Here is a 560137-nt window from a genome sequence, read left to right on the forward strand (position 1 = left end):
CATAAATGTTGTCTGCATGGGGGCTAGCTTCCTTAACTGGTTCCACCCTTAAACCAGCAGCCCTAGTCCGTTTGTCACGGCGGTCAGACGAGGCAACTGACATAGATATGATCCATAGGTTGCGACAGAGTTACCAACCGAATTGTCACCACACCTTGGCGTCAGGCCTTTTTGCAGCTAAAAAGGGGGTGAATTTTTAAAATGAGTGCATCTATATCTCAGAACTTTTAAAGTTTATAGATCTAAAAATTGGTATTTAGATTTTTCATTACTGACTGATTTTAGGCCACTCCTAACATAGAGAATAGACACCTCTCTTAGCTGCTCCTTACAACAAAGGTTATGAACTTCATTCAGTATTCACAGTTGAACTCTTACAACAAGATAATGTATTGCAATCCTCCTATTCAATATATGATGGCATCTAATAACATGTCACTGGTAAAATCGCAGCATACAATTAGCAATCTATATATATAAAATAACTTGTCCTGACTGACTGACTGACTGACTGATTCATCATCGCCGAGCCAAAACTACTGGACATAAAGAAATGAAATTTTGGGGATATATTCATATTAAGATGTAAGTGCTCGCTAAGAGAGGATTTTTGGATATTCCGTCACTAAGGGGGTGAAAAGGGGGGTGAAATTTTAAAATGAGTGTATCTATACTTCAAAACTTTAAAAGTTTACAGATGTAAAAATTGGTATTTAGAATCTTCTTTAAAAATAAGGAAAGAAATATTTCTTTTGTTGTCAGGAAATCCCAATAGGAGGGGTGAAAAAGTGGCTGAATACCTTCAATCAGGATACCAGTACTTATATCTCAGAAACTGAAGATATTACAGACCTGAAAATTGGTACTTTTGATCTCTTTTAAAAATAAAGAAACACATAATTTTGTTTTTGGAAAATCCAATTAATGGGAGGGTGAAAAGGGGGTGAATTTTTAAAATGAGTGCATCTATATCTCAGAACTTTTAAAGTTTATAGATGTAAAAATTGGTATTTAGATTCTTCATTAAAAATAAAGAAACACATATTTTTTTGTTTTCGGAAAATCCCAATAGGTGGGGTGAAAAGGGGATGAAAAAGGGGTTGAATGCCTTTAATCAGGATACTTATATCTCAGAAACTGAAGATATTACAGACCTGAAAATTGGTGTTTGGGATCTCCTTTAAAAATAAAGAAACAGGTATTTTCTTGTTGTTGGAAAATCCAATTAATGGGGGGGGGGTGAATTTTTAAAATGAGTGTATCTATATCTCAAAACTTTTAAAGTTTATAGATGTAAAAATTGGTATTTAGAATATCCTTTAAAAATAAAGAAACACACATTTTTTTTGGAAAGTCCCAGTAGGAAGGGTGGAAAAGGGTGAAAAAGGGGTTGAATGCCCTTAATGAGGCTACTTATATTTCAGAACCTGAAGATATTACAGACAAGAAAATTGGTATTTGGGATCTACTTTAATAATAAAGAAACAGGTATTTTTTCGTTTTTGGAAAATCCATATAATGGAGGGTGAAAAGGGGGGTGAATATTTAAAATGAGTGTGTCTACATCTTAAAACATTAAAAGTTTACAGATGTAAAAATTGGTATTTTGAATCTCCTTTAAAACTAAAGGAACACGTTTTTTTTTTTTTTTTGTTTTCTGTAAATCCCAATAGGAGGGGTGTAAAAGGGTGAATAATGGGTTGAATCCCTTTAATGCGGATACATATATCTCAGAAACTGAAGATATTATAGAACTGAAAATTTGTATATGGGATCTCTTTTAACAATAAAGAAACATGCATTTTTTGTTTTTGGAAAATCCTATTAATGGCGGTTAAACAGGAGTGACAAATTAGGGTGAATTTTTTGAAAAACTATCTACAGAATGTCTCAGAAACGCAAAATGTTACAGATGTAAAAAGTGGGTATTGGAATCTCCTGTAAATGTAAAGAAACATAGGTGATTTGTTTTTGGAAACTCCACTTAAGGGGAACTAAAAAGGGGTGAAATTTTAAAATGAGAATTTCTACAGTATATCTAAAAAAACTTAACATGTTACAAAAATGATAAATGGTACTTTTTATCTCTATTAAAAATAAAGAAACGTGTGAATTTTATTTTTCAGAAATACCACTTGGGTGGAAGGGGGGTAAAGCTGACTGAAAATGGTGTTGAATTCTTTTAATTAGGCTACTGATATCTCAAAAATGAAGATGTTACAGACGTGAAATTTGATATTTGGAATCTGCTTTAAAAGTAAAGAAACAGGTATTCTCGGAAAATCCAATTGGGGGGGGGGGTGAAAGAATAGAAAAATTAATTGACTTAATTGTATGAGAATACATACATCTAATGAAAACTAAAGTTGTTACAGACGTGAAAATTGGAATTTGGATCTCCTTTAAAAACAAAGAAAAATGCGTTTTGGGGGGGAAACAATCTTGGGGGCGGGAGTGAAAAGGAATTGAATTCCTTTCATGAGGACACATAAATCTAAAACTGAAGAAGTTAGAGTCGTGATAATTGGTATTTAGAAGATCCTTTACTATTAAAGAAACAAGTATTTTTTGCCTGAAAATTCACTTAGGGGAGGGGAGCAGTGTGAAAGGAGGTAGAAAAAGTTATTTATTTTTATGGGGATACTTATATCTCAAAACTGAAGGTAATAGACGTGAACATTTGTGTTTGGAATCTCCTTTTAACATAAAGAAACATGCCTTCTTTTAATTTTGGGGGGGAGGGGGGTTAAATAAAATTAACGGCGGTGGGGTGTAAAAGGAGGTGAGACCAATTGATTTTACTGTTCATAATGTATTTATAAGGAGCCTCCGTTGCTCAGGCGTCAGCGCGCCGGCCTCTCACAGCTGGGCTCCGTAGTTCAAATCCCGGTCACTCCATGTGACATTCGTGCTGGACAAAACGGAGGCGGGACAGGTTTTTCTCCAGATACTACGGTTTTCCCTGTCATCATTCATTCCAGCAACACTGTCCAATATTTCATTTCATTTGCCATTTTCGATCATTGCCCCAGAGGAGTGCTTCGGCAGCCGGCAAAATTCCTATTGTCGCTGCTAGATGGGTCTTTATTCATTCCATTCCTGACCCTGTCGAATGACTGGAAACATGTCGTAGATTTTCGATGTACTTATTCTGCTCATAAACCGATCGTTTTTAATCTTTCCTAGGTTCGTTTTCAACAGCCATCTTTTCCTTCGGAGAACGTTCTTAGATTACAGTAGACTCTCCTGGCATATAAATAAAATTTAAACACATTTGAAATAAACGATAGGAATGAGACTGATCGTCAGATTGTTCACCTCTATAGTAAGGTCAATAATGCACGGAAGTACGTCATTCGTATCGCCAGAAATCCCGTACATTTGCCTACGCGCGACAATGGTGCTGGTCACATTGTCAACAATGACAATGGCAGCAGATGTAATTTACGCCAAGTAGCGGTCTTGCATCTTGCTGTGGGGTCCAGAACATATAATAATAATAATAATAATAATAATAATAATAATAATAATAATAATAATAATAATAATAATAATAATGTTGTGCGGACCGTGCTGGAAACGGGTGCTGGCCTGGTAATGACTACGAATACAGTCCGGGCGCGGGTTCAGTACCGCCAAGGAACCCAAGACGACACCACGCCGGATCTCCTTCAGGATTTGATCCATACTAAAAATGCTTATAGGAAAAGATGGCAAAGATTTAGGGACCCAACTGACCGCGTGGAATACCTGGACGTAGCCCGGGAAGTACAAAATTGATAGCTGGAAAGAAAGTTTGAAAAATGTGAGGAACTTTGCCGTAGTCTCTCAGAAAATGAGTCAGATCGCGAATTTTAGTGGATTCTCTCAGAAAACAAGTCAGATCGCGAATTTCGGAGTATTATATATAAAACGTTAAGCATTCAATTATAAATTTCAGTATAATACCGTAGCGAAGCACGGGTATCTTGCTAGTATCTATATATATAAAATAACTTGTCCTGACTGACTGATTCATCATCACCGAGCCAAAACTACTGGACATAAAGAAATGAAATTTTGGGGATACATTCATATTAAGATGTAGGTGCTTGCTAAGAGAGAATTTTTTTATATTCCGTCGCTAAGGGAGTGAAAAGGGTGGTGAAATTTTAAAATGAGTGTATCTATATCTCAAAACTTTAAAAGTTTAGAGATGTAAAAATTAGTATTTAGAATTTTCTTTAAAAATAAGGAAACACGTATTTTTTCGGAAAATCCCAATAGGAGGGGTGAATAGGGGTGAAAAAGGGGTTGAAAGCCTTTAATCAGGATACCGGTACATATATCTCAGAAACTGAAGATATTACAGACTTGAAAATTGGTACTTTTGATCTCTTTTAAAAATAAAGAAACACGTATTTTTTGTTTTTGGAAAATCCAAATATTGGGAGGGTGAAAACGGGAGTGAATTTTTAAAATGAGTGTATCTATATCTCAAAACTTTCACAGTTTACAGATGTAAAAGTTGGTATTTAGAATCTTCATTAAAAAGAAAGAGACATGTATTTTTTGTTTTAGGAAAATCCCAATAGGAGGGGTGAAAAGGGGTGTAAAAACGGTTGAATGCCTTTAATGAGGATACTTATATCTCAGAAACGGAAGATATAACAGACATGAAAATTGGTATTTGGGATGTCCTTTAAAAATAAAGATATATGTATTTTTTGTTTTTGGAAAATCCAGTTAATGGGGGGGGTGAAAAGGGGGTGAATTTTTAAAATGTGTGTATCTATATCTCAAAACTATCAAAGTTTATAAATGTAAATATTGGTATTTAGAATCTCCTTTAAAAATAAATTAACACATATTTTTTTGTTTTCGGAAGATCCCAATAGGAGGGGTGGAAAAAGGTGAAAAAGGAGTTGAATGCCTTTAATGAGGATACTTATATCTCATTAACTGTAGATATTACGGACCTGAAAATTGATATTTGGGATCTCCTTTAAAAATAAAGAAATATATTTTTTTATTTTTGGAAAATCCAATTAATGGGGGTGAAAAAGGGGGTGAATTTTTAAAATTTGTGTATACATATCTCAAAACCTTTAAAGTGTACAGATGTAAAAATTGGTGTTTAGAATCTCCTTTAAGAATAAAGAAACATATATTCATTTGTTTTCAGAAAATCCCAATAGGAGGGGTGAAAAAGGGTGAAAAAGGGGTTGAATGCCTTAAATAAGTATACTTATATCTCAGAAACAGAAGATATAACAGACCTGAAAATTGGTATTTGGGATCTCCTTTGAAAATAAAGAAACACGTATTTTTTGTTTTTGGAAAATCGAATTAATGGGGGTTACACAGGAGTGACAAATTGAGGTGAATTTTTAGAAAGACTATATCTACAGTATATCTCAGAAACATAAAATGTTACAGATGTAAAAGTTTATATTTGTAATATCTCCTGTAAAAGTAAAGAAACATAGGTGATTTGTTTTTGGAAACTCCACTTCAGGGGAACTAAAAAGGGGGTGAAATTTTAAAATGAGCATTTCTACAGTATATCTCAAAAACTTAACATGTTGCCGAAGTGAAAAAAGTGTTTTTTATCTCTATTGAAAATAAAGAAACATGTATTTTCAGTTTTCTGAAAAACCACTTGGGTGGAGGGGTAAAAGTGTTTGAAAATGGGGTTGAATTATTTTAATTAGGATACAGATATCTCAAAAGCTGAAGATGTTATGGGCATAAAATTTGGTATTTGGAATTTTCTTTAAAAATAAAGGAATACGTATTTTTTGGTTTCGGTAATCCACCTAAAGGGAGGAGAGAAATTGAAAAATTAGTTGAATTATTGTGTGAGGATACTATTATCTAAAAAAAAAAAAAAAAAAACCCGAAAGACTTTGCAGACATAAAAATTGGTATTTGGAATCTGCTTTAAAAGTAAAGGAACACGTATTCTCGGAAAATCCAATGAAGGGGAGGGGGGGAGGTGAAAAATTGAAAAATTAATTGAATCAATTGTATGAGGATACTTACATCTAATAAAAACTAAAGTTGTTACAGACATAAAAATTGATATTTGAATCTCCTTTAAAAACAAAGAAAAAAGCACTTTTGGGCAAAATCATTTTGGGGGCGGGGATGAAAAGGAGTTGAATTCTTTTTATGTGGACACATATCTAAAAAAAAGAAGATGTTAGAGTTGTGATAATTGGTATTTAGAGGATCCTTTACTATTAAAGAGAAAAGTATTTTTATCGGGAGATTCACTTAAGAGGGGGGGGGGGAGTGTGAAAGGAAGTGAAACATGTTAATTCTTTTTAAGGGGATACATATATTTCAGAACTGAAGGTAACAGACTAGAACATAGGTATTTGGAATCTCCTTTAAACATAAGGAAACACGCCTTCTTTTTTGAGGGAGCAGGGTGGTAAATCAACTTAACGTCAGTGGGGTGAAAAGGGAATTGAGACCAATTGATTTTACTGTTCATAATGTACTTATTCTGATCATAAACTGATCATTTTTTTTGTCTTTCCTGGGGTCGTTTTCAAGAACCATCTTTTCCTCTGGAGTACATAAATTTAGATTATAGTACATTCTCCTGGCATATAAATAAAAATTTTAACACATTTGAAATAAACGATATGAATTATATTGACCGTGCAATTGTTCACCTCTGTAATAAGGTCAATAAATCACGGAAGTATATAATTCATATCACCAGAAATCTCGCGTACTTGCCTACGCGCGAGGATGGTGCTGGTCACATTGTCAGCAATGACATTGGCAGAGGATGTAATTTACCACCAAGTAGTGATCTTGCATCTTGCTGTGGGCTCCAGACCATCAATAATAATAATAATAATAATAATAATAATAATAATAATAATAATAATAATAATAATAATAATAATAATAATAATAATAATAATGTTCTGGACCTTCGTCAAAATGTGCGGACCACGCTGGAAACGGATAGTGGCTGGGTAATGACTATGATTGCAGTCCAGCTGCGGGTTCAGTACCACCAAGGCACCCAAGACAACACCATGCCGGATCTCATCAAGGATTTGATCCATATTAAAAAGCTTGTAGGAAAAGGTGGCAAAGATTTAGGGACCCAACTGGCCCGGGAAGTACGAAATTGATTTCTGGAAAGGAAGATTGAAAAATGGGAGGAACTTAGCCGTAATCTCTCAGAAAACGAGTCAGATCACGAATATTAGCAGATTCTCTCAGAAAACGAGTTAGATTGTGAATTTTGGCAGATTATATATAAAATGTTAAGCATTCAATTATAAATTTCATTATAATACCGTAGCAAAGCACGGGTATCTTGCTAGTATTTTTATAATTTTATGCTAACCCACTCAAAATGACTCCATACAGTAGAGTTGAAACAAGAATGGGTGATTTTTTCTGGTGTCATGTATTGAATAGGACGATTGCAATAAATAATCTAGTTGTATGAATGTTCCGAACATGGAGAACTGACACTAAATCTGATATATGCCCACAGTTATAGACAAATTCTTTTGACTCTCACTAACCCTGAGTACTAGGGTGCCACTACCACCAGCCGAATTCCAGATTCTCCACTTTCGTTACCGTTGTGGACTTCACTCATAACCCTGAGCTGGGACCTCCCATATTTTTGACCCCATACGAGATGGTGTCCCAATATTGTAAAATCCCCAGGAGTAGGGCTGCCTGTTTGATCAATCTCCACGGATCTGCATTTAGGGCAGTTACCCTGGTGGCAGATTCCCTATCTGTTGTTTACCTAGTCTTTCCTTAAACAATTGCAAAGAATTTGGAAATTCATTGAACATCTCCCTTGGTCAATTATTCAAATCCCTACCTCCTCTTCCTATTACTGAATATTTGCCCAAATTTGTCCTCTTGAATTCTAACTTTATCTTCATACTGTAATCTTTCCTACTTTTAAAGACACCACTCAAACTTATTCAGCTACTAATGTCATTCTACACCATCTCTCCACTGACAGCTCAGAACATACCACTTAGTCGAGCAGCTCATCTCCTTTCTCCCAAGCCTTCCCAGCCCAAACTTTGCAACATTTGCATAATGCTACTCTTTTGTTAGAAATCACCCAGAACAAATCGAGCTGCTTTTCTTTGGATTTTTTCCAGTTCTCGAATAAAGTAATCCTGGCGAAGGACCCATACACTGGAACCATACTCTAGTTGAGGTTTTACTAGAGACTTATATGTCCTCTCCTGTACATCCTTACTACAACTCCTAAGTACCCTCATAGTCATGTGCAGTGATCTGTACCCTCTATTTACAATCATATTTTTGTGATTACCCCAATGAACATCTTTCCTTATATTAACACCTAGGTACTTTCAATGATCCCCAAAAGGAACTTTCACCCCATCAATGTAGTAATTAAAACTGAAAGGACTTTTCCTGACTTTTAACCCTGTTTATCATCATACCATTATCTACTGTCCATCTCACATCATCATCAAGGTCATTTTGCTGTTGCTTACAAACTTGTAACTTACTTATTACTCTGCACAGAATAACATCATCTGCCAAAAGCCTTATCTTTGATTTCACTTATTCCATTTATATATAAAAAAACATAAAGGTCCAATAATACTGCCTTGAGGAATTCCCCTCTTAATTATTACAGGGTCAGATAAAAATTCACCTCCTCTAATTCTCTGATTTATATTTTCTAGAAATATAGCCTCCCATTCAGACACTCTTTTGTCTAGTCCAATTGCACTCTTTTTTGTCAGTAGTCTCCCATGATCTACCCTATCAAATGCCTTAGATAGGTCAATTGCAATACAGTCCATTTGACCTCCTGAATCCAGGATATCTGCTATATCTTGCTGGAATCCTACAAGTTGAACTTCAGTGGAATAACCTTTCCTAAGCTCGAACTGCTTTCTATTGAACCAGTTATTAATTTTGCAAACATGTCTAATATAATCAGAAATTCCGAAAGCTTACATGCAATGCATGTCAAACTTACTGGCCTCTAGTTTTCAGCTTTATCACCCTTTCCTTTACACACAGGGACTACTATAGCAAATCTGCATTCATTGGTATCGCTCCACATCTACATCTCTATTCAGTGTCTGGTTTTCACATCCATATACAAGTACACTCCAGACAAAGCTCCCCACAAAAATCTTCCTTGTTTTGATATTTATGTACTTACTGCTTTAACATTTTTGCTCTGGAATGTTTTCTTATTCACAGTCATCATAAAATAACAAAGCCATATTTAAAATATTGGTGATGATTTGCAATACTACTGTAAACAAATACAGTCTGTATCGGCACAAATTAATTTTCTTAGCCATAGATTTTCTTTTCTTCACCTCATGGATACTTCCGTTGTCACTGGTGGTGGTAAGATTTATTAAAAAATAAATCATCCCCCCTCCAGTGAGGGTGACCATAAAGGTCAGAATACATAATTTACAGTATGTAATTATAAAAATGAAATCACATATATCTGGAAATTACGATTTAAAGTATAAATGAAACTGCATAATTTGCAGATCTTATGATCTTTAATAAGATTTTCTCTATGCCGTGAAAAGGAATTTTTAAATTTTGAAAGCTGGTTGCTGTGGTCTTTGGCAGGGTACCTCTGGATCCAAACAGGAGGCCTCTGACAATCCATTGACCAAGAGGAATATTATATTTAGCTGATAGGTAAGGCAGACATGGTGTATAAATTGCTTGTTTTTCCAGATTTATATCCTGGGCTTGTTGCAGGTCCCTCTCGAAGCGAATGGTAGGCTCTTACACCATCGCTTTATTTTCCTATCGATTACTATTAATTTAATTTCATACGGCTATTTCTAGCCGGGTGTAGCCCTTGTAAGGCAGACCCTCTGATGAGGGTGGGCGGCATCTGCCATGTGTAGGTAACTGCGTGTTATTGTGGTGGAGGATAGTGTTATGTGTGGTGTGCGAGTTGCAAGAATGTTGGAGACAGCACTGACAGCACAGACACCCAGTCCTTAGCCAAGGGAATTAACCATTTAAGGTCAAAATCTCTGACCCGGCCAGGAATTGAACCTGGGACCCTCTGCACCAAGGCCAGCATGCAAACCATTAGCCATGAAGCCAGATATCGATGACTATGATGTCCACTCTCCTCGCTGAGTTGTCGGTGGACATGCAGTGAACTTCTTCGTAACCCTCCCATCCACGCTGCCTCAGGCCTTGAGCAATTGATGTCCTTACTCAATGGTGACAATTGTCACGCAGTAATTTGGTTCTCCTGCAGAACCCCAGCAGATGTCCAAGAGTTTCGGTCTCATTGCAACCATTTTGGTGGTAACGGGTTGGACTGAAAGTTCTGCTGGGAATCGATCTTTCTGTGGTCAGGTTGCAGGACATTTTTATAGCATTTATGTGTTCGGATGAAGGTAAAGGTGACTTGCGAGACATCCAGCAATTTGCTTTCAGGTGATCGGTGTACAAAACCACTCCTCTCCCTTTCTGGGGTAGTTGACACCATAACTGAAATGATTGGATCGATCTCTCATTATCTCTCGCAGCGGAGTGCCATATTCAGCTCATCGGAAAATTTTCATACATGATGCAGCTGCATATCCTTAATTGGGAGTAAGCAACTGCAGATATTATAGTGCTGAATATTAGCCTCCCATTCAATACAGAGTAGTCCCAAACTTCTAAATTTCTCTGGACTATATTACATAGAGTTTGGTGTATCATGGGTAGCATCACTATTTCTTTAACCAAACTTCTTACAATTTTGTCCAGATCTTATGAAAAGTGCTGGATAAATGAGTTATAGGTGCACGCTGTAGTGAGTATATCAATCCTGGCCAAATAAATTCGTTGATAAATTTTAACTTTCTGTTCCAGTTTTAAAAAGTGTAGTTTTAACTAAATTGTTTAAATCAGAATTTAGGATATTAATGACTTGAGATCTGTCAAGAGATATTTCATTATTGAAATCAATTCCTGGATACTTGATTCATTCATTATTTGATGTTACTGATGGTATTACTGATCCTTGGAGAGTGGTGGTTTTTCCCGGAACCAGTTTTCCTTTCTTTAGGATAATAGATTTACATTTTTGTGGGTTAATATTTAGACCTGTTTCTGTGAAGTTACGTATGGATAAATTAAAATTGTTGCATCTTCTTTGTTCTGCTGATTATTGCTCATCAGTGAATGCAAAAGCAGACAATGGTGGGATATCTTCAGTTAAAATGTATCTGTACTTATCGCTGGCATCGTGGTCGGTAAGATCATGTAATATTTTATTAACTGCCAAATTGAAAAGGAATGGAGAAATAGGGGAAACTTGTGCTATTACACGTTTAATGTCTATAGGTTTGGATTTCTTAAAATCTGCTTCTACTTGAATACTGTTCTGCAAAAGGAAAGTTGTAGTAAGTTTACATAAACTGTCTGGAACGACAGACTGCTGAAGAGCCCATCTGATGTACTGATGTCCAACAGAATTAAACACTTTTGATCAATCCTTCCAGTAGCGTTTTGAATCTTGAAGGCAACCATTGACAAGAGAAGTGTTAATATGGGTTCCAGGTAGTGGCATAAAACTGCGTTGAGATGGATTTAAAGTGATATGTGCACATAGCTGAGCATCTAACACACATTCTATGATTCTTCCGACAACAGAATATATGGTAATAGGTCTCCATTCCTCGATGTCATTTATTTCTCCCCCTTTGTGTATCAATATAGTTCATCCCTTTTTAAGCTGTGAAAGTACATAAGAGAATTGCAGCATTTCCCTAATGAACAACATGAGAAGTCTAGTGGCTTTAAGATTTCTTAAAACATGAACTGTTATACGATCGGGGCCAGGTAATGTGTCAACGTTTATGTCATGAAGCGTCTTTTGTACGTCATTTTCACTAATGGTAGTATCAGCTGGTAAGTCAGTATTTATTTCTGTATCTGGGAGAGGGGTGGTGTTGTTTTCGACACCCAATGTATTTTCAAAATGTTCTGTTATTCTTGGCATTGGAATTTTGCAAGGTTGATGCTTGTTCATTTTTTCCATTACTTTAGGTGCAACTTTTCATGTTTGGTTATTGGTTATTAAGCTACTTCGTAATCATAAAGTTGTTGATTTTTTCTTGTTGTGTCTTAGAACTTTGTTTTGGATTATTAGATGTTTTGTGATCGTATTTATGATTATTTTGCAGCTTTCTAAAGTATTTGACTGCAGAGTGTTGAGGACCAGGAGATTCAGTTAATTGACCAGCGAAAAACTGTAAAATGTTAGATGCCAGGGCTTCTAACTGATCAACATTCCCAGTCTGCATAATACTAGAGATTTTGTTTTCCCACTCCTGCATTACAATAGCATTTTCATTTGGGATATCTTTGACTACTGGATTATTCTGTATTAGTTCTACACGTCCGTCATCATTTCTATTCTCAGCGGTTTGGATTGTGAAATTAGAATTACAACAGACTGTGTTGTTGATGGCATATTGCATAGATATTTTATTTCTCCTGCTTTTGGGGTGAGCTTTACTGATGTGAATGTTAACACCTAAAAATGATTTACATAGCATAGCAGAAATAGGGCATAGTAATTCTAGGTCAGACTGTGTATCATTAGTACTGGCACATTCTTTATCAAATCTATGCCTGATGATGAAATGAGGATTTACAACCAAAAATGCTTCCAAAGCAGCAAAACTGGCTTATCTGTTCATTTTTTGAATTTCCATTCTTTATTTCAGACTAGGAATTACTCGCAGCTTCACTCGCTTGGATTTCATAATGTGATCAAAGTAATCGTTCTTCGGCATTGTACTAAGATATTATCTGAAAATTCCTAAAGTATAAAAACTCACCCAAAAATTGAGCTTCATTTACCCCAGAAATTCTTTGTAAACCATGTTTGTGGTATTACTTTTTGGGGCTAAGGCGACCATGTGACATAGAACTGTACATGCGAGAAACAGTCTACTATCAGGTCGAAAAAATAAATACATAAATACACCCCCCTACTCCCACACATGTAACACCTTCAGTTTTTGAGATATACATAAGTATCCCCATAAAAAGAATTTTACCCCTTGATCAGTCCTTCCCTCACCCCCACCCCCATTTAAGTGTATTTCTGAAAACAAAAATACATGTTTCTTAATTTTTAAAGGAGATTCCAAATATCAATCTTCACGTCTGTAACATATTTCATCTTTAAAATATAAGTATCCTCATAAAAATAATTCAACTTTTTTCACTTCTTTTCACGCCCCGTTAAGTGCCTTCTCTGAAAACAAAAAGGTACATGTTCCTGCATTTTTAAAGGACTTTCCAAATACCAAGATTCTTGTCTCTAACATGTTAAGTTTTTGACGAATTCCTTTCAGCCCCTTAACAGGATTTTCCAAAAACAACAAAATACATGTTTCATTATTTTTAAAGGACATTTCAAATACCAGTTTTCATGTCTGTACGTCTGTAACACCTCCAGTTTTTGAGATAAATGTGTACTCATAAAAATGGTTCAACTTCTTCTTTTCAATTCTTTCCACCCATCTCCTGCCTTAAGTGGACTTTCCAAGGACAAAATAAATACATGTTTCTTTATTATGAAAGGAAATTCTAAATACCAACTTTCACATCTGTAACAGCTTCAGTTCTTAAGATAAAGTATCCTCATAAACATATTTCAACTCGTTATTTACTGTACTTATTTTCAACCCCACACCCCTTACGTAGATTTTCTGAAAAAACAAATGCGTGTTTCTTTATTTTTAAAGGAGATTCCAAATACTAAATTTTAAGTGAGTAACATCTTTAGTTTTTGAGATATAAGTATCCTCATACAAAGAATCCAACTAATTTTTCAATTAATTCACTCCCCTTAAATGGATTCTCCAAAGACGAAAGATTATGTATTTCTTTACTTTGAAAGAAAATTCCAAGTACAAATGTTCATGTCTGTAACATCTTCAGTTTTTGAGATACAAGTACCCTCATGAAAAGAATTCAACTCCTTTTTCACTCCACCCTGCCCGTTAAGTTGGTTTCACCCCAACAAAAAAATGCGTGTTTTTTTATTTTTCAAAGAGATTCCAAATACCAATTTCCACGTCTGTACCCTTCAGTTTTGAGATATAAGTTTCTATGGAAAAGAATTCAATTTTTTTAACATCCTTTCACACTCCCCACTTAAGTGAATTTTCCAAAAATAAACAGAACCCATTGCTTTAAAAGAGCTTCCAAATACAAAGATCATGACTGTAACATCTTCAGTTTTTGAGATATGTATCCTCGTACTCATAAAAGGAATTCATCTCCGTTTTTCTCCCCCCCCTACCAAGTTGATTCCCCCCACAAAAAAATGCGTGTTTCTTTATTTTTAAAGGAGATTCCAAATACCAGTTTTCACGTTTGTAACATCTTTATATTTTTTATATAAATATTCAATACAAATCATTCAACTAAGTTTTCAATTCTTCCCCCCCCCCACTCCCCCATTAAGCGTTTTCTGAAAACAAAAGAATACGTGTTTCCTTATTTTTAAAGGAGATTCCAAATACCAATTTTCGTGTCTGAAACATGTTAAGTTTTTGAGATATACTGTAGATATGCTCATTTAAAAAATTTACCCCCTTTTTCAGTTCTCCTTAAGTGGATTTTCTGAAAAAATATTTATATTTCTTTACTTTTACAGGAAATGCCAATTACCAGTTTTCAAATCTGTAATATGTTACCCGTCTGAGATAATTTGCAGATATAGTCTTTTTAAAAATTCACCCCGCTTGTCACTCCTGTTCACCCCCCTATTCATCGGATTATCCAAAAACACAAAAATATGTGTTTCTTTATTTTCAAAGGAGATTCCAAATTCCAAATTTTATGACTGTAACATGTTCATTTTTCGAGATATAAGTCTCCTCATAAAAGGTATTCAACCACTTTTTCCCCATTTTCACCCCTCTTAATTAGATTTTTCAAAAACAAAAAGTACATGTTTCTTTATTTTAAAACGAGATTCTAAATACCAATTTTTATGTCTGTAAACTTTTAAGATTTTGAATATCCTCATTTTAAAAATTCACCCCCCTTTTCACCCCCCATTAATTGGATTTTCCAGAAACAAAAAATATGTGTTTCTTTATTTTTAAAAGAGATCCCAAATATCAATTTCCAGGTCTGTAATATCTTCAGTTTCTGAGATTATAAGTATCCTCATTAAGGCAATTAACCCTTTTTTCACCCTTTTTCACCCCTCCTATTGAGATTTTCCGAAAGCAAAAAAATACGTTTCTTTATTTTTAAAGGAGATTCTAAATACCAATTTTTACATGTGTAAACTTTTAAAGTTTCGAGATATACACTCATTTTAAAAATTCACCCCCTTTTCACCCCATTAGCGATGGAATATACAAAACTCCTCCGTTAGCGAGCACTTACATTGTAATATGAATGTATCCCCAAAATTTAATTCCTTTATGTCCAGTAGTTTTGGCTCGGCGATAGTCAATCAGTCGGTCGGTCGGTTGGTCAGTTAGGACAAGTTATTTTATATATACAAGTATTTAAATGGCTTTGCTTATAATCATGGTCTTAGTCCTTTTCTAAATGTTAAATTTGAGTTGCCATTGAGATAGGACTTCGACCAGTACTATTAATATTACATTCATTCTTCTTGCTAGTCAGCAACTACTGCAATATCATTGGCATGTTTTATACAATAGATTTGTATACACAAGACATATAAATAATTGTTAATGCCAAGGTTTTTAAATTAAAACAACAAAATCTATTTTTTATGAGATACCTTCTCTCATATTTTATAAGAGCTTACTTAAATACATTTCTCCAAATCATCCACATATTTACATTCATAGTGCATTCTGGCATTTCTTATGTCTAGTCAATAATTAATAGTCTCTTTTATCATGAATAGTTTTGTTTTTAAAATAATAATACAATATAATACTCAGTGTACCGGTATGTAAAGAATTGAAGATAATATTGAAATAAATTTACAACATTTTGAATCTACATCTAACAGCAGATAACAAGGTCTTATTGAAATTTAAAATAAAACAAACGATGATATAATAGAAAACACAACATTCCAGTAATACTGTTTATTGTTATAACAATGTAAATACTATATACACGCTCTCAGTGATATGAATTACAAATTAACAAATAATGTCCATTATAGTTCTGTAGCAGGAACAGAATCTGGTCTACGGAAAATGAAGTTGCTGTTGCTGGCCATATGATCATTGTTACCGATGCTATCAAATGATGGTGACTGAACGTTCATACTGACACTCCGAACCCCAGAGTCTCCTGCCAAGTTACTCAGAGGATTTAAACTAGCTCGTCGCTGAAACCCTAGTTCATGGTCTGGCACATAACTACCATTGGTCACTCCATCGCTGGCACCATTGTAATGGGGATTGAACTCAGGACTGTCTTCAATGCCAATGAGATCTGAGTCTCCACTTCCCTGGCTGGAATGAAAAGAAAATATATAAAAATTCTTGAATCACTCAGGGAGTCTGGGTTAAAAATCACTCATGATTTATAAAGAAATGTTTGTGAAAGACATCAGTGTGGAGACTAACTGGATCACCAAATACCACCATGCAAAAGTTGTAGAATCTGAAAAACCTGATGGCAGCACAATAATGAGGCATACTAGGCAAGCTGAGGAGTGAAGTAGTTTGCCATTGCTTTACTCACTGGGTCAGAACGTGCTGTTGCAGCAGGACTGACCCTATAAGTAGTACCTTTCATAACATCCAGATGCAGTATTCAAGCCCCGATGTTATTACTCAATACCACTCATACCTCAGAAGCTTTCATACTGTCAAAGCCGTAGATGAGACAGAGATTTCAGTGCAACCTACAGCTTTCTCTGGACTGTGCTAAGAGTTGGATGCATCCATCAGGAAGTGGCAATAGTTGAGTGTAAACAAATATACTCTCTCCATATATAAAACGAATATTCTTCATTTCTTTTTAAAATTTTTTTATGTCGCACCAACACAGATAGATCTTATGGCAACGATGGGATAGGAAAGGTCTAGGACTCAGAATGAAGCAGCCGTAGTCTTAATTAAGGCATTTGCCTGGTGTGAAAATGGGAAGCCACAGAAAACCATCTTCAGGGCTGCTAACAGTGGGGCTTGAACCCACTATCACCTGGATGCAAGCTCCCAGCTACGCGCCCCTAACAGCACAGCCTACTAGCCCGGTAACTAAGCATCTTCCTGTATTGGTGTTTGCTTATAATACTGTATACTGTAACTCACGAATTGTTGGACAGATTTTTATGCTATGTTTACTATTGCCTTGAGAGGATTGCCCATAGAAGGATGTTGTGTATTAAATATTTAACTGTGACTAAAGGAAGCCGAGCACTAAACAGTTTCTGCAGAACAAATTAAAAAATGTTGCCATGCGAACAATTTCTTGGCTTATGTTGCCTATGCATAAGAACTGCAAAGCAAAACAAGTTCTACAAAAAATTCTGTGTGACCACGTACCTATCTTTAAAACGTCATTCAAAATAACAGTTTTTATATTTAAAGTATTCAAGCTCTCTAGGTTTTCTCAATCATGAAGTTACCAGCATTCCACTCCAGTGTCAAAGTGGGCTCATCAGTTGGATTGCCAATCTTTCCAAGACATTGGTGGCTAGTGTGCCACTGAGACTTCACCGCAAGTCTTCTTTGTAGTACAGTCCAGTAACTGTGCACTAGGGGAGATGCGTATCTCCACTTGAATAAATGCCTGGGAACTTAATTTTTTATATAATAGCCAAAGGAAGAATATTTTTATACAAGTGCAGACTCACTTTTCACCTAGTGCTCTGTCACTCCATTGTGCTACCAAGTAGACTTGCAGTGGTGTCTCAGTGGTGCACTAGCTCCCAGTGTCTTTGAAAGGTGTGGCATTCCAACTGCTACAATGGGGTGAAGTGCTGGTAATTTCATTATTGAAAAAACATAAGGAGCTTAGATATTTTAAGATTCTCAACTGACAAAATTAATTTATGGTTTCCTTCTGAAAACTTCATTATTGAGTTTTTATATTTGTTAATACACTTAAGAAAATGGAAATTGCAACACCATGAAGGCATTGGTCGTTTGTGTTGATTTTCAAGGTATGGAACAATGCCATGTAGGTATGTAAACGATCAAAGTTTCAGACCCATTGGATTGTTGCTACAGGTCTCCCCACGTGATTGGTCACGGAGGAATCAACTCCGGTATACGGACTCTGGTGTAGCGTAGATGACTTGCAGTCTGTGCAGTGAAGAGTGCCCTGTCAAACATGCCTTGACGACAGAGAAGAGCATGCTATTAACAACTGTCGCTGTTTGAGAGGGCTCGGATAATTGGGCTGAGTGAGGCAGGATTATCGCTAAGGACTGTCGCTGCACGTGTTGGCCCACAGGCATCTACGGTACAATATGTATGGCAGCAGTGGTCAAATGAAGGTACCCACACTCGTAGACCTAGCACAGGCCCAGCGTGACAGACAACTGTGAGAGAGGATCGCCGCATCATTCGGATGGCCTGGATGGATCCCCATGCAACAGCAGCACAAATTCGAGCAGCTGTGGCACCCCACGTTACACAACAAACAGTTGATAATCTCCTGCGTGCAGCTGGCTTACGAGCCCGTCTCCCTGCAGAAGGTGTTCCATTGACCCCACAACAGTGACGTGTAAGGCTGGCCTGGTGTCGAGAAAGATCCGACGTGCATCGACGAATGGCAAAGGGTCGTCTTTAGTGATGAATCGTGCTTCTGTCTTGCCCGCAGTGATCGCCAGAATCGTGTGCGCCGACGTACCGGGGAGAGGGGCCGCTCAGATCTTATTGTCGAGAGGCACGCAGGGCCAACACCAAGCATTATGGTCTGGGGAGCTATTGGCTTTAATGTGAAATCACAATTAGTGCTTGTTGAGGGCACTATGACTGCTCGACAGTACGTTGATAGGGTACTCAATCCAGTGGTTGTCCCTATGATGGCAAACATTGCTAATGGGATGTTTCAGCAGGGCAATGCCCGGGTTCACACTGTACGCATCTCCAGAGAAGCTCTCCAAGATATCACAACCTTAGAATGGCCCGCCAGATCCCCGGACCCTCAGTCCTATTGAGCATGTGTGGGACATGATGGGTCGACAACTGGCCAACCGTCCTCAGCCACCCACAACTCTGGAACAAATGATCCGTGCAGTGCAGCAAGCATGGGGCACAATTCCTCAGGAAGTGATCCAGGACCCTATTGACTCCATGCCTCGACAAATTCATCAATGTATTGCAGCTCGTGGTGGACACATCCCGCATTGATTGTTGTCCAAACTTGCAGTCAGAGAGACCTGAAAGTGAAATCATTGAATCACAACCGAACACTCGTCCCGCATGTTCAATTGCAGCAATGTAGTATCACTCCTTCTGGGTGTTGCAATTTCCATTTTCTTCAGTGTAGGAGAAACACTGTGCTAGATTACAGGAAGAGCATTCCTGAGACTTGGCTTAATGCTGCCTAAATTGTTAAAGAAGTCCTTACATTATATATATATATATATATAAAAAATAACTATAGAGTAGAAATATTTCTGCAAAAATGTCTGTGAGACTTTATGTGTATAAAGAAGCTCTCAACTAAATAGCTACTGTACATCTTGTGCATGTCTTCACGTACATGAATCAAATTAATTTGTAAGTCTCTGTTTTAAAACAATAATGAAGGAAGTATCATTATATCTATGCAAGCGGAGATGAGGACAAAATGTTATATTAATAAACTGAAAATAGTACCATAAATATTTCTAGAAATATAATAATATATCATTGAGTGACAAATGAACAAATTCCAACAAAAAGAGCAGCATATATTTAACAGTAGTCAGCACTGAAAGTATTACCTCCCAGAAATTCGTCTAACCTCTGACAACAAATGTTTACTCAAGGTTTACATAAATCCTTTTCATTACAAGAGCTAAAACTGGTATATCTTGGTGTTATTGATTCTTTAGGAAACTCAAAGACACAATTGCTTGGATTTGCAAAACCTGGTTGACAAAGGCAGAGACACTGGTAAATGGCACTTCAAAATAAAATCAAGAAAGCTTCCAACTTTTGATAACTTTAATATTTCTGATCACAATCACAGGATCTACAGTTTTATATGGAAACTTAACCAAACAGATCAGACACTTTGGTTTAGAAAATCTTTCATGTATTAACCAGGATTTGAATTACAGTCATTTTGGAGAGAAATTAGCGATGATATGACTCATGTGTGATATAACACATAATATGATGTTCGAATCAATTTCTTGTTGGTCAACACACTCCAGTCTAATTGCAAGCATAACTTACAGCACCATAATGATGTTCACGTTGCGCTGCGAGCATAGTCAATAGTAAGGTTTTACTATTCACTATGATCACATGTGAAAGAAGGGGTGGGTAATAGAGAAGTATTTCCAGAAGGGTACACAGTCTATCGTAGAGACCGAGGAGATAAAAAGAGAGGGGGGTGTTTATTCTGGTGAAGGAAACATTTTGTTCACATGAATGGTTTACTGATGAAAGGGATGAAATATTAGGGATAAAATTAGTTTGTGATAATATGGAGGAGGTGGGAATTATAGGAACATACAGGCCTGGAAGAGAGGAAAGAGACATGGAAATCTTTGAGAAAATAATAGATTATACTCGTAAAAACAATAATAATGATATGGTAATAATTGGGGGAGATCTAAATTTGCCTGAAGTTGAATGGAATGGAGCTGCAAGTGAAGCCCATGAACAGAAACTGGCAAATAAGTTAATTTGGGAGGGAGGATTTACACAAGTAGTACAAGAACTGACTCGTCTCAATAACTTACTAGATGTATTCTTGGTTAAACCATGGGAAATTGTTGATAAAACTGAGGTAATTGAAGGAATAGGAGACCATAAGGCTGTAATAATGGATGTAGGACTTGTACCAAAAAGGCTTAATAAGAGGGTTACACAAGACGTACAGAAAAAATAAAGTTGATGAATTTGGGACTTACCTTAAATCACAATTCAGTTGTTGGATAAGTGAAGGGAGTAACGTGGATACACTTTGGGCTAAATTTAAAGGAATCATTTGGGAAGGAGAGAAGAGATTTGTACCTGTTAAGAAGGGTAAAACAACCTCAGACCCTGTTTATTATACAAAGGAAATAAGAAAATTAAAGAAAATGTAGAATAGTAAACAGGAAAATCAAAGAAGGTAGGGAGAGTAGAGAAACTAGAAAACAGCTAATGAGGGAACTGAATAGAGTGAAAACGGAAGCAAAAGAGAGTTATATGAATGGCATACTTCAAGAGGGTAATGACCACAAAGGGAAATGGAAAAAGCTGTATTCATATATCAGGAATCAAAAAGGAAAAGGAATCCAAATTCCTGCAATGGTGGGAGAAGGGGGTGAACACTATTTAACAGATACTGAGAAAGCAAACCTATTTAGTAGGGAATTTAGAGACTCAGTAGATGATTGTCAAGAGTTGGAAACCGAAACAGAAGATAGAGAGGGAGAGACACAGAGGGAAACAAGAAGCTTCTCATTCACAAACAAAGATATTTTCAGAGAAATCCAACTGCTTCAGCAAGGAAAAGCAGCAGGAAGTGATCAAATTACTGGGGAGGTATTAAAGACAATGGGGTGGTACATAGTGCCTTATTTAAAATTTCTCTTTGACTATGTCATAAATAATAGTGTAATACCAAAGGAATGGAAGGAATCTATAATAATACCAATTTATAAAGGAAAGGGTGATAAAAGGAAACCAGAGAACTACAGACCAATCAGCCTGACCAGTATAGTTTGTAAAATACTGGAGAGTTTAATATCGAAGTACATCAGAGGGATATGTGATGATAAAAATTGGTTCATGAGGAGCCAGTATGGATTTAGAAAGAAATTTTTTGTGAGGCACAACTGGTGGGATTTCAGCAGGACATATCAGATCAGTTGGATTCAGGAGGTCAGTTAGATTGCATAGCCATAGATCTTTCCAAAGCCTTTGATAGAGTGGAACATGGAATATTATAAAAGAAATTGGAGGGAATGGGATTGGACGCAAGGGTTACACGTTGGATAAAAACATTTCTAAATTCAAGGGTTCAGAAAGTCAAAGTAGGAAATAATGTATCTCAGGAAGAGAAAGTTTGGAAGGGAATTGCACAGGGTAGTATAATTGGTCCGTTACTTTTCTTAATATACGCAAATGATTTAGGGAACAATATAACATCAAAAATAAGATTGTATGCAGACGACATAATTGTTTATAGGGAAATAAACAACAATGAGGATTGTTCAGAATTACAAAGGGACCTTGAAAGTATCCAACAATGGGTTGAAGAAAATAATATGAAGGTTAATGGAGGCAAATCAACTGTTACAACTTTTACAAACAGGAGTTTTAAAACTGAATTTGAATATAATTTGGATGAGGTAGTTATCCCAAAAGATGGCAAGTGCAAATACTTAGGTGTGAGATTTGAAAGTAATTTGCACTGGAAGGGTCATATTGATGACATTGTTGGGAAAGCATACAGATCGTTACATGTCATAATGAGGCTACTTAAAGGATGCAACAAAGAATTAAAAGAAAAAAGTTACTTGAGTATGGTTCGTCCATTATTGGAATATGCAAACAGTGTTTGGGATCCTCACCAAGAATACCTAATAAAAGAAATAGATAGTGTGCAGAGGAAAGCAGCAAGATTTGTAACAGGGGATTTCAGGAGAAAGAGTAGTGTATCAGAAATGTTAAAGGAACTTGGGTGAGAAACTTTAAGTAAGAGAAGGGAGAAAACTAGACTTATAGGATTATATAGAGCCTATACAAGAGAAGAAGCATGGGGAGATATCCATGAGAGGCTTCAGTTGGAAAATAATTATATCGGCAGGACTGACCACAAATATAAAATTAGAAGGAATTTTAGCAGAAGCGATTGGGGTAAATTTTCATTCATTGGGAAGGGTGTGAAGGAGTGGAACAGTTTACCAGGGGTAGTGTTTGATCCTTTTCCAAAATCTGTACAGATATTCAAGAAGAGAATAAACAGCAACGGAGAAAATAAATGAAGTGTTAGAGGGCATTCGACCAGTGCAGGTTATTGTAAATAAAAAAATGTGTGTGAATAAATTAATTCCATCCCCTGGTCTAATGAGTTTGGACAGCCAAAGTAGGGGACTGCCTGTAGGGGTGAAGTACAGTGGGGACTTCGAGGGCCCTGGGACCGCTACGGTACCTGTGAAGGCCCTTCAGGAACTCTGAAAAGTGGTGGCAAAAGGGGCTCTCGTTAAGACGCAGCAGGTCGTTATGCTACTTAGGATCCAGAACGGGGGGGGAAAAAAAAAAAAAGTAAATAAATAAATGCAATGTAAATTTTAATCTTATACCAGTTGTATAGTATCATTTGAAGTAATTCCACATACTGTATATCAGTTGACTATATTTGTAAGTAGTACAGGGGATATTATAAGTAGAATTTTGTAAACAATATAAATTTATTAAGGATGAGCTGTGTATTTAATAGAAAACATTGTTAGCATAAATTGTCTAATATTGTATTATAGGAAAATTTTCTTCTCTTGTTAATTTAATATTTAGTGCTTGACAATAATGTATATTAGTGTACCATTTGCCACCGAGGTAGACACCTCATTTGCAAATAAAGAGATTTTGATTTGATTTGATGTAATAAATTTCATATTTGAGCTCATATTGTTGTTAATTATTAACTTGTTGTAAAGGTGAAACATCTGATGTAAAGATTTCACAAGTCAATATTACTAAGAATCGAGGACAAGCTATGCACACATTCTAGTGGCTGCATCATGTTTCTTCATGTATTAGTTACAAGAGTATTTGAACAGATGGCAGTATTAACTCCCTATGTCAGAGAATTTACGATATTTTGGACGAGTGTGGATTAGTGGATGTTGTCAAATCAAAATCTCTTTATTTGCAAATGAGGTGTCTACCTCAGTGGCAAATGGTACACTAAAATACATTATTGTCAAGCACTAAATATTAAATTAACAAGAGAAGAAAATTATCCTATAATACAATATTATACAATGTACGCTAACAATTGTTTCTATTAAACACACAGCTCATCCTTAATAAATTTATATTGTTTACAAAATTCTAGTTATAATATCTCCTGTACTACTTACAAATATAGTCAACTGATATACAGTATGTGGAATTACTTCAAATGATACTATCACTATTAAGTTCCCTTAAGATCAAAGCAGATTCTATTCCAATCATACTTCACCCCCATAAAACATATGGCCTAGAAACCTGCACAACAACCCAACAAGTGGATAGCAAACTACAAGCCGCAGAAATGAAGTTCCTAAGAACTATGGTACAGAAGACAAAAAGGGACAGGGTAAGGAATGAAAGAATAAGGGAGGAAGCTGGTGTGTACCCATCCCTGAATAAAAAAGTGACAAGGGCCCATTTGAAATGGTTTGGCCATATCAAATGAATGGACGATAGAAGGACAGCAAAACAATGACTATACACAGTTGTGGCCGGTACACGACCGGTAGGAAGACCTAGGAAGAGATGGCTGGACCAAGTGAAAGAGGACATAGGACCAAGAGGAGTCAGCTGGGATGTCGTCTTGAGAGAAGAGTGGTACATGGACAGACAGAAGTGGACAGTGCTCGTAAACCACACCCGGGCAACTGGAGTGGAAAACTGATGATGATGATGATGATGATGATGATACTATACAACTGGTGTAAGATTAAACTTTACATTGCATTTATTTATTTATTTATTTATTTATTTATTTATTTATTTATTTATTTATTTATTTATTTTACCCATTCTGGAACCTAAGTAGCATAACGGGCCTGCTGCGTCTTAACCAGAGCCCCTTTTGCCACCACTTTTCAGAGTTCCTGAAGGGCCTTCACAGCTACCTTAGCGGTCCCAGGGCCCTCGAAGTCCCCACTGTACTTCACCCCTACAGGCAGTCCCCTACTCTGGCTGTCCAAACTCCTTAGACCAGGGGGATGGAATTAATTTATTCACTCAATATGCCCTAAAACATGGCTTCTCACTGCAAACAAATGCTTGATAAAAGTGATATTTTCAATATTTTATGTAATCGTAATCCCTCATATGTAGAAAAATAAAAACTTTCCTAACATGTAGACATTCATATGTGTTCACACAAATCTGAAATGCGTGAGAACATGTGGTAGGCTCTAAAACAAATTTCAATCATAATGGAATGTAAGAAGTTGTTTTGAATTCATATTTGGATGTCAATAATATTTTCATTTGTGTATGAAATTATAATTCCATACCTTCAATATCATCTTTACTCTGAGTATCTTCATTAATATTGCCTTTCAAACCACTATCATCACATTCTTTTGCTATTTGCTTTACATCGCACCGACACAGATAGGGACAGGAAAGGCCTAGGGATGGGAAGGAAGCGGCCGTGGCCTTAATTAAGGTGCAGCCCCAGCATTTGCCTGGTGTGAAAATGGGAAACCACAGAAAACCATCTTCAGGATTGCCGACAGTGGGGTTCGAACCCACTATCTCCTGGATGCAAGCTCACAGCTACGCACTATCATCACATAAAAATATATAATTAAAATTTCATAAGAGCTCCCATTTTCGTTATTGTTGTTACTGCAGTATTATTATCAAACAATTATTATTTTTATATCATTTTAATTATTGACATCATTTTGTAATTGCAATGCACATTTTACATTATTTTACAGTATTTCAGAAAACTGTACTTACCTAATAATCCGTCACACTTTTTTCATTCGGAGAACATGGTATAATATATAAACAATTTTAAAATATCAAGTCATAGCTGATGTGAAACAAACAACATTTTTTATTATTAGATGCTCAAACAAGTACAAAGCAAAAGGAATCAAGCAAATATCTCCTATAGGGACAGATATATATAAATGTTTAATCCTTAAAAATTCCCAGTCCAGAATATTTGTTAGGGATATTCAGGCCCAGACCAGAATGGGTTAAGAATGTTCGTTGTCAGTATTGGAAAGGAACAAAAATGTGTCACATCAAGTCTTAGAGACAGGAACAAGAAAGGGACATGCAATAGGATGAGCACAATGGAATAGTAGGTCAGTGCTCCTTTCTTGTTCCTTTCTATATAAACATTTGTTGTAAGGGTCAATATAGAAAGATTAATATTGCTAATCAAGGGAAAGGTCAGCAAAGAGATCACTGATGGAGTCTGCAACTATAGGTACAGAAATTTTACTTCAGTTATGAGGCTATTTTTCATGAAATGGAAAAGAACACATCAAATCAAATCATTTAGAGAAAGATAGGAACATGAAAAGGAACACATATTAAGATAAAAACAATGTCAAATCAGCATCATAAGAAGGAGCAGTTTAAATGGGACAACAACAAAATATGAAAACACAAAAGGATCAAGACAGTCTCCACATCTTCATATACTACAGTCTTCAACTAGATGAGTAGGTTCCCTCCTGATATATCCCAGTTCTTCTACATTCATTTCTATGAGCTAGTTTCTCCTTTCTAGATTCATCAGAAGGGGGGCATCAACACTCATTGAGAATGGTACTGATCACAAGAAAGCCAGATAAACACAGGAAAAACAAAGATGATAATTTAATCTTTTTGTCACTTAACCTCTTCCATTCCGGTAGTTAGTGAAGTGAGTCTATTCTCCGTGTCATACTAATGTGCTAATTTTCAATTTCAATTTAGCCATCACAGTACTCATAACAAATCAGGAACAACTTTCAATTATTAATGAAATCATTGACATGCTTCAACAAAACAATACAAATGTCAAGAATGCAATTTTCATCGATGGTCCTGGGGGGGTGCACTAGAAAAACATTTAGGGTATATAATACAAAAGTGCTTCAATTTAGGACTTCATGTTATATCAGCAACATGGACAGAAATAGCCGCTATTTTGCTGCCCAGTGGTTGAACAGTACACATTACATTCAAAATTCCTCTAAATTTAAATGAAAGTTCAGTGTCTGGATTAAAATTAAATTCCAAAGTAGCTGATGATAGTCAATTAGCACAGCTCAATAAGGGATAAAGCACCAATGGCAAAAGGTCATTCATTATTGTGTGCGAATCCTCTTGTAAAATATATCGTAGGTAACAACATTCCATTTCTTCTGGTGGGAAAATTACTGGTCTTGGGGAAGATGTCATAAAGGTTTTGTCTGTTTTTCCACATGTTTATTGCCAAACAATTATTTATAATTGTAATTAATAGTCTCATCTTTGACCCTTCTTCAAAATACACTGCTTACATAAAAATATGCAGTCAAAAGCACAAAAATATTGAATTCACTGATTTTTTGCAGGAAATTGGTAATGGCGACTATCCCTCTGTAGATGGTGACAGATCAAATGTTATTGAACTATAAGCCAGAATTTTAGCACATGATGATGTCATGATTGAAATTTATAGCAAAAAGTTCACTTCTGCAAAAGATGTCATCATTTTCTCGAAAGTTGCCATTCTTAATGAATTATTTTGGAAGTCATTGGGCTTATACCTGGTAGTTCAGAACCATTCATTAGCATCAATAATACTGAAGATGAAAGCTAGCTACTTCAGTTACCTACATAATTCTTGAATTCCTTGGAGTTAACGGTTTGCCTCCACATATTTTTATTCTAAAAATTGGAGCCATAATTATGTTACCTAGAAATCTGAAGATTTCCCAATGACTCCTAAATGGAACCAGATTAGGGTCTAATTGTAAGAATTATGTACAAAAATTGTTTAGATTTGGAAATAATAAGTTGTGATAAAGCACAGAATACTCTAATCCCTCAAACTGACTGAAAAACTTCCAATAAAACACTTCCATTTTCTTTCATGAGGCAGCAATTTCCAATTTGCATGGCATTTTGTATCACGATCAATAAACCTCAAGGTCTCTCTTTACCTCAGCCAGTTTTCAACCATGGCCAGTTAAATGTTGCAATGTCAAGAGAGCGATATTTTAAAGTTGCAATAGTGCCAAAAGGTAATTGTACAAGGAATGCACTGAGAAAGTAGCTGCACAGTTTGGGTCACGTAGCTATCAGCTTGCATTCAGGAGATAGTGGGTTCGAACTCTACTGAAGGCTTTCCCATTTTCCCATTTTCATGCCAGGCAAATGCTGGGGCTGTATATTAATTAAGACCACGGTTGTTTCCTTCCCACTTCTAGACATTTCCTATCCCATCATTGCCATAAAACCTGTCTATGTTGGTGCGACATCAAGAAAGTTTATTAAAGAAACTTAGTAGTTTCTTTAATAGATTTAGACAAGTCAATGAAGGTTCAAATAAAATATCTATTATGGTTTATCAACAGTCAAGAAAGTTGTAAAAAAAATAAGGTACAAGGAATGCCATATATAAGGATATCCTTCAATTAAATAATTACTCCATTGACCATCGTATCTTGACGGCTTCAGCTAGTTATATATAACAACATTTTCATACTCCAACTAACATAGCATTTCTCTAGTTTATCAAGAGTAGAAGAATTCTGTATGAGGTAATGCTTTAGGCTAGAGGGCATGGGAAACATTTTAATGACAGAGGGAGAAAAGAGGGAAGATGGAAAAGGAAGTGACCAAGTTTATACTATCATATGCTTAAACTTTATTCTGGCCTCTACTTGTGAATAAAGAAATTAGTGTAGGGGAAAAGAGAGTAACAGGCTCATGCACACATGCTGATTGTTTTGACTCACATTTCATTTTTAAAGCCATTAGTGACAGTGTCTTTGAGCTATCTCATCAGTTAATGAACTGAAGATACAGTAAAACTTGGTTAAGAAGTTCCCGCATAATAAGTTTTCCCACCTAAGACATGTGAAATTCTCAGTCCCTTGATTGGCCACATTAAGATAATTGTATACTTTTCCCATTTAAAGTTTCCTGGTATTTACAGAAAGTTTTCCCAGTTAAACAGTCCAGATTTTAGAGCCCCTTGACATGTAAAACATCTGTGCTAGGCAGCTCATATTTAGAACTCTCCTGTTTCTGCGAAGTTGCACTCTTTGTTTGATCATTCATGCGCTTGACACTGACATCACCAAGCCAGTCCGTGCTTGCCAAGGTTATGCAAAGTCATGCTGTGATGACACCAACACCATATCTCTCTCTCTCTCTCTCTCTCTCTCTCTCTCACACACACACACACACACACACACACACACACACACACACACACACACACACACACACAAAAGGGAGAGTCAAATTATAACTGAACACCCATTACAATGTGACCATGAAATGGCTTTATTCAAAAGTAATTACCAAAAGCGTTAATACATTTATCCCACTGGAAGATGAGGCAATCAATTTCAGCTTTGTAGAAAAAAGTAGGTCACTGATAGATTCACAACCGCACTCACTCTTGCAATTCGTCGTCTGAATGAAACCGACGTCCACGAATGTCTTTCTACAGGGCACCAAAAATGTGAAAATCGCAAGGCGAAAGATCCAGGCTATACAGAGGATGTTGAAATTTTTCCAACCAAATCGCTGAAGCATAGCCATTGCCAGATTGAAAGTATGGGGGCGAGCATTATCATGCAACAGGATGACTCCGTTTAACAGCATTCCATGGTGTTTTGACTTGGCACGCCGCAGTTTCTGCAAAGAGTCTTCATAGCTCTGAGCATTGATTGTAGTTCCATGCTCAAGGAAGTCAACAAGCAGAGGACCCCTGCAGTCATAGAAGAAGTTCATCGTGAATTTACCGGAACTAGTGTGAACAGCTTTGGATTTCTTTGGCAGGGGAGAATTGCGGTGTTTCCATTGTTGGCTTTGCCGTTTGCTCTTGGGCTCGAAATGGTGGCATCATGTGTCATCCCCTGCGACGATACGGGACAGAAACACATACTCTTGGTCATGGTACCACTACAGATGACTCAGACATGACACTATTCTGTCAATCTTTGTCCCTCTGTCAGTTGACATGGAACCTACTGTGTGCAAATTTTGTGGAAATGCAAGTGATCTTTGATAATGACATGCACAGAGCCATGGCTAATGCCAATCTGAACAATAATTTCTAACTCTGTGATTCATCAGATTTCCTGGATTAGGCCATCAACTCACCCTATCACATCAGGAGTAACGGCTCGAAGAATCTGTTCTGGGCGTGCATCACCTTACAGTGATACGGGATTCTTGGAATCTTCTATGCCACTCGTTCACACTTGTCATGGACAAGCAGTGTTCACCATACATAGCAGACATGCGATTATGAGTTTTGCATACTCCAGCACCCTCAGTCACCAGAAAACGAACCAGACTTCTCTGCTCTTCTTTGCTTGCCTCCATTTCTACAGATGAACAAACACGCCAGACCAGTCCGCGCACCAACAAAGACATAACCCAACAATTGCATGCGTCCGTGAGTTGTCACTATGCAGTTTTTCTACCACAGCGATGACAGTATCGATATGTAATAACAGTGTTGCCACCTTTCACGCAGGATGTGTGTTACGACGAGTGTTCAGTTTCATTATAAGTTAAAAACTTCATTCTTTGGTATTGAACTGAGATTCACAATTGGAATTGAGGAAAAGTTCAACCTATTCAATACTAAGTATGTCGTATAAGATGTTTACAACATGTTATTTATTAGTTTAAAGTACCGGTTTCGATGCATGTTAGTGTCATCTTCAGCTTGAAGTTACAAGATGGGCAGGATACTTAACATATTACTGTGTACAATATACATGCAATACAGAGTACAACTGGTTACAATTTTACATTTAGGACTAAATAAACAATGGATAAAATATGATGGAGTGATGTAACGCATTACAGGCATTATAGTCTAGTATGGTATATTGGTGTTGTATAATAAAAGTTGGTGAGTGAGAGTAAAAATCTTCTCACAATGCAGAACAAGTACACTGAACAAGGCTTCACTATTGAGCTGAGACAACTTTAATTTAAATTCAACCTCATTCAACCTCATTCAATCCCAACTTAAGGTGTACTGACTAAAAACAAATATCAGATGGCCTTACCAACCATACATTATACTGGACCTTGACTTATATCTTCATTGATATTAACAGAAATGTGGACTTTTACTCTCACTCACCAACTTTTATTATACAACACCAATGTACCATACTAGACTATAGTGCCTGTAATGCGTTACATCACTCCATCATATTTTATCCATTGTTTATTTAGTCCTAAATGTAAAATTGTAACCAATTGTACTCTGTATTGCATGTTTATTGTATACAGTAATATGTTATGTATCCTGTCCATCTTGTAACTTCAAGCTGAAGATGACGCTAGTATGCGTCGAAACCGGTACTTTAAACTAATAAATAACATGTTGTAAACATCTTATACAGAATACTTAGTATTGAATAGGTTGAACTTTTCCTCAGTTCCAATTGTGTTCCGTTTCATTTAACTGCCCCTTATATATCAGCCCATTTTTGTATCATTCACAAACAAGGAAATCTGCCGGCTATGTGTTTCAATTGTATTTTAGGGTACAAGTTTTCAGGCTTTATCCTGTTTAAGAAGTTTCCTGATTAAGAAGTTCTTTTTTTGACTTGTCCCTTGAAAAACTTCTTAACAGAGTTTTACTGATTGATGATGGGATCTAAAATAGGGTATAAAACAGAAGATGGGCAGAAACACAGCAAAGGCTCTACTACTTGCAGATGACATAGTGATATGATATGGTGAGAAAATGAAATGGAAGTACAGGAATAAGTTAATGTATGGAGCCCAATGAAAGAAGGTTGCAATGAGAATAAGCACAGAGAAGAGTAAAATAGTAGTGATGACAAGAGGAAGGAAGGAAGGAAGGAAGGAAGGAAGGAAGGAAGGAAGGAAGGAAGGAAGGAGAGGAGAAGATAGAAGTAAACAGAAAACCAATACAGCAAATGTTATGAGAATTTTAAATACTTGGGAAATGTAATCACAGAAGATGGTAAGATAACTGAGGAGACTGGAAAGAGAGTAGAAGCAAATGGTTTTTACCAGAGTATGAGGGGTATACTGGAGAATCAAGAAGTTTCAAGAAAATACATTTGACCTATTATATATTGATTATGATATTCAGCAGATGCAAGGCCAGAACAAAACAAGATGAGAAGAAAGTTCAGGCATTCAAGATGAAATTTCTTAGAGGTATTGTAGGGAAGACTAGAAAAGATACAACCAGAAATTAAGAGATTAGAAAGAAGACTGAAGTTTCAGAACTAGAGGTAAAGCAAGAAACAAGCAAGCTGAAATGGTATGCATACATGATGAGCATGGGAAAAAACTGAATTCCAAAAGAAAGTATTTAAAAAGAAATCAAGAAGAGAAAGCATAACATGATAGCAAGCGTAATTGGCAGTCATACAAATTTTAGTGAAAAATGGAAGGCTATATATAGGTACCTTAAGGCAGAAACAGATTCCAAACAGGACATTCCAGGAATCATTAATGAACAAGGGGAGTGTGTATGTGAGGATCTTCAAAAGGCAGAAGTATTCAGTCAGCAGTATGTAAAGATTGTTGGTTACAAGGATTATGTCCAGATAGGGGAGGAGACTAATGCTAAAGAAGTATTAAAGTTTACCTATGACAACAATGGCATTTACAATAAGATACAAAAGTTGGAAACTAGAAAAGTGGCTGGAATTGATAAGATTTTTGGGGATATACTAAAGACAATGGGTTGGCATATAGTACCACATCTTAAGTACTTATTTGATTATTGTTTGCAAGAAGGAGCTATACCAAATGAATGGAGAGTTGCTATAGTAGCCCCTGTGTATAAAGGAAAGGGTGATAGACGTGAAGCTGAAAATTACAGGCCAGTCAGTTCGACATGCATTGAATGTAAGCTTTGGGAAAGCATTCTTTCTGATTATATTAGACAAGTTTGCAAAATTAATAACTGGTTTGATAGAAGGCAGTTCGGGTTTATGAAAGGTTATTCTACTGAAGATCTACTTGTAGGATTCCAGCAAGCTATAGCAGATATCTTGGATTCAGGAAGTCAAATGGGCTGTCTTACAAAATTGTACAAAACATGAGATTCATAGTCTGTAATGCAAATGGACTGTATCGCGATTGACCTGTCTAAGGCATTTGATAGGGTGAATCATGGGACTCTACTGGCAAAAGATGAGTGCAATTGGACTGGAGAAAAGAGTGACTGAATAGGTTGAACTATTTCTAGAAAGTAGATCTCAGAGAATTAGAGTAGGCAAAGCTTCATCTGACCCTGTAATAATTAAGAGGGAAATTCCTCAAGGTAGTATGATTGGACCTTTATGTTTTCTTATACACTCATGTTCAAAAAAACCAGAACACCTTGAAAGACTAGAGATAGGAAGTTAACATTCACAGAACATTTGCATTAGTATGTTCTGAAGAAATGGTTAGCATTTGAACCATGTCGACTCTCAGGTTCAAGGTCCACATCGATATATCGGCGCATCACCACCGTCTGGTAAAATGTGCCTGCGGCTCTCGTCATCGCTATAAACTGAAGGTAATGGATCAATGTGACTTGAGCAAACATGCAGGATGCCTCACAGATGTATGCAGAAACTGTACCGTCAAATGAGCGAGTTTGAAAGAGGGCGCATTATTGGCATGAGAGAACGTGATGCATCCATCCGGGAAACTGCTGCTCATGTGGGCCGAAGTACATCAGTAGTGCAACGGGTGTGTACAGAATGGTTCACAGAAGGCTGTAGAACATGACGAGATGGGTCTGCTCGCACCACCCAGACAACCCCCAGAGAAGATCGACACATCATACGAATGGCATTGCAGGACAGATCTGCGTCCTCCTCGGCTCTGGCGCTACAGTGGAAGAGTGTAACACATCACATACTATCAGGAGTGACAGTCTGTCACCGTTTATTACGGTCTGGGTTACCAGCACGTCATCCACTTCTCCGCCTAACTTTGACTAATCTGCATAAATATGCTAAACTACAATGGTGTATGGAACAACATCACTGGGGACAGGAATGGCAGCAGATAGTGTTTTTGGATGAATCCAGGTTCTGCTTGTTTGAAAATAATGGCCACATTTTGGTTTGTCACACACAGTGGCAAAGGCATCACACTGACTGGATTTGCACAAGACATACAGTGCCAACTCGAGGCCTTATGGTGTGGGGTGCTATTGGGTACAACCACAAATCACAGTTGGTGCGTGTCCAGGGCACTGTGACCAGTTTGATCTACGTGAATGACATCCTGCGACCCGTAACAGTACCCTTTCTGCACGACACCCCAGATGCCACATTTCAGCAGGACAATGTGGGACCACATGTTGCTGTACGAACACGTGCCTTCTTGTAGTCATAGGATGTCAGACTGTCACCCTGGCTCGACCAATCACTGGACTTGCCACCAATCGGAAATGTGTGGGATATGGTGAAACGACGGGTGTGGCGCTGTGACTCAATGCCAACCACCAAAGATGAACTGTGGAACCAGGTGAATGCAGTATGGATGGCTATACCCCACAACGCCATTCGCGCCTTATACACGTCGATGCTATCATGCATTGAACAAGTTATCAGTACCCATGGACGACTGAGTGCCTACTAGGCAACAGGACACATGCTGAATCTAGGTGACTGAAATACTAATCATTTCTGCAGAACAAACTAATGAACATGTCCTGTGAATATGAACATCCTATCTCTAGTCTTTCAAGGTTTTCTGTTTTTTATGAATGAGTGTATAAATAAATGCTATGAGTAAAGAAGTGGAATCAGAGATAAGGGTTTTTGGAGATGATGTTATTCTGTATAGAGTAATAAATAAGTTATAAGATCATGAGCAACTGCAAACTGACTTCGATAATGTTGTGAGATGGATACCAAGCATTGGTATGATGATAAACAGGGTTAAAAGACAGGTTGTGAGTTTCAAAAATAAGAAAAATCCTCTCAGTTTTAACTACTGCGTTGATGGAGTGAAAGTTCCTTATGGAGATCACTGTAAGTACCTAGGGGCTGGTCCCGCTCCCTAGTTGTACCCCCGACCCAAAGTCTCACGCTGCAGGACACTGCCCTTGAGAGGGTAGAGTTGGGATCCCTCACTGAGTTCGAGGGAAAAACCAACCTTGGATGTTAAACAGATTAAGATAGAAAGAAAGAAAGAAAGAAAGAAAGAAATAAAGAAAGAAAGAAAGAAAGAAAGAAAGAAAGAAAGAAAGAAAGAAATAATACAATACAATTTTGGATTCCATTGGAATACCGGATAAAACCTGGAGAGCATAACTTTTATTCACAAGATATATTACTAGTCCATTTATAATGTCCAATTAATTACTTCATAGATAGCAATAGTAATTTATAGATAGTAATCTTCATTGAGATAATCACATAAATGAGATTGTAAATAAAGAGTACAGATCTCTGCACATGGTTATGAGGGTGTTTAGGGGTTGCAGTAAGGATGTAAGGGAGAGGGCATACGAATCTCTGGTAAGACCCCAAATAGAGTTTGGTTCCAGTGTATGGGACCCTCACCAGGATTACTTGATTAAAGAACAAGAAAAAATCCAAAGAAAAGCAGCTCAATTTGTTCTGGGTAATTTCCGACAAAATAGCGTTACAAAAATGTTGCAAAGTTTGGACTGGGAAGATGTGGGAGAAAGGAGATGAGCTGCTCAACAAAATGGCATGTTACAAGTACTGAAAATCACTGTGAATCCGTATTGAAAGTAATCTTACGATAAATGTAAGAAATGTATTTCTCTTCCACCTATTCAATGCAACTCATTAACATATTGAGTTGTATTGAATAGGTGGAAAAGAAATAAATTTCTTACATTTAACATAAGTGGCATGTTCCGAGCTCTCAGTGGAGAGATGGCATGGAATGAAATTAGTAGACGAATAAGTTTGAGTGGTGTCTTCAAAAGTAGGAAAGATCACAATATGAAGATAAAGTTGGAATTCAAGAGGACAAATTGGGGCAAATATTTGTCTATAGGAAGGGGAGTTAGGGATTGGAATAACTTACCATGGGAGATGTTTAATAAATGTCCAATTTCTTTGAAATCATTTAAGAAAAGGGTAGGATAGCAACAGATAGGGAATCTGCCACCTGAGTAACTGCCCTAAATGCAGATCAGTAGTGACTGATTGATAGAGACCTCAAAGAAGGGCTCAAAAGAGGTGGGTGGTTACAGTGGAGGAGAGTAGAGAAAAGAGAGCATGAAACATAGTTAAGAAATACTGGAAGCAGGAAAAGGAGTGATGAAGAGACCGGCAACAATGGAGGTCCTTGATTGATAACCCAACCAAGTGGAGAACTGGATAGGAATTGAAGAAGAAGAAGAAGAAGGAGGAGGAGAAGAATAATGTACAATTGTATAGGTTCAGTGTACTAATTATGACAATTGTTTAAAAAAAAACTGGGAATGTCCATCCATATTAACTAGTCTCACCACAACATTCTCTTGAACATCCTTGTTAAGCAGCAGCTTTACACATTACATAAGCTATGAACCAACAATGAGATAAATGTGGGTGGTAATGACTATGTATTCTAAATGAGTTCATAAAGATCAATGATACTTATAAGGTCAGGGTTGAGCTCAAAGACAAGGAACTATCTAAGGGACATACCTTTCATTCATCAAGGATACAAATCATAATGCTTGAGGAGAGTCTCAGAATCACCAAAACAATTTTGAAAATGGAGAAAAAGAAACCAATATGGCTTAGAAATATTTGAGATATGAATGAAGAAAGAATGCCAGAAAAAAATAGGGGTGGAGGGAGATCAGAATATGACTGATGGATCTTGTAAATACAACTGGACCTAACAGGAATGTGTTGATGGATAAGAATTGATATAATGGAAACCAACAATACTTTTCTCACCTGGTTGGATCTGAATCATGGAAAATTATGATTATGATGCTGTGATTAATTTCTTACACATTTTAGAACCAAAGTTCCACAAAAGCAACAAGATGATCACACATTTTCAAAAGAATATGGACTGGGAAATCCTACAAATTAATAACTATGAAATGGATATACCTCATATTATCGTAGTCAGGTACCACGTCTTCATTCCAAACTGGGTTAGAGCCTTCAACAGCATGCCTGTTTGTATTAGGAACAGCAATTCCTACTCTGTTCAGGCCTGAATCTTGAGAACCAAACTTTGTGGTGGATAATTTGTCAAGACGCTTATTCAGCCTGCAAAAATGAAACATTTTATTACCATCAATTAAGAATTGTTCCTAGATAACATAAATTAAAATTATCACCTAAACAGACACCAAAGTTACTTTCTTCTTTTTAATTTCAGAACCCCCCTCATGCTTTGGGCATGATGTGAACCATACTCATCTTGGTGAGAATCTTTCCCTATCCTACCCTCAATTACAAATACACTGAAATAGACACACAAAGTATACTGGGCTTATAATCACAATGCCTCCTACAAGAAGCAGAGGCAAGAATGATAACATTCCATGTTACTGTACATAAGGCAAGGAAACAGGTATACATAGTTCAACAGATTGTGGATGTTTGGCACTATTTATGTGATCTTTAACACTGTAGTTCTAAGACAGTGCTGTAACTTCTACAGCATATATAGGTAGAAAAAGACAGAAGGTTGCAAGCTAATTACTCTCCAACCACCCTTCCTCTGTGGACTCTGTGAGTGAGTGAGTGAGTGAGTGAGAGAGAGAGAGAGAGGGAGAGAGAGAATACGAGTTAGTTAAGACCTGTCATTGTTAATTTGCTTATAACTAATTTGTACTTAATTACGATTCTAAAAACTAAGTGGTAAAATACATAAACATAGGCATTTTTAAACACAATGGACAGTTTAACAATTTAAATGACAGTGCTAAAATTGGAATATTCATTGATTCTAATAACACTGATGTCCAAAACACAGTAATATCTTTATAATAATGATATTTGGCTAAAATTCTCAAGTCTTAACCTTGAGATAAATTACAAAGGCTGAGGATGCTTGAAACCAAGCGATACATGTCCCTTTTAATGTAGTGTTGTAGCAATGTGAACTTCTAACAACACAAAATCAATTGTATTGAAAAGGTGGAATAGGAAAATAAAAAATACAAATTTGTATGCAAATTATAGCAAATTTCAATACAGGTCTAAACATGAGATTAGCTACATGTAATAAGTGCTATGTTCTGAGCTGTCAGTGGAGAGATGGCATGGAATGAAATTAGTAGACAAATAAGTTTGAGTGGTGTCTTCAAAAGTAGGAAAGATCACAATATGAAGATAAAGTTGGAATTCAAGAGGAAAAATTGGGGCAAATATTTCTTTATAGGAAGGGGAGTTAGGTGTTGGAATAACTTACCAAGGGAGATGTTCAATAAATTTCCAATTTCTTTGCAATCATTTAAGGAAAGGATAGGAAAACAACAGATAGGGAATCTGCCACCTGGGCGACTGCCCTAAATGCAGATCAATAGTGACTGATTGAGTGATTGAAGACTATGCTCATTTCGGTGTATGATAGCTGAGGTGTTCTTGAGTGTCATCCCACTTGTGAGGGCCAAACCTCAATGCCTAGTACCACTGCACATTTCTGGAGGCCATCTGCATTGTACACTAGGTGGAAATGTCAAGTACTAATGGACAACGCCATACTCCTCCACGATAAAGCTACAGGCCACACTGTATCCGCTATCAGGTACCTTGTACAGTGGGAGGGATGAGAAGTCTTTGAACATTCTCCATGTTCATACCTCAATCTACGTGACTTCGATTTCATTTCAAAACTGAAGAAGCCACTGTGTGAGATGTGCTTTGCAAACATGACAACCATCATAATGGCATATCACCGAGCTCGATAGCTGCAGTTGCTTAAGTGCGGCCAGTATCCAGTATTCGGGAGATAGTGGGTTCGAACCCCACTGTCGGCACCCTGAAGATGGTTTTCCGTGGTTTCCCATTTTCACAGCAGGAAAAAACTGGGGCTGTACCTTAAGTAAAGCCATGGCCGCTTCCTTCCCAGTCCTATCCCTTTCCTGTCCCATCTTCGCCATAAGACCTATCTGTGTCGGTGCAATGTAAAGCCAATTGCATAATGGCATATCAGGACAGATGATACACACTGATGCAACCAAGATGTTAGCTGATTGTAATTCACATTTTTGGTACTGCATAAGAAAATACTATAACATTCTGTTCTATGTGTTTATTTTTCAACTGCCCCCCCCACGCCATTAGTTCTGTACCCCAACCTGAGTTGATGCTAGCACCGAGACACACATTGCCTTGGTCTTCCAGCGCACATTGTGGATTTCCCACACTGCAGCATTATCAAACATTATTACAACATGTAATAAAAAAACCAAACCCCATGGCGCAACAGCAACTGCTGGTCAGCCCGAAGACCTGCAGATTATGAGGTGTCGTGTGGACAGCATAACAAATCCTCATGGCTGTTATTCTTGGTTCTCTAGACCAGGGCTGCCATCTCACTGCCAGATAGCTCCTCAATTGTAATCACGTAGGCTGAGAGAACCTCGAACCAACCCTCAGATCCAGGTAAAAATCCCTGACCTGGCCGTGAATCGAACCTGGGGCCTCCTGGTAAGTGGCAGGCATGCTACCCCTACACCGCGGGGCCGGCATTACAACATGTAGTGAACTCCATATATAATTTTTTTAAAATGCTATTTGTTCAGGGCCCCTACTTGCATCATGTGATATGAACCTGCATGTAAGTGGAATGAAGGAAGTGTAGAGTGTTGAATGTGAGGAAAGGAATGTTAAGGATGACACAAACACCCAGTACCCAGGCCAGGGATATTAATCATTTACAACTAAAAACCCCTAACCTAGTCAGGAATCGAACCCGGGGCCGTCGGGTGACAGGCGGACGCGTTGCCCCCTACACCACGGGGTCGGACTCCATATATCATACAGAGACAAAAGAGCACAATAATGCAGACACCATATTTACCTGATTTTTCTTGGTTCAAAAAAGAATAAAACCAGAAGCTGCCATAAGTAAGATTTTGCCATCATGTAGATTCAAGTCCGGTTTCATTAACGATTGTTAAATATATAACAACTCATTAGTTAACACCATGTTAAAAATTTAACATGTTAAGATTTGTGTTTTTATTCAAACATTTTCTGAGAAATGTTAGCTAACATGTTGTTAACCCTCAACTTGTGAGGTGCGGTCACACAGGCCACAGGAAACTTTTCAAGTTTTATTTTATTCCCTTCAGTTATTGGCACCTGCTTTTTCTTCCATCTACCTTCCTAGCGTGTGATCTCGAGTCACTCCACAGCTCAGTGTTACTCTAGCTGTTGACGGGTGTGGTTGATTGTGTAGTAAAATTTTTGAGCAGTGTCACAGACTGCACCTCACTGTTTACATTCCATCTTGACCACGCAGGCATGTAGGAAACCATGGATATGAAACCACAGTACAATCATGGCTTAAAGAAGGTGCAAGTGATACTGAAACTGACTCTGGTGAAGATTTCTTTATTTCATATAGTGACAATAGTTCAGAAAATTTTCTTGAAGTATGTCAGAGATGGCCGGCCCCGTGGTATAGGGGTAGCATGCCTGTCTCTTACCCGGAGGCCCCGAGTTCGATTCCCGGCCAGGTCAGGGATTTTTACCTGGACCTGAAGGCTGGTTCGAGGTCCACTCAGCATACGTGATTAGAATTGAGGACCTATCTGATGGTGAGATAGCGGCCCCGGTCTTGAAAGCCAAGAATAACGGCCGAGAGGATTCGTCGTGCTGACCACATGACACCTCATAATCTGCAGACCTTCGGGTTGAGGAGTGGTAGCTTGGTAGGCCAAGGCTCTTCAAGAGCTGTAGAGCCATGGGGTTTGGTTTGGTTTTTAGTGTCAGAGATGGTACAGAAGGGGGAAGAAGAAGAAAATGAGGCTTGAAATGGCGAGGATAGCACGTCTAGAAGAGTATGCTATGGAAAAATTAGATATAAATCATCACTTAAGCCATTCTAGAACCATAGAAGGACACAAAATCATAAGAAAATTATCTGAATTATCTTTAAAAAAATTATCTGTGCTTACATGCTGGGTGATATTTGACAAAATAAAGTAATTAAACCTGTTTACTTTTTCACTCTATTAGTCATATATTTTTTTTTCATCTCCTTGGAGGAGTGGAAGGTAAAGGCTTTCACTATCTGTAACCTCGGCACTTGATGGAGTAGAGTGGTTAGCTCTACGCCCGTCTGCCTTTTCCCCCAGGAATTAAGCTGGTACTCATTTTTGGTGTAGGATGAGTGAACCTCAGGGCCATGTGCACCTCCGGAAGTGGAAATCTCGCTTTTTAAATTTTACGACTTCCTGACGGGGAATCGAACCCACGTCCTTCCGGGCGAGCCGAGCACGCCTTTACCGCCTCGGCCAGGCAGCCCCTATTAGTCACATATACCTGATGTTAAATATGAGTTGTATAATGAAATTTCACAAATGTTTCTTTTTTTAAATTAATTAAAACCAATGATCAGGCAGAAGATTTTGCCGTTCCCTATTAGGAGTGAATATTAGTATAATAGACATACTTTTTTATTTTTATAAAATATTCACATTTTAACCCGCGTTAAATGAATGGAAGTACCAATAAAAGGAATTTTAATTGCTTGAGTACATGTGGCTATGGGTAACTATGATATATCAGCGGTCTCTGAGACCTCACCTCACAAAGTATGTCCCAGGGTTAACTCTCGCAAGAGTTACAAACAGTGTAATCTAGAAGGCAGTGGCAGAACCAAGCAGATTTTGAGCTCACTCGAATGCAGTTTTGTTTGAATACAGCTGTAAATCATGGTGCGTGAAATCAGCACAAACAGGTTATCTCAACATTTAAATTGCAGTCGCCAGTTAAGAACGGGAAACTATTTTTTACAGACTCCTCTTATCCTTTCCAAGCTGCCCAGGATCCCTTTGTAACTTATCCCCACTTCAAACACCAGCAAAATAGGATATTTCATACGAGTTGTGGATTATCTGTTGATAATCTTCTGCTGAAGTCTTCTTATGGATGCAGAAACTCTGCAAACAATTCTGCTAACTGAAGCTTTTGATATTCTAGCCTTGTCTCCAAACATTACATGAAAAATTGTTGGTCATGCATTTAAAAATTATTTGATCTCGAATGTGCTTAATGGCAAAAAGACAGTGACAAAGAAAGTGAATCTGAATTATCTGATGGCAATGAATGACTAAACAATATGGCAGAAAATTTATTCTTTTTGTTCTGAGTGTTTCATTAATTCCTCTTTTTATATTTTCATTTCTGATTTCCTGATTTCTGGCATATAATTGAATAAATATGTTTATTAAAATAACTCAAGTTTCAGTTCCTTATGAGTCATAAAGAAACAATATGAATTTACTTTTCCACAAAATTGTAGGGTAAGTTCTGCTTGCCTAATAGTATATAGAGAAATTGCTCCTGACCCCATCATGTACTATTAACTATAATTTCTAAACACTATATATTGAATTTCTAAAAAGGGTTAGCTGGTTTGAAAAATATTAATTACATAAGAAGGAATGAAAATAAGTTAGCTCTTGGGTTTTCATTCCAGATTTAATCTGTTTATTTATCCTTGTTTTTTCAGTTTGTACATCACAGCATAAGAAATGGTACTGACTGAAGAGTTTCTAATATATACATATTAACAGTATGAATTATGTATACCATTGTCATTTTCTCCTTGACAGCAGAAATTTGGTAGATTTGGTGGTAAATACCTGGAAATTATTTTACTGGACTTACTTAATTAGAGTCTCATATGTTTAGCCTAACAGCTCAAGTACAAAGGGAAAGAAATGTAGACCATCTTCACGGATTCTTCTTTCCCCTGATGGTATAGGCACCCGCAATGTAGGCACTCTCACGTATCACTGAGGATTGGCTCTTCTGATCTGTAGAGAGTATTCCCTTCACCCCTGTATGACAGAGATGGCCTTCATCCTTAAGGTGGTTTTGGCTGCTTGCCACGACATTGCTCTAGGGCTCACCTTGGTCCCGCGACAGCAAGAAATTCCTGTACAGGACAATCTTCATCATGCTGCTTGACATGCCTTTACTATTAGCGTTGTCTCTCTTCCACTTTTTCTCCAATAGCTGTAACGCTGAAGGATCCTTGCATGTGCTCATTACACACTCGACTGATCAGAGTTACCACCTGCATGACCACCACAACATTCACATCTCTGTAGTGTGAATTTACTGATCATGCTTCTTCTGTTTTGCCCAACATCTGAAGCCATAAAACAAAGAGATGGTTTGATAACCATCTTGTAAACTTTCTCTTTAAAGTTTATAGGCATCCGCTGTCTCACGAGAGATCTGTCAGTGATCACCATTTTATCCAGCCAACACTGAAATGATGCTTGACATGATAGTTGATTGTGGCATCAGTGGTGATGACAGAGCTGATTTATTTGAATGGGTCAGTGTCATCATCAGTGCTTTGCCTGCTAGGAAGACAGTGTTGTGTGGATCAAACAGCTTTGGTTCTGCAGGAAGGTAAAGTTGCAGAACATGTATTCTCTCTTCTTATGGTTGGTCCTGAGTCCTTTTCTTTTCAGAAATGCTGTCCATTGTCCTAAGGCTGCCTTGACCTCTTCAAGTATTTTACTGACCTGAATGACATCATCTATGTTGCAAGGTCCATGGTAGTTCTGGCATCAGCTGCTATGTCAAGCAGTTAATGACAAAGTCGAATAGAACTGAACTCAGTGCTGATCCCTGATGCACACCAACTTCAACAGGAAAACTTTCAGACATAACTCAACTACCTTTCACTTCAGTATAGGAAATTATTTGTTTGTTTGTTTGTTTGTTTATCTGTCATATGGCTTTTCATTCTGGAAGTGTCCGAGGACAAATCATCGTCAACAGCGTCATAGGTCTTCACACTAGAGAGAGGTTTTGAACAGAAGCCAGCCCCTTGACATGCAATCTAGTAATTAGAAATGGCCATATTTCACCGCATGATCATCACACTTTTTGTATCAAATTTTTTGAAAAAATAGCATGCAAAGAATATTTTAATACCAGTATTTGTATTACTGAAAAAATTAATTTATAACTAAATTGTATTTTATACAAGTTTAAGATTCACGTAATAATCATGTATATAATGAAAATACTGAGAATAGTCCAAAACAAAACTTCATAATTTATTTCCAAAGTTCAGTGAACCTTCTCCAATCTGAAAATAAAAATGAACTTATTAAGTTAATTGCCAATTGCTGATCACTGCTCATTATCCACTCATAAAATCGATGTAAGTGGTACTTAAATAGTTTTTTAATACAGGACATATATGTCCAGTGACTGCAAAGTAGATGTTAGGCCACCTGGAATGACTACCTGTCATGCATATTTTCATTGAGAAATTGCTTCACTTTGTTCATGAGGTGACCTCAGAATCTATCAAAAATAAGCAGAGCCAGCTGTTTCACTAAAGCACCGGATCTTCTATCACACACAGTTGACACCCAGTCCAGCATCAGTTCTACGACCGTCCAACCCATTCATTGCACTCATACGAGGGTTCGAACTTAAATAGTGGCAACACTGCTGTGGAGACACTATGCAACGGAATCTAATATTGTCGCTGATAGCACACGTTGGTTACAAACCTACCTTACCTCAGAGCAAATGGACTCACCCTTCCCACATCACCTGCGTGTGCACAAACCATGCAACGGAATCCAATATTGTCGCTGATAGCACACGTTGGTTACATACCTACCTTACCTCAGAGCAAATGGACTCGCCCTTCCCACACCACCTGCATGCGCACAAGTGAGAGAAACACAGTCATGTGTGAGCTAGCGGTCTAACGTAACGTTGTCACTATGTTTTCCAAACAGGAACAATGGAGTTGGATCAAAATTGAATGTGCCAGAGGTCATACAGTACAACATTGTCATCAAGGTCTACAAGAGGCTTGCGGGGAATCTGCATTGCCTTATAGAACAGTGGCACGTTGGATAAAAGCCTTCAACGATGGTCGGCAAACTGTGGCAGACATTCATCAGGCAGGGCGTCCAACGAGTGAAGAAGTGCATGCTCTTGCCGCGTTACTGGACAGTGATCAAAACCAGACGATTTGTGAGCATTCGGTTCGGAACTGTTGCGGAGATTCGACAGGCAGTAGACCACTCCATTCACACCATCAACAGAACAGGCTCTGCTAAAGGTATACTACGACTTCTACATCACTGAAACAGGTTATACACAATGCTGGTGACTACACTGAAGGAGAGTAAAGGTTGCTAACATGTAACTCTTTTGTATCTCTTGTAAATAAATAGTTGCCACTATTTAAGTTCCAACCTTCGTACATGAATTCCATGGAGAAAGAAAGCAAGTACGAAGTTTCCTGGTGCAAACTTAAGACAAATCGGTGAAAATTTACAAGTTTGTCCATGTAATCAGCAAGCAACTGTGACATGTTGTTGTTCCCCTTCGTACTGACAGATTGTGTCATCGCATCAACCTCATAACCCACCCATGACTCACCTTAAAGTGAGTTATGGGAACGTTGTGTTTGCACGTTACCTCTCGTGCATTCATTTGTAACATTTCATATGATACACTGTAGCCATTGTTATGCATTTCATTGATGTACACAAACACTTCTTCATCAATTTTTGGACATTTCCTTGTTTTTGGACATCTAAACATGGTTTAGTTTGTATTTTTTTTGCTTATCTTAATTTCCGCCAGACACACACCAAGTCTCAACTCACTGAAAATTTTCTTTGCACAGCTCTGTTACCATGCTGTTCATTGAAGACAATTTACCTTTAGCTTGAAGGCCACAGAATATTTTCTGTAACTATCCATAATTACAAATATATGCTTCACGTGTTAATGTGTTGCTATGTAAATTACTGTCTGTAACTGTTCAGTATTATTGTATTTTAAAAAATATTTCTAAAACACCCAAAAAATCAAAATAAAAATTTAATCCTCATGCACACATGTCTACAGTAATCAAATCACAAACACACACATGCATCAGTACAGTCCAGAACAGTCACTACTTCTGTGAGACGGGAAACAGGAAAATCTTACGTATCCCCACAACATGGGGAAATCCACTTGAAGTGAAGTACAAGGGTTGCAAGCAGGGCTGTACCTACTCATAAATTTCCCAGTACTGGAATGTTCGATTGTGCATTATAGCAGACCATAAGAACATGACAATGTTATGAAGAAAGTATTCATTCATTCTGATGTGTACCATTGATAAGAGCAAATATTAACTTTCTTTTTCCTGAATTAGATTCTCAAGGACTCATTTTGTCATCATTTGCCTGTATGTTCCAATACCACTGCACCCTTGGTTGCAGTGCTTTGTAAGGTACTTGAAATGGCGTATGGCTTTTAGTGCCGGGAGTGTCCTAGGACATGAACGGCTCACCAGGTGCAGGTCTTTTGATTTGACTCCCGTAGGCGACCTGCGCGTCGTGATGAGGATGGAATGATGGTTGAAGATGACCAATGATGGTCAAAATTCCTGACCCTGCCGGGCATCGAACCCGGGGGCTCTGTGACGAAAGGCCAGCACGCTAACCATTTAGCCATGGAGCCAGACAGCCGTACCTGAAGACAAGTGTGCGATGCTGGTATTTCTCAGTGATGTTGCCGATAAGCGATGACTTGCAGCCTTATATTTTAAATGAGAACTCGTATGACACTGGTGAATAAATTGTACATTGTCTCGCGACCATGTTGTCAAATTACTGACAAGCCATTCATCATACATATAATGGTATTATTTATTTATATGTTGCACAACATCTTGCAAACGTGACGGTTGCCAAATTTCCGATAAGCTATATACATACGAGGGTCGAGTCATAAGTCATGGCAACTATTTTTTTTCTCGCGAACAGGAGACAACATGGAAAATCTAAGATATGCATGTGGAAATATAGGGCATGTACTTATGCCTAGTGCCTGAAGACAAATTCTGACTTCAGGAGATTCTCGCAGGAAAGTGACAGAACACAGACCATTGGTAAACATTGTTTTATTATGGTATAGACAGCAAATACACAAGACAACGTACAAAGGACAGTTCTCCACTGGTTACAGACCTTTGAAATAATTACCCAAGGTTTCCACTGTGCGTTACCAGTGGTGGAGCAGGCGCTGAATACCATTCGCTGCATGTGTATCGCTAACATGTGACACCTCTCTCTGAAATGCTGTTACGATGTCCTCTTTGTTAGCAAACCGTTGTCCACGTAATAGCTTCTGGACTTCAGGAATTAGATCATAGTCACACACCTAATGTTTTCACAACTCAGCATGGCATTGGCATGCATTTCTGCCACAGAGAACTGCTATTTTAATATACGATCATTGCTCCTGCTTGTTGACTTCCATTTTGTGACGCTCTCACTCACACACTGAACTTGGGGGCATGCTTAGACCCACACTGTTGTTTACATACACCATCTAGTGGCATCATACGCAAGTACATACTGTACGTTTCCAAATGCATATCTTAGATTTTCCATGTTGTCTCCTGTTCGCAAGAAGAAAAATAGTTGCCATGACTTATGACTCGACCTCCATATTTAAATTATGCATTCCTATGCAACTTACATTGCAGTTTCATTTAACTTTTAAACAGATTGATGTACAAAATTTTGATGTGCCATGATTATGTGATGAAATTTTAAAATCCAATTTTTGTATTGAAAATAAAGGATGCGACAATTATGCAGTAGCGACGATTACGCAGTGACAACTATTATGCGGTGAAATACGGTATACACCACCACTTCTCCTACCCTATTGGCCATAATTCTGATGGTGAAAATGTCTTCCACGAATGGGACTGAAACTGGCTAACCATGGTATCAGATCATAGAGGCTTGACACCTTGATGATCATGTTCACCAGTCATGAATCAGTTTTCATTTTGGCATTGCAATACTGCCTGGACGATCTCTCTCTCTCTCTGGGAACATGGTCCATGGCTTTCTCCAGGTCAATAAACACGATACAGATTATGACAATAAAATATTAAAACGAGCAAACAAATTTATGTATTTCTATAATCAGGCTGGTACAAAAGTTAATATAATCCAAACACTAACCGATTCCTATGAACCACCTCAATCATCTAGTATCAATCTGAATTGTATCAATACATTCACTTTTTAGTCAAGGGTCCATGTTTCTCTTCCTTCACAGTGATCAAGAACAAGAAACCTTGTCAGTTTCATTTTGTTCAATAAATACTTTGCAAGATATTTTCATAGTGCTTTCATTGACTTCCTATTTTATATATTGAGTAATAGTGTTGGGATCGGGAGCCTTCGTGGTTCATACGGCAGCGCATCGGCCTCTCAGCGCTGGATACCATGGTTCAAATTCTGGTCACTCCATGTGACATTTGTGCTGGACAATGTGGAGGTGGGACAGGTTTTTCTCTGGGTACTCCAGTTTTCCTTGTCATCTTTCATTCCAGCAACACTCTCCATTATCATTTCTTAGCATTTATCAGTCATTAATACATCACCTTGGGAGTGGCGACCCCACTGTAGTAATAGCCTATATATATATGGTTCATTCATTACATCCCTGACCCGTCAAAGACTGGACTAAATCAGTTGAATTTGAACTGTCTCTGGATGACTGGCTGTGTGTCACTCATTTAATACTAATCATAAAGTTGTACAAAAACAGTGATATCCATGCACTGGACAGCTGTATGTGACTCACCATATCATAAGTTATCAAGTGTAACTCAAGGAGATCTCAAAGATGTAATAACATCACAGATATTCAAGTGTTACTAAACTAGCATTGGAATGGTATGGTGCATTTGAATCAGCTAATGGCAACAGGTATGAAAGGAGGGACTTTAAAAGAAAGAATCCATACTGTTCTGTTCACATGGTATTTGATTCTCTGCTACCTATGACTCTTCATGTGCTTCTTACATTTCTTCTTTAAAAAACTAGATAGATGAATAATAATTTAAGGATAATTTTCAAATTAGATAATCCAAGTTCAATAATTGGGAGTCTAAACTGTAATCATCATCATCATCATCATCATCATCATCATCATCATCATCATCATCATCATCATCATCATCATCTGCAGTTTCCAGCTGTTGGCCGAGTCTGCTTGAGTCTATACTGTTATAAACCTGGTTAATTACAAAATTGTAAAACTTGACCTTCACAATTCTTCTCTAAACACTACTCTCGCAGTTATCATAGTCTTGCACACATCCCTTCAATTATTGAGGAGTATTTTCTCATCCAATGAAATATTATTTTACAATTCCAATGTAATTTTACGTAAAATATATCGGAATGCTAATGAAAATATGCAAGTTACTTTTAAAAACTTACCATTATGAGTCCTTAACTATAGAACTCTTCAAGGTCCTCTCAACAAGTAGACACTAAATTACAAAAGTGAATCAATCCTTTTCCATAGAAATGCATCAAGTTCCCATACAGTAGAAAGTACAGGTCAAAGAAAATAGGCTATATATCACAAGAAATTATAATACATTTATGTCTTTAACTAATGTAATGTCAAGAAATAATAAATGAACATATTAATACTAAAAACTCAAATTAGCACATGAATAACAGAAAATATTTACAAATTCCTTAGTGGACCATTGGAAGTACAACCTGCAGCAAGGAAAAGAGAAATAGGTATTACTGATTTGCAGTTTTAAACTGAAGGAACAGAGACCTAACATGATTTTAAAGAGATTTGTGAAAAATAGAGCATGAGAACCATGAGAATAAGCATATTAATCTTCACTTTCTGAAATAGTCCAGTACAGTAGTTGCTTCCTCTCGCCCAGATGTCTCATGGAAAGAAGTTATCTCTCAATTTGGTTGAGACTGTTGATGAGATCTTCATCAATGTTGAAGGACGAGAATTACCAGCATACAATATCCAGTCCCTCCACTGCTGCTCCAAAATTTGGTTCTTCTTCTTCTTCTTCTTCTTCTTCTTCTTCTTCTTCTTCTTCTTCTTCTTCTTCTTCTTCTTCTTCTTCAGTACTTTGTCTTTTTGCATTGTAATTAAAGGTTTTAACATCCATCAGTGGTACTGAGGTTTGGATATCATCATCACAAGTAACAAATTCTTCTTATGTTGTGACATTCGAGTCTTCCAATCTTCCCTGATGTCATCAGTAGTGTCATCTTAATTAAAAACTCTGAAATGGCACCAAACCCTGCATGGCCAAAGCAGTTTTGAATAGTGTCTGTTGTGACTAGTTGCCATTCTGCTACAAACATATGCATGGCTTGGAGTATATTCAATTTCATTTCCTCATTTCTTTCGAGGAAAGAAATAGCTCTTTGAACCAGGGCCTTCCTGTACTTCACTTTCACAGCATGAATACTTCAAGGTCCAAAGGCTGCAGGTAACTAGTGCAGTTAGGAGGAAAGAAAACCACTTTGATATTTCACAGGAAAGATGTATCTTAAGGATGAGCTGGACATCAGTCTATCACCAGCACTATCTTCCTTCCTGCTGATCCCATCTTAGCATCCAAGCTTCGTAAACATTTTAGAAATATCTCCAATGTCATCCACGCACTTTTGTTAAAATCATATTTACTTGGGAGTGTATGGTTGTTCTTGAAGCACCTTGGATTCTTAAATTTTCCAATTATTAGTGGGGGTAATTTTTTACTCCCGTCGCTGTTAACACATAACAATGCTGTTGGTCTTTCTTTACTTTTTTCCCTCTGTGGCATTTTTCTCCATGAACAGTGTATGTCTTGGATGGGAGCAAATTGTAAAACACTCCCATTTCATCAGCGTTAACAATATCCTTAGCATCATATTCTTCAAGATATCGAGGTAATGTTTTCTTTATCCAGTACACAACTGTATTGTTGTTAACTTCCGCACTCGTGCCGCACATGTTTCAGAACAAAAGGTTGTGTAGATGTTGATTCCCATAGGGAACCTAAAATATTTTTCCCGAATGAGTAAATTTATAATACCAATATAATGGTCCGTTATTGGACATTATAAATTTTCCAGCTAACTCATTCTTGGTTGCCTGCGTTTCGCCCTCATGTGCTAAGTTAGGCTCGTCAGTTGGGACTTAGCACACCACCCAAGACGCAAGGCTAGTGCATACCGTGGAGGCCACTGCATAGGCTATGTGAAGCCACCAGCAGTGCCAATGCACTATGCACTATGAGTGCCATTAGAAGCATGGAAATCGACCAAACCCAGCAAGCACAACTTCTTCAGATTTTTGTTTAAGTATGTTCCCATTAATTGGAGCATTCTCACTCCTTTTTCCCACAAACAATTTCATTAAAATGTTTTCAAGTTCCTCGCATGGCAAAGAATGAATATTCTTCCATATTTTTGCCCCAGAACTGCACTCCACTTCCGCAGTCAGAATTGCTTCCTTCTGTTTCATGATGCCAAACAACGTAGAGGGTGCCAAGACATATTTTTTACCATCTGTGACAAAGGTACTTGGCTATCCCTTTCAATATCACTAATGATGTCAATATTTTGTGAAAGGGTCAGCTTTTAACATTTAGCAGGCATAACAAACGTAGTCCACCATAACTCACAGTACAACACTTATCACAGACACAAGTAACTCGTAGCACAACTTTCAAGACAGGAACAAAAACAGTGAATGAAGCTGCAGATATTCATCAGTCTGCATGCTCCATGTGATTCCTAAGCAGCGATTGGTGCTGCAAGACGGAAATACCTAGCCAGTGTAACAGCGCTGCAGCTATTGGTTAAGGCAGCTGACCTCACTGGAGAAGTGTAGATTCTCCTTTTTCAGATGACTGGACATAGGATATTTAATTTCATAATGGGATTATTCATATATTTTTAAATTTATTATTATTGACTGATGTTACTGTGGATGCTGAAAAATATGAGTAGAAATGTTGTAGGCTTGATGTACGGTATGAAATTAACCATTTTGATGGATATTTTAAGGTTAACTAGTGACCCACCCTGACTAAAACAGCTGTAACTCCTGAATTGTTCATGCAAATTATGTACCGGTACTTTAAAGATTATTTTAATCCTTAATGAGTCCTAGAGAAGGTTAGGCACTTTATTTGGATGTAAAATTTGTAGAAAATCTCTATTTATTTTTTTATTTATTTAATTGAAAAGTTTTTTTTTTTTTTTTTTAACCACGGACTATGAACTAAATCACTCTAAAGGTCAAATGGTTGGAGATAAGTATATGCCCTCATGGACTTTTTTGTAGAGCTTGAACAGCTCTACATTTCGTATGGGGCCGATGACCTTCGATGTTAGGCCCCTTAAAACAACAAGCATCATCATCATTTCATATGCTTACACTTGGGGTCTATTGATAACGGTTCAGGCAGCGTAAGCCATGGAGACACGACTTTCTACTCATTCTGTAATTTTTTCTAGAATACATTTTCATTTTGTTCAATATCCATAGCCTTTTCAGTTTCTAATATCTTTCAATCTTCTGAAATATATCTTTCACTGTAAATCACGTGAAATTTGCGAGAGACTTTCCACCTAAATGTTTATATTTTGTGAAGTTACTTGTGTCTCATGGCATGTACGCACACATCAGTCATGCCTCCAGGCCGTACAGCTAGTCTCGCTGGAAACCGCACTTCACCCATACAGCCATCATTCTGGTACTGCCTACAGTTCAGTGGACATGACTAACCAACGGCATCTAGCATGACAGTGACTGCTGTTTGCTGATAACAGTGATTTCCAAAGGCTGCGCCAATTTATCATGGTTCCACACATCACTAAAGGAGTGCTTTAATTTAACACGTTAACTTCAGACTGAGATTGCATGAAAACAGATGTTAATTAATTTTTCAAGCAAGTTTAGAAAAAGTATCTTATCACTAATTTTTGTTACAAGGGGATGTGCAATGGTAATTTATGTGAAATATATTCCTTAAAAATGGACTTTTCTTTATGTCGGGGTTCGTTAGAAGGGGGTTTAAATAACATTTTGCTTATGGCGATTTGGCTGGGCCTTACGAAAATCTTCATTAAAAGTTGGAATTCCTTAAAAGCAGACACATTAAAACAGGGTTCTACTGTATTTTGTTTAACATAGGCTATGTAAGAGTAGCTTTGTCATAGCAAAAGAACTTACGTTCTTGTCCGGACGAAGAATGCCACGAAGAGGACTATTACCATAACACCCAAAACTGCTGACACACATATTAATATGGTTTGTAGATACTCCTGAATACTGTTTCCAGAGTCTGGGTTATCTGCAGCAAAGTTTACAAGGTCCAGATTCTTGAGAGCGAGAGCATTTCTCAGCTTTCGGTAGACAGAATTGTCTATAACTCTCCTGAAACAATTACATGAACAATGTCAGTTTACAGAGGGTTTGAGGTTTGTTACATCCAATGTAAAGTGTCAGTTATATCATAAAGAATGAGAATATTTTAAAAGTAGTGCAATTTGTTATTTATTAAAAAGAGTAACACAGATTTTTATATTTCAACATATATTATTTTATTTTTTTACAATCTCTTTTATATCACACTGACAAAGATAGGTCTTATGGCAATGATGGGGTAGGAAAGAGCTAGGAGTGGGAAGGAAGTGGTTGTGGCCTTAATTAACGTACAGTTTCAGCATTTGCCTGGTGTGAAAATGGGAAACCATGGAAAACCATCTTCAGGACTGTCGACAGTGGGGTTCGAACCCACTATCTCCTGAATGCAAGCTGATAGCTATGTGACACAAACCGCACAGCCACTTGCTGGTATCATATTTTATGAGTCAGGTCAGGATCATTCTGCTATCGTATGTCTGGCCGAGAGTGAAGCGGCCATTATCAAACTTGACACCCAAAGGGGAGACCAACAGCTACAGCCAGGTGAAGACTTTGCAGTAGGATATGACACAAATTCACCAGAAAGAAGAACATGGTCAACAGTTCAGATGGTGAAATAGGACCCCAGTCCCAAAGCAGATAAAATGGAAAAACTTTCTCCTGTCATCAATGTCTGTACTTCAAGAAGCGGTTGCAAATGGCATCTGTATTCTTGAGGTGCAGCCTAAAGTTACACCAGGCAATAGGTATAGAATGAATCTGGGAGTGGTAACCCCACCATAATAATAGCCTATACATGATATGATACTTCTGAGCTTGCCTAGGAAAAGGTAGGGAGTACCCTGCAAGCGATGCACAGTTCCTTGGGCCAAATCATGGCAAAAATGGAATAGAGATTAAAAAGAAAACAAAAGGAAGTATATTGATAATGAAAGGAAATGTAAGAAATTGGTAAGAGAAGAAAAGTTGGGAAGAATTTACACAAAAGATGAAAACAGATGGAGCTGACAGTAAAAGAATGCTGTATGGAACTATACAAAATAATAGGAAAGAATAAGTTTATACAGAGCCTATAAAAGAGGAAGGTGGAGAGCTGTTAACACATCCAGAAGAAATAAAGAGAAGATGGAAGGAGTATTTTGATAGACTGCTGAATGTGAGAAATTCTGCAGAGGGGATGGTAGTAATAAGGTGCGATGACTCAACAGCAGAAGATGATATAATCATGCTAAAGGTGGAATTAGCAGTCTATAAAATGAAAATGGGGAAGGCATCTGGGATGAATGAAATTAGTGTGGAAATGATAAAGGCTGCTGGACCTGTTGGACTACAGTGGATGTACAGATTGTTAAAGTGCATATGGAAGCAGAAACATGTACCAGAAGACTGGGGAAAGGGAATAATAATAGCAGTCTTTAAGAAAGGAGACAGTAAAGTGTGTAATAACTGTAGAGATATCACACTATTATCACAAGTGGCAAAAGTACTGGAGAAAATATTAGAAAGGGGAATGAGAAGAAAGGTAGAGAGAGAGTTGTAAGAGGAATAGTATGGCTTTAGAAGTGGAAGATCTATAGTGGACCCAATCTTCAGTATGAGGCAATTAACACATTGATGACCGGGTCCGAAAGGAGGATGATACCCCCTGTTGACCAGATAGTTCAAGCCTGCAAGAACAAAACTACATTGCTGCACTGAAACTAATGTAACATGAAAGGTATTCTAGATAATGTCCTCAAACTTCTATATTATGAACTGGACTGTATCTGTATCTTCTACATACTACAAGTGCTATCTATACTCAACTTCTGAATCACTGTTGTACTAGCATTACAAAACCCGAACTTGTTGCCTACGATGTGACATAGAAGGACCAGAATCATTGTAAAAATCACTCACATAATTAGAAATGTCTAATTCACTGTCTCTAGGTACATCTGATAACTGGTCTGCACATAATTCATCACAAGTATCCATATCTGTTAGCAACTGCATGCACCACGCCATGTTAACATTTTGGGATGTGATAAACATTCCTTTGACAAATCAAGCAACACTGATGTACTCTATGAATACAATGACCAACACAATCACTCATCTTACTCTGACACATTTACAGACAACATTCAACCAGAGTTAGAGGAGGAGCAATGTGGATTCAGGAGTAACAGATCAACAATGTATCTAATTTTTAGCACCCGCATGCTGATGGAAAAGTAAGAACCTGGTCATTGTATTCCTGGAGATAGAAAAGGCCTATGATAGTGTTATAAGAGATAAGATCCGGGAGTGCCTGAGGAAAAGAAATGTGCCTGAAGGACTGAAAATGAATGAAAACCTACAACCTATTTTCCAGTCATTGACTGGGTCAGGAATGTAATGAATGAAACAGATATAGGCTATTAGTCCGATGGCCACTCCCAAAGTGATTTTTATGAATGACTGATAGATGCTATGAAATGAGAATGGAGAGTGTTGCTGGAATGAAAGATGATGGGCAAAACTGAAGTACCCGGAGAATAACCTGTCCCGCCTCTGCTTTGCGCAGCACAAATCTCACATGGAGTGAACGGGATTTGAATCACGGTATCCAGCGGTGAGAGGCCGACGCGCTGCCGTCTGAGCCACGGAGGCTCTCTGCCTGAAGGACTGGTAAGAAAAATTCAGATGTTGTACAAAGACTGTACTAGCTGTGTACAAATTGGGGAAGGTCGATCATCATGGTTTGAGACCAAGAGTGGAGTTCAGCAAGGAAGTGCACTGTCCCCACTACTGTTCATCGCTGTTCTGGACAATATTACTAAGAACATCAAGGAAAAGTTAGGTGAACTGAATGCAGTGGCTTTTGCTGATGATATCATGATCTGGGGTGAAACAGAAGAGGAAGTACAGACCAGACTCAACGTATGGAGATCCCAGTTCCAGGAATATAACCTCAACATCAGCAAGACCAGGACAGTGTTGAAGGCAGTCAACAGAGAAGAGTGTCCAGCAAGTGTAAAACTAGTAGACCACCAGCTAGAGCGTGTGTATAGTTTACCTTACCAGTACCTCGGAAGTGTAATCTCCAGTGATAATTTGGTCAGAAAGGAAATTACAAACAGAGTGCAAAAGGGATCAGAGTCCTACCAACAAGTAAGAACACTTTTATGGGATGACATGATTCCAAAACCAGCCAAACTGATCACATTTAACAGCTATTTCATACTATTGAAGCATGCACCCTCACAAAAAGAGATTCATCAAAACTGTAAGCATCGGAGATGACATTTCTTAGATCCACCATCCAGAAGACCAAGATGGACAAGTTGAAAAATTAGGAGGTGAGGAAAGAAGCCGGAATAAAGACATCCCTATTACACCGAATCGGTTCATCCAGACTACGGTGGTATGGGCATGTGATGAGGATGGAGTCTATAAGAACAGCCAGAATAAATTTGGAAAGAGAGGTGGAGGGGAGAAGACCTGCAGGAAGACCTAAAACCCAATGAATGGACATAATGAAGGATGATCTAGTTGCCAGAGGATGGACAGTGGATGATGTTCTCCAGGACAGGAAGAAGTGGAAGAGGCTCATTAACAGTATCCAGGAAACTGGAACTGTACAAGGATGATGATGATTGTGGTCTGGGAAACAAACAGCAAAGAAGTACGAAAATAACTTGAGGCACTGAACAAGAAAATTGGAAAGTATGGTATGAAAATCAGTGCAGAGAAGAGCCAGACCATGATGATATCAAGAGAAGAAAGACAAGGGAAAGTCATTGTGAAAATTGGTGGTCAAAGCCTTGAAATTGTTGACCATTTTGAATACCTAGGGAGTAAATTAATGCAGAATACAAGGCTGGATATGGAGATTAGCAAGAGGATGCAACAGGGCAATGCATTCTACCAGAGTATAAGAAATCGTGTCTGGAATAAGGAAGTACAAAGGAAGTGTAAAGAAATAATGTGCAAAATGTATTATATACCCATAGCAAACTGAAACACCTAAGTATGATACAAAAGACAAGGAAAGACAGACTGAGAAACAAAGATGTGAAAAAGCAGGTTGGAATGGAAAACCCAAATGAGAGAATTGATAGGAGTAAACTAAGATGGTTTGGACATGTAAAGATGATGGAGGAGGAAAGAATATCAAAACAGATGACAGAAATGAAGTTTGAGGAAAAGAGAGAGAGAAGGAGTCCTAGAACAAAGTGGATCAATTCAATAAAGAGTAGTTCAAGGAGAAGAAACCTGGACTGGGACAAAATGATGGAAGAGGAATGGTGGAAGGAGAGAGGTAGGTGAAGAAGTGCCATAAATGCCCTGACCCAGCAGGAGCTGGATAAGGAGAAAGGAGGAGGATGATGGATATATTTGATAGTTTAATTTAATTTTGGGATGTGACAAATATTCCGTTGACAAATCAAGCAACACTGATATACCTATGAATCCAATGTCAACACAATCACTCATCTTACTCTGACATACTGTACTGCTGACTGGAGAGCAAACAATATTAAGTGCTATGAGGACAGCTTGAAGGTTATATTACAAATAGTTCCTGTACATTGCTTAGAACTGCCTTAATCTTGTAACAGTGAGGTGTAACTGTTTTATATTGTCTTAATGATATGAATTTATATGAATGTTTATCCAACAAATTCCTAAAACAGATTTTGCTTTTCAAACTACAGTATTGGGAAGCACTACTTCATTTATATTCTTAAACTATCTCCAAACAGCAGTATTATTAGGAATGTATTCTACTTCTGTTTATTATGATATTTTATTAAGTTTTTTACAGTCAGATTCTTTTGCTCCTTTTCATCAGTAGTTCTTTAAATAACATTCTATTTTCTTGCTGGGATCAAGGTCTCAATTTAATGATTGGATTTAACTTTAAACTTTGATATTTGATAGAGTTTAACTTTTGTCTTAGGGGCAAAAGATCCACATGGGTCGACGCCCCAAACAAATAGCATTTTAAAAAAAACTTTTGTCTTGTGGAGCAAAGAAAGAAAGAAAGAAAGAACGAAAGAAGGAATGAAAGAAAGAAAGAAAATCAAATAAATACATACTGAATAATTTTATCCTTCTCAATAGGTTGACTAGAGGCATCATCTACAAAATGAGCATCAACCACAGTCTCATTGTCCAAGGGTTTGCCATTCTCATTTAAAGCCTTTTCTACCTTATCCACTCCACACACACACTGTAGTATATCCCCAAAGATGGAAGTTATCTGAAAAATAAAAATTATATTTCAGAATTTTAAACCATATTGTGCTTAAAGGAAAAGGAAAAATCATGCATATATATGATACAATAAGCATGCTCTTACACCCTTTCTCTGTGATCAGAGTAACCAACAGTTCTCTCTGCCTCGACATCTATCACTGAAACTTATTCTAATCTGGCATATAAATCATTTGTTAAAAGTTGTTCATTAAGAGGAATTTGCCATACATTGGGCATACATTTTTGCCACTGGAGTATTGTTCATTTGGAAGATTTCCACTAGCTTTTCTTAGGTTGATTTTTAAGTTCTATGTAATTTATGCTCACTAACAACAAAATCATGTACCAAGAAGAAATTGTCAGTTTGCTGTAAACCTCAGCATACAGTCACATCTCAGGCAGATAATGAAATGATTAGCATAGTAATTTGATGAGTAAAATGGTCTTGCCATCAGAGGCTGTATCTTTGCTCCTATCTGTAATCTATAAAAGGGTTTGCGAGGATATTTGGGACGATTGTTCCTGGCTGCATAAATCTTGTCAACAATTCAATATGACTTTACTGTGACATGAAAAGGGCCTCTCTTTCTCTAGAGTTAGGCAATTCTTTAATCATGTGGCATTAGGGCCATCTAGTGGCAAGACGTTTCACTCTTTCAAGACATCAGTTCTTTAGCCTACCTACAGGTATCATTCTGCCGTTTGGCTTTGCCACCTAGGAGCCTGCATTGGAACATTTTTTAGAAAGAATTGTAGTAGATAGGAGTTGGCACCCCTTAAATTTCTCTGCTTAAAGCTACCACTAACTGCACCCAATCAGTAGCCAGTCAGATGTAATAAAAGGAGTTCGCATTTGCCTGCGAAGACCTTCTTCTTCTGATCATCAGCTGAGGTTTGTACCTCTCTTAAGGCAGCTGGGCCTGCTGGGGAAACCATAAAGTAGGCTACTTCATTGTAAATATCAGGTAAACACTAGAAACATGAAGTGGCCAAAGGAGACATCTTGGTATCTTAGAATATTAAGTTTAGGGTAGTGCCGTTTACTTGCCTATTTTAATGTAGGGGTTTTGTTAACTTAATTATTTCAGAATTACATAGGCTTTTCTGGTTCCTTCAAGAATGAATGTAGCAGTCCTAATGGCTGTAATATTTTAAAAGGAAGAATATGGACCGATGTTTCCCTTTTTCAAACTTTACCTTGTGACTAGTACTTCTAAATTTAACCTTTTCTATTTTTGGTTGTAGTTTCTCCTGTTCATAGTCACAGAGCAGCATAGGCTTATCCTCTGCTTCACTGGGCCTCATGCCCCATTCAGTCTTACTGTAATATAATCACAGGATCACTTTGTATGTTTCAGCATTCCTTTCTGATTGTGTGCAGGCTGATTTTCTAAAATTTCAATCTGCTTTCCTTTTGGAATTTAAATATGCCTTGGCCTATCTGTAGTATAAGCTTTGCTCCTGTTTGACATTGGAATTCTCTCCCTTTCTTATTGTTACCTTCCTTTTATGGATAAAAGTGCAATGAGTGTTTTGGCTCATAATTAATTAGGTCCTGAGAGCACTTTGCCTGTTGTAAGTTTCTTACACATTGAAAATGTTATACACTATCACATATTGTTACTCAGAGTGATCCATCACCCACTATTGTTATTATTTTGGTTGAAAAGAAAAGGAGATAATAAAGTTTGGTATTAGAGTTTTGCTTTTATGTGATTATCTTTATTTCATTCGTCCAGCCCTACTGCCCTGCTGCTTCTTTCTCCACACACTGTAGACTACTCTAGTACTACGATGCAAATGAAGAGAATTTACTAAGTTAACATAATTTGAGAAGGGACACGTTAGTGGAATGCATGAGGCTGGGAGGTCATATTGCCAAATTACCAGCCACTTATGCTGTTCTGACAAGACAGTTAGAGCATGTTGGGCCAATGAATGTGTAAGTATGGTGACCAGGCTCATCTGTGGGATTTATGTCAGGAGAGTTCCCTAGCCACTCTAAAACAAAAATACTGTTCTCACTGAATTTATTTTTCCCTTTCTTTGAAGTATGGCAAAGAGCCAGATCTTGCTGAAAAATTCTATCACCATCTGGAAACCTCTTCTGCAGCTCAGGAACAACTCTTCTTTGCAGTATTTTGATGTACTGGCCAGAGTTCATCATCCCTTCAATCCCAATCCTTCATGTGTGAAACACTCCCAAAACAGCTCTTGCATGGGGTGTTTTACGGTCTGTTGCAAATGATGTGAAGTTGTTGCCTCATTATTCGCTCAGCGCACATACTGAACCCTCTGCCCCTGCACATGAAAGTAACTCTCATCAGAGAAATGAACTGTCTTTCAGTGTTCCATTGTCCAGTCCTGATGACTACGTGCCCACAAAAGATGTTTCTTGTGCCTTTCTCCTGTTAGAAGGTGTTTCTTTACAGGTTTTCAGGCTTTTCTTCCAGTTAACAGAAGTTTACAGCAAATATTAGAAATGTGCAGATTCACTCCCCTTTTCCCTAATTCACATGCCAAGACCACAGCAGTTAGCCTAGGGTTTAACTTATTTCTCCTGAGGAGAAAACGATCATCAGTTGGCTTAGTTTCCTTTTTCCTGACGCAGTTCCTCATTTTCATCCATGAAACTGATCCAGTTTGTTTGTACTGCAGAATAATTCCATTTTATATTGCCTACACAGATACCTAATTTAATAGCTAACTCTCTTTGTGTCATAGAAGTATTCTGAGATAATGTTATATTTGCACTACACTTTCTGGGAGTCATATCCACTGAAGAAATACATATTTCTACCACATCAAAAATCCTCCAAAGTTACTCACTTCAAAGTAAATACTGCTTTCATCCTCAACAATCACCACACAAATTAAACAACACTGAATAATAATGAAAATAGCATGTAGAGAGCATGGGAACTAGGAATAAGTCATGTGTAGCACATTGTCATTAACCATTGAGAAAATAATGAAAAAAAATCCCTTGTTCCAATTAACTTGCACGGGACTGTAAATGCCACATATTTATGGTTCAATTACATATTTTTGTGCATTTTGAATCTTTTAGATTGCCTCAGGTTTAGGAGTGGCCATGCTGTTTCAACTCTTATATAAGGACATAATGTTGGAGCAAAATTATTTATTTCAAGCTTCTCAAAAATATGAGGTGTCACAATGGACAAAGCATACTATATATATCCTAACAGTTTGAACATTCAACAATAAATTACACCTGAAAAGGCTTTCTCAGATGAATTCTAGAAGACAATAGCAAAGATATGTTGAAGATAAAGGAAATACAGTATAACATAAATTTGTAACAAGACAACAACAACAGCAAAATCACCTATGTGTGTCCATTGGATGATGCCTTGTATCAAGGAGAATAGAGGTGATGTTCTAGTATTCTTATAAAACATCTGAGAAAAGATGGCAATAGAATTAAGCACCCTTCCAGGGATCTTCAATGAAATAAATGAAACAAAAACAATGACAGCAAAAACCAGGTTATAGGAAACTGCTACCAAAATAACATTAAAGGAACCTCACTAGGAAGCTAGGTCTAGGTTCAGACATTTTTTTCAATACTGTTCATGTGGACCTGATTGAACCTTTACCACCTACTGAAGGTTTCATATATTGCCTCACTTGTATTGACAGAATAATTAGTACAAGCATTTTATAGCAATTGGATAACAAGATTTGGTGTTCCTTCCAAGACCATTTCAGACCAAGGGAGACCATTTCAATCTAAACCTTTCCAGTCACTTGCAAGGCTGTGAGGATGCAAACTCAATTATACAACTGCTTATCATCCACAAACTAATGGGAAAATTGAACATTTTCACCGCACACTTAAAGCTGCTATCAGAGCAACAGTGTGGCTAGATGGACAGAAGTCCTGCCTACAGTCCTTTTAGGACCAAGATGTGTTGTTAAAGAAGAAACAAACTGTTCTATTACCCAAATGGTTTATGGCACAACAATGAGACTACCTGGTGATTTCTTTGATGATTCAACACACCAAGAAAGAATCTCTGTCTTTTGTCAGTAAGCTACAACAACAAATAGCAAGATTAAAACCAGTGAAAGGCAGTCATAAAAATTGACACACATCATTCGTACAAAAAGATCTTTACATTTCCAGACTTGTTTTTGTCAGAGTAGATAGGATCAAATCATCTCTCGAAAAACTTTATGAGGGACCATATAGGGTAATTGAGAAATCAAATATTTTACCCTTGCAACAAAGAACAAAGAGGTTAAATCTTGATCAATAGACTGAAACCTGCATACACTCTGCCTGATGTTCCAGTGGAAGGTCTCCAAACCATATCTCAATCATCATCAAGAACCTAAAGTGATGATCAGACACAACCGACATCAAAGAACCTGCCTCTGAATCAAGTAATAAGGGTTACACATTCAGGATGTGTTATCCGTTTTCATTCCAAGTATCTTGAAATTTTTTGTAACTTAGTTTCTGGAAGGGGAGTAGTGTAGGACCCTGTGAGATGCAGTGAAATTATAATTATTATTTTCTTGGATTCTGGAATCAATCAAAGTGATTCTTTGTTCTTTTTGATTCATAAAAAAGAAATGTGTAATAAAAATTAGTTATTATTCAAAGTAAATAATTGTTCTTGACTGTACCTACAACTTCATTCAGCAGGCTGATACAGGATGATCAGATATGCTTTACTCTGGCATGAGTATTTCTTACTATATGCGAGCACGTGCTCATTCACCACGTAAGCATCGAGGTCAGTAGTAGAAAGGTAAAGCATACAACAGTAACACAAATAATTTTAAGAAGTTCATAATTTACCACATTATGAAATTGCCGGCCTTCATTCTCCACACATTTCTGGCACCTTGTTAGGAAATTATTCATTACTCATTATAGTTCATGTTGAGGAAACTTGGCTATTTCCTGATGAATATTATGTTTCTGTTCTTGTATAAGTGCAGGTTTGTCTTGTACCTGGTATTTTTAAATTTACTGCAGAAATAACAATTGCAGGTTGGTAAATTGGGGGACCACGGGAGTCACAAATCCCTACTAATAAATCTGTTCTTTGGAAACACCTTGTGAATATCTCTGCTGGCCCTGCGGTGTAGAGGTAGCGTGCCTGCCTCTTACCTGGAGGCTATGGGTTTGATTCCCAGCCAGGTCAGGGATTTTTACCTGGATCTGAGGGCTGGTTCGAGGTCCACTCAACCTATGTGATTAGAATTGAGGAACTATCTGATGGTGAAATAGTGGCCCCAGTCTAGAAAGCCAAGAATAACAGCCGAGAGAATTTGTCGTGCTGACCACACAACACCTCGTAATCTGCAGGCCTTTGGGCTGAACAGCAGTCGCTTGGTAGGCCAAGGCCCTTTAGGGCTGTAGGGCCATGGGGTTAGGTTAGGTTAGGTTTGTGAATATCCCTCAGAATTATTTACTGTGAGCAGTGGCAGAGTCCTGTTTAAAAAATGCAAAACCGGGCGAGTTAGCCGTGCAGTGCACAAATCCCACTGTTGGCGGCCCTGAAGATGGTTTTCTGTTGTTTCCCATTTTCACACCAGGCAAATGCTGGGCCTGTACCTTAATTAAGGCCATGGTCGCTTCCTTCCAACTCCTAGGCCTTTCCTATCCCATCATCGCCATAACACCTATCTGTGTCGGTGCAACGTAAAACCACTAGCAAAAAAAAAATGCAAAATCACGCATCCTGTCTGTTAATTATCTAAAATAATGTGTTAGTATGGTATTTAGATAAGTAACAGAATCAATCATATTCTTTAAAAAAATTGGTCCTATGATTTTTACACCACTGATGGTACACTACACACCAATTTTTGCATAATGGAACGGCACTTCATGTATGAAGTCAGGGTTAACAGCACTCCAGTAATGACTATTTTGTGTGCATACATAACTATGGAAGTGGAACCATGCCTCGTCCAAGAAGAATACCTGTTCAATGCGAGTCTATTTGTCCATTGTATACATTTTCCAGGCCACATTCACAAAATGTGCACCTACATACAGAGTCTCCTGGTTGAACACCATGTGCCACATTTAATCCCTCAAGTGAGCAATTTAATCCAAAGCTGCTCACTTCTCAGGCGGTATTTAAATTGAAACTCAGCAGAGGTTTAGACACCATCAAGTTAAAGAATTCATAATGTTAAATCTACGAAATATAGCGTAATGAAAATTTTAGGACTACTTACTGAGATAAAGTCCAATGTTTCTGAGCAAATATTTGACGGCTGCTGTTCAGGGTTGTCCATAATCACAACCAATATTTACAAAAAATTTATAAGGGAATATCAATTTTTATTCCAAGTCTGCCTTTCCAGAGTGTAAGGGACTCATCCACAGAAATATTTTCGGTGGGGATGTAGGCAGTCTGAAAATTTCTGTTTACAATTTCCAGGAAAGGATGAATTTTGAAAAGCTTTTTAGGTCCTGTGTGTGTATTCCATGTAGAATTATCAACAAAATGTAAATATTGCAAGATGAGTTCAAACCCGCCCCTTGCCATTGTTTGAGGGAATGTAGGGGTTTCTAAAAATCCATCCCTGGAGAAATAGCTCTTCAGGTGGGTTTCTGTCACCATAAACATTACAAGCCACAACAACACATAAATTTCCTCCCCTGTACACCACCTACCTACCTACCTATTTACTCTGGATCGCTCGAAACTGGCAAGATACTGCCAGGAGCTGACTGGGCCTCTTAGATTAGAAAAACAAAGTGTAAAAGGCATGCCCCAATGCAGAGAGACAATAACATAGAGCAGAGGTCAATTGAAATGAATAAGCAACAAAAGATTAAGATATGGGCATAGAACAAGCAAACTGGGGAAAGACAGGGAGTCGAATGTTCACATACATAGTTCATGAAGATATATCAATCGCAATCAAGTCGTTTGACTCATCAAACTGGATGTCATGAAATTTTACACTTTTGCAACGGAGGTATCATGAAAAGTGATATGGTATAATTATATTCAATCATTACCAGACAGTGGTAATTAAAACGTGATCCAAAGTATTTCTTTCTTAGGGACCAGATGTCATAAAGAGGTAAAAGTAGCAGCTTTCACACAAGAAAATATTATCATGGCTCCCCAGATAAAGTCAAGGCTTTTAAAAAGAGAAACATGGCTCCCAACAATTTCCATAGAGACTGTACCCCAGAAATCAAAAACGCCAGTGAAGCAATGCTGGTAGAAAAGAAAAGAAATATAGAATACAAGGAGGTTAAAAAGGAGTTGCCATAGTTATGGAAACAAATAAACATGAGTCAAATGAAACAAGTAAAATGAGAGTAAAATCCTGAAATAAGCATGTAAATCGGCTGAGCATGCTGGAAACAAAGGCGAGATGAAATAAGAATAATGATAAAAGCAAAATACCTATAAGATACTGAAAAATAACACAGGCCTGACACACACACACACACACACACACACACACACACACACACACACACGCACACGCACGCACGCGCGCACACGCACACACACACACACACACACACAAAATATGCGAAGCAGAATGAATAAATGATATAATATAAAGACACGTAAGTAAACCACTTTCAAGATTAAAATTATTGTGTCCACTTTTTCAATACAATTTGAGAAACCCCAATTCACGCAGTGTTCAATCCAATCTATAATTTGGATGTCTAGTCATTAAAAAATTAATTAATTCATTGTTCACAAATTCTGGCTAAGTTAATGTACATATTATACATACTGTACATATTGTAAACTATGTAAAAAGCTTAAGACCATTGTATTTATTATTAAGTTTACTATTAAGTTCCAATGTTTATAGTTTTAATTCTTGACCTTAAGATTTAGTATTAGGCTGAAGATGCCCATAACTAGGGTGAAACATGTCCCTAACTGGTGTTTTTAATTCATGTAGAATTTAATCACTAAAAATATATTTGTATTGAAAAGGTGGACACAATAATTTTAATCTTGAAAGTGTTTTACTTATTTTCCTATTGTGGTTGAGGAATATGTTCTGATTATTATTTATTGTCCTGAAGGCTATGTTGACGCTGTGTTTTTCTTAAATATTAGTCATATGATGGATAGCCGGGCTATTATACGTAAATGTGGAGTAGCTGTTTATCTTCGATTTCTCTGGGACTAGGTTGGAAGATAGCCTAATTTTGTATTGAAAAGGTGGACACAATAATTTTAATCTTGAAAGTGTTTTAGTTATTGTATCTTCAATATGGAACAAAATGAGATTAGTTACTTGTAATAAAGACATGTTACGATAAGAATCGTAACAGCATGACAAGAATGAGCTTGATCTGAGAGCACAGATCAGATATCTGGGTTGCCGCAAATAGGCCTGGCTTATCCAGTCGACACTATAACCAAAATAACTTACATGCCGCCTGACACGCTTTCATATCGCATATCAAAGCAAACACGAATCGTAGAGCATCAGCGTTAAACCATATTACAGAATGTAAGCTCAAGCCAGACGTCAAAGCCAAAGAGAAATAAAAGGTCTATAATCAAATTCCACAAACAAACTCATCACACACACAAAACAATCGAATCAGTGCTACCTTTTGCTCAATGTAGGAATGATAACATAATAATCAGACATGAAGAAAAAGGAAGGCCACTGAAATATGCCTGCAGCAAATAAATAAAAGAATAATACACAGAACAGGGATCTCTTAGTAAACAAAACCAGCATAACTATGGCAAGCCAAGGAAGGATAAATACCTGAAGACTGAAGAAATCAATTGCACTGATTCTAAGTAATCATATTCATTGACTCTGAATTGAGAGAGCCATACAAGGTAAAGTATGAATATTTTTGAAATACCATTTATATGAGATGAAAATCATCTTGTAGACTAACGTCTCCATCTTTTTTATCCAAGTCATTATTATCCACAGATCAGAGATCACACGAATCAAAGATAAGGTAGAAAGAAATGCTTTGGCAATCCTCTGTTACATGAGGTGCCATCTGTCTAATCGCTACACGTCAAGTTAGGCATAGAGAATACTAACCAGTCATAACTGACTGATCTATGGCATCGTAAGGAATGCGATATCAGTAAAGTAAGATATGAAGGTAGTGAGGTGCGGCACACCTGCCACTGGCTTCCACTTCCGGGCACGCAACCTTGGTTCCAGGGGTGCGCCAAGTAAACACTCTGCCGTGTACCTACTTGTTTCTCGAACAATTAGGTCAATCACTTTGTCATTGAAAAATAGCAAAAAAAAACCATTTAAAATAGATGCGAAATGCTTTCTTGTACCCGGCACACCATGAAGGGAATCTTTTGTGTGCTCGGGACAACATCTACCTCTAGCCACAACCGCTGAACAGTAGACAAAGTTATTACGGCTGAAGCTATTTCTTCTTCATCTGCATGGTCTGCCACTTCTCCAGCAACCTCTTGCTATGCATAGTCACTGTCAGTATCACTACCAAAATATCGCTTCCCGACATGTCACTTCCACTACTGTAATATATCAAACCAATAATCTCCACGCCTGTAAGAGAATGAGACAGCCCAGCCATTCCTCTGCGACTGAGTAGCTGCTAGCCTGCAAAGCAAAAAAATATATGCGCAGTATTTACTTTCAGTGTTTCCCTTTCATAAGTGGCATGAATTTTCAAGTTAGATATAGTTCACAAAATATTATCGCGATGGCAGGAAAGGATGTGATACCCTTTATAAAAAACTACTTTGAAACTAAATAGAGCGTGTCTCATGTTCTATCCCTTATCGATATGATTCAAAAGTCCAACTCCATGGCTAAATGGTTAGCGTGCTGGCCTTTGGTCACAGGGGTCCCAGGTTCGACTCCCGGCAGGGTCGGGAATTAAAACCATCATTGGTTAATTTCGCTGGCACGGGGGCTGGGTGTATGTGTCGTCTTCATCATCATTTCATCCTTATCACGACACAGGTCGCCTACGGGCGTCAAATCAAAAGACCTGGACCTGGCGAGCCGAACATGTCCTCGGACACTCCCGGCACTAAAAGCTATACGCCATTTCATTATGATTCAAATGCAAAAGAATTTGATCAATATCGTGTTAGTTCTAATTATGAAACAGAGATGGCTTTAAAGTACATAAATTTTCGATTCATAAGGTGAAAACAAATCCTACGAAGCAGCAGTGTTACATGAGTAATAGGCATTCTAGCTTCTGCCCGCACTGGCCGTTTGTGGTACGTCGAACCGGCTGAACGAGTGGAGTCCCGCGGACGTGATATGTATGTCGAACCGGCCTGAATGGTTAATTTATACAGCTTTAATTGTAATAATTTAGTAGCCTTTTGCACAGATTGTATGAAATTTCCACTCGTGCAAGACAACAAAGTGCCTTATAGGAAATTTTTCCAAACGATGATCAACATCATCTAATTTTTCTTTGGTAAGAATCCTATACTGCTTTTTGTTTTTATTCTTAGGCTAGATACTTCCAGTTTCTTGAACTATTTCATGACTTGGAATGCCTGCACCCAGAAATCTTTCTTGAAACTATCTTTGAACTTCACAAGCTGACTGAGTTGATACTTATACATAAAGATAAGCTGTACCATTGAAAACACATGATCTTATAATTATACACTGACCGACAGAGCAAATGCAACACCAAGAAGGAGTGATCAGAACTTTATGCCAATTGCAGGGTAGACTGACGTCACTGAGGTATGCTCATGATGTGAAATGCGCCGCTGTGCTGCGCACGTAGCGAACGATAAATGGGACACGGCATTGGCGAATGGCCCACTTCGTACCGTGATTTCTCAGCCGACAGTCATTGTAGAACGTGTTGTCGTGTGCCACAGGACACGTGTATAGCTAAGAATGCCAGGCCGCCGTCAACGGAGGCATTTCCAGCAGACAGACGACTTTACGAGGGGTATGGTGATCGGGCTGAGAAGGGCAGGTTGGTCGCTTCGTCAAATCGCAGCCGATACCCATAGGGATGTGTCCACGGTGCAGCGCCTGTGGCGAAGATGGTTGGCGCGGGGACATTTGGCACGTGCGAGGGGTCCAGGCGCAGCCCGAGTGACATCAGCACGCGAGGATCGGCGCATCCGCCGCCAAGCGGTGGCAGCCCCGCACGCCACGTCAACCGCCATTCTTCAGCATGTGCAAGACACCCTGGCTGTTCCAATATCGACTAGAACAATTTCCCGTCGATTGGTTGAAGGAGGCCTGCACTCCCGGCGTCCGCTCAGAAGACTACCATTGACTCCACAGCATAGACGTGCACGCCTGGCATGGTGCCGGGCTAGAGCGACTTGGATGAGGGAATGGCGGAACGTCGTGTTCTCCGATGACTCACGCTTCTGTTCTGTCAGTGATAGTCACCGCAGACGAGTGTGGCGTCGGCGTGGAGAAAGGTCAAATCCGGCAGTAACTGTGGAGCGCCCTACCGCTAGGCAACGCGGCATCATGGTTTGGGGCGCTATTGCGTATGATTCCACGTCACCTCTAGTGCGTATTCAAGGCACGTTAAATGCCCACCGCTACGTGCAGCATGTCCTGCGGCCGGTGGCACTCCCGTACCCTCAGGAGCTGCTCAATGCTCTGTTTCAGCAGAATAATGCCCGCCCACACACTGCTCGCATCTCCCAACAGGCTCTACGAGGTGTACAGATGCTTCCATGGCCAGCGTACTCTCCGGATCTCTCACCAATCGAACACGTGTGGGATCTCATTGGACGCCGTTTGCAAACTCTGCCCCAGCCTCGTACGGACGACCAACTGTGGCAAATGGTTGACAGAGAATGGAGAACCATCCCTCAGGACACCATCCGCACTCTTATTGACTCTATACCTCGACGTGTTTCTGCGTGCATCGCCGCTCGCGGTGGTCCTGCATCCTACTGAGTCGATGCCGTGCGCATTGTGTAACCTGCATATCGGTTTGAAATAAACATCAATTATTCGTCCGTGCCGTCTCTGTTTTTTTCCCAACTTTCATCCCTTTCGAACCACTCCTTCTTGGTGTTGCATTTGCTCTGTCAGTCAGTGTATATATATATATTATATAATTAAGAAAAGAACAAAACACACACAATTGGGAACAGCTGAAATTCAACTGCAGCAATGAACATGCATATAAGGTCAGCTAACAGCAATGCGTGTGCCCATAAAACAAAGGCCGAGGTCAGGGAAAATAAAGTTGATGGCATACCGCACAATCCCCTTTCTGAGGACTGTGAACAAGCAGGGAGTTCACCGATAGGAACAACACCATGTTCGGCAGAGTGAAACATATCTGATCACTTCTAGAGATGATGGAAGACACTAAATCAAATATGTTTGATAACATAATCCTAGCCTCCCATAAGTTCAACCCCTCGTCCACATCGTGGGAGGTGGGCAATGGCATGAAGTAGGGGCTGCCTGTAGAGTGAAGTACAGCGGGGACTGTGTGTGCCCCAGGACTGCTACAGTAGCTGTGAAGACCCTTCAGGAAAAGTCACGGCTAACGGGGCCCTGATTAAGTCCTCAATGGCAGATGCGGCGGAGAAGGAGACCTTTGGAATGGCAAATCTGGCAGACAAGGGGATCCTCAAAGACTAAGGGAACAACCCCTACAAAAAATGCCAGGCTTGGAGGCTCAGGTGGCAGCCCCACCACCAGGCTCGGGTGCTGTGGGCTAATAACTTGCACATCTTAAATCCACTCATTAAAGAAACTGAAGTGAAATGGAACTGGATGAATACCTCGATGACAAACTTTGGCCCAAAATGGAACATGAGAATTGGTTGTTGGAATGTTAGAACTTTGACAGAGGAAGGTAAACTAAAGCAGGTTGAGAAAAGGATACAAAATTATGGCTTGGAAATACTTGGCTTAAGCAAAGTGAGGTGGTGCAAGTTTGGAGAGATTATGATGCAAACTGGGAACACATTTATTTATTCTGGACAGTCTGGGAAGGATGCTGAACAGAGAAATGGAGTGGGTATGTTGCTAAGTAGGACATCCAAGAACAGTTTAATTGGATGGATTTCCATCTCAGACAGAATGATGATAGCTAGATTTCAAGGTAATATTTAAAATGTAATAATAGTAGTTTGTTATGCACCAACAGAAGTATTTGATGCCGACATGAAGGATCAATTTTATCATCAATTAAATGAAACTATGAAGAATATAAAAAGGATATATTGCTATTATTATGGCTGATATGAATGCAAAGATCGGATCATATAATGAGGGACTAGAGCATGTGATAAGGAAACATGGATTAAATTAAATGAATGATAATGGAGAGAGATTTGTAAATTTGTGTGCCTGACAGGAAATGGTGATTGGAGGGACAATCTTTCCTCACAAAATGTGTCATAAGATTACATGGGTATAAGCAGATCACAAAATAGAAAATCAGATCGACCCTGTAGCTATTAGTAAGAAATTTAGAAGATCATTGCCAGATATGAGGAATAGAAGAGGAGCTGATGTTGGTAGTGATCAACATCTATAGTAATAGTAGCTGAGTTTAAATTGAAAATAAAAGCGGCATCAAAAAAGTTTGCAACTAGAAAAAAGACGTTTAACATACAAAAGTTAAACAATGAAAAGAGGAGGAAAGAATTTAGTCTGGAGTTGAAAAATCGGTTTGAAGTCCTTTCAAATCTCAAAGAAACTGAGTTTAAATTGAAAATAATGGCTGCATCAAAAAAGTTGAGTATGGAAAGAACTTGGGAAAATGTTAAGAACACTTACATACAAATGTGTGAAAAAGTAATTGGTTATAGGAGCTATCAACAGAAAGACTGGATGTCTAAGGAAGACAGCAGAAGTCAGAAGTCCAAAAGAAATACTGTATTCGGAAATTGAAAAAATGGTTAAGAGGAGTGTGAGGACCGATAAAAGAAGATGGATTGACCAGCAGGCACAAATTGCAGAGGAAGCTGAGAAGAAGGATGATATGAAACAACTCTATATTATTACAAGGAAGTTGTCAAGAGGAGGTTATAGGAAGAGTAAACCAGTGAGGGATAAGCAAGTAAATATGTTGTTATCACATGAAGAACAACTGAGAAGATGGCAAGTGTATTTTTCAGAAATTTTAAACAAAGATGATCAAAATGAGCAAGAAATGCAAGAAGTAAATTAAGGCTTAGATAGTGAAGACTCAAGAATAGAGATAGATCAAAAATCAAAATCTCTTTATTTGCAAATGAGGTGTCTACCTCGGTGGCAAATGGTACACTAAAATCCCCCAAGAAGGCTTGAAGTTAGGATAGCATTGAAACAAATAATGGTAAAGCAGCAGGTATAGCTAATATAGATCCAGAAATACTAAAAGTGGATGAAGAGGCCACCATTAATTTGCTCATACCATTATTGGGAAAAATATGGAAAGAAGAGAGAAATCCATCTGATTGGAAAGAGGGTTTGATTGTAAAACTTCCCAAAAAAAAAGGTGACATCAGAGTGTGTAAGGATTGGAGACGAATAACACTACTGAGCATACCAAGTAAAATTCTCTCTAGAATAATTCTAAACAAAGTAAAGGACTAAATTGAGCAGCGTCTTCGAAAATAACAAGCTGGTTTCCATAGACAGCGCAGCTGTGTTGATCTAATAAATACGCTAAGAATAATTCTAGAGCAAAATAATGAATGGCAGGCCACATTGTACTTGACATTCATAGATTTAGAAAGAGCATTTGATTTAGTAAATAGGACCGTAATGTGAAAAACCTTGGTGAAATATGGAGTGCTGCATAAGATCTTGAATCTCATGAAGGAAATGTATGAAGGGTACAGATGCAAAGTAGTACATATGGGAAAGCTCACAGATTATGTGAATGTCACAAGTGGAGTTTGCCAGGGATGCATTCTTTCACCAACAATATTTTTAGTGGTGCTCAATAATGTCATGAGAAAAATGTTGGGTAGAAGGAAAAGGGGAATACAATGGGGAATGGGGAAAAGTCTGGAAGATTTAGAATTTGCAGAGATATTTGTCTTTTGTCTTCAAGAATTAGTGATATGAAACACAAGTTAGAAGGATTGTGGTAGGAAGCAGAGGCTGCAGGACTCAATATAAATGTTGTTAAGACCAACAAAATGAGAGTAAATGCTAAAATTGATGAAAGATTGTTTGTGGCAGGAGAAGAAATTGAAGAGGTTAAAACATTTACCTACTTGGGAAGTGTAGTGACAAGAGAAGGAAGGGCGGAAGAGGATGTGAGAGCCAGAATAAGGAAAGCAAATAGAGTCTTCATGCAGCTGTATGCAGTGTGGAAGAATAACAACATTTCAAGGAAGACGAAAATAAAAATTTTCAATACAAATGTTAAATCAGTCATTTTATATGCTTGTGAAACTTGGAAGGTTACATGAACTATCACTAATCTCTAGCAGACATTTATAAACCATTGCTTATGATGCATCGTAAACATCAGATGGCCTGAAATTACATCCCATGACGAGCTATGGATAACAGCAAATCAAGTTCCAGTCGCAGTGGAAATCAAGTGGAGGTAATGGATAGGTCATACTTTGAGAAAGCCAGCGGGATCTATAGAACATACAGCATTGGAATGTAATCCACAAGGGGCACAGAGGAGAGGTCATCCTAGGACGACCTGGAGGAGGACTGTAGAAGGGGAGGCTCTTAAAGTAGGGAAGACTTGGAAGGAAGTTAAAGCATTGGCAAGTCGACGATCACAATGGAGATATTTCATGGATGTCCTATTTTCCAGTGGGAATGAGAGGAATAAGTCAAAATAAGTAAGATAATCGTAGGTCGGAAATAGACAGAAATAGACTTTTTGATTTTTTTATATGATTGAGAATGAAACAATTACATTTCAATTTCATTTTAAGCCTTTGCAAAAATTGTTCAGAAGTGTAGCGTCCTGCTGCAATAGAAGCTCAGCAATGACTTACCTTTGCCTGCCTAACATGTTCAAAGACTTCAGGCTGTAGAGAGTAAGTAGCTGCATGTATCTGAGTGACAAGCTCTTTCTCCAATTCAGTTGGAGTCTGATACAACAGTAGGCTCTTCAAGTGCCACTACAAAAAGGGTGGAGGGGAGAGGGGGGTGAAGTCAGGAGAACAAGCTTGTATTGCAGCAGGAGGCCACACTTTGGAACAGTTTTTGAAAAAGATTACAATTTATTAAATTGAAATGTAATAGTGTTATTATCAATCATTCATGTCAGAAAGTACCTCAATTATCAACTTTTGACCTATGGTTATATAATAAAACATGTCTATTTTGATCTCTTCTATCATGTTTAGATATTTGGGTTCTGAATTTTTTTACCCCCAGTATAATATCAAAATAGTGATACCAAATTCATACTTCTTGGTATTACTTGCTAAATCAAGGTTTGAGTTTGCAAATTGACAAGAAGAATTTTTCACTAGAGAGGTATTCAGAATTAATCATCTCTCATACTTTTTTATACAGTATTAAGCACTTAATTTACCATATAATTTTACTTACATCAGATTGCCTATCATTGACTTCCGCTTCACTGTTCAAGAAATTGAACTTAACAACATTGGATGATGAAATAACATATATCTTAGCTTCTGCTGTATCCATATGGTATTCATTAGGTGCTGCAAAAGAGAACAGAAGTAGTCCATTGTATGATAGTACAGACTTCATTAAATGAGAAAAGGCATTCAATACCTATAAATACAAACTTAAAATTGAAAATGCAAGTTTTGCCTTCTTTGGTTGTAAAGTATCTTATTTATCACTTCTTAAAACAACCAACATTTCTGAAATCATCTCACTTTCTTACAATGAAAATATATTTATTCCAATGAAATTCTTGATCTGTAATAATTTCATTTAGTTACAGCAAAATTTCCTAATGTCATGGCAGTAGTTGTATAAGTGGCAAAACAATAAGATTATCAGCCCTTTTAAACATGTCAAACAAAAGAACATAAAAAAATGAAATACTTATTTGATAAAAGTATTTAGAAAATATGTCATACATAGTCTTAGGGTGGTGAGTCTGCCACTTACCTGCAGGCCCCATGTTCAATTCTTAGCCAGGTCATGAATTTTTTACCCGAATCTGAACACTGGTTCGAGGTCCACTCAGTCTATGTGAGTGGGTGCAATAACCACTGAAGTCAAATTAACTCCCTTGGAGCCAAGCTGTAGTGTGAGCACCAACCCTTTAAACTGACAAAGCCGAGCAGCTAGGCCTTTAAAACTAGTCGAAAGTTGCCAGCGCTGATTCTTGTGTGCTTGACAACTCTTTGGGAGTTTGATAAGGGTGTTCTAATTTTCACAGGAGTTGTTCCCTGTGTTTAGAAATACAGCTAACTATTCAGTAAGAGATGCTCCTTGCAGTGAGTTGATTTGAGAAATCAAAATGGCAAGTGGTTCTCATGAAATTTTTTCAGTGGGTATAGATGATGATAAATAAATGGATTATTTGGAATAGTGTGAAGTTAATGCAGATGATTTGTTATCAAATAGCGATAGTGAATTTAGTTCAGAGAATAGTGTCGAAATCATACCAGACACATCCCCTGGATCACCACAGCTAAAGAAGAGACATTTATTTATTTATAATGGCACTGTCTAATTTTATTGCTGCTGTGAATGTGGTGATAGATGAAACTGGTGGTGGTGGTGGTGGTGGTGGTGGTGGTGGTGGTGGTGGTGGTGGTGGTGGTGGTGGTGGTGGTGGTGGTGGTGGTGGTGGTGGCAGCAGCAGAAGTTCTGAATAACATTTTATGAAAATTTCTCCCAATGAAACTGACAACATTCCTCAACCTCTTGTCCCCTTCATGGAACTTCCTGGATCTCAACATGCCCCTCCATCTGATTTTCCACCCATATCATACTTCTTTTTTATTTTTCACTTTTTCTCTGCTAAACCCTATAATCGCAGAAACCACAATTAATGAAATAAGGGAACTGCATATGGAATATGTGGTGGTAAGGAATGGTAAGGACTCACCTTATTATAATAGAGAAATAAAGAGACTAAGAAGGAGGTGCAGACTGGAAAGAAATAGAGTTAGAAATGGCTGTGGAAGTAAGGAGAAATTGAAGGAACTTACTAGAAAATTGAATCTAGCAAAGAAGGCAGTTAAGGATAACATGATGGCAAGCATAAATGGCAGTCATACAAATTTTAGTGAAAAATGGAAGGGTATGTATAGGTATTTTAAGGCAGAAACAGGTTCCAAGAAAGACGTTCCAGGAATAATTAATGAACAAGGAGAGCGTGTATGTGAGGATCTTCAAAAGGCAGAAGTATTCAGTCAGCAGTATGTAAAGATTGTTGGTTACAAGGATAATGTCCAGATAGAGGAGGAGACTAAGGCCAAAGAAGTATTAAAATTTACATATGATAATAATGACATTTACAATAAGATACAAAAGTTGAAAACTAGAAAAGCGGCTGGAATTGATCAGATTTCTGGGGATATACTAAAGACAATGGGTTGGGATATAGTACTATATCTGAAGTACTTATTTCGTTATTGTTTGGTCAGAGGAGCTATACCAGATGAAGGAGAGTTGCTACAGTAAGCCCTGTATATAAAGGAAAGGATGATAGACATAAAGCTGAAAATTACAGGCCAGTAAGTTTGACATGCATTGTATGTAAGCTTTGGGAAGGCATTCTTTCTGATTATTTTAGACAAGTTTGTGAAATTAATAACTGGTTTGATAGAAGGCAGTTCGGTTTTAGGAAGGGTTATTCCACTGAAGCTCAACTTGTAGGATTCCAGCAAGATATAGCAGATATCTTGGATTCTGGAGGTCAAATGGACTGTATCACGATTGACCTGTCTAAAGCATTTGATAGGGTGGATCATGGGAGACTACTGGCAAAAATGAATGCAATGGGACTAGACAAAAGAGTGACTGAATGGGTTGCTATATTTCTAGAAAATAGATCTCAGAGAATTAGAGTAGGTGAAGCTTTATCTGACCCTGTAATAATTAAGAGGGGAATTCCTCAAGGCAGTATTATCGGACCTTTATGTTTTCTTATATATATATATAAATGATATGGGTAAAGGAGTGCAATCGGAGGTAAAGCGTTTTGCGGATGATGTTATTCTCTATAGAGTGATAAATAAGTTACAAGATTGTGAGCAACTGCAGCGTGACCTCGAAAATGTTGTGAGATGGACAGCAGGCAATGGTATGTTGATAAATGGGGTTAAAAGTCAGGTTGTGAGTTTCACAAATAGGAAAAGTCCTCTCAGTTTTAATTACTGCGTTGATGGGGTGAAAGTTCCTTTTGGGGATCATTGTAAGTGTCTAGGTGTTAATATAAGGAAAGATCTTCATTGGGGTAATCACATAAATGGGATTATAAATAAAGGGTACAGATCTCTGCACATGGTTATGAGGGTGTTTAGAGGTTGTAGTAAGGATGAGTAGCATTACAAAAATGTTGCAAAGTTTGGGCTGGGAGGAATTGAGAGAAAGAAGAAGAGCTGCTCGACTAAGTGGTATGTAACAGTTCAACAATAATAAAGGTGTTTCAATTTATTCCACCTATTCAATACTTATATTTGTCACTTATAGTTGTTACATAATTAAATTCTTAGTTACATGGGACATGTTTCGCCCTCAATTAAGGGCATCTTCAGCCTAAATACAATAATCAAAAATACAACTAAATTAAAAGTGGAAGTTAAATACAATCATCAAAAATACAACTAAAATAAAAAGTGGAAGTTAAAAGTTTAGTCTGTTATTAAAATTCGGAACAATAAAAATGTGAAAAATGATAAAATAAAAAGATGCTAATGGAAAACTGTCTTATGATTAAACTATAATCTTGTCGGAGACTAAAACTTCTATTAAAATTCTAATTAAAACAGTTCATATAAAATATTGGAAAATCAAAGTGGTAGTAATAAAAAGCCAACGACATGAGGGCGTGTACACAAGCATAAACTTGATTGTCATGAATACAATCTTTTCAAGGCCGCTGATGAAATTCGTAGCAAGTAAGGCAGAAGCGTCTATTGAAAAATTGTAAGAGGCCGTTAGCACCGGTAGGTAATAAAATGGCTGAATCCTTGCCAGAAAATGTCAACAGATGCAGAAATAAGTTTTCTGTAAGAGAAGGAAAAGAAGAAATAAGAAATTGAACGTAAGGAGAGAATTCAGTCTTACATAATTTTGAAACAGATGAGGACTTACATGTAAGTGGAAGTTGTTATTTGTTAACTACTGTTGAGTTGGTTGCTGCCCGTCTGTTGGCTCTGAGTCTGGTGTTATAACTGTGCTGTAGAGGCGGTAGTGAACTCGGAGGGGAAGGAATAGGGGAGTGCGGAAGGGAGGAGAGGATGGGTGGAGTCAAATGTGACGAGGCTGACAAAGGGGCGGAGTCAACTGCATTGCTGGAAGTAGGCCTAATATCTGTAGGTATGGGAGGAGTATTAGGGTTTGAAGAATTAAATATATTAGGTATCCTAAATTTATTTGAACTAACTGACTTTAATACTTCCGGCATTAATTCATGTAGCATACTTTTATTGTCCGTGGTTTCATTGAGATTCTTTTGCTTATTGTACGTCTGATCTAAATAGATGTATAAACTTTCTAATTCGTTCAGCATTCTTCCTTTTTGTATGTTTCTAATTATCGCTAAGTCTTTCTCTATGGATTCAAATCTGTGACCAGTCTCCCTCATATGCAAACTCATCGCTGAGTATTTCCTATGTTTTTCCGCGTTAACATGTTCCATGTATCTTGTCATAAAATTTCTCCCAGTCTGTCCAACATATGAAAAATTACACTGAGTACATTTAAGTCTGTATACTCCCGATCCTAAATAACGATTCTTATCATAATTAACTTTTTTTATGATTAAAGAATATGGACTGGTTAGTATTAGTAGTTCTAAAAGCTATATTAAAATTATGTTTCTTGAATACGCTAGTAATCTGGTGTATAGCTGGATTATTAAAAGTGAATGTAGCATACTCAGTTTTTTTGGTCTTTTCTGGTATCAGATTCGTAGATAATTTGTTCTTAATTTTATTGATTAATTTGTTGATCATTTCTATTTTGAAACCATTTTGTTTAGCGAGGTATCTAATATAATTTAATTCTTTCTTCAAATTCTTGGGAGATAGAGGGATTCTAAGTGCTCTATAAATTAGACTGTGAAAAGATGCTTGTTTATGTGAACTCGGGTGTAAAGAGGAATTGTTTATAGTTGTAGATGATTGTGTCGGTTTTCTAAATATTTGGAAATCAAAAGTGTTAACCTTACGTGTAACTGTTATATCTAGAAAATTCAATGAGTTATCGACTTCGTCCTCTCTCGTGAATTTCAAATTTTCGATTTCATTTAATTTATTTAAGATTTCTTGACTATTAGTGACATCTTTGTTTTTGATTACAAATGTATCATCTACATATCTCAACCATAAATCTATTCCTTTAATTTTTGCTATTATTTCATTGTGTTCGATTGAATCCATAAATATGTCGGCAAGGATGCCCGATATTGGGTCACCCATTGCTAATCCATTCTGTTTATAAATATTATTGTTAGATGTGAAGTAATTATTGTCTAATACGAACTTTAACAATCTAGTGAATTCTTCTACTTCCATTTTACTAAGATTACTGTGTTTACAAATATTATCATGAATGATATTAAGAGTTTTATCTGTCGGAATATTCGGGAACATATTCACTACGTCATACGAACACATCATCTGGTTTGGAAGTACGCCAAATCCAAGCAAAATGTCACACAAGTCAATGGAATTTCTTAATGGTTGTTTATTATTAAAAGTGTAATGTCTTTTCAAAAAATTGTGAATGTATTTGGATACTTTATACGTGGGAGAATTACGGCAATTGATAATCGGACGAATCGGAATATCTTTTTTATGTATTTTGGGCATAGCTCTAGTTTCCGGGAGCCTAGGATTCATATTGACAAGTTTTAATTGTTCTTGTTCAGTAAAGAGAGATGTGGATCTTTTAAGTAAGGCTTTTAAGTTGCGTTGAATTCTAGCTAGCGGATTTTTTGTTACTAATGTGTATTTTTTATTATCAAAAAATTCTTCAGTTTTCTTGATATATGTATCTTTATCCATCAAAACGATCGCACCCCCCTTGTCAGCCTTGGTTACTATAATATTGTTATCTTCAATTTTCGATTTCATGTTTTTTATTGTTTTCTGTTGTTTGGGATCAAAATTGGAATAAATTTCTTTAGCCAGTCTGGGTAATTTCTTCTTTAACTCCAATCTTACTTCGTCTTGTACATCGCGTGGGAGTTTTGATATGTTCGCCTCCGCTTGTGCAACTGTGTTAATGATATCTATTTCTCTATCTTTATTAGGCCAATTGTATTTTGGACCCCTTTTAAGTAGGTCATTCTCTCCTTCCGTAAATTTTACCTTGGTCAAGTTAACTACCGTGGGAGTAACATTGTCCGATGGGCCCTTAATTTGTTCTTGTTTCGTTTGTTTACTACGACGTATTTGTGTGTCTATTAAATGATTCAATTTCTTATTCAATGTACCTGTTTCTTACTAAGTGCGTATGTTAATTTGTGTTCCATGTGTTGATAAAAAGACTGCCATTCTAATGGGGCTAAATCCTGAGTCACCGCTAAGTGAACGTTATATAATTGCATATTGGGAGAAATTTTATGACAAGATACATGGAACATGTTAACGCGGAAAAACATAGGAAATACTCAGCGATGAGTTTGCATATGAGGGAGACTGGTCACAGATTTGAATCCATAGAGAAAGACTTAGCGATAATTAGAAACATACAAAAAGGAAGAATGCTGAACGAATTAGAAAGTTTATACATCTATTTAGATCAGACGTACAATAAGCAAAAGAATCTCAATGAAACCACGGACAATAAAAGTATGCTACATGAATTAATGCCGGAATTATTAAAGTCAGTTAGTTCGAATAAATTTAGGATACCTAATATATTTAATTCTTCAAACCCTAATACTCCTCCCATACCTACAGATATTAGGCCTACTTCCAGCAATGCAGTTGACTCCGCCCCTTTGTCAGCCTCGTCACATTTGACTCCACCCATCCTCTCCTCCCTTCCGCACTCCCCTATTCCTTCCCCTCCGAGTTCACTACCGCCTCTGCAGCACAGTTATAACACCAGACTCACAGCTAACAGACGGGCAGCAACCAACTCAACAGTAGTTAACAAATAACAACTTCCACTTACATGTAAGTCCTCATCTGTTTCAAAATTATGTAAGACTGAATTCTCTCCTTACGTTCAATTTCTTATTTCTTCTTTTCCTTCTCTTACAGAAAACTTATTTCTGCATCTGTTGACATTTTCTGGCAAGGATTCAGCCATTTTATTACCTACCGGTGCTAACGGCCTCTTACAATTTTTCAATAGACGCTTCTGCCTTACTTGCTACGAATTTCATCAGCGGCCTTGAAAAGATTGTATTCATGACAATCAAGTTTATGCTTGTGTACACGCCCTCATGTCGTTGGCTTTTTATTACTACCACTTTGATTTTCCAATATTTTATATGAACTGTTTTAATTAGAATTTTAATAGAAGTTTTAGTCTCCGACAAGATTATAGTTTAATCATAAGACAGTTTTCCATTAGCATCTTTTTATTTTATCATTTTTCACATTTTTATTGTTCCGAATTTTAATAACAGACTAAACTTTTAACTTCCACTTTTTATTTTAGTTGTATTTTTGATGATTGTATTTAACTTCCACTTTTAATTTAGTTGTATTTTTGATTATTGTATTTAGGCTGAAGATGCCCTTAATTGAGGGCGAAACATGTCCCATGTAACTAAGAATTTAATTATGTAACAACTATAAGTGACAAATATAAGTATTGAATAGGTGGAATAAATTGAAACACCTTTATTATTGTTGAACTGTTAAAAATTTTTCAATACGGACCTAAAATGAGGTTTATGACATGTAAGTGGTATGTTCCGAGCTGTCAGCGGAGAGATGGCATGGAACGACATTAGTAGACGAATTTTGAGTGACGTTTATAAAAGTAGAATATGAAGATAAAGTTGGAATTCAAGAGGAAAAATTGGGTCAAATATTCATTTATAGGAAGGGGAGTTAGGGATTGGAATAACCGAGGGAGACATTCAATAAATTTCCAATTTCTTTGAAATCATTTAGGAAAAGGCTAGGAAAACAACAGATAGGGAATCTGCCACCTGGGCGACTGCCCTAAATGCAGATCAGGATTGATTGATTGATTGATTGATGGATTGATTGATTGATTGATTGATTGATTGATTGATTGATTGATTGATTGATTGATTGATTGATTGATTGATTGATTGATTGATTGATTGATTGATTGAACTGATAAGAAAGCCTACCATTGTTTTGTTCTGAAATACTGTAGACTATTTCATTACTCCTTGGTTTGTTGAAATGTTTTTATGGAATAGGTTTCAGCTTCTTTTAAATTGTTTTCACTTAGTTGAAAACAGTAAGTTTTCTCCTCCTCACTCTCCAAACTATATTACCTGTACTCAGTTTCAGCCTCTTGCAGACCATGCTAATAGTCTATTCAAACATCATTATACTTCTCACCAGTATGGATGAAAATTTACTTAGAACTAAATGTCATACACAGCTACTCTTATATGTGCTGAATAAGCACCATCACAAGTGGGGGATAAAATTTTGGATATTGTGAGATGCAGTTAGTAAGTATTGTGTAGGGATTTTATGTAGCGAGGAGAAAAATCCACTGAAGACAAAAACAAAATAAAAATAATGGACTGACCTACACTGTAGTGACAAAACTTCTGTCTCTATACAATTATTTTATCAAAGGTTTTCACATTTACACAGGTAATTATTTTACATCACTCCCCCTTGTGAAACATTGATATTCAGTTGGAACATGTATTACTAGCACTATACAAAGAAACATGAAGCGACTACCAGATACAGTGTAAAAATCCATGCAAATTAGTTTGTAATAAATGTTTCAGACAGGGGCCAAATTTTCTAGTCGGATCTAACAGAAAAATATCTCAGAATTATCAAATTGTGCTTATAAGTACATGTGGAGCTGCAACAGAAATAGAACTAATTGCAATTGCTAGAAACAGAAATCAACTCATGAATGAACCTAATGTGATCTCAGATTATAATCATTACTGGTATATGGGGGGCATTGATACAAATGAAATAATTGTGTACTTTAATTTAGATAAATGTAAGATTCTGAAATTCTGGAAAAGAGTTGCTATCAATATCATTTTGAGAATGGTTTTAAATTCATATTTGTTTTATTTAGAAAACTGTAATGGGAAGAAAATGACTAGGCTCCAGTTCCACTCCAGTATAATTGAAACTCTGAATGCTGAATGGCAGGGGCGGTGCGTGGTATTGTTGCAGGGTTGCACAACTCCCAATAATTTTACTCTTCATTTGTCGTCTTTTCTTCTAATGTTTTAGTTTAATAAATCTAACAAGTATTCCACGTTAAAATGAACCATCTTCGGTCGTTCGCTGTACTAATGCTTTCGTAATGGACCAACAAACGCTGCTCGCTTCCAATCAAACTTAGGGGGTTTGTTCTCCTACGGCAACTCTCTAGCGGACAGAGCGGCGCAGTGTACCTCAGCAGGGACAAGCCTAAGCCTGTATTGCATCAGGTAGTATGCTCGCCAGTATCGGTCTCAGGGAGTTGCATTAGACTAGCAAGTCCCCTACTGAGAAACAGTTCTTAATGTCTCTGTTAGATTGCGCCACTCAACGGAGATTACTTCATTCCTACTTTCAGTTCTCTCGCAAAGGTAATTAATTCCCATTTTTAAAATTTACAACTTCCATTTAGGTTGCACCGACGCAGATGGGGTAGGCGACGATGGGGTAGGAAAGGGCTAGGAGTTGGAAGCGACCGTGGCTTTTATTAAGGCACAGTGACAGCATTTGCCTGGTGTGAAAAGAGGAAACCACGGAAAACCATATTGTCAGCAGATTTACTGGCATGTAAAAGAACTCTGGCACCTCAGCATCTCCGATAACCGTAAAAAGTCGTCAGTGGGACGCAAAGCCAAGTTGGAGTATATAATTAGCTTCTTATTTCCTGGGTTGTAATTGCCAGATATATTAAAGTTTTAGTAGGAATGTAGTTCATTACTTAACAATAAGGTTTCTTGTTATTTCTGTAAGCTATAAAATGTGACATGAAAATGTTGGTACAGCACCCAGCTTCACATACCACCAGCCGCCACTGCTGAATGGTTGGACAGGAAACAAAAAATTAACATGAATATTGCTGTGTGTGGTGTAAAATTTTGTCAGGCAAGTTGACGGTGTATTGTATGTAGCTCTCTACAAAAGAAGTTGTGAACTATGTATGTCAAGTGCGATAAAGGCCTGCTTATTAAATGTGCAGCTCTTCATAAGTGCCCTGAATAAACAAAATATATTTTTAACTTAGACCAATTTCAACAAAATACTCAACAGATTTTCTTTTTGTATTATTATTATTATTATTATTATTATTATTATTATTATTATTATTATTATTATTATTATTATTATTATTATTATTATTATTTGTATAGTGTCTACTAGAGTTAGCATAAATATACAACCATACTTCCAAGTGCTTCAACATTGGTCTAAAACTCTGAACAGTATAAAACAACATACCGCTGGTGATAAGTCTTCAGCTCAACAAGTGATCGTGAGTTGAATGATCTTATTTTCCTTCTTTTTACCAGTGACATATATTTGAATTTTTTCTTTTATTGTTTTTATTCCTCTCATGCTAAGTAATCATTTTATAGAATTCTGTTCAGAAATACTCTATCATTACATATATTCTGCAAATGATTTAAAAAAATAGATATTGAGACCAAAAATGTTTTTTTTAAATAAAAATGTTCTGCAACTATAATATCAATAAATAAAGGTGTTCAATTCTTTATATAACTCTACATCAATTTTTTATTCTATGTAATTGGCATATAGAAAATTTCTTGCTGGTATTTGGTATACATCAAAAGATATATGCAAATTTTAAAACACATATTTTTCCACTAGAAACAGCATGGCACTTTACAATAGTAGAGTGGCGGCAGAGCCCTAGCCTCTTCTAGCTGATCATGAACAGCTGGTCACATCGCTCGTGGCTCCAAGAAGGTTAAGTCATTTTTTTCGCTAGTGCACTTTTATAATTTGTAATGTGCTCTTCATCTATCCTCAAAATATTACTTCATTATGTCACGGCTAGATACCAGGAGCTGGCATAATATCGTCACTGGAAAGGCAAAGTATCGTAAGCAACAAAATAATTATGAATTTTACAGGAGACAATAAAAAATATTACTGAGTCGAATACTTACAGTGTAGGCAATTTTGGTTCTTATTCTATTCCAGAAATGAATTTTTCACCTTATTGTCATATTAGGCAGCGTATTTATTCAAGCATTGTGAAAAGGTACTTTAAAATTATGAAAATCACTTATGATTGTTTTCCTATGGTTGTCGAGTGCATTGTTTATCTTATGATAGCTTTTGTAGCGCTTATGATATTTTGGAGGGTAGAGCACTGTGTTTGGAGTAGTAAGTAAGGTTTAGATACTCGCTGTGGAACATTGTAGATGTAAGGTTTTCAGTGCAAAGTCTAGCCAGATCTTGATACTTGTTTTCCGACACTGGAATAGGATGATCGTAAATCATCTCTCTCATTTGGTTTGGTTGTGTCGTTGATGTGGCATTTCATCCTCTTCAGCTAATCTCCTTGTTGGATATCCCCCATCAGTCATCAGAAGTACACTCTGTTTCTGCAGCAACTCACTCACAAATTTATTCACAAGATAACTGCTGTCATGTCATGGTGTGTGGTTACCAGAGAGGCCTGGTACAGGTCTTTTGAGCTGACGCTGTAGAGGTGATCTTGATTAAAACCTTCTATTATTTCTAATCTTCTTCTAGTTGAAGCCTAATGCTTTTACAACACTTCTCAAACTGATACACCCTCCTTGGAAACCAATCCTCTCTCCTGACACAGGTCGTAATTTAGATATTGATGGAGTTGTTTTCTGAAGAATGTAAAATTCATGGATTGTGCATCGAAATCTTAAATATTACTTACATGCTTTTTCCCTTTATATGTTTTTCCTGGTGTACCAAATGAAGTTTCTTCTGCCTCATGCTGTCTCTATTCTACTTTCTTTTTCCTTTTCTTTTTGCTATTTGTTTAATGTCACAGTAACACATTGAAGGTTTTTGGCAATGGACAGATGGGAAAGGGCTAGGATTGGGAAGGTAGCAGCTGTGGCCTTAATTAAAGTACATCCCCAGCATTTGCCTGGTGTGAAAATGGGAAACCACAGAAAACAAACGGTAGGATTTGAACCCACTACCTTCCGAATACAATTTCACAGCTGCACGACTATAACCGCATGGCCAACTTGCTCGGTTAAAATTCTCTTGGACGTCCTCTACAACACTTTCATTGCATCTGCTATTTTTTGTTGTACTTTCAACAACTCCTTTCTATACTCAGCTTCTTTATTCATAAAACTATGAACACTGAACAATCTTTCACAATTGTCCTCTTGTGGTCGCAAACTTCAGTTTAGAATTTTCAGTGGCACAATTCACTTTGTGCATGAACGGTAGGAATATGTACTGACAGTAAACAGCTTTGTTTAGCTACTAACCGAGTCTGTCACAAGAAGTAGCCCCTTCTCTTCCCTTCATGCCACTGTTCTGAATTTCACTAGTACATTAGCTGTCAACCAACATGCGATAAGTCCGCCAGCAGGCTTTGTCTTATGTTTCAAATGTCAAATTTATTTGAGGCAGTTATAAAACATGTACTACAACAATGACTCACAACAGACATGAACAATGAAACTTACGCACCTCTCATTCCTTCTAGAATTAAAACATGTCAATTATGATAATCTGTATGCAAATTACAATATTCTAAATCAGGCGCTTAAGATGAAATGACTGGTGCTTACGATAACCTAGTGTTCTATATATTACTGATGGTGGTTACAATAGTTTCTTTTTTTTTAAAGTTATTTTTACCCTCTAGATTCATTTGATGCTTAAAATACTTTGCCAGCATGTGCAGTGGAGTCTGATTGACACATAAACTTCGTAACCTCAATTTTGACAAAAATTGTTGCTTACAACACTTTGCCTTTCCAGAGACAATACACAGATGTGTAGAAAGGCATTCTTCTAACAAAGGACTGGGCCACCTTCAGCACTTCGACGTAGCAGTATCGCCTGCAAGTGTGCCAATCAGTGAGTGTTCTCTTGTGACTGTTGCGAGTGGTTTAGGTATCATTATTATGTAAAGCTGTTCAGGAGGCAGATAACAGTAAAAATAAGAAATTAAATGAAGGAACAGGTTCACAAAAATGCAGAATAAAGGGAAGAAGATATTACTTCAATGAGACGAGCCTCTTGCAAACGCATACTGAACAAAGCCAAGAGGAATCTTCGCAATAGCTATGTGAGTTCTAGGGGCAAAAATGTTTCCAAGAAGGCATTTACTGTACTTATACTGCAAATTGTTGCAAGAGAACTGCCACATATTTTTTCCCAAATAAAGGCAAGAAGAAATTTGAATTTGTTTTGGGAACTGGGTGATAAGTTAGTGCAGGACACTTTTCTTTGTGGCCCCATTGATATAAAGGAAATGGTCTCAAGAAAGCCCAAGCCCATTGGCATGAACAGAGGATATTCATGGGCACACTACTTGAAAAATGGTGAAAGGAGAGAGATCTGCAAGCAGTTCTTCTTGAAAAGTCTTCAAGTCACTCAATCACGAATGAAGACACCAGATTTAAGACAAAGTCAATTCCCTTTCAAAAAATAATATTATTTAATATTAAATAATATTGCAGGAATGTTCCTATAATATTATTTTTAATATTAAATTAATGACCCTGGAATGTTCATAGGGTTTGTAACTCATTTTTTAATTCCAAGTATTGGTAATTCTTAAGTTGCTTGGCACCGGATTTCATAGTTAGGTTTTACAGGAATTCTCATAATAAAGGAGAACAGGGGAAAACATTCAATTCACCTAAACAAATGTTTTGATGATATCTGGCAAAGAATCGAGGAACACTTGTCTTCATTTCTAAGCAAGGAATCTCGCTATTGCAAATGACTAATCTCATGTTTTAATCCGTATTGAAATGTGCTATTTGTAATAACAAAATTTTTATTGTAATCCACCTGTTCAATACATTATAATGTTGTCACATTTAAAAAATGGTGAAAGGAAAGAGATCTGTAAGTAGTACTTCTTGAAAAGCCTTCAAGTCACTCAATCACGAATGAAGACACCAGATTTAAGACAATGTCAATTCCTTTTCATCAAATAATATTACTTAATATTAAATAATATTGCAGGAATGTTCCTATAATATTATTTTTAATATTAAATTAATAACCCCTTTGACTGCTACTACAATGCCTCGCAGTATCTGTTACATTACAGTGACTGTTTGCTTTTGTGTTTCTACTCCTTGTGTTATACGAATGAAGAAGCTGTTGTGAAGGGCGAGTAGCGGACTTAGTTTTTAGAATCATAATTAAGTACAAATTAGTTATAAGCATATTAACAATGACAGGTCTTAACCTTGAGATAAATTACAAAGGCTGAGGATGCTCAAAACCGAACAAAACTTGTCCTTTTTATTGTAGTGTTGTAGCAATATGAATTTCTAACAACACTAAATCAATTGTAATGAAAAGGTGGAATAGAAAAATAAAAAATACAAATTTGTATGCAAATTAAAGCAATTTTCAATACGGGTCTAAACATGAGAATAGTTACATGTAAAATTACAACTTTGTACATCAAATGGTTTTGGAGGAATGAACAATTCATTTACCCTTTAGGGGTGGAATGTTTTTGAATATTTCCTATTTCACACCTAGGATTTTTAATATATACCAACATTTGGAATTTTATCTTTGTACGTTAAATGGTTTCATTCATTCATTCATTCATTCCGATGAAAAAAAAATTTTAAGACCCTAACCCCCATTTAACTCCCTGAGGGGTTAATTTTTCAAACCTTCTGTTTTTAATGCTTATGATACCATTTGAAATGTTAACTTTATAAGCCAAGCAGTTTCAGAGAAATGAATATTTTTTTCATCATGCCTCACCCTTCCCCAGTCAATCTATTGTTTTAAGACCACTTCTTATTTAAAATCTAAGACATAGAATTGTGAATGTATAGAGGGCAGCACCAATTACTCTAATAAGAATCAAGATAAAATTTCCTTTAATGTTTATTATATGTATTATTAAGCTGGTGGTAATTTGATTAGTAATTAAAGAGATCTAAATATTTCAAAATATAGAGATTCAGATTTTTTCTCCACTTGTGTACTAAGTTTAAAATAATTTCAGTTAAAGACCTCAGAATTACAAATAGATTTTGATGGCAATGATGAAACAGAGTTGGAAATACTTTTTCTTTTTTTTCCTAGTGGCTTTATGTCGCACCGACACAGATAGGTCTTATGGTGATGATGGGATAGGAAAGGCCTAAGAGTTGGAAGGAAGTGGCTGTGGCCTTAATTAAGGTACAGCCCCAGCATTTGCCAGGTGTGAAAATCGAAAACCACGGAAAACCATCTTCAGGGCTGCCGACAGTGAAAGAGTAGTGAGTCAAGCTCTGTTCAAAATAGATATGATGAGGCAAGAACAGCGAGCGCACATCAAACTGGTCATTTATCGGGGTCGCAGTGCCAAAGAATGTCAGACAGCTTGAGGAAGCTGGGACATGAGAGGACATTGCCAATGGCATGAAACAAGAAATTGTAAAATTCACACATGGTGAGGTGACTGGTATCGGACATCTCCCACATCGTTGACAACTTGTAAACAAATGTTATGTAGCACACGGATTTCATGGCTAACAGTAAAGTAACTCAGAATTATTCTTACATTTGACAGCACCTTATGCTTGCCACTCCCATCTGTATATTTCCATTTGTCTGGTAGATCCTGCATTTGTGCAAAAAAATACAAGGGTTGAGGCCACTTGTTTCATATCCATGCTGAAATGCTGATGCCCATCTCAGAATGGTTTGACATCGAAGAGCATTATTCCTCACAGCTTCCTCAAGCTGTCTGTGATATTCTTTGGCACTGCGACCCCAGTAAATGGCCAGTTTGATGTATGCTCGCTGTTCTTGCCATCGTATCTATTCTGAACAGAGCTTGACTCACTACTGCCGTCCCATCACCCTTGTGCATGGTAGCTGTCCAACGCAGCGTCATCTCGTGCTGTGTCCATACACTACGAGCGTCATGTTTTCCAGGACATGTGATCACTGTATGGTAGCACACAATGTAACTAGAATACTAACAGGTAGGCCATTCTGGGGAGCTGCACAGCCATTGGCTGGTACGCATGATGTCACCCTGAGGATAGTGCTACTGCCAGATTCAATGCGTTATGTGTTGAAGGGTATAGTTAGCTGAGAGGCTTTTTGAGTTAATCTTGTTAGATATTTTAATTACATTCCACTTAGTCATGTATCTTTAGAGAACATAACATTTAATATATAAAATTAATATGAAAATATAACACCTCACATCTGTAGCTGTAATGATACACATACACTCACAGTGACAATTGCAAAATAGAGAAAAATAACATTTTATGAACAAAGTACTTGAACTAATAAGCACACAAATGAGGTAAATGCGTGAATTCAACACTTTTTAATTAACATAAAGGACAGTAAGTATCCAACTTATTATAGATAATTATCGCAGCTTCAAAAGAAAGAAAAATACGAGTTATATGACTGAAGGTTACAGGAAATTCAATGATTTAATAATATTTTGTTATACATCTAGACATATGTTCTATTGGAGATTGATAACTGCTACCTTTTGTAAGTGCTTAAATGTTTCTGCCTTTAGTCTTAATGAGATAGAGAACCTGTCAGAATTCTAGGTTTTCACTTAAAAATACGTGGCCCAATTTTGAAAGGTTGAGCGACAAGGGAGAGAATTAAAAGTCATAAACTTCAGTCTGATTCCATATTGACTTAGAATATCTGAGACAAAATTCTAAAAGAATTCAATTATATTAGGTCCACCTATTCATTATTTTCGTTTTCACAAATAAACATATGACTAAGAAGAGAGCTCTTTCAAGGTAAGGGCATTTGCAATGTCCTAGAGGCCCCACTTTACTCTATTGTTTTTGCTCAGAAGTGATAGAATTTTGCACAGAGAGAAAAATAACCAGACATGCTTCAATTCACTACATGCTTCTTGTTTTGTATTGTGTGGAGATCATTTAGTAAAAGGTACAGCATATTTTGTAAGCTGGGATTTGTTCAGGGCCATAAATTATTTCCTTAATGAAAATTTTTCTGTTATTGTCAGCTACCTCGAGAATCTTGTCTGTACTCGTTGACTGGTGAAGTTCTGTAGAATCTAATGTAGTAATTTCTGTACACAAGTAGAAAATCACAGAGAAAAAGAAATTTAGTAACAGGAATAGCCTATTCACAATAATTTCAGATTTTTTCCATTCAGAATATCAGTAATTATTTTAATACCACTAATGGCACATGTTGTCAGCTGATCGTCATCATTTCTTCTGCTTGTAGCATCGATGTCATGTCCATGCCAGTTAGGAATATTTTGAGAGGGTACAGCATCGTCCTACAATTATCTTTTTTTAATGACAAGCCCAGCAGTTCATTTTTTAAGTCCCTTTCTTAATTATGAGGGAAGAGATGTGCAGAACAAATTCTAGCAGTGTTAGAGTTGATTCTATCAGCTCTTTGACACCATAGCATCAATTTAGCCCAGAATTATTATTATTTTTTTTTTTTTTTTTTGGAAAACCAGAACCAAACCCCATAGATAGTGCAACAGCCCCAAAGGGCTATGTCCTACCAAGTGACCGCTGCTCAGCCTGAAAGCCTGCAGATTATGAGGTGTAGTCAGCATGAGGAATCCTCTCGGCCATTATTCTTGGCTTCCTAGACCGGGGTTGCTATCTCACTGTCAGATAGCTCTTCAGCTGTAATAACATAGGCTGAGTAGACCTCGAACCAGTCCTCAGATCCAGGTAAAAATTTCTGACCTGGCTGGGAATCGAACCCGGAACCTCTGGGTAAGTGGCAGGCAAGCTACCCCTACACCACAGGGCTAGCAATTTTTTGGAAAGCCGTGATAAATTATATTCTCAGTTTTACAGGCCATATTTTTACACTTTGCAACAGCACAGTTATTCCTGCTTTTGCTAATTTTACTACCTCCTTGCACTAAATAACAATACATAATCTAAACTTCATTCACCCATTGAACTAATTCACTTAATAAACATGAAATAAACAATTAAACAGCTGACTGGAAACTGCTTACTAATGTTACTGCTTGGAACACACTGGAGAAGTGTTCTCACAGTGACATCACAAGCGACGAGAACAGTTAGGGTGGGAAAGCAATTCTGGCACCCCTTGGGTAGCACATTGCAAATGTGCCATGACTCTTGAACCTATTGATGTTAAATTAATAGAACATGTCTTGTTGCCCTTGTAGCCCATTATGGACCCTGAGCTGAGTAAGATGAATGCTGTCCAGCCAGAAGGTCTGTAGATATTGGAGTGCCACTTGGTCAGTGTGAAAAGTCCTGAGACATATTGCTTGGCTTTCATGACCAGGATTACTTTCCATTATTTATATTAATGATCTAATTTGTCATTTGTGAAGATAGTTTTACCCATCACTGAGATCTGGGTGGGCAGGTAATACTTACGTGACATTGAGTCCCGAACTTCAACTTTAAAATGAAAATAGCCTTGAAGATTACTAGAAGGTGTAATTGCTAGTCTGAGCGAGTTGTCTTTCATTTCATCAAAAGCAGAGTTCTGAATACTTTTGAGTGAATCATGGCTGACAGTCATGGAATCAGGAATTATGCTGTAATTCAATTTATCAGGTGTGTCCATGGTGTCAACATCAGTAGCCTGCAACACATAAAAACAGATAAGGTAAAAGAGAGACATCATCATAAACTTTTTTTAACTTGCTTAACGTTGCACCGACTCAGACAGGTCTTATGGTGACGATGGGATGGGGAAGGCATAGGAGTGGGAAGGAATTGGCTGTGGCCTTAATTAAGGTACAGCCCCAGTGTGAAAATGGGAAACCATCTTCATGGCTGCGGACAGTGGGGCTCGAACCCACTACCTCCCGGATGCAAGCTCACAGCTGCGCACCCCTAACCGCACGGCCAACTCGCCCAGTCATGATAATTTTTATGCAGTATGAAGATCCAGATAGAGACTGGGTACACTATAAAATAAAGGTTGAAATAAAATTGATAGTAATAGTATCAAAACATACATGTCTATAAGATTATTTAAAATACTGTATTTATGCAAATAATCCCCGCCGCCGAATAATCCCCACACCCTAATTTTAGGAAGGATCAATTTGAAAAAATATAATGATCTAAAATTCCTTCCATCAAAGGAGTAAAGCAGGCATAAACAAACATTTCATATCACTCTGCGAGGTCCATGTAGTCTTTATGCGAATATGAATGTGTAAATTTACGGATACAGCTGCTTTGCCTGAACATATCTGAGATGATAAAAATACATTATCACTGCTATAAAATATATCTGCTATGAAAATTAACAAGTAGGCCTAGGTGTTTCATTAATCTGAACTTGCAATAAGTTTGATTCCCAGTAGATCGGAAGATTTGTTGTCTCTTGCATCACTGGAAGCAGGAGTATAATGTTATAAGTAATCAGTATTGTGTTATAATGCAATTTTAGAATCATCAAGAAACACATTGATCGTGTCAATCGTATCAGTAAGTAGGCCTAGGTATTTCATTAATTTGAACTCTCAATATGCTCAATTCCCTGTAGATCGAAAGATATGTTGTCTCTTGCATCACTAGAGTCCTCTCCTAAATTTCTTACAAATTCATCACATCCACATCTAAAACACTTTTCACATGTGGTCTCTTTTTTTTTTTTTTTTTTTTGATAGGGGCTTTACGTCGCACCGACACAGATAGGTCTTATGGCGACGATGGGATAGGAAAGGCCTAGGAGTTGGAAGGAAGCGGCCGTGGCCTTAATTAAGGTACAGCCCCAGCATTTGCCTGGTGTGAAAATGGGAAACCACGGAAAACCATTTTCAGGGCTGCCGATAGTGGGATTCGAACCTACTATCTCCCGGATGCAAGCTCACAGCCGCGCGCCTCTACACGCTCGGCCAACTCGCCCGGTGGTCTCTTTTTACTCGGATATTAACACGACCAGTGGTGGATAATTCTTTACGTGAAATGTAAACACTTGAAACAGACACACCAGCAAACTCTGATGTTAGTTTTGTGATACAGTAAAACCTCATTAACTCAAACGTTTTAGGACACAAAAATCATCACCATCATCTTCTTCTTCTTCTTCTTCTTCTTCTTCTTCTTCTTCTTCTTGATAATTATGGGCTCCTATAATTTAGCCCAGTCCAAAATCCTGACTTATAGTGAGTACACTCACAATATGGCAAAACAACAATCTACACAACATCTCTTAACTGATGCATTCACATACCTATAGCACTTCAGTGTATGTTTTGAAAAATCAATCAAGGTGGAAACACTATAACACCATTGGAAGCAGGAGTATAATGTTATAAGTAATCAGTATGACAGTACATTGTGTTATAATGCAATTTTAGAATCATCAAGAAACACATTGATCGTGTCAATCGTATCAGCGGTAGGATTATGCAACAAACAGGAAACACTGGTAAACAAAAGGATGTTTAAGACGTACAAGACTGCGGAGAAGCTTCTGACGTGCAGACATGGTTAAAGGACGTTGAAAAATTAAGTGATCCGCATCTCCATCTCTGTCACCACACGTACAGTTAGGCAAATTAGCCAGATGAAGACGGAATTTGTACTGGGGAGTAACAGCGCAAATGAATGATATTTGTGATATGCCATTGTATGACCCTCTCGTGAACCAGGATTTCTGTGGAATGCGTGGTTGTAATTGATAATGAAAGCGACCTTTGATTTGAGCAGTATGTTGCCATTCCTCTTGCCAATCATTATAGGCAGAATCTTTCATCATGGGGAAGGGGGGGCCCTACACTAATTAGAGGAGTCAAAAGCTGAGCAGCGTGTTTTGCTAAATAGTCGGCCTTTTCATTACCCTGTATACCTGCATGTCCAGGCACCCAAACTAGTGTTAAATAAACTGTTCCAGTATGTGAATGAGGTGTGACATTATAAAGATACCAGTTTGATGATAGGGAGAATGAAGACAAATACACTCAGGGCATCCGTATATAGGGTAATAGTTTTTGATAAATAGTTTTGATAAATGGTTTTTGATAAAAAGGAGGGCTTGTCGTTTGGCAAATATTTCAGCAGTAAATATAGAAAACTCGGTGGGTAATCTAAATTGCTCAGTAACATTTAAGGTAGGTATAAAATAGGCTCCTCCCACTCCAAATTCAGTCTTTGAGCCATCCATATATATATCAATGCAATCTTCTAAAACAGTAAACTTCAGCTTTTTTGAAGTCAGTTGAGGGTGGTGTTGAGCACGTATTGCCCTGCAATAGTTTCTGGTGGTCAGGATAATAATATGAGGCTTGTAAAATAGGATGGGGAAGGAAAAGTTATGGTGAGGTATTGTTAGGCTTCTTAATAGAGAGTACCAATAGGAATTTAGTGCTTCATAAGCATAATATAACTCAGGCATTTGGCGGGTTCGAGGATTTCGTTTGAAGTGATATTCATAGAGAAGTTGTAACTTAGGTATCAGAGGGTGGCCAGCAAGTGTGAATTTTTTAATCAAATATTGTTTGGCAAGCATTTGGCATTGTATAGTCAGGGGAGGTTCACCTGATTCGACTAGAAGAGCATTGGTGGGAGTGGTTTTAAGGGCACCCAGACAATTACGTAAGGCTTGATACTGGCAGGTGTTGAGTTGCCTCAGATTAGTACTGGAAGTTATATCAAATAAATGAGCTCCGTAGTCCAGATATGCCCATATTGTGGACCTGTACAATGATATAGCTACACACGGGTCTGCTCTCCAATACCTACGAGTAACTGTCTTTAATATCTGAGTGTAGACGTCGCTCTTTTTCCGAATGTACTGGAAGTGTTTCTTCCAAGTGAGTTTATTATCTAAGATTAGCCCCAAATATTTATGCTGATTACCAATTGGTATTTCATAAGTGTCAAATGAAATGGGGAAGCGGTCATAGCAGCGGTGGTGGGTAAAAATCATTGCATAACATTTGGAAATGGAGAGTTGATGGCCATGGGCACCCAGCCACGAAACTGCCTCGCACATTGTTGTTGTTATATCTTGTCTACAGGTGTCTAAGTTATCATGTGAATAGTAAAGAACGAAATCATCTGCATATGCAAGTAACCACGCTGAACGTAAAATGACTTGTTCAAACTCACTCATAAATGGTGAAAAAAGGATGCCACTAAAAATATCTCCTCGGGGTAAGCCATGTGGTTGGGTATGCAGTAGAGACATGCAAAACACACTCTATGCTCAGTTCATATTCACCGAGTCACAGGTAGAAGTGCTTGCCTCCCTCCATCCTTGTTGAGCCATACTCAAGTTTGTCTCATGTACCTTTATCCCTCAAAACATTGCGCTTTTGGTGCAATGGTGGACTCATGACTGGACATGAAAATACCAATAGTTACTCATATTTTTAGACTGTGTTTCTGCTTCTTGTGTAAGAAAAACTGGAAATAATGTAGTATCACTCCTGTCGGAGAAATGGTCACTGAAGTTCACGTGCTGCCATGTGTATTCCTCCTAGCTAGCGTACTTCACTGCTCTGTACACATTAAAAAAATATAAATTATTAATGGGTAAGCCATATATTTCACTACTAGCCATACCAAAGACATTTTGTACAAACTGTGCAAATTAATACATCATTATATCACATAAAGTTAAATATAAACCTCAAAATTGATTTTTAAAATCCTCTTTGCTCAAGGTTTCTATCCAAGGAGATATGGCTAGTGCAAAACTCTAGCTCCAATTTGGGAATGAATTGAAAATGAATTATTTATTGTTAGGATTTTTATGAATTAATAACAAGTCATTGACTTGGTCTGAGTCTAGCCAACTCCTAAGACACCTTAAAAGCATCCCTGTTTTACTGAAGTTTCTTTTGCTGCTTGCTGGAATGCACAACGTATGTCTGGCAATTACTGACAGAGTAGGTAGACTAATTTCATGCTCCTTCCACCGAGAGAATGAGAAACCATGAAAAACCATTCTCAGGACATCTGACGTTGTGGACTAGTCCCTCTCTGTCTCACTGGCTTAGAACCACGGTAGAGCCATGGCCACCCCTCCTCTGCTCAGTTGGCTGGTCTGAGTGCAATGCTGTTGGACCACGGACCAGCCTTGGCCACTTGTGGGTTGAGAAAAACGCTGCATCCACCGACTCTTAACCAACTGTTCCATCACCCTTTATATCTCCGAATTCCCAGCATTTGCTCTTTGCAAACAAGGGCATACTCATATCTGGATAATAATGTTGTGTGGCCTCCGAAGAGGCCTGGTACAGGTCTTTCAAGTTGATGACGTATAGGCGACCTGCGCATTTATGACGAATTCTAATGATGAAGACGGCACACATATCTAGCCCCTGAGCCATCAGAATTAACCAATGAGGCTTAAGATCCCCGACCCGCCGGGAGTCAACCCCGGGACCCAATGGACTAAAGGCCAGCACACTAATCATTTGGCCATCGAGCCGGACTCGTATCTGGACGAACCACATTTATTGCAACGTCAGAAAAGCAAGCAAGGTCATCCTCCCTTCACTTTGAACATGCCTTGTCGAACGAATTGGAGCAAACTCGGGCATTTTAGTTTACATGTTCCACTAATGCGTGATAGTGGTTGCATATCCAGCAAGGCACATGCTGCTCTGTTGTGGTTACCTGTCTGAGGTTTGAACACTGCATAGCACTAATATGCAGTGTTGTGTCGTTTTAACGATCAATGTATGTTGCGTGAGTAATTGCCATAGAATACATATAAATTCATCGGGAATGTGTTTTAAAGCAAGTTGTTGCCAGAGAATGTACATTGGGACAGAGCTGTATGCACATTTGATATCAAGAAAGACAGCTATCGTGCTTTGTTTTCTGTACGTTGCCAGTAGAACATCAGTGACAAAAATATTAAAAGCATCATGTGAACTTCATCCTTTGAGAAAGGCATATTGACATTTAGGTACAAGATGGTAATATTCTAGTGCCCATATAAATCACTGTAACAGGACTTTCAGAAATGTTTTCTTAATACAAGAGCCTAATACAATGCCGCGATAGTTGTTGGGGTCATTAGGCATCTGACGGTCTCTGAGAATGGGAATAAGAAAAAAGTCAATCCAATTTGTAGGCATCCTGAAGGTTCTCAGGATGATGTTATAGGAGTCTAGTAATACTTTCTTGGCATGTGACAGTTATAGCTTTACCATCTGATATGTAATATAGTCAGGTCCCACAGCAGAGTTGGAGCAGGAAGTTAATACCGCCTCCAATTCCTTATAATTGCAGGGTTTCAATAAAACAGAAAGTTGTGGATTGGGAGTTACCTGAGTTGAAACATAATGTAGCATGTAGTCAGGAGTTAGCTGAGTAAGAAAATCAGACAGAACTGTACGAGGTATTACTCTTGGAGTTGTATGTTGTGAAACTCGTGTTAGAGCACGTATGGGATTCCGCAGTTGTGTGACGGCTATATGTTGGTTTGAAAATGAAACATACTCCTTCCAAGCAGTTCGGCGTTTATTGTTAAAAATATGCCGGGTATAAGGTATGTGATGTTTGAGGCAGAAATAATCGCGCAGTGTGAGATGATTTCGATAGTGTTGAAACAATCTCCTACGAGTTTGGAGTAACTTATGACACTCATCATCTCTCCATTTTATTGGTTGTGGACGTCCGCATGAAGGTGCAATAGACTCTATTAAGAGGTGATAAATATTAAAATAATCTTGCAGTATTGTATATAGGGAGTGGTAAGTTAATTTGTTAACAGGTATTTGGTTAAGGTGTTCAGCTAGGTAATTACTGTAGATTTGTGCATCAAAGTGCCGGAAAGAGCGTATATTACTCACATATGTCGATGTTGTGGTAGTTGTGCTACACCGTAAGTTAGGACAATAGGAAAATTGTCGCTTGAATGGGTATCTGATAAGGTATGCCAGGTACTAAGTGGTGACATATTTCTGCGGCACATACTGAGGTCAACAGCACTTGGAGGAGCTCCAGGAGCTGTAATTCGAGTGGGTGATCCATCATTCAGGATGAATAGGGCATGTTTATTTACAGCATTAACTCCACCATTGTCCGGTCGCTTGGCAACCAGCTATAAAAACAGACGATGCCCCATCGGGGCCAACGGCTTCGGACGGATGGGCCCCTTTGGGTGGGGTGATGGTCCCCTCAGTGTAGGAAATGACACTGGAACCCATCATCTATGTCTGTGGGCCAACGGCAAAACGGACTGAGGAAACTCCTTTTTGTGGTTCTCATCAGTCGTGAAGGCAGATGAGGTCAGGCCAGACGGACTGGCTGTGAAGGCGCAACTCAATGATATTTCAAGTCTGCAGCAGTCCGTTGCAGTTATGGTACTAGAACCTGCATGTTGCATTTCATTTGTGCCACAGGGTATAGGTCCGAGATGATAGTGTGTAGGTCACTTCCTAGCAAGCTGTGATCCACCTTAAACAAAATCCCGCTTGTGGCAATTTTTTCTGCTGTCAACCCCTTCAACTCAAGTCCAATGGTGATGGGATAAAGGATGATGGATGAAAGTTTTCGGGTGAAACTGGAAGCCTCTAGTTTGGAACTACACGTTGGCAGCAGATGTTTGATGGTCGTCTTTCTGAGACCCAGTGACTACTCAGCAATTCTGTCCTGCATCTGTGTTTGGGCAGGCCAATTCAGGATCAGCGCTGCCCACTCTGAATGGGGAAGGCCCTAAGAAATGTGGGCTAAACATCGTTAGTCACACTCTCAGCCAGCTGGGAGGCCACATCCAGTGGGTCACCCCTTGTGCGGTCAAAAAACGAAGATTATCAAAACTTTGATTATAGGATCCTGGAATGTTCAAACCCTGCTTGATTTGAAAGACAATAACAGACCTGAGAAAAGAACAGTGCTTGTCACCCATGAGCTTTGACGAATGAAAGTTCATATTGCTGCCTTAAGTGAAACCAGACTGTCCAGCGAAGGTAAACTTACAGAGTTCATCTCAGGCTACACAATCTTCTGGAGGGAAAATATGAGGGAGAACACTGCATTCATGGTGCGGGATTCACTGTAAAGACCACATTGGTGAATGATTATCAGCTAACCCCAACCTCAGTTGGTGAAAGAATTATGAGTCTCCGAATCCCACTCTCTGGAGCCAAATCTATGACATTCATCTCTGCATATGTTCCCACCTTGAATGCTGATGTAGAATCTAAAGACCAATTCTACAACCTGCTGAGCACAACCATCATCAAAGTACCACCAAGAGACAAACTCTTACTACTTGGTGATTTCAATGCCAGAGTGGGTAAAGATCACCAATTATGGGGCAGTGTGATGGGAGAACATGGACTTGGCAACTGTAATGCCAATGGTCTACTGATCCTTGGTTTATGTGCTGAACATGAACTCTTCATTACCAAAACTCGGTTTCATCTGCCTAATCACTACAAGACCACTTGGATGCATCCTTGTGTAAAGCAGTGGCACATCCTTGACTATATCCATCAACAGGCAATGTGATAAAAATGATGTCCTTGTTACAAGGACTGCAAGAAACATCGATGACTGCTGGACAGATCATAAGCACCTTTTTTGCCGGTTGAGAATCTCAATCTGTTGCAAACCAAAAAGATCCATTCACAACCTGCCCAGAAAGAAATTCAATACTTCTAAACTTCACCCACCTTGAATCCATTGCTACAGATTACAGAAATGCAAGAATGACACCACTATGTGGAATTGGTTCAACCTCTTCATGATGTAATTTCTGGAAAGATTCTCCATGGTAACTCAGTATCAGATTCATTCCCAATCACTCACGGATTGAAATAAGGCTGGGTGCTTGCTCCTACACTCTTTGCACTGTACGTGGCTGCCATGCTGCATGAATCATCTGCATAGAGATTAAATATCGTTTTGATGGAGGCCTTTTCAATCTGGCAAGACTTTGTTCACAAAGACGTACTCTGATTACCCAGGTGACAGAACTGCAGTATGCCGATGACACCGCAAATTCTGCTCTAACACCTGCAGAACTACAGCAGTCAGTCAACTGCTTTAAAACTGCACATGATCGCTTTGGTCTTACCATTAATGTGAATAAAATGAAGGTACCTGCACAACCTCCCCCAGGATTAACTCTTTCTGAACTCAGTATCTCCTTCTTAGACACAACACTGGAATAGGCTGATCACTTTTCATATCTTGGAAGCATCTTGTCTAAATGGTGTACCTGAAAACAAGACGTTGTTAAAGGAATTGGGGCTGCTCATGCAGCATTGGACGGTTAATGCACAGAGTCTTCATGAATAACTACCTAAAACTGCATACCAAACTCATGGTGTACAAAGCTATTGTCATTTCCACACTGCTGTATGGCTGTGAAACTTGATATCAAAATCTTAAGTGCTTCCACCAACAGAAAATGAGACTACGTAACCAATGTGGCAGTTCTTGACAAAGCGCAGCTAAGTAGCATTGAGTCAACAATCATCGCTCATCAACTGAGATGGTTAGGTTATGTTCACTGCATGGGTGATACCAGGCTTCCCTGCCAAATTCTTTATGGTGACTTTGCGCTGGTAGTAGAAGTTTTAACGACCAGCTGAAACACATCATGAAGACAACTGGTATAGATATACAGTAATGGGAAGAATGTGCTGTGGAGCTTCACTGTGGCGGAACACTACATCCACCACTGTCAACTTATTTTAAAGAGAACGCCGCAGACATCAAGAGGCCAAGCGACAAGCAAGAAAACCCCGTCAATTACAACCCCGCCTTCCTCCATCTATTCGATGTGATTTGTGTGGGCAAATGTTATATGCCAGGATTGGTCTGTTTAGTCATCTAAACACATCCATAAACTGAGCTGAACTGGTCAGTGTATGCAGGAAGAAGTTATATGTACTCGGATCGAGTTTCAGCCGACGATGAGTTGAGTACCTTTAATTGTATCAGAGATACAGACCCACAAAGTATGATGTGAATTGTAATCTCCAAGGATGAAAATATGTTGTTCAATATCGAATTGCTGAAAAAACTGAGACCATTGTCATTCTGTAAGAAAGACATCTGGAGGACAGTAGATATTAATAAAGAGAACTGTGTGATAATAGATATAAATGGAAAATGTATTAGGTATCAAATGAAAGGTAATCAAAGATCAATATGCTAGTTTATGGTAAACGAGAAAAGCCACCCCCCCCCCATATCCTGGTCCATCATTTCTCTCTACACTATAATCTTTGAAATAAATATGTTGGGGAGGCAAAAACCAGGTTTTCTGCAAGGCAACAATATGTGGAGCAGTTTCATTAAGAATTAATTGTAATTTATGTCTTTTATTCACGATAATCCTAGCATTCCACTGGATCATTTTTATCATAGAAATTCATGATATTATCGACTCTATCACGTAACTGATATATCATGTGGGTCAACTGTGTGTTGTCCCCCAACAAGTGGATTAGCTGCCCTAATATATGCTGAATGTCACTGAATAGGTGGTCTCACCGACGAAGATTATTAGCCGATGATGACATTGGGGTACCACCAGCTATGTCTCACACACTCTCAATGTTGACAAAGGTAACTGAGCAGGTATAGGTGATTGAATCACGGAACGTTGAGTGTTCATGCCTCTCATTTGCGGTGTCCATATTAAATTAAGATACTCATTCCGGTTATAACCTTGGGGAGGGGTAAGCCATGGCCCCTGCATTCTTACCTGAGTAAATTTCCACTTTCATGGTTTTTCTGGCAGGGAAGGTGACATTTCACAAGTAAGCGGCAGATATTGTTGTTGTTGTTGTTGCACGACCGAATGGAATTCAGGGGGGTGTAGTTTTTTAGTTGCTCCCTGAAACGTAACGTTATCTGTACTCATTATTTTCTTAATTAATGCTTGTTGTTGCTGTTCTGGGCACTCTTGCCCACCACTGGGATGTGGCCCATTGCAATGTAAACATTGGTAATATGTTTCAGGGCACTCTGTTGTTAAATGGTGTAATGCACAATGTCTACACCTTGGCATCCTTGCTCGACAATTCCTATCAGTGTGTCCGTATCTTTGATACTTTTTACATATTAATGGGGAGAATATGAAAAGTTGTACGTCTAAGTACACTTGATGAAAAGAGACATGCTGTGGCAAATTCTGTGTTCTAAACACAACTTGTATAGATCCTGTGGGTAGATAGGTTGTACCGTCTTGATTCGAGATTCTAATATTTAGACATTGAATAGATTTTATGGGCACAGATGATTTAAGATTCTTGAGGATTTCCATATCCGAAAAAGGTTTTTCCACATCACGTATTATGCCTACCCACAACACATCGGAACTTGGTATATAGGCCTATCTTTTTCTTTACGTCGCACCGACACAGATAGGTCTTATGGTGACAATGGGATAGGAAAGGCCTAGGAAGTGGGAAGGAAGCGGCCGTAGCCTCAGTTAAGGTACAGCCCGAGCATTTGCCTGGTGTGAAAATGGGAAACCACAGAAAACTATCTTCAGGGCTGCCGACAGTGGGGTTCGAACCCACTATCTCCCGGATGCGAGCTATATAGGCTTTAACATTAAGAGTTAGTAAAATTGGGTGTCTAAGAAAGGTATTTGCTTTAACAGCATAGTTAAATTCTACTTGAATTCTATTTTGACCCCGCCGCGCCACTGATTTGATTCCTGCAATGCTGCTTTCAAAGAAAGCTCACCTCATGGCCATTGGATGCATATTGCCAATATTCTGAGGGGGATTAGACTCGACATAGATAATGTAAGGACCATAATGGGAATCAGGATAAGTTTCTTGTACAGTAGAAATAGGAGAGTTATCACTATTCATCACTATTCACATCGCCTGGGTGGTCAGTGTTTCATTGTTCACTTATAGATGGTTGATTAGTATTGGGGTTCACTTCGTCCTCCATTTGAACAAGCTCTTCCCGTGCAACTGGCAGTTGCACGGACTGAGGAGCCTCTTCACCCTCACTGTTAGCTGCCATGCTAAGCACTACATGCACCAAGTATTAGACCGTGAGACCACCGCCACGGTACACCTCTTCACAGTCAAACACACATGTGTCCACTCACTATCACTGTCACATGAAGACTACGCAACTGGACGCAAAGATCTGACTTTGAATCATGTGATTTTGAATTAACTGCTAACTTGTGCTTCAGAAATGTCATCTCTTGCCGCATCACAAAATATTCAAGACCCGTTACTGCATGCAACTAACATTGATTTAGAGTTTAAAACTTTCAAATCCCATTGAAAAAAAAAAATCCAATATGTATCCAACAAGGTGCATTTTTAGTATTCAAATAATGCACTTGTATAACTCAGTGGCAAGCATGACCTCACGCAACAAAAGAAAAAAAACACGATTCAAAGACAAGGACAAATTATGCTGGCTCCCCTGTGCAAGTGCTTTATTTTTCAGATTACTCTACTGTTTGCAATTTTAGATGCCCTGTACTTGCATGGAAAGTACCCGATGACCTTAAAACATCATCACTTATCGAGCTTTCCTATGACAAGGGGAGGAAGTCTTTCGCTTCCGTCTGCATTGCAACACAGTACAGTGACCCTGTCTCCTTTAAAAACATCCATTTTGGCTAGGCATAAGAAAACAATGCAGTTTCATTGTCAATGACAGTATTGTTCGGTGCGTATGAATTGATTATAATTATGAGCTGCGCTTTTTCGCCAGCTGTCGGCATCACTAGTGTTCATGGATTCTGCTTCTCTGCACACTGCCTGCTATGTGATATTGTGGTGTTCCTTAAAACGCTGAATACAAAAGATTTACAATTTCACTCGAACTTGGCAACTACGAAACACATTGTCGACACACCAAAGTGAAAGAAAGTGCGAAAAGCTACCACTGCACATTTCAGAAGACGCATTCCATTATGACATGGAGAAATTTTGAATTTAAATTACTCTGTAAAATACTAGTTTAAAAAATGTAAATGCAGTTTTAAATTAAAAGTCTGAATTGTTTTCCATTTAAATATGACAAATGGGGGCAATTTTTTTCCATCTGCAGTTACACAAAGCATAACTGTACGTCCAACATTGAAAACTTCACAACATTGACGCAAATTAAATCCACACCCCAATTTTGTACCTCAGTTCGTTTAAAAAAATATATATGCAGGGATTATTCGCGTAAATACGGTAATAATAATAATAATAATAATAATAATAATAATAATAATAATAATAATAATAATAATACCCTGTGGGGATTTACCGGTTACCTCCATCGGGCGCATCCCATTGGAATTGGGGAAGCTCGCTGGTTCTGCCACCAGCAGAGTAAGAGGGTAGTAGGGAAATAAAATACCACCGTGAAAAAAAACTGGTCCCTTGCCAGGGTTACGGCGAAGACTGGTAAATGACCAGAAGCCAGAAAACATCTTGAGGCAACCTCTAGGGCTAAGAACCCTAGTTGTAAAAGAATGGGTACCCGTCCAAAGCAAAGTCAAGTCAAAAAGCATGATGGCACAACATTTCAAGAAACATACCCCAGGGGGTGAATCTTCGGATAAATCCCTCGTCGTAAACGCCACGGTGCACGAGTCTCGTTCGGATTCTGGGGGAGACTCAACATCATGCAAGAGACGAGTCGGAGTGTCTCGGTGTACCCCGAAGAGTCAAAAACTCAGGCCAAAATCTAAAACCTTTCTAGCAACTTTCAACATAAATTCACTTACACAAACTGGCAAGCTGAAAACTCTCACCAAAGCTCTTCACGAAAATCAGATATCCATAATGGCCCTAAAGGAAACAAGGTACCCAGATGAAGAGATTTTTGAATCCGAAGGCTGCCGATTTTTCAAGAGCAAAGCGCAAAGAGGAATCCTCAATGGAGCTGTGATGCTTGGAACCGTGTTTGCTGTTAGAACCAAGATCCTTAAATCGGTTGCAAATTTCGAGCCTGTGAATGACAGATTCTCTATACTCACAATTAAATGCACGAACAAAACCTACGCCCTAGTTAACGCACATGCTCCTACAAACGATAAGAACAAGTCTGATCCAGATGAAGTTGATAATTTCTGGGACCTACTGGATGAAAAATTAAACAAAATCCCCAAACACCATGTCAAGCTTCTTTTCGGTGACTTCAATGCCCAACTAGGTCGTGAACAGAAGTACAAGAAAGTTATAGGAAATTACCCTGCTCAAAAAAGAACCAATCCCAACGGCAAAAGACTGGTGTCCATTTGCGAAAATCACAACCTGCAGGTCATGTCGACCCACTTTTGCCATCTACCCAGAAAGCAAATGACTTGGCGTTCTCCCGTCCAAGCTCTCGGAGAGTTCCAAATTGATCATGTTGCAATCTCCAGGAGAAACAGCCCTGAGATTATGAATGTCAAGGTAAAGAAAGGCATCAATGTGGCCTCAGATCATTATATGTCTCTTATCAAATTCAAACCATATCCCGCAAACACAAGGAAGACAACCAAACAGATCACACGCTTCGACAATGATAAACTTTGGCAAAGGGTCGAGGAGTTCCAGGAAAGGCTAGACCAAATGACTGTGACTTTAACAACGCCAAAAGTCTCCTTGTTGAGGCCACCAAAGACGTTGCAGAACTCAAGAGAAGCAAAAAGCATGCCCGGTGGAATGCTACCTGCGAATCAGTCCTCCAAGAAAGACTCAATGCGTGGAAATAGTACTACTCTACGAAATCAGTAAATGATTGGGAAACCTACAAAACCCAATGTGCCCAAGCAGCTAGGGTGTTCAGAACTGAGAAACGTAAATACAAAAAATCTCTCATTGAAAAGATAGAACTTTAGGAAGAATGAAAGCAGAGAGTACTACAGAGCCTTCAAATGCAAACTCACTGGCTATAAACCACCATCTCTATGCTTTGAGCGAAAGGACGGCACACTGGCAACGTCAAATGAAGAAAATTGCAGCATTCTGGCAGATTACTTCAAGAATTTACTTAATTGCTCTAAACTGCAAAGCGCCATTGAGACCAAGGAACCCTTACTCAGGTACCCAGATTCCAGACCACCAGACAGAGATGAAATCAAGCGCCACATTGCCCGTCTCAAAAATAACAACGTGCCGGGGGAAGACTCAGTAGTAGCAGAACTATGGAAATATGCCCCAGAGGAATCACTTGATATCTTGCAAAAGCAAATAGAAGAAATTTGGAACAAGGAGACCCTACCCGAAGATTGGAAAATAGCTTTGATCCATCCATTACACAAAAAAAGTCAGCATGAAGAACATCAACAACTACAGAGGAATATCTTTGCTACCCGTGACTTACAAAATTCTATCACTTGCCATCCTGGAGCGTTTGGAAGCACAAGTCGAACATCAAATAGGTGAATACCAAGGAGGGTTCAGAAAAGATCGCTCAACAGCTGAACAGATCCAAAATCTCAAAACGATCATCTGATATTGTACACTAAGGTCCAAGCAGTATGTGTCTGTCTTTGTGGACTTTGAGAAAGCGTACGACTCCATTGACCGGGAAGTCCTGCTAAACATCTTAAATGAATTTGGAGTTGATTTGAAACTGCTGGCATTAATTGGAGACACCCTGACCAATACAAAATCCAAGGTGAAGTTCCACGGATGTCTCTCGCATTCATTTGACATCAAAACAGGAGTCCGACAAGGTGATGGGCTATCCCCGACACTCTTCAACTGTGTTCTTGAAAAGATCATCAGAACCTGGCGGGTGAGATTACAGGAAACCAACTACAGTCCATTGAGAATAGGAACCATATCCAAGGGGATCGCAACAGACTGCTTAGCATTTGCCGATGATATTGCCGTTTTCTCAAACGACATAGAAACCGCTAGAGCTCAAGTTGAAATTTTAAAGGAAATTGCCGGACAAACTGATTTGCAGATATCGTTTGAGGAAACAGAAGTAATGACTAACATCAAAGAGGCTCCACCAAAACACCATACAAAATACGGGGACATCACCCGAGTAGACAAATTCAAATACCTGGGTGAGATCATCATGAAAAATGGACTGGACAAAGAAGCACTTCAGGAGCAGACTGGAAATAGCCTACCAAACATCTCGCACAATCTACAACAAAAAAATGCCTTTCCCAAAACACTAAGATACATCACTATGAAACAGTTCTGAAGCCAGTAGTTCTATATGCAGCCGAAACCCTGTCTCTAAATGCCAACAAAGGACTCCTTGAAGAACTGGAGAAAAGAGAGCACAAAATTGTGAGAGGAATATTGGGATCAAAGAACAGAAATGGAATCCATCAAAAGAGATCCAACATGGAAGTCTACAGCAAAATAGAGAAATTTACCGACACAATCAGAAAAAGACGGGCACAATTTTACGGTCATCTGAAAAGAATGGACGGAAGAAGGTTAACTAAAGAAATCTTTCACTTTTTTTATTCAAACCCCAAAACCACAATTCCCTGGTTTAAAAATACCAAAGAAGACCTGCAAATGCTACATATCTCAGCTGAAGACACCCTTAACCGAGATCTCTTCCACAAGAAAATATTGACGAACGGGCTAAACCGAGACGAGCAACCGAAGAGAAGACACGGTGCCCCTTGAACAGAGGAGCGTAAGCAGGCCCACTCACAAAGAATGAGAGAAATTTGGGCTCTAAAGAAGGCCGAGTTCAGTGTCAAATGCAACAAGACTTAACGTGGTCCTTGATGGCCCCAGCGAATTATAATAATAATAATAATAATAATAATAATAATAATAATAATAATAATTGATAATAATTGATAATAGTTTTGCCCTTCCGAAAAAAAATTGTAAAGCAGCCTACTTCAACTGTATGTTTAGAAATTAAAAATACACTGATACGACATTAATCATGAAAGGCAAGATAGAAGGAAAATGTGGACAAGAGTGAAAATGATTTTTTAAACTTTTAAACCTTTTTTTTGTACAATTTGCTTTACATCACACTGGCACAGATAGGTTTTATGGCAACAATAGGATAGGAAAGGGTTACAAGTGGGAAGGAAGCACCTCTAGTCTTAATTAAGGTACAGCCTCAGCATTTGCCTGGTGTAAAAATGGGAGACCACAGAAAACAATCTTCAAGGCTGTCGACAGTGGGGATTGAACCCACTATCTCCCAAATTCACGCTCATAGCTCTGTATGTGACCCTAACCAACAGCAAACTCACTTGGTGGAAAGATTATCCAAGTTGCAGAAACTCTTACTGTGGTTTGCAATCCACGATACACCAACTCTGATATGGGAAACACAAAATAGGAAAACTTACTCCACGACAGTTGCAGATGTTCTTGGGGGAGATAGTACCAGAAGAATCAAATTTTGATTAAATACGATACAAATATGGAGGGTGCCAAGGCGAGGTAGTAAAGGCATGCTCAGTTCACCTGGAAAGACATGGATTCAAGTTCCAATCAGAGAGCTGAGGAATTTAGAAACAAAATTTACAAATCTAGAGGGACCCGTGACCCTTGGGTTCACTCAAGCTACATCAGAAATAGTTCATTCTTGGGGCAAAGGCAGCTGGCCATAGAAGTAACATATCTATTCCACTTAGTGCTGAGGTATGGATACTGGAAGCCTTTACCTTCCACTCCTCTAAAGATCTTCATGACCAGGATGGAGATAACTCTGCTTTGCATATGATATGAATACATAGCAATTATCTCTCTCGAACCAGAAAATTCAACACTTAGATAGATTATCTGTTCAATTTATTGGGCTTTCTTCTTATCCTACCTACACTTCACACATCAAGACAGAGATCTGTCAAGATTACATTTACATTAGTAAGAGTTTTTACAGCTGGAATTTAGAGAAAGAGATTATCTTTCATTCTTTCAACATGGTCATGGTTTTGAGAACAGACTGAATTTAACCTCAGTAGTAGTAGTAGTAGTAGTAGTAGAGCACTGTTTTTTTTTTCACATAATGTTCTTTGTTTATTGTTATGGCTACCCATGCTGCCATCCAGGGAGCTAAAAAATCAAATCATAAAAATGTCAGTAGGTAGCACTGACGGTAGTTGTGATTTGTTATGTTAACAAGCGTGGATGTTGTAGACAAAATCAACTGTTTAGCACTGAAAGTAAATAATTCACTCATTTTTGAATGCTTTGTAAACAAAAATGAAATTGGGTTTGTTCACATAACCACCTGCTGTGTGTTTCTTATCATCTGATGAGTATGTGCTGTTTTTTATAACCTCTACCTTAGGGAACCATATTTGTTGAAATGTGCATCCTATTTACCTTATAACACAATGTTCTATGGTACATGATGCCATTATTTCATTTTATTTTTTATACTGAGAAGTATATTAAGTATCCAAAGGGTCCCAGGTGACCTGAATCAGTTATAATCCCTCAGAAACCAAAATTTCTATCAGAGAATTTTGCAAAGTGTAGGCTGAGCTCTCTGTTATAACCCAAGATTAGAGAACAGAAAATATTGAAGACTTTGTTTTTTGAAGTACAAAAATGAACTACGATTTGGTCAAAAAGAATCACCTTGAGTTATGGAGTAAACAAGAAATAGCTGTAGGCAAGATAGTAAGCTTTTGGATTTCTGCCATGAAGAGATGAGATTTTCTTCTGCAGTTCTCTGGGAAACAATTACAGGTTGTGAAAGCACCAATCTATATATGAAATAGCTGGTCTAAAGAATAACTTTGAATTGGTGTTGTTTGTTGTAAAGGAAATGTTAAAGTTCTGTTTATTTTTAATTTTGTGATCTGATATAAGTTACTGTGTTACTAAAAGTAAAAGTGACAAAATCCTTTTTTTCCCCAGGTTCTGTATTCAGCGTGGTGACCAGTTTATTCATTATTTTATTAATGATTGACCCAGTGGCATCACCAACAAAATTTACATAGAAAATTTAGAGAAAATCAAAGTAATCAATAACATCAATGGGATCTTCACTGGTCAACATTTTACTATGATCGATCAGAACAACTTAATTCTTTAAATTCTCATATAAAATTTACAGTTGAATTTGTAGTTAATAAACCAATAAGTTATCTCAATCACACACACACGGCACACACACATGGCACACACACACATCTCTCGTGCTATGCCAGTCCACGTATTTTTTCGGCTGGGTGGCGCTCACCTCTTCGCATCCTCAGCCGGCCCAAGAAAAAGCACAAACGGGCAGACGCCTCGTTGGCTATTGCCTCCCCACTATGTCTTCTTCCTGTCTCGTCAAGAACGTGGACACCGCTTATTCCCCTGAAGCAATTCGTCAGTGGCTTTGTAACTCCGGGGTCGACGTTCGAGTGGTACTTCGTCTCCAGGATGCTTCCTCTGGCCAGCCTTCACCAGATATTGTGGTCTTCTTTCGCGACCTGCAACTGGCATATTATGCCGTCCTTCGTGGTGACCTCCTGCTCTTTCATCGCGGGTATCAAGCTCTCCCTACTCCTGACCATATTTTGCAACAACTGGCCTCCGATCCTGACTTCCCTCTCACTGTCACGGCTCCCCCCCCCCCCCTACTCTTTCCGTCTCTCCTCTCTCACCTCCTCTTTCTACTATTACCACCACTATTGTCACTACTTCTGTTCATCTCTCCCCGTCTTCTTCCACTGCCTCTCTTACCTTCAGTCATCCTTCTCCAATCATGTCTACCCCAACCCCCTCCCTCTCTATGACCCTTCCCAGTCCCAACCTGCCCCCTGCAGAGCTCATGGATATCGCCACAACTGCTCAGCCAGCCTCTACAAATGAGTCTGGCGATCCCACGGCTGATCAACAACCTTCATCTTTCAGTAGTGTTCTTCGTGGCGTTGACCCTGCTATTGCTGAACATGACGATCTTCACCTGGCAGGCGTTCCGGCACGGCGAGTCTTCCGCGTCCTCAACGCTCAAGGCCCGACGTACATGGTTCGCCTTCAGCTTCCCACCAATGAAGACGTCCACCGCCTGCTCACTGATGGCGTTCATCTTCACTGGCGAACTTATCGTGTGGAGCCTTCTCGCTCCTCACCCCGCACCGTCCGCTCTCCTACCCGTCCCTCCCTCCCTCGCTCTCGCCCTCCGCCGCCACCCACCCCACCGTCGCCTCTTTCCAGCCTCCCGCCTCTCTCTATCCTGGAACTTCTCCGTCCCCTTGCCACTTCAGTCACCAACATCACAACTAACCTCTATTATCTCCTTCTCCAATTCTACCCTTGTCCTTCTCCCTATACCTTCCCCCCCACCACCCTACCCGTCCCGCCCCACTCTATGTAAATACTTTTGTACATATTCTCTGTAATGCTCTATTTCTGTAATGCGCGCCCGAGATACGTTGCTCTCAATAAAATTCTCCTCTCCTTTCCCTCTCGTGTTCGCGGGGGTTTGCCTGCGCGGGGTTCTTTGGGGGCTTCGCCCTGGGTCCCGGTTTGTTGTGATGGTGCCCTTGCGCCAGATTCATTAACTCTTTTCCCTTATTGGTGTGTACGACACACACCCCCTAGTTTAAAGTTTATAACTCCTCCACTTTTTCTTCCCTCTCTACGGCCTAAGAGCTCCTCAGTTGAGCTGATGGCCCGCCCCTCCTCGTTTGAGGAGAGGAATGAAATAACTTGTTTTATGTTATGTTATATCTCAATCTCACCATTCAGTTTCTTTCAGAAAGCAAGATCTGGATATCATATACTTAGCTAACAAAAGGGCCTTTCTCAATATACACGAAAATATCCATATATATCTCAACCAAAGAAATAATCCTAACTTCAGCCTCAACAAAATTTCAGAAAGAAATTGGCAGTACTCTGTCCCTATTGTAATGGCCACAGGGTTTTGAGGGTTTTATAGACTTACTTATTAGAAACAAAAGACAAATATTATGTGCATAATTCTTGTCTTCTAACAAAGTCATACTTGATGTAGATGCACCTTCATTTACTTCAAAGTAGTTACTTATTGTAAATTGTTTTCACTGTGTCACTCATAATAATGCCTATTACGCTCCTTTCATTTCATTTCTTTTATTCTTTCATCATTCACTTTTCTTGTTTCAACTCTTTCTTTTGCATGTTTTTACCCAATCCAAATATATGATGCTGACCTCAGTGTATTCACAACATCAGCTAACCTCCAACTGAGTGTGCAAGTCAACACGGCGCTATCTTATAAAAGAGTATGCATGTGACATCAATCTTTCTTATTCCTGGTTAAATTTGTTATTCTGTACAACCGACCATGATGTATTCACAACAACAGCTAACCTCCAACCCAGCGTGTGAGTCAACACAGAGACATCTTATAGTATTTGTGTGATGTCACATATTTGGCATAAATTTTGCCTTACTCTGAAGTGTTATTTCATGGCAACAGTGTGATTGATTTTTACTACATCCTGCACTTTCTATGCATTGTTCATTGACTGAATAGTAATTGCTATGTGTGATAACTGTTTTGGAAATGGGAATGGTGGTGGTGGTGGTGGTGCTATATGGCCTCCGGAGAGGCCTGATGCAGGTATTTTGAACTGACGCCTTACAGATCTATCCAAGGCTTTTGATGTGGTAAATTATGGGAGACTGGACATCCAAAATGAGGGCTCTTGGACTATACATAAGAGTGATTGAATGTGTGGCTAAATTTCTAGAAATTAGAACTCAGAGAATTTGAGAAAGTGAAGCAATGTCCGATCCTGTAACAATTAAGAGAGAGGTCCCGCAAGGCAGTATTATCAGAACTTTATGTTTTCTTGTGTATATATAAATGATATGAGTAAAGAACTGGAATCACAAATAAGACTTTTCATAGACCGAGTTGTACTGTATAGATTAGTAAATAACTTAGGTTGTAAGTTTCAACAAAGGAAAAGTTTTCTCAGTTTTAATTTCTGTTGTTGATGGGGTGAAAGTACCTCACAGCGATCACTGTAAGTGATTAGGTGTTAATATAAGGGAAGATCTTTATTGGGGTAATCACATTAATGAGGTTGTAAATAAATGTTATAAATCTCTTCATATGGTTATGAGGGTATTTAGGGGTAGTGGTAGGGATTTAAAGGAGAGAATGTATAAGTCTCTGCTAAGACCTCAATTAGAGTTCGGTTCCAGAGTATGGGGCCCACATCAGGATTACTTGCTAGGAGAACTGGAAAAGATCCAAAGGAAAGCAGCATGATTTGTTGTGCATGATTTATGGCAAAAGAGAGTAATGTTATGAAAACGTTGCAAACCTTGGGCTAGGAGGAGTTAGGAATAAAGAGACAAGCTGCTTCGCTAAGTGGTGTGTTCTGAACTGTCAGTGGGGAGGTGGCACGGAATGACATTAGTAGACGAGTAAGCTTAAGTGTAGCTTTTAAAGGTAGGAACAGTCATAAAACAAAGATTAAGTTTGGGCTTAAGAGGAAAAATTGGGGCAAATATTTATTTATAGGAAGAGGAATTAGGGATTGGAATAATTTATCAAGGGAAATATTTGACAAATTACAAGTTCTTTGATATTTAATAAATGTATACAATTGATCGGGATTCTGCCACCTGGGCGACAGCCTTAAATGCAAATCATTGATTGATTGATTAATTGATTGATTGATTTATAAGCATCAGGACAAGGAAATTATACAAAGATACACACATACTTTATGATGATGGAAAGCTGCATATTGCAGAATGATAAGGAAATGAGAGATTCTATACTAGACATAGGAATGGCTTATCTTAAAACAACATAGTAAAATGAGGGGAAAGGCATTATTTTTTTTAAATACTATTTGTTTGGGGCGTCGACCTATGAAGATCTTTTGCCCCTAGGGGAAAGGCTTACTTCCAGATGGAATGAAATAACAGAAACTGCTTGTAAAAGTGAAAAGGATGGTGTATGATGATGATGATGATGCTTGTTGTTGTAAGAGGCCTAACAACGAAGGTCATCGGTCCCTAAGGATGGTATACATAATGGCCTCAATCACAAATTGCTGCAAACACAAGATATCACCAAATGGGCAAAAACAGAAACCTAAAAAGCAGCTATAGTTAATCCAGGATGACTTTAAGACAAGCCTCCATGATATAATTTTATAAATATTCAGTCATCATCATCATCATCATAATCATCTACTAATGGGGAAGCCTTGTTCCTGCAGTGCAAGTACCCAGCAGAGATAGTTGGATTTTTGAAGGGTGGAAGAAAGCCTATTTGACACTCCATGTCATTCGATGTCAGCATGTAAAAGATCAATGGTGACACATTTGGTGTTCACCTGACAAAATTCATTAAATCTCAGCCACAGATTCTCAAGAGAGTTTTGGTTTACTCTGTCTGCCATCTAGTAGCCCTAGAGTAAAACAGAACATCAAAATTGATGAGCAGACAGCCAGATGGCATCAAATTAAAATGTCTGCACATGGTAGCTGAGGCTGCTGCTATTATTATTATTTATTATTATTATTATTATTATTATTATTATTATTATTATTATTATTATTATTATTATTATTATTATTATTATTATTATTACAAAACAAGAAGCGTTCAGCGTACTGGTGGACCAAAGATATTGCTGACCAGAGAAGACGTTGTCTGCAACTTAGACGGAAGGCACAGAGAGCACGTGTCAGCCAAGAAGACACCTCACTCACAGCTGAGTATAAGTCAGCGAAAAAAGAATTGAGAAATGCTATCAAAAAGAGTAAAGTCAACAAATGGTGGAAAATGGCTAAAGAAGTGGATGACGATCCATGGGGTTTAGGATACAAGATCGTTATGAAGAAACTTGGAAGTTTCTCGAACCTGATCATGGACTCAAATGCAATGAAGGATATTGTGGATACATTATTCCCAGATCAGCCTGAGAGGTCTGCTGCTGAAGATGATGATGACTTCATAGATGATTTGCCACTTTTTACACAAGAAGAACTGACGAGAGCGATTAGGTCCCTTAGAAATAAAAAGGCCCCAGGACCAGATAGTATTCCAACAGAGATATTAAAGCTGATAGCAGATTTCTGTCCACAACTACTGCTGAAAATGTACAATAGCTGCCTGCTATCGGGGGTGTTCAGTGTTCGCTGGAAAACAGCTCGGCTAGTTTTAATAAGCAAAGGAAAATCTGGGGGCAATAGGCCTTTATGTATGCTGGATACTGATGGTAAAGGATTAGAGAAACTTTTGCAGCCAAGAATACTTTCAGCAGTTCAACTAGCTGGGGACCTCTCTGATCATCAACATGGTTTTCGAGGAAGGCATTCGACAATCAATGCAGCATGGGAAGTGTTGAATACAGCTAAAAGGGCACAAATGGGTAATCATCACTCTCGAAAAGTGACACTCCTTGTGACTCTGGATGTTAAGAACGCTTTCAACTCGATCAGTTGGAATGACATATTGGAAGCGCTTCAAAATACTTTCAAACTACTGGAGTATCTCATGCGCATAATGAGAAATTATTTGAAAGATCATACTCTAGTATATCACACAGAAGATGGGCAGAGAGTGAAACGGCTCACAGCTGGTGCAGCACAAGGGTCCATCCTTGGCCAAAATCTGTGGAACACAGTGTATGATGGATTGCTGAGGTTAGAGATACCAGAAGACACAATGCTAGTGGGCTATGCTGATGATATAGCTGTTTTGATAGTTGCTCGAAATTTGGAGTTGGCTCAGTTTAAGCTAAATCAAAAAATGCGACAGGTGAAAGATTGGATGGCGAATCACAGATTACAGCTGGCAGATCATAAAACAGAGATCGTTCTCTTGACAAGAAAAAGGATCACGACCATCATTCCAATGTGTATTGGAAAAACAGAAATTGAAACATCTAGAAGTATAAAGTATCTCGGAGTGACACTTGATACGAAACTTACTTTTTGGGATCATATCAAACGGGTGACAGATAAGGCGGTGAAAACAATGACTGCGCTGAGTAGATTAATGAGCAACATTCTGATGTCGATAGTTCTATCGACACTTCTATATGGTGCCGAAGTCTGGGCTGAATCTCTGAAGTTTGAAAAATACCGACAAAGGATAGCTGTGGTACAGCGGAGATCAGCTTTGTGTATTACAAGCGCATATCGCACAGTATCCGAACCTGCGGTCCTTACGATAGCAGTGGTAGACCGATTGATTTACTTGCTTTAGAGAGACATTAAGTCTGGCGAACTCAAGGAGAGCTCGGAAAGAAGCGCGTTAAGGAGCTAGCTTATAGGCAACGAATGGAGCGGTGGCAGCAAAGATGGGAGGAAGATCCTTGAGGAAAATGGACTAAGTGGCTGATACCACGCCTAGCTGATTGGGTTGCTCAAGCTCATGGCAAGGTTAACTTTTACATTACACAACTATTGACGGGTCATGGATACTTCCGGAAATTTCTACATAGAGTAGGTGGAGCGAGCGACTCAGCGTGTATTTATTGCAATGCTATAGACGATGTATTTCACACATTTTTCGTATGCTATCATTGGTCAACTCAGAGAAGATGTTTATATACTGAGCAAGGAGAGTTGACGCCAGAAACTATTGTGCAGGTGATGCTACGAAACCAAGAATCTTGGGATCAGATAGCAGTATATGTAGAAGGCAACCTGCATCAGAAAAAGAGAGATACGAATGCTCATGAACGGCAGTAAGGAGAAATAAAGGAAGAAGAAACCTAAGAAATTAGCACGACACCGCTCTGAAGTAATGCGAGAGCGGTTCCGGGGCAGAGATATACGTCGTGGGAAAAGGGTGTGTGGATTTTAGTAAGTAGGAATCTCACACGCTTGTGGAGTGTGGACCCTCATAAGTGTCTCATGAAAGATTTCCCACATTTCCCTCATAAAAAAATTTATTATTATTATTATTATTATTATTATTATTATTATTATTATTATTATTATTATTATTATTATTATTATTATTATTAGCGTATTCTCCCAATAATGGAAGACGTTAAGCAAACAACTCAATCAAGCTTTCTTTGGGTTCTTCTTGTTCTTCCAATAGGCTTTCATTCCCTCTGAGAAGGCTTGTTTACGTTCTTCCGACCATTTCGGTCTGCACTGTTTTTGCTTTGGTTGCTCTGATGTAACTTCCCACTTGTTGACTTTGTGTCTGAAGGTGTCTCTTTCCAAAATGTCTGTTGCATATATGTTTGCGTTTTTGAGGTCCTTTCGAAGTTCGTCCAGCCAAGGTGTTGAATTCTTAAGTGAGCTAACATAATTTAATATTCTTTTCGACAGTCGATTTTCTGGTAATCTTGTGAGGTGTCCAAAGAATTTCATTCGTCTTTTCTTTATGTCAATTTCAATGTTTGAAACTTTTTCTGTTGTTTTGATTGATTGTAGCCTGTAACCATCTTGGGTATATCTTGCTCCTAGGATTTTCCTGATGATCTTCCTCTCTTGCTTTTTTATTTCTTCTATATCTTGTTTAATGTTAAGTGACAATGTTTCACTTGCGTAAAGGACTGTTGGTTTTATGACTGTGTTGTAATGCCGAATTTTTGTCTGTCTTGACATGCAGTTTTTATTGTAGATGTAGTATTGTGGGCGATACGGTGGGCGATTATGGTCTTGGTTCCAGAAACAAAAGGGGAGAAAAGCTCATAGAAGTTTGTCGAAGTCACTCCCTTGTAATTACAAAAACTCTCTTCGAACAGCCAAAAAGGAAAAGATATACATGGACAATGCTTGGAAATGGTAGTAGATATCAAATAGACTATATAATAGTTAGAGAACGGTATCGAAATCAAGTAAAATCAAGTAAAAGCTATCCTGGGGCTGATATTGACTCCGATCATAACCCCGTGGTAATGACAGGCCAACTGAAACTTAAGAAAAGAAGAATAGAAAGACGCCCCCCCATAATGGAATTTGAGTAAGTTAAAGAAAGACAGTAAGGCTATCAAAATGTTTAAAGAAGAAACTAATAACAAAATTAATACTGAAGTACTGGCTGGGAGTAGTGCTCAAAAAAATGGGAAGAAATCAAGAAACAAATAATTGATGCAGCAGAAGATAGTTTTGGAAAAGAAGAGAGGAAAATCTATAAGCCATGGGTTACACCCTACAGTTTGGAACTAATGAACACACGCCAGATGGCCAAAAGGAAAGGAAATCATGTAGAATACAAGAAAATAAGAAATGAAATCCATAGAGAAACTAAAAAAGCAAAGGAAGAACAGATTGAAGTACAATGTAAACAGATAGATGAAAATATAACCAAAGGTAACACCGAAAAAGCTTTTACAGAAGTCCGGAGGCAGTTCCAAAGAAAGATAAAGCCCTTGAGTACTATAAAAGGAAGCAATGAAAATGTGATAATAGAACAGGATAAGATAGCTATAATCTGGAAAGAATATGTAGAAGGCCTGTATGAAGGAGAAATAGGTGATGATGTAATAGAAAATGAAAGTGAGATAGAACAAGATGATTTGAGACCATGTATACTTAGAGAGGAATTTGATAAAGCTCTGAATGAGCTAAAACAAAGGAAAGCTCCTGGAGTAGACTCAATTCCAGGTGAAATACTACAAGCTCTAGGGGATAAGGCAAAATATTCCTTATATCAACTAGTAAATGATATTTATACTAGTGGAGAAATACCAGAAGATTTTGAGAAAACTGTATTGCTACCTATCCCAAAACGTAATTGTTACCGTGTTTTAGTGGTAGGTAGAGGTGAAAGAAGGTGCGGGCGTGAACGGGTCTCAAACTACGAAAGTAAAATTAATTTAAAATTTAACAAGGTTATATTTTCTTTTCAAAAATAAAGAAATAACAAGCATGGCAGGTACAAAGTAGCAAGTCAAAAGGGTAGTTACAATATTTACAGGATTTGGGCTTCGCGCCCTGACTTCACAATGCTTGGCCAATCAGCCCAACCTTACTTCAAAATAAGTATTAACAGAGGGGCAGAAAACCCCATTCATGTTCAGGAGCACTTGCTCCAAATTACACTGAAAAGCCTCCACGAGGTATACAACTCTCAATTTTCGAAAAAGAGCCACTCGCTCTCAACTTTAAGCCTCTCAAAGGCCACACCAAACTCCACCTTCAAGCTGTCCTCACTGGACATAGACACAGGGGTAAAATACCCAACCTACTGAGGTCTATTAAATGAAAAGGGGTAATTACATGACCTCTAAAGTAACAATTTGAGAGGAGGCGATCTGCACTCCTAATACACTTGTTTTTAAAACCTAATCTGGCTCTAGGCCACTAATGCAAGGGCTAATCCCATACTACCGAGGTGACTTTAGAAAAGAACGATTTGTTTTACGTTAACGAAGAATAGGTTGAGAAAAATAAGTTCACCTCAAAACAATATGATTGGGAGCTCGAGAGGGTTAAGCACTCTCTATCCCGATATGCAGTTTAAAAGATGGAATGGATACAAGTTCCTTTACATTTTAAGGAAGGTTACATAATGGAAAAACTTCGGACCCGCCCCGAGAGTTAAACTGCTGAGCTAGCAAAGAAAGAAGTTATTAATTGGCCATTACCTGGTTGTTGACCGCCGCCGAAGGAAGAGGCGCTTCCCGCCCCCTGCTATGTACTTTACACACCGAAAGATGGAACAGAAGTGGCCCGGAGACCCAAAAATCAGCAGTTTATATCCTCTCGCGGAAGGTTCGAGGCGTTAGGGGAATAAAAACACCCTCCCACAAGAACTTTATTGGGTAGGATACAGCAACATATTCAAGTTGGGGGAAGATAGCTCCGATTGGACAGAAATTAATAAAAGAAATTCGGGATTGGCTAAATACCAAACAAGGGGAAAGAGGGGGGTATACAGCCAACTTAAACAATAACAGAAGGAAATTTAACAAGAAACAAACTTTTGAAATAAAAATTTCTCCGAAAATAGTTCTTTCACTCCGCACTAGGGTGCACTATTGTTGATCTTCAGTAGTGTCCTCTAGAAGAGAAAGTTCACACTTCTTACTACAAGCAAAACAAAAATACGTCGAAAATGACACAGTTAAAAAACTCCAAAATTTCCAGGTAGTGACATCTTCTGAGAAACTTGAAAATTAATACCGTCAATAAAGTTCAGACTTCCTCCAGCAGAGGAGTTTCAACTGGCGCACATTTTAAATTAGCGGCGTGGAGGTGTACCGCCCGGTACAGACCTCCCCCCCCCAAAAGTTCCTCCAGGGGTGACACATGAAATCTGTTTGAAACAAAGTCCAAGTTATGATGTTGATATGAATATTGATTGCAGAAGCATAAGATTTTCTTAATTTGGTTTGATTCAGTTTCAAAATTTTGTTGCACAGGTGAAGTGAAGTCTTTATGTTAGTAGAAATTGAATTCAGAAGAAAAACTTTTAATACTTGAAAGTGAAGAAATTTTTCAAAGTCCACCAAATATTGCTGTTGAATTCCCAAGAAAAGGTATTAAAGTTGAACTGGAATGTCCTTATAGCTGGATATGTACTTCACATGTTGATGATTTTAACGGCCAGATCAGCCGCCACTGCTTGCGTTCAGAGGAGGCCGCCCGGGCCCCTCAAGTACCCTGAGATACCGCTCGCCCGCACTATGAGGGGAGCATTGGTGTTGAAGTCCGCCGCGCCCGCGGTGAACATATACAGGCTGCGAGCAAGTAGCAGGTCGTGCGCCGCACATCAGCCTTGGCCGGGAGGAGAGCTCCGGCTCGCCGTGCACATGTTGTCCTCGCTGGGGTCGAGGGGGCCCTTCCTCTAGCCCAGTCGCGGCACGGCGCCGCGCGGCTGCGGGGGCACTGAAACATTAAAGCTAGGCGGCAGAATTTGTTGGACCATCATCTTTTTTGAGGGCACAGGCTTTGTGGAGAGGTTGAGGAGCCAGCGGCGTGCAGATATCCATGGCATTTAATATAAGCAAGCCACAGTGTGTATAGCAGGAGACGGGAGCGTGGTAATGGCCGTGGTAAGGACAGAATGGCAGTTTAACAAATCAGGGGAGGTTTACAAAAATACTTACCTATGAAACAAAATATTATAGAAGGGGCAGAATGCCTTAAAAGTGAGAACTCAAAAAAATATAATCTTCATATTCCTTTCAAAATAATATGAAGCAAGTTAACACAGAAATTACACCGGTTTCACCTGGGACAGGTGAACCCTAAATATCCTCTCGGTGGCTGGATTGCTTAATAACAACGTAACCGGCGTAAGAAAATTGAGAATGATACAAGGCCCATGAAATCTGGGGGCAAGCTTGCCCGCGGGAACAAAGTTCTTGACCATAACTTGGTCACCTACCTTCAAAGGGGTGGGTCTCCGTCCACGATCATACCTTTCCCTAACCTTTTCATGAGACACTTTAAGATTGGCTTTAGCCTTCTTCCAAAGATCTTTAATGTTGTCCGGATCTATTGTCTCGGGTAGAATGTCACTCAGAGACCAGAGGTTAGAGAGCGGCGTGTTGGGAACAAACTTGAACATCAACGAGGCTGGAGTAAATTTATGTGATTCATGAACCGCCGAATTCAAAGCAAAAGCTAACCAATGCAGGGACGTGTCCCACCTGGAATGATCTTCATGATGATAGGCAATAAGCGCGGACCTGAGATTACGGTTAACCCGTTCAGCCAGAGATGGTTGAGGGTAATAAGCAGAAGTAGTTACATGAGAGATGGACAAGTCAAAAGAGAATTTACGAAAAAGATTTGATGTGAACGCCTTAGCATTATCAGACACAATATATTGGCACGGACCAAAAGAGGCAAAAATAGAATTTAAGCAAGTAATGGTAGACTGAGCGGTAGCCAGCTTAGTCGGAAATAACCAGGAAAATCTAGTAAAGCCATCTACGCATACAAAGATAAACTTGTTAGCATTTCCCTTAGACTGGGGGAAGGGTCCTACATAATCAATATACAGGCGTTCCATGGGGCGCGACGCTTGATGCGAAGACAAAAGGCCTACCTTGGTGGACATGGTGGGTTTACTGAGCAAACAAGGTTTACAAGCTTTTACAAGTTCACGGATTTCACCGTCCATACCTTTCCAGATGAACATTTCACGAATCTTTTCACGAGTCTTAAAGATACCAAGATGCCCTCCTAATGGGGTCTCATGATAATACTTGAAGATCATAGGTACAAGAACAGCTGGAACGACAACTTTCATCATCTTATCATGCCTTGAAGGGCAACATAGAACACCATTCCTCAGAACGTAAGGGACGACATGTTCCCCAGAAGAAAGGGTTTCCATTATCGGAGCCAGTGTCGGATCTTCACGTTGGTATTTCTCGATATCCCTAAAGAGCATGGGAGCATCTGTTAAGATGGCATTAACACCAGATAGTATGGACTCGGGAGGTGATGAACTGTCGACCGGTTCGTGGGTCTCGACGTCGTTGGAAAACATACGGCTGAGTCCATCAGCAACCACATTTTCGGTACCTCTGATATGCCTGACATCGAATTGGAAGGCAGAAATACGGATGGCCCAACAGGATATACGACCAGTACGACGCGGCCTACCTAAGACCCAGCTTAAGGCTTGATTATCTGTCTCCAAGTCGAATTTGACATGTTCCAGATAGAGACGGAACTTTTCTAAGGCAAATAAGACTGCCAAACCTTCGAGCTCATAGATAGAATACTTGGCTTCTTGAGCCGACAAGGTCCTAGATGCATAGGCGATGGGTCGCCTCCCTAGTTCAGTCTCTTGAAGAAGGACTGCCACTACTGCTGACGACGACGCGTCGGTTTGGACAATGAATTTCTTTGAGAAATCAGGCATTGCAAGGACAGGGGCATTACAGAGAGCTAATTTAAGATCTTCAAAAGCAGCTTGTTGAGAAGGTCCCCACTCGAATTTGATGCCTTTCCTACGAAGAAGGTTTAAGGGCGCCGCTCTATTAGCGAAGTTAGGAATAAACTTCCTGAAGAAATTCACCATACCAATGAACCTGGCAATACCTTTAATGTCCTTGGGAGGTTTAAAATCACGGATGGCCTGTGTTCTGGAATGATCGACTGCTACACCATCAGGTGACACAATATGCCCTAGGAATGACATAGAGGGTTTAGCAAAGGCAACCTTGGACAACTTAACAGTTAACCCAGCCTTACGAAGGCGATTGAGAACTTCTCGCAGATGATCTAGATGTTCTTCAAAAGTCTCTGAAAATACGACGACATCATCCAAGTAATGGTACAAGTACTCAAATTTGATGTCGGAGAAGACCCTATCTAGCAGCCTAGTGAGTACAGCTGCTCCCGTGGGGAGCCCGAAAGGCACGCGGTTGTATTCGTATAAGTTCCAGTCCGTGGCAAACGCTGTAAGATGTTTAGACTCTTCGGCAAGGGGAATTTGATTATAGGCCTGATTCAAGTCCAAGATAGTAAAGAACTTGGCCTTACGAAACCATGAAAAACAAGAATGAAGGTCAGGAAGGGGCACAGATTGCAACACCACCTTCCGATTGAGAGCCCTATAATCAATGACAGGCCTGAAGCCCCCTTGGGGTTTCGGGACTAGAAAAATAGGCGAAGAATACGCCGACTTAGAGGGCCTAATAATACCATCCTTCAACATTTGATCGATGATTTCTTTCAAAGCCTTCATTTTAGGTGGAGATAGCCTATATGGTGGAAAACGGACAGGAATCGAATCCGTGACCTCAATTTTGTATTCAATAAGGTCAGTAACACCAAGAGTATCAGAGAACACCTCTGGAAATGACTGACATAATTTACGAATACTATCAGCCTGCTCCTCAGGTAGATGTCTAAGGTCTAACAACATCTCATTCTGGGTAGGCGAAATAGATGAACATGATACAGAATTACACTTTAACAAGGGAATATTACAATTGGACGCAAATTTGAATGTGCACGACTTACTCTGAAGATCGAGCACAAGACCAGTGTGAGAAATGAAGTCCGCTCCCAGTATGATGGGGCAAGACAAGTGCTTAGCCACGAACAGTTTGGTTTTCCATGTAAATTTAAAAATACGAATTTTGACCAGTAAGGAACCTAGAATTTCTAATGGGGATGAATTAGCCGAAACATATTGAACAGGAGATGAGACATAGTCAGGTAGTTTACAAACAGATTTCAATTTAGAATACCATTCAGCCGAAATAATCGAACAAACACTGCCTGAATCTAAGAGAGCTGTTATAGGTTCGTTATTTAACTCAATCTTAAGAAAAGGAACAGGTGCGGGGGTATCCGCCGCAATCCTAAGACATTCTTTAGGGCATTCAAAAGATGTATTTGAAGACTGATCGTTCTCTGAATTCACGACCTTTTTGCCAGGGGCTGAGCCTTGGGAAGCAGACTTAGTTGACTCAGCCGAAGCCGCTAGTCACATTTTATTATTGGCATTGGTGGAATTTGCACCAGAAGTTGAGCAGGAGGGGGTGCTATTTGAGTTTGGGCAATTCTTGGAGATATGTGAGAAAGCCCCACATTTAAAACAGCCTTGTGATGAACCAGCCCCATTCCTTGTCCCACTCGACTTGATCAGTGGACACTTATTGCGAAGATGGTCAGGCGACCCACAAGCATAACATTTACGGGGATTGACTAGTCGGCGAGGTGGAGGCCGAGGATTACTAAAAGAAGGCGGGGGTTCTTTCGCGACACGCAAAGAATCGGCGTATCTCACTCCTTCCGCTGAGACGGCCAATGCTTCAAGTTCAGAGAAAGTTTGCGGGCACGCCGCGAAACACAAATATGACCTATAGGATGGTGAGATACCTTCCACAATGGTTTGTACAATGTGATCCTCAGGGAAGTGAAGAGCAAACACCCTAGTATAAAACTTAATGTCCTGTATGAAATCAGCCAAGTTCTCATCCAAGCGCTGTACACGGTAATAGTACTTCTGAATCAGAGATGACCTCGCGCGAGCAGGAATAAAATTTGCAAGCAAGTGTGCATGAAAATCTTCAATAGATGACTGTTCAGCTATGGCTCTTACTATTTTGTCAGAGAGAATACCAATTGCATAAGGATAGATGATTTGCAAAATTTGACATGGAGAAAGAGAAAACACAAGGGCATGATCCTGAAATTCAACTAGAAATCTTAAAAATGAAATTACGTCACTGGTGGTATTAACGGAAAACTTCGATATACCTCTGAGCAACATTGCCAATGGATGAGGCAAGCTGCTGAACCCGGGTGACATAGTAGGTAAAGGTTTCAATGGCAAGGAAGTTAATTCCGAACGGATGTTACTCAACGATGCACGGCGTTCAGATTCGTTGTCCAATGGGGCAGAGATAGTTTGAGCAGCAACAGTTATCCTATTGACTTCTCCCTTATGAGGCTCTTCCTCGCTACCTACATTCATCGTGGCGGGTTGATCAGTTTTGGGAGGAACCTCCCCAGTTAACAATTGAGTGACCTTGCTAGATAATTCAGAAATATTTTCAAGCAGCGTACTAGCTTCCTTCTTCTGAACGTCATTCAGCTTTAGAGACAACAGATCGTTAACTCTATTTGAAAAGTGATATAGCCTGGCTTGCACACGCTTAATTTGATTAGGAGAAGGATCATTTTCATCAAAAAAACTAACTACAGAAGCTAGCCCAGTAATATTCTCGACGATTGTGGAAAGAGAGTCGTCAACTTCTTTCTCTCCCAAGGTGGGGATGGAAATGGGCAAATCAAGGGACTCTCTAAGCTTATTTGTGTCTACTGCAACCGTGCCTCCAGATTGCACATTTCTAATAGTCAATTCGTAGATCAACTCCTCCTTGCGCAAATAGTTAAGATGGAGAACATCGCGAGGGCCGGGCATGATGACAGAACAATTTTGAAAAACTCAAAAAATTCCAGCAACTGAGAAAATTGTTAGAGTTCGGAACAAAACAATGTTTAGCCGTCAAAAGGGGCTAAATTGAGACCCATTCAACCACGCTCTGCTACCACTTGTTACCGTGTTTTAGTGGTAGGTAGAGGTGAAAGAAGGTGCGGGCGTGAACGGGTCTCAAACTACGAAAGTAAAATTAATTTAAAATTTAACAAGGTTATATTTTCTTTTCAAAAATAAAGAAATAACAAGCATGGCAGGTACAAAGTAGCAAGTCAAAAGGGTAGTTACAATATTTACAGGATTTGGGCTTCGCGCCCTGACTTCACAATGCTTGGGCAATCAGCCCAACCTTACTTCAAAATAAGTATTAACAGAGGGGCAGAAAACCCCATTCATGTTCAGGAGCACTTGCTCCAAATTACACTGAAAAGCCTCCACGAGGTATACAACTCTCAATTTTCGAAAAAGAGCCACTCGCTCTCAACTTTAAGCCTCTCAAAGGCCACACCAAACTCCACCTTCAAGCTGTCCTCACTGGACATAGACACAGGGGTAAAATACCCAACCTACTGAGGTCTATTAAATGAAAAGGGGTAATTACATGACCTCTAAAGTAACAATTTGAGAGGAGGCGATCTGCACTCCTAATACACTTGTTTTTAAAACCTAATCTGGCTCTAGGCCACTAATGCAAGGGCTAATCCCATACTACCGAGGTGACTTTAGAAAAGAACGATTTGTTTTACGTTAACGAAGAATAGGTTGAGAAAAATAAGTTCACCTCAAAACAATATGATTGGGAGCTCGAGAGGGTTAAGCACTCTCTATCCCGATATGCAGTTTAAAAGATGGAATGGATACAAGTTCCTTTACATTTTAAGGAAGGTTACATAATGGAAAAACTTCGGACCCGCCCCGAGAGTTAAACTGCTGAGCTAGCAAAGAAAGAAGTTATTAATTGGCCATTACCTGGTTGTTGACCGCCGCCGAAGGAAGAGGCGCTTCCCGCCCCCTGCTATGTACTTTACACACCGAAAGATGGAACAGAAGTGGCCCGGAGACCCAAAAATCAGCAGTTTATATCCTCTCGCGGAAGGTTCGAGGCGTTAGGGGAATAAAAACACCCTCCCACAAGAACTTTATTGGGTAGGATACAGCAACATATTCAAGTTGGGGGAAGATAGCTCCGATTGGACAGAAATTAATAAAAGAAATTCGGGATTGGCTAAATACCAAACAAGGGGAAAGAGGGGGGTATACAGCCAACTTAAACAATAACAGAAGGAAATTTAACAAGAAACAAACTTTTGAAATAAAAATTTCTCCGAAAATAGTTCTTTCACTCCGCACTAGGGTGCACTATTGTTGATCTTCAGTAGTGTCCTCTAGAAGAGAAAGTTCACACTTCTTACTACAAGCAAAACAAAAATACGTCGAAAATGACACAGTTCAAAAACTCCAAAATTTCCAGGTAGTGACATCTTCTGAGAAACTTGAAAATTAATACCGTCAATAAAGTTCAGACTTCCTCCAGCAGAGGAGTTTCAACTGGCGCACATTTTAAAGTAGCGGCGTGGAGGTGTACCGCCCGGTACAGTAATCATGCAAAGCAATGTCAAGATTATAGAACGTTAAGCCTGGTAACACATGCCTCCAAAGTTATTACAGGAATTGTCTACCATCGCATGGAGAAAAGAATAGAAGAAAATCTCTCAGAAGATCAATTTGGGTTTAGAAGAAACAGAGGAACAAGAGAAGCAATTCTGAGCCTTAGAACAATTATTGAACAAACCCTAAGAATCAATAAGAACATCCTAATTGCTTTCATTGATATAGAGAAAGTGTTTGATAATGTTAACTGGAATATTATGTCTAAAGCCCTTAGAAGTCTGAAAGTGGACTACAGAGATCGGAAAATCATCTATCAGCTGTACAAGAACCAGACAGCGCTTATAGGAAAGGAGCAAATCAACGCGAAAATAAGAAAAGGAGTAAGGCAAGGGTGTGGTCTGTCGCCTCTATTATTCAATGTGTATTTAGAAGAAGCAATGAAAGAGTTTTCAGCCACCTCCATCCATGTAATAAAAATAAATGGCCAACTATACCAAACAATACGTTTCGCAGATGATATTGCCCTTATAGCTGAAACTAAGAAAGAGATATAGAGACCTCACTAAAGAAACTGAATGATCTTCTAAATCTAAAATGTAATATGAAGGTTAACAAAACAAAAACCAAGATAATGAAATGTACTCTGGATGGTAAACAGGTTGTTAATGTCTGGTTGGAAGGAGAAAAATTGACTCAAGTAAATCAGTTCAGTTATTTGGGAAGCATCATTACATCTGATGGGAGGTGTGAAAAGGACGTCTGTTCTCGAATAGCCCAGGCTAAAGAAGCTTTCAGTAAAAAAAAAAAAAAAAAAAGAAGCCTATTGACCTCCAAGTCAATATCCCTACCAGTAAGAAAGCATTTCATTAAGAGCTTCATTTGGAGCATTGCGACCTATGGCTCTGAAACCTGGACTCTATTAAAAGCTGATAAGAAAATAAATGCATTTGAAATGTGGTGCTGGCGTCGAATTTTACGAATTCCCTGGACTCACAGGCTAACAAATGAAGTTCTCAAGAGAGCTGAAGAAACCATCGGTCTAGAGAAAATGATCGCAAAAAGATGATGTAGTTGGATAGGTCATTTACTCCGGCACTCATCATGGTGCACCACACTGCTTGAAGGGAAACTGGAAGGAAAGACTAGAAGAGGACGACCAAGAGCAGGGTTCCTTGATGACATTAAAGGGGGACGTCCATATCAAGTAATCAAGCAGCTGGCTCAGGATAGAAGGTCGTTGGACGAGGACAGTCATGCTACCCACCAACCATCAGGTTGAGGAGAATGAGAGAGAGATAGGCCAAAGAGCAGCACATGACTGGCCACCATGCCCCATACTGCCATCTGGTATCATTATTAGAACTACTATCGACCAGCCATACTCAGCCATATATCGATAGAACGAGGAAATCCGTGGAGTTTAAAATAATACGAAAATTACGGATATTGTTCTGAAAATCGGGAGATCGAACCCGGCGATTAGGAGATCGGGAGGAACAATAAAAAATTGGGAGACTTGGCACGTCTGCACATGGTATAAGAATTATTTCATAATTGCCCAAGCTAAAAATAATTACTACTGAAGTTGGAAGTTTCCACAATCAGTATACATAGAAAATTCCTTGATGAATTTGTACCAGACAAAGAATTATTTTATATGTAACTCTAAAACTACCACTTAAAATTACTTAAAGAAAATACAACACAAAAAAATACCTACATATTAATTTAATACTTCAAAATTCTAAGCAGCATTAAAAAAATTACTTGATTAATCTTATATTTTCATTTTCAGAACTGAATAGGAATAGTGGCATTATAGCTATTTTGAGAAATAAAAAAATGGTGTGCCTACTATTTCAAAAAATGGCTTCAATAATACAACGTACAACCTCACTTTGAAAAATGTCTCCATTCATAATGGAGAACCAACTTGAATATTATTCCCAACTAGCCAATTTGCCTTTAATACAGTCAGATATTGAGGACAACAATATTTCTTTCATTCAAATTGGTTTACCATTATCATCTTTTAATGATACGTACCTTGAATCTAAGTACTTCCTTATAATATTTATCTGTTGTCGAAAAGATTCCTGTAAATACTTCGTACTCAAATTGTGGTGGCATGTCATTTTCATCTTCAACCTGAGGGAAGAAAATATCCTTTCTAATTATCATGTATTTCACCATTAATAAAATATTATATATAAAATAATGCTTATTTCTTCAGAGCAGGTGTGGGGTCTGGATAGCTATGAGCAATATAATAAAAGTTATAGGTTGATAGCTTCGTGTCCTGAGAAAAAATGGTGCAAATGGAGAGAGTAAGAAAAGTATTGGCAGTATTGTGAAGATGAGTTTACAACATGCATATTAAGACTATATTATAATCAAAATTAGTCATATACAGTAAGACAGAAACATTGAAAGGAACCCTTAGTAGGATACACATAGTGACAGGTCACTGTGTAAAGAGGAAGAAATAGAAAGAAAATACTAAAGGTAAAGGGCTGTCTCCACATCTTTGGACAGATCCTCTTCAACCCCAGTTTTTCTAAACCAATTCTTCTCATTTCTGCTTCCCAGTTTCATTAGGAGTGTGGGCTTCAAACAATCATTAAGGGGCCATCTTGACAGATTTTCAGTCTTGGTGTGGGAAGTATGGAATGAGAAGAAAGGCAGATAAACACAGGTAAGAAAGAAAACAAAAAAGGAGCACAAGTGGTGAAAGACTAAGAACAAAAAATGAAAAAAGGAACACAACAGGTCAATATAAGTAATAGAAAGGTACAAACAAGTGTAAATCATGCAATATATAGAAAGACAAGAACATTGAAAGAACACAAGCACAGTGACAAGCCAGTGAACAAAGACAATCTCCACTTCTTCATATGCTTCTGTCTTCCAGTAGATTGGCTAATCTACTGCTCCCTCTTCCCAAACAAATTAATTCTCATTATAATGGTGTCATGTCTTTGTATTGTTTTAAAGCCTTACAGTTGGTTCTATTTCTTCAGCATTGTACAACCATAAGCAGAGAATAATGAAACTCCAACCATCGGCAGCCCTGAAAATGGTTTTCCGTGGCTTCCACTTGATGGGGCTGTACCTTAACTAAGGCCATGGCAACTACCTTCCCAGTTCTAGCAATTCTTCCCACCCTTGCATCACCAAAAGCCTTCAATGAGTTAATGCAACATAAAAACAACTAGAAGACGAAAACAAATAAAGAACGTGTATAACAAAGGCTGTGTATAACAAATACTGAATAATGTGGTATTTTATTACTTGTTTTGTGGTCTTTGAACTGATATTGCTATCTGGTAGCAAATATTTAAGAACAACTTAAATACTGAATTTAAGTGATCTGCTTATTCGATCCATACATAATTTATTATATCTAGTACATGTTTCTTCCCCTGTGGGACATTATCGCCTAGAATAAATCACAAAATATATCAGATAAAAAAAATACATTGATAGATTAAGATAAATTAAAATATACTTTTATACACAAGGGCATTTAAAATAAAATATTTATAAACTTGATTAAAGTTTCAAGTCATATAGTCAATAAAATTGATGTGAATTGTTTATTAAAATTCTTGATGACAAAGTTCATAGAAGCTAACATTTGTATTTTGTAAAATCGTTTGATGAGCATTGTCATGAGTAAAAACCTTTGATTTAAAATATTTCTTGCTAAATTCAATAATATTATTAAATTCAATATTTAAGTTATTCTTAAATATTCGCCACTAGATTCTATAGTCAATACAGGTTTTTATCAAAAATGAAGCTGTTAAAGCTTGTTACGTATACTGATCTTTCTATGTTAAACACAATATCCTTATGATTTAAATGAATGGGAAAAGGAGATCAAATAATAAAATGGTTACCTGGTTCTTGATTATGGGATAATGTCCATCCTCTATGGGGTCAATATGGGAAAAGCTTCCATGATTTCAAATACATTAAAACCTCGATGCATTGTTTTCAAGGGGGAGGGGGAAAATGACATTGGGTGCACAAAACGATAAATGCAGGTACTGGTAACATAAAAAATTGTGGGAAAACAAAATAATAAAGTACTGGTACTGTATTAGGCCATTTTTCTTTATGTAAACCTCATAAAGGCATTAAAATATTGCAACTGCGATACAAACGATGAAAATAAAAACATGATTTTTTATGCCAATTCTGTTTACTTTTCTTTAGATCTCATATAAAAAGAAAACCTTTAAAGTCAGTTCTTTGATTACAAACTAGCAAATGTACCCGTGCTTACGGATTTCTACGTAAATTACTGTACACACAGTAAGATTATATTAAATTACATGTCTCTTAGCACTATCTGAGAAACAAAATGGGGAGGACCAGATACATTGTTTCTGATGTAAGGCGTGTGTTTGGGAAATTTGATGATAATAGCAGGCCACATTTCCTACTACTATTCACAATCGAGTTCAGGAGTTTCTACTATAAGGGCATGCTCACTTGCCAACTGCCATTCACAATACAGTTGGGGAGTTTTCATTAGAAACGCAGGCCCCTTTTCCTAATGCCAGTCACGATCGAGTTGGAGAGATTTCACTTTGATCGAGAAACGCAGTTCTGTGTAACGTATAAGGAAACAAAATATGACAAAAATGATAAGAATTTCATTTGGTCCGTATTGAACTGAGATTACAATTATTAAAAATAATATATTGTGGTTCCACCTATTTAGTACAAGAAAACTTGTTAATGCAAGGTTACATTATAAGTCTTGAATAGGGGGAGCCACAATATATTATTAATTTAATTATATGACAAAAAGTCGTTGGACCAAAGTCGTAAATCTCCCCAAATTGCATGGCGATTGTGTTATCTAGCCACAATATATTATTAATTTAATTATATGACAAAAAGTCGTTGGACCAAAGTCGTAAATCTCCCCAAATTGCATGGCGATTGTGTTATCTGCTTTGTGATATGACTTATCGTTTAGCTACCAATTACCCCAAACAAAGGTATGCACTGTCATTAAAATTGCCTCCATATTTTGATATTTTTTGGGACCAAAAAGTTACACGTTTGAATAACTTTGAATTTTTCCTCAAAGGAAAGATTGTCCAGGTTTTGGGATTAGCACTCGTATACATGTGAAGAAACTAAGGAAAAAGATAATACAGTTAAGAAAGTCAACATTAACTGAAAATAGGATAATAACTGAGGAGAGCCAGATACGACAAAAATGTAAATACCAAGTGGATTTATTGAAAAATGAAATGTTCCCCACTAGATTGTGATCATATGAGTTACAGATTTAAGAAAGCAGTAAGAGGAGAAATTTATTTCCAGGAATTCTTAGGTAAACAGATAAGAAGATGACTTATGGTGTTATTACTTAAGCCACGAGTTTACAGAAATGATGACGAAAATGGCATTATGTTACTTCCCTGCTAGCAAGCAGCCAGAGACATTGCCTTAGTAACCAGTAGGTTTGTTGTTGGTCTGTCGGTCACTCAATGCACAACATGAAACTCCCAGAAAATAATAATTTTCTTTGTCATTCAAGAAGTAAGCAAAATTATGTATACAGTATAACAAAAGTTATTTAAAATGAAGGGACATTTCACATACCCATAGTCCACAGATTTTACAGAAAATCAATAGTATAAGAGGAAATTGAAAACAACTGTTCTGTTTTTGCTATAAACCCTCAGTTTATTCTGTGATTTTTAAACTATATGCGTATCTAAACCTTCCCCTGGGTATACTCTAAATATAAAGTTTGGGCGAGATCTATCCGGCCGTTTCACCATGATAGTGTAACAGACAAACAGATACACAAGCTAAAAAGCACTAATACGGTCTTGAGTTGACCTAAAATGAATGAATATCTGAAAAATTGCACACACAAAATGAAATTACAGGGACCCTCTTCAACTTTATTTATATAGATTAATGCTATAGGTGGATGTTACAGTGATATCTTTCATTTTCAGCCAAATACAAACTATTTCAAAAAATGCATAACTTTTTATTAAGTTACTTAGAATTGTAAAAGAAAGATTTTAGACTTTGTTTCATTCTTTATTATACATATGACATGGTTGGAAACTTGGTGTATGTTCTCCTTTCTTCATCCCTGAATCGTATCATCAATTTATGGAAAATAGATAATACCTTAATCATGGATATGTAATTTGTAATCATGAACAAGAAGTTGGCTCCTAGCTTATGAACTGTAAGTAATCTTTACTTGTGCAGTTGCTACTTACTACAGAGGATAGGAGTTGAAGTTGACGATCATTTTTTGGGATATGGTGTTGCCAGATGTGAGGGAAAAGAAGTACCTACAAGGCATCTTAAAAGTACCTACATTTTCCCTATAACCTCATTAAATTCCCTAATTTCTGGTTTTGGGGGCATAAATATTAAGAGAGAAGTATAATAAATATTGTTAGGAAGGAATTAATGCAGTAATATTTCAATAATAATTCACCAAACTGAAAGTATCCTCATCCACTTCACCACTGTTTATATCCTCATGTGATGAAGATACTGTGACTGCCGTTGCTGTTGAACATGAGGAATCAACATATATATGACGAGAGTTGAATGAATTATACGTATCTTTGGGGATCACATAATCAAAGGACTGTTTTCCCTGCTTTTTTATGTCCAATTTAAGCCTAACTAATGCCTCCAGTGTTTCTATGGCAATTCTGTTTCGCTTCTTTGTCTTCATGTCTGACACCTTTGAAAATATTCTTTCAACTGCAGTATTGGAATGTGGCAAACAAAGTACAATGTTGGTCAGAACACTTACATTATCAAACTTACTAACATCGTTACATTTTTTACACTGCGACACTTTTTTTCCAAAATTTTACACCAAATAACTTCATTTCTGACATTTTGCTCTCCGAATCAAATCAAATCAAATCAAATCAAATTTTCCCATTCATCTAGCGATTTTGGTTCAATGAATTTGGATTTAAATCTATTCATAAAAACTTATGACAAAATTCTTGGTGCATTTGAACTACTGTTCAAAGTCACTGGAAGATCAAATGATGTGAATTTGGTTGATTGTGATCTTGGTAAGTTTTGTTCACTGCATCTTTAAATCTGAAGCAATTTTTGAATCAGAGAAAATTGTTTGCAATCATTTCATGTGTTATCTTCCATTAATTTAAAACTAAAATTGTGTCTACTGTTGAGAGAGCCAATCAAATGTCACAGATGTAAAAATGTTAGTTAATTGTGTCATACCTTTCAGCTTAGCCTCATTCCTTTGATGGTTTGCTGTATCTTGTGTTTCAGCAGCTCACTTCTGCCAGCACTTAAAACTGTATCACAGCACTTCCAGTCCACTTTGTTGTTACAAGTTGCTTTACGTCGCACCGACACAGATAGGTCTTTATACTTGTCACTTTCATGAAAAGATAACCAGCCTCTAAATTGAGTTTCTAGTAACCACTTTAAAAAACTTATTTTCTTCATTTTTTTAAGTTTTCACTAATTCTCTCCTTCAAACTCACACTTCTTAGGTGTGGATGGACTCTGCTCACCATTTTTGGATGTCCCTTTTAGGACTTTGCACTACACAATTATATGAGAGTGAATAACCAATTGACACTATATAAATGAATATCAAATTGAGACAAATGCAAGATGCACAATGGGAACCTTGACTGAAACTATGTGACTAATGATATATTACTAAGAGTCAAAGGTAGCCTATAAACTACCTACTATTGCTTGAATAAACTAAATCATGAGACTTCACATGGCCATATCCTACAACATGCCTGAATATGGAGCTGAGATTCCACATCTGGGTGAATCAGGGAGGGGTTATGTAGTCATGTGACGTTGCACAGATAAAGGTAATCATAAGAAAAGGTAGCTATTGTTCAGATATTTTGAAGTTTCGTGAGGTCATCAATAGTAAAACTGAAGAATGAGAAGGCAATGCAAAGCTGTGATGAAATAAGTATCTGGGGATTCACCAGTTACATAATTTATGCTGAGAGATTAATGGTGCATTGCATCACACACCTATGCAAAGTGCATTGCTAAGCAGTGACGAAATAAGAATTTGTAGGTTTACCAATTACATCATGCTGTTCTTAACATCTAGAATTTAAAAATCAAGGCTACCCATGTAATATGAAATAAGAATTTGATTGTTAAATAGGAAACATAATACACGTATTAATCAGTAATAAGTACCTACAATTTGGGGCATTCTTCATGAAAATTCCCTACGTAAAAATTGGGTGTAAATGTACATGCATATAGGGAAATTTCCCTACATCTGGCAACAATGTTGGGAAGGGTGAAGGAGGGCACCAATACAAAGTATTTTTAAAACAGTGGTGTTTGCAATATTCAGCCTATATTTAAATTAGGTTTACAATAATTGTGAGTTGTTGTAAATTTAAAAGCAAATGTTCATTTGGTGTTATACCGGAAAGTAAGGAAGGAAGAAACTCTTGAAACTTGTGGAATGGTATCTTTAACTCTAATTTACCAGCAAAACGTAAAGCATTTGTGGCTATAAATTATCTCTTCTTTGCATTGTCATGTTAGTTTCTATCTTCTTTTCTTGGCAACAATACTGTAACTATTACTGGTCTAGTTACTTAATTGAATGCTGTAATTTTGGTTAAGTTATGTGTGCTCATTTATATAGGCATAATATTTTAATTTCATTTACAACTCTCAAATATGCCTCATAAGATATCAAAACACATTAAAAGTAATAACTGCCATTTATTCAAATAAATAATGCTACAGAATACTAATTTTAATACGAATCGGTTTTAATATAAACAAAAAAAATATTAATGGCATAATTTACCTCTTGTCATTTCATTACTTGCTGTTTTTAGTAAAAACATTAATTACTTTTTGTTTTATCAAAGCTTTGTTTCAAACGAAGCATGTTTGAACAATGATGGAATTCTGAATGGAATAAGAGTACCGTACAGTAGTAAGTGGGAAAAAGCATCACACATTAGTCATGTGAATGTATGGTTCCACTGTTTTCTGCTTTGTTTCTTCAGCCCAGAATGAAATTTTTCCTCCAGTTCCCATTTCAAATCAAATAAAGTAAACCTCTTTTTCTTCATAGCAGTGTTGTTATGTCTTCTATCTCCTTATGGTAAACAACTATACTGGAGTACCTACTCTTTAATTTAAGAATAGATAGTAGTGTCTTAGCAAGGAATATGTAATATTCACAGTTCGAAGAAAGGAAACCTTGTTCAGAAGATAAGTAGAAGATGTAATGGGCCAGTGCTGCCCAGTATTATATTACCGGTACGCGTTTTAAACATTTATGTTCATCAAAAATACACAAGACACTTCAAAACGTTTTTCAAGGATAAACATTTCAAAACGTGACTAACCATGTTATAATTAAGATTTGGAAGTTAAGGAAAAGTCATATTTCTTTCCTGAGCTCATTTAACCCAAAATCTGAAAAATAAGTGTGAATGGTGCCTTTGCTGGTGGGACCTAGTGTTTACAGTGCACTATGTCTTCTGGTATAGGCTAGAGCAATTTTGTTACTTTCATTGATCTGTCTCTGTCTTATCCTGGGCTTTGACAATATGAAAGTGACTGAGGTATGAGTGATGCTAGTATTGTCAATCCTTATGCAGCCAGTCCCTGCTATGAATGGTGTGAAACTGTTGCTCATAGGGTTGGTTGGTGCATGCATTTCAGTGGACCTGGCAGACTGATATGTAATAGCAACTTCTGGCTCGGTGAGGAAAGCAACGGGAAACTACCTCACTCCTCATTTCCCTGGTACGCCTCTTCAGTGATGCCTAGGCCATCTATGACAGCTGATGGCAGAGCTGTTGAGGATCCAACCAGCCTTCGAGCTAATGACTAAACATACATACAAGTGTGAATGACGGGTCCCTGACCCCCTTTTAAGCAATTTGATGTTGCGTATAAATGCATATTTTGGCCATTTTTATTGTTTGGGTCATATTTTGCTCCTTTTGGTGATATACGGTCATATTTGGTAATAATTTCAGCATGTTTGTTTTTAAATGAGGTATCGTTGACAAGGTACATGTTATCTGCATCGAGTTTCAGACACAGGATTTCCAAATAGTGTAGTAGATGTATTTTTCTTTCTTCCTACCAGAACAGACAGCAGGTTTAGAAGATCTGATTCCAATAAGGAGCTGATTTACGGACGTCTTTTAGCACACCTTTCTGGACAAGTTAGATTGCGACACTATACGTGTGACCTCACAGAATGTGATGATGTGCGTTTCCACCTTTGAATAGGATGGCTCGCCAGTTTAGAAACAATTAGCAAACAAGGAAATGTCATGTTATCTCTTGCCCATTTCTTCCTTGATGGGTCCAGTTACAGTTCCCTTCCCCTTACACTATCAACAAATTTCAACAAACTAGTCACACTTGTAGTACTGCAGTAAATCCCATCATGCCAAAAGTGAAGAGCAATGAAGGTGTAAAATTATGAAATTATGTGAAAGAGTTTGGTGAAGAGATCTTCAGTACTAACGGAACAATTCCTTTTTGTAAAGCATGTGAAGTTAAGGTAATGGTGGTAAAGCAAAAAATGTGCACCAGCACTGCGCTACGGCTAAGCATTAAAGATGCACGAATTGAAAGTCTTTGAATATAGCAGGCAAGCTCTTTTGTTTGATACAGCGAAATCTTCATCTACCAAACTTTCCGATTTCTCAAAATATCTGTGCAAAATGTTGGTAACTACCAGTATTCTGCTTAAGAAAGTGAAGAACGAGCACTTCTGAAAATTCCTAACTAAATACACAACACAGTCGATTCCACACAAGGCAACAATGCAAAATACTTATTTGCCCTTCTGTTATGAAGAAGCACTTCGAAAAATTAGAATCAGTATAGGCAACAATAGCGCCTGAGTATCCTTTGATGAAACCATGCATCTTTGTGGGAGATATGTTGCGCATGTTATAATGGGCACGCTTCTCATGGATTGTCCAAGCAATATATATTTACTTCATTCAGAGGTTCTAGATACAGATAACCATTGCATGAAGCTTTTGTGATATGGTGAAGTTAGGCGAGAACAAATCTTGTTGTTAGTAACTTATGCTGCACCCTACATGGTGAAAGCAGCAAAGTATTCTACACAGAAAGAGTCCATTCAACGCGTCTTGCTCATGGGTTTCTCAGAGTTGCTGAAGTAATACAGCAGAATTTTTCTGATTTTGACCATTTAATATCAAATGTTAAGAAAATATTGAGAAGGCTCCACTGAGGATGGCAAAATTCAAAGATCACGCACCTTCGCTTCCCCTTCCTCCTCAGCCAGTGCTCCCTCAATGGAGAACGTGGCTTAATGCAGTGGAGTACTGCTGTGAACACTAAGAAACTGTGCAAAAAAAAGGTTTCTGCTTTTGACAGTAGTGAGGCATCGTCAATAAAAACTTCATGTCATATTTTATCTTTTACATCATATTTTATCAGTTTTTAGGTCATATTTTATCAATTTAAGTCATATTTACCTAGTTTTTAGGGCATATATTGTACTTTTTTAGATCATAAACTTCCAATCCCTAGTTATAATTCATCAGTAACACAGAACTCCTCAAGATTGTAATCATCTACAGTAATTATAATATGGTCTTTGGTATTATGAATCTCACAATGTGAGTGAACCTCAGATTAGGATTACAATTTTGAGCAAGACAGGAATCATATAAAGGTAGAGGCACTACAGGGTCACAAACTTTGGACTCTACATTGCAAGAAAATTACTTTCAAACTTATTTTTCAATTCTTGAGATCAGTTGATTGAGAAGCACTGATCATGAGGCTTATTATTCAGTCCATTTTATGATACGGTATCTATTTTATAACTTCTTGTCATACAAGTCAATAATATTTTAGAAAATATTTACCTGAATTGTTAGATGTAGTAATGAATCAGGATCAGGTTCCGCAGAAACAAGGAAAGTATAGGCCTGTATTGTCAACGAGTAGCTCTCCTGCTGCTCATAGTCCAATTCCTTAGTTAGAGTAAGCTCACCCGTATTCTTGTCCAGTTTAAATATACCTTCCGTATTACCACCTAGAAGAGAAAGAAGAGAAAACATTATAAATTTGAAGGTTGAATTTACTGAAAAAATTCAAAAACTTATACCAAAGAAATTTCACAGCATTTTGAATCAGGTATTTAATAATTCAACTTGTCCAACAAAAATTGAAATTTTATGTAATAAAGTAAGCCCTAATTATCATTTTAAAATTAAAATAAACTTTCTTTGTAAAAATGTTCAATATTGTTTATTGTTTGAGCTGGTTAAAAACTAATTATTTAAATTAATGTCATTAGAATGTTAAGGCATCCTAACATCAACAACAATAACATTCAGTACAAACCTCCTTGATTGAAGTTTAGGACTGAGGGTACCTTCGATAGCAAAAATTTTTTTTGGGTATGGAATGTGAAGCAAATTGGAGTTTTATGTTGGAATTGACAAAATTGTTGCTATTTATGTAATGCAATTAAGTATTTAATAATTCAACTTGTCTAACAAAAATGGAAATTTGATATAATAAAGTAGGCCCTAGAAATATTTTAAAATAACAAAGACTTTCTTTACAAAAATGTTCAGTGTTGTTTTTTTATTTGAGCTTGTTAACCCTCTTGTTTGTCACTATGTTGCAGCACCATCTCAACCTAAGCAAATCATGTGCCATGGACTCTCTCTCCTTGTTGCTCTCTGTAGGTCAGGGCTGCCACAATCATGCATAGGCCATCTGTGTGAGAAATGCATTCAACACCTTTGTTATCATGTTCATCACAGTTTTCTCAATGTAGAACTTCAACAGTTACATTGTTTGTTAGTTCCTGCTCTTTGTCTCTTTCCAGCCAACCCATGAAATCTTCTTGGTTCACAAGCTCAATTGGAGGACTTGTTAGAGCCACTAGTTCGTAACTTCATTATTTGGGTCATAGTTTGTGGAACACATTGTTATGAATTTTACTGCAAATTTGATTATCTCAATGAAACAAGTGCCTCTATTAACATGGAGCCTCAGATAATCAGCTATAAACTGTAATAATATATAACACCTATTGTATGACCTCAGCTACTGTGTGCAAGCATAGGCCACCTGCATGGCAGTTTCAACACTATTTTACTTCAGCAGATGGCAGAGAAACCAGAACTCTATTAGGCAACCTATAACCAGGCATTTTAATGAATTTTTAAGAAAAATGCTGAATGTGTCACCAGAGATCTTTTACATGCCGACATGTAACTCCAAATGAATTTCCTCCCGCCCTTCAAAAATTCTCAACTACCTCTGTGGGGTTTGAGCCTTTGGTCGTGGGATCAAGAGGCCAAAATTTTACCAATAGTTCACTGAAAGAGGCTATATTTTTTAAATGAAAACTGTGGAACACAATGACTTTCCTATCATCCAGTTTTGAACAAATTCCAGCTTCTGTATAGCTCTGCATCTAAAAACAACATAATTATGCTTAGTGAATTGAACAAGTTGGCTGTGTTGTTTAGGCTATCCAGCTGTTAATTTGAATTTGGGAGATACTTGGTTTGAACTCCACCGTCAACAGCCCTGAAAATGGTTCTCTGTAGTTCCCCCATTTTTACACCAGGTAATTGCTGGGGCTGTACTTCAGTTAAGACCAAAGTCATTTCCTTTCCTTCGATCCTATCAACACCATAAAATCTCTCTTAGTTAGTGCAATGTAAAACCATTAGCAAATATGGTTAGTGAACAGGCTTGACTGTGCCATAGTTGGTTATGTGGAATGGAAGTTACAGAACACAGTATTTCTGTTGTTGGTTACCATTTAATAATGTTTAAATACAAGAGATCCACATAAATAGAATACTTGGTGTATCGAAAAGCCCAATTCAGATAAGTTACTGTTAAGATATTGAGAAATGTTGGAAATTATTGTAAAGTTCACAACTGTTTCACACATTTTTTGCTATCTAACCAATCTTTATCACAAATATTTTGCAATAGACATTTGTTAACATCATCATAGGTGAGATGTTGAATTATAATCATCACCACCATCATAATGAATTCACTACTGTTACTGATTTCACCATACTTTATTATTATGTTAGATAATTGCTTAAAAATCCGCCTCAGTAGCATAACGGTTAGCACAATTAGCTGCCATCCTTGGAAGCCCAGGTTCGATTCTCAGTACTGCCAGAAATTTAAGAATGGCAGGAGGTTAAAATGGTACATGCAGCTTACCTCTATTGAGGGTGTGCCTGAAAAGAACAGCACCACCTCAGGACAAGGACACAGGTTTACTTTTTATTGTTTAAAATTGGGCCAATACAGTGCAGGAGTCACAGTTGCAGATTTTCTCAGCATAGAATACATCAAGTGGGTGTTAGAAATTAATGAATGCACAAAAAATTTATTTTTCTTTACTTCAGCTCTCCTTTTGTGGATGTTTTCAAATCATACTACTGCCAATCTTCAACGATTCAGTTACATTTTCCTGAGTGTCTTTAGGCATATCTACCTTCATAGGCTAGACAGGAGCAGTAGATATATATACTTGCTTGCAGGTTGTAGTACTTCATCGCCTCAGCTTTCTTATCTTGTATGCGGGCTCCCTTATGCTCAGTTACTATGAGCTTATTCAGTTCCTTTTGAATAATTCTTTCCTCTTGTTTCCATTTGTGGTAGGCTCGAACCTTCTTTAAGATAATGAGACATTTTAGAAATTACCGTAAAGTTCACAGCTATTTCACAATTTTTTTACTATCTAATCAACCTTTCTCATAAATATTATCTCACACATATGAAATAAACGACACTTTACAATACAGGCTATCAGGTCACCTATTTTACCATGTGCTCTGAGCTCCAACTTCACCACTTACTGTTGCACCATCTGTACTTGAAACATATTTGGATAAACTACTTAGAACTTCCTCTTTTCAATTCAACTCAGTTGTTACATTTTTGATAGTTATAGTTTTTGGAAGTACTGAAGGAAGTCTGCAACACACAAATTCTTACTGAGGCACCCAGTACTGGAATGAAACTATAAGATGTGTTCTATGCTGACATATTTAAAGAAATAAACCAGTATGTATATTAACTCTTCTACTTGATCCTTGGTTGAGATATATTTTACAATGAGGGATCTATTCTTTAGCATGTCTCTAAAAACATTGTGTCTAATGTCAAATTTCTTACTTCTATTATGGAAACGGGGTTCTCAGTTAATTTCAACACACTTTGATTGTCACAGTGTATGGTCAGATCAGCAAGAGTGTTGATTTTGCACACTCAAATATTGTCATATATAGTACTGCTTCTGTAGTACTCAGTGCAACAATTCTCTGTTTTCAACAGTTCCTAGATATGAGGCATCCACCAAGCATATAGAAGCAGACCATGTATGATGTTCTATCTGAACATAGATGCATCTTGCCTAGTCTATGTCCACAAACCCTCTATCTGGTTCCAAGTTTGATACAAAAACTAATCCAATGCTAGTGGTTCTCTTCAGATAATTAAGGACTCTCTTGGCTGCTTTCCAGTGTTCCATCCAATAGCAGTCACTAAATTGTCCTACATAGCTAACAGCAAATGAGACATCTGGATTTGTGCTCATAAACAATTATGTAAGATTGTGATAAAGACGTTTTTGCCCCTCTTCACTTAGCTTCTCCTCCTTTATCAGCTTGATCCCAGTATCTAATGGTGAGACCACTGGTTTATCACTCATTCATATAAAATTGTTTGAGAACTTTTTGATATACCCTTGTTGGTATGTTCTAACCTGACTGTTGCCCTGAAAGAACTCTATTCCTAAACAAAAATGTGCAAATCCACAAGATCTTGAGTTCAAATTTAGTTGCCAATTTCCTTCCCAATTTGGCAATTGTCTCTTGATTCCAAGATGCTATCAAAATATCAACAACATTGTAACTGTACACAAGTATGATCCCCAATTTTAGGTTAGGAAATGTTTGTAAATGATGATCTCCCAATTTTAAGTTAGGAAATTTTTGTAAAATAATTTATAATATAAAGTAGTAAATGTTATGTGAGTGTGTTAAATTAAGATGTAGGAACATAGTATTATAAGAAGAATTTGTAGTTAGGGGATATTGAACATTTATATCTTAATACACTGTTTACATAACTTTTAATTTGGGTAATAGTCTGTACACATGGCCTAGCAGTGAAGATTGTGCGACACGGGAAACAGCGACTAAATCGGTAAAGACGGTTGAAGTCAGTAAGTGTTGCAACAAGTAGCTTGGAAATCCAGAGTACAGCCAGGAAGTATAGGCTGAAGATGATAATTCATCAATGTGGATGGAACAGTAGAGATCACTAACTTTCATATCAGCCACTTAGTAACCAATCCAAAAGCTCTGATTTTAAATGAGGTTGCAATGACTGAGAGATGCTTGAAGATGTTTCAGTTAGAGCGTTGCTACAGTGGACTTTTGTAGATGCTACAGCCATGTGGAGCAAGCCTATATACACTATGTGATCAAAAGTATCCGGACACCCCCAAAAACATACGTTTTTCATCTTAGGTGCATTGTGATGCCACCTACTGCCAGGTACTCCATAGCAGCGACCTCAGTAGTCATTAGACATCGTGAGAGAGCAGAATGGGGTGCTCCGCAGAACTCACAGACTTCGAACGTGGTCAGGTGTTTGTGTGACGTGTACACAAGATTTCCACACTCCTAACCATCCCTAGGTCCGCTGTTTCTGATGTGATGGTGAAGTGGAAACATGAAGGGACACATACAGCACAAAAGCGTACAAGCCAACTTCGTCTGTTGACTGACAGAGACCGCCGACAGTTGAAGAGGGTCATAAAATGTAATAGGCAGGCATCTATCCAGACCATCACATAGGAATTCCAAACTGCATCAGGATCCACTCCAAGTACTATGACAGTTCATCCGATGGCAGGGTGTGGGTATGGCGAATGCCCGGTGAATGTCATCTGCCAGAGTGTGTAGTGCCAACAGTAAACTTTGGCGGCGGTGGTATTATGGTGTGATCGTGCTTTTCATGGAGGGGGCTTGCAACCCTTGTTGTTTTGCATGGCACTATCACAGCACAGGCCTACATTGATGTTTTAAGCTCCTTCTTGCTTCCCACTGTTGAAGAGCACTTTGGGGATGGTGACTGCATCTTTCGACACGATCGAGCACCTGTTCATAATGTACGACCTGTGGCGGAGTGGTTACACGACAATAACATCCCTGTCATGGACGGCCTGAAACGTCCCGACCTGAATCCTACAGAACACCTTTGGGATGTTTTGGAATGCCGACTTCATGCCAGGCCTCACCGACCGACAGCACTACCTCTCCTCAGTGCAGCGCTCTATGAAGAATGGGCTGCCATTCCCCAAACAACCTTCCAGCACCTGATTGAACGTATGCCTGCGAGAGTGGAATCTGTCATCAAGGCTAAGGGTGGGCCAACACCCTATTGAATTCCAGCATTACCAATGGAGGGTGCCACAAACTTGTACGTCATGTTCAGCCAGGTGTCTGGATACTTTTGATCGCATAGTGTATATGCGTACGCATGTCACAATTCAATTGGACAGCAGAATTAACAAGTTGCATGTCTGTTACGTTCTATAACCACACAGCTTCTGAACTGTCTACCACATTTGCATGAACCAGCTTCATATATAACAGTTCCAGCATAATGCTGCATGTCTTATACAACATGACACAGGTATTCTCTTAAATCTTCCATACATAGTACAAATCACTAATTCTAATCTACCAGTAACAGCATTCTAAAAATAACATTGAGATATGATTGGTTATTTTTTCCATTGTTGTACAGTCCACAACATGAGAAAGATCAGTGAGCAAAACATTCTTCTCATCACCCAAGATGATTGCAGTATAAGAATCTCATATTTGGTTTTATTCCATATTGACTGTATAGTGTCCACCTTAGTCAATACAAATGTGTCTTAAAAGAAAAATGAACAAAGTTCCATCCCATTTTGTTGTTTCTTCAGTTTATTACTGTAAGTACTCACTTCTGTTTTTTTTTCTTCCCATAATCTTATAACCACTGATGTCTCAATGCATGCAACCGGCACCCCTACAAGCAACATTTTCTTCTTGTATGGGAATTAGCAGTGTGTCGTGTGATTATATGGCATACCTGAACATCTAGAATCCAAAAGGCAATACAATAATATGAATGTTTACAGTTCAACTGTTTATCATGATTTCCATATCCCCTAGCGTGTTGACCATGTTGAAACAATTGTTTGGATTGTCATGCATATCTCATTTTCTGCCATTTTTTGTGTATTGACCAATTTAGGAGTGTTGCTTTCCTCACCAAGGCATTTGTTAAGTTCCCTTCTACTTCTTTCACGTTTTACGTGCAGTGTTATAGTTTTTCACTAGTTTTAATTCACTTGGCAAATGACAAGCAACATACTTCATAACAAATACACTGGGTCCATAAAAACACTAATGGTTTATTTATTTTATTTATTGCATGGCTTTTTGTGCCAGGAGAGTCTTGAGGACATGTTCGTATCGCTTGGTGCAGATCTTTCTATTTGATGCCCATGGGCAACCTGAATGTCTGGATATGGGATGATGATAATGAGGTAGGAAGAGGGTGAAACCCAGTGTCAGCACATAGCCTGCTCCTGCCAAATAATACCAAGGGATCTGCTCAAAGCTGTACGTTCACACTTGATGGACAAATCACCATCAACAGCGTCATTTGCTCTCACTCCATATGAACACTCCAGAGAGGTTTGGAATTGAATCCAGGTTTTTGGCACGCAATCTAAGTGATTTTAAATTGTATAGGCCTAGCACTACCTCGCCTACCTTGCCAGTCAACATTCTGATGGTGATATTTTTTTGATCAACGGGACTCGAATGAGATAACCATAGTGTCAGACCATACAGACTTGACGCCTTAATGATCATGGCCACCAGGCGGGCTACACTAATGGTAACTCACATGTTTCTTGGATGAGATAAAGTAACAAACTGATCACAATGTTGAGCACAACACACACAGAAAACAAGATGGTATAAACTGAAACTTGCAGAACATCCATAACATTTAGAACATAAAAATATTATTCTAAACTAACACTAACTTTCTTATTAGATGTGAGAACACTGAGCTTTTCCCCAAATTTCATAGGAATAATCCAACACTTATTCATCAATATTAATTTTGTCATAGAATGTTATTTTGATGGTATGATATTGGCAAATAGTAAACTAAAATGGTTCAAATTTAAACATGGTATTTTTATTTTCTTATTTTCCATAGGTTCAAGTGTGCCAAGATCTGTTTTTGGTGAGACATGGTTTTTACAGTGAACTGTGTCTTCTGATATGGGCCAGAATAAATTTGTTACTTTCACTGACCTGTCTCAGTCTCATCCTTGGCTTTGACAATATGAAAGTGACCGAGGCATGAGTGATGCTAGTAATACCATTTCATACACAGACAGTCTCTGTTATGAATGGTGTGATGTCTGTTGCAGTGTACTAGTGGGCTTGGTAGACTGATATCTAGCAGATGCCTTCTAGCTCAGTGAACAAACCAACGAGAAAACTACCTCACTCATCATTACCCTAGTACGTCTTTTCATTGACACCTAGGCTACCTATGACAGCTTATGGTTGAGCTGTTGAGGATTCAACCAACCTTAGAGTTGAGGACTCTACATACACAAGTTCAAAAATATGAACAAGAAGATGAATTTGGTATTACCTCCTTTTTTGTGCAGGATTCATAGCACTGATGACACATCACCTCATAATCTGCAAGCCTTTGAGCTAAGCAGTGTTTGCTTGGAAGACCAAGGCCAATCATAGTTGTAGCACCATGGATTCCTTCTTTTCCCTCTCTTACGCAATATATGCCACTGGTGTTGTTCCATGAATACAGTTAAACATATTGTGGTAGTTTGGCAGGGTTCTTGAAACTAAAATCCTAGTCAGAGATTTCCCTATCGACTAAATTTATTAAACTGCTATTTAAAGTTATTAACATTTTTCTCTTACAGCATCTCACAGTACAGTGTCATTCTCAGAGCAGTTTGCTTCATGCATTGCCTAACTTTGCATAATCAAGACTGTCTTACTCTTTGCTTATATACTCACAAAAGACTCACAACAATCATGTAACTGCCTCATGCTCACGATTGTTTTAAGATCATTAAAGACCGACTATCAATCCTCTGGTTTAAATTTAAATATAGGTCTGATTCTCAAAAAAGTATCTCAAAGTTTCAGCTTCCAGATCACTTCAGGCACCTTTCCTTGGTTGGCAATTTCCAGCATATTCTAAGCAGCTTCTATCTTGCGAGCCTCAAAAATTTGTCAGGGCCATTGTTTTACTCAAAACTGGCCCTATTCACATAGTAACCTTCCATCAGCTGCCTCTTACTGTAGGCCTTCACTGTCACAATATGTCGAATGTACATGTATTCATGAACCACTTCACACAAAGGAGTAAGAATGAATGAATGAATGAATGAATCAATCAATCAATCAATCAATCAATCAATCAATCAACAGTGATCTGCATTCAGGGTTGTCATCCAAGTGGAAAATTTTCTATCAGTTGTTTACTTGGTCTTTTCTTAAATAATTTTGCAGAAGTTGGAAATTTATCAAACATCTCCCTTAGTACTTTATTCCAATCCCTAATTCATCTTCCTATAAACAAATATTTGACTTAATTTGTCCTCTTGAATACCAGTTTTATCTTCATATTACTATAAGATCTTTCCTACTTTTAAAAACTTCCTTCTAGTTTTTGTCTATTCATGCTTTTTTTTTTATATAGTGGAATCCAAATATTTTCAGTTTTGACTTGGTTAATCTATAACTGTAAGGTTCTTCAGATTGTCAAAAACATCACACACAATAGACAATAATTCCAATCACCAACCACCTACAAGTTAGCAGAACTGAACACAGTGATACACAGAGCTATAATCATAGCAAAAAAAAAACCAAACAGATATAACAGTGAAATGTGAATAATAAAACAAACAGTGTTAGAAAACAACCACCCACCCAACACAGTAGATTGTCTCTCAAGAAAATGGTAAAAAAGCCTAAACAAACCTCCACCCAAAAATGAAAAATACATAGTTCTCTATTTTGTGAACAAGAAACATATACAACATGCTAACTTATTTGAAAAGTAAGGTTTTAAAATAGCATTCACAACACACAACACATTAAAAAATCAAATTAGTAAATGCAATCTAAATGAAAAAATATCAGTTTTCCAAATCAGGAATATATATGAACTCAAATGCAAAGAACCATATAGGAATGCCACATACATATATTGGCCAAACAAAACATAGTGTTCACATCAGATACAAAAAACACACACACAAAATTAGGCACAACACATACTTAACTTCCTGTGAACACATATAGATATACTAGCAAATGTACCCATGCTTTGCTACGGTATTCAACATTGTATACAGATATCGAAGTAAATACTGTACGTGCAGTAAATAAGATTGTTTTAAAATTGCATGTCTCTTAGCGTTATCCAAGAAATAGCATGAGGAGGTCCCCATACGTTGTTTCCAATGTAAAATGTGGGTTGCGGAGTTGTGATGATAATGGCAGGCTCACCTGCCTACTGCCATTCACAATCAAGTTGCGAAGTTTACATTATAATTGCAGGCCCCATTGCCTACTGCGCGTTCATAATCGATTTGGGGAGTTATCGTTACAATGGCAGGCCCCTCTCCTACTTCAAGATAGATTACAGTTGAGGAGTTTTTATTATAATGGCAGGCAACTTCCCTACCACCAATCAAAATTGAGTTGTGCAGTTATCATTATAATGACAGGCCCTTTTTCCTACTGCCAGTCAGCTTACTGCCGGTCACACAGAGTTGGTGAGTTTCCATTAAAATAGCAGGCCACTATGCCTAATGAGTCGCATTTTAGACTGGTACATTTGTTTATAATGACGGGCACCCTAGTCGACAGCCAAACACAATTGGGTAGGAGAGTTTTGAACAAAATTGCATGCTTGCATGCTCCCTTACCTTCTGCAAGTCAAATAGAGAAGTGAATTATTCATTACAATGGTAGGCCCTCCTTACCAATGCCAGTTACACAGGAGTTGGAGAAGGACCCCATTCCTACTGCCAGTCAAAGTCTGTGTGGGAGTACTGATTACAATAGCAGACACACCCTTCCTCAAAGGCTACAAATCAACATCAATGAATATACAGTATATACAGTGACACACAAAAGTATATGCATGTTTACAATATTGCAGACCTTCATTTACAGATTAACTGCTACTAAACAGTATGTCATATTAACAAAGGATTGTACCACAAGATGCAGTATTTAGCGGCCTAAATGGCTGGTCCTATGATATTTTCTCACATCTCATCTATTCACGGATCAGTAGAAATGTTGAATAGGGTGTAATTTGTGTAAGATTATCTTACAATCCATTTTGGATAGTTATGTGACATAGCATTTGGCTCACATATGGGTACTGGGTGGGCCAATGTTTGCATACAGTTTGATGATTCTATCTTTTCTGTAAGTGATTGAAAGTATGAATTATGCATGTAGAAAGACCAGATTTACTTAAAATTGAAAAATAAAGGTGAATCTAACTTATAAGGGATACAGATATGACAAAAAGTCATAAGAACAAGGTTGAAGATCACTCCAAATTGATCAGAGATTGTGCCATCCATTATGTGATAGGACTTCCCATTTATCCCACTAAATATCTTGAAACAAAGGTCTGCACCATCATTAAAATTGCCTCCATATTTTGATATTCTTCGGGGATAAAAAGTGAAAAGTTTAAAGATCTTGGAAGTTTTCCGTCCGTTACAGGCTGAAACGTATAATCTTGCCAAATTTCAATTTTCTTGCTTGTCTGACAGATTATACCGCAATCTGGATTTTGGGTGAGGGGGTAAAAATGAGGACTTTCAGGAAACTACACCAAAAATATACAGATGGTTACCCCTCAAACGGGTAGCTGTATGAAAATTTCACCAAAATAGTCAATGTACAGGCACACACAGTCGTTACAATTTTATTTATATAGATAAGGAATCTGCTCCATGTGCAACACCTTTTGGGCTAAGTCCGCTGGACTTAACCTGCAAAACCGACCGTTCATGATATCTCACTTATTAGTCCTCCTGTCGAAAAATGCATATGAGAAAAAAAAGTTTTAGAAATGGATTTCCATTAAGGATTGAAGATTTCCATTAATTTTGGACGTGCATATTTTGAGGGAGTGCAAAATCATGGTTTCGGTTTCGTATAAACCCCCACTAAATTTAGGTATTCAGAAATAATATTGGCCCTAAAACCTACTCAAGGACAGGTGGATTCTAAAAATCAAGTTTGTTAGAAATATATTCAGTAGTTTTAAAGTTATAAGCACTCATACAAACAGACACCAAAGCTAAGAAATATGCAGATGGTCATTATTACAACTGAAACGGAAACTGTACAGAAATTCTGCCAAATAATCAATGTACAGACACACGGTCATTACGATTATATTTATATAAATGACAGATAAACATGGGCACGTTTGTAAGTGGAAACCTTCATTTCAAGATTTACTGCTCCTAAATGGTAGATCATACCAACAAACGGTTTTCACCCTCAGACATCCCTTTTATTGCTCTACATGTTTGGTCTTAAAACATTTTCTCATATCTCCCATATTTATGGGTTCGATTGAGTTGCGATATTTGAGTGGGATGAAATTTGAGTACCTTTCTAACATTTCACATTATTTTTCACATACTTATGTGGAAGCTAGAATCATGAAATTTAGTTTGCATATAGCCATTAGTCTTGTCAATGTGTGTGCCAAATTTGATGACTCTGTCTTTCCTATAAGGGTGTCGGACTAAGTAACATACGTGTAAAAAGCACAAAATTTATGAACAATCGAAATATACAGCCAAATCTACCCTATAAGACAGAGAGAGAGAGGGGGGTGACAAATTGTCACAGGACCAAAGTTGTAGATCACTCCAAATTAAACAGAGATTTTGCCATCCGTTTTGTGATAGGACTTACCGTTTAGCTGCAAAATACCTCGAAACCAAGGTCTGCACCGTCATTAAATTGCCTCCATATTTCAATATTCTTTGGCATAAAAAGTGAAAAATTTTAAGATCTTGGAAGAATTCTGTAGGTTACCGGCTAAAACGTATAATTTTGCTTAATTTCAATTTTCTAGATTGTGTGGCAGATTGTGAGGCAATCTTGATTTTGGGCAAGGGGGTAAAATTTAGGACTTTCAGGAAACTATAGCTAAAAAGTATGTAGATGGTCATTATTAACCCTTAAACAGAAAGCTGTACGAATTTTTTTTTTTTTTACTGATAATATTATTTATTCATTCATTCATTCATTCATTTATTTATTTATTTATTTATTTCGTAAAGGGCACCTGAGGTATGGCTCATGTAGGTGCAATACATATCTGATATACATGTAGCAGAATTAGGAGATAACACAAAATCTTAAATTTTTTACATGAGAATAAATGGAAAGTGAGTTAAACTCATTATAGAGGTATGATTTTAATTCGCCAAAATAGTCAATGCACAGGCACACGGTCATTACGATTTGATTGATAGAGACAGATAAGGAATCTGCTCTGTGTATAACACCTTTTGGCCTATGTCCACTGAACATAGCCTGAGACCCGACCTTTTATGATATCTCCCTTATTAATCCTCCTGTTGAAAAAAATGCACATGAGGAAAGAAATTAGAATATTTCCATCAAGTTTGGTCGATTTCCAGTCGGGGTGATCTTGTACTTTATATGTTGTGGGAGAGTAAAATCACCATTTCACTTCCCTATAAAATCCCAGTCCATTCTGGGAATTTGAAGTGGTATTGACCTTAAAACCAAACCTTGGATAGGTGGATGCTAAATACAAAGTTTGGTTCAAATACCTTCAGTAGTTTTCAAGTTGTAAGAAATACGCTCTACACGCACCCGCTCTTGCATTAAGTCTGGTGGGACTTTTACCGGACTGCACTCATTCCAGCAGCTTGTTCTACAAATAGCGCAAGGTTCATTGGGTTCCGTCTGAATTGAGACTACCTTTAAAAACAGCAATCGTTCATGCTACATAGAACGAATCCAGCTTTCTTAATTCTTCAAGTCTATACTGGTCATATTGGACAATTCCCTCTGCGCCATTGTGGATCTCGCTTTTAGAACCTTCCAGAAACATATGAACTTACATAAGATTTCACTCGAATTTAAGTGTGCAACACAAGTTCAACCGTCAACCTAAGACTTTGTCATCAAGTGATTTTATACGACATCACAATACTTTTATTCATCTGTTAATTTTAACATATTCTGGTCATATTTATTGTAACACATGTATAAGGTTTTTACTTTTGTATGTCATTCCATCACCATCCCATCCCCTTGTTCATCCACATCACTTCATTTTTAGATTATGTCTTTTGCTTGTAATTTTGGCTAGGCTGATGATGGTCCAAAAAACAGACCGAAACTAGTACCTGTTATTATATTGTAATGTTTTGATAAACGTTAAATGATTTTAAGTATTGAGAAGGTGGAACAATAAAATTTTGTACTCATTTTTAAGTTAGGAATAGGAAAGACCTAGGAGTTGGAAGGAAGCAGCTGTGGCCTTAATTAAGGTACAGCCCCAGCATTTGCCTGGTGTGAAAATGGGAAACCATGGAAAACCATCTTCAGGGCTGCCGACAGTGGGATTCGAACCCACTATCTCCCGGATGCAAGCTCACAGCCGCGCGCCTCTAACCGCACAACCAACTCACCCAGTGTGTGTATATTTTGGGGGGGGAGTGCAAAATCATGGTAATGGTTTCATATAAACCCGCAGTTAGTTCAGGGATTTAGAAACACTATTTGCACTAAAACCTACCCAAGGACAGATGGATTCTAAATATGAAGTTTGGTGGAAATATATCCAGTAGTTTTCAATTTATAGAAGGACAGACAAACAGGCACCAAAGCTAAAAATTATGCAGATGGTCATTATTACACTGTACAGAAATTTCGCCAAAATAGTAAATGTACAGATTGTACATGTAAGACAATGTCAACCACTTCATGGACATCAGCACTGATCTTAAAATATTACACATTGGAAATATAGAAAATCACTAAATATAAAGAAGGCAATAGGAACACACATCTTGAAAAAGCCAACCAGAATAACTTCAACAGTCACACAACACACTTAAAAGATTCCATATTCTTTAATCTACTAAATTAAATCACGTATCAGTGAAGCACAACAACTCAAACTCTATTAGATTATATAGTTTATTAATTCACTAATGCTCATTGAATATCCCCTAAATCACTTAGAAATTATTTATAATAACAAGAACAACTGTACCGGAGTTCATTTAAAGTGAGCGCCTTTTAGAAGGCCATCTGTTATATGAACAGTGAAACTTATTTCAGAAGAAGTTTCGAACTTTGTGTTCATATGTCTCTATTGTTGACTTATGTGCCCCCTCTGGTGGGAAGATGAACAATTAATTTTTGAAGAAATTTGTAGTTTCTAAGTTTGCAAAACTGTGTTCTTTTTTTCTTTTCTTTTTTTTCTTTTTGCTAGTTATTTTACGTCGCACTGACACAGATAGGTCTTATGCCGACTAAACTGTGTTCTTAGGTTACTAGCACTGCCATCTCTTCCTTCATTTAATGTGTTAATACATTTATGCCTGGAATTGGTTCATATGTAAACACGTCATACCATACCGTGAGTATTTTGCTCAACGCGTGACCACTCACATTACTCTCATCCTAGCGACCACTGGCGGGTTAACAAAGCTATACAAAAACAGAGAGACAAATTATTTTGAAATTTCCATTCCTACAATTAGGGCGTGGATATTATTCAAAGGCAGCAATTATTTGCATATATATGGTAATAACATTTTAAATAATGAGCAGTTTCTCATTTCCTTCACCACATAGGCTTACCTATGACCCTGAACGGTGAATTTTCAAAACTTTCTTTCTTCATGAACTTCAAACTGAGGATACATTTAACATTGGGAATTTGTGAGGGAGCTGCCAGCAATTTTGTTTTTCAGAGTTAGCAACCTTGTATTTAGTTCATGAACAGACTTCTCTGCAATCTTTTAAAACAAAGAACTTCACATCATAAAATATCTAGTATTGTTCAGATTACAGCCATACATTCATAGAAAATTAAAAATGTCATAAAATCCTCACCTGTGATATTATACAGTGTTTTTTGCCAATATTCATCTTCTTCTGTAAGGCCTTTGTTGTTGGCATCTTCTGCTTCATAGATTTTCTGCCTGAAGTCAATAGTGTTCTCTGTAAGAAAAATAAAATAGAATAATGAAATGGACTAGATAAATTAGTAGTAGTATAGACCATGGCCTCTCAAACGCCCAAAATCTCACGCGTGCAGAGTTCCTGTGCACAGTGCATCAGTCCCATTTGGCTCGGCTCAGACCAACGCTTCGTCTCTGGGCTACTCGGCTAAGCTCAGCTCAACTCGGCTCAACTCGGCTCTTATTTGGAGCACTACGGAGCAAGTGAGGAAGAGGGAGACAGGCGTGGGGAAAGAGAGTGACAGCGCTATTGCTCCAAATTGAGGAGTGGGGCAACCAAGCGAAGTCATCTTTTGCACCGTGCACAATGCATGCACTCTGAGAGGCCCTGGTTTAGACTGTTATGACATTGTATCTTTAGATTTTTACCTATTGTTTTCTGTAAGATGCTTTCAAGCCTGTCTGTGGCTGTTATCTATATTATGTACCTACTGTAACAGAAAATAAAATTTTATAGTGCTAATATGCATTTTTGAGATTATAAAAACCTTTTCTTCACTTTCAGTGTTAGTATTTCATAAAACAAGCAGTAATATTAATTTATTATATTATTATGTTCTCACAGTATGCATCTAAGTAAAACATGCAAGCCAAGTAGAAATATTAAGTTTTCACAGTACATATCTAAAATAAAATTTCAAGCCAAGCAGCTGGAAGGGTGGTTGTTGGGGTTGTGAGGCAAGCTTGGAATCAGGAAGGGGTGGGCTTTACCATTATCTCCACACCATTTGCTTCTACTAATAGAATGTCACAGAAGCCACGGACACTGACAGAATTAAGATGACAGTAGTAAGGAATTCATCGATTTCGAAGAACACATTTAACAATCAACACTAACGACTTCCTTTTCTTTACAGTTCCGACTGAAACAACTGAAGCTAGAAATTCAAACAAAGTGCCAGTTTTCTTTTGATATTGTGCTAGTGTTACAAAATGCCTAAACCAAACACTTGTAAGACTGCATTAATAAGGCAGTGGATTGCAGATTTCATGTGTTTTATGACAAATGTGAAAATGATTTTCTGCCAGCCATGCAACAAAGAGGTAAATATAAATGTTTTAAATATAACTTTTTCTTCTAATTTAATTTTTTCTTTCACAAATTACTTCAACCTTATGTTTCTGATGCCATCTATAAATATGTTATTTTTTCAACTAAATATGGCCTATGCAAATGTAAATTAGAGCAGTAAAAGGCATTTGTCAGCTACCACGCTCCACAATCCACTACATATAAATACAGTATACACTTTGATGTGCCATTTCACATAGCAGTGGACATCTGAAGCAACATTCTACAGATATAATTTGTTTACTTTTGCAACATTAAATTGTAGTTTTGACAAGTTTTTGTATATTGTTAACAAAAATTAAAAACTACAGCATAATTAATTTTTTACACTAAGAAGTAGTTAATTAAAATCTTTCAATGCTCATTGCACCTGATTTAAAAAATATTTGAATGCATCTTAATAAAATATCACTTCAGGATGTAGATTAAGAAATGCTTGCACCATATTAAAATACAACAAATGTAAGCATGATGCTTGACAAAAATCCAGGGTGAAAAGTGTGTCAGATATTTTGAAGGAGTATAATGCAAACCTACCAGAAAGGTTTAATACTGTTAGGGTTTTACTGTTCAATTACATACCAGTCACTTCAACAAAGTAATCCTCTCCAGCAAAAGACAAACTTACACCACAACATTTGGAAATGTTATTAGTGATTTGTTGTGCACAGAATTATGGCAGAAATAACAGTGAGAATGACAATGATGCAAGAATAATTTTGCTGTTGCCTTGATCAGCAATTTGCCACTTTAAATGATTTCATCTCAACCAGATTTAAACTACAGTATTGTACACAAATGCTACATTACGATGTCTTGTATGCTCTATTTAAAAAAAATATAAACACGCTGTATTATTCCTACTTGTACAGTATTACTTCAGATGTATTTCATGAATTTCATTTTAAACTATTTTAAAACAACAAGAACTTATTTTAAAAAATTTTCCCACACATACAGGTGCCTAAAACATTCTTTGGGAACTAAAGATCTGATGTCTGGTTATGAATTAAGTGTCTGCATTATTCTTTGTTTCAAAAGCTCTGTGCTTTTGTATATTTCTCTGTTTTTAACGTTGAAATTGTTAAGAACTTACTGCAGTCTAATGATTACCTTAGTACCCTTACCCTCCATGACCAAGTATAATATCCCTCTAAATTATCTACACTCATCTATTAGCCTCACAGGATCCATTAGAGAACCAATCATATTCAATCTCAGGGCTCGAAAATTTCTGGGCACCGAGTCACCATGGCGACTAGAAATATGAGTCTGGCACCTAGGTTTACCTGATGTTGGTATTTCCAATTTTTACCTGCCAGTACATCTGATTTTCATGTAAGGGGATGGATTAAAACAAGTTATAATAAATTTGTTACTAGATAAGGTTCAAAGTTTCAATTTTACCTTGAGTATTAAATATATTTATTTTAATTGAGTTAGGAGTGTGCAGTTATTATGGTAGAATAGTAGTACCAGTTCCTCACTTCAAGCTGACAAAGAAGGTTTGGTGTATGATGAAATGAAACGCCTAGAGGAAAGATTTCTCAAGAGCAAACATAGCATTGGTATTGTTAAATGTGCAACTGGGTATTTGATTCTTTTATCTGGTCAAAAAGAAACTAGAGAATTTTGTAGAAAGGGATATCAAAACATTGGTGTAGCATTTTAAAACCAACTTGTGGGTTCTACAATGAATTTTGGGAAAACAGAGCAATGGTATGAATTTGCAAGTAAGCATCCGCATTTTTCATATCGATGTTATACACTTTTAAAAGAAGTAAAAAAAAATTTTTAAAAACACAACGGTTCCACCTGATCGATACTGTTTATTTGCCCTAAGGTAAATTAAAAACTGCAGAACATGTTTCATCTACTTTGTAGACATCTTCAGCTATACGGTATGAATTCAAAGTGCTTGGCAAGGGGATGAAATTAAGTAAGCTTTTGAGAAAAAGTTGTATCGAAAAGTCAAATTTTTATGTTAGGCAAGCTGCTTCCCATTGTGTCAGTATTATTTGCATGAAGTGTTTCTTGTGAGAGAGGGTTTAGTTTAATGAGCCTAAATAAATAGCAATTTGAGGTCATCAATGTAGACATTTTAAAAACCAACTTGTGGCCTCTATTTGCAATACAGTCCACAACAGAGCTCCTCCATCTCATTCTAGGACGTCCCCTAGGCCTCTTTCCAGTCTCAGTATTCTCTCTGCTGGAATTCTCATCATGTGTCCAAACCATTTTAGCTTTGCTGTATCAATCTCTTCTTGAAGTTTACACACTCCCACGCTTCTCCTTATTTCCTCATTTCATATTCTATCTCGTCTTGTCTTTCCCTGTATACTCCTCAAGAACCTTATTTCAGCTGCTTGTATCTTACTTTCGTTCCGCTTACTTAACATCCAGGCTGCTGAAGCTTACGTCAATCAGTCACTACTGATCTGCATTTAGGGCAGTCGCCCAGGTGGCAGATTCCCTATCTGTTGTTTTCCTAGCCCTTTCTTAAATGATTGCAAAGAAATTGGAAATTTATTGAACATCTCCCTTGGTAAGTTATTCCAGTCCCTAACTCCCCCTCCTATAAATGAATATTTGTCCCAATTTGTCCTCTTGAATTCCAACTTTATCTTCATATTGTGATCTTTCCTACTTTTAAAGACATCATCCAAACTTATTCGTCTACTGATGTCCTCCCACGCCATCTCTCCACTGACAGCTTGGAACATACCACTTAGTTCAGCAACTCGTCTCCTTTCTCCCAAATGTTCCCAGCCCATACTTCGCAAAATTTTTGTAACGCTACTCTTTTGTCAGAAATCACCCAGAACAAATCGAGCTGCTTTTCTTTGGATTTTTTCCAGTTCCTGAATCAAGTAATCCTGGTAAGGGTCCCATACACTGGAACCATACTCTAGTTGGGGTCTCACCAGAGACAAATATGCTCTCTCCTTTACAACTTTACTACAACCCCTAAATACTCTCATAACCATGTGCAGAGATCTGTACCCTTTATTTACAATTCCATTTATGTGATTACTCCATTGAAGATCTTTCCTTATATTAATACCTAGGTATTTACAATGATCACCAAAGGAAACTTTCACCCCATCAATGCAGTAATTAAAACTGAGAGGACTTTTTCTATTTGTGAAACTCACAACCTGACTTTTATCCCCGTTTATCATCATACCATTGCCTACTGTCCATCTCACAACATTATCAAGGTCATTTTGCAGTTGCTCACAATCTTGTAACTTATTTATTACTCTGTAGAGAATAACATCATCTGTGAAAAGCCTTATCTCTGATTCCACTTCTTTACACATATCATTGATTTATATAATAAAACATAAAGGTCCAATAATACTGCCTTGAGGAATTCCCCTCTTAATTTTTACAGGGACAGATAAAAATTCACCTACTCTAATTCTCTGAGTTCTATTTTCTAGAAACAGAGCCACCCATTCAGTCACTCTTTTGTCTAGTCCAAATACACTCACTTTTGCCAGTAGTCTCCCATTATCTACCCTATCAAATGCCTTAGATAGGTCAATCGTGATACAGTCCAATTGACCTCCTGAATCCAGGAAATCTGCTATATCTTGCTGGAATCCTACAAGCTGGGCTTCAGTGGAATAACCTTTCCTAAACCCAAACTGCCTTTTATCAAACCAGTTATTAATTTTGCAAACATGTCTAATATAACCAGAAAGAATGCATTCCCAAAGCTTACATACAATGCATGTCAAACTCACTGGCCTGTAATTTTCAGCTTTATATCTATCACCCTTTCCTTTATATACTGGGGCTACTATAGCAACTCTTCATTCATTTGGTAAAGTTCCTCCATGCAAACAATAATCAAATAAGTACTTCAGATATGGTACTATATCCCAACCCACTGTCTTTAGTATATCCCCAGAAACCTTATCAATTCCAGCTGCTTTTCTAGTTTTCAACTTTTGTGTCTTACTGTAAATGCCATTGCTGTCATAGGTAAATTTTAATACTTCTTTAGTATGAGTCACCTCCTCTATCTGGACATTATCCTTGTAACCAACAATCTTTACATACTGCTGGCTGAATATTTCTGCCTTTTGAAGATCCTCGCATACACACTACCCTTGTTCATTAATGATTCCTGGAATGTCCTTCTTGGAACCTGTTTCTGCCTCAAAGTACCTATACATACTCTTCCATTTTTCACTAAAATTAGTATGGCCACCAATTACGCTTGCCATCATGTTATCCTTAGCTGACTTCTTTGCTAGATTCAACTTCCTAGTAAGTTCCTTCAATTTCTCCTTACTTCCACAGCCATTTCTATATTTCTTTCCAACCTGCACCTCCTTCTTAGTCTCTTTACTTCCCTGTTATAATATAGTGGATCTTTACCATTCGTTACCACCTTTAAAGGTACAAACCTATTTTCACATTCCTCAACAATTGCTTTAAACCCATCCCAGAGTCTGTTTACATTTTTATTTACCATTTTCCACCGAGCATATTTACTTATTAAAAACTCCCTCATGCCTGTTTTATCAGCCATATGGTACTGCCTAACAGTCCAAATTTTAATCTCTTCCTTTCTTTCACATTTATTTTAATTACCACAAAAAAAGCTTCGTGATCACTAATACCATCTATTACTTCGGTTTCTCTATAGAGCTCATCTGGTTTTACCAGCACCACATCCAGAATATTCTTCCCTCTAGTTGGTTCCATCACTTTCTGAATCAGGTGCCCTTCCCATATTAACTTATTTGCCATTTGTTGGTCATGCTTCCTGTTGTTCGCATTACCTTCGCAATTGACACCTGGTAAATTGAGATCACCCGTTACAATCTCGTTCCTTTCCTTATAATTTCCCACATAGCTGATTATCTTATCAAATAATTCTGAATCAGCATCTGTGCTACCCTTTTCTGGTCTGTACACTCCAAAGACATCAAGTTGCCTATTATCTTTAGAGATGAGCCTTACCCCTAGAATTTCGTGTTTGTCATCTTTAACTTTTTCGTAGCTTACAAATTCTTCTTTCACGAGAATGAATACTCCCCCTCCTACCATTTCTGTTCTATCTCTACGATACACCCTCCAGTTCCGTGAGAAAATTTCTGCATCCATTATATCATTTCTCAGCCATGATTCAACTCCTATTACAATATCTGGTAAGTATATATCTATTAAATTACTTAATTCTATTCCTTTCTTTACAATACTTCTACAGTTGAGCACTAACAGTTTTATGTCATCACTACTTAATTTACAGTTCCCTGTTCCCTTAACACCGCTCCCTAGGCCACCCTGTTTCCCTGAATGTTCCTCCATATAACCCTTCTAAACAAATTTCCTAACTTATATGTACCACTGCGGTTTAAGTAAAGGCCATCTGAGTGCAGATCCCTATCTCCTACCCACCCATTAGGATCTATAAATTTGACTCCCAATTTCCCACATACTTACTCCATAGTCTCATTTAAATCCCCAATCACCTTCCAGTCAGTATCCTTCCTACACAGTATTCCACTGATAACAATCTCCGCTTCCTTAAAACTTCACCCGTGCTGCATTTACCAGATCCTACACATCCCCAACTATGTTGGTACTTATACCTGCTTGTCTTACGTTGTTAGTACCAACGTGAAACACTACCGCCTTCTCAGTATAGGTTTATAATAGGACGAGTTTAAAATGTTCTTGCACTTCATTGGCACATCTTTGTTCCATACAATGTCTCACATTGGTAGAAACTTGCAGACTGCTGTATTCATAAATCAATTTCTCCATCCAAATTTCCATCTTGTTATATCACGCTGTCTAAATAATTAAAATTTTTCACTACTTCAAGAGGTTCATTACCTATTTTTATCACTCCCCTGCATTTTTTGTTACCTCTTGTCATGATGAAAGTCTTACTTTTCACAGTACTAATCTTCATTCCAAAATTTATCTCCTCATTCCATAAATCAGCTTGTGTCTGTACTTCCTCTTCATTATCTCCCCAAACTACAATATCATCAGCAAAGAGCATAGACTTTACTTGCTCACCCATCATCTTCTCCTTGGTACTATGGAGAATTCTATCCATGATGATAATGAAGAGTAAGGGAGACAATACACTTCCCTGTCTTAAGTCTGTCTGAAATTCTGAATCATTCAGTTTGACCCACTTTGGTTCTACACAGCTTTCATAATTTTGATACAATGCTATTACCATTGTTTCATTCCCAATCTGTGCCTCTGTCAATGTTTTCCACACCAAATATCTTGGGACACTGTCATATGCCTTTTCAATATCTAGAAATGTTACTACCATGTCCTTTCCCTATTTGCAATACCTTTCCACCATTTGATGCAATGTAAATATTGGGTCAAATGTGGACCTGCCTCTTCTGAATCCATACTGGTGTTCTGCCAATTTTCCCTCTACTCTGTCGCTTATTCATCTATCCAAGATTCTTTCACGGATCCACTCTTTTAGAACAATCTTTTCTCTCCATATCACTTTGAAGAGTCTATAAAACCACCGTAGACCAACTACTCCTGCTGCTATTATCATTTCTATGGTGACCTCGTCACTTCCAGCTGCCTTGCCTCGTTTCATTCTTTAAATGACCCACTCAGTCTCTGCCATGGACACCTCGTTTTCTTTATCTTCTATCTGCACTAAATCTGGCTCTTCAATTTCTCCTTGTACCAAGGTATTTTGCACGTTGTAAAGCTGTTCAAAGTACTTTCTCCACCTCTGCAATATATCCTGCTTCTGTGTCATCACTTCCTTCTGTTCATTTTTAATGAAGTTAGTGCCTTCTCCTGAGTTTTTCTTCTTTCTAACACACTGGAATAAGACCTTTTTTCTTTTGGTTGTATCTTCTTGCAGAGATTCAGTGAATTTTTGCCAGCATTTCTTTTTCTCTTCATGAACCACCTTGGAGCACTCCTTCTTGCAATGCCTGTATTCTGTTTTGCATTCTGTTGTTCTGTTTCTCAGCCATCTTTTCCAAGCTTGTTTCTTCCTTTTAATTATATCTTTTACCCTGTCATTCCACCAGGGCATTTCTTGATTTTTCTTCCTGCCTGATACTCTTCCACAGGTCTTTTCTGCAGACTCGACCATGACTGTTTTAAAGTATGCCCATTCTTCTTTGACCCTTCCAATGTCTTCCTTAGGTATAGTTGTTTTTAATGTGTATCTGGAACTGTTTATTTATTTCCTTCTCCTGCAATTTCCACACCCTTAGCTTTCTCTGCCTAAATTCAGTCATCTTTTGTATCTTTCCCATCTTTAACTTAGCTATCACAACTCTGTGATCTCCTTGAAAGATTCACTTGGGAGAGCTGTTCCATCTACCAACATTTTCCTGTTACCTTTCTCAACCAAAATGTAATCTATCAGAGTTTTGATTTTGTTATCCCAACTATATCTTGTTATCTTCTGACTGTTTTACTTTTGAAGTCATGTGTTACCAATGATCTGCTCATTTCTTCTACAAAAGACTACCAAAATATCTCCAGCCTTGTTTCTCTTTCTATATCCAAATGGACCTATAATCTCCTCATCTCCTTTTCTTTCCTGACCTACTTGGGCATTCATGTCTCCTATGATCACAACTTGTTTGTCCTGTATATGGCCTTCCAGATGTATTCCTGAAACTGGGCGAGTTGGCCATGCGGTTAGAGTTGCGCAGCTGTGAGCTTGCATCTGGGAGATAGTGGGTTCAAATCTCACTGTCGGCAGCCTGAAGATGGTTTTCCATTGTTTCCCATTTTCATATCAGGCAAATGCTGGGGATGTACCTTAATTAAGGCCATGGCCACTTCTTTCCCACTCCTAGCCCTTCCCTGTCCCATCGTCACCATAAGACCTATCTGTGTCGGTGAGACGTTAAGCAAATAGCTAGAATAGGTATTCCTGTAGATCCGTATCTGTATTTGTATTTGTATCTGTATTTCCTGTTTGTGGAGCATACCCTTGAATTATATCTGTAACACCAGTTTCAAGTCTCAATCTGACCTTAATCAACCTGTCATTTATGTTTTCCACCAATTCTAGGTATTCCTTTAGGTCTTTTCTAATAATGAGACCTACACCATTTTTGGCTTCTCTTTCTCCACTATAGTATAAGGTGTATCCTTTCTTTAGTTTCCTCTCACCTTTATCTTTCCATTTGGTCTCACTGATTCCCAGCAATGCTACATCTTTGTCAACCATAAAATCTACAATTTCTTCCACTTTCCCTGTTAATGTCACTACATTGACGGTCGCTATCTTGATGTATTTGGTTGCTGGTCACCCATTTCTCACATTTCTCCCAGCATCACAAGAATTGCACGTCACTTGTGGGGAACGCCCTAGCATTTTCCGAGGCTTCAGTACACTTGTCATTATATAGGCTATTATTATGATGGGTTTGGCACTCCCAAAGGTATTTTAGAGCTACTGCCAGCTGAAACTTGTAGGTCGCTCCTAACATGGAGAAGAGATGCCTTTTGTAGCCGCTCCTCTGGAGTACAGACGCTATAGGTGATATAGGGTTTCAGTGGTATTTCCTCCACTGAGGGCCCATTTCCCTTCTATAAGGACTCCTCTTCTGCCCTTAGCCGTTGGTCCTTATAGTGGGTCAGGCTATTTACCGCCGCCCAACACTCAGGGTGGAGACACTGGCTGTATGGTTTACTCCATCACCATAGCAGATTAACTGGCCAGTAACCTATTATTAGAAAATTTTGATCCATCCACAACAGTGAAAAATTGGTAATTCAGTGCTCAAACTATACTGTACTTTAAGCACACAAAACACACATTGCTGTTTTGTAAAACTTAACCCATACTGCATTTGTCTGCTGTAATCTTCAAGGGATACCTGTTCCCTAAATTAAGTTTCTACATTTCATATTACTAAACTATAATTTAAGGCCAAAATCTGTAGACCTATGCATCATACTGTATTTGTATTGTGGTGGTGCCTGGTTTTCAGAACAGGCACCTAGGTCAGAGGAATTTTGTTTTTAGCCTTGTTCATTACTAATCCCTTATAAATATGTTTACAATTTGCTCTTCGTTGCACCGACATAGATACGTCTTATGCTGATGATGGGAAAGCAATCATGGCCTTAATTAAAGTACAGCCCCAGCCATTAAAATGGGAAACAATAAAATTTAAGAGGATTACTACACAAAATGGAAATTCTTTAATTGCAAGACTTATTCTGACATAATTTTTGTTTACAATTAAAATGAATTATTTTAGAATCAAAGATTTTTGTTTTGCCAATGAAACCCTCTTGATGTTCAGCAATCATTTTAAGAGTATTACTTTGTTTTTCCTTGTCTATAAAAATTGCATATATGTGCCTGAATTTACTTTGAAACAAAATAATTTCTTTTTGAGAAAATTCTTTTTGACTTGATAAGTATTTTTCAGCACAGATGTTCCACTGGTGAAGGCAAGAGCTCATCTTCTCTACTGCTTTAATAATTGAAATGATTTACAGTTTGCCAAATGAAGTCAAATTTACACTGTATGCAGACACTGTTAAATTTAGACAAATCTCTTCATTTTAATAGTCCAGTCAACAGTCTTGTCGCCAGCAGCAGCAACTGCTACTCTCAGTATACAAATTATCCTGGTTACAATTCACTAGCACTCAATACCATTTGTGCTTGTATTTTTGATGACTGAACAAGCCAATTCTAACATGAAATATGCATCCACACAGATTGCACTTGATAGATGGGGCAGGACAAGGCTGCAACTGATAAGTGTGTGCATAAACCTTCATGTCTGAAATGCTCTTGCTCAAACAGTTCAACAGCACTAGAGGTGGTTTAGTGCCAAAAGCAAATGCTCCTTAGCAAGTATGTCCCAGGTTTGATGATTGACGTTTGTGACCTTCATGGTTTGTTTAACCCCTTTAGTGGGAGCTCAGTACACTCTGGCTCACTCCCAGGTGGGGAGCGATTTCAATGATTAAAGAAAATATTTAATTACTTGCTTAAAAACAATCTTAGACTAAAATGAACTATAGAAGGGCCCTAAGAGAAATATTTACTTGAATATAGAGTATTTAATTGTTGAAAAATCCTATTATTTTAATTTTTCAATACTTTATGTCGGAACGTTCTAAGTGCTTTCACACTGTGATACTGAGCTTGTTTCTACCTAATAGCAAAGCTCTTGTTTTTCTTTATACAGTTACTTATACATAAATGTTTTAAGCAGTTTACTAACAATTTCTGCCCCAAAATAAATTTTTGTACATGTAAATTGTAGATTTACAAAGTTTACTTGTACTTAAAAGATTTAGAATGGAATCAATTATAATACTCAATAAATTTTCTGTTATGTTGGTCAGTGCTTTTGAGGGATCCAGTTTATATACCTACAGTTCATGAGTGACACACATGGGCTATATTACACTACATGTGATATTTGCAGTCTTCACAGTGATATGTCTTTTCCAGCTGTTCATTATGATACACACGGAAGCAGATCATGTTATATACTCTATCCCAGCTTTGCGTAACTTATATGACTGCATTCCGAAATGTGATGGTTTTCTTGGTATGTGAAATTCCCCCCATGCCACCCTTTTCATACATTTAGATCAATATTTCAACTCAAACTATAACCTAAATGACATTTCTGAGAAAACCAACACTCTATTTGACCTCCTGATTATTATTTCTAGAAATTTTAATTTAACTGATCTAAAATTGATTTTCCATTCAATTCATGGCACCTTTCCTCAGCAATTACTCCTATTCCCTCATCCCTTAGCCCCACTCCCAAATTAGCCCCTCCTCTCTTCCCCCTCCCTTCCCTGTTTCTCTCCGATCTGTCCTACCCAATTTTTTACCTCCATTTCTTATCTTCCTTACTCATACTTCCCATCACATAAGTTATTCAATACGTCCAAGACATCGCAGCGCAAGGTTGGTCACATATTACACATTATATATTTTTATTACTTTTGTATACTTTTTCTATTCATTTTTTCCACTTTTTTATTACCCATTCACTAATTTGGCTTTTATTACCAACAATATTATTTATTTAACTTATTTCTGAATTGAACTGTGAATCTTCTCCACCTAAATCGCAAAAATATTTTGACTTTCAAGCGTTATTTTTACCTTCAGTTTTTTAAGGACTTTAATCTCTTTGAATGACATCTATGTACCATCTTTCTACATTGTTCACTACATGTGCATAAATTGTCTTCTTAACACCATTACTATCTTTGATGACATGCAGCTGTTAGAACTTCATAATGATGGATACACAACTCTAAAGATTCTTCAGTATCCAAACTGATCATATTAAATTGATCCTTCTACGGCAACTAAATGCATTAATTTATGCATTTTATCCTTAATCTGAAACTTTTATCACCATTGTGACCTTCTCATCACATCAGTTATGCAATACGTCCAACACAACGCAGCGCAAGCTGTCAGAACTTCATAACGAAAGAATTACAAGTCTCAAGATTCATCGACATCCAACTTGATCATCTTGAGTTCTTCCTTCAATGACAGCTAAGTGCATTAATTTATGCATTTTATATATTATCTGAAACTTCTGTACAATTGTGACTATTTCTTCTTCATCTTTATAATGTCAAATCCACTATACAATATTTTTGTGACTTTTTTACAATTTCTATGGACTGTTTGATACATTGTGCAACTCGTGCTTTTGGCTGATGATGACCCTGATAATGGGTTGAAACTAGTATGTAATAAATGTTTCTTCTGTAAAGTAACCCACTTTACTTGAATTTGTATTGAAAAGGTGGAACTATTGTACTTTTAATTTTAATTGTAACCCAGTCTTGATCTCGACACATTCTTTTCATCTTACTAAACTGGGTTTTATGTGTGATTTCCTGCTGGGCATGAAGATTTGTCTGTTCAGCTATGTTCTGGCATGTCTCATCATCAAACATAATTCAAATATTTCACTTGTTCCCCCCCCCCCCAAAAAAAAAAACTCTCCCCTTACACCTTGTTGTAATTTTAGATCAGTGCAGGACCTTCTTTGTCCATTTTCAGTCTAAGTTGACAAAGAAGTTGTACTGGTTGGAATATTATCAGTATTATCATCACCACTGTCACTGTAATGACCGCTACTTGAATTGAAATTGAACACGTGTTGTCCCTTTCGCAACTGCTGAACATTCGCATCAGTTGGGCCAGAACCTTATACATTCGAGCCTGTAGTACTTATTCTGAGTAAACTCCCATCACTTATGAAATCCCCTTCAGCAGAACTTACCTCACTAAGATCAATATCCTCCCCACTAAATTCCAACATTTCGCTTATCGTGGTGTGTAAAACATCCTCCTCTAATGGTGGGGGCCCGATAATTTCTTTTATACATTTTGGTGGAAAAAATGTAAGAAAAAGAATTGAATAGAACCCTGGTCTCTCCAGTTGGAAAGGAAACCATGAATTGTGCCTCTCTTATGGAATACATGTGTGTGAAATAAATGTTGTGTAATTCTCGGTAAACACACATTCCAGTCATGAAGGAGAAACTCGAGAGTAAGGATAATAAATTAGGTCACAGTTCTAATGTGTAATTGGGAAGGTCTGTTTAGTATCATAATCTCCAGAAATCCCTTCTACAGCAAAATTATTGCATTCAAGGGATGATTAGGCGATGACCTAAAGCTTCAGCATGAGGCTATTAGGCTTTAGGTCATTCTTGCCTGGATGTACATTGTGCTCTTTATGATGCAACTTGTGGATGACACATTGGTATTGGGAGAATACAGTTGAAAAAATTAACATCAGAAGGCAGACTCATCCAGAACATGCTGCTGAAAAAGAAATGAACCTCTGCAGGCAGTCACCTGAGGAAAAAATTTAAAATTGCGGATATATCTGCATTCCCCGCCATCAACTTGTAGCTGCAGATCTCGCCGCATTGGCCACCAAATGGGTTAAGCTGGTCTTTATAACGCTTCAGAGAGGCACCAGTGGGTCTTGTGCCTGAGTAAAGTTCACCATAAAGGAATTGACTAGGAAGCCTGACACACGTGCCCATTCCACTGAAGACAATGGCCAACGATAGTGGCTTCTACACTGTTCATGCGTGCTTTCTCAAGAACTGCAGGATTGGAGGCACGGTTCTCTCATTTGATATAAGACTGAACTAAGTTTCTGTTACAAGTAATGAACTTCACTCCAGCTCCGTATTGACTTTAAATATCTAAGATAAAAATCTAAAAGAATTTAATTGTGTAACGAACACCTATTCAACACACATTTGCTATTTGATAAATGGTTTGTCTAAAAAGCTACATAGGACATGTTTCGACCTAGCTAGAGGTTATCATCAGCTAAAATAATACAAAGATGAAAGACATAACAAAAACAGTGAAACATAAAAAATTTTAAAACACTTGAGATAAAGCGAAAGTGACAAGCTAGGGAAACGGTAGTTCTGAAGATTTGGTCTAGATTTTATTATTTATAAAACTTCTACCCTCTGACAAAGTCTCACACCTCTAGCTCATTCTGTATGGCTAACATATAAAATCATTCATTAAATATAAAAATTGAGCTATCATGAGTAATCACAACTTCTTTCAGCTCTCCTAATTTTTTGACAGTTTGCACATTCGTTAGTTTACTAGAGGGAGGACAAAATGTTTGTTGGATTTGTTAAGTGTGGTTGTGTTATAGAAAAGTTTAGAAGTATTGTTGTTAGTTCTAAAGGTGACATTGAGATTCTGTTTTTTTAAAATGTTTGAGATTTGGTATAGGTTTTTGCTGTCGAAAATGAAGGTGACAAAGTCAATATTTTCTTTCTTTTGTTTTTTAAGTGTGGTGGCGGGTTTATTTTTTATCTTATTGAGAATTATTCCAACAAAATTGCTATTAAACCCATAAAGGTGTGCTTAATTGTGGATGGTGTTAATTTCTTTCTTATAAGCTTTCTTGGACATAGTAATGTTCAAGGCTCTATACATCATACTATAAAAAGAGGCCTTTTTGTGAGGGCCAGGGTGTAGTGAATCTTGTCTGATCATGTTGGCTGTCTGGGTGGGTTTTCTGAAGATTTCACATTTTAGATGGTTGTTGCTTCTCCTAATTTTAAGATCTAGAAAATTTAAAGATCTATCTGTTTCAGATTCAACTGTGAATTTTATGTAGGGGTCACGAGTATTTAGCTTATTAAGGATGGTTTTTCTGTCATGATATGTTGTTTAATAATGGTGAAAATATTATGTACGTATCTCGACTAATGGAATGTAACTGGTGAATTGTTGAGTATCTTAGCTTTTCCAGATTGTCTATATTGGACAGACTGGAAGGAACTTTCATATCCATTACAAAGGACATTCTAATGCAGCTAAATACAGATTTTCCACTATGAGTGAACACATGAAAGATCACAGTCACTCATTCTCCACCATAGATAAAGATCTAGATATCCTACATATAACAAAAAGGGAACTTTGTTAAACATTTTAGAAAATATTTATATAAACCTCGATCAAAAATACAATCCCATGCATACTCTTAATGAAATCCAAGAGAAAATTAACATCCTGGTTGACACAATAATCAAGAAAGATCTGAAACAAAGGTCAGTTAAGTCTGTCGCAGCATGCATTACTGGTCCATCCTCCCATCCTTCCACCCGCTCTCCCTCCCCTCACCCGCTGTTTCCCCCACCCAACACAACATCAGAACGGTCGCCAGTCAGTGTGGAGGCCAACACCGACCCAACCTGATCTATACAAGCACAGGGCTGGAGGAAAGAGGAAGTGAGTAATATTTTGCGACTCTTCATATTATTTTACTTCTACTTCATTTTTTCATTCTCACACTCGGCTTTTCTTTTTCACTTTTAGATCCTTCTCTATGAAGAAATGTAACAGAATTTTAAAACTTCACTCTGTTTCCAGAAGCACAACAAATAGAACAACATTTGACAGTCTTCATAATTTTAAATATTTCCTCCAGCCAACCAATAGTTGTATTAAATATGGTTGGACCCACACCTGTTACAACTAAATTCATCCAAGATTGAAGCTATGTACATTTTAAACATAGATTTTCATTTCATTTGTTGACTGTATTTTATCTCAAGTATTTTTAGTTTTTATGTATCACTGTTTTGTACATGTCTTTCATCTTTGTGTTATGTTAGCTGATGATGACCTCTAGGCTAGGTCGAAACATGTCCCATGTAGCTTTTTAGACAGACCATTTATCAAATGGCAAATGTGTATAACCCTAGACCAGGTGCACCAATTTCTGTCACACTACAGGGCGCACGGTTGACTTTGTCAACCATTTCCGTTTTCAGTCGTTTACAGGCTTCCAATGGCATAAACATTCATTTAATGGCATTTTATCTTTTGTTTCAATGTTATTCTCCAAATAAAATTAAAAACTTGTATTAGTGATTAATATGAATGTGCTTAAAATGGATAATCATGAACACGTGAACTAATTCTGACAGGGACATGAATACTGCACCTATTTAAAATGAGTTAAGCATTAGATGCATAATTAAATTAAAATAATGGTCGTATTTTAATATTTGCACAATTATACAATGAAATGATCAGATATAATAGCAAAAAAAATTACTGGATGAAAAATAAGCTTTGTTGCCGTGTTAAAGAAATCCTTCACACCTTATCCCCCGAACAATGCCAAAATTTCACTGCGGTTCGCAAATTTAGCATCGTGCTCATGGCTGTAATTCACTTCCTCCCGCTTCCTAGAAATGTACGAATTAGTTCAGTATAATAGTTCATCAACCACGTCAGCGTTTATCAACTGTATGAAACAGTCAATTTCTGTTGATACCTTCCTTGTCTCCCCTTCCGGTCCTGGCAGTATTTTCACAATATTCCTTGCTTTTGCCCTCGAAGTAAGTTTTGACAAGTCCGTCGTGGACCACAATGTTCCTCCATCTCTCCCGAAGATAAATTCCCTTCCGTTATCATCTTCATAGATCTCTCTGTCAGAATCGGCCTCCTGCTCCGTATCACTGTTATGATCCTGATCCGATACGTTTATGATTTCCTCTTCCCCATTCAAAAATTCCGAGGCAGAGTCCTCTATTTCATCAGACAACTTGCTCATGAAGTCAGGTATGTCTTGATAATTGACAAAACGAGACCTAAAGTAGAAATATACTACATGTAATTATGCCTGACTTTGCCTAATTACCTGAAAAGTACAGAGGACAGGAAACTTTAAAGAAATAAATTTTACTTACATGACCAGGGGCGCGGTTGACTTTGTCAACCAGCTTCGGATTCCAAGAGCTTGCTCGAAATAATTACACACGTATCGCTTCCACTGGTGTCGAAACTTGACTGAACTTAAGGTCAAGAGCGAGAGCAAAGGTATTAGTTGTGAGGTGGCAAAAGACTGACAGTTCTAGGAATTACGGCGTAAAATAGCGTGCTGGTTGACAAAAACAACCAGCATGCCCGGTCTAGGGATAAAACAGTTGGAATTTATACAATTAAATTCTTTTATAATTCTATCTTAGATAATTTTCTGTTGATGAAAGTGTTCAAGTTTCTTGAAGTCATGGCAGAACAGGGTCCAGGTTTCACATACATAGAGTAACAATGTGATGATGACTGCTTTATACACCATGAATTTGGTGTGAACTGTTAGGTCTTTATTCTTGAAGACACACATGGATAGCTCACCACATCCCAAATGAGCAGTGCAATGTCTGGTTTCCACATCCTGTTCTAAGGTATATTGTTTAGATAAGATTCTCTCATGGTATGAGATGTGATCAACCTGTTCCAGAATGATGTCTGAGATGGTGAAATCTGCAGCAGGCTAGTCCCTGGGGCAGGTTGGGCAAGGATCTTCATTTTTTGTGCATATATGGTGAGGCCAAAATTATCATATGCACTCTTGAAACTATTGAATGACTGCTGCATGTTTTCAGGGGTAAGTGCAGGTGATACAGTATCATCAGCATACTGCAGTTCAGTTATTCTGGTCACATGAGTTAAGCAATGAGAACAAAGTCGCATCAAGTTGAAGAGACTTCCATCAAGATTATAGGTTAAATCAATGCCAGTGGTGTTGGCACATGATAAATCACAAAGCATAGCAGCCACCTACAGAGAAAACAGTGCTGGGGCAAGTATGCACCCTTACTTCAGTCCATGTGTGATAGGAAAACATCAGAGATATTTTTTGATGGAGAACCTGACCAGACGTACCACCATGGCCAGCAAAGCATTCATGGCAACCAAAGCATCTTAAAACTGCTTACATAACAGGCCAGGGACAGAGTCAAATACATTTTCCATATCATAAACACTAGGTAGAGAATTTGCTGCTGTTCCCTGTAATTTTCTTCAAGTTGCCTTTCACAGAACATCACGTCATTAGCACCAGTTGAGGGACAAAAACCACACCAAGATTCAGGGAGAATCTTCTCAGAGACAAGCTGGAGATGGCTGAGTAGAATCCTTGCAAGAATTTGCCAGCTATGGACATCAGGGATACACCGTGATGGTAACCTCATATACCACGATCACCTTTCTTCAATATGATAGTAACATTCTTCAGGTCACCGGGTATTTGCCGAGTTACTCAGATTAAAAGGATTAGTATGAAGAGTCTTGTCTTCAATGATAAGCCTCTCCCTTGAATCAGCTCCAATGAAATGTAGTCAGGTACAGGTACCTTTCGGGGTTTCAATTCGTTACGAACCTCACAGAAACCCTGGTAAGGCAGTGGCATTGCCATCCATGGCTGCGAGGGCTGTTGTGGCATATGTCGGACGAAGTCCTCAACTGTGGTAGAGTTGCAATTTAAAAGAGTTGAGAAGTGTCGTTTACAGTGCTCCAGGATGTCTTTGCTATCAGTAAAGATGGTAGCACTGTCAGCTGATTTCAGAGTTCCTACTGAAGAATGAACATATTTCTGTAATCCCTGCATAGAAGTTTTGAAGGTCTCTGGCATCGAATAACCTTTGAAGTTCTCAAACTTTTTGTTGCCACCAGTTGCTCTTCATTTCCATTATTAGAGTCTGGCATTACCATTTAAGATCTTGAAAATGGGCTTTCTTGAAACTGGAGGATTGATCTTGGTGAAGGGATATAAGAATTTTATATTTGGCATCAATGAGGCTCATAATTTCTGCATTTTGTACTCAAACCATTCTTGACTTTTCTTTTCTTTGAAACCAACAGATTCCTCTCAGCAGACCTCGTCATCCGCTTTATGAGGGATAGCGGTCTGTTTTATCGTGTGTGATGATGTCCTTTGTCCTCGTGTTGTTTATGTCAGTTGCGCTTTTATCTCATTGACTTCATTTTAGTTTGTATTGCGCATTTTAATGTGTTATTTGAACGTCTAACGTAAATTATGTGTTAATATCTGTATTACTGGGCAATGCCTTATTCCTTCGATTTCCTGTACTTTCTCTTATTTTAATAGAACATAAGGCATTGCGTATTAGATCCACTGACTGTTTTAATCTCACCCTCATTTTTCTTCATCACCATTCTTTTTTAACTCTAGTCAGTGGATACTTTTTAAAATTTTAAGTTCATGTCTCATGTCATTCATTTCGTTCCATTAGGGGCCGATGGCCTTCGATGTTAGGCCCCTTAAAACAACAAGCATCATCATCATCAACCTCTCAAGGAGAAAAGTTTGAATTGTTGACCACTTTTGTTCCATATCATTTGTGATGGTTGCATTGGATGCTAGCCGCTCGGAGATCACATTTGAAATCTGTACAGCAATAGATTGGTCTGAAAGTTTGCGGATGTCACCCTTCCTTCTGGATGGACTTCAGCGATGTAGAGGCAATTTACGGTGGAAAGACATTCTGAATTGGCTGATCAGAAGTTTGTGATCTGTCCAGCAGTCATCAATATTTCGTATGGTCTTAGTGATAAGACCCTCTTTCTCATCACATTGCCAGGTGATGTCGTAGTCAAGAATATGACAGTGCTGAGAGTGTGGGTGCATCCATGTGGTCTTAAAATGGTTAGGTAGCTGGAACTGATTATTAGTGACAAACAGTTCATGCTCAACACATAGGCCAAGAAGCAATAACACATTGGTGTTACATTTCCCAATACCATGGTTGCACATCATATTTTCCCACAGCCCATTATTTGCCCCAGTTCTGGCAGTAAAATCACTAGGCAATAACACTTTATCCTTAGATGGTAATTTGCAGGTGAGTGTGCTCAGCTAGTGATAAAACTTGTTCTTAACATCTTCATCAGCATCAAGAATGGGGGCATATGAGGAGATGAGAGTGATGAAAATATCCCATGAGAGTGGTATACAGAGAATCATTAGCCATTCACTAATCGCTGAATGAGTGAGTGATGGTGTTGTGAATGTACACAAATTGTATATAAACAGTATTATTTATATCGTTGACATACTTGGACATCCAAATTGGGCCCAATCTTGTTAGGAGTTGGATAAATGCGGTTCTACTGTACCCTCTTTCCATTGCTCTAAACAGTTTTTTACCAATAGTCTTCTTGCTACTTCCATATTTATTTATTTATTTATTTATTTATTTACAATTTTGCTTTATGTCACACCAACACAGGTAGGTCTTATGGTGAAAATGGGATAGGAAAGGCCTAGAAGTGGGAAGGAAGCGACCGTGGCCTTAATTAAGGTACATTTGCCTGGTGTGAAAAATGAGAAACCACGGAAAACCATTTTCAGGGCTGCCAACAGAGGGGGTCGAACCACTATCTCCTGGATGCAAGCTCATGGCATGGCCAATTCGCCTGGTTTATTTACTGTTAGTTGTTTAGTTAGTTAGCATCTGTGAACTCACTGCATTAGGTTTACTACATCTTGATTCAGTTTCTTTCACTATACAATAATTCTGAGAGATTACACATCCTAAATACTTAAAATGATCCACCTGCTCCAATATTGTGTTCCCTAGCTGACGTTCAATTCTCCACATTTCTTCCAGACAGCACTTTAGTCTTGAAATTGTTACATTTTTTAAATATGCAAAGTATTTCTTTTCAAGTTCCTAGAGCTTTGAATGCAAGTTTTCAATGGTGTCTGCAATTAAGACCAAGCCAAGTATTTTTTATTTATTATAAATTATTTTCCCATCTAGAGGTTGCCCAAAGACAAAGAATAAATACACTATAATGGTAAAAGGAAAGCATATTAAACAATTTTGACTTTAGTTGAATCAGCCCACTGAAATGAATTAAACAAAAATATTTTACAAAGAACACTTACCAGGGATAGTCATAACCTGTGTCGCCTTTTCAAATTTTGGTGGAATATCATCCATATTCACAATTACTATCTTAATAGTTCGTTTCTCTGAATACAATTTTGGTTCTCCATTATCTGAGGCGATAAGAGTTAACTGTAAAGAGAGCAGAAAGATATGTTGATAGAATTTTAAGTTAGCATTTCCAACATCACAGTAATATTCTTTTCAACCATTGTTTTATAAAAGGTGAAAAGAAAGAAAACAGATATAGCCTAATCCTAATTTTCAACTGTTAAAAGACACAACTCTGTAAAGGAGCCAACAGTTTCAGGCAGAAGAGCTCCTTTAGGTGGGTTCTGGTTCCAAAGTGGAGGAAATGCCACTGAAATCCAGCATGCAGCTTCTGTTCTCCAAGGTAAGGTGTGCAGTGGCAAAAGCATCTGTTCTCCAGGTTAGAGGCATCCTTATTGAAACTGGCAGTAAGGTGTACAAAGCTTCTGAGTATGGCAAGCACATGGTAATAATAGCCTGCATGAAGCATCAATCAGCATCAAGACAAGGAGAGGGGTAAATGGATATCAATGATCCACCGCACCCAGGAGCCTGCCTGGATAATGGTGACAGAAGAAGAAGAAATATAATTGTTTGGGCCATACATGGTCAAACCACACCCTTGTGAGGAACTAGTAACAAAACTGCTGACTTACTACACTCACCATCCTACACTAACATCAGTTTTGCAACATGGAGGAGCTATCTTTAGGTAGACTACTGTTTGTCATCACAGAAACCTACAAATGCTGCAGAAAGATTTTCAAATAAGATTATTAAGCCTATTTCTAAGAATCAAAACTTCAGTCAGTTCGTGACATAGCTATCAGACTGAGCTAGTACATTGTAAATAGATTCAAAATAATACAGACCTTGCCTTGGTGGTATCTCCACAGACCACTGAATCAACTTCAACTTCCAGTATGATTGCAATATACAGTAAGCATTCTGAAGAATGCTATAATTTTGACACAAGCTGGAGTACAGACGTGCACATTAATGGTGTCCCGACATAAACAATCAACACTGCCCCACTCCAGTACTGAAAAGAAGGGGAGAGAGTAAAGGGGTAGTGTTGAAGGTCAATCCAGTACAAAACATGGGGGAAGAGAGTGAAGAGGTAGTGTCGAAGGCACAATGACTCACCTTCTCGCTTAACGCATTGCTACATGGACTGCTTGCAGACAGCCCGCTATAAGACTTCGTTGTGATCGAAATGGGCACAGTGGCAGATGTATTGAAGTACAGCATTAGGTTACCTACTCGTCCGGCCCCGCGGTATACGGGGCAACGTGTCCGGCCGCCCCCAGTTCGATTCCCGGCCGGGTCAGGGGGTTTTAATTGTAAATGATTAATATCCCTGGCCTGGGGACTGCGTGTTTGTGTCGTCCTTAATGTTCCTCACATTCAACACTCAACACTTCCGCAATTCCAATTACATGCAGGTTCATATATTGTGCAAGTAGGGGCTAAAGAACTCTATAGGTCGACGCCCCGAACAAATAGCATTTTAATATAAACAATTAAAAGAGTCACCTACTCTGATAATTACAGTATTAAGAGGTAAAGGAGGTTTTTAACCAAAAAGTATTTTGTACTACAGTAGTTAGGAATATTTTGTAGCGGCGTTATATCAGGTCAACCAATCCTTCTTCACCTCATTCTTGCCATATTCCTATCCATCCCCAAACTGTCTTAAGACTGCATGGTATTGCTTGTGCTATTGTTTTGGGGACCATGTGAGCCTCCCATATGCCAATAATACGGCCTCAATTCACCTGCGATAGGATAGGAGCCATCTTATTACAATGTTACAGTATAACGCCGGAATACACACACTGTGTATTCAGCAGTACCTGTTCACTTCCTTCCCCTCATTTTCAGTACTGGAGTGGCCTTCAACACTATCCCTTTACTCTCTCCCCTCCTTTTCAGTACTGGAGTGGGGCAGTGTTGATTGTTTATGTCGGGACACCATTAACGTGCGTGCATGTACAATGAACAACACACAAGCACATGATAAACTCAGACAGAAGGTGATCAGAATAATAATTTACATCACTGAAATTGATGCAAACAGCAAACACAAGAGATAACTTATCAGGTGTCTCCAAAACCCACAAAAGTAGTTATGCTGCTGTTGCTGTTGTTGTTTTTTGATTCAACAGTCCATAGACTGGTTTGAATGCAGCTCCCCATGCCACCTTATCCTGTGCTAACCTTTTCATTTCTATGTAACTATAACATTCTACATTTGCTTTAATCTGCTTGTCATATTCATATATTACTACCTACACTTTCCTCAAAAACCATCTGAACAAGTCCTGGGTTTCTTAAAAAGTGTCCTATCATTCTATCTCTTCTTCTCATCAAATTTAGCCAAATCAATCTCCTCTCACCAATTTGATTCAATATCTCTTCATTCATGATTCAGTCTACCCATCTCACCTTCAGCATTCTTCTATAATGGCACATTCCAAAACCTTCTAATCTCTTTCTTTCTAAGCGAGTTATCATCCATGTTTCACTTCCAAACAGTGCTACATTCCAGACAAAGGTCTTCAAAAACACCTTTCTAATTTCTATACTGATGTTCAAAGTGAGCAAATTTCTTTTTTTAAGAAAGGCCTTCCTTGTTTGTGCTAGTCAGCATTTTATTTTTTATTTTTTTGCTATTGGCTTTACGTCGCACCGACACAGATATGTCTTATGGCGATGATGGGGCAGGCAAGGGATAGGACTGGGAAGGAAGTGGCCATGGCCTTAATTAAGGTACAGCCCCAGCATTTGCCTGGTGTGAAAATGGGAAACCACGGAAAACCATCTTCAGGGCTGCCGACAGTGGGGTTCGAACCCACTATCTTCCGAATACTGGATACTGGCCGCACTTAAGCAACTGCAGCTATCGAGCTCGGTGCATTTTATTTTCTCCACACTTCTGCCATCATTAGTTATTTTACTACCCAAGTAACAATATTCATCTACTTCCTTTAAGACTTCATTTCCTAATCTAATATTTTCTGCATCACCTGACTTGGTTCAACTGCACTCCATTACTGCTCTCACACAGCTTAGAAGCAAGTGGAAAAACTACAAAATATTGAAGCCAAAATAGGATTAAGAATTTTATTTGAAAAAATAGCATTCATAGATTCAGACAGCTGCCTCTGTGGATCAGCGGTAGAGTGTCGGCCTCCGGATCCCAAGATAGCGGGTTCAAACCCGGCAGAGGTAGTCGGATTTTTGAAGGGCGGAAAAAAGTCCATTCGACACTCCATGTCGTACGATGTCGGCATGTAAAAGATCTCTGGTGACACATTTGGTGTTTACCCGACAAAATTCATTAAATCTCAGCCATAGACGCCCAAGAGAGTTTCGGTTTACTTGGTCTGCCATCTAGTGGGGGCCTAGAGTAAAACGGAACGTCGAAATTGACGAGCAGACAGCCAGATGGCGTCACATTGAAATGTCTGCACACGGTAGCTGAGGCCATACGATTATTATTATTATTATTTTATTATAGATTCAGACAAAGCACATGACATGGACAGAATTTTAACTCAATTTGGGGACATCCATCACATTCATAAATTTAAATTATTGGGAAAATTTCTCACTGCCAATGAAAATAAAAAGGAGGCATTAAAAGAGAGGGTGAGGAGGATGGAGATGGCCTTCAGACTATGCCATTACACCAATAAGTTCCAAGTCCATTACCATCTCAGTTCAAGCCAAATTAAAACATTACTGACCGAGTAAGAAGCTGTGTGGTTCATTTCTTGTATCTGTCGACTTGCATTCTGGAGATAGTGGGTTGAAACCCCACTGTCGGTGGCCCTGAAGACTTTTTCAATGGTTTCTCATTTGTACACCAGGCAAATGCTGGGGAGGTGCCTTAATTAAGGCCATGGTCACTTACCTACCGCTCCTAGCTATTCCCTATAAGACCTATCTGTGTTAGTGCAACATAAAGCAAACTGAAAACATTACTGCTCAATGGTCAGAATAAAGTGCCCTTATGGAGCAGAAACACTGACAAAGGTGGCAGTCTCAACCTTGAAAAAAGAGTAATATGCTATCTTCAAAAAATCTTGGATCAAAAAAAGCTGCAAAATGACCAACATACTTCCCGGTTGATGACGACCAGAAACTCTATAAAATTACGGTGATGATGAGAAAAAGGAGACTGACCTTTTATGGACACATTAGAAGGATGAATTAAGAGATACAGAATACTCCTTCTGCAAGAAAAGTGGAATACATAGCCTTGGTGCTTTACACAGGTGCAAAAGGACCTAGCAGAAGTAGATATAAAGGAGAAAGAGTTACAGGACAGAACAATATTTAATAGTGAGGGATGCACCCAGAAAGCTACTCGCCAAGCCGTGGAACATCTTGGCAGAAGAGGGAGAAAGGAGAAGCCAAAGACTTAAAGATCTTCAGCAATAATGCCAAGAGTAGGGCATTAGTCTGCATGACAGAAGGGCAGGTAGGTTGTGTAAATGTGGTCCACAGATGGCCATATCTATATAATATTATAAAGAGGAAAATTTTGTATATTTGTTTGTAACAGATAGACTCAAAAACTAGTGAACTGGTTTAAAAAATTACTTCACCTATAGACAGCTATATTGCCAATGAGTAACATGGGCTGTATTTTATTTTCAAAACAATTTGAGGGGGGGGAGGCAATGGAGGGAGATATAAAAATAATAGGCTAATATAGGCAAAATCAAATTTGTCATACAAGGACGAGACAAAGCTCATTTTAAGCCCCTTGACGCAAAGAACAAAACTTGGTAAGCCCTACAGACCCAAAAACCATGTTTCAAGGCCCTAAAACCAACCATTATGGAGATATTCGAACCACACTACCCCTGCTCTAGGTATCGGATAAAGAAATGAATGGCCGTAACCATGGCAACATCAGTTCCAGGATTCTACAGCAGCAAAATTATCTACAATATATCACAAAAACCTAACATGTTACAGGCATGAAAATTGGTATTTGGAATCACCTTTAAAAATAAAAGAACACAAATTTTTGTTTTCAGAAAATCCATTTAAGGGGTGGGGGGTTAGAATAGAAGTGAGGAAGGAGTTGAATTCTTTATATGAGAATACATATATCTCAGAAACTGGAGACGATGTTACAGACATTAAAATTGGTACTTAGAATCTCCTTTAAAAATAATGAACACACTTTTTTTTTTTTGAAAATCCATTTAAGGGGATGCAAAGAATAAAAAACGTGTGAATTTTTAAAATGAGTAATTTCTTTTTGTACTTCTTTTCCCACACCTGTCGGGTCACAGATGCAAACTGTGTCATACATGTGGATTTGACCCTGTTTTAAGGCTGGATGCCCTTCCTGATGCCAAATCTATGTGTAGGGACGTAATTACTATTGCGTGTTCCTGTTGTGGTTGGTAATGTGGTGTGATGAATGAATATGAAGAGGAGAGTGTTGGGACAAACACAAACAACCTGCTCCCGAGCCAGAATAATCATAGGCGATTAAAACCCCCGACCCAGCCCAGATTCAAACCCGGAACCCAGTGAACCAAAGGCCTCAATGCTGACCACTTAGCCAAGGAGCGGGTCAGTTTTTAAAATGAGTAGCCTATATCTACAGAATATCTCCTAAACTTAACATGTTGCAGACATGAAAACTGGTATTTGTAATCTCCTTTAAAACTAAAGAAACAATTTTTTTAGGAAAATTAACTAAGCTGGAGATCAAAAATAAGTGAAGGAGTTGAATTCTCTTTATGAGGATACTTATATGTCAAAAACCAAGATATTACAGATGTGAAAATTGGTATTTGGAATCTCATTTAGAAATAAACTGACTTTTTTTTTTTTACTTAAAAGAGGACTGTTTCTCACATGTAGAGTTCCATGTTGCATGTTCCAGATTTAGCTCTGCCAATAGCCTGGTCATCTTAACCCCAAAAGGCAATGCCACAAACGTGGTTTACAAAGAGGTTTTGGAGTAAATGAAATGCAATTTTTCGGTGAGCTTTTATCCTTTAGGGATTTTCAGATAATGTCTTAGTGCAAAACCGAGGAACAATTAATTTTTATCAAATTACAAAATCCTTGTGAGCGAAGCCGTGGGTAACAGCTAGTCAATGAATAATAATAATAACAATAGTTGTAATTGTACCGGAGGTACACATGCTCTGTACATTCAAACTTAGCACCTTTTAGAAGGCCATCTGCAATGTGAACCTTGAACTGTGTATCAGAAGAAGTTTTGATTTTTATCTTCAGATGTCTCTACCGTTGACTTATGTGTCCACTCTGGTGGGCAGATGGATGATTAACACGTTCAGTACCTGCTTCTGAGCGGGACACTTGAATGCCTGGACCAGCCATTTTCATGTCCGGCCCTCTTGACGTGCATCACTTAATAAAATTTACAATTACTCTTAAACTAGGAATGTTAGAAAAATGATACTTCGTGCTTACCTCTAGTAAATATTTAAGGTGTGATATCTGGTGTCACAGGTTTCAAAATACATCTAATTTTATACAGCCTATCTGTATTTTCGGCGTAATGATTATTGTCACTGAAGTGAAGAAATGAAAGAATATGAAGGAAGCGTATTCAGAACATTGTTTTAGAAAATATCGGAGTATGAAAAACAGGGTCTTCGGTCCAGTATATTTTTATATCAGGATTTTGGACTAATCGGTTTCCACGATTGCATGATCGAATTTTTTGTGAAAGGCCGGGGCACCGCACTTATCACTTGACTCGCGTATAGATTGGTCTGCTCACACACATACTGATAAAATTCGTCATTCATGAAAATACTCACGTAACTCAAAATATCCTGCTTATTTTCCTATTTGAATATTCATAACTAAATTCTCTGTAAATAGTGGAACAGGTGGACAATAACTAGGATGATATGTATCAGGCACTTCACCTTCCTCTATAGGCCTATCGGATTCGGGAATCAGAATTTCCTTGTCACTCTCATTTTCACTATCTGAGTCTATTTGAGGAATAAGTTCATCACCAGAATAATCATTGTGAACAATGTGTAATAATTTATCTTTCGTAAGAAATTTTGTTTTATAAGCCATTATACTACACTCGGTAAGAACGACACGCACTGCACTGAAATCTCAAGTACCGACTTGACGCGCGAGGAAGTGCTGAGATATTCCCGCTAAAACAGCTAAGATAACATGAGCCCACTCAATGCCAGGGTTATCTCAAAAAGGTAAACCAACTTCCTGCTACAACCAGTAACGCTGACTAAGGTGTAAGACTGCATAGGTGACGAATATAAACAGCACTGCTTAGCGTGGAACATTAAACGTCTTACGCCGTCCGCAGCCCGCAGCATAGGAGCAAGCTTAAACGTCTTACGCCGTCCACGGTCCGCAATGAGTTACTTTTCAAGAGAATTTGAGTATTTATAAGTTTTCTGAACTGAAGCCTCTGTAGATTGTTTTTTGTGTTCTAAGGTTACTAGCCCTTCTATCTCTTCCTTCTTCATGAAATTATTAGCCAATCAGAAATTTTGGATGTTTATTTAATTCGCCAATCAAAATTGAGGGTGTGTACAGGCCTTCGGCCTAGAGTGTTCTGGAACCTTCCCCTCTCCTATAAAAGCTGGGAGCTTTTGGGCCATGTTGTCTTTTCCGTCGCTCCAGTCAATAGGTTTAGAGTGCGTACGTAGTGGAGGCAGGGGAAAGCCTTGCCCGTCATCAGAAGACCCTCCAGCTGAAGGTAATGGCAGACATCTTTTAATTATGTGATTGTTTCAGAAACCTGACTTGAGAGGAAGGTTTCCAAATTCTTTCTTAATGTAAATTTCTAAGGTTCAACATCTTCTTTTAAGTGTAAATTCTCAAACAAGTCTAAGAACTATATTCTAACTTAGGGAATAAAGAGTGTTCACCCTCTTTTAATTCCCATTCAACTTGGTATTGGGGGGACTTTAAAATTTATCTTTTCTTTTGGAACTTAATATTTTTCTCCATCTAGTCACCCTCTGTAGTATAGGCTTATCCTATGTAACTTAGGGCCATAAGCCCAGGTCAGAATTTTAAGTGTTTCAAAGTGTATTTCCAAAGGAGTGCAAGTGTTCGCCTCCTAGCATTTTGTTTACGGCCGATATCTTGAACCTTTCCTTTTGATCACTAAGGCCATGTAGAATGGACACTGACTGCCTCCGTTAATTTTTAACTATTCATCTCTCTTTGAGTCCAACCCTTTGTAAGGGTGTAGTGGCATCACGCGACAAGCCTGCCTCCTGAAGTCTCTGCTTTGGGTATGGTAGCTTGCTGGCTGTAAGCTCATCCTGGTCGAGCTCTTGATCTGGTCCATTCATCGTAACGGTGCACGTCCTCTAGGTCTTCGTTGAGTGTGTAAGACAGTAAAACTGTTTTATAATAGAAAATTGTGACTTGGAGGGGCTATATTGTAATAAATTTTGAATAATGTAACTTAGGAGCTACAAGCTCTTTCTACAACTTATTGTGAACTTTGAACCTTCTTGTTATTTGAGCCGACAAGCTCCTGATTTGTTGTTGTTGTTGTTGTTGTTGTTGTTGTTGTTGTTGTTGTTTATCAAAGTTTAAAGTCAGAGAAGAAAAAAGGGAAAAAATAAAATTTCCAATTTTAGTGTTTTAAATTAGGCTTTGATCCTTTCTCTGTCCACCCATTCACCCCAGCAACTTCTTACACCTCTGCATTCCACAGTATCCCCATAACAACAATAATAATAATAATAACCAGCCTGGTGCAGGTCTTTCAATTCAATGCACATGGGTGATCAGTGTGTCTATCAGGATAGAATCCTAACCAGGATGAAATCTAATGTTGAAGATGGCACACATACCCAGTCCTTGAGCCAGAGGAATTAATCAATGAAGGATAAAATCCCTGATCCACGTAGGAATCAAACCTGGGACCCCTTGGACCAGAGGTTTACATGCCAACCTGTTAGTCATGGAACCAGACAGTTTGTTATTTTGAAAGATTTAGATGAATATATGGTATTGAAGGTACAGAAGGGTGACAGCCAACCAGAAATCATGCTAAATGGCACTAAGCTGGACAGTGTCACAGAATTTAAGTACTTGGGTAGTATAATGTGCAAGGATAACTTAGCTAAATATGAAGTAAACAGTCAAATCAGCAAAGCAATACATTTGTACCTCCAAGTAAGACAGCTACTATGGGATAAACAAGTAGCACTCAAAACCAAGATGATACTGTATAAATCATACTACACCCCTGTCCTTACATACAGCCTGGAAACCACTACGTTAACGAGAAAGGACAACTCGAAACTCCAAGCGGCAGAAATTAAGTTCCTATGCACAATGATCCAGAAGACTAGGATGGATAAAATCAGGAATGCAAAAGTCAGAGAAGATGTAGGACTAGAAGACTCCTTACTCCAGAAGATCCAAAAGGCAAGACTGAAGTGGTTTGGTCAAGTGAAAAGAATGAGTGCCAATAGGTCTGCAAGAAAGGAGTATGAAAGAGAAATAAGGGGAAAGACATCCGTGGGCAGACCTAGAGAATAATGGACAGATTTAGTGAAGAAGGATGTAGAGGAGAGAGGTCAGGATTGAGAGCGGATTGTGAACGAAGAATGGTTCATGGACCAAACAAAATGGAAGGGGCTCGTATACCACACCTGGGAAACTGGAGTTGGTCAACGATGATGATGATGATGTGTAAAAATTACACACTATTAAATAATTAATGACAGGTTTCATTCTACGAGAACATCCTCAGATTCTATCAAATCACTAAATCATGCATATATATGTACAATATTGTTTACATTGTTTAAACTTGTCAATGAATGAGAGTTTGTGATATTATGAACAAGTAATAACAAATAATGATTATAGTAGTATTCAACTATCACCTTATTAACGTCGCCATAAGACCTATCTGTGTCGGTGCGACGTAAAGCCCCTAGCAAAAAAAAAAAAAAAAAAAAAAAATCACCTTATTAACTTAGAGAAATGTTTCAGAATTTATCTTTTACAGGTATGTTATAGTGTTATATGTGGTATAATTAGTGTTTTCAACAGGATGAAAAGCCTTACTGTATATCAGTTGACTATATTTTTAAGTAGTACAGGAGATATTATAAGTAGAATTTTGTAAGCAATATAAATTTATTAAGGATGAGCTGTGTGTTTAATAGAAAAAATTGTTAGCGTAAATTGTATTGTATTAGAGGAAAATTTTCTTCTATTGTTAATTTAATATTTAGTGCTTGACAATAATGTATTTTAGTGTACCATTTGCCACCGAGGTAGACACCTCATTTGCAAATAAAGAGATTTTGATTTGACATGAACTAAGTTGACACTGGAAAATATGGCTACATTCTTAAAAAAGGACACTATGACATTTGTTAACCATACTGAGGTTGCAATAGTGCTAATGGAGTAAGAGAATCAGCCGCCTAGGAAAAGTTCTATTCCGTTGACCAGGAGACACCCGGATGTATGACAATATCACATGTAAATATAACCTTCTGGGAGGTTTCTCTCATGGTTAACAAATATTTCAAAGGGTCCTTTTCAGAACCAAAACTAACTATCCTGTCAGTAAACGTAGAGGGCATGACATCGAATAAACAGGCCATATTACAGCAAATGAGCCACTCTCACATATGTGACGTTATTTGTGTTCAGGAAACTCACAGAAGCATTATACAAAATCAACCAAAAGTACCAGGAATGCGACATCGCCGAGAGACCTCATGGAAAATACGGCAGTGCCATTTTTGCAAGCCCTGAACTCAATATACTATCAACCTCCATTTCTGAAGATGATGATATAGAACTGATATCAATAGAATTTTCAATCTGCATGATAACGTCAGTTTATAAACCACCAAATATTCCATAACATTTCTTCCAGCCTGTTAATCTTCATGGAAGTAAGATCCATTTTGTTATGGGTGACTTCAATAGCCATAGCTCCATTTGGCAATATAGAGATGACAACAAAGATGGACTAGCTGTTACAAAGTGGGTTGAAATGAATCAATTGTCTTTAATTCATGACAGCAAGCTTCCACCCTCCTTCAATTGTGGCAGATGGAGATGTGGATACAATCCTGATCTTATATTTGTTACTGATACCATACCCCATTAATGTGTAAAGGAAGTCTCATACTCGGCACAGACCAATTAACTGTCAGGTGTTCTCAACGGTTTGATCTCAAATAATACGTATTTGAAGAAGATGCAGTTTTCAGAAAGCTGATGCGGATAACTTCAACAAGAGTCTAAATGAAACGATCTTGAACATTGATCCAAGTCCAGAATCATATGATAAGTTCACTGATGATGTCAAGAAATGTTCGTGCAAGTCAATCCCATGTGGTTGCAGAACACAGTACATACAAGGTTTAGATCCTTGTGCAGTAAAAGATCTAGAAAACTGCATTTTGCTTTTTGAAGCAGATACTTTTAGCAAAGAAACAATGCATGCTGGCCATAAACTTATAGAGACTGTTGGTAAATTGAAAAGGGGATGCTGGATTAATTTGATGGAAGAATTGGATATGTCGCAGAGCAGCATGAAAGCCTGGAAGCTACTAAAACGTTTGAACAATGACCCCCAAGTGAAATCGTCCATCAGCTCTTGCTGAATGGCAAAGTTAAATGCAGAGCTAGACCACCAACATTTCTAAGAAACATTGAAGATGAAACCTATGAAATATCCAAACCTTTTGTTTTTGGAGAGCTGGTAAACACCATCAAGATATGCAAGAACACAAAACCACCTGGTCTAGATGACATTCTTATAGAGCAAATTAAACATTTTGGAAATCCTACCAAGGAATTGATACTCCAACTATTCAATAAGTGCTTGGAGTACTGTCACATTCCAAAAATCTGGAGGAAGGCCAGAGTAGTTGCAATCCTTAAACCCGGCAAGGACCCTAATGACCCAAAGAACTTTTGACTGACCTCTCCTTTATGTCACCTCTACAAGATCTTTGAAAGGATGCTTCTTAACTGTCTTCCACCATCTGTGGAGCCTTTGTTAATCCCAGAGAAAGCTGGTTTTAGGCTAGGCATGAACTGCACTGCACAAGTAGTGAACCTAACACAATATATAGATGGTTTTCAATCCCAAAAAATTTCAGGAGTAGTGTTTGTAGACCTTTCTTGTGCCTATGACACCATACAACATCAAATTATGCTACAAAAACTGTACAGCCTTACAAAGGATTTGAAGCATGCCAGATATGTTGGTGCTCTTTTACAGAATTGACAATCCTTTGTTGAATTTCAGGGTCAGCAAAGTCGATGGAGAACACAAAAGAATGGTCTTCCTCAAGGAAGTGCGCTAGCTCCCTTACTTTTCAATATATATATATACACATAGATATATACCAACGACCAGCCACATTCACTTCATACTAAAAGCTTCATGCTGATGATCTGGCCTTGGCTACTCAGAGTGAATGATCGGAAAGAGTAGAAGACAATCTCATTTCACCATTGGATATTTTGTCTCACTACTATGAGACCAATAATCTCAAACCAAACCCATCAAAATCTCAAGTATGTGCTTTCCATCTGTAGAACAAACAAGCTTCAAGGAAGCTGCAAGTGAAGGGGAAGGACAAAGTTCTAGAACATAATTATACACCAAAATACTTGGGTGTTACTTTGGATTGTTCTCTAACTTAAGACAGCACTGTTTAAACATCAAAGCAAAGGTCTCCTCTCGGAACTCCCTGCTCCATAAAGTGACAGGTTCAAAGTGGGGTGCCCATCCTCATATGGTAAGGACACTGTAATCAAAATGAACTTTCAACTTATTAAGTAGTCTATGTTTAGTACATGTAGTATGTGTTGAAGAGATTTTCAAGTACAGAACAAAAATGGTCAATCAGACAACAGTGGGATTTGAATCCATAAGCTTGTGATTTCCCAGTTTGAGCCACCATAGCTCAATGGTAGAGGAACCATGTTTTATTTCTACTTTATTATTATTTCTATCAGACAATACCAAAATTCACAGTTCAAACCCATAGTCTACTATCAGACACATTTTGCTCTAAAAATTTACTACCAAGCTCGATAGCTGCAGTCGCTTAAGTACGGCCAGTATCCAGTATTCGGGAGATAGTAGGTTCGAACCCCACTATCGGCAGCCCTGAAGATGGTTTTCCGTGGTTTCCCATTTTCACACCAGGCGAATGCTGAGGCTGTCCCTTAATTAAGGCCACGGCCGCTTCCTTCCCACTCCTAGCCCTTTCCTGTCCCATCGTCGCCATAAGACCTATCTGTGTCGGTGCAAGGTAAAGCAACTAGAAAAAAAAAAAAAAAAAAAAAAAAAAACTGTAAATGTCAAGTACTCACATGTGGAGTTGCTTAATACCTAGTGATGAATAATTTCTTAAATGAGCAGATGATGAACATGGTCAGTATTAGTACTTCTTTTCATAAAGATAAAAAAGAAAGGACACATTTAAAAAATTCCTATTTAAGTAAACTGTTGTATGGTTGTATTAGCACAAATCGTCATCCTACAGAACAGCAAATGGTAACAAGCACTCATTCTAAGCATAAATACCAAATGGCTCAAAATTAGTGACCCCTATACTTCCTACCAAACTTACTATAAACTCACTGCACAGGTTGTCCTTCTTCTATGTTTTCATATTTGACCTTGTCTTCCCATTCCGTTACTCCCTCTTCCCCACTCTGGATTTTCCTTATGTTTATCCCATTACGTGTTTCTTGTCACATCCCTTTGTATGACTTGATTTGAAATTTACTGTAATTTTATAATTCAAACTTGACAGAAACTTAAAGGTGAAGCATATTGGAATTTTGTTGAATGGCAAGTAGTAATTTTTGTGCAAACTTGAAGTCTTTCAATACAACTTTGCTGTAAGTTTACCTACTTGTGCAGTAATGTGGTGGTAAATTATCCGCACTCAATGCAGACGTCCGACTCGTTAACTGAATGGTCAATATACTGCCCTTTGGTTCAGAGGGTTCCGGGTTCGATTCCCGGCCAGGTCGGGGATTTTAACCTTCATTGGTTAATTCCAATGGGCAGGGGGCTGGGTGGTTGTGCTGGCCCTAACACACATAACACTATCCTCTATCACAATAACATGCAGTTACCTACAGATGGCAGATGCCGCCCACCCTCATCGGAGGGTCTGCCTTACAAGGGCTGCACTTGGCTAGAAATAGCCACACAAAATTATTACTCAATGCAGACCATGTTACTAAATATCAGAACTTAATTTACCTCAAAGATATTTTCAGTCGATGGTGGTTCTCTGTAAAGTACTAGACGTGCAGTTCCTGGGCTATTGATCAGTTTGAAGTATTCCAGTGTTGCATCTGTAAAGAAATAGACAACTATATAAGTGAACTTCATGGTAAGGTTTGAATGATCAGACATTACATTTTACCGAGTCATCTTACTTTTGTAAGGTATTATACTTTCTGAACATGATTTAAATAAAAACATTCCAGCCTTTTAAGTGTTTTCAATTAAATTACCAGCATTGGATTGTCACACCTTTTCAAGATGCTGGCAGCTAGTGCACTGTAGGAAGAATGTATGGAAATGTACAGGAAGGAAGTATTTCCTCTAGCGCACCATCACTGCACTGTTCTACATAGGAGACTTGCAATAGTGTCTCAAAGGTGTATTAGCTGCCATCATCTTGGAAAGGTGTGGCAATCCACCTGCTACACAGGAGCAAAACACTGGTTAATTTCATGATTGGAGAGGCCTAAAGAGCTGAAATGTTTTTAACATTTGCAATCGATGAAAATAATTTATAGTTTTCTTCTGGAAACTTAACTTTATAATTGATATAGTTTCTTATAGTTCATATAGCAATATTTTATTAAATTGATGATACTTGTCACAGGCTTGGCTAATTTGCAACCAATCATATGGCATGTACCCATAAATTATATACAATGAATTTTATGAAATAAAATATAATTTCAACACGTTGACCACCAATGAAAATTTTGAAATTTTGTAACCATACACAAGTCTGATCCCTGATTTTAGGTTAGGAAATTTTTGTAAAATAATTTGTAATATAAATGTAGTGAAAATTATGTGATTTTGTTTAGTTAAGATGTAAGAACATAATATTATAAGAAGAATGTGTAGTTAGGGAATATTGAATATGTTGATCCTTATATTTATATAACTTTTAATTTGACTTAGAGTCTGTCTGTACATGGCATTGTGCAACATGGGAAACAGTGACTATATTTGTAAAGATGCCTGGAGTTGGTTGAAAGTGTTGGAACAAGTGACTTGGAAACTCAGGGTACAGCCAGGAAGTATAGGCTGAAGACTGTAATTCATCAATGTGGATGAGATAGCTAACTTTTATATCGGCCACTCAGCCACTCAGCAGGCTTCGATTTTGAACGAGGTTGCATTGACTGAGAGATGCTTGGAGATGTGTTAGGTAAAGTATACCTACCAGCGGACGTTGGAGACACTACAGCCATGTGAAGCAAGGCTATATATGCGTGTGCGAGCATACAATGTGAACCGATGAGCAAGCTGGCAGCCAGAGCGGAAGGACGTGTGTGCTTCTTGCTGAGTCATTCTCCTCGCCAGGCTCATCAGTACTTGTAAGTGTAATCCAGGCAACTTGTACTTATTAGTACACTCTCAAAAGAGCTTTCTCTACAGGTGTGTACTTTTAAGTAGAGTCTGATGCCTACAGGGAAGGATGCAATCCCCCTGATGACTTCTTCTCCATGGGCTACTCAGAGCCCAAGAACCTGGCGCTCCTCCTCTACTACAAGCTGGGGCACCGCGCAGATACTGAAAGATACTTAATCCTGGACAGGTTGCACCACCCCTGTCTCAGAGGAAAGAAGATAGAGACGACAATGTCCGTCAAGAGCTTCCTACCGGGAGGCTTGATGATAAGGCATCAAGACAAGGAGCAGATGGGCGACACCGAGATTAAGCTCTGCAGTCTGTTTCAGGTTATTCACCTACCAGGGAGGGGCGCCAGATCAGGGACGTATGCTGGCACCATCAAGAAGATGACAACCAGAGCTGCCTTCATGTAGACATCTAAGAGGTACAAAGAGCTGAGGAACAAGGTGGTTGGCACTGAGCCTACCCCCACAGCCCAGGATGCCAGCACGGAGATGGTGCAACTGTGCGACTGTGCAACAGTCTAAGTTTTCCTTATACATCTGATGATGACCACTAAGTGGTCGAAACATGTTCTGTGAGTGACAAAGTATATTTAATTTTGCCCAACGCAAAAAATAAAGTATCGATTAGGTGGTTCTTTAATTATACTTGTTGATTATACTGATCGATACGGTCATGAAGTGGACAACTTGCAATACAAGCAGAAGAACATCGAATGGGTAGAAGTACAGTGTTAGCTCAAAATCACAAGATATATACTGACAAGTAAACAAAACTGCCAAAATAATAAACAAAATTTAGAAGATGCTCTAAAAGAATATTCAGATGGAAAATGGAGTATGAAATGGATCATATGAGAAGTACCGTACCATATTTCCTAGGAAACGTTTTTCAATAAGGACATGAATCAAAAGGAATGTTATATGATAATCCACATTTTTTTCAGCTGGTGATTAAAATATACTGGTGTGCTGTTTGCTGGGATGTGCATCTTGGAATTTTCCCCTAAATACCTTTGATGTCAGGATCTTTGCTAGAGAATATCTGGACAGAATAGGCATGGAAGAAAACACTTTGTGAACAACATGCCTGAAAGCATTTTGCAGCAACACTGACAAATTATCAGATTACTTGACAAATAACATCAAAAGAGTGAGAGCAAATGTTAGTAATTAAGGACTACCATGTCAATCTTTCTCAGACAATAGAAGGGGTAACAGTAGAAAATAATTTCAGCTATGATTAAAGCAACCTGCATAAAAATAAAAAAAAACCAGTAAGATGGAAATTGGAATTAAAAGCAAAATTCCACAGATTGCCACCGTTAATGTACCCCACGATGAATTTTGCTTTTAACTTACATATATTTTTACAACCTCAAGTATAATGTTTTTATTGTATTGTTTGTCGATTATCACTTTTTATAATGACATGGTTCACTTTTTAATATGATGATAACATTCTGTACATTTTAAGCTCAGGGCCCTGACGTAGTTTTTGTTGCATTAATGGCTGATGATGTTCGCTATGTCGAACAAAACATGTCCCAATATTAGACACTTCATGATTATATTATAATTCAATGAGTGTATTGTAATGTATTGAATAGCTGGTTATAAATAAAAGAACTTTATAATTCTAATTTAGCATAGTACTGTTTGTTAAAAGTGAGAAAATCTGTGGTTTTTCATTTGATTATTTCATACGAAAGCATTGCTTTTAATAGTGCCATTCCTACTGACGTCATTGTAATTACATATGTTCATTTCAGTTGGAAACCACTAAGACAGTCCTTCTGAGGATGTGAAAAGGCAGGTGGAGAGTGAGTGTCTGCGATTATAATGAAAACTCCCCAACCTGACTGTGACTGCCAGTAGGCAAGTGGGCCTACCATTACAATGAAAATTCCCTAACCCAGTCTTCATATGAGAAAAGATGTTTGGTGACTTCCCCATCGCGTTTCTAGGCTAACGTTAAGAGCTATGCAATTTAATACAATCTTGCTCACAACGCGTACACTACCTAACCTAGAATTCTGTATACAATGTAGAATTCTGTAGTAAAGCTAGTCATTTATATGTGTGTATCAGCTGACAGAACTATTCTTTCTCCATATGTTGTGTACAAATCAGCTCATTTATATAACACATGGAGGGAAGGAGAACCAAAAGGTGCTTCATTTCATAGCAAATCATTCTGCAGTAGAGGAATACACTAAACTAGAACTTTGCATGGATGGTTTGATAAAATTTCATTCACAAATTGGTTCAGATCAGTGATCCTCTCACATGTCAGTCATCTCCCTGAGAAGAAAGCCCTCATAGGTGACAACTTATCATCACACTCTAATGATAAATGTACTTCAGCTGTGTGAGAAGAACAAATTCTTTTCCTGTGCATCTCCCAGCCAGTCGCTTTAGTATCAGTATCCAAGGAATCAAGATCAGCTGGGAAGTAATTTATTACCCCTGGAAAGTTATTGATATTGACTACCAGCATTAATCTTGACCATAGTGGCCGGTATTGGATCTGTACTGACTAAATCACAACAAATATATAGGTAAATGATCTGCCTAGTCAATACTATATATTGATTTTTATTTACCTTTCACCTCAACCTTACGTCTAGTACATGTTTAGAGAATATATATATACATTCTCTTCTTCAGCTAGTTGAATTGAAATTCCAGTATACAATAAGACCTAGTAAAAGAGGGGGGCCCCCATTAAGAAATCTAAAACTGTGACCATTACAATGTAACATATAAAAAATTGAAGGATAAAGACTACAGGTACCAAAACTGCCTGAAAAGAACAGCGCCTCCACATTCTGTAACAATGCTGAAAGAAAGTGACTGTGTTAGTGAGATTCAATCAAGCAAAACATAACCTTTATCATGCGGGTCAAGTCATCGGGAAGATGAATGAAAATGGTAACTATGAAGTCAAATTCATGTAAGTAAATGTGGAAGATATATCTAAAAAAGAAAAAACAACAACAAGCCCCAAGCGAAGGCTGCCCAACCCGAAAGCCTACAGTTTATGAGGTGTCGTGTGGTCAGCAATCCCCTCAGCAGTTATTCTTGGATTTCTATACTGGGGCCGCCATTTCACCATCAAATAGCTCCTCGATTGTAATCACGTGTGCTAAGTGGACCTCGAACCAGCCCTCAGATCCAGGTAAAATTTCCTAACCTCTCTGGGAATCAAACCTGGGTCTTGTAGGTAAGAGACAGGAATGCTACTCCCACACTGCAGGTCTGGCTTCTTTCTTCAAGGTTAACCAAATAAATAATGAGCATGGTATCTGCTCTTAAAAGACTGACTTCATGACAGAAATCATATTCTAATTTTGTGTAAGACAAGGACAATGTTTGCTGAAATGTAAAAGTGGAACTGGTCTCATAATACATGGGGCAACATATTGTGATTATACATTATACATGTTTCTAACATGTTTGAAGCCAACTATGATATTTTTCTTAAATAAGATTAAATTAAGATTGAAACTTCAATCAAACTTATTTTAATCAGGTTTCAAGTGTTGTGTATAGTTACTGGGTACATTTTTTCCAGGTGTTTTATTCTTTACAAAATAAAAGCAATAAAGCTTCATTTGCATGTGGTCAGCTGTATCCCGTTCTTTAGAGGAATATTTTAAACTTCAGAATTTCTTATGTGGTCACCATCAACCTATGCAGGGAAAAAGTGATCAAATACCTTTTTTTTACTAGTTGCTTTACATCACACCGACACAGATAGGTCTTATGGCAATGTGATCAAATACTGGTAATACTTTTATAGAAATTAAAACTCTTTATAATTGTGAAAGTATGTTTGTTCTAATAATTCTGTTCTTCAGTTTGCAGTACTTTTCTAGAATGTGTGCTGAGATAATGTACTAACTTTGTTATTTTAAATAGAAGTGCACACTTTTATACACCTACCATTACAGATATGACCATTGCAAATTCAGTGATGTGATTCTTTTCAAAAGCTGACAAGACTTCTTAAGAAAATGTTTTCAAAGAATGTGCTTTGTTCACCAGCTACAGAGTCTTTTTAATGGCCTGCTCCGTGTATCAGGAAAACACGCATGGAAGGTGATAGTGCGGCTGGGTGACTCATTTGCCGAGAGATATATTGCTTCATGACTGGCTAAGATGATTTAATGCAGTATGGTAGGGATAACCATTGCTTCACACACAGCAATAGTCCATTTCATCTGCGGCATTGGTAGCGTATCCAATGTGTTCGCTTTAAAATACTGTAGTTTCTGTAGGAATAGTAATCGTGTGTTTTACGAGTAATGTATACAGTAGAACAGTGTGTATTCATTGTGTTGTGCTATCAAATACAGTAGAGACAATACGCAACACTTCCAGATTTAGCCTTGTTAAAATGGGAGACAAGTTGCACGTGGCGCTCCTAGTGGCTTGACCTGAAAATTTGCACTAAATTCAAATATCGATGGAAATGTATATATGGAAATGGATAAATAAGTTAAGTCTAGAAAGAAAGAGTTACTAAGATATTAACTTCAAAGTTGCTAAAGCAATTCTGGATAAATGAATGAAGAGTTATTTAACAGGTTATTATTTAAAGGTCGAAATTAGACATATAATCAAGATATGAAAAGGACTGCTGTGAAAGGGCTTGATCTTTCATTTATGCATTACTTTTTTAGCTTTAGAATTCCTGCCTGAACGTTCATGGCTAGATTTTTCTTCTTTCTCCTCATCATATTAAAACACTTGTCAACAAAAATATTGGCACATTCCTTACACACATGATCCAATGAATTTACATTTAAGAGCTGGACAATTTTCCTTTTAACATGAAGCCTGCTAACAGAAAGAAAATCTATAAATTTAGCCTCAAAAACATTCAAACTTTCCCTATAAACAATACTTGCCATAATGCCATTACATTAGGGTAAAGCAAATTTGCATCATCATATTGGCCTATGCTGACGACTTGGTCTTAATGGCAGACTGTGCCGAAAGCCTGCAGTCTAATATCTTGGAACTTGAAAATAGGTGCAATGAGTATGGTATGAAAATTAGCCTCTCGAAGACTAAATTGATGTCAGTAGGTATGAAATTCAACAGAATTGAATGTCAGATTGGTGATACAAAGCTAGAACAGGTCGATAATTTCAAGTATTTAGGTTGTGTGTTCTCCCAGGATGGTAATATAGTAGGTGAGATTGAATCAAGGTGTAGTAAAGCTAATGCAGTGAGCTCGCAGTTGCGATCAGCAGTATTCTGTAAGAAGGAAGTCAGTTCCCAGACGAAACTATCTTTACATCGGTCTGTTTTCAGACCAACTTTGCTTTACGGGAGCGAAAGCTGGGTGGACTCAGGATATCTTATTCATAAGTTAGAAGTAACAGACATGAAAGTAGCGAGAATGATTGCTGGTACAAACAGGTGGAAACAGTGGCAGGAGGATACTTGGAATGAGGAGATAAGGGCTAATTTAGGAATGAACTCGATGGATGAAGCTGTACGCATAAACCGGCTTCAGTGGTGGGGTCATGTGAGGCGAATGGAGGAGGATAGGTTACCTAGGAGAATAATGGACTCTGTTATGGAGGGTAAGAGAAGTAGAGGGAGACCAAGACGACGATGGTTAGACTCGGTTTCTAACGATTTAAATATAAGAGGTATAGAACTAAATGAGGCCACAACACTAGTTGCAAATCGAGGATTGTGGCGACGTTTAGTAAATTCTCAGAGGCTTGCAGACTGAACACTGAAAGGCATAACAGTCTATAATGATAATGTATGTATGTATGTATTGTTTCAACAAAATATGTACATTTCTTAAATCACCCATATTTTCTTCAGTGCTTGACAACGCATTACAGCTTTCCAAATGGAGTAACTTGGAACACAACCAGCCACACTCATATGCATATGTATTTTCCTGAATTAAATCAAACCCATAGATCACACCTACAACAACACATCGGTATTGAAGGTTAACTGCTGCACTATACAATAAAATATGCGTATTATATTTTAAGCCAGTTAAAATATGGGTCGAGCAGGTCAGAAGATTATGAAGTACTATAAAAATCTCTTTGTCACTGGAACAATATATATGCAAACACAATATTACTTCCATTTTCTTGTCACGAGGGAAACTGAAGAAAGACCGCGCATTCTTCTCTACTTCATAGTTACTGCAGCCAAACACAACACATACCTTTCCCCTCATGTTGAAAGGAGATATCAAGGAATGACACACGCTACTATTTAATTATGTCAACGCACTGAAAACGCATAAATAACACCAAAAACTTCACACACAAATACACATGCTCTTATGACAGAATCAGTAGTTCTCAGGTCAATCCACTAGAGAGAGCTCTAATAGCTGTCCCTCAATATCTTACGGAGTGTCACGTATTGTCTCTACTGTATTTGGTGCTATGCAAAGCATTCTTCTTATACAGAATGCCGCTTTCAATTCATTCGTAAATTTCCTGGAATTTTTCCTCCCCATAGGAGTACGGTACTTTTATTTTATAGTGATGAAGCATGGCTACACTTAAATAGTCAAAACAATCGCTACTGGTGTGCAGAAAATCCCCACCAGCTGCATGTCTGTCCACTTCATGATGTAAAAATAGGAGTTTGGTGCGCAATAAGTGCTCGCAGAATTATAGGGCCTATATTTTTCCACGAAACAATAAATGCTGATCGATATATAGACCTCATTCTCAGACCATTCTTTCAAGAGCTGACAGAAGAAGAAAGGAGTAATGGTTACTTTATGCAAGATAATGCAATGGCACACACTGCTAATCAGTCTATGGAGGTAATATGGGAAGTTTTCGAAGATCGTGTGGTTAATTATCCCCCTAGATCTCCTGATTTAAATCCCTGTGATTATTACTTGTGGGGGGATGCTGAAGGAAAAAGTGTATGTGAACAACCCTTACACAAAAGAAGAACTACAAGAGAATATTACACAAGTTATTTCGAACATCACAGGGCTGAGATTTGCCGAGTGTCTGCAAACCTATTTACGAGGTGTCAGATGTGTTTGACAGCTGAGGGACAACATTTTGAACATCAAATGTAATGCCAGGTAGGTTTTAGACTAGTAGTTTCACTAGAAATGGATTTCTATAAGTGTGAATTGGCGTGAGTAGTGGGGAGGAAAAGCGCGCATTATACCGGCTAGCGACCGAGTGTCATTGCGCCAGCTGTGCCGTGCTCTGAGAGGTGCTGCCAAGCATGCTAAAGAAAAGACCATGTATAAGGCCTATTTGAATGAAATATTAAAGATGTCCAAGGCATTACTTATGGATAAAGTTATTTCACCTTCTTTTGACAGCTAGGTTTTTACTCTACTCTGCCCATAAATACACAATTATTACATTGTATGATTTAAAATGCCTTTGCTGACAGGACCTAGTGTTTACAGTGCACTATGTCTTCTGGTATAGGCTAGAGCAATTTTGTTACTTTCATAGATCTGTCTCTGTCTTATCATTGGCTTTGACAATATGAAAGTAAATGAGGTATGAGCGATGCTAGTAATGCCAAATAAATTGCGCGTAGAACAATTTCCTTTGAATTTAAATTTATTATCATGTGGACCAAAAAATATCATAATTTACACCAAAAAGAGCACACAATTGTGACTTTCCAGAAAACATTTCTTTATAAACTTTCCTTCCTATTAATGAGTGTCACAATAGTTTAATATTTTGGATAGATTTTGTTTCTGTAGGCGATATCAGACTTTAGCCTATCTATAAGCCAATTTCTTATCCAAGAATATTTTATTTTAACAACAGAAAGCACCGTTCTCTGGCTGATAAAGTTTCAACAGCGGACCAACTGAAGTAGATGGCCGCAGATTCCCTACCCCTAGACTATATAATGATGCTTCGAATGCTGTCCTTTTTAAGAGACGCTGGAGTGGCGATATTATATCTTAAAAGTGGTTGTCTAATATGACAACAAATCTTGAGCACAAACAAACTATGCCGGAATTAAGTTCTGCAGCCTTAAGTGCATGCCTTTGCTGGCAGAACCTAGTGTTTACAGTGCACTATGTCTAGAGCAACTTTGTTACTTTCATTGATCTGTCTCTGTCTTATCCTTGATTTTGACAATATGAAAGTGACTGAGGTATGAGCGATGCTAGTAATGCCATTCCTTATGCAGCCAGTCCCTGCTATGAATGGTGTGAAAATGTTGCTCATAGGGTCGGTTGATGCATTTCAGTGGGCTTGGCAGGCTGATATGTAATAGCAACTCTGGCTCGGTGAGGAAAGCAACGGGAAACTACCTCACTCCTCATTTCCCTAGTACGCCTCTTCAGTGATGCCTAGGCCATCTATGACAGCTGATGGCAGAGCTGTTTAGGATCCCACCAGCGGAAGCGCTGACGGACTGAACGTACATACATACATGATTTAAAGCTTTTAATAACACCATAGGTAACAGATAAAGGAAAAACAGATATGCAACGACTTTTAACACTAGAAGGCAGGAATTGTCAGCCTACCTAGGAAGCTGGCTATGGGTCATTTTGACCTATCCCTTGCGTTTACTTTCTGAGATGATCCTGCTCAGTTAGTCACTTACACAGGTGAGATATAACGGAATTCCTACACATTCTGACAACAATCTAGAACCATAAATGCTCATAAGTAGAACAACAAAGACTGAACAAGTTGGCCATTTGGTTAGGGTTGTGCAGGTGGGAGCTTGCATTCAGGAGATAGTGTGTTTGAACCCCATTGTTGGCAGCCATGCAGATGGTTTTCTGTGGTTTCCCCGTTTTCACACTAGACAAATGCTGGGACAGTAGGGGCCTACCTTAATAAAGGCCACAGCCTCTTCCTTCTCACTCCTAGCACTTTCCTATCCCATTGTCTCCATAATACTTATCTCTGTCGGTGTGATGTAAAGGGAAAATTAATAGAACAACAAAAAAAGACCATCACAATAATGGGTCAAAACAACTCTTTGTTGTCCTTATACGTATATCTTGAATTCATCTCTGATCAAATTGGGGAAAGAAATTAAATATTAATGTGAATATATTATGGAACTAAATAAAGTCATGGAGTACGAATAATAAAAGCACTGAAACGTAGCGTCTACAATGAAACAAAACATGTTAAAGGTAGTTTTGACCCCTGCCATCCTTCTAGTGTTAAGGAACAATATTCATTCAAATGGGGCGGCTCATGAATGTCAAACAAAGCATGTTCTGTTTTCTTGAGAAATATTGCCAGATTTTTAAAATTACCACATCCCTGAATTTGCAATGCCTGTGTCTATAATGCTAGAAGTATGAAACAGCCTAGTTCTATTTCAAAATACAAAGTTAGTTCCATTATCTCAACTAACATTGACACTCTGGAAAAGTACTGTAAGGTTCATTATGAAGCTCTTAGCAACATTACAGATTTTTGATATCTTTAACAGTTGATGAGCATTTTAGCTGGCTTACCCTGTATGTACTTTGTGGTCAAGTTTTGAAAGAGCTGTGAACATTTGTTCTTTGATTTCAATAATAACTTTGAATTTTATTACAATTATTGTGTTAGCGATAAAGAATATTTTAATTACTGTGCTTGCTTGAAGAGCTGGGTCAGTGGATGCAAAGTGGGTTTCGGCCCTTGGATTTCGTCCTGTACGAGGCCACGGCTTGTCCGTGGTCCAACAGCTCTCTACTCTGACCGGCCAACCGAGCAGAGGAAAGTTGGCCACGGCTCTACCATGGCTCTACGCCTCTGCATTCGGGAGACGTGCCTGGGGCACAGTGCCGGACTTCACACCTGGCTCCACCTGCCAGCTGTGCTGAGAATGGTTTTCCATGGTTTTCCATTCTCCTGCACTAAGGTGAATGCCGAGACAGTTCGTAATATAGGCCACGGCCGCTCACCCCCTCACCTTCTCCGCAAATCTCCTTCACCGTAACAAATCTCCTGGCCTGAGAGACGTCACTGTCTAAGAGGCCCGCCTCCCCCTTCAGGGGAGGAATGAAAATGTTTAGTAGTAGTAGTAGTAGTAGTAGTGAAAATCTGTCAGTAAAATCCTCTAATAGGTGCTATTCCAGGATACAAATTGTTTGATTATTCATAAGGTTGTGGTATATCATTTTGCCAATCAACTATGCAAGGAAGTAAAAAACATAAATCTTTTACATTATTAACATTTTGCCTTAAAAGATTAAACAAGAATCTTTGATTGACATTTGAAAATTGTTATGACATTAGCTACAATAACAACTCACTATTTCCAAGAATACTAAAGGTGACAAGCCCATTATTAGTACTGCTATCATCGGCATCTGTTGCTTGAAAATCTTGGATAGGGTTGAGTTTTATATCCTTAAGCTGGCTGTTCAGTAATTGTGTCTGAAAGATGAAATCACAAATTTATTCTTCACAGATATACTGTTTACTGATAGGTAAACATTAAAGAATTTTAGAAAATTAAAGAAATATACATGAATTACTCTAATTATATTTATGCCTTATAGGCCTCCTAACACAATTCTCATAATTTAAAACATCAGCAGAATATTATACACTGACTGACAGTGACAATGCAACACCAAGGAGGAGTGGTTCGAAAGGGATGAAAGTTGGGGAAAAAACAGAGACGGCACGGACGGATAATTGATGTTTATTTCAAACCGATATGCAGGTTACACAATGCGCATGGGATCGACTCAGTAGGATGTAGGACCACCGCGAGCGGCGATGCACGCAGAAACACGTCGAGGTACAGAGTCAATAAGAGTGCGGATGGTGTCCTGAGGGATGGTTCTCCATTCTCTGTCAACCATTTGCCACAGTTGGTCGTCCGTACGAGGCTGGGGCAGAGTTTGCAAACGGCGTCCAATGAGATCCCACACGTGTTCGATTGGTGAGAGATCCGGAGAGTACGCTGGCCACGGAAGCATCTGTACACCTCGTAGAGCCTGTTGGGAGATGCGAGCAGTGTGTGGGCGGGCATTATCCTGCTGAAACAGAGCATTGGGCAGCCCCTGAAGGTACGGGAGTGCCACCGGCCGCAGCACATGCTGCACGTAGCGGTGGGCATTTAACGTGCCTTGAATACGCACTAGAGGTGACGTGGAATCATACGCAATAGCGCCCCAAACCATGATGCCGCGTTGTCTAGTGGTAGGGCGCTCCACAGTTACTGCCGGATTTGACCTTTCTCCACGCCGACGCCACACTCGTCTGCGGTGACTATCACTGACAGAACAGAAGCGTGACTCATCGGAGAACACGACGTTCCGCCATTCCCTCATCCAAGTCGCCCTAGCCCGGCACCATGCCAGGCGTGCACGTCTATGCTGTGGAGTCAATGGTAGTCTTCTGAGCGAACGCCGGGAGTGCAGGCCTCCTTCAACCAATCGACGGGAAATTGTTCTGGTCAATATTGGAACAGCCAGGGTGTCTTGCACATGCTGAAGAATGGCGGTTGACGTGGCGTGCGGGGCTGCCACCGCTTGGCGGCGGATGCGCCGATCCTCGCATGCTGACGTCACTCGGGCTGCGCCTGGACCCCTCGCACGTGCCACATGTCCCTGCGCCAACCATCTTCGCCACAGGCGCTGCACCGTGGACACATTCCTATGGGTATCGGCTGCGATTTGACGAAGCGACCAACCTGCCCTTCTAAGCCCGATCACCATACCCCTCGTAAAGTCGTCTGTCTGCTGGAAATGCCTCCGTTGACGGCGGCCTGGCATTCTTAGCTATACACGTGTCCTGTGGCACACGACAACACGTTCTACAATGACTGTCGGCTGAGAAATCACGGTACGAAGTGGGCCATTCGCCAACGCCGTGTCCCATTTATCGTTCGCTACGTGCGCAGCACAGCAGCGCATTTCACATCATGAGCATACCTCAGTGACGTCAGTCTACCCTGCAATTGGCATAAAGTTCTGACCACTCCTTCTTGGTGTTGCATTTGCTCTGTCAGTCAGTGTATATTATACCAAAAAGCTACATCTATTTTCACATTCAAACATGAATCCATCCAGCTACCAGACAGACATGCAAACCAATTATACTAGCAAGGTAAAGATGTCAGTATGTTATGGTCAACTTAATAAACACAACCTGCGAAGAATGAACTGGACTTGTTCAGGACCCGAACTCATCTGCATTTCCTTTTAAAATCCACTCATCTTGGTCACACACACACTCACACTCTGTCTCTCTCATTTTGTGAATATGGAAGAACTTTGTAAACTTAGCTCTTATTCATCTGAATTGCTAGCTTATGTGAACTAATGACCACAGTATCCCTATTTTTTACCTAGAATGTATTTAATTCTTTTAAATTATTTATCCTAACAAAATACTACATTCATCATCATTTCCAAACTCCAGTTTCCCGGGTGTGGTGAACAAGCGCTCGCCATCTCCTTATGTCTTCATACATCTTCTGATCCAGTACATCCTCCCATTTGTATCCTGTCTCCTCCACATCTGATCTTACAGTCTCTATCCAACATTTTCTTGGTCTTCACTGTGGTCTTCTTCCTATGAGATTAAGGTCAAATTATTTTCTGGCAGGTCTTTCCCTGTTCATTCCCAATATGTGCCCATACCACTGAAGTCTGCGTTTCTTTATGACACTGGTAATAGGAACCTCAAAACCAGCTACTTTCCTATTCACTTCATATCTGATCTTGTCCTTTCTGGTAGTTTGCTTCATGGTTCTAATGAATCTCATTTCAGTTGCTTGGATTCTACTGAAGTCTTTGTTTAGTAGAGGACATGTCTCTAAACCGTACATGAGGATTGGTACGAAGTAAGTGTGGTACACAATTGTTTTCACTTTCTGTGGTATTTTGCAGTCCCAGAGAAGATTTCTGACTTGACTGTAGAAGTTCGATGCTTTTTGTGTCCTGCTGAGAAATGCATGGAAAGCTGTGACAGAAGAATTAAATGCTCCGAGTGATGGAAAATGCAGTAAAGAGCAACTACGTTATAATGAGTAAAATTAAATACTGGAGTTACTGTATTATGTGATACAACAATGTTAATGTTAAGAAATAAAGCTATATCTCTTTGAGGGGTCAAGGGTCTGCAATACTTTTGTGGTTTGCTTATCTGAAAATAAATTATGTAGCCTACCTGTACTAGAAGTACTGCCATGTATGGAAGTTGTATGTTATTGTCAGAGAGGATAGTGTTATAAATGTGGAGTGTGAGTTGCAGGAATGTTGAGGACAGCACAAACATCCAGTCCTCAAGCCATAGGAATTAACCCTTTATGATCAAGCTCAGGGCCCCAAAGCCCAAGACATTAATCACTCAGCCATGGGGATGGACATCCATGTAGGTGGTTCAGGTAAATGGTGTGAAGCATGAATAATAGTATCAATATATGGCAATCTGTCTGTGGAAGTACGGGCTCTTTAGTAAGTAAATTATTTACCTATAAGTGAGAGTAGTTTAGAAGATATGAAATACATTGTGAGTGCCGCTAAGTAACTTTAAAGATATTTGTTCTGTTAGTGGAAAGGATATCTTTGTATTGGACAGCCTAGGTATAAATAATATTTTGGGTCTCACCGGCTGGTGCATGTTTTAAAGGAGAATTAGGGGATCTGACTCATGAGCAAGTAACACACAATAGTTGGTCCATTATTGGACATTATAAATTTTCCAGCTAACTCATTCCTGGTTGTCAGTTTTTGCTCCAGTGTGCTAAGTTGGGCTCATCAGTTGGTAAATAGCACATCTACCAAGACGCATGGCTGTATCTGTATCATCCGATGAGCAGACAGGCATCAAGTTTTGAAAATGAGACAAAGTCTCTCATAGTGCATTGGCACTGCCGGTGGCTCCAAGTAGCGTCTATTAAAGAAGTCCATACTACAGAAGTAAACAACTACAGGAGTTCTTTACTCCAGAAGAAACATCGAAGAGCTGAAGTACAATTTACTACAAGTTACTACTAGGGAAGTAGCGTTCATTAATCCCGGAGTGTAGTTGTGTTTAGGTGGGTATTTTAAAGAATTTAAATGGATAAGTTTATGTGTGATAGGAAACGGGGGTCAGGGAGGAGCCAAAAAGATAAATACCTGTTAGTGGAGATAATGAAGATCCATGCAAAGGATATAGAGTGTACGAAAAGAAATGCATGGAAAGTGGTGACAGAAGAATTAAATGCTCTGAGTGATGGAAAATGCAGTAAAGAGCAACTTAAAATTCGTTGGAAGGACATAAAAGTGAAGGCTAAATTGCAGAAAGCCATTGACACACAGGGGAAAAAATTAAAACTGGTGGTGGTGATCAGCAATAATGCAAAAAAAATATGTACCATATGTGAAAAGTACCCCAGGGAGCAAGGAAGTGAGTTGTCATGACAAGCCACAGACAGGGGGCCCACTAATGTGCCTCATATATGGGTGAAAATATGAAGGGTGAACGAAAGTGTAATCATGCACATCTAAGTTATTATACATCATCAACGATGGGCTACAGTTAAAATCAAAATACAAGTACAAGTACAGGCATCAATTATACACGAACTGACACACTAAAATGCAACTTATGCTTCAAATAACAGAAAACAATGTCTTTTAGAACTACACTATTCAAACTGTGCTGATCTATGTGCCCTCCCACTTTTGCTCTAAATACTGTCTTCCAGTTAGTTTTCCCAACATCTCTGTGATTATAGTTCCCCAAGCTTGTAGAAGGCATTGCCAGAGATCTTCACAACTGCTGACAAAAGATTATTTTGCCGTACAGTCGAGTTCAGCCTACAAGAAACTTGATGGGTGATAAAACGGGTGACTGAAGGGGCCAGGTCATTACTTGTAGAACTCCTAATGATTCTTAGTTTCTTACATACTGTACTTCTTGCACAGCTGTGATGTGTTGTTGTCCTGCTGCAGAATAAACTCTCTTCCAATAAGTTGAGTTCCAAATGGTATTGCATTGCTCGATAGAATGAGATGGTACTGCTACTTCCTCAAGATACATGCCTATCTCACCAACTCTCCCACCTTATTGTTGCCAAAACGACCCCATAAAATAAATTGTTGGTACTACTCTCACATTCACAATCTGTAGAACACACCAATCGATACTTGATAATAAACAAGTGGCAAGCAATTTTTTAACACATCAGTCAACAGTCTTTTAAGGCTCGTAAATTCTTTGGTATAACAATATAACAATCCAGAGTGACATTTGGTGTACACAGGCTGAAGATTATATTACGTCTTCCAGCTCCCACCGGGTTAGGTTTGTTTTGGAAATATGTTTTCAGATGTGCAATGTAATGAAAATACATCATAAAATGGTTGGCACTACTCTCACATTCACAATCTGCTACTGTCCTCTTGCTTCACAGTTGGTATTAGGCAGCCTTCTACCATTCTCTCTCCTGGACAATGGCAGACATACCGACAATCATTTCTCAAATGTCTCAAATTTTAACACATCAGTCAAATGTCTTTTAAGGTTCGTAAATTCTTTGGTATAACAATCCAGGCTGATGTTTGGTGGACACAGGCCGAAGATTATATTACAAGTATCACTCTCCAAATACCTACACAATACATACATAATAATTAAATATTATTAATTATTGCATCTTGATATGTAATAGATCAGAATGGGAAAATACCTGCAGCGAGAAATAGATCAGAAATCTAATGTTTCAATTAAGGAAGCCTACCATACATCCTATAAAGTATGGGAACCTCTCTTTTTTTTGACTCAGACATTTGGTGTCCCTACAATTTTTGTTAGGATGCATGAAAGTCCTGTAATTTTAAGAATTGCATTTCACACAGTGAAAACTGAAGTTCACTTCATGTTGATGTTGAAATTATTGTTTTGCTTTGGAAATTATCATCATCATCAATTCCCCACTTCTAGCTTCCACCGAGTTGGGTTTGCCTTGAAAATATGTTTTCAGATATATAATGTAATGAAAATCTGTCATAAAATGGTTGGCACTACTCTCGTTTTCATGATCTATAGAACAAAGCAATCAATACTCGACACCAAACAAGCAGCAAGTGATTTTTTAATCATAATTGTGGCTGTTTGCTTTGTGTATTAGCTTAACACATCAATAGCATGTCTATATGCAAGTTATTCACCATGGTGAAAATCTTGAGCCCTTACTTTGCTAGCTTTATTGGCATATACTGCCTGAAACTGCACCACCCATGAAAAGACACAAGCATCTCATCAACTCATCTTTGATCAAGAACTACTTCATTTTACTGCCCTGCCATGGTTACTCATATCAAGACTGACATTCATACATACAAGTACATATAACAACTCTTATTAGATTATCTACACTTAAATAAAAACACAAAGAATCTTCACAGAGAATAACTTTTGAATTAATCTATGTATTATAAATGAATAATGAGAGATTAATCAAAGCTAAAATATGCCTAAATGGAAAAACCCAAACTGTGATCCAAGTTTATGCTCCCCAGCAGGGTTGTAGTGACAACCAAAAAAGCAAGCTTCCTAGAAAAACTAGAGGACATCATTGATGAAGAGAACATAATGATAATTGGGGATTTGAATGCCCAGGTAGGAATTGATAGGTCAGGTTATGAAGGAAATATTGGTCCATATGGATTTGGTAGTAGAAATGAGAAGGGTGTTCTTCTGCTTGATCTATGTACACAAAACCAACTTCTGGTGAAGAACTCATGGTTTCAGAAATGGGATAGCCAGAAGATAATGAGATACAGCTGGGGTGGTCAGTATAGATCAGTGATAGACCTTATCATCACAGATAGGCCAAGTGGAGGAAAGGTGCATTATGTAAAAGTGATACCTAGTGAGAGCCTTGATAGTGACCATAGACTCCCCATTGCAGACCTAAGAGTCGCCAAACCTATTATTAAAGTAAACAAGAAGAAAAAACCACGAATTAAAGACTGGAAATTTAAAGATCTGCAAGTCATACAGCAGTTTCAAGAGGAAATCAGAGCTAAAGTACCAGTAACAGACACAAAGAAAGGTAACGAAGAATGGAATGATTTTAAGGCAAGTCTGGTTGGTAGCGCAGATAAAATATGTGGAAGAACAAGCAGAAGAGTTGGAGAGAAAAGAACATTTTGGTGGAATGATAAAGTGAAAGAAGCCATAATGAAAGGGAATAAAGCCAAAAAAGCTCTTGATGTGGTTAAGTCTGATAGAAGAATCAACAGCAACCAAATAGACAATAATAAATTGGAAGAGATGGTGAAAGAATATGGATACAGGAAGTTGGAAGTCAAGAGAATTGTACGGGAAGAAAAAGAGAAAAGTTGGGAAGAATTTACAACTAAACTGGAAGAAGACAGGAAAGGGAATATAAAAATGATATATAGAATAGTAAAAAGTAAAAGATCAGATAAAGAAGCAATTACAGCTCTGGAGACAGCAGATGGAATATAGTTTGCAATATGAAAGATATCAGGGATAAAATGGGACAGTATTTTGACAAGCTCCTAAATGACCTTAATGAGATCTCTGTTGAGGATGTAGGACAGAAAACAATAGAGGAAGATATCCCAATTACATGGACAGAAGTAGAGCAAGATGAGAAGTGGTAAGTCAGCAGGAGCTGATGAATTTACAGTTGACATGATTAAAGCTGCTGGTCCACCAGGAATACAGTGGCTGTACAGAGTTCTCAGAACAATATGGAAGGATAATGAAATACCTGAAGATTGGACAAAAGGGATGATAGTTCCTATCTTTAAGAAAGGGAGTAGAAGGAAAAGTGAAAATTACAGAGGCACTACCCTCCTATCACAAGGCCTTAAATTTATGGAGAAGATCGTCAAAGCCAGAGTTAGGGATATACTAGAGCCTATGTTAATAATAATAATGTTATTTCTTTACGTCCCACTAACTACTCTTTTACAGTTTTCGGAGATGCCGAGGTGCCAGAATTTGGCCCCGCAGGAGTTCTTTTACGTGCCAGTAAATCTAACGACACCAGGCTGATGTATTTGAGCACCTTCAAATACCACCGGACTGAGCCAGGATCGAACCTGCCAAGTTGGGGTCGGAAGGCCACCGCCTTAACCGTCTGAGCCACTCAGCTTGGCAGAGCCTATCTTGGAAGAGGAACAACATGGCTTTAGGGCTGGAAGAAGCACAACAGATCTGATATTTGCTTTGAGGATGTTGGCAGAGAAACACTGGGAAAGAGGAAAAGACCTAATTATTATGTTGATGGACCTTGAAAATGTGTATGATAATGTTCCTAGATCAACTATTTGGAAAAGTCTTAGAAAACTTGGTGTAACAGAGTACCTTATTAAGAAGATCCAAATGCTATATACTAATTGCAAAAGCTGTGTCAGTATTGGAGATGGTCACTCTGAATGATTCAATACAGCCAGAGGAGTACGACAGGGAAGTGCCTTATCACCTCTTCTATTCATCGCGGTTAAGGATACCATTTTAAAGGAACTAAAAGGAAAAGGTAATAAAGGTCTTCAGGCTCTGGTGTTTGCAGATGATGTGGCAATATGGGATGAAACAGAGGAGGGAGTGCAAAATAATCTGAATGCATGGTGTAAGAAGTTTGATGATTATGGAATGAAATTGAACCCATCAAAAACAGTAGCATTAAAAATCAGCAGACATAATACAGAATGCAACATAAAAATACAGGACCGCCAAGTTGAGGTAGTACACCAATTCAGATATTTAGGAAGTCTAATGGCTGGTAATAATATAGCTGAGATAGAAATAATAAACAGAGCAACCAAAGGCTCTAACTTACAGTATCGCTAGACACATACTATGGGATGAGAACGTCCCACAAAGAACAAAAATGATCATGTACAAGTTATATTTCATTCTCATCCTTACATATTCTCTGGAAACCTGCACACTAACATCAAAGGATTGTAGTAGGATTCAAGCCTGTGAAATGAAATTTCTTAGAACTGCCCTCCAAAAGACGTGACTTGATCACGTGAAAAATGATGAGATCCGATCTAACCTAGGTCTAAATGCATCGATGGAGGAAAGACTTATGTCATTTAGACTTGTCTGGGCATATTAAATGAATGAATAGCACAAGGTTATCATGTGCTTATTTGGAAAAGAGAATAACAGGTAGAAGACCAGCTGGAAGATGAAGAAGAAGATGGATGGACCAACTGAGAGAAGATGTGGAGAGAAGAGAATTGAATTGGGAATCTGTCATGAACAACAAAATCTTTTTGAATAGGCAACTTTGGAAGATGCTCATTTTCAAACACCCTAGCCGGCTCGCTGGAGGGGCAAACCGATGATGATGATGATGATGATGATGATGATTAGAAATGAACAAACAATTGTTATATATATATATATATATATATAGAGAGAGAGAGAGAGAGAGAGAGAGAGAGAGAGAGGAACACAAAGTAGACCACATAATGGAAGAACACAATGACAAGTCAGTACACTCTGGGAAAAGGCAGCAATAGAAAGAGGGGACAAGGAGAAATGAACGAATGTATTTTACAAAGAGTAAAAATTGTTCAGTTCTAGATACACTTATTCATCACACAGAATACTGAAGCAGCTAGATTCATTTATTTTATTTGTAAGGTATGGTATTTCAGAATCAGAGTTCTGCAAATGTCAGTTCAAGAATAAAATTAGAGTCATGACTCCATTAGTTTGTACACGTGCAGAATAAGGGAAATCCAACTTCCAAAACAACTATTGGATTGTTGTCATCCTCCTGGTTGGAAAATTTTATTTAGTCCCCTAAAGAAGACTTGGATCAGTCAAGTAGAAGCAGAGGCCAGGTGCCTGACTTCAACAATTTAACAAGTGAAGAAAGCAGCCCAAAATAGACTGAATTGGAAGAAGACAATCAATAATGTGCTCTCCATAGGCAACACAGAAACAGTAGGGGTGCCCTGGCAGAATTTCCTGCAGGTTCTAGAGTGAATGACTGACTAAAATGTCAGTGATATCAGATTAGATCAAAGAGGTGAGTTTTTTTCGGGGTTTTATTTATTTATTTATTTATTTATTTATTTTTTCTGTGTATCTATCAAGGATATTATAGTGTCTGATTTTCCTTGTATTACATTTAGAAATTGATCTACAGTTATTATGACACAGCTCTGATGATCTGCTTTCTAAACCTTTCAATTGCACAAATTCATTTCTTGAAATGATTTGCCACTAAGAGTGCAAAATATTTCATGTCCCCTCCTCACAACAACTGACAGTTTCTTTTCAGTTAAAAGGTACAAAATTTGCAATAAACTACTGTATATATACTTCTATTGAACACCCTAACCACTTTCATCTAACTGTCCATGTCTCTTGAAATTTCAATGTATTTTTAATAAATTATGTGAGTAGAAGAATAATGGAGACTTTGGGCTCAAATCAGAAGTATTAGACATTGGAGCCTGAAGTACTAGGTGGAGTTCAATGAATACTAGTAAAGTTTCTAACTAACATGTTTGCAAGAAACTTTACCATTTCAGAAAAGCAGGGGTAGTATTTTTATTATTGTAATATGTATATCAATAAGGCTATGAAGAAGCTCTATACCAGCGATTCTCCAACTGTGGTACATATACCCGAGAAGGTATGCGCACGTTTTTCAGGGGATAAGGGAATGATTCATCATCATCATCATCATCATTTCTTCACTTCAGCAAGCCGGGTGCAGTTGTGTACAACCCTCCTCCAGTTTGTCCTATCCATCCACAGATGCTGCTCATATGTGTGACACTAGTTCACATCTCTAATTGAGAAATTGACAAAATAACAAAAGAACTCAATGTTGCAATCACTTTTCAAGGTATACAATATGAGCTTTCTTCTTTGATTACTGAGGAACAGATTAATATCTATTATTTATTTATTTATCGTGTCAGAAGTACAAAGTAAGAGAGACAAAAATTAAACCAAAAAATTTTAAACATAGGTTGACCAAAAATTGGCCACGACAAGCGCATTTGGAGTTGCTCTCATTAGATCTTTAATGGTACAAGTGGCTGGAGAAGATGGACACAGTAGAAGATGTTCGTTAGTCTGCTTAGTACCACACTTGCAGTAAACTGTCTCCACAGGAAGGCCCCATTTCTGTAGGTTGGTCTTGCATCTTGTGGTACTGGAGCGTAATCGATTGAGAGCCTTCCATGTTGTCCACTTTTCAGAATGTCCAGGAGGAAGTTCTTCCTTTGGAACCATCCATTCTCTCAAATGTTGACATTTTTCCCGCCACATTGAGATTCTTGCTTGTTGTGGAGTTCCTTTAAGAGCTTCAGTGGTTGTCAAGAAGCTCTTTCTTGATTTCAACCTAGGATGTGCTGGTTGACAGGCATACAAAGGATGGGCTTCCATAGTCATAGCCTTGCTTTTCTCATGCCTAGCAGCAATCTCACGTCGGATTTCAGGTGGTGCTATACCAGCGAGACAGTGGAGTTTATCTATGGGAGTAGGTCTTAAACAACCTGTGATAATACGGCAGGTGTCATTTAGTGCTACATCTATGTTTTTGGCATGGCTGGACTTATGCCACACGGAGCAAGCATACTCAGCAGTGGAGTAGCACAGTGCTAGCGCGCTTGTTCTCATAGTGCAAGGGTGAGCTCCCCAGGTGGTGCCTCGAAGTTTCCGCACTATGTTGTTTCTGGCAGACACTTTTTGTTTCACGTTTAGGCAATGTTTCTTATACGTAAGCGTACGGTCCAGAATCACTCCCAGATATTTTGGAGTCGAACAGTGTTGAAGAGGGATTCCTTCCCAGGTGATTTGTAAGGTTTTAGCTGCTTTTTTGTTATTGAGATGAAATACACAGCTATGAGTTTTCGCAGGATTTGGCTTCAAATCATTTTCATTGTAGTAGTTGGTAAATTCTTTCAGAGCTTTGGATAAAGTCTGTTCTACCTTTTCAAAACAGTTGGCCTGAGCAGTGACTACACAATCATCAGCATAGATAAAACTCTGGGTACCTTCAGGTAGAGGCTGATCATTAGTATAGATGTTGAATAACAGTGGTGCGAGCACACTGCCTTGCGGTAACCCATTCTTCTGTGTTCTCCATCTGCTTCTTTTTCCCTGAAATTCCACAAAGAATCTTCGGTTTTGGAGAATATTTTTAATGTTGCACATTAGATGGAAGTCTTTGGTGATGTCATACAATTTTGTTAGAAGAATCCGATGGTTGACTGTGTCATAAGCTGCAGAAAGATCAATGAAGACAGCGCCTGTAATGAGCCGATTCTCAAAGCCATCCTCAATATGCTGTGTCAAGTTTAATACCTGTGATGTGCAACTTTTTCCTTCTCGGAATCCAGCTTGCTGTGGTATCAGAGACGACTCCACCTTTCCTATCAATCGCTCAAGAATGAGCCTCTCCAGGACCTTGTACAGGTGACAGAGCAAGGAAATAGGCCTATAGCTTTTAGGATCCAGCTGATCTTTGCCTGGTTTAGGGATAGCAATGACTCTAGCCTTCCGCCAGATTAATATCTGATGCGGCACTACAGTACTACTGTATTGCTACTACACTATTACAGGTTTACTATCGGCTTTGCAGAAATACAGGATTCTGCATTTTTACCTTAAAATATGACTATGAATCATTCTCAACAACAGAAGTTAACAATTATTTCTGATTTCAAGAAACCAACCATAATACGTGTCGTAGGACAGATATCCTTATTATGGTAAAACCTTCAATAATCATATTTAGCCATTGGTTGTAATATCATACACAACCATTAACCTGGCTCAAGGGAGATAGTGTCATCTTCTCTATCCTTCACTTGAGTAATTCTTGTCTGGCGCATCCACGTTGCGGGGGTGGGTATCCTCCACATCAGAGGGCTGGTGTGAAGGAGAGCTAAGTTCAGGCAGGGACCCAGTCTCACAGGGTATAACATGGAACCCATGCCCAGGGTTATGGGTGAAGACCTTAACAGCATCTTAGGCAGAGAAGGAGACCTTTGGAATGGTGAAGATGGTGGAAGAGGCACCCATCCTCTCTGGGGAAAATTAGAAAAGGAAACCACTGCCTTGTGGAGAAGAGGGATCTTCAAAGGCTAAGGGAGTAAACCCCGAAAGAAAATCCTCAGATGCGTTAGGCTTAGCAGGTCAGCAGATGAATAAATTTGTACTTGCTTTCAACTATAATACAAGCCTCGGATGGAAGTTTAAAAATGGAAATGGAATTGACAAGTCTCTGGCTACAGTTACACAGTATGATGGTAATGCTGATGTTCGTGCAAGTGTTAGATCAGAGAACAAAATCCAATGTGGAACAATAAATAAGTTAAAAATGAATGGGAAGGAAAATTAATTGATTGACCTAATGGAGAGATGAAAACTCGACATCCTGCGTTTAAGTGAAGTAAAATGGAAAGGGAAAGGAATGAAGAAACTAAGAAAGGGGTACACATTGTACTGGATAGGTAACAGTAAAGAGGAAAGAAATGGAGTGAGATATGTAGTAAATCCTAATGTTGAACCAATAGCTGAAGTTGAGTATGTAAATGAAGGAAATATAATAATGAACATACATGTAAACAAGGAACTACTGAAGGTAGTACAGGTGTATGCTCCACAGACAGGATGTAGCATGGAAGAAAAAGATGAGTTCCTCAATGAACTGGAAACACATATTGCTGATAATGGGAGATCTGAATGCCCATGTGGGAACTGATAGATGGGGTATGAGAATGTTCTGGGCCCACATGGCTTTGGTGATAGAAATGAAGATGGAGAGAAACTGTTGGACTTTTGTATCAGAAATAACCTGATAATAAAGAACACATGGTTTATGAAGAGGAATAGCCATGAGATCAGCCGATACAGTTGGGATGGACAGTATGGAACACTCATTGATTTTATAATAACAGACCGAGAATGGGGGAAGATACATCATGAATACGAAGATAATCCCCAGTGAAAGTATGGAAGGTGATCACAGATTATTAATTGTGGAATTAAAACAAGTAAAAATTCCTAAAATTGTATTGAAGAGGAAACCAAATTTCAGGATTTGGGAATTGGAGGAGAAGGGTAAAAGAATGGCATTCCTAGATTGTATAAAATGGAAGTTGCCTAACACAGAAATACGAAGTGGAGAAGAAGAGTGGGACAATTTAAGACAGACACTTGTGGAAGCAGTAATTGAGGTATGCTGAAAAACAAAAACAAAGGTTAAGGGAAAGGAGACATGGTGGTGGACAGACAAAATTAAAAAAGAAATAAAAGAAGGGAACAAGGTGAAGAAAGAAATGGATAAAGAAAAGCAAAAAAAAAAAAAAAAGTATCAGAGGGATGAGAATAAGATAGAAAGGTTACATGTGGAATACAAAAGATTGAAACTGCAAGTAAACAGGAGTATCAAGGAAGAAAAGGAGAAATGTTGGGGAGAGTTTACCAACAAAATTGAGCAAGATAGTCATGGAAATCAGAAACTATTATACAGACCAATAAAATTGAGAAGAATAAATCAAGACAAAATCAAGGCACTGGAGAGAGAAGATGGATCCATAGTACATGACGAAAAGGTTCTTCAGATGGTGATGGCAAAGTATTTTGAAAAACTTTATAATGAGGATGACTGCTCGGGGGGAAGAAGGACATAAGAAAATGGAAATAATAGGCGGAGTAAAGGAGGAGAACCCGATAACATGTTGGAACTTGAAAGGGCAGTGAAAGCAATGACCAAAGGTAAAGCAAGTGAAAAAGATGAATTCAGTGCTGATATGATTAAGGCAGCAGGAAGCATTGAACTACAGTGGCTATACAGAGCCCTCAATGCCATATGGAAAGATGAAAGGATACCTGAAGATTTGCAACAAGGAAGCATTGTACCACTATTGTATCACTGTTCACAAAAGGAAATAGGAATAAATGTGATAATTATAGAGGTATAATCCTATTATCACATGGACTAAAAATAGTGGAGAAAGTCATAGACAAAAGACTGAGGGATATAATACCCATATAAATACAGTTAGAGGAAGAACAATATGGCTTTAGACCGAATAGATCAACAATAGACTTGATATTTACAGCCCATACGATAATGGAAAAGCATCTGGAAAGGAACAAGGAAATCATCTTCATATTTTTGGATTTGGAAAAAGCTTATGATACAGTTAAGAGAAAACATGTATGCGAATGCCTACTGAAAGGAATGCACCAAAATCATTAATTAACAAGATAATAATGTTGTATCATGAGAGTAAAAGCAGTGTATAAGAAGGGAGTGGTGACTCTGAAACATTTTATACAAAAAAAAGGTCTCAAGCAAGGAAGTGCACTGTCGCCATTATTGTTTATTATATTGCTGGATGAAATCATAAAACGTGTAAAACAGTGTATCAGTAGTGATGAAGCGAATGCTTTGGTATTTGCAGATCATGTGGTGATTTGGGGAAAGGGAGAAAAGGATATACAAAGGAGACTGGACATTTGGAATGGAAATCTGAAGAAGTTTGGAATGGTAATTAGTAAAAAGAATACTGTAGTCATGCACTGTGGAAAAGAGAAAAAGAAAAGCCAAGTGAACATAGATGGAGAAGGTTAGAGAATGTAGAACAGTTCACACATCTGTATAGTATTATTAATGGAAGTAATGAAATCAACCCTGAAATTAATAACAGACTAAGTAAAGGTACAACATTTTATCATCAAGTCAGAAAGCTTTTATGGGATGACAAAGTACCCAAGAGAATGAAATTAACATTATATAAACAGTATTTCATACCAATTGTAACATAAGGACTAATAACGCTGGTAACTAATAAGAGACACGATAGTAAGACCCAAGCAGTAGAAATGAAATTTTAAGAACATTGGTTAAAAAGACAAGAAGAAATAGAATTCAAAATATTAAAATCAGAGAAGAGCTAAATATAGAACCGTTAGTACAGAAGATACAGAAAGCAAGACTGAGATGGTTCGGACATGTAAAAAGAATAGGAAAGGAATGGGTAGCAAGAAGGGAAATGGAAAGAGAAGTTAAGGGAAGGAGACCAGTTGGAAGACCGAGAAGAAGGTGGATGCATCATATTTGGAAGGACATTAGAGAAGCTAGATTGGATGTGGTGGAAGTAATGGAGCAGGAAAAGTGGAAAGACAGAAAGAAGTGGAGGAGGCTTGTTAACCACACCCGGGCGACTGGATTGGGACATTGATGATGATGATGGTGATTTAATATAATAGATAAAGTAATATCCCTGGACGTATAATGTATAAGGTACCGGTGGACAGGATTTGTTTTTAAAGACTTGTAACATAGCAACAGGCGTACTAACACACAAAGACTTCCAATATGGCGCCAAGAAACATCACCAATAGATCATTGGTGTGAAACATGTATATATTATTTGTAGTTTGTTTAAAAAGGGGTGATTGTTCTTTTTTAGGGAATAAAAAACATAACACACGTGGCTAATAAAAAGAGCGATTGATGAGAATAGTATATGTATTGTAGTGATAATGAAGTTGTTCAGAGAGAAGTAAATGTGTTCTCACGTGATATTTTTCTTTTGTAAAATAAAAAAATCGCATATTGAGAACAATAAATTGGTGACTGCGATAGGATTTTGGAAACTCAGTGATGAAGATTGATCAAATGACTGTGGTGATTTTACGGAAGGCACTGGCATCCCGACATTCATCGACAGCTGGAAGCAAGGTGGAGTTACAAGAGAGGCTGTGCCAGGATTTGATAGAAAACGAGGAGGACCCAGGAAGTTTTGGCTTTGAAGTCACCTTGGAGAAGGAAACTAACAATCGGGTAAGCATTATGCTTGCACAACTAACTATTTTGATCAAGGCCCAGTCTAAAATCATCAAGAACCAATCTGAAAAACTCTAAAGGAAAATTGAGGCCCAGTCTCAAGATATAAAGGGCGGAATCAATTCCTGGCTCAAAGATCTGAAAGAAGACATTTAAAAAATTAAGGACAAAATCAGCAGCGTAGAATTAGATGTAGATAAAGCAATAAGTAATATGCACACTTTGGAAAACAAAGTCGAGGAGAAGATTGAAGAATTTGAGCGGGAAGACCGAAGTAGGCGAGAAATTTACGAAGTTTGAATCTGAGGTTAAGAGAAAAATTTCAACCCTGGAGAAAAACATTTCTACAGGCAGCAGTCAACCTAGAAGAGGTATGGACCGGTCGATCCCAGAGTAATAAAAGACAGCCTACCGAAATTTCAAGGAAGATCGAGGAATGTCCTAAAGCATTTCTAAAGACATTGAAGTCTATACTGAATAGAATAAATATACCTATGGAAATATACTTGCAGATTGTCAGCCAACAGCTAAAAGCCTCAGAAAGGGCTTGGTGGCAGAACATTAAAGGGCTCAGCCTTGACTGGAAGGAATTTAAGAAAGAATTCGTCCAGAGATTTGAATTGGAGTCTGTCAAAACTTTGGTACAAAAGAAGTTCCTAACTGAAACGCAACCCAGTGGAATGAGAGCAGGAGCTTTTGTAATTCAAAAACTCCAGCTCTGTAAGCGAGTCCATGAAAGGGAAAATATTGATATGAGTGTCCCTTATATTATTGAACTGCTACATGATAAGGTTTGATGGCTTGTTAAGGTGGTACAACCAAAAACCTTTGAAGAGCTCCGTCACATCGTAACAAAATTAGATGAAGTAACAAGTTACCATACCTCAAAAACGAAAACCTCAACAGCAGAGGAACCCTGAAAATGCTACCGATGTGGGCAGACCAGGCATTTTAAAGGGCAATGCCCAGAAAAACTAGCTTGGGACCATTCGAGTTGGGCTAAGGAGTGTTCTGGAAGAATGAAGAAGCCCCAGATACATGACACCTGGCTAGAAGGTGGACATATTGTTCAAATCTGTAGTGATGATGAATCTAATCCACCCCACCCAGCTATTAACTTGATGATTGATGATAAGCCTTCAACTGCTATCCTTGACACTCAAGCTTCACACTCGTTTGTGAGCATGAATGAGGCAAAATTATTAAAACCTGTTCATCCTGCTAAGGTGGCAACAGTCAGGGGGGCAACTCATCACATGCATTATCAGATTGAGGGTTGTACGTTTCTTCAAGCCAAGTGCTCTACTGAAGTCATAGATATACCAGTGAAGGTTGTCAAGGATATGATACCTGACATAATATTAGGCATGACTTCTTAGCTAAATATGGGGTAGTGATAGATTATATAACCAATGAAATATTCTTTGGTAATAGATATAGAATTAGGTTGGCATGGGTTGAAAATAAAGCCTTCGAGTCAGAAACTTTAGAAACCAATGTATTGGCCAAACTGAAAACAGGACTGTTGAGGGTGAAGGAGAAGGAAGAAGACCTTGAGAATTGCGGAATAAGTTCCCTGAGGTCATTACAGATAGAATCGGATTTACCACAATGGTAAAACATAAAATAATTTGTAGGGATAATCCCCAGTTAAACAAAGGCCCTACCCACTTAACCCAGATAAACGAAAATTTATAGTAAAAAATGTCAAGTAAATGAATGGAGAACCAAGGATTGATTGAACCTTCAGTATCAGGATGGGTTTCTCCAAAGGTACTTCCTAAGAAAAAAAATGGTGATTACCAACTATGTGTAGACCTACGTCAGGTAAATAACAAGACTACATCAGATGCCTACCCCATGCCGGATCTTTGCCATCTGATAAAGCAAGTGAGTGGGCCAAAATTCATCAGTACCCTTGATTTGAACTCTGGCTACTGGCAAGTAGAAGTTGAAGTATGGTCTCGACCGATCACTGCTTTTACCACCCCAAGAGGACTCTATCAATTCAGAATCATGCCATTTGGTCTTAAGAATGCTCCAGCCACCTTTATGCATCTGATGGATGAATTTTATCCGGATACATGGGAGAATTCTGTGAAGTCTATCTGGATGACATCCTTGTGTACAGCAAGACTTTTTTGGACCATTTGGAACACCTAGCTAGAATATTAGAGAGGTTGAGGATTCACGGACTTACCTGCCAAGTCAAGAAGTGTCAGTTTGCATCAAACTTGGTTGAGTATCTAGGTCATGTATTGACGGACAAGGGTTTGGAGAGACAAACTGAGAAGAATAGGGCCGTTCAGGAACAGGAAAGGCCTCGAATAAAATGCCAGGTATGTCAAATTTTAGGCCTCTATGGGTGGTAAATAGTTTCGTACCACACTTTGAAATGAAAGCTGCTCCACTAACCGACCTCCTCAATAAAAACATACCATTTAAATCGACCCAAATGGAAGAAACAGCCTTCCAGGAGATAAAAAGATCTATTTGTGATGCTCCAAGTCTAGCCTATCTGGATACAAGCTGGGAGGTCTGCTTGAAAATGGATGTGACATCGGTTTTGGGGCTATGCTGTTCCACGAGAGAGAAGGAGGAGGCAAGGATATAATTGAGTATGCCAGTAGGAAACATTCTGCTCCCGAGAGAAACTATTGTATAGCCGAGAAGGAGGCATTAGCAGTTGTATGGGCTGTCAAAATGTTCAGAGATTATCTAGAAGGAAGGAAGTTCAGACTCTTTACAGAAAACTCTTCACTTCAGTGGTTGAACCAAGTTTCTGGAACTAAGTCCAAACTGATGCGATGGGCCTTGACCCTTGCCGATTTTGACTTTGAGATTTGTCATATTCCTAGCATAGCCAATCAAGCTGTGGACAGTCTATCAAGAAATCCTGAGGACGGGCAGAAATCAGCCATGAATTTATTAGAGAGAGAGATTCCTCGGCCAACTAAGAGGTCTCAAACCGACCCGGTGCTCCTTGCTATCTGGCAAGGAAATAATGAGATCAATTTAGATTTAATAAGGAAGTGGCAGACTGAGGACATGTCCTGTAACAGAATGGCACCCTGGATCAGCAAACGCAGCACTAATTGTTGATCTGTCCCAGTTCAGTTTAAGATGTGCTACAAGAACTTTCAACTCGAAGATGGCATACTTAAATATACTTCCCACCTACCTGGATCTTCTCCGGTCATCGTCATTCAAAAGTTGCAAACCACAAGGATTTTGAACAAATACCATGATAATCCAGAAGCCGGTCATCCTGGTCAAGAGGAAACCTATTCTTCAATTTGACGACATTTCTTCTGGGTACACACATGTCAGGAAATCAAGAGCTATGTCCAAGCCTGTGCAATCTATATTCGCACTAAGGTGAACAAACAGAAGACGAGTACCAGCATGAGAGGACGCCGACCATATCAACCTTGGGAGGTACTCGCCATTGACATTATGGGGCCCTACCCTACGACATCTTGGGGAAAAACAGGGATCCTTGTGGTGAATGACCTATTCACCAGATGGGTGGAAGCATTTGCCATCCCTGAAGCTACATCGGGACGTATCGTACAACTCTTAAAGACAGAAGTCTTCAATCGGTATGGGTACCCTCGGTGTCTACTCACGGACAATGGCAATCAGTTCACTTCAAGACAGTGGTTGCAAACTTTGTCGGAGTGGGGAACTGAACACTGGACTACACCGATCTACCATCCACAGACGAATCCTACCGAACGGGAAAACTAGGAGCTAAAGAAGATGTTTTGGATTCACTTGGTCGACAGAGAACACCAAGTGGGACCAACACCTACATGAGTCCCTTCTGGCCATCAGACAGTGGGTTAATCACATCATGGGTTTCTAGCCTGCAGAACTTTTTCTTGGACGTCCAATCAAGAGGACTGGTGACTGGAACTTCATCCATGAACAAGGAGAGGAACTGGAGGATCCTGATACATGGCATGTGTGGAACCAGCGGCAGATTCAACAGGCGCATCACCAAGCTGAAGAGCGTTCAAGGAGAGAAGCTGAGAAAAACGATGCACTGGAGGAAAGGGAGTTCAGAGCTGGAATACTAGTTCTTCATCAAAACCATCCCCTCAGCGACAAGCTTCAAAAGTTATAAACAAGAAAGGAATTCCACCTTATCAATACTTGTTTATTATAATTATTATACTACAGTACCAGTTTCGATCCCCAATTTTGGGTCATCCTCAGCTGAACAATACACTCACATATAGTACATCAGGCAGTACACAGCAAGCTCTCATACAAAACGCAACTCAAACACGCCAACAATAATAATCATAACACCAACACACAGCTACAGGTGGGAAAGGAGCTACCACCTTGGGTCTAATGCCACCCAAATTTTATCAATGTCACAGCACAATATGATTCAATTTTAACATAAAACAACAAGAATCAACACACAGCAGAGCTGTATACATACATTTTATCATCATTGTAACTACTCGCGTGGAACTCATTTTTAAATTTCTGAAAGTGTTTTATGCTATGCACATATATGAAGACAAATACCTTTTATATAAATAATAGGACAATTTTACAAGCAAATCATTTAAGCTCAAAAGCATCAAGCAAATGCACAACCATGACAAAAGGCTCAAATACAGAAGTCAACTGATGAATTGGGTATACGCAAGATACGAACGTTTATGTGCATGAAGTGTTCTCACATATATTGTTTTTAACCATATATACTTATAAATTAGCTTTAAGTTAAGATAGTGTTGTACAAACCAATTTTAAGTTTAAAGTATGTTATTATAGACAAAAACTTGCTTTGTCACACATAGTGGCACACATGTCAGTTCCCAATTTGACATGCCCCACATGGACGTATTCAAACATTTGTTATCATATGGCATTCCCCAGACAAAATAATGTCAATCATTGCTTGATGTACTATATGTAAGGGTATTGTTCACCAGAGGATGACCCAAAATTTGGGGTTGAAACTGGTACTGTAGTATAATAATTAATATAATAAACAAGTATTGATAAGGTGGAATTCCTTTCCTATTTATAATTGTGCAGTTCGTCATTATGGATATGAAGATTATAGATTACGAAGCTTCAAAAGTTCCACACTGTGATGGCTCTGAAGTGGTTCGGACCTTTCAAGGTGGGTAAAAAGTTGGAAAATGGTGTGTATCTTCTGAAGACTACACCACTGATGAAGATGCATATGTCGGAACTAAAGGCGTTACCTCAACCCCTATAAGCAAGTGGGGAGACCGGAGAGTGGACACTCTCTAAGAAGCCCCAGAGGAATGTAGACTCTAGAGAGGATCAACACACACCAATATCTACCTTGGAGGATAAGAGAGATGAAGACATAGCTATCAGGATACCTAGATATAATTTAAGACCTAGAAAAAAGAAGGTCCAGAACAGATATTGAAGGTTTTAGGGAGATAATTGTTGTAGGACAGATATCCTAATTATGGTAATCATATGTAATATAATAGATAAAATAATATCCCTGGACGTATAATGAATAACGTACCAGTGGACAGGATTTGTTATTAAAGACTTGTAACATAGCAACGGATGTAATAACATACAAAGACTTCTAATATGGCACCAAGAAACATCACCAATAGGTCATTGGTGTGAAACATGTATATATTCTTCATAGATTGGTTGAAAAAGCAGTGATTGGGTTTTTTAGGGAATAAAAAACACAAGTGGAGAATAAAAAGAGTGATTGAGGAGAACAGTACATGTATTGTAGTGACAATAAAGTTGTTCAGACAGAAGTAAATGTGTTCTCATGTGATATCTTTCTTTCATAAAATAAAAAATCGCATATTGAGAACGATAAACGTTTGTGGCTCTTAATGTTGTGACATTCATTCTTGTTCGAATTAACGTATTATTTCCCTTTTATTATTAATATTTTCTTTTCATTATTAACTAATATTAATTACAGTATAATTTTAATCAGTAGCGGCAATTGGGGCTGCCCCCCCACCCACTTTGTGGAGAAAATATTACATTTTGATTCCATTTTAGCCAGCTTAAACTAGAATTATTAAAACAGCAATTTGTACAAGCCTGTTGTCTTATCAGCTGATCCTTTCCTTTATTTTCTTTAATTATTAACAAAATTATTAGCAGAAAAACACACAAAATGTCATTCATCCTGGATGATAGATTTTTATAGCGCCAAAGCAAGTAGTGGACACTTTGCATGTGCTGTGAGGAAGGGTAGCAGGGTACATTTTTTCGCCAAGGTCATGGACACTGAGGTATGATTCACACGCTTGCCACATGCATTTGTCAGTTTGCAAGTCTCTTTAGTGTCTGTTAGTTTCTTAGTGTGTAGTCAAATACTAAATTATTTTAATTGTATAATCATGCCATACTTTTATTCAGTTATTGTAATAAATGTGTAATATTGTTCCAATGTTGAAAGTTTTATTGTATAGCATTGAATCAAAATCTCACAAAATGATTATTACCACACTTAAATTGGTAAACCATCAACCTCTACCTCTCTGTCGAAATTCACTCAGAGAGCATCAAAAAGCTTATCACTTTGTAGCTTCAGCTAAATCCCGCAAACCCGGGTACTGTTTGTTGTCTGTATTTTTTCCCCCCCACACTTTTAATTCCCAATTGCTGCTGCTGATTTTAATTACAGTAGATATAAATGCAACAGAATATACATTGCTAAGAATATTGACAGCTTCAATCCATTTTAAATAGATAATAGATTTGTTATTCTGTTTAATATTTCCTTTCTAATGTATGTAAGAACCAATGTCATATGTGACTATTTTATTGCCTCACTCACAAATTGAAGCAGTCTAGCCATGAGTGGTTGAAAATAAAATTGTAAGTTTAGAATTATACTTTGTGTATTTGTTTGTGTACTTTTCACACATCAACCAAGATGAAGAAATGGTTAATGGCGCAAAACGTTAAAAAGCAATGACTCGAAACAGTTAGTCAGGCTACTTCTGATGAAGATGAAGATTTTGAATAAGTTGCAGAGCCAACAAAAGCTGAATCCTTTTCTCATAGGAATACATGTTCTGAACAGAAATCTCAACACAAGGCCAGAAGGTATGATCCAGGGTACACTACTAGTCATAAGTTTTGATCACCTGTGAAAAAGCTATATATTTTATTTGAATACACAAACACATCGTAAAAACTAAATAGACAAAAAAAAAAAACCTTTTTTTTCTATCATTAAGTACAATACGATATGGTTTAGACTTTAGCCTCTTCAAAGTATCCACCCTTTGCCCACAGAACAGCTGCAGAAACTCTTGGCATTCTGGAGATAAAATATTTTAATTTTTTTTTCATACATTGTAATCCAACAGTTTTTGTAAATTATTTCATAGATCTTCAACATTATATGACCTCAGTTTTCTGACCTCCCTGTCAAGTTCACCCCATAAGAATTCAATGGGATGTAAGTCAGGTGGCTGCCTTGGCCAAATCATATTTTTCAGTTCCCACAGTTCTCTTTTTTTTTATCGACATACCCTCTGCGCAATTTAGAAGCATGTTTCTGATCATTGTCTTGCTGCAGAACAAACCCACAACTAATAAGTCTCTTTCCAGATGGAACTGCATTGTTGATCAGTATCCTGTGATATCCTTCCTTCTTTAATGCTCCATTAGTTCTTACTAGATCACCGACTTTATCGCTCGCAAAACATCCCCACACCATGACCAACCCTCCACCATGCTTCACTGTTGGTGATACACAGTGGCTCTTCATACATTCTCTGCAAATTATGATGAATAAACATTCAACGATGACTTCCAAATACTTCAAACTTAGATTTGTCCATGAATAATACCTTGGACCATTGCTGCATGCTCTAGTTTTTATGTTGCTGTACCCATTGGAATCTTTTCACCTTATTTTGTTTGCATGATAAAGGACTTGCCACTATGCACCCCTTTAAACCTTGTTCACAAAGACGGCGAGGCACTGTTGAGACAGAGATTGGAACTGCTCGCATACTATTTATTTCCACACGAATTTCACATGCAGTATGAGTCCTCTGATTTTACTTTGTACACATATGAACTGATCTTTTCTGTGTGATATTATTCGGGGTTTACTTGAACTGCTGCAATGTATACACCACTGTAGATTGGGCTACACCAACTTTAGTTGATATTGTCCTACTGATGCAGAGCTTCAATTACAATATGTTTTTCAATTCCAATCTCTTGCTTCCATCCCATTAGGAGGTAATATGGTATGAACTCGATCAGGTATACAAGCACACTGCTAGATGCTAGATGCATTTTCGAATGGAAAATTCTTAGGTAAAGATATGTCATTGTTGTTGTGGATACTTATCAGTGCCTCTCTATGCAAACAATCAGTCAAATACACAACAGAGGTGCTTAGTCTTTACATGTTTACATTTGTTTTGTTATCAGAACATAGATATGATAGATTACTTTAAACGAAATCCCTGTTTTAACCAGTGATAGGTAAATAGTGGCATGTGGCCTCTGAAGATGCCTGGTGCAGGTCTTTCAAGCTGATGCCGTATAGGGAACCTGCTTGTCTATGGGGATGGGACCCTACCTATGATAAATTCTAATGATGAAGATGGCACACACACCCAGCCCCTGAGCCCCTATACCATCGGAATTAACCAATTAAGGTTAAAATTCCTGACCTGGCTGGGAATAGTACCCACAACCCCTGGACCAAAGGCCAGAATGCTAACCATTTAGCCATGGAGCTGGACAGTTGTGATAGGCAATTAGTAGTGTACTTGTCTTTAGAATTTACTTATGGAAGAAGTGAGTCAAAACCACAACCCCTTTGTGTTGTTTGCCATGAGACCCTTTCCAATAATTCACTGTAGCCATCTTTATTAAAAAGACATGTTTATATGAAACAAGAGAACCTGAATAATAAGTCACTTGATTTTAAGAAAAAAAAAGCAGCTCATTTAAGGTGTGGTAAACAACAGATTGCCCCTTTTCATTTGTGAATACGAAGGGTCTTGAAGCATCAATCAAAATAAGCTTAAGAATAGGTAGGGCCCAAAGACCACATACTGATGACAAGTCATATTTACTGCCTGCAGCTGAAGACATGTTGTCGAATGTTATTGGTGAAAAACCAGCAAATTAGATGAGTGTTATTCCCTTGTCCAACAATACTGTTTCTCACAGGATCTCAAGTATGGCTAATTTTTTTAAAGAACACCTAGTAACCAACCTCAAGTCTACAAAATACTTTGCTATACAGATGGATGAGAGTATAGATTGCACAAATATTGTACAATTGATAGTATTTATTAGATTTATATTGATTCTGCCCCTGCAATGGTAGAAGATATGCTTTTCTGCAAGGAGCTTCCAGAACGAACATCACAAAACTTATTTGACAATCTTGATGGTGCTGACTGGGAAAAGTGTGTGTGTGTGTGTGTGTGTGTGTGTGTGTGTGTTTGTGCTGACAGTGCAAGAGCAGTGACTGGAAACCATACTTGTGTTATTTAGTTAATTTTCCGGGTTGAACCGTGTTGTTGCTATCTGTACATCACGTACAGTTTGCTGACGTTTTGAATACATTGTAGTATTCTTTGTCAAGATGACTGAAAAATACCCCTGCTCGATCCGAGGTAACCAGTCCCCCAGGCAGCAATCACACTACAAAGTTGGTTCCTGACCTTGATCTATATATCCTAGCCTTTTTGGCTGACGTAAGCCCCTGGCTGTCTCGTGAGAATTCTGGAAGGTATGTGTCACAGCCAGGTAGTGGGGCTTGCCTGCACTGTTATGTAATTGGAAGTTCGACCTGCATGTTAATGTTGTGGTCTGTATGTCTTAAACTATGAATGATAGGCATCCATGAATTACTGATTTTATAACCTTCTTCTAAATTCATATTGTTCGGATGTTTCTTGATTTCGATAGCCTCGCGGATTTTCCTTTCCAGATTCCAAGGGATAGCTGCTAGGATCTTGGTCTTTTCAAACGATATTCCATGCTTTGTTTCATAGGAATGCTTGGCTACCACTGGAATATCTGTGTTTTGGTTCTTGGTGTGACGGATATGTTCTTTTAGGCGGGTGAAGATTGGATGTTATGTCTCACCAACATAACATGCTCCGCAGCTACATTCAATGTGGTATACTCCAGGAGCCAATTCCAGATTATTTGCAATGTTATGTGAAGAAATGGGGAGTGAACATAAACAACTTCTCATCTATACTGATGTAAGGTGGCTTTCCAAAGGGAACTGTCTTGCACTTTTGTTTGAATTAAGACAAGAAGTTCAAGTTTTTTTTCTTGGTAGTAAATGTGAGTTTAGTAATGGGCTTACAAATGAACAGTGGCTATGCAAACTAGCTTTCTTAGCTGACATCTTCCAGTTGCTCAGTGAGTTGAATGTAGGGCTACAGGGTAAACACACAACAGTCTTCATGATTCAGGACAATATAAAAGTTCTGAAAAAGAAACTTCACTTTGCCTTTAAAAAGTTGTATATAGAAAACTTTCATTCTTTCCATTCTTAGAAAATTTTGTATACAGAAATGAAACTGATCTTCATGATTCCATGAGCAACATAAAAGAACAGTGTTTAGATAGGACTGAAGATTTTAGTGAATATATTCCTGAGAATAGAGACAGTGAATTCTGGATTCACGACCCTTTCTCTGTGGTGAGAGACTTTAGGCTACCAGATTACTTTTCAAGAAAAGGAAAGGAGAAATCACCAAACTGTCCTGTAATGAAAAAATCAAACCATTTCAAGAAAACATCTTTGACAAACTTCTGGTAGCAGAGACAAGTCGAATTTCCTAACATTGCATGCTATGCTATAAAGTTCATGATTCCTTTCTCAACAATGTACCTATGTAAGTGCCCTTTCATCCATGGTGTATCTGTAAGTATCACAATAGGCTAAATACAGAGCCAGACCTCCGCTTGGAAGTCTTGCCTGGTCAAGTGGACATCAGGAAACTGTGTCAAGATATGCAGGCATATAACTCCCATTGAAAGACAATTCATTGATTAATAACAATTTTGAACTTTATAATTGTACTTAAATTTGGAGATAATAGAGTGTATATTAACACATTTCTCATTATTTTTAAACATTTTTAGAAGGTGAGATTGTAAATTTAATGATAAAGAAATATTTTTTAAACTGATCTTAATGATACTAAAAAATATTATGTTAAACTAAAACATTTGAATTATTTAAATACTTTGTCACATTTGTAATATTACTACTATTTGTTACCATATGTCATAACTTTCAACCTTAATTTTGAAAAAGAATTGGTGGGGTACAATAAAAAACTAGTCATGACTTAGGGGTACAATTTTTTAAAGTTTGAGAATCTCTGCTCTATAGCCATAGTAAGCCTACTAACTGTAGGTGAGAAGTGGAGAGAATATGAATCACAGCTTTATAATTGTCTATTCCTCGAATTTTTTCATTTGTGTTAGTACAGACAATGACAAACTATCTATTGTGAGCTTTATTGAGCATTTCTAAGAGGTGGTGGTGGTGATTATTGTTTTAAGAAGAAGTATAACTAGGCAGCATCTTCTAGGCATTTCTAAGACAAAAGCTAGAACATTTAACACAAAACCCTAATGATCTCTCTCCAGTGTCTGGCTCAATATAATTGTGGCCAAGGTATGAAGAATGCTAGAAATGGCATTTCTTATGCAACCAGTCTCTTGATGAACAGAGTGAAAGTAACACTTGTAAGGCTGGTTACTGAGTACATTTTACTGGGCTTAGCAGACTGATGTGTAATAGCACCTTATGGTAAAAAAGAAAGGAAAGCAACAGAAAACTACCTGCCTTTTCATTCACCTAGTGCCTCTCGTCATTGATGACAGTTGGCTGTGGAACTGTTGGAAATCCAACCAGCCTTCACACACACACACACATGCACACACACACACACACATGCACACACACATGCACACACACACGTACACACACACACACGCACGCACGCACGCGCGTACACACACACACATTAATAAAAAATGAAAATAGCATAATAATTAAAGAGAGGCTTACCGAATGTAAGAATAATGACATATTCTCTTCAGGGTATTCAATCACAGGAGGATTGTCATTCAGGTCAGTGACACATATTATGTATGATTTAGAACTATTCAATGGGGGGTCACCATGATCAATAGCCTGAAAGAGGTAAATATACAATCAATATGCAAGGAGTTTTAATATTAACAATGTAATAATGTAGTAGTAGTAGTAGTAGCAGTAGTAGTAGTATTTATCTGCCATTCAAAAATTCCACCAACATGTGCCAGGTTTGAATCCATGATCTTGGGATCCAGAGACTGCCTAATAAAACAAGTATATAAAATGTTATCTTGTCAATGTGACTTGAAGATGATGTAAAACTTCTACCAATCAATGTTCTTATTACCCCTATTATAGGTCACTAAGTCAAACTGCTCAGAGATTTAACTAGGAGAGGTACATGGTACAGGACAATTTGTTTTTCTTTTTTCAGATTTAGTCATATATATATATATAGAGAGATACAAACATTAAAAGGAACAAATAAGATGACAAAACTCAAAGGCAGGATAGATTGGGAAGAGAGAGCAACAGAAAGACAACACAAGAACAAAAATGAAAATGCAAGAACGACAAGATAATTTTTAGAAAGTAATTATGATTGGTGGAAAATGGTAAATGGAAATGGAAATAGATGAAGGAATTGATTAATTAATTTATTCTGAAAGTAATAAGAAAAAGACAAGTAGACCTAATATTGAAATCTGTTTGGACAAATTTAAGAAAATTATTAATATAAATTATTTAAAACACATAAATTTTACTAAACAAATTAAATATTTTACTTGAGTTATTTAGATACTGTACATTCCTTATTCCTAACTCCATTAATGTTTTGTACAAATTGGGTACTGGTATAGAGAACTACTATTCATACTAAATGGGTGGTTAAATTTCTAGAAAATACAACTCTGAGAATTAGACTAAGTGAAGCACTGTCTCCCTTATAATTGGACCTTTATATTTTCATATATATATATAAATTTGAGAATTATTCCAACATAACAGTTACCACTTGACTAAAACAACTTACCTCAAACAAGATTTTTGTGTTCGGATTTCCAGAAAGACTAGACTCACTAATCTAATTTATATTAATAGATATATAATATTACATTTATTAATTAAGTTTTTTTAATGGCTTTAAGTTTAACTCTTTGATTTCTCCTAGGGTTACCAGATGTCCATATTCACCAGGGCATGCCCTTATTTTTAGCGTCTGCCCTGGCATCCATATGTATTTTTTAATTATTTGCTCATTGTCCGTATTTTCATCTAATAATGTTAAAATTAACTTTTTCCAACTGGAAACACCGTAAACTTAGACTCGCTTATTCCATAACCTTTGACTTCAGCTGCAGCTTGAACTTTTTAAATTCCTGTAGTCTTTGACTAGTATATTATCGCTGGTCGAAGTCGATGGTCGAAGTCGATAGTCGAAGTTGGCGATAGCATACAGAAACGGAAGCTAAAGACAAATAATTTTCATCCATATTGCTGCTTAGTTGTGCCACAATCCTTGTGATCTACTCTACAATATCTGTTGTGATCTGTTGGTACGTTAAATGTATGATGGAGAAAAGAAAGTGTAAGTTCACTGCTGAATTGGAGAAAAGATATAAATGCTTCAAGAAGGGCTGTTTGAAATCAGGAACATATGTTTCTGTGGCTAATCGTGGAGCTATGGATTTAGAAAGTCACATTACAACGGGCAAACATAAAGCTAATGTTCAAAGTGCATCACGTTCAACTTCAAATAATGTGTTGACATTTTTCAAAAAGACACATCACTAAATGAAAATGTGATTGCTGCAGAGGGAGTTCTTGTGTACCACAATGCTGTTCATCATGGGAGCTACAAAACTATGGATTGTATGTCTAAGCTTCCATCTAAATTATTTCCTGATTCTGAAATAGGGAAAAATATTCACTGTGCTTGTACGAAGTCTGAGGCCATTGTCAATAATGTACAGTACTTGGACATAACTGTGTAGAAAGTGCCATTAAACAAGTCAAAAACATATCATACATTGGTGTTTGTATGGATGGCAGCAATCATGGGAATATAAAACTGTTTCCTGTGCTCATGCAGTATTTCGACTTCAGGAATGGAGGGCTGCAAGCAAAGTTAATTGGCCTGCACGGTGTTAGTAATGAAAAAGCTGCAACAATCTCTTCAGTGGTGTTAGATGTCCTGCAACAAAATGGAAGTTTGGAGAAGTGCATTGCTTTTGGAGGAGATAATTGCAATACGAATTTTGGTGGCCTGAAAAGAAGAGGAGATAATAATGTATTTTCTAACCTTAAATCTCAGCTTAATGAAACCTTGATTGGAGTAGGCTGCCCAGCACACATGTTGCATTATTGTGTTCAACATGGAATTGATTTATTGTCGATTGATGTTGAAAGCATTGTGTTAAAAATGTTTCAACTACTTTTCTACATTCACCATAAGGAATGAAGAGCTAAAAACTTCTTGCGAATTTGTTGATATGAATTACAAATCCCTATTGAAGAATACAAAGACTCGTTGGTTGCCAATTTTTCCAGCTGTTGTAAGGATGCTTGAACGGTATCCAGCACTTCAGTCTTATTTTCTATCTGTGGATAACCCGCCAACAATTTTGAACAAGTTTTTCACCAATAAGTTAAGTGAAATGTATTTAATATTTTGCCAGTCTTTAATGTCAGTCTTTCAATAGAACATTCTTCATGTTGAAAAGGAGAATAATTCCATTATTGAAGTGAAACAGGCACTTGAAGAAACTGTTGGCATTTTACAAGCTCGTTTTTCAAATAATTTTGTTCCTATGAAAGAAATAAATTATGAAAACTTGGAAGGAGGAAGGGTTGCAGAAAGACAGTGATTCCTTCATGAAAGAAGTCCATGATGTATATAATGCATGCCTGGAGTACCTTGGAAAATGGTTACAACCACTTGAAGAATTCAGTACTTTTAAATGGATGACCTTAACTTCCGATTTCAAGTGGACTGACCTTGAAGATACTGTTAAATATCTTAGTGGTAAAGGTGTACACACTGATGATGATAGATTATTTTTACCAATTTGTAAATCTTCAAAAGTATGTTGAAGTGCAAAAGCAGAATAAAAATTTCTTGAAGGAACCAGTCCATAAAAAATGGGCTGGTTTTCTAAATAGTGTCAATATTACATGTTCTTCTGAGCTACTGAAATTGGTAGAAGTGTATTTTACAATTCCTGCACATAATGCCAACGTGGAAATAATTTTTTCTTTAATAAATGCACAGTGGACTAAAGAAAGAAATAGGTTAAGTGTTGACTCTGTGAAATGGTTGGTGTCAGTGAAATTTAACATGAAAGACTTCACTTGTAACCAGTTTTATGACTATTTAAAAGACAATAAGGAGTTGCTCAATAAAATAAGTAGCTCTGATAAGTACAATCAACATGAATAAGGTGTCAGTGACATTCCTGCTTTCGAGACTTCACTTATGGCCAAGCAATATGAATAAGGTACTCCAAATAAATGGTTTTAACAAAAAATTTAAGCAATTTTAATGCTGTTAATGCTGGTTTTGTCCTGCTTTTTGAACTCAAAAGTCCTGCTTTCATGCCGTTGTCATCTGGTAATCCTAATTTCTCCAGCAATGAACCATGTTCGGCTGTACCAAAATATTCTAGTTTAAATGCACAGTGAAAGTCTTTCGTAAATTTATTTTACCAGTAACACTGAAAAATATGGTAAAATAAAGAAATGTTCTAACCACAGGACTTGCTTTACTGGCAAGAATAAAGCAAGTAGCAGGCAGAGAGGTAGAATCTGCTATGGTATGAAAGGTCAAATTCCCATCCCCTCCCTGCTAATGGCATTCTTTTGTAAACACGTGAAAGGGGAAAATTTGTCCTTGGCCAACAGCTAACAGTATGTACAGTAACAAGAAAATTTTGAAGAAATTATTTTCTCACAATTACAGCCTGTCTAATGAATACATTTATAGGTCTAACATTAACACATGTATTTATTTTTCTAACATTTACCCTCAAAACTTGCAGGGCCTTTGTAAGAAAGGGGTCTTATTTTAGAGTAAATATACAACCTGTGACAATAAAGTTCAGTGAATGAAGTCACAACGGTTGATCCGGCAACACTGGTGACACATAACGCTGCACCTGCGTAGCAGCAGGTTTGGACCACCTGTTCCCAAAGTTGTTCAGTTGAGCATCGTGTGTGTGCCATGTAAGACCTGTTTGACACAGTGTGTGTTTAGTGCGTTGGTTCTGAACTGTGAACTGGAATGTGAAGGACAAAAAGATCAATGTACAGTTTTGTATTAAGCTTGGCAAGACACCGAAAGAAACGCATATGTTGCGGTACGTGTTTATGAAGATCAAGCACTGTCCTTGAAGTGTGTGTATGAGTGGTTCGCCCATTTTCAAGGAGGCTGGGAAACAGTTCATGGCATAAAAGAGGGTGGTGCAACTTGAACATCCCCCATACTCACCAGATCTCAATCCTCCAGACCTCTTCCTATTCTCACCACTCAAACTCGCTTTGAAAGGAAAGAGATTTGAAGATATTCCTGATATCCAATGAAACATGACAAGGCTTTTGAATACCATCCCAAAGGAAGCCTTCTTGCAAAGTTTCCAGGACATGTATCGCCGATCTCAGCAGTGCATAATTATGGGAGGGGGACTATTTCGAAGGACAGTAAGGTCACTGTAGTGCATTGTTCATCTATGTCGATAGTACAGGACTATTCACCAAACGTTATTGTCACAGGCTGTATATAAGGGGCAGTCGAATGAAAACTGAACACCCGCCATAACATACATTCTGCGTAAAAGGTAGCATCACTGTTGTTATGTATTGACACTGCCATCACTATGGTACAAGAACTGCATAGTGACAACTCATAGGTGCATGCAGTTGTAGGGTGATGTCTTTGTTGGTGCGCGGACTGGCCTAGTGTGTTCGTCCAGCTGTGGAAATGGAGCCAAGCAAAGAACAAAGAAGTGTGGTTCGCTTTCTAATGGCTGAGGGTGCTGGAGCATGCGAAACTCATCACCACATGCCTGCTGTGTATGGCGAACACTGCACGTCCACGGCGAGTGTGCACGAGTTGCATAGGAGATTCCGAGAAGGGCGTATATCACTGCAAGATGATGCGCGACCAGGACAGGTCCATTGAGCCATTACTCCTGATGTGATAAGGTGCATTTATGGCCTTATCTAGGAAAACTAGCGAATCACGAAGGAAGGAATTCTTGTTCAGGTCAGTATTAGCCGTGGCTCTGTGCATGAAATTATCAAAGATCACTTGCATTTCCATAAAGTTTGCTCACAGTGGGTTCCGCATCAACTGACGGAGGGACAAAAGACTGAGAGAATGGCATCATGTCTGAGTCATCTGCAGTGGCATCACAAGGAATAGTATGTGTTTCTGTCCCGTATCATCACAGGTGACGAAACGTGGTGCCACCATTTCAAGCTCAAGACATATGGCAAAGCCAACAATGGAGACATCGCAATTTTCTCCCAACAAAGAAATCGAAAGCTGTTCACAGAAGTTCCAGTGAAGTCATGATAACCTTCTTCTTTGACTGCAGGGGCCCTCTGCTAGTCGATTTCCTCAAGCGTGGAGCGACAATCAACACACAACGCTATGAAGACACTTTGCAGAAACTGTGACGTGCTATCAAGTAAAAACACCCTAGAATGCTGGCCGGACGGAGTTATCCTGTTGCATGCTAACGCTTGCCCCCACGCTTCCAATCTGGTGAAGGCTATGCTTCTGCAATTTGGTTGGGAAAGACTTCAACATCCTCTGTACAACCCAGATCTTTCACCTTGTGATGTTTGGCGACCTGAAGAAAGACATTCGTATATGTCGGTTTCATTCGGACGGGAAAGTGCAAGAGTGGGTGTGGTTGTGGATCCGTCAGCGACCTACCTCATTTTACAAAACTGTAATTGATTGTTTCGTCTCCCAATGGGATAAATGTATTGATGCTTTTGGTAATTAGTTTTGATGAAACCATCCCATGGTCATATTGTAGTGGGTGTTTGGTTTTCATTTGACTGCCCCTTATACAAGGATTGGCAACTATTTTCTTCCTCACATTTGCACATTGCTACCATACAAGCATGAGGTGGCAGTACAGGGCAGTGAGACCACAGTATCTCCATGCAGAATGAATGACAAGGCAACTTAAACACAAGGGGTGGGAAGTACTGAAAAACCCGTCATACTAATCAGACCTGTCTCTGTGTGATTTTGACCTCATACCCAAAGTGAAAGAACCATTGCACGGGAGACGTTTTGGGACATGAGAGGCCATGATGCCAATGCCTTGAAATATGAGATTCCAAAAATCACACATGTGAGGTGACTGGTATCCGACACCTCCCGCATCATTGACAATGTGTTGTGGACAATTTAGGGGGCTACTCTGAGTGTTTACCATAAAAGTTCTGGTAATCTCCGAGTGTGGCCGGATTTGGGGACAGCACTGGGGAAATGATGAAAGCCTTTTCATTTATTGTTTTGAAAAATTGTTTGTGTTGTGTAAAATGTCTGGTTTTGACTTTTAAACTAAAAAGAAAAAAACTGATTTAGAAATAATTTCTTTTTTGTATCATGTAGCTGTGAGTTTTAAAACTATTATGTATCTAAATTGTCAAACAGTGTGTACTTACATGTGCTGTTTATAAAAGGACATTTCCTGTTGCTTCCTGCTGCATAAAAAGACTTTTCTGGATCAGCAAGAAATAACCAACTTTCATTGGTCAAAAGAAAATTAATTCTAATTGGAGAATATGAAAGTGGAGGATAAATTCTGTAGCCTGATTGGTTAGCTCAGTGGTTGCATCATTTCCTGTTTCTCAATCTCATCGGCTCTTTCCGTGGGAGCAAGGTAGCCACCACGTCTTTGCTTCTTGATCATATTTGAGGGCGGTGGTGCTCCTGCATCGGTCCCGTCATGGGATACCAGTCTCGGGGTAAGCACAATTTCTTCTTATTTCAGTCTGGACATTAACTTCATTTAAATGTAATTATTTCTTTTCTTGGGCAGAAGTTTATCCTCAGGATTCACATTCACCATTAAATTATCGAGATAACTTAGCTTTTCAGCTAAGCATGCGCAATTTAGTTTCTCTCCTCATCAATACTTATTCTTCTATATCCATCTCTTCTGAACTGCTTTCCAGCTTCATCAGGAGAATGGGCATAAGCATTCACTGAGGGACATCTTCATAGATCTTTTCAGTATTGGCACTGGAAGTGCAGGATAAGAGGAAAGCCAGATAAATACAGAAAATTGAAAGAAACACAAGTAGGTAAAACTTAAGAATATTTCCTGATTTTATCAGGTTTTCTTCTCCTCATACACTTTCCACATCATGACTAAAGATCAGTCAAGATGGCCCCTCAATGAGCATTCAAGCCCACCTCCTGATGATGATGGGAGCAGAAATGAGCTTGTTGGGGGCTGAGAAGAGGTGGGTGTAGAAGAGTTATGTAAAACTCAACATGTGCATAAGGCCAATTCAACTGATAAATTTAGCTCCAAGTGCTGCACAGCAAAATGAGAAAACAAATATTATGTTTCTCTGGATGTTAATTTTGTATATATACGATATATTATAATGTACCATCTGGAAAAATAATGTTTGCGCAATCTATATAAATAAAGTTGTGGGGCTCCGCTGTCTGTAATTTCATTTGTTTTACCAATATTTCAGATATTCATCCATTTGAGATCAACTCATTTCAACAGTACCGCAGATTGTAGCCCAATATTTCACACCGTAAGGTGTTTTCTGCCATTGCTAAAATGTTTACTGTATTTCTATTCTATTTCTGTTTAATTTCTTGCCTTTGCCTTGCCTAAAAATCATAAATAATCTTCTTATCTGTTTACCTAAGAATCCCTGCACCTAAATTTGTCCTCTGTTACCACCTTCTTATATTCATAACTCATACCATCACAATTCATTGAGGTGCATTTTATTTTCAAATACATCCACTTGGTATTTACATTTATTTAGCGTATGGCTACAGATACAGCATCTATTGTTATAATATCTACACTATATACGTATGTCCAAATTGTTTATATAGTCTATAGCCTCTGGAGTCGCAAAAGCAAAGTCACTAGCACTGCCATTTTATTTTCTAGTCCTGCATTCTTCAGTGATGTGCTTTGCTGTCTGTTGTGTAGCGTTACAGTCACACTCATGCGTTGGGATTCTGTTCCACTTGTAGTGGAAGGCTGCACAGTTCCCATGGTTTGTTCGGATCCTGTTTAGTGCAGACCATAGTCTACGAGGGAGGTCAAAACCAGGTGGTGGCGTCTTCTTCACAGAAGGCATTGTCGGGCAGTATTTGTTGTGGTATTTACATATTTGTCCTATATGGCCATTCTCAGTTATAACCCTATAATCTATTAATTAATTTCAACTTCCTTAACTGTATTACTTTCTTCCTTAATTATTCCATATGTATGCAACTGCTAATCTTGAAACCTGGACACACTTTTCTTTGAGGAAAAATTCCAAGCTCTTCAAATGTATAACTTTTGGCCCCAGAAAATATCAAAATATGGATGAATTTTAATGACAGTGCAGACTTTTGTTTCATGGTAGTTGGTGGCTAAACAGTAAGTCGTATCATAAAACAGACAGCACAATTGCCGTTCAGTTTGGAGAGATCTACAACTCTGGTCCTATGACTTATTGTTGTGTCTCGATTGTTGGTACGTTAGATAGCGCTGCATTTCTCAATTATAATCAAATATCTCCAGCTCAAATGTGACTGGCATTAGGAAAAGGGGCCTGTATTTATAATGAAAACTCTCCATCTGTACTGTGAATGGCAGTTGCCAAGTGAGCTTTCCATTATAGTAAAAACTCCCAAACTAGATTGTGATTGGCAGTAGGAATGTGCCCTGCCATTATCAACAAAACTTCCCCATCGGAAGCAGCGTTTTTTTTTTTCTCGGACAGCTGTAAGAGACATGCAATTTAATGTAATCTTACTTCCTGTCTTTACAATGATTTACGGAGAAATCCGTATACAATATACAGTAGAATATGGTAGCGAAGCACGGGTACATTTGCTGGCATGAAATAAAAACATGTAGTGACATAATTATCATTATTACAATTTTTCTATATTCCTATAACAAACTACATATTTTATACAGCGTGTAACAATGAAGTACAGTCAAACTTTCAGGGCACATTCTTCACATATAGAAGAAGAAAATGTGTTATATGGACATGGGTCCAGGAATGCTTTATTTCCATGTTAGATCCCATTTTCTACTACTTGATACTGTACATTAATCATGGGAAACACACAAGAACAGAATAAAACAGCACATGAAATGTTCAAAGTGCCCTCCATTAGCACCGATACATGCATCAATCGACCATTGCATAGAATCCAAGATGTGCTGACATTCATTTCATTTTCATTTTCATTCATATGCTAAAGGCAAGGCCTTGTCACTGCAACCACATTTGTCTCTCCTCTGCTGAGCGTTTCAGGTCAACATATTTTTTCAAATTCAGCCTGTCCATCACGGAATCCAGGTACTTCTTCCTCGGCCTTCCTCTTCCCTTTTTACCCAGAACTTTTCCTTCCAGCAGAGTCATGAGGAATGTGTTATGTCGAAGTGTGTGGCTGAGGAATCTGGTTTTCCTCCTTTTTATAGTGTTGATCAATTCCCTTGTTTTGTCTATTTCCTTAAGGACCCTATTGTTTGACTTTTTCTCTGTCCAACTAATTTTCAGCATCCTCCTCCATCTCCACATTTCCATTGCTTCCAGGCGTTTTATATCCTGTTTTGCTAAGACCCATGCTTTGCAACCATACAACAAAACACTCCACACAAACATTTTGGCAAATTCTTTTCTAACTTTAATATTAATGTTCCTGCTTGTCAGAAGCTGTTTCTTGTTATTCAAGGCTTGTTTAGCTACAGCAATCCTCCTCCTGATTTCTGTGGTGCACCTGTTGTCCTGAGTGATAATGCCTCCCAAGTAGCAAAATTGACTTACTTGTTGTACATTTTCATCACCTACCTTAATGTTTATTGGTATTTCCTCAGCTGATTTCTTGACAACTAATACTTTTGTTTTTGAGGTGTTCAGTTTCAATTTTGATTCTTGTAGTGTTGATGTTAAAACTAACTCTGGAATAATGCGTATGCATTTTGAACTTTTCCCATGTTCTGTGTAGAGTTGTACAAAATGAATTCTAACATGGAAATAAAGCCTTTCCAGACTCATGTCCATATAACAAATTTTCTTCTTCCATGTGAAAGTTTGGCTTAGCTTATTGTTACACCTTATATTAATATGAATTGTCTGGGTGGCAGAGTAAACACTTACTATTACTGTTTACTTGAGATTTGACACTTCTTCTTAGAAACAAGAGTTTCATTGCCAGCCACTTAATTTTATAATGATGCCACTTTCAGGATGGAGGATAAATGTGCTCTTAGTCTTGATCTATGAGCAGTTTTCTTTGACTCCATAAGTGACCATAACAGTTCACAAAATCAGGTAGATGCAAACATTGCTAGTATTCTCGCTGCAAACTGGTGCATTTTTGGAGTACTGGCTTGCCAAATAAGAATAAAACATAGCGATCCCAACTTCATTGAACCTGTTTTTCAACACAGTGTCATAGTGGATGTCAGTAAGTGTCTATTTCTACATTTCTGTCTGCCTTCTGAATATCAAAGAAGAATGGAACACTAAACAAACTATTTCCAGACTCGTTAATTAGTTCTTTAATGTTAGAAGTGTAAAATCAAAAGTGCTATGGTACTTACTGGAATCCTGACAGGTAGGAAAATGAATTAAGATGCCACTTTCCAGTTGTCCTTCCCAAAAATTGCTTCAATTTAAATGCCTTGATATGGGGTAGAATTTCAGTATGTACAGTACCGTATACATTTTATAGCATTGTAATGGATTTGAAATAGTACAAATCTTATGTAGAGTACCTTTCAGAGGGTAGATGTGTTCACTGTGACAGCCAGGGACCCACCCCAAATCCTCCAGGTTTACATTTTCTTTTATAACCTAATTTAATTTAGCACACGCCAGTATTCATTGCTCAAGCACACTGTAGCATTTCCATTGGCTGAGATACAATCGGATATGACATCATTTCCACCAGTCAAGTGAAATTCATATGCATGTACAATAAAAACACAACTAAATGCAATCTGTAGTGAAACAGTGTACAATACAATAAAAATTATTTGTTTGTCATTAGGTGCATGCAACAACTGGCTATGTCAGTGTCAGCTTTACACCACTGTCCAACATAGAATGTACTGCTGTCACTGTACGGAATGCTAGAGACCTAACAGCCACTTTGCAGCCCTAGCCTGAGGACTAATCTTTGCTTGATTGTAGTCCACACCAATTCACTAGTTCGTAAGTTCAAATGTAGCACCGCCACCCCTTACCAAGTCAAAAGTTGGCAGCCTTATACACAGCATGATCACATCCACCGCAAGATTCCAGTGAGAAAGAAACAAATGACTGCCTAGATGTCTGCGCTGAAAAACTGCTGCAATAACTGAACTTTTGCCCCTAAAGCAAAGGAGAACACTGACATGGATTCAGGCTCCTGGATCAAATAAAATTTACCACTTTTAAAATGTGGTCCATTTTAATAGTTTTTAAGCAAAGTACTTCCTGATGAGTAATACAGTGAACATGATGTAAATTACAATAATTTTGCTTAGCGAGCAGCTTAGCGATGAATCCATTGAGCTTCCCCGTAGTGATGGGGACGGAACGGTGTGGAGCAGAGCAGTTGTTGTGACGTCATCACCCTGTTCTACCGAGTGAATGTACTGTTGCGACGCGTTTAAACACGTTATTGGTATGACAATGTAAAGGTATTTCACCCATCTATTCAATGCCCTTTTCTCACGCATAACTGTTTTGCTGAATACAGCAATGTCATTTTCTGCTGGAGAAGCCGACCTGGTCATTTCATCCTTACGATGCCTCTTATATGATCCAACAAATTTGATATGCCACCACACGTCGCATAAATGCAGCAGAAAAATATGCATTTTGCTGACTTTTACCATCAGTAATTTTAAAGAGCTGCCATGCATCTGACGGTTTTGGTGGCATTTGTGGTTACGAATTTCTGTAATAATGTATTTAAATTTCTTTAAATATTCTAAAAACATGAATGCCATCTAAAAATGGGATTAAAAATAAAACTTATACCACAATTAATATCCAATATACTTTGCTTTATCTGCAAAACACAACAAGCGGAGGAAATATAGATGCAGATTTGATAAGCAGAGTTTGAATACAGGTACAGTACTCTTACAAGGGGGGGGTCACGACTTTTGTATCACGGATTATCTTCAAACTTTGTAAACTTTCACAGTACATATTTGATATGAATATTTATCTTGCAAATTTCTCAAGAACGCCTTACAATTTGCATATTATGTTGTCCTAATGGACTACTAAATGTGTACAAAGTTTGAAGATAATCCGTGACCTGAATGTCATGGCCTCCCCTTGTTAAACATGTGTCATGCGCTACACCGTGCTCTGGTCCTCCGCGAGTACTTGCAGTTGTAAGCACAAGGGATCCATGGTGCACTCTACCGCTACAACCGACTTACTCTGCAGTATTACTTGCTCCACTCCCAGCTCTGCTTTCCCATCAAGAAAGGTGTATAAAAAAATTTAAAGGAAAATTAAACCTTTCAAAGAGGCTATGCATTTCTTCAAAAGTATTCTCACTGGTTGTAGTACCATGAAGCAAAATCATGCCAAGTAACTTCTCAACTGTATTTAAGTCTTTTTGCTAGCAGAGATGAAAACATATATTAGTGCCTTGCTACAAACATCTGCACTTTCATCAACTGCAATAAAAAAGGCTGTGAAACATTCAACTTTTACCAGCAATTGCTCATTTGGATTATTTGTAATGTGGTCAGCTTTCAGGGCAATTGTATTTCATGACAAGGAAATGTTTATGAAAGTTTGAACTTAAATTGGGACACACAATTTCAGTTGTTTTAACAAGACGCTGCTTTACAAATTCATTGTCATAAAATTTTTTGCAATTTTTGCTATCAGCTCTGCCATCACATAGCTCAGTTTAACAAGGGTTTCACTGGTTTCACTGTCTCACATCAAATTCCTGAAAAAAAGACTATTGCTTACCAAGTACAGCCTTTAAGTCCTGTATTTTATCCTCACATGATTTGTATTGGTACCAATCATATTTTTGGTGATGGCTTTCACAGTGACATTTTAAATTTTATTCCTTTGGGGCACTTATACTTTGGATGCAAATCAAACACATAATTTAACCTCTGCTTTCACAGCAGAAATAAGCAAGTTCTCATCTTTCTTGGAATATGCAGTATTCACTTGCAATTGTGGGAGTAAAAAAGGTAATATGTGGACCTGTGGGTGCTCTTTTTGCTGATAGAAGTGTACTAATAAAACACAGGAAATGCCATTCAGTCTTACCAAGTCCGATGCACATATGTCCATGCTATGGCCGCTGGACAACGTTCATGTGGCTGAGTCATGCAAGGATGGTAAAGTGGGTTCTCAACACATTAAAATGGGGATCCGTCTGCTAAGGGAGAAACCCTAACAAAAAACATCAATCCTCTACAATAGTTGGGGGGTTGACATAGGGCTGACAACTCACCCCATTAAACAAACTTGTTTTGAAATCCAAATAATTAGCCAGCTTGAATTCTTTACAACGACGTGGCAAACATTTACTGGAATTGAGAAATAGATCATGGAATGTTTTAACATTGTACCAAACCGGAGATCTAAGAACGCTTCCAGATCAGCTTGGCAAGTATCAAGAATATATCATCACTATCCAAGAAATGAGATGGATAGTAAAAGGAATTATAAAAATGAAGGATCACATAGTATTCTACAGCTGCCACATGAAGGAACACAAATTTGGACCTGGCTTTATTGTAAATAAGAAAACACTTCATTTTGGATTTTCAAGCTAAACCCCACAGACTATGCTGACTGAGAGGTGAAGAAAAGCTTTTTAGTCCAACTGAAGATATAATCTATGAAGAGAAAGGTTTTACATTGAGTTAGATGGGTTATATAGCGAGTGACTAAGAGGAAACTGCAAAATCATTTATGGGGATATGAAGGCTAAGATAGGACAAGAAGCCTTGTATATGCCTGTGATTGGTAAACATAGCCACCATAGCAAATCAAATGACAATGGAATCAAGTTAATAAATTTTGCCTCTTTAAGGAATATGGTAGTGGGAAGTACTACTTATCATAAAGACATAAATAAAATGATGTGGAAATCTCCAGACGGAAATACTTTTAATCAAATTGACCATCTCCTGATAGATGCAGGGCACCTGTCCAACTTGATGGACATGAAATGTTACGGTGGCCCAAATGTTGACTCTGATCATTACCTTGTTATTGAAAAAGTTAGAAGCAGATGTATCTAATACAAGGAAAATGCATGGATCCCATGATAGGAAATTTAGTACTGCCAGACTAAAAGAACCAGAAACTGCTCTCAGGTACACTGATTTAATCAGTGAGGCACTGACAGTCCTCCCTGATAGTGAGAGTATGTTTGAGATCTGCAGGAACCTGAAGGATGTCCTTGTTACAGCTGCAGATAATGCCTTAGGAAGAAGAATCAGTCAGTCACCACTGATCTGCTTTTAGGGCAGGTGTCCAGGTGACAGATTCCCTATCTGTTGTTTACTTGGTCTTTTCTTTAATAATTGCAAGGAAGTTGGAAATTTATCTCCCTTGGTCAGTTATTCCAATCCCTAACCCCTCTTCCTATAGATGAGTATTTGCCCCACTTTTTCCTCTTGAATACCAACTTTATCTTCATGTTGTGATCTTTCCTACTTTTAAAAACACCATTCAAGCTTATTCGTCTACTAATGTCATTCCACGTCATCTCTCCACTGACAGCTTGGAACATCATCATCATCATCATCATCCTAAACCATCTCCAGTTTCCCGGGTATGGTATATGAGCCTCCTCCATCTCATCCTGTCCTTGTACCATTCCTCCTCCACCAACTTGTCCCAATCGTGACCTCTCAGCAGTACATCGTTCTTAACTAAATCTATCCATTTCCTTCGTGGCCCTCCCATGGGTCGTCTTCCTTCTACTTTTCTGTCAAATTCCTTCCTTGCAGTTATGTTAACTGGCATCCTCTTCATGTGACCAAACCACTTCAGTCTTGACATCTGAATCTTATTGAGAAGAGAATCATCTATTCTTACTTCTTCTCTAATTGAGACCAAGACAGTGGTCATGAATGTGTATGGGGAAGGAGCAGAACCAATAGTCATGTTAAATGAAGCCCAACTGGATAGCGTTCCAGTTTTCAAATACTTGGGTAGCATTCTATCAAATGACAATCTAGCAAAACATGAGGTGAACAATTGAATCAATAAGGCAACACAATTTTACCACCAGGTAAAACACTTGCTGTGGGATGAGCAAATACCTATGAAGACAAAAATGACATTGTACAAGTCCTATTATACACCAGTTCTTACATACAGTCTCAAAACCGCAACACTGACCAATAGAGTTTGAAATATACCACTTATAATACCAATATAGTTGGTCCGTTATTGGACATTATAAATTTTCCAGCTAACTCATTGCTGGTCACCAGTGTTTCACCCCATTGTGCTAAATCAGGCTCATTAGTGCATGCGTTTTGGTGGGTGTGCTATTTACCAACTAATGAGGCTGATTTAGCACGCTGGGGCGAAACGCTGGCAAACAGGAATTAGCTTGAAAATTTATAATGTCCAATAACGGACCAACTATATTGGTATTATAAATTTACTCATTCGGGACAAATATTTGAGGTTCCCTATGGAAATCAACATCTATAACATACCACTTAGTCGAGCAGCTCGTCTTCTTTCTCCCAAGTCTTCCCAGCCCAAATTTTGCAACATTTTTGTAACACTACTTTTTTGTAAGAAATCATTCAGAACAAATCGAGCTGCTTTTCTTTCCATTTTCCCCAGTTCTTGAATCAAATAATGCTGGTGAGGGTCCCATACACTGGAACCATACTCTAGTTGGGTTCTTACTAGAGACTTATATGCCCTCTCCTTTACATCCTTACTACAACCCCTAAATACCCTAATTACCATATGGACAAGAACGCAATGGCTGGTTTGATGAAGAGTGCAAATACAGTACCGTATGCCAGATTTAAAATATGAGGTATGCAAGAGGATGCAGCAGAACCATGCCGGAAAAGCTGTAGAAGAATTCAAAGTGGCTAAAGGGGAAGAGAGACTACACAAAAAGAGAAAAAGAGAGTGTGTGAGAACTTGAAAGGGGGGCTCAGAATTTCATGAACTATTGAATCAAAGAAGAACAGTCACTGCAGAAAATGCAGACAACCTGGAAACTTAAGTGCGGATTATGGTATTTGAATATGTGTCAGTCATAACCTCCTTATGAATTAATTCATGTATGCTTCACACTGTGCTTGCTGGATTCCTTTTCTGTCCAGTTCGTTGTCATTATTCTTCTATATTTAAGTTTATAAATATCTCTATAAGTGCAGATAAAATATGATCCCTTGGAATAGAGTTGTATCAGTGTCTGTATCAGTAATTAATAAGCCTATTATATAGAAATTGATAAGTATTGGAAGGTGGGAACCTACTCATAACTTAACCTTAGTTAATTGAATGTGTTGCCAGAAGGATCCCGAAAAGTTGGAAGACCGAAGCTGTGGTAGGAGGAATGTACGTGTCAGGACATCAGAATCCTGGAAGTTAAGAATCAGAGGAGTATGGTACTGAACAGGAAAGACTGGCAGAATTTTCTGAGGAAAGGCTGTTGAGCCAATGGTGATGATGATGACTTACAATTGTTCACTTCTTACTATTTGACAGTTTGTCCATTTGAAAAGTGGAGCCTCATGGCTCAGGTGGCAGCACACTGGCCTCTCACCACTGGGTTCCGTGGTTCAAATCCCAGTCACTCCATGTGAGATTTGTGCTGGATAAAGCAGAGGCGGGACAGGTTTTTCTCTGGGTACTCCGGTTTTTCCTGTCATCTTTCATTCCAGCAACACTCTCCAATATCACCTAACTGCATAAGTTACATACACAAAATATCAACATTATACACTCCAACAGCTGTAGGCCTACATGTGAATGGTAACATAACCAGTACAAATTAATAGTGTTCACTGGCCATAGAAAAGGCAAAAATGCAGTTCTCAAAGTAGCTAGTGAAGTCAAGTACACTGTGCTACCTGGCAGATGGGCCTCCTATTATATTTGGATGGGAAATAAGTCTGAAAGTGTGGCAATTTTTTGAACAGCTTAGAACTATTTCAAGAGGAAAGGAAGGGATGTTCCTTAGTGGTACTCCACTGACACTGGCTGACTAACAACGGAAGATTTTGGTATATGTGACTCAACATAGGACCTATTGTTTTTCATTTCTTTTCATTTGGTTTTCAGTCTTATTCAACCATGTAGCCAGCCTCTATTTGTATATTTATTGTACTATTTAATGAAGAATTTCTATTTATACATTGTATGATATTGTGAATGGACATGCCGAGATAAACTTATACATGTGAGATGAACACAACACTCAGTCGCCAAGTCAGAGAAATTAACCACATACAGTTAAAATCCTTTGACCAGCCAAGAATTCAACCCACAACCCTCTGAACCTAGGAACCTATTGTAAGTAGCAGTTGCAAAGTGAGAAGAGGTTGAGAAAAACAAGTCCCAGACCAATGTTTAAAAGCTTTCAGTGCATTAACATTCACAGTACCCTTGTCCTTAATGAACAATAACAATAACAACAACAACAACAACAATAATAATAATAATAATAATAATAATAATAATAATAATAATAATACCGGTTGGTACACCTCTACGCCACACTTTTGAATTTTCCGCCTTAAAGTACTCCCCTATTGCAGAAACTATGAACTTTAAAAACTGAATTATTTCAACAGTTTCTCAGAAGATGTCACTGTGTTAATTTTGAACGGCTTTTGTTTACTAATTATCAAGAAGTGTGGATATTCTCTGATAGATGTCTCTAAAAAACTATGACAATGCACCCTGGTGCGAAGGGGTAGAACTTTATTTGAAGAAATTTTGTATTCATAAGTTTGTTCCTTACTAAATTTCGTTCTTTCATTTGTGGGTTGGCAATATAAATCTTTTCTTTCCACCAGTTTTGAAGTTAGTCGATCAATAATTTCTGTCATTGATTTTCAGCTAATTGCATCTTTCTTCTCCAATTTTGATGTGTAACTGTAAGCTACCCAATAAATGACTGTGGGTGTGTCTTAATTATTCATGAAAGGTCTCGAATCTTCTCCGAGAGTATAAAAACTGCTTATTTTCCTGGCTCTCCACCACTTCAACAACATCTAGCTTAGTGTATGGAAGTATACCAGGGGGCAGGAAGCGCCTCTTTCATTCGGCAGCAGCTCTTCAACAAGGTAATGGCCACTTAACATCTTCATTTCTTGCTAGCTCAGCAGTTTAACCCTTGGGGAAGGTCCGAAGCCTTTTCAATGTAACCTACCTGTCTAAAAATGTAACTTAGTGCCAGCTTATGTAAAATTTTCTTATTACTTTAACTGTAAATCGGGGATAGAGAGTGCTTTACCCTCTCAAGCTCCCCTTCATTTTTGATTTGAGGTGACTACGTTTTCATAACCGATTTTCTACTCCTAATGTCTTAAGGTTTTCTCATACGATTCACCTCCCTAGTTTGGGAATAGCCCCTGTGTCATCGGCCTAGTGCCCCTTAGGTTTTATAAGGTTTCATGTAGGAGTGCAAGCAATGCCTCCATTCATCTTGGTATTTTGGGCCATTCAATTATTCTGTTCTTTTCTTTTACGGCCCTGTAGGCTGGGTACGAGATACCCCTGTTTAATTCTTGTAAGTTGTGCCTTGATGGCAAGTAATTGTAAAGTATAGTATTGCCTTTAATAGGCTTAAGAGATTGAGAGCGGGTCAGCTCTTTCCGGTGTTTTGAAAGGGGCCTCTAGGAGGCATGACATTACTAGGTGGGAGCAAGTGCTCCTTGAATGAAGGGGTTTTCTGCCCTTTGATCAAATGAGTGTCCCTTGGTAAAGTTGGGCTAGTAGCTCAAGGATTGTGTAATTGGGGCTCGAAGCCCAGAACTTGTAAAGACCCCAAAACTCGGGCGCTCGCTTGTAAAATTATTCCTTGTACCTGATTAGTGGATAGTGGTCGAGTTATTGTTATTTGTTTAAATTCTATGTGAAATTTGTTTAAGTTTTTCTACTATTGAAAATATAACCTTTATTGAAATTTTAATTCATCTTTCAGCTTTGTACTTGGACCCATTCCAGCCCGCACTTTCTTTCACCTCTGCCTTCCACGGATAACTCCCTAATAATAATAATAATAATAATAATAATAATAATAATAATAATAATAATAATAATAATAATGTTATTTGGTTAACATCCCACTAACTACTTTTACAGTTTTTGGAAATGGTGAGGTGCTGGAATTTAGTTCCACAGGAGTTCTTTAACGCGCCAATAAATCTACTGACACGAGGCTGATGTATTTGAGCATCTCCAAATACCACTGGACTGAGACAGGATCGAACCTCCCAAGTTGGGGTCAGAAGGCAATGAATATACAAATACCTTCTTACATTATTCTTAGAACTATATATGTGCAAATATTTTCAGTTTCATTGTCATCTGGTCTGATAGAAAATTTATAGTCCAAGCAACATTTATTTGAATACCGCATTTAACTTCTAATTTAATATAGTAGTCGTACTGAAGCTGCTGCTTCCACTACTACTACTACTACTACTACTACTACTACTACTAGAAACAACTACTTACCCCTATGGTGACATTGTATTTTCCATATTTACCAGTGAGATCTTGTTTGGTAGTGATATTGATTATCCACTTTTCTGGGTCCACAGTTTCTACTGAAAATAAATCATCTTCATCACTTTCATCTTCATCACTTTCAAGGAAATAGTGGAATTGTGAGTTTTTATTTCCTGGTTCATCTTTATCTTCTGCTAGGATACCACTAAAAATGGACTCTCCCTGAAAAATTCAATAAATAGCTAGAAAATTATTCCAACATAACAATTACCACTTTACTAACAACATACCAGTATCTGAAACTAGATTTTTGTTTTGGGAATTCCAGAAAAAACAGACTCTCTAAGCCATTCACTATCATACTTTTTATGAAGTTAGATGTAGTGTTTTAGAATATACCGGTATACCGTAAATTGGGGTGAATAGGGACATAAAAAGGAAAAATAATTTATTCTTCAAAGTGTCAACTAAAGATATTTTTTCATTTAAGGGAAATTGAAGTGTTCTTCATTCTTTTACCTCTTCAGAAAGTCTAAGGATTTATACAAAAACAAATTTTTGTCAGGGTGGCCAGCCTGTAAGGCAGCTGATGTTTTGGTGCCATGTTTTTGGTTCAGGAAAACTTAAGTTGGTGAGCTAATTTCAGAGGCTGAAAAAGTGTGTTAGGATTATAATTACATTCAGTGATATTCTTTGAACTACTTCTGAAGTTTCTACAAGATTCCTGTGACATAAATGTGCATTATTAAATTTTTTTAGAGACTTGTACCTTATAACTTGAAAGTGGGGTGAGTAGGGACAATGGGAAGAAACTCATTTACCTGTGGATGCTGAAATAGTGGAAAAGGCCGTTTTGAAACTGAAAAGTGACATGGCAACACATTCAAGAGCTGAGAAATTCAACATTTTAAAATCTGCTTTACAAAAATATGTTGCTAACACAGATGGAGCCACAGTGTCTATGAAGAAGAAAGGTTGTCAGACAAGTTTATCACATTAGTGTGAGCGTGCGCAGTCCGTTCGTGTGTCTCGTACGGTGCGGATCGTTCTTTGGTTGCAGTCTGGTGTTTGCCTGCGGTGACAAGTAGTGTGTGAACGTTTGGTGAGTGTGTGTCTGTGTACGCTTTGGTGATGGATACTGATAGTGGAGGAGATGAGGCACCGGATCCCTCATCTAATGCCAATGTTGGTCGTGAAGAAACTGTGCCGATGCAAACCGATTTGATTAATCTCACTTCCAATATGAATTCATTACAGCAGCCTTTACAACCTCAACAGTCTAATGCCGCTCAGCCGCCTCCTCCACCTCCCCCACCTCCTGAAGAGTTGGAGGTTTATCAACAGGCTCATTTTGGTCCATTTATTGTCTTTGTTGAATCAACTAAGTCGAAAAATATTGGTGGGTTACATCCCATGGCACTTGGGCGCTTGTTTTACGATAATGATATTTTTGTGAAAGGTATAACGCCCAAAGGACGAAATAGATTATTGGTGGAATTTAGTTCCGCGATCCAAGCTAATTCCTTTCTACGTCATTCAATACTTGCAACTCACTCATTGAAAGCATATATTCCCAGTTCCAATATCTTTCGTGTTGGACTTATACGCGGTGTGGAAAAGAATGTTTCTGATTCTGACATTCTTAAATACCTCAAATCTGATGTTCGGGTCAAATCGGTCAAGCGGCTTAACCGTAAGGTTGTGGAGCCCAGTGGAGTGAACTACGTTCCTACTGGAACAGTTAAGATTGTTTTTCGCTCTCAGACTCTTCCTCAATACGTCTCTTTGTTTCAAGTGCATTTAGAGGTTTCCCCTTTCATATTTTCTCCGATTATCTGTTCAAAATGTCAGCGATATGGACACACGATTAAAAACTGTCAGGCTAAGTCACCCCGATGTGGGCATTGTGCGTTACATCACCTTACATCAGAGTGTCAGGAAAATATTCGCTGCTGTGTTCACTGTCATCAGGAACATTATACTGGCTCATCAAACTGCCCTACTCATCAACAGCAAACTGCCCTTAAAAAGCTTATGTGTACAGAAAATCTATCCTTTTCCGAGGTGTCTGCTAGAATACCCTCGACCCAATTTGACATGTCCAATAATACCCATCTTTTTCCACCTCTTCCTTCTACTAGTTCCACTTCACCTGTGGAAACCCCGAGGAAACGTAAATTTACTCAGGTGGTTATGAAAGAGCCCCGTCCCATTCCAACACCTGGTTTCGATAAGTCTGGGTATCTTAATCTCATCAGATCCACTCCAGTGTCTTCACATACCTCGGTCTTTCCATCCACTTCATCTTCATCCTCCCCGTCCCCGATTCCGTCTATGTCCCGTAATTCTCAGTGTTTACCTTCAGCTCCTTCTCAATCATCTAGTTCCCCTGTGCTACGCCAAAAGGCGTATCTCCAAAGTGGTATTCATCAACTATTTCTACAACTTATTCAATTATTAGGGGACCAGCCACATGTCGCTCATACACTTTATAAGCTTCGTGACTGTGTGCACATTATGTTCTCTTTAGATGCTACGTATCCTGCAGTGGAATGCTAGGAGTATTCCTTCTAAACGATATGAGTTACAATTTTTGATAAATGAAATTTCCCCATTCATTATAGCATTACAGGAGACTTGGTTTTCCCCATCCTCTGAGTTTTATTTAAATGGCTTTAATGTTGAACGCTGTGATGGTGTTGGTTACGGTGGTGTTGCTTTATTTATTCACCATAGTTTATCCTATCAACGTCTTCATATCTCGTATTGTCTACCCCGTACGTTTGTTATTGGTATCTCCTATAATCGCCTTTCCATTATTAACCTTTATTGCCCTCCAGATCTTTCTATTTCTCACATTCAATGGTGTCGATTCTTGCAGCAATTTTCTTCTCATAACGAGCTTCTCCTCTTAGGGGACTTCAATCTTCATCATTCTATGTGGGGAAGCAGTAGTGATACTTCCCTGGGTTCTTATTTCCTCACTGCTTCCCAATTGCATGACTTTGTCATTTTAAACTATGGTTCTCCCACGCGCCTCACTCCCCCCGGCTCTCCTCCTAGTGCTGTGGATTTATCATTATGTCGTCCTGCAATGGCTTCGATTGTAACTTGGCACCGTCTTACTGATACACATTCTAGTGACCATTTCCCTATTATTCTTACGTATGGTCTTGGTAGGTTTCCTAGTTCTTCTTCCGCTCCTACATGTATCAGTAATGTTTGCTCCCTCAGTCACTTTGATAGAGTATCTTTTATTTCTTATGTTACCCATCATATTGAGCTTATTTCAGATACTATTTTGTCCTTTTCTACTCTCTTTCAATTTATATAAGATTATCTCGATCTTTACCATCCCTATAAACCTATTTCTTCTCACTCTGCTCGCCCCTCTTCCTTTTTACGATGGTGGGATTCAGAGTGCCATAATCTGGTTCTTAAACGACGCCGTTTATTCTGGATATATAGGAAAACATTAGCCCCCCCATCATTATTTCCGTCTTAAACAACATATTGCTTACACTAGACGAGTTTTTCTTTCTAAACGCCGTGCTGCATGGCGGACCTTTATTTCCTCCCTAAACGCTCATACTTCGTCTTCTCACTTATGGAGTGCAATTCGTTCCCTTACCCGAGCTTCTCAATACATTCCACCCTCTGTCACCCCTCCACAGATTCTATCTCTCTTTCTCAACTCCCTCACTCCTGATTATGTCATGCCTGACTTTACTATTCCCCTGTCTCCATGCTCTTCCCGCTTTTCTGCATTACTCAAACCTATACACCTTTCTGAACTTGAGGCCACCTTGTGTAATGCTACGAGTTCGTCTCCAGGCCCTGATTATATATCATATGATATGCTCCGGATTCTCCCTCTACGTGCTAAACAAGCTTTATTAGCTCTCTATAATAATATACTTCTCACTACTTCTGTTCCTACCTCTTGGAATGATTTTTTTTTAGTGCCTATCCCCAAACCTGGTCAACTTCAAACTGACGCTACCAGCTTTCGAGGGATTGTCCTTGGTTCGTGTATCCGCAAGACGTTTTTAAAAATTCTCCTTCAACGAATCCTGTGGTCTCTTGAATATTATAATTTGGTTCCCAAATATCAATTCGCCTACTTTAAAGGTCGTTGTGCTCAAGATGCTATTAACATTTTACTTATAGATATTTTATTAGCGCAAATTCGTAAGGATTGTCTTATTGCTATTTTTTTGGACATACGAGGAGCTTTTGACTCCATACCACTTCATCTTCTCTGGACTAATCTCGCACAGAAGGGTTTTCCTGCTCATTTTCTCCACATCTTGTGTAATTTGTTTACGTATCGGAAACTTTCACTTAAATCCACTTATTCTTCTCTTCCTTGTCGTCTGTCATCTGTCGGTGTTCCTCAGGGAGACATTTTAAGTGGTCTGCTTTTCGCCCTGTATATGAGTAATCTTGAACAATTGGTTACCCAAAAAGCTCGCATTCTCTTTTATGCTGATGATATAGTTCTTTATTACTCTCATAGTAATGTCGATGTGTGTCGTCACCATATATATCAGCTAATGGAGCAAGTCATTACATGGCTTACTTTCCATGGTCTTCAACTTTCTACCTCCAAATGCTGTGCAATGTTTTTTACCTCTAAGCGTAGGTTTAACTCTGAGCCACTTGTTTTCGATTCTCATGTCATTCCTTTTTGTTCCTCTCAAAAAATACCTTGGTGTTATGCTAGACCGCTCGTTATCTTGGAAACATCATATTACTCAGTTACGTAATTCTTCTGATATGTATATTAAAATTCTCCAAGTGGTTACTAGACGATCATGGGGTGCTGACCCTGGCACAGCTCAGTTGTTATATTCCGCTACTATTTGCTCTAGACTCGACTACTGTGCGCATGTTATCGATACCGCGCCGGATTCTGTTCTTAACCACTTAAATACTTTACAATTTAAAGCCCTGAGAACTTGTGTTGGAGCATTGTTGTCTACCCCTACTAATGCTCTCCTTGTCGAGACTGGTGAGCTCCCTCTTCCCATTCGCCGTAAAATGATAACATCTAAATATTTACTTAAAAGATTTGCTCTGGCTCAACACCCATTGCTTCCTAAATTGCAGTTATTAGATGAATATTCTCTTCTTTCACAGGCCCGCCGTCGTAAGATGCCTGCTTCATTGTATGCATATCAATTTCTTCTCTCCTATAAAAATACTATCTTACGCACAGCTTCTTCCCCCGTTTATTCAGTAAATTTTGATTGTTTATTTTTTGTCCCTTCTATCATTATCTCCCCTACATCTTCTTTTTCCTCTTCTATTCCTGGTTCTTCATTGACTGGCCCCCCTTTTAAGAAGCTACGTTTTGCTCCTAGTGATTCTGGTGTCCACGTATATACAGACGGCTCAAAAAACTCTTTTGGCGTTGGAGCAGCGTTCTATATTGTCAATACCAATGTTGCTGAACTCTATCGTTTACCCAGTGACTTTTCTATCTACACTGTGGAAATTTTTGCTATTCGTCAAGCTCTCATGTACATTAAGCATCATTCTATACCTAAAGCAGCTATTTATACGGATTCTCTCAGTGCAGTTCAGTCGCTCATGTCATCTCATCTTTCTTTTAACTGGTATTTGTATCATGTTAAAAGTCTCATTTATACTTTGCATCAATCTGGGGTGGTTCTCACTTTTGTCTGGGTCCCTAGTCATATAGGTATCTATGGGAATGAACAGGCGGATTTATTCGCTAAGCGAGCTGTTCGTGATGGAAAATCCCTACTTAAACTTGCAGTTCCTCTACCCGATTTTTATCCTGTTCTTAAACATTATGCTTATCGTCAGTGGCAAGAAGATTGGACTAGATCAGCTTCTTATAAAGGTCGCTATTATTACAATATTCAGCCTTGTATTCCTCTCTGTCCTTGGTATTTGCAGGGTAACTATTCTCGCCGTCATATTACCAACATTATTCGTCTTCGCTTTAATCATGCTCTTACTCCTCTGTATAAACATCGTTTTAACCTCTCCCCCCACTTCTCCTGTCTATGTGGTACTCTGAGTGCAGATGTAAATCATTTATTATTCCAATGCCCTGTGTATGAGTCTTTTCGTCCGGCTTTTATTTCTCGTCTTATCAGTCTTCAGAAAGCTCTCCCCACCAATGTCTCCTGCTTGCTTACCGATATGTCTCCTGCTCTAATACATGCTATCAATCAATATTTGGATGACTCTCATATTCATTTGTAAATTACTGTCTTTTTATTGTTCGCACCATTACATACTCCTGCTTCCACTGTTTTTTGCTTCTGCGCACTTCCTTTGTTATGTTACGCGTTACTTAAGATGTGTAAATACATAGACCTGATGCTCAACTCTGTTCTTGTGACCTTCGCAGTGAGATTCATTGTGTGTGACCTTCGTAGTGGACTAATTGCGTGTGATTTCGCATTATAAGTGCCATATCAAGATAATAAGTGTAGTGGCTGGGTGAAATAATAGAGCCCATAACCTCTCCAACAACAACAACAACAACAACAACAACAAGTTTATCACATTATTTTGAGGAGGAATTGGTAGAGTGTATTCTGACATGTTGTAGAACAAGGAATAGAGGAAGGAAGCTGGGTTAAAGTGAAGTTTTTATATGATCGAGGTGTGAAAAAGGTCTTCATAGGAAAGGTACTGAAAGTAATAAACCCAAGATGAAATTACCTAGGAACAATTCTCAGACAGTCTACAAAAGTGTCTGGTATTTATTTGTTCCCAAATGTAGCTGATGAGTTCTTCAGTTCGAGCAGACACAGGTGATGACATTCTGAAGCCACCGTTTGTAAGAAGGGGTAGATACACTTTCAGTGAACTGTAAAGATTTCAGTTTGTTTTTTGTGCCAGACATGTAAATTCTGCACTCATAATGTTTAGAAACATACATTGTGTCTCAATCAACTCAAACACCGGTTAGAATAGGGACATCCATTTAAAATACTGAATGTCCCTATTGACCCCACTGGGGTGAATAAGGACAACGCTTTAAAATAATATATCCAGTTCTACAACTACAGGAGAATTTTCTGTGTGTATAGAATATGAACATGCGAGTTCTGTTTTAATAGAAACAATTACCCGATTAAAATTAACCAATCCCTTCAAAAGTTACTAAGCAAAAATCGAAAAAAAAAAAAAAGCTGTCTGAGCCACTCAGTCTGGTATTTCTCATTTTAACACCAGGCAAATGCCAGGGATATGCCTGAATTGGCCACTGCAACTTCCTATCCAATCCTAGTCATTTTGTATTGTATTGTCACCAAAAACCAATCTGAGGTGTGCAACATTAAACCAATTGTATAATAATATTAATAATAATAATAATAATAATAATAATAATAATAATAATAATAATAATAATAATAATAATAATAATAATAATAATAATAATAATAAAAACAATAATAATAATAATAATAATAATAATAATAATAATAATAATAATAATAATAATAATAATAATAATAATACTTTGTCTTTTCCCGTTCATGTAGGGTTGATATTTCTTGACAACTTGTTTTGATTTCCCTTGGTCTCAAATGACATTTTCTGTTAACTGCTTCTCCTTGAGATCTTCCATCTTCTTCTGGATCTAACTCTCTCCCTCCTACCTTCCTTCTCCATGTCAAGTATTCTCCTTGCCACATAGTTTTCATCCCTGCACTTAACATGGCCATTATGAGAAATAAAATTCATATTTTGAGATCTGTATTGACTATAATATTTAAATTAGAGCAACAAATTTCAACGCATTCAATCAATACTACGTAATATAATCCTATAGATTACTTAATTAACATATTATATTTTTTTAATGTACTATATATGTTTCAACTCTTTGAGCCATTGTCAATATTGGAAAGTACATACATAAGTGTATATTATTAATCTATAAAGTCTGTTTGAGATAATTTAACATAAAATATGTAGTTAAAATCTAATGCAGTAAAATATGATTATTAGGCCCATTTATACAAAAATTATGTGGATCTCTACTACATCTGCCACATTTATGAAGAATATTATCCAATCAGCATTTCAATTTCAGTATTGACTACATACAAGACTGTGGCAGTATTATATTCAAGTTTATTGCATGTGAAACAAAGACTTCAGTGGATGGAGCCAAAATTTATTCATAGGATTTTACTGTCATCATCATATTGCAGGTCTCACCGCACATTTATAGGCATTCCCTTTGATGATGATGGTGATGATGATGATGATGATGATGAAGACGACGACGACAACGCCGAGGACGATGATAATATATATCCATGGAAATCTCAACAAAGCAATATGGGAGTCATGATGCAAATTTCTGTCATTGCTTTTATGGGAACACAAGGAAAATTATGCATATTTTCATCATTATAAGCCAATGGGTTAGGATGGTAAAGCATCTCCTAGTCTGGCATGTAATTTGTGATTGCTTGACAAACACCACCAATACAAAAACTTATTATGCTTGTCATCTGCTAGATGGAGTAAAGTAATAGTTGTAATCCTTTTAGAAGACTTTCAGTGACTTACCATAGTAAGATTCTCTAGAGCTGATATATAGCATTCAGCAAAATCCTTGAACTCTGGAATTTGATCGTTCACATCAGTCAATTTTACAGTTATTGTGGTTGGGTTAGATATGAGACTTCCAACTGAAACAGACAGTATTACACCAATAATCTATTGTCATTTAGTACAAGTAAATATCGTTAAAAATTAATTAATTCTTTAAAGAAATCTTAACAAACTGCAGTTGAAATAACTGTCAATAACTACTAAAAATTAATATTTCTCTACAGAGCATAATACCAGGTCAGGAATAAAAAGTTCACAGGATGATATACTACTACTACTACTACTGAAGAATGTAAACAAGCCTTCTTGGAAAGAATTAAAGCCTACTGGAACAACAAGAAGAACCCACAGAAGAACTGATTGATTTATTTGCTTAACATTTTCCAATATTAGGAGAATCCAATAATAATAATAATAATAATAATAATAATAATAATAATAATAATAATAATAATAATAATAATAATAATAATAATCCCGTGGGGGTTTCAGCCTGTTCCCGCATCGGGCGCGTCCCGAGTGGCAGATCGGGGGGCTCGCCGGACTTGTCCAGAGGGTTTGAGGGAAATAAAATACCTCTCGTGGACCAAAAACAGGCACAGCTCGCTAACATCTTCAGCAACCTCTGAAGCTCACTACTTCAGTTGTAACCATGACACTGACATAGATCGATGTCCCCAATACATTTAACTTGATAGCATGATGGAATCAATCTACAATATAACTACCCCAGCCCCTAGTAGACATACTAGTTTTTCTCGGTCATCAGATTCTGGGGGACCGAGAACATCATGCGGGAATGTATCGGAGCTTCCAAAATCTCTTCGCCCAAAATGCAAAGCTTTCTTTGGTAGTCTAAACATCAACACACTTCGGAAAACTGGGAAGTTAAAACAATTAACAGACATGTTAGATAACTTAAACATCCAAATTTTAGCACTTCAGGAAACCAGATACATGGATGAAAATCATTTTGACTCAGAAAATTATAGAATTTACAAAGGCAAACCAGCAATCTCCCTTCATAAGAGATCATTGCAATTTGGCACAGGATTCGTTGTAAGAAGAAACATTGTAAACTCAGTACTTAACTTTTCTTTGCCTTCTGAAAGACTTTCAACACTATCCATTAAATCAGGAAACAAAGCTTATACATTACTTAATGCGCATGCACCCACCAATAACTACAATCAAAAAGATCCACAAATGGCGGAAGACTTCTGGGAACTGCTAGAAGAAACTACAGCCACAATTCCAAATCATCACATAAAAATTCTATTAGGAGATTTCAATGCCCAAATTGGTAGAGAAACGAAATTCAGGACCATTGTAGGACTATACCCAGCGCACAATAGAACTAATAACAATGGAGAAAGATTAATTGATTTTTGCAAAAATTTTGATCTCAAATTTATGTCAACACATTTCCGGGTGCTTCCACACAAGAAAACAACCAGGAGATCCCTAAATTTTCACTTGGGAGAATTTCAACTAGATCACGTGGCTATTTCCAACAAAAATCAAAAAGAAATTATGAATGTTAAAAAAGGGATCATTGACTCTGACCACCATCTATCTTTAATCAAGGTCAAATTTCAACCAAACAGGTCCAAACCCAGAATAACAAAAAACCTGCATGTCGATCCGGAATTTCTTAAACAGAACACTAGTACTTTCCTTGAAAGTATTTCTACTCACAATCCTTTGAACTGGTTAGAACTCAAAGACATACTTTTGAAGGCTTCTCGAAACGCAAACATAGGTGGTGGAATGAAACCTGCGACAAGGCCATAAACTTTAGAACTAAAGTCTGGCAGAATTGGAATTCTCATAAAACTGAACAAACCTGGCAGTAATTCACCAAAATACAGAAACAAACATAAAAAATTATCAGGTCTGAAAAACACAAATACGAACACTACAGATTGGCAGAAATTGAACAAGATTTTACAAAAAACAATACATGAAACTTCTACAAAACTTTCAGAGATGAATTATCAAATTATCAGGCACCTGGTCTTTGCTTCAAATGCCCAGATGGGACATTGGAAATGAATAATCAAGAGAACTGCAAACTTCTAGCAGTTTATTTCCAGGATCTTTTAAAATGTGAATCCCCTAAAGAACAACTCATCTTTGAAAAACCCTTATCTAATCAAGATTCAGAACCCTCAACACTGGAAGAAGTCAAAGAAATAATCCATGGACTCAAAAATAACAAAGCCCCGGGTGAAAATGGTATAATTGCCGAAATGCTGAAGATAGGACGTGACAGTGTAGCCCGGAAAATCCACTCAATTCTTGAGAACATCTGGATCACTGAAGAAATTCCAGAAGATTGGAAATGTGCACTAATCCATCCACTACACAAGAAAGGGGATAAAACGAACATCAATAATTATAGAGGAATTAGCTTGATACCAGTTGCTTACAAAATTTTTTCCAAAGCCTTGTTCACTAGACTTGAGAAACAAGACTATCTAATTGGTGAATACCAGGCAGGTTTCCAAAACGGAAGATCTTGTACAGAACAAATCCTTAATCTCAAAACTATCCTCCAAATGCGCAAAACCAGACAAACAGTCATTACTTTTGTAGATTTCAGAAAAGCATATGACTCTATAGACTGTCAAACACTTTTCAATACTCTAGAAGAATTTCAAGTGGATAAAAAAACAAGAGAATTAATAAAAAAAACATTAACTGGCACTACCTCAAAAGTTAAATTCCTAGGCAAAATATCTGAGCCTTTTCCTGTTAACACCGGGGTCCATCAAGGGGATGGTTTATCGCCGTTACTGTTTAACTTGGTACTTGAGAAAGTAATCAGGACCTGGGAAAAGGAAACTAAAGGAATAACCCTTGGAAGACTACGTAAAGACAGAATTCATATGCAATGTCTGGTCTTTGCTGATGACATAGCAATCCTTTCCAATAATAGGCATGAAGCAATTCATTCCATGAAAAACTGCATGAAATTGCCATCAAAACAGGACTTCAAATTTCATATGAGAAAACTCAGTACATGGAAGGAGCCTCACAGTACTTAGATGGACAACCTATGATAACTAAATTCGGCAAAATTGTTCAAGTGAACCAATTTAAATATTTGGGAGAAATTATTCAGCCCTCTGGTTTAAACCGCGAAGCAAATAAAGAAAGAATTTCCAAATTACAGAAAGCATACAGGATAACTTGGAACAGGTATAATAAAAAATCAATATCTCGGAATGCAAATCTTAGACACTATAATACAGTGATCAAACCTGAAGCATGATATGCCTCAGAAACCTTAATCATTGGTGGCAGATCTTTAACCAAAGACGTTGAAAAGCAAGAAAGGAAAATTTTAAGAAAAATTTTTGGCCCAGTTTGTATAGATGGAATATGGAGAAAAAAATCATCCCAGGAGATATAACTTATTGTCATTCTGAAAAAAATTTCACACTTTTTGGAAAAGACGATTGAAATTTTATGGACGCATTATCAGAATGAACACTAACAGGCTAACTAAAAGAATTCTCAACCTGGCCCTTTCGTCTAAAACCAAGAACAGCTGGCTTTGTGAAATTGAAACAGATCTCCAGGAAATCAACATCTCAGAAGACATTGTACAGGACTGATGTAAATTCAGAACCAAAATCGACAATCACCACTTTGAAGACAAAATCCAACACCAGAGCTACTATAACTTGGACAGAAGAACAAAGGAAGAAGCTCAGCGAGAGGATGAAGAGATTTTGGGAGGAAAAGAAGGCCAACACATCAGCTAAGCAAGTTCAACCATGCTCCTGAGTAGGGCATAACGATGTTTAAAAAAAAAAAAAAAAAATAATAATAATAATAATAATAATAATAATGAGTGACCTGTGCATCCATTATGATGGGGCTCTATTAAATATATATAGTGTTGAGGATGACACAAACCCTGGGTCCCCAAGACAGAGAAAATAACCAATTAAAGTTAAAATCCATGGCACAGCTAGGAATCAAACGTGGAACCTGTTGAACCAAAGACCAGCATGCTAGCCAGTTATCTATGGAACTGGGTAACTAGGATGGTGATAGATAAAGTTTACAATTGAAAGTGGTAGTACCAAAAGCAAGCAAGCTAATTTCTAGGTTTACATGCTGTTGATTTCCAGATCATAGTTATGGGACCTCCAATTTTACATGGAATACAACCACTAGGATGTGTGTGACATTTCCAAAACCCCACATGCATTAACTGAGGTCTGAAACATGGCTGCCATGGCAAGAAGACAGTAACAATGCCACTCAGATATAGTACCCTAGAGTTAGTACCTTTTAAATAAGTCTTACCAGATTTTGTTTCAAGGCACGTCGTGCAGAATAGTCCACACTAGAAATTCAACTCACACTTATTAGCATCACGACCTATCAGCCAGAATTGGCTCACCACTTGAACAATGTGAACAGGACCAGCTGCCTTGCAGTTTTGGTAGGGGACTACCAAAATCCACAGGGGTAAACCTCAAAAGAAGATCCTTAGCATTACATGGATTATATGGAACCAGTAGACTATGAAGTATGCTTATCTAATTTAATATGTTCAAAGAAAATTTCTTAAACCTGTTTATTAAAAGAAGTTTGGTTACTGTCCCTCATACATCCTGATACTCAAAGCTGTTAATGCCTGGAAACTGTCACACAGATGAAATTGTCAAGGTCTGAATTTACTTCATAAACAACACTGGGTAACATCATGTTGGAGCTTTGCATAATTTTTTTAGAGCTGTTTGCAGATATGGTATCAGATTCCCTGTAACACCCACAGCTTTTATACAATTACATAATTTAGCTTCTTTTAAAATTAGTGCATAACAATGTACAGTAGCCGATATACACTAGAATAATGGAAAACGGTCAGTTGTGGGAAGATCAATATTTGTCAATGTATATGTTCATGCTGAAACACCGCAATCTGTGATTGAGGAAAGGATAGAAGAATGCGTAAAAATTGCTTTTTTGGGAAGAAGAAGAAGAAGAAGAAGAAGAAGAAGCAGGTATCAGAAACAGAAAGAGAAACACCCTATACCTTTTCAAACCTAATACCATACGGTTGAGAAAAGAACAAGAGTTGACAAAGGCACGTTGGACAGGAAAGATGTCAGTTTTTAAATGTGCTTTAGATATTCAGTAGATTAAGGCAGTAGAAAACCTTACCTTTAATACCATCCATGTAGTTGTCTCTAACAATGAATGTTAGAGAATAAGAAAGCTGTGATTCACGGTCTAAATTAGCATCATCTCGTACGCTCACAAGTCCTGTGTCATTCGCTATTTGAAAATTTAGCATGTTGTCATCCCGCTCATCGTAGAACATGTAGGTTAATGTACAGTATTTCCCTGAAAAACAATATTTAAACGAATCACTGAATAAGTCATGAATATAACAAAAATAAAGTATAAATATTTAAATAAAAATTAGATTATTCCTAAAAAAATTTAACTAGTAGATCTGATTATGCATAAAAATAAAAATTGGAACTTACAAAAAGTATCAGCATCTGTAGCATTGATTATTGTAATGTTCTGTGAATGAGTATTTTCAGGTATAGATATTGTGTTGCCATTTTCAGCTTCAATTATAATAGGAGAGTTGTCATTCTGATCCTCAATGTAGATTGTAATCTGTAAAGAAAATATTATCACAATTTATCAGCTCAGCATAAAAGAAATATCTTTGTTACTGATGTCTTTGGATTTAAATATGTTATACCATATTTATTATATAAACTGTTATGCTTTGCAACATCCAGTCTGCAATCATCTGTGAATTTACTAAACCCCTACATAACCTTGTAACTACAGCTTTGTGGCCTTGTTTAATTCTATGCCTTTTATCTTTAACCCTATAGTGGTTACTGCTTTTTTTTTCTCTGTATGCTCAACTTAATTTTTCTCCCTAGTCTGCAAGATATTGTGTTAGTGCAGTTTGTATGGGTGGAATTTTGATTAGACTAGTGTTTTGACTGCTTATTATCACAGTTGTTCTGGTGGCTAAATATTTAACTACTATTCATCCAGATTCAGAAAGTGAAAGATGGTCAAGTATTTCTAGACTAAGCAGTGTTCACATATATAGCCACCAACCATCTATGCAAAAAGGACATGAAGAAATGTGAGCATTAAAGGGTTAAATCATTAGAAACTGAGTCTAACCATCATTGTCTCGGTGTCCCTGTATTTCTATTAACCTGAGTCCATTATTATCCTCCATTTTTCTCACATGACTCCACCACCAAAGCTGGCTTATGTGTACAGCTTCATAAATCAAGTTAGCTTTTATTTCCTCATTCTGAGTCCCTCCTGTCATTGTTCCCACCAGCATTCTCAGTACTTTCATGTCCTTTACTTCTAACTTATAAATAAGATATCCTGAATCCATCTAGCTTTTACTCATATAAAGCAAAGTTGGACTGATTATTTTTTATTTTTTTTTCGCTATTTGCTTTACATCGCACCGACACAGACAGGTCTTATGGCGATGATGGGATAGGAAAGGACCAGAATGTAAAGGAAGTGGCCGTGGCTTTAATTAAGGTACAGCCCCAGCATTTGCCTGGAGTGAAAATGGGAAACCACAGAAATCCATCTTCAGGGCTGCTGACAGTGGGGTTCGAACCCACTATCTCCTGGATGCAACCTCACAGCTGCGCACCCCTAACCACACGGCCAACTCGCCTGGTAAGTTGGACTGAAAACAGACCAATATAAAAATAGTTTCATCTGGCAACTGACTTCTTTCTTACAGAATACCGTTGATAACAACTGCAAGCTCACTGCATCAGCTTTGCTGCACCTTGATTCAGTCTGACTTATTATGATACCATCCTGGTAGAATACACATCCTAAATACTTGAAATGATCTACATGTCACAGATTTGTATTCCCAACTGGCATTCAATTCTGTTAGGTTTCTTCACTCCTGACATCTCTTTAGCCTTGGAAACGCTAATTTTCGTATCATATTCATTGAACCTATTTTCAAGCAGCAGGCTTTCAACACAGTCTGACATTAAGACCAAGTCTTTGGCATAGGCCAAACTGTTTACAACATTTCTGCCTAACTGAATCCTTCCATGACTCTCTATACCTTTCAGTAGATGATCCACGTAAACTATGACCAAAAAAAAAAAAAAAAGCCAAAAATTACAGCCTTGTCTAACCCCTGTAACTACCTTGCCCCAAGAACTCATTCTACTGTCAATTCTCACTGCAGCACAATATTGTCACATAAATGCCTTTGATGCTGTGTTAATATGGTATGCAATGCCAAGGTTTGGTTGGAAAGATGGTCATTGTGTAAAGTAAACCAACCGTGAACCAATTTTCCAAGAGCAGAAACATATCTTGAGTGGAATATGGATCTGTAGCTTATACAGAAGCTATGAATTAATAGAATGGATGTTTAGGTGAAATTGATGAATACTGAGTAATCATCATCAAGTGTGATAGGAATATTTTACAGAAAAATGTTTAGCATTTTATCCATTAACACTTTCAACACTACCATATTTTCACATGGACACTGGCAGTGAACTGGGTCTTTTCCCTGAAATTTAATACCTTATTACACAAAAGCAAAACATAGTACATACCTGATTTTTGTATCATATGAAGCTGTCAACCAACTAAAGTGAAGATGTTAATCAGGAAATACCAGTACATATCTAATGTAATTTAATTATACAAGTCTTATGAAAAACATTTTAAGATGTTTGGGAAAAAACTTTTACATTCAAATTATACCAATAAGCCTGCTCAAACAATAAAAATGAAATATTTAATGTGGCTACTTAAGCCACAAATAAACACAATTACATTTGAAATACAGCATTCACCTATTTAGGAATAGTTTGTTATGTTATAGTGGCCCTGAAAACATTGGGCTATGCACAGTGCAACCTTGCACTCCTTGCACACCATCTACTTTGTTTTCACGGCACAAGTGAATCATCACCTTGCGTCTCTTCATCTAAAAAAAAAAAAAAAAAAAAAGCTAACATATCTGGAGAGAAGTATTTCTATCGTTTGTATTTAGAGTAAAATAATGCAGCTAAAAACCTGCATTCAAAAGTGATGTAACAAATAAAAATCGTGCCCGAACTATCACTTAATATATTATCTGGTTCATAAGCAGAGTATTCATTACTGTCATATATTTCTGAACATGCTACTCTCGACAAAATATCCAAAATATCGCTACCACTGAGTCGGCGCAAGGACATGTTTGTACATTAATACAGCTGAAGCGCAACTGATTTGGTGCGCTCAGCACCTGGCTCATTGAGTGCTTCGGTAGGTCATGGCAAGGAAAATCTACCCCTTTATATTGTTTCAGTTTGAACTTCATGATAGGTGCTGCATTCTAGTGAACACTAGATAAACTACTACCTCCAAGCAAGGGAAGGGAACCGTTTGGGATACGTGCAGCTGCATATAAACACGCGCGAAAATTACGCCCATATGACATACGGACGCTGTCCACAGCCAGGAAAGCAGTGCATCTGTATGCCAGATCCATGGCCAAAACTCTGTCATTAATTCAAAGAGAGAGCTATAGCATGTGACCTTCTTGGTGGTGAATAACTCTGTCCTTTTAATGTTAATAAAATGTACTGATTCCACACCATTTTACTGTCTTGATCCCAATAAATAGCTAATTGAAAAATATAAGTTTCTATGACTTTGTTGTACTTACCAGAAGATTGAAGCTGGATTTTAAAATTATACATGTATGTATGTATGTATGTAAAATATGAGTGTATATCTATATACAACCTGTAATGAATAAACATCGGGAGATAGTGGGTTCGAACCCCACTGTCGGCAGCCCTGAAGATGGTTTTCTGTGGTTTCCCATTTTCACACCAGGCAAATACTGGGGCTGTACCTTAATACCATTATGGAAGCATTTGTACCATTCGTACACACACTTTTTCGATACAGCACTCTTTCCACACACCTGGCACAGCATCTTGTGACTTTCACTTGGAGTTTTCCCAAGTTTGAAGAAAAATTTTACATTTGTATATTGCTTCATTTCACTCTTAACAGCGTTGCAGCACTACACCATACTTCCACAACAGGTTCACAGAAACTGAACACCTGGACAACCACACGGCTTTGCGAATGATGACTGACTGACCTCAGGCCAGTAGTACCAGTAGTACCAACTACACCCCACACCAGCAATTCATTCAGCATGGTTTTTTTTTGCTTTACATCGCACTGACACGGATATGCCTTATGGTGATGATGTTGTTATTATTATTATTATTATTATTATTATTATTATTATTATTATTATTATTATTATTATTATTATTATTATTATTATTATTATTATTATTCCACCACTTTTCCCACATCTGTGGGGTTGCAGGTGCAAACTGTGTCACACATGTGGATTTAGCCCTGTTTTATGGCCAGATGACCTTCCTGACACCAAGCCTATATTTAGGGATGTAATTACTTTTGCATGTTTCGGTGGTGGTTGGTAGTGTAGCGTGCTGTCTGAATATGAAGAAGAGAGTGTTGGGACAAACACAAACACCCAGTCCCCGGGCAAGAAGAATTAATCAGACGCGATTAAAATCCCCGACCCGGCTGGGAATCGAACCTGGGATTTTCTGAACCAAAAGCTTCAATGCTGACCATTCGGTTGACATTATTATTATTATGTTTTATGTGAGTAGCTCACAAAAGTTTATACCGATTTAAGAGTTTGAAGACATCGCAGAGTGTATAAAGCAAGTGATTTGCTGAGCAGAAGTGTGCAGCATTGAAAGGAAGTGAAGATGGTCTATAGAGTAATTGTAAATTCCTGTTTTAAAAGTGCTGTGGATTGGTGAACTTGTTGAGAAGTGTTAGCTGCCACACTAGTTGCATTGCTCAAATGAAGAGCAAGAGCATTAGGCAGTGAAGAGAAAAGAAGCGAAGTTGTGAAAGTTCCTTAGAACACTTATCTCAAGATGGATAACTTCTGTGGCACTTGTGAACAACTCCATCTAGCAGATGGTATGCATGTTCAAATGTTAAGCCTATAAGTTGGGGCTTCATTATAAATGTGATAAAATATTTATTATGGAGTAGTTGTAACCCCACATTTAAAATCTGAGATGGGAAGCTTGACAGAGAGCTAATCTGGTAGGATGGAAGTACATAAAAAGTGGATGAGGAGGAATGAAAGAACAACATTAGAAAAAAATTGTATCAGTAAAGGACAGAGCTCATATCCCAAGTGTACAGTAAATAAGTTACAGGTACCTTTAAAATACATTAGTCCTATGTATACATCTTTTATTGTCTCATGGTTCATAGATAAGACTAAACCATTAGATCCATGTGAAGAGTGGCTTTCTTCATACATAGCAAACGTATATGTTCCATGTATAATTCAAATAAATATCTAGTTTTTAAGAACATATTGGGACCAAACAGTATTAACATTTAGTGATCATTTGGAAAAATCGGTATAAACTTTTGTGAGCTACTCACATAAAACATAATAATAATAATAATGTCAACCGAATGGTCAGCATTGAAGCTTTCGGTTCAGAAAATCCCAGGTTCGATTCCCAGCTGGGTCGGGGATTTTAATCGCGTCTGATTAATTCTTCTTGCCCGGGGACTGGGTGTTTGTGTTTGTCCCAACACTCTCTTCTTCATATTCAGACAGCACGCTACACTACCAACCACCACCGAAACACGCAAAAGTAATTACATCCCTAAATATAGGCTTGGTGTCAGGAAGGTCATCTGGCCATAAAACAGGGCTAAATCCACATGTGTGACACAGTTTGCACCTGCAACCCCACAGATGTGGGTTTTTGGTGAAACTAATTTAAAGAAATGTGAAATAGAGAAGAATCAATTGTTTGGTTTTAAAGATGTTCACAGGGTAAGAGAGGAAAATAGAGACAGTGATTTTAGCACTGTATGGGAAGAATATGAATGAAAAGGCATAAATATGGACTCAAAATTATACTGAAATATGTATGGGGAGTTATAGAGTGAAAATTCTGTAGTTAGGACTATGATTATAATATACAGGCCACCAAGTTACCAGTCAACTGGAATTTATAAAGATGCTTAACCAATTTCTCAGCATTACAAAAATGAAAACTTTTATTCTTATCAGTGATGTAAACATAAATACACTAAAATATAGCTGCTTTTCAGTGAAATATGGTAATACACTTGCTATTTGTAATGTTTTTTCATGTGTAAATGAAGCTAGAAAGGAGGAATTTTTGAATGGTTACCGGTAACTCACTAAATCAAGCATTGCTCATTTATGTGCTGAATGGAAATCAACAATTTATGAAGTTGTATCATTTTAAATATTTCATAAAAGAAGATCTTGTAGAAAATTTTGCATATACATTTAAGTGTCAGGTTGATAGCATAATTCACAAATGTGAGACAGTAAAATGCAAGTATAACCTATTATAACTTCCAAATGATTTTTACCAAAAATAAATTAACAATAGGTAAGTATGTATAGTAAAGAGTCACCAGAGTAGATAGCATTAGAATGGTGGATATAAAGTCTAATATTATTGCTATAGCATCTATTCCATTCAGCTCATCAATACCGTAACAGCAATGGAACAGTTCCCTGATAATATGAAGACATTTACTGACAAGGGGCCATTCCCTACTCGTCACCACCGATTTCCGCTCAAACTTATAGAACATGAAGGGCTTGGCTAGAAATGAAAGTACCCAAAGTGGGAACTCCAGATGGCCAAGCGTATAGAAAATAAAAATTAAAATTAAAATGTTGACGCGGCTCTCGCACCGTATAAGCCACTTACGTTAATGCCCATGCCGAGCAGTAGTTGGCGTAGCGGTAAGAGCTCGGACTAGTAATTCGATGGTCATGGGTTCGGCTCCCCGTGTGGAGAATATTCTCAATTTTATATTATTCTTTTATTTTAATTTATTTTATTTATTTATATGCAAAAGGCATATAGGACATCATTTTTTTAATGACCGGGCGAGTTGGCCATGTGGTTAGGAGCACGCAGCTGTGAGCTTGTATCCGGGAGATAGTGGGTTCGAATCCCACTGTCGGCAGCCCTGAAGATGGTTTTCTGCGGTTTTCCATTTTCACACCTTAATTAAGGCCATGGCTGCTTCCTTCCAACTCCTACGCCTTTCCTATTCCGCCGTCGCGAAGAGACCTATGTGTGTTGGTGCGACATAAAGTCACTAGCAAAAAGAAAAAAATAATGAATGCACAAGTGTAGAAAATTTGGAATTGCGAATTTTCCCAACGTGTTCAAACAGAAATTCTTCATTTTTCTCCTTTATTGACTATCTCCGCTCCTTGGGGAGTGTGCCATAAATATGAATAGTCATTTTGCTGTGATTCGTTTTCACCTGACAAGTGAAGGTTGCTCCTGGCGGATGTACACAAACAATAGATTCTTGGCGCAGGTAGAAAAAATCTGACAATGAAATCCCAATTTTTACCTTTTCTATGCCTTTTGCGTATAAATAAATAAATAAAATGAATTGTTCACCTCTTTGTATAACTGGAAAATGAATAACATAAAAGTTGACAGAAAAAACTAGTCTCCACACAAGGAGTCGAACCCACGACCATCGACTTACCAGCCCGAGCTCTTACTGCTACGCTAACAACTCTCAGCGTGTGCACTAAAGTAAGTGGCTTATACGGTGCGAGAGCCACGTCAACATTTGTATTTTTATTTTTATTTTCTATATGCTTGGCCATCTGGAGTTCCCACTTCGGGTACTTTCATTTCTAGCCAAGCCCTGCATGTTCTATAAGTTTGAGTAAAATTGGTGGTGATGAGTTGGGAATGCCTCCTTGTGAGACCAAACTAGAACAGTGGTTTTCATATGGCTTATGAAAAAGATCAACCTGTCTGTAGATAATCAACCCTCTGTAAAAATGTACAAAAGTATATAGCAGATACCTTATCTCAGTATCTGTAAAAAATTATATTAATTGAACGTCACCAACATGCTTATCATACCAAAAAGAAAAAAGAACGGTACCGGTACATATTTATTAGAGGATTTTGCTAATGTGATAAATGGAAGACATAATGATGTGATGCACATTTTTGTTATATCAATATATCTTCCCTAAGCATTTGATTCAATAGTTCATTTATAGATAAAATCCACTTAGGATAACTGCTCTAATACTAGGGAAACCAAAAAGGTTCATCCTACTGATTAATCCATAAAGACAATAAGAAAACACATTTAATTAATTGCTATTGGAATGTTTTTAAATGTAGCAATATTAATTAATTTTCAGGCACCTACCCTGCAATGGATTCTACTTAATCAAATAACTTTTAGCTTATACAGATGATTCTGTAGTATTTGGAGTTGATATTTCTAAACAAAACACAAAATCGCAGTTGACATTTCTTGTAGAGCATTAGCAGGGTATTACAAACTATCCACTTCATTGCTGTATCGATAATGTAATCTAATCAACATATGAAAAATGTTTCCACCTAATCGATACCTTTCTTTTTATTTAGCCTTTGGCTACTTATAGAAACATTAATAATATCAGGACATGTTTTGATCGCTTTGCGATCATCATCAGCTGCTTACATAAAAGCTTAGATAAAAACAGCATACAACTATCACATAGTTGACATTAAAACCTGTCAACTATGTGATTGTTGTATGCTGTTTTTATCTAAGCTTTTATGTAAGCAGCTGATGATGATCGCAAAGCGATCAAAACATGTCCTGATATTATTAATGTTTTTATAAGTAGCCAAAGGCTAAATAAAGAGAAAGGTATCGATTAGGTGGAAACATTTTTCATATATTGATTAGATTACATTAGCAGGGTGTCAAAACCTTTTGAAAATATTCACATAGAAATTTGTGATTGTTCCATGTGCACCAAACAACATATTAATAACTTGCCACTTGTTAACTTTACTTGTGCCCCAAATCATGAAAGCATTAGAGAGTATAGGTGAGAGGACTGACACTTAAATTATTTGAAAATTTTTGTCAAATAAGTCATTTGAAGTTCAAGTTGGTAAAACATTTTGTAGGCCCATTATAATGGATAGATGTGACCTGATGCACATGGTAGTTTCCTGGGTCTGTTACTGTATTTAATACATATAATAATATTAAAGCTGAAGACAAAAGAACAAGAGGGCAACCAAGACTCAGGTACAAGGACATAGTGAAGATTGACATTCAACAGCGAGGACATACTTTGGAAAGCATCAAAGAAGGAGAGAAGTTCAGAGACCGCAACTGGTGAAGAAGCCTTGTTTGCCAACCCATCACTTAAGATGGAATGACGTGGGATATGTATGTATAATAATATTAAAGTCTATTTTAAACCAGTTTACAATGATCCAGTAATAGCTCAGAGAAATTTACAAGGTGAATTAATTGGATTTCAACAATGGTGTCACGTTAAGTGTTTAATTATAAATTATAAATTATAATTATAAGTGGAAAAAAGATTAAACTAATTTATATAACTTCATAATCAGTCGCTACTGGTCTGCATTTAGGGCAGTCACCCAGGTGGCAGATTCCCTATCTGCTGTTTTCCTAGCATTTTCTTGATTGATTTCAAAGAAAATGGAAATTTATTTGACATCGCCCTTGGTAAGTTACTTCAATCCCTAACTCCCCTTCCTATAAACAAATATTTGCCACAATTTGTCCTCTTGAATTCCAACTTTATCTTCATACTGTGATCTTTCCTACTTTTAAAGACACCACTCAAACTTATTCGTCTACTAATGTCATTCCACGCCATCTCTCCACTAACAGCTCAGAACACACAGCTTAGTCGAGCAGCTCATCTTCTTTCTCCCAAGTCTTCCCAGTCCAAACTTTGCAACATTTTTGTAACTCTACTCTTTTGTCGGAAATCACCCAGAAAAATCAAGCTGCTTTTCTTTGGATTTTTTCCACTTCTTGAATCAAGAAATCCTGGTGAGGATCCTATACACTGAAACCATACTCTATTTAGGGTCTTACCAGAGACTTGTATGCCCTCTCCTTTACATCCTTACTACAACCCCTAAACACCCTCATAACCATGTGCAGAGATCTGTACCTTTTATTTACAATCTCATTTATGTGATTTCCCCTCCTTATATTAAGATCTAAGTACTTTCAGTGATCCCCATAAGGAACCTTCACCCCATCAACACAGTAATTAAAGCTGAGAGTACTTTTCCTATTTGTGAAACTCACAACCTGACTTTCAACCCTGTTTATCACCATATCATTGCCTGCTGTCCATCTCACAACATTATCGAGGTCATTTTGCCGTTGCTCACAATCTTGTAACTTATTGATTACTTTATACAGAATCCTTTTTCTGGTCCATTGCACTCATTTTTGCCAGTAGTCTCCCATGATCCACCCTGTCAAATGATTTAGACAGGTCAATCGCGATACAGTCCAATTGCCCTCCTGAATCCAAGATATCTGCTATATCTTGCTGGAATCCTACAAGTTGAGCTTCAGTGGAATAACATTCCCTAAATCCAAACTGCCTCCTGTCGAACCAGTTATTATTTTTGCAAATAGAGAATGCATCCCAGAGGTTATATGCAATGCATGTCAAACTGAGTGCCCTGTAATTTTCAGCTTTATGTCTATCACTCTTTCCCTTATTCACAGGGGCTACTATAGCAATTCTCCATTCAGTTGGTATAGCTCCTTCATGCAAACAATAATCAAATAAGTACTTCAGATATGGTACTATATCCCAACCCACTGTCTTTAGTATATCCTCAGAAATCTTATAATTCCAGCTGCTTCTCTAGTTTTCAACTTTTTTGTCTTATTGTTAATGTCATTGTTATCAAATGTAATTTTTAATACTTCTTTAGCATTAGTCACCTCATCTATCTGGACATTATCCTTGTAACCAACAATCTTTGCATACTGCTGACTGAATACTTCTGCCTTTTGAAGATCCTCACATACACAGTCTTCTTGTTCATTAATGAGAGATAGATAGATAGATAGATAAATTAAGGCTGCCTGGCCATCAGATGATAAAGGTGTTGATTCCCATACGGAGGGAACTTGAAATATTTTTTCCGATTGAGTAAATTTATAATACCAATATAACCGGAATGAGTTAGCTTGAAAATTTATAATGTCTAATAATGGACCAACTATATTGGTATTATACATTTACTCATACGGAACAAATATTTCAGGTTCCCTATGGGAATTAAGATCTTTATCATCTGATGGCCAGGCAGACATCAATTTTTGAAAATGAGGCAAAGTCTCTCATAGTGCATTGGCACTGTCGGTGGTTCCAAGTAGCCTACGCAGTGGCATCCATGGTATGCACTAGCCATGCATCTTGGTAGGTGTGCTATTTACCAACTGATGAGCCCAACTTAGCACACTGGGGAGAAATGCTGGCAACCAGGAATGAGTTAGCTGGAAAATTTATAATGTCCAATAATGGACCAACTATATTTGTTTTAAAAGTACATTAGTTTAACTCCTGGTGTCTGGACTCTTTGCATATCCTCCCCCCATCACCTCTGGATATGGCCTTGTCTTCGTCTGTTATTCCCTTCCCAACATAACTGCAGCATTTCATATATTCCAAATACAAGTGACATGAATGCAAGAATAAATAGTTAGTTTGAGTAAAGATACAATATTCTGGTTTAGAATAAATATGGAAAACTTATCGTAATAATGGTTATGTGATAAGCTATTAAAAAGTGACATTTTATACAAATAATGCGGTGAAGAAATATATACACATACACAACATATATATAGAAAAATTATAGGGTATGGGTGTAGTTGGTACAGAAAAATACATGTTACAACATATGCTAGGACAATTTGTTTTACGTCACACCGATGCAGATAGGTCTTATGGTGATGATGGGATGGGAAATCCCTAGGAGTGGGAAGGAAGCAGCCGCTATGGCCTTAACTCTCTTGGTGCCAGGTGGTAGTGCGAGCAGCCACCCTTTAAACTGCCAGAGCCGATCTGGTCGGCCGTTAACAATCCAGTCGGAAGTTGCCAGAGCCGATTACATCGGCCGGCTTAAAATTCTGTGATATACGTAATTTCGAGGCAACCTATAGTTACGTGCATACTTTTGTTACAACCTGTAGTGAAGGGGCTACACGTTATTGTGTGCCTGGCCTTGCTTTGGCAGTTCTAAGAGGGTGTTATACCTTTCACAAGAGTCGTTTCCTGTGTTTACAAATACAGCTAACCGGTCAGTAAGAGATTGCTCCTTGCAGTGAATGGATTTGTGACAGGAAAATGGCATGTTGTTCACGTGATAATTTTTCAGCAGGTATTGATGACAATAAATTAATGCAGTATTTAGAACAGTGCGAAGTTAACGCTGATGATTTATCGGATAGCGATAGGGAATTTAGTTCAGAGAGTAGCGACGAAATTATACGGGACACGTCCGCGGAATCACCGCAGCTAAAGAAGAGACATTTAATTGTATCTAACAGCACTAAAGCTACTCTAAATATGGTGGTAGATGAAACTAATGATAACGAATATGATGATGATGATGTCTCTGGAGAACATTTTGTGGAAATTTGTCCCAATGAACCCGACAACATTCCTCAACCTCCTGTCTCCTTCAAGGAAGTTCTTGGACCTAAACATGCCCTACCGTCTGATTTTCCGCCCATATTACACTTCACTTTACTTTTCACTTACTCTCTGCTAAACTTTATAGTCACATATAGTCCTCTGTCATTACCTAAATGATGGTCTCCGCGGGCCAAGTGGAGCGTGCCTGCCTCTCACCCGGAGGTCATGGGTTCGATTCCCGCCCAGGTCCTGAGGTCCTGAGGGTTGGTTCGAGGTTCACTCAATCTAAGTGACCCTAAGTGATTGCAATTGAGGAGATATCTGAGGGTGAGAGGGCGACCCCAGTCTGGAGAACCAAGAATAATTACTAAGAGGATCCGTCTCACTGACCATGATTCACCTCGTAAACTGCAGGTACCGAACTGAGCAGCGGTCGCTTAGTAGGTTAAAGCAAATCACGGCTTTAGTGCCATACATTTCTTAATTTCGTAAATTCTGTTGTATTGTAAAATTATTTTTCTAATATATACTACAACTGAAAAGGAGAAACTATTTTTTTCTGAAAACAAAAACTATAATATCAACTACTATTTTTTACTTATTTAATAATTCAGAATTATTTTAATACTGTGTAGTCCGCACGTAGAAATTTTTTTGTCAGTATTTGCCAAACATCAATACATACACGCGAATTTTATCGGTGAGTAAAATTGTATTGTTTTTATTAGTGACATATGTTTGAATTTTTATTTTTTTGTTTTTATTTTTCTCATTCAAATGAGTTATTCTATAGAATTGTAATTAGAAATACATTATTACATAATTACGTATATTTTTTGTATCGTAAATTATTTTTTCAAAGTAGATATTGAGAGAGAAAGTGCGAAAATATCTTTTTCTTCCTAAAAATAAACGATTTCGACAACTATAAATCAACAATAAAACGTCTTTGACTCTTTATATCACTCCAAACTAGATTCTTATTCTACGTAGTCGATATATAAAAAATTTCATGCTGGTATTTGCTATATAGCGGTAGATATACGCGAATTTTAAAATACATGTATTTCCACTGAAAACGGCCTGGCACTTTACAGTAGTAGAGTGGAGGCGGAGCTCTGGCCTCTTCCAGCTGATGGGGAGCAGCCGAGCAGATCGGCTCTTGGCTCCAAGAGGGTTAATTAAGGTACAGCCCCAGCATTTGCCTGGTGTGAAAATGGGAAACCACGGAAAACCCTATCCAGGGCTGCTGACAATGGGGTTCGAACCCACTATCTCATGGATGCAAGCTCACAGCTGTGTGCCTCTAACCGCATGGCCAACACGCCCAGTAAGTTACAGTTTTGTGATGCTAATATAGTATGTATAATTTTTATTAACCTGCCAGAAACCAACGACACAGAGCTGTTGCCATTACAACGCCCTTTTATGGGCCACCGACCTAAGCCAGGATTTGAACCTGCGAACTCGGACTCAGAAGGATAGCGACTCAACCAAGTGAGTCACATGAAAAGGAGGCATCTGTACTTATTGTTATAAATAGATACAGTTAGTATTTTTACAAACATTTTATGAGGAGCATTTATTATGACGTACATTTTCCAACTATATAAATTGACGAGACCAGATGGAAGAACTAGCTGAAAGCTAAAGAGTGTTGCAGGGATGCTGCTTCCTTCTCTGTTTACTTTTTCAAACCAAACCCCATGATGCAACAGCCCTGAAGGGCCATCGCCTACCAAGCGACTGCTGCTCAGCTAAAAAGTCTGCAGATTACGAGGTGTTGTGTAATCAGCATGACAAATCCTCTGGGCCGTTATTCTTCACTTTCTAGGCTGTGGCCGCCATCTCATCATCAGATAGCTCCTTAATTACTGTATAATCACGTAGGCTGAGTGGACCTCGAACCAGCCCTCAGATTGAAGTAAGAATCCGTGACCTGCCCAGGAATCGAACCCGGGGCCTCTGGGTTAGAAGCAGACACAGTATCCCTATACTGTTTACTGTTTACTTTTAGGTTTTTTAATTTTTGAATTTGAATTAAGACATCCTGCATTCGATTTCCAGCACTGACAGAGTTAAGAAAGGCATGGGATGGGGAAGACACAGCCTTGTCTGTGGGTGCAATACAGTTGGCCTTGAGTTTCCCGTAATCGAAATATCTATGACCTGGTAGTATTTACCTTCACAGGGCATAGTACCAGAGTGGTTCCTTTTTTAAGAAAACAAATTAAATGAAGATTCTACTTCCTCACGAATGAAAAACAATATTATTAATTTTATGATCAGTTTCAACAATGCAGGAGAAGCTATAGTTTTGATTGTTGGATATAATTACATGGTAACAATCAAAACCATCAATATCTATTGAAGATCCATCACCACACTTGGTAGGACCAGCTTACTTTTCATATTCCCCGCTCAAGGAAAAGTCGTATCCATGCTACTGGCCTGGACTTATACTCCATCCACTGAAATTATTTTCTGGATACGCCACTGCATCCACTCACCATTTCAGGTACAAGGTAAGCCTAAAGAATGGTTGGATACTCAAAATACACCACCATAAGTGATGCAGTCATGGTTCAAAAGTACTAAAGAAAGCTAAGCGACGTGATCTACGGTTTTAAATAGAATTTGAATCAGTAGAACGTTACTTCCCATTTAAAAATTTTGTATGCATCGACTGTGATTCAAGCCTCAGTCGCCTTGATGAGAAGATAGAACCATTGGAACTGAGCTATCATGCCCGCTAATTACTAAATAGTTACTGGCACTTTTGATGGTGATATATGAGTTTCCAGTCAGTTCCCGGACATTTGACAAAACAGTCAGGTCTACCTATAGAACTTAAGCATGCATCCACCTTCAAGTTTTGCTACTACACAATAGTGCTGCTGTTAGAATTTTTAAAAATGTTCATAACTTACCTAGGACGTACATAGTTTAGGCTTCTTTATGACAAAACAGTCCATCTTCAACTAAGTCACTAATATGGCTCAAAATGAGGAACTAATGTGCAGCTCACAATCCTTCATAGTCTTCCCAACACTACAACTTAAATACAGCACATCTCTCAACCATGGTACAACCCAACAAGCGTGTAGTGTTGGCTACTGAATGCATGATTCGAAGCAGTGTATCGATTCATTCAAGTGTCCGAGTGAATCGATTCACAGGAACGGCGAGCTCACGGCACATGATTCAGCTTACTCCCAGCAGACAGTGCTGAGTGGCGCACTCACTGGACGTTGACGGGGAGCCGAGCTTCCGCTGCAGCGAGACAGTGAATCATGGCACATCGAAAGAATCGTGAACGAGCGCGGCTCAGTGAGACACATGATACACACGGCTCCTTATCGGCTCACTGGACACGCGGAGAGCCGAGCTTCCGCTGCAGCGAGACAGTGAATCGTGGCACATCGAAAGAATCGTGAACGAGCGCGGCTCAGTGAGACACATGATACACACGGCTCCTTATCGGCTCACTGGACACGCGGAGAGCCGAGCTTCCGCTGCAGCGAGACATACAGTGAGCCATGCTACACTGAAAGAATCGTATGCTATAATGGATTATAATACCCATTCGCATTCACTGTCCTCTTCTTACAGGGAGGTTTAAATAATAGATGGATTTATTTGCAGTGTTAAAAAGGTAGTCACAACATAATTCTGAAGTAGCTAGTAAGTAGGTAGGCTATTAGGTTATACTATTTATTAGTTTAATGAATCTTAGTATTATAACTTAAACTAACAATTAAACTCGACGCTACCCTGCCCTATGACTATGAGTCATGCTCATGACCACTCAAAAGTACCTGTTTTATATTGGGAAGAACGGCTCAGTATTTTCTCAGTTCATATGTCACATCGTTGCACAAGACTTCAATCATATGTGGACAGGCGCATTAACAGTATGTTGAATCAGAAAACCAGCGGGCTACTGTACATCTCGGGTAGCCTATTCAAAATATGACGATTTAAAAAAATCCTTAGCTGATAGAAAAATACATATTTTCAAAAATGACTGAGCGAGTTGTCGTGCGGTTAATATCGCGTGGCTATGCGCTTGCATTCGGGGGATGGTGGGTTCGAATCCCACCGTCGGCAGCCATTAAAATGGTTTTCCGTAGCTTCCCCATTTTCACACCAGGAAATGCTGGGACTGTACCTGAATTCAGGCCATGGCTGCTACATTCCTAATCCTAACCTTTCCCACCCTGCGTCGCCGGAAACCTTTGATGTATTAGAGTAACTAGCATTTTTTCTAAGAAAGGAGTTCATAGTATGAAGACCAGATGGCAGCTGCGAGCACTGAATGCTGTTGCTGCTGTCTTACCAGCACATACTACACAGATGCAGTAGGAGCGGTGACCAATGAGCCGTGAATCGGATCACTGTATCGATTCAGTAACGTGAAAGAAATCAAATGAATCGATTCAGTAAAATGAATCGAATGTCCCATCACTACAAGCGTGACCATGCTGTGCCAGGGTTCCTGGGATCGCTGTTCCCAGGAACCTAGGTACAAAAACTCACACGATGATGTAAGCTTGCAAATGTTTCTAGCCCTGGCCCCCGTTATCTTGGTGGTCACATTCCAGACCCCTACAGAGTAATCCCTTGCTAATTGCTCTTCTCCTCATCTCTTGATATTTGTCAACACACAGTTATATTCTCAATACTGAGGCCTATACAGGGAAATATGCCCGCACATCACAATCTTAAATGCTTTCTTTTCACTCAAGCTCCTCAAGCAGTACAGACATAGAGTATTATGTATGGCCCTACTGAGCCTTGCTAGTAGATTAAAAATGTAATTTTAAAAATGTAATGTAAACATTGCATAATATAGTATTGAAGAGGTGGACCATTAAAACATAAGTTTAATGATTTTTGTGATCACAGTTCGATATGGATCAAAACCATGAAGTTTATATCCTATGATTAACCCTGATACAATGCATCCAAGGACTTTCGAGCCTCATTTTAATTTCATATTTTACATGTTGGGCACATAGTTCATCCCAGATCCTTTTAATACCTTTTAACGTCATTTGTAATAATAAATTTTATTGCGCACAATGTGCAAAATTTACATATTACATCAAGTAAATTACAATTCACTCAAGGAGCACTTTGTTCAGAGCAAAATTGTTCAGAGAGACTGTTCTCTTCTTGCACTTCATTACGTGATATGTGTCACACTGTTCATTGCACAATACACATACACACTCCTGGCTGGCCCGGCGGTAGGATTTCTTGGCACAGATACGGTGATGAAAACCGTGTATTGCAAAGCGAGTCACCAAAATGTCTCAACTCATATTCCTCTTTCATCCAATCTTTATTTATCAGCGTGTCTGTACTGTAAAAGCTTTCCTTGATCGAGTCCCTTTTCTCTCGTAGTTCTCGTAACAGCTCCCCGTATGCTGGAGTTTGCTGTAGAGGCATTTGTAGTCTTAAATCCTCTATCAAGAAGGTTTTCCATGCTAAAACATATAAGTACCGGGATCGGGTGAATTTAGATACCCCTAGGGCCCTCTTAAGGTACCTCGGTTTCATGCTTTCCAGTTCTCGTAGCTGTTTACATGATAGGTACTCCCATATTACTTCCAATCCGTATGTGAGCGTTGGTAGCACTTTGACTTGGAAAAGTTTCATGGCTGTCTCCAGTGACATTCTTTGCAGATGTTTGATTTCACGTATGCTTCTAAGTGCAGCAGCTAATCTCTTTTTTATGTGTACTGAGAAGGTGTTTGTACATTTGTTCTAGTCATTAGATGCATTTGTACAGTTTTAGATTATGGCTGATGATGCCAGCCAAGGCCAAAACTAGTTCCAAGATTAAAAATGTAATGTAAACATTGCATAATATAGTATTGAAAAGTGGATCATTAAAACATACCTTTAATTATTATAGTAGATTCATTGTTGCTACGTTAATTTTTCATTTTGATGTAAGTTCTTTATTTGCTTGTACCATATGTAAAACAATGGCTGATCCTTGCTCTAGTTTCAGGAAATATTATGGGGGGCCCAGCCCTCCTAGGCTCCTCCTTGGCTATGCCAGTGCTTTAAATCTACTGTCATCAATTACATGCAGGTCTTTGACACATTCATTATATAGAACTTCCTTGGATAAACAGTTTCTACACACACACACACACACACACACACACACACACACACACACACACACACATACATATGGAAGAGTCACAAACATCTGAATTTGGAAACTTTTTGGAGTAATTTTTTAAAATGTGTTTTAATATTGCATTGACTCAGGTTTCTTGGTGACAATAAGATAGGAAATGGATAGGACTGTAAAGGATGTGGCCATGGCCTTAATTAAGCTACAGTCCCAACACTAGCCTGGTGTGAAAATGGGAAACCATAGAAAACCATCTTCAGGACTGTTGACAGTGGGGATCAAACCCACCACCTCGTGAATAAAAGCTCACAGCTACAAGACCCGAACCATGTAGCCATCTCACTCAGTGTTTCGATATCCCTTTCAATGAAGTCTTTTCTTGGTAATGAGAGGGCTGTTACGGACATCTGTGCTCTTTGATTTAGCTGCTCATTTCTTTTGCTAAACCCAAAATTAAACTTTTCCTACTTAAATACTTTCTTAGAACTGTCTAGAAGAGTATGCAGACAAAAGTTCCAAACGGTTACACAGTGTATGAACAGGCCAGCTTCTGGTTCCAGCTCAAGTCTAGTACTCACAAACCATCTGGTTCAGAACATTCAGGACAACTTAAGTTTTCTTGTAGAACAGCAAAGTAGGTATCCATTTTATTTTTCCCTCAATTCTGTTGCTGCCCTTTGGGATGAAAAAAAGAAACCAGAGCACCCCCAAAGGGCCATGGCCTACGAAGCAACCGTTGCTCAGTCCAAAGGCCTGCAGATTATGAGGTGTCACGTGGTCAGCACGATGAATCCTCTTGGCTGTTATTCTTGGCTTTCTAGAGCAGGGCCGCCTTCTCACAGTCAGATAGCTCCTCAATTGTAATCATGTAGACTGAGTGGACTTCAAACCAGCCCTCATATCCAGGTAAAAATGCCTGACCTGGCCGGGAAGCAAACTCAGGGCCACCAAGTAATAGGCAAGCACGCTACTCCTACACCACGGAAGAGAGCATAAGATAACAATAATGTTACTCCATTTGCACTGACAATCAATGAAAGTGTCCAAACTGATTCTCATATATACCAGGCGAGTCTATCGATATATTATTGGAGATGTGAGCAAACATCTTTAGCTCCCGTTCCATCCTCACCTTCATGGTAAACGTAGCAAGTTATTTTGCCTGATTTCATGTCATATACTCCAGAGATGTTGACTGTAAGTTGCCTGAAATAGTACAAATCTTGCACAGGTATGACAGGTACAGACACATTCAACATAAAATTGATGCATACTGCATGTGATTGGCCACCTGCAGATTCAGATTGTTTCAAAGCAGTATAAAATCACTTGTTTTCTCATTTTTGAACCGTAAGTTAAACTTGTGCAGCTATCTTGGCAGCATTGCCCAACTCATTACTGTTTATTTTCACTCCTATTTCCTCACAATTTGAACAGACATCCTTCTAATGTTGGTCAAACTTTAAATCAAAATTTTCCTTGAAGTAAAGATAATAACTAGTATACAACACTTTGCTTTTGTGGAATTTTTTGTTGAGTTCAAACATGATTTTGACGTTCAATGAAGAATTTAACCAATGGCATTCTTTTGAAGTATAGTGCTCGTTTCATATGGAAAGGAAGCAATATGCGCATTCATATCAGCTACCAAATTAGCTGGAAGGATATTACTGGCAGTTTTTACCCCTCATATCTTGTAGGACATCATTATTCAGTAGTAATTTTGAAATCTTTTCCATTCGTTTTTTTGTAATTCCATACACAGCCAGAAACCCTGTTTTACACACAGCTGCTTTTTTCACACCATATGATAGATAATACTTGACAGAAACTGCTTTTAGATGCTTGTTAATGTCTGAAGACAACCTTCTTTTAGGAGTTTCCAGCTCACAACTTTTTTTGAGGAATATGTCTTGCTCATCTTTCGTTTTCAGTTCAGAGAAGAAATGAAGCATACCTTCTTTTTCTTTTGTTGTCCATGAGTCGAGGCATTTAACAGTTTTGCACCTGAAGCAAAGGATGAAGAATTCTATTCCGGAAATCTTTTCCATTATGCCTCTAAAATGCAATATTATGCTATATTTTTATCGTTAATGAATATGATCAAATTGTATCAGAAGAAAAGTATGTGTACATTCATCTTAGGGAGGTAGGAATAAAAACAACAAATTCTCTCAAACTTACCCACAAGATATAGCAACAACCTTGGCAGGTACAGATTCCCCTTTGCTGTTTTGAAAGGCTTTCCCAGAACGCCTAGCATCCGTTCGGATATTGAGAGGGTAAAGATGAGAATTAACCACTCCCTCCTTCCTCTTCCTACTTGACACATTTTCACTGCTGTTAGTTTTACTCAAAGACATTATGACAGTTCACTTTTTAATCGTAAGACATAGTACATACTACACAACTCTCCACACAGTAACAAGCAGAATGGCACCACCTTCTGCTGTGCAGTGCTGGTAACCTCTAGCGGTGACCAGCGTAATTCATGTTCAGTGGGGACATCTACAGCAGATGTCTAAATTTAACATCACACGGAGACTTCACAAGCTTGGCACAGCCATGGTGTGGACTGCAGAAGTCTCCTTTCAACACCAAATGGTGGCCCTACCTATCATCTGTAGTATAGCATAAAAAAAAAAATATTTTGTAAAAACTGCAGAAGTCACCTTTCAACATCAAGTGATTTATATATGAAAAAGTCACAGTAATGACCTATGTAGCTGTGAATAGGTTTTGTGTCACTGCCAATAACACCAAACCACACTCAGCCAATTGCACATGGTTAGCTGCAACAGAAGTACTTTTGGCAGCAACAATTTTGGGACAATGAAGAAGCCCTTAGGTTGAAAAAGATTAGAAAATGAGAGTGAAGTTCAGCAAGCTGTCATGTCACAATGTCAGGCATTTGAATAAGATTCCAAGATAAATCCTATGTAGAAAGTCAGGAACATGAAAAGGATAAGCACAATGACAGATCAGTATGAGAAGACAATGACAAATATGAAACACACAAAAGGACAAGGACATTCTTCACATAAATATGCTGCTATCTTCTCATCAGTCCCAGTTTTCTACATCCTATTCTCAGCCCCAACAAGCTTGTTTCTTTTTCCCAGCTTCATCATGAGGGCAAGCACCAATATTCAATTTTCCTGTGTTCTAATATTTTACCACTTGTATTCACCTTCCCTTCACCTGTCTTTATCTGGCTTTCACTTCCCATACCAAGACTAAAGATCTTTCAGAATGGCCTCTCAGTGAGTGTTAATGCCTGCCATCCTCAAAAAGCTGGGGGGAAAAAAAGAGTCATGCTTGTTTGAGTGCTGACAAGAAATGGATGTTGAAGAACTGAGATGGATGAGAAGAGACCTCATTTATTTGAAGATGACAGTGTAAACAGATGTGGAGATTGTTGTCATCCTTTTGTGTTTTTGTGTTTCTCCTTGTCTCCTCTTTCTGTTGCTACCTCTTCTACAGTATATGTAGAAGGCATACACACTGAGAGGTCTTGCTGCTTTATTGACTGAATCATTCCCATAAGTCAAGTGGACTGTGTTACAAGTAACTCTGATTGCAAGTAAACTCAATTAATGACTTAGATTTAAAAAATATATTTTTAGGATTATCCATTCTGAGCAAAATATATATTTCATGTCATGTATAGTTATATTGTGGATAGGAGGGGATGTTGAGAAAAATGTTGTAAAGAGAAACTTACATTCAGACTTGTAGTATGATTACCATCATATGCATAGACAATGTAAGAGTGCTCATCATGTTCCTCGTAGTCAATATTAATACTTCCTGTTCGAATATCTCCAGAATCCTCATCAATAACAACCATCCCAGCAGGTATTTCAACAGGTCTGTAAATATACATATTACGGATATTTTTATTGGGATAGAAACAGAGATTACAATAAATTTAAATTCAAGTTTAAGATGAACCTGTATAAATGCACTTTCTTTGACTGATAGCTGCATTGTTTTGTATTTAAAACAACAGTCACTTTCTTTTTATATATTGTTGTAATAGTAAAACATCATTTTTAATATTTCATTTATACAGAGTGTCAACATCAATAACCACTAAGCTGCATATATGACTGTCATCCAGATGGCAGATTTCCTATCAATTCTTTACCTAATCTTTTCTTAAACGATTTCAAAGAAATTGGAAATTTATCGAACCTCTGCCATGGTAAATTATTTTAGTCTCTAATTTCTCTTCCTTTCCTTTGTGATAATATATACAGTTACATATAAAAGTCAGTTGTGGTATTTCTCAGTATTAACAATGGAAATGAAATGCCTTGTAAGCCAGAGGCCTATCCATACTAAAACTCATACTAAAACATTGTCTCTACCGTAGTGCATTTATGGAAATACTTCGTAGAAAGCTTTGTAAGTGCACACACTTTTTTTTTTTTTTTTTTTTAGAAAATCAACTGATAGGCAGTGTGTATTATTCCTAACGGTACTATTTAGCACTTAGTCTACTTCACTTAACCCTTTATAAAGACAATGGTGAAATAATCTCTAAACCCTTGTAAGTTGATGCTGCCATCATATAGTTTACAGATCAGGCTTACAGATGGCATTGAAATAAAAAGTCACTATTTGTCACCATATCTCCTTGACCTGTAAAATCTTGTTGTGCAGCTTATGGTATGATTTCCTCAAGAGCATCATAAATATAGGCATGATGTCTTTTGGGTTTTTGCCATGTGAAAGAGGCAAACTGCAAGGAATATTTATGTTTTGCAAAGACACTGCTCTTCGTCCTCAGAAGAGGAACTTGTCCAACCATAACTGCAATTGTTCTAACAAAGCCGAAAAGGTTTTATTGACCTATGCTCTATTAATGAAATGATACTCTTGATTATCACCATATGTCTCACTATGTGCTATTATCATCATCATCATCATCATCATCATCCTAAACCATCTCCAGTTTCCCGGGTGTGGTATATGAGCCTCCTCCATCTCATCCTGTCCTTGTACCATTCTTCCTCCACCAACTTGTCCCAATCATGACCTCTCAGCAGTACATCGCTCTTAACTATATCTATCATGTGCTATTATATTCTGAGAAAATATTCATGTCACCATGGCAGTTGCAGTCATGGTTGGTCAAGGTCCTCTCATGTCCATTAATTTGGACCATGAAAGCATCAATCTATACACTGGAAACAGATATATATTTTAAGTAACTTACACAATCTCATAGGTGATCTTTCCATTCTCCTCACTGTCTCTATCGGTGGCAGTGATACTTCCTATAAGCTTGTTAGAGTCTGAGTTCTCCAGCACAGACAGATTGGCATTCTTACTCGATTCAGTGAATATCGGTGGATTATCATTTATATCTAGGATAGTCAATGGTAGGGTTCCTGTGTATAAAATAAACTTGTTAACAGAAACGTTTCCAGAAGAAATAGCAACAAAGAATGATACTGACAATTTGCTTTCCTCATCCTAAAAGAATCTTTCAAAACTAAAAGCATTAATGGTTAAAAGAGTACCGGTAGTGAAGTTGTGTCATTCTTTGTTCATTTTATCATCACTGCACAATGGACATCTGCACTGAAGAAAGAAATGTTAAATTAGTGTAATAACCATCATCACTGAGTGAAATCATCAGTCTGATATAAAACTCCTTACATTTAGATATGTTATAAAAAAGAATTTGAAGCTGTGAAGTCCCTAGAATCTTGAACAAAGAAACCTAATTTATTTTCAGAGATAAAACATGTAAAAGATTTTCATCTTATCCCAACTATTTCTAGGGTCACTGGAGTTGAGTGGTTTAAGGACAGATGCCCTTCCTGATATATGATTCTTCAAGTGAAAATTCCATCTCATGGCCACCAGGATTTGATACATAGTGGTCAGGGCAGAAAACCAGTTCCTAAACAATGTGCAAACTGTATGCTCTAGGAATATTGAAACATACAAAATATTAGGAGGAGCAGGAAATATTAAGAGAAAATAAAAAGCTTTAAAGAAGAATAAAAGCAAATAATTAGCTTTCATCAGACATTTACTGATCTGCTGCAAGGATGGTGCAGCTTGTGAAAGAAACAAAGGACTGGACAATAGTGATATTCATACAACGGACAATGAATGATTTCTACAAGATCCAGAAGATATTCTATATACAGAAGAACAAGATCTAGTCTGTGGCAACAATTCAAGTTTAGAAAGCTTTTTACATGATTGTTCAAGAAGACTAATGGCTAAGGTGGAAATATATGGCTTAATAGTTGCATTATGAATCATAAGGGATAGAGGGTAAATTTTTACATAAAGAGGTGTACTATAAGATTGAATCTTGATGTTTTGTTTATTGTGATGCTTTTGTTTATGTACTGGTATGTGAGTGATGTGTGTGTCATCTATGTTGGGATTATTTTTCAGATGGTAGGAAAATTACCAACAGAAATGTCCAAGAGGAACTATAAGAAGGTTTTCATTTAGGATGTGATAAAAGTAGCTACTGCCTATCAACAGCTAATGTTTCATGGGAATCTTACTTTTGACACAATTTTCAGGCTTTTATATCAGTTAACATATTCAAATAGAGGAAGGTCTTCTGGTTTACCTTGTATTCATTGGGTCATATGAAATTTTGACTCAACCATCACAATCTCCTAAACAGAACAATTTCCACACAATTGTTTATTACTTCACATTTTATATATAAGGGAAAGATAAAGTGTATAAATGTATACCCAAGAAAGCTAGGAAGGAAAATAGGAACTATTTAAGTATGAATCCAATCAAGGTTGATATGGATAGAGAAACAACAACAACAATGTAAACATGTTAATGTTTCAACTACTGTGCCATAGCCCCTATCAAGGTGATATGCCACAAGCAAGTTTGGTGTCTATACTTTTATAGTGAGAGAGCTGGGTGGTGATACTAGTGATGTCTTTCCCCTTTCTCAGATTAGTGTTATCAAGACTTGTGCAGCATGATCCAGCATGACTAATCTTATGACATATCATGATTGGTAATGATCATGAAACTCTGCTAATCTGCATGACCTCTTCTTTCTTCTTAAAACAGTTATTATGTTTCATTATCTCAGGTAGTAGGTAGGGACCCACTTTGAAGGCAGCCCTACCCAGGGAGTGGCGCCCCTGCCTATGTTAGTCTCAGAGCACACTGACCCGGTGTGTAACATCTGGTATGGGTCCCAGCTCAGGGTAACGAGTAAAGACCTCAACGGCAGAGAAGGTGGACTTTGGTACCGTGGAGATGGCAGAAGGGGCAAACTTGAAGCGTCTGTACTCCAGAGGAGTGGCTACGAAAGGCTTCTGTCTCCATTTTAGGGGCGGCCTAAAAATTGAACCTGGCAGTAGGTACAAAATGCCTTTGAGTATGGCGAGCCCATCATAACAATAGCCTCTGTGGATAAAGTAGATATGGTGCCTTGGAAAAGTTTAGGGTGTCCCCCTGCTATTAATATTAGGAGGAGCAGGAAATATAAAGAGAAAATAAAAAGCTTTAAAGAAGAATAAAAGCAAATAATTAGCTTTCATCAGACATTTACTGATCTGCTGCAAGGATGGTGCAGCTTGTGAAAGAAACAAAGGACTGGACAATAGTGATATTCATACAACGGACAATGAATGATTTCTACAAGATCCAGAAGATATTCTATATACAGAAGAACAAGATCTAGTCTGTGGCAACAATTCAAGTTTAGAAAGCTTTCTAGGGTCACTGGAGTTGAGTGGTTTAAGGACAGATGCCCTTCCTGATATATGATTCTTCAAGTGAAAATTCCATCTCATGGCCACCAGGATTTGATACATAGTGGTCAGGGCAGAAAATCAGTTCCTAAACAATGTGCAAATGTTCTTTATTTATACAGCTGAAGAGGACCACTAAGTGGTCGAAACATGTCCTGTAAGTTTTAATTTTATTCAATTTTGCCTAAGGCATTAATAATTTTATTCAATTTTGCCTGAGGCATTAATAAAGTATCGATTAGGTGGTTATTTATACTTACTTCTTGGGGGGTCTTATAGGCGAGATTTATTTTTTTCATTTTCTTCGTCTCGAAAAGCCAGGGGGGTCTAATACGCGAGGGGGTCTAATACACGAGTAAATACGGTAATCAACAATGGTCTTTGTTCGTCTGTCTCCCCAACCATACTTTGTAATCTTCTAACTGTTCTTCTTCCTAAACCAGGTGTCCTCTGTTATTTTAGATGACGATAAAACTCTACTTCCCTTCTCTCCAGAGCTTTCCATGAACTGTCAAACTGTATCACATCGTTACTTCACCAGGTCGCGCTCAAAGACAGACCCTCTAGAGAGCGCAGAATAAACATCTTTTCCAAACAAGAACGAGAGGCAAGATGACCTATTCTGATGACCTCCATTTTTATCAAAGGAGTCTCCAAAGAACTTTTATTTGTGCTTATTGTCAATGTTTTTCTTTTCAGTTCTTTATTTATACAGCTGAAGAGGACCACTAAGTGGTCGAAACATGTCCTGTAAGTTTTAATTTTATTCAATTTTGCCTGGGGCATTAATAAAGTATCGATTAGGTGGTTATTTATACTTACTTCTTGATTAAACATCGATACGGTCATGAAATGGACAACTTGTAGTATAAGACCCCCCAACGTAATTTGTCAGAGAACGATGACGATTCCGCTTCGAAGTGGGTACAAGTCTTATTGCAGCTCTGATGACATCACACAAATTTGTGAATAATTTCATCCGTACGACCTACACAATGAAAAATGCGTCGAATCCATGCGGTACATCTGTGTTTCGTAGTTAAGAAATGTCCGCCTCTGTAGCATACGTCTACTGCAGCTCTGATGACGTTGATAAAAGTTATTGACAACTATAATATCAACAATAAAATGTTTTTGATTCTTTATATCACTCTAAATCAATTGTTTATTCTATGCAATCGATATGTGGAAAATTTCTTGCTGGCTTTTGCCATACACTGGTAGATATACGCAAATTTTAAACTATATGTATTTCCAATAAAAACGGCCTGGCTCTTTACAGTAGTAGATTGGAGGCAGAGCTCTGGCCTCGCCGTGCTGATGGCGAGCGGCCAACCAGATCGACTCCTGGCTCCAAAAGAGTTAATGTATTAACAGATAAACTAATTGTAATATGAAAAAATATGCATGTATCAAAAAACAATTTGAATTACAATAAATGATCTCTCTCTCTCTCTCTCTCCCCAGTTTCAAAGATCCAGAACTAGGGGATGGGAGTATACTATTCAGTTATGATTGGAGCAACAGGACTGGTATATGGCATCCTTAAGGAGTCCTTGAAGAAGCTTCAGCTGCCCCTCTATCTGACAGCATACATCCAGAAATCTGTTGCTCTGAGCACTTCAAGAATTATATGCAACTTCCTCAGTGAAAATTCAACAAGCAATTATGGACAGAATAGCCATATGTGTTATTAAAGATGGTTGTGGTTGATAATTATTTATCTGTTCAATTAAGCAAATGTACCAGATTTGAAGTCTGCGAGCTAAGGAAATGTGCTTTTGCTTTTTTTATTGTAAACCATAACTTACCAGTTCTTACACTAACATCAGCAGCATATTTGGGATCTGTGTTTGTATCATTCACAGCAATTATGAGGTACAAAGTGTCAAATTCTTCCCAATCCAGGAGATCCTTATTATTCACCACCAAATTTGCATGCCATTCTTTATCATTAAATTTCTTCCCTTCTATTCTCATAACCCTGAAAACAAATAATGATGCATGAATAAAATCAAAGTACCGGTAACAGACATGATGGGTTGAAATGTACTCCTACATTTCCAACTACGTTCAATGGCAGTCAAGTGAAAAAAATACATATTTTCCTCAATGCAAGTGAAACTGATCCACTCCAGTTCTTTCCAAACTTTTTCCATGGTGACACCTTACTAAAACTCTAAAACTTCTGTGTGACACTTTACCCTTAAAAGAAAGTGTCCCACACATCAATAGTCTATTTATGCACTCTTCATAAAGTGAATAATACAAAAACAAATATTTCCAGCATTATTTATAATTTATAAGAGGTAAAAGAAATATATTTATGTTCAATTCTAAGAGAGGGAAAACAATCACATATTTGCCTTTAATTTTAGAAGAGTAGAAAACAAAAGAAACTAACAGATATTTTCCAAAGGTGCTAAAAGAAGTATGTTTCATGTTCCTCTATAGTATATAGGCTATTCTGTCTTCAATGAGTTGCTAAATTTTCTCGAAATTTATTACAATTGAAAGGATGTTAAGCATGAAGCATCATTATTACATTAAATCATTAGTTTGATGTTGGTGGTGGTGGTGGTGTATCTTAGGAAGAAATAATTGAGATGTACAAGTTCTATCATTAGTAGAAATTTAATATTTCAAGTTTAAAAAAGTATATTTTACAGATAGAGAATTTCAGTCATTTTTTTCAATAAGAGTTACAGTATCAGAGGGAAGAGGATATCTATGCATGGATCCCAAATATTTTGGATTAATTAATTATTGAGTCAGGCATAATGTATACTTGTACTGTCCTGAGTATTCATTCCTACAATCAATTAATCACAATCGATCTGGATTTAGGACTGTCACCCAGGTGGCAAATTTCCTATCAGTTGGTTACTTAAGCTTTTCTTATATGATTTCAAAGAAGCTGGAAATCTGTCAAACATCTCCATTGGTAAATTATTCCAATCTCTCTAATTCCTTTTCCCATAAATGAGTATTTGCCCCATTTTGTCCTTTTGAATTCAAAATTTATATTCATGTGATCCTTCCCACTTTTAAAAACTCCCTTCAAGCTTATTCATCTACTAATGTCATTCCATGCCAGCTTTCCATATACAGCTCGAAGCATACCGCTCATAATACCAATATAAATGGTCCGTTATTGGACATTATAAATTTTTTCCAGCTAACTCATTCCTGGCAGCTAGCATTTCATTCTAGTGTGCTAAGTTGGGCTGTTGAATTATTGTTGCAATTGGTTGGTTCTACGGCGTTGTTGGCCCATTTGACATGTTGTGTGAACTTCCACAATATCTTCAATAATATAAATTTCAACTATCAATGTTTTGAAAACATATATTGTCATCAGATGAAGAAAACAACAGCCATTCAACCTTCGCGTCAAAATCATACCAACGTGAAGAATAACACTGTAATTGTCTTCAGATGAAGAAATCAACAGCCATTCAAACTTCGCGTCAAAAATCATACCAATGTAAAGAATAACAGCTCATCATTATCTCTACAAACTTACTTTGATGTCTTAAAATAAATTTAAGCTAATTACAAACTCCGTGTCAACACAATCTCACCAATCAAATCTATATACAACCTATGAACTGTTGACCATTAAACCTCATGGACAAACATACGCTAACGCTAAATAATATTTGCCCAGCAAAATTGGAATGTTTTTCCTTTACATTTTATATTCAACAATGTAATTTATTTCATATTTATTCATTATATATTAGCATGTTATTTTACTTATACTTCAAACATTGACTATGGCTTTAAGCCATCAACTGTCACTCATAATTATATGACACCTCCATCTTTATGTGTACTACCTAAGAATCTACTAGTTTTTTAACTATCATTTGAGTGTATTGTATATCTTCACTGTAATGTTTTTATACACTTTCCACTATGTTTTGGATATCTGGTATTGACTAAGGCTTCAAGCCATTTTCTTGCTACTGTACCATCAAATGACGTCCTATTCATCAAGTGAATTACACATGATTTCATCATTATATTAGATTTTTAGTTCTTCATGAACATTTTTACAATAACTGTAAAAAAATTTTATCTCACCTACAATCATTATCAAACACATTTTAGGATAATTTCAACCTGTTGTCTGACAAAAATAAAAGGTTTTGATAGTGACGGAAGATGCCTCACAGTAAGAGGCGAAACATGTCTCACATTTAAAAAAAAGTTTTAACTTAAATGCCAACATTTTGTATTGTATTGAATAGGTGGAAATAAATATTAATATTTTCCTATATACATTTTATGATACTTTCAATACGGACAAAAAATGAATTTCATCACTTATAATAAGTGGTATGTTCCGAGCTGTCAGTGGAGAGATGGCGTGGGAGGACATCAGTAGACGAAAAAGTTTGGATGGTGTCTTTAAAAGTAGGAAAGATCACAATATGAAGATAAAGTTGGAATTCAAGAGACAAATTGGGGCAAATATTCGTTTATAGGAAGGGGAGTTAGGGATTGGAATAACTTACGAAGGGAGATGTTCAATAAATTTCCAATTTCTTTGCAATCATTTAAGAAAAGGCTAGCAAAACAACAGATAGGGAATCTGCCACCTGGGCGACTGCCCTAAATGCAGATCAGTAGTGATTGTTGTAGCTGAACCTAGTGACCTTAAAGTATATGGTAACCTAAGATTTGCATTTACATTACAGAAAATCAATAGTCTTAAAACTAGTGTGAAAACTTCTAACAATGTTCGACATGATTACGAGAATAAAAACAACAACACATAATTGTGTTGACAGAGCTTAACACATCAAAGTACAACACAGAACTGGTAGAGGAGTAATTAAAATCATATAGGATATCGTATTGCTATCAGTCATTCAATGAGAATGTTTATGCATGTTTTTACATGTATAAATGTTTTAGTTTTAAGACTATTGATTTTCTATATTGTAAATGCAAATCTTAGGGTACCATATACTTTAAGGCTACTAGGTTCGGGGCCCTGACCTAACTTTAGGCTAAGATTTATTTTGGCTGATGATGCTTACGACAGTTAAGCGAAACATGTCCCAACTAACAACACCAGTTGTAATGTTTACTGTATATCTTAAAAATATGGAGGAAAGATAAGTATTGGAAAGGTGGTGTAAATTATTATTTATTATTTTAATGTTTATATGCCTTTGCTGGCAGGACCTAGTGTGTACACTGCACTAAGTCTTCTGGTATGGGCTAGAGCAATTTTGTTACTTTCATTGATCTGTCTCTGTCTTATCCTTGGCTTTGACAAAATGAAAGTGACTGAGGTATGAGCGATGCTAGTAATGCCATTCCTTACGCAGCCAGTCCCTGCTATGAATAGTGTGAAACTGTTGCTCATAGGGTCGGTTGCTGCATGCATTTCAGTGGGCTTGGCAGACTGATATGTAATAGCAACTTCTGGCTCGGTGTGGAAAGCAACGGGAAACTACCTCACTCCTCATTTCCCTAGTACGCCTCTTCAGTGATGCCTAGGCCATCTATGACAGCTCATGGCAGAACTGTTGAGGATCCAACCAGCCTTCGGGCTGATGACTAAACATACACACATAATGTTTATAATTTGTGGGATATAGCAGCTGAGGGAAGGTTATATACATCAATGCAGAAAAAAAAGCTACAAAATTGTAAGTTTCTTATGCTTTCTTAGCGAATTTCAACAGAGGTGTAAAGGATGACAGTTTACCAACTTAAGTGCAGTAATAATAGTTTTTTTGAGATTTTGATTCAATAGTATACAATAAAACTTTCACTGAAGAACAATGTTACACATGCATTACAATTACATAGAAGTATGGCCTGATTAAACAATTAAAAATCATTTAGCATTTGACTACACTCTAAGAAACGAACAGACATAGGGGCCGATGACCTAGATGTTAAGCCCCTTTAAACAACAAGCATCATCACTAACAGACACTAAAGAGACTGCCAGACTGCCGAATGCGTGCGGCAAGCGGGTGAATAATACCTCATTGTTCTTGGCCTTGGCAAAATAATATATGCATGTTACTCTTCCTCACAGCACATGCAAAGTCTCCACCACTTGCTGTGGCACTATACAAATCGGTTAGCCGCTAAAAATTATATTTTGTGTGTATCCCGCTCATAACTTTCAACAATTAAAGAAAATATAGGAAAGAAATAACAAATGAGACAACAGGGCTTGTACAAATTGTTTTTTTTTTTTTTTTTTTAATAATTCCTATAATTCTTATATTTAGCCGGCTAAAATGTAATAAAAATGTAATGTAATGTTTTCTCCCAATCGCTGCTACTGGTCATAAAGCAGCAGGAATAGATGAAATTAGACCAGAAATGGTGAAGTATAATGGGAGGGCAGGGATGAAATGGATTCGTAAAGTAATAAGTTTAGCATGGATTGTTGGTAATGTACCTTCAGATTGGACAAAAGCAGTAATTGCAACTATATACACCTATAAGGATGGGAACAGGAAGGATTGCAACTGCTATCAAGGTATCTCATTGATTTGTATACCAGGCAAAGTATTTACTGGCATCTTGGAAGGGAGGGTGCGATCAGTGGTTGAGAGGAAGTTGGATGAAAACCAGTATGGTTCCAGACCACAGAGGGGCTGTCAGGATCAGACTTTCAGTATGCGTCAGGTAATTGAAAAACGGTACGAGAGGAAGAGACAGTTATGTTTATGTTTCATATATCTAGAAAAAGCATATGACAGGGTAGCGAGGGAAAAGATGTTTGCCATACTGGGGGACTAAAGGGGATTACAGGTAAGGGTGTACTCTGCCCGAAGGCAGGTCCGAACCTCCGCAGAGGTGCACCTGAGCTGGAGTTTATGTACGGTAGGGTGGCCAGTTCCTTTCCGCTCCTCCATTCCCTTACCCCCCACCAACAGCGCATGGCAACCCATCCAAATCTTGACCAGACCCAATGTTGCTTAACATTATTAAACTCACTTTACATAGGAAAAGTGAAAACCGTCAATACGGAATGATTCTAATATCTTATAATTGTAATTATTAAACTCAATCAAAGTCATTTATGTTGACAATTGGGCTGCAGTGAGAATTGATGGTAGAATGAGTTCTTGGTTCAGGGGACTTACAGGGGTTAGACAAGGCTGTTATCTTTGACCTTGTTGTTCGTAGTTTACATGGATCATCTGCTGAAAGGTAAAAAGTGTCAGGGAGGGATTCAGTTAGGTAGAAACGTAGTAAGCAGTCTGGCCTATGCTGATGACTTAATTGTGATGGCAGATTGTGCCGAAAGCCTGCAGTGTAATATCTTGGAACTTGAAAGTAGGTGCAATGAGTATGGTATACAAATTAGCCTTTTGAGGACTAAATTGATGTCAGTAGGTAAGAAATCCAAGAGAATTGAATGTCTGATTGGTGATACAAAGCTGGAACGGGTAGATAATTGCAAGTATTTAGGATGTGTGTTCTCCCAGAACGGTAATATAGTAAGTGAGATTGAATCAAGATGCAGTAGCTAATGCAGTGAGCTCGCAGTTGCGATCAACATTATTCTGTAAGAAGGAAGTCAGCTCTCGGACAAAACTTTCTTTACATTGGTCTGTTTCATCATCGTCTTGGTCTCTCACTACTTCTCTTACCCTTCATAACAGAGTCCGTTATTCTCCTAGGTAACCTAACCTCCTCCATTCACCTCACATGACCCCACCACCGAAGCCAGTTTATGCAATTTAAAAATAAGAGGTATAGAACTAAATGAGGCCACAATGCTAGTTGCAAATAGAGGATTGTGGTAACGTTTAGTAAATGCACAGAGGCTTGCAGACTGAATGCTAAAAGTCATAATGGTCTATAATGATGATGTACAGTATGTATGTATGTATGTATGTATGTATGTATGTATGTATAAACCCTAATATAGATATACTGTATATGTTAGTAAAATACAGTAGGTTTGTATGGTGTAAAATTCTAATGGTGTTGTCAAACCTCATTTTTGGTTTGAATAAAATATTATTATACCTAAATCTATTAAAGAAACTATTAACAAGGAAACATGTATGATAGAATAAACAATTTTAATCATTAAAAGTGTATGACAAGGTGGACACAACATAAACTATTTTAACCCTCCGTTGGTCGCGGGGTGAGCGCGGCGCTCACTTTCCTTTTTAAAGATGTGCCGTGCGAAGCTAAGTAGCACTATACGTCTTAATCACCGAGTAGCTGCCTTTTGGAATGTTCTGAGCAAGTACAACAATATTGCAGCGTGCGGCGCGACTTTCATAACCAGCCAGGCAATCGTTAATGACCACGGTGCACTATAAGTGAACGAGTCGCTCACCCGCGACTATTCGCGTTACATTTTTTCCAACTTCCACATTATTCCTATCATATTAGCCTACAAGTCATGAATCAAGATTTCATGATTTGTAATTGGTTATTAGATGAGTCGGATGATGAAGCAGTTCTCTTAGCTGAAGGCAATAATGATTCTGAGTACTCAGATACAGTGCAACCCACCAACAGCGATCACGACAGCGCATCTGATGTTTCTGAGGACGAAGCCCTTCCTGGTCAGCCAGTCGAGCCTGCTCCTCAATATGTTGGTCGTAATAACATTACTCTGTGGAATATTCATCCCCTTCACCCCCAACAAATGTAGGAAGGAAAGAAACATCGTGATTCATCCACCAGGTGTCACACGTGTTGCACAGAATGCGAAGACAGTAAGTGAATCGTGAGCTCTCTACTTCCCAGACAGTGTGTTAGAGAAAATTGTGTTTCATACGAATGTTCGCTTACGCATTACGAGAGCTAATTATTCTCGGGAGAGGGATGCTGTGGATACCAACATTGATGAAATCAGGGCTCTTATAGGATTAATTTACTTATTCGGAGTGATGAAGTCCTCTCATCAAAATGTTGAAGATTTGTGGGCGACGGGTGGGATAGCTTCAGAAATATTTCGTCTACTGATGTCATGTGATATAGATGCTGATTCCCATAGGGAATCTGAAATATTTGTCCTGAATGAGTAAATTTATAATACCAATATAAATGGTCCGTTATTGGACATTATAAATTTTCCAGCTAACTCATTCTTGGTTGCCAGCGTTTTGCCCTCGTGTGCTAGGGTGGGCTCATCAGTTGGTACCTAGCACACCTATGGTATGCACTAGCCAGCGTATTGGTAGGTGTGCTAGGTACCAACTGATGAGCCCACCCTAGCACACGAGGGCAAAACGCTGGCAACCAAGAATGAGTTAGCTGGAAAATTTATAATGTCCAATAACGGACCATTTATATTGGTATTATAAATTTACTCATTCAGGACAAATATTTCAGATTCCCTATGGGAATCAGCATCTATATCATCTGATGGCCAAGCAGGCATCAATTTTTGGTGATGAGACAAAGTCTCTTAGTGCATTGGCACTGCCGGTGGCTCCAGTTAGCCTACGCAGTGGCCTCCATGGTATGCACTAGCCAGCGTATTGGTAGGTGTGCTAGGTACCAACTGATGAGCCCACCCTAGCACACGAGGGCGAAACGCTGGCAACCAAGAATGAGTTAGCTAGAAAATTTATAATGTCCAATAACGGACCATTTATATTGGTACTGATGTCATACCGGAGATTTTACTTACTTATGAGATGTCTCTGATTTGATGATGCTCAGACGAAAAATGAAGGGAAATCCGTTGATAAATTGGCAGCGATTTGAGAAATATTTGAGGGCTTTGTACAGTGCTGTAAAGTTTGCTATTCCGTAGGAGAGTACATCACCATAGTGTTTGCATAATTATGTGTATTCTGTTTCAATGAATACTGTACTTAACTTAACCTGTCAACAAAAAAGTAATTAAAGAATAAACAAGTATCAAAATTAAAACAATAACACCAAAAATAATAACAATAAAGGCCTCAAAAATCATATTACATTAATGGTGAGCGCTCCGCTCACCTGCGACCAGCGGCGTTAAGATATGAGGCGCAACCAACAGAGGGTTAAATAGTTTCTTTAGTAGATTTATACAAGTCAGTACAGGACCAAATAATATACCTATTATGGTTGAGATTATCAAGAATATTATTATACAGTAAATATATTCCTACAATGTATATGCAAGGCCATTCTATTTTCTAGATCGTCATCATCATCAGGGAAATGTTCCATGTCACCTACCTATTGTTCAGCAATTAATTATAACACTACCATTCAGTTTGTTGCAAAATCTAGGATATGTTTATTGATCATTGAAATCGTCTGGGCCAAGCCAAGAAGTTCCCTTGTTCAAGGACCATCAAACCCAAAACTGCTTCCTGAAATGACCACTTTGGATGATGCCAACTACAGTATAACCACATGTGAACAGTTCAGCATGTAGATGCCTGTCAGTGAAATTATACCTGTGTACACAAATCCTGAACATACAAGAGTGAACCTGTGGGCAATAGCTAGTATAAAATATACATCAACATTCTACTATAATCTAATATAAATAACTAACAGTCTTATTAAGTGGTAATGATGATGACTTACAAGACTGAACCTGGATACTTACCCCACAAACAAAGCAGAATTAGTTATCCGTCTACCTTGCTTAGTGGCAGATGATTTTTCCCAATCAATGGAGAACTCCAGGTTACAGTTTGAATCTGGATCTGTTGCACTGATAACAGGATCAAAATCATTTTCTGAATGTTCTTCTATTTCAAGTTGTTCTGCAGGCTAGAAAATAAAAACACACACATCCCATAAATATAAAAGCACCATGTGTTCAAAAAGTACTGTATTCTGAAAATAGAGGAGACAATGTGAATGTATTCAAAAGAGCATATATTATTTGAAGAATAAAGTTGACTCAAACTCATTAGTCAATAGCACTCAACCTGGTATAAACTGAGATCTTTATATAAACCTTATTGGGGGCGACAAACTCTCAAAATCTCGCTATACATGGACGTATCTTCATAGCAGCACCTTCAGTGTCTCTTGATCGGCCGGGTGGCTTCTTCATATTTATAATAACAGCTCCCACCGAACTGAATCAGCATAACAGCCGACTCCTAATTGGATGTCAGCCTCCCTATTATGCTCAACAATGACGACCACCATCACTACCACCACAACGACTTCCACTCTCACCTTTTCCTCCCACCCTATGACGACTATTATGTTGTCCCATCCTACACCACTTATGTCCTCATCTTTCTCCATGCCACAAACTTTTCCTCAGATCAGTGTACCACCTCCTCGCTTTTTGCGCCGCCGTTCACCACCTGTCTCTTCGCCTGCACAACCACCATCTACGACACCGTCAACTCCAGCCGCATCAGCATTGGGCGCCCGTCAATCAGCATCACCGCCATCAACATCAGATACCAACACAGTCTTCAGTTGCATCGTTTGCGGCGTCGACCCACTCATCTCCGTAACAGAAGTCCAACGCCAGCTACGCATTCTCGCCATACCAGTCCGGAGGGCGTTTCGGATCTTCAACTTCATGGGCCCAACATACTTAGTGGGCCTACAGCTACCCACTGCAACAGCCGTTGACCATCTCATTGCTACCGGTGCCCCCATCTATGGTCGTCTCCATAACGTCGAACCCTCTCGTTCCCCTCCACAATCTAGACATCCCCTCACCCCACCACGTCGCCGCACCCGGCCTGATCATCCTCCTTTTCAACCACCCCACAATGTCCGTCCGCCATCTCCCCCATTTAATATCTCCTACCCACCGCCGCCAACACTTGAACATATCTGACAACTCACAACTATACTGTATCATATCATCTCCACACTTTACCACCTCACCCTTCCCCGCAACTTCCATTTAAGCACTCCCGTATAAACGTCCATTTCTTCCCATCTCCAAAACCAAGAGACCCCATCTTCTCTTCTCAATAAATATTCACATCGCTTACCCATCCTCTTCATTCAGTCACATCGCACTGCTCTCTTCACATCTCCCCGCCCGAGCGAGAGCGTCACTCTCTAGGGAGCCCGCCCCGCCCTTCGAGCGGGGAATGAAATGAAAAAAAAAAAACCCACCTTATTGCCTGGTGCATCGAACAAGTAGGACCAAAACAACATAATGGAAATGGAACAAATGAGTGCAGTAGCCTGTCATTGTGTTTATCCTGAATGATTTATAAGGTGTATTCAAACAATAACTGAATTTTAGAAATGATGCTTTAGGGATTTTTTTGCAGCCTAGTTAGCTTTGTATCCTTCAAAGCACTTCCCTCCTTCATTAACACAACACTCCTAATGCCAGTGGAGCTTTTAAAAGTTGTAAAGATCACAATATGAAGATAGAATTCATGAGGACAGATTGGGGCAAATATTCATTTATAGGACGAAGAGTAAGGGACCAGAATAAATTATCAAAGGAAATGTTTGATATATTTCGAAGTTTGTTGAAAATATTTAAGAAAAAGCTAGGTAAACAATTGTAAATAAATAAGTGTAAATATGAGGTTAACAATTGATAGGGAATCTGCCACCTGGGCAACAGCCCTAAATGCAGACCATTGATTGATTGATTGATTGACTGATTGATTCCAAAGAGATTTTCAATTTGATAACCTTTAGAAGTCTGATAATATCTGACAAAAAATGTGTGAGAGAAGTAAATGCCCAGATTGGACAGGTGAAGGGTGCTTTCTCAAAAAAGAACTCTCTACTAACTAACACCTAAGACCATCAGGAGGTACAAAAACACTTTGTGAAAAGTTTTGCATGGAGTGTTGAAAGCTATGGACCATGCAAAAAGCGGAAGTGATGAAAGTTAAGGCATTTCATATGTGGTGCTGGCATTGATTCCTAAGAATACTTTGGACTGACAGAGTCTGAGCATCTGCAGTGTTTCAAGAGTGTGAGGAACACAACATTTCATTCATTCTTCTCCCACCAAATTGAACACATATTCTCCAACAATTGGATGTGTGCACTTCTGAGGCTGCCGAAACTAATTTTTGAATAAATAACTTTGTAAACCACCTGAACAAGAAAACAAACGGTAACAGAATTATATCAGAAAAAGCAAACAACTTAATTTTCAGGTATGATTCTGTTACCATTATGTCTTCTTTTGAAAAAGAAACAACGTAATTTTCAGGTATAATTCTGTTGCCATTTGCTTTCTTTTGAAAGAGAAACAACATAATTTTCAGGCATAATTCTGTTACCATGTTTTCTTTTGAAAAAGAAACAAAATAATGTTCAGGTATAATTCTGTTACCATATGTTTTCCTTCAAAAAAGAAACAACCTAACTTTCAGGTATTATTCTGTTACCGTACCATATGTTTTTAAAAAAAAAGAAACAGCATAATTTTCAGGTATAATTCTGTTACCACATGTTTTCTTTTGAAGAAGAAACAAGATAATTTTCAGGTATAATTAATTCTGTTACCATATGTTTTCCTTTGGAAAAGAATATAATTTTCAGGTAATAACTCTGTTGCCATGTTTTCTTTTGAAAAAGAAAGAACATAATTTTCAAGTATAATTCTGTTACCATATGTTTTCTTTTGAAAAAGAAACAACATTGAAGAATTCTTTTGTTTCAAAAATGCTGACACTTCCTTAAATTTACCAACCATTGTATTTCCATTGTCACAACCAAATGATAAACAGTCTTCCCATTTCAGCATTTTGATCTTAATTTCTCTATCTTACATCTGAAATACTCCTTGCCCAGTGTTATCATTACATTCCACCAAAGCAAGCAATAGAGAGTAACAATTAGTTCTTCCCCCCCCCCTCAAAAAGGTGCATTTTTAAGACTGTTGGCTCAGACATGCATCTCACTACTGCAGCTGTCTTGGTTCTGCCACTTCCAAACATTTCAGCAATTTCCAAGTCAGGAAACATGGCCTTGAATAATGGTCTAGCATGGTCTGCTGCCGTTAAGGAAAGGTTATGTTCAACCAAAAAAATGTATGAATCAACATTCAACCTACATAACACTTATTAGTATCACTTTTTGTTGTAAAAAAGGAAAAGATGAGAGCATCTTGCATCACTCTTCAATGCACCCTTACACTTCATGTTTCTTAGATTTCACATACCAGGCGAGTTGGCTGTGTGATTAGGGGAACGCAGCTATGAGCTTGCATCTGGGAGATAGTGGGTTCGAACCCACTGTCGGCAGCCCTTAAGATGATTTTCTGTGGTTTCCCATTTTCACAACAAGCAAATGCTGGAGCTGCACCTTAATTAAGGCCATGGCCGCTTCCTTCCCACTCCTGGTTGTTTCCTATCCCATCGTCGCCATACGACCTGTCTATGCCAGTGTGATGTAAATCAAATTGTTAAACAAAAAAATTATTACATGGTGTCAGCAGTCATTGGGTCCTCCATGTTTAACTGAAAAATCACACTTGCATGTTTAGATGGTCCTAGGCAATGAAACATTTCCATACACTGCTTTAGGTAATATTGATTTGCCACAAATCATGTTTGTCCGTCATCACTCAGCTCTTCATTACATTTACACTTAAACATTTTGTTATTTTATTTAACACAGAAATAGACTTGCACTACGCAATATCAGTGTCACTTTGTAACAAAAACAGGCAACTTATTACTAAATCAGAGGTAAGAGAAGAATTGAAAACAAATGCTGTGAATGCAATCACCAAAGATGTTACATTCACAGTCATAGGTTGTAAACAAATGTTGCCACTTCATAATATTTTGTCACAAAATATCTTTTAATATCGAGTCTCCTATGCAACGTACTGTACGAAACTTAAGTTTTTCATATTCCTGGGGGAAATGGAAAATTTAAAAACAGCACCTTGAATTCTCATCCACGATACAGCAACCTACAATGGCACGTCGATGTGATGGAATTTCCTTTTAACAGTATATTTCCTATTAAGACAAGAGCACACTATTTCTTCAAGGCAGCCAATCCTATTTGACCCTATTTTTTCACAATCTCCTGGCTCCCGTATTTTCTGTCTCTTTGGGTGAATTTCTCACATATTTTTTCATCAAGTAAAATCAGTCAGTTTCAATCATTTAAATTTTTGCACACAGTCAAAAATCATTTAAACGTTGGAGAGCAGACGTAGTTGATTTTATATAGAGTTTTTTCTATCGATTATCTCTAAACAGCACTTTCAAAGTTTATGAGGATATAGGAAAATAACAAACACTTTTGGTAGCACTGTAATAAGGTATACAAGGCTTGATGATCAGTAAGGTAGTTTGCCATTGCTTCCTCATTGGGCCAAGGTGCTATGCAGTACACAACTGACCCAAATGAGTAACACCATTCATAACATCCAGATGCACTAGTCGTGCTCCAAATGTCATTACTCAGCACCACCCATACCTCAGCAGCTTCTATACTGTCGCAGCCTTAAATGACACTGAGACTTTGGTGAAAGCTACATTTTACCATTTTACTCTGACCTGTGCCGGAAGACAGGTGCAAAGATGATGCAGCCATAAAGAAATAGCAACAGATGGAGATAATCTGCTAATGGATTTATGGTCAAGTACAATAGACCTTGTAATTTCCAAATACTAATCAAATACATGCAGTGGTCTACATTACCAAGTAAAGAGTAGGAGCTTCATCATTCACATCCTCAATCGTTATGTTGATCTGAGTGTAACTTCTATGATTTGCTTCATCTATTGCAGTCACTTGTACCATCATATTTTGTTGGCGTTCAAAATCAAAGGCATTTTCTGCACTCACTGTTACCTCTCCAGTATTGCTATTTATCATCATCATCCTCTGAGTCAAGGAATACCTACAATAAGAGTAAGAACAGGGAATAAATGCCTGCCAACAGAACAGTAAAATAAACATATTCTAAACAATTTCAGAAATAAAGTATTCACATCTTATATACAGAGATGGCAAAAATTAATAAAGAGTAATATTTAACATTAAATTTAAAGTTGAAAACATTGTTATCACCCGGAAGTAAACTCGATTTTAAGTACAGTATCTTGGAAGCTGGCTAATGTAAGAATGGAACCTGGATGTGCAAATCAAAACCAGAACTGACTTTGCAAGAAGTGTGTTTCTGAAATTAAAACACCTTGTTAGCAACTGTGATCTCTGATTCAAAATTCATTGCCATGCTGTGAAGTGTTAATGATGCTGATGCTGCTTTACAGTGATCCCTATCTATCAATGACCCTGTCAGATACCTCTGGTTAAGAAGAGTGAGAATGACCATTATTGAGCAACATGAAGCAGCATGGAGGTGATCAAAGAATCCAACAGCCCATCGTCATTTGTCACCTGTTTTAATGCTGTTGAAGAAGAAGAATGGTGAGTTCCGATTCTGCATTGATTTATCAAGAGCTGAATGACATCTCCAAGAAGAATTGCTTTCCATTACCTTGAACAGATGACACATTGGAAATCCTATATGGAGCCCAGTTGTTCTCAACCTTAGACCTGAAGTTAGGATATTGGTAAATGGTGCTGCACCAAGGGGACGAAGGAGAAGACAGCATTTTCTACCAGCCAGGGGATATGCCACTTCATTGTTATGCTGTTTGGACTGTGTAATGCACCTCTGAGTTTCAAGCATCTGATGGAGTTAATGCTGACAGGGCTCGCACATGACATCTGGCTGGTGTACGAGGATGACAAGATCGCGCTAGGGTGCACATTCTCGGAACATCTGGGAAACCTCCAGATGCTCACCTGAACCTGAACTATAAGAGGTATTTTACCTAGGCAACATTGTGTCACTGGAGGGAAAAGCCACTGACCCAGAGAAGCTAGCAAATGTCAGAGACTGGCCTGTGCCAAAAAAATAAGTGGGAGTTAAAGAGTTTTGTTGACTTGTATAATGCATATTCCATACAGCATGCTGACAGTTCTTTACCTCCAGGAATATATGCCAATGGAAAAAATAGCCTCCCAGTGGATGGGTCTACTAGAATTTGTCTTGAATGTAGATAACAGTGCAAATTTTTGACACTACCAAGCCTCAAGCATTTTTAATTGGTGAGCCATTGCCTATATGATATATAATGTAGAGTCATTGAATATCTTCAATAAATTTCCAACTTATTTGAAATAATTTAAGAAAAGCCTAGGTAAACAACTGATAGGGAATCTGCCATCTGAGTGACAGCTTTAAATGCAGCGATGATTGATGATGCTTTTAAAGTGGAAGGATGTATTATCTACCTGATAAAATCTAACAGACTACAACAATTTGAAGTGCAGGATTATCAATACTTACGTCACAGTGTCATCTTCATCAGGATCTATAGCATTTACTGTAGTGATTGTATATCCAATCTGTACATCTTCCAACACAGTAACATCATATACTTCAAGATCAAACTCTGGGAATTCATCATTTCTATTGATAAGACTAATGTCTATGGTAGCAAAGCTTGTATGATTTGGATCCTCTTGCTCTGTAGCAATCATCTGAATAAAAGAAGAAGAAGAAAATAATAATAATAATCTTCTGCTCCTTTTCTCACAACTTGATCAGGCATTAATAAGAGAAGCTGCAGTGACTGCCTTAAAATATTGAATCCAAATCCTGAAGGATCGTATCTCCCAAACTTTTTAATGCAACAATGTATGTCAAATATGCTAACTAACCACTGTGTAATCAACTCACAATTACTTTTAAAATCTATCCTGCTTTTTTTGTATAATTTGTCCTCAGGGGCAACCTCCAGTTGGGGAAAGTATAAACAAACAAACAAACAAACAAACAAACAAACAAACAAACAAACAAGTAAATAAATCAATTAATTAATTAATCAGTCAATGAAACATGTGTAGACTTGGCCCTGTTTTATGGCTCGATGCCATTTCTGATGTTGACCTTACAAGGATGCTTTGAAAAGTTCTCAGAATCACCGCTAGATGTCAGTGCTAGAGCAACGAGGTTCCCGCGCAATAATCACACACCCTTTGTGAGTGAACACGTGGCGCATCAGTGCTCTAGCTGCAGGAGTGTGGTAGTGATGACTCTTTGTTGTTGTTCCCGCATAGTGATTTGTGACAATGGAAATAACTGAGATTCGAGCAGTGATTAAATACTTTGTAAAGAAAGGTATGAAAGCAAAGGAAATTCATGCCGACTTTCAGAACACACTGGGGGACTCCACTCCTTCATTTTCAACTGTTGCCAAGTGGACCAGCGAGTTTAAATTTGGTCGGGAGAGCTTGGATGATGATCCGCATAGTGGACGGCCAAAAAGTGTTACGACCCCAGAATTTATCGCAAAAGTGCATAAAATGCTCATGGAGGATTATCGACTGAAAGTGCGGGAGATTGCTGAAGCTGTAGGGATGTCTTCTGAATGGGTATATTATATTTTAACTGAAGAATTGGGTATGAAAAAATTATCCGCAAGATGGGTGCCACGGCTCTTGACATTGGACAATAAACGCACCAGATTGGAAATGTCCGAACAAAGTCTGGCCCGTTTTCAGTGCAACCAACAAGATTTTTTGCACCGGTTTGTGACTACAGATGAAACTTGGGTCCACTACTATACCCCATAGACAAAACAGCAGTCAAAGCAGTGGAAACATGTTGATTCACCACCACCAAAGAAAAAAAAGGCAGTGCGTTCGGCCAGAAAGTTCATGGCCTCAGTTTTCTGGGATGCAAAAGGCATTCTGCTGATAGATTATCTTCCTACTGGCGAAACAATTATGAGGCAATACTATGCAAACCTCCTAGACCAACTACAGGAAAAGATACATGAAACAAGGCCTGGTTTGGCAAGGAAAAAGGTCATCTTTCATCAGGACAATGCCCCACCGCACACAAGTGTTATTGCCATGGCAAAACTTCATGAAATGGGGTACGAATTGTTGCCACATCCACCTTATTCACCTGATTTGGCACCATCAGACTTTCATCTATTCCCCAAGCTGAAAATTTTCCTCGGTGGATGGAGATTTTCTACAAGGGAAGAACTGACAGCCGAATTGGAGAGATATTTTTCAGGCCTGGAGGAATCTCATTTTCGAGATGGGATCAAGGCATTGGAACATTGCTGGACCAAATGCATTAGTCTACAGGGAGACTATGTTGAAAAATAAAAGCAGTTTACCAAGGTAAGATACTTAATTCTAGTACATTCCGAGAACTTTTCAAACCACCTACGTATGTTGAGGGATGTATTCACTAATAGAGGCAGATCCAGGATTCCTAAAGGGGACGGGGGCTAAATTATTGTTTTAAACACACAATACCGCAAACCAAACACAATGAGTTTACATTCTGTAGTAAAGCAAGAAGAGAGAAGCATACTACGAGGCTCCATATCCCCTTCAACAAATCAAATATTTATAGTCCTCTTCATTGAATACTATCTCGATGTCAGTGGTCCACGTAATCGAACTGTCAGACGAGAAACCTCCTAGGTTCAATATCCAAGGGCAGATCAAACCAAAATGGCTCCTCTATGAGATATCAAATTATATTTACGAGAAAAGGGCAGCACTCAGATGTGATTAAAATTACGCAGTTACAGAATTTACACTACATACTGAAATTGGTCACTTGCTTGCCAGTTACACTCCATATTTCCTAATAAATTTCTTCAATATACACAGTATTTCATTTCAAACTATGTACAGATAATCATCCCAATATTCGTCTTTGCATGCACCCTGCACTGATCATTTGTAGTGTATACTGTAAACTAATGGTCACTGCATGTTCTTATTTTTTCTTATAACTTCAGAAGTGAATGTGATTTATTTCTTGTGTTGTGAATGTATTAAATTATCCTTGGTTGCTCCCTTAAGTACATATGACATTGTAAACATACCTTCAGAAAAATTTTGCGCCAGTCAGGATCCTCATAATCTAGAGCTGACGGATTTACAACCGAAATACTAATATTTGCTGTTTGGTAGCCTGCATCTGGGATAAGGAGGAAAGCACTGGACCACTCATTCTCTTCCAGTTTAAGTTTGAATTGTGCATTTACACCCTGAAAGTGAAAAGAATAAGAATTAAAATTCTTGTTACATAACCAGAGGTATGAAACAGTGACAGGAAGAGTACAAGAAAAATTATTACAGTTGCCTGAGAAATATTTTATTCAATTACAAATATAAATGACTTTTTTAACAAGTAATAAGTAAAATTTCAATTACTTTACAGAACACTAGTCTTAAGGAAATCATTGACATCTTGTTTCTTCTTCATATGGGGATGTAGCAATACTATAATTTTCAAGGAAAATATATTACAGTGGACTCTCGGCTATCCGGCCTAATGCAGAGAAAGGTCAAATCGGATAATAAAAAAGCTGGATAAGCCGGAGTTCTATAAATACTCCTTTCCAACCTCAGCTGTACCATTGAAAACACACATTTTTATATAAAAACATAATTTTATTAATATTTTCAGATATCTTACGTAGTACATGCTAGTTATAACTGTTTGTTATGCATGCACTGTATTGCATGTTTCAAAAATTACTTAACAATGGCACAGCCTCATTGTCAGCAGATAAAGTGTCTCCACTAATGGTAATTTGGCGAATACCTACTGAATCGCTTTTTCCACCGATCCAACCATCCATCCCTGGTAGTAAATTCTGAATCTTCTCCTTCTATTTGCCATTGAAATTGCAATGCTTTGTCCTGCAATATCGGTTCAGTACTTATTTTGCAATGCTTTCTCTCTTAAGTGTTCATGCTACAAAAAAATGCTTCCTCAACTTCTTCATGCTTACCTTCCAACATCATTTCTACTTTCATTCCACTTCTGCTACCTTGGCCAGCACACCACTTTTCAACTTCTGCTTGATTTTTCTTCTAGTCTCCAACTGTACATTTTGCTACCCCTAATTCCAAAGCAATAGTTTTTAATAATAATAATAATAATAATAATAATAATAATAATAATAATAATAATAATAATAATAATAATAATAATAATAATAATAATAATAATAATAATGTTATTTGTTTTACGTCCCACTAACTACTCTTTAATGGTTTTCAGAGACGCCAGCAATAGTTTTGGCTGTTACCCCAGAATCTAGTCACCTTATAGCACACAGTTTCTCATCCATAATTACTACAGCTTTTTTCATTTATCACCCATTTTGCAATCTGTAATTTAAACACAATGGAGTGCACAAAACAACAATTTGCTAAGGTACGCATTTTGGACATCAGATAAACAACTGACGAAACAAAGAACACAGAGTTGCCAACAGAGCTGCTCTCTACATGTGTTCATTGTTGTTTGTAAGTGCTGAAAGAGGGCTTCTATGTCTTGTGTTTTCAGGAGTTTTTTTATTACTAAGTAGGCCAGATAGTATGAAGGCCACGCTGGATAGCCAAGAGTTTACTGTATTTATTTTGTGTGAGTGATTTTTAACATCATTGGGTGAGACTAAACAGGATAGCTACAAACTTTTACTTTACACATAAAATAATTGGTTCTTAACATTTTCATTGCTAATCCTTGATCTCTTTGGAGGAAATACATCTCTGCATTTATTGGAAAAGTGCCATATGGAAACACTGTATTTAATTAAGAACATTGTTGGGATGAGTATGATGTCTTTGTAAGTACAGAAGAAGTAAGAAACTACCTCATCCGGAACTGGTGAAGCTACTGGTTCTGTTGTAATAGAACTGAAAAACTTATCTTCATCATCGTTTAATTTTTTTCCTGTTTTTTCCTTTCCTGCAATGTATTGTATATCGATTACTAAAAAGTCATGATTGCTAGAATGTAATGATTATAATTTTCTTTCTTTTTGTACAAAGTAACGATTACAAGTAAAATCTACTAAGAATGTAACCATTACAAGTAATTTAATTACTTTTACTCAATTACTTCCCAACACTGGTAGTAGAGAGGTACTGCTTAATTCAGTTTCATTAAATATTTAACAAAAATTAAAACAAAATACTCTATGATTCCCTGACCTCAAATCTATTAAAAATATAGGTGAAAGAGAAATAGATGTGAATATGTACATACAAAGAATTGGGGGGGAAGGGCGGGGGAATTGTAAACCACTTATCAGTACTTTGATTTTTGATGGTATTGAATTAATGTCATCTAATAACTAGAAATATATTAATTTATAATTTAATTAATTTCTTATGATATGGTGATTTGATGATGTGGTGATTTGGGGAAAGGGAGAAAAGGAAGTACAAAGGAGACTGGACATTTGGAATGAAAATCTGAAGGCGTTTGGAATAGTAAGTAGTAAAAAGAAAAACTGTAGTCATGCACTGTGGAAAAGAGAAAAAGAGAAGCCAAGTGAACATAGACAGAGAACGGTTAGAGATTGTAGAACAGTTTACATATCTGGGTAGCATTATTAATGGAAGTAATGAAATCAACCCTGAAATTAATAACAGACTAAATTAAGGAACAACATTTCATCATCAAGTCAGAGAGCTTTTATGGGATGACAAAGTACCCAAGAGAATGAAATAAAATTATATAAACAGTATTTCATACCAATTGTAACATATGGACTAGAAATGCTGGTAACTAATAACAGACACGATAGTAAGACCCAAGCAGTAGAAATGAAATTTTTAAGAAGATCGGTTAAAAAAACAAGAAGAGATAGAATTCAAAATATTAAAATCAAAGAAGAGCTAAATATAGAACCATTAGTATAGAACATACGGATAACAAGACTGAGATAGTTCGGACATGTAAAAAGAATGGGAAAGGAACAGGTAGTAAGAAGGGAATTGGAAAGAGGGAAGGGAAAGAGATCACTTGGAAGACCGAGAAGAAGGTGGATGGATCAGATTTGGAAGGACATTAGAGAAGCTGGATTGGATGTGGCGGAAGTAATGGAGCAGGAAAAGTCGAAGGACAGAAAGGAGTGGAGGAGGCTTGTTAACCACACCTGGGCGACTGGAGTGAGACATTGATGATGATGATGATTTATTTAAAGGTATCTCTTTTATCTTATAATATCAAGGAATACTTAATGATACATCAACTATGCTAAAATTGGTGGGAATGCGAATGAGGAAAGTAAACTTGACCATATTACTGAATAAAATGAGATGTAAAATACAGTACAAGCATTGGGAGAATATCAAAGGAGCATGTACACAACACAACTGAATTACCTTCAACAGAGTGCAAACAATTTCCCAGCAAATATGTCTTTCATTATGATTCAAATAGTTTTAGGGTGCTAATGGATTTTAGGGATGGAAGAAGTTTGTCATACAATTTTATTCTCAAGTGACAAGCTACCTTTTAAATTGTCATTGCCCTACAAGTAATAGTAGGTAATAATGTCTTTGTTCAAGTTTTATGTTTACTAGCTGATGTACCCATGCTTCGCTACAAAATTCTACATTGTATAAAGAATTCTAGGTACACATTGTGAGTAAGATTATATTAAATTGCATAGCTCTTAACATTACCCCAGAAATGTGACAGGGAAGTCACAATATATCTTTTCTCATGTGAAGACGAGTTTTCATTGTAATGGTAGACACTCACTCTCCACCTGCCTTTTTACATCCTCAGAAAGAATGTCTTTGTTATTTTCCCAACTGAAATCAACATAGGTCATTACAGTGACATCAGTTGGAATGTTGCGATGTAAAGCAATGTTATCATATGAAATACCCAATCAAATAAAAAACTACACATTTTCTCACTTTTAATGAACAGTACTACGCTGCCAATCTAACAGTCCAAAGTTCCAGAGCTGGAATGACTAGGCTGCAGACAGCCGTGAACACTCCCCTGCCATTATTCCATGAAGTATGCATACTGCTCATTCCAATCAATGCCTCAGAGTAGGTATCGAATAGCCTCAATACTATGATGAACCAGTCTGTTACGTACAATTATGAACCACAAGAATGGCATGCTAAAGAAGAAAGTTATCTAATTCCCCAGCTACTTCCTGCCAATGTTCAGGCAGGCTGTTATACAGCAGTAATCCCATCTATCGGAGATGAATGGCAGCAAAAAATAAAAAGAATATCGCAACAAACAATGGTCAATGTAATGTTATTCTTGATCAATTTTATGAGCTTTCAGTATTGTAGGCCTTCACATTTACTTTTCTTCCGACTATGAAATACCACTCCTATCATAGTCGGTATGGTAAAACTGAATAAAACATAAATGATCGGAAATTGTATTATCTATAACTTTTGTTACGCAGTACTTTTCGATAGGACCAATAACATAGGTGTTTAAAAATTAAATTTTAGGTGCCCTCTCCTAAACTACCATTTCATCCAGGGTGAAAAAATTTGTTTATAGCTTAGACCAGGGCCTCTCAGGGTGCATGCGCGCGGTGCATGCACTGTGCACGGTGCAAAAGACGACTTGGCTTGGTTGACCAGAGTGCAGACCCCCCACTCCTCGATTTGGAGCAATAGCGCTGTCTCTCTCTTTCCTCACGCCTGTCTCGCTCGCTCCGCCTGTCTCCCTCTCCCCCACTTGCGCCGTAGCGCTCCAAATCCGGGCTGAGTTGAGCCGAGTATAGCCGAGTAGAGCCGAGCATAGCCGAGTAGCCCAGAGACGAAGCGTTGATCCGAGCCATACCGAGCGGCACCGAGCGGCACCGATGCACAGTGCACGGAGCTCTTGCGCCCCGCTCTGCACGCATGAGATTTTGGGCGTTTGAGAGGCCCTGGCTTAGACTGTAGTTTCTTATTCACTGACTCTATATACCGATTTTCATTACATCTGCTTACACATTTCTTCGTGGCTCGGTGTTGATATGGACTTGGCAACAAAAATACAAATTCATGAACAGGCCTCTGTTATCATAGCTGATACTGTAAAAATGTATGACATAAATGATCGGAAATTAAATTCTATATAACTTTAGTTATGTACGAGTAGTATTTATTGATAGGACCACTCATTACATAGATATTTGAGAATTAAATTTTAGGCCTTCCTCTGAACTACCATTTCACTCAGCATAAAAAAAATGATTTATAGCCTAGATTGTAGTACCCTGAGGACATCTTCACTTGCGTTGTGTTATTCTGCTGCCGAATATGTGTGCCCAGTGTGGTATAGATCTTGTCATACCAAATAGATGGACGTCACTCTTAACAAGACTTTTCGAATCATCACTGATTGTCTACGGCCTACGCCTTTGGAAAAACACCGGCCTGCGAAGATTATCCGGCAAGAGTAATTGTATGTGATATACGTTACATTTAGTGTCCTTATGTAAAAAATAATACCAGTTGTTTCGTATCATGTACAGATTTGTCACAAGTCCATCTCATGTTTATGCTAATGAAGTTTAGTTGTTATAAATGAGGTTTGGATTGGTTGCATGGAATGCAGGTATGGACATGTCTGAGAGAAAATATTGTGTGTGCTCTGTTTTGGAGGGGAGTATGTAATCATACAGGAACACCGGAAGAACAATTAGAACAGTTGCAGTTCGCACATGCACAATGTCAGACAAGGTCAAAACGCCAAGATCGCGTTTCTCCGTAGTCTGAGAGGAGAATCTGAGAATGTGTGTCACGCCTTTGTTTAAAAGTACAACGTGCACTTGAAGTCAATTGAGTGAATAAGTGAGTTAGTTTGCATTAAAATGACAAGTGGCAGTGATATTCGGAGGTGAAAATCTGTGAACAATCCCAACTCTTTTTGTTATATATGTGGCCAGTATATAATTAAGGGCCAGAAGAAAATATTATGCCATTTATAAAAAGCCTGTACTTGGCATATTTTAACATGAAGTTTGGTGATCACCACAAGAATTTCGTACCCCATATTGTGTGTAAAACGTGTGTAGAAAACCTTCAGTAATGGTACAATGGGTTGTTGCCATCAATGCTATTTGGAATCCCAATGGCTTGGCATTAACAAAAAAATAATTTTGACGAATGTTATTTTTGTGTATGTAAAGTGCCCGGGTTCAGTACAGAAAACAAAAAGCACATTGTGTATCCCTGCCTTCCATCTGCCATAACCCCCGTACCACATGGATCCAATATTCCTGTACCAAAACCAGCAATACAGATACCAGAGAGTGTGTCTTTATCATCTTCAAGTGCGGAGGATGGTGATGATGATACCTTTGTACCGGATGTTGAGGATAAAACTCTACGTCTTTAAAATCAGTGTGACTTAAATGATTTTCTGTATGACCTAGACTGCACTTTTTTTTACTTCCTGGGACAAATTCATATTGTTACAGAAATCGGGAGGAAGAATTCAGGCAGTTTTTTGTTCACAAAGACAAACTTGTGTTTTGCTGTGATATCCCTGGTTTGATTCGTCGTCTTGGAACTATTTATCAAGCAAAGGACTGTTGTCTATTTATTGATACCAGTAAAATAAGTCTCAAAGGTGTTCTTCTGCACAATGAAAATAAACTTGCTTCAGTGCCAGTCGCCCATTCAACATCTCTTTGTGAAAACTATCACAATTTATCTATAGTGTTACAGGAACTGAACTACAATGAACACAGATGGTTACTGTGCTGTGATTTAAAAGTGTGCGGTATCATATTAAGGCAGCAAGGAGGATATACCAAGTTCCCGTGTTTTCTGTGTGAGTGGGACTCTGGGGACAAGGATCGTCACTGGTTAGTGTCTGAGTGGCCCAAGGGGAAACAGTTTGTGTCTGGAGAAAAAAAACATTGTAAATCATCCATTAATTGATCCTCAAAGTGTATTATTGCCCCTTTACATATTAAATTGGGAATTTTGAAGCAGTACATGAAGAGTTTGGATAGAGGCAGTCCCTGCTTTCGATACCTCTGTCAGAAATTTCCAGGACTGTCAGATGCCAAAATTAAGGAAGGTATTTTTGACGGCCCCCAAATTCGGAAGCTTATGAAGGATCCGACATTCAGTACGATGATAAATGAAACACAGCTTCAGGCATAGGAATCATTCAAGGTTGTTTGTAGCAGATTCCTGGGTAATGTTCAAGATGTCAACTACCAACAGACTGTGGAAACCGTGCTGTACAACTTCCAGAAATTGGGTTGCCGCATGAGCTTAAAATTACATTTCCTGCAGAGTCATCTGGATTATTTTCCTGCAAATTTAGGAGCATTCAGCAAGGAACATGGTGAGCAGTTCCATCAGGATCTAAAAGAAATGGAACAAAGGTATCAGGGGCGATGGGACATCTCCATGATGTCAGATTACGGTTGGTGTCTAGTGCGAGATAACACTACTGAGGAACACAAACACAAATCAACACAGCGTTCATTCGCATCAAAGTGCAGCAAACAATAGTGTTCTTGTAGTGAGATTCATACATTCTAGCAATGAAAATGTTACCTTTTTGTATATTCATTGCTTTTTGATCATGTCCCATTAAAATTACACATATTCTCTATTATGGTGTTTGCTATCAAAATCACAACAATATGTCAAATTTTGATTTCAAATAGCAAAGAAACTGTACATGATAGGCAAAAACAGTTTACATATTTGAAATCAGCACACCTAATTTAGGGTAAATCACCTCTTCAATCTTTCGCCAGAGAGAATTTTTTTTTTTTTTTGCAGGCCGGTGAAATTGTACTGCCTTGCTGGGATTGCACCTCCTGACATTCATCGGGAGATAGCAGCAAAGAGAGAGAAGAAAGAAGTTGATAATCTGAATCTCACCCTCTGTATGATCACCAGCCAGCTTGTCTACGACTGACTTCAAGGAAAAATTTCCTCAGAGCAACAGAGACTCTCGTAGGGACTGCACATCAAGCCAGAATTTGTAAAAGGCAAGGGAGGTCCAAACACTCAGAAGAATGGCTGACTCGAATTGAAGAACTCCCTCCTGGTCATACAGAAGGTTCGCTAACATGGAAATCTCTCAACAGATTGTGCTGAGGTGTTACAAGATGCAAATCTAATCTGTTGAAGTGGGGTTTTCAAACGGACTTGCCGATATGTGATTGTTGTTCTCCACAGACAATGCCTCATCTTCTCTAATGCAAACTGTGTCCAACTTTATGTATTATAGAAGACCTCATGCAAGCAGCACCTGAGTCCCTGAAAGTGGCTGACAATTGGTCAGCAGCCATATAAGTTTATTCTTCTCTTATGTTATGTAGTCATCTTAGACCCTTCTGTTGTGATTTGTCATTTCTAAAGACAGTCTTCATGTTAAGAAACCAATGCAGCATCTACTTTTCCAAGCACAGTGCTTGACAGGAAGTCATCTTTAGAGTCCAAAGTTATCACACTGGGACCTCTTTTTCTTCCTTTTATGTTATGATTGTTATTTTTATATATCTGTCTTTTGGCTGTACAGTTTGTATTTATATGTATATATTAGTGCTTCTGATACGATACATAAATAGTGAATTTTTGAATTGCTGAAAGAAGCTACTGGTTCATCTTCCCAGCTGGATAATGGGGGCTTATCAAAAGTAAGTTAGCTGTGAATTTGGCAATTTATGAGATATGTACGTGTGATTTTGGCACTCTCTTTTACCATGGCTCTAATTTGATTGAAGAATTACGTACGGGTATGTCAACTTTAGACTGGCAATGTATGTATCACTGCTAAATAACTGGAATGCCAAACAAGCATTCATTTTTTGAAAACTGTTAGGATTGATGTACGAAGAGATTTTTTTGGGACATGCCCGCTAGCCTGCAGAATCCTGAAGATTATCATTTTCATAAACTAGCTTCCAGAAGCTGATACTGTGGCCTTGATAGGTGGAATTTTCTTTGTCAAGAAAATAGTTCATTCATTTCAGGATATGAACTGCATCTGAAAATGCCTGAACCTTTCTGGAGGAGCTCACAGGATTCAGAATGATTACACTGAAGTTGTTGAGTTTGTCACTAACATAAAAATTTTGCTAAGCATTGTTGTTTGACTGCCACCGCACACAAATCCAACAATGTGAATCCCAGAATTTTTTAGCTGAATAAGAACTTGGATTATTATTTTTGACAGTATGCCACCAAGTGTGGAATTATAACTTGCACATATTACAACAGGTTGTACCCAATGCTTTATGATGGGTACGAACACTATGGCATTATTTGCAGTATTTGCTTGTTGATCTTCTGGTGTGAGGTCACCAAAGTCCATATATCCATTTATTGTTAAAGAAGTGCCATTAAACTGTATTTCTTCTTTTAGTTCACTCTATCAAAATTAATATTCCTAACCGGTTATCATTATTGTCATAAGTGTTAAACGTTTGTGTGCCAGTTTACAAAGTGTGGGGCTTTATTATTAAAAGAAAAAGAAAACTTATAAAATTATCTTTGGGGATGCATGTGCGTAGGGGGATCTCTGTTATGCACTGGAAAATGGAGAAGGAAACTATTCGTGCACCCTATAAGAAGGAGATTTCTCACGACTCTCTGATGCCAGAAAGAACCGTTGTTTCTGGTGTTCTAGAAAATATCAGAGAGTGTGGGAAATGAAAGATGGAAGGCTGCTCTGGTTGAAATCCCACACGTGACTGGTTGATTGGTTCCATTGTTCTAGAAGGGTGACCCATGCAAACTGGAGGGTTATATCTTAAGATGCTAAATTAGCATCCCTGATTCTCGTCTTCGTTTTTAGTCTAGGTGGACGAGTCCTTTTCGGGCTCTTGCTCCACAGAGGAGTTTAGGCCAGTGTAACAGGATAACATAAGTTACATTTTCTTCATCATGTCTTAACTTGTATAACTCACAGAAATTCTACAGGGCAACCGCACATCTTCATAGATTTAATTTAGCCAAAATAGTGTGGATGGCCTGTAGGCGACCTGCATGTCTGTGAGAATGGGGTCCTACCTAAGATGATTTCTAATGTTGAAGATATTACAAACACCCAGCCTCCAAGCCAGATGAATTATCCAATTAAGATTTAAAAATCCGACTTGGATGGGAATTGAACCCGGGAACCCTTGGACCAAAGGCCAGTATGCTAACCATGTAGCCATGGAAATGGGCATTATTTCAGTGAAATGTAGGAATGGTTTAAATAGCACGTGGAAATAAAGTGAGCTAACAGGCAGGCAGCCAAAATATCATACTGAGCTATCCACATACACGAGAAGAACAACAAGTTTTCTTCAAGGAAATCTTATAAGGACTATCACCATAAATTCAAAATGGCTCCCCTGTGAAGACTAAATTTATCACTAGTTTAACCCCTCAGTGTGGGAGCAGTCGTCACAGTGTGCATCACTTACTGGTTCGAGAGGTGGCCTTTACTCACCACAAGTTAGTAGCTTAAAATGTGCAATATTGGAATTGCTGTAATTCTGTAGTTTTGGCACATACAAACATATAATTTTGGTACAATGTAACACTCTCTTTCTACTGTATATCACAGCATACTGGAAACATTAGAATGAACAGACTCCTGTTAAACAAGCACATGTCTCAACATCACGCACCTTGCTATCACTTTCACTTTTTGCATTCCTTTCCACCTCAGCAACATTATTTATTAACAAAATATCATCAGAATCCAGATCACTATCACTCAAGTTGTTGCAACTCTCATCAGAAATCTGTTCTTTACCAATTCCGAACATGGTTGGTTGTAACAGCACTAAATTAAAAACTTTCAAGTTGCTCAAAGGAAAAAGGAAAGTTCAATAGAGAACCTGTATACTGAGTGGTTCACCAGCCCCTTATTTTTTATGGAGGTAGGTAACCCACCTAACCTGTATATCATAGTCAACCGAAGAACATTAGTACCTGCTCCTTCATGGCCTTAGTACAACTATACTATTCATATAATGCTCGTGAATATGGTAGAAATCATTAGCGGCAGTGTTATTTCTATTACTTAAACTATAATGAATGTGTAAAACTATCACAGCTGCGAATAACACTATCTTACATTTGGACAGGAAGTGTCTATAAGGACTACAACAAGCTAGCATTGCACCGATGATCGCATTAGCTAAGGTGGGTAAAGCACGCGGCATTGGTGTTGTATCAGCCAAGCTGTGTGAACGTAGGCTCAAATCACAGGATAGTACACCTTTTTTTTTCAATTAACACATTGGCAGTGACTGTAATATGGTTGCGTATCCTCCTATTCCAAAGGGTGAGTTTTTATTTGGTCGTGGAAAGGACCGTTTTTATCCGATGTTACGTAATCAGGTTGGCTACGATGTGATGGTCTGTAGGTAGGAAGTATGGTACCCTGCATATTCAGAGTAACAAGTGTTTGAAATGTTGACCACCGGGCGAGTTGGCCCTGCGGTTAGAGGCGCACGGCATCTGGGAGATAGTGGTTTCGAATCCCACTGTTGGCAGCCCTGAAGATGGTTTTCCGTGGTTTTCCATTTTCACACCAGGCAAATGCTGGGGCTGTACCTTAATTAAGGCCACGGCTGCTTCCTCCCAACTCCCAGGCCTTTCCTGTCCCATCGTCGCCATAAGATCTATCTGTGTCGGTGCGCGTAAAGCCACTAGCGAAATGTTGACCCCTTTACAGTGTTCATTTAACATTTTACCATTGCAGAGCACGTGACATACAAAGGTATTACAAATGATTGAAGCCATTTCATAAATTCACTGTAGTTGCATGAATTGACATATGGTCACAAAACTCAACAGTCATGTAGAAAAACTCAAAAAGTTTTGGTCTGCTGAAGTCGCACTTCAGATTTCTGCCATGAGAGCACAGCAGCAGTGCGCAGTGAGACAAGATGGTGACAGGAGCCGAGAAAGCGTTTGTTGTGCTTGAAATGCACTCACAACAGTCTGTCACAACTAGAGCCCGGATTATATGAAATTACATTTTCTGTTCCCATATATGTAGCTACAAGAAAAACTAAGTTGTCGGTGAATCACACTAAAAGGACCATTATTCCAGGAGTTTAAAGTTACATATTTTGATGCATATTAAATATTTTGATAAATATTACATATTTTACATATTTTGAAGGATATAGCGCATTTGAAAGAAGACACAATCTTTTTCCTCACTAATTTTACATTGATTTAAGTTTTGTAATTAAACACTCAAAAATAGTTTAAAAAGCCTGTACATCTGCAACATCTAAAATAATCTAATAATTTAAAGTGAGGTATTCTGTCGAAGAATTGCATCCCTTAGCTAAATGCCGGTGCAAGTCTTGGGTGTCTCGAGCTGTGTCTATCTTCCCTTGCAGAAACTTTGTCACATTGTTCTCCTTTGAGATTTAGTGACTCTTCTTTTGTGATCCCTTTGCCAGTCCTCAGTTTAATGTTATACCTCAAAAGCATCTCTTTCTTTCTTTCTTTCTTTCTTTCTTTCTTTCTTTCTTTCTTTCTTTCTTTCTTTCTTTTTTGGTTATTGTCCATGCTTCACTTCCATAAAGGGCAACACTCCATACATAAGTCTTCAGAAACATTTTTCTAATAAGCATATTTGTGTTTGATGAGATCAGATTTCATCTCTCCTAATAAGGACCTTCCTTGCTTGAGCAAATCTACAATTAAACATTTCTTTGCAGGGCAATTTGAAATACGTGCCAGTGATTTCATGTGAAGTTGAAACGTCTTTTTCTATATATAAGAGAACATCCTAACATACAGAAGGCATTCGATGATTGCAGAAAATTCGGAAAACTATTTAATTATTAACTGTGCCTCCAAATGAAATTTAGAGGTTGAATAACATTTGCACTTTTAACTAGTCCTAACAGTGCAACGACACTTCAGAACGAAGTACCACAAAGATCCACCAACTGCTAACTCCATTCGGCAATGGTATGTGCAGTTTAAATCTTCAGGATGCCTCTGTAAGGGGGAAATCAACAGGTCGGCCTGCAGTGACTGAAGAAACAGTTGATCACGTGCGGGCAAGTTTCACGCATAGCCCACAGAAGTTGACGGAGAGAGCAAGCAGAGAGCTGAACATACCACAACCCACTGTTTGGAAAATCTTAAGGAAATGACTAAAGCAGAAGCCTTACCACTTACAATTGCTACAAGCCCTGACTTCCAGTGACAAAGTCAAACGCATTGAATTTTCGGCTCGGTTGTAACAGTGTATGGAAGAAGATTAGTTAAGTATGAAACTTGTCTTCAGTGATGAAGCAACATTTTTTGTTAATGGTGCTGTGAACAGACACAATCTGTAAATATGGGGGGGAGGTAGAGAATCCTCACGCTATTGTGCAGCACATTCAAAATTCACCGAAAGTGAATGTGTTTTGTGCAGTCTCACGGTTTGAAGTGTACGGCCCATTTTTCTTCTGTGAAAAATCTGTTACAGGACACGTGTATCTGGTCATGCTGGAAAATTGGCTCATTCCGCAACTGGAGGACAGCGCGGACTTCATCTTCCCACAGGATGGTGCTCCACCCCACTTCTATGGTGATGTTTGTCAATTCTTAAACAGGAGATTGCCAAACCAATGGATCGGTCGTGGTGGAGCTATTGATCAGCAATTCATGTCATGGCCTCCATGCTCTCCTGATCAAACCCCATGCAAATTCTTTGTGTGGGGTTATGTGAAAGACTCAGTCTTTACACCTCCTCTCCCAACAAACCTGCCAAAACTGCAAGCTCGCATCAACCGTGCTTTCGAATCCATTGATAGGGACATGCTGTGCCGAGTGTGGGATGAACTTGATTATACACTTGATGTCTGCAGAATCCCTAAAAGGGGCACATAACGAACATTTATAAATGTAAAAAAAAAAAAAAAAAAAAAAAAAAACTTTTAGAATTTTTCTATGTGTATGCAAAGCCTTGTGACAATATGTCAAATATAAAATTTAGAATCACTCATATCATTTGTAATAACCCTGTACATTTTAATTTGACTGTATTTTCTCCATAAATTAGCAACAATTCAACGTACTCTTCACAGGAATACATCATGAGGAAACGAATAAGTGCTGTGATGTGACCTGGTAGGTGTGGATTATTATTCGTGTGGGTTGGATGTGGTAGGTTGTGAATTTGAATCCCATGCTGGCCATCCTGAAAATGTTTTTTTTTTGTTTCCCATTTTCAACACCAGGTGAATGCCAGGCCGGTACCTTAATAAAAGACCAAGGCCTATTTCCTTTCCAATCTTTCCCCCATCCATCCTTAGCGGAAAGACACAAAATCAGAGCACACCCCTTAAAACCAACAGCAAAAAATTATTGATTATTATTGTATCCCCGCTAAAATGGAGCACCTCTGTCATTAAAAGAATTGTGCTATGCTGGATTTGAACCACTACGCTGCTGATACTCTCACATCTTCTGCTCCAGCCCTTAACCGATTCAGCCATAAAGTCAACATACATGATGTTTGCTAGAGGTTTAGTACTTAAGTACGACCGCTCCACCTTGAAAGTTAACATATATGTCAAAGTCTTCAATGAAGGTTTACAGTGTTCATTTAACTTCTTTACATTACAGAACATGTGGCATAACCTACCAGTAATATCGTATTACGGGTACCTGTGTTATTTCAATGCGCTATAAATCACGTTTGCAGAATGGTCCTTAGTATTTGGCGCAAAATTGTGCTTAGCAATTTTTTTCTTTGCTAGGTCCATGGATCAATTTACAGTGAAGACACACAGGGAGGGGAGAGCCTTATCGACCATAAGGAGAAATTTCAAGTTATTTGGTGTTCATAAAACTAAATTATAAGGATCTTCTGGTTACAAGCGTTATTTGGGTTGTCTGTCTCTGAAAAAATAAGGGGCCAGTGAACTACCCGGTATATGTACATCAAAAGGATGTTCACGATCCCTACGTCAAATGGAAGGTTGATACAAAAGCTGCACTTTGCCTGATAGTATGGCACTCCACATCTGTCAACGTTTGGTGCATGCCATACCCAGCATGGCACTCCATGCTGTCTGGTTAATATTACCGTACATATGTATTTTGGCATATTTAACTCATTATAGACACTGAATATTTTAAATTAATTTTCTATTACCGTTACCAAGTGTAAGTGACAAGCATCATCATTACCATGAAAAATAAACTAGTATCTATAATTTACTTACCAGGTCTTGGTCAGTCACACTGAATGGATTTTCAAAAGTGAGAGTCATAGATGTCTCCTCATCAATTTTTATTGCCTGGTTGTCTGGAGAAATTTCTGGAATATTATCATTTATATCGTTCACTAATATGGTAATATTTGCTTCCACACTGGAGTTAGGATCGTCTGTCTCATATGCTATTACTTTCATCTTGTATGTATCAACTTTAAGAACATCACGATTAATTTCTCCCACAGAGAAGACACCAGAGTTTTCATCAATTTGGAAGTACTTTTCATCATCTGAAACAAATATATTACAAAATCCATTGATTAATGTATGACAAAGAATCATAGGTTATTAAAAGAACTATGTAGAACCCATAGTATATTTCTCTATGACTTTTAATTGTCATCAAGAATTAATTGAGGCAAGTTAAAAACAGTTTTGGATTTTACAAAATTTATTGAGTTGGAAATTTTAATACTTGCTTCAACTGCCGTTTGACTCAGTGAGTTTATGAAATCTAATGCTAATTAGATTCTGCACACATTTACTTTCATTATCAGCTGTTGTACCTTTTGGTAATTGGTTTATTAATCTCTATGAATGAATTATATACCTAGGTAAAGTTCTATTCATAACTAGTATAGTGGTCACACCAGCATCCATAACCCTTACTTAAAACCATTAAATATCTATCTGACCATCATCTATGTTTTCCTCAGCTTCAATTACCCACTACAAGAATAATAATACTTTACTGACAGCATAAAACCTGTTATGTTCCTTGTTTTATAATTAACTTTATAACATGATTTTAAGAATATAAATTGGTACCATATAAATAATAACATCTGTAGAATTATTATTACAGTACAAATTACACATTTATTTTCGACTAGCAGAACATACCCACAATTGATGTCCTGTTAGCTGGCAATGCCATTGACCTCTGTTTCTATCGTTTGTTAACATGTAATTTTTTAATAACCAGCAACCTTTGTGCACTCTGGTGTCCTGCCAAGAACCAGCCAAATACCAGCCGAACAACACTTGGGCAGCGGGTGCTCTGGAATGCATGCTTTAATATATAAAAGCCAAATTTCCTGGAGAACAATCACAGTTATAAAGAAAACACATGCCTTATTTTGTAGAACACTAAATTTTAAGTACACAAGTCGGGCTTTATATGGTGATCGGACTTATCACTTGCTCATTATTTGGGTTTTTAGCAGATAAAACATTTGTATGTTTAGTAATTACATACAGGACAGGAGATCTAGCATGAACCAAACGCACAGAGAGGAGGATGTACTTACGTCCTCACCTGCCTGTGTGCCCCCAGATCGACTGTGTGCTAAAGAAGAGAATGAGAGGAGAAATGATATGTGCTCCTTCACGGTGACAGATGTAGTGCAATTATGGGCAAATAACTGTACTGTTTCTGCTAATGTGTTGCACAAGCCACTACTATGTCACAGGTGGTACTGCTTGTAACTATGAAAATAATAGCAGAACAACACACAATGAAAGTCCATAGAAATATTGGAAGACTCCAGTGACAGAATAACGTGTGTTTCTTATTGGCTTTGTCATGCTGAGTGGCTCAGATGATAGCAACTTGACAGGTTCAGTACCAGCTCAGTCCAATGCTATTTCAAGGTGCTTGTGTTTGTAGCTTTACCATAAAAGAATTATAATAGGATAAAATTCTGGCACCTCAGCATCTCCAAAAACTAAAAGTAGTTAGTGGTACATTAAACCCACATATGCATCATTATCATCTTTGTCCTATTGGCTGATGTTCTATGATCTACAATATTCCTATCCCCTGAAATTAAGAAACAATAAACAATTTTCATACTGGTATACATGGGATGGAAAGAAATGAGCACATCTGGCATTGAGGTTTTGTAGACCCATGAAATGAATCCTGTCACTGGTATCATAATTTATTAAAAGCATTCTTTCTTTCTGGATGATAAATGGAGCGAAAAGAACATCAGTTTTATGTGTTTTAAAATCAGGTTTCCCCGAACGCAATCAGAGAATGTACAGTAGTTCTGGTCTGCATATTTTGGGGTAAACCATTCAAAAATATCTGCTATTTTGGATGAAGTTTCTGATGCTGTGTAATCTGAACATTGTGATAAAGAGCCTTATCAATCACTAAAACAGATTCAGGAGGGGAGGTTAGGTGTTAATTTATGCTTTAGCCACATATCATAATAAAGTTTTATATCGGCATCTCCAGACTTCATGCCTGATTTAAATATCAGAAGAGTGTTTTGGATAAAACCCCCCTTCCCACCGGCATGAACAATGATAGATCACTGCACTTAGAAACTGGAGCTAGAAGACCCGTGTTCCAATTATATCACTCCACAAGTGTTCCTTAGTGTGCAATGCATGAACATACGTCACATCCACATAGATATATCAGCCACACATTTCTATAAAATGCTAAGGATCGTAAATACTTGTCAAATTCATCCAAGTCTGTTTAAGTTCTCTTCTTAAGTCTTCTTTTACTGAGAATACTAAATTACTTTTCCTCTTGGAAATATTTCCTTCTTTCCTTTGAAATTCTCTTAACCCTTCACAGGAGGCAGTAATTTATGGTTGTAGGCAGAGAAAAAAATGAAAAATAAAAAATGCATGCAAAATTTCCAAAATTTACAAATTTACAAATTAACCACATACATTATTTAAGAGTGGAAACCCAATTTAAAGTGGTCTAAAGACAAAATATTGTCTTATCATTTTTTTTCTGGAAGAATGTCACAAGGCACACTCCATGATATGATCTGACAATGGTTAACCATAAGTACACATTAGCCCTTTGTATGTTTACCCCTTAGTCCCATTCCTGGTCAGGGATGAGGTGAGATGAATTTATATGGTGCGTTCGTATGGCCAGATGCCCGTCGCAGTGTCAACCTCAGTTGACGAGCTAATGAAGATTAAATGAACGATGGTGAGTAGCTGGAAAGAAACGGCTGTGGCCTATGATTAGAAACTGTCTCAGCATTTGCCTGGAAGTGAAAATGGAAAATCACAGAAAATCATGCTCAGGATAGCCGATGGTGGAGATCAAACTCGCATCTCTCGAATGCAGAATTTGGATCAATAGCCATAGCACGGATATTCCACTCGCTACACATTAATCCACTAACATAAAATATATGTACAAAAAAGCTACTTTACCGAGCTCGATAGCTGCAGTTGCTTAAGTGCGGCCAGTATCCAGTATTCGGGAGATAGTAGGTTCGAACCCCACTGTCGGCAGCCCTGAAAATGGTTTTCTGTGGTTTCCCATTTTCACACCAGGCAAATGTTGGGGCTGTACCTTAATTAAGGCCACGGCCACTTCCTTCCCACTCCTAGCCCTTTCCTGTCCCATCGTCGCCGTAAGACCTATCTGTGTCGGTCCAACGTAAAACAACTAGCAAAAAAAAAAAAAAAGCTACTTTCAATGGTGTTTTTGATTTCATTTTGTGTTTTTGTTAGTCAAAAAGTAGAAAAATTAGCCAAAGAATAGTGACAGTAGTTGAACCCACACTCTGCACAAATGGAGTGTTGTAACTTCAAGCAGATGTCACTATTTGTGTATACACCTTCTGTGTAGTATTATCCATGGCATGTTGTTGTTCTCTTATTTCTCTTTCTTATTGTTTTAAGAAATAAATCCACCAAATACTTAATTTTCAAAAAATATAGCAAATGGCAATGAGGATGGGATAAAACGGGAATAATATGTGATCATTCCTAGGAACCGCTCCAATTCTTCGACGTTTGTGGAATGTGGCATCTCTGAGATTGCTCAAATCTTATCTACAGATTTTATGATCTTGTTCTGTTTTATGACATGGCCCAGGTATTCCATTTGTGTTTTTAAAAAAAGCATTATGCTCTGTTTACATGGAAAGCCTTTGTAAGTATGATCTGAGGTTTCTGGCACATTCTTCTCGGGTGGCACCGTGTACAATGTGGTTGTCAAAATGTGTTTTGAATTTTCAAAGACCTTGTAGAATTTGTGAAATTATTCTATTAAATTATTGAGGGGCAGTCTTAATGCCGAAACTCTATCTATCCATTCAGTACGTGCATTTGTGTGTAGCAATTGTTTGAATGATGCTACTTTGTTCATCACCTGGAAAATGTAAATAAGCCTTGAAAAGTTCAAATTTACACAATCATTTTGAGTTGCACAAACTGCTTAAGACGCCTTCAATCTGTTGAATCAGAAAGTTTGCAGTCTCCAACCTTTCGTTCACACCTCATTTGTAATCCACACAGAGCATAACACGTCCTTCAGGCTAAGGTATGATCACCAGGGGTGAATCCCAGTCACTTGTGACTACAGGAGTAATGGTCTAATGCATCTAGTTCCTTCTTGACACGTTCTTTGGATGCATACAGTACATCTCATTCTCTTGTAAAAACTAGCTTTGTGTTCTTCCGAAGGATCAAAGATATTTGAAAATTTTGTACACATGCAATCTGTTCTTGAAATACTGTCGGGAATTCATGCAGGTCATCCTCTACTCTGAGCACAGATTCATAGTCTGATTTAGAGCCTGTTGAAGAATTTTCTGACATATCTATGCCAGTCTCTTTTAATTCAAAGCCAAGTCCTCTAATCCAATCGCGGCCAACCAAAGAGTCATGGCCGGTAGAATTACATACAATTCTGTGACAATGGACTTACAGTATGTTTGTAACTTACAATGACATCCGCTTTATCTGTACATGGAACAATATTGTCGGAAAATGCATGAAAATTGATGCTGGCAGGCTTCAAATCAAAATGGAAATTCAGAGCAATAAATTGATCTTCTGGAAGAATTCAATCAATCAATCAATCAATCAGTCAATCAATCAATTAATCAATCAATCAATCACCACAGATTTGCATTTAGGACAGTTGCCCAGATGGCAGATTTTTTATGTGTATTTTACGAATGTGTTCTTACTTGGTAACTCACTATTCTTCAATTGTTTCCAATATATAAATGAGAAGCAATAGTATCTAATCAGAAGTACAGAAGGAACTTACCCCTATTCCCCACAACAAGCTTGTAAGAAATGTCGGCATTAATACCAACATCACCATCCTCTGCTGAAAATGTGTAGTCCTGAAAATATATAAAAATACCAAATGAATGAAGTAGTAAATTTTAAAAATCTTTTACTTTTGTTCATAGGTTCTTCAGGGGTCAGGGCAGTTAAGGGAGACCAAGAGAGGAAGCGATCTAATGAGGAGGCTGTGCTTGAGGCTTTGGTATGGGTGACTCAATTGTTGGGCATGTGGGGTAAGTGTGTGGAGGAAGGGGAACCAGGGCAGAGTGTTATCCAGGAATTAGGTAAAGGCAGAGATTGAGGAAAACAGAAGAAAAGGAGGAGGGTAAGGAGAAGGTGGAAATTGTCCAAGTTGGTACCAATAACGTAAGGTAAGCAGGAACGGGTACTAACATAGTTGGGGATGTGTGGGATCTGGTTATGGCAGATTGGATGAAGTTTAAGGAAGCAGAGATTGTTATCAGTGGGGTACTATGAGGGCGGATGAAATATAAACAGGAATTTGAATGTACCGCTGCTGTTAGTAATAATTCTGAGGCGGGGCATTGCCAGGATGTCGGTTGACGTGTCTGGAGAAAGGGTTTACATGCGTGAATGACGGTGGAGAGCTGGGCTGCTTCAGTACGCCATGAGTGAAGTAGAGGTGCACACATCTGTTGCACAATGCATCATTTGTAAGCTACGGCTGGGCTGAGTGGATCATATGGTTAAGGCGCTGGCCTTCTAACCCCAACTTGGCAGGTTTGATCCTGGCTTAGTCCTGTGGTATTTGAAGGTGCTCAAATACGACAGCCTCGTGTCGGTAGATTTACTGGCACGTAAAAGAACTCCTGCGGGACTAAATTCCGGCACCTCAGCGTCTCCGAAGACTGAAAAAGTAGTTAGTGGGACGTAAAGCAAATAACATTATTATTATTGTAAGCTACGAAAAACATGAAATTCTGTTTGCAAGACTTCTCTAAAGACAATAGACAACTTGATGTTTTTGGGGTGTACAGACCTGGCAAGGCTGACACTGATGCTGATGCTGATGCAGAATTATTTGGTAAGGTAATCAGCTATGTAGGAATCAACACAGAAAGGAACATTACTGTAGCAGGTGACCTAACTTACCAAGTAAAAAATAAACTTGTGTCCTCATCCTGAGGTAGTGCAGCTCTTTTCAGGCACACCCCAAATGGAGGTAATTACCTGGTGTGTTTAATAACAAACCTGGCATGATAAAATGAATGGAGTATACAATCAGGCTGATTAGTAAAGCTAAACCATTTGCTATAGCTGCACCCCATCGCATGGCAATACCATTATGAGACAAAGTTAAAGCGGAGTTGGATAAGATGATTAAGGAGGGAATAATAGAGCCAGTAGAGGAACCTACACCTTGGTATGCCCCTATGGTTGTGGTGCCACACAAAGATGGTATTGTTCTGATATGTGTGGACTTCATGCAGCTAAACAAATATATCCAATTGGAAAGGTGGCAGCTACCCTCAGTTGATAAGTCTCTTGATATATTAGAGGGTGGACATTTTTGTACAAATCTGGGCATGTCTAACGGCTTCTTGCAGAACCCTTTGGACTCCAATAGCTATAAACTCACAACATTTACAGTCTCATTTGGCAGATTTTGTTTTAAGAGGGTCCCTATAGGGATTACATCTGATTCAGAAGTTTTTCAAAAAAAAAAATATTAATCAGATATTACAGGGCCTGCAAAAAGTTGTTAATCTTATGGATGATATACTTGTGGAGGGTGAGGATGCAATTCAACTCTGTGAATGAGTCATGAAGGTATTAAGTAGACTGAATGAATACAGGATTACCTCAACCCAAATAAATGTTAATTTGGTGTCCAGAAGGTAAAATTCCTAGGCCACATACTAGAGGATGGTAATATTCTACCTGATCCTGAGAAAATCTCGGCAATACAAAACCTCAGTTACAGCAGTTTCTTGGAATGGTGAACTATATAATGAAATTCATCATGAATCTTGCTGAATTGACTGCCCCTTTGCAGATATTGCTGAACAAGAATCAGCAATGAGTCTGGACACATGTGCAATAGGAGACATGGAATCAAAGGTATTCTTACATCGTCTCTGATTCTAAGGTCAGAAAAAGTTTACCGACCAGAGTTATATCAGATTCTTCTTCATATGGGCTTGGAGCCATATTGGAGCAGTTTGATGAAGACCGTTTGTTGCCTGTATGTTATGTGACAAGTTCCCTGACTAATACAGAGCAAAGATAAGCCCAAATTGAAAAAGAGGCTTTGGTCTTAATGTGGGCATGTGAGAGATTTCAGGCTTATTTACAGCGTGCATTTTTAAAATTAAACACAGATCATAAGCCACTGGAAGAATTATTGAGAACTAAACCATTAAGTGGCGTTCCTGCATGGATACAGAAACTCAGAATGCATCTGTTGAATTTTGACTATGTTGTTAAATATATACCAGTCAAATTATTTGCTGTTCCCGATTGTCTGTCCCGCTATTCCTTAGACGTGGCACACATTTCAGAAGACAGAGACATTATGAAAAATTATTCTTAGATAGCATTGTCCAAGCATTGCCATGTTCCAATTCTAAACTCCAAGAAATAAAACAAGCACAGAAAGATGATGCTGAATGCAAAGAAATTATCAGAAATATTCTACATGATAAATGGGAAAAATTCACCAGTGTTCTGGATTCATAGATCAAAGCTAAACATTGTGAAAGGCTTGCTAATGAGAGGCACATGGATGTTTGTACCATGAGAGCTTTGAGAGCAAATGTTGGAAAAGTTACATTGTAGACACCAGGGACTGGTTAAATGCTGAAGACAGGCTAAGGAATCGATGTGCTGGCTGGGACGCTCAAAGTACATTGAGCGAATCAGCAAGTCTCAGCAGACTTATTGAAACACAATGGCAAATGGTACCTGGTTATTCAAGATTACTACTCGTGTTTCTTGAAGCTGGTGTTCATAGACTGTTTGACGTCCCAAGCAGTTATAGCACGATTGAAAAATGTAGTGGCGCATCATGGTATGCCTCTAGTTCTCCGTTCAGATGGAGGCACCCAATCCGTGTCTGAGGAGTTCAAAAGATTTGCTGTACAATACAGATTTACATGTGAAGCATTGAGCCCCAGATACTCTCCTGCAAACAGAGGTGCTGAGAAAGCAATCAATAATGTAGTGACGTCAACCTGGGACTTCTTAAATATAGGAACACTCCATTAGAAGCGGGTCTTTCAAATGCCGAGCTGTTATATGATAGAAAGCTGTGATCCATTTTACCATCGGCAATGACTATCTAACAGGTATCTCAGCAGAAGTTTAACTAATTTCGAAAGAATGACTTTAAAATAAAACTGTGGAACAAATAATATTTTAATCAAAGGAATGGTGTGTGAACATGTCCACCTTTCCAAGACAGAGACAAGTTCTGGATTTGGGACATCCGGCGATATGGAACTGTCACTAGAAAATCAGTGTTTCCCCATTCATATGGGGTCCATACTCAAGAACGAAATTTTGTTAGATGGAACAGAAAATTCCTAGACCAGGTGAAGCATGATCAAAAATCATCATTAGGTCACAGGGCAGCTTTTGATACATTCAAGAAAGATGAGCTTCTGCCCTCAACTCTTGAAGATCAACAGGGAACCAGAACCTGGAGATAAGGAGGTATCTAACCCAAGAAAAGGACACGTGCTAGAGTTCAAAGACCGCCAGACAGGTTTCAAGACCATGTACTTAATTTAACATAATTATATGTGCATATATATATATATATATATATATATATTGATTTATCATTCAGTCATTCATTTATCTATATATACACTACCGGTCAAAAGTTTTTGATCACCTATGCACAAAACTAGATACTTTATTTCAATGTACAAACACATCGTAAATATGAAATAGACCAACAAAATATATATTTTCTCTCTCTATAATTAAGTAGAATATAATATGGTTTATATTTTAGCCTCTTCAAAGTATCCACCCTTTGCCCTCCGAACAGCTGCAAACGCTTGGCATTCTGGAAATAAGATTTTGTAGTGTTTGTGTAGATATTGCAGTCCAACAGCTCTGTAAATTATTCCATAGCTCTTCAACATTAGTTAACCTCAGTTTTCGGACCTCCCTGTCAAGTTCATCCCATAACAGTTCAATGGGATTTAAGTCTGGTGACTGACTTAGCCAAATCATATTTTTCAGTTCCCCACATTTCTCTTTTCTATTGACATAACCTCTACACAATTTAGAAGAATGTTTGGGGTCATTGTCCTGCTGCAGAACAAACCCACGACCAATAAGCCTCTTGCCAGATGGAACTGCATTATTGATCAGTATCCTGTGATATCCTTCCTTCTTTAATGTTCCATTAATTTGCACTAGATCACCAACTTTATCACCCGCAAAACATCCCCACACCATAACCGACCCTCCACCATGCTTCACCGTAGGTGTCACACACTACTGACTCTTCATACATTCTCCACGAAGTCGACGAACAAACATTCAACGATGGCTCCCAAATACTTCAAACTTCGATTCGTCCTTGGACCATTGCTGCACACTCCACTTTTTATGTTGCTGTGCCCCTTGCATTCTTTTCACCTTATTTTGTGTCTGTAATAAAGGTTTTATGGCCGCTATGCACCCCTTTAAACCTCATTCACGAAGACGGCATTGGAATGTTGAGATAGAGATTGGAGCAGCTCGCATATTATTGACTTCCTCACGAATTTCAGGTGCCGTACGAGTCCTCTGACATTTACTCTGTACACATATGAACTGATCTTCTCTGTGTGATGTTACATGGGGTCTTGCTAATCGCGAAACACTTGCATTGGCACCAGTTTGCTTGAACCGCTGCAATGTATACACCACTGTAGATTGGGCTATGCCAACTTTTGTTGCTATTGTCCTACTAGAATACCCTTCGTGATGCAGAGCTACAATTACAGCATGTTTTTCAGTTCCAATCTCCTGCTTCCATCTCATTTGGAGGTAATATGGTATGCACCTGATCAGATACACAAACACACTGCTAGCTGCAAACAGTGTACTGAAAACTAATGTGAACTGTTTGCTACACAGACAGCTGAAGGAATGAGGCCTATTCGAGTGGAGACGTCTTGGGTAAAGACATGTCAGTGTTGTTGTGGTTACTCATCAGCGAACCTCCATGCGGAGAACCGGTCAAATACACAACAGAGTCGTTCCATCTTTACATATTTATGCTTGTTTTATTATCAGAATAGGGCTATGATAGATTATTTAAAACTACATCTCAGTTTTAACCACAAATGCATAGTTGTGATAGGTGATCGAAAACTTTTGACTGGTAGTGTATATAAAAGAACATGTCCTGACTGACTGACTGACTGACTGACTGATTCATCATTGCCGAGCCAAAGCTACTGGACATAATGAAATGAAATTTTGAGAACACATTTATATTACAATGTCGGTGCTCGATAAGGGAGGATTTTTGGATATTCCGTCACTAAGGGGGTGAAAAGTGGGGGTGAATTTTTAAAATGATTGTATCTGTATCTCAAAACTTTAAAAGTTTACACATGTAAAAATTGGTATTTAGAATCTCCTTTAAAAATAAAGAAATGCATATTTTTTTGTTTTCAGAAAATCCTACTAGGAGGGGTGAAAAAGGGAGAAAAATGGGCTGAATGCCTTTAATGAGGACATTTATATCTCAGAAACTGAAGATATTACAGACCTGGAAATTGGTATTTGGAATCTCCTTTAAAAATAAAGAAACATGTATTTTTTTGTTTTCAGAAAATCCCATTAATGAGGGTTAAACAGGAGTGACAAATGGGGTGAATTTTTTGAAAGATTATATCTACAGTATCTCAGAAATGTAAAATGTTACAGATGTAAAAACTGGTATTTGGAATCTCCTGTAAGAGTAAAGAAACATAGGTGATTTGTTTTCGGAAACTCCACTTGAGGGAAACTAAAAAGGGGGTTAAATTTTAAAATGAGCATGTCTTCAGTATATCTCAAAAACTTAACACGTTGCAGAAGTGAAAAATGGTATTTTTATCTCTATTAAAATAAAGAAACATGTATTTTTTGTTTTTGAAAAAACACTTGGGTGGGGGTTAAAATGACTGAAAATGGGGTTGAATTCTTTTAATTAGGATACTGATATCTCAAAAACTGAAGATGTTACAGACACGAAATTTGGTATTTGGAATCTCCTTTAAAAATAAAGAATTTTTTTTTTTTTCAGAAATCCACTTAAGGGGGCTGGGAGGTAGAATTGAAAAATGATTTGAATTATTTGTATGAAGATACTATTATCTCAAAAACGAAAGATGTTGCAGACATAAAAATTGGTATTGGGAATCTGCTTTAAAGGTAAAGAAATACGTATTCCTTTTATTTAGAAAAATCCCATGAAAGAGAAGGGGGTGAAGGATTTGAAAAATTAATTGAATTAACTGTATGAGGATACTTACATCTAATAAAAACTAAAGTTGTTACAGACGTGAAAATTGGTATTTGGATCTCCTTTAAAAACAAAGAAAAATGCATTTTTAGGGGACAGTCATCTTGGGGGCAGGGGTGAAAAGGAGTTGAATTCCTTTTATGAAGACACACATATCTCAAAAACTGAAGGTGTTACAGTCATGATAATTGGTATTTAGAAGATCCTTTATGGTAATAAAGAAACAAGTATTTTTTCCAGAAAATTCACTTTAATTGGGGGCGGGGGAAGTGTGAAAGGAAGTGAAAAAAGTGAATTCTTTTTATGGGGTGACTTATATCTCAAAACTGAAGGTAACAGATGTGAACAATCATATCTGGAATCTCCTTTAAGCAAAAAGAACCATGCCTTCTTTCTTTGGGGGGGGGGAATCAACTTAATGGCGGTGGGGTAGAAAAGGAGTTGAGACCAATTTATTTTACTGTTCATAATGTACTTGATTTTGATCATAAACCAATAATTTTTAATCTTTCCTGAGTTTGATTTCAAGAGCCATCTTTTCCTTTGAAGAACTTAATGTCAGATTACTGTAGATTCTCCTGGTACATAAATAAAAATTTAAACACATTTGAAAGAAACGATAGGAATGATATTGACCGTGCAATTGTCCACCTCTATAATAAGGTCAATAATGTATGGAAATATATCATTCATATCGCCAAAAATCCTGCGCACGTGCCTACATGTGATAATGGTGCTGGTCACATTGTCAGCAATGACAATGGCAGCAGATGTAATTTACCGCCAAGTAGCGGTTTTGCATCTTGCTGCAGCATTCAGAACATCAATAATAATAATAATAATAATAATAATAATAATAATAATAATAATAATATTCTGGACCATCGTCAAAATGTGCGGACTGTGCTGGAAATGGATCCTGACCAGGTAATGACTACGAATGCAGTCCGACCGCGGCTTCAGTACCAGCATGGCACCCAAGACGACACAACGCCGGATCTCCTCAAGGATTTGTCCATATTAGAAATGCTTATAGGAAAAGGTGGCAAAGAATTAGGGACCCAACTGACCGGGCGGAATACCTGGAGCTAGCCCGGGAAGTACAAAATCAATTGCTGGAAAGAAAGATTGAAGAATGGGAGGAACTTTGCTGTCAGATCGCGAATTTTGGCAGATTATATATCAAATGTTAAGCATTCAATTATAAATTTCAGTATAATACCATAGCAAAGCATCTTGCTAGTTCATTAATAGGAAAGAGAGATGATGTGTTATGTTGTATTATGACCTCTTTGTAGCGAGACATCGATCTTGGCAAATATCTTAGTATTGAATAGGTGTTTATAAATAAAAGAATTTTATAATTTTCAATCAATCAATCAATCAATCAATCAATACTGATCTGCAATTAGGGCAGTCACACAGGTGGATGATAGCCTATCTGTTGTTTTCATAGCCTTTTCTTAAATGATCTCAAAGAAATTGGAAATTTATTGAACATCTTGCTTGGTAAGTTATTCCAATCCCTAACTCCCTTTCCTATAAATGAATATTTGCCCTAGTTTTTTCCTCGTGAATTCCAACTTTATCTTCATATTGTGATCTTTCCTACTTTTAAATATGCCACTCAAACTTATTCGTCTACTATTGTCATTCCATGCCATCTCTCCGCTGACAGCTCGGAACATACCACTGAACATTGTTTTCTCTTGACTTTCCCACTGTAATATGTCAATTTTGGATCTTAGTGTTTACAATTTAATTACAAATCAGGTACCTGATTTATGCCTTGAGGTAGTACTATGAATGATGATGCCCTCAAAGAAGGGTGAAACATGTCTCATATGGAAATAATAATAAATTCCTGAATGTTTAAAATTTCTAATGTACTGAATAGGTGACATATTAAACTTTTTAGCATCCTACATATAGTATATTCAGTATGGATCAATAATGATATTTATCACTTGCAACACACCACTTAGTCGAGCAGCTCATCTTCTTTCTCCCAATTCTTCCCAGCCCAAACTTAGCAACATTTTTGTAACGCTACTCTTTGGTCGGAAATCACCCAGAACAAATCGAGCTGCTTTTCTTTGGATTTTTTCCACTTCTTGAATCAGGCATTCCTGTTGAGGGTCCCATAAACTGGAACCATACTCTAGTTGGGGTCTTACCAGAGATTTATATGCTCTCCCCTTTACATCCTTACTACAACCCCTAAAAACCCTCATAACCATGTGCAGAGATCTGTACCCATTATTTGTAATCCCATTTATGTGATTACCCAATGAAGATCTTTCCTTATATTAACACCTAGATACTTACAATGATCACCAAAAGGAATTTTCACCCCATAAATGCAGTAATTAAAACTGAGATGACTTTTCCTATTTATGAAACTCACAACCTGACTTTTAACCCTGTTTATCAACATATAGTCCATCTCACAACATTACCGAGGTCACGTTGCAGTTGCTCACAATCTTGTAACTTATTCATTATTCTATACAGAATAACATCATCTGCAAAACGCCTTACCTCTGATTCCACTTCTTTACTCATATCATTTATATATATAAGAAAACATAAAGGTCCAATAATACTGCCTAGAGGATTTCCCCTCTGCCTACTCTAATTCTCTGAGATCTGTTTTCTAGAAATATAGCAACCCATTCAATCACTCTTTTGTCTAGTCCAATTGTACTCATTTTTGCCAGTAGTCTTCCATGGTCCACCCTATCAACTGCTTTAGACAGGTCAATTGCAATACAGTCCATTTGACCTCCAGAATCCAAGATATCTGCTATATCTTGCTGGAATCCTACAAGTTGAGCTTCAGTGGAATAACCTTTCCTAAAACTGAACTGCCTTCTATCAAACTAGTTATTAATTTTGCAAACATGTTTAATATAATCAGAAAGAATGCCTTCCCAAAGCTTACATACAACGCATGTCAAACTGGCCTGTAATTTTCAGCTTTATGTCTATCACCCTTTCTTTAGACACAGGGGTTACTATAGCAACTCTCCATTCATTTGGTATAGCTCCTTCAACTAAACAATAATCAAATAAGTACTTCAGATATGGTACTATACTCCAACCCATTGTCTTTAGTATATCCCCAGAAATCTTACCAATTCCAGTCGCTTTTCTAGTTTTCAACTTTTGTAACTTATTGTAAAAATATCATTGTTATCATATGTAAATGTTAATACTTCTTTAGCATTAGTCTCCTCCTCTATCTGGACATTATCTTTGTAACCAACAATCTTTACATACTGCTGACTGAACACTTCTGCCTTTTGAAGATCCTCACATACACACTCCCCTTGTTCTTTAATGATTCCTGGAATGTCCTTCTTGGAACCTGTTTCTGCCTTAAAATACCTATGCATACCGTTCCATTTTTCACTAAAAATTGTATGACTGCCTATTATGCTTGCCATCATGTTATCCTTTGCTACCTTCTTTGCTAGACTCAATTTCCTAGTAAATTCCTTCAATTTCTCCTTACTTCCACAGCCATTTCTAACCCTATTTATTTCCAATCTGCACCTCCTTCTTAGTCTCTTATTTCTCTATTATAATAAGGTGAGTCTTTACCATTCCTTACCACCTTTAAAGGTACAAACCTGTTTTCACATTCCTCAACAATTGCTTTAAACCCATCCCAGAGTCTGTTTACATTTTTATTTACCGTTTTCCACCGATCATAGTTACTTTTTCGAAACTGCCTCATGCCTGCTTTATCAGCTATATTGTACTGTCTAATAGTCCTACTTGTAAGACCTTCGTTTCTATCACATTTATTTTTAACTACGACAAAAACAGCTGCATGATCACTAATACCATCTATTACTTCAGTTTCTCTACAGAGCTCATCTGGTTTTACCAGCACCACATCCAGGATATTTTTCCCTCTAGTTGGTTCCATCACTTTCTGAATCAGCTGTCCTTCCCATATTAACTTATTTGCCATTTGTTGGTCATGCTTCCTGTCATTCGCATTTCCTTCCCAATTGACATCTAGTAAATTCAAATCTCTCGCTACAATCACATTCATTTCCATGTCGTTTCCCACATAGTTGATTATCTTATAAAATAATTCTGAATCCGTTTCAGCGCTACCCTTTCCCGGTCTGTACACTCCAAAGATATCAAGTTGCCTATTATCTTTAGAAATGAGCCTTACACCTAGAATTCCATGCGTGTCATCTTTAACTTTTTCATAGCTTACAAATTCTTCTTTCACCAGAATGAATACTCCCCCTCCCACCATTCCTATCCTATCTCTATGATACACACTCCATTTCCATGAGAAAATTTCTGCACCCATTATATCATTTCTCAGCCATGATTCAACTCCTATTACAATATCTGGTTTTTCAGTTCCCTGTTCCCTTATCACCGCTCCCTAGGCCACACTGTTTCCCTGAATGTACCTCCCTATTACACTTCTAAACAAATTTCCTAACTTATACGTACCACTGCGGTTGAAGTGAAGGCCATCTGAGCGCAGATCCCTATCTCCTACCCACCCATTAGGATCTAGAAATTTCACTCCCAGTTTCCCACATACCCACTCCATAGTCTCAATTTAAATCCCCTATCACCCTCCAGTCAGTATCCCTCCTACACAGTATTCCACTGATAACAATCTCCGCTTCCTTAAACTCCACCTGTACTGCATTTACCAGATCCCACTCATCTCCATCTATGTTGGTACTTATATCAGCTTGCCTTACGTTGTTGGTACCAACGTGAAACACTACCACCTTCTCCTTCCCCTCCCCTCTCTCTTCTACTTTCCTCAACATCTGCCTCAACCTAATTCCTGGTTCCCTTTCCTCCATATACTTTCCCCACATGTCCAACGCTGGAATCCCCCATGACCAGAGCCTCAACCCTACCCAGCTCATTTGATCCCCTCCCCTCCTGGTCAGCCCTATGTTTCCTGATAGCTGCAGAAGCTACTTCCTCCTCCCTTTTCTCCTTCCCATGACCCTGTTCCACCTGTCTTTTACTATCCTCTACTCTACATTTCCCTTTCCTACCTTTCCTATTTCTTCTACTTCCACACATCTCAGCAACAGTTCCCTGTTCCTCATCTTCCCTCTGTTGTTCTACCTATGATTTAATGATTTAATAAATATCTTAGTATTGTTGATGTTGGATTATGTGTAGAATGGAATAAACCAGTTTAACTGATATGCTCAACATTACAGAAAAAATATCCCTCATGAATTGGCTTAATAAATTAAAAAATAAAAGATTAGGAATAAGGTAAATAGTACAAGTTAGCTTTAGATCAGTGGGACTATTATTAATAAGTAAAGGGAAGAATGACATATTCTTGTCATCTAAGGACATTTTCTCCTGCATGGATTATAATATATTGAGTTGGTGCATAAGTTTGAAAGGGGCTGCCTGGCCGAGGCGGTAAAGGCGTGCTCGGTTCGCCCGGAAGGACGTGGGTTCGAATCCCCGTCAGGAAGTCGTAAAATTTAAGAAATAAGATTTCCACTTCCGGAGGTGCATATGGCCCTGTCCCTGAGGTTCACTCAGCCTATACAAAAAATGAGTACCAAGGTAATTCCTGGGGACAAAGGCGGCCGGGCGTAGAGCTAACCACCCTACCCCATCACGTGCCAAGGTTAACAATGGTGGAAGCCTTTACCTTCCACTCCTCCAAGGCCTTCATGACCTGTACGGAGGTGACTTTGCTTTGCTTTGCATAAGTTTGAAGCTCTTTTTCATAAGTTTATTAAACATATCAGATACACATAAGAGGGACTTTAATCATCAGTAATATATTTTCCTTCACTATTTACATCAGTCTGCCAAGGCTGGGGTAACTTTTTGATTCCACGCCTGTAGGAACTGCATGGTTTTGAGTTGAAGAACATGTTCGGAGCACATTTTAATCCAGAAAGGAAGTTCCTTAAAGGTTGTTTGAAAGAGAGCAGAAAAGGTGAAAATCTGAAGGGGGCAAGATCAGGTGAATAAGGCAGGTGAGGAATGACTTCCCAACCCAACTCCTGTATAGTGTTTTTTTTGTTTTGTTTTTTTATTTGCTAGGGGCTTTACGTCGCGCCGACACAGATAGATCTTATGGCGACAATGGGATAGGAAAGGCCTAGGAGTTGGAAGGAAGCGGCCGTGGCCTTAATTAAGGTACAGCCCCAGCATTTGCCTGGTGTGAAAATGGGAAACCACGGAAAACCATTTTCAGGGCTGCCGATAGTGGGATTCGAACCTACTATCTCCCGGATGCAAGCTCACAGCCGCGCGCCTCTAAGCGCACGGCCAACTCGCCCGGTATAGTGTTTTTTTGTCAAGTTAGCAGCATGTGGTCAGGTGTTTTCATGGTGCAACATCACTTCACCCAGTCTTGTTAGTCGTTTTCTTGGATTACATCTGCAAGACGTCTCAGTTGTTGGCAATAAATGTCAGCAGTGATGGTTCCACCTCGGGGAAGCAATTTGTAGTACAGCACACCATCACTGTTCCACCAGATGCATAACATTATCTTTCGTGGATGTGCGCAGGTCTTTGTATGGGGGGGAGGGTTGCTTTTATTGTTTGAGCACAACCATTCCTTTCTTTTCCTTATTTTAGCATAAAGACACCATTTCTCATCACCAGTAATTATATGGTATAGGAATGTTCGGCGTTGTTCACGAGCCAATCGATGACAAGCAAGTAGAGATGCACATGTATGGCCACCCACTGATTATTGTGGTTTTCACTTTTGGTACCCATACACCCGATTTTTTAATCTTGCCCAATGGACGCAAATGTTGCATGATGGTGGAATGATCATAGTTCATCACATTAGCCAGTTCCCAAGTACACTGACGTGGATCATTTTGGACTAATGCATTTAAACTACCTTCATCGAACCCCAAAGGTTTTCCTGAATGTGGAGAGTCACTGATGTCAAAAGAAGAAAACCATTTTCTTGGCATGCTTTCTCCAATAGCATTATCCCCATAGGGCACAAATATTTCTGCCCACCTCCACTGTTTTTGCCCCTCTATTGAACTCAAAGAGAAGAATATGTCAGAAATGTTCAAATTTCTCCACTTCGCACTACATTTTCTAGTTTCCACAGTTTCACTCACTATCTGCAAATGACAAGACTTCAATATATAACCTGAAATACAAACATAGAACTACAAATAAAAACTGACGATGACTAAATAAACCCATAGCAACCTGACTACCAACTACAATGATTAAACTTTATAGGGTCCACCTATTCATTACAATAATAATGTTGTCTAGATGTAATTACAACATTCTAAATTTATTCAGGACTAGTTTCAATGCATTTTTACATCATCCTCAGCTGTACAAACAACTTGGAAAACAGCAATTATATAAATCTCATGATAAATATTAACCTATGACGTCTACATTAAAACAACAACACATGATAAAACCTTTGAATTGTAATGTTTAACTATTTTTTCTTTTCCAGCAAGTTGAAGACTTGTGATTCAAATATACTGGATATTGAGTAACAATTATCAAGATGATTGATGTTCCTGTGGACATACAGTACTGAGTTCAAAATATTTGGTTTGCAATCTACAATAATAAAATAGCTTGTATTTTAAAACATTTTGTACATTAATTCAATTATAGTTCTTAAACTGCGTTTCTCACATGGAGCCTTCTTAAAATAAACATGAATAAAAACAGCTGAATAAGATTTGAGTTTGATGATATTCTTCCATGTCTAAAGGCCTTTGAGGTGGAAACATATAAAAATATCCTTATGCTGTAAACAGGAACTGCATTTCCCAGTTCAAATGTGGAACCTGTGAACAATAAAAAAACGCTAATAATAAATCTAAGCAGAAAGTTATAAGGCCCTACTCAATAATATAAGTGTTTATAAGACTCGCCCCAAATGCGTTATATGTTTATCATGTGTCATTGTTTTAATGTAGACGTCATAGGGTTTTTATCTTATGTAAGTAGGTTAATATTTATCATGAGATTTACATAATTGCCTGTTTTCAAAGTTGTTTGTACAACTGAGGATGATGCAAAAATGCACTGAAACTAGTCCTGAATAAATTTAGAATGTTGTAATTATATCTAGACAACATTATTATTGTATTAAAGAGGTGGACCCTATAAAGTTTAATCATTGTAATCTCAGTTCAATATGGACAAAAAATGAAATTTCTTACATTAACTGAGTACCAACTCTCAAAACAAAAACACTATGGACTTACACACCAACCTAATAGTTAAGAATATTGCTCTCTATATTGTCTTTAAGAAAAGAAAGGACTTACCCAGCATTCTTTCTCATTAATACTCTGTGAAGAGAATACAGACAGCCATCTTGGATTTTTATTAGGTAAATCATTCACCCAGACTACCAATAGCGTTTCTGCACTGTGGGTCACTCCCAGGAAATTATCCTAAAGAAGGGAAAGAAATTAAAGAAATGAAAGAGAGGCCAACAAGAAGAAAAGAAAACATTGAATAAAACATGTCACAAGATTTGAGGATGTGAAAAGTCTCAGAGCCCTATTTAGCCCTATTTAATATGTTTATTGAATTGAATTGAAATGAATTGAATTGAATTGAATTGAATTGAATTGAATTGAATTGAATTGAATTGAATTGAAATTACATTTAAATAATGAATCACTTTTATTGCAACTTTGCTCAGGGCAGTAGTTTCTAATATGTTGAAATGGCACATATTTTATAGAATTTTCTTAATAGTTAAGTGCCATTTATTCCTTGCAATTACTTAATCTATTGCTCGGGATCTAACTTTTTAGACTCTGATCCCATCCCCTTCCTTAAGATGAATTTGGGAAGTAAAATCAGACTCATTGTTCTGCCTTTTATTTAAAAATCCCCATCATCATCACTAGGAACACCCATAGCCAAATTTAACTACTTCTGCACCAATGGGTCCAGAAATGTTGTACCGTTCTTCATTACTCAAAACTTTTGTATGTATCCACCAGAAAATGAGAGTAATCAGCAGCTTGGTGGTTTCAGCCTTGCTTTTTCATTAGCAAATTTATCTTTGACATCTTTGTAATCTATTCATAGAGTTAAATAATTTTTGATGGAAAGCAAAGTAGGATGGGCTAAGCATTGTTGAGTTTGAGATAATTTTAAATAATTCCCAAGGAAGAGTCAAGAAGCACCATTAACCTAAGCAATTAATTAACAGTTGAAATCAGTTATAAATAACATGGGAAATGAATTCTACTGTGTTATCCCAATTGTTTTCCATAAATCCAAAATAGGTAATTTACTGTGTAGCCAACAGCACCCACAGTTCACTACAGAATTAAAATTCTCTCCTTCATATCCTACGATATACCTTTACAAATGCCTTTAAAACTTTTTTAGAACATTTTATGGCTGTAGTTAAATTTTTTGCCTTATTAGAAAATACATTTTAATACTTATATATTTTTAAGCGTACATATTTTGCCTTGTTTAAAGGCTCCTTCAGTGCATAATTCTTTTGCCCAAGCTATGATCCCAGGCCATTTTGTCACATGCCTAAATACAGTCCTAAGAACACCACTCATACCACTGACAGACTAAGGTAGCATAGTCAACAAAATGAGCATAATAGAGCCAACTACATACCTGATATGAATGATGTTTCCAGTATTTTTCTTAAATGATTATGATCATGAAAACACTGTAATTCCTCTTTACTACCTATGTATTGAGGTGGGAAAAGAACAATACTATACGTGGATATACATCAAAGCAGGGAAGGACAGGAACACACACAAAAATCAACACAGTGTATATTCTTATCAACCTCCTAGCTTCCTATCTTTGACAATAAGTGGTCAGTGCAGATGAGGAAGCAACAGAATAGAGAAGAAAATTGCTGAATGAAATATTTGTTTCAAGAAGAGATTCAAAAGCTTCTTAGAGGTGTGTTTTGAAAATTAAACCAGTAGTGTAGTAGAGGGCAGTTGTGTGTAGATTGTGCCTAACAAGTGCTCCACAACAAGCCATGCATTTCTGCACATAGTGTCCCTCTTGAAATACTGTCAGTTTCCTGCCCCACATAACATACTAAATGTTGTCTGTGTTGTTTTGAATCACACTAGAGATTTCAGTCAACTGCTATTAGAAGAATGATACTGATAAACTCCTTACCTTTTATTATATATTTTATTTATTTTTTTACTTGACCTTAGCAGTGGTGAAGTTAAGGCTTGTGGCCCTCTCTTGCACTTAACCATGTAAATTACAAGATTATATGTATAAAAGAAACGTACTATTCTATCATAAAATCAAATATAACTAAGCTAGAAATTAAAAATTTGGAGAACATATAATGATGAAAAAAAACAAAGCTCAACAAATAAAATAAAATGAAATCTGGAGCATAAAAGTAAAAAAGAAAGAGAAATAGTCAAATGAAAAAAACATACAAACTGAAATATATAAGTAATGCATAAACAGAACACGATACATAATAAAGTAATGGAATATAAATATGGCCATGAGTTAAAAGCTAAATATTATGTACATTTACACTATAACAATAATAATAATATCTAGTATTAATTAAAAGAAACAACAGTGTTCTTCAGCTGTACAGTAAAATGGCAATGTTACGAGCCTACCTACCACAATCACACAACCTATCATTCATCACCAATCACACAAAATAATCAGTGGTATTCTACAGGTAATCTCTACATGAAGTCTTAAATTTTGATATTGAGTTAGAGTTGCTGACAGCAGCTGGAAGTGAATTCTAAAGTTGTGACCCAGCCACAATGAAGGATCTATTATATATTGAAGTCTGGTTGACGGGAATAGTGAGGGAAGTGCCAGATTTAGTGTTACAATTGTGAAATGAGGATAATAAATGGAATTTTGAAGAAATGTATTTGGCTATATTTTCCTTCAAGTTTCAATATATCAACGCAAGTATGGGGAACTTCCGTCATGGTTCTTCACTTCCTTAGTGAACAGGATTATGGTTCCATTTAATGTCACCGAAGGAATAGCATAATTTTTCTACATGACGTTTAATAATTTCTGAGAACCGATTATGATTTTTTGAGCTTTTTTGGGGTTGAAGAGGAGAGAGTTTTCATTAGCATACACACTGAGTTGTCGAAGGTCAGAGTTAACATCTCTTATTGCGTTCAATACATCATTTATATTAATGTGGCAGTAACTTTGGAGGTCATCGGCAAAGAGGTGATATCTATTACACTTTATTTTATAGGAAATATCATTAATACAAAAGGGCAAATAGGAGAGGACCAAGGACAAAACCCTGTGCACCTCCTGCCTTCCTGACCCACCACTGTGAAGTAACATCGTGAGCTATATCACGTTGCTTATGATCTCTAAGGTAAGAGCAGAAAAATTTTGAAGCTTAAGTACTGAAAATAATTCAAGTTTTTAACATTATCTGGATATCGATCGTGTCAAAAGCACTGCTGAAGTCGAGGAGTGTGAGTATAGTCACTTGTCTTTTGTCAATTGCTTGTCTGATGTTGTCAGTTACTTTCAGTAAAGCAGCTGTTGTACTATGGCCCTTCTTGAAGCCAGACTGCAGCAGATCCAGAAGGGAGTGAGAGTACAGATATTCCTGTATTTGAACATGTACCAAACTTTCTAGTGCTTTGGAGAGGCAGGATGAATAGAAATTTGCCGGTAGTCAAATAGATGTTTCGAACCTGGGTTCTTAGGAAGTGGGATTACATTAGCTAATTTCCAAATTGTTGATAGGGTGCCATTCTTCAGACAATAATTGAAAATATGGGTGAGAATGGGGAGAACAGCACCAACAATATTGTGTATAAAAGTGATAGGAATATCATCGCCACTCACCGTGGACTTTCTTGAACTTCATGAGTGCTGATTGTATGAAAGGTAAATCAGGAGTAATATTGAAGGACAGTGGATTAAACTGAATCCCATCTTCCGTGCAATACACATTCAGCGGGTACCTGGTTGTTTTCCTTCATTCTACCTATGCCCATAGCTCGGAGATGCTTCCATGCACTAGCAGTATTTAAGTTACTTGTTGATTCACAAACATATTTAAATTTAAGATTATGTATTATTTGTTTAGTTTTATTCCTAATTACTCTATAATTTTCATGGTCACAAGTATATTTGTAGCATCGAAAAAGAGCATCACGCTGAGACATCATGTTTTTAACCTCAGAGGTTAGCCATGGAGTAGGTTTCCAGGACACTCTAATCTATCTCTTCAGTGCATGTTTGTTATATAGGCTATTTTTGTGTCAATATCTTCTAGATCTAAAATATCTTGCTACAGAAGACTGTAGGCATTATATCTTAACTGATTCATGTCGATGTCTTTTAAATTCCTGCGCCCAGATGGCCTTCATTAAACCGCAATGGTACATATAAGTTAGGAAACTTGTTTAGAAGGGTTATAGTCAGGTACATTCAGGGAAACAGGGTGGCCTAGGGAGCAGTGTTAAGCGAACAGGGAACTGGAAATCAAGAAGGGATGACAAAAAAAAGCGAACAGGGAACTGGAGATCAAGAAGGGATGACAAAAAAATGTTAGTGCTCAACTGTAGAAGCATTGTAAACAAAGAAATCGAATTAAGTAATTTAATAGATATATATTTACCAGATATTGTAATAGGAGTTGAATCATGGCTGAGAAATGATATAATGGATGCAGAAATATTCTCATGGAACTGGAGTGTGTATCGTAGAGATAGGATAGGAATGGTAGGAGGGGGAGTATTCATTCTGGTGAAAGAAGAATTTGTAAGCTACAAAAAAGTTAGGGATGAAAAACATGAAATTCTGGGTGTAAGGCTCTTCTCTAGAGATAATAGGCAACTTGATGTCTTTGGAGTGTACAGACCGGGAAAGGGTAGCGCTGACACTGATTCAAAATTATTTGATAAGATAATCAGCTATGTTGGAAATGATATGGAAAGGAATGTGATAGTAGCAGGTGATCTCAATTTACCAAATGTCAATTGGGAAGGTAATGCAAATGACAGGAAGCATGACCAACAAAAGGCAAATAAGTTAATATGGGAAGGGCAGCTGATTCAGAAAGTGATGGAACCAATTAGAGGGAAGAATATTTTGGATGTGGTGCTGATAAAACCAGAGGAGCTCTATAAAAAAACCAAAGTAACAGATGGTATTAGTGATCATGAAGCTGTTTTTGTTGTAGTTAACAATAAATGTGAAAAAAAGAAAGGTATTAAAATTAGGACTATTAGGCAGTACCATCTGGCTGATAAAACAGGCATGAGGGAGTTTTAAAAAAGTAACTATGATCGTTGCAAAATGGTAAATAAAAATGTAAACAGACTCTGGGATGGGTTTAAAGCAATTGTTGAGGAATGTGAAAATAGGTTTGTTCCTTTAAAGGTGGTAAGGAATGGTAAGGATCCACTATATTATAACAGAGAAGTAAAGAGGTGCGACTGGAAAGAAATAGAGTTAGAAATGGTTATGGAAGTAAGGATAAATTGAATGAACTTACTAGGAAATTGAATCTAGCAAAGAAGTCAGCTATGGATAACATGATGGCGAGCATAATTGGTGGTCATACAAATTTTAGTGAAAAGTGGAAGGGTATGTATAGATACTTTAAGGCAGAAACAGGTTCAAAGAAGGACATTCCAGGAATCATTAATGAACAAGGGGAGTGTGTATGCGAGGATCTTCAAAAGGCAGAAGTATTCAGTCAGCAGTATGTAAAGATTGTTGGTTACAAAGATAATGTCCAGATAGGGGATGTGAGTAATACTAAAGAAGTATTAAAATTTACCTATGATAACAATGACATTTACAGTAAGATACAAAACTTGAAAACTAGAAAAGCAGCTGGAATTGATAAGATTTCTGGGGATATACTAAAGGCAATGGGTTGGAATATAGTACCATATCTGAAATACTTATTTGATTATTGTTTGGTTGAAGGAGCTATACCAAATGAATAGAGAGTTGCTATAGTAGCCCCTGTGTATCGAGGAAAGGGTGATAGACGTAAAGCTGAAAATTACAGCCCAGTAAGTTTGACATGCATTGTATGTAAACTTTGGGAAAGCATTCTTTCTGATTATATTAGACATGTTTGCAAAATTAATAACTGGTTTTACAGAAGGTAGTTTGGGTTTAGGAAAGGTTATTTGACTGAAGCTCAGCTTGTAGGATTTCAGCAAGATATAGCAGATATCCTGGATTCAGGAGGCCAAATGGACTGTATTGCAATTGACCTATCTAAGGCATTTAATAGGGTAGATCATGGAAGACTACTGGCAAAAATGAGTGCAATTGGACTAGAGAAAAGAGTGACTGAATGGCTGGCTATATTTCTAGAAAATAGAACTCAGAGAATTAGAGTAGGCGAAGGTTTATCTGACCCTGTAATAATTAAGAGGGGGAATTCCTCAAGGCAGTATTATTGGAACTTTAAGTTTTCTTATATATATAAATGATATGAGTAAAGAAGTGGAATCAGAGGTAAGGCTTTTTGCAGATGATGTTATTTTGTATAGAGTAATAAATAAGTTACAAGATTGTGAGCAACTGCAACGTGACCTCGATAATGTTGTGAGATGGACAGCAGGCAATGGTATGTTGATAAACGGGGTTAAAAGTCAGGTTGTGAGTTTCATAAATAGGAAAAGTCCTCTCACTTTTAATTACTGCGTTTATGGGGTGAAAGTTCCTTTTGGGGATCATTGTAAGTACCTAGGTGTTAATATAAGAAAAGACCTTCATTGGGGTAATCACATAAATATGATTGTTAATAAAGGGTACAGATCTCTGCACATGGTTATGAGGGTATTTAGGGGTTGTAGTAAGGATGTAAAGGAGAGGGCATATAAGTCTCTGGTAAGACCCCAACTAGAGTATGGTTCCAGTGTATGGGACCCTCACCAGGATTACTTGATTCAAGAACTGGATAAAATCCAAAGGAAAGCAGCTCGATTTGTTCTGGGTGATTTCCGACCAAAGAGTAGCGTTACAAAAATGTTGCAAAGTTTGGGCTGGGAAGATTTGGGAGAAAGGAAACGAGCTGCTCGATTAAGTGGTATGTTACAAGTGATGAAAATCATTTTTCGTCCGTATTGAAAGTTTCATAAACTGTATATAGGAAAATATCTTTTGTTTATTTCCACCTATTCAATACATTACAAGAAGTTGGCATTTACTTTAAAACATTATTCAGATGAGACATGTTTCGCCTCTCACTGTGAGGCATCTTCAGTCATTATCAAAAACCTTATTATTTTACCAGGCATCTGGTTAAAGATATTCAAAAATGTGTTTGATGATTATAAGAGAGGTAAGATTTACATTAGTTATAAACATGTTCATGAAGTAACTAAAAATCTAATATATTGATAAAAACATAAGTAGGGCCTAGTTCTTTGTTGAATAGGACTTGTTTGATTGTACTATATAGTAAAAGAAGGTGGCTTGAAGCCATAGTTATTAATAGATGTCTAATACATAGTGGAAGGCATAAAATATCAGTTCTATGAGAATATACATTACATTCAAATGATACTAAAAACTAGTGGATTCAAAGGTAGTACACATAAAATGTTCAATGAAATAACTATAGATCTAATAAAATGATAAACACATTTGTAGTTCTTTGTTAATTAGACATCTATTAATGACTACGGCTTTAAGCCGTACAATCTTACGACGTCCTAATTAACAAAGAACTACATATGTGTTTATCATTTTATTAGATCTATAGTTATTTCATTGAACATTTTATATGTACTACCTTTGAATCCACTAGTTTTTAGTATCATTTGAATGTAATGTATATTCTCATAGAACTGATATTTTATGCCTTCCACTATGTATTAGACATCTATTAATAACTACGGCTTCAAGCCACCTTCTTTTACTATATAGTACAATCAAACAAGTCCTATTCAACAAAGAACTACTTATGTTTTTATCAATATATTAGATTTTTAGTTACTTCATGAACATGTTTATAACTAACGTAAATCTTACCTCTCTTATAATCATCAAACACATTTTTGAATACCTTTAACCAGATGCCTGGTAAAATAATAAGGTTTTTGATAATGACTGAAGATGCCTCACAGTGAGAGGTGAAACATGTCTCATCTGAATAATGTTTTAAAGTAAATGCCAACTTCTTGTAATGTAGTGAATAGGTGGAAATAAACAAAAGATATTATCCTATATACAGTTTAAGTGGTATGTTCCGAGCTGTCAGTGGAGAGATGGCGTGGGAGGACATCAGTAGACGAATAAGTTTGAGTGGTGTCTTTAAAAGTAGGAAAGATCACAATATGAAGATAAAGTTGGAATTCAAGAAGACAAATTGGGGCAATATTCGTTTATAGGAAGGGGAGTTAGGGATTGGAATAACTTACCAAGGGAAATGTTCAATAATTTTCCGACTTCTTTGCGATTATTTAAGAAAAGTCTAGGAAAACAACAGATAGGGAATCTGCCACCTGGGCAACTGCCCTAAATGCAGATCAGTAGAGACTGAATGTTACATACCTCGGTTTATATTTTGGAATATGAATCGAGTAAGCAAGGAATATAAGGTCATGAGTGGAAATGGCTGGTACTGAAATTTTTCCATGAGTTACAACTCTCCAAGGGTTATTAGTCACTTTAAGATCAATTAAGGTATATAGTTAGTATACACATGGTTAGTTGGGTGAGAAGGAAGGCTCGTCATATCACATGTAAATTCAGGTCTTCTAATTCCTTAGAGTCACAGGTCTTGATAACTAAGTGTAAAAGTCCCCTAATATTATAACATGATCATATTCTGGTAGTAAATTAAGAAGATATGTCTGAAATTCGACGATATGAGATATTTAACATGGTTGATGAACTACACCAATAAGTACTTTCTGTCCACCCGCAATTACTTCAATGAACATGAATTCTGCCCTCAGTATCTCACCGGTTGATGAGGTGCAAATGACGCTGCTCTTGAAGTCAACTCTACAATAAAGAGCAAGACCTCCACCCCTCTTAATAGTGCAGTCATGATGATGGAAATTGTAGCCATCGAGGTGAACCATACTATTTGGAACGGAGGAAGACAACCAACTTTCACTGATACCTATCACATGGACGCTATTTTCTTTAAATATACCGTTAATTTTGTCTAAGTGTGCGAGTAAGCTCAGGCTCTTCAAATGACAACACCGAAGAAAGTATGTCAACAGAACTGAAATTTAACCAAGTCATATTTCTGCTATAATTATCCCTTTGCATTTAGCCTCATGGAAATTCCATCTCACTCATTCACTTAATCATTCCCTCCTTCCAGTTCTATTATAATGTTCCTCTTGTCTCAGATGCTTCAGTACCCACAAAATGCCCTGTGTATCGTCCTATTTGTTAGGAAGAAGGTTGCACTTGACAAGGATTATTTCACAAAGCTTTTCCCACTCATCCTCATCCTAATCATCGTCACAAACATCCAGATCCAGAGACGAGCCAACATGGGTGTATGATGTCATTGAGCTTGCAGGGTCATTCATAAACAAATTAGAAACTTTCTGCTAAGTTAGAAGCTGGTAAAGAGAGACAGTCCCAACTGGGGACCAATCACTCAAAAGATCTACAAGTTGAAGTACTTGGGTGCAGTTTTCAAAGAGCAAGCAACATGTGAAACATACACTATGTGATCAAAAGTATCCGGACACCTGGCTGAACATGACGTACAAGTTCATGGCGCCCTCCATTGGTAATGCTGGAATTCAATATGGTGTTGGCCCACCCTTAGCTTTGATGACAGCAACCACTCTCGCAGGCATACGTTCAATCAGGTGCTGGAAGGTTGCTTGGGGAATGACAGAGCATTCTTCACGGAGTGCTGCACTGAGGAGAGGTAGCGATGTCAGTCGTGAGGCCTGGCACGAAGTCGGCGGTCCAAAACATCCTAAAGGTGTTCTATAGGATTCAGGTCAGGACTCTGTGCAGGCCAGTCCATTACAGGGATGCTTTTGTCAGGTAACCACTCCACCACAGGCTGTGCATTATGAACAGGTGCTCGATCGTGTTGAAAGATGCAATCGCCATCCCCGAAGTGCTCTTCAACAGTGGGAAGCAAGAGGTGCTTAAAACATCAATGTAGGCCTGTGCTGTGATAGTGCCATGCTAAACAACAAGGAGTGCAAGCCCCCTCCATGAAAAGCACGACCACACCATAACACCACCGCCTCCGAATTTTACTGTTCCCACTGTCGGCAGCCCTGAAGATGGTTTCCTGTGGTTTCCCATTTTCACACCAGGCAAATGCTGGGGCTGTACCTTAATTAAGGCCATGGCCACATCCTTCCCATTCCTAGGCCTTTCCTATCCCATCATCACCATAAGAACTATCTGTGTTGGAGCGACGTAAAGCAAATAGCAAAAAAAACTGTATGGTTGGCACTACACAAGCTGGCAAATTACGTTCACTGGGCATTCGCCATACCCACACCCTGCCATCAGATTGTCACATTGTGTACCATCATTCGTCACTCCACACAACGTTTTTCCACTGTTCAATCATCCAATGTTTATGCTCCTTACACCAAGCAAGGCGTCGTTTGGCATTGACCTGCATGATGTGAAATCCAAGTTTTCTCACCTCCCGCCGAACTGTCATAGTACTTGGAGTGGATCCTGATGCAGTTTGGAATTCCTGTGTGATGGTCTCGATAGATGCCTGCCTATTACACTTGACGACCCTCGTCAACAGTCGGTGGTCTCTGTCAGTCAACAGACAAGGTCGGCCTGTACGCTTTCATGCTGTACATGTCCCTTCACATTTCTACTTCACTATCACATCAGAAACAGTGGACCTAGGGATGTTCAGCAGTGTGGAAATCTTGCATACAGACTTCTGACAGAAGTGACACCCAATCACCTGACCACGTTTGAAGTCAGCGAGTTCCGCTTAGTGCCCCATTCTGCTCTCTCATGATGTCTAATGACTACTGAGGTCGCTGATATGGAATACCTGGCAGTAGGTGGCAGCACAATGCACCTAAGATGAAAAACGTATGTTTTGGGGGGTGTCCGGATACTTTTGATCATGTAGTGAATATAAAGGAAAGGATCCAAGCCAACAATTTCCATTACTACAGGCTCAATCAACTTCTCAAATCACATCACACATTCTGTTTAGACCATTCAGACCTAAGCTATAGGTACATGTCAATCTTGACTGCTATGTTGTACAGATGACAAACCTGAAGAGTCTATAAACAGGATTAGAGCTTTGAAAGGAAAGTCTAGCAAAAGATTTTTGATTCAGTAAAGGATGAGTTTACAAGAAAGTGGTGAACTAAGTAAAGTAACTGTGCAAAGATCCAAACATTATAAGCCACATTGGATGTAAATACCTTGCATGAGGAGGGCAAGGTATATGACTGAATATTCACAAGACAGCCTATGAAGCTCATCTATTTTATCCGTGATCGAAAGAGCCCACTGGACAGATGGAGTGATGTTGTATGCAAAAAAACCTAAGGCAGATCAGTATTGGGATTGATTGGCAGGAAAGAACAAGGAACAGTTTATGGTGGAGAAAATGTGCCTTGTAGCTGCATTGGGTCCACTGGACCTGACTAAAATATGATGGGTATGATGATCATGATTCATATAAAGCCCAGCAATGTAATTTTATTACTATGTAGGAAAATCTAAATATCACTTAAAAATGCCATAAGTCACTGTCCACTGAATGACTTCCAAGAAAATATATTTAAAAGAATACACATAAATCTTGAGATTACAAACATTTGCAAGAATAGTTGTAGAGCGCACAGGAGTCGTTTCATAATCTAGCTTATTATCCACATTCAGAAGGAACTCAGCTGACTTCTCATCTTTTGAGGTACTTATTTTGTTGAGGGAAAACCCTGAGGTCTGTAAAGCAAGAATTCAAACATAATTAGTGATTACTCATTCATCCATTTTCATATACATTTGATTACAATAAAACAAAACAGTATAATAAAACAAGTTATTTATCTGCACAAATCTATAAATTACCAAAAACAAATTTCTTTCAAACTGAAATTTAATAAGGCATGTAATAATGTCCAGTCCTTACTAAAATAAGTTGTACCCAGAACAAACAACACAAGAATGGTGAAAGTGAATGTGTAGTACTGTCTGTCACTATGACAGCTGAATATATTGATTTTAATTGCTTTCTAAGGAAGCTTGTGAGGTATTTCTAGATGTATCAATGGCTGATAGTGATGACAAAGCAGAAGTTGTTATGAGAAAGAAATTTTATGAAAGAAATTACCGTATTTACGCAAATAATCCCTGCCACCGGATAATCCCCACACCCTAACTTTAGGAAGGCTGATTCTGAAAAAAAAAAATGCCAACATTGATTCAAATAAAATCCGCACCCCAATTTCATGCCTCAATTTAAAAAAAAAAATATGCGGGTATTATTCACGTAAATACGGTATATATCAACGAATCTATTGGTATTTTCCTGACTCTCAATTATTATTTCCTCTTTGCTCAGTAGTTGTGGCTCTCTGCTTATACATGTTCTGTATATTTAGAGAGTGGCCAAACCATCTGCTACTTTACCTATGTAACATTCTACTGCAGTGCAATATAATCACTCATGCTGTGGTCAAGTCACCTAGTTTTTAATTCCAGTAGTTGGTGGAACTTTCAATAGGAGTAGAGCAGTGGTCTGTATTGTATCGACTATGTTGATAATTGGAATTTTTGTGCGGCTCCCTCTAGTGAGCTAGTGAACAGACGACTCGAAAACTAAGCTTAGTGGACAGGTGGGTATTACCCGCTATTACCATCATCATAACAAGCAACAGTTTCCCTTTTCCTGCTCCTGTCAGGCCAGGATGTTAATGACACCTTTCCATCTTCTTCTGTTCAACCACCATTACTGCTCCTCCACTATGTTCCAATCCAGGTTCCTTCTTATTAAGCTGTTCTTGTTCAAATCCAACCACCTTAGTCTGGGTCTACTTCTTGCTCTCCTTCCATCAATCTTAGCTTCCATCATCTGCTTTGGTATCCTTCCCTCTTCCATTATCTTAACATGTCTATACAATCTCTATTTATTTTCCTTCATTCTGTCAGAAAGCTTTCCCACTCTGATTTCCCTGCTGACATCATTTCTAACTTTGACTTTTCTTGTCTTTCCTGTCATACTTCTTCAAAATTTAATCTCAATGGCCTCAATTTCACTCTCCTGTCCATGTGTCAGAGTCCTGGTCTCACCAAGCTCGGTAGCTGCAGTCGCTTAAGTGCAGCCAGTATCCAGTATTCGGGAGATAGTAGGTTCGAACCCCACTGGCGGCAGCCCTGCAAATGGTTTTCCGTGGTTTCCCATTTTCACACCAGGCAAATACTGGGGCTGCACCTTAATTAAGGCCATGGCCGCTTCCTTCCCACTCCTAGCCCTTTCCTGTACCATCATCGCCATAAGACCTATCTGTGTCGGTGCAACATAAAGCAACTAGCAAAAAAAAAAAAAAAAGGCCTGGTCTCTGCTACATATGGCGTTTAGAACAATAATACAACACCTCTTTATACTTCCTTGGTACTTCTTCCAGATCAAGTTCCTCACAATCTAGCAGTTATCCACCAATCAGTGTAAAATCTTGCTTACTTTCAGCTCCTCTGGAACATTCTGGAATCCCTTTCAGATGGCAACACTGATACCTCTCAAAATCTCGTAATCATAAAACTGACTCGCTGTTATTAAAAATATGGTAGGCAAGTGATGTGACTTCATTACATTGTTCAGATGTTATAATACATTTCTCTGCTGCATTAGTGTCATTGTATTGGCAGTGAAATTCCCATAAAAGAAAAAGGAAGTAAAATTCAACTCATCATCATAATCATAGAACCCCTCCAAGATGCCGGGTAAGGTGGTGTTCAACAAGCCTTTGCCATCGTTGTCTGCACAGAAATGCCTTCTCTCTCACCACTGACTCCCAGTTCCCTCCTCTCCTCAACACATCTTCTCTCAGTTGGTGTAGCCATCTCTTCTTAGGTCTGCCCACTGGTCTTCTTCCTTCAACCCTTCTTTCTAGGCATGCATGTAGTATTCTTGTGCCAGGCATTTGCTTTATATGTCCATACCATGTTAGTCTCAAAGTCCTTAGCTTCTATTCTATTGAGTCCACTTTCAGTTCCATTCTGATGTCATTATTCCTTACATGGTCCTTGCATGATTGTTGGAGGGTAGTTCACAAAAACTTAATTTCACCTGCTTGCAATTTACTACCTTCTCTCTCTTTCAGTGTATGTGAGAATGGGCGCCAAGTATAATTTATACAGAGTCATCTTGGTTCTCATGGGCACTTTGTTATCCCAAAGTTATGATATTGTAGAAGTTGAAACTGCTAGACACTCTGTTTACTATTTCTTTATCTGCAGTACCCCTGCCGGAAATCATACTCCCGAGGTATTTGAATACCTGTTAACATCAAACGTTTTCACCTTCAGGCTTTGTGTGGCAGCCAGTATCTTTCCTACTCATTTTCAGTGCAACAGTTTTTGTTATGCTAACTTTCATCTGATACTGTTTGAACTTAGCTAACCATTCATCCAGCCTTGTTTTTACTCTCCCTCTCTTGCTCTCCAAATGGCTCCAATGTGTGTAGTTCTCCATCTCGTTCTATTTTCAGTATTTTAAGAATACTGTCCATGACAGTAATGAATAGCAATGGTCAGAGTGTGCTCCCTTGTTGGACACCCTGTGTGGTATAAAACAATTTTGAACGGCCATCCTCAACACGCACGTAGCTGCTAGTTGTGATATAGCATCTGGACCTTGCCTATGAGATATTCAGGCACTCCCAGTTCCCTGAGGCACTTCCATATGACTAGGCTAGGCACCCTATCGTATGCCTTTTCTAGGTCTAAGAATACTACAATTAGGTCTCTCCAAGTGCTGTTCCATTAACATCATTAGGGTGAAGAACAGGTCTGTTGTTCTTCTATTGGTTCTAACTCCATGCTATTCTTCTTCCAGGACAGGTTCTATCACTGTTCACAATCCAGTTGCAATATCAGACCATGGGAGAGAAGTGTGATATTCCTATTGTTGGTACACTTTCTTCTGCATCCTTTTCTAAATTAAAGGATAATAATACCTTTTTCCTGTCCTCTGGAACCTAATTTTCACACTATATTGCTCTCAAAGTTCTGTATAGACACTGCACTCCAGCTATACCTTCTTTTTCAGTCATGTCAGCAGCAACTTCATCGATCCCAGCTGACTTACTACTTTTCATCCTTTTTAGAGCACTTTTCACCTCAAGCCAAGTAATTGGAACATCATTTGTATTCAACCTTTCTTTCACCTCGTCATCAGTTTCTCCCTCACCTCTTCAGCAGCCTTCAGTAGTTTCTCCCTCCTTCGGGAGTGTATCGAAATAGGTCTTCATTGCATTTCTAATTTCTTGTTCACTCCTGACTACATTTCCATTTGCTGCTTCTAGTGCTGTGATGTCCTCTCTGCTAGATGTCTTGCTCTTAACCAGGCTGGACAGCATCTTCATGTTTCCTTTACTATCTTCATGTAGTTTTTGGGTAAATTCACCCCAGTACTTCTCCTGCTCTTCTCTCACAATCATTTTCACTTCTAATTTCCTATTTTGGTATTCTTGGTCTAGCTTTTGTAATTTCTCATCTCTTAGTTGACTGTCATCACTATTTCTAGCTTTTTCAACATCCCTCACTTTCTTGACATTATTTCATTTTTCTATTGCCTCTTTTACTCTGTAATTCCATCAGGATGTCCTTTCATTCAATTATTCAACTGTATTGGCTAATTATATAAAAATTAACATTCAATCAGCTAATTAATACTTCATTGTAGTAAACATAATGCAATTTTAGACTAAACTAAAAGATGTGAATGAATGTAATAGTCCTTCGATTTCCTATTCTTAATTTATAAGATTTTTAAAGACATTAATTTGAATAGCTTATACACTGTTTTGTACATGATAATTGAACTACGTCAGTATACAGACTGTGTTAACATTGAATTTATTATAATGTTGATTCAAAGAATCTAACAAACGGAAGAAACACGTAAAATGGTGAAAGTTGTATGCATAAGTAATAAACATTATTAGAGATTGGTTGATTAAATGTTAATTTTTACTTAAGTAGAACTATATAAGTACCTACATAATACAGTACCATGTATTCTTGGCAAAAATCATTAAAAATGTTCTTTTCTTAAGGGATAATTTTTCTTTAATTTTTAATATTACAACTAGGCTAGTCTAGATTAAGCTGTTTAAAGCTGGTAAATTGTACCTTACATCATACCCATATCACTTTATTTTGAAATTGTTCCATAATAATAAAAAGTTCTTTACTTTCATATTATCTTTTAACATTCTCCATGAAGATCAATTGTAAATTGTGCATCATATATTTCATTGATGAGTGTTTGTCTTTCCTTCAGAAAACTATTATGGAAGTCCATTTAGATTACATTTTGTAATTAACATGGCATTTGCAGTTTTAACTGAAAGTTGATTCTTCTAACCAGATCAAACTAAACTGATCTCTCTCTCATGATCTTTTTGCCACTTGGGGGTAAAATCGTGAAAACCTTTCCTACTGATTATTAAAATACATTTGCAAAGAAGATAATGCAGGTTAGGAATTTAAGAAAATTTTAAAATAAGGTTAAAAACTATAAGAGAAACAGAATGTTATTTTTTGCCATCTCAAGCACACTTTTCTCGGAAAAGGGGTAGGAGAGTGAAAATAGGGATGATCCCGTTAAAAGTATGTCTGGTCCCCTGAGCTAGACACACCTATTGCAATGGACTGATAACAAAGGTAGTGTTTCTGAGAAAATAAAAGGGCAGTAAATACACTTTTAGCATTAAAACTCTGGTTAAATTTGAAACTGAGTCTGGGTGCTCCAGAGATCCTATATAAATGTTGTAAAGTGGGATTTTAAAGAATGGAAAAGAACAATGAAACCACACATACTTACTTTAGAACTTGCAGTTACATCAGTCAATCCATCCATATCAGTCACCTTTATTTTACAATCAGAAGGTCCTGTATAGTCTTCCTGAAACAAGTAATTCAATATAATTTCAAAATACTTAAGATACTGGGATGCTGTGTAGGAGTGATACTGACTAGAGGATAATTGGAGATTTAAATGAGACTATGGAATGGGTATGTGGAAAACTGAAAGTTAGATTTGTATATCCTAATGTGTGGGTAGAAGATAGGGATCTACGATCAGATGGCCTTCAGTTGAACTGCAGTGATACATATACTGTAAGTTAGGAAGTTTATTTATAAGAGTTGTAGGGAGGTACATTCAGGGAAACAGGGTGGTCTAAGGAGCAGTGATAAGGGTAAAGGGATCTGGACGTCAAGTACGGATGACATAAAAATGTTAGTGCTGACCTGTAGAAGCAATAGAAGGGAATAGAAATAAGAAATTTAATAAATATATTGTAATAGGTGTTCAATCCTGGTTGAGAAATTATATAATGGATGCAGAAATTTTCTCACATAACTTGAGTGTTTATTGTAGAGACAGGATAGGAATGGTAGAAGAGGGAGTATTCATTCTGGGGAAAAAAGAATTTGTAAGCTATAAAAAGTTAAAGGTGACAAACATGAAATTCTAAATGTAAGGCTCATTTCTAAGGCAACTTGATGTTTTTTGACTGTACAGACCTGGAAAGGATGTGATGCAGATGTTGATTCAGAATTATTTGATAAGATAATCAGCTATGTGGGAAACAATATGGAAAGGAACATGATTGTACAAGGTGATCTCAATTTACCGAATGTCAATTGGGAAGGTAATGCGAATGATAGGAAGCATGACCAACAAATGACAAATAAGTTAATCTGAGAAGGACAACTTAATCAGAAAGTGATGGAACCAATTAGAGGGAAGAATATTCTGGATGTGGTGCTAGTAAAACCAAATGAGCTCTATAGAGAAACGGAATTAATGGATGGTATTAGTGATCACAAAGCTGTTTTTGTTGAAGTAAAATATGACAGAAAGTAGATCAAAAATGTAGGACTGTTAGGTAGTACCATATGGCTGATAAGTAGGGTTCAGAAGTTCATGCAATTGCATGTTTTTTCTTAGGGGTTAAAAATGTATGCTTATACATTATGTGCACGAGTTATGGAATTTTCAATCATTTGAACATGCTTTTATGGTGCATATAATTGAACATTTTAGTGATTTTGATAAATACATCATATTTTTATATTTTAGCACCTATATGGCATATTTTAATCAGTTTAATGGTTTTTACAGTATTTTTAATCAGCTATTTTCATGTGGTTGATGTCGGCAGTAATGTTGCACATGATGATGCAACTTGTCATGTGGTGAGGAGTTATGATGTCACGCAGTGAATCCCCTGTTTCATCATCTACCCTCACGTTTTGTGCTTAGCAGTCGACTGGCTGTCCATTGAGTCGTGTAATGGTGTTGTGAACTGGTTGTGACCAAACTATGTTTCACGTATAAAGTGTCAATTAAAAAGTTCTTTAAATGCTGTAAATAAGATCAATTTTGAGTTGTAGATTAACTAATTTACAGAAGGTGTTTTCAGGTGACTTAATATTTACAGATAATAGCGTACTGTTCTGTGGAGCATGTGAGAAAACTATAGGGAATGAGAAAAGATTTCAAATAGTTCAACACATAAACACAGCAAAACATAAGGAGAATTTAACTAGCAAACTCGGAAATAAGGAGACTGTTCAAAAAGTAGGAAGTAGGATTAATGAATTTTCTTACGACTTGTGCCAAGCATGTTTAGCTGCTGATATTCCCTTGTATAAAATTAATAGCCCCACATTAAAAAATTTTCTTGCCAAATACACTCGACAACATGTGCCTGAAGCAAGTACATTGTGTAAGACTTATGTAGGACGTTTTACAATAACGTATTGTCAAATTTACAAGTTGAATTAGCGGATCAGTTTGTGTGGTTGTCTGTTGATGAAACCACTGATTCTGAGGGCTGATTTATTACTAATGTAATTGTGGGTGCCTTAAATAAGGAACAAAAGATGATACCATATCTTCTTAATGTGTGTGAATTGCCAGCCACTAACAATGTAACTGTAACGTAGTATGTGTTGGACTCATAGAAATTATTATGGCCATTTGGAATCAAATACGACCGGCTACTTTTATTTGTTACCGATCCAGGTACTTATATGTTAAAATCTGGATAAACACTGAAAGGCATTTTTCCTAACTTAATTCATATAACTTGTTTAGCACATGCTCTTAATCGCATTGCTGAGACAATATGCAATTCTTTCCCATTGGTAGATCGATTTGCCTCTTTCTGTGGAGCAGTTATCATCATTTAAATATGCCCCAATAACATCTTGTGATGTGGAAAGAAGTTTTTCATGTTACAAAAGTGTTTTGCTAGACAAGAGATGATGTTTTTCAGTTGAAAATTTGTGCAACGTGATGGTTGTGAACTGCAATTCATCACTCAGCATTGACAGCGGGACCATTTCTGCTTCAACCTTCAACGAATAAATATAAGTTTATTATTATCAATACTAACCTGACTTGTCTACTGCCATTTTTTCATTTTAATAGTGCATATTTATTGGCATATTTTCAAGTTTTTAAGAGCATATTTGCATGCATATTTCGGTTTTTTAGGGCATGAACTTCTGAGCCTTACTGATAAGACAGGCATGAGCGAGATTTTAAAAAATAATTATGATTGGTTGAAAACAATAAATAAAAATATAAACAGACTATGGGATGGGTTTAAAGCAATTGTTGAGGAATGTGAAAATAGGTATGTACCTTTAAAAGTGATAAGGAATGGTAAAGACGCACTATATTACAACAGAGAAAGGGATAAAGAAGGAGGTACAGGTTGGAAAGGAGTTAGAAATGGTTGTTGAAGTAAGGAGAAATTGAAGAAACTTGCTAGGAAATTGAATCTATTGAAGAATACAGCTAAAGATAACATGATGGCAAGCATAATTGGCAGTCATAAAAATTTTAGTTGTAAAATGGAATGTCTGTTATTGGACATTATAAATTTTCCAACTAACTCATTGCTGGTTGCCAGTGTTTCACCCCAGTGTGCTAAGTTGGGCTCATCATTTGGTAAATAGCACACCCACCAAGATGCATGGCTAGTGCATACCATGGAGGCCACTGCGTAAGCTACTTGGAGCCACCATCAGTGCCAATGCACTATGAGAGACTTCATCTCATTTTCAAAAATTGATGCCTGCCTGGCCATCAGATGATAAAGATGTTGATTCCCATTCAACCAAGAATGACTTAGCTGGAAAATTTATAATGTCCAATTACGGACCAACTACATTGGTATTATAAATTTACTCATTCGGAACAAATATTTTAGATTCCCTATAGGAATCAACATCTTTATCATAAAATGGAAGGGTATGTATAAGTACATTAAGGCAGAAACAGGTTCCAAGGAGGACATTCCAGGAATCATTGATGAACAGCGGGAGTGTTTATGTGAGGATCTACAGAAGGCAATATTCCGTCAGCAGTATGTAAAGATAGATAAGGCAACTAATACGAATAAAGTAATGAAATTTACCTATGATAACAAATACTGTACATTCATAATAAGACACATAAGTTGAAAACTAGAAAAGCAGCTGGAATTGATAAGATTTCTGGGGATTTACTAAAGACAATGGGTTGGGATATAGTACCATATCTGAAGTACTTATTTTATTATTATTTTCATGAAGGAGCTATATCAAATGAATGGAGAATTGCAATAGCAGCCCCTATGTATAAAGGGAAGGGTAATAGACATAAAGCTGAAAATTACAGGCCAGTTAGTTTGACATGCTTTGCATGTAAGCTTTTGGAAACCATTCTTTCTAATTATATTAGTCATGTTTGCAAAATTAATAACTGGTTTGATAGAAGGTGGTTTGGGTTTATCTCAAGAAACAAATTTCATAATAAGTCGATATTGTCAGCCTCAATGAGAAATAAGGTCTTAATGATTGAGTACAGTACAATACAGTACGATATTAATTTTTTTCTTACTTTATTTTAAGAAAAGGGGACATGTATCATCTCTTCTATCGTGAGACATCTTCAGCCTAAGTTATTATGGTAAAAACACATGATAATCTTAATTCTAAAAAGCAATGACATATAATAAAATGTTGAAGAGTCAAGGTGACTCAATCTGTCACATGTAAACACAGATTTTTTTTAAAATACCGTTCATGTATGTCTTAAGACTAATTATTGAATGATAAAAGTTCCATAGAAATTTTAATGTACAAAATGAAATTAAAAAGATCATATAGCATGCTAAAATTGTACAAGTCCCTTACCTTTTTCTTTTTTCTTCTTAGATCTTTCAAATAATATATGGATTGCACGAATTGTCCAGGCACATTATTCAACATTGAGTTATTCCACCTAAAAACAAGCCCTGTTTGATCAGATATACACATACTCAAGGCTTCCGACATGAGACCACATTGGTTTATTTCAAGTTTGAGCTCCGATTTTAGCACGCTATGATCATCTGTTTAATTTCATTTTGTACATTAAAACTCTATGGGACTTTTATCATTCAATAATTGGTCTTAAGACATACATGAACTGTGTTTTTTTTAAATCTGTGTTTACATGTGACATATTGAGTCACCTTGACTCTTCAACATTTTATCATATGTCATTGTCTTTTAGTATTAAGACTCTTATGTGCCAGCACCATGGTAGCTCCTTTCGGTACTTCCAGGAAGGGGCTGGTGACTCAGACAACCTGGAATCTCCCAGCCGGCTTGTAGGGTGGGACCGGCCTTTCCTTGTATTGTTCTCGTCGGCCGGCTTACCCGTGAGTTCTTTGGAGATTCAACGGGAATGTTCTGCCTGTAGTGACATCGTGAAATTTCTGGCTCAAATCATGCTAGCCATAAAATGGGAGGCTAGCCATGGACAGGCAGTCAGAGTTGGACTCTGTGTGGGTGTCAGTGTGACACTCAGTGAGTTGGGGTTCGTTGGCTGGGCTGAGGGCAATAGAGGTGCTAGCTTTTCGCCAGTGTCCCACCAAGGTCTGAACGAGGTGCTGTTGTTGTGGTGTCGGAGAGACCAGTGAATGTGTAACTGGAGGCAACAGAATGGTAGGCTGTACTGTGTGTTCGTGTAATTCTGTGAACAGAGAATTGTCGCGAGCCAGCGAGGAAACATGCTATCCTGACTACGAGAATAAATAGACCTGTGTTTATGTTTGCCATTATGAGTATCATCCTGCTGTTGAATACTGTTGAGCTGTTTGGTTGTCTACTGGATGGGACTATGTGAAGTACATCTGTGGAGCCGAACCAACGAACAGTCGTCATGTGTTGTATAGCCAGTGGCACTGTGTTCAAATTCAGCTGTCTATGCACAGCGGCTGTAGGAGGTGATTGGACTTTGGGAAAGTGAAAGTAAGGATTAGCATCCCACGTAAAGAAATGGGCTGGACCCTTGCTGCACCATTAGGTAGAGAGATTTGTAAATAGACTAGTAATTAGTATGGCCATTCATAACTGCTTAGAATTGCTTGTGTTTAAATATGTGTGTGTGCATTTATTAGGTCATTCTGAAATAAATTAGAGTAATGAAACAGATGGAGTTTTATTTGTAACAAGATTATCAGGTGTTTTTATCATAATAGCTTAAGCTGAAGATGTCTCACAATAGAAGAAACGAAACATGTCCCTTTTCTTAAAATAATGTAAGAAAGAATATTGTACTGTATTGTAAAGGTAGAGTCACTCAACCGTTAAGATCTTATTTCATTTCGGGTTTAGGAAAGGTTAATCCACTGAAGCTCAAGTTGTAGGATTCCAGCAAGATATAGCACATATCTTGGATTCAGGAGATCTAATGGATTGTATCACAATTTGATGGGAGACTACTGAAAAAAAAATGAGTGTAATTGTACTAGACAAATGAGTGACTGAATAAGTGGCTATGTTTCTAGAAAATAGATCTCAGAAAATTAGAGTAGGCAAAGCTTTATCTGACCCTGTGATAACTAAGAGGGGAATTCCTCAAAGTAGTATTATTGGACCTTTATATTTTCTACATATATAAATGATATGAGTAAAGAAGTGGAATCAGAGACAAGGATTTTTGCAGATGATGTTATTCTGTATAGATTGTGAGCAACTACAAAATGACCTTGATAATGTGACATGGACAGTAGTCAATGGTACGATGATAAACAGTATTAATAAAAGTCAGATTGTGAGTTTCAATAATAGGAAAAGTCCTCTCAGTATTAATTACAGCATTAATGGAGGTGAAAGTTCTTTATGAGAATCATTGTAAGTATCTAGGTGTTAGTACCAGGTGGTTCATGCGTCCATGAACGTACGATTTGTTGGCAATTTTCATTATTTTCGGTACCTCTCCTATTTGTCTGAATTTATGTTATATGTTGTTCTTACCTTAATTGTTTCGGTTTGGTAATCTTTCGTTGATTTAATATAAGTTCCCTTCAATGTGCAATCATGTCACAGGTTGGATGAAAACTGTTTGCCTATTTTCTTTCTTTTCTCCGCTGACTTACATAATTTTTTCTTGCTTGTTGATTGGTTGCATCACCTTGACAGGACTGTCTGCGTCACCGGCAACTTCATTTCTAATTGGTACTGAGAATGTATTCCTCCACGTCTTTCTACTTTTTCATTGGTCATTTTTGTTATTTGCCCTTGCCTTTGTTATATTATTAATTAATTGGAAATTATTAATATTCTTTCTGGACTTCCTTTCTTTCACCATTTTGTATTTTTTTGTCTAGATTTTTATGTACTGTTGTGTAATTATTTCCGTTAGTCTTACAGCACTATTTTACATCATATCTGGAACCTTCCACAGTGCTATTTAAGGACTGCCTCAATCAAGTTCTACAGGGTGCAGCCCTCACTTTCAACAACGATTTCACCGTAATTGCTGCTCCACGGCAGCTTGAATGCTGCCTTATCGTCCAGGCCAAAACTTTGCTGTACGCACTGAAGGCAGCATTTTGAGCACATGTATCTCGCTTCACCTTGTTCGAGGCCATTGACCCGGGCCTTGCTTGCTTGTTAAAACTGCGGCATGTCAAGTCGAGTGCTACTTCGACACTCCTGCAGCTGGCTTGGCCGGCTTTTCTATTTTTCTACGGAATTGTATTAATGGCAGCCTGCACTTTGTATTTTGCACAAAGCTGTTCACCAAATTTATGAATATTTTATACTACTGTATGTTTTGGCAAGCCATCTCTAGTTCTGGAAGACAACTATTTTATGCCTTTGAAGATTTTCAATAGCACTGCAGTGCTGGACTATTTACTTGCTGGTCTCATATTTGGCAACCATTTCTTTTAATTATTATCTCCCTGGTGGAGGACTTAGTGCTGTAAAGTCTTGCTCAAACTTTGTAATCAAATTTAGAATCCTTGTTAATCTATTGGTCATAGAGACCACTTTTTTGTAATTTTAATAGCTTTAATATCTAGTCATGACTATTCAAGTTTAAAATCAGTTTGGCTTGGACCAGCCTTCAAACTTAATACATAACTATTTCAGATACTCTGAATTTTGTGTCAGCTTTCATAAGACAACAGTCTTATTTATATTTATTAACCTGCACATATCCGGTGGTCGTTTTGGCTCAAGGACATGTGTCCACTGTTTGATCTTAAAGCTTAGTTATTGTTAATGTTCAAAATCATTCAACCTATTTATTGTTATTTTTCTAATATTATAATAAATGTTGTGACTGCTCATCCCTTACTTTTCTCATTTCCTGTAAAACTTTGGAAACCTATTCTGGCCTTTTCTAGTTTTCTCCACCAGGTGCATCAAATATAAACTGGAATTTAAAATTAGCAGCTCTGGTAGTGAACGGAAATGGGTGGGGTTTTAGAGGATGTTGGTGGGAATGTTCTGAGGAAGGGTCTTGATGCGTCACACATAAAAAAAGGGCGACTGCTCACTTCAGTATGCCATGAGAGAGCAAGAGGTCACATGTCCATTGCGCAGTGCATCATCGTCAAGTTTTTGGCAAAAGAAGACACCAAAGCTTTGGAAATTTTGAGAAGGCTCTGTCTGTGCACAGTCTGGGGATGCAACACTTTCAAAGACCCAGGTGTATCAATGGCACAAACAATTTTTGGCAGCACAGAAAGAAGTGGGAAATGAGCCCCACCAAAGATGACCACAGACAAGCATCACCGCAGAAAACATTTGTGGTCTACGTGACTTTACTGAAGAAGTTTGACACATAAAAATTTCTGAAATTTATTCATTCACAGGAATAAACTTTGGAAGTGTTCAAGCCATCATTAATGATGAACTCAACCTTTGGAAATTGTCTGCCTTTTGGGTTCCTTTTTTTTCCCACCCAGGAGGAAAAAATTCTGCCAGGATGTTTGTTGGAGGCATCTGAATCGCTGCGAGGAAGAAGGATATAATTTTTTGTGTCGCATTGTGACTTCTGATGAAACTTGTGTTCATCATTACACCCCAGAGTAAAAACGAGCAAGGATGGAGGGGTGGGAACGAGGTGCAGCTGGGCCAGATAAAGCCAAAACATGCCTTTCTGTTGGAAAAGTGCTTGCAACTGTTGTTTTGGAACTTTGCGGGCATTTTGCTTGTGGATTTCCTGCATGAACAAAGGACAGTTAATGCAGCCTACTACTGCCATCTTTTGGTCGAGATAATAACTGCACATCGCAACAAACGTCTCTGGCAACCAATCCGAGATATTCTTCTTCTGCACGACAATGCAAGACCACATTCTGCTGTTGTAACATGGGAAAAACTGGAGGAAATGCATTGGACACCTCTGGAACACCCTACTTACAGGTTAGATGCTACCACTACCACTTGTTTGGACCACTGAAAGAAGAACAGGGAGGAAAGCAATTTCATGAAAATGCAGTGGTAGAGGAGTATGTGCGCAACTGGCAGTACACACATTCTACTTCTTTTCTCAAGGATGGCATCATAAAGTTCCCAATTTGGTGATAAAAATATGTGTCAAATTCGGAAGACTGTGTAAAAAATATGAGGTGCTTGTTGTGTATTTATTGTAGAGTCAATAAAATTGTAAAAATATAATTTTAGTTTATATTGATTCACCTAGTATAAGGAAAGATCTTCATTGGGATAATCATATAAATAGGATTATAAATAAAGGGTACAGATCTCTGCACATGATTATGAAGGTATTTAGGGGTTGTAGTAAGGATGTAAAAGAGAGGGCATATAAGTCTCTGGTAAGACCCCAACTAGAGTATGGTTTGAGTGTATGGGACCCTCACCAGGAATACTTGATTCAAAAACTGATTTCTGACAAAATAGTAGTGTTATGAAAATGTTGTAAATTTTGGACTGGGAAGATTTGGGAGAAAGGAGACGAGTTGCTCAACTAAATGGTATGTATAATCTATCACAAAATCAATTGAAACATATAGTTCCACCTTGTCAATTTGTTTTACAGTCTTTATATCATTGCTCTAAGTTCCATACATGGTTCAAGAACCTATATGCTCTCTTCTTCAGTGGCTGTTTGAGCTACCAGTTACCTCTAGGACTTGCTCACATCACTACCTTTTCTTGCCTAATAAATAAATTACAATTGTATATCACATGATTGAAATTTTTGCATCCTATGCCTAAGAACGAAGATGTCTAACCACCACCCATGATAAAAATACGGAGTGATTAAGATGCTAGCTGACCGTGCAAGGAAAATTTGTCACCCTCAGCACTTAAACGAGGAGCTCAGCCACCTCAGTATGGCCCTACTTGCTAACGGGTACAACCATAAGGATATCCAGCGAGCACTCCATCCCAGATGTCCCACAACCAAGGAGAAAGAAAAGGAGCAGCTGGCAGCTAAAGCCTTTCTGCCATATATTGAAAAGACAACTGACAGAATAGGGAGGCTACTGGAGTCACACAGGGTAAAAACCATATATAGGCCAACGAAGAAAATACAGGAACTACTAAGGTCTGCTAAAGGCAAGCACCATCTTCTCTCTACAACAGGTGTCTACAAATTCCCACACAGCTGTGGCCAGGTATACATAGGCACTACCAAACGCAGCATTGCCACACGACTGAAGGAGCATAACAGACACAGCTGGCTGGGACAAGCAGTAGGATCATCAAGTCACTCAACACTCACTGCTAGCAGGCCATGACATATAGTACAGCGACACCAAAGTACTGTGGACTACTGCATTGTACCACGCCTGGCTACAAAGGGAAGGCATTGAAATCCTGAAGCACACCAACAGCTTCAATCATAAGGAGGAATCTGAATGAGCAAAAAAAATACCTGGTTTCGAGTCCTGTAAACCTTAAATCCTGGAGACACGATAGCCACGGCAGATAAGAAAAATCAACAGGTGATCAGTTGCATGTCCCCACCAAAGCAGCTCAATGTAAATCAGGTTCCTTACTGCTTCAATCGTTAGCCGAAGAACAGCCAATCAGTGACCGCCCCTCTAGCATGGTAGACCAATAGGCAAACATTGAGCCGTAGCCTACACTATATAATGAGGTGGAATTGCAACGCACTCCATCCACTGTGGGCTTCGCTGCTACTGAAGTCGGTCGGAACATTTGATAATGCAAAATGCAGTCTTTAATGAAACGTCGGGACCATGACGTGCTCCTGGACCACGACCTACAAGCCCAGAAAACACTGACATGATTCGATAGAGTAAAAGATTCATCAGTCCTTGAGATAAAACGGAGTTGATCTTTCTAGGCTGTTGATTTTAAAGAGTGGAGAGAAAGCTTGGATTTTATTGTTCACTTGTGCTGTGTATCAGGCTGTGCATCTTGATCTGGTGTTAAGCCTCTCCAAAGCAGCACATCCCCACTGACTTAGGAGATTTATTGCATGGTGGGGAAGGCTTTGGCAATTTCGATTGGAATAAGACAGAAGAAGAAATGTCCACAAGGAGAATCCAGTTGAAATTCATTCCACCCACTGCTGCTTGGTGGGGTGAATGGTGGGAAAAGATCATTCAAATGGTGAAGAACTTGTTGAAGAGGACATTGGGGAGATGGGGAGAGTCTCTCTCAAATATGAAGAGGTCTTGACCATCCTATGCGACGTTGTGTCTGGGGTGAATTACAGATCTTTGATATACCTGTCTGAGGATCCAAGTGACTTGATAGCATTAATTCCAGTGATATTCCTGCAGGACAACTGTTCCATTGGAAAGTGGAGGCATATGTTTCCCCTAGTGCACCATCACTGTATTGTCCTACGTAGGAGGCTTGCAGTGGTGTCTCAACGACGCACTTGCACCAGCATCTTGGAAAGGTGTAGCATTCCAACTGATGAGCCCACTGCAATACTGGCGCGAAACACTGGTAATTTCATGATTGAAAAAGCCTAAAGAATTAATGAGCTTTGTTCCATTGGAGTTTCTGATCTTGATCGCCTTGACATGACCAACCTCAATAAACTAGCAAGGTACCTGCAGCATTTACAGGAGGAACTGAGATAAAGATTCCATGATGATTACCTGAGTCTTTTGGTCCAGCTGTCAGCTAAAAAAAGGGGTCAAAGGATGCTGAAGATTGGTGACATTGTGTTGGTAGGTTCTGATCAGAAGAAAAGACTTGAATGGCTAGTGGGAAAAGTAGTTGAGATGTTTCCTGGTAAATATGGTAACACTAGAGTGGTTAGAGTGCAAATTGCTGGGTGGGACATAATCAGACCCATCCAACGTTTGTACCTATTGGAGGTAAACTCACCACAAGGTACCCTCCTAGCAAAAAATGACAGAAATGCCTCATCGAAACCAGTGGAAAATGATGGGAATACTGAACAAGTGTGTGTAGTTTCTGCTGTTAAAGTAAGACTGACCCTACCAGTGAAAAATGAGAGGAATGCTGAACAGGAGTGTGTAGTTACTGCTACCAAGGATAGAGTGAAAATGAGGAGTGAACTTAAGGTGAACTCTCTGCATGTTATAGGACTTAAGTTCAGGAACAAGAAGTTCTTGTGTAGATGTAGTGTTTTAATATTATTTTGGTTTCTTCTTGTGCGTGTTAAACTGTGTTAAACTGTATAGATGTAGAGTTTTAAGATTATTTTGGTTTTACATGGAGAAAAACCAAAGGTGGGAGGTATGTCACATCCAGAGGCTAAATGGAAAGCATCCATCAGTTTGTGTTCCTTGTGTCAACATTTTTGTTATTCCTTGAAACTGTGTATATACGAGTTCTTTGATTGTATTTCATAATTTGAAAGTCTGTTGAATAATGTAGATTTATGTTCATCAGTTACCTTGTAACATTCGAGTCACGCATTTGTCTCGCTCTTGCGGTGCAGTGTGTCTCGAATCTGACGTTTCTAGAAGTTGACAACTTCTGACAGTTTACTGTTTGGTGTGTGTAGTGTAGTTCTTTCATGAATCAAGACAGTGGTGGAGATGAGGCTCCCAATCCAGCCCCGCATATAAATGTTGCGTGTGAAGAAATAGTAGAAACAGCATTAGATAATTATGTCAGTTAACTCTATTCAGAATACTTTTCTGTCGAATTCACACTCTAGTGATCAGTCTACCAGACTGCCTTCTAACCCCTCTAACAATGTTGCTAGTGTAACCTATTCACTAAACCATCCTGTACCGTATATCATCTTTGTTTTGGCACAAGGTTCCAGTAATATAGGAAACTTACTTTCCATGGCTCTTGGACACTTACTCTATGAAAGTTATTTTCATGTCAAATTGATTAAACCAAAAGGGCGTAACCGTATACAGGTGGCATTTAACTCTGCTCTTCAGGCAAATGCGTTCCTGAGGAATTCATTTCTCTCAATCCCCCCAATTACAGGCCTTTATTCCTCATTCTAACTTATATCGAGTTGGCATTATTCGTGGCGTAGATAAGGAGTTAACGGAATATGCCATACTTAGTCTCATTAAGAGTGATATTCCTGTAAAATCCATTCAACGTTTAAAGCACCATGCATTTCAAGATGGAGAGGTAGTTTACGTTCCAACTGGTTCTATTAAGATTGTTTTTTGAACTAAGACTTTGCCTAAATATGTCTCCATCTACCAGGTATACTTAGAGGTCACACCTTTTATTTTTTACCACAAAATATGCTCCAAATGTCAGAGGTATGGACATACACTCTGCAATTGTCAAGCTACATCCTTCAGATGCCGTAACTGTGCATTAAATCATAACACGGCTGACTGCCTTGAAAATGTTCAAAAGTGTTTACATTGTAACAGGGAACATTCAACTGATTCTGCGGAATGTGCCGCACACAAACAAGAGATAGAAACTAAGAAGCTTATGTGCCTTGAAAACATATCTTTTTCCGAAGCTTCTGCAAGGTTATATCCTACACACTTTAATGCCTATGGCAACCTACAACACTTTCCACCTCTTCCACAACAACATCATTCACCAGTAACTGAAATTCCCTGCAAGGGAAAATTCGCTCAAGTTATTGTAAATGAATCGCCTCCAATACCCCCACCAGGATATGAAAGGTCAGGTTATCTACAGTTAGTACACCCATCTTATTTACCCCAACAATCTAAGGTTCAATCCCAAATGTCCCCTGTATCCCCTGCACAGCCACTTCCTTCCACATCTCGGCAGGAGGTTCCTCTGCAACCCGCACAATATCCCATGCAGGCAGTGAATTTGCTGGCCCACAGAAAGCACTTCCAACGTTGTATTCATAACTTACTGCTTCAGCTTACTCAGTTATTGGGTGATCAACCCATTGTAGTACCTGTGCTATGTCAACTTCGTGAAAGTTTGATTGTTATGTTTTTCTTTGATGGTGCACATCCTACAATGGAATGTTAGGAGTCTATGCAATAAGCAACATGAATTAAAAATGTTATTGAAAGAAACATTTCCAAACATTATCGCAATTCAAAAAACATGGTTTTCACCTACAACTAATTTCTATTTTAAAGATTTTCAAATTGAAAGACATGACAGAAATGGTTCTGGTGGAATAGCCCAGTTGATTCATATCTTGCTCTCTTATACCCTGTTGCAACGTCACTATCAAATACCTAATACCTATGTCCTTGGCGTTATACATCTTAACACACATATATCATCAACTTATACTGTCCACCTAATGTTTACATCTCATATGCTCAATGGATGACATTTTTTCAACAGTTCCCACCTGATAGTAACTACATATTATTGGAGATTTTAATATTCATCACACCCAGTGGGTTTCTATTGTTGACACCACACAAGGTTCTTAGTTCTTAAATTCGGCTCACCACTATGATCTAGTCATTCTCACTGATGGCTCACCAACCAGATTAACTCCACCAGGTTCACCACCCAGTGTGATTGATCTATCCATTTGTAGCTCTAATATTACCTCCATGACCACATGGAGAATCTTAAGTGATACTCATACTAGTGATCACTTCCCCATCCTCATTACCTATGGTCTTGGACGTCCACCTCCTCCTCCTCCCCCTGCTGCTTCTGGATGTATTCGTACATTACATCATTTTGATAACAAGTGTTTTACCGCCTACATGATACAACACCTGGAATCCATTCATGATGATGAGATGCTTTATAATTCCTTACTACAAATTATATCCTCTTATCTAGATATTCACCATCCGTTGAAAGCACCATCTTACAGATCTACTTATCATCAGTACAGTTTACGGTGGTGGGACTCAGAATGTCATCAGCTTGTCCACAAAAGACGCCGCCTGTTTTGCATTTACCGCAAAACATTATCTCCATCTCATTTTTTTTCGTTTGAAGCATCACATTGCTTATACTCGGCAGATATTTAATCATAAGCGCCTCCAAGCTTGGAAACTTTTCATCTCCTCCTTCAATGAACATCTTTCTGCCTCCCACTTATGGAATGCAGTCTGGGTTCTTACTGCAGTCTCTTTGCATATACCATGCCCTACCATAGCTCCTAATGTTTTAACTGAATTTCTCACATCATTAACTCTCAATTATGTGGTGCCATCTTTCATCCCCTCAATACTCTCCCAGTCTACTCAGTTTTCGGTACTTCTACAGCCCATAGACATCCATGAGTTCACAACAATACTTCAACATGGTAACTCTTCTTCTCCTGGTCCCGACTACACTACCGCTCATTAATTTCAACACACCCAGTAACTGACATCTCATTCTCTGTAGATAAGGTCTAATACCATGGGTACGGTTGAGGAAGCAAAGGAATAGTACAACAGTTGTACACATGACATGATTTTTGTTTGTGGTCATCAAGATACAATAGTACCCAACAACCAATGTTGTGTACATAAACGTTGTGTACCTATCGTATATGTTTGTTTATCTATTTGCCAACGGACGCCGCATTTGGTGCATCTGTGTTGTTCCCTGTAGTGATGTGATATCTGCAGCGAACGGTAAACATTGCTACGATACATAACATGTGGTTCCTGCATGTCAGTTCCTTCGTGACAGTTGAAGTGTGCACATTGCTAGTATGGCTCCATGAGTGGATATATCCATAGAAAAACGTGCTGCAATTGTAGCAATTAGCCAAGCAGGTTTATCTAATCGCCAAATTGCGCAACAGTGTAGTGCGTCTATAGGAGAGTGCAATACACCCTACACACCCTTCACCGCCAGAAGACAACAGGTAGCAATAAGGACATACCACGGCCAGGATGACCTCATAAAACAACTAAAAGTGATGATAAATATATCAGAATTACCAGTAAGAGAAATAGATTCCAAACAGTGCCCCAAATTTGTGCAGAATTGGTAGAAATGAATACGACAAAAATATATGTTGCAACAGTAAAAAGGAGACTGATTGAAGCCGGCTTGAAAGGATGTGTCATAGCAAGAAAACCCCTTCTAAGGCCCTTAAATAAACAGAAGAGACTTGAATGGGCTAGAAAACATCATAATTGGACATCGGAAAAGTGGACGAAGGTGTTATTCACCGATTAATCGAAGTTCGAGATTTTTGGAATCAGAAGGAGAATATTTGTTCGCCGATTTGTAGGGGAAAGGGTATCCCAGCAGTGTGTTCTACCTACAGTTAAACACGGCAGAGGTTTTATTATGGTTTGGGGATGTTTTGCCGGAGATAGAGTTGGCGACATTATGAAAATAGAAGGATGTATGGATCAGAAGCCGTACCACTGCATACTTCAGTATCATGCAGTACCAAGTGGACTGCACTTAATAGGGAAAGGGTTCACCTGACAACAGGATAATGACCCAAAACATCGGTCAGAATACTGTACGAATTACATTGCATCAAAGGAAAAACAGAAAGTACTGAAAGATATGGTATGGCCATCCCAAAGGCCCGATTGCAATCCCATTGAAATGGTCTGGGATGAAGTGGACAGACGTATCAGGGAAGCTAATGTATCCAGCAAGGAACATCTCTGGAATATTGTTAAGGATGTGTGGAATCATATAGATTCACGATATCTACAAAAACTGATTGACCGCATGCCTCGAGTTGCGTGGTATTGTCCTTGGCTCATGTATTCAGAAAACCTTAAAAATAATGTTACAGAGATTTGTCTGGGCATTAGAGTATTACTCTCTTATGAATCTGTGTATCTGAAGCTGAGAAGGATCACTTAGTTGTGAAGATTTGCACCTAGTGTCCTCATGTTTTTCCTGTGTATATACCGACTAGGTTAGGTAAGCTTCCCTCCCTCAGATCTTCGCTGTAATACTTTATAAAATACTCCTCCTGTGTTATCGGTAGATACATGATCCCCACATCTCTCTGTTTATATCCCACCCAAGTGTTGTACATAAGGAAATGCTGAGCTCTTATTTCGTGAATAACTTTATATGCGAATTGAGCTAGTGTTCCGCTAATGAACTTTCATAGTTATAGTGACTGGGTGAAATTGTGTGCCCAATAATCTTTCAATAAGAAGAAGAAGAAATATGTTTGGAACAATATAATCATCCCTGGTATGAAATCGGATGAATCTTGTTTGTTGGGTAGATTTACAGATTCAGTGTAACACTGAATGTTTTTTTTAATAAGAGAGTTTACAATGTTATTTGGATAGGTGATACTGTTTATGTTAGGATTCTGTTATTCCTTTTTAAAACTAAAATTCCATTTTTGCTGTATTGAAATACCATGTTTAAAACATATACAGCATATAAAAGGAAATACCATCATATAGTATGCAATAGATTGTTATAGCAATAATATATCAAATTTTATCTGCCATCAGTGTGACAAAACAAAATACAGTGCACTCAAATAGAAATAATGAATGAAATGTTTATTGCAGCAAAAAGCCATACAAAAACGAATAGTGGGTGTGTATAAAGCACTGAGATTTTAATATTGGTTATTCAGTGTACAGTTATACTAGTCTTTTCTTGGGGCCGATGACCTTCAATATTAAGCCCCTTAAAAATACAAGCAAGCAGTCTTTTCTTACTGGTAGTATGGTATGAGGTATACGTTTTTCAGAAATGTGGTTTCCATCAAAACTATGTGCCACCAAAGGATTTCACTGTCAAAATAAAAATTATGTGTGTCAATTGTTCAAATAATAATAATAATAATAATAATAATAATAATAATAATAATAATAATAATAATAATAATAATAATAATAATAATAATAATAATAATAAGGATGAGTAGCACCTTCTTCATAAAAGAAGGCAATAAACCATACATTAATAATATTAAGGAGGCATCTTTTTTCAACCAGTTGTCTCTAAAATTCCATCAAAAGCACTTCAAAAAATTGCATCAAGTCTGTTGTTGATCTGTGTATTGGTAACTCTCAATCCAGCTTCCATAGGACCCACTTTTATAGCAAATAGAACTTTTCCATAAAGAATGTCATCAAAATACAATCAATCACCCCATGTCAAACCACTTCTATTGATTTCAAGAAGGCCAAGAGCAACATAGAATAAGGTTGCAAATATCAGATGTGCACAATATCTATTCCAGTTCTCCATGTACCAGTTTATAATATGCATATAAAATTATATTTTGAATTGCATGTGAAAAGGGAGGAATTGTTGTTCTGCAGTTATTATTATTATTATTATTATTATTATTATTATTATTATTATTATTATTATTATTATTATTATTAGTTACCTTCTTACAATGTATTTCTAAGAAATCGCTTCCCTGTAATTGTGATTTGTCCACATCAATCGTACCAGGTCTTTAGCTCTCTGTCCATGATACGGCATGAAACACGAGATGCAAAGTGGGAAGACCACGCGTGATAATTTAGAGGAACTACGCTTCTGTATGTATCACCACTGTAATCCTAATACAAAGCACTTCAAATAACTAAAGAATATCTGTAACCAGCCAGCAAGTAACAGTGTAGGAATATCAGTACTGCCTCTAAACTGTTATAAAAATATTCACTTGCGCCTGTGCAGAAGTGTGCCCTTAAAGCGAGCTGCTATGTTTCCTAATATATTTTAGCCAATCAGAAACTCCTACCCTCACCTTGGTTTCACTCAGACAGTTACTTTTGTGCTAGGGCCTTTGGTGGAACATATAATTTCTGGAATAGCTTACACTGATGGAATAGGATAAAGTATCATGTTACGATATGTAACTCCCATCTTTAGTATCGAAGTATCACCATTCACTAAAAGTGGTCAGGTACTGGAATAAGAATATTGATGAACATAGTAGTATACATGAGAAATAGCATGGGTAGATGAAATATGGTTGGAAAAAAGAGAATTTATAAGATAGAGGTGAAATGGCAGTATAGAATAACAGATCTAGAATAGTACTTTCTGAATAACCAAAGCATGAATTAATTGATTTATATTAGTTTATAAAGAAGAAAAACTGAAATTATTGAAACAGTTTGTTTGATGTGTGTGTTTGTGTGTTTTTACATAGATTCCATATCACACTATTCTTTTTTACTTAAGGAACATACGACACTTACATCAACCAAGCATTTCTCTGGTCCCAAGTACTCCACCACTGGTTCATTGTCATTGAGGTTGTTCAAAATCACCCATAAAGTTCCACTCTCAATTCCAATTTGACAATCTAATTTTCTTCTCTTATCTTCTGAAGCTTCATAATCTTGTGGTTGAATTAAATGTATCAACCAATTTTCACCTGCTGTACTTTGATCAACGTTAAAGTTTGAACCACCATCAGTGCAGCTGGGTTTTGTTGCTCCTGGAAAAATAAAATTACAGAATAGTTTACTGAACCTTCTATCATGTGGATATGCCCATTATCAGCATCTTCCAAGAGAGTGAGAGTTGGGGGTAGGGCACATGTATGGGGTCTTTTTTTTTTAGGATGTGCCCTTGAATATAGTGTGGAGAATTGTCATGACTGTGTTTATGTCCACTGTATAGTAATTTATTTAAAATAGCAGATTATGTATTTTTCTCTGATCTGTAAAGTGTACTTCAAATTTTGTTCACTTTATCCAAAGTACAATATGGGGGCATTCTCTGTGTTGTGGAGTCCGATTTGAAACTGGTGCTATGAGCAACATTCCAGTTTGCGCCAGCAAGTTCTAACCAGTGAGCAGGCAGCAGCGCTGATATCACTGCTCAGGCTAGTATATAAAGAAGAGACCCAGCAGGAGAAGACAGATTGCCATCTAGTGGTTTTCTACACCGTACTTCACATGCGTAGGCCTACTCCTTATTTTGAATATGTCCTGAACAGGTGGACTGAAGTCAACCGAGAGTTCTCACCTCAGGACGTGCCCTTTGGCTATGAGGAGTAGCATTCTTTTTTTTAAGACTTCATCTTAACCAGCAGACTACTTTCATACTGACAGTCATATTTTCCCAGAATACTTTTTTTCAGAGACTCTGTACCGGTACTGCAGTATAAACTCTAGTCTTTAGTTTTGTGTCCTGGCAGCACAGAATTTTGTAAATAGTATATATATTATCCGACAGAAGTATTTCAAGACAGCCATTTGTGTCCAACTTATAAAATTTAAGAAATTTAATTTTGTCATCATTATCATCATCATCATGCGGTGCGGTCAGGTGAACGAGCGTTCTCCATTTACTTCTGTCCATGTGGAGGTTTCCTTCCATAACCTGTTGCAAATCCAGTCCTTGACCAGTTAGATCATTTCTAATTTGATCAATCCATCTCTTCCTTGGCCGACCTCTTGATTTTCTGCCTTCAGTTTCCTTCTCAAATCTCACGCAAGCTGGTCTTTGTGGGTCCATTCTTTTGAGATGACCTGGATTTGACAAAGATCTCACTAAGGGAGTTTTTCATATGGACAAGATGGTGTATCTCATCGTTTCTTATTTTGCCCCTCCTCGTTTTCTGAATCATAGTTCTTATGAACTTCATTTTCACTGCTTGTAGTTTGCTGACATTTCTGCTGGTTGGTTTGGATACAGGTTTCTAGACTGTATGTGGTAACTGGTACAAAAATGCTCCTGTAGAGTAATAATTTTGATCTTAATGGAACTTACTTATCCCAAAGAAGTTTTCTCATAAGATGATAAAACTGTGTTCGATTCTGTATTCTACTAATATCTAACAAATAAAGATTGTTCGAATTGTACTTTTGACATTTTTGTACACAACACTCTAAATTTTAGTTTGTAATTAATGAAATGAATTAATGTAATTAATGAAATAGATAGTTGAAAAATATTGAAAGACATTGTTATGGAAACCTGTTAAGACATTTTTACACCAACTTTTATTATAATTTGGGTCCACCTTATTCAATACATAAAAATTGTTGCTTAGATGTAATTACAACATATATTTCAATCAGAACTAGTTTTGACGCCCTTACACCAGCCAAAATTATTTTTAAAAGTCCTTGAACTCTTGTTACCTGCATATATTTGAAACTGCCTGTCATGCAAAAGCAGAAAACTTATAATAAATCAGTCTGGATATGGTAACAATACACCAAAAGGGTGACAACATAGTGTACAAAGTGACGAGGAAGAAAACTAGAGGTCAAGTAAAGAAGAAGCATATTTCAGCAAAAAACTTTCTTCAGGATCACAACACCAAAAAAATTTTTGGTTTTTTAAACAAGTGATTTTATTAAGCCTTTGGGACCTAAAATGATACCAAAGATATTTTAGCTCATAGATAGTATTTTTAATTCATTTTTTAAGTCCTTTACTAACATTAGTTTTTGAAGTCAACAAAAATTTAACTATGTGATTGCTTTATGTTGTTTTATCTAAGCTTTTGTGCATGCAGCTGATGATAATCGCAAAGCGATTGAAATATGTCCTGTTATTCTGAATGATTTTATAAATTGCCAAAGGCAAAATAAAAGAAAGGTATCGATTAGGTGGAAATATTTTCTTATATTGATTAGAAAATTTACCAGAATAAGAGCATTATTATTCCATAATGGTTCCTGTTTGAAGAATCCATAACAATTATACCAAAGATTTTTTAGTAGGTATATAAACTATATTAAAGCATCATAGTTACATTTATTAATCATTTTGTAACTTCTTTCTATTGGTAAGAAGATGTGAAATTGTAATGCAATCACAACAACAACAACAACATATGAAAGTCCATTAACTAGAAGTTACACTTAGTTGTGGAGAATTCATTACCATGACCTCACCTCAAGATGATGTTGAAGTCTTTTTTAAGATGTTTACCATACTGATGTAGTTGTTGGTTTGATTCATACATTGATGAGCTAACTAAATGCAAAAATTCCAAGATATTTGATATAGATTTTTAACACTAGAAGGACTGACATAAACAAACTACCTACCTAGAAGATCTACTCTGCTCATTTTGACCGGTAATACTTTTAATTCTTTTCTTGGTTTAATATGATAAATTATCACAGCCTACTGTTGTTTAAGGTTACCAGTGTGTTGCAATCACCATTTTATACAAACAATTTTTAAAACATTATTAAAAATCACAAATACAACAATCAAGCATAATTCTGGTTATGAGAAACTAGATAGATAGATAGATAGATAACTCTTTATTGCCACCCTAGTTTGCACCATCGGTTACAGACAATAAAGAGCATAAAATACACATGAACCCAAAAAACCAAACAAAACTATATAAACCAAACAAAACAAAACAATATAAACTAACATCCTATTATATATAATATAAAGCTCTAACTATCTACACTAAAACTATTAACTAAGAACCAAAAAAAAACCGCACAAAATAATATAAACCAAACAATACAATTACTATCTACTCTACTTGTTTGGTGGTGTCAATGTCGGCGGAATCCAGCCTAACACTGCACCAACTTGTCTAAAACTATTGAGATGCCTCTGGTATGCGAGGAACTCCTCCGCATGTAAGGGCATCCCCTATCTACTCTCTACAGCTAACTAAACATAAAAAAAATAAAATAAAAAACCTCGGCTGCATGCGGCATTCCCTGTGAGGAGAGAGCCTTCCCACCCTGGCCGCTTCAGCCACTCCTCCCGGGTTAGATATTACCCCCACCTATAACTCGTACTTCTCTCCTCATCTTACGTGGCGAATCGTAGAGGCGGTTTCCGGTCCATCATACGATCCGTCACGCATTTATCTACTGCTCCGCCTATAATCGTGTCGTCTTACTGCCACCATCTTGATTCACTTGTTATTCTGTGAGCGGACATGTTTCCTCTTTCACCTAGGGATGGGACTGGACCATCCCACCCGTCTGTCTCTTATACCCCTCCCCCCTTCCATCCCCAATCTTCCCCTCTTACTCTTCCTAGCCTCTGTCCATCTCTCTTATAATACTTATTCGCTAACTACTTTCCACTATACCGTATAGTTAATATTTATACACTATATACAAACACACTTGTTGACAATTTCCAGTTCCTTGCTCATCGCTTTTCTCTCTTATTCTTGCGTCTCTTAGACTAAAACTACTTCCTAATTGCATTTTTTTTAAAAATAGTTTAACTTACATATTAAACCACGGAATTGCCACAAAACAAATCTGTCTTTTCCTCACATCACTTATCAATCCTTTCCATCTCTAAACAGTCCAACAGTTCCACTTCCTCACGACCACTCATTACTTATTAAAATTTTTAAGCCAGAGTTTAAAATTATCTACTATTATGTTATCCAAACACCTTTTCTTGTCCACTAGCCCTATCATTCATATTCTAACACCGTTTACAAATGTATTTGTTGACAATTCTATAGCTCCTACGAGTCTTAGACTAAAACTAAAAAACTACTCTATAATAATTTTTTTTTTGAACTTAAATCTTAAACCATCTAATTGCCAACAATCAAACCTGGCTTTCCCTTATTCCTTCTCTTTCTTCCGCTTATTTCCGTTTCTAAACAGTCCAACAGTTCCTCTTACTCACATCCCTCGTTGCTTTATTATTCTTTTTTTTTTTTTTTTTCTAACATTAACTACCACCTCCGTTCTCTCACACATGCAATCCTCTCCAAATATCTACAAATCTTCTTTTCATCATACAATCAGATTGTACTTCAAACTCCTCTTATTGTCTTCAATTTTTATATAACCTAGCAGTTTCGTCTACCTCCTTCCTCTCCTTCCTCTGTAACCCTCTTTTACCCCTTATTCTCTTAATTTCTTTATAAATCTCATTCTAACCATATTTAAATATTTCGAAATATTTGTTCCTCTTCCCCATTCTCTGGCCAGCCAAACCGTCATCTTTTCAATTTTTTCTACTTTTTCTATCTCTTTTTTACTCAACACTTTCTTTTTCAACTCTTCTAACTCCCTACATTCGATGAATATATGTAGGTCCGACCATTTTTCTCCACACAGAATACATCTACCTGCATTTTCTGTACCTATCCAGCCTCTGTTAGTAGGAGTTCCAAAAGTCCACCATTATAGACCTCTCTTGCCCTTCCGGTCCTCCACTTCGATTTTCGGGTTCATGATTTCTAACAATTTATTAAATACTGATAGTGAGGCTCTTTCTCTACATTCCATTATTAAACTCTGTCTCTCTATATCGGCAACTCTCCTTATAACCCTTCTCCATACCCATTCTTTCTTTTCTCTCCACCTCTCATATCCTATATCTCCTAACCCCAGTTTTCGTAATTTATTTTTGCACTTATTTACCCAATACCTCTCGTTCTCCATATTTTTCTGGAACCTATATGTGTCTTGTACTAAATCCCCTCCGTTCCCTTCTTCCAATCTCATCCAATACTTCATCACCCTCTTGGCTATAGTAGTGTCTATTGATTCTTTACATACTAATCTAGCCCCCACATTTGCAGTACAGTTTGGGACTCCCATAATAATCTTACTAAATTTCACCACCACCTGGTTTAGTTCTTTTCTATTTTCCTCTAATCCCCATATTTCTACCCCATATAACATTTTTCCTTTAACCATTGATTGGAACACCAATCTCTGTATTTTGTACTTTATATCCGGAAATTTATTTTCTAATATCCCCACTACTGCCAGTGCTCCCCTCCCTTTATATCTGGCTCTTCTAATCTGATTTTCCCACGTGCCGTTACTACTAATTATAACTCCTAAATACTCCATTTGTTTTTCTGGTCTGATTTCTTGCTGCTCGACTGTCCAGAATTTCTTTTCTTTTTTGGCTTTCCTCTTCCTACATATCATTATCTGCGTCTTCCGTACATTTATCTTGAGTGCCCATCTTCTAGTATATTTCACTACCTCATTTAGTCCTTCCTGCAACCCCTTTGCTGTTAATGCCAAGATCAATAAATCGTCTGCAAATAGCAGCCCCGGTATCTCCCTCTTCCCAATCCAAGGGCATTGCCATCTCTCGCCTCCATGTCTATCCAATATATTATTTATAAACAGTAGAAATAATATGGGTGATAGCTTACAACCCTGCCTCACACCCCTTTTCGATTCCATACAGTTACTCAACCCACCCCCTTTTAGTTTAATCATCACCAATACTTTCTCATATATTCCTTCTATTGCCATCCTCATTTTTACCGATAACCCAACCTCTCTTAATCTAGTAAATAACGCCTCTATTCACTGCATCGAAGGCTTTCTCTAAATCTACTGCTGCTACATATAATCTCTTCCCTGCTATTTTCACATACTTCGTAATTAAAGTATCCAAAATCCATATATTATCCACAGTATTTTTCTCTTTACGAAATCCATTTTGATAGTCCGAAATCCTTCCATATTTCTCTGCCCAATTTATAATCCTATTAGCTAAAATTCCTGTATATACCTTCGACAGCGAGTCCAGGAGTGTTATTCCTCTATAGTTGTTTGGATCACTTCGACTTCCTTTGTTCTTATATATAGGACAAAGTACTCCTTTTCTCCACTTGCTAGGGAATTTATTCGTTTCCCATATCTTGTTAAAAAATTTCACCATCACTTTCAACATTACTTCATTTGCTCCTACTTCCTTCCATATCCTGTTAGTAATACCATTTGCCCCACCCGCTGTTTTGGTTTTTACTTTACTTAACACCCTAACTATTTCCTGACTTGTTATCTCCTCATCTAGTAACTGTACTCCTGTTTGTACTTCCTTTACAATATACGTCTTTTCCATACCCCCCTGGCCTTCTCCCCTCCCACCCAAAAGCTCTGCAAAATATCCTATCCACTCATTTTCTGTTATCATTGTTCCTCTCCCTGTCGATCTAGTTCTCTTTATCTTATTTATAGTTTCCCAAACCCTATCAAATCTTTTCTCTTTGCAATACCTGTTTACTCTCTCAGCTTCCGCCTCTTTCCAGCACTTTTTTTTTCTCATTTAGTAACTTCTTGTAATCTCTTCTTACTTTACAATAATCCTCTCTTTTCCCTTGTTCCCCTCCTTTCTTGAAGTCCGCTAGAGCTGTCATTACAACCATTCATTTCCTCTTACACTCTTCATCAAACCACCCCGCGCCTATGTTTCTGTCTATCTCTTCCCTTATTCTCACTTTCTTACCCACCTTCCATACTGGGCGTTCTATTAGTTTTAAAACTTCATCCACATCTCCTCCTTCCAACATCCTTTCACTTTCAACCCTTATACTCTCTTCACTCTCTTTTAACACTGTTCTTAATCTCTCGATCGTGGTATCATTCCAAATGTACTTCCATCTCTCCTTATTCCTATCTCTTTTTCCTACCCTTCTCTTCACTCCATCATACTCCCCCCTTAATTTTATCTTGATGGGCATATGTTCTGTTATCACACATTCTGTCACCTCAAAACTTATTATCTTCTTTAGAGCTATTTCCGTGCTAACTCCTATATCTACTACACTCCCGCCCTTCGATGAGATGAATGTCAGCTCACCATTACTATCTCCCTATGAGAAACTAATTACATTTAACATCTCTGTCTTGTGTTCAATCAAATCCCCCATCTTTGTCAAAACACTCAACGCAACAGAACTGAACACTTCTAGTACATGGCCCACACACACATTTCTTGCTCTGGACATACAGATATTATGTTTTGTTAGGACCTTTAAACCCTCCAATCTGGCAAATCTTGCGTACCTTCTTTGATTCAATGTTATCAATGGGTGTATAAGCAGACCCTTTCTTTGACAGCTTATATGCAGAAGGGAGTTCTTCTGCTAGCTTGAAAAGAAACTCACGTCATATAACATTTTCTTCAGTTATCTCTCTTTAAAGGACCCATGCATTGATAACAGTAAAGTTCAGTGTGTTGAAACAAACATCTGCAGCAGCCATATTTTACAATATACAAATGAGACATCTGGTCCACTATTTCAACTTCACATTTTGTAAATAAACTCATTTTAAAAATTCACCTGTTTTTTTAATTCATTTCACCCCCCTTAAGTAGATTTTCCAAAAACAAAAAACACATGTTTCTTTATTTTTAAAGGAGATTCCAAATATCAATTTTCCCATCTGTAACATCTTCAGTTATTGAGATATATAGTATCCTCATAAAAAGAATTCAACTCCTTCCGTACTTCTTTTCAACCTCCACCACCCCTTAAGTGGATTTTCCAAAAACAAAAACATGCATTTTTTAAAAATTTTAAAAGCCATTTCAAATACCAGTTTTCACCTCTGTAACATGTTAAGTTTATGAGATATACTGTAGACATGCTCATTTTAAAAATACACCTGCTTTTTCAATTATTTTCACCCCCTTAAGTGGATTTTCCAAAAACAAAAAACACATGTTTCTTTATTTTTAAAGGAGATTCCACATACCAATTTGCATGTCTGTACCATCTTCAGTTTTTGAGATGTATGTATCCTCATAAAGAGAATTCAACCCCCTTTTCAGTCATTTTCATCCCCCTTAAATGGGTTTTCTGAACACTACATGTTTCATTATTTTTAAAGGAGATTCCAAAGGCCAATTTTCATGTCTGTAACAAATTCAATTTTTGAGATATAAGTATCCCCATTAGAGGATTAAACCCCTTTTTCAGTCCTTTTCACACACACACTTCCCCTCACCACTAAGTGCATTTTTCTAAAACAAAAAAATATTTGTTTCTGAATTTTTAAAGGAGATTCCAAATACCAGTTTTTATGCCTGTAACATGTGAAGTTTTTGAGATATACTCATTTTGAAAATTCACCTCATTTTCACTTCTTCTAACATCCCCTTAAATGGATTTTCTGAAAATGTTTTACACATATTTAAACTACAGTAGAGTCTCGTTAATCCGAACTAACCGGGACCGGAGCCTGTTCGGATTACAAAATTTTCAGATTAACTGGAAAATATTTCCTAATAATAATGTTATTGCTTTTACGTCCCGCTAGCTACTTTTACGGTTTCTGGAGACGCCTAGGTGCCGGAATTTTCTCCTGCAGGAGTTCTTTTATGTGCCAGTAAATCTACTTACACGAGGCTGACGTATTTGAGCACCTTCAGATACCACCGGACTGAGCCAGGATCGAACCTGCTAGTGCCTCAACCGTCTGAGGAAAATAGTTTCTACAATACAATACAGTACATACTGTAATTTGAAATGTCCATTCTTTAGCAGTTACATTAACAAAATACAAAATTACAGTAGGGTATTTAAGAACCTGAAACGAGGAAACGACAGTGAAAATGACATTAGCAAGTGGATGGAAGCTGACTCTCATCAATTACAAACAGACCAAGGAATTGTAGCTATGGTGGAGAAAGGATCTGGAGTTGATGAGGAACAGAGTGACGACGAAGAAGACCACAATGATCAACTAGTGTCACATTCAGATGCCGTGGCTGCCTTAGAACTTGCCATACGCTACGTCGAGCAACACTCTGCTGCTACGCCCACTGATGTGTTTATGAGACGCTGGTTTAACACTGCATCTTCAAGTAGGTTCCAATCACTACGGCAAAAGAAACTAACAGACTTTGTAAAGATAAACGGTGATTGATGGTTCATGATGTGTAATTATCTTTACATTAAGTTATTCTAGTAAAATATAACTAGTAAAATGCAAGGAAATCTTCACTCTATAATATGTTCTTTCATTTCAATAAGGAGAATTTTTTTAAAAAAATTGAATACTTCAGTTCGGATTAACCGGACTTTCGGATTAACGGGGTTCGGATTAACAGGACTCTAGTGTATTCAGTTTTTGAGATATACTCATTTTTAAAATTCACTCCCCTTTTCACCCCCTTAGCAAATGAATATCCAAAATTGTCCCTTAGTGAGCACCTACACTGTAATATAAATGTACCCTCAAAATTTCATTTCTTTGTCCAGTAGTTTTGGCTCGGCGATGATGAATCAGTCAGTCAGTCAGTCAGCACTCATTCAGGACATGTTATTTTATATATAAACTAGCAAGATACCCGAGCTTTGCTATGGTTTTAAACTGAAAGTTATTTTTCAAAGTTTTACATTTTGGAAAGTCTACTGTCAACTGAGTTTGTAAAATACACCCTCAGTTTGTACGTCAAACTATTTTGGGGGAATGATTATTTATTACCTTATCTAACATGTATTTGAACCCCATACAAGAGAATTGGAATGTTTTTAAACCCTATCTTATTTAACATCTAGGATGTAAAAGTGATCAACCTGTGAAATTTAGATGTTGTACATTGAGCAGGAATGAAGGAATGAATGGTTTTTAGGTGGTGAATGTTTTAAAAATATTTCTTAACATCTAGGACATAGAAGACCATGCCTGAAATGGTTTTGAAAGAATGGATATTGTGTTTCTAAGAGTCAACCACCATCTAAACCCCTTAGGAGAGAAATATTTTGAAGTATATGATGTTTTACACCTAGGACATAAACGAAGAACCTTCTCGTAAAATTACAAATTTGTTCGTCAAACAGTTTTGGAGGGATGAACAATTTTGTTTGCGGAGATAACCCTGTTTAATGCCTTAGGGGTAGAATGTTTAAAAAATTTCCTATTTCATACCTAGGATTTAAAATGTATACCACTTATTTGTAATTTTGTCTTTGTACTTTAAATGGTTTCGGAGGAAGGAATGAATATACCTCTGAGGGGTTAAATTTGTTTAAAACCTAGGATATGATTTGAAATATTAACTTCGTAATTCAAACGGTTTCATAGAAGTGAATATTTTTGTCATCATTCTTCACCCCCAGTCAAAATCCCTTAGGGGTGTATTGTTTGAAGACCATTTCTTATTTAAAATATAAGACATAGAATTTAGTGTGTGTAGAGGGCAGCACTGATTTCTGATAAAAATCAAGATGAAATCTCCTTTATTATTTAGGCCTATTATATGTATTAACTTTGTGGAAAGTGATTAGTAATTTAAGAGGTTAAAATCTTCAGATATTAGACATTCAACATCCGCAATAATACATAGGTATCATTAATGGTATACAGTCTCAAAAAAAATGTTCTTCCAGCTGCGTATCAAGTTCAAGATTATTTCAGTTAAACCCCTGAGTTTTACAAATAACTTTTTTGACAATAAAGGAAAGGAGTTGGAAATTGGGTCGAGAATCTTGGCTGCTGTGGAGACTTAGTTTTACAACTTCAACAACTTTTAAATATTCCCAGTCCTTATATGTGAAACTAGCAAGATACCCGTGCTTTGCTACGGTATTATACTGAAATTAATAATTGAATGCTTATTGTTTTAGATATATAATCCGCCGAAATTCGCGATCTGACTCGTTTTCTGCAAGAATCAACCAAAATTCCCGATCTGACTTGTTTTCTATTAGATTACGGCATGTTTCCTCCCATTTTTCAATCTTCTTTTCCAGCAATCGATTTTGTACTTCCCGGGCTAGGCTCAGTATTCCTCCCGGTCAGTTGGGTCCGTAAATCTTTGCCATCTTTTCCTAAAATCATTTTTAATATGGATAAAATCCTTCAGGACATCCGGCGTGGTGTCATACTGGGTGCCTAGGCGGCACTGAACCCGCGGCCGGACTGCATTCTTAGTCATTACCCGTCCAGGAGCCGTTTCCAGCGCGGTCCGCACATTTGACGACGGTCCGGAACATCATCATTATTATTATTATTATTATTATTATTATTATTATTATTATTATTATTATTATTATTATTATTATTATTATTATTATTATTATTATTATTATTATTATTATTAATATTATTATTATTATTATGTGTTGCTGGAATGGATGATGACAGGGAAAACCGGAGTATCCTTAGAAAAACCTGTCCCGCCTCCGTTTTTGTCCAGCACGAATGTCACATGGAGTGACCGGGATTTGAACCACGGAATCCAGCTGAGAGAGGGCGGCGCGCTGCCGCCTAAGCAACGGAGGATCCTTATAAGTACATTAAGAACAGTAAAATCAATTGGTCTCACCTCCTTCTACACCCCACCGCCGTTAAGTTTATTTACAGCCTCCCCCCTCTCCCCCCAAAAAAATTAAAAGAAGGCTTGTTTCTTTATGTTTAAAGGAGATTCCAAACACCAATGTTCACGTTTATTACCTTCAGTTTTGAGATATCCCCATAAAAATAATTTACTTTCTTCACTTCATTTCACACTACTCCCCCCCCCCCCAAGTGAATTTTCCCACAAAAAAATACTTGTTTCTTTAATAGTAAAGGATCTTCTAAATAAAAATTATCACGACTCTAACTTCTTCAGTTTTTGATTTATGTGTCCTCATGAAAGGAATTCGACTCCTTTACACTCCCGCCCTCCAAGATGGTTTCCCCCCAAAACGCGTTTTTCTTTGTTTTTAAAGGAGATCCAAATACGAATTTTCACGTCTGTAACAACTTTAGTTTTTATTAGATGTATGTATTCTCACACAATTAAGTCAATTAATTTTTCAATTATTTCACACACACACACACACACACACCTTCATTGGATTTTCTGAGAATACGTGTTTCTTTATTTTTAAAGCAGATTGCAAATATCAAATTTCACGTCTGTAACATCTTCATTTTTGAGTTATCAGTAGCCTAATTAATAGAATTCAACACCATTTTCAGTCACTTTTACCCCCCCTGCACCCAAGTGGTATTTCCGAAAACTAAAAATACACGTTTCTTTATGTTTAATAGAGATAAAAATACCATTTTTCACTTCTGTAACATGTTAATTTTTTGAGATAAACTGTAAAAATTCTCATTTTAAAATTTAACCCCTTTTGAGTTCCCCTTGAGTGGAGTTTCCAAAAACAAATCACCTATGTTTCTTTACATTTACAGGAGATTCCAAACACCCACTTTTTACGTCTGTAACATTTTACGTTTCCAAGATATTCTGTAGATATAGTCTTTCAAAAATTCACCCCAATTTGTCACTCCTGTTTAACCGCCATTAATTGGATTTTCCAAAAACTAAAAAATACCTGTTTCTTTATTTTTAAAGGAGATCCCTCATACAAATTTTCAGTTATGTAATATCTTTCGTTTCTGAGATATATGTATCTTCATTAAAGGTATTCAACCCATTTTTCACCCTTTGACACCCCTCCTATTGGGATTTACAGGAAACAAAAAATACGTGTTCCTTTATTTTTAGAGGAGATTCTAACTACCAATTTTTACATCTGTAAATTTCAAAGTTTTAAGATGTACACACACTCATTTTAAAAAATTTACCCTCCCCCCGTTTTACCCCACAATATTTGGATTTTCCATTAACGAAAAAATACGTGTGTTTATTTATTTTTAAAGGAGATTCTAAATACCAATTTTCACATCTATAACCTTAAAATTTTTTGAGATAGGCACACTCATTTTAAAGTATTACCCCCTTTTCACCCCCCTTAATTGGATTTTCCAGAAACAAAAAAATACGTGTTTCTTTATTTTTAACGGAGATCCCAAACACCAATTTTCAGGTCTGTAATATCTTCAGTTTCTTATATATAAGTAGCCTCATTAAAGGCATTCAACCACTTTTTAGCCCCTTTTCACTCCTCCTATTGCGATTTTCCGAAAACAAAAAAAATACGTGTTTCTTTATTTTTAATGAAGATTCTAAATACCAATTTTTATATCTGCAAACTTTAAAACTTTTGAGATATAGATTCACTCATTTTAAAAATTCACCCCCTTTTTACCCTCCCATTAACTGGATTTTCCAAAAACTAAAAAATACGTGTTTCTTTATTTTTAAAGGAGATCCCACATACAAATTTTCAGTTATGTAATATCTTTCATTTCTGAGATATATGTATCCTCATTAAAGGTATTCAACCCATTTTTCACCCTTTGACACCCCTCCTATTGGGATTTACAGGAAACAAAAAATACGTGTTCCTTTATTTTTAGAGGAGATTCTAACTACCAATTTTTACATCTGTAAATTTCAAAGTTTTAAGATGTACACACACTCATTTTAAAAAATTTACCCTCCCCCCGTTTTACCCCACAATATTTGGATTTTCCATTAACGAAAAAATACGTGTGTTTATTTATTTTTAAAGGAGATTCTAAATACCAATTTTCACATCTATAACCTTAAAATGTTTTGAGATAGGCACACTCATTTTAAAGTATTACCCCCTTTTCACCCCCCTTAATTGGATTTTCCAGAAACAAAAAAATACGTGTTTCTTTATTTTTAACGGAGATCCCAAACACCAATTTTCAGGTCTGTAATATCTTCAGTTTCTGATATATAAGTAGCCTCATTAAAGGCATTCAACCACTTTTTAGCCCCTTTTCACTCCTCCTATTGCGATTTTCCGAATACAAAAAAAAATACGTGTTTCTTTATTTTTTAATGAAGATTCTAAATACCAATTTTTATATCTGCAAACTTTAAAACTTTTGAGATATAGATTCACTCATTTTAAAAATTCACCCCCTTTTCACCCTCCCATTAATTGGATTTTCCAAAAACAAAAAAATACATATTTCTTTTTTAAAAGAGATCAAAATTACCAATTTTCAGGTCTGTAATATCTTCAGTTTCTGAGATATAAGTACCGGTATCCTGATTGAAGGCATTCAACCCATTTTTCCCTATTTTCACCCTTTTCACCCCTCCTATTAGGATTTTCTGAAAACAAAAAAATATGTGTTTCCTTATTTTAAAAGAAGATTCTAAATACCAATTTTTACATCTATAAACTGTAACAGTTTTGAGATATAGATACACTCATTTTAAAAAATCACCCCCTTTTCACCCCCCCATTAATTGGATTTTCCAAAAACAAAAAAATACGTGTTTCTTTATCTTTAAAGGAGATCCCAAACACCAATTTTCAGGTCTGTAATATCTTCAGTTTCTGAAATATATGTAGCCTCATCAAAGGCATTCAACCCATTTTTCACCTCTTTTCACCCCTCCTATTGCGATTTTCCGAAAACAAAAAAATACGTGTTTCTTTATGTTTAATGAAGATTCTAAATACCAATTTTTACACCTGCAAACTTTAAAAGTTTGGAGATATAGATTCACTCATTTTAAAAATTCACCCCCTTTTCACCCTCTTAGTAATTGGATTTTCCAAATACAAAAAAATACGTGTTTCTTTATTTTTAAAAGAGATCAAAAGTACCAATTTTCAGGTCTGTAATATCTTCAGTTTCTGAGATATAAGTACTGGTATACTGATTAAGGGCATTCAACCCATTTTCCCCATTTTCACCCCTTTTCACCCCTCCTATTGGGATTTTCTGAAAACAAAAAAATACGTGTTTCCTTATTTTTAAAGAAGATTCTAAATACCAATTTTTACATCTGTAAACTTTTAAAGTTTTGAGATATAGATACAATAATTTTAAAATTTCACCCGCCTTTTCACCCCCTTAGCGACGGAATATCCAAAAATCCTCTCTTAGCGAGCACCTACATCTTAATATGAATATATCCCCCAAATTTCATTTCGTTACATCCAGTAGTTTTGGCTCTGCGATGATGAATCAGTCAGTCAGTCAGGACAAGTTATTTTATATATATATAGAGATATTTTGAATTATATCATATTTGACGCCTAAAACATCCAAAGTTCTTGTAAAATTTCAAAATCATATGTCAAATGGTTTGGAGGGATGAGTAATTTTGTCTTAAGTCATCACCCCCCCATCCCTCCTCCCCAGCCAAAACCTCTTAGAGGTGTATTGTGTTAAGACCTTTTCTCATTTAAAATCTAATGCATATAGGAGCAACCATCATGTGAAATGTTAACCTCATATCAAATGGTTTCAGAGAAATGAATATTATGTCATCGGAACTCACCCCAATCAAAAGCCCTTAAGGATGTTTTGGTTTAAGACCACTTCTTAAAATGTGATGCATATAGGAGCAACCATTATGTGAAGTTTCAACCTCATGTCAAATGGTTTCAAAGAAATGAATATTTTTGTCATCAGGCCCCAAACCTAAAGCAAAATCCCTTAGGAATATTGTTTCAACAACACTTCTCATTTAAATTCTAAGATGTATAGGAGCAACAATCATGTGAATTTTTGATGTCGTATGTCCAGCAGTTTCAGAGAAATAGATATGTGTATCATTGTACATGACCCTCAGTCAAGACCCCTTAGGGGTGCATTGTTTTAAGACCACTTTTTATTTAAAATCTAAGATATTGAGGAATAACCACCATGTGAAATTCCAACCTTGTATATCAAGCAATTTCAGAGAAATTTATATTTTTCTAATCAGGCCTCACCCCCACCCCCAGTCAAAACCCTTTAGGGGTGTGTTGTTTTAAGACCACTTAGTATTTAAAAATCTATTAGATCATGTGAAATTTCAACCTCATAAGTCAAACAGTTTCAGAGATACGAATGTTTATTTGTTCAGGCCTTTACCTCCTCGTCAAAACATCTTAGGGGTGTATTATTTTTAGACCACTTTTTATTTAAAATATAAGACATATAAGGCAACCATCATGTAAAATTTCAAGCTGTATGCCAAAAGGTTTGAAACAAATGAATATTTATGTCGTCAGCTACCCCTCACACCAAATCAAACACCCTTAGGGGAATTTAAGACCACTTCTTACTTAAAATCTATTACATATTACCTTAATGTGAAATTTCAACCTCATATTTCAGTTGATTTCAGAGATATGAAAATTTGGGTTTTTAGGCCTCACCTTCATGGTCAAAAGTCCTTGGGGGTGTATTATTTTAATACCCCTCTTTGTTTAAAATCGAAGACATATTGGAGTAACCGTCATGTGAAATTTCAAACTCATATTCCAAATGATTTGAAAGAAATGAATATTTATGTCATCAAGACATAACCCCCTAGTGAACCCCCCTTAGGGGTGTATTGTTTTAAGACCACTTATTTTTCAAAATCTAAGACATATAGGACAATCATAATGTGAAATTTCAAGCCCGTATGTCAAACGATTAGAGAGAAATTAATATTTATGTCGTCAGCCCTCCCACGCCCCCTCCGCAGCTAGAACCCCTTAGGGTGTGTGATTTTAAGACCACATTTTATTGAAAATCTAAGGCATACTGGAGAAACCATCCTATTAAATTTCAACCTTGTCTGTCAAACGGTTTCACTGAAAGGAATATTTTTGTTTTCAGGTATTAATCCCATTTAACTCTTAAGGGCTGAATTTTTATCTAAACTTGTCTTATTTAACATCTAGTACATGAAGAAGCAATCATTAAGTGCAATTTCAACTTTGTCTGGTTTTGGAGGAGTTTTGGAGGAATGAATATTTTGGTTTTTAGGGTTTTACCCTGTTTCATCCCCTTAGGGGTGGAATTTTTTGAAACCCTTTCTTAGTAGGTGCCTATTGCCTTTTATATGTACATATACGAGAAATAAATAAAAGTGTGTGTGTATATATATATTGTTCTATCTGTGTCGGTGCGACATAAAGTCAATTGTAAAAACAGATATATTTAATTGTAATTTCAATGCGAGAGAATACCAACTTTACATTCTTGATTGATAAATTTCATTGTTTTATTCCATATTGATAGTCACCATAAGTCATAAATGAAAGAAAAGTTCCACCTAATCAATACTTTTTTTTACTATTTATTTCAATAAAATACTATTGATTAGGTGGAACTTTTCATTCATTCATAACTTTACATTCACCGGACTAAATTATTTCGTTTGTATTATGCTTTTTTATAAGTAAATGTAATTAATCAGCCCCGTGGATTAGGCTTATTCATGATAATAGTTTTTTTGAGATTTTGATTCAATGCTGTATAATAAATTTTTTACCAGGTCTCGCAAACATACTACAGGGCATTTACTTCATACATAACATAACACAAAGAAATAACTTAGGAATGTTGGTATTAGCTCCTGTTGAAATACGATTACAACTATATATATTTTTTTTTTTTTTTTTACAATTGGCTTTACGTCGCACCGACATAGATAGGATTTATGGCAATGATGAGACAGAAAAGGGCTACGCATGGAAAGGAAGCGACCATGGCCTTAACTCTCTTGGTGCCAGGCTGTAGTGCGAGCATCCGCCCTTTAAATTGCCAGAGCCGATCTGGTCGGCCGTTAACAATCCAGTCGGAAGTTGCCAGAGCCGATTACATCGGCCGGCTTAAAATTCTGTGATATACGTAATTTTGAGGCAACCTATAGTGATGTGCAGCCTGTTACAACCTGTAGTAAAGGGGCTACACGTTATTGTGTGCCTGGCCTTGCTTTGGCAGTTCCAAGAGGGTGTTATACCTTTCACAAGAGTCATTTCCTGTGTTTACAAATACCGCTAACCGGTCAGTAAGGGATTGCTCCTTGCAGTGAGTGAATTTATGACAGGAAAATGGCATATTGTTCACGTGATTATTTTTCAGCAGGTACTGATGACAATAAATTAATGCAGTATTTAGAACAGTGCGAAGTTAACGCTGATGATTTATCGGATAGCGATAGGGAATTTAGTTCAGAGAGTAGCGACGAAATTATACCGCGGAATCACCGCACCTAAAGAAGAGACATTTAATTGTGTCTAACAGCACTAAAGCTACTCTGAATATGGTGGTAGATGAAACTAGTGATAATGAATGTGATGATGATGTCTCTGGAGAACATTTTGTGGAAATTTGTCCCAATGAACCCGACAACATTCCTCAACCTCCTGTCTCCTTCAAGGAAGTTCTTGCCGGGCTGAATGGCTCAGACGGTTAAGGCGCTGGCCTTCTAACCCCAACTTGGCAGGTTCGATCCTGGCTCAGTCCGGTGGTATTTGAAGGTGCTCAAATACGACAGCCCCTTGTCGGTAGATTTACTGGCACGTAAAAGAACTCCTGCGGGACTAAATTCCGGCACCTCGGAGTCTCCGAAGACCTTAAAAAGTAGTTAGTGGGACGTAAAGCAAATAACATTATTATTATTATTAAGGAAGTTCTTGGACCTAAACATGCCCTACAGTCTGATTCTCCGCCCATATCACACTTCAATTCATTTTTCACTTACTCTCTGCTAAACCTTATAGTCACATATAGTCCTCTATCATTACCTAAATGACGGTCTCCGCGGGCCAAGTGCAGCATGCGTGCCTCTCACCCGGGGTCATGGGTTCGATTCCCGCCCAGGTCAAGAATTTTCGCCTGGTCCTGAGGGTTGGTTTGAGGTTCACTCAATCTAAGTGACCCTAAGTGATTGCAATTGAGGAGATATCTGAGGGTGAGAGGGCGACCCCGGTCTGGAAAACCAAGAATAATTACTGAGAGGATCCGTCTCACTGACCATGATTCAGCTCGTAAACTGCGGGTACCGAACTGAGCAGCGGTCGCTTAGTAGGTCAAAGCAAATCACGCCTTTAGTGCCATACACTTCTTAATTTCGTAAATTCTGTTGTATTGTAAAATTATTTTTCTAATATATTCTACAACCGAAAACGAGAAACTATTTCTTCTGAAAACAAAAACTATAATATCAACTACTATTTTTTACTTATTTAATAATTCAGAATTATTTTAATACTGTGTTGTCCGCACGTAGATTTATTGTCAGTATTTGCCAAACATCGATACATACACGCAAATTTTATCGGTGAGTAAAATTGTCTTGTTTTTATTAGTGACATATGTTTGAATTTTTATTTTTTATGTTTTTATTTTTCTCGTTCAAATTAGTTATTCTATAGAATTGTATTTAGGAATACATTATACACAATTACGTATATTCTTTTGTATCGTAAATTATTTTTTCAAGGTAGATATTGAGAAAGAAAGTGCGAAAATGTTTTTCTCTTCCTAAAAATAAACGTTATCGACAACTATAAATCAACAATAAAACGTCTTTGACTCTTTATATTACTCCAAACCAGTTTCTTATTCTACGTAGTCGGTATGTAGAAAATTTCATGCCGGTATTTGCTATACAGCGGTAGATATATGCGAATTTTAAAATACATGTATTTCCACTGAAAACGGCCTGGCACTTTACAGTAGTAGAGTGGAGGCGGAGCTCTGGCCTGTTCCAGCTGATGGAGAGTGGCCGACCAGATCAGCTCTTGGCTCCAAGAGGGTTAAATAAGGTATAGCCCCAGCACTTGCCTGGTGTGAAAATGGGAAACCACAGACAACCATCTTCAGGGCTGCTGACAGTGGGATTCGAGACTACTATCTCCCGAGTGCAAACTCAGAGCTGCACTTCCGTAACCCCACTGCCACCTCGCCCGGTATAATTACATAGAAGTACGGCATGATTATGCAATTAAAAATAATTTAGTATTTGAATACTCACTAAGAAACTAACAGACACTAAAGAGACTGCCAGACTGATGAATGCGCGCGACAAGTGGGTGAATTATAACTCAGTGGCCACGACCTCGGCAAACAATATATACCCCTACTACCCTTCCTCACAGCACAGGCAAAGTCTCCATTACTTGCCCCAATGCTATACAAATTGGTTAGCGGTGACGAACAGCATTTTGTGCGTATTTCCGTCAATAATTATGTTCATAATTAAAGAAAATAAATGAAGGAATTAGCAGATAAGATAACAAGGTTTGTACAAACAGCTTTTAAAAATAATTCCTAGTTCCAGCTGGCTAAAGTGGAATGAAAATGTAATGTGTACTCCACAAAGTGGAGGGGGGGAGCGACTCTCCCTCCTCGCCCCCCTAATCGCCGCTACTGTTTGTAGACACGCCAAAGGTGTAGAAAAGGAAATCAAATAACTTATTTATTTATACACGTGTAGACATTCCACTCGATGGAAGAGTTGCATGTATGAAACAAAAACTAATACTGTTCGGTGAAGTACGTATGTAGAAGGCATACGTCTGTTTGGAGCTTCTGTTGCATTCCAACCAGATTGTCCAGATTAAAATAATGTCTGTGTATTCACCGCTGCTGATCACACTAGCTACTGCCGATATGCAGACAGTAAATATAGTGCGGCTGCAGCGTACACCAGCCTAGAACTATGCGGTCAAAAATGATGTTTACTAATGCAAGGGGTGCATTCGACCAGCAGCGCTGAGTAACATGCTGCGAGTGTGACTCTGTTTCTTATCTCTTCATTTTCTGACGTAACCTGCCCACTGGCAGTAGTTCCCCTGTTAAAATCAGTTGGTAGACACCCCACACATCACTTATGCATGCGAGACATTTATAAGTAGAAAGTACGGCATCCGTGAGCCATCCGGTATATACCTCGTATATACCATTATTTACGTCTGTAACATCTTCAATTTTAGAGATATAAGTAACCTCATAAAAAGAATTCAACTCCTTCTTCACTTCTTTTCAACTCCCCTCCCTTTAAGTGGATTTTCAGAGAGAAAAATAATACTTATTTCTTTATTCTTAAAGGAGATTCCAAATACCATATTTCAAATCTTTAACATCTTCAGTTTTTGAGATATAGGTATCCTCATAAAAATAATTCAATCTATTTCACATCCTCCACCCCACCATACGTCCCTTAAGTGGATTTTCCAAAAACAAAAAAAATGAATGTTTCTTTATTTTTAAAGAAGATTCCAAATACCAATTTTTACGTCTGTAACATCTTCAGTTTTTGAGATGCACTGTAGATATACTCACTTTAAAACGTCACCCGCTTTTTCACTTCTTTTTACCCCCTTAATTAGATTTTCCGAAAACAAAATGTACACTTTTCTTTATTTTTAAAGGAGATTCCAAATTCCAATTTTCATGTCGGTAACATATTCAGTTTTTTATATATAAGTATTCTCATTAAAAGAATTAAATCCCTTTTTCACCTCTTTTCAAGCCCCTTAAGAGGATTTTCAGGAAACAAAAAATAAGTGTTTATTTTTAAAGGAGATTCCAAATACCAATTTTTATGTATCTAAACTGTCAAGTTTTTGAGATATAGATATACTCATTTAAACAATTCACCCCCCATTTCACCCACTTGGTGAGGGAATATCCAAAAATCCTCTCTCAGAGAGTACATACACTGTAATTGTAAAGGTATCCTCAAAATTTCATTTCTTTATGTCCAATACTTTTGGCTCAGTGATGATGAGTCAGTCAGTCAGTCAGTCAGTCAGTCAGGACATGTTATTTAATATATAGTCCGGCTCCATGGCTGCTGGCCTTTGGTCACAGGGGTCCCGGGTTCGATTCTTGGCAGGGTCGGGAATTTTAACCTTAATTGGTTAATTTCGCTGGAACGGGGGCTGGGTGTATATATCGTCTTCATCATCATTTCATCCTCATTACGACGCGCAGGTTGCCTACGGACGTCAAATCAAAAGACCTGCATCTGGAGAGCCAAACTTGTCCTCGGACACTCCCGGCACTAAAAGCCATACGCCATTTCATTTTTACCTGTCTAATTTTTCTTTTTGAAATTTGGTTCAATACTTCAACAGAATTACTTCAAACTGCAGTTAATAAAAGTAAAATTGCTATGTTGACTGCCTAAATCCAATAACAGATTAACACTAAGAAGAAGAAGAAGAAGAAGAAGAAGAAGAAGAAGAAGAAGAAGAAGAAGAAGAGGATCCTTTAAGGTGGAAGTTTCATATAACTCGCTTAATATACGTGATAAATGTTTGTCTTTTATGGAACATTACAACACAAATTACATTAAAAGTCATGAAATGTAAGTGCAATAAATTAAAACTCTTGTAATTTATGAAGCCTTATAGAGTGTTAGCCCATTAAAATGACCGGTGCAGTCCTTCTAGTGTTAACATTTCCCATGCTCTCCTATGAAACTTTTTACTTTATATCGAATGGTAGGGAATCTTTTCAAAGATTTCCAAATGGAATAATAGCCAACTACAGACCATCCCAAATATATAGTGTTATGCAACTCAAAATTACTGCCTATCACAAGAAAGCTGCATTATGTTACAAGCTGCCAGTGGAGAGATGGCATGGAATGACATTCATAGACGAATAAGGTCGAATGGTGTTTCTAAAAGTAGAAAAGATCTCAATATGAAGATAAAGATGAAATTCAAGAGGACAAATTGGGGCAAATATTTGTTAACAGGAAGAGGAGTTAGGGATTGGAATAATTTAACAAGGGAAATGTTCAATAAATATCTAACTTCTTTGGAATTTTTTAAGACTAGGTAAACAACAGATAGGAAATCTGCCACCTGGGCAACTGCCCTAAATGCAGATTAGTGGTGATTGATTGATTGATTGATTGATTGATTGATTGATTGATTGATTGATTGATTGATTGATTGATTGATTGATTGATTGATTGATTGATTGATTGATTGATTGATTGATTGATTGATTGCAAATATTTGTTTCCATACCCTAAGTGCTACCTCCATGTGTAAAGGAGGGAATTCTCTGACCTACTCAGTGTTAAACAGCACCTATAGGAGTGAAGATGCCGCTGAGCCCAGAGGATGTCAGTAGGGCAGTAGTATTAATAGAGGATGGATACAGCTTGCATTATGTGTCTGTGCTCCCTCAACCATTTCACATACAATGCAGAGCTGTCAGGAACTGGGTACTCTCACAGGCTAGAATCTGGTAGGAGGATGTCACAACTTCTGCAAGGGATGACCAGTTCTTGAGCCTTTAAATTCAGCACGACCGGCACAGTACTCTGGTTCAAGCCCGAAGTGTGCTTGAACGGGTACAAGGTGTGAATGTCAGTGACTGAGAAGGAGGTTATGTAATGCTGAATACTGCTGCAGAAGACCTTCTATTGGCTCAGATCTGACACATCAACATCGACAGAGTTGCTTATATTTTGGAAGAGATCATCAGGATTGGGTTGTTGAACGGTGGGGAACAGTTCTCTTCATGGATGAATCTTGGTTTAGCCTCACCAAGCTCGATAGCTGCAGGTGCTTAAGTGTGGCCAGTATCCAGTATTTGGGAGATAGTGGGTTTGAATCCCACTGTTGGCAGCCCTGAGATAGTTTTCCGTGGTTTCCCATTTTCAGACCAGGTAAATGATGGGGCTGTACCTAACTTAAGGCCACGGTCGTTTCCATCCCACTCCTAGCCCCTTCCTGTTCCACCATCGCCGTAAGACCTATTTGTGTTGGTGGGACGTAAAGCGACTTGTGGTTTAGCCTCACATCCCCAGATGGACAAGAAGGTTTTCTCCATCCAACTTTTCTTCACAGATAGTTTTCAATGGTGATTCTGTAATAGTTTGGGCAGGCAGACATCTCCTTCGCTCCCCAAACACAGCTCAATCTTTGTGGAAGGTGGGTTACATACTGCCCATTGCTACAACAAGGAAATCCTGGAAGAACGTGGTCTTAGTTTTGCACCATTCATTGGTGAAAATTTCTTGCTAATGCAAGAAAATGCACACCCTCATGTGGCAAGGTGTGTCTTTCAGTACATCGACGAAGAAGGGAATCAACTGATGCAACACAGCCTAGATCTCAATCCACTTGAGCATTCAATGGACATTTTGGGAAGAAAAGTGCATGGTCATAGTCCAGAAACTATGCAGGAGCTTCAGGAAGTCCTTCAAGAAGAATGGGAGCTCATTCCTCAGGAGGACATTGTGGTAGTCATCAGTAGTATGCCTCAAAGTCTCAAAGTTATGATTCATGCCAGAGGTGGCAGCACAAATTTTCGAAAGTGTATATCATGGTGCAGAAATCCAGTGCAATAATAACCATAACATTTGAGTGAAAGAAAATGAAAATGAACTGCCCTAAAACAATGATAAATTTTGATAAAAACAAGGATGAACTTAGAAAGTATTTTTATCCCTGTGAATAATTTGCTGTAAACTCTCACTTCTTCCAATGAAAATCGCTCTGGATATCTCATTAGTGAAATGAAAACCTAGAATCTCTTTTCCAGTCATTGACAGGGTCAGGGATGGAATTAATGAAGCCCCCATCTTACAGCGAGGATAGGAATTGTGCCAGCTGCCGAGGCCTGTCTCACTCCTCTGGGGCAATGATTAATGACTGACAGATGAAATGAAATGATAATAGAGAGTGTTGCTGGAATGAAAGATGACAGGGAAAACTGGAGTACCCGGAGAAAAACCTGTCCTGCCTCTGCTTTGTCCAGCACAAATCTCACATGGAGTGACCAGGATTTGAACCACGGAACCCAGCGGTGAGAGGCTGATGCGCTGCCGCCTGAGCCATGGAGGCTTCGGATATCTCATTAGTAGTGAGTTAAATGACAATCATAAAGATGACAACAACACACAGAAGTTAATAATTGATTTTAATAAAGTAAATCACTTTCTTTGCATAATCTGGAGTGTTGTGTTTATCTTTTCTGGTCAGTATATAAGGGGCTTGAATTTTAAGGCTGATAGACTCCTATAGGATAGACGAAAGTGAGGAGCCTGGCACAAGTCAGTGAAAGCAATGCCAGGACTCAGCTAAGGGACCCATGGTCGCCAACCCTCACTCCCAAGTTGAGAACCCCTGGGGGCCCTTTTAGTCACCTCTTATGACAGGCAGGGGATACCGTGGGTGTTATTCTACCGCCCCCATCCACAGAGGGAAATTTTTTGTAGGTATGTGGGTATTTTGTTCTAAGCGTTCTACTGCTGTCAAAAAAAAAAATACACCACCGAGCTCGATAGCTGCAGTCGCTTAACTGCGGCCAGTATCCAGTATTCGGGAGATATTAGGTTCGAACCCCACTGTCGGCAGCCCTGAAAATGGTTTTCCGTGGTTTCCCATTTTCACACCATGCAAATGTGCCTTAATTAAGGCCACGGCCGTTTCCTTCCCACTCCCAGCCACTTCCAGTCCCATCGTCGCCATAAGACCTATCTGTGTTAGAGTGATATAAAGCAACTAGCAAAAAAAAAAAAAAAAAAAAAAAAAAAAAAAAAAAAACACCAGTCATCTCCAGTTGGCCATGGCATGTCATAAGTGCATGTTGCTGTCAAATTTGTCATGTTTACTGTATAGCACCGTGTTTACTGTTTTGTTTTTTCAAAGTAAGTGTTCATATTATTGAAATGGCATAATACAGAGGGTCTAAAAATAAGTACACATTTTTAACAATTGAACAAAAACTAGAAATTTTGGATAAATTGGTGAAGGGTGAAAGTGGTGCTTTTTTAGCTAAGGTATGGGAATGGCAACAATTAGTGATTTAAAGAAACATAAAGACAGTTTAGTGAAGTACATCTCTAACTGGATTCTGAGGAGGGATCTATGAACTGTAAAATGAACAAACAGCAAACAACTCTGAATTAGAATTTGCTGTTTATGTGTGGCTCACACAAAAAAAAAGTAGCTTGGGCGAACCAACATCAAGACCTCTTGTTATGAAAAAGCCTTTCAGTTTAATGAAAAATTGGGTGGATTGCTAGATTTCATGGTCATTCAGGGTAATTGAAAAAATATAAACTATGGCACGGAAAAAGAGAAGTTCATATTCAAGGCGAAAATCTGTCTCGAGATCCAAACACTGCAGAATTATACAAAATAATGTTTGCCACTTTTGTTTCTAAACAAGGTTAAGGACAAGATGGCATTTATAATGCAACAAAACAGGCCTGCACTGGTGTGCTTTAACATGAAAGGTCTTAGCTTCCCGTCAAGGGGTGTCAGCCCTGACTACAAAGTGACAGAGTGACTGCAATGGTGTGCAGTAATGCACGCAGTATGCATTCTCTTCCATTATTGGTCAGGAAAAACAAACACCCAAGATGTTTTCAAAATGTTACATATCTGCCTGTGATGTACAAATAAATTTATACCAAATGATGAAGTGCACCATCAAAAGGTACATAAAGCAGGGAAAGTTCTTTTAATCCTAGATAACACCCACACACACCCTTCATTTGAATTTCTTAATGCCATTGATAAATTTCCAAGTTCAGTTCTTCCTGCCACATGTTACAGCAATAATACAGTTTATGGATCAAGGCATTATTGAAAGAAAGAAATCTTCTGCCCAGTCTGTTGATATCAGGAACTGGTAATAAAAATGTGAGCTTTAAAAAAATAACTTATTTGAAAGACTGTGTTTTAATATGGTTACCAATGCTCAGGATAGTTCAACAGAAGAATTTTTTTTTAATGAATTGAAAAACTTGTGGCCTGAAGGTACAGAAGCAGGAGAAAATAAGGAAGAGAAATGTGTGCAAACTGAAGATTTAACTGAATTTATGACTCTCCTTAATCCCTACTTTGTGCCATCCCGACTGATTCTGGCTATGACAGATATGCTCCATCCTACGCATTGGACAATGTCTCTGTAAGACGAATTGCAGTCTCTCATGCCAATGTTGTGACCTTTGTCAAAATGCTGAATGTCCATGGCTCTCCCTATGTGTTCTCAGTATGAGAGTGTAAGTCTACAACCTTGGGCATCCTACCTGATTCTGACATTGCTTCCATTTACTTATCTTTTGATCTTGCTGATCTTCAATTCCATACTTCCAAAGTTAGTTTGTCAAAAATTAACTCAGCTAGAATTTCTGTTCCTATTTTGCTCAGTTATTGATTCAAGCCAATGTATTAATCACCTGGTTCTTTTCTTTTAACTGAGAAAGTATTATAAGCAAGTGTTACAAACAGAGATAAAAGAGGAGGTTAATGCAGCTGCCCACTACGAATGGGTATGTGACAGGAAGAAGTTTCAGGTTTCACTGTCTGCTGGAAAGGTCAGGCTGATAGTGTTTTGCTGCTCAACTTCCTTTGTGATGGGACAGCATATGTCCCATGATAATGAGATATGCTAACAGGAGTGAAAGCTGTTTTATTTTATAAAAGAGGACAGACTGCTTACAACTGGTGTTGTGCTTCTATATGATAATGTGAGGCCCCAGACATTGGTATCAACAGCAGCTTTTCTGGAAAGTTTTTGTTGGGAATGCATGAACCATCCCCCACACCCCACAGCCCCGAACTCATGCCCAGTGTTTTCCATCTGTTCCCAGTTTTGAAGAACAAACTATTTGGTTACCATCACACTAGGAATGATAATGATAATGTGCAACAAACAGTTTCAACTTTTGTCTGGACGCGGGGCACAGAGATGAAAGTGGCTTTTAAAACTCGTGAAGAGAAATGACAAGTGTCTTAGTGTTCATGGAAACTACCTGAAATAGTAAAATATATATGTCTTTCTATTGACAATGCTTTTGATTTCCTTAATAAGAAGTTCTGCGCATAACAGACTTGCAAAACTAATTCTTCAATTTACCCTCATATGACCAAGGAAAAGAACACTGGAAGAACCTGAGGAAGCCTTTGGTGGAGATCATGGGTTGTGATAGGAAAACTGAAAGTGGGAAGGATTGAAAAACCCCCATTTAGAAGAGAGAAAAGAATTAAAATATGGAAGTTGAAGTAGAAAAGCATACAAGAAGAATTTCAAAGGGAATAATACCGTTGGTACCCAGGCTGGAGATGGCGAATGTTGAAGATGAATGGAAAAGATTTAAGAAAGCACTGGTTGGATGTGCAGAAAAGGTATGTGGTAGAACATTAGGAAATGTGAAAGACAAAGAGACACACTAGTGGAATGATAAGGTAAAGAGTAAAGTGAAGGAAAAGAAAATGGCATTGAAAACATGGAGAACATCTAAGACTGAAGAAAATATGTGGAGGCAAAGAATTTGGCCAAAAAACTAGCAGAGGAAGAAAAGAGGAAAAGCTGGGCCTTGAGATGATATGCAGGGCAGAAAGAAATTATTGTATGGTACCCTAAGAAACAAAAAGAAAGATCAAGTAAACACCAGATTTGTGAAGGATGAAGACAGCATAATATTAACAAAGCCAGAAGAAATAAGAAATAGATGGGGAGAGTATTTTCAGGAGTTGCAGAACATGAGAAATAATGACAGTCATTCAATGGACCACCAGGAAAGGCAATTAGTTGATGAAGAAATTAATAAAGAAATTACAATGAATGAAATTGAAATGGCAGTAAGAAAGATGAATGGAAAAACTGCTGGAATAGATGAAATTTCAGTGGAGATGATAAAGGCAGCTGGAGCCAGTAGCGGCGACGAGGGGGGACCAGGAGGGGCAGTCATCCCCCGCTTTTTGGAGAACAATTTATATTTTTATCCTAATTTTGCCAGCTGAAACTAGGAATTATAGGAATTATTTAAAAAAGCAATTTGTACAAGACCTGTTGTCTTATAAGCTAATTCTTTCCTTTATTTTCTTTAATTATTAACAAAATTATTAGCAGAAATATGCACAAAATGTTGTTCTTCACAGCTAACCGATTTGTAAAGTGCCCCAGCAAGTAGTGGAGACTTTGCACGTCAATCAATCAATCAATCAATCAATCAATCAATCAATCAATCAATCAATCAATCAATCAATCAATACTGATCTGCATTTAGGGCAGTCGCCCAGGTGGCAGATTCCCTATCTTTTACTTTCCTAGCCTTTTCCTAAATGATTTCAAAGAAATTGGAAATTTATTGAACGTCTCCCTTGGTAAGTAATTCCAATCCCTAACTCCCCTTCCTATAAATGAATAATTGCCCCAGTTTGTCCTCTTGAATTCCAACTTTATCTTCATATTGTGATCTTTTCTACTTCTATAAACGCTATTCAAACTTATTCGTCTACAAATGTCATTCCACGCCAACTCTCCGCTGACAGCTTGGAACATACCACTTAGTCGAGCAGCTCTTCTTCTTTCTCTCAATTCTTCCCAACCCAAACATTGCAACATTTTTGTAACGCTACTCTTTTGTCGGAAATCACCCAGAACAAATCGAGCTGCTTTTCTTTGGATTTTTTCCAGTTCTTGAAACAGGTAATCCTGGTGAGGGTCCCCTACACTGGAACCATACTCTAGTTGGGGTCTTACCAGAGACTTATATGCCCTCTCCTTTACATCCTTACTACAACCCCCAAAACACCCTCATAACCATGTGCAGAGATCTGTACCCTTTATTTACAATCCCATTTATGTGATTACCCCAATGAAGATCTTTCCTTATATTAACACCTAGATACCTACAATAATCCCCAAAAGGAACTTTCACCCCATCAATGCAGTAATTAAAACTGAGAGGACTTTTCCTATTTGTGAAACTCACAACCTGACTTTTAACCCCGTTTATCATCATACCATTGCCTGCTGTCCATCTCACAACATTTTCGAGGTCACGCTGCAGTTGCTCACAATCTTGTAACTTATTTATCACTCTATAGAGAATAACATCATCCGCAAAAAGCCTTACCTCTGATTCCACTCCTTTACTCATATCATTTATATATATAAGAAAATATAAAGGTCCGATAATACTGCCTTGAGGAATTCCCCTCTTAATTATTACAGGGTCAGATAAAGCTTCACCTACCCTAATTCTCCGAGATCTATTTTCTAGAAATATAGCAACCCATTCAGTCACTCTTTTGTCTAGTCCAATTGCACTCATTTTTGCCAGTAGTCTCCCATGATCCACCCTATCAAATGCTTTAGACAGGTCAATCGCGATACAGTCCATTTGACCTCCAGAATCCAAGATATCTGCTATATCTTGCTGGAATCCTACAAGTTGAGCTTCAGTGGAATAACCTTTCCTAAAACCAAATTGCCTTCTATCGAACCAGTTATTAATTTCACAAACATGTCTAATATAATCAGAAAGAATGCCTTCCCAAAGCTTACATACAATGCATGTCAAACTTACTGGCCTGTAATTTTCAGCTTTATGTCTATCACCCTTTCCTTTATACACAGGGGCTACTATAGCAACTCTCCATTCATCTGGTTTAGCTCCTCCGACCAAACAATAATCAAATAAGTACTTCAGATATGGTACTATATCCCAACCCATTGTCTTTAGTATATCCCCAGAAATCTGATCAATTCCAGCCGCTTTTCTAGTTTTCAACTTTTGTATCTTATTGTAAATGTCATTGTTATCATACGTAAATTTTATTACTTCTTTGGCCTTAGTCTCCTCTCTATCTCGACATTTTACTTGTAACCAACAATCTTTACATACTGCTGACTGAATACTTCTGCCTTTTGAAGATCCTCACATACACACTCCCCTTGTTCATTAATTATTCCTGGAATGTCCTTCTTGGAACCTGTTTCTGCCTTAAAATACCTATACATACCCTTCCATTTTTCACTAAAATTCGTATGACTGCCAATTATGCTTGCCATCATGTTATCCTTAGCTACCTTCTTTGCTAGATTCAATTTTCTAGTAAGTTCCTTCAATTTCTCTTTACTTCCACAGCCATTTCTAACTCTATTTCTTTCCAGTCTGCACCTCCTTCTTAGTCTCTTTATTTCTCTATTATAATAAGGTGGGTCTTTACCATTCCTTACCACCCTTAATGGTACAAACCTGTTTTCACATTCCTCAACAATTTCTTTAAACCCATCCCAGAGTCTGTTTACATTTTTATTTACTGTTTTCCACCGATCATAATTACTTTTTAGAAACTGCCTCATGCCTGCTTTATCAGCCATATGGTACTGCCTAACAGTCCTACTTTTAAGACCTTCCTTTCAATCACATTTACTTTTTACTACCACAAAAACAGCTTCATGATCACTAATAATAATAAAGTTCATATATCCCAGTAATTGCAGTTCAAGTCCCTGGAGGAGTAGTAGTAGTAGTTTTGATAGAAATATTTGAGAAATTATTGTAGACAACCTCATATTTTTCAGTAGGCCTAATTAAGGACACTTTTTTTTTCTCCGTCCCGTGGTGTAGGGAAAATAATAGTAATCCACCAGCTGTAATAATCACATAACCACATTTCAGTAGAATTGTAGTGAAGATAAGGTATAATATATTAGATAGTATCTTGCCAGTTATATTCATGTTTTTCTTCATGTACGGCAATCCTTTTGATACTTAAGCATTTAACCAAACGCAGTGTAGTGTAGAAACATTGTAGTATAGATACAGTACATTTAGATTGTGCCGTATCTTGCCTGCTATATTCGTGTGTTATCTTTCGTGTATATCTATTAGACCGTGATACTAATAATAATTTGTCTAAGCATTTAGCTTCGTTGGTAATCTTTGAGTACAGTAGTTCTTGCAAATTTCATTTCTGTTGTGCTTAGTAGTGACATACGGTACGGTACCGGTATCGTAATTAGGATACGTCGTAAAGTAGTTTAAAAATTACTGTAGTGTACTGTACAGTAGTATACGAGTAATATCCTATTAGAATTTAGTGTGCTTATTTTATTATTGTAAAATATTTGTGTAGTACTGGTGTAGTAGAGGTATCCGTAGAAACTCTTACTAAAATATTGTTGAAATTAGGATAGGCTTAATTGCAGTTTGGAATTGTGTAGTTCTTGTGTATTACTTTCGATATTCAGTAATTAACAGCAGCTTTTATCCTGTTAGGGGTTGTAGGATTTTAAAAAATATAGAGCACGACTAAGTAGTATTGTAGTGTAGTCGTATATTAATTACCTTATTGTTGTGTACTATCCCAGACAATATATCCCTCCGTTCATTTATTTATTTATTTTTTTGCAAATAAGTTATTTTATTTTTTTATTTAAAATTTTCCCCCCGTAAAGAATGGCTAAGGAGCGCGAGTGTACTTATTGTGTGTGTGGTGAGGCATAAAGGGGTATGAGGGAGGAGTTGGAAAGTTTGAGGGAGATAATTAGGATTCTCACAGAAGACAGGAAGGAAGATAGGACTCCCTCAAACAATGTACAGGTTACAGTAGGTGTACAAGAGGGAGGGGAAGAAAAGGGAGGAGTTGTAGAAGACAGGTGGTCTAATGTTCTAAGGGGAAGGAGATTGCAGGCCAAGGGCTCTATTCAGGATCAGAATTCAGGACAGGTGTCTGTGCGAAATCGGTACGAGTCACTCCAGGTAGAACAACAGAGGGAAGAAGAGGGACAGGGAACTGTTGCTGAGATGCGTGGAAGTAGGAGGAAGGGAAAAGGTAGGAAAGGTAAATGTAGAGTAGAGGATAGGAAAAGACAGGTGGAACAGGGTCATGGGAAGGAGAAAAGGGAGGAGGAAGTAGCTTCTGCAGCTATCAGGAAAGATAGGGCTGACCAGGAGGGGAGGGGATCAAATGAGGTGGGTAGGGTTGAGGCTCTGGTCATGGGGGATTCCATCGTTAGACACGTGGGGAAAGTGTGTGGAGGAAAGGGAACCAGGGTAGAATGTTATCCAGGAATTAGGTTGAGGCAGATGTTGAGGAAAGTAGAAGAGAGGGAGGAGGGGAAGGAGAAGGTGGTGTGTTTCACGTTGGTACGAACAACATAAGGCAAGCTGATATAAGTACCAACATAGTTGGAGATGTGTGGGATCTAGTAAATGCAGCACGGGTGAAGTTTAAGAAAGCGGAGATTGTTATTAGTGGAATACTGTGTAGGAGGGATACTGACTGGAGGGTGATTGGGGATTTAAATGAGACTATGGAGTGGGTATGTGGGAAACTGGGAGTGAAATTTCTAGATCCTAATGGGTGGGTAGGAGATAGGGATCTGCGCTCGGATGGCCTTCATTTAAACCGCAGTGGTACGTATAAGTTAGGACATTTGTTTGGAAGGGTAATAGGGAGGTACATTCAGGGAAACGGGATGGCCTAGGGAGCGGTGATAAGGGAACAGGGAACTGGAAATCAAGTAGGGATGACATAAAATTGTTAGTGTTGAACTGTAGAAGTATTGTAAAGAAAGGAATAGAATTAAGTAATTTAATAGATATATATTTACCAGATATTGTAATAGGAGTTGAATCATGGCTGAGAAATGATATAATGGATGCAGAAATTTTCTCACGGCACTGGAGTGTGTATCGTAGAGATAGGATAGGAAAGGTGGGAGGGGGAGTTTTCATTCTGGTGAAAGAAGAATTTGTAAGCTACGAAAAAGTTAAAGATGAGACACATGAAATTCTAGGTGTAAGGCTCATTTCTAAAGATAATAGGCAACTTGATATATTTGGAGTGTACAGATCGGGAAAGGGTAGCACTGACGCGGATTCGGAATTATTTGATAGGATAGTCAGCTATGTGGGAAACGACATGGAAAGAAATGTGATTGTAGCGGGAGATCTGAATTTGCCAGATGTCAATTGGGAAGGAAATGCGAACGACAGGAAGCATGACCAACAAATGGCAAATAAGTTAATATGGGAAGGACAGCTGATTCAGAAAGTGATGGAACCAACCAGAGGGAAAAATATTTTGAATGTGGTGCTGATAAAACCAGATGAGCTCTATAGGGAAACTGAAGTAATAGATGGTATTAGTGATCATGAAGCTGTTTTTGTGGTAGTTAAAAATAAATGTGATAGAAAGGAAGGTCTTAAAAGTAGGACTGTTAGGCAGTACCATATGGCTGATAAAGCAGGTATGAGGCAGTTTCTAAAAAGTAACTATGATCGGTGGAAAACGGTAAATAAAAATGTAAACAGACTCTGGGATGGGTTTAAAGAAATTGTTGAGGAATGCGAAAACAGGTTTGTACCTTTAAGGGTGGTAAGGAATGGTAAAGACCCACCTTATTACAATAGAGAAATAAAGAGACTAAGAAGGAGGTGCAGACTGGAAAGAAATAGAGTTAGAAATGGCTGTGGAAGTAAGGAGAAATTGAAGGAACTTACTAGAAAATTGAATCTAGCAAAGAAGGCAGCTAAGGATAACATGATGGCAAGCATAATTGGCAGTCATACAAATTTTAGTGAAAAATGGAAGGGTATGTATAGGTATTTTAAGGCAGAAACAGGTTCCAAGAAGGACATTCCAGGAATAATTAATGAACAAGGGGAGTGTGTATGTGAGGATCTTCAAAAGGCAGAAGTATTCAGTCAGCAGTATGTAAAGATTGTTGGTTACAAGGATAATGTCGAGATAGAGGAAGAGACTAAGGCCAAAGGAGTAATAAAATTTACATATGATAACAATGACATTTACAATAAGATACAAAAGTTGAAAACTAGAAAAGCGGCTGGAATTGATCAGATTTCTGGGGATATACTAAAGACAATGGGTTGGGATATAGTACCATATCTGAAGTACTTATTTGATTATTGTTTGGCCGAAGGAGCTATACCAGATGAATAGAGAGTTGCTATAGTAGCCCCTGTGTATAAAGGAAAGGGTGATAGACATAAAGCTGAAAATTACAGGCCAGTAAGTTTGACATACCATCTATTACTTCGGTTTCCCTATAGAGCTCATCTGGTTTTATCAGCACCACATCCAGGATATTTTTCCCTCTGGTTGGTTCCATCACTTTCTGAATCAGCTGTCCTTCCCATATTAACTTATTTGCCATTTGTTGGTCATGCTTCCTGTCGTTCGCATTTCTTTCCCAATTGACATCTGGCAAATTCAGATCTCCCGCTACAATCACATTTCTTTCCATGTCGTTTCCCACATAGCTGACTATCCTATCAAATAATTCCGAATCCGCATCAGTGCTACCCTTTCCCGATCTGTACACTCCAAATATATCAAGTTGCCTATTATCTTTAGAAATGAGCCTTACACCTAGAATTTCATGTGTCTCATCTTTAACTTTTTCGTAGCTTACAAATTCTTCTTTCACCAGAATGAACACTCCCCCTCCCATCCTTCCTATCCTATCTCTACGATACACACTCCAGTTGATGTAGATGTTGATTCCCATAGGGAATCAGAAATAATTGTTCCGAAAGAGTAAATTTATAATACCAATATAAATGGTCCGTTATTGGACATTATAAATTTTCCAGCTAACTCATTCCTGGTTGCCAGCATTTCGCCCCCGTGTGCTAGGCTGGGCTCATCAGTTGGTACCCAGCACACCTACCAAGACGCTGGACAGTGCATACCATGGAGGCCACTGCGTAGGCTAATTGTAGCCACCGGCAGTGCCAATGCACTATGAGAGACATTGTCTTATTATCAAAAATTGTTGCCTGCTTGGCCATCAGATGATGTAGATGTTGATTCCCATAGGGAATCAGAAATAATTGTTCCGAATGAGTAAATTTATAATACCAATATAAATGGTCCGTTATTGGACATTATAAATTTTCCAGCTAACTCATTCCTGGTTGCCAGCGTTTCGCCCCCGTGTGCTAGGCTGGGCTCATCAGTTGGTACCCAGCACACCTACCAAGACGCTGGACAGTGCATACTGTGGAGGCCACTGCGTAGGCCATTTATATTGGTATTATAAATTTACTCATTCGGAACAATTATTTCTGATTCCCTATGGGAATCAACATCTACATCATCTGATGGCCAAGCAGGCAACAATTTTTGATAATAAGACAATGTCTCTCATAGTGCATTGGCACTGCCGGTGGCTACAATTAGCCTACGCAGTGGCCTCCACGGTATGCATTGTCCAGCGTCTTGGTAGGTGTGCTGGGTACCAACTGATGAGCCCAGCCTAGCACGTGGGGGCGAAACGCTGGCAACCAGGAATGAGTTAGCTGGAAAATTTATAATGTCCAATAACGGACCATTTATATTGGTATTATAAATTTACTCATTCAGAACAATTATTTCTGATTCCCTATGGGAATCAACATCTACATCATCTGATGGCCAAGCAGGCAACAATTTTTGATAATAAGACAATGTCTCTCATAGTGCATTGGCACTGCCGGTGGCTACAATTAGCCTACGCAGTGGCCTCCACGGTATGCACTGTCCAGCGTCTTGGTAGGTGTGCTGGGTACCAACTGATGAGCCCAGCCTAGCACACGGGGGCGAAACGCTGGCAACCAGGAATGAGTTAGCTGGAAAATTTATAATGTCCAATAACGGACCATTTATATTGGTATTACACACTCCAGTGCCGTGAGAAAATTTCTGCATCCATTATATCATTTCTCAGCCATGATTCAACTCCTATCACAATATCTGGTAAATATATATCTATTAAATTACTTAATTCTATTCCTTTCCTTACAATGCTTCTACAGTTCAACACTAACAATTTTATGTCATCCCTACTTGATTTCCAGTTGCCTGTTCCCTTATCACCACTCCCTAGGCCATCCCGTTTCCCTGAATGTACCTCCCTATTACCCTTCCAAACAAATTGCCTAACTTATACGCACCACTGCGGTTTAAATGAAGGCCATCTGAGCGCAGATCCCTATCTCCTACCCACCCATTAGGATCTAGAAATTTCACTCCCAGTTTCCCACATACCCACTCCATAGTCTCATTTAAATCCCGAATCACCCTCCAGTCAGTATCCCTTCTACACAGTATTCCACTAATAACAATCTCCGCTTTCTTAAACTTTCTTAAACGTGCTGTGAGGAAGAGTGGCAAGGGTGTATGTATATATATATATTTTGGCAAGGTCATGGACACTGAGGTATTGTTCACCCTCTTGCCGTGCACATTCGTCAGTCTGGCAGTCTCTTTAGTGTCTGTTAGTTTCTTAGTGTGTAGTCGAATACTAAATTATTTTAATTGTATAATCACGCCATACTTCTATTTAATTGTAATAAATGCATAATATTTTTCCTTTGGTGAAAGTTTTATTCTGTAGTATTGGATCAAAATCATGAAAAAAAAATTAAATTGGTAAACTTTCAACCTTTACGTCTCTGTTGAAATTCTCTCAGACAGCATTATAAAACTTACCATTTTGTAGCTTGTTTCTTCAGTTTTGATGTACACAACCCCCACCCACATCTGCTATACCCAACAAACGAGGTTACTGTTTGTTGTCTGTATAATTTTTTGCCGCACTTTTAATCCCCAGTCGCCGCTACTGGCTGGAGCTGTAAGCCTGCAGTGGACATATCGAGTTCTCTGGATTGTCTGGGAGAATAAGGAGGTCTCTGAGGATTGGCAAAAAGGAATACTCATCCCAATTTTCAAGAAAGGCGATACCGGTAAGAAAGTATTAAAGAACTACAGGGGAATTACTCTGATATCCCACATTGCTAAGATAATGGAGAGGATACTGGAAAGTAGGATGAGGTTGAGGGTTGAAAATCAACAGATACAGGAAAATCAGTTTGGTTTCAGAAGTGGAAGGTTAACAATAGAGCCCATTTTCATTATGAGACAACTAATGGAAAAGCAATGAGAGTATGGGAATGATATGGTGATGACATTCATTGAAACTGAAAAAGGCATATGACAGTGTCCCCCAGGTCTAAAGTTTGGGACAGTCTGGTGCAAAAAGGAATTGGACAGAGATTAATAAAAATGATCAAGGCAATGTACAAGGAATGTTATAGTTGCATGCAAACACAAGTTGGCAGGACACGTTGGTTCAAAATCACTAGTGGACTGAGACCGGGAAGTGTTCTATCACCAATCCTGTTTACAATAGTAATGGATGACATAATGAAAACAGCAAAAGCAGCATATGGAGGAAGAGAAATGAGCATGTTGTTATTTGCAGATGATATTGTGATTTGGGGAGAAGATGACATGAAGGTTCAAGAACAGTTGGATGTGGTGAATGGGAAGATCAAAGAATGTGGATTGAAAATAAGTGTAGAAAAGTGTAAAACTCTTGTTATGACTAGAGGGGAGGAGGACAGGAAACGTCAGATTAGACTTGCAGTCAAGCCCCTGCAAGTAGTGGAGACGTTCAAATACCTGGGGAGTGAATTAATGGAGAATGCTCGACTGAATGCTGAAATTAGTAAGGTGATTCAAGCTGAAAGCTATTTCTATCATAGTGCAAGAAACATGTTATGGGACAAAGATGTCCCAATGGAAGCAAAAGAAACTATGAACAAAATCTATTACGCACCCATAACAATTTACGGAGCAGAAACTTGAACAATGACAAACAGGGTGCAAAATTGGAAAAAAAATGGTGGGGAGGAGAAGGATCATAGGGCTTAACTACTAGTGTTTATTTCAAACAGTATATAGGGGTATATAATTCCCTTCTAAGTAAATTACCCCCTCCCCTTAAAATGTTAATTTTAAATGTTTTTCTTTGAATTCTGTTGTTATAACAAGAATGATGTTCAATAGAAAATTATTCCCAGGTCTATTATTTCTAACATATGTGTATTATTGTTGATGCTTTTATGAAAATATGCACAGTAAAATACATTAATTTCAGTCATATATTTGTTATACTGCCCCCTGGGCAATTTTAGTGGGGGGATCCTTTGAAATAAAATCATCGGTTGGGGGGAAAACCCTCCCATCCCCCCATGATTTCACACCCTGATGACAAAGAAGGATGAAAGTCGAATACAGGCAGCTGAAATGTTCTTGAGGAGTATGATACAGAAGAGTAGAAGAGACAAAATAAGGAAAATAAGGAATGAGAAAATCTGGGAAGAAATTGGAGTGGAAAAAATGAATGATAGAATAGAGAAGAGCCGATTAAGATGGTTTGGGCACGTAAAGCGAATGAGTGATGAAAGAATGCCAAAAAAAGGTAATGGAAATGCAAATTATGCAAGGAAGGAGAGGCCACAAAAGACCACGATTGAGATGGAAGGACACAATACAACGCAGTATTAGAGAAAGAAACCTGGACTGGGACACAGTGTTGGAGGAGATGGGTGGAGAAAAGACCGAATAAAGTGGAGGGAAACCATATTTGACCCTACCCGGCTACAGCTGGATAATGGGAAATGATGATGATGATGATGATGATGATGATGATGATGATGATGATGATGATGATGATGATGATGATGATGATGATGATGATGATGATGATGATGATGATGATGATGATGATGATGATTAACCCTCCTATGAAATGCTGCTGTTACATTAGTTTTCTAAGAATCCAGTATTATTTGACCTTTATGTTTTCTTATGTATATACAAGTACAGAACTGGAATCACAGATTAGGTTTATGCAGATGTTGTTATACTGTATAGGTTACAAAATTGTGAGGAACTACAGAAACACCTTGACAATGTTGTGAGATGGTCAGTCGACAATGGTATGATGGTAAATGGGATGTAAAATCAGGTTGTAAGTTTTACCAAGAGGAAAAGTCCTCTCAGTTTTAATAGCTGTGATGATGGGGTGATAGTTCCTCATGGGGATCACTGGAAGTATCTAGATGTTTTAATATAAGGAAAGATTTTCATTGGAGTATTCACATTAATGAGGTTGTAAACAAATCTCTTCATAGGGTTTCAAGGGTATTCAGGGGTTGTAGTAAGGATGTAAAGGAGAGGGCATATAAATCTCTGATTAGACCCCAATTAGAGCATGACTCCAGTACATGGGACCCACACCAGGATTACTTGACATAAGAACTAAAAAAGATCCAAAGGAAAGCAGCACAGTTTGTTGTGGATGATTTTAGACAAAAGAGCATTGTTATGAAAATGTTGCACACTTTGGGCTGGGAAGACCCAAGACTAACAAGACAAGTTGCTTGACTCAGCAGTATGTTCTGACCTGTCAATGAAGAGATGGCATGAAAAACGCTTGAGTGAAGCTTTAAAAGGTAGAAAAGATCCTACTATGAAGATAAAGTTGAAATTCAAGAAGGCAAATTGGTGCAAATATTCATTTATAGGAAGAGGAATTAGGGATTGGAATAATTTGTGGAGGGAAATGTTCGATAAATTTCCAAGTTCCTTGAAATCATGTGAGAAAAGACTAGATAAACAAGTGATAGGGAATCTGCCACCTGGGTGACAGCCCTAAATGCAGATTAATGATGACTGACTGGAAGAAATAGTACACCCTATCTTAGGGTCATAATGTCGTGCTCCAAGATGCTTGAACTCTTACTAATATAGAACACACATAAAGCAGTGGAAATATGAAAAATCCCAATAGTTTCAAAAGGGTAACTGGCTGTCAGTTAAGCAATAATTAAATAAAATTGGACATAAATAGAACACGCTGAGTGAATTACAGTATCCTGCAATGAGGAGAGTATGAATCTGAAAAACTGAACTGACTCAGAAACCTATACATATCATCTAAACATAAAATAGTATTTTGCAAGGAACGCTCTAGGTCAGAATGCAGAAACAGAAGAAAAATAGCAGGGTTTTGTAACCGGACCCTCTTGAGCAGTCTTTCAACAACTGCCAGAGCTGAATTTGGAATCTCTGTGAGACTGTCTGTGGTAACTAAGCAGCTGATAGCAATCTTTAATAGTGTGACACTCTGTGGACTATTTTTCTGGAAGTAATTATAAAAATATAGATGTCCCCCTTATTCTGACTCAAAACATCCAAGACATTAATTTTTAAATTTAAAAATGATAAATTTCCTCACAGTACTCACAGATAAACGTGAACAGTTTTCCATATAGAGAAGTAGTAGGCCTATATGAAGTTTTCTCAATTAAAAAAAAAAAAAAAGTAACTGGCTATTCCCTTCAGAGAAAGTCCTCCTGAATACATTCTAGCCTGACAAGATGGTCTATGGTAGACAAAGGTCTCTCTCCACCAAGACCCACACTAGTCATAGGTCATCATCATCATCATCATCAATGTCCCATTCCAGTCGCCCGGGTGTGTTTACTAGTCATAAGTACTAATCAATATTAAACAGATTCTTTGGTGGATCCGATCTCCAGTGGACCACTCAGTGTTCCCTACAAAATTAAATTAACACTGCCATAGTCTCTGTTCCAGTACAGCAGTACAGTTCTGCTTTTCTTGTTAGATAGCAGTACAATCAGAATGTCAAAATTGAAAATTGGTAGGCAGGTCACATAGGTGACGCCACTTCATAAAACCAACACCACAGTAGCTGAGTTGTTATTATTATTATTATTATTATTATTATTATTATTATTATTATTATTATTATTATTATTGCCTCAGCTACTGTGGTGTTGGTTTTCTGAAGTGCACCTATGTGACCTGTCTACCAATTTTGACATTCTGATTGTATAATTTCCTGTTGACAAGTTCCATATTCTACATCATAGAACCATAATTATAAATAGTGTGGTAGTGTTGTTGTTGTTGTTGTTGTTGTTGTTGTTAAAGAACTGGAAAAGAAGAAGAAGAAGAAGAAGAAGAAGAAGAAGAAGAAGAAGAAGAAGAAGAAGAAGAAGAAGAAGAAGAAGAAGAAGAAGAAGTGCAAATCAATTATGATAATCTTACCTTTATAATTTAACATTGCAATAACTACTCCAGACAAATTTTCATCCACATTAACAACTCCTTTGTTTCCTTGCGATGAATCCTTAATGAACTGCACCCCTGGTACAGTTGGGCCTTCCAAGAAATAAGGTTCACTCCATTCTATAACACAAAAAGAAATACATTAATAAAATATCAGTAGGCTAACTTTTCTCCGTAACATGGAGTGAAATGGAATAACACTTCCTCATCACAGAAGATTACATTATTAAATAATTAAACTTCATTGTTGTATTAGGGTATAATATCTTTTAAATTGTATATATTTGAATTTGACAAGTTCCATATTCTACATCATAGAACTATAATTATAAATAATGTGGTAGTGGTGTTGTTATTGTTAAGGAGCTGGGCAATAATAATAATAATAATAATAATAATAATAATAATAATAATAATAATAATAATAATAATAATAATAATAATAATAATAATAATAATCCACAGCCTGTTTCCAGTCATTTGACCAGGTCAGGAATGGAATGAATGGAGACCCCATCTTACAGCGAGGATAGGAATTGTGCCAGCTAACGAAGCCTGTCACACTCCTCTGAGGCGATGATTAATAAATGACAGATGAAATGAAGTGATATTGGAGAGTGTTGCTGGAATGAAATATGACAGGGAAAACTGGAGTAGCCAGAGAAAAACCTGTCCTGCCTCCACTTTGACCAGCACAAATCTCACATGGAGTGACCGGGATTTGAACCATGGAAGCACGCAGTGAGAGGCTGGCGCGCTGGCGCGCTGCCACCTGAGCCACGGAGGCTCAATAATAATAATAATAATAATAATAATAATAATAATAATAATAATAATAATAATAATAATAATAATAATAATAATAATAATAATAATAATAGTAATAATAATCATCATCATCATCATCATCATCATCTATGTCCCACTCCAGTCGCCCAGGTGTGATTAACAAGCCTCCTCCACTCCCTTCTGTCCTTCCACTTTTCTTGCTCCATTACTTCTGCCACATCCAATCCAGCTTCTCTAAATCCTTCCAAGTCCGATCCATCCACCTTCTTCTCAGTCTTCCAACTGGTCTCTTTCCCTTAACTTCTCTTTCTAATTTCCTTCTTGCTACCCATTCCTTTCCCATTCTTTTTTCATGTCCGAACCATCTCAGTCTTGCTTTCTGTATGTTCTGTACCAACGGTTCTATATTTAGCTCATCTCTGATTTTAATGTTTTGGATTCTATCTCTTCTTGTCTTTTTATCCAATGTTTTTAAAAATTTCATTTCTACTGCTTGGATCTTACTATCTTGTCTCTTGTTAGTTACCAGCGTTTCTAGTCCGTATGTTACAATTGGTATAAAATACTGTTTATATAATGTTAATTTCATTCTCTTGGGTACTTTGTCATCCCATAAAAGCTCTCTGACTTGATGATAAAAATGTTGTACCTTTACTTAGTCTGTTATTAATTTCAGGGTTGATTTCATTACTTCCATTAATAATGCTACCCTGATATGTAAACTGTTCTACATTCTCTAACCGTTCTCCATCTATGTTCACTTGGCTTCTCTTTATCTCTTTTCCACAGTGCATGACTACAGTTTTCTTTTTACTAATTATCATTCCAAACTCCTTCAGATTTTCATTCCAAATGTCCAGTCTCCTTCATACGTCCTTTTGTCCCTTTTCCCAAATTACCACATCATCTGCAAATACCAAAGCATTCACTTCATCACTACTGATACTCTGTTTTACAGTTTTATGATTTCATCCATCAATATAAAAACAATAATGGCGACAGTGCACTTCCTTGCTTGAAACCTTTTTTTGTATAAAATGTTTCAGAGTCACCACTCCCCACTTGCACACTGCTTTTACTCTCATAAGCTGTATCATAAGCTTTTTCCAAATCCAAAAATATGAAGATGATTCCTTATTCCTTTCCAGGTGTTTTTCCATTATCGTTTGCACTGTAAATATCAAGTCTATTGTTGATCTATTCAGTCTAAAGCCATATTGTTCTTCCTCTGTGTTTCTATTATATCCCTCAGTCTTTTGTCTATGCCTTTCTCCATTATTTTTAGCCCATGTGATAATAGGGTATAATTTTCAAATTTCTTATTTTCTTTTTTGAACATTGGTACAATGCCACTGCCCTTTCAAACATTGTTATTGGGTTCTCTTCTTATTCTCCATCTATTCTTTCTATTTTATTATCTCCTTCTTCCTCTGAGCAGTCATCCTCATTATACAGTTTTTCAAAATATTTTGCCATCACCTTCTGAAAACCCCTTTCATCGTGTGCTATGGATCCATCCTCTCTCTCTAATGCCTTGATTTTTTCTTGATTTATTCTTTTCAATTTTATTACTCTGTATAATAGTTTTTTATTTCCTTGACTATCTTGCTCAATTTTGTTTGTAAACTCTCCCCAACATTTCTCCTTTTTTTCCTTGATACTCCTCTTTTCTTGTAGTTTCAGTCTTTTGTATTCCACATGTAACCTTTCTGTCTTATTCTCATCCCTCTGATACGTGTTTTGCTTTTCTTTCTTCACCTTGTTCCTTTCTTTTATTTCTTTTTTTTATTTTGTCTGTCCACCACCATGTCTCCTTTCCCTTAACCTTTGCTTTTGTTTTCCCACATACCTCAATTGCTGCTTCCACAAATATCTGTCTTAAATTGTCCTACTCTTCTTCTCTTCGTATTTCTGTGTTAGGCAACTTCCTTTATATAAAATCCTGGAATGCCATTCTTTTATCCTAGTCCTCCAATTCCCAAATCCTAATCTTTGGTTTCTTCTTCAGTACAATTTTAGGGATTTTTACTTGTTTTAATTCCACAATTAATAATCTGTGACCACCTTCCATACTTTCACTGGGGTTTATCTTCATATTCATGACGTATCTTCCCCATTCTCGGTCTGTTATTATAAAATTGATGAGTGTTCCATACTGTCCATCCCAACTGTATCGGCTGATCTCATGGCTATTCCTCTTCATAAACCATGTGTTCTTTATTATAAGGTTATTTCTGATATGAAAGTCCAACAGTTTCTCTCCATCTTCATTTCTATCGCCATACCCATGTGGGCCCAGAATATTCTCTTATCCCATTCTATCAGTTCCCACATGGGCATTCAGATCTCCCATTATCAACGATATGTGTTTCCAGTTCATTGAGGAAATCTTCTTTTTCTTTCATGCTACATCCTGTCTGTGGAGCATACACCTGTACTATCTTCAGTAGTTCCTTGTTTACATGTATGTGCATTGTTATAATTCTTTCATTTACATACTCAACTTCAGCTATTGGTTCAACATTCTGATTCACTACAAATCCTACTCCATTTCTTTTCTCTTTGTTGTTACCCATCCAGTACAAGGTGTACCTCATTCTTAGTTTCTTCATTCCTTTCCCTTTCCATTTTACTTCACTTAATCCCAGGATGTCGAGTCTTCGTCTCTCCATTAGGTCAATCAATTAATTTTCCTTCCCATTCATTTTTAACTTATTTATTGTTCCAAATCGGGTTTTGTTCTCTGATCTAACACTTGCACGAACATCAGCATTACCATCATACTGTGCAACTGTAGCCAGAGACTTGTCAATTCCATTTCCATTTTTAAACTTCCATCCAAGGCTTGTATTATAGTTGAAAGCAAGTACAAATTTACTCATCTGCTGACCTGCTAAGCCTAACGCGTCTGATGATATTCTTTCGGAGTTTACTCCCTTTTCCTTTGAAGATCCCTCTTCTCCACAAGGCAGTGGTTTCCTCTTCTAATTTTCCCCACAGTGGATGGCTTGCCTCGTCCACAAATCTTCGCCATTCCGAAGGTCTCCTTCTCTGCCTAAGATGCTATTAAAGTCTTCACCCGTAACCCTGGGCATGGGTTCCATGTTATACCATGTGAGACTGGGTCCCTGCCTGAATTTAGCTCTCCTTCACACCGGCCTACTGATGTGAAGGATACCCACCCCCACAATGTGGATACGCCAGACAAGAATTACTCAAGTGAAGGATAGGGATGGTGACCCTATCTCCCTTGAGCCAGATTGATGGTTGTGTATGACGCTACAACCAATAATAATAATCGAGAACAAGTTGACTGAAAGTGATCTTCAAAATGGAGTGAGAGTAGGGTTGTGCTCCTAGCAGAGCATCTTCAGATAACAGTAAAACAGGTGGAATTCTTCAAGAAAGAGCTGCTACAACAGGCTTACAGATCTTCTTTGAAAAGACCAAGTAAATTGATATAGAAAAGATAGACTCCACTCACAGCACTGAGACAGTTTATGGTATTGACTGAAAGACCATGAGATTTAAATACCTTGGCAAGATTATAACCCTGAATGGTAATGAAACAGAAGCACTGGGGGGGGAGAGAAAGGAAGGTGGAATTGGCATTTAACCCGTTCGGTGGGCGATGCTGCGAGATCCGCGGCTGCAAGTCGCTTGCTCGGTGGGGAATGCGGATATATCCGCCGATTCAAATTATATTTTTTTCCTCAGTTGCCTGCCTGCAGAGGCTTATTTCCTTTTCAGCAGCATATTCTGGATGAGTCTGCCCTCTGATGTGAATTTTTTCAACTATGTTCTCCCAATACCAATGTGTCATCCATGAGTTGCAACATAAAGAACGCAGCTGAGTCCGGGCAAGAATGACCTAAGGCCTAATAGCTCCGCGCTGAAGCTTTAGCTCATCACCTAATCATCCCTTGGATGTAATAATATTGCTGTAGAAGGGATTTCTAGAGATTATGACACTGAACAGACCTCTCTGATGACATTTTAGAACTGTGACCTGATTTATTATCCCCAGTCTTGAGTTCTTCCTTCACGACTGGAGTGTGTGTTTATCGCGAGTTACACAATTTTTTATTATTGTACGCATCTGTAATAATCATATTTCATGATTTCCGACTGCTGAGACCAGGGTTCTATTCAATCCTTTTTCTTACATTTTTTTCCGCTAAAATATCTATAACGAATTACCAACCCCCACTGTCAGAGGAAGATGATTTACGGGTCATGATAAACAAAATGTTGGAATTTAGTGGGGAGAATTGTGATATTAGTGAAGTAAGTTCTGCCAAAGGGGAATTCGTAAGTGACAGGAAATTACCTGGAATAAAGTACTACAGGCTCGAATATATAGGGTTTGGGCATAGTTGATCCGAATGTTCAGCAGTCGCGAAAGAGACAACACGTGTTCGATTCCAGTTCAAGTAGTGATCATGACAGTGACAGTTGTGACGATAATACTGATTACAATCCAACCATTGCAAGGTCTTCGTCAACTTATGCTGAAAATGGACAAAGAAATTCCTGCTTTGATCCAAATTTCCACTGTGATGTAAAGAGAGTGTTTTTAGAGAAAACAAAACTGAGCAAAATATTTTAATTACTTTTTTATGACGAGATATGCCAGAACATAGCTGAACAGATAAAAGATGCCGAGCAGGAAATTGCACATAAAACCCAATTTACTACGATGAAAGGAACGAATCAAGATCAAGACCGTGTCCGGACAAATAAGGACGAAATAAAGCTTCTTATGGCCACTCTGTTGCCGCAGGGGATTGTACAAAAACCTAAATTAGGACACTATTTCTCGCAATCGCTTGTTCACTACACCTATTTTCTATGAGCTGATGACATTTTCTCACCAGATTGAGTGGCCTGGCCAGCCTCCTGACCCCAACTTGGCAGGTTCGAATCTGGCTCAGACCGGTGGTATTTGAAGGTGCTCAAATACGTCGGCCTCTTGGCAGTAGATTTACTGGCATGCAAAAGAACTCCTGCGGGACTAAATTCTGACACCTCAGTGTCTCCGAAAACCATAAAAGTAGTTAGTGGGACGTGAAGCCAATGACATTATTATTATTATTATTATTATTATTATTATTATTATTATTATTATTATTATTATTATTATTATTATTATTATTATTATTATTTTACAAGCAAATGGACCACTAATGATCACGCTACAACTTCATTTCTTTCTCTTCATGTGGAGTTTTCTCTGTGTCCAAAACTCCTTCATGCATTCGCTGGCCTGCTTCCGTTGTTCATCTGTGCAGGCTCTTCCGGTCTTTCTAGTTCTTCCTGCGGCTTGAACACCTTCCAAATTCTTCAGTGTGTTCCTAAATGTATTTCTTTCTAACAGCTGGTCTTCCAAGATGCTTAACCTTTCCATATTATTATTATTATTATTATTATTATTATTATTATTATTATTATTATTATTATTATTATTATTATTATTATTATTATTATTATTATTATTATTATTATTATTATTATTATTATTATTATTATTATTATTATTATTATTATTATTATTATTATTATTATTATTATTATTATTATTATTATTATTATTATTATTATTATTATTATTATTATTATTATTATTATTATTATTATTATTATTATTATTATTATTATTATTATTATTATTATTATTATTATTATTATTATTATTATTATTATTATTATTATTATTATTATTATTATTATTATTATTATTATTATTATTATTATTATTATTATTATTATTATTATTATTATTATTATTATTATTATTATTATTATTATTATTATTATTATTATTATTATTATTATTATTATTATTATTATTATTATTATTATTATTATTATTATTATTATTATTATTATTATTATTATTATTATTATTATTATTATTATTATTATTATTATTATTATTATTATTATTATTATTATTATTATTATTATTATTATTATTATTATTATTATTATTATTATTATTATTATTATTATTATTATTATTATTATTATTATTATTATTATTATTATTATTATTATTATTATTATTATTATTATTATTATTATTATTATTATCATTATCATTATTATTATTATCATTATTATTATTATTATTATTAGATTTTCCTCCACAGCCTTTTACATATCTCTGACAATGAGGTGAATAATGCACAACTTCCTCCCAAAATATACGAGATAAATCCAGTATTTGACCACCTGTTAGCAAAATTTTTGGAAGCTTATACCCCTGATGGCAAAATGTCAATTGATGAGAACCTCTTGCTATGGAAAGGGTGGCTAGGGTGGAAAGTTTGCATAACAAGAAAACGATCGCATTTTGGAATGGAATTATATAAATTATGCGAAGGCGAGACAGGTTATATAACATGACCTGCTTCCGTGTGTAATAATGGAACAGCTGTAAAAGACATAACACTGTGAAGACTGTAAATACTGTAAATATTACCTGTATTGTAGTGTAATATAGTCCATTTATGTCCCTAATGAATTGTAAGGAGGCTATATAAACTTGATCCCTCGAAAGCGCTAACCAACATTACAGAAAATTTCGTGAGTATTATAATTTCCCCATTGTACATCTTTTAAGTACATGTAAACTTTGTAAATCTACAATTTACATGTACAGAAACATTCTTTTCCAGGCAGAGATTGATAGTAAACTGCCTAAAATATTCAGGTGAAAGTTACTGTATAAACTAAAACCAGAGCTTTGCTATTAGGAAGAAGCAATCTCGATTTCACAGTGTGAAAGCACTTAGTACGTTTTTGCACAAAGTATTGAAAAATTAAAATAATCAAATTTTCAACAACTAAATACATTATATTCAAGTAAATATTTCTCTTTTGGCCCTTCAATAGTTCATTTTAGTCTAAGATTGTTTTTATTCAAGTAATTAAATATTTTCTTCAATCAGGGAAATTGCTTCCCACCTGAGAGTGAGCTAGTGTGTACCGAGCTCCCCGCTTAAGTGGTTAAAATGAGTCATGATATTCACAGATCCAGATCCATCTCCTTCTAGGCTAAACTGAGACACTACTGTGTAGTAGTCAGATCAGGATGCCGTTACACTGCAGAAATACTAGCAAAAATGGAAGATTTCTCGATTGATAAAAAGGAAAGTAAGTTCCTCAGAAAGATTTTGGGTCCTAAGAAAGTGTCCGAGGGTTTTGTCTTCCACCTAAGGTCAAACAAGGAACTGTATGTAAGAGTCAAAAAGATTACCACCGTTATGAAGAAACAAAGGTTAACCTTTCATGGGCACCTGAAGAGAATTAACCTGGAGAGACTTGTGCACAAGTTGTTCACTTTAGAGGAAAAATGTAAATCTCATCCCTGCTGGCTGAAGGAGGTGCACAAAGACATGCAGGTAAATGAAATAAGACTAGAGGACGTAATGGAGAGGACCATCTTTAGGAAGAAAGTTGCGGGATTGAGGGATGATGAACCTGCTAAACTGTGCAACAACTCGGCAGAAGAATGGCTGAAAACCAGCATGAGGTTGAAAAACCTTCAGTTACAACGTAAATAAAAAGGTGTAAGCCTAAGAAAGAGAGGTAGGTAGTTTGTGTAACTGTAGTCCACAGTTGGCTGTAGGTGATGTAAATAAATATATTAATAATAATAATAATAGTAATAATAATAATAATAATAATAATAATAATAATAATAACTGCAAATAAGTCACAAAACCTGTCTGTACTCATAGGTATGAAAACTAACATAAGTTAACCCAATTAACTCGGGTGATGAGGCATGCCCGCTTGCGAGCACATGGCCTACAACTCGGATGATGAGTTGGGCCCGTGCATTGCCAGTGCTGAGATATCTTTCTATAGTCCGCTCAGTTTGTAAGAGATGGCTCTTGCATTAATATTTTCGTATACTAGATGGTTGAGGCGAGGGTATGTCGAAGTTCCCCTTGTTTGACCTTCACATCACGTGTATAGGGTGACTCGGAAATATTTCAAATTCCTTTCAAGCCAGTAGTCAATATGGCAACTAGCAGTGTGTGCGTTTCTGAACATGAAGAATTAGTGAAGGTAATTAACAGTGTTTTAGTTAGTTATTCCAACAATAGTGTAAGTAAAGATCTTCAGGAATTAGAAGACGATAATTTGTGTGAAAAGTGTTGAGTATAAATAGTGTTAATGAGTCAGGAAATGTATATATTACTAGTGACTCAGAGAGTAATGATGAGCAAAACCTTCACGCCAGGCCTCCACAACTAAAACATGTTTTGAAATCCATCACACAAGAACATCATTGCATGTATTCATTCACCTTATGACAAAATTTCAGGTTAATATCTCATATAGTTTTTCTTAACAATATATTTTCCGTTGTGCTGCACAAACAGTTTTTCCACTGGGATTTAAAAATGAGTCAGTGTGTCATGCAGGGGTATTTAAATGAGAGTCCATTGGGTTAATGAAACAGATGGAAGGCAGTAACTTACCAGATAAGAGTGTATTGATGAAAGAGTCAAAGAAGACAGCACAGATTCAACATTTTGATAAACAGTAGGGCGTACCCTGGGCAACGTTGGGAAAATCCCAGCGGTTGATCCTTGTACAACCAAAACAATGTGATATATATAATGGAAATGATGACAACTTGTTTCAAAGCCACCTCTGGTGATAACTTCAATATTGAAGGACTCTCGGAAAATAAAGAACTGCTTCTAGCTGAAATGTGTAAACAATGTAACTGTGACATTCTGGTTATACAAGAGACCCATCGAGGACCAAACAGCCGCAGACCAAAGATAAATGGGTTGAAGCTAGTCTTAGAGAGACCTCACGACCAATACGGAATGCTGTCTTCATCACACCAGATCTAACCATATGTTCAACTGCCTTAACTTCCACCAATGATGTAGAAATCTTAACCATTGGGTTCCTGTCTTGTACAGTAACATATGGCTACAAACCACCTAATATCATCTTTAATTTTGAGGAGCCAGCTAACTTCCAATCACAGAGGATTAAAATTGTCATTGGCAACTTCACCTGCCACAGTACTGCAATGAGATATCTACATACTGATGTAAACAGTGAGGAATTGGAGAACTGGTCTGAAAGGATTGGAATCAGACTCATCCATGACCTTAAACCACCACTTTCATTTAACAATGGAAGATGGAAACATGGCTACAATCCAGACAACAGTTTTGTGAGTAATATGACCTACAAACAAACTACGAGGATTGGGGCAAAAGTCATGAAAACTATTTTTTTCTTGTAGATATATGAACGGATCACAAACGTATATGTGTTGTATGGAAGTTCTGCAGGCATAGTGTGTATGCAGAACAACAGATGGCTCTGTGATAGCTTGTAGTAGTGCAGCGAGAGCTGTGAAATAAATCAGTTGGTGAGTGTCGTGCGAGATGGAAGTAACCCGTGTTGAGCAGAGCGCTTACATCAAAATAGCCGTTTTCCGAGGGAGAAATGCGATGGAATGTCACAGTGAATTAGTGGAAGCCCTTGGGAATAATGCCCTACCATACCGTACGGTAGGACGGTGGGTAGGAAAGTTTCAGCAAGGATGTGTCTCAACCTGTGATGAGCAACGTTCGGGATGACCTTTAATTGTGCGGACCGACGTGGCAAGTGCCATCATCGAGCAGCTCCTGGATGAAGACAGACGATGGATGCTACTGGAGTTAGAGAGGGCAAGTGGCGTATACTCCCTGTATAATTCCTGATATTAATTCCAAATTGCAGTGTTTCAGTCTACTAAGCCCTCAGTAAATCAGCTGTAACATTTCCAGAATTATACGGATCATGTCAGTGATTTGTTATCTTTTCACTTGTCAGACAGGGAGTGTAAGGAGTGTGAATTACTGCTGCAATCTTTTTCTGATTTTAATGCCAAAATTGTAATACTAATTGAAAGCCCAACTCTGTCAAATATTATTGTTACCAGTACTTTTTTTTTACAATCTGCTTTACGTCGCACCAACAGAGATAGGTCTTACGGCGACAATGGGATAGGAAAGGAAGTAACCATGGCCTTAATTAAGGTGCAGCTCCAGAATTTGCATGGTGTCAAAATGGGAAATCATGGAAAACTATCTTCAAGGCTGCCGACAGTAGGGTTTGAACCCTCTATTTCCCGAATGCAAGCTCAGAGCTACATGGCCCAAACCGCACAGCCATTTGCTTGGTATTGTTACTTGTGCTCAAGTGTCTACACCTTCTGCATCTTTTGTAAGTGGTCCTAGTTCTCAACTAGTTGTATCTGGGTTGTTTCTGAGGTAAATGAGATGCCTAGTCAAGTAACTTATCATTCTGTAGCTTTTCTCAATCTAATGCTATGCCAGTGAGAGTAGTTACTAGTCCAGTGGTTTCACAAGCCTATGCTCCTACTCTAATGTTTTCTAATCCTCCCATGGCTCAAAGTTATGCTCAGCCTACTCAGGTTGTTTCACAAAATCACACTGTGCCTGTTCAAATGTTTATTTCTTCTGCCATAGGGCAAATATATACTTCTGTTCAGGTATCTTCAGTTCCTATTATTTCTCTAGGTTATACACACCCCTCCCCTCCCACAAGGTAAGGACTACCCCTGTAATCTCACAGGTTTGTAACAGTTTTTCAAAAATGAGAGTTCTTGCTCCTGATCCTTCACAAGCCACTACGAGTCCTAACTTAATGTTTGGTGTTCCTAATTACTCTCAAGCATACCTGAACTCTGTTCTAGTTCTAATTCTTCCACAGGACTACTCTGGTCCTTCTGAAGCATCTTCTGCTCCTGCCTTTTCACAAATTTACACAACTTACCTCATCCATTAGCTGCAATGCACAAAACTGTATGCAAGTTTCCAGCTAACTCAGTTGATGAAGTTATTTTCTTTCTTCACTTCCTCATTGAGTTCAAAGACCAGGCAATTGTGTACAACCTCATTAATAAGCAGGTCTTTCAAATTTTGTATCCACATGTGTCTGGGGCTGTGTTTGAACATGTCATTAAAGCCATTGGTGAAAGATGGACAATCAAACATTTTAGTGCATGTGTACTTGAATTCTTTATTCCATCTCATGCTCTGTCTTTTTTAATTCAATAGTACTATTTTAGAGTTCAGCACTTGAATGAATCTCTGTCAGAAAACATTCAGAATATTAAGTTTTACACTAAAGTGTTCTTGTTGAGGTAAAGGTGGTTAGATGGGGTGGTACATAGTGCCTTATTTAAAATTTCTCTTTGACTATGTCATAAATAATAGTGTAATACCAAAAGAATGGAAGGAATCTATAATCATACCAATTTATAAAGGAAAGGGTGATAAAAGGAAACCAGAGAACTACAGACCAATCAGCCTGACCAGTATAGTTTGTAAAATACTGGAGAGTTTAATAGCAAAGAACATCAGAGGGATATGTGATAATAAAAATTGGTTCATGAGGAGCCAGTATGGATTTAGAAAGAAATTTTATTGTGAGGCACAATTGGTGGGATTTCAGCAGGACATATCAGATCAGTTGGATTCAGGAGGCCAGTTAGATTGCATAGCCATAGATCTTTCCAAAGCCTTTGATAGAGTGGAACATGGAATATTATTAAAGAAATTGGAGGGAATAGGATTGGACGTAAGGGTTATACGTTGGATAAGAACATTTCTAAATTCAAGGGTTCACCGGGCGAGTTGGCCGTGCGCGTTGAGGCGCGCGGCTGTGAGCTTGCATCCCAGAGATAGTAGGTTTGAATCCCACTATCGGCAGGCCTGAAGATGGTTTTCCGTGGTTTCCCATTTTCACACCAGGCAAATGCTGGGGCTGTACCTTAATTAAGGCCACGGCCGCTTCCTTCCAACTCTTAGGCCTTTCCTATCCCATCATCGCCATAAGACCTATCTGTGTCGGAGCGACGTAAAGCCACTAGCAAAAAAAAAAAAAAAAAAAAAAAAAAAATTCAAGGGTTCAGAAAGTCAAAGTAGGAAATAATATATCACAGAAAGAGAAAGTTTGGAAGGGAATTGCACAGGGTAGTATAATCGGTCCATTACTTTTCTTAATATACGCAAATGATTTAGGGAACAATATAACATCAAAAATAAGATTGTATGCAGATGATATAATAACATTGAGGATTGTTCAGAATTACAAAGGGACCTTGAAAGTATCCAACAGTGGGTTGAAGACAATAATATGAAGATTAATGGAGGCAAATCAACTGTTACAACATTTACAAACAGGAGCTTTAAAACTGAATTTGAATATACTTTGGATGAGGTAGTTATCCCAAAAGATGGCAAGTGCAAATACTTAGGTGTGAGATCTGAAAGTAATTTGCACTGGAAGGGTCATGTTGATGACATTGTTGGGAAAGCATACAGATCGTTTACATGTCATAATGAGGCTACTTAAAGGATGCAACAAAGAATTAAAAGAAAACAGTTACTTAAGTATGGTTCGTCCATTATTGGAATATGCAAACAGTGTTTGGGTTCCTCACCAAGAATACCTAATAAAAGAAATAGATAGTGTGCAGAGGAAAGCAGCAAGATTTGTAACAGGGGATTTCAGGAGAAACAGTAGTGCATCAGAAATGTTAGAGGAACTTGGGTGGGAAACTTTAAGAGAAGGGAGAAAACTAGACTTATAGGATTATATAGAGCCTATACAGGAGAAGAAGCATGGGGAGAAATCCGTGAGAGGCTTCAGTTGAAAAATAATTATATTGGCAGAACTGACTACAAGTATAAAATTAGAAGGAATTTTAGCAGAAATGACTGGGGTAAATTTTCATTCATTGGGAAGGGCGTGAAGGAGTGGAACAGTTTACCAGGGGTAGTGTTTGATCCTTTTCCAAAATCTGTACAGGTATTCAAGAAGAGAATAAACAGCAACAGGGAAAATAAATGAAATGTTAGAGGGCATTCGACCAGTGCAGGTTAATATAAATAAAAAATGTGTGTGAATAAATTAATTCCATCCCCTGGTCTAAGGAGTTTGGACAGCCAAAGTAGGGGACTGCCTGTAGGGGTGAAGTACAGTGGGGACTTCGAGGGCCCTGGGACTGCTACGGTAGCTGTGAAGGCCCTTCAGGAACTCTGAAAAAGTGGTGGCAAAAGGGGGCTCTGGTTAAGACGCAGCAGGTCGTTATGCTACTTAGGTTCCAAAATGGGTAAAAAAAGTAAAGAAATGCAATGTAAATTTTAATCTTATACCAGTTGCATAGTATTATTTGAAGTAATTCCACATACTGTATATGAGTTGACTATGTTTGTAAGTATAGGAGATATTATAAGTAGAATTTTGTAAACAATATAAATTTATTAAGGATGATCTGTTTTTTTAATAGAAAAAAAATTGTTAGCATAAACTGTATATTATTGTATTCTAGAAAAAAAATTTCTTCTCCTGTTAATTTAAAATTTAATGCTTGACAATAATGTATTTTAGTGTACCATTTGCCACCGAGGTAGACACCTTATTTGCAAAAAAAGAGATTTTGATTTATAGATAAGGTCCAGGCAGAGGAGGTGACCCATACTGACGAAATACTGAAATTTACCTATGATGAGAAGAACGTTCTGTTCAGAGATAGAAAGATAGAAAAGCAACTGAGATTGATAAGATTTCTGGAAAAAATTCTAAAGGCACTGGTTTGGGATATAGTTTAGTAACATAATTATTTATGTGGCTACTATTTGTATGAAGGAGCTTTACCAAATGAATGGAGAGTTGATATAGTGGCTCCAGTGTACAAAGGAAAGGGTGATAAACATAAAGAGGATAATTACCAGCTAGTCAGCTTGACATATGTTGCATGTAAGCTCTAGGAAAGTATTCTGTCTGATTCTGTTAGATGCATTTGTGAAATTACTAACTGGTTTGATAAAAGGCAGTTTGGTTTTAGGAAAGATTATTCCAGTGAGCTCAACCAGCAGGATTCCAGGAAGATATAGCAGATATTTTAGACTGAAGAGGTCAAATGGACTGTATCACTATTGACCTATCCAAGACTTTTGATAGGATAGGTTATGGGAGACTGCTGATGAAAATGAGGGCTATTGGACTATATAAAAGAGTGGTTGAATGGGTGGCTACATTTCTAGAAAATAGAATTCAGAGAATTACAGTAGGTGAAGCATTATTTGATCCTGTAACGATCAAGAGCGGGTCCCATATGGCAGAATTATGGGACCTTTCTTTTTCTTTTTAACCACCCCTTTAAATGACAGTAATACTAGATGCTTGAGTAATCACATTACTAATGAAACTCAATTTTATAATTACATACGGTATGAGATACATTCTTAATTCGATGGCTTTTGTGATGTTTATTATTATTATTATTATTATTATTATTATTATTATTATTATTATTATTATTATTATTATTATTATTATTATTATTATTATTATTATTATTATTATTATTATTATCTATATAGTTATGTACAGCAGGTTGTCAGTACGGACTTTGTTTGATATAAATCGTGGTCATATCATTTATTATTTGTGTGCTGTGTGATCTGTCTTGTGTAACAGAGTGTGTGAGGTTATGTCATGATACTTCTGCTGTACATTTATTAATATGACTTTATTTAATGTAAGAACACATAATTAATAGTATGTAATTTATTATTACCTGTAAGTATGATATACAAATCCAATGTTATGTTGTGCAACACAGGGTAAGAGTCTAAAACATCGCACCTTTGTCACTTGAGTTTTACAGCATGTTCTATTCATTTGTATCTAGGTTATTAGAGACTTGAGAAGATACAAGAAAGCATGTTGTGTCATACTTTTCTAGAAGCCTGGTCAGGCAAGGTATATAAAAGGGCAGAGTTGAGTTGAAGAGTTGATTTGTGAGTGCGAATCATTAGTCGAATTCAGTATGTGAACTCATGTTGTGATTTTATTGTGCTGGTAGTTGGTTGTCATACTAATGTGGCAGTTGAGTTCAGGATGGTGGTTCATTATTATGTGTGTATAACGTGTAGAAAATTAGTAAATAAAACAGTGTACACAATGGACAGCATCGCATGTGTGTGTCTTTGTGAATATGATAACCTGTTATATGGTATGCAAATAAAATATCTTAATGACTTGAAGACCCCACTTCCATAATTGCTTCCTTTCACTTTTTAGAAAAAAATGAGGTAATGGGGGTTTAAATCTCTTAACAAACTCTTCTAACAAATATGTTACCCATTTCATGGCTAGACTTGTTCTTTCCCTGCGTAACTTATCTTCAAATTTGATGTAATTTTTCAAAACTCTATCCTTCCACCATGTGTACTGTACTGCTCAAAAACTCTCTCTTTCCCTACATGAATTATTTTCTGAACTTCTACAATCCATAAGCAAGATTACTATTATTTTTTATTTGGGTTCCAAAACTCTCTCCATCCTTCTTTTAATTTTCCTATAAGGTCAATTTAACTTCATGTTTTTGACAATTACTAATGCTGTATTAGCTATATTACTATCACCTCGTGTAGAAGGAAAAAGAGACTGAATAATCCGTTAATATGGAGGAAAAACCAAGGGAATCATAAGAGGAAATGGTACCTATAATTTTTAATTCTGAGAGTCTGAGTCCTAATGCTTTAAACAATTTTGTGTAAATAGAATAGTTAGTATAAATAATACAAAATTATGCCAGTATTAATTACTTTTAATGTATTTATTTTCAATAATAATAATGTTATTGACTTTACATCCCACTAACTACTTTTACGGTTTTTGAGACACTGAGGTGACAAAATTTAGTCCCACAGAAGTTATTTTGCATGCCAGTAAATATACTAACAAGAAGCTAACGTATTTGAGCACCTTCAAATACCACTGGACTGAGCCAGGATTGAACCTGCCATGCTGGAGTCAGAAAGCCAGTGCCTGAACCATCCGAGCCACTCAACCCGGCTATTTCTTTTCAGATATAGGCCTACTTCCCTTGCTAACCTTTCAGGATATAATCAAAAGCAGTGTGTTTATGGCTGTGGTGATTTGATAATGCACGATGTACAAAAATTTCATGCAGGTTTTCATGCCAACTATTTAGAAATAGACCAAGATAAATTCATACTGAAGCACACATCTCAGAGTATTCCTACAAGGAGGTGTTCTGTCAAAGGCATTTGACCAGAAAATTTAGTTACTATGGTTTATTTTGTAAAATGTAAGCAAAGGTATGACTTCAGTCTGTAGTACTGCCTTTCTGAATATACATGGAATCTCAAGATTTTGAATACATAATCTGAGTCGAAAATTTATGAACACAGGGAGCATCCCTAAAGAAAATAGAGGTGGAGGTATAGATAGTAATGTTTTGAAGACCCATAAGGAGACATTTCCAATCTAAAATGAGTTGTTTTGCACTGTGGTAGAGAAAGATCTGCATGGCAATATCTTCCTAGTGACAGTAGTATTAAAAATTTGTGGAAAACTTAGTGCATCAGAAAAAGGATCAGTTGATTAAATATGAATTTTTTTAGAGAGGTGTTTGTCACATCCTTCAACACTAGTTCCAAATCTCCAGCAACAGATGCCTGTTATGAGTGCATCAGACCTGATGGCCTAATTGTAGCATATAAAATGCCTCATGAATAAACTGAAGTCATGACAACGTTTAGGGTGCATATGCAAAAAGCGAAAGCATTTTATAAAGATGTTTAATATCCTAAAAAAAAGCAGTTCAATTGTCATTTGACTGTCAGAAGAATATGCTTCTTCCCTGCGTTCCTGATCAATCAGCCAGTCTTTTTATACAGTTATATTTCTATGATTTATGATTTCTGCATACAGGGATGTATATAATTATAATATTACTTTAATCAAAATGATAAAGTCATTTTTCAAAACTCTCTCATTCCACTGTACAATTCCAAAACTTACTGCATCCAACCAAAAATCTTTAATAACTTTGCAAATATTGAGCCTTGATTTTCATAATTATGACTATAATAAATGTGTATTCACCAGCTATAAAACTGTAAAAGTTGGCCAGTGCCACCAATAGGAAAAGAGTTGTTAGTTTTCTGCAATTTTTACAAAATCATTTATTAAGGATGTAGGCAGTTTTGGAAGTGGTCTTCACTTATTTTCTACTCCTAAGATATTTGAGAAAATTGGTACACATGTTACTATCATGTTTACCTATTTTTCACAAAACAATCAGCCCTCTATCATATTTTTATGTTGTTTTATTCATTTTTCCTGATTTTCCACAAATTGCTTATCATGCACGTAACTGGTTTTGTAACGGGACTAATCAAATGTGATTAAGGTACACCGCTGGAGTGCTTTCAGCTTATTCAACTTATTCTCCCCTCTCAGTAATACAATGTGCTATTAATGACTACTATTGAGGGAGAAATCAGGAGGAGCAACTATCTAAGCGGTAATTCATGTCATGTAGACAACAGGCTAAATTTTAAATCTAGGGATACAGTTGCATGTATTTTCTGAACTTTGTTTACTCCACTTAAGAAGAACATTATTATTTTTGTGGACTGAAGCTTTTGGGATGTTACACTTCATTGCACTGTACTGCTGATATCCTACCTAAAGTGTAATTTGCTTCATCTAGATCAAGGATATAAGCACAACCAAGCAGTACTATCAGCTGCTTTGTATGTTTGCTGTTCTTCATTACAATGAATATGGGAGCTTTGTAGGTTATATCAAGCAGACCTGGCCAACAACTGGAAACTGCAGATGATGATGATGATGATGATGATGATGATGATGTAGGTTATATCATTAGTCATCACTTACAGCACCAGAAGCCGGAGAATCACAATGATTTTAAGTCCTGCTACAGAATAGATAACAGACCATCTACTTCATCTTTATAAGAGTACTTTACCTATAAGGAGATTTTACTTAACAGACAAAATTCAGTCTGTAACAAGAAGAGTGATAAACAATGGAAGAGAGAAAATTCTCAGGAATGTGAGAGATAAGTGAAAACCTGTAGATAATGAAGCAGGAAAGAAGAGTGTGCAAAAGTGGCTGTGCATATAAGAAGAGAACATATTTATCATAAAGACAATACTTACTTTTCAATACATTAAATGAATTGTGTATGAAAGTAGATGTACCTACTGCTGTACCATATGTTGCTCTTGTGAACTGATTTGCTACTACAGCTACTCTCCTCTTAGCATACCATACCATAGTTTATTACATACAACACATGAACGAACCCACTCTAAGGCTAGAAGAGAATTGATTGTTCTCACTATTCGGACAATTCAAATACAGCTTTTTACATTAAGTTCAATATTGACAACCATTCAAAAAGGAACTTTGTAATGACGGTTATGTTCACCATACCAAAAGGAGACCATTCCAGCCTTAATTTTTGCACTTCAGCATTGTATCAACTACCTCATCAATTAACAACAAAATGCAGCAATATGGTTTTAATATGTTTGTTTGTTATAATATGTATTTTAAAATGTTTATATCTAATTTATTTTAATTTGTATTTTTCATGATTTTTTTTCTCTTAGACAAGAAAAAAATGAAAATCCACAGCCTGTTACCAATCATTTGACCAGGTCAGGAATGGAATGAATGAATCCCCCCTCTAGCGGTGAGGATAGGAATTGTGCTGGCTGCCGAAGCCGCACTCCTCTGGGGCAATGATTAATGAATGGCAGATGAAATGAAATGATATTGGAGAGTGCTGAAATAAAATATGACAGGGAAAACCGGAGTACCCAGAGAAAAACCTGTCCCGCCTCTGCTTTGTCCAGCACAAATCTCACATGGAGTGACTGGGATTTGAACCACGGATCCCTGCGATGAGAGGCCCAACAGTATCAAAACATGTTCTAACATTAAATAGATTATTTATTGTAACTAAATAGTTAAACAATTGTATTGAATAGGTGAACCTGCTGAGGAAAGTTTCTTTCAAAAACTTTTGTCAATAAAGAGGTTTTGTATGAGGCAAACAATGTGGCTACAGCAGTCCTTGAAACTTTCAAGAATTTTCCTCAAACCATTTCTAGATAACTTGGTCCCCATGACATGGTGCCTTATCTTTCTAGAATACCTCATTGTTGTAGGAATACATGAAGTCCATGAAGGGCTGCAAGTGGTCACCAAGCATTTCAACATAGCAGTCACTGGTCAACGACCTGTGCAGGTGGATCAGCAGATCCAGCTCATGTCACATGAACACATCTCACACCATTATGGAACTATCACCAGCCTGTATGGTACTTTGTTGATAACTGGAGTCCATGGCTTCATGAGGACTGTGCCATATCCGAACCCTACCATCAGCTTGAAACAACTGGAGCACTGATTCCTCAGACCAAGCTACGTGTCGCCAGTCCTCCAAGGTCGAATTAGCAAGATCACACTCCTAGGTGAGGTGCTCTGCCTGGAGTTCTGGTGTTAACTCTCCCATATCCCACTGACTGCTGCACTCACCTACTGGATGTACATCTGATACCACCTGCATTGAATGTGGATATGATTTGAGCTGGTGTGGCTTGCCTGTTGTTTTGGACAATTCTAGCCGGATATCACTAATCGTGATCATTAAGCACCTGTGGTTGGCCACTGCATTGTTTACTGTGGGTGGTAATACCTTCCATGAGGTATTCCCGATTCACTCATGACACTGTCAATGAATGTTAAATATCTGCAGAGCTTCGACAATGGAACATTCCATCCATCTAGCCCCCACAATCATGTCCCATTAGAAAAACGATAATTCACGTCGCCTTGCCATGACCAGGACACTAACTCTCAAGATGTCAGATCAATCCTGCTACAGGCCTGGGCACTTCCCAGACATCACAGTACAGTAGCACCACTGACTATTATTTTTAAATACTGCTATTTTATTATTTTTGGCTTGTTACTCTATAATCAACATTTCTGTCAATATAGAAAGACTTATTTATTGAATATGTAGCTAAATTCATACTGTTACTTACTGTCATCATCATCATTGCACATCACAGGAGTAATCACCATACAATTGAGTAGTAACAAGCAACACAAATATGGGATGCTACCACCTGAAACAAAATAACATTTTAACAACTTATCCCAAAGTGTACAAGTTTCAATGTAAATTGTACAGTCACTCAAATAAGAATGCATAGTACTGTATGAGTTCCTTGCAGATACTCTTTTCTCAGGAACTATTCCTATTGATATACTGTTTGTTTTGGGTATCCCCAAAGTTTTTGTCTACACTGGAGGTGAATTATATTTTAATAATAATTAAAAATAAGTCTGATAACATATTGAATGTGAGGAACATACAATATCATACACTCATTCTTTCTTTGAATGACTATGCATAAGAACAAAAGTTCTTGTTTGTGAAATTCTAGTCATTAAATAAAGGTAGCAAGGCTACAGATATAGTGAACAGATATTAGAGGTAATTATGAAGCCGAACAGTGCACTTTTTTTTCCACTGTATCTTCTGTAGGTCAGAAGAGAGAGATTACATTTGATTTTGGATAACCCTTTTATTTTAAGTAAGTAATAATCAATTTTAATATAGATAAATTCAGTATGAAGAACAAGTGACAGCTAGTGATATGGTTACCCATGGATACACTGTAGTTTTCTGTTTCAGCTACAGGTAAATGCAAAAATAAGGCTTTAGGGCCTACACAAAGTCTCAGCCCCTTACTTTCAAATACTGGTCCCAATTATGAAATAATTTACAGATCACTGTACAGACTATACCAATACAAATTATCATAAAGAATTCAACACTGAACAGGCACATGAATCTGAATAATAATAATAATAATAATAATAATAATAATAATAATAATAATAATAATAATAATAATAATAATAATAATAATAATAATAATCCGTGCCCGGTCAGCTTACGTGGGGGTTTAGCTCTGAATTTAATAAGAGCTAGGCATAACCCTTCGTAAGACACTGGGGTGGGGGCCCTCAACCCCGACACGGCGCGTCCCAATGGCTGATAGGGGAAGCTCCTGCAGATATGCAGGACAGGTGCGAATAAGGCTTCGCCAAATAAGCACCCGCGGATCAACTGAGGTGTCAGACAAAATGGTCAACGGCTTCAACGGCAGAAGAGGACATATCCCAATGGCAGAGAGGGCGGAAGAACCGACCCAAATCCACTTTGCGTCTGACTTGCAGCAAGCGGCAAAGTGGTCAGCGTCTGTCTCCAATGGAGCGGCTGAACATCACATCACCTGGCTGTAGGTTATAAAAAGCAAAAATCAACTATGAAGAGTTCTAAAACTGTGCCTCGGAAAATGCCGCTGCCTGGGGTACGCCAGGGCATCTCTGGAGCCACCGCTAGAGATGACAGCATGCGAACCGGTGGTGGTGGGAGCGTAAGCTGCTGGCCTCCCATCGGGTCACCCGAACAAGCTACAGTAGCTCAAGACGATCATGGCGGAACACAAGAACCTGATTATCATACCGCACCTGGTGCGAGTGCTTTTGTGCCAAGTACGACCTCTCGTATCAGTAAGCCCAAAAAACGCATTAAATGGAACAATGATATGAATGAATTTATCATGCAGGCATATCTTCGAATAACTCGTCTTGAAACTGAAATTGCAGGATATAGGCAACAACTACACGCAGCCTTTACAAATCAGTACCCAACAATGAAAGTTACTGAACAGCGCGTTGCAGATCAACGAAGATCAATCATCAAGAACAATTTGATTCCGGGTCCTGTTCTTAGTAGAATCAGACAAGAAGTAACACAAGAACTCTTTCCACATCTTGAAAGTACCGAGTCTGACTCAACGGTTAACAGTCCACCTGATACTGATATAACAGTACATACAAGTACTCCCAAAGTGATACTTTCAGATAACTCTGACCTCCATGACAAGACACATGTTGAATTCTACAAGGCCCTTCTAGAATATTCTGGTACCGATCCCACACAAAGACCCATACTGCCAAGGCAGCAATCATCCAAAAAGTTTGCAAAAATCATTGAAGATCTTAATTCGAAAGTCTTGCCAGAATATCTGAAAGAACATCAGACGTTCCCTGAAGTACATACTGCAATATACTGTGCAGCACTTGCCGCAGTACGACTGAACAATGGAAAGCCATTTTTGCCTAACAATAAGTCTGTCAAGAAAAAATTGAGAGAACCACCTTGGGCAAAACGCCTGAAAGAACGCATCATCCAAATCCGCCAGGACGTAAATCGCCTGCAGCAATATAAGAATGGAGTCAGAGGGAAACGCCTAAATAACAAAATTATTCGAATTCTGAAAATCAGTTCAAGGCAGAGTCTGGAGGAACCTGGAAGCACAGTACTACAAGAAACCCTCGAAACCATGAAGCAAAAGTTGGCCGCATTATCCAAGCGCCTCAAAAGATACCAAAACACCACAGAGAGAAAATCACAGAACGCAATGTTCGAAAGAAATGAGAAACAGTTCTACAACAATCTGAACGAGAGAACACAAGATGCAGCACAAGATGGAAATACGCCCAGCGAAGAAAAAATTCACAGCTACTGGTCGGGAGTATGGTCGAACCCAATAGAGCACAATGCGGAAGCCCATTGGATCAGTGAACTGAAAGATAGAAGTAATGAAGTGAAGCATATGGCAACCAAGGCTGTTGAGATTGGAGAAATACAACAGAGCATCAAGAAACTGCAGAACTGGAAGGCCCCAGGCATTGATCGTATACACAATTATTACTACAAGAAATTTACATGTACTCATTTCCTTCTGACTCAACATTTCCAGAAATTCTTAGACAACCCGGCAACATTCCCAGCTTTCCTGTGCACTGGCATCACATATCTGAAACCAAAGGATGAAAATCTGCAAAATCCAGCGAAGTATCGGCCTATAACATGTCTATCTACTCTATATAAGATATTTACATCTATAATAGCCAACAGAATTCTGAAACACTGCGAGGAAAACCACATCATTGCCGAGGAGCAAAAGGGTTGCAAGAAGAATACCAAGGGGTGCAAGGAGCAACTGATTATCGACACTGTGGTCCTGGAACAAGCACACCATAAATCCAGGAACCTATACACGTGCTTCATTGACTACCAAAAGGCCTTTGATTCAGTACCACACACTTGGCTCATACATGTTCTGGAACTATATAAAGTTGACCCCTCAATCATTCACTTCCTTAAGACGGTAATGGCAGACTGGAACATCTCACTTCACGTTTCTCTAAGAAACTACAGTGTTGCAACAAGACCCATACCAATACGACGAGGGATCTTCCAGGGGGACTCACTGAGTCCATTATGGTTCTGCATGGCATTAAATCCACTATCCTACCTACTGAACACAAGTGGGTATGGATTTAGCATTAATAAGCGAGAAGAGCTATTCAAAATCAGCCACCTACTCTATATGGATGACATTAAACTGTATGCCTCTACCAAACCCCATCTCCAACATCTCTTTTCAATTACCAAGACGTTTTCTTCAGATATAGGCATGCGGTTTGGATTGGACAAATGCAGAACCCAAACTGTCATCAGAGGATCCTACTCAGCACAAGGGACACCTTTGAGTTTAAGCGACGAATCCATACAACAGCTGGAGGAAGAAGAAATGTACAAATACCTCGGTTTTCAACAGAGCACTCGTATGAAACACCCCGACATCAAGAGAAATGTCACGCAGCAATACATAACCCGTCTCAACAAGGTACTATCATCAAAACTGACAGCTAAACATCTTACCAAAGCAGTCAATACATACGCCGTACCACTGCTCACATACTCCTTTGGTATCATAAAATGGACCCAAACAGAACTTCAGCAGTTACAAACGAAAACAGCAGTTTCACTCACCCGGTACCATATGCACCATCCTAAATCTGCAACCGAACGTCTTACACTCCCGAGATCAGAAGGTGGTAGGGGCTTCTTATCCATTGTCAATTTACATAGCAATCTGATATCAAGTCTAAGAGAATATTTCCACTCGAGATCTGATACATCGTGTCTTCATCATGCTGTTTGCAGAGCCGATATAAACTATACACCTCTCAATCTGTCGTCGCCAGAAATGCCTGTTTCTACCCCACCTACAAAAGAGATGAATATGGCCATGTGGAAGCAAAAACCTCTTCACGGGAAATACCCCCAAGAACTGGATCAACCTCATATCGACAAATCTGCGTCGCACGCTTGGTTGACCTACTCCGGTCTTTTCCCAGAAACAGAAGGATTTGTTCTGGCCATCCAAGATCAAGTAATTGCTACACGGAACTACCGTAGATTTATCATGAAGGATCCAACAGTTGTCTCAGACAACTGCCGCCGCTGTTCCAGAACTACAGAGAGCATACAGCACGTCGTCTCTGGTTGCCCACACTTGGCCAACACCGATTATAAGCACCGACATGATCAGGTAGCAAAAATCATTCACCTGAAACTTTCTGTAAAATGTGGATTTCTTCAGTCATCAACTGCATATTGGAAATATACACCTCCACCCATTCTCGAAAACTCTTCATATAAAATACTATGGGACCGAGAAGTCATAACCGATGTCACGCTCAGCAACAATAGGCCAGATATTATTCTAATCGATAAATCAAAAAGATCCGCATCCCTTATAGAAATTGCTTGTCCGAATACCTCCAATCTGCAAACAACAATAGCCACAAAGATATCAAAATACACAGAACTGGCAATAGAAATACAACGCCTGTGGAAACTAGAATCAGTCACCACAGTTCCAATAGTAATATCATGTACCGGTGTTATTCCAAAATGCTTGCACAGCTCTCTGGCCGCATTAAACCTGCATCATCACACATACGTAGAACTACAGAAAGCCACCCTCCTGAGCACCTGCCACATTGTGAGAAAGTTCCTAGGAACGACTTTTCCTCTGACTCACGCCAAACAACATGAAGTTCCAGGTCGCAGTTCCAGTAATACTGAAGAACAGATTCCCAAAACGGGGACATAAGAAGTCTGAAGTTGTTTGTATTTATTGTATAAGTGTATATGTTGTAATTATTTCTGTTGTAAATATTTGTACATATATGTACCTGTATTTTCATAATCAAGAGGGTGACTCCTTGCTTAGGCCGAGTCAGCCCATTATGTTACCGGCACAAGCCGAGCCTTCCTAAATTGATACAAATAATAATAATAATAATAATAATAATAATAATAATAATAATAATAATAATAATAATAATAATAATAATAATAATAATAATAATAATAATCCCATAGGGAACCTCAAATATTTGTTCTGAATGAGTAAATTTATAATACCAATATACGAGAGCAGATCAGAAAATAAGTTACACTTCCCAGTTATGGCCATTTATTACACCACCTATACAACAGCAACACGACTATAATGACATACACTGTAACGTCACTTTTCCACATTGTTTCCAAGAGACTCAAAACATTTCTGCGAACGCACAACCAACTTGTCGATGCCGGATGCATAGAAATTTCCTCCAGCGTTCTGCAACAACTCGGAGACTGCGGCCTTCACCTCCTCATCGGTCTGGAAATGTCGACCACCGACCTCCGTTTTGAGCTTACCGAACAGATGAAAGTTACATGGCGCTAGGTCGGGACTGTAGGGTGGATGTTGCCAGATCTCCCACTTGAAACGCTGCAGAAGTTCTCTTGTTTGGCGGGCCTTGTGAGGTGTTGCATTATCGTGCAACAAAATCATACTGGCGCTCAATTTCCCCCGGCGCTTCTCTTTAATGGCTTTACGCAACCGGTGCAACGTTTGACAATACGACGCCGCATTGATCGTCGTTCATTTTGGCATGAATTTCATGTGCAGCAAACCCTCCATGTCACAGAACACTGTCGCCATAACCTTACCGGCTGAAGGTTGAACCTTGGCCTTCTTTCGTTGTGGTGATGCACCCATTCCACTGATGTTCACTTTGTTTCGGGGGTGAAGTAGTGGACCCACGTTTCGTCGCCTTTGACGATTCGCCGCAGAAACCCGTTGCCATCTGCGGCATAGCGTTGCAAAAATTCCAGGGAGGATTGGAAATGTTGTCCCTTGTGCTCATCGGTGAGAAGATGTGGGATCCATCTTTGACACAGCTTACGATATCCAATAGCGAACACACTGCCATATGACATGTTCAGCTGCGTCGCGATTTCTCTCAGTTTAATGCGCCGGTTCTGTCTAATGATCGCATTCACACTGTTGACCTTTGCACGGGTCCTGGACGTTGCGGGCCTGCCTTCGCGATGGTTGTCCGTGATATCCATGCATCCGGCTTCGAACTGCTGACACCACTTTACGATACCTTGCCAGGAAATGGCCTGCTCCCCATACACAGCACTAACTTCACGATGAATGTCCGTGTAATTCTTCCTTTTGGCCCATAGGAATCGGAATGTCGCATGCACCTCATATTTGGAGTGAACGTCCAGTTGACATGCCATTGCATTTGGCCGCTGTTCACAGAATACTAGATGAGACACCACAGCGACCTACCTAACGGACGTGTGGGTGGGCAGTGTCTGTCCGTTTCTCCGCTGTGTCCACGTTTGCGACACACAGCACGCTGCTGCGGCGCCTTAGTGCAACTAACCTTTTGAAGTGTATGGTGAGTCGTACATGGATGTCAAAAATGTTCGTAAGTGATGTAGAGAGTATGCAGCCAGTCGGACTGAAATTCACGATGAACGAACAAAGGAGCGGGAGACCGTCAGTTTCCATCAAGACAGTGATGAAAGTTGAGCAAATCATGAGTGAAGATTGGCGGACCACCCTAGATGATCTCTGCACTTTGGTTCCTGAGGTTTTGCGAAGCGCCGCTCACAACTTCCTGAACAGCATGGCGACGAGCTGGGTATGGCAGAGGCATAAAAAAACTGTCACAGCATCTACAAAAATGCATTGACAGAAATGGTGATTGTGTAGAAAAACAGCTAAATATTCAAGCTATAAAATGATGCAAACCATTATAGAAATAAACAGGTCTATGTATTTATTAAAAAATAGGAGACCTTATTTTTGGGATTACCTTCATATATTGGTATTATAAGATAAAAATTTCATTGTTCCGTATTGAAAAGTATCACAGTTAAAATTGAAATAATAAATAAAGAGGTTCAACCTATTCAATACAAAAGAATAAGAAATACAGTGATTACATTCTTATTTAATAATAAGTAGAAGTGGTACCGGTTTTGACCCGGTTTTGACCCGGTACCACTTCTACTTATTATTAAATAAGAATGTAATTGCTGCATTTCTTATTCTTTTGTATTGAATAGGTTGAACCTCTTTATTATTTCAATTTTAACTATTGGTATTATAATCAAAGTACACTGTTCTTCCGCTTATATTTCTGCTCCCAACAGCAACATTAATTCTACATCCAAAAGCAAAGTGTGTAAATATCAAGACGATTATCTGACGTTAGGCTTTACAAGCATTATTTTGAACAATCTGGAATGACCTCAATGCATTCTTTGTTTGGAGATTTTAGCTAACAACAGTTTGAAGCCTGTGAAACTTAAGAGACATTTGCAGACAAAACATTCAGATTGTGTAAGTAAACCTATAGAATATTGTGAGCGTCATGAGCAACATCTAAAAGGGAATGTCAGTTTACTTGCAAAGCATGTAACAGTTTCAAAAAAAGCTTTAAGAGCATCCTTCGAGGTCTGTCTGTCTGTTAGGTCAACAGCCCAGAGGCTGGTTGGATCTTCAAATAGCACCACCAAAAGTTATGCGGTTATAAGGAAACCCCAAAAACCAATGGCAGCACCAAAATCAGGTGTACTAGGCAAGGTGAGGAGTGAGGTAGTTCGCCATTGCTTTCCTCACTGGGTCAGAAAGTACTTCGAGGTATCCTATTTAATTGCAAAATCCAAATCACCACATATCATTGGTGAGAAATTACTTCTTCCTGCAGCTGTGAAGACGTGCGCGATCATGCATGGAGAAAAGTTTGACGAGTGTCTGAAGTCGATACTGCTCTCAGATGACACAGTGGCTCATCGTATTGATACAATAGCCTCTGACATTAAACATTAATTGCTACCACATCTTCATAATAGTCCAAAATTTGCCCTGCAACTTGACGACAGTATTGATATCGTAAATAGTGCCCAGCTTCTTGTTTTTGTATACTACTGTCATGAAAATGAAATACACAAGGATTTTCTATTTTCTAAAGCTCTGGAAGGGAGAACCACAGGCAAAGATATTTTCTCCCTTGTGAATACCTTTTTCATTGACAACGATCTGTCATGGACAAATTGTGATTGTATATGTACCGATGGGATCGCAGCATTTACTGGAACTAAAAAGAGGTACAGAGTAAGAGTGAGTACTGTTACTAATTCTGTAAAATTCACACACTGCATGATAAACAGGGAGGTATTCGCTTCAAAAGTATTACAACCAGAAGTCAATAAAGTGCTGAACAATGCAATCAGTGTTGTAAATTTTGTGAAAGCAAGAGCTTTAAACAGTAGGCTATTTTCCATTTTTTGCGAGGAGATGGGATCCACACATGATTCGCTTTTATTGCACATGGAGGTACGTTGGTTGTCTCATAGTCGAGTCCTTCGTCACATTGTGGAGCTTAAGAATGAACTTAGTTTTTTTCTATTGGACACCAATCCTACACTCACAGCTCTGTTTCTGGATGAAAAATGGCTTCTTATACTGTGCTACCTGGCTGACGTATTTGAGAAAGTGAATGATCTTAACATGTCACTTCAAGGACAAAATAGTAATATTGTCTCCAAGTGAAAAGGCGCTTACATTTAAGAGAAAACTTGAACTTTGGAAAACCCAGACGGACAAACATAACTGTGAGATGGTTTCTTGACTGAATGAATTCCTGGAGGAAAATGAATAAGATTTGGGTAGAATTAGTGGAATTACCATGGCACACCTTGAAAATGTTCGTCAATGATTTGAGGATAAATTTCCAGAACCTTCAGCTGAGTATGACTGGATTCACAGTCCATTCAATATGAACGTAACAACCCACTTGTCAGCGGTAGAACAGGAGGAGCTAATAGAACTCTCAAGTGACAGAACACTTCAAAATGAATTTAAGTCGAAATCACCTGAAAATTTTTGGGTGCAGATTTGGAATTAATATCCCAATTTATCAAGAAAATCAATGGACATGTTATTACACTTCGCTTCAAGTTACTTGTGTGAGTCAACATTTTCTGCAATGGCATCCAGCATCGATCTCGACTGCATTTGGAAGGGGATCTATGGGTTGCTGTTTCAAATATCCAACCAAGACTGTATCTACTTTCATCACAAATTCAAGCTCAGCCATCACATCAACCCAGTAAGTGTCAGAGAATTACTGAATTCTGAACCATGTATGTACCTTTTTATTCTTCTATTTTACTTTTTTTTTTTTTTTTTTTTTTTTTTTTTTTTTTTTTTTTTGAAGAGTTGAAACATAACATTTTTCAAAATCACAGTTAAATATTGAAAATTGTTATATATTATTTCTACTGTCATTTATAAGTCACGAGCTTTCAAATATGAAAAGCATTCTAAATTAACTAAAGGCAACAGAGGGTACCACAGCTAAAGAGCTAATTAGTGAAATAAACAAAATCTGTGCAATTCCAGTAACTGCACGTTCAGCTGTTGTTTTTTATAAGCAAGTAGGAACAGTTAACTTTCAACACCTTAGACCAGGGCCTCTCAGGGTGCATGCGCCGTGCAGTGAACGGGCACCAGGTGCAGGAGACGACTTCACTAGGTTGACCAGAGTGCAAACTCCCACTCCACTTCCCCTACACCTGTGTCACCCGTTCGGCCTGTCTTCGCCTTCTCCACCTTCCCCGCTGATCCTCCCCTCACTGCAAAATGTTTATGTTGCTGTGAGCGGTGACACTGTTGTATGGGCTAATGTTACCGGTGTTAAAACACTCTTCTTTCAATTTGGTTTGAGCAGACAATTTATCTTCTCTAGCTCTTCTTTTCCTTTATCTTTGCGATGATACCAGTTATGCTTGGAACAAGGGACCGGCTGACAGCAATTTGAGAGCCTTCTTTAAATTACAATAAGAAATAGGCCTACTCGCACGCAATCTAGTTTTCGTACAAGTCAAAGCAGGAAAAAATACCTTTCACATATGCATGTGGAACTAAATATAGAAATAATCTTAGCTGCTTCTCGATGCAGCTTAGGAAAATCTTCCTTCTGCAAATTCTCGTAGAATTTGAGCTAAGCCTTTGTATTGGAAAATCTTTTTGATTAATCACATAATTATTGTTCCACGGAGTAAGCATTTGGCTTTATCGTCACGACTGACAAAGAAATACGAAAGTTCCCAGTTCAATTGAAATGGACTTTTGGAAGTCTTTGCTTTCTTTGAAACGGGTTGCTCCATTATTATGTTGTTGTCTTGCCCTTATCTATTTCACTGATAAACAAGCCGTCTATCACCAAAGGTTGCCGGACAATTGCGGTCACGGACATTTGTGGTCACCGAACGTTTGCGGTCACCGAGATAAATTTGTGCCCACTCACAGAAATTCCCCAGTTGTCACAGGACATTTGCGGTCACTGCAGCAGGGGGTGGGCCTCATCAGCTTAATCTCGGGGTATCCCTGCTAACCTACAGCTGATTTTAAACATGCCAAAATGATTTTAATACATTATACCAGTCCAAAGTCCGGTTCCATGGCTAAATGGTTAGCGTGCTGGCCTTTGGTCACAGAGGTCCCAGGTTCGATTCCTGGCAAGGTCAGGAATTTTAACCTTAATTGGTTAATTTCGCTGGCACGGGGGCTGGGTGTATGTGTCGTCTTCATCACCATTTCATCCTCATCACGACGCGCAGGTCGCCTTCGGGTGTTAAATCAAAAGACCTACACCTGGCAAGCCGAACATATCCTCGGACACTCCTGGCACTAAAAACCATACGCCATTTCACCAGTCCAAAGCCTGGAAAAAAGTGTCATGCTAATCAGCATTTTAAACTACATAATTTACTGTCGACCAAATTATTGTATGTACTCAAGTTTGAAGGTTTTTACCCCCTGTGGGTGCTGGACACAGAAGAAGAATACATCCACGGTATCCCCTGCCTGTCATAAGAGGTGACTAAATGGGTCTCCGGGGGTTCACAACTTGGAAGAGTGGGTTGGCAGGATCGAACCTGCCAGGTAGGGGTCAGAAGGCCAGCGCCTCAACTGTGTAAGCTGCTGAGTCCAGCATTTCTAATTCTTTCCCATCCCATTTTCTCCAAAAACTATGTTAAGGTGACATTAGACTACCATAAATAAATAAACAAATTTTAATTAATTAATGATGGATTAACTTTAGTTTTTCTAAAAATGAAGGACTGGTGCAGAATAAAACAGTGTCCTTTACTCTGGCCTACGTTTAATTATTCCACGATAAATAATTTTTTATTTTTTTTGCTAGTTGCTTTATGTCGCACCGACACAGATGGCGATGATCCGATAAATAAATAGAAAACCTATTTTTTGAATTAGCCTCTGATGTTTGTATATAAAAATTCACTTTGTGATGTATTAGAGTTTAAATGTAAAATATACGAGCTTGTATATCTGCGGAAATGTTTATATCGTGGTAGCCACGGGAGCTTTTCATGATGGTGGTGATTACTGTTTTTGTGAGGAATTAGAATGGTGCCACCATCTTCCCTTAAAACTAACCAGAAGAAAAGTCGAATAGATCTGACTCTCATTTTAGGGAAAAGAAGGGAAAAGCCACAAAGGACGTGAAAATGTAAGACTGCCTGGGCTTGGCAAACATTGTACCGTGGGGCCAGAAGAGAACAAGAGTTGACCAAGAGAGGTCGGATAGGAAATAAAATAGAATGTATTTTTTTATCATCTACATAATTTTATGTTACCAAAAACATGACATGACTTGTTCTTCTCCTTCAGACACACCCAGGTGACGATTTCATGTGGACTTTCCCTATACTTCTGTACATATAACCATTTGCCTTATTAGTAACTGTCAAGTCCATTACAGCACACAACAGTAAATAATTACACCAGGAAGTTTAGATATAGAATTGTGTTTGTGTCTGAAGGTATCGGTCTCTAAATAATGCCTGCGAGAGAAAAATTTTGATCTGCAAGGAGCGAGCAGGAGATCAAGCAGGTTAGCGGGGATATTCCGAGATTAAACTAATGAGATCCACCCCCTGCTGCAGTGACCGCAAATGTCCTGTGACAACTGGGGAATTTCTGTGACTGGGCACAAGTTTATCTCATTGACCGCAAATGACCGTGATTCTGTGATGACCGCAAATGTCCGGACACCTCACCGAACGCTTCGTCGCTCTCAGCGCACTATACCATCCGAATCAAGCCGAGTTGAGCCGAGACGGAACGATGCACAGTGCACGGAGTCTCTGCGCCTCGATATGCACGCGTGAGATTTTGAGCGTTTGAGAGGCCCTGCCTTAGACTAACACAAAAGCATATGGTTTTTTACACAAGTTGTTGAACAGTAAATTGTGTTTTGTATTATTGTTATTATTATTGTATCTGGCAGGTGCAATAATTAGACAGAAGCAAATACTGTAGATCTCGTGATCCGTTTTTGTGAGAAGTAGCCTATGAGAAGTGCTAAGAAAGAAAAGAAGAATCGGCTGGGGGCACTAGATATTTCATGTTTCAGTAGGGAGTGCCTGACAGAAAATGTCTGCAAATCTCTGCTCTATATAACACTAATCAGAGAGAAAAATGGAAGGGGTCCGACACTTCCAAAAATGAAAGTATCGGCCTAAGAAAGGCAAGGCCAGGTCTCCATACATAATACTATCGGGGTCAGAAAAGAACAAGAGATGACCAAGGGAGATCAGATAGAATAGATAAGTAAGTGGAAGCAATGCTAGGACTCAACTAAGGGCCCTGTGGTCGCCAACCCATGCTCCCAAGTTCAGAGCCCCTAGGGGCCTGTTTAGTTGCCTCTTACAACAGGCAGGAGATACCGTGGATTTTATTCTACTACCCCCACCCACATGGGGACGACTATGATAAGAGAATTCATGAGTTTAGATTAATTTAGGCTTTTGTTGCTTAGTCCATACCAATACCGAGCATTGCTGGAATGGAAATATTGTTCATTCTTGTTAACTGGCAATAGTTTTTGTCATGATTGTTGTAAGGTGTAAAAAGGCATGGTCATCAGTCTGTGCTAATAAGGAAAATTGTGAAGATGATTGTAAAAATGGGAAAATATCATAAAGGAACAATTGCTTGAAGAATAAGACAAGAGGGAGTCATCAAAGAAAGGAGGACTCCCTTTACATGAGATGCCCTAATATCACAGAGTAGGAAGAAAACTAAATGTGAGGCCCTACAATATCTAAAGCTCATAAACTTCATCAAAATTAATATGACATTGACCATTGTTTATTGTGATGTGCTTTGTCTCTTTTGCTGCCACTCATATCTGATGGATGGGATTACTGTTGTGTACCGAGTTTAACAGCCTGCCTGAATATTGGCAGGAAGTAGCTGGGAAGTTGGATAATTCCTCAGGTTCATAAATTTTCTTATACTTCTGGTACGTAACACACTATTTATCATAGTATTCCAGCTATTCAATCCCTACTCCAAGGTGGTGATTGGAATGAGCAGTATGCACACTTAACGGAATATTGGCAAAGCAGTGTTTGCAGCTATCTTTGGCCTGGTGATTCCAGCTCTGGAAATTTGGACTATTAGATTGGTACTTTTTGTTAGAAGTGAGAAAATGTGCATTTTTTCATTTGATTGAGTATTTCATATGATAGCATTGCTTTTAATCGTGACATTCCTACAGACGTCACTGTAAAGACCTATGTTGATTTCAGTTGGGAAAACCATAAGGACAGTCTTTCTGAGGATGTAAAACGATAGGTGGAGAGTGAGTGTCTGCCATTATAATGAAAACTGTCCAACTTAATTGTGACTGATAGTAGGCAAGAGGGCCTACCATTACAATGAAAATTCCCTAACCCAGTCTTCCCATGAGAATAGATGTATGCTGACTTCCCCGTTATGTTTCTAGGGTAATGTTAAGAGCTACCGGTATGCAATTTAATACACTCTTTCACACAATGTGTACACTACCTAACCTAGAATTCAGTGTAGAATGCAGAATTCCATAGCCAAGCACAGGTACCGGTACTGTACTTCTGCTATTAATGTAATATAACAGAGGTTCCTTTACTTCTCACTCAACCGCAGTCTTCCTGATTTTTAACATTCTCCACAGTGCTATAACAAATTTTAGCGATTTGTCTTGGAAACATACCGTATTGTTCTTTAGGGAAATGTTTTATACGATATCTATATGCAAGCCAATTATCCCATAATAATTCAATAATAATACATTCATATTAATCACTAATAATTTTTCTTTGAATTTCTACTTATGCAGATATGCAATAAAACTGCTTTATTGCAGGAATATTGCTTTTTGTCCACTAGCAGATCTTTTAAGACTGTCAGAAAACCACAGAGATGAAAAAAGTCAGGTGGAGAGTGAGTGTCTGCCTTTATAATAAAAACTGGCCAACTTGATTAGACTGGCAGTAGGCAAGGGGACCTGCCATCATAATGTGAACTCCCCAACTTGATAGCGACTGTCAGTCGGCAAGGGGGACTGCTATTACAATGAAAATTTCCTAGCCTGATCTTCACATGAGAAGCGATGTATGGCAACCTCCCTGTTGTGTTTCTGGGGTAACGCTACGAGCTGTGCAATTTAATAAAATTTTACTCACAACGTGTACATATCCTACTTCATGTAGAATTCTGTATACAATTCAGAATTTCATAGCGAAGCACAAGTGTATCAGCTAGTTCAATAATACATACAGCATGAATCTGAATTTGCACTCAGAAGTCGATAAGAAGCAAATTGAAAGTTCTCACATTTTCAACCTAGCATGACTTATGTCCCTAAGCGTCGTAGGGCAACCGTCGAGGTACCATCATCTCGGACTCAGAGAGTACTTTCTAATGGTATTGTACATGAGGGGTTGGAATGGTGAAATCACCTATTATTCCAACATTTTATTGCAAATGTTCAATATTCAGTCATTTATTCACAAACTGGACTTGTTCGTTAGCCTATCTACTTGCCAACGAAACGAGACAGAATATGTTAAATCGGTCGACGCTAGGGCGCTCAGAAGTGACTAAATGCACGTAATCGAGTGTTCAAAACATAAGGCCCCCGCGGGGAGAGTTTGCAACGTCGCAATAAATTTATCATTGTGGTTAATTATCTGAGGTCTTCAATTGCCTAGTCATATCGGAATATCGAATGTATCACTTATCGCTTGCCAGAAACAGCCCGTGATAATCAGGCTGATTTCCGTAACGCCTACTTTCCGTGCGTGGATTGAGACGTCACGCAGTGTAGATTTTATAACGGGATAGACTGGACAAATGCCCAGGGGCGCACTAAGTTTGGGGGCGCAAAGAAGGGAGAAAGGAAAAATTCAAGCTGAGAGCGGATCTAGTGAAATCGGGTTGTTTAATGATCTATCGTTAAAGTACAGTACCCTACTAATTTTGTTTGTAACACCGTTGTGAATGTAGCTAATGTAACTATCCATGGCAGCTGAAACATTAGAATGCACACATTTATAAACGTATTAAATATTATAGAATTAACGGAATTAATAGACAAACCAAGATAACATTTACGAGTAGAGATTATTATTTTCAGTAACCGCCGAATCAGCTCAGCGATAGGACCGCCGACAACTAATTCGAACTCCTGGGGATACCGTGGTTTCGAATTCCACCGTTCGCCATTCTTGAAATGGTTTTCCGTGATTTTCCATTTTACCTCTAGGCACATGCCGGAATGGAACATTCTTTAAAGGCCACGGCCGCTTCTCGCTAAATTAATTAGAAATGTTATCACATGTTGACTGGCAGAAAAGACCAAGGTCTTCCGATACTGTGATATTAATACAAGAATGGCATCCGGACGTAGGCTACAAATCAATATCGGAATCGGCATAGAAACAAGGGTGTTTCTAAAATTAAGACGTATTGTGTGTAACCTTGACCTCCGACGTCTCACCGCTGTTACTTTACGGTGTAATCTTCGTCAATGAACCAACTGTACGTCTTTATAATGTGGAAATATCGCAGAATGTTTGAGATACCATAGGTAGACCACGTCACCAACAAGGAGGCACTCCGTCGTGTCGGGAAATCCTGTGAAGTCTTGACGCAGGGAAGCAATCCCGTACATCTCCAGAAATGATAAATGCACCCTGATATCACCGATCATAAAAGACAAGATGGAAGGGAAACGAGGAGATTATCCTAGACACGGAACTTCCGACAGTGGTTCGACTGATGCAGGACATATAAAATAAAAATAAATAATCCATGATAGTCGCCAACCTTCTGTAGGGACACGGCACCGGAAGATGAAGAGACTGTAAACGACTGAGCGAATTCTGTTTCTTAAAGGGTTCATAGAGAAAAATATGAAGTTATATCAGACATTTATTTACAATGAAACGTCTACTAAAATTGCAGCTTCTGTATATTTTTGAATAGATAGATAATTTTAACCAGCGAGTTCACTTCGTGGTACACGTAGCATAGTTTTAAGACTGCATTCGGGAGAAGGTGGGGTCGAACTCCATCACTAGTAACCCTGAAGGTGGATTACCTGGTTTCCCATTTTCAGACTAGGTTAATGTCGGGACTGTATGTTAATTATTTAATAATAATCACATCTGGAAAAGCACCAAGATTTTGGTGTATAATGCTGTAGTAATTCCAACAATCCGTTATCGCTGCGAAACATGGACCACTCACAGACGACGCTTCAAAAGCCTTGAAAGATACCACCAGAGATGTCTACGGAGGATTCTTAAAATCACTTGGCAATATAAACGAACACCTGCTAGCGTTCTAGAAGAAGTTAACTCTGCTAGTGTAAACTCTGTGATCATTCGACATCAGATGCGATGGACTGGGCATGTGATTCGAATGTCCAAAGAATGTCTTCCGAAATAGGCCTATATTACTTTTACAAGTTGCTTTACTTCGCACCGACACAGATAGGTCTTATGGCGACGATGGGATAGGCAAGGGCTTGGAGTGGAAAGGTACAGCCCAGGCATTTGCCTGGTGTGAAAATGGGAAACCACGAAATAAAATCTTCAGGTTCAGGTTCGAACGCACTATCTCCCGAATGCAAGTTCACAGCTACGTGACCCAAACTGCTCGGCCGCTTGCTCGATCCTGAAACAAATGATGTACTGTACTTAGTACCAGAGATGGCAAAAGAAACATTGGTGCCCCCAAGACAATTTTAAAGACGTAACTAATTAAAACATCAAAGGCTGTAACATTCCCTGAACAACTGGTAAGATCTTGCTCACGATCGTGCTGCTTGGAGGAAAGCCTTGTATAAAGGAACTGAATAATTCGAAAATCTCCGCGGTCAATCTGCAGAAAGAAGACGAGCTAGAAGAGAGCTCCAGCAAAGTGCCCAAATAAAAGGATCTCTTGCAGCGGTCCTTTCAGCCATTCGAAGGTACATCCTTAGAAATATGTCATACAGGAAGACCATCATGAGTGATCGTCCGACAACGATGCTACGGCTGATACCTTCCTAGACCCAGTCCTAAAATAGAGTCGTCGAAGTAGCACTAGTGTTGTTTCCTGAGGTTAGCTTGAAGAACTGATTTTACGTACAACTAATTGCTTTTACCATTTTTACAGACGCAAAGGTGTCGGAATTTTGTCCCTCAGACGCTATTTTACGTACGGTAGGTACCAGAATGCCTACAGACATATATGACGTATTTTAACACCTTCAAATACCACCAGCCTGAGCTGGGATCGAATCCACCAACTGCGTACCTAGGCTATATGTCATCTGAGCCACTAAGCCCGGCATAAGAAGATGAGTATAGGTTGTTCTTTATTTCCCATTCCAAATGTGGTAGAACAAATTGTTTAAGGACAGCACGCGATTTGTGGCATGCAAATTCCATGTACAGAGTGTTCCAAAAAAATTAGGGCAAATAATCGAGGCTTGGATAGCACACTCCAAAACAATTCATAACGTCCGTTGATCGATCATTTACGAGTTAGGGATATTCCAAAGTTGTACTGGTATTATCGGCAATAGCCTTACATGGCACATGACGTTTCGAATGTCTGCAGCCATGTTAGTGTACAAGAAGTGCTCAAAATGTGTAAAAAATTCGATGGCTTTTCTTTCGGCTATTCAAAAGCGTATCTTCAAGTGTTCAATCAATCACGAAGATACTGATCTGCATTTAGGACAGTCACCCAGGTGGCAGATTCCCTATCTGTTGTTTTCCGAGCCTTTTCTTAACTGATCGCAAAGAAATTGGAAATTTATTGAACATCTCCCATAGTAAGTTATTCCAATCCCTAACTCCTCTACCTACAAACGAATATTTGCCCCAATTTGTCCTCTTGAAGTCCAGCTTTATCTTCATATTGTGATCTTTCCTACTTTTAAAGACATTACTCAAACATATTCGTCTACTGATGTAATTACACGCCATCTCTCTGCTGACAGCTCGGAACATACCACTTAGTCGAGCGGCTCGTCTCCTTTCTCCCCAAGTCTTCCCAGCCCAAACTTTGCAACTTTTTTGTAATGCTAATCTTTTGTAGGAAATCAACCAGAATAAATCGAGCTGCTTTTCTTTGGATTTTTTCCAGTTCTTGAATCAAGTAATCCTGGTGAGGGTCCCAAACACTGGAACCATACTCTTGTTGGGGTCTTACCAAAGACTTATATGCCCTCTCCTTTAGATCCTTAAATACACCCCTAAATACCCTCATAACCATGTGCAGAGATCTGTACCCTTTATTAACAGTCATATTTATGTGATCACTCCAATGAAGGTCTTTTCTTATATTAATATCTAGGTACTTACAATGATCCCCAAAAGGAACTTTCACCCCATCAACGCAGTAATTAAAACTGAGAGGACTTTTCCTATTTGTGAAACTCACAACCTGACTTTTAACCCCGTTTATCATCATACCATTGTCTACCGTCCATCTCACAACATTATCGAGGTCATTTTGCAGTTGTTCATGATCTTGTAACTTATTTATTACTCTGCAAACATCCGTATCTCTGATTCCACTTCTTTACACATATCATTGATATATATAAGAAAACATAAAGGTCCAATAATACTGCCTTGAGGAATTCCTCTCTTAATTATTACAGGGTCAGATAAAGCTTCGCCTACTCTAGTTCTCTGAGTTCTATTTTCTAGAAATATAGCAACCCATTCAGTCACTCTTTTTTCTAGTCCTATAGCACTCATTTTTGCCAGTAGTCTCCCATGATCCACCCTATCAAAATAATGCCTTAGATAGGTAAATCACAATACAGTTCATTTGACTTCCTGAATCTTGCTGAAATCCTACAAGTTGAGCTTCAGTGGAATAATCTTTCCTAAACTCAAATTGCCTTCTGTCAAACCAGTTATTAATTTCGCAAACATGTCTAATACAATCAGAAAGAATGCCCTCCCAAACCTTACGTGCAATGCATGTCGAACTGACTGGCCTGTAATTTTCAGCTTTATGTCTATCACCCTTTCCTTTATACACAGGGGCTACTATAGCAACTCTCCATTCATTTGGTATAGCTCCTTCATGCAAACAATAATCAAATAAGTACTTCAGATATGGTACTATATCCCAATCCATTGCCTTTAGTATGTCCCCAGAAATGTTAACAATTCCAGCCGCTTTTCTAATTTTCAACTTTTGTATCTTACTGTAAATGTCATTGTTATCATAGGTAAATTTTAATACTTCTTTGGTATTAGTCACCTCCTCTATCTGGGCATTATCCTTGTATCCTTGTTATTGGGAGTCACGCTTGACGTTATCAATAAGGGAATCTTATGTTATTTTGGCCATGGAAGGAAAAAAGACTTAAAACAAAGAGGCATAACTCGTGAACGTTCGACGGGTTTTTTTCTTTTTTTTTTTTTTTTTCAGGTAGACTATTCATGCCTCGAACGTCCCAGCGGCCACGCTCTGGGGTCCGGCATGGGTGGATTTCTCTATATTAAATACACTACTCTTGGCCTAACAGCTACAAGTTTAGCTGTGGCCCGCCCACCTCACTAGTAGGTGGGAATGAAAACTCACTGATTGATTGATTGATTGATTGATTGATTGATTGATTGATTGATTGATTGATTGATTGATTGATTGATTGATTGATTGATTGATTGATTGATTGATTGATTGATTGATTGATTGATTGATTGATTGATTGATTGATTGATTGATTGATTGATTGATTGATTGATTGATTGATTGATTGATTGATTGATTGATTGATTGATTTAATGTCCCATATTGTTGGGCCTCTTGTATTTCACCCGTCTTGTGAACCATGAAGTTAATTATATCGACGTGTTGCATCTCTTTTTTTTTTTTTCATTATAAATGATACCTTTCTTCTCAGATTTCAGTATACTGAACGGAAGTCACCAAAAGTGATGTCATCTGTGAATTTTTATCGTCCTTTGTTTAGTACCATAATTTGAATCCCAGCAAATGCATACAGAAATATCGAAATTACCGGGCGAGTTGGCCGTGCGGTTAGAGGCGCGCGGCTGTGAGCTTGCATCCGGGAGATAGTGGGTTCGAATCCCACTGTCGGCAGTCCTGAAGATGGTTTTCCATGGTTTCCTATCTTCACACCAGGCAAATGCTGGGGCTGTACCTTAGTGAAGGCCACGGCCGCTTCCTTCCAACTCCTAGGCCTTTCCTATCCCGTCGTCGCCATAAGACCTATCTGTGTCGGTGCGACGTTAAACCATTTGCAAAAAAAGAAAAAAGAAAATCGAAACAAGAAGACACGTCCCTCTGGTTTAGAAAACTAAGTTCAGTAAGTGACTTTAATTCAGCTGTCAATTAGGTTAACTTAGATATGGATGACCAACATTAGCGACGATTAGGGGGGCGAGGTGGGGCAGTCGCCCGCCCCCACTTTTTGGAGAGGGCCGATGACCTTAGATGTTAGGCCCCTTTAAACAACAAGCATCATCACCATCACCATCAAGTTTTTGGACAAAATATTACATTTTTATTCCATTTTAACCGGCTGAAACTAGGAATTATAGGAATTATTTTTAAAAAAGCAATTTATACAAGCCCTGTTGTTTTATCAGATAATGCTTTTCTTTATTTTCTTTAATCATTACCAAAATTATTAGCGGAAATACGCACAAAATGTCCTTCGTCCCGGCTAACCGATTTGTATAGAGCCACAGCAAATAGTGTAGACTTCGCCTGTGCTATGAAGAAGGGTAGCAGGGCTATATTTTTGCTAAGGTCGTAGACAATGAGGTATGATTCACCACCTTACCGCGTGCATTCGTCAGTCTGGCGGTCTCTCTAGTATCTGTTAGTTTTTTAGTGTGAAGTTAAATAAGTTACTAAATGGTTTTAATTGTATAATCACGCCGTATTTCTTTTTAATTGTAATAAATGTGTAATATTGTTCCTTTGGCGAATGTTTTATTGTATAGTATTGAATCAAAATCTCAAAAAATCTATTATTACCGCATTTAAGTTTGTAAACTGTCAATCTTTACCTCTCTGTCGAAATTAGCTCAGAGATCATTAAAAACCATTTTGTGGCCCCCTTTTTTTGTTGTTGTTTTGACGTATATAATCCCCTCCTCCCCCCCTCCCCCTCCTATCGTCTGCTATATCCCACAAACCCGGGTACTGTTTGTTGTCTGTATACTTTTTGCCCCCGCACTTTTAATTCCCTATCGCCGCTACTGATGACCAAAACAGGAAAGGTAGGCCTACTACATATTCGAGTACTAAACTGACACAACTACCGGTACCTTCTAACATTGACATCCCTTCAAATTACAATGCCTAACAGAATCCAACGTATTTGCAGGCGAGGAACGAGAAGAACATTCACGTCCATGAGACTTACCGTAACTACCGGATTTTCGTCGTCGCATCTTTCACCTGTATGCTTCCAAAGACACTAAAGCACTGCTGTTAGCAAGTGAGATAAAGTGAGCAGGCAGCAATCAGATAAGATAATGTTGCTTCATCACCCACACTATCTCTCCTGTGCATCATAATGTACTCATCCCACATGTTGAATATTGTTAGACTAAGGTATTGAGAAGACGTCATATTTTTGTATGTAGGTATCTCCTTCCAGTTTTGGATTACAGGATGGACTCATGGACTTCCTAACAATGAGGGCGATACGTACTGTAGTATCTCGCATTGTTCCCAGTGATACGACCAGACAAAGGTTTTTATAGACTGAGAGAGTGCAGGAACCTTCGTACCGTAATCGGAGTTCTCTTTTAAAGTGTAAGAATAAATATACAGTAGAAGGATGTTGGTGGTGAATATTGCTTTAAAAGGAAGTAGGCCTACCAGCGGGCAACCATTCTATCTTAACACAAATCAGAATTGAAAATGGAAAAGGTCTGATGAATAACAGAAGGGCCGGGAAGGGCGTGAAAATTAAAATGTAGGTACCGCCACGCAAACCTAATACCATTGGAGTCGGAAAAGAACAACAGTTGACCAAGGAAGGTCAAGTAAGTGGAGGCAACGTCAGACTCAGCTAGGGAACTCCCGTAGTCACCAACCTACGCTCCCAAGCTGAGAGCCCCTGGGAGTTTTCTTTCAACTCCTCACACGACAGGCAGAGGATTCCGTGTATGCATTCTATCACACCCCACACACAGGCTTCTGAGATCTTGCAAATTCTTCCTTGTTCTCATGTCTTCAGTGACCATTTGAAATATCTGTTTGGTAATCAACCGAAGGCAGGTTGGATCTGCAAATAGCACCGCCGAATTACGGTTATAGTATAGAGGGGCTGTAGGCTATACCTAACATCAGCGCTCCTTGTAGAGGCAAGTTCAGAAAGGGCAGCCACGTTTCGAGTTGTCAAAACAAAGCGAGTTGGCGCGAGAACCTAATGATGAGGTGACATGGAGATTGTGCGTGGCGATTGAACATTATGAGTTTTAAGAAGTGAAAAGTTCAGATTCTCGCTTTCGAGAATGCCAACCAGCCGGATGCTCAGCGTACGGCTACACTAATCAGAGTAAGGTGATTGATAATGGTGGTTCCTTTCTTTTTCTTTTCAGACTTCTCATAAGTGATGATTTCTTGATTGGTTTGATGTAGGCCTAGTTCAGTCAAACGTACACCAGGCATGGCAACTATCGGTACAGGATGTTACTGGTGTTCGTGAATTTTATGAAGTGTTTTTGTATACCGAGCGAGTTGGCCGTGCGGTTAGGAGAGCGCAGCTGTGAGCTTGCATTCGGAAAATAGTGGGTTCGAACCTCACTGTCGGCAGCCCGTAAGATGGTTGTCCGTGGTTTCCCATCTTCACACCAAACAAATGCTGGTTGTACATTAATTAAGACCAAGGCTGCTTCCTTCTCACCCCCAAGCCCCTTCCTATACCATCGCCGCCATAAGACTTATCTGTGTCGGTGCGACGTAAAGCAACTTGTAAAAATAAAAAATGTATTGTACACGTCAGTCGCATTAAGACGACAGTCCGGAGATAAAACCATTTTGGAGATTTTTTATGTCTGAAATTGAAAGGGTTGAGTTTCTCTTTTCGTGTCACAAAGTTATTCCGTTGAATTCAAACAATGTATCACTTTAATAATGCTTCGTTTGCCAGTCTGCACACCGCAGAAATTGGCGTGGCATCTACTGAACTGCTTTGTTCGTTAATGATGTCACTGTTGTGTTTCCGTTCAATCAAATAAGGCCTATGCCTGTTCTTTGCAATTACGCATCCATGGGATGGACTACAGCCACCCCAATCCCACTCCCGATATATTTATACAGAATCCAGCTGTAAGATCTATAGTATTTCTGAATCATAAAGCCTGTTACGGACTAATATTTCAGTACTCGACTGTCATTGAGCAACACTGTATGCTTGTATTGGGATTCCTGATGGTATTTCAATAGTGCCGATAACTATAAGTCTTGTTTTGCTAGTGGCTTTACGTCGCACCGACACAGACGGGTCTTAAGGCGACGATGGGATAGGAAAGGCTTAGGAGTTGGAAGGAAGCGGCCGTGGCCTGAATTAAGGCACAGTCCCAGCATTTGCCTAGTGTGAAAATGGGAAACCACGGAAAACCATCTTCAGGGCTGCCGACAATGGGATTCGAAACCACGATCTCCCGGATGCAAGCTCACAGCCGCGCGCCTCTAACCGCACGGCCAACTCGCCCGGTAACTATACGTTTCGTTATTCTTGTATGTTTAATCGTTTTTGTGAGTCCTGTGATGGTAGCCAGTCTGTTTACGTTTGTGAATAGGGATGTACTACAACACTACCGAGAGATGTCTCACGAGTGGTACACGGTATGCGCTTGTCGATCGTTATTTGTTCCCCTGTGTTTTTAATGTAAGTTGTCTAGTTAATTGATGAAGTTAAAGTTTTAATATATCGCAAAGGAAGAAAAGAAAACAAGAAAACTGTTTTGCCTGACTACGCACTATTCCAATGTTCCAAAATTAAGGTAAATCGTATTCATACCATCAATTTCCTAAGGAGAAGCACTCCCCTAAAAAGTGGCTGCATGCGCTTCGTAGACAGGACCTAAGAAATAAAAGTGTGACTCAATATCAATGTCTGCTCAAAGCATTTTGCAGTTGAAGATATTATCATCGCTGAAAGGAGTGAATGAGATAATTAATTAATTAAGAAAGTAATTTTATAATAAGTTAGTGACGTTCTCGGACAGTAGAGCGCTGGCCTTTGTGATAGTACATATATCACACCCTCGCACTGAGAGATGTTAGCCTATTGTCAGTATTCGATTTATTATTATTATTATTAGACTATTATTATTATTGTTACGGGGGCTACCCGTGGAATGCAGAGGTGAAAGAAGGTGCGGGCTGGAATGGGTCTATCCACAAAGCCGAGATACGAATTAAAATTTAATTAAGGTTATATTTTCGAAAATAGCAAAACTTAACAATTTTCACATAGAATTTGAACATTCAACAAATAGGCTAACAACAAGTCAACAAATAATCAGGTGCAAGACCAGGAAAGCCAAGATTTAGAGACAAATTAACGATCTGGGCTTCAAGCCCCACTTTTTACAATTTCTGAGCTCTCAGCTCACAACCACATATTACCAAAGGGCAGAAAACCCCTAATAACATGGAGCACTTGCTCCCACCTAGCAATGTCAGGCCTCCTAGAGGCACATATCCCAATTCTAGAAAGAGCTGACCCGCTCTCAATTTTTCAAGCCTATTACAGGCAATACCAGACTTTTACACATGATTGCCATCAAGGCACAACTTACAGTGAAACAGGGGTATCTTGTACCCAACCTACTGGGCCTTAGCCGACAAGAACAGGTTAAGTAAATGGCCCGCAACACCAAGTAGAATGGAGGCGTGTACTTGCACTCCTACGTGAAAGCTTTTTTAAACCTAAGAGGCACTAGGCCGATGAACCAGGGGCTATTCCCAAACTATGGAGGTGACTCGTATAAGAAAATTTAATACATTAAGGAAGTTACCAAAACGTAGTCACCTCAAGGCAAAATGAAGGGGAGCTCGAGAGGGTAAAGCACTCTCTATCCCCGAATTACAGTTACAGATTTAAGTTTTACATAAGCCGGCAGAATTTACATTTTGAAAAGATAGGTTATATTTGTAAAAGGTTTCGGACCTTCCCCGCGGGTTAAACTGCTGAGCTAGCAAGAAATAAAGATGTTATATGGCCATTACCTTATTGAAGAGCTGCTGCCTGATGAAAGGGGCGCTTCCCGCCTCCTGCTACATGTCCATACACTAAGTTAAATGTTGATGATGTGGCTGAGAGACAAGAAAATCAGCAGTTTTTATAACCTCGTGGAAGATTCGAGACCTTTCATAAATAATCAAGCCACACCCTCTTTCTTTACTGGTCCGTCTTGGAAATACACTCAAAGTCGAAGAAGAAATACATGATTGGTCAAAAATTAATTACTGAAATTCTGGATTGGCTCAATTCAAAACTGGCGGAAAGATTAATATTGCCAACCCACAAATGAAAGAACGAAATTTAGTCAAGAGAAAACTTATGAATACAAAATTTCTTCAAAGAGTTCCTTAACTTCGCACCAGGGTGCACGATCATAGTTTTTTTTTTTTTTTGTAGAGACATCTATCAGAGAATGTCCACACTTCTTGATCAAAAGAAAACAAAACAAGTTGAACTCCACACAGTACTGACAACTTCGTAATCACAAAATTTACAGTAGTGACATCTTCTGAGAAAACTTATGAGTTGATACAGTTTTTAAAGTTCAGAGTTTCTTCTGTAGATGAGTTCCAAATGGCACAATACTTAAACTTGCGGCGTTGAGGTGCACCTCCCGGTACAATTATTATTATTATTATTATTATTATTATTATTATTATTATTATTATTATTATTATTATTATTATTATTATTATTATTATTATTATTATTATTACACTGATTGAGCAAATGTCATGGGATAGCGGATCACTGATGCGCAGGTGTGTTGTCTGCGCACCACACGCTCCCTGTGCCAGTGGCAGTTGTATAGGAGACCTTGTGAGCAGTGGCTGTGCATGTGACAGGTGTAACATGGAACGTCGTCGTGAGCTGACACCGTTCGAACGGGGCATGGAGGTCGGTGCCCGACGGATGGGAAATAAGATTTCGGAAGTGGTGCGGGAATTCGGCTTCACGCGATCAACCGTTTCCAGGGTGTATCATGAATGGTTGAATGCGGGTGTCATCGTCCACAACAGACGAACGACCGGCCGTCCAGCCACTCTCGATGACCGTGACTGGCGACATCTGAGACGGATAGTCAGTAGTGACAGACGGGCAACCGTGCAACAAATCACGGCTCAGTTCAACACAGACCGTGCTAGACACGTCTCCCAGTGGCCAATCCGTAGGAACATGGGTTCTATGGGGTATGAGCCGGCGCCCCACACGGGTGCTTCTGTTAACCCAACGTCATCGGACACAACGACGCGCATTTGTCGCCAGACACCAGGGATGGACACTGGAGCAGTGACGTAACGTGATATTGTCGGACGAATCACGATTTCAACTGCACCATGCCGATGGGAGGCACCGTGTATGGCGCAGACCACAAGAAGCGATGAATCCCGCCTGCCTCGAAAGTGTGCTCCAGGGCGCTGGTGTCTCTGTTATGGTCTGGGGTGCATTTTTCTGGTATGGAATGGGCCCCCTAGTTGTTCTGGAAGAGACTTTGAATGGTACGCGGTGTGTTGAGCTGATCGGAGACCATCTCCACCCATTTTTGGCCTTCCAGCACCCAGACGGTTCTACGGTGTTTCAAGATGATAACGCGCCGCCACATCGCTCCCACGTCGCCCGGGAATGGTTCCAGGAACATGCAGAGGAGGTCCAACGACTGCCATGGCCACCCAGGAGCCCCGATATGAACCATATCGAGCACATCTGGGATGTTCTGGAACGCAGGCTCCGTGCCATGGATCCTTCCCCCACGAACAGACTAGCATTGGCGGCCGCTCTGCAAACGATTTGGTGTCAGCTGCGTCCAGAGGACTACCAGGGACTTGTCGACTCACTTCCACGGCGCACAGTGTGCCGAATCCCCGTTCTGGGTGGAAAAAATTAATAACGTCGTTAATAGTGCTGGGATCCTATTAAAAGTTGGCACTATACCGTTTTCGAGGTCGCTGAATTCATGTCTGGCATCGTCTAAAGTGTACGATGTTCGGGGGTAAATATATAGGGGTAAGGGGCAAGGGGAGGTTTGAAAAATGACCGAAAGCAACAAAAGAATCGTCCATTTACGGGAGTAAAAACACGATTTGGATATGTATGTTATAGTTTATAACAGTGGTAAACATACTATTTAAAACTGGATAAAATATGAATAACAATGAGAATTTCAGTCCAGTATTCTTGTTATACCTTATTTGAGGGAATAGACGAAGGCACTGTATGTAAGTTCTTCCAGATTGAAAAGTTATTTTAAATTGTTATTAAACATAGAACAAGGAAATATGAACAAAAAAACATTTATTTTTTAAATAAAAATATATTCGTCAAAACCATAAGAATATTTCTTTATAGCAAAATTTCATTTTCGAGCCCTGTTAATGACGTAGTTCTAGTAAAACACACCTTACACACGAAAACAATTATATATATTATTTCCATATAAAAAGTCAAGATTACACTCAGAAACATTTCATAAAAGACGTGAAAGGATCATATTACAGTATTTATAACTGTCTCATCAATCTCATCCCGTTCACAATAACAACATGTCCAATGTTCATTCGTCCTCTGATTCGTCTGTAGAGTCCAGAGAATCGTAGTCGTTGCTATACTGGTCTTCTTCATTTGATGTGAAAGGATTTTGGGAGTCAGTAAGTAACTCAATAGCTTCCATAGGTAGATTACCAGGAGTTTTACGTGGCATTGTTCGGTACTTGTTTATTGAGGGATTTGATGTAATCAACAATATCTTAAGCAAGTCTCTATTCGTTGAATTCCTGTTACATTTTCGAGTATGAAGTTCACGCAACCTCCAACAATCTTTATTTCTAGCTTCTTGAGCTTCTTCAGATAAAGTTCCTATTGGCACAAGAAAATGTTTAATTATTTGAGTAATGTGTACTAAAATGTTATGCACAGTTACGGGCATATAATACCATGGATATAGTTTAACATACAAAGCCGCAGTTTGTGCACCAAATTCCTTGAATTTATTCACATTTATTTCAGAGCCAGAAGAAAGAACAGCTAGTAATACATAATATCTTTTTATTAAGCCTTCATCTTTTCCCGTTTGATCGAAAAGAATCTTCAGCAGCAAACGCGACTTCCTCCAAACTACGCGATTCGGTAATATCACAAACATTTTGCTTCTTCGTCTTTACGGACGAGTCCTTAAATTCCTTAGGGTGACGGCCGGCTTTGTCAGGGACACAACTTGTTTTCAGATGATACGCTGGATCAATGTCGTCTTGTTCACTTAACACGATCAAATCCGTCACATTTAATCTATCACAGAATTTTTCTCGGAATCGTTGTTCTCTTCTTCCTGCACTCTCCTATTTTTGTTAATATTACGGGATATCAATTTAATTTTGTTTCTTAGCTCCTGAAATTGAGTGTCAGTAAGAGTTGTAGGCTCTAATTTATCCATAACATTGAAATATGACTTCTAAACGCCCCTCTTTACGACATGTCCGCCACGCGTTGAAATATTATTCTCGTGGTAACGCCCACATAGGCACTGAAAATAAGAAAATAAACCATTATGCACATTCGTGCGCAACCAAACCACTACAGATCCTGAATCTACATTAAATTTCTCATCGAATGACGTTTAAAGTAAAGTGGCACTATGAGGCACTCATAAAGGTTTTTTCGAGCAAATCCTAAAAACAATCTAATTTTCTACAACTGCTTCCTTTTACAACGCACTGTAAATAATTTATTCAGTGCAGAACGCTTGTATTATGCTTAAAAGTGAGAACATACACCTCTTTTCACTATTCCATGAGCCACAGAATACAAAACCTCGTTGAAATCACTAGAAACACAACGTTCGGTTCACTCTGACACCTCCTATCAACTGAGTTGATAACTGCCAGGAAGACGTTTCAGCACCTGTCCCCACCCTCGTACGCACCAGAAAGCGGAAAGAAAGACTGAAGGTCACCATCTGGTTTGTTCACTATCGAATGAGCCTGGTTTCGCTTTGATTTGTGACAGTGAATTTTTTCCACCTAGATATGGGATTCGACACACTGTGCGGCGTCTCACTGCAGTTCGCAGGGCCACAGGAGGCTCAACACGCTATTAGGTGACTATCACATGACATTTGCTAAGTCAGTGTATTATTATTATTATTATTATTATTATTATTACAGTTGTATATTTTGTCATTAATATTTGTAAGCTGGGAGGTCTCCATATGTGGTATGAGCAATTTGTTTTGTACGACGCCTGGGAAAATCATTGCTATAATATCTCAGGAAATTCGTATGACTCATGCAGGCATCCCAGTTGATGCGATGGACTTGTTATGTAGTCGGAAAGTTTCGATGACTCATGTGAAACACCCTAGAGTCCGTTGACCATGTGATCGCCTTGTGACACTGAAAGAGATTCAGGGCGTGGTCTTGACATGTGGATCTACTCATGATTGGCTGGCCAGGATGAATCTCGACGTATCTTTTTGAGAGGAAAGGGAAAGTGAAGCTCTATATATGGACGACTGTACGGGAAGGGGGGCTAACACACAATAAGGGAGTGAAACTTCACAATACGGTACTGGAGTGACACTGCTGCACTATACTGGACTGGACATCAAACGTTCGTGGAACGTAGTCTTTTTATGTTGGTTAAACGTGGCTGAACTACAATTGTGGAGTGCTTAGGCACTTGGTATTGTATCACTTTGTGGCGGTCTGGTATTATATGTTGGTGAAAGCTATCTCAGACTTTTCATAATTTATGTTCAGGAATGACAAGCGTGTGCTGCTCAAGTGAATATATCTTTTAAACAAGTGTTAGAGTCAGTGAACACAGTATTATGAGGTCTGTGTAATATAATAAGTGTCGATTATGAGAATCGGCAAGTCGTGTTGATACAGAGACAGTGAAGGGCACTTATCTACATACATGTACATTGTTCAACAGACTAACTACAAATGGTGGCTTAGTTCTCGCTTTCGTTTTCCCACTATCCATTGTTGTTGTAAATATGGAGTCTTCCAGCAATATTTTGTGTGTGTATTATACGTATATTTTGGTGTGATAATGAGGTGCTCATGCCCAGATTTTACTGAGAATGCAGTTAGTTAATTTAGAATCAGTGGAGTTATTGATGAATCTAGGTGCAGTTCCTACCTATTTAGTCGTTTTCAGAAGGTTAGGTAAGGCCTGAAGCAGATGTACCAGTACGCAGCATTATGTACACACCCTAAGAGATAAATAATTTTCATGCTATATCTAAATTCGAGGGATCCATTCTGGTGGAATCTGGCACTCATACTACGGGCATTTCGATCAATTATTTTTATTAATTTATTTCAAGTATTTTATTAAGTTTTTGAGTTATTTTATTTATGATATTTTATTATTGTTATTAACAGTAAAGTTTCAAATGGCACTCAAGCGTGGGGCAATGATTATAGCTAATTATTATTATTTACTGGTATTCACAAATACTTACGCCTTTTGAGCACAACCTCGCATGTTTGATCCTGGCTCAGTCCAGTGGTATTTGAAAGTACTCAAATACGTCTGGCTCGTATCGGTAGATTTACTGGCACGTAAAAGAACTTCTGCGGGACAAATACTGGCACCTCAGTTTCTCCGTGTACTCCGGGTTTCTTTGTCATCGTTCATTCCTGTAACACTCTCCAATTTCATTTCATCTGTCTGCTATTAATTATTGTCCCAGAGGAGTGTGACAGGCTTCGGTACAATGCCTATGCTCGCCGCTAGACTGGACCTGGAAACAGGCTGAGGATTTTCATTTTCAGTATTATTCCATCATTTTCGGTGAAAGAAGAAGACTTAAGAAGAACGCTGTTCCTTCGATATTCTAATGGAGTAGTACCAGCTCCGTAGAAATGATATCAAGAACAAGAATATTTAGAAGTAGGGAAGCAGCCATAACATCGTGTGTGGTGGTGTACCATGAATAACAGTGTGGCCTATAATTTGACACTGGAGCACCATCAATTCCAGACTTCTTGAACACGAAATAATCCATCAATTCCAAATTTAAAATACTTATACCTGTCTTATGACCTGAAACAAGGTCTTGAAACTCGTGCGCTGAAGGGAAATTCATTTCAGTAGTTCTGGATGTAGCCTTTGGTACTGCCGTCGTACCGGTATCGTGCTTTTTGCAAGTAGTATGAGCAATGTATGTTCGAAAACAATGGGTGCTGCGTCAGCATTTTCCCACGAGGTCGTTGGCCCCTAGTAGTGTACCTGTGTCGCAGATTTTGCACAAGAGAGTAAGCCTAACCTCACAGACGCCATCTTGGAAGAGCCTAACCTCACTTTTACGGCCAGTTGCCCTTCCCGACGCAAATGTTTCATAAGAGAGCATGCCTAACCTCACAGTCGCCATCTTGGAGGGGTCTTACCTCACTTTTACGGGCAGATGCCCTTCCCGACGGCAACAGTCACCATCTTGGAGGGGCCTAACCTCACCTTAACGGCTAGATGCCCTCCCCGACGCCATTTTGCGTTGTATGGCAATTTGTATTCGCGTAAGAGAGCAAACCTGACCTCATGCGGGGGCCTAACCTCACCCTCACGGCTAGATGCCCTTCCCGACGCCATCTTGCGTTGTAGGGCAATTTGTATTCGCGTAAGAGAGCAAGCCTAACCTCATGCGGGGCCTAACCTCATTTTTACGGCTAGATGCCCTTCCCGACGCCATATTGTGTAGTAGAGAAATAGAGATTCTCGCGACACCATCTTGAGTAGTAGGGAAATGGGGGATTCGTATAAGAGAGCATACCTAACCTCATGGATGGGGTAAAAATACACAGGGCCTAGTTTTGCGGCCAGGTGCCCTTCCCGACGCCATCTTGAGTAGTAGGGCAATGGAGATCCTCGTGACGCCAACTTGAGTAGTAGGACAATGTGGACTCGCGTAAGAGGGCAAGCTTAACCTCATGGAGGAGCCTAACCACACTTTTACGGTCAGATGTCCTTCCTGACGCCATCATGAGTAGTACAGCAATGGGGATTCACGGATTTTTCCGACGCCATCTTGAGTAGTAGGGCAATGGGGATTCGCATAAAAGAGCACATCTAACCTTATGGAGGGGCCTAACTACACAGGGCCTAGTTTTAGGGTTAGATGCCCCTCCCGACGCCATTTTGGTGTCATCTTGACGGGACTTAGCCATGTGCTTTTAACAGGCATGAGACGCGGAATTTTGAAAAAGAGAACGGCTCTAACCTCACTGCTGTCATCTTGACGGGACTTAGCCACGTGCTTTTTGTTAAATGTTGTGCGCGGAATTTTGAAAAGAGAACGACTGGCTGACTAACTACACAGAACCTAGTTTTACGCCCAGATGCCCTTCACGACACAACCTTGGAGGGGGCCTAACCTCACAGGGTCCTAGATTTAAGACTAGATGCCCTTCTCGACACCATCTTAGAGGGGCCTAACCTCACAGGGTTCTAGTTTTAAGGCTATATGCCCCTTCCCGACACCATCTTGTCAGATGCCCTTTCCCGACATTATCTTAGAGGGAGCTAAACTCATATGACGCTAGTTCTAAGTCTAGCTGCCCTTCTCGACACCATCTTGCCGGATACCCCTTCCCCGACACCATCTTGTAGGGGTCTAACCTCACAGGGTGGTCAGATGCCCCCTTTCCCGACACTATCTTGTCAAATCTCCCTTCCCGACACCATCTTGGAGGACTCTCTTACACAGCCAGATGCCCTTCCCGACGCCATCTTGCGAGATGCCGCTTTCGAACGTTTATTTGTCTGATGTAAAAATGGGAAACAATGGAACGCTCTGTATCCGACAGCGTGACGTTACGGAGGTCAGCAGAATCCCTCCTCCTCCTTACAGTTTTACAGTCAGATGCCTATCCCTCTTTCTCCTTATCTGGCACAGTCTTTACGGCCCCCTTCTCGTTTCTATCTTGCGCTAGATGGCCCTCCCTCTACTATTTTGGAGGGAGCCTAGCTACACAGTCGCTAAGGATTTACTTCTCCATCCGACGCGTGACCTCCCCTCCTTATCAAACCTGTACAATCTGTACAGGTTTAAGGCCCGGTTTCATCAATACATGTTAGTACTTAACAAGGTGTTAAATTATTTTAACATACGATTTAAGAAAATTTGCGTTTCATCAACAACTGTTAACATTAACAAATGTTAAACTGCGTATTAAAGTTAACATCAGCCATTTCCAGTGTTAAATGGCTAACATTAGCATTTAGCAACCTGTTCCAAAATGGCTGCTGTGAATCTCGCTTTCGATGCGGAATTGCTCTATTTAGATCATTTACAAAACAATCCTGATCGAAGAAGAGTTCAGCGACGTAATGACTTTTGAAAATTTGACGGATGCGGAATTTCTAGATAGATACAGGTTATCGAAAATAGTCGTTGCTAAGGTTATTGACGAAATTCGAGTGAGGTTAGAATACCCTATGACGAGAAACTTAACCTCTTTCTTCAATGTTGCAGGTACTGATAATATTACGATTTTTTGCTACTGGTTATTTTCACATAATGGTCGGAGACAATGCTGGAATTTCTAAACCCACTGTTAGTAGAGTTGTTTGACGAGTGTCTGCAGCAATAGCATCCACGAGGAGGAGGCATATAACATTACATTCCCTTCAGTAGAAATTATCCGCGACTTCTATGAAATAAGCCGTTTTCCTAGTGTTTGTTCTAGGTGCAATAGATTACACACATGTAAGAATCCAATCACCTGGAGGCAATTGGGCCGAAATATATCGTAATCGGAAGGGATATTTCTCTGTTAATGTTCAGGTGATTAATGAGCCTAACCTCCAAATCAGGGATATACTTGCTAGGTGGTCTGGTTCTGCACACGACAATACGATATTTAATAACTCCCAAATCGGAGCACAGTTTGAAGTTGGACAATTAACGAAGTGATGTTGTTAGGTGACAGTGGATACCCGCTAAAAAAGTATCTGTTAACCCCATTGAAACCATCGCGGACTTTCTCCCACGCCTCGTCCTTTTGTTTTATCGTCAAGCCATCCGTGCGCTTGCACTCAATAACTTATATACATTTACTAACTAATTCAATTAACAACTCCTTTTCGAACGAGGAAAAATTAGAACTACGATTCCGTTTCACTTTTCGCGCCATATTTTACAGCTGTACGCAAACAAAAGCGCATCGGAGCGCGCTGTAAAACAGCATGTTCGTACCACTGCCTCCTTGATTCGCACCAGTTCGCAATATTGGGAAAGTTAACAGTAGATCAGTTAACATTTCACAAGAAAAGTTTGATGAAACGCAAGAAACCTAGCAAGATGTTAAAATTTTAACTCCGTATTAACTAACAACTTGTTAGTATATATTTAACATGTTGATGAAATCGGGCCTAATTCTGTTACAGAGGACCGGAAATGCATTGTGCTGTGCCCTCCACCAAGAGTAAAAATTGTTCGTGTTTAGAACACATATAGTCTATTGTCATTTTACAGTAAAGATTTGAATAGTCAACATACATTCCCTCGTGTTCTGAACAGAAAACTTGGAGGAGGGCGTGGTATCTTGTTCATAAAACAAAACAATAGAAATTGACACGCAGGCAGATGATGATTGCATGGAATCGAACCCCCTAAAACTCAACGGGAAAGTACCTCTCTCCTTCTTTTGCGAATATAATATCAACTTTATGACGCAAATAACTTACATAGTCACCGTAACAGAATAAAAAGAATCATGGATTTGAACCCTGATCTCTCTGTTCAGTAGCAGAATTAAAAATCTCATATAATCGAACTCTGAAACTCTCTGGAAAAATTACGAAATGTGTAAGATAACAACAGATTATACATGTTAAAAACGCACTACATTAGGTGAGGAAACTTCACTACTTCTCAATTTCGCTAGTACACTTCTTTGGTGTTATATGCAAACGCAGAGCACTCTCTATCGTAAAACCGAACACACACAAAATACGGAATTGATTGTTACATAGAAAACAATTTTTGTGGGACAAGTAAATGCTGCGAGGTAGCCCTTACACACGTATAATTCAACACTACGCGCAGTAAAAATAACTTAGATATTGCAAACACACACAAGTTTCATTCTCCGCACACTTCATTCACATGCGCACAGTAAAAAACTTAGATATAGCAAAACACAAGAGCTTAATTCTTCATTCACATTTTTAGTAGGGTATTTAATTTTGTTTACCTGAGATACTTACATGCAAAAGAAAGGGGGAATACAAAATGAAATACAGTATCAGGATTTTTTTGTATGTGGTTGTGTGCTTTGCATGAAGCTATATAAAGAAATGAACGAGATACTGCACGTCGCTGGCATGACCGAATGTATGCCTCAGCATACGCATGCAGCACCATTACCTACAGTACCATACAGTTCCATACAGTACTGAGAATTATAATGAAATATTTATCACATATGATTTAAATATGTTGCGTCGTGGGTGTAGGGGTTGTAATATTGAAAAAAATCTGAAAAACAACCATTTAGTCATGGAACTACACCCTTGAAATCTCGCCATGTCAGCAGCCGTAAATATAGTTTTACGTGGTTTCGCATTTTCACACCGGGCAAATATGTTGAGACTGTACATTAATTTAAGACTACAGCCGCTTCCTTTCTACTCCTGGCCCTTTTTCCTATCATACCTCGAATTGTTTTGAAAATACAGCCCATGTTACTCACTGGCAATGTAGCTTTCGATATGTGAAGTAATTTTTAAAATCGGTTCATTAGTTTTTGAGTCTATTCGTTACAAACACACATACACATTTTTTCCTCTTTATAATCTATATATATCAAATTGGATGATGGTATATGTTACCACCCAAATGTTACCTCTACTACAGTGGTAACAGTATATTTGACGTTAATAGACTCAAAAACTACTGGACCGATTTCGCTGAAATTTTCACAATTTGTTTTTATTACATCTGAAAGGGATTATGAAGTGGTTTGAACGAAATCGGTAAGGTAGTTTTATTATTATGAGTAATTTTATGTAATTTTATTAAATTGCAAAGCCGCACCAAGATTGGATCGACTTGATGGAAACAGCTTACGCTATACCATGATAGTCCGCTAAATGAAATGGCGTATGGCTTTTAGTACCGGAAGCGCCCGAGGACATGTTCGGCTCGCCACGTGCAGGTCTTGTCATTTGACTCCCGTAGGCGACCTGCGCGTCGTGATGAGGATAATATTTGGTGTATATAGGAGGATGAAAACACGCCGCATTGACTTACACAGTACCTTTCTTCATAGGAGGTATATTCTTATGCCTATTATTTTGAAATAGCAATCCAACATGCCGTAATCGAGATGTACTTTCATGTCATAGTACCAACATTGATAGGTCTGCCCATTTTGAAGAATGTAGCTGTGTATTAGACGTGTAAAATATTTAAGAAACTTTTAAAAATATAGAATATCAACAATGGAATGACAAGAGTTATCACCCCCCTCCTAACGAAGAGCAACTGGGGGTTCCCAACGAGCAAAGGCGAGTCTATGTAATCTATTGGTCTATAGGTGGGTAGGCCTATGTAGGTATGTATGTATTGCATCTCCTATACCACTCGAGCGATTTCAATCAAACTTGGTACACTTATGACTTAGTATCAGGAAACAAACCTCTTGGGGGAAAGACACCACAAGCACCCTTAAAGGGGGGCCTTGGGGGACGAGTTAAAAAAATAATCGAAAATAGTGTTGAATTCATAGTTTTCGGGGTCGCTGAGATAAATAGTGTCACTCCGGATTTTAAAGTCCAATTTCAGTCCCCTTCGGGGCGAGAGCGAGGGGGAGTGAGAAATAAGAAGAAGAAGGGGAAGAAGAAGAAGAAGAAGAACATAAAGTAGAGCCGAATTCATCATTTTCAGGGTGGCTGAGATGAATAGTGATACTCCGGAATTTGTTGAAGTCCAAGTTCATCACCCTTTGGAGTGGTAGGGACGAGGGGGAAATGATATATAAAAATAATCGGAAATAGTGTCGAATCCATAGTTTAAGGGGTCGCTGAGATGAATAGTGACACTCGGGATTTTTTAAAGTCCATATTCAGCACGCTTAGCGAGGGAGGGGCGAGGGGGAGTGAGATATAAACATATTAATAATAGAAAATAGGAGTCGAATCCATAGATTCGGGGTCGCTGAGATGAATAGTGACACTCCGGAATTTTTGAGTCCAAGTTCATCACCCTTTGGGGTGGGGGGCGAGGGTTAATGAGATATAAAAATAATCGGTAATAGTGCCAAATCCACAATTTTTGGGGTCGCTGAAATGTATAGTGACGCTGCGAATTTTTTTATTTAAAGTCCAAGTTCATCACCCTTTGTGGTGAGGGACGAGGGGAGAGTGAGATATAAAAATAATCGGAAATAGTATCGAATCCATAGTTTTCGGGGTCGCTGAGATGAATAGTGACACTCCGGATTTTTAAAAGTTCATATTCAGCACCCTTAGTAGGGGGGACGAGGCGGGAGTGAGATATAATAATTATAGTAATAGAAATTATAAGTCGAATCCATAGTTTTCGTGGTCGCTGAGATGTATAGTGATACTCCGGATTTTTAAAAGTCCATGTTCAGCATTAAGAGATAAGAATTTCGTAGTGTTCCCTATTGAAGTTCAGCGACCTTGGGCGGGGGGGGGGGGGAGGTGAGTGAGACATAAAATTAATCGAAAATAGTGTCGAACCCATACTTTTCGGGATGGCTGAAATGAATAGTGACACTCCGGATGTCGTTTACGTCCAAGTCGGGCCCCAGTAAGCAGGGTTGTGAGAAGGGGTGAAGAAAAGAAAATGCGCAAATGACCGAGATTTGGGGTGTTTGTATGCATGTTCCAGCATCGGTGTCAACAAAACTTGGTACAATACTAAATTTATGTAATAAATTCACACTATCTGTAAAAAATACTGCAGGGGCAAGACACCCCTAAAAGCCCTAGGGAAGGGGGCGAAATATAATTATAACTAAAAACGACCGATATTAGTGTTGAATCCATAGTTTTCTGGACTACGGGAGAGATTTCAGCCAAAGTTGGTACATTTATGACTTACTATCGTGAGACAAACTGCGAGGAGGTATGGTAGACCTAGCACGCTAGGGGTGGGGTGGGAAGGGCTGAGATGTAAAAATAATCGAAAATAGTGTGGAGTAGTGAGACGAATATTGATACTCCGGGCGTTGTTCTGTGTATGTTTCTTCCAACATAGCCCTCATACAAAATTGGTACACGTATGAAAAAAATTCTATTGGGTAAAACACCAGTAGCACTCCTCGTGGAGGTGGTGAAATATAAAAATAAACGAAAATGACTGATATTAATGTTTACGAGTTCACTGAGTTGAACTGTGATACTCTGAATGGATGTCATACTTCACCGCAATTGGTATGGAGGTTGAGAAGGGGTGAAAATGAATGTAAAAATAACCGTCAAAAATTTAAAAATAATAGAAAATAACCGATATTAATGCCGAATTCATTGTTGTGACTCCCTGAATATAGTTTAAGTCGACGTTCAGCCTCCATTGGGACGGTACACTGAAAGGGATTTTGTAGTGAATAGTATAAAATGACCGAGATTAATGTTGAATCCACTGCGTTCGGGGTCTCAAGGCTGATTGTTGAGAGTCTCAATGACAGTTGAAATCGTGTAGATCATATCTATACCGTGACTGATAAATACATGAAGTTATCACTTATTATCTTTTTGAAAGGATCAAATACTTCCCAATCAATTCAAGCTTCCAAAAGGATAAAATTTTACTCAAAAATGAAATCATTTAAAACTTGAAATCAAACACATCTAAATAACTCTAAAACTATATAATTGATGGTAAAAATCTATATCCCAGAAAGGAATTCTATAAAAATTCACTTTAACATAACTAACTGGTGATACTAATCTTAAAAGTAAACATCCTAAACCAACCGGGCTACGCCGGGTAGTACAGCTGGTATTAGTATAGACTAGGGAACACTTTCAGTTACTGTACAGTGTCTGGACCGAGGTTATTTAGGCGGAGTTCAATAACGATCAAGAAGAAGAAACCAGATCGACTGCAGAGAAACTTGGTATTCTGATCAGTAACTGAGATAATCTGAATAGTGATAATAATCACGATAATAATTGTTCCGGGAATTCTGTGGTGGACAGAAGTGAAAGAATGAATGGGTCAAGATAGGACAATCAGAAGATTGATTTAAAACTTTAAAATTGTGGTTATATTTTTTCCTCGGCTCTCTTTCTTTTTCTTTTTTTCGGAAATAAGACTTTACAAAATTCAGGCGATACGTATCCGCTCCCCTTGAATAATATATAGTACTCTTTTAAATTACTTAAGAAATTGTTAACACATTATAAAACCAAAAACTACCCATAAAGAATGGTTAATTCTGACATACTGTATAATGCATATTATTTCCCATAACGTTCTATTTCTCGCGTATATCAGTTCACTTTCGTATAGACTACAGGTTTTCGCGCGAAAGACTTGAATGAGTGCGGTGATACTGGTCCGTAGTTTTACTCTTTGGTTGTAATCTTTTTTTATGTTCGTGTTCCGTGGTGACAATTCTGTAGGCTATTGAGCTTTGAAAATAGTCTGTGTTAATTTATTAATGCGACTGTGATTTAGAACCGCTTGTGGTGATGGTGATGTCCTTGTGATTTCTTTTTCTATGTTTAATAATAATAATAATAATAATAATAATAATAATAATAATAATAATAATAATAATAATAATAATAATAATAATAATGTATGTTCAGTCTTCAGCCCTAAGACTGGTTGGATCCTCAACAGCTTCGCCATCAGCTGTCATAGATGGCCTAGGCATCACTGAAGAGGCGTACTAGGGAAATGAGGAGTGAGGTAGTTTCCCGTTGCTTTCCTCACCGAGCCAGAAGTTGCTATTACATATCAGTCTGCCAAGCCCACTGAAATGCATGCACCAACCGACCCTACGAGCAACATTTTCACACTATTCATAGCAGGGACTGGCTGCAGAAGGAATGGCATTACTAGCATCACTCATACCTCAGTCACTTCCATATTGTCAAAGCCAAGTATACGACAGAGACAGATCAATGAAAGTAACAAAATTACTCTAGCCTGTACCAGAAGACATAGTGCACTGTAAACGCTAGGTCCTGCCAGCAAAGGCAAATAATAATAATAATAATAATAATAATAATAATAATAATAATAATAATAATAATAATAATAATAATAATAATAATAATAATAATAATAATCATCATTGTACCGGGGGTACGCCTTCCCCGGCTTTTTAAACTGCGCGCCTTCCTATCTATGCCAAAAACACTTGAACTTGAACTTGTGAACTCCAAGAAACTTTCGCCTTCTACAGTTACATGTCTCTACCATCGATTTGCTTACGCACCCTCTTGGAGTAGAAATTAACTACTTGATAGAGTAATAATTAGTTTTGGAGTTATAAACCTTTCTCTGAGGAATTTTTTAATGTACCAAAGTTGTCATCACTTCAGCTGGTTCCTCCACGAATTTAATCAACCTATCAGATGCTGGTAAATATGTTCTCTAGCCAATTAAATCCGGGGGTGTGTACAGAAATCCAGCCAATCAACAACATTTTCTGGAAACTTCCCCTTATGGCACTATAAAAGCAAGGCACTTTAGGGCCGTCTTGTTTGAATTGCTCCAGCGGTGAGGAGTGCGACTTTATGTGAGCTTATGAGACAGGGGCGAGGCGTGCTTGAGGAAAATTCTGCGACACAAGACAATGGCAGAATTTACCTAGACATGTGATAGCGTCTGCGGATAGATTGAGGGGAAGGTTTTAGCCGTTTTTCTTTTAATGCAACTTTGTAAACTGGTGGTTTAAATGTAAGGCTGAGGACTCCTTTTCTAATCCCTAATGGGAAATATTTAATGTAAGGGAACGAAGAGTGCTGTCCCTCTGTCGTTTACCATTTTATCTTGCATTGGGTGACTAAAGTTTTCAACCTCAAAATTTTGTAAATCTTGTCTTGACATAAATGTTTCTCCTTTAGTCACCCCCGGGTAGTATAGGATTAGCCTCTGTATCGTCGGGCCGAAAGCCCACTTAGGGTTTTAGAAATTCATATAAGGAGTGCTGGTGCCTCGCCTCCTTGCTTTTTGTTCATGGCCGGCTATGTAAAACATTTTCTTTTATCATTAAGGCCACGTTGTATGAGCAATGCTGCCCCTGTTTACTACTTATTATTCCTAGGGTATATTTTCGTCATTTTCGGTTCCCTTTTGGAACGGTTATCAATCTTATTGTAAAGCAATGGATAAACCCACTGTGTGTGAATACTTTAATGTGAGGCCAACCGATAGGTCATCTGGTGGAATTTTAGTGCACCATAAGAAACTGATACCTCCGCGAGGCTAGACTGTGGTATATTTGGAGTGCAGACTCCTATGTAGAGTAACTGATCTTACTCTTGTAAAGACTATTGTACCTGTCTGGAGCAATAATGCTCCTCCCCATGTAAACTAACTACGCCTACGTGTTTAACCTATCTTGAAATTTTGTACTGATGTTCGGACTTCTAACTCACCGATATTGGTAGAGATGACGAGATCATTAATAACTTGTTCTATTGCTTGTTGTTCATTCACATTTTCTATCTCTCAATTTTGAACTAGAAGGAAGGAAAGGAAGGAAATTAAATTTCCAAATTTGTTATTGTATATTAAAAGTCGCTCTAAGTAATTCTATGTCCAGCCATTCAACCCATTCGCTTCCTAATGCTCTGTGAGACACGGAAACTCCGTAACAATAATAATAATAATAATAATAATAATAATAATAATAATAATAATAATAATAATAATAATAATGATAATAATAATAATAATAATAATAATAATAATAATAATAATAATAATAATTGACTGTCTAGCATTCGCAGATGATATGGCAATACTGGCAGAAGACACTGAAACAGCCAAGGTACAAATTGAAACACTTCAAGAGACTGCTGTAAAGACGGGACTTCAGATATCCTTCGAAAAGACGGAACTAATGATTCAGGACAAAAAGGATCCGACACAAAATATTGTCACCAAATATGGAACAATTAAAAGAGTACAGAAGTTTAAATATCTAGGGGAATGGATAACCCCAACAGGACTACCAGGAATAGCATTACAGGAAAGGGCAAGAAAGATGGAAGCAGCATACCAGTTATGTCGAAATGTCTACAATAAAAAATCAGTTTCATTCACTGCAAAAATCAGACATTACAACACTGTCATCAAACCAGAAAGTCTATATGCGATCGAATGTATTCCACTGAACAGGAAGGGCTTACTAGAAAACATTGAAAAGACAGAAAGGAAGATCTTGAGGAAGATACTAGGGCCCAGGAAAGTGGGTCAAGAATTTAGACTGCGACCAAATGAGGAACTATACAAAAGGACCGAAAAAATCACAACATCCTTCAAGAAGAGAAGACTCTGCTTCTACGGACACATTAAAAGAATGCCACCAGAGAGAACAGCCAAGCGAATTCTGGAATACATGGAGAACAGGAAGACACAAACTAGCTGGCTTAAAGGGGTCAAGGAGGATATGGAGGAAAATAATATATCACAGCAGGCAGTATACAACAGACAGGAATACAGAAAAATCATCAACAAAATTAAGGGATTCCAAGATCAAAGTAGCAAAAAACGGACCGGCAACAACTGGTCACGAGAACGTAAAGAAGCCCACTCCGAAAGGATGAAGAAGTACTGGGCCGATCGAAAGAGGAAGAACCGTAAATGAATGATGCTTAACGTGGTCCATAGTAGACCTATTCGAAAACAAGAAGAAGAATAATAATAATATTGCTACTGTGCTCTAGAGTCGAAACTGGTGAGTTGTGCTCACAGTGCTTAAGTCTTTGTCTTTTGTTTTCTTATGTATCATACTTATTCTAAACATGCTTACATCTTAGGGTAACTAATTATTCCTGGTTTTGAAAATGAATTCGCGGACAATAAAATAAAGACCAGCCGTCTTTATTTTGACAGTAAATTAGAAAATAATGTAAAGGCTAGGACCCCCAAAACACGATTTAAATATTATACAGGTTCTGAATCCTTGCAAAAGTAAAGCTGACTCTACCAGAAAATTTAATCGCACATTGTAGGCCTACAAGTATGCAGACTGGTGTGGATGTGAGGTAAGAAATGCGTTCTTTTTCCTACATGTGTTTGGCTATGAATTCTGGTGATTTCGTGTGAACATTAACTGATGTTACGCTCCTAAAACACTTGAATGAGAAAGTAAAAAAAGAAGCATAAATCTAGTGAAAAGCAGATAAACAATAGTATGGAGTACGAGATGCTTGGTAAGGTAGACTTCAGGTGCCAGTTAGACAGTGTGTATAGGTTGAAAAGTAAACAGTTTGATGAGGATGAATCGAGAAACTGTTTCATCTCAGTATCAGTAAACCGATCGTCTGCATTAATTTTTGTGGATATTTAGGCTGCACAATGAAACCAATTCATCCGATAATCCTGGAATATACCGGACGAGTTGACCGTGCGGTTAGGGGCGCACAGCTGTGAGCTCGCATCCGGGAGATAGTGGGTTCGAACCCCACTGTCGGCAGCCCTGAAGATGATTTTCCGTGGTTTCACATTTCCACACTAGGCAAATGCTGGGGCTGTACCTTAATTAAGGCCACGGCTGCTTCCTTCCCATTCCTAGGCCTTCCCTGTCCCATCGTCGCCATAAGACCTATCTGTGTTGGTGCGACATAAAGCAAATAGAAAAAAATCCTGGAATATTTCATGGACTGGATAATTTAATGGTCGAGCTAGACTCTACTTTAAAGGAGCACGTCGAAATAATTACAGTCGTGTTTTTCTGAGACTATAAAGAACTGTGCAGAACGAGCTTTTAGACTCAATCTATTCCACGCGCCTTCATTTGAAGATTTGTCGGAGAAAACCAGAATAAGCATTACTGTCATCTAAAATCTTTTCTAGGCACTTACTGTTCATTTTTGTAGATGAAGACAGTTCTTACGCATCGTGCCCTAAAATTCCATCTAGTAACGGAATTTTTCGGCATCTGTTTCTAAACGATCTCACTTAGTACGGCAGTCCGATTGGAAGATTTGGAGAAAAACGAACGTGGAAAATCCTTCTAAATTACTAAAGTAATCCATGCTCGTTTTGTGTTGCACAGCGCTCTATAATCAATGGGCGTAACAATGAATGGGATCGATGTTTCAATTAGCCATACCACTCAGCGCCGTTTGACCATCAACAACAAATCTGCTCTGTTTCTTGAGATTCTTCTTCTTCTTTTCTTCATGGGGCCTCTAAATATCAGTTCCTAATTAGCGTCGACCTCTAAGATCTTTTCCTAACATGTTTTTCCTTCATTCCCACCTACATATACCTGCTTCCTTCACAAAGCTGCAAGTTGTTCTTGTTGGGTCTTCTTGGATTTTTTTCTCTCTCTTCACCTGGTAGTCCGAGATTGGAGAGTCTGATTCTACCCAGCGCCTCACATTCGAAAAGTATGTGTTCAGCTGATTCTTCTGCTTCATTGCATTTCCTACATATGTTGTCTCTTATTACTCCAATTCTATTCAGATGGCAGTGTCCTGTCAATAGTCCTACTACCCATCTTATATTTTCTCTGCTGAGTTTCAACAGTTCTTTAGTATGCTTCTTGTTTGGTCCTTTTATCAGTTCCTTTGCAAGCCTGCATCCTGCAGCCTGCATTTTTCCAGTTTTCCATTCGTTTCTTTTGTACCTATTTTCCTATGTAGTGTCGGACTTGTCCATAGGAAATCCCGCATACAGATTCTGGGCCTACAAAATGTGTTTCTGCCCCTTTGCTAGCCAGTTTATCTGCCTTTTCATTTCTTTTTATACCTGTATGCCCTGGTACCCATTTTATTTTGACAATGTTGTACTTTGAGAGCTTCAGAAGAAGCGAGTGGCAATACCAGACAATTCTGGATATTATCCGGACTGCCTCTAGTGCCTTAATGTTCGCTTGGCTGTCCGTGAAAATGAAAATGTTCTTATTCCTATAGTTTATTTTAAGATTTTCTTTAAGACAAGTTGTGATAGCTATCATTTCAGCTTGAAAGACTGTAGTGTGTCTGCCCAGGCTCATCTGGATTGATCTTTCAGGTCATCCCCGTTGATCCCTCCTCATGTGACATCCACAGTCTTTGAGCCATCAGTCCACCACACTCTATCTTCTTTTTCAGTATTCCACTTTTTGATATCCCAGTCTTCTTTTTTTATTATCTGGGTCTCAAACGGTTTTTCAAAGTTGTGTTATTGTATCATATGATCAGAAGGCATGTGTAGAAATTCCTCTGTTATTACTCTTTTAATTTTACAGTGTCCTAGATTGGATCTTTGTGCATTCCAGAATTCTGATGTGCCTATCTATATGAACTCATTCTAGCCTGTCCTTTTATGAAATTGCATGCTGTTGGGAGGTCTAGTAAAGTATTCAAGGCTTCTGTCGGCGTAGTTCTCATAGCTCCAGTTATGGCTATGCATGCCATCCTCTGTAGACTATCATATCTACTGCCGACATTTCCTTGACTTACTTTATGCCACCAGATGATTGCAGCATAGGCCATCAACGATCTAATGATCATAATGTATATCCAGTTGATGGTCTTAGGCCCCATATCTTCCCAACGGCTCTTTTTACATGCATACAGCAGTTCTTGGCTCGGGTTATGTTCCTTTCTATATGTGGATTCCAGGTTAGATTTTTATCTAACACTACACCTAGGCGCAGTGCCCATTCTTCCATATATATATCTTATCCAAAGAGCTTCAGTGATCTCTTTCCCTCTAATTCTCTCCTTCTTGTAAAAGGGACCAGAGTTATCTTGTTCGGGTTGACTGAAACTTGTTCTTCCCGACACCAGTTCTCCACAAGGTTGAGTGATCTTTTCACGAGGTTCTGGATAACACTCATCGCCTTACCTCGTACCACAATCACTAGGTCGTCTGCGTATCCTTGTGTATAGAAAAACTGTTCGTTGAGCATAGCTATGATTTTGTTCACCACAAGGTTCCACAGCAGAGGTGAAAGAACTCCTCCCTCAGCACAGCCTCGGGTGGCCCTAGCCGTCAGCGTTTCTTCAAACAGAGCTGCTTTGATCATAGCCATATGTTGTATTGCTGAAGGCTCCTTCTATATCTAGAAATGCCGCCAGTGCAATTTCTTTATATCCTAGGCTTTCCTCTAGTTTACAAACCAACTGGTGGAGTGCTACTTCAGTGTATCTGCCAGGTCTACATGCAAACTGATTTTTATGTAACGTTGATTTCAGTTGCACCGTTCTTCTGATACTTTTATCCAGAAATTTCTCCATTGCTTTCAGCATGAAGGAGGTTATACAAAATTGTCTTTATGCTTTTTCTTGGGCATAGTTTGCCATTCCATTCTTGAGGTAGTACGATCGGAAAAACTTGTACGATCCCAGAAAAGATTATAATTATGGTTTTCAAGCAAAGATTCAGGTTGGTATTTGTAATACGGCTGTCTCTCGGATCTTAGAAGACCAAGTTTGAGTGCGAGTTCCAGATGTAAAATATTTTCAACTGAATTGTGACGAGCTGGACATGTTATACCAGTCTGTACCTGTCAAAACTGTATAGCCTGATGTGACATGTTGACTGACTCGATTGAATGACATAGTTCCGATTGTGATCATCCAAAACTGATGTGTCCTTGACGATTACTTTCAAGTAGTTCTTGTGGGGATTACTTAGACTTGAATTGCCATCATGAAGCCTTCCATCTCAGGAAATAATTGTCCATCAGTTAGCCAATAATTCGACGCTTGTATGTCGACGTAATCCTGGCCAACCTCATCGGGATGTTTTCCATGAAGTGGTTTGCTCATCCATATGCTCAATTTTCATCCAGTGGTACAGATATTTTTTTGGCTTTGGTCTTTGCTAAAGCACAGCCGTGTTGAGTTATCTGCTCTGCATATTGTCTGGTGTAATGTTGTGTCTTTCTGATTAAAAGATGCTCTAAGTCTTGTTGCTTGCGTTGGTTGTTGATGTCCATTATGCCTTTTGCGTCAGGGTTCTGGGGAGTGTTGTTCTTTCTACTGATGGCTTGGGATGATTATATAAACTTTCTTAAGCCATCATAACTCCAGATTTCCGTTGTAAATCTTCCATTTCGTCGTTAATCCAGTTAATAATACAGAGTGAGTATCCAAAAACCAGAAGAGCATAGGTGTTGATCACTTTGACCATATATTTTGAATATAATTTTGCCTTTAGGCTCTTGCAAACCCGTTTGGCAAATTTATTTGTCAATTCCAGTTTCATTTGAGCTCCTTCAATATGGATAGTTTGTCATAACTTCGATTAGTCTCCCATCTCGAAATTCATGATGAGACTTCCTGCAGGCCCTAATTTTCCCCTGGTTACGTCCTGTATTCATCAAGCACAAAGTTCATGTTGACGTCTCTTGATAATTTTTCAGCCGCTCCAAATAAGCAGGCAAGCTGGTGTTGATCCGGAGCCTAAATCTTTACGTCTTCCATAAACAAGACGCGATTTCAAGTATAGAGCTTTTTTCTCCCGACCGCGCTCCCAGATCTAACTTCAAAGCCGTATTCTGTTGACTTAAGTATGTTTGACTGCGAGTTCAAGCTTAAAACGAATCAAATTGGACTTACAAGTGTATAACCTTGAAGGATGCCTCGCCTAACTGGAATCTCATTGATTTCAATAACTTCCACAGGTGTGTGCAACAATAGTTTCGTCTTCCATTTCGACATTACGCACCTCAGAATGTGACATCAACTTTGTAGAGCTGATGAATCATTAGCAACCAATCATAGGGAATTGAATCGAAAGATTTTCTGTAGTGATGTTTGTTGTTTAAAGGGGCCTAACACCTAGGTCAATGGCGCTTTTTTATAGTCTATGTAGGCCATTGACAAATATCGGTGTTTGTGTAGGCCTGCTCGTACACCAATGCCAAGTTGTTCTTCGTATACCTTGGCGTTCTTTCTGCTGCCTTTTGGTTGCTCATCAGTGATGTTATTTTGATTACAATGTATAGCGAGGCGTACCACTAGACAAGATGTTATAATATTATATAAAGTCGGGAGGCATGTAATTGGACGGTACTTGGCTGTATCTTGTTGGTTAGGTCGATCCTTTGGCAATAAATACAAAATAGAGAGTGCATAAAATAAGTAAAAATCTAAATATACCCTGGGATTGGCTTAATGCATTTGTTGAGGAATGTCAAAACAGGTTTGTACCTTTAAATATGGTAGGGAATGGCAAGGACCCCACTATATTATAAGAGAAATAATGAGACTAAGAAGGAGGTGTAGGTTGGAAAGCAATATAGTTAGAAATTATTGTGCTAGTAAGGATAAATTGAAGGAACTTACTACGAACTTTAATCTAGCAAAGAAGTCAGCTAAGGATAACATGATGGCAAGCATAATTGGCAGTAATACAAATGTTAGTGAAAAATGGAAGGGTATGTATACGTACTTTAAGGAAGAAACTGGTTCCATGAAGGACATTCTATGAATCATTAATGGACAAGGCGAGTGTGTAAGTGAGGATCTTCAAAAGGCAGAAACATTCAGTCAGCAGTATGTAAAGTTTGTTGGTTACAAGGAAAATGTCCAGATATAGGAGGTGTCAATATTAAAGAAGTATTAAAATTTACCTATGATAACGACATTTACAATAAGATACAACATTTGAAAACGAGAAAAGCAGCTGTAATTGATAAGCTTTCGGGGAATATACTAAAGACAATGGGTTGGGATATAGTACCATATCTGAAGTACTTATTTGATTATTGTCTTCATGAAGAGGCCATATCAAGTGAATGGAGAGTTGCTATAGTAGCCCCCGTGTCAACGGAAAGGGTGACAGGCATAAAGCTGAAATTTAGGCCAGTTAGTTTGACAGTCATTGCATGTAAGCTTTAGGAAAGCATTCTTTCTGATTATGTTAGACTTGTTTGCGAAATTAATAACTGTTTCGAATCAGGCAGTTTGGGTTTAGGAAAGGTTATTTCACTGAGCTCAACTTGTAGGATTCCAGCAAGATATTGCAGATATCTTGGATTCAGAAGGTCAAATGGACAGTATTGCGATTGACCTGTCTAAGGCATTTGAAAGGGTGGATCATGGGAGACTACTGGCAAAAATGAGTGCAACTGGACTACAAAAAAGAGTGACTGAATGGGTGGCTATATTTCTAGAAAATAGATCTCAGAGAATTAAAGTAGGCGAAGCTTTATCTGACCCTGTAATAATTAAGAGGGGAATTCCTTTTTTTTTTGTTTTTTTTTTTTGCTAGGGGCTTTACGTCGCACCGACACAGATAGGTCTTATGGCGACGATGGGATAGGAAAGGCCTAGGAGTTGGAAGGAAGCGGCCGTGGCCTTAATTAAGGTACAACCCCAGCATTTGCCTGGTGTGAAAATGGGAAACCACGGAAAACCATCTTCAGGGCTGCCGATAGTGGGATTCGAACCTACTATCTCCCGGATGCAAGCTCACAGCCGCGCGCCTCTACGCGCACGGCCAACTCGCCCGGTGGGGAATTCCTCAAGGGAGTATTATTGACATTTATGTTTTCTTATACTTATATATATAAATGATATGACTAAAGAAGTGGAATCAGAGATAAGGCTTTTTGCGGTTGATGTTATTCTATATGGAGTAATAAATAACTTACAAAATTGTGAGCAACTGCAAAATGACCTCGATAATGTTGTGAAATGGACAGCAGGCAATGGTATGGTTATAAACGGGGTTAAAAGTCAGGTTGTGAGTTTCACAAATAGGAAAAGTCCTCTCAGTTTTAATTACTGCGTTGATGGAGTAAACGTTCCTTGTGGGGATCACTGTAAGTATCTAGATGTTAATATAAAGAAAGATCTTCATTGGGGTAATCACATAAATGGGATTGTAAATAAAGGGTACAGATCTCTGTACACGGTAATGAGGGCGTTTTGGGGTTGTAGTAGGGATGTAAAGGAGAGGGCATATAAGTCTCTGGTAATACCCCAAATAGAGTATGGTTCCAGTTTCTGGGACCCTCACCAGGATTACTTGATTCAAGAACTGGAGAAATCCAAAGAAAAGCAGCTCGATTTGTTCTGGGCGATTTCCGATAACAGGTAGCGTTACAAAAATGTTGCAAAGTTTGGGCTGGGAAGACTTGGGAGAATGAAGAAGAGCTGCTCGACTAAGTGGTATGTTCTGATCTGTCAGTGAAGAGATGGCGTGGAATGACATTAGTAGACGAAAAATTTGAGCGGTATCTTTAATAGTAGGAAAGATGACAATATGAAGATAATGTTGGACAGAAACAGACATTCAACTCCGAGCACCACTCAAACACAATCTTAGAAAAGTTCATTAAGAGGAAGTCCGAACTCGACTGAAACATGTCCATTCTGATGCATGGAAGAAACCACACTCCGAAAGGATGAAAAGTTGGTAGGCCCGCAAGAAGACAAACAGTTGAGATCTCGCGGTCCTTAGTGGACTTAACGAACAATAATAACAATAACAACAAGAATAATAACCAGGCTTTCCAAACTGCCGCATCTTAACTGTTTTACCAGAGATAGCTGTCATCAGCTGTCCCGTAAATCTGATGAGTAGCCTACATTCCCTCCTTTCCACGTCCAGTTTAACGCCTAGTACTAGTTAACAAATCGTCCAATGTAGAACAGTCCACTTCCAAGTCAGTCAGCTTCGAGTTCTGTGCGGTACCCTTCTGTCAAAGTGTCGTATGACTGACCTAAAGCCCTTTGTATGGCTCTAGACCGAGCAGGGTAGGCCTACGCGTAATTCAGACATAATTTCGAGTTACTGCAAGGACAGAATTATATAAATAGACCGATCATTAGCTGTACGGTAGTATATTATTGGTACTCTTTACACGATGGTGTTAAATAATTTGAAAAATCCAGAAACACTGGATACATTTGTGATTAAAAACAAGAATAAGGGCGAAATTCCACGTTCCGAAAACGACCTCGTTACGGGACTTTCCCACCTGTGGATCATCGTAGATTTTCATTCAGCATTAATGAAGCATGGCATTCTCGTCCTGTGTCGGACGAGAAGTCAGAGACCGCCAAGAAACTGGCAGACTCTGATCGTCTTTTGCTTCACAGGGTCGTAGCTAAATGAAGGAGAAATAATTGAGGACTTGGAGGATATAATACCTTCAAGAAAATAGTTCAGTTAGGATTTACTCTCAGAATTGTTTAAGTATTCTTTTAAAAATGATGAAAATTTTCGTAACAACTTAAAAGTTATTTGCATACAACTGCACGACAGCAGAGATTAAATTTACTGTATTTGAGCTTTCTGAGTATACACAAGGAGGCTGCTACGGTGTTAGATTTGGAGAAGATGGCAGATGATTTTGTATCAAGAAATGAGATTACAAAGTGGGCCTTCCGTCAAAGAACTACATTTCTCAATTGAGACTCTTTTTCATTTTTGTCACTATTTGCTTTACGTCGCACCGACACAGATAGATCTTATGGTGGCTTTGGAATAGAAAAGGCCTAAGAGTGGGAAGGGAGCGGCAGTGGCCTTAATTATTAAGATACAGCCCCAGCATTTGCCTTGTATGAAAATGGGAAACCACAGAAAACCGTCTTCAGGGCTGCCGACAGTGGGGTTTGAAAATGGAGACTGTTAAGGCTGTACATCTAGTGGTAGAATTTTCACATGTCATATCATGATAGTAAAAAGATACAGTAATAGGACATGTTTAATTATATTTTATGATAGCTCCGTATGTAGGACATTCCTCCAAAATCTGTAGGCCTAAATATGAACCATTTTTATGTTTATTTATGAATATCATTGAAAACTCCGTACAGAAGATTCGTTCAGAAAATATATTTGAGAAACAAGTTCTTGTTCTATTTGCGCATATTACCTTTGTTCGTGCAGCAAATCTGGATTAATCTGTAATTTTACAAGAGCGCATGCGCGTATTAGGTACTACGCCCTTCCTGCGTCCAGGTAGGTCAATGTAAAATAATTTCCCAACCAGATTCTCAGGGGTTCTTGCAGTTGCGATGGATTTTTTAGCGTGGGACTCGAAGAGCTATTTGATGCGTCGATACGATGTTAGGTACTCGTTTTCAACCTAATGCGTTGTTCCTTATTTTACCTCCCCGATGGATGTCTAAATCCGACTCATCAGTAAGGACATTCAGTCAATTAAAATCTTTACTATACCTTATTCTAACATGATATTTATAAATAAATTCTCAAGAGAGGTTTTCTTAAACTAACATTATTTATTGACAAGTAAATATCTGTAGAAAAAATAAACAAATAAATCCGAAGTGAAAAATAATGATACTATTTCCAAAATGCTTATTACATGTGTATGTACTGCTGAACAGCTGATCCTACATTAATATATAACCCTTCTTGCTGCCATCTTCAATTCATTGTTAATTAAATTAGGCTCTTTATTCTTCTTACATCTCATAAATAATATCTCAGTACAGCCTACCATTTTGGAATACATCTTTTACTTGAAAATAGAAATATTTCCTATCATATTTACAATGAATTCGAATAATTCATCTTCCAGTGTAAGTGCCTTATAATGACATGAATTTTAAGTATCTAATCTTCTTACGCTGGATTTCAACTGACTATCATCTTTTCTTTAATATCAATCTGAATTTGAATCGGAATATCATCATGGACCATTTTAAATATTTAAGCTTCGGAATATGCGATAAGTTTCTTGTAATGTGCAGCTCAAATTTCGCTGCTATAAATCTGCTATATCTAATTTCAATATAATATCTACAATTCATATTTTCAACACATGTACAACGTTAACAAGATCAAATGTGTCACATCTAGCTCATTTACTACCTGTGTGCCGTTAAAACGCATTAAAGCTCTCAATATCCTAAGATATTACATCAAAAACCACATATTCACTCTTGCGTGCCACTAACCTAAATTATTTCGTAGCTTTCAACCCTGACTTGGTTCATCTTAAAGACTGTAGCTCAATATAAGGTTACTAACCAACATCATAACCTAGTATTACATCATTTGTTTATAATATTGAGGTTATCAGTTGACTATACTCCAATATCTTAATTCGTATTTCAGCTTGAGTACGTTGAAATTGTGGTAGGATCCCTATTCTCTAAGACAATAATCTTTCTTATACATTCATGGGCAAGTAAGATCCTATTTGACCTGCTTTACTACCTACTTAACATATCCCATTTCTTTTTTCCTACGAAGACATATACATCTCCATGTACTTCATATTCCATATTTCATTTCATTCAATTCTTCTACCTTATAATTATTGCATTTCATATTACATCTCTTCTTAATATCAACTCTACATAGCAGGAATATTTCCCTCGATGTATTACTTGCTTCTGTTTCCCTTCATAACAACATAGGATCCAACTCTTCTTAATATCTTCTAACCTTTACTCTATCTGACAACGTTACTCTTCCATAAACAGTCTTATTAAATACAACGCATAACCTCTATGATACATCTTTACTGACATCTATATTAACCTTGGCTATGATTTGGGGTCTACACACATTCTCGTAATTCTCTCTTACAGTATAAAATCTGTTGGTAAGACTGATTCATTTATACTACGGTCACTTCTTACTTCAATATACATGGATTGGCACATATGTTAATCGTGAGAGATATGCATATCAAAGAAGTTGATTTCGACGATCACAACAGGAACAACGATTATTTCATACTTTCAAAAGAAAACACATTGCATTCTATCAAACTACATAAATGTCTTAAAATAACAAGAAACTTATCTCATTTCCTCCACGATGTTGGGACGGACTGGTCTGCTTGAATACTGCCAGTGAATATTGCGGCTAGCAGCGGCACGGCTGTTGTCATCTGGGCTCTCGGTCTCGGCTGATCATCTTAGGTTGGATCGGGCAGCTCTGAGTAATCCATTTCCCCCATGCGGTTAAAACTTCTCGATGACGTTCAACTCGTTAATGAAAATACAACAGATGAATTGGATCAGACAACACATGTTAATGAAGTTTTCTCTAGCAATCTTTCAATTGATTAAATGTTAGCCCTTGCATAATTTAATCTGGTCTCTAATTTCTTTCTTCTCAACTATTTCCGTAATTGAATAACGTGGGTGTAGATTTACTTTCTTTATTTGGGCTACTTTATGACTGATCTTTAATTTTGATCTTTTTCTTCTCCGTGCGGCGATTGTGTAGGCGTAAAATGCTCTACTCTTCTCCCAGTTTCCCAAGTTGTACTTTTCATGGAAGAGCGTGTTCTTTGCGAATGGATATCGCTAATTTGGCAGGCTACACTTCTTAATACGCTTCCAGATCAGTATTTCCTCTTCTTTTTGCAGTTTTGTAATATACTTTTATTATCTTGGCTGAATTACACCTGAATACTTGGATTGCCAATAAAATAGTCGTTCACTTTCTTTACTGCTGTCCCGTCTTAATAATCCAAGTTTCATTTCTTTGTCTTTTGCACGACCGGGATGATTCTATGTATTGTGTGCTCCTCTGATAATCTGGATATCTATGACATTCTATGCTTATTTACTCTGTTCGATGCCACCGCCGGCCATTGTATTTGTTCCGATCTCCTCAATATTTCTACTTTAGGGATAGCGTCATGGTACAGTACAGCTGGAAATGGTTTAACATTCCTGCTGCGCAAACGGTCACGAAGTAATAAATATTGCCGTCAGATGCCAGCACCTTTCCCAATTAACTTATATTGTGATTGATTGATTGATTGATTGATTGATTGATTGATTGATTGATTGATTGATTGATTGATTGATTGATTGATTGATTGAGGGTGTGGTCTACTGAATATAGTTTATCTACAGTACCTACACCTGCTTACATTGACAGTTCACATGTGTTTGATCGTGATTTTGTTTATAATATTATGGATATGTACTAGATGCAAATTAACCGTTTATGTATGTTCATTAAATATAATGTGCGATTACTACATTTAATTAAGAATTTATTTAAGAATACCGCCGTAAACGAAAAATCCGAAAACAATCCCCAAATTCTGTTGACTATTCTCAAACTGTAAGAAACTGGAATCTACGCCTGCAAGAACAGCAGACTAGCAGTCAGAATACCAAATACTCGCTGCACGAACGCTTCATATACAGCAAAGAGCATGTGCGCATGCGCTTGACAGTTTGGGATTCTTTTGTATTGCGGCACGAACAAAGCTATTGCTAATATACCGGGTGAGTCAGCCGCGCCTGACGTTTCTGCTTTTAGGCATCCCAACGAACGTCAGTGGGGTGGTGGTCTTTTCTCCTTTGCCACATACCAAGCAACAATCGCCTTTAATCACTCACTGCACCATTACCTTTGCAGAAATGTGTACGCGACAGGTTACTCGATACATCAAACAGGCATACGGTTATGTAAATTGTACGTGCCAATTATAAGTTTCCGACTGGTTATGAAATTATCGCTGAAAGCGATGGCATATTGATAGAAAACATGTGCGAGTTTGTGAAGCGGGACGTAGTTTTATAGCAAGTAAGTTTCTGATAAACTGGAGGCCACAGTCACCGTGATGTAATGCACTAACCACAGACGTGTGGATGCATGTTGCATTGGTAGATGGGTTCGAATCCCACAAGCAATGAATATTTTCATTCATATTTTGAACTTTGATGATCAAATAAGAGGTCACTCGTGCCATATTCGACCAATAGCATGCATGTTGAATGTGTAGTGGAATGACACTTGGTCTAGCCGGGCAGTCTTGGTCATTTCTTCGCTATGTATCCAACAGATGAGTATGTTGACATAGTCCACCTCTGTGGTGTAGTGGTTAGTGTGATTAACTGCCAACCCAGGAGGCCCGAGTTCGAATCCCGGCTTTGCCGCGAAATTTGAAAAGTGGTACGAGGGCTGGAACGGGGCCCATTCAGCCTCGGTTTCCTACTTCTCCTCCAGGAAAATGCCGGGATGGTACCTAACTTAAGGCCACGGCCGCTTCCTTACCTCTTCCTTGTCTGTCCCTTCCAATCTTGCCATCCCCCAGCAAGGCCCCTGAACAACTACCATTGCTGCTAGAGGATGTGCCTCTGGGTGAGCGTGTAACCATGTGGTATCAACACGACGGAGCTCCCTCTCACACGTCAGCAGATGTTCACAACTACCTGAATGTTACATATCCCGGTCGATGGATAGGAAGGGGAGGACTTGTCACCTGGCCTGCTAGATCGCCCGATTTGACTCCACTGGACTTCCTCCTATCGGGCTATTTGAAGGATGTAGTGTACGCTCAGTAGCCGGAAAATCCTGAAAGCCTCTGAAACCTTATTACGGAAGCCTGTGAATCCATAACACCCACACTGCTACAAAGAGCTCGAATGGCAGTTCAACGGCGTGCTGAAACGTACATTATTACAGGCGGCTATCTATTCGAATACTTACTGCGCTAACTGTTGCTCAGTCAAGCGGATTCAAACCCCCAACCATTCTATCCTCGTCCAGCCCTGCTTATAAAACATCCACATAAGCAGCCCTAATGGCCTAGAACAGTGCTAAAATAAATAAATAAATAAATAAATAAATAAATAAATAAATAAATAAATAAATAAATAAATAATACTTCTTCTTCATCTGCTTACCCTCCAGGGTCAGTTTTCCCTCGGAGTCTGCGACGGATCCCACCTCTACCGCCTCAAGGGCAGTGTCCTGGAGCTTCAGACTCGGTGGATACAACTGGGGAGGATGACCAGTACCCCGCCCAGGCGGCCTCACCTGCTCTTGCGGGGGAGGGGAAGATTCGAAGGGATAGACAAGGAAGAGGGAAAGAAGCGGCCGTGGCCTTAAGTTAAGTACCATCTCGGCATTCGCCTAGAGAAGTGGGAAACCACGGAAAAACACTTCCATGGTGGCTGAGGAGGGAATCGAACCCACCTCTACTCAGTTGACCTCCCGAGGCTGAGTGGACCCCGTTCCGGCCTTCGTGCCACTTTTCAAATTGCGTGGCAGAGGCGGGAATTGAACCCGGGCCTCCGGGGGTGGCAGCTAATTACACTAACCACTACACCACAGAGGCGGACAATAAATGAATGAATAAATAAATTAATTAACCCACGACGTGAGGACATTCGGATCCATTGGCTCTGTGGATGATTCTCGAAGTACCGGGCGAGTTAGACGTGCGGTTAGGAGCGTGCAGCTGTTGAGCTCGCATCCGGGAGATAGTGGGTTCGAACACCACTGTCGGCAGCCCTGAAAATGGTTTTCCGTGGTTTCCCATTTTCACACCAGGCAAATGCTGGGGCTGTACCTTAATTAAGGCCATGGCTGCTTCCTTCCCATTCCTAGGCCTTTCCTGTCCCATCGTCGTCGTAAGACCTATCTGTATCGGTGCGACGTAAAGCAACTAGCAAAAAAAAAACGAAGATTCTCGAAGTATAAAATGCGAATAAAATGTACAGGATCAAGTAGGATTCGAACCCACCTACCAAACGCAGCTGAATTAACAGCGCCGCACTTTATCTGTGACACCAAGGCGACTCCAGGTGGCAGGTTACTATAGAAGGCCTACTAGTTAGACTACTATTTCCGCTTCAGAAATGCACACGTGTTTTCTATCAGTATGCTATCGCTTTTAGCGTTCATTTCATATCCTACCGAAAGCTCATAATTGGCACATATTTTTTACATAACCGTATGACAGTTAAATGAATTGTGTAAATCTGTCCAATACGTACATGTTTTTGCAAAGGTAATGGTGCAGTGAGTGATTACAGGCGATCGTTGCTTGGCGATCGGTAAAGGAGAATAGACCATAAGGACACAAGTGACGTTCGGTGGGATGCCTAATAGCATAAAACATCAGGCGCGGCTGACTCACCCGATATAGGAATGTTTGCATTACTAGTAGTTCATCATTTCACATGCCTGCGTTCATGCCCCGCCTGCCTGTGTGGTTTCCATATGAAAACGTTTTTACAGTAGTCGTTACGTTACTTGCAACAGTTCGGTAATTTAATTTAATTTAATATCGTGCGGCTGTTTCTAGCCGAGTGCAGCCCTTGTAAGGCAGACCGTCCGAGGAGGGTGGGCGGCATCTGCCATGTGTAGGTAACTGTGTGTTATTGTGGCGGAGGATAGTGTTATGTGTGGTGTGTGAGTTACAGGGATGTTGGGGACAGCACAAACACCCAGCCTCCGGGCCATTGGAATTAACCAATGAAGGTTAAAATCCCCGACCCGGCCGGGAATCGAACCCGGGACCCTCTGAACCGAAGGCCAGTACGCTGACCATTCAGCCAACGACTCGGACAGTTCGGTAACGAGCACGCGGCTTATAGGACTAAGTTATGTCTATGTTGCGAAAACTTGCGTAACCATGAAGAGTTACTCTCCTTCTTCTACTTCTTAATCTGTTTACCCTCTAGGATTGGCTTTTTCCTCGGACTCAGCGAGGGATCCCACCTCTACCGCCTCAAGTGCAGTGTCCTGGAGCGTGAGACATTGGGTCGGGGATACAACTGAACTGGGGGATGACAGTACCTCGCCCAGACGGCCTCACCTGCTACGCTGAACAGGGGCCTTACGGGGGATGAGAAGATTGGAAGGGATAGACAAGAAAGAGGGAATGAAGCGGCCGTGGCATTGAGTTAGGTACCATCCCGGCATTTGCCTGGAGGAGAATTGGGAAACCATGGAAAACAACTTCCAGGATGGCTGAGGTGGGAATCGAACCTACCTCTACTCAGTTGACCTCCTGAGGCTGAGTGGACTCCGTTACAACCCTCGTACCACTTTTCAAATTTCGTGGCAGAGCTGGGAATCGAACTCGGGTCTCCGGGGGTGGCAGCTAATCACACTAACCACTACACCACAGAGGCGGACAGTTGAATTGTTACTAATAAAATTATACGGATCTCAGTGAAGGTAATATGTTGCGCTATAACGAATGCTCTTTAATATCTGTCCGTTGTTTTTAAAAACGATAAGCCATTAGTTATCATTATACTTGAACGTCACTACCAAGTATGACAGCAGTAGAATGTGATAAGATAGTGATGCCTGTCAATTTAGTTATGATAGATGTTAGAGAGAGGTTCAGTAAGGCACATTGTCATGCTTTCCTTATCAGAAGATTATAATATGTTGCTCAACTTGACAGAACAATTAATAATTATCTTCCCAGTATTGTCCGGCTCCTTGGCTGAATGCTCAACATATGTGGCTTCGGTTCACAGGGCCCCAGGTTCGATTTACGGCTGGGCCAGGCATTTTAGCCATTTTCGGTTAATTTCTCTAGCTCAGGGGCTGAGTATCTGTGATAGTCTTAATACACATCTTCACAACGTATCACACTACCGTAGGACTCGTTGGCAGAATGGTCAGCGTACTGGCCTTCGGTTCAGAGAGTCCCGGGTTCGATTCCCGGACGGGTCGGAGAATTTAACCTGCATTGGTTAATTCCAATGGCCCGGAGGCTGGGTGTTTGTGCTGTCCCCAACACCCCTGCAGCTCATATACCACACATAACGTTATCCTCCACCACAATAACACGCAATAACCTACACATGACAGATGCCGCCCACAGTCATCGGAGGTTCTGCCTTACAAGAGCTGCACTCGGCTAGAAATAGCCACACGAATTTTTTATTTTATCACACTACCAGACTCCTGTCCAGCAGCCCAGTTCATGGGCTTCTACTTTATTACAGTTTCAAAAGAGCATTCGAACAATCGGTAAAATTCATGTCCATTCTTCTTTCTTTTTTTCTTAATCTGTTTACCCTCCAGGGTTGGTTTTTCTCTCGGACTCAGCGAGGGATACCACCTCTACCGCCTCAAGGGCAGTGTCCTGGAGCGTAAGACTTTGGGTCGGGGAATACAACTGGAAGGAAGACCAGTACCTCGCCCAAGAGGCCTCACATGCTATGTTGAACAGGGGTCTTGCGGAAGTGGGGGTATGGGAATATCGGAAGGGATAGATAAGGAAGAGGAAGGAAGCGGCCGTGGCCTTAAGTTAGGTACCATCCCGGCATTTATCTGGAAACCACGGAAAACCACTTCCGAGGATGGCTGAGTTGGGAATCGAATCCCTTCTACTCAGTTGACCTCCCGAGTCTGAGTGGACCCCGTTCCAGCCCTTGCACCACGTTTCAAATTTCGTGGCAGAGCCGGGAATCGAACCCGGGCCTCCGGGGGTGGCAGCTAATCACACTAACCGGATTGTGGCAGTGAAAAATAAGTTATTTTTTGTGTTGTTCGTTATGTGATGTATTGTATGCTCATGCAAAAGGTTCGACTGGAACCTCTCATATTTCCCGTCATTCGTGCGTTGCAAATCAAAAATCTCGAGGTGACTATGGGAATCGACAACTCAAACCGTGCCGGGCTGATTGGCTCAGACGGTTGAGGTGCTGGCCTTCTGACCCCAGCTTGGCAGGTTCCATCCTGGCTCAGTCCAGTGGCATTTGAAAGTGCTCAAATACGTCAGCCTCGTGTCGGTAGATTTACTGGAACGTAAAAGAACTGCTGCGGGACAGAATTCCGGCATTATTATTATTATTATTATTATTATTATTATTATTATTATTATTATTATTATTATTATTATTATTATTATTATTATTATTATTATTATTATTATTCAAACTGTCGCAGGAGTTGATAACCGAAAAATGTGTGGCTATGTGTGCACGGAACTTGAGGTCATTTGGGATAACTGATGGCGAGCGCTTCTTGGATTTCACATAGATGTTAATAAATACTGGAGCTTCACACGGAAAGGTAGATGTCAAAAATGTTGTCCCCATTCGACAACAGTGTCCCGATAAGGTGGAAAATGTGAACATAACAGTCATGCAGGAGGTTATCGACTACAGTGCATGTCCCGAGGTGAAGCTCCTGTTACGACGGACATCTCAGCATGTAGACCCTACAGCAAAAAAAACAATCAGTGCACATGCACACTTTCCAATTTCGTTTACTGAGACCTGTACAGATCTGAATTGTTCCTATCTGTTCTATGAAACGCCTTTAAACTACAGTTCTTATCTGAGAATCCCCCGTACATTTATGAACTCATGAAAGAAGCAAAAGACTTATAGTTACCTATGCAAAACGAAGTGGTATAATCAATTACGGTACCTAAATAATACAATAGAACAGTCAAATGAAACTCGGTGGAATACTCGATTTAAGGTGTTTTAATACAATATCAATACTGGGCATTGTGTAAGAAGCCGTCGAGAAGAATGACTTCCATCGTTTTAATGGAATTGATATCAACGCATGAGTGAATTAATTAACCTAGATACGGTATGTAATCTTGTTTTTATGTAATTAATAAGTAGATGCTATAATAAAATACTAGAGGTGGGTCATAAGTCATGGCAACTTTTTTCCTCACATTTTCACAGTGCTACCATACACTGGCCATATGTTCTGGAACATGACACTCGTAACACTCGTAGTACTGTACATGGACATAGCACGAGATGGCGCGGCGGTCCTCAGTCTACACACACACACACACACACACACACACACACACACACACACACACACACACAGAGAGAGAGAGTACTCTCAGGTAGCACACAGTCTTCCGTTCCGTATGCCGTCTTCTGTCCAGCTACTCACTGGACACTCCGACACCAGAACAACCACTCGCTCACAGCGGCCTTGTATTTATTCATCGATGATGAGCTACTAGAATATTCATGGCTCGGCTGGAGATGGAACATTCCCGTTGCGCCTTCCAGAAATTGCGGGGAGAAACTAGTTCAAGTGTACAATAGAGGATGGGCCCTTGCATGTCCTCGGGCGGGTTGGGAGGGGTTGTGACATGGCTGACGGTCGTTTGAGCACTTAGCATTGCCCCCCTTCGAGAGCTAATCGTCCCGATCAGTTACCTTCTTCAGCTGTTCCATGTTAAAGCACCAATCGGTCCAGATGCACAACCTTCATCTTGCTTATCGGGCTCCATTGTATGCGATAGATGACGTCATTTATTCCCTTGATAACACGGTAAGTGCCTTCCCACGCCGACTGGAGTTTGGGGAACAAGCCTCTCTTCCTTTTGGGCTTATACAGCCATACCAGGTCTTCTTCATGATATCCGGTAGCATTCGCTCGTTGGTCGTATCGTGCCTTTCGGTCGCTCTCTATTGTCAATCTCTTCCGGACAGTGGCGTGTACATCCTCTAGTTTCCCTGCTAGATCGAGGCAGTATTGGTCGCTAAGGGCAGGATGTTTCTCAGATCGGCCAACTGCTAAATCCACCGGTAAGCGCAGTTCTTTCCCGAACAACGTCCTTGCTGGTGTGCCTCGTGCACTGCAGAGCGATACGCCAAGAGGAACAGGGCAAGATGACGATCCCAGGCCCTCTGATGTTCGCTGACGACTATTCGCAGGTGATTCTCGATGGTATTATTGAATTGTTCCACCATTCCATCCGACTGGAGATGTAGAGGTGTGGTCCTGTTCTTCCGGATACTCAAACGGCACAGATTTTGGAAGACCGCTGATTCGAAGTCCCGTCCCTGATCGGAATGTAGCTCTAATGGCACGCCGTATCTGCTGACGAACTCGTCCACGACGGTCCACCACTGTAGTTGTCTCCGAGTTCGGAAACGCATACGCCTCCGACCACTTCGTGAACTAGTCAATGACGACGAGTATAAAGCGGTTTCCCGCGTCACTGATATAGAATGGTCCGGCCACATCAATTGCCACTATCTCGAGGGGCGCGCCCACGTTGTAAGTTTTCATTCGACCTTTATGTCTCCGGCTTGGTCCCTTGCTGGCAGCAGGCACGTTGCATTTAGTGCAGACGTCTTCCACGTCCGATCGGCACCCCAACCACTAGAACCTCCCTTGGACCTTTTCCAAGGTGTTCTTGATTCCGAGGTGTCCTCCCGAAGCTCCACCATGAAATTCCTTCAGGACTTCCACCACCATACTGCGTGGGACAACTACCTGGTCCCGGAGAGTCTTACCGTCGCTACTTTCCCAAGCGCGCTTTAGCTACCTATTCCTGATCACCAGAGAGTCCCATGGCGAGCAGCACGACTCCGTCTTATGGCTGAGGTTTCTGACGTTTATCCATCCAGGCCTCGGAACACGGGCAGTCTTCCTCTCGGCCAACAGTCCGATATCCTCGTCATCCTTCTGTGCATACATCCAGGCGTCGCGACTCCAGCTTCCCTCGAACTCCACGGTGGTCCTTTGGCTGGCAACTTCGTGTTCAGCCTCCCTCTTGAAGCAGAACTTGCTGTCTTCTGGACAAGGCCTTCGGGACAAAACGTCGGCGTTGGAATATCGGTGACTTTTGCGGTGTTCTATCACATAGTTTTACTGCTGCAGTCTCTCCAGAATCGTGCGATCTGTCCTTCCGGGTTCTTGAAATTTAGAAGCCACCTAAGCGATGCATAGGCAGTCCTGATGAGGAATTCTTGGTCATACAGGTACTTATGGAAATTCTTGACGATCTTTACAATGGCAAACGGGTCTTTTTAGGGGACGCAGTAACTTATTTCAGGTTTAGAGAGGGTCTTACTGAAGCATGCCCCTACCCTTTCTTCGTTGAACACGACCTGAGACAGGATATACCCAATACCAAATTCGCTGGCGTCCGTGTCGAGAACAAATTTCGCCCCAGTTCTGGGATATACCAATACCGGTGCTGTACACAATGCGTGCTTCAGGTGGTCGAAAGCTTTCTAGGTATTCTGCCGTCGAGATGAACCTTTAGTCATTCTGCGTAAGGCGATGCAACGGCTTGGCAATGTTAGAAAATTCCCTGATGAATTGACGGTAGTAGGTACAGAAGCCCAGGAAGCTTCAAAACTGGGACACAGGTACTGGCTACTCCCTCATCCTCGTGGTTTTCTCTGGATGCGTTCGGACTCCTTCCTCCGAGACGATATGGCCGAGGTACAGTACTTCCTTCCTGAAGAGCTGGCATTTCTTCGGGCTCAATTTCCGCGGGCCTGCTCTCAATTTTCAAAAAATCTCCCTCATGTTCTTCAAGTGCTCATCAAATGTGCTTCCCAGGGCTTCCTTCCTGAAGAGGTGGTATTTCTTCGGGCTTAACTTCAGCTGGGCTGGTCTCAATTTTCCAAAAATCTCCCTCAAGTTATTCAAGTGCTCGTCAAAGGTGATTTCCAGAACGATAACATCATCTAGGTAAATCAGGCACATCTTCCAGTGTAGTCCCCTCAGCGGAGTCTCCATTAGCCTCTCGAAAGTTGCCGGGGCGTTATACAAACTGAATTGCATTACCTTGAACTGTCAGAGACCCTGCCCAACCGAACATGTAGTTTTCTCTCGGTCTTCAGGATTAATCTCCACTTGCCAGTAGCCACTCTTTGGATCCAGCATACCGACCCTGATATCCTATCCAGATATAATCAATTCCGGGGTGCGGGTAGCTGTCTTTCTTCGTGGCGTCTTTCATTCTTCAGTAGACGACGCATAATCGAGTAGAGCCGTCCTTCTCCTTCAGTGCCGCCAGGGAGCTCCAGGGACTTTCGGAGGGTCCTGTTATTTTCTGTCCTTTCATTTATTCGCGCATCTGATTTACTCAGTGTTACTTCGCGCGCGGAGCTCGTCGAAACGGAGCGTTGATCGGCGCGCTGCCACCCATATCAATCCGATGTTGAACGAGATTCATCGTTGCTGTCCAGGGAAAAGACCTCTTGATACTCCAGCAGTAGGTTTTCCATCTTCTGTCGTTGCCAGCGTTCTAAGCGTCTGGCATGTTGCGCCCTGCTGTCACTCATATGTCTCCTTGTAGTGGCCGATCCGATTCGATAGCTTCTCAGGTGGAAATCCATACAACAGGCTCGCTAACTCCAAGTGTTTTGCTTTGGTGGATAGCAATGTCGTAATCATTCAAGATGGACAGTCGAACGTAAGTCTGATGAGAGGTGTTGATCAAGGTTTTGGCGATCAGTAATCCCTTTGTTTGACCGTTTTGATATTCAGGTTCCACAATGGCCACCGAAACTCCAGCAGCTCCATCCACGTCCACATCCTTGCTGGGACGATCAGGACCTCTCGCAACTTAAACCGGCGTAAAGTAGCGCCTTCCCGCGCCGGTCGCATGGCAATTCCTTCATCCCGTACCGAAGTGCGTTGGAGTTCATATCCAGGATGATTTATTATCATTCAGAAAGCCACGTCCGATGATTATCTCATCCACGATGTCTGCCAGAAGAACGCGGTGTTTCATTGTCCGCCGCCCTATGGAGAATTCCATCGCTGCCTCACCATGGTCAGGCTTCGTCTCTTATGTGGCAGTAGCATTCTTCACCGCTGTGCAACCGTTGGCTTGACGATGGTCCTCATTGCTCCAATGTCAATCAGTATGCTCCGTGCTATTTCATCGATGACTCTGTCCATCATTAGGATGCTACCATCTGATTGCTGTCTCGTCACTTGGGTGTGGGTAGCTGTAGCTTGACGACTATCTTGAGCTAACCTTCGCCCCTTAAACCTGGCTAATAGTCATTTCCCTGAACAGTATATTTCTCGGCCATTGTGACGTCAGATGGAGGCTCATGTCTTCGTTAGTCTTCGCAATTCTGGCTTATGTGTACCTTAGTACCACAATTCCAGCAGATAACAGGTCTTAGAGGCATCTGATAGCCCGAGCATTATCCCGTTGCCCCATCCACTGGGTTCTGATTGGCATGATAGAACTTTCCTACTGCTTCGAGGAAGTTGGTCAGGGACTTATCGTCCTGTAGCCATGGAGTGTCGTCCACTTCCAGGCGATGCACCGTCGTTTGTAGTTTCGACACCTGCTTCGCGACCTCGAACTCCGATGTGTGGCCGAGAGCGTCTCTAAGGGTCTCATAGTGAGCAAGGCGAAGGGCCTGTTGAGTATCTGGGTCGCATAATCCATCTATTAAAGTCTACCTATCCAACTGTTCGAGGAACTCTTCCGGTGCTGGTGGGTAGGCCAGGCGGACGAGAGGGACGACATCTGTTTTGAATTCTTGGGGTGTCTCCACACTCCTCTGATTTCTGGTTTGAAGCTGCGTCTGGTAGGCCGGTTGGAGGTGGCGATCTCCATAACGAGCGTCCATGTGGCCTAGTGGCGCAGTTTAGTTGCTCTGAGCGCCTTCTGGTAACGCCTGTAGTACATTGAAGGCTTGCTCTCTTAGAGCTACGGCGAAAGCTGCAGTTTTATCCCCTTCACCCCTGCGGTTAGAAAAACAGGCCACCTCAAACTGCGGGTGGTACGTACTCCATGGTACCTTCCGGTCAAACATTGATCAAACTCGGTACTGTAGACAATGGCCCCTTCACATAAGTCCTGTCTCGTACGTTATCGTGTAGCTAGGTGACATTTCGTTACAGGTTCTGGCAAATATCATTAGACTTTTGTTGAACTGCATCTATTTTCTTGTCAACCTTTTTTTTGTACGGTGTTCATTTTCCCTTCAAATTCGTCTTTTACTTTCTCTGTCTCTGCTTGCAGAATATCCTTTATCTCGTGGTGACCCTGTTCGATCTGTCTCTGACCTTCTTCCATTTTCTCCGTCACAATTTTCTGGCCTTTATTCTCCTCCATCTGCATCATCATCTGGTATTTCATCTCCTTTCGATATTCTTCAATCATCTCCTGAGTTATCTTCTGGTCTTCTTTCATCTCCTTTCAATGTTCATTCAAACTTCTCCTCCATCTTCTTCGCCATCATATTGATGCAAGTGTAATACTAGTATAACTTGGAAACAATTCTCTACACCCGTGGGAAAATAATGAAAATATCAAGCTCGATTATTATTATTATTATTATTATGACTTGTGAAGTGTGGCTATGAAGTTCTTTATCTCTATTATTATTATTATTATTATTATTATTATTATTATTATTATTATTATTATTATTATTATCTAGTAGTTATTTACGACAGGTTGTCAGTACGGACTTTATTTGGTATAAATCGTAGTCGTATCATTCATTATTTGTGTGGTGTATGATCTGTCTTGTGTAATAAAACATGTGAGTTTGTGTATGTATATTAACACGATTTTATTTACTGTAAGAACACGTAATTAATAGTACATAATTTATTATTACCTCTAAGTATGATGTATAGATTCAATGTAATGTTGTGCAACACAGGGTAAGAGTCTAGAACAACGCACCTTTGTCACCCGAGTTGTATAGAATGTTCTATCCATTTGTATATAGGTTATTGGAGACTCGAGAAGATACGAGAAGGCACGTTGTGTCATACTTTTCTAGAAGGCTGCTCAGGCAAGGTATACACAGTAAAGAACCGTCTTGGGAGTTGAGTTGTTGTTAGTGAATGTCGTTAGTCGGGTGCGTGAACTCATGTGATTTTGTTGAGTTGGTTGACATGCTAATGTTGTCGTCTTCTTCTCCTTCTTCGAGTCAGTTCAGGATGATGGCTCATTAATGTGTGTGTGTATAATGTGTATATAATTTGTAAATAAAACAGTGTACACACTTGACAGCATCTCGTGTGTGCGTCTTTGTGAATATAATAATTTCGAAGAGCGCATTTAACTGGGCCTCCATTTTTTGTGGTCTCAACTGGCATACAGCAATTAACACAAAATGAAAACGTAGAAATTTATATCTGTGTGTATTCGCTATACACCGATGTTCTGGAATGCTCTCAACGGCAGTACCTGGCCCTGTGATTCATGCTGATTACAATGATGTATTACACATGGGGTCCATTCTAACTTCCGACACCATTTTTGTTACGTTTTATTACTCTAATTTGTTTCAAGATGACCCAATAAATTTAGCTCAACCATGAACGACCACGCTTACTTTTTTCTGTCTATTTACAAGTCTTTTACAACAGGAGTCCATCCGAACAGTTTTTAACTGAAGGAAGTTCTAATCCTATTTCACAAGCCTTTCACTTGTGCATCTCCAAGTCCAGAGTCACCCCACATTGCTGGTACGTGCAGTCAGCTAGGTTTGCGCCACACAACACATGGTGACTATTAGTTGGTTATACTCCAGTAATTTACACAGTCACATAGAGTGAACAAATAAACAGCAACAGTTAAACAGTGCTAAACAGCAGAACAGTACTTCTCACAAAACGACTATTAACACTGTTCCAAATTACACTCATGCAAGCTGCTCTAGTCGCTGATTCCACGGCGGTCCTCAGTCTATACTCTCACGTAGTATACAGTCTTCCAAATGTCATTCTCCGTCCAGCTACTCACCGGACACACCGACACCACAAAATCCACTCGCTCGTAGCTTAGCCTACAAGGAATACAAACCCTGCTCACTCGCAGTGCTCTCTTCAGAAACAGTGTCCGCCTGGCAGTGCGCGTCTTGATCGCTGCAGTGCTAGTATACCACCTCACATCAGGCATTCAGTAGCATTGGTAACGGGAGTTAAAAGCAGCACAAATTTACCTCTACACTGTACTTCCTGTATATTATATACGTTACTGTGCAGAATGAAGTAGAAAATAATAATTGTTCACCTTTTACCCCAGGAGTTCAATTCAGCTGTGTTCATTTCAGATAACACATATATTATAACACATATACTATATATTTTTACTACCGCACCGTAGATTTTCAGTGAAAAGGAACGACTTTAACTTTTTTCCTTGATATTTTCTTCTCATAAATTGTTTTTCTTCTCGGGAAGTATTCTCGGCGATACTCATCTGGCATGCCATTAGCGTAGTTAGTGACAGAGGAGTGCAGAAACTTCTGCAGTATTATTCCGCTTTGTTCCTCAGGATGATCACTTTTCCCACACTGTAGAATAGGATTTTTAGCAACACGTGGCATCAGTATTTCGGTTAATGTTTGTGCTATTTTTGGACTGCCCAGCGTTACGATAACATTTCGTCCCTTACTTGCCCCAGTTTCATCAGCAGTGAAACAAAACTTGGCTTTGGATACCTGAGACGTGAGACCACCTCTGTCTTTGATTTTTATTAATGACGTTAGTGGAGATGGACTCTGGATACTACTAATTTTATCAACACACTCTTGACATGGCATGTGGTCTTCGACAACTCTTACCAAATACCCTCCAATATATGTCATTCCGGCACTCGACGGAGCGGTCACTAGGGTTCCATAACTTATCGTTGGTACCATTTACACAACAGAATAAGGAAAATATTATCATCAGAACAGGAGCAATAATAATAAGTAACCTAATTTTTGCCGACACATGGTCTGCATATTTACTGTACCATACCTTGTCTGCTTATTGCTTTAATTCATAATTCCTTAGTTGGCTCTTGGCAAGGGAATTCATGGAAACTAGTTCCAGGAGCTTTATTTCTAGAGCCTTGTTTACAACACGGTACCGTACGCAACAGTACGCCATTATAATATGATTGACGTATTTTAACAATACCGTACCCTTTTCCCATTTGATCAGTGTGTGAATTAAGCCGAAAGTGTCAGGTTCCAATTCATCCTCAATTTACAAGAGTTTACCCGTTTCACATCGGATGGTAAAATTATATTCTGCGACGTTTGCAGCAAGAGGTGAGTGAAACTTGTTTTATATTTCCCCATAACGAATTATTATCAATTTAGCAAAATCAGCACGGTGTTATAAATAATGCATATTAAGATACGTAGTACGTAAAACTGCAGCTGCCTAAAAATATTGCAGAGCCCATTTGAGAGTCTGTTTTAGGCAGCTAAAATAACATTTCAGCACCTAAAAATCTGAGGTCTAGTAATCACTATATCAACAAAGACAAATACCAGTCCCCGAGCCAGAAGAATTAATTAGACGTAATAATAATAATAATAATAATAATAATAATAATAATAATAATAATAATAATAATAATAATAATCGTATGGCCTCAGCTACCGTGTGCAGACATTTCAATTTGACGCCATCTGGCTGTCTGCTCGTCAATTTCGACGTTCCGTTTTACTCTAGGCCCACTAGATGGCAGACCGAGTAAACCGAAACTCTCTTGGGCGTATATGGCTGAGATTTAATTAATTTTGTCAGGTAAACACCAAATGTGTCACCAGAGATCTTTTACATGCCGACATCGTACGACATGGAGTGTCTAATGGACTTTTTTCCGCCCTTCAAGAACCCGACTACCTCTGCCGGGTTTGAACCCGCTATCTTGGGATCCGGAGGCCGACACTCTACCAACTGATCCACAGAGGCAGCTAATTAGACGTGATTATAATCACCGATCCGGCCGGCATTCGAATCCGGGACCTTCTGAACCGAAGGCCTCAACGCTGACTATTCAGCCAAGGATTCGGACAAAACAAAATCATTATTGAGTTTCATTATTTCTATCAATATTAACATTCAACTTTCGTAGTAAACGTCACCAGTAAGCATACAACGTGTAGAAATACCGCCAACCGAGGTGTTCATGTGAGGTTGAATTGCAGCGCCTCTAGCAGCAAATATAGCATCCACAGTGCGGACAGCTATGAGTGGCTATTGGGCAGGCTTTGTATTCCTTGTAGGCTAAGCTCGTAGCAGCCGTGTATTTATACCTCGATAATGGGCTACGAGAATATTTAGGGTTTGGCTGGAGATGGAACACTCCCGTTGTATGTACCTTCCATAAATCGCGGGGAGAAACTAGACAAAGGGAACAATACAGGAAGGGCCACGGCATATCCTCGGGTGGGCTGGAAAGTTCCCTGAGCTGGCTTGGTCATTCCTTTGAGGAAATACGGAAAAGGCTGCGAAAAGGCTGATTATCACTTGACCACATAACAGTAATAATCATTTTTTTAAATGTCTAGGTATTTAGTTTCAATTACACTTGTATACTTTCAATTACACTGTTACTCCTATTTTTTTATAACTATTGGTGAATGATTCCTGTATTCCGATATTTGTAGTTCTACGCAGTTGAAGTCTCCAGCACCGCACCTTCATTCTTTCAGCATTTAACCCGCGGTTACTCGCATGGTGAGCGCGGCGCTCACCTTCGTAGTATATTGCTTCTTGTTGGAATGTTACAAAACCTCCACCTTTGTAGGTCCCTGTACCTTTGTAACAGATTATTATGAAGGGGATGTGTCAGTCATTTTCATTATCTTTGATAATATACACCCGCAATTCATTATTAGGCACGGCAGTGTATGTTTGGTGAGCGGTGCGCTCAGTAGCGAGGAACTGTGCTACTTATATTTTGCTCATTGTAATAAGTCAGGTTTTGTTTTATGCTTGTGTTTAATGCGAAATGTTTATACTGTGGGTGTTGTTAGACAATATTTACAATTATTGTGGCATCCAGTGATCAGATACTTTCGTGGTTGTGTGAAACGAAGGAGGGAAGGTCTTGAACATCGAGACTGATGGTATGAAACAGATGAGGTTTACGGAAGTGATCATAACTCTGTTTCAGAGTGTCTGCAAGTTCTGGCGAAGGAGAGGAACTTTCGTTTATAGCAAACTGTGATATCAATGTACATCGCTTGTTTTACGACCGGATGCCCTTCCTGACGCCAATCTCAGTTGAAGGGCTAATAAAGATGAAATAAATAATGGTGAACGAAGTTGGCTAAATAGGTGTAAGGAATCGGCTGTAGTCTGTGAATAGAAACTGCCCCGGTATTTGCCTGGAAGCGTAAACAGAAAACCATTCTCAGGACAGCTAACGGTGGGGATCGAACTCACGCGTCTCCCGAATGTTGAGCTTGCCTCCATAGCCAGTCCACTCGGCCGTGTTCCTAAATAAATAACTATCTCAAATGGACATATTAAAAATACCTCCATATTATATGGACATATTATAGCCTTTAAACATAAAGGTGAGCGCTGCGCTCACCAGCGAGTAACGGCGCACATAAAGACCTAGCGAGTAATGCCGGGTTAAGGACAGTTGTTATGTCTTTTTGTTTGTAGAAAATAACTGTCTAGTAAGTACTTAGTTTTAACTACATTCCTGTTGTTATTAGTTAACCTATTGTAAATACGCTCACCAGACAAAAAATTAGTCACCCCTGGAGATTTTTTTTTTCCTGCTATTTGCTTTATGTCGCACCGACACAGATCGGTCTTATGGCGATGATGGGACAGGAAAGGCCTAGAAGTGGGAAGGAAGCAGTCGTGGCCTTTATTAAGGTAGAGCCCCAGCATTTCCCGGGTGTGAAAATGGGAAACAACGGAAAACCATCTTCAGGGCTGCCGACAGTGGGGTTCGAACCCACTATCTTCCGGATGCAAGCTCATAGCTGTGCGACCCTAACCGCACGGCGACGATGGGACAGGAAAGGCTGAGCCATTTGCATTGGCCATTATCGCGTAGACATGTTAATTCAATTTATTCCAAACAAAGTTATAGTCTTGTTGTATTACTGCAATGGCGTCTTGCCACTTCACTCAATATGAGTTAAATACTACTATGTGTGTGTACGAGAGATAGCGGACATCTCGGTGTTGGTCGCCGAAGGTCAAACTTACTGCCACCTGGGAATCTTTAATCTCCTTGACTGTGTTGGTTGTTGTTATTTTTGGCTTCCCTGCACACTGGAGCAGCGTTTCTGATTTATCGGAATGTTTTTAAACGCTTTAAGTGTATCTGGAACCGCCTTTCATTTTTCTGTTTGAGTCCTTGATAGCTCCAGGTGGGCCTATTAGTTCACTCCTTGAAAAGCTCTTGTATTAGTAAGATGTTATATTTAAATTTGACTATTTCTTATTTTCGATATGCAATGTTTACCCCGTTGTATGAATGGACTGTGTGCATGTGATCTTGGCACTTGATTGATATGCTTTTTGGTTACGAGATGGGTCCAGCATATACTGTATTATTGTGTCAGCTTTGTCGCTTGCCATGAACCATCAGATTGTGAGTGCCTTTCGTGTCATCGCAAAAACACTCTTGCCTTGTACGAATCGCAGTCGTGATGGGAATACTTTGGTGGTTTGGATTACAGGATCTTGCTGCCGTATACCTCGTTCACGCTCATTTACGCACATCCCTGTGCTCATCTGGATGACCCTTGGATGTCCTTGGGGTCACGATATTTGTGATGTTATATTACTGTTGGATCTATGTCTTATGTTTGCATATCAGTGCCGAAATGTATGGCGGTGTGGGTGTGTTGGAGTACATGTGTCATATCGATAACCCATTTAGATTATTGATTTCCATTTTATCTTTTTAAGCCGATTCTAGGCTTGTTGTATTGTGCCCGTGTTGGCTTCTCAGTGTATTATTTCTTTTTATTACCAACACGTTAAATTTATTTGTTCCCATCGTTTCTTCGCAAATGTTCTGACCTCGGTCATTTATTTTGTTTTGGTCTTTGATTTACGAGTTCGTTTACTCTCTTGTTAACTTCCTGGAGCTCTCGGAACATGTATTAGCTTGGCTTATTACTTGATGCGGGGGCGATGAAGGAAGGTGATAGATTGTTATTAAAAAGAGAGAGATGTGATGTACGCGGGTGGATGGAATTACCGGTACATGTTTTCGAGGAATAACATATCCCCAGGAAAGTGTGACCTTCGTGGCTCTGTTTTCGCATATAATAGAAATTTCCCTTGAATATGAAAGGTTTTACGATGTGGGAACATTTTTTAATGCTAGTTTGTGAATGACCAGGATACTACCCAAACGCCGGCGACTGCACTACGTATGTAAGTGTTTCAATTATTCCTTGTTTTAATTTAATTCACCTTCTTTTTAATTTGATTCACCTTTATTGAATAAAAATTGTTTGCTCATTCGGAGTTCATTCAAGTATCATTTGGATTCTTAATAGCACTAAGACAAGAGCCTGATTTCCAGCTCGGGGCTTTAGTTTGTCGGCCTTTCTCAGTCAGGGTCCATGGTTTTGTATCCGCATTTTATATTTCGCCGATATTATTGCTTTATTGTTTATTGAGGAGTTTCTTGCGGGTGGGATCCGGTTCAAGGCCTAGGAATAGGAAGGAAGTGGCCGTGGCCTTAATTAAGGCACAGCAACAGCATTTGCCTATTGTGAAAATCTGAAACCACGGAAAACCATCTTCAGGACTGCCGACAGTGGGGTTCGAACCCACTATCCCCCGGATGCGAGCTCACAGCTGCGCGCTCCTAACCGCACGGCCAACTCGCTCGGTGAAGAAGTACCGCTCCGTACTCAGCTAGATGCAGTTGCAGGTCGCACTTCGTTGCTAGTAATGACAACGGTGTGCAACGTGTGCATACCATCGGACTACGATCTTGAAATGCGTGCACTACAAGATTTGATCGCTCATTCACCTCCTCCTTTCCTCATGCTGGGAGATGTGAACACCCCGTAACACACTCTGGTGTTCTCCGTCTCTTCCTGTACTGGGGGGAGGACGCTCGAGAGACTGACCAAAAGGTTCGATTTTTGCGTGCCTAATACAGGGGAACCGACACATTTTAGCTGCACACATTCTCACACCTGGATGTCACTTTGTGTGGCTGAGCGCTAGTTCCCCTGCTACGGTGGCAAGAACACGACGACCTATGTAATGGTGACCACTTCCCGATAATTCTATCTATCTTGAATCAAAGACGTCCGAAGTACCCAAGTGCTGGTTACTTCTGCGGGCAAATTGGCCAGCATTTTCCAAACGTACAGTGATGGCCGCAGATATGTTGGAATCTGTTGTCGACCACGTTTCTTCCATTACTGCTGGAATTTTGGCTGCCGCAGAGGAAACAATTCCTTACTTGTCCGGTATTCGTCGCCGGAAACAGGTCCCATGGTGGACGGAAGAAATTGCAGCAGCCATACGTGATCGCCGACGGGCTCTTACGCATTATCGTCGGAATCCTACGATGGCCAATTTGACTTACTTGGGGGCTAAGAATCCCAGCCAGCTTCTCAGGATATGTGATAACCTTTTTTTATATTTTGTTACGTGGGATCAGAGAAAGAGTTGATACGCCGAGTCTTATATTACTCCCTCATCATAAAATCAATGGACAGATCCATCCGACGTATTCGTAGCGCATGCGAGTAATCAAATATGTTCTATATTAGTTCTATATTACCTTCTATCATTACAAATAGCTATAAATAAGTCAGCACAAATATCTTAAATACTATGATTTATTATAAAAAGAAATGAAAAACCTGGAAGAGAAAAATTGGAATAATTAAATAGCATTTGCATTAGATTAATTAATTCAAGTCAAATGGGCTGAAATTCTTGCTTATCACTCACGTCCTGTATTTCGATTTGTCAAATTGACATTGAGATGTGCTATAACATATCCAAAATATTTACAATCTTTGCTAAATAGAAATAATAAAATTACAAGCTGTTCATAGGAAAATTTGAGTGAAATATTGCTCGTTAAAATTCATTCTCTAGTTAAGATTGGATTATTTCATAATGTGCTTCATTTTTACCATCATACGCGTTGGGACTTAGCAAAATCTTGCTCTAAATTAACGATGACTGTTATCTCATTCAGATTCATACCTTAAAATCATTTTCCAGCATATGTAAGCAACCATCGAATTTAGAATGACATCTGGTATGATTATGTAACCTTACATAAATTAATTATCACATTAGGGAAAGTTTTATTTGAAGTACTATATGATATTAATTCATTCCTACTCTAATATCGATGGTAATAATGATCCATTAAGATAACCTACACTACCGGTCAAAAGTTTTCGATCACCTATGCACAAAACTAGATTATTTCAATATACAAACACATCGTAAAGACTAAATAGACCAACAAAATATATATTTTCTCTCTCTATCATTAAGTAGAATACAATATGGTTTATATATTAGCCTCTTCAAAGTATCCACCGTTTGCCCTCCGAACAGCTGCACAAACTGTTGGCATTCTGGAAATACGATTTTGTAGTGTTTGTGTAGATATTGCAGTCCAACAGCTCTGTAAATTATTCCATAGCTCTTCAACATTAGTTGACCTCAGTTTTCGGACCTCCCTGTCAAGTTCATCCCATAACAGTTCAATGGGATTTAAGTCTGGTGACTGACTTGGCCATATCATATTTTTCAGTTCCCCACATTTCTCTTTTCTATTGACATACCCTCTACACAATTTAGAAGAATGTTTGGGCTCATTGTCCTGTGGCAGAACAAACCCACGACCAGATGGAACTGCATTGTTGATCAGTACCTTGTGATATACTTCCTTCTTTAATGTTCCATTAATTCGCACTAGATCAACGACTTTATCACCCACAAAACATCCCCACACCATAACCGATCCTCCACCATGCTTCACCGTAGGTGTCACACACTGACTCTTCATACATTCTCCACGAAGTCGACGAACAAGCATTCGACGATGGCTCCGAAATACTTCAAACTTCGATTCACCCGTGAATAACACCTTGGACCATTGCTGCACGCTCCAGTTTTTATATTGCTGTGCCCATTGCATTCTTTTCACCTTATTTTGTGTCCGTAATAAAGGTTTTTTGCCCACTATGCACCCCTTTAAACCTCGTTCACGAAGACGGCGTTGCACTGTTGAGACAGAGATTGGAGCACCTCGCATATTATTGACTTCCTCGCGAATTTCAGGTGCCGTACGAGTCCTCTGACGTTTACTCTGTACACATATGAACTGATCTTCCCTGTGTGATGTTACATGGGGTCTTTCTGATCGCGAAACATTTGCATTGGCACCGGTTTGCTTGAACCGCTGCAATGTATACACCACTGTAGACTGGGCTACGCCAACTTTTGTTGCTATTGTCCTACTAGAATACCCTTCGTGATGCAGAGCTACAATTACAGCACGCTTTTCAGTTCCAATCTACTGCTTCCGTCCCATTTGGAGGTAATATGGCATGCACCTGATCAGATACACAAACACACTGCTAGCTGGACACAGTGTACTGAAAACTAATGTGAACTGCTTGCTACACAGACAGCTGAAGGAATGAGGCCTATTCGAGTGGACACGTCTTGGGTAAAGACACGTCAGTGTTGTTGTGGTTACTCATCAGCGACCCTCCATGCGGAGAACCGGTCAAATACACAACAGAGTCGTTCCGTCTTTACATGTTTATGCCTGTTTTATTATCAGAACAAGGCTATGATAGATTATTTAAAACTACATCTCTGTTTAACCACAAATCCATAGATGTGATAGGTGATCGAAAACTTTTGACCGGTAGTGTATATATGTCATGCTTATTTCACAGAGTACCTCTTAAATAGAAGAAAATCCTAGTTAACATTTCGAAGTATATCACCTATTTGTGCACATGTGGATATTTCGCGATGACCATGTCCTAACATTATGTTCTAACAAGGTTATGATGCTCTACAGCTCATACTCTACATGGATTCTTGACCATATGCAATATTATTTGATTCCAAACACAAGTATTTCTAGTTTGCATCAGCTATCTATTTCTTACATTGCGACGTAGCACATATCTCTCTATAACTCCTCATATTTCTTTCATATAACATATTCATATCCCCTTTATTACTTAATTAAATTCATATCTCTTTTTTACTACTCTCTATTATTCACCTTATAACTTCACTCTGATGCATGAGTACTTTAACTCTCGTGTTTCTTCATAATAAGCTTTACATCTTGCTAAATCATAACACCATTCCATATATCAACTGACACATCCTTATATTTCAATAAAACCATCCTTTTATCGTGACAAGCGCCTAGTGACAGGATCGTACTATGAACCAAACACGAAACACGCATGCGCGCTTCCATGCTGTACCACCCACTAGCTGAACGAGACCGCGCTAATGTAACTGTTCGAGTTAACAAGTGCTATTATCGTAAGGTGGCTATCGTTATTCGGTGGTTTTATTTCGTTTTGATCTTTCCTTTTTCTTTTCCTTCGTTGTTGTTGTTCTGTTCATTTCTTTTCTTTCGTTGTTATTGTTCTGTTTACTTCATTTCGTGTGGTTTTGTGAATAAGCAGATAGGCAATACGCCTACTCTATAAGTTCAGTATGTTTACTTGCTCTGAGTGTGGTAGTGTGTACGAAGCAAGAACTACTTTGAGGAGGCATGTAAAACAGAAACATCCTCTGAAACTGGAAGAGATAGCGCCAAACTCACGGAAACCACAGGGCAGTGGGATTCATACGTGTAACGTATGTAATAAAACTTTTGTTCAGCAATCGTGTCTGAAGCGGCATCAGCGTAACCAGCACTCTGACACTGTTGGTGGCGAAAGTGAGAGGGGAAGGTGTTCATTTAAGTGTACTATGTGTGATTATACTTCACCAGTAAGAAATGATATTCTTGATCATTTCCAATCGTCCCATGATATTCAAATTCACCGTGAGAGGAAAGAATTTAATACATATTCTGATTTTGTGGCTTGGAAAGAAGAAAATGAAAGAGGGACCAGTTCTTCTTACGTCAGGAATATGGGGGTAAAAAGATGCCGAGATGGAATGAAAATAATTAACTTCTGTTGCAACCGCTCCGGTTATTATACCTACAAAGTGACTGGGCAGAGGCACTTGAAAACCCAAAGAACTTCAAAACTTAATGGCTTTTGTCCGGCCGGAATGAAGGTACAGTTGTTCACGGATGGAAAGTGTCACGTTAGTTTTACATCTACGCACATTGGACATAAGTGTGAGCTGGGTCATTTGCGTATTCAACAGAAAGACAGAGAAATGTTAGCTTCTAAACTTGCTGCCAACATACCGTCACACACTGTGCTTGATCAAAAACGCTGTTCTATCAGCGAGGAAAAATTGGATCGTGTGCATCTTCTAACTCAGAAAGATATGCAGAACATTACTCGGTCTTACAATTTATCCTCCGATATAATGAAGCATCAAGAGGACGGAACTAGCGTAAGCGCCTGGGTGAATGAAATGAAAAAAAGTGAAAATCCTTGTGTACTGTTATACAAAGAACAAGGGAAGGAGCATCCAGAGCTCAGAACCGAAGACTTCGCGCTTGTGATCATGAATAACGCACAACGTGAAATTTTACAGAAGTACGGTTCAGACTGTATATGTATGGACAGTACCCATGGGATGAACAGTTACGGGTTTGAACTGGTCACTTTATTAGTTTTAGATGATATAAGGCAGGGCTTTCCATGCGCGTTTTTCATTTCAAACAGAACAGATGAAGCGGCGTTATCTCTCTTCCTGAAAACCATCCGAGAAGAAACTGGTGATATCATTCCGAAAGTATTTATGTCAGACATGGCAGACGCATTTTATAACGCGTGGACGAATGTTATGGCTCTCCCTCAAAGAAGGCTATTTTGTGCGTGGCACGTGGACAGAGCTTGGAGGAAAAATTTAACAAAAATAAAGACAAAATCTAAGCAGGAAGAAATATATAAGCTTGTCAGGACTATACTGGAGGAACGAGATCCAGAGTCTTTCTCACTTCTGTTAGAGTCAGGGGTGAAAATGATGTGTGAAGACAGTGATACCTCTGACTACGGAAAGTATTTTCTTCAGCATTATGTGCCGTGTAAAGAAATGTGGGCGTACTGTTATAGACTGCATTGCGGCTTAAACTCCAATATGCATATTGAGAGAATGCATAGGACGATTAAATACATTTATCTAAAAGGAAAGAATGTAAAACGCTTAGACAAGTCAATTCACGCAATTATGAGTTTTGTGCGAGATAAACTCATTGACAGATTAACTGTCATACACAAGGGCAAAATAACTTCGAAAATTGCTGACTTGAGAAAGCGTCACAGGACAAGTTTACAGTTGGAGGCTGACACCATCACTCAGCAAGATGGGTATTGGCAAATCATTTCCTGCTCGCAAGTGAAGGAACTGTACGAGATCAGGCAGGTACTCTCTGTGTGATTGCAAAATTATGTGTGTAGAGTGCAACGCTTGCATTCACATATTTGCATGCAGTTGTCATGATTCTGCTATTAAATGGAACATGTGCAAACATATTCATTTGCTGTGTCGTACTTTTAAGCCTTGTACACGACTTTCAACTTCAGTGAGTGGCCCGTCCCCTTCTCTAGTTATTGACTGCAATGAGAACACAGCAGAAACGGAAGTAATTACAGCTGAGCTAAGCAAACGAAAAGAGGTCATAAATGCAGATTTGGCAACAAAGAAATCGTCCTTGATATCGAAAGTGACAGAAATTATTGATTCCATTGAGACGGAAGAAGAACTGAATGCACTAGCAAAACACATTGCTCCTTTGCCTGCTGTTCTAAATGCACTTCGACAAACCAACGACCCAAGCATGAAATTAGTGCCGTCCGACAATGTCTCTCCAGTAAACAAAAACATACCACGGCAGCGACTGTTTTCTACTAGAAAACAGAAGAAAATTTCCAAGACCACATTAACAAAACCAACACCAGCTGAGACCCAGAAAATTGCAGCGAGCATTATTATTCAGAATAGGCCTAAGTAGAACCGTGATGAATGCTGGAAGACGCATGCAAGTTATGGTGGTGCCCAAGATTCATGTGTATGTCCTTAGTTAACGTTGTATTTGTAAGAATATATAACATACACGTACGTAGATAAATGTGCTCGTAAACTATAATGTTCACTTTCTTTAAGACATTGTGTATGTGTCGACTTCAAACTTCATAAATTCTCGTGATACTGTCTTGTAAATAAACTCCCCTACTTTGTGAATGATTGTGTAAGTGTCCTTAATTAACTTCGTATTTTTAAAGAATTTATAACATATCTTTTTGTAGATAAATGTGCGCGTAAAATATATCATGTTCGCTTTCTCTAAGAAATCGTGTGTTCGTTATCGAAGTTCGCAAGTGCTTATGTTGCTGTCTTCTGAGTAAACTCCCAGTCGAATATAACTTCATGCAAAACTTGTGGCCATTCAACAGCTTGAAAACACTGTAAGTACCTGTACTGCTTTTTATTGCTGTTTCGCTTCTGCTGTCATAATGCGTGCCTGTGGCATGCTGTTTCTCGCTACTCGCTTGCTGTCCCCTATTCTATGTGTAATTTTATGTTAATGCCTAAGGTGTATGTGTGTGTGTCCTTAATTAGCTTTGTATTTTTAAAGAATGTATAAAATACCATTTTGCAGAGAAATGTGCGCGTAAAATATCATGTTCACTTTAAGAAATCGTGAGTGTTCATTTTTAAAATTCACAATTGCTTGTGTTGCATGTTATCTTCTGAATAAACTCCCCGTCGACTATAACTTGTGTGCTAAGTGCTCATTCACCAGCTTGAAAACACTAAATACCTGTACTGTATTATACGGAATATTACGGACGTGAGTTATTCCTTAGACTGTATTGCTTTTCATTTCTGTTTCCTTTCTGCTGTCGTAATGCGCGCCTGTAGCATGCCGGTTCTCGCTGCTCGCCTGCTGTGTTACGCATGCGCACATTGGAAGCGGTTCATAGTACGAGCCTGTCTTTAGGCGCTTGTTTCAGATATAGATCGCATACATCTTCTCACCAGGAAAGATCTGTTTAACATCGAACAGCAGTATAATTTAAAATTTGAGGCAGTACGCCATCGAAATGATTGCACGAGTGTCGAAGCTTGGATCCGTGAAGTGGATACACTAGGAGATTGTAGTGCGTTTCTACAAGGCACAAAGCATTCCTTCCTCGAATCCTCAGTTAAACATAGAGGACTTCGTGTTGATTCTTATGAGCGAATCACAAAGGGAAATGCTTGAAAAATATGGTTCTAACTGCATTTGCCTTGATAGCACACACGGGATGAATTCATATGGATTTGAACTGACTACACTGCTAGTTATCGACGAAAAATGCCAAGGTTTCCCGTGTGCTTTCATGCTGAGTAACAGGTCTGACACGATAGTCATGGAAATATTCATGTCGGTTTTGAGAGAGGCTACGTCTCAAAAACGTGAGTCTAAAGTTTTCATGTCGGACATGGCCGAATCATTCTACAACGCCTGAATGAAAGTAATGCTTCCTCCCAAGTTTCGACTTTTCTGTTCCTGGCATGTTGACCGCGCGTGGAGAAAAAAATCTTAGCAAAATTAAAGGAAGGGAAAAGCAGGCTGAAACTTACAAGATATTAAGGATTCTGCTAGGAGAGAAAGATTCGGATGCATTTTCGAGGATGTTAAATCAGGCATTAACTGATTTAAAAAGTGACCCGGACACTCTGGAATTTGCCCTGTATTTCGAGCTGCATTATAAACACTGTGCTTCTAGTTGGGCGTATTGCCATCGCCTCGATGCAGGTCTCAATACCAACATGCATTTGGAGCGAATGCATGGAATTATCAAGCACATTTATATGGGCGGGAAGAACCCGAAAAGGTTGGACATAACCATCGATATCCTGATGCGGTTCATAAGAGATAAACTTTTTGAGCGTCTCATTTACTTACACAGAGGTAAAGTAACAAGTAAACTGTCTGAGATAAGACGCGGACATACTAAAGCACTGTCTCTTTCATCAGAAAATGTTATCTACGATGGTGACTTGTGCAGAGTACCATCTGCCAATAGACATGAAATATACGAAATTAGGAAAACAGATGAAAGAGACTGCAAGTGTAATTTAACATGCAGTGAATGTAAAGTCTGCATTCATGCCTATATATGTAGCTGTCACGAGTCAGCCATCAAATTCAATATGTGTAAGCATATCCATCTGATAGCAATGCAGTCTGCTGAAGAAAAAAATACAGACAATTCCAACACAGAAAATGACCTTGTTATTCAGGAACGCCCATCTAAAGAGGAAGAAGAAAGACTCATAAATGAGATTCGCAATCCGCTGAAGAAAAATTCGGATAACGATGTACAACAAACAAAAAGAAAACTTAGAGAAATGTTCGAAAAAATTCTTGCAGAAGTTGTGGATATTGAAGATTCTGAAATTGCTGAGAAACACCTTCAACCTATAATACCTACAATACGGGCCCGGAAATCCATGACGCCACACAACACATCGTCTACACACATGCCATCTTCTTCTAAAAGAATACATTTCGAACCGCAAAGAAGACTATTCTCCACTAAAAAAAAAGACCTTATCAAAGAACAGCCTCATCATTGTCAAGACCTACTGTAGACGAGCAAGAAGTAATCTGTGCAAATTTATTACTCCGCTAAACTACATACCACAGCCATGTAATAAATATACGGTATGTAGTTGTATCTTCCCTAGTTTGTTCCACAGTGATATATTTCTCATCTTTCAGATAATATAAATAGAAAATTATTTGTTTACTGTATTTTATTAGTTAACATTTTGAGTGTGAACAATAAGTTATTTACAGAATATGTGCAATATGATAGGTGACATTAAAAACTGAACTATAAGTGTTGAAACTGTGGCCATAAGTCGTTCTACAGGATTGAGCGTGAACAATAAGTTATTTATAGAATCTGCGCAAAATATGTCAAGTGATATTAGGAACTAAACTATAACTGTGATAAAGATCGTTCGACAGGAACTTTAAAATGAGTTTCAACAATCCTATTCCCGGCGCTGCTGGAGATGTAGAACGAATTTGGTAAGCCTACTTTTATGATAAATAATTTCCCAGTATATGTTACAGTCCATATACAGTTGTAAGAGGAAGACGTCTCATCCTAGCAAAGAAAAGTTAAAAGTTTTATCAGCTCGTTCTCCTTACAATATTATATGGGCCTCCATTATAACGATATGATATGAATATTTGTAAATAGGTATGCCTTTCATAATAATATTAGCCACTAAGTTTCTCTTAATATGTTAGAAATAGCAAGTACCATTAGAACCCGTTATAAACTGGGCACGCAATAGCATTGTAATTCTGTTCACAATACACTCAACTCGAGGGAAGTGTTAATCCTTAGTTTTGAAACGCTCAAGCAGAGGGAGGATGTGGCTAAATATCGGGCGACGACGACCATGCACGAACTTAGCCGATGATGGCTCCTGAATGTCAGGCGCTAGACAAAAGTATAGTTATTGGTCTCTGTTAAATTTCTTTGGTTGGTCTCTATTTTATATATCAGATCTCCAATATGTTTGCTGTATTATTAAATCTATGACTGGTAAACATTCGCTTTATAGTTTTTTGCTATTGATGATGTTGCATTTTCCTAGTTCCTCGATTTCTTAGTAGAATATATGCTCTTGTCATCTCCAGTCGGCTGAGTTCCAATTCTTGATAGCTGTTCTCGTTGAAACCAATGTGTTTCGCGATTTATTTTCTTGTTTCAATTTGGAACGACTTATAATTGTATCTGATAATCTTTTTATGTTCAGTTTTCTTCTTTCTTGATTACTTTTACTCGATTCAGTTTGCTCTCTACTTGCAATACGTCTTCTCGTTGCGATAGTTAGCCATGTTGATAACTTCTGCAGTGTCGGGTCCCTTTTTAAAACAATCCAAGTCCCATGTCTTCGTCTTTTAGACTGCCATTATGATGATACATATTTCGCCATTTGTGTCCATCTGGGCTTCTGTGACATTATGAACTCATTCATTCTATTTAACTCCGTCATGGATAATCGCGCTTACTCTGACGATCGAAATCTTAATTATGGAATAGTGTAACGGTACACTTATCATATCACATTTAAGCGTCTGCGCGCTAAGGCCCGTTTTTTGATTCGAGAAAATAAGGAAGCTACGTGGCAAAAGCATGTGTCTTCCATGACTGCACATACTCTTTCATCACAAGTGTGGACAAAACTCCGCCGTATTGTCGGAGTACAGAATGTGCCCTCAGTCCCCGGTATCTCCATTAATGAATATATTGTTACGATTCCTTCAGTGATTGCAGACCACATCGCGTCACATTTCGCAGATACGTCCAGCTCTGGGAGATACGATCCTGCATTTCTACCAATTAAGCGTGAAGCAGAGGCACACCATCTCTCTTTCGCCTCTAGTGCTTCGCATCCCTACAACGTGCCTTTCACGGAGTGGGATTGCGGAGTGCACTCGCGCAATGCAGAGACACGGCTCCTGGACCGGACAAAATCCATAATCAAATGCTTAAGCATTTGAGTGACAGATGTCTCAAGGATATCCTCACCCGATTCAACAGAATATGGAGTGAGGGAGTGTTTCCATCTCAGTGGCGTGAAGGAATTGTGATACCAATTCCCAAGCCAGGTGAAGTTCCAAAACTCCTGGATAGTTATAGGCCAATATGTCTTACTTACCGCCTTTGTAAGCTATTTGAAAGGTTGGTTAACTGGTGTCCTGTGTGGACTATGGAAAAGGAAGGCCTCTTGTCTAACTACCAGTGTGGTTTCCGCTCTTATCGGTCTGCAACTTATCAACTGGTCAGATTGGAGAGTGCCATTCAGGAGGTCTTTCCCCGGAAGGAACACTTAGTCGCCGTATTTTTTGACCTGGAGAAAGTTTACAATAACACCTGGCGATATGGGATTCTCTCCACTCTGCACCAGTGGGGGTTTCAGGTAAAATTGCCAACGTTTACTGAGAACTTCATGTTTCTCCGGCTCTTTTGAGTCCGAGTAGGGAATGCTTTTTCTCAATAAGGAAAATGAAGTATCTCAGGGATCGGTACTGTGTGCCACGCTGTTCGCAATCGCCATCAACGATATACTTGCCGCTGCTGGGCCCGCAGTCGTTCCATCGCTGTATGTAGACGACTTAGCTCTGCATTACAGCTCTGGAAGGGTGGCGTTTGCTGAGAGACAGCTACAGCAAGCTATTAACCGAGTCGACAGATGGGCCCTGCAACATGGTTTTCGCTTTTCAGCGGCAAAAACCTCATTTTTACACTTCTGTCGACGTCGGCTTGTGCATCCTGAACCAGAGCTCCGCTTGCGAAACAGTGTCTTACCAGTGGTAGACACCTGCAGATTTTAGGGTCTCCATTTTGATAAGAGACTAACGTGGCAGCCCCACATCCGTCCGTTAAAGGTTGCCTACCTGGAGAGACTTAACATGTTTAAGTTTCTCAGCGGCACTTCGTGGGGGGCTGACCGTGCGGTGCTGCTACGTTTTTACACGGCCGCGGTCCTCTCCCGAATGTACTATGAAAGTGCGGCTTATGGCTCAGTATCAAAATCTACGCTGAACCTTTTAGACAGTATTCACCATAGTGGAGTAAGGCTGGCAACGGGAGCTTTCCGTACTAGCCTCATTCCCAGCCTGCTCGCTGAACCGGGAGTTCCATCTTTACGAATAAGGAGACAGCCGTTACTCCTTACGTACGCTGCCAAATATCGTGAAATGCAGCTAGATGCAAGCTATCAATCCGTATTTACTACCCAATTCCACCAGAGGTATCAAAACCGGCCGAATGCCACACGGCCGGTTGGGTTTCCAATTGATAGCTTGTGTCGTGATTTAAATATAGATATCGGTGGTTGCCTTGAACAAACTTTTAGCGAGGTACCTCCGTGGTTAATTCCGCGATCGAATATACGTCTAGATCTACTCCGTGGACCCAAGGTGAACACGGATTCCTCCGTTTATCGGAGGTATTTCCAGGACTTCGTTCACCAATAACTGGCTGCGAAACATCTTCACGGATGGTTAAAAAGTCGGAGAAAATGTCGGTTTCTCTTTTGTCATCGATGATATGAACACGAAGATCTCGCTTCCTAGTGTATGTAGTGTCTATATTGCGGAGCTTTAGCCACCTTAGAAGTTCTGCAGTTTGCATTGGGTGACGGAAGAAACCACTTTCTTATGTGTACTGACTCGTTAAGCTCTCTGCAGGTCCATTGAAACCTCTTTCTCGGAACACCCACTGATACCGCAGATTCATGACCTTCTAGCCAGGTTAAGAGATGCTAGCACCAGAATTACTTTCGCGTGGCTTCTAAGTCACGTTGAGATTGCGGGAAACGAACTTGCGGATGAAGCTGCAAAGGAAACGGTACTTTTACTTCCAAGACCTATCGATGTACCTGCTAAAGATATTAGTCCTCAGCTACGTCGATACATCTTCGCGTCCTGGGAGTCGGAGTGGCTAGCTATCCGAACCCCCAACAAGCTGAGAGCAATTAAGAAGACAACTACCGTGTGGCGGTTCTCTTTTCGGCCTTCACGGAGAGAGGCCATAATATTGTGTAGGCTGAGGATAGGTCATTTACGATCTACGCACACTTATCTCCTAAAGAGCGAAGCCCCTCCAGTGTGTTCTTGTGGTGCCGACTTCACCATGGCCCACATCCTCACAGAGTGCGCCGATCTCTCTGGCCTAAGACGGGATCTCGGCCTGCAGGAAAAACTTGAACGCATACTAGCCGATGACGCGACTACTGCTGACCTCGTCATCCGCTTTATGTGCGACAGTGGAATAATCTTGGGTATGTAAATTACAAGTGTACTGCTACTCAGGGAACGCACGTTCCCTTTTGATTCGTTTGTAATTTTTCGGCCTAATTCAATATTTTTTTGGTTTGTTCTGCGTTTCCAAATTTCTGAACCTGCTTACTGTCTATTCTTTGGAACTTTTCACTAAACACCAACAAGGGGTTGTGCTAGATTAACGAACGTAGGCGTGTTTATACATCTGAAAGATGACGATTCGAATTTCTCGCAAATCGCATTAGCGTGGCACTAGTAGCGGCCCCATGATGTTGCACATCAGGTTTGCTTTAAATACGGGCTGTACTGTGCGAGAGCGTTAGTTACCTGTGAGATTGGACGGAGTGACTGTGAGTGGGTCAAGAAAGCCTTTACAACGACGAAGGGGCCAGTATCAACAGCTCACTGCGGTTGAACGAGGCCATATAATAGGGCTACATGAAGGAGGATTCTCCTTCCGCGCTATTGCAGAACGACTTGGCAGGAATGTTTCCATTGTGCATGCGTGCTGACAGCAGTAGTCATGTGAAGGTACGCTCGCTAGAAGACCGGGCTTCGGACGTCCCCGTGGCACCACCGAGAGGGAGGACCTCCGTATTCGGCGTATGGTGTGGCGCAGTGGACTGTCTGCAGCAGCAATTCGAGCGGCCGTTGGCACCAGAGTGATGCAATGAACTGTTCGAAATCGGTTACTTGAAGGACAGCTCCGAGCCAGACGCCCTGCATCCCATTTACCCCAAACTACCGCCATCTGCGACTTCAGTGGTGTCAAGCGAGAGCTCATTGGAGGATGGAGTGGAGGTTCGTTGTGTTTTCCGATGAAAGCCGGTTCTGCCTTGGTGGCAGTATTGGTTAGGAGGAGGCCAGGTGAACGCCTGCATTCCACCTGTCTGCAGAGTCGACACACTGGGAGTTCTGGTCTGGGGAGCAATTTCCTAAGACAGCAGGAGCACTATTGTCGTTATCCCTCGCATCCTGACTGCAGAAGTGTACGTCCATCTGGTGATTCGACCTGTTGTGCTGCCATTCATGAACAGCATTTCAAGAGTAATGAAATGGAATATAAGAATTTGAATTTAGTATTGAATAGGTGGATCCTTATATCCATTTCATTACTTTGTGAATCTCGATTCAATATGGACTTTATAATGAAATTCTTGACGTTGAATAGCATTTCCAGAGGCGTTTTCCAATAGAATAATTTACGCCCCATGCTGCTGTTGTAACCCAACGTGCTCTACAGTGTGTCGACTTGTTGCTTGGCCTGCTCGATCTTCTGATCTGTCCCCAATCGAGCACGTATGGGACATCATTGGACGACAACTCCAGCGTCATCCACAACCGGCATTAACCGTCCCTGTATTGACCGACCAAGTGCAACAGGCATGGAACTCCATCCCTCAAGCTGACATCCAGCACCTGTACGACAAAATGCATGTATGCCAGCATTCAACAGTCAGGTGATTGCACCGTTTATTAATGGGCCAGCATGGCGCATTTGTGATTACTTTTCTTGTGCAGATATTTACCCGTAGTCTTGTACCTTTTATCAATTAAATATGTTACCTCTAAAAATATATTGCCAACATTTCCATATTCTACCTTCCTTATTTCATAGTGTTTGGATATTTTTTCCTGCCAGTGTAGAAAGAGAATGGAGTGGCCTACAAGGATGCTGTAGTAAAAACAGCAAGGAAATATCTAGGAACGACTGTGTGTAAATATGTAAAAAAGCCAACATCTTGGTGGAACGATGAGGTGAGGGCAGCTTTTAAATGTAAAGGAAGGCGTATCAAGAATGGCTCCAAACAAGGACAGATGCAGACAGGGAATTGTACATAGATGAAAGAAATAGAGTGAAACAAATAATTGTTGAAACCAAGAAGATGTCATGGGAAGATTTTGCTAATAATCTGTAAAGGTGAAGCAGTTGGGAAACCTTTCCAGACAGTAATAAAGAATCTTTCAAAGTAAGAGCAAGAAGAAATGAATGGTGTTTTGAGTAAATTAGGTGAAATACTACATCCCAGGGAATCACTGGACAGGTGGAAAGAATATTTTGAATATCTTCTCAAAGTAAAAGGAAATGTTTCTGTTGATGTCACGAACAACCAACCTCATGGGAAGGACGACAATGGTGTTAGAGAAATTAGTCCTGAAATGGTGAATTATAGTGGAAAAACAGGAATGAAATGGCTTCATAGAGTAATAAGGTTAGCATTGAATATTAGTAGGGTACCTTTTGATTAGACGAGGGGTTGTCAGGATAGGATCAGATTTTCAGTATGTGGCAGCTGAACGTTAAATGCTATAAGAGGAACGGACGGTTTTGTTTATATTTCATAGATCTATATAAGACACAAGACAGAGTACCGAGGTAAAATATCTTAGCTGTACTGGGGGATTATGGGATTAAGGGTGGATTATTAAAAGTAATCAAAGACATTTATGTTCATGATTGGACGGAATTGAGAAATTATGGTAGAATGCGTTCTTGGTTCAAGGCACTTAGAGGCGTTAGACTAGGCTGTAATCTTTCATCGTTGTTGTTCATAATCTACATGGTCCATGTACTGCAAGGTGTCAAGTGGGAAGGAGGGATTCAGTTAGGTGGAAATTTAGTACTGATGACTTGGTCTTAATGACAGACTGTGCTGAAAGTCTGCAATCTCTCATCTATCATCTTGGAATGAGTATAATATGAAATTTAGCCTACCCAAAACTAAATTGATGTCAGTAGGTAAGAAATCTAAGATAATGGAATAACAAGTTGAATATACGAAGCTGGAAGAGGTAGATAATTCCAAGTATTTAGGATGGTAGTATAGTGAATTTAAATCTAGAGCACACAGAAGGCAAAGGCTACGGCAGGGTAACTTCACCAGTTTTGAAGAAAAGAGTGCCTATCGAGTGTTAAGGAAGTGTGATAAGTTTGTGAATGCTCTGAGGAGGAAATGGTTTCCTGTTTTAATAAAGTGTTCTACTCTATATAAAATTTTACAAGTTTCAAATGGTGTTGTTTTATTAAAAGTGGCGTTACGTCGCACCAACACCGATAGGTCTTATGGTTTCACAACTAAGTATTTGTTTTCGACAAGGTGGAAAATAAAGAATACTTAGTTGTGAATCTGTGTAAGTGCGATCCGGACCATGAAGCTGATTTTATGTAAGGTCTTATGGTCACGATGTTGCAAATAGTTGTTTTCACTCTTTACTTTGCATGTTGCACGTAGTGATAACAGTTTCTGTAACATATTTTAGCTCATAAGCTGTAATACGCAGAATGTTATGTTAACAGAGGTGATATGCGCTGTGGTGGAGACATTTACAGGAAACTAGACAGCTGAGGAGAACCCACCGAGGTTTACAAGTTTGTTTTTAGCAAGCTATTATCAAGACGGCAAGATATGACATTGAAATCTACATAAAATATTGAATTTTTTAACTTCAGCTTTGAATCAAAACTACAGCAGTTATTTTACATCAATGACACATTTCTCATTACTAAAATATCCCTCTCTATCAGCCAAACTATCACCTATAACCGTAATGGGTTTTGCTGATGACACAATCAACGTTGGGAAGAACAAAGCAGCAGATTTAGATCTTACTCAGCTAGCTTGCATGATTTTTTAATAAAATGGGCGATATCAATCCTCAGAAGTGTACAGGGATATGTGTGATCCAAGGCAAGTCGAAGCATGGTTCGCTATCCATGCAAGAAGATTGATGAGACTCAACTGCAGACAGTGAACAAATTTGTTATCTTGGAACTACCTTTAGGTACATGCTAGTGTTAGACGAGACTGCCATAATGAAAGCTCTTCACAATAAGCTTCAACTTCTAACATTTTCGTCACTACTTAAGGAAGACCAAAAGCTCACACACAGTCCTGAATTCCTCAATCTGTCCCACCCTAATATATCCTTTTCTGACAAACAGTTTCAAGAAAATCACATAAATGTTTATCGGATAGCAATGAAATGATTAAAAGTGCAAAGGGGATATTACAGTTGCCATCGGATACTCCAAATAGCATATGTACTCTGAAAAGAAATACAAGGGACTTGCTCTTTTTAAATTCTCATGAGAAGTATACCTACAATGCATTAATACCTGGAACATCTTGATTGATTGATGCTTGTTGTTTAAAGAGACCTAACATCTAGGTCATCGGCCGCTAATGGTACGAAGTGAGACGAAATGAAATGACAAATTAAAAACCCCAACTCCTCCACTGATCACAATTCAAACGTGAGGACGAAGAATGAATGGATATGAATTAAAAGCGATCAGTGGAACCGACCCACACTGCCTCACATGCACAGAAGCTGGCTTAAAACAATAATATTACTGACCAAGGGACTGCTTCTATAGCACGATACTGAATCGATGTTGCTTGTAGTCGAAAGGAGTCCAAAATCCAAGTCATCGTCCCCTCATAATGGTACTTATCGCTAGAAAAGTAGAACCATGGTATTTGTCATATTGCGGTACTAATCAAGAGTAGCGTAGACTCGCGGTATTCCACACATTATGGTTCTACTCACAGGTAATAAAATTCATACATGTATTATTTCGCACATTGCGGCGCCATTGACAGGCAACGCAAACCTATGATGTTCATCACCGAAGTGTAGTGATGGGCAACGATCTCGCTCGAGACTGACGTCGCAGATCTCGATACTCTCGCAAGAATCTCGAAACCGATGCTCCTGTGGTGCAAGCTGTGCGACGTACTAGTAACTATAGTATATAATTGGCAGTTATTGCGTGAAATAATGTTCCCATATGAAAACATGTGAGCCAGTACATTTTGTCAAAGGCCTGGAAAAGTACTGCATGTTCAACTATGAGCCCCTTAATACCATTAACGAAAGTGAAACAGAATGACAGTAAACTTATCTTAAACTGTTCGCGACTTATTTGGGATGGACATCTTAGCTGAATAACCATGCATAATTTGTGACTAACTGTAGATAGGATGTACACCTACTTAGATACTAGAGGCGTGCGTTATTCGAGCCTGAGACGGGGAAGATGTGCTTTGCTACATATGCAACCCCCATTACATATGAGTAGAACGTGTAATCTAAAATGCCCGAGTTTGCTCCAATTCTTTCAGCAGGGGTGATGGGCCACGCTCTCGAGACCGATTCTCGTGTGCTACGTCCCAGTAACTACGAGTGTAAGATTGATACTTATCATCAGCAGTTCTCATATAGAAGCGTGTGTGACGATAAATTTTGTCAAAAGCCTAAAAAAGCACTGCATGTTGAACTATGAGATCCTTAATACCATTAACGAAAGTGAAGACAGAATGCCAGTATCTTAAACTGTTCTTGAGTTATGTCAGGTAGCTGAATAACCCGTATAATTTGGTAATTACTGTTATTAGGATGTAAACCTACCTGGATGCCTCACAATCGTTGTCGGCAGGGTAGCTTCTTGTGATTCAGATCGGGCCGGAGTTGTTCTGTGACTAGGCCTATTCCTCTTCATTTATGTTATGTGTTTTTAAGTGTTGGATCATTCCAGAAGTATTTCTGCCGACGTATTTTCTTTAGAATAAGCAACAGAGCGGGCTGTGCTATGTGACATCTCTTCAAAATAACCGACATCCACAACTTACGTTACGTTTCGGACATCGTCTTCAAGTTGTCGCGTACAACTAGACACAATTTCACATTGCACCGTCATATATCGAAGTACGCTACCTAATTATGACGCGAATACTCTATAACATTATAAGGAATTATTTCCTTCGTTACCAAAATATCAGTAAACACAAGCAGTGGTCATATGTTATTGAATGTGGGGTCTGATAAGGATGTACACCTACCTGTCGAAAGAATTGGAGCAAACAAGCATTTTAGATTACACATTCCACTCATGCGCAATGGTGGTGCATACGCAACAAGGCGCATCTTGCTTCGTCTCGAGTTCGAACAATGCACGCCTCTAGTATCCAGGTACGTGTACCTACAGTAGCCGTCAGGTTCTGTACTTAAACCACTCATTCGTGTACCTACCAGGGCATACACTGCCAGAATGCGTATCATTTATAATTATGTTATACTGCGTCAAAATAGACCTCGGTAGAAGTGAACGCCCTAGTCGCTTGTTGACATGTATTTACGAAATTGAGAAGGTTGGCTATTCGCATACTCGGCACAAACAACATTCAGCTCCGACGACCTGTAGGCCTACGACACGCTGCTCACCGCACAATGCGGGGACAACGCTCTCGAGATCTCTCGCGAGAAATAGTACCTGCGCTAGTCTCGAAAAATCTCGAGACCTCGTCTCAGACTGCCCTTCACTACCTAATTGTACTAACTATAGGGACTCGTACTATCCCGTGGTGTTCCTTGCGGGTACTAATCGTAGGCAAGCCAGAACCATGGATTCCGTCATCCCATGGTGTCGCTCATATAGTGCTACTAATCACAGGTACTGTAAAAGCCGTCGCGCTCTCGTTTGCTACTAATCACAAACCTATTTGGTACCTAACATAGTGGTATTACGCACAAGGTAAAGCGACCCATTGTGTTCCCCGCGTGGTGGTACTAATCACAAGGAGTTTCATGGTTCTAATATAATCATCCCTTGGTCGCCCCTTTCGACAGACAGGGGATACCGCGGGTTTATTCTTCGTCTGCTTCCCCCAGCCACAGGGGGTTGTGTGTTAGGTCCGCGAGAGGTATTTTATTTCCCTCAAGTCCAAGGCAAGCTGGTTAGGACCCCTCTATCCGCCACCTGGGACGCGCCACGTGGGAGTATCACCTCTCCCCCTGCTACGCCAGCGTAGTGGGTTTGTTGGGAACATCTTGCTTAAGACTGAAAATCTACTTGCTGCTGCTTCGAGGGATTCTTACACAGAGTCAGGAATGTATAGAACACCTCAAATTAACAGATATCGATACTCGGAAAATCACCACCAAGAGGATCCGTCAAGAGCTACGAGAATGGGAATTTAACTCCTGGTGTTTATTACCGCAAAAAGGACTTGGGCTGCAACTTTACAAAGAGTATATACCCATCAACTCTTTAGTGTGAGATCATACCTGACTGTTCTGTAACATGTGGAGAGAGACTATAAAGATGACTGCTAATGTTTCTCCGGTGCGCTCGTTGCCAGGCTGATCCCTGGACAGCAACCCATCGGCATTGCCACGGACAGATAGAAACTCTTGGTCATGTTCTGGGATTCTACAGATGTGGAGAGTTGCTGAGGAACACAAAAGCACCGCCAAAGCAGACCCTTCCTCCCAAGAACTGAGAAAGAAGGGATACGATGTACATAAGGATGTAGAACTGGCCATAAACGGCTGTTTGCAGAGAACTGATATCATATCTTTAAAAACAAAAGTTCTCAGGGATTCATTTTAGAATCGACTGTCAGGTCTGAGCACCCAGAGGAGGTCTATTTAGAAAAGACTAAGAAATACGATCCCATTACCCCTTACTACAAATCTAAATACCACCTTCAGGAAATTGAACTACGTAATAGGGATAACAATCGGAGCTTGTGGTATCGTACCTAACCAATGTACCGCCACGTGGAAGTACTTCTAATGAAGCGGATCCCCAAAAATCATGACTCTCATTCTCTGAGGCTGCATCAAGAACTGTGATACCACCTGTATAGCAAGGAATTACCGCACTAGTTATACTATTTCTTCATTACATTTTAGAGATTTCCTTAATGGGACACTATAGATACAATTTGAAATGTATTACCCTGTTTTAATAGCAGCCTGTATATACAGGAGGTTGGTTCCTTAACCCACTCACCTCATCTGACGTGACGTTCACATGAGCATTGGTCAGGTCTTAAACTCAAATGACGAGATATTCACACGCCACACTGTCATATGCATTAGCTAATATTTTGATCACCCATGGACAATTTGCCTTTTGTGAACTTCTATTGATAGAACAGGAATGTGGCTTGATTACAGTTTTATTGCCCAATATACAGCCTCTGAACGCACAAACATTTCACCAGGTGTCAGTCTCCTAGCCATGCCCCTAGGCATAGTAAAGGCAAGTGACAGCAATGCAATTGATGAGTTAATTGAAAATGTTTTAAACAGTGATAATAATCTTGAAGAAGTGATTGTACGTGAAAGTGACGGTTCATCTGATACAAGTGACTGTGAAATCCTACCTCAGCCCTGCGTGTGAAAGCAAAACAGAGTGACTGTATGTGGGTTAGTAATAGTGATAACGAACCAATTATCCATCACATTACAGTTTTTCCAGTGCGGTCAGGAGAACTGAGAGACAAATGAAGGGTATGGGGAAAGACAATGGTAACCCTCAAATTTGAATATTTCATGGTAAGTAGAGTAATACAATGGTAACCCATATCTACACTAATTGGTGCTACGAGTTTGTCTTATTGATGACAGATGGCAGCACAATATTGGTTTGTTTCTAGTGAAAGACAATGGTAACCCACAAATTCAAAATGGAGGCAGCAGCTGGCAGTAGTAAGGGAAGTTGTGATATTAATGCAATTTTAAGTGAATTGTCTAGTGATTCCAGTGATTCTGACTGTTTTGATGACGACATTAATGATCCAGACTTCAGTTTACAGAAGGAGATGGAAGATTCTACTAATATTAATTCTAGTACAAGTGAGGTAAGTTTTGTTTTCCACCACATGTTGTTATTTGCTGGTTACCATTATCTTTGTGCGGGCTAGTTAAGCTGCATTTTATTTGGATTTTATTGGATATTGAACTATTATACGAGATCATGATACTGCGATACAGTTAATATATATTTTCATACAACTATACTGTAATGTATAAATCACACGATGCTTAAAAATGCAGTATACTCGTATTTGTGGATTACCATTTTATTCATAATTTCATTGATGAGGTTACCATTTTATTGATGTAACGAAACTAATAATTTAAAATGCCTCTTTCTATACAATATCATTTTGTTACCAGAATGAAGAGGACCACAGCAGGATTGACCCTCAGAATAAATACATCCCAATGAAGACATCAAGAAAAAGGAAAAGGAAACTGAACAAACAACAAAGGAAGAAACTTGCAAGGAATAGTGGACTCGAGTACACTACAAAAAAAAGGTACAGTGATCCAGGCGAGAAATGTACCTGGTGCGTCTTGTAAATGTGCTAAAAAGTGTTTTGAACGGATTGGGGAGGGGCTTATACAGAGTATAAACAAGTCATTCTGGAACATTGGGGACTTCAACAGACAAAATGCTTATTTGTTTGGTTGCCTGCGGCTAGAACCCGTAAAAAGAAGATATACAGGCAATGAGATTAGTAGACGTAACAACACTATGCGATACAGTGTAATAAAAGATGGCAGAAGCACTGATGTCTGTGAAGTTGCATTTTTAAGCATCCACGGTTTACAGCACAACAGAGGTAGGGTAGAAAATATTCAATCAAAAATGCGAACAGGGGCTACTACTCCACCAGACGATAGAAGAGGCAAACACAAGAACAGACCACATGCCTACTCAGAGGAAGACGTGCAGTTAGTTAAGAAACATATAGAAGGTACTCCAAAATACAAAAGCCATTATAGTAGAAAAGATAATGGTGATAAATTCTATGTGTCAATGGAATATTCTATACACAGTTGCTACAACCACTATAAAGATGAATACTGTCCTGATATCAAAACAAATCCTGTATATTTCGATAAGTATCATCGCATTTTTATTGAAGATTTCAATATTTCATTCAAATTGCCCAAATCAGATACGTGCCCAACGTGCGATTCACATGAAATTGAACTGATGGCTGCGAGAAATGACAACAACATGGAAAAGTTAAAACAAATAAATGTACAGAAGGAATTACATCTCAGAAAAGCCCAGGCAGGCCAAGATAATCTAAAAGTACAAACAGAGCGGGCAATTTTAGATAAAGAGATCCATGTAATAACTTTTGATCTACAACAGGCATTGCCCACTCCTAAACTCTCTACAGGACCAATGTTCTATAAGAGGAAATTGTGGACATACAACTTTAGCATTCATCCCTGTAATTCCTCACCCGGTCATTTTTTTGTTTGGGATGAAACAGTAGCATCCAGGGGTTCAGATGAAATAGGCAGCTGCTTACTGAAGTATTTTGAAGATCACGATATACGGGGGAATAAGTTGATTGCAATTTCAGACAACTGCTCCGGGCAAAACAAAAACTGGAATATTGTGTATGTTTGGATGCTGCTTATTGCAAGAGGAAGATTTTCTTCCGTTGAGCACCACTTCCCTCTTTCTGGACACTCCATGTTGCCAAGTGATCAAGACTTCGGTGTTGTGGAGAAGTACGTTCGTCGACATGTGCAGTATGTATACTCCCCTAAAGACTGGGTGGACATCTTGAAGAAGTGTGCCCAAAAGAGACCGTTTTGTGTCCATGTTATGAAATCGGAAGATTTTGTGTGCTGAAGTGACATGAGATGTTTGTTTAGTCAGAAGAAGGGCACAAGGTGTTACTCCGAGATAGTGTACGTCTCATCCTCACTGCAGACGAGCCAGGGATCATGATGGTATCAAATACATTTAATGGGGAAAATTGGCAGAAAGTAAACTTAAACAAACGAGGTCGTCCTTCAACCTTACAAGGTACCAGTCTTCGAAAGAAGTATTCCGGATCACTTCCAATTGACGCAAAGAAGAAACACGACCTCATTTCTGCACTGAAATGGATACCTCCTATTTACCACGACTTCTACAAGGCCATAAAAACTAAGAAGACATCTGCAATTGAGGATGAGTATGTAGATGCCTCTGCAGACGAGATGTGACAACATTCAGCAGTCTTGTGCTAGTTGCAGGAAAACAATGGTATGCCACAAAATAAGTTGCCATTGCAAAGAAAATAGAATCATTTGTACATTATTAATTCAATGTTTATATTTTTTTCTATTGATTTGTATGCTTCAGTCTTTGAACAGTAAATACCAGTTGCATTACTAATAAAATGTCAATAACTTTTGTATGAAATATTTTTTTAAACCTTTCCAATTGAATATCTCCATTCATGGCCAATGTGGGTTACCATTATATTTCCCCATACCCTTCAAATATTTAGATGATTCTGTATTGGAGTTGTCTGTTTTTGGAGTTTGTGGACCCGTCGTTTTCCCACATTATGTAGGAAACAAATATTTATGCTACGGAATAGTTATCGGACCAAGACAGGAAAAAAAGAATAAATGATGACAAATGGTTTGACACTAATAAGGATGAAATTAAGACCTACTTTTCCCTCTGCCTTCTGATATTGGAGCAAAGATAAATATATTAAGACCCCAATTTTTCAAGCGACAACGAGCAGGGTTAGATTTTCTCTCATATCCCGATTTTTACATTTCACAAACAATGCTGTTGTGGATGATGCAAGGGATAAGTTAAAGAAAATTAGACCCATCATTACTTCAGTGCAGCTACCAGAGTGCAACAGATGAGAGCAGCGTAATTCAGATGAAACACAGCTAAGATTACAGAATGAAAATTGGACTCATTTTCCAGCTCATATTCCTTCCAATGACAAGAAGAAAAAGCCTTACAAATGATGTGTTGTGTGTGTAAAAAACAACAAAAGAAGCAAGACAACTTGGCAGTGCAAAAAGTGGTAAGTGCCTCTACATATACCCGAATGTTTTGAGATTTATCACACAAAATCTTTATTCTGACATCATTGCTGGTGAGTACAATTATTTTTAATGCTTTACTGAAAACTGTGCATGAAAATTTGACTTACTGTTCCATTTATGGCATTTATTTCAGAGCAGTGCACAGCAGTTCTGATGGGTAGCTTACTCCTGTTGAGGGCGACCTAAATCTGATTTCTAAGAGAGTGTGCAGGATCATCACACTTGCAGTGATTGGGTCAATCCCGTATACGGGAATATGTGAACAATAAATAGTTATTACATATTAAAAATATGATTGCACAAGGGTGAAGTATCGCTAGTGTTTATCACAGTGGGCCAAGCAGTGGGCACTCGGTGGACCGAGCACAGTCATCACATGAGTCTCGGATTACTAAGAGGACAAGACGAATTTTGGAGAATAATACACAAGTGCTACAAATGCAAAAACAATAACATGAATTCAAAATGGAATGTATGATGATCGTTCAGGTGCTAGCAACATTAGAGTGAAAGGAACCACTATATCACCAAGGACTGACTGAGCAATCACAGACTTAGGATACCACTGTACCTGGCGACAGAGCCGGATCATGATGTAAACATGGCACGACCTAGTGCAAACATATTTTAAATATAAATTATGATAATTTGTACATACTTTTTTTTCTATTTGCTTTACGTCACACCGACACAGATAGGTCTTATGGCGACGATGGGACAGGAAAGACCTAGGAATGTGAAGGAAGCGGCCGTGGTCTTAATTAAGGTACAGCCCCAGCATTTGCCTAGTGTGAAAATGGCAACCATGGAAAACCATATTCAGGGCTGGTGACAATGGAATTCGAACCCACTATCTCCCAGATGCGAGCTCACAGCTGTGCGTCCCTAACCGCACGGCCAACTTGCCCGGTAATTTGTACATAGCCCTTTGGAGGTGGTATATGGCAGGATGAGCAAAGCGACATTTTACTCTTCTTTAAAAAGCAAACAGACTATAACTTAAACTAACCCTATAATACAATCTTCATCCTGACATCCCACGTCTAAACCATTTCTGCCAGTTTAGTACAATAAAAGGAACAAATATCTAATCTTTTAATACATCTGAGGCAATACTTAAAAGTGTAATGCTTTAAAATTCAACTTCAAACTTTTCTTCAGCTTATCCCAGGTAATTCTGGGGTCACTGGAGCTATGTGGCTCATTTTGGGGCTTGGCTGGATGCCCTTCCCACCACCACATGATTTTTCAGGTGAAAATTCTAACCCAAGTCAACCGGGAATCAAAATTTTGCTGTCCAGGTGGAAAGCCAGTAGCTAAGCCACTATGCTAACCACGTTCTCCAATATTCACCTTCAACTATAAAGAAATGTTAGAATAAACCTTCAACTGTAAAAATATATATATATATATTAGAATAAAATGTAGAAACATTTAAATTCATTACTGAAATATTACAAAAGGTTCAGGATCAGAAGCTATATTTCTTGGATTCTTTTGGGCCTTTTAGCTTATTTTCATGATTTACTGCAAAATGGAAGGTGATGGAATGTTTTAATTCAAATTCATTAGAAGTATATAAAAATAATGTACACTACAAATGATTATGTAACCCCATACAGTGCCTATAGTGCACTATGTCTTCTAGTATGGAATATTGTAGTTTGATGCCTGTTGTTTAAAGAGGCCTAACATCTAAGGTCATCGGCCCCTATTGTAGTTTGAGGGGCATTATTATCTGCACTACTAGATCCACACATTTATCCTAAACTTCAGACAAATTGGCATAAAATGCATTAATCCACTTAATCCACAAGAGCAAGGCTAAAATTTGTGTTGTTGATGACGTAAGGATTGAGGAAATTAGGTGGAATCTAAAGGATTTTTGTACAGAAAAGGAAACTGATAATTAGGAAGGGTTAACACAATAAAATCTCAGACTAAAAGTATTCTTTATAAAAATACTTTAATATATGTAAATTCTGAGAGGAATTTTTTAATATTAACAACTAATTAATTTTTCAGTAAAGCTAAATTTGTGGTCTAATTTTTAAGCGAAACAATAGAAACTTGTAATTACATGATAATAGGAGCTACACAGTAAGATTATGCCAAGATATACATGAAATGAGCCACTGAAGCCCAGGTGTAGTTCTAGTTCTTTTGCTGACAATAATGATGCTACTTATTGCTGCAATATGGTAAAACCCTGAACACAATGAGTACAGTATCTGATAATCAAATAATTTGAAAATTGTCTTTGTTACATTAAAATCTTTACATTATAATGGAAATCTCAGTCTCAAATAAGTTTGATTTAATTTAGACAGGAATGGAAAATGAATAGGATTGTATGCAGGGTAACACAGAAAAATCAAACTTTAGAAGTGCATACAAAATAGAAAGAGAAACTTTACAATTTGATACAATTTAATTTTCAATTTAAACTACCCAGAGCAAAATTTGTACTAATACTTTTACCATTTTTTATTCCATTCCATATTATTTCATTATAATTGCACTGAAGAATTAGGAGAATGTTTGGCATAAAGGAGTACCAGTACTCTAATACAAAACATATTTCTTTTTAGGAAGCAATTGATTTTATCAAATAATAAAACAATTCAAAGGGCCAATATTTTAAAAAGTCACTGAAAATTACTGGGATTATCTTCATTTACTCAATGTTACAGTCAATATTAAGAGTTTGTTGATTTCTTTTAGAAACTAATAAAATAGTAATAATGGTTGACAACAAGAAACTATCATCCAATACATTTAGTGCTTTAAGTAAGGAGAATACAATTTACTTCACACCTTTATCAACTATAATTTGCACTTCTGGAAGTGGGTTTCCAATGTTTGGAACTACAATTATATTTGAAAGATTTTAACATACATATTTTTTAACAACTTACTAGCAAAATAAAAGCAGCCACTATATTTATGGTAGGAATATACATTTACCAGAAATGTCTACTGGTTTTGTTTCAAACAGACAAATCATATCCTCAGTAGTTCTTATTCTGAAAGAATAAATGAAAGGAACATGTAAAAGCTAGTACGAAATACTTCAGAAAGAATCTTATATTTTTAATACAGATTACCCATGTTACAACTTTTTGATGAAATGCACTTACTCGATGGACACTTGAGAAGTTGGCAAATGAGCAGAAAGAAAGACAGTGTCAATACTTGATTCTCCACCCCCCTTCCTTCCCAAATAACAAGTATCGTAAACAAACAAAAAAAGCCAGTTTATGACAATTATTCTTCGGGTCAATTTTAAAATCCTAGCAGTAGAAATAGTCCGTCTTTCAAGACAACAGACAGGGACGGATTTGAATACTGTGAATTCTCTTGATGCTCTTCAATAGCCACGTCAGAAAATGACCGATATTCATTTACAACATCCAAGACTGAATGTAGTCTCATATATACTAACCATTCTAGCAGAAACGGTCAATGCATAAAGCAAGTGACTACAAGTATGAAAGCAAATGCTAAATGGTTCCAGCTATTCAATACGTTTATTATGTAAGAATTACATTAATTCAATTCAGGACTCGTTTTGAATATTATAATTAGACAAGTCATATAAACATCGCTAAAAAAGTGTATACAAATTAAAATTAAATATGGTAGAATGCATAGTCACATATTAACATATAAAAAATCTTTGGTTGAAACATTTTAAAAATGACACCTGAACATATAGTACAAAATCACATTGAAAAAGTAAGCCTAAAACATGGTCATATTATTCAAATCTAAGAAAATGTTTAAAGTTTAAAAGTTATACTTCCTGAGGTAATCACTTAAAAATTAACAATATATATATTTTTTTTTTTTGCTAGCGGCTTTACGTCGCACCGACACAGATAGGTCTTATGGCGACGATGGGATAGGAAAGGCCTAGGAGTTGGAAGGAAGCGGCCGTGGCCTTAATTAAGGTACAGCCCCAGCATTTGTCTGGTGTGAAAATGGGAAACCACGGAAAACCATTTTCAGGGCTGCCGATAGTGGGATTCGAACCTACTATCTCCCGGATGCAAGCTCACAGCCGCGCGCCTCTACGCGCACGGCCAACTCGCCCGGTAATTAACAATATTAGAGTACATCATCAGAGATTGACTTGTATAGCATATTCAATGTGAAACACTTGAAATGACATTCCTGAACATATGGTACAGGTTCATGTAACAAATATTGAATCTTGATGCATTTTCATGTTGTCCAATGGAGTGAAAAGTTTGTTTCAATCCTATCACAATATTAAAAGTTGTGCTTCCTGGAGCTTTTAATTACAGGGTAAAAACAATGGCATGAGGATGGTTCATCTTAAAAATGAAAGGGATAAGTTGTGCATGATAAAAAATAAACAGAACCATGTAGCAGGCCAATAAGAACCTTCTCATAGGGATAATGTGTCAAGTGTTGTTTTGGCTCCTGAAACGGATCGCAGTTTTGTGTCCTTGATTATGGAGCTTAACACACATGGCCAGTGCCGATTTGAGAAACACAATATTTTGATAGAACTGAGACAAACTTTTCACTCTATTTGGACATGAACATGCATCAAGATTCAACATTTGTTATGTGAATCTGTACCACATGTTCAGGAATGTCATTTCAAATGTTTCACATCGAATCTCCTGTACAAACCTATCTCTGTTGATGTACTCTAATATTGTTAATTGTTAAGTGATAACCTCAAGAAGTATAACTTTTAACATTTCGTTAAGATTTGAAATGAACTTTTCACTCCACTTGAATAACACGAACATGTTTTAGGCTTAATTTTTTAATGTGTGATTTTGTACTATATGTTCTGGTGTCATTTTTAAAACGTTTCAACCAAAGATTTTTTATATGTTAATATAATTATGATGATGCATTCTGGCATTGTTTTTAATTCGTATACACCTTTTGAGCAATGTATATATGTCTTGTCTAATTATAATATTCGGTTGAGGATGGCCTTCAGAGACCGAAACTCGTCCCAAACTGAATTAATTCTTATATAATAAAAGTGTTGAATAGGTGGAACCATTTAGCATCTTCTTTCCTACTTGTAATTGCTTTTCATTACGGATCAGCATGAAATTAATTGCTTATGATAAAGCAAGCAATTCGATGATCACATTTTTAGCTCTTCCATCTTAACAGGAAACCAACAGCACAGCCCATCTCAGCTCAGCACAGTTCTGTAGGACATCCGTTATATATGGCCTACACAGCACGGTTCTGGAGGACATCATTATAAATGGCCTGAACGGCACTGGATGGAGTACCAGAGGATGTCAACAGTGCTTCTGGAAACTAGTATGTAGTCCATGCTGCAATGGACGCTTCAGGTCTAGTGATCATTACAAATATTTACAATAAAAGGAGTAATTAATACGTCCCGAGTGTATTTTTGTACCTTATTGGAGCATGAATGGAGAGAAAAGTAATATACAATTGAGTCTGGTTTATACACAACTAAGTTCTGTGTAATTCTGTTTTATATGTAAATTTCTGCAGGTCCCAGCAAAATATAACTTAAAAACCTGGTAGTTAAACCTTATTTGTACATAACACATTTATACGTAACGAAGTTAAAATAATCTCGCCAACGTATGCATTTCCTCTGATCAAAACTCAGGCGAGTTAGAAACGTGATACGTTAGAATCAGCATTGTTACATTAGATAGTGTAACGAAGCTCGTGGGAAGTGACTGCGCATCATTTAACTAATAAAAGACAGTTGATTTGCACATAAGAGTTAAAATAATGCCATACACTATGAGTTTCCTGTTGTTACAGAAATACAGGTGTATTAAGAATTCAATACATTAGTCAGCATTGTTGGCAGTGGGACTTCAGCTGAAGATGTCGTAAGGGTGCCGTGGTGTAGCAAAAGCCATGGGAAGTAACCGCGTGGCATAAAGCTAGAATGATTAAGTGACACATGTTCGGGACAGAGGACACACTTCTGTCTTAACTGTAAGCAAGTTAAAAAAAAAAAAACACATTAAAATGACGAAAAGAGCTGTCATTTGCTGTACTGAGTTATAAAAACTGAGGTTCTATCAGTACTGTTGCCAGTCGCCACGGAGAACAGAATGACAAAATTTACAAGCTGGACAAGAAACTAAAATTTATATGAGAAATGGACAATAATCCACATAAAACTAACATTGAAATAGCTGGAGATTTAGGAATTGCTTATACCTCACTTTGCACAGTCATTAGTAAATGAAACATTATTTTAAACATTTTTTTAAAATCAGGTACAAAATCAACAATTTTGATTAATTAAGTTGCAAACCTGATAATAAGAACAAATTACATTGTTAACTTATCAAATAACCTGTCCTACCTTATACCTCAAAATAGAGAAAATTATTTTAATACTTATATGACATAATATCTACAGCCGATTTGTTAAGTAATTCTTTGTTATACGCAAAATCTGCTCTTTATCTTGATATATTATAACTCAGGTTCAACCGTATACAACTGAACCTCTCTCCTGCGAATACCGTAGGTTCTGTGGAAAAATGTCCGTTACGAGAGGTGTCCGCTAAAATAAGGTTGTAAAATTAATCAAATATTTTAACGGCAAAGAACGTCCACCTTAAATATAAGATAACATTTTTATTTTGATTATTCTAAAATAATGTATAACTAAATATTTATATGGGAACTATTGCAATTGATTTTACAGACTTTACAGTACATTCATTACAGCTTCGGAAAGTAATCATTCAGCTGGGTGTATAAAATTATCACATATTTCTTTCCTGCGATATTCTCGGAAACGGAATAATGACCCAGCGTGATACACACATTCTTTAGGCCTATTCAAATAGCCTCAACTTTCAGGTTATTTGCGATTTCTTACACTTTTTCTTGTAACATTGGTCCACTCACTCAGTTTCTTTGCTTGAACACATTCGAATCATTACAAGATATTGGATTATTTGATATTCGAATCACTCATATACCGCAATGTTTACTTCTGCGACCCCCACTTTCTTTTCATTCCTCAATTCCTATTTTCCTCCCACTCACTTAAAGTATCATTTTTATTCTTCTCTGTTGGGTTTTTCCTTAGTTTAATTTTTCAGGGAGCTTTTCTCGCTGGAAGTCCTTTTGCACCACATTTTTTCTTATCCCGAAATCTTAACACGATCGTCCGTTTACTGGGCGATTGAAATGCTATGGAATTTCTGCTTCAACAATCAGCACATGAAACTCTCTTGCTTGTCAAGTTTAACTTTACTACCTGACCTCGACCTCATCAGCGACGATATGAGTTATGACAAGACCAAATACAGTATATTAGACCTTAATGCAGCTACTGATACTGGCTAAAATGGCGCCACGTTCGGTTTGTACAAATGTAAACATGAGCATGCCCAAAGCATCAGTTCTTTCTGTTGGTTTGGTTTGATTAGGAATCATTAGTCAGCAGGTAAGTACCCTCTTTGGAGGCAGCCCTACCCAGGGAGTGGTGCCCCTGCCTGTGTGAGCCCCAGAGCACACTGACCCGGTGTGTAACATCCGGTATGGGTCCCAGCTCAGGGTTACGAGTGAAGAGCGCAACGGCATCTGCGGCGGAGAAGGTGAACTTTGGTACGGTGGAGACGGCGGAAGGGGCAAACCCGTAGCGTCTGTACTCCAGAGGAGAGGCTACAAAAGGCGTCTGACTCCATGTTAGGGGTAGCCTAATTTGAACCCGGCAGAAGGTAATAAAATGCCTTTGAGAGTGCTGCTAAGAGAACTGCGCACTGTTTTTCTTTTGAATGACTTGTATTTTACTTCTTCTAAGTTTTACAGTGTCTACCCCCATTCATTTCCTTTTCATATTGCCTCTTCTACTGATCCTATGCATTGTTTTCCATTTCTTAATCGGCTGATGATGACCTGGACTAGGGTCAAACCGGTACCATTTCTAATTATTATTAAATGAGAATGTAATTCACTACATTTCTTATTCTTTGGTATTGAATAGGTGGAATCTCCTTATCAATTATTTCAATTTTAATTGTAATTAGTGGCGAACCCATCGTACGAACAGCCTGTAAAATGAGTATGAGTGAATCGAGGCCTCGGAAAATGCTAAGGCGTCACCCTGAAGTGACGCGCAGTTCCCGGTGCTCTGGGGGAACTGTGAAAAGTGGGCTACCAGACATCACAAGAATCGGTATCATCACTGTCATGACTTTGAATGGGAAGGTAGACGTAGCAATGATGGGAATAAGTGAGACAAAATGGAAGGGGAAAGGTCAAAAAGAATTGAAGAAAGGATATAGATTATATTGGAGTGGAGGAAAGATGGCAACAAATGGTCCACGTCCACATGCAGCTTACTCTCGAAAATGAACCCATTGCTAGGGTTCACCAATACCAGTATCTAGGATGTTCCCTCAACCAGAAATGGGACTGCAGCCAAGAAATACGGGTCCACATTGAACATGCGAGAAGCATCTTCATGCAGCTGAAGAAACTGCTCAACAACCGCAACCTACAACTAAACCTAAGGCTCCGTCTGGTCCGTGCCTATGTCTTTCCCACGTTACTTTATGGAATGGAAGGTCGGACACTTACTCAAGCCCTCTGAAAAAGACTGGAAGCATTCGAAACGTGGGTGTACAGATGGATGCTTCGCATTTCGTGGACAGACAGGATCCGGAATTCCGAGGTGTTGGATCGACTTGGAAAGAAGTCTGAAGTCATGCTGACCATTAAAAAGCGGCCATATAATGCGGAATTATAAGTACAGAATCCTGCAGCTTGTTATACAAGGAAGAATAGAAGGACGTAGGAGTCCTGATAGATGACGAACTCTATGGATGAAGAACCTCGTAGACTGGTATGGGTTGGATACGATGGCTGCGTTCCGTGTCGCTGCATCCAAATGCAAGATCGCCATGTTGACCGCCAACCTTCACTAGGAGATGGTACATTAGGAATCAGTTATATTGAGAGATGACCTAGTGCAATATGTGGACAAAATTGACCAGATCAGTGACAGGACAATTAAAGTTAGACTTGGACTTGACAGTGGAATCAAGGATTTTATACAGGTTTATGCACCCCAATCGGGGAATGCAGATGAATATTTAGACGAGTTTCTAGAAGAACTGGAGAGTTCTATTGAAGACAAAGATGTTGTAATAATGGGAGACATGCATGCACATGTTGGAACAGACAGACAGGGAAAAGAAGAGATAATTGGCTCCTATTGTTATGGAAACCAAGATGAAGAAGGAGATTTGGTAATAGATTTTTGTAGAAAGAATGGATTAATTGTTGGCAATAAATAGTTTAGGAAAAAGAACTCACAAAAAATAACTAGATATGGTTGGGGAGATAGAAAGACAATGACTGATCTTATTCTGGTGGAGAAGGAGAAACATAGACAATTGGAAGATGTGAGCAATGCCAAGAGCAGATTTCGAAGGGGACCGTAAAGTGGTGGTAGCCAAATTAAGACTTGGTAAAATAACAACGGTTAATAGAAGAAAGGGAAAGAAAAAGAAATAAGGGAAAAGTTTCAAGAGGATCTGAAGAAAGAAATTCCCAAAGATGATGTGAACAGTGTGGAAGAGGAATGGACATGTTTCAGAAATGGATTCGTCAAGTGTGCAGTAAACACATGTGGAAGACTATCAGGGAGGAAAAAGGGAAAAGGAGACTCCTTGGTTGAACAGCAGGGTAAAGGAAGCAGTCAAAGAGAAACAAATGGCTTGGAGGAAGTGGATAGACAGCAATAGTACAGAGAATTGGCAGAAATATAAAGAAGCCAACAAGGTAAGTAAGAAAATAGTACAAGAAGAGAAACAGAAGAGCTGGGAAAGTTTCACATAAACTTTACAGGAGGATATAAAGGGAAGTAAAATGGTTTTCTATGGTTTGGTGAAGAATAGTTTACGAAATAGGGAAGTTACAAAATTTGTAAAAACTGAAACAGGGCAGATATTGACACAAAGAGATGACATACTAAAAAGATACTTCTCAGAATTGCTAAATATTAAATACAGTGAACTGGTAGATGAGAAGGAGCAAGAAGAAACAATGGGGAAAGAAGAAGAACAAGGAAAGGAGATATCGATGTTAGAAATAGAGGAAGCCACACAAAAGATGAAGAGCGGTAAAGCAGCAGGAGTGGATGAGGTAACTACGGAAATGATAAAAACAGCAGGACCAATAGGCTACAGTGGCTGTATAGATTATTTAGAATAATCTGGAGGAAGAAAGAGATCCCAGAAGAGTGGGGAAAGGGTTTAATTATCCTGATATTTAAAAAGGGTGATAAAAAGAAAAGTAATAACTACAGAGGGATCACCCTTATTGCTCATGTAGCTATGTTATTTGAGAGTATTGGAAGGAAGATTGAGGAGGAAGCTAGAAGGAGAAATGGAAGAAGAACAGTATGGTTTTAGGAAAGACAGATCAACGTTTGACCTGATCTTTACATTAAGACATATGATGGAGAAAAGATGGGAGTTTGGAAAAGACACAGTGATGACATTTATTGACATTGAGAAAGCTTATGACAGTGTGCCCAGACAGCTGGTATGGGACACATTAAGGAAAAAGCAAGTTAACAGAGTAGAAGTGTAAATGATAAAAGCTATGTACAAAAATTGTGTTAGTAGTGTGAAGACTAGTATAGGAAAACAGGAAAAACAAAATGGTTTAAAGTGGAAACTGGTCTCCGACAGGGAAGTGTACTATCCCTCAAACTATTCATCATCGTCATGGATGAAATTCATAAGAACATTATACAGAGATTGGGAAGAAAGGCAACAAAAGCCATGTTGTTGTCTGATGATATAGCGATGTGGGGTGAGGATGAAACGGAAGCGCAAAAACAAGTAGATGTATGGAATCAACAGATAGAAAAATTTGGGATGAAAGTAAGCACAGAGAAAAGTAAAACGATAGTGATTACAAGGGGAAGGAAGGAAGGAAGGAAGGAAGGAAGAGGAAAGATAAAACTGAATGGTAAAATTCTGGATGTGGTTAAAAGTTTCAAGTACCTGGGAAGTGTGATCACAGAAGATGGAAAGCTAACTGAGGAAAATGGCAAAAGAATACAAGCTAACAGCTTCTAGCAGAGTGTAAGAGGTATTTTGTGGAACCAAGATGTCCCGAAGAAATGCAAGAAAGTATTATATTCAACCTATTATGAACCCATGCAGCTCGATCGTGGACTACAACAAAACGAGAGGAGAGTAGAATACAGGCAGCGGAGATGAAACTCCTAAGAGGTATCGAGGGCAAGACCAGAAAGGATAGAATTAGCACTGAAGAGATAAGGAAAAGGATAGAAATCTTGAAACTTCAAGACAGAATAGAAACAACAAAGCTTGGGTGGTATAGGCATATGATGAGAATGGGAGAAGAGAGTGTGCCAAAAAAAGCTTTTTCAGAGAAGTTAACAGGAATGAGACTACGAGGAAGAACCCGAAAGAGGTGGACAGATTCAGTGTGGGAGTGCATAGAGAAGAGGAGGAAAACCAGAAGATGTACTTTAAAAAGGAGAAGAGTGGTGGAGAGACAGGCAGCGATGGAGGTCCTTGATTCACAACCCGACCCGGGAAGTGGGAAATGAAGATGGTGATGATGAGGAACCGTTAGTGTAGTGGTGTTTTTATTGAAATTTGGTTTTAAAACTAATATGATACACAGTATTAGGATGTGTCGACCGTATTGTGTGCCTGGATGTAATTCATATTAAAGCAGATGCAATGACATTCATATCAAGTGCACTCGTCATGATGATTTCAAAGTTACAAATAATTCATTAGTGTGCGTTAAAATATTCGAGGCTAAATTTGTCATCAAGAGGGAATGTTTTCCGTGTACTTGATGAGCTATTTTTTCTGGATAAGGCCAATTCCCAATTACTATATCTTTTGAGGTTTTTAAAAGTGAGGTTATAACAAGTGATAAAGCTATTTATTTTATCTATGAGTAAAGGTTATATTCTCTTTGTTAAATTAGAGGACAAGGTATCAACTTATATGATGTCACTTACTGTAAGTACAGTATATACATGGCAAACTATTTGGGCGTTACTGTGCTTTATACGAAAAAGCACATGCCAATAGAGAACTTCAAATCGATTCTCCTACTGAGAGACAAAGATAATCTGAACTGTTATGGATGGAGTATAACAGTTAGGCGAATCATTGTTAGAATTACTGTTATGAGAGCATTGAAATTCGTAACAGGGTTATGTTTCTAATAAATTTCTTGAACGAGTTAGACTATTATAATTTACTGTAAAACCGTATGGTAATAGAAAGGTCATGTAAATAAATGTATTTCTAAAACAAGTATTGGTTTATAGTAAGAAATATTATGGACTGGAATAATTTACCAATGGTGCCCCTTACTATAGCTACACCAATTCGATAATAAATTTCCAACTTCCTTTAAATCATTTAAGAAAATACTGGGTAAACAACTGATAGGTAATCTGTCACTTGGACGACAGCCCTAATTTCAGATCATTGGTGACTGACTGAACTGAAACTGCTACTCTTTGAAATGCAACAGATATTCTCCAGACTGTTATTTTAGAATGTAATCCAATCTTACGCATATGCTGGACCATACTAGTTCATAAAAAATATTTATATTTTGAATTTTCCATATAATGCTTATCTAAATATATGTCTAGATAGCATTGGTTAACCACAGTCAACTGGAGTGGGACATTGATGATGATGACGACGACGACGATAGCATTGGTTCTATTACCGGAAGTAAAGTAATCGTGAATGGAAATCCCAGTAAACTGCTTTAAGAATCAGGAATGCAGTGTGTGTGGCGACGTACAGAGAATAAAAAGTATTGCATATGGCAGAAAATAGAGTATATGTCCGTTTTTATTTCTTCAATGTCATATCCATGAAATAAGATATTATTGACCTTCCCTGCATTTTTTTAAAACTGATACACCACATAACCTCATAAGTGACATTTTACGTGTAATGCATGAGCATGACAGAATTCTAGTGATACAATTAGTGTTCAATATCGCTGATATATCAATGTCGTTAGTGCACAAGTATGTTACTTGCAAATTGGCCTCTGCGTTACATATGTCTAGTGTCGACATTTATTTTAATACTCTATATTTTCAAACGGCCTTCCATATTTTGTTATTTTACCATAACATAATATATTTAAAAGTGTACATTATTACTGACAACTTAGCAATTCAATATGATAATCAGAAGGTTATGTTTATGTATTACAGGTTTGTTTACATTCTAACGATGCATCGGCCATGTTGATTTTGTATTAAGATCTGATACTATTGTAGATGGCCTTGGTTATGAATTGAACGATGCAAGAGATATGCTGAAAAATCCCTTGGTAACTAGTGAGTAAACAGCCACTGATAGAATTCCCGGGCAACTACAAATCTCAGAATGTACCCGAATTAGAACAAAAGACTACCCTAACGAAAGGTTTGGAAAGAACCCTGTACAGAACAATTGACTTTACGGCTACTTCAGCATTACATGTTATAAATCTCATATTATGTTCCATTTTGAAATGTACTTAAAATCAAATAATAATATTAGATTAAAAATTCCATCTGTTCAATATTTATGTACTTATGTATTGAACAGGTGGAATTTTTAATCTAATATTATTATTTGATTTTTTTACTTCAGCATTCTTATGTACCTTTCTTTCTGCTTTCCTTGGACACAAAATAGTACAATCATTCAAAAGAAAATCCCATTTGTTTTCAGAATAATTTAAAAATGAAGCCATGTGCAAAGAAAGTGTTCGCTTAAGACAACTGGACGAGATTAATGGCGATGTCCGCTGTCCGTAATTCGAGTTGTCCACTTAAATGAGGCGTATTTAACACGTGTCTTATGTAAAATAAAATTGGTTCCGTGGAAAAATATCTGTTCGGGGAGGTGTTCGACTGTATTAACATAACCTGTCCACTCCTCGAATTGTTTCCAAATTTGTTCCTATACGCTGTCCTCTTCGTTGTTGTTGTGTTAACCTAGATCACATGCTTCATAACAAAAAAAATGTATTCTTTTACAGGTTCTATAAATATTTCATATCCATACAGGATGCAAAATAAAAATTTGAATTCTTCAGTAACTGACTGCTTCAATAAAAATAAACTCCCTACACTAAACCATATAACAATATAGTGTTACTCGTCAGATAATTCAGAACCCAGGTTTCCCAGTCTCTTTTCGTATACTGATTTATGAAAATAAATATTGGTTTTGACATCTAGGTATGTCGGCAAGGCGGGAATCAATCTGCAAGGGACGGTAACTAAAAAACACTGGGAGCAGTCACTCTGGCCGCTGGAGACAAGAAACGG

General features: G+C 38.3%; 2 protein-coding genes across 2 annotated transcripts; one reads left to right on the forward strand and one right to left on the reverse strand.

Annotated features, from left to right (window-relative positions):
* Window positions 1-15777: 15777 nt before the first annotated feature.
* Window positions 15778-468004, reverse strand: LOC136857948 (cadherin-AgCad1). Its single transcript, XM_067137073.2, has 33 exons — window positions 467951-468004; window positions 445933-446016; window positions 425165-425305; window positions 383379-383620; window positions 364391-364471; window positions 359158-359286; window positions 347670-347798; window positions 332854-332932; window positions 327813-328093; window positions 312699-312863; window positions 310130-310323; window positions 308470-308671; window positions 303455-303621; window positions 294699-294871; window positions 290343-290517; window positions 288843-288990; window positions 266855-266993; window positions 266526-266708; window positions 261294-261415; window positions 252729-252944; window positions 232755-232880; window positions 204168-204291; window positions 192492-192586; window positions 178177-178309; window positions 156719-156826; window positions 141311-141480; window positions 131424-131525; window positions 93513-93723; window positions 75194-75312; window positions 58543-58706; window positions 53282-53485; window positions 37133-37294; window positions 15778-16487 (listed from the first exon to the last, which is right to left on the reverse strand). The coding sequence occupies exons 1-33, from the start codon at window positions 467976-467978 to the stop codon at window positions 16187-16189; spliced, it is 5097 nt and encodes a 1698-aa protein (XP_066993174.2). The 5' UTR covers window positions 467979-468004; the 3' UTR covers window positions 15778-16186.
* A 74564-nt stretch (window positions 468005-542568) lies between these two features.
* Window positions 542569-543395, forward strand: LOC137501313 (uncharacterized). The gene is made up of 2 exons (XM_068228324.1): window positions 542569-542750; window positions 543070-543395. Exons 1-2 carry the CDS (start codon window positions 542577-542579, stop codon window positions 543253-543255), a joined length of 360 nt encoding a protein of 119 aa, XP_068084425.1. The 5' UTR covers window positions 542569-542576; the 3' UTR covers window positions 543256-543395.
* The last annotated feature ends 16742 nt before the right edge of the window (window positions 543396-560137 follow it).

The sequence above is a fragment of the Anabrus simplex genome, chromosome 1 (genome assembly GCF_040414725.1).
Source record: "Anabrus simplex isolate iqAnaSimp1 chromosome 1, ASM4041472v1, whole genome shotgun sequence".
Classification (NCBI taxonomy): Eukaryota; Metazoa; Arthropoda; class Insecta; order Orthoptera; family Tettigoniidae; genus Anabrus; species Anabrus simplex.

Coding starts and splice junctions, on each gene's coding strand:
- LOC137501313 (XM_068228324.1), top strand. CDS start 542,577: ATGGAGGCAGCAGCTGGCAGTAGTAAGGGAAGTTGTGATATTAATGCA. Junction 542,751..543,069: donor TTAATTCTAGTACAAGTGAG/GTAAGTTTTGTT, acceptor TTTTGTTACCAG/AATGAAGAGGACCACAGCAG.
- LOC136857948 (XM_067137073.2), bottom strand. CDS start 467,978: ATGCGACGACGAAAATCCGGTAGTTACG. Junction 328,094..332,853: donor GCTTGTTGTGGGGAATAGGG/GTAAGTTCCTTC, acceptor TATTTGTTTCAG/ATGATGAAAAGTACTTCCAA. Junction 294,872..303,454: donor AATTCTGCTTTGTTTGTGGG/GTAAGTATCCAG, acceptor ATTTGTTTTCAG/GGTTATGAGAATAGAAGGGA.